Here is a 576716-nt window from a genome sequence, read left to right as displayed (position 1 = left end):
GTAGGTGTAACAGGAATTGAGCTAGAAAGAGGTGTGGAGAGTCGAGATGGCGCAAATAAACTAACCCTCTCGTTTACTAAGGTGCGCTAACCGATTAGCGAGCGCTAAAACGCTAACGCGTCCTTAAACTAACATGCACGCGTTAGCGTTTTGCGTGCGCGAATCGGTTAGCGCACCTTAGTAAAACAGGACCTAAGCTTCAAATTCCGTGGACTGAAGTATGCTAATATAACATGATTTTATAGCAAATCCATTTTATTGGGGGTTTTACTAGCCCATGGTACTGTGGGTTTGCATATCTGAGGGTAAGTTTTGCCACATTCATGCGACCAGGAGACGCTCATAGCCTGAGCCACAGAAAAGCTCGTTGTCACTTCCCCATCTTGGGTCTACCGTCTTTCAAAGAGGTCAGTACTTGTTTGGAGTACAAAAAAGCTGTCCCCCATCCCAGCGTTGTTTCTGAACCAGAGCTGACAGTGGGTCATTTTTGGTGACCCCTGACACATGTGACCCATCACTCCTTTGATCCATGACCTGCAGCACATTGAAAACATGGTGGGGTGGAATGAGAAGAGCACGGGTAAGGTGGGGGGGGGGCGCCATAGATTTATGAGCATCAGCACCATTGATACCCCAGGGATCCTCTCTGGTGGGAAGCAGCAGATCAGCAGAAATTGTTTCCCCACACCCCTGGTGCAATCTTCAGTGTTATAGCCAAAATATGAACTGTGTCAGGTACAAGAGAGTCTTAAAGAATATGTTATATAGACTGATACTTATTTATATACCGTGTTTCCCCCAAAATAAGCCCTAGTTAGATGTCATCAGCGATGCGGCACAGGGAAGGCCTCGGCAGGAGAAGGCCACAAAGCAGCCTGTTTAGAGTGCTGCCGATGCTGCTGTTTGTAGGGAGGTATGTTGGTCTCACGGTGGGAGGGTCTTCGTGGTTCTGCTGCATTGGGGGGATGGGCAGGAGGGATAGAAAGATGCTGCTCAAGGGTTCTGCTGCATGGGGGATGGGAGGGAGGGGAAGGGAGGGATAGATGCTGCAGAGGGAAGGCACAAGGGGAGAGATGAGAAGGAAGGAAAGATGCTGCACATGTGGGGGAGAGAAAGGAAAGAGGAAGAATTGGGGTGAAGGAGAGGAAGGGAGAGATGATCATTGTACATGAAAAAAAAAAAAGGCATCCTCTGAAAATAAGCCCAGGTGTGTTTTTTGGCCCCAAAATTAATAAAAGACACTGTCTTATTATCGGGGAAACACGGTATGTGTTGTATTGAATCAATAATTTGAAACTCAGTACTGTCCATAGGTTGACGTGTGCCGTTCCCTCCCCACTTTCTTCCTTCTGCAGCACATTTTCCCAGCTCCGGACACAGCGGCAGCAGACGAGACTACAATCGATGAATATAAGCTTCTTGCTAACTGGTGCTGCATTGTTAACTGCCAAACTAGTTCTAATTGCGACAGCCATGGCGCACGTTCTCCTGTCGTTTTATTTTTGCTATTATTTATTTTTTTTTATGATTACTGTGTATAGAAGATGATGGCAGATAAGGGCCATAGCCCATCAGGTCTGCCCACTCTAGTGACCCACCCCCAAGTCTACTATCCTAGGGATCCCACTCCCGGTGACAGGTACCCTTGGCTTACCCCTCTAAGGCAGGGGTGCCCACACTTTTTGGGCTTGCGAGCTACTTTTAAAATGACCAAGTCAAAATGATCTACCAACAATAAAATTTAAAAAAAACACAACGCACACTGTACGCATAGAAAATGTTAATTATCATTCCTATTCCAGGGTTTTTCAAAGAGGTCAAAGCAGATGACTCTATGCACTATCACCTCAGTAACAACCATACAAAAATAGACAAATATACCCCCCTCCCTTTTTACTAAACCACGATAGCAGTTTTTAGGGCAGGGAGCTGCGCTGAATGCCCAGCGCTGCTCTCGACGCTCATAGGCTCCCTGTGCTAAAACATTCTATTGCGGTTTAGTAAAAGGGGACCTTAGTGTAAAATATAGACAGCAGATATAAATTCAGACACATTTTGATCACTAAATTTAAAATAAAATCATTTTTCCTACCTTGTCTGGTGATTTCATGAGTCTCTGGTTGCACTTTCTTCTTCTGACTGTGCATCCAATCTTTCTTCCCTTCTTTTAGCCTGTATGCTTCCTCTCCTCCAGACCTCGTTCCCTCCCCCAACTTTTCCTTCCTCTCTCCCTGCCCTTTCTTTCTCTCTGCCTCCCTTTCTTTCTTTTCTGTTTCTCTTCTTTCCTTCTGTCTCCCTGCCTGCCCTTTTTCTTTCTTTCTCCCTGCCCTCCCCCAAGCCACTGCCATCGGGGACCAGGACCCAAACCGCCACCAATAACAGGCCCGAAAGCCGATGCCGCCCCAAGCTCTCCCTGCTTCGGCCGACCAGCATTCCTCTCCCCGACGTCAATTCTTCCGTCGGGGAGAGGAAGGCTGATTGGCCCAAGATCGCGATCGACCTATTGGGGAAATGCTGCCGGTTCCTGCCTTCGCGGAAACAGAAAGTAGGCAGGACCCGGCAGCAAGAAGAGCAAATGCTTCACTAACCTGTCTCCCGAGTTAGCAGATACCGAACGCTTGCTTCAGGGCTCTCAACATGTGCGTGCCGGCTTCCCTTCTCCCCCCCCCCCCCTCCGGACATAACTTCCGGTTTCGGAGGGAAGAGAAGGGAAGCCGGCACGCACACGTTAGAGCCACAGAGCATAAGTTCGCTACGGGCTGAAATATCCAAGCCGGTTTTTTTTTGTTTTTTTTTAATGTTCAGCAGCGGCGGCAGCAGTAGATGACAGCTGGGCAGACCGCCCAGCTAAAAGGCCCTAGAGAGAACACTGGAGAGGAAGGCTGATCGGCCCGTAGATCAGGACGGCAACACGAGTCTATCACGGAGCCCGGGATGGGCTCCGCGATCGACTCGCGTTGCCTTCCTGAGCTACTGGTCGATCGCGATCGACGTGTTGGGCACCCCTGTTCTAAGGGATCCCATATGGGCATCCCATTTGCTCTTAAATTCTTGCACGCCTGTACATTGGCTTTGTATGCTTTCTGTGATTCTGCATCCCACTTTGTCGAACTTAACCCTCAGTATTTTAATGAATAACTGCAATGACATTCTCTTGTCCGTAAAATGCTGTTGGTTCGTTACACACTTTAGAAGCTTTAATGCAATTTCCATTCATTCATAAACGGCAGAAACATGCAAACACGGAATTAAACTCAATTGATCGGTCAATCGTCCTAGAGATAAGTAAGTAGGCCTAAATAATTCTGCATCTTTTTTTCATTTTATAACATTACAGTACACTGAAATCGTAAGAAACAATGATTATTATTAGCAGTATCCCCCTCTTTTACAAATGTGTAGCGTGGGTTGTAGCTCCGGCAGTGGCAGTAACTGCTCCGAATCTCATAGTAAGCATCTGAGCAGTTACCACCGCTGCTGGCGCTAAAACCCGTGCTATGAGTTCGTAAAAGAGAGGGGTATATTAACATTTTAAATTGCTACAGATATATTTTATAATGGCTCACAGACACTGACCTGTGACCCACATGACCCATCCAATATTTTCACCCATTTAGCCCATGACCCATTGACCCATTGTCAGCCCATTGAATCCCTTGGTAGGCTACTAGTAAAGGCAATAGTAACATAGTAAATGACGGCAGATAAAGACCTGAACGGTCCAACTATACCCATCAAAAATTCATGATTAAAGTAACTTGGCTCTTCTTTGATATTTCTGGGTCTCTTCTTTGATATTTCCAGGCGTATCAAAGAAGAGACAAGTTAATTTAATCATGTATTTTTAATGGGTATAACTAATAGGCAGACTGGATAGACCGTTCAGGTCTTTATCTACCGTCATTTACTATGTTACTATGTTACCTGGCAGAAACCCAAAGAGTAGCAACATTCCAGAGCTTAGATTGTGATGTCATAATGCCTCATTCCACAATTGCCTAAGAGCCAGCCTCAGCAGTGATGTCACAATGGCTTGATTAGGTGGCAACTTCAGCAATTGGAACCTAGGACAATACCTGTTTCTTTAGTGGAAGCCAAGCCCAGCCCCCACTTGCTCCAATTCTTCATCCGCCATCTTGAAAATGGTGGCCTCCCACCCTACACGCTGTATCCTGTGATGCACTGGGCAGGGCCTAAATACCAATGACGTACATCTAATTAATTTATATTCCGCATATTCTATAATTCTATGCAAACTACAAATTATTCAGGTACTCAAGCATTATTCCCTAACTATCCCAGTGGGCTCCCACTCTATCTAATGTACCTGGGGCAATGGGGATTAAGTGACTTGCCCGGGGTCACAAGGAGCAGTGTGGGATTTGAACCCACAATCTCAGGGTGCCAAGGCTGTACCTCTAACCACTGCACTGACGAACATTTCAAGAGATGTGCGGGAGGGGGCAGAGAGGAAGAAAGGCGTTGGTGCCCCCGGGAAGATGGTGCCTGGGGCAGTCTGCCCCCCTTCCCCCCTACCCTTACTACACCACTGTTTGGGGACATTCTGGGATGGAGATGGCACTTGATTGGTTAAGTACCGATAGTCAACACTTAACCAGCCAGGTCAACCACATAAATAGGACTACATAAAAGTCAGTCCTATATTTAAGTGGCACTCCATAGCTGATTAAGTGCCGAATATCAGACTTAACTGGCAATGTGTTTATGTGTTAGCCAACTCCAGAAACCCGGAAATTCAATGCTGGTGCCCTGACATGGCCTGGCATTGAATTTTCAGGCTTAACGCCAGTGGTATTCAGCAAATCTCTGATTGCCACGGGCTAAATATCAGGCCCTACGAGTTTTATTAATGTTCTTTTACAGTAGTTTAGGGAGTGGTATAAATATCAGGAAAAGTTTGACCCAGGAGGAAGGTAGGTTGATTTCAAATATAAGTGGAGATATCGGGCTCTCTGTTTTCTGACGTCTGAAAGGAAAACAGCAACCACCGGCCAATAAACCTAGAGGCGCAGGACTGAATACCCAAGATCAAGTCCCCACTAATCTGTAAACAAGTTATGTTTGATCTCAAAGTCCTGAGAGCACAGATTGAAAAATAAAATATTTCCAACGGGGCGTCAGTAATAAAAACAGACCCACTCAAGGCTTAGATCTAGAGTCGGAAAGGATGAGAGACAAACACAAGCACGGTTGTTTGAAAAACAAGTTCTCGTTCCAGGTTTCCATCTCCCTGGGGCAGAATGCTCCACCCTGCAGACAGGCTCCCCCCACAAGAGTCCAAGCTCTTTTCTGTATTACCAAATGAGATTTCTTTGAATTGAGATGCAGGCTTGATTTGTCCCCCCCTCCCCCCCCCCAAAGAGCCATTTAATGTTTTCGTTTTAATGGAGTCTCGTGAGAAATATTCCAGCAATATTGATTGATCCGGCTTGAGAGTGGAGCAGTAATAGCTTGTGATTGCTTGTGTTTGAACAGCTTAATAATAGCCTAAAGAGAGAGACCACGAGCTTCTGAGACTGTCGCGCAGAGTTTCGTTATTCGGAGAGAATTTCTGCAGGGATCAGATCTCTAATGAGACCAGTTCCACGGACAATCTTCAGCTACTCTCTATAAGCTGCCCCCAAGGCCAGCAAATTCTGTTACAATCCCCTGAAGCAGGAAGATAAATAGCCACAAACAATTCTTAACATCAATGTCTTTCAGCCTGTATTAGACTATTTTCTTAATGATATAGTAAGATTATTTTCGCTATAATTGATATGTCTTGTGATATTTAGAGATCATTTATTTATTTATACCTGCACGAACTGCACTAAGTTGAATTGAAGGTTTTATTCTGCAATACATGATCTGTTGTTTTCAGTTTTATGTTTTGTACTGTTTATTAAGAGAAATATTGTAACCCTTTCCCTCCTTTCCTCCCTGTTATGTTTTGTTAATTTTTAGGTAAAGAGAAATCTTCTCTATTTTATTTAATTAATTAATAATTACTTGTGATTGTGTTTTGGATGTTTTGTAATACTAATATGATATTATGTTTTTTATAACTTGTATTTTATTGTACATCGCCTAGAAAGTTTTATATAGGCGATTAATCAAAATAAACCTGAACTTGAACTTGAACTTGAACTTTACAAAATTCAATAAAAACAGATTGAACTTAAAAAAAAACTGAACCCTGCTCCCAAGGGTGATACATTTTTTTTTTACTCCATTGGAGGGTGAGCTACCTCCAGTTGAAGGTAGGTCTTGGTGGGTGGAGAGGCAGCTGCCCCAACATGTTCACTAGTTTTGGTAATCTTGGTTTTTATTAAAATCTCCTTCACTCAGAAAATATAACAGTGTCCATAAGCCACAAGTGCTCTGTAATATAAACAGCCTTGATTTTCGTGACATCCTTTAAATTAAAAACCAAAGTTCCACTCTTCCTCTGCTTTAGTACCCATCCTGACTGCTCTGGACCCTAGCCAGCCCCCTCCCTCACTGGTTTTTTTTTTCCTATTTGTGGGGATCCTAGGGTGGGTATGTCAGAACATAAGAATAGCCTCACTGGATGAGACCATGGTCCATCAAGCCCAGTAGCCCGTTCTCACGGTGGCCAATCCAGGTCACTAGTACCTGGCCAAAACCCAAGGAGTAGCAACATTCCATTATCTTAGAGTAAGCAAGATTCCGGAACCCCAAATACTAGCAACATTCCATGCTACCCATCCAGGGCAAGCAGTGGCTTCCCCCATGTCTTTCTCAATAACAGACTATGGACTTTTCCTCCAGGAACTTGTCCAAACCTTTCTTAAAACCAGCTACGCTATCCGCTCCTACCACATCCTCTGGCAACGCGTTCCAGAGCTTAACTAGTCTCTGAGTGAAAAAAAACTTTCCTCCTATTGGTTTTAAACGTATTTCCGTGTAACTTCATTGAGTGTCCCCTAGTCCAGTGGTTCCCAACCCTGTCCTGGAGGAACACCAGGCCAATTGGGTTTTCAGGCTAGCCCTAATGAATATGCATGAAGCAAATTTGCATGCCTATCACTTCCATCATATGCAAATCTCTCTCATGCATATTCATTAGGGCTAGCCTGAAAACCCGATTGGCCTGGTGTTCCTCCAGGACAGGGTTGGGAATCACTGCCCTAGCCCATCCTATTTCTCTGAAACATTCTCAAAAATACGAGACCAATTCTACACAGTCTCAAAATCTCTCTGCGGCACTTGGAACAAGTATAACCCCTATTCGTTTGCAAGCACCCATGCCTGAGGAATTCTTTAACCCCCTACTTGTCTGTTGATTATATATATAAAAAGACTTGAAGTGGTCCAGAGAAAGGTGACGAAAATGGTAGGGGGTTTGCAGCAAAAGATAAATGAGGAGAGACTTGAAGCCCTGAATATGTATAGAGGACAGGAGGGACAGGGGAGATACGATTCAGATCTTCAAATACTTGAAAGGTATTCCCATAGAACAAAATCTTTTCCAGAGAAGGGAAAATGGTAAAGCCAGAGGGCATAATTTGAGGTTGAGGGGTGGTAGGCTTATGAGTAACGTTAGGAAATTCTTCTTCACGGAGAGAGCGGTTGAAGCATGGAAAGCGCTCCCGAGGAAGGTAATGGAGAGAAAAAACGGTGACAGAGTTCAAAAAAGCATGGGATGAACACAGAGGATCTCTAATAAAAAAAAAGATAATAATGGGTATTTATTGCAGAACTAAGGCCGGTACTGGTGGACTTGCATTGTCTGTATCCCATATATGGCCATTCAGTTGAGGATGGGCTTGATAGGGCTTCGATGGTTTAGATAGGCTAGAGTAAGCTTCAATGGAGACTAAGCACAGAACTGGGCAGACCTCTAGGGGCTCCTTTTACGAAGCCGCACCGGATTAGCGCGTGCTAGCTGAAAATCTACCGCCTGCTCAAAAGGAGGCAGTAGCGGCTAGCGCACGCGGCAATTTAGCATGCATTATTCCGCGCATTAAGGCCCTAACGCGGCTTTATAAAAGGAGCCCTAGGTCTCTGGCCCACAAATATCTAAGAAAATAGACAATTTAATGTATATCATGAATTAATATAGTACCAAATCTTTTTCAGAAAAGGGAAAATGGTAAAACTCGAGGGCATAAGTTGAGGTTGAGGCGTGGCCTACCCAGAGTCACTCCTTTGCCTCAGCGCGATCCCTATTAAGTAGAGTCGGTCAAAAGCGCGCGAGGACAAAGGCGTGCCGACAACCGAGTGTGGACAATTGAGCGCAGGGCTTAATCGCGCCGAAGAAAACACGTATTTTAAAGGGCTCTGACGGGTTTTCTTCAGCGCGATTAAGCCCTACGCTCAATTGTCCGCACTCGGTTGTCGGCGCTCTTTTGTCCTCGCGCGCTTTTGACCCGTCACCACCGTAGTTAGGTTTTGAGTCTACCAAGATAGATACCTGAATGTAAACCACTTCAAATAGAAATGATTCTTATCTTATCTTCTTTATGGAGAGGGCAGTTGACGCCTGGAATGCCCTCCTGAGGGAGGTAGTGGAGAGGAAAACGGTGATAGAGTTCAAAAAGTGTAGAATGATCACAGAGGATTTCTTTTTTTAAAAACTTTATTGAATTTTCAGACATTGGCAGTGCATTACAGATAATATAACATTACAAGCTTGCATAAAATGCACCTTAATACACAAAATATATATTAAACAACTATTTTCCCCCCTATCATCCAATTATTAATACATTAAATCATTTTTATTACAATAATATACTCATATATTTTAACCCCTCAAAGTATCCCTCCCCCCCCCCCCCCCCACCCTGGATGTGTAAAGAAACCTGAGAAAGAAAAACAAAAATTACATTATCCTTATTGTTTGTTAACAAATGCAGTCAATGGGCTCCATATTTTGTTAAATGCATTACTCATACCTAAGGATTCCGCATTCATTCTTTCATATTTATATGTATTGCACACGCTCGCCCACCAGAATGTGTAATTAAGTCTGTCACAACATTTCCAATTTCTTGTGATCATTTGAATGGCTATTGCTGTCAAAATCAATAAAAGATGACTTTTATATTTGTCTAACACAGGCTTTACCTGTAACAATGTGCCACAAATTATGACTTCATACGATAAAGGAATAGATGATTCTAGTATAAGATTGATTTGTCCCCATATTGACCTCCAGAAATTAAGTATCATTGGACAAAAATATAACAGATGATCTAATGTCTAATAATAATAGATCTCTAATAAGAAAATAATGGGCATTTATTGAAGATCTAAGCCTAGTACTGGACTGACTTGCACAGCCTGTGTCCCATATATGGCCATTCAGTTGAGGATGGGCTGGGTAGGGTTTCAACAACTGGGATGGTTCAGATAGGCCAGTCGTTGGAACCTAAGCACAGAACTGGGCAGACCCCTGGGTTTCTGGCCTGGAAATATCTAAGAAAATAGACAATTTAATTTATATCATGAATTTTAATGCGTGTACAGTTGGGCAGACTAGATGGACCATTCAGGTCTTTATCTGCTGTCATTTACTATGTAACTACAATTAGATTCTAAGCTCTTCTGAGCAGGGACTTTCTTGGCTGTTCTAATGTACAGTGCTGCGTACGTCTAGCAGCACTATAGAAATAAGTATGTTGTAGTAGAATAAGTATTTTTTTTCTGCCTGTGCTCTGGTTTTTCTCTAAAAAATCAACAAAAATGATTCTCCTCAAAATAGGTGCCATAGGGCAGGGGTAGGCAATTCTGATTCTCGAGAGCCGGCGCCAGGTCAGGTTTTCAGGATATCCACAATAAATATGCATGAGATAGATTTGCATCTCAAGGAGGCAGTGCATGCAATCCATCTCATACATATTCATGTATGGATATCCTGAAAACCTGACCTGGCTCCGGCTCTCGAGGACCGGAATTGCCTACCCCTGCCATAAGGGAAAGGCACAAAGGTAAAATACAGAATTCCCAAAAGCTAGAAAGATCATAAGATCTTTCAATACCTCCTCACTGTTTCATTAGGCTGCACCAGGGTTTGGTCCCTCGTTATTTAGCATGGACTTCTAAGGTTGTTTGCTGGAAGGTAACTTCTTGGTCCCATAGACTAGTGCTGCCCGATTCATGATTCGAATCGGTTCACCGATTCACTTCAGGTGAATCGATTCGAATCAGTTCAAAACAAAAAAAAATCAGCTTCCCAATTCGCCTGACCCTCCCCCCTCATCCCCTAAAGCAGGAGTGGCAGTGCTACTCTTGCTGGCCAGCCGCTGCCGCACCTGCTTTAGAGGGCGAGGGAGGAGGGTCAGTCGGGAAGTGCTGCTGTCAGCTTCCCCCCCCTCCTGGCGTCCGGCTTCCACTACCCTGCTGTCAGCTTTCCCCCCTTGGCATCCGGCTTCCACCCCCCTGATGTCAGAGGAGGGGCGGGACCGCGACGGAGGAAACAGCTCCGAAGCAGTACAAAAGATCGCTAGCACCGCAATCTTGTTTGTAGGCTGTTCCTCGAAGGTAAACAGTGCGGGGGAGGCCAGGGGGGGAAGTGGGAGGCCAGGGGGGTGGAAGCCAGATGCTAGGGGGGTGGAAGCCGGACGCCGGCGCGGGGAAGCCGACAGCAGCACTTCCCTACTGACCCTCCCCCCTTGCCCTCTAAAGCAGGTGCGGCAGCGGCTGGCCAGAAAGGGCAGCGCTGCCGCTCCTGCTTTAGGGAGGGAGGGGGGAGGGTCAGGCGAATCGGGAAGACGATTTTTTTTTGTTTTGAACCGATTCGAATCGATTCACCCGAAGTGAATCGGTGAACCGATTCGAATCGTAAATCGGGCAGCACTACTGTAGGTTGCATTGGCTCCCAGTGGAGGCATGGGTGAATTTTAAGTTAGGTTGTCTACTATAAAGTTGCTTCTGGTGTGGCTCCACTCTATCTTGTTGATAGATTTGGTTTTATGACACATGAGAAGAGCAGAAAATCTCATGTCCTTCAGTTAAGGCAGGGGTGTCAAAGTCCCTCCTCGAGGGCCAGAATCCAGTCGGGTTTTCAGGATTTCCCTAATGAATATGCATGAGATCTATTAGCATGCAATGAAAACAATGCATGCAAATAGATCTCATGCATATTCATTGGGGGGAAATCCTGAAAACCCGACTGGAGTGCGGCCCTCGAGGAGAGACTTTGACACTCCTGAGCTAAGGGATGTAAAAATAAGAAACATCATGGTCACTGTCTTTCTTATCAAGCAGCTCAGTACGATAAAGATTTTCACCCATTATTGATTAGATCTACATCTTATACACATTATAAAAAACTTCTGAAGACTTTTCTTTTTTCCAAATTTTTGGTTAACTAATCTTAATTACATCTTTTTTGTATTTTCTCATAGCATAATCTTTTGTTAACCGCATTGAACTTAGGGTTATGCGGTCTAGAAATTTGTTATTATGTTATGTTATGGAGGACATGATCAAATGATCCAAATCCTTACCCCATAATGCCACCTGGTAAGACAAAAGATGTTGGTCATTTTTTTAGTTTACAACCTTTTACAGACGGAGAGACAAAATTGAAATGCAAACTTCTCCTGTGTTTATCAGTTGCAAAAGAAAAGAGATCGGTTAAATATTTAGGGGTAAGACCAAACAAAACCCTGTAACAAAAACTACTAAACTTAAACTTCACCCGCCCCTCCACCAGCAACCAATGCAATTCCCGAAAAAAGGTGTTATATGATCATATTTCTTCAATCCAAAAATCAATCTAACTGCGGCGTTTTGAATTATGCATAGTCGCCGCATATTTCTCTGAGATTACTGCCAAATAAGCAATATTGCAGTAATCAAGTTGACTAAGTATAAGGGGTTTCACCAAAAGTCTAAACGATGAAACATCAAAATAAGCCCTAAGGGATCGAAGCTTCCAGAGGGTAAAAAATCCCTTCCTAACCAAAGAGTCCACCTGATTCCTCATAGTCAGGCCCTGATCCAATATCACACCCAATATCTTGGTTCATAGACAACGGCGCGAAAGACAAAGGCGCGCCCGGACAATTGAGCGCAGCGCGGAGGTGCACGCCGCTCAAAATGACTGTTTTTAGGGCTCCGACGGGGGGGGCGTAGGGGGGAACCCCCCCCACTTTACTTAATAGACATCGCGCCACGTTGTAGGGGGTTTGGGGGGTTGTAACCCTCCACATTTTACTGTAAACTTAACTTTTTCCCTAAAAACAGGGAAAAAGTGAAATTTTCAGTAAAATGTGGGGGGTTACAACCCCACAACGCCTCCACAACGCGGCGCGATGTCTATTAAGTAAAGTGGGGGGGTTCGTCCCCCCCCCGTCGGAGCCCTAAAAACAGTCATTTTGAGCGGCGCACACCTCCGCGCTGCGCTCAATTGTCTGGCGCGCTTTTGACCTGACACCAATATCTTAATGGTTTACTGAATAGGCTAGCTAGTTCCTCCTAGATGAGTACCGGGCCATGGTACGCCCCCCACCTGGAATACTGCGTCGAACACTGGTCGTCGTACATGAAAAAGGACATAGTACTACTCGAAAGGGTCCAGAGAAGAGCAACAAAAATGGTTAAGGGACTGGAGGAGTTGCCGTACAACGGGGAAATCCGGACGTCTAGTAGCCCTACTTCCTGCACACACCCCTCCCCCCTTCGCGCATGTGTGGACGACAATATGATGACATCACATATGTGCCTGACATCAGCACACTTCTGGATGCTTCGAGCCACGGCCGCCGCATTTAATGTACCGCTGCTTAGCAAAGTTTGCGCGATGCTTATGTTCATTTTTTTAGATTAATTCTAATTTGTACTTTTATTTGTTACTAGTCATTAAGCCCGTTACATTAACGGGTGCTAAAATACTGTTCACCCTCTATGTTGCCCCTTCCATTCACTTCCCTCTCTTCTCTTTCCATCCAGTGTCCGCCCCCTCTCTCTCTGTCCCATATGGCCTCTCTCCATCTCCTCTTTCCTTTTCCCTTGGTCTGGCATACCTTCCTCCTTCCCTCCATGCCCTGCCATCTGTTCTTCCCTCCAAGCCATTCTCTCCCCCTCTGCTCACTTTCCTCCTTCAACTACTTCATCGGGCAACAGCAGCATTCACAATTCATTGCTGTTGCTGGCTTCAAGTATTCCTCTCTGGCGGGTCCTGTGTTCATGAAAACAGGAAGTAGGCAGGACCGGCCAGAGAGGAAGGCCTGAAGCCGCAACAGCAGCGAATTGTAAACGCTGCTGCTGCCTGAAGCACCCGAGGCAGACGCTTCTCTCCCCTCCTCTCCCCAGCCCAACCCCCGCTGACTCTGCGACCCTCCCAGCAAGATGACTTTAATATCAAACCTCCCTCCAGTATTGGCAGCCGCAGCACGCTAAACAGGCTGCTTCGGCTTTCTTCTGCCATTGAGTCTCTCTGTCGCGTCATTGATGACGTCATCAGTGACGCGGCAGAGGGGCTCAACTGCAGGAGAAAGCCCGAAGCAGCCTGTTTAGCGTGCTGTGGCTGCCAACGCTGGAGGGAGGTTTGTGCCGGTATGTGCAGAAGCGATATGTCTCTCCCCCTTCCAGTACCTGTGCAGCACTTTGCTGCGGCGCATCCTCCCATCTTGAGTCGGCCACAGCGCTCGAGTCTGTTTCTCCCGCTTTGTCTAGCCGCCGCATACGCACTCTGGCCATGGACCTACAGATCACGGATCAGGGATTACAGATCACGCAGGTCTGAGTGCGCATGTGCGGCTAGCGTTTTATTATATAGGATTGTTGTAGCTGTATTAATTTTTGTCTCTCATGCCCCGTTTTTAATTTGTCATTACTGTTTAATCTAGTTGTGCTTAGGATTCATTTTTATTTCTCATTTGTCTATGCTATTGGCTTGCCTATGTATCGAAGTAAGGGTTAAGACATAAAATTTAAAATATATATAAATGGTGATCCCTTTTTATTGAATTAACAATGCATTTATGACTAGTTTTCAGAGCTTAACCTCCCTCATCAGATCAAATCAGAATGAGTTAAAGATGACAATACTAGAATATATAAGTGAATCATAAAAGCATTCCAGTAATAGTCTGGTGGGAAATGGAGACGGATAAAGTGATCAGAAGGTGTCAGGCAATATAATTTTATGGCTTAAAATGTGTTTGAAAGCCAAGCTCTTTTTTCAGCCCGTTCTTGTCCGTTTCAAAGTATCTGATCGTCTCAGCTTCAAAAGGTCTTATGTTCCTGCCTATGTGATTTTTTTCTACCTTGTTTAATCTCACCTTGAGCTTTTATTTTGGAAAGGCAGGTGATAAGGTTGATTGATTGATAGCTGGTGCTTATTTCCAGGAAGGCCTACAACCAGAAACTTTCTTAGAAATATCCGAAAGCACATCTTTTGATATACAGTCAATTAATATAATGTCTTCTCTTAACATGAAAAGACCTGATCTTACACCTAATCTCTTCATCTGTCCATTAGAAGAGTTTCACAAAAGGTTTCTACCAAACAAAGTCAGTTTGCCAGTTTTGCTCCAGGCATCTCTTACGCTGTAACTCCAGACATTACTTTTGCTACCAACGTAAAATTCATTGAGTCCAATATTCAAAAAAAAGCTCAGCTCTTAAATTGCTTCCCTAAATTTGGGCCCTGTTTTCAGCCAGACTTAAGAGCCCAAGGGGGCCATCAAAGCTAATTCCAGCCCATCCGGCATCAGCTACACCGCCTTGCTGCTGGAGCTGCTGTCAAAGCTAACTCCTGCCAGTGGCATAGTGAGGGCAGGGGCGGGGGGGGGGGGTGGACTGACCCAGTACCATCTTGGTGGGAGTATAAGTAGGGTTGCCAGATTTTCCATTCGGAAAATCTGGACGCCCTAGACCCGCCCCCCAGGCCCACTCAGTTCCACTCATCCCCGCCCTGTAATACCCTAATTTTGCCCCCAGACCCACCCCAGTCCCCTCCCCCCTCCCCTCCCCCCCCCCCCCCCACCCCACCGCTGCCTGATTGTAAAACCATTTAGATAACCTTGATAGGCGGTATATAAAAACCTAAGAAACTTGAAACTCTTGTCAGGCAGGGAGGAAATCCACGGATGCCACGCGATGATGGCACATGCACGTGACGTCATCACGTGGCATCCGCCCATGCGTGGATTTCCTTCCTGCCCAACGCGATTTGAGGAGGCTTTTCTAAACCCGGACAAAGTGCCGGGACCCCTGGATATGTCCTCAAAAGGAGGACTTATCTGGGGAAAATCCGGACGTCTGGTAACCCTCGGTATAAGCAACTCTCTTCCTCTCTGCCCACCAACCTCTTCAAATCTTCAGCAGCAAGTAGCAATTCCTACCTGCTACTAATTCTAGGGTTACCATTAGAATTCTACAGTACACAATTACTTCCAGAATAATTTCTAAGTAGACTTAGCCGTGCCTCAGAGACTGAATCATCTAGCAGGTATTTTAGTATTGCATCTCATCAGTCAAGCTCTCATTCATTGGCAGCTGGCAGAAGTTTACCTTTATCAATAACTTATTTCAAAATTCTTTTTTAAATTTTTCAAAATTTTTTAAGAAATAAATATGGCAATTTTTAATAAGATAGTGCTGACTACTCAAAGATAAGTGCTTTAAAGTTTTGCACTATCTTATTAAAAATTGCCATATTTATTTCTTAAAAAATTTTGAAAAATTTAAAAAAGAATTTTGAAATAAGTTATTGATAAAGGTAAACTTCTGCCAGCTGCCAATGAATGAGAGCTTGACTGATGAGATGCAATACTAAAATACCTGCTAGATGATTCAGTCTCTGAGGCACGGCTAAGTCTACTTAGAAATTATTCTGGAAGTAATTGTGTACTGTAGAATTCAATTGATACTTCCTTAGTACTTGCAATTTGGTTTTACCATTAGAATGCCCAGACTGCCAGGACGTCTATCTTTATGCCACATTTTTGACCAAAATTTTGTCCTAGTCCCAAACACCCAATACAAGACCATTTGGACATGGGAGGAGCCAGTCCTATAATGGACTGGCCATCCTGACATCACAACAGAGCAGTGGGGCACCTTAGAAGACACTGCTGTGAACTTCACATAAAGGGTGCCAGATAAAGATCTCAACAGAACTCCTGTATAGGTTATGGTGAGCCCCCCCCAAAAAAAACCCCACTATACCCACCTGTCTACAACCCCAATAGCCCTTATGGCTGCAGGTGGCACCTATATGTTAGCAGAGTAGGGTTTTGGGGGGGCTCACATTTTCCACCATGAATGTAGTCGTTATGGGACTTGTTACTCCTCTCTATGGTTCACTGGCCCACCCACCAGGCTACTTAAGACACATGTGTGCAGCTCTACTTGGCTTTCCTATACCAGGTGCTGATGTTCTGGAGACAGGTATGTACGTTTGTATTCTGTTCTTTGTAGGTATGAGGGGGGTCCATGAGCACTGATGTCATTTCCAGGTGCCGCACAAAGGAAGTGATATCAGAGGGAGAGCCACCGGGGTGACAAAGAATTGTTACTCGAGGTGGTGAACAATTAGAGGTATGGGGAAGGGAAGGAGGGATGCGCACAGCAAGAGGGATCAGGGAAGGAGCAGGGGGATGGAGACAAGAGTGAGGGAGGGGCGCTTCCACACAGAGCTATGCCACTGGGTGTGCATTTTTTATAGTGGCCATAGCTTATTTTGGAAACCCTGCCATTCTGAAGGCACTCCCAGTTGTTCCTGTGCCTGCGCTGATGTTTTCAGATCAGTGGCGTAGCGAGGGTGAGAGTTGCCCCCAACCCTCTTTCCCATTCCCCCCTGCAGCGCGCGTCCCCCCCTTCTCGTTTGCCATACCTTTTTAACTTCTCCGACGCTAGCAGTATGCCCGCGTCGGTGTCAGCACGCCCTTTGATGCCACTTCCTAGGTGCAGGACCCAGAAGTGACATCAGAGAGAGCACCGATGCCAACAAGGGCAGCAATGTTGGCTGCGCCAGAGATGAATAAAAGGTATGGGGGAAGGCAAGGGGCATGAACACGGCAGGGGTAGGAATGGGGGGGGGGGCGTAGATGAGGAGGGTGCCAGAGCCTCTAGCAAGATGATGCCCAGGGCGGACCTCTCCCCCTTTACTACGCCACTGTTTCATATGTCTCAGTCTGATGTCTACCTGAGGCTGTACTGAGGAGCCTCATTCTTAATAAGTATCACCATATTTTGTGACAAGGGTGCATCATTTTATACATTTTAGAATATCTGCACAGGAGCTAATAGTCAGGAGGACACGTCCTTTATGAGTCCCACCTGATTCAGTAAAAACTGCAAGTGTTGCTTGAAGGCATCCAGTGTTCTCTTAATACGAACATAAGAATAGCCATACTGGGTCAGACCAAGGGTCCATCAAGCCCGTTCTCACTGTGGCCAATCCAGGTCACTAGTACCTGGCCAAAACCCAAAGAGTAGCAACATTCCAGCATCTCAAAAAATATCAAGATTCTGGAAACTCAATGAGATCAACATTCCAGAGCTGAGATTGTGATGTCATAATGCCTCATTGCACAGTGCCTCAGAGCCAACCTCATCAGTGATGTTACAATGGCTTGATTGCCCTTACTTGGCTCACGTAAGAACATAAGAATAGCCTTACTGGATCAGACCAATGGTCCATCAAGCCCAGTAGCCCGTCCTCACGGTGGCCAATCCAGGTCACTAGTATCTGGCCCAAACCCAAGGAGTAGCAATTTTCCATGCTACAGATCCGGGGCAAGCAGAGGCTTCCTCAATGTCTTAATAAGAGACTATGGACTTTTCCTCCAGGAACTTGTCCAAACCTTTCTTAAAACCAACTACTCTATCCGCTCTTACCACAACCTCTGGCAACGCGTTCCACAGCTTAACTATACTCTGAGTGACAAAAATATCTCCTCCTGTTGGTTTTAAAAGTATTTCCCTGCAGTTTCATCGAAGGCCTCCCTTTGGTCGCATTGAGCCACACAGTGACGATAAGGTCAGGGTATCTCTTGGGCACATAACCAGCAGCATTCCTAGGCAAGGGAATAAAAGATGACATCATTTTAAACAAAAGCATCGGGATCGATTCCAGGCCTACAAGGACGTTCTGTTAGAAAGTGAAGGGGGGACATTTCCTTATCAAGTTGCAATCGTAAGATTTTTAAGCAACAACTCTTTTTCCCCACCCGCCTTCTTTTTTTCTTTTCACATCATGTTCTTTTTTATCCTTCAATTTTGCATCTAAAGATGAGGTGAAAGCCATTAGCTCAATTCAAACTCAAGTGTAGTCAGATGTGGCTGGGATTTCTGAAAAGCGCTGTCTAAGGTCACATTAACATGTATAAGAGCTTTTCTGTTCCTGAGAAGAGGGCTTATTAAGCAACCGTGGTGTAACGGAGTAATGTCAGCGGCCACAGGCTTGGGTAGAAAACAAAGGCATAACACTGGTCCTGGAATGGCCCGGTTGGATTCAGACCACCCCCTCCCTCTTTCTTTTACTGCACCATTACCTCACTCTCATCTGCCCCTAAAATCATAGAACAGGGATAGGGAACTCCGGTCCTCGAGAGCCGTATTCCAGTCAGGTTTTCAGGATTTCCCCAATGAATATGCATGACATCTATATGCATGCACTGCTTTCAATGCATAGTCTTTGGGGAAATCCTGAAAACCCGACTGGAATACGGCTCTCGAGGACCGGAGTTCCTACCCCTGTCATAGAACCATTTGCATACCTTTACCCTAGAACAGGGGTAGGCAATTCCGGTCCGTGAGAGCTGGAGCCAGGTCAGGTTTTCAGGATCTCCACCATGAATATGTATGAGATGGATTTGCATGCACTGCCTCCTTGAGATGCAAATCTATCTCATGCATGTTTATTGTGGCTATCCTGAAAACCTGACCTGGCTCCGGCTCTCGAGGACTGGAATTGCTTACCCCTCCCCTAGAGCAGTGTGCCGCAAACTTTTTGAAGCCACGGCACACTAAATGTGGATCCGCGGCTGGAGGGCATCAACGCGATGATGTCACACGCATGTGTGATGTCATCACATCGACGTCCACGCATTGCTTGGATGTCCTTCAGCCGCGGCCCTGATCCTCCTGTTACCACTGGGGAGGGAGGGGGAGAGGTGCTGGCTGACTGCCTACAGGATGTGCCTCTCGCCGCAAGAGGCATATCCTGAAAGCGGTCAGCCGGCACCAGCATCTCCCCTCCTCGCCGGCATCTCGTGGCACACCTGGAATCTGCCACGGCACACTGCCCTAGAGAGTATAGTAAATCAGACAACAAACACTTTCAATGGAAAGAAAACCAGGCCGCAGCTCTGTTTATTGGAAACGCAATTGTGCAAACACTTAAAAGAATAACCCCTCCCAAGCCATCAACAAGTGTAACAGAATAACTCAACTTATAGACCCCTGATCCCGTTATGTCAGCTAGGGCCTGGGGGGTGGCATGGACTTCTATGCCCCTTTCCTGGTTCCCTGACCCAAATAACCAACTACTCACTAATTAGCCACTCATCGCCTGATGAGCCCAATACCTGGTAGCTCGGGATTACCGCTGTGGCGACAACCCAGGCCCTGAGGACCACACCCATCCATCCTCAGGTGACTGGGTGGGAGGGAGGGAGAGCTGCCTTTGAGGCGCAGGGAAGGGTCCTGAGCCTCGGAGGTCGCCAGCTTTATACTCCCTCCCATAACCCTTTACTCTCCAGCTTCTGCCCAATCAAATTTAAGCTTCCGGGCAGGAAGGAATATTTCCCTACTGCTTCTCCCCTCCCCTTCCTGCTCTACCCACCCCTAGGGTTAACAGACGCCTGGAGTCTGTTATAGGGGAAAACACCTTCCAGGGTTTCAAGACAAAGTTGGACAAGTTCCTGCTAAACTGGAACGTACACAGGTGAGGCTGGACTCATTTAGAGCACTGGTCTGAGGGCCGCCGCATGAGCGGACTGCTGGGCAGGATGGACCACTGGTCTGACCCAGCAGCGGCAATTCTTATGTTCTTATATCCCTGGACACGTCCTCCTTTTGAGGACATGTCCGGGGGTCTGGACAGCTTTTCAAAACCCGGCACTTTGCCCAAGTTTTGAAAAGCTTTCCTCCACATCACATTGGGCATGAGGGCATCCGCGCAGGCGCAGATGTCCTTCCTGACAAGAGCAGGCAGCGGGGGGGAGGAGGGGGTGGGCTGGACTGGGACATGATTGGGTGGGGGTGGGGGGTGGAATTGGATGGACCTGGGGCCGGGTCTAGGGGTCCTAATTTTCCAAATGGAAAATCTAGTAACCCTCCCTCCCCTCCCCCTCTTTCTGCTCTTGCACTGACCATTAATGCTAGTCTACAGTTCCACCCCACCCCCTAGATCTTTCTGGCAAGAGCTCGATAGGCAGCCAACTGGAGCCATCCAGCCCGTTCTTAAATTCACCCACGGAGATGAGTTCTCGAGCTCAGCAATGCAGTATCAAGGTTCATAGGCTTTTTGTCAGGCAATCTCCCTGCCGTCCTTTCATTCCAGCCCCAGGCGCTCAAATCGCACTGTAGACTGTAAACTTACACAGCTCACAGAAAAAAGAAAACAAGTCCGGCTTAGCTTTCTGCATGTTTTAACTTTAGAATATGTAAGCCTTTGTGTGACACCTTTGTGTGACACCAGGATGCAGAGATAAGACCTGGCAAAGGTAAACAGATAAACATGGACAGATAGTCAAAATACAGAGGGAGGGAAGGGGTAAAACGCGGACCTCACGGACCTCACGGATCTAATCCCGTACGGCCTTAAAAATCTTTGTCCGGGTTTTGAAAAGCTTCTAATAAATCACCTTCGGGCAGGAGGGCATCCGTGCATGCGAGGATGCCCTCCTGCCCGAGGACAGCAGGCAGCGAGGGAGGGGGGATTGAGGCAGGACTGGGGCAGAACAGGGGGGGGAGATGGGTGGAACTGGGGGGTCCAGATTTTCCGTTTAGAAAATCTAGTAACCCTAGCATTGGGTCCTTCAATAAATGGAAGTTTGACTGCTCACAACTTGAAGGCCCCTTGTGCTTCTTTTTTAGTGCTTCTTGGTTGTTTTGTACTGTGAATCCCTCTGTGGGAAGGGGTAAAACGCGAACCTGACGGACCTGATGGACCTCGCGGATGTAAACCCGTACGGCCTTAAAAATATGAGGTCCGTGTCGGTCCGGTGTCCGTGCCGCTTGTAGTTTCTGTCGCTGACAGACCTTGATGAGATTTTAGCGCTGACAGATCCGTCTCAGCATAGGGAGGGAAAAGTGTTAGGATCCGTCAGCGCTAAAATCTCTTCGAGGTCTGTCAGAGCCAGAGACTAGCGCTGGAATTTGGAGACTTCTTTTCTATAACGCACATCCAAAACCTTTGTCCCCGCTCTCTTGGCTAGGGTTACTAGATTTTCTAAATGGAAAATCTGGATCCCCCCCAGGCCTACACAGTTCCACCCATCTCCCCCCTGTTCTGCCCCAATCCCCCCTCCCCTGCTGCCTGCTGTCCTCGGGCAGGAGGGCATCCGCGCATGCACGGATGCCCTCCTGCCCGACGGTGATTTATTAGAAGCTTTTCAAAACCCGGACAAAGTGCCAGGTTTTGTAAAGCCGTCTGGACCTCCGGACAATGTCCTCAAAAGGAGGACATGTCCAGGAAAATCCGGACATCTGCTAACCCTACTCAACACAGGGCTAGATTCACAAAGAACATAAGAAGTTGCCTCCGCTGAGGCAGACCAGAGGTCCATCTTGCCCAGTGGTCCGCTCCCGTGGCGGCCCATCAGGCCTACTTGCCTGAACAGTGGTCCTTGACTAATTTTATAACTTACCTCTAATCCTATCCCTATAACCTACCTCTACTCCTATCTGTACCCCTCAATCCCTTTGTCCTCCAGGTACCTATCCAAACCTTCTTTGAAGCCCTGTAGCGTGCTCCTGCTTATCACATCCTCCGGTAGCGCGTTCCATGTTTCCACCACCCTTTGGGTGAAAAAGAACTTCCTGGCGTTTGTTCTAAACCTTTCCCCTTTCAATTTCTCTGAGTGCCCCCTTGTACTTGTGGTCCCCCATAATTTGAAAAATCTGTCCCTGTCTATTTTTTCTACACTCTTCATGATCTTGAAGGTTTCTATCATGTCTCCTCTAAGTCTCCGCTTTTCCAGGGAGAAAAGCCCCAGCTTTTTCAGTCTGTCAGTATATGAGAGGTCCTCCATACCCTTTATTAGCTTAGTTGCTCTTCTCTGGACTATCTCAAGTACCACCATGTCCTTCTTGAGGTACAGCGACCAGTACTGGACACAGTACTCCAGGTGCGCGCGCACCATTGCACGATATAGTGGCAGGATGACTTCCTTCGTCCTGGTCGTGATACCCTTCTTAATTATACCCAACATTTTGTTTGCTTTCCTTGAGGCTGTGGCGCACTGCGCCGACGCCTTTAATGTTGTGTCTACCATCACTCCCAGGTCTCTTTCAAGGTTGCTCACCCTTAGCGGTGATCCCCCCCATTTTGTAAGTGAACATCGGATTCTTTTTCCCCACATGCATGACCTTGCATTTCCTTATGTTGAAGCTCATTTGCCACTTTTTGGCCCACTCTTCCAGCGTTGTCAGATCTTTTTGGAGATCTTCGCAGTCCTCCATGTTTTTGACCCTGCCGTATAGTTTAGTGTCATCCGCAAATTTAATAACCTCACATTTTGTTCCTGCCTCCAGGTCGTTAATAAATATATTGAACAGGAGCGGTCCCAGCACCGACCCCTGTGGAGCTCCGCTCGTGACCCATTGCGATCGGTTTGCGAGCCCTTAGCGAGCAGATTTCCCTCCAGCCCGATTCACTGAAGTGTTCAGCGATTCCCCTCCCGATCCATGCATGCAAATGAGGGAAATGGCATGCAGATTTGGGAGGGCAGCGATTCACTAAACACTTTAGCTAACACCGATTGGGTTTGCCGATCAGAAAAGAAGCGACTGCTGAAGATCAGTCGCTTCTATCCTGGCCGAGTCTCCTGCCCTTTAAAACCATGGGCTCGCAATGCTTTTTAGCAGAGCAAGCCCATGGTTTTAAATCCACCGCCGCAACTGCCATCGGGCCTGATACTGCCCACTCGGTCACCGCAAATATGGCAGGAGGGATGCCTCGGGTTCTTTAAAATTATGGCAGGAGGGTTCCCACACTCTCCTGCCATATCTACAACTACTAACCCACCTCCCAACAAGTACCCCTAAGCCACCTCCCTCCCTGAACCCCCCAAAAATTTGCCCCACAAACGTGCTGAAAATAATTATGGAGGAGAGTTCCTACTCCCTCCTGCCATCGGTCTCACCCAAAAACTAATGTAACAGCAGGAGGGATGCCAACTCCCTGATGCCACCCCCCCCCCCCTGGATGCCCCCTCCCGTCCCTATGTTTAAAACACGCAAAATATCTGCCCAATTAAAATTTTTTTTTTTTAAAGCCGGCAGAAGCCCTGACAGTAGTCACAGGAGGCTGTTTCTCTTGTTACTACTGTCAGGGCTTTAGCGATCCGTGCAGTCAGTTGGGGGCGTGCCTCCGATCGCCCCCATTTGCATGCAGACAGTTGGCGAATCGGTCGGCCTGCCTCCAATTGGCACACGGATTGCACACGGATTGGAGGGTTAGTGAATCTAGCCCACAGTCCGTGCATTAGCTGTTAATACGCAGGTGTAACTTAACTCTTGATAGACCTTGGATACTACTGATTGTTGAGAGAGTCAATATTTGGTGTTATCTGTTTGGCCTATCCTTCCATTGTTCTTTGTATGGATTACATTGAATGACCCCTGACGCTGGCGGATAAGCCGAAACATGGACTGTGTCAGGTCCTTCAATAAATGGAAGTTTGACTGCTCAGAACTTGAAGGCCTCTTGTGCTTCTTTTTTTTTTGTGTGTGCTTTTTGAAACAGATATCGGGCTCGGAAAAGATTCTTTCTTATTCTTAACCTCACAGGAAAGTATCAGACACTAGCGCGGCTTTGTAAAAGAGGCCGAAAATAAGAACGCCTAGACTTAAACTTTGGCCTGTAGTTAGTCGCAAAATAATCAAAAAAGTGTACGTGTCAGTAGGGAGAACACATTCCCCTAATGACTAATCCAACACCCACGGGTCATGAAACAGATAAACAGAGCCATTTTTTATTTTAAAAAAATTCTTTGTGTCTTGTCACGGGTTTTTTTGTTGGGGGAGGGGGCAATGTTTTGGTTTTCTTTTGTTTTTTTTGCCCACAGCATATTTGATATTGTTCTATTTAAATTTTCAGAAATTATTTTGCTGCTCCCCCCCCCACTCCCCCAGCAGACATTCTCAACCCTTTATATATTATTTATCTCAATGTTCTATTAGGTTCTATTATGAATAAAAATGACTTGACGTCCACCGGTCACATGACAAAGTCTACAACGCTACGACACAGCACATTTGGGCTTCATTCAACTGGCTGAAATTGAAGATTATAGAGCGCGGATTATTTGACCTAAGTGCAATTTTGTATTTTTTTTGAGAAACATTTGATATTTATGATTGTAATTTAACTCTGTTTGCCCAGCCTTCTCCTATTGTGAACCGCTTTTGAGAAATATTTGACCTAATTGTAATTTGTATTTTTTGAGAAACATTTGATATTCTACGACTGTAATTCACTGTCTGTCCAGTCTTTTCTTGCTGTGAACCGCCTTGAACTGATGGTTTGGTGGTATACAAGAATAAATTATTATTATTATTAACTACTCCCTCATTGAGAATAATCGGTCCCAAACGCCAGGACATTTTCTCTGTGGTTGCACCTCGGCTCTGGAACACACAACCCATTTTATTGAGAGAATCATTCAAAACTTGATTCCGGTACTTTTTTCACATCTTTCTTTAACTTTCATAAGAAACGGCTTTCAGCATCCCCGTACCTTTTCTGCTTTCCTTAATTGTTCTCTTTTACTATATCAATTGTATTTCCTTCCCACTTACCTTCTGTCATGTCATGTTAATTAAGCCATTTGTTTTAAATACAGTTTTAAAATGCTTACATTATCATCATTTTGCATTTTACCCTTTTTTCTTACATGTAACTCGCTTAGAAATCCTGATAAGCGATTGAATCTAATTTTAAATAAAACTTGAAACTTGAAGTGCTCAGTCTTGGAAAGGATGGGGGGGAAAGGCAGCTGCTCCTTTGCAGCCATGAAGGAGAGATGCTAAGGGGTTATCTTGTAAGAGACATTCCTTCTGCCTTGGGCAATATCAAAGTACGCCCAGTGCTACTTCAGTTTATTAAATTGCTCTTCATGGGTTCCTCCGATAGCTGCCTTGCCCATGGTTGCTCTGTGTTGATCTTTATTCCTTCTTCTTTTCTTATAAGAATAGCCATACTGGGTCAGAACAATGGTCCATCAAGCCCAGTAGCCCGTTCTCACGATAGCCAATCCAGGTCACTAGTACCTGGCAAAAACCCAAGGTGTAGCAATATTCCATGCTACCGATCCAGGGCAAAGTAAACAAAATATACAGGGGTTAAGTCTTTTTATATAGTTCATAAAAACTCATGAAAATATTAATATCTTTAGCATAGCGGACAAGCTAGCGCATTAAAGAAAATTTAAAATTTAAAAGCTTTTTTGAACACTGCAATGATTGGTAGGTGAGGCCGAGTAATCAGCCTTCATGTCTCTGAGCAGAGTTCTAAGCAAAAAACAAGCTTACTAAGCATATTGATGAGTGTGGTGACTTTATTTTTGTGCTACCGATCCAGGGCAAGCAGTGGCTTCCCCCGTGTCTTTCTCAATAACAGACTATGGACTTTTCCTCCAGGAACTTGTCCAAACCTTTCTTAAAACCAGCTACGCTATCCGCTCTTACCACATCCTCTGGCGCTCCAGAGCTTAACTATTCTCTGAGTGAAAATTTTTTTTCCTCCAATTGGTTTTAAAAGTATTTCCCTGTAACTTCATCGAGTGTCCCCTAGTGAAAAATCGATCCACTTGTACCCGTTCTACTCCACTCAGGATTTTGTAGACTTCAATCCTATCTCCCTCAGCTGTCTCTTTTCCAAGCTGAAGAGCCCTAACCGTTGAACTTTTTCTAGCGCCATTATATCTTTCTTGAAATAAGAAGACTAGAATTGAACGCAATACTCCAGATGAGGTTGCACCATGGAGCAATACAGGGTCATTATAACATTCTTAGTCTTGTTAACCATCCCTTTTTTAATAATTCCTAGCATCCTATTTGCTTTTTTGGCCGCCGCCACACATTGGGTGAAAGATTTCATCGTATTGTCAACGATGACATCCAGATCGTTTTCTTGGCCGCTAATCTAGTCAATAATTTTGCTTCTGTTGAGCTACCTTGCAAATTGCTCTTTAACATATAACTAGCCCTGCTTTCTTAATTCACAGCTCACCTTATAAGGATCATCTTAGGGATGTTTTTGCTAAGAGCCTAGCATCTCCTGTAGAACAAAAGGTACAGTCGTTCCGATTTGCATATTGGCCATATAGAAGCCTCTGAGCTTCTTCCCAGGACTCTGGTTAAGCACAGCCCACTACAGGTGTGATAGCCTAAAGCCCTCCAGGCAATGAAACATGAATAACTCTACCTGCTTAGCTCATCATTCTCTTTTGCAAACAGCTTTTGAAACTTCAATTTGGAAGTAGCCTGGCCAGGCATGAAACTATGGGACACGTTTCATCCTGTTGGAACTCATCAGTATAAGGCAGGAACTTGACTAACTTTTTAATGGAGCAGACAGCAGGAGGTTGCAAATGAGAGTTAAGTCAACAACATACGTAAGAAAATCGTCCACAATATTTACCAAAATCAGCACTGTGGGAAGAGATGGGAGAAGCTCTGTGCATTCTGGGTACTTGGTGGGCAAAAGTTAAGGGCTCCTTTTACTAAGCTGCGCTAGCGGTTTTAGCACGCGCGCGCTAGACGCTAGCGCCACCATTGAGCTGGCGTTAGTTTTTGGCGCGCAGCACGGGGTTAGCGTGCGCTAATCTGCTGCGCGCGCTAAAAACGCTACCGCAGCTTAGTAAAAGGAGCCCTAAGTATTTTCTCAAGCAAAGAATCTGTTTGTTGAAGGAATTTCCCCAAATCATGTCATGCTAGATTTGGCTTATGAAATTGGAGTCCCTCAAGAACATCTTTCTTATGTGGCACAAGGAACGTGACATTTACTTCACTAATCAAAAGTTTGAAATATAATATTTCCCTGGTGATAAGCAGGTGGGAAAGGCAGGGCAGGATTAATTCGTCAAGGGCCCCTAGGCACACAAGTACCCTGGGCCCCCTGTCCCGCCCCACCCCACCTTGCGCCCAGGCAGAAACAGGAAGCTGCGTCAGAGGGAAGCTTTGGGCAAGCAGCACCACTTGCACAATTACAGTTCCCGTTGCCTTTCTAATCCACGTTGCTTGCTTGTCTTACTTTCCATCAATGGGGGGGGAGCCGCGTTGCCGATCGGGGTGGGGTCCGTTTGCCGATCGGGGGGGCCCGCGTTGCCGATCAATGCTGGAGGGGCCCATCGCCATTTGGAAAAAACAATGTTGATGCCCTTCTTCATCGGGCCCCATGACCATTTTGGGCCCTAGGCACGTGCCTACTTGGCCTATTGGTTAATCCTGCCCTGGGGAAAGGTGAAAGTTCTGACAGGATTTTGGAAGAATATAAATTGAGTGAATGGTATTTCACAGCAAATATACGGTTAAAGATAGGTTATCTAATTAATATCACTGGTTAAGTCAGCCCACTGAAAATTGTGTTTGCTGGATAACTTAGATAGTTAACTTTAAGACAAAGATGTTTCAATCAGACTTAACTAAATGTCAGTGTCATCTGGTTAAAGATTTTACATACCTCCCCCCCCCCCTTAACATGCAATGTTTTTCAAAGCAAGGTCTAGGGACCAATGGTGGCTCCTGGAGACCTCTGGGATGACCCCCATTGACATTCTGTTATTTTATTTTCATTACTCCTTACTCTACCCAAGCTCATGTCAGAAAGGGGGAATGAATGAGGGGAAGAGCCTTAAGCTCGAAGAACAAGGAATTTTTTTAATAAAAGAAAAGAATGCATTTGGAAACACCCACCTCCTTAAGGATACCCTCATTGAAAAGTTGAAGGTGTTCTGCCCCAGTCCCGCCTCCAATCCCCCCCCCCTCGCTGCCTGCTCTCATCGGACAGGAGGGCATCTGCGCATGTACGGATGCCCTCCTGCCCGACGGTGATTTATTAGAAGTTTTTCCAAACCCAGATTACATTGAATGACCCTTGATGCTGAAGAGCCCTAACCATTTTAGTCTTTCCTCATACGAGAGGAGTTCCGTCCCCTTGACCATCTTGGTTGCTCTTCTTTGAACCTTTTCTAGTGCCACTATCCCCTTCTTTTACGAAACTGCGATAGCAGTTTCTAGCGCAGAGAGTCGCGCTGAATGGCCCGCGCTGCTCCCGACGCTCATAGGAGCACCCCTGATGTATACGCATGAGTTATAGAATACTAGTAGTTATGTGCCTAATTTAATTGGTGCACTAATTGGTGGTGCCAATTAAAAACCAATTTAAACTCAATTTTTTTAAAAATGGAAAAAGGCCACCGTTATCCCACCTACAGAGGCGACGTACAACGCTTAATGCCACTTTAGGCGTGGTTAACACCAGAAGCGGGGTTAGGCATCATAAGGCGCCTCCATAGGCGCGATTCTCATGAAAGGTAGCTGCCAGAAATGTAAGCTTTTATAACCCTGGTCCACATTTCCGGTTCTTTCACATAGCCGCAGTTCAGCAAATTTCGCCATGGCATGACTGATACATGACCAGCAGCCATTTTTTAGGTGGCTGCTGATAATGGTACTGTTTACAAAATCTGGGCCTTAGTGTGCATGATCCCAGATCCTAATTTTAGGCGACCTGTAGACAATTACCCACTAAGGATGTAATTCTTTAGCAGTGCCAATAGACATACAGTATTCTATCTAAGTAGCTTAACCATAATCATGAAAATCTGTGCCTAAAAGTTTGGCACAAACATTTACCCCAGCCATAGAGCTGGCATGTGTGCACATAAAAACTTCAAGGCATAATTAAAGACATACTACTTAGAACATAAGAGCATAAGAATTGCCGCTGCCGGGTCAAACCCATGGTCCATCGTGCCCAGCAGCCCGCTCACGCGGCAGCCCTCTGGTCAAAAACCAGTGCCCTATTTTAGTCTAGAGCCCTACCTGTGTACGTTCTGGTTCAGCAGGAACTTGTCTAACTTCGTCTAGACTCCCTGGAGGGTGTTTCCCCCTATAACAGACTCCAGAAGAGCGTTCCAGTTTTCTATCACTCTCTGGGTGAAGAAGAACTTCCTTACGTTCGTACGGAATCTATCCCCTCATACGGAATCTATCCCCTTCTCTTTGGCCTTTAGCTCTTAACATACACTTCCTCCTCCCTATTCACGGTTTCGATATTCGCGGTTTCGATTATCTGCGTTTTTTTCCCCAGGCCCCCACCCCCCTGAGAATCGCTTGTTGTCATTGCAAAAAAAATGGCCCTGGGACTCGGAGGGAGGCGATCAGAGGCGGCAGGAGGGGGGCGATTGGAGCAGAGGGGGGCGATCAGAGGTGGAGGGGGGCGATCGGAGGTGGCATGGGGGCGATTGGAGCATGGACCTTACCTGGTGGTTTAGCGGTGACGCGGGACAGGAGCGATCTTCCTACACTCCTGCCCCATGCAGAGCCGTTCTGCTGAGTTCCCGTGGTCTCACGAGACTACAGCAGGGAGTTCCTGTTGTAGTCTCATGAGACCACGGGAACTCAACAGCACGGCTCTGCATGGGGCAGGAGTGTAGGAAGATCGCTCCTGTCCCGCGTCACCGCTAGACACCAGGTAAGGGCCAGGGGGCGGTCAGAGCCGGCCAAAAGTTATTCGCGATTTTTCCCTATTCGCAGACCGGCTCTGCCCCTAACCACCGTGAAATCAGAGGGGAAAGTGTACTTCCTCCTTTCTTCTGTGTGGGCAGATTTGTTCTCTCCTGTACCACATTGTTAATGCCTTTCCCCAACCTTTTTATTTTTATTGTAATCCCTGATTCCCTCTTTTCCCACGTTCTCAATTGTTTTCCTTTACGTTTTGTCTTCTTTCTGTTCTTACCCTATTTAATTTTTTTTTAGGGGGGGAGGTTGTTTTTACATTTTTTTATTGTAAAACCGCTTAGATTTGCCTTTATATTTGCGTTATATTAAATAAATTAAACTTGAACTATAGACACGCAACCTATAGCACACTCTAAGTTATGCGCATAAGTGTGAGCCCTGCCTATGTCCTGCCCAGGCTCCGCCTATTTCTAGGTCTACCAGTAAAATACACATGCTGAGTATGATACGAGTCCCGTGTAGTTTACAGCATATGGTAAACAGAATGTTCCAAAGAAATGCTTTTGATGCAAACGTTCGGCAGGTATGTAAAGAACAGTACTGAGGCAAAATTTTGGCAATTATTCACATATGTGCACACATACAGGCATGTATGCCATTATTTTAATGAAACACATGCATAATTGGCCCTTAACCGTTCATGCGTCTATAGACTTGCCATCTGGGACCTCTTTGCTAAAATCATACCTGCTAGCCGAAGCGGTGTCTTCTCTGTGTGTTATTGCATTTCCTATATTAGAGACAAAACATCTGCTCCAGGTTCTGGTATCAGTACCAAGTTCCACTCTTAAGAGTGCTTTCAGTTTATTTACCATGCTGAAATAAAGCTTTCCTATGTGTAGTAGAAACACCAGGGGGAAAAAAAAAAAAAAATCCACATCCTCTCACAAGTAATAATCAGAAGCAGAGGGGCTGAAAGCAAGCCATCCTCCCAAAGAGCAGAAATCCTAGTGGTCACTTACAAATACCATCTGGGACCTTTTGATAGATCTCTGTGGAAATGAAGGAGGAGCCCTCGGAATTCCAGCGGATGACATATTGTGACCACATTGTGGAAAGATCAGAAGTAGGAAATCTTCCACTTTGTGATTCCCAAGTTTCAAGCTTTGAATTGCGCTGCTGTAAAAAAACTTCTCTACATTTCTCAGCTAGATCTTTGAGACTTTTTTTTTTTTTTTTTTGCATTCTCCTTTTGCTGCAGTGCCAAAGTATGGAGAAATAGCTCAGTGGTTACTGAAATGCCCTGAGAACCAGGGGGGGGAGGAGGGGGGAAGGGTCCAATTCCCAGTAGCTTCTTACGATTTCAGACAAGGCATTTTACTCTCCATTGCCCCAGTTACAAAATAAGTACCTGTATATATAATATGTAAACCACTTGGATTGTAACCTCAGAAAGGTGGTATATGAAATCCTATCCTCTTTCCTTTTCTGTCTGACTGAAACTAAAAACTAAACAATGTGGTAAATTACGCTATGTAGGTTCCTAAAAGTTGAACTGGATGCTAAGCTAGTTTCTGGAAAGGCAATGTTGCACGCCATATGCACAGTGTGGTGCAGTGGTTAAAGTACCTTGAGGTTGTGGGTTCAAACCCCTGCTGCTTCTTGTGACCCTTGGCAAGTCACTTAATCCCCCCATTGCCCCAGGTACATTAGATAGATTGTGAGCCCACCAAGACAGACAGGGAAAAATAAGAACATAAGAATAGCCTTACTGGGTCAGACCAATGGCCCATCAAGCCCAATAGCCCGTTCTGATGGTGGTCAATCCAGGTCATTAGTACCTGGCCAAAACCCAGAGTAGCAACATTCCAGAATCCCTAACAGCAACAAAAGATTCTAGAACCCCCAAAGAGTATCAAGGTTCCCTGCAGAATCTCAAAGAATAACAAGATTCCGTAACCCCAAAGAGTAGCAACATTCCATGCTACCGATCCAGGGCAAGCAGTGGCTTCCCCCATGTCTTTCTCAATAGCAGACCATGGACTTTTCCTTGCAGGAAATTGTCCAAACCTTTCTTAAAACCAGCTACGCTAATAAGAACAAAAAATGGTCAAGTACCTGAATAAATTCATGTAAACCATTCTGAGGTCCCCTGGTAAAATGGTACACTTCTCCCTCCGTATTCACAGTGATTTGGGATGATCAGACCCGTGAATACGGAAAAACCACAAATAACTTTCTCATATGTTATTCGCAGTTTTCTCTTGAAAACCATCGAGAATATGATAAAACCATGACTAATATATGAGAAAGTTAAAAAAGTTGGGTGGGAGACCAGAAATGTTGATGGTCTGAAGCTGCCAGAGGACAGATTGAGCTCGCAAAATGCCTAATATTCTAAAAGGTGCCGTACTCATGGATGGCGTACTGTAATTTTTTTTGGGGGGGGGAGGAGCCAGCAGGCTAAAAATCACAAATAATCGAAGTCGCGATTGCTGAAACCGTGAATACGGAGGGAGAAGTGTATAGAAAATTGAATGAATAAATGATGGCAGACAAAGACCTTCCTAGTCCATCCAATTTGCCCAACAAGGTGGTTAGAGCCTCACCTACCACTCCACGTAGACCTGGGTCATCCATGCTTAAATGCTGCTTCTAAAGTCATCACCATGCCATCCACGATGGGGATGATATCTGTTATAGAATACTATAAGTTCACAGTTAAGTGCCAAATTTTTGGTGCAACCTCTTATGCCATGTCTATAATTGATGTAAATGGTGGTGCCCGTAAATGCAATTAGAGCATTCAGGAGAGGTATGGCCAGTAGGAAAAAGGAGGTACAATTCTGGAGACCACACCTCAGAAAATACCTGGAAAGGTTGGTGAATCTGTCAAGACTCTTCTTGATTGTCCCATTCCTTCTTGAAATGCAAAATTTTACATAAACTTGGAACCGAAACTTGTGTTATTTCTATGACTTGTGCTATTCAATGACTGGACTCAGACAAACTCCAGAGCAGTAACTGCAGCAGTCTATAAGGTGCCAGCAGCCTCTTCATTGTTTTAGATCAAAACTAAAAATGCAGTGGCAGAAGCCTCCACAGCAATATTCTTCAATGCAAGGCCTGGAATCAATGGCGGCTCTTGAAGACCTCTGGGGTGGCCCCAATCACCCATTATGAGGTTTTTTTTCACTACTCTCTGTCACTCTACCCAAGTTCATGACAGAAAGGAGGAGGTGGATGGGGGAAAGAGCCATATGCTTGGAGGACAAGGCATTTTTCAATATAAGAAAATAATGTATTTGGACAAACACACACCTCCTTAAGATAGGATTACCAGATTTAGTATTTACAGTAGCTGTGTAAAAGGGCCCCAAAGATTTGGGTGGATTTTAAGAACATAAGAATAGCCCAGTAGCTCATGCTCATGGTAGCCAATCCAGGTCACTAGTACCTGGCCAAAACCAAAAAAGTAGCAACATTCCAGCATCTCAAAGAATAACAAGATTCTGGAACCCCAATAAGAGCAACATTCCAGAGCTGAGATTGTGATGTCATAATACTTTATTGCACAGTACCTCAGAGCCAACTTCATCAGTGATGTTACAATAGCTTGATTGTCCTACTCTTGGCACATGTAAGAGCCTAAGAACAGCCTTACTGTGTCAGACCAATGGTCCATCTAGCCCAGTAGCCTGTTCTCACGGTGGCCAATCCAGGTCACTAGTATCTGGCCAAAACCCAAGGTGTAGCAATATTCCATGCTACCAATCCAGGGCAAGCAGTGGCTCCCCTCATGTCTTCCTCAATAATAGACTATGGACTTTTCCTCCAGGAAATTGTCCAAACCTTTCTTAAAACCAGCCACGCTTTCCGCTCTTACCACAACCTCTGGCAGTGCGTTCCAGAGCTTTAACTATTCTCTGAGTGAAAAAATAGTTCCTCTTATTGGTTCTAAAAGTATTTCCCTGATGAAAAGAGAAAGTAGAGTCATTTAAGAGCTCAGTGTTTGAATTGACTCTGGACATCTGATCCCCTTTTTAGAGTAATCAGAGTTTATCATAGCAGAGAGATTGTTTGGAATTTTTGCACTTTGAATGGGGGATTATTGCTTTCTGTGTGCACTGCAGAAGGTAGGCCGGACTTTCACAAGCAGTTATACACCCCGTACAGTCAAATACGTTTTACTATATCCCATAAAACATTTGAAAAACATGCCTTGAGCAAACAATGGAAATGTGAGGCACAAACCGTATGGCAGCGCTGACTTTCTTCCATTGTAATTCATGTGTTCTTCTTGGCCGCTCCGACAATGTTTTCCAACCTCGTCCTGGTGTTTCACCAGCTAATCAGGCCTTCAAATTTGTAAGCGAGATAAAAATTTGGAATAATAGCCCTGGTGGAGTTTATTGGGGGGTTTCATATGTTTGTGTTATTTGTGAATTTATATAGGTCCAGATTATTTGGTTTTAATGTGGAAAATCAAATGTATGAAATGAAAAATTGAATATTCATACATTTCCACTGACTTCAGAGCTGAGTGATCTAGCAAAGACACAGTCCTCCCGGGAGTGTCCTTAGGGCTAGATTCACTAAGCTCTCCAATCGTGTCCCGGCCAGTTTGCGAGCGTTCTCCAACCCAATTCACTAACCTTCTGGCCAATCAATCTCCCACACAATCCAAACCGCCCATGCACATGAGGGGAAATGGCATGCGTAAGTAGGAAGCCCTCGATTCACTAAACAGAAGAAGGAGCACCAATTGGGCTTGCCGATTCAAAATGAAGCAACTGCTGAGGACCAGTCGCTCACGTCCTTGCTGACTGTCCTGCTCTCTGCCGCCCTGAAATCCCAGTATTGTTGGTTCTCTCATTTGTATTTCTTCAAAATCAATAAAATTTATTGAACTGAAAAAAAAAATAAAGCCATCAAAATAAAACATTTTTGGAATGTCTTAAAACACATCTCCCTTGTGCAAAAAGCGCAGTGTGAGTCCGTTTTTTTTTTTTAAACCTGCGGGCTTAAAGCGAGGCTGCACAAGGCGTGTTCTGTTCCATGTTGTTCCGTAAGCATGTTCTGTTCCATTCTGGCCGCACAAAAAAAAATTGAAATGATTCCTGAATGTCCACTCGTGGGGCCAGCGAGTGCAGCCACCACTCCCCTTTTTGTTTTGACCTCAAGCTTGCGTGAAGAGCAAGCGCGTGCGTGGATCGCATCTACAGTCAAAGAGGAGGGTCTGCGCTTGCGTCTGGATCGCTCTGCAGAGATCCGTGGGGGGTCGCTGTGCGGTGTGCGTCCGATCGCATAATTTGCATGAGGACTCTGTAGTGCATCGATCGCCCGGCAAGAGCCAGCTACGGATCACTCAACAACTGTGAGTTTAATGAATCTAGGCCTTAGTCCACCGTTTCTCCACCCTCTCCTAGCCAGTCAGGTTGCAGGATTACCTAATGAATAAGTCTGAGATAAATTTGCATACATTGGAGGTCCGTTGTAGGCAAATTGATAATCCTGAAAGCCTGGCTGGTTAGGTATGCTGCAGGAGAAGACTGAGACACACAGCCTTAGACTATAGAGCTAACATGGGGAGGAGAGTGTGGAATAGTGTAGAGCTATAGCCTCAGCACCCTGAGGTTGAGGGTTCAAACAAATAACACAAAAATACTATACTCAGTGAAAATGCATGTCATTATAACATCAAATTTACTTGACGGTATTTTACTTGAAGGAAAAAAGGATCTCAGAAATCTAAACCATAGTCTGCTTTGACCGCTTTGATGGGCCATTTGGCCTTATCTGCCATCATGTTTCTATAAGAGGTGATGGGCTCCAGAGTAATCTAAGGAAATACTTTTTTACTGAAAGGGTGGTAGATGCATGGAACTGTCTCCCGGCAGAGCTGGTGGAGACAGAGACTGTGTCTGAATTCAATAGGGCCTGGGATAGGCACGTGGGATCTCTCGGAGAGAGAAAGAGATACTAGTTACTGCCATAGGGCCGTGGCATCCCCCAAAATTTGATCCCTGGTGGTCCAGGGGAGCAGTGGGCAGGAGCGAGCTTTCCGTGCTCCTGCCCGCTGCTAACCCAGTCGGTGGCAACTGATTTCTTCTGCCGCTGAGCGGCAACCAGCAGGAACCCGCTTTGGCGCTGCCTGCTCGGTGCTCAGTGGCTTCTTTGACTGGCTCCAGAGCCTGACAGGGGTTGGGAGGGAAGGGAGCTGGGTGCAGAATCTGACAGGGGAGGGAAGGAAGGGAAGAAGGAAGGAAGGGGGCTGGGTGAAGAGGGGATGGAGGGAAGAGGGCTGGGTGCAATACCTGATAGTGGAGGGAGGGGAGCTGGGTGAAGAGCCTGGCAGGGAGAGGCTGGGTGCAGGGGGTAAGGAGTTGGGAAGGCAGGGAGGAGAGACGCTCAGGGGGTTGGTACTGCACGTACTGGGAGAGGGGAAGAACAAATGCACGGGCTGGGGGGGTAGGAATAGAGGAAAGAGGAAGAGAGGATGCTGCACAGGTAGAGTAGTGGGAAGAGAGAAAAATAAATGCTGCTGGTGGGGGAGGGAAAAGGACTGGAGAATTGTTGGACATAGGTGTGTGGCATGAGAGGGAAAGAGAGATGATGTATATGGGGAAAGGAAGAATTGTTGGATATGATAGTGGTAGAGAGGAGGAAGGGAGAAATGTTACACTTGGAGAGAGGAAAAATGACCCAAAGAAGGGAGAGATATCAGACCACTGGAATAGGAAGGAGAGAGAGACAGGTGCCAGACCACAGAATGGAAGGGAAGGAGGGGACAGAGAGATGCCAGACCATGGGAGAAGAGAGGGATTCCAGGCTATGGGAAGGGGAGGAGAAAGATGCCATATGAGGGGGAAAGGGGGAAGACAGAGATGTTTGACCATGGGAGAGGAATGAGATGGTGCATAGGGATGGAGGGGAAGGGGAGACAGAGGGAGGAGAATGAGTATTAGCATTCAGCTGTGCAATTGTAATACATTGGGAAGAAGGTGATTGGTTGCAAGTGTTGAAAGCCTTTTTGATTGGTTCAGCTCGTTGAGCATCCCCTAAAAATCATCCGCCATTTTGAAGCCGCGCATCAGTGAAACTGGATCAGCTTCTCCTGAGGCAGCAGGAATCTGTGAAACAAGGTCGAGGTCATAAGGTTTTCAATTCTCTCCTGCTTCAGAATGGATTTAATAAAGATTTTTTGAATGAGGACATTTAATCAGAGGTGGAATCCAGGATATTCAGATAAGGGTGCACATGCGGGAGTGAATATTAGATGTGTGACAGATGGTAAACTGCTCTATGGGGGTGTATCCTGATTTGGAGTTTGTTATTAGTTGGGTTTTTGTAGAACAGTCTTTTTCCCCTAGGTTTTGGGTTTGTTTGGGTTTTTTTTACTGTTCTGTTTTTCCCAACACAGTGTAGCAAACCAATGATAAAATTTGGGCTCCGGTGATACTACCAGTAGATGTGAAGCCTGCAGGCGAGTCTCTGAGGCTTGAGCTATAATAGTCATTGTTTTCCCATAATGCCCCAGCACTGCAATTCTATTTTGGCAAACTTGGTTTGGGGATTTTGTGGTGATTTATTCAGCCAGAAGGTAAGAATTTAGGCCTGGATTCTGTAACTGATGCCCAAGTTGGTGGCCGCCTTGAAAGTGGCAGAGCAAATCGGGGCAGTAGAGGCCGCGAAGCAGCGTGTTTGCAGTGCTGCGGCCGCTGCTGCAGCCAGGAGGTTTGTCGACCGCGGGAAGGGAAGGGGGTGGCGGCGGCGGCAAGGGACTAGGGGAGCCGGCCAGACCGCGAGAAGGGAAAGTCGGATGGGAGGGTCAGACCATGGTGGGAGGCTCAACGGGGATTCGGGTGGGGAGGGCGAAGACAACGATGAAGACGAACTGAAAAGAACCCTAGGCGCGCATGCGCACTCCTGCGGCCACAGACCTACATCTCAAAGATCAGGGAAAACGGAAGCACGCAAGTAGGAGTGCGCATGCTTGGCTAGCGTTTTATTATATAAGAATTTCTTTGTATTTTCATTTTCATAATAAAAACTTGGAAAAAAAAACCCAGAAAGTTTTAACAATGTGCTTCATTTTCTTTGCCTGTACAGTCCGCCCCACCAAATGAACCCACTGAACTAAAAGAAGATATAGATATAGTTAGTTATATATGTATATATGCTGTATATACAGTGTCAGAGCTTGTTCTTAATTTTTGCCATCCCTCCAATTAGCAGCTATCCAAGGAAACTCATCCTCCACCCCGTTCTCTGAACACACGAAGACCTTGTCCTGCCAACCCCTCCCCAGGCTATCATTCAAGATTCCCACATGAAGCAAAATTCCCAAATTTTATATATCAAAGCTAAAGCTAAGAGAAAATCATAATTATTTATATGTGTGTCGTATATGTATTCATTATGTCAGAGGGTTCTTCTCTGCCATTCAACCTTCCCTCCCCCAGCTAATACTCTCCTAACATAAGCAAGATGGGGTCTCATTTGCTCTGACCTAAACAAACTTGTTCTGTAATTAACTTTTGCAGTGATTGCCAAACCATCATAACATAGCCCTTCCAAGCTCCATGACTTTGAAAGGATGGGAAAATTATGAAGTCAGCCTTCTTGCCTTGCCCGGAATTAGAAATGAAAAAGCTCTTTGTTACAACGAAGATATTCTCTCTGTCCCTGGTATTTTGTCTTCCTTTTAGTTATGCTCTTAAGACTTCCAGCTTCACTGTTGCTCTTTGTTGGAGGTTTCTTTGAACTTTGTTCTTAATGGCTGAGACATGTCCCAGTACCAGGGATAGATCAACCATTAGGCAAGACTAGATAGTTGCCTAGGGTGGCAGCTTCTTGGGGTCAGCAAAAGCAGATTCATTTTTAGCCAGTGATTCTTAAACATGTCCTGGGAGACCGCCAGTCACTCAGGTTTTAAAGTCATCCCTAATGAATAGGCATGAGGCAGATTTACATGTCTGTCACCTCTATTATATGCACATCTGCCTCATGCCTATTCATTAGGGATGTCTTGAAAACCCGACTGACTGGGGGTACCCCAGGACAGGCTTAAGAACCGCTGGTCTAAGAAATACCATAGGTCCTGACAACCACACACACACTTCAAAGAACCATTAGCACATACTGTACTTTAAACTGCATTTTTTGAAGATGTTTGTGTGATGGTTATGATTGTTGAGTTTAATTATCAAAATCTTGGGGGGCTGCAGGCTAGGGGCCCAACCAGTGGTGTATTAAGGGGTGGCGGGGGAGATGGACCGCCCCAGGCACCATCGTGGTGGGGGCACCCGATGCTGCCAATATCTCGCCATAAGCTGCGCCTTCTCCACATAATTAAAAATGTGGGCGATCACAGGTTGAGGCCAGGTGTTAGATTCTCTCAGCACCCCTACACGATGGTCTCTCTCCGCTTTCAAGTGCGTGCCCTCGATCTCCAGGCCCAGCTCAGTCAGCAACCATTTTCCAACCAGATCCCAGAGCTCCCGGTCCTTTAGCGCCTCTGGCAGACCAATGAGCTGAATGTTGTTCCTCCACCCCCAGTTCTCTTGATCTTCGATCTGCTCCTTCATAGCCGCAACCTGCTTTTCTAGCGATGTGACCTGCGACTGCAGAGCCCCAGTTAGCTCCTCCTAGTGGGAAACCTGCTCCTCTGCCTGCTGTAACTTGACAGCATGCCCCGCCATACCCTCCTTTAGTTCGTCCAGCATGGCATGCACTTTGGAAAGCTTGTCATCAAGGATGTCAGCGAGTGTGCGGGTAATTTCTTTGATTGCGTGTCTTGCAGTTGAACCACCGGCAGAGATGAGTCCATTAAGACAGACGGGCTGGGGGACGCCATCTTGGAAACTAACGTGCTGCTGCGAGGCTTGACGGGCCACAAGGTCTTGGCTGGCATAACACCGTTCCCGGGGCAAATTGAAAAGCAGCAGAACACTCACACACAGCCAATCGTCCATCCTGCGATTCGCTAGGAACAGATCCAACAAACTATAGGCCCATATCTAATCTCCCTTTTCTAGCCAAATTAACAGAAAAGATAGTTTATACTCAAATATTAGATTTTGCGGAAAAAACAAATGTTCTCCACCCTAATCAAACAGGTTTTAGAGAACATCACAGCACAGAATTATCACTAGTTGGTTTAACTACATCCATTCATTATTTTCTCGATCATCACAAAACTACTTTATTAATTTCACTAGATCTTTCCGCAGCATTTGATACAATTGATCATAAACTTCTCATAAACCGACTTCAATCTATTGGGATTACGGATCAAATTCTTTATTGGTTTAATTCTTATTTCACAGATCGTTCTTCATCAGTTTTCTTTAAAGAATCTATATCTAATCCTATTTCATCCACTTTCGGTGTTCCTCAGGGGTCTATTCTTTCTCCTCTACTATTTAATATTTTTCTAGCACCACTGCTTACATTGTGCCAATCTATAGGTTTTCAAGTTTTCGGATACGCTGACGATATTCAGCTGTTACACCCTGTAGATACGGACAATTTTTCAGATATACATGAGATTAATAAGAAACTTGATCAAGTTCAGGATTGGCTGAATACTAATAAACTGGCCCTTAATATAAAAAAAACAAATCTGATGATTTTTCCTTGGAAGGATAACCCCACACTTGTCACTCCTATTACCATAAGAAATATTCCATTACAGATAGTCAATAAAACGAAAATATTAGGAGTAATTATTGATTCCAAATTAAACTTTCATGACCATATAAGTTATATTGTTAAAACTTCTTTTTACAGATTACGACAAATTAGATCCATTTCAAAATTTCTAAATGCACAATCTTTAAACATTCTTATTCACTCATTAATCATATCAAAAATAGATTATTGTAATTCTCTTTTTAGAGGTATTGCTTTGAATGAAATCAAACGTTTACAAATTATACAGAATGTATCTATAAAACTCATTACAAAATCTAAAAAGTTTGACCATGTTACTCCCCTACTTGAAAAGGCACATTGGCTTCCTGTCATCCATAGAATAACTTATAAAATCTGTTTACTTACATTTAAAACACTATTATATAACACTCCTTCTTTTATTCATAAACTTCTAATACCTTACCATCCTACTAGAACATTAAGATCTACTGATCAAAATTTACTAACAATACCCTCATTGAAATTGATCAGTACAAGGCGACAATTTATATTTTCCATAACAGCCCCTCAAACCTGGAATGCTCTTCCAATTTTTATACGGAATGAACAAGATTTAGTAAAATTTAAATCATTATTAAAAACATTTCTTTTTAATGATGCTTTTAATTCCTGATTTAATGATGTTTTTAATTCCTGACTTTTTAGTTTTTATTTTTCCTAATGTGTTTTCCTATGTTTAATCTTTTATATAACGAATGTATTTCTTAACCCTATTTTTACCTAATGTTGTTTAATAAGTTTTAACCTATGTAAGAATTGTAAATCCCTGTAGTCTGGTTTGTCTGTCTGTTTACTCTCTTTTAACTAAATTTGGATTTGTACATCGCTTTGAATTAGAGAAAGCGATTAATCAAGAATAAATAAAAAACTTGAAACTTGAAACTTGAATAGGTAGGATATAATAGCTGATGTATAATTGAGTGCTAGGGAGAGATGGCTCTGGGCGTCCACCTAGGTTGCAACCGTCACGTGACCCCGGGATGCACGGTAAAAAAAAAATTTATACGGTGAACGCCTATAATGTAGGCATCTGACTCACACCTATGGAAGTGCCTAGGCACACCTACGAACACCTAAGTCTGGTGTAGGAGTGGCTTACACTGGAAGTGGCCTTAAGCATCTATAGGTGTACCTAGGCGCTTCCTTAGGCGTGAGTCAGACGCCTTAAATGTAAGCCTGTAAAACGTTGGCCTCCATTTAAGACTTCTGTATAAAAATTAGATGTGATTCTGGATGTAGCGCTTACTGGTGATTGACATGTGGTAGGTGCCCGTTTTGCAGACACCTACCTTGGCATCCTATGTATCTGTCTTGTCTGTTTAGATTGTAAGCTCTTTTGAGCAGGGACTGCCTCCTTCGTGACTCTGTACAGCGCTGCTGATGTCTGATAGCACTCTAGAAATAATTAAGAGTAGTAGTAGTAGTAGTTTGGTTTGCCGTCTTTGTCAGGCAATATTTGCAATGCTATCTTTTACCATACTATGTTTGTAAATGTGGCACGGTGATTAGAACTGCGGGTTGTATATTGCAACCCACACTGCTCCTTGTCACCCTGGACAAGTCACTTAATTCCCCCATTGCACCAGATACATTAGATAGATTACAAGTCCACCAAGACAGACCAGGGAAAATTCTTGAATACATTCATGTAAACCGTTCTGAGCTCCCCTGGGAGAACAGTATAGAAAATGGAATAAATAAATAGTGTGAAATGTGTCAGCCTCTGATAACCAGAGCTGGGATTGTGACATCATAATGCCTCATTCCACCAATGACGAAGAGCCAACCTCATCAGTGATGTCACAGTGGCCTGATTGTCCTATACTTGGTTCACTTTTACTACGTTTTGATTTATAGAGTGGCACAGTGGTTAAAGCTTGAGTCCCAGTACCCTGAGGTTGTGGGTTCAAACCCACACTGCTCCTTGTGACCCTGGGCAAGTCACTTAATCCCCCCCCTCCCCCCCCCCCCCGCCATTGCCCCAGGTATATTAGATAGATTGTGAGTCCACCAGGGCAGACAGGGGAAAATGCTTACCTGAATAAATTCATGTAAACTGTTCTGAGCTCTTCTGGGAGAAAATTGAATGAATGAATGAATAAATAAATAGTAGTGTGATTATATATGAAAGGAAAACTTCTGAGTCTACAGTCCCATCTTCGATTACCAGATAAGCCTTGTCTGAAATTTGCATTTTAGAAAAAGTGTAAAATGAAACCAGAAGAGGTGATTTGTTGTGTTCTTGCCCAGGGCATGTGAGGAGAGGCAGATGTATAATTAACAGAGGAACTCATGACTTTTGCTTATTGTTGCTATGTTCACAGACAGAGAAATGCAGCTATAAAATGCTCCCTATGCAGTAGATTTAGGGCCTATGATGCAGGGTCACATATGGAAAGTTGCTGCATGACCTCCACTTCAGGACTGCTACTGCCCTGATGAGCTAACTAAGTTATGAGGGAATATATCATTGGATTTGACGACTCGCCTTTTAAAAACCCTTTCACAAAGCTCCTGTCCCATAAAGAGTTTATAATATTTAATGCAATGAGAACCTATAGGTGGCAATTCTATAAAGTCATGCCAAAATATAGGCGCCATAACGGGGCGGGCATAGCACCATAAGAACATAAGAATTGCCGCTGCTGGGTCAGACCAGTGGTCCATCGTGCCAAGCAGTCCACTCACGCGGCGGCCCCCAGGTCAAAGACCAATGCTCTAAATGAGTCCAACTTTGTCTTGAATCCCTGGAGGGTGTTTTCCCCTATAACAGACTCCGGAAGAGCGTTCCAGTTTTCTACCACTCTCTGGATGAAGAAGAGCTTCCTTACGTTTGTACGGAATCTATCCCCTTTCAACTTTAAAGAGCCCTCTCGTTCTCCCTACCTTGGAGAGAGTGAACAATCTGTCTTTATCTGCTAAGTCTATTCCCTTCATTATCTTGAATGTTTCAATCATGTCCCCTCTCAGTCTCCTCTTTTCAAGAGAGAATAGACCCAGTTTCTCCAATCTCTCATTGTACGGCAACTCCTCCAGCCCCTTAACCATTTTAGTCGCTCTTCTCTGGACCCTATCGAGTAGTACCATGTCCTTCTTCATGTATGGCGACCAGTGCTGGATGCAGTATTCCAGGTGAGGGCGTACCATGGCCCGGTACAGCGGCATGATATCTTTCTCCGATCTGTTCGTGATCTCCTTCTTAATCATTCCCAGCATTCTGTTTGCCCTTTTTGCCACCGCCGCCGTCACATATTGCGCAGATGGCTTCATCGACTTATCGACCAGTATTCCCAAGTCTCTTTCCTGGGGGGTCTCTCCAAGTACCACATTAGACATCCTGTATTTGTGTATAAGATTTTTATTACCGACATGCATCACCTTACACTTATCCACATTGAAAAAAAGGGAAAAAATGTATCTCCGGTTCCTCACATGATTAATGTTCAACTCAATACGCCACCGTGTTAAAAATGAAACCAAATACATCACAAATGTCATGTGCAAAGCATAACCAATCAACATTGTCCACGTTTTAAATGATTTGGTATGGGGGGTTTAGTTTTTGAGTTATTTTATTTCTTTAATTAAAGATTTACATATAATTAAAAGGAGGAGGGAATTGAATTTAAAAAATGGGTTTGAATTTGAGAATTTATTAAAGTTTATTGTAGATAATATGGAAATATATGTTGGAGGAATAATAGAACTATGTTTGACAAATATTTTTATGAATATAATTGTTATGAGTTTAATTTTCTATTATATTTTTGTATACTTCTATATTCCTTCAATAAAATGTTATAAATTAAATGATTTCCAACCTCAATACAGTAGAACCTGAAGGTTTAAATGTGGACAGTGTTCTGTCTGGGATGTGATGTTGGAAACAAATGCCTTTATTGATTGTCGAACAAATCAAGAGTATCCATTACAACATCATACCAAGTGTGTCTCATGGAATGTGATTTATTTAATCATATGCCCTTGTAAATTGTATTATATTGGGCATACGTAGAGCATTAAAAACAAGATTAATTGAACATTGTCATTATGTTCATACAAAAAATGCTTCAGAGCTTCTAGTGGTGCACTGCTGATCAGATATTTTAGGTACAATGGTAGCTGATGCATTTTTACACCCTGAATGGCTTGGATTCTTATATTTATATATATATATATATATATAATCTTTAATGAATTTCCAAACTACAATTGTGCAAACAAGTAATTCATATATGTATAATATTAAAAGAAAAGCACATTAAACTTTCAGACATTAATGTACAATTATTTTCCCCCACCCTCCCACCTAATATTCAAAAAAATAAAAACCTGCAAGAACTATCCATAAATTCCCTGAATCAAATTCCATTACAACTCCCTCCCACCATGGATGTGTATGTTTAAAGGTCAATAAAATAAAATCAGTTATCATTCCTTACAAAATTTACCCAATGGCTCCCAAATATCCATAAATTTCCTGTAACGTCCCTGCTGTATGGCCATCAAGCGTTCCATTTTAAAAGTATAACAAAGGGATTCCCACCAGAATGTGTAATTTAACCTATCCCAGTTCTTCCAATTCTTCAAAATAAGTTGCATGGCAACCCCTGTCATTATGAAGAGAAGTTTGTTGTTCCGAGCAGATATTTGTCTTGTAGCTCTCATTAACGTACCAAATAGGATGGTATCATACGTCAATGCCACTGGATTTTCCAATATATTGTTCACTTGATCCCAGATAGATCTCCAAAATTTACCAGGATTCTAAAACTTGCTTTGAGAACTGTCAGAAGAAAATAAAGGGCTTGATACGATTCACTATTAAAATATTTGCAGCCCTGAGGGATAGAGCAGAAACGTAAATCATGGCCAGAGATTCCACAAAATATTCCAGGTCTCAACATTTCAGATGTTAATAGCATGTGGTTTTTAAAATGGTCTTGTCTCTTTTCCTGCTCAAGAGAAAAGCGCTAGAGCCTAAACCATTTGGAATAATTCATGTTTCGGGGTAAAAGAAGAATTACATAATCTATCATTAACAGAAGGAGGTGCGTGCAGGAGAGAAAAGTGATATCACATTTTTACTTTGCTTCCCACCAACTTACCCTCAATTCCATTTTGCTGCATGTAACCCTAGGTTGGTTATGCCTTGATCATCAAATGAACAACACAGATGTATTTTTTTATGGACAGGTTGAAGGTCAGGACCGGAACTGGTAAAGCTAGGAAGCTGGCTGGTGCTTTAATCCAGTGGTTCCCAACCCTGTCCTGGAGGACCACCAGCCAGTCAGGTTTTTGGGATAGCCCTAATGAATATGCATGAGAGATTTGCATATCATGGAGGTGGCAGGCATGCAAATCTGCCCCATGCATATTTTTTAGGGCTATCCTGAAAGCCTGACTGGCTGGTGGTCCTCCAGGACAGGGTTGGAAACCACTGCTTTAATCCACTCTTTCTACACTCCTCCTTGTCCATGAAACATTTCAGCTACAAAATGAACCCAACTATCCGGTATTTTTCTCTTGGATTTGGGGGGGTGGGGGGGCAACAAATTTCCACCACTGTGTTTCATAAACCAAAGGCTAAAAATATTTTTTAGCATTTTAAGTCTTTCCACCCTTATAAATTACATGCCAGCCTCCCTAGAAGTCAATTTCTAGGATTACGGCATATATGTGTATATTCCTCGATGGAGGAATATGACTCACAAGCTAAAGATCTTCATAAACAATTTGTACAGAGAGGTTATCCAGTTAAAGAAGTGCATAAAGCATTGAGAGGTATAAATGCACAATGTGAATTGTTACTTACTTATAATCACAGTCTTTAAAAAAACCCAAAAAAACGTTATTCATTTTTTAAAACTCACAATAAGTATAACACAAAATACAATCATTGTATACTTTAACATTACTTATTATATCATCAAATTATCACTCATCAAATATCCTCCCTCCCTTATACCCAACAATTAATCATAAGCAAAAGAAATCATAAAATATTCCCACCAGCCCCCCCACCCCACCTTGGACGTATATGAACAAAAGGGAATTAATATTTATTCTATGCATTAATTTTAGTCTTTACAGTATCTTGTTAATGGCTGCCAAATAACCTGAAATATCTTAAAATATCCCTTCTGCACGGCAATAATCCTTTGCATTTTGAAAATGTGACACAAAGAGTTTCACCAAAAGCTATAATTCAGCCTATCCCAATTTTTCCAATTATTCATAATCTGTTGTATGACAACCCCCTGTCATAATATATTAATGCTATAAAGAACTCCTAAAGGAAAGAAAGGAATTTAAATAAATAGTGTAAGAAATTTCTACACTTTTTGTCACATACACTCAGAAATGTGTGATTCAGCCAGAAGCCGGAACTCCTATAGCCAAACCCACCGCCCCATCACTGTGTATGGAAGTATTAAGTAAAGTGCTAATGTGTGCTAATTCAATAATAAAAATAGTCTTGCAATGGCAACAAAAGAACTCTTCCACTTATCTCTTAAAAGTTCTTAACAGGTCCCGACATGGACCATGTTTCGCAGTTCTGTTTCAAGGAACCCGAAAAAAAATCTTGGCGGTTCAAATGCCAAAGGGATCAGTGATAGTGCAATTATAACAATGATCGCATATTCATATATACTTGATTTGCAACGACTTCTCGACTTCTATTTTCATGTAACCAGTATCTCTTCATCCCCACTGTCGACGCGTTTCGCTACTCTTTTTCAAGGCGGGGAAATACAGTGTGCTGTTAACACTCAGTAGCGGCAGTAATGAATAAGTAGGTACAGCGGCATGATAACTTTCTCCGATCTGTTCGTGATCCCCTTCTTTATCATTCCTAGCATTCTGTTCGCCCTTTTCTGCCGCCGCCGTGTATTGCGCGGACGGCTTCATCGACTTGTCGATCAGAACTCCCAAGTCTCTTTCTAGGGAGGTCTCTCCAAGTACCGCCCCGGACATCCTGTATTCTTGCATGAGATTTTTGTTACCCAACATGCATCACTTTACACTTATCCACGTTGTACCTCATGTGCCATGTCGATGCCCATTTCTCAAGCTTGATTATGTCACATTGCAGATCTTCGCAATCCCCCTGAGTCTTCACTACTCTGAATAACTTTGTATCGTCCGCAAATTGAAAAATAAAAATAAGTGTTTCAAGGGAAGGCGATTTTGGGACCAATAATGATGCCAGCAAAATCATGGGAAAAATTGTCCCATGTGAAACGAGTCGTTTCCAAGGTCCCTGCCTTTAAATATCGGAGCGTTGGATTCACTTTGTAGTTGTACTACGGTAGTTACTCCTGCCATCGAGGATTGACCCATAAATGGAACATTTCAGAGCAGCGTGATGTCCCAAAGAACTGGGTTTACAAATTCAGGCAAAAACAGGACAATGCATCGGAATAACTGGATACAGCACATTGAATGTAGCTTCCAATGTGCAAATGTTATGCCTTCACTTCTCCTGTCAGTATCTCTCTTTCTTTCTGTATTTTTTTTTTTTTAACCCAGGCTTTCTGAGCCTCTGCTCACATAGGCCTTGTGATCAGCTCCTTTTTCTCCGTTAGCACAATTTCTAGGTTTCGTGGGAGGGCTGATCCAGTTGGTTAAGACTTAATATGGCTTTCTCTTCCTCCACTCTCTCCTTGTAGAACTGGGGAGCGGAAAAGCTGATTTCATATTCCGACTTCCTCCTTCAACTAGTGCAACAGCTTTGCAGGCTCCGGGGCTTGTTTTCCCTTTGTTCCCGTCTCCAGGGATCCTCTCTTAACCAGATGGACCTCAATGAGGTAAGAGCCAAGCCCAGTTCCCTAAAGGCATCCTGGTACAATGGCTGGGGGCTGGAATCAAAGGCAAAGACCCTCTCCTTGAAGCCCGACTTTCCCTCCGATGGTTGTCAGGCAGGTAGGGAATCCACAACCCACCCACCCCACCCCCTTCGTTCTGGAAGTTGCAGGAGTTAGTGAAAAGTCACAACTAGAACCTCAGCTATCTTTGCACGCTCATACATGTGATAAACCAGGCTGCAGAGACATATCAAGTGGAACTTGAAGGCTTCTACATAAAAGATCTGATGTCAAAAGCACTAAGGGTTTGGTGGCATTTTTCTGGTTGTAGGAAAAATGCTTAGCACCTTCCATCTCTTGGTTGAAAGCAAAGTTTGTAATTATCCTCTTCATCATTACATGCATTAACTGCAGGAAACTTTTGTGCATTTGCAGTATATGCATATCTGTGGCTTTTCTCCTATCCGATGGAACGTGCACAGTACAATAAAATATAATTCTTCTTGTCTGCACCACTGTCTTTATGGTACATCTCTAGCTACGGCTGCAGCACAGACTGCTGGAAGGCCAATAATAAGATAATCACACAAGTGGATTGTAATACTGGTTATTACACCCACAGAGTACTTACTAAACCTGCTACTCTAGGACATTATCCAATAATGATTCAGCTAAAGTTCTTTTTACATGATTGCACGGAGCTTTCCTGGATTAGGACTTAATTATTCACCTTTTCCAAACCTAAGTTCAGGATGAGTTACAATTCCGGTAGAGTAGGTATTTTCCTGCACCAGAGGGTTTGAGGTAATGGAGGGCAAGGAATGTCATACACGAAATTGCTGATCTGTTGTTAGTGATCTGTAACCTGTCGCTAAAATCATCTGTAGTACCTGAACATTGGCGTGTGGCCAATGTTAGCCGATTTTTAAAAAGGGTCCCGGGGAGATCCGGGGAATTATAAACTGGTAAGCCTGACCTCAGTGCCGGGCAAAATAGTGGAAACAATTATAAAAATGGAATATGTAGACAAACATGATTTAATGAGACAGAGTCAGCCTGGGCTCAGCCGAGGGAGGTCTTGCCTCACCAATTTGCTTGACTTCTTTGAAAATGTGAATAAATACATGGATAGAGGTGAGCCAGTTAATGTAGTGCAGGGCCAAAAGGTTGAAAGAAACCCCATAGGTTCTACGTCAAATCTCCCTGTTCCTGCTCATTGCAGGTCCAGTCTCAAAATTGTTGCCATGATAGGGTTACCAGATTTCCTACTGAAAAAAAGAGGCCCCCGTGGCCTCACCCTATTCCACCTCCAGCCCTGCCCTGTTCCGCCCCAGCCCTGCCCCCACACAAACCTCGCCTCTTCTTCCCTGAGTCTGGACCACATCTGAAGGGACTCCAAGCATGCGCCGATGCGACGTGACGATGTCACATGCATGCCCTGGATCGGTAGCATGGAATGTTGATACTCTTTGGGATTCTAGAATCTTGCTACTCTTTGGGGATTCTGCATGGAATGCTGCTACTATTTGGAGTTCCGGAATCTTGCTTACTCTGAGATAACGGAATGTTGCTACTCCTTGGGTTTTGGCCAGGTACTAGTGACCTGGATTGGCCACTGTGAGAACGGGCTACTGGCCTTGATGGAACTTTGGTCTGACCCAGTAAGGCTATTCTTAGGTTCATCCTCGGAGGCCCTCCAGATGCGGCCCCAACTTTTGGGGCCTTCCAAAACCCAAACTGCTGGGTTTTGGAAATCCATCTGAACATCCAGACAGTCCTTTAACAAGACGACATGTCTGGGTTTTCCTGGACATCTGGTAACCCTATGACATGACCCCTAACAAAAGTCTCATGGTATTTGTACCAGAGGACTGTCTAGCGGGGTTGTAGAGGCTGCGCTTGGCCATGACACAGTGGGCAAGGCAGAAACACCAGGGGGTGTGGTGCACAGGATGTGTTTTTCAGCTCAGGGCACTACTTCTAAACAGGTCCTTCTAATCCAAAAGGGTTTCTCTCACAATCTGAAATTCATTGCATGACCTTCATGCTACAGTTGCCTCCTTCTTCTCCTCTATTGCACTTTTTAGCTGTCTTTATTAGGGTTAAAATCAGATTGGTGACTCCCTTCATCATCTCCTCTTTCCCCACAATATGGCATGTCCGAGGCATCCAGTCCTGCTACATTGAATCTTGAAGACTGAGGGACAAAGGTAGGGACATAGGTACAAAGGAAAATCCTGGATACAAAACCCCATTCTGTTCTGCTTCCAGCCCCGCCCTGTTCCACCTCAGCCTCAACCAATTGTCTCCAGCCTTGCCCAGCCCCGCCTCCAGCAAGCCTCCTCTCTTCTGCAATGAGCTCCGGTCGCGGCTGGAGGGCCTGGAGCATGCGCGGATGTGTGTGACGTCATCCGCGCATGCTCAGAGGCCCTCCCTATGTGGCTGATGTTCGTCGGGGCTTTCCAAAACCCCGGACAAATGCCGGGTTTTGAAAAGCCCATCTGGGAGCCCGGACAGTCCTCAAAAAGAGGGCATGTCCGGGTTTTCCTGGACGTCTGGTAACCCTAGACCAGGGGTAGGGAACTCCGGTCCTCGAGAGCCGTATTCCAGTCGGGTTTTCAGGATTTCCCCAATGAATATGCATGAGATCTATTTGCAAGCACTGCTTTCAATGCATATTCATTGGGGAAATCCTGAAAACCCGACTAGAATACGGCTCTCGAGGACCGTAGTTCCTTACCCCTGTCCTAGAGAGAAATTATTCAATAGACTAACTGAGGTATGAGCTAGTAGCAAATCCAGAAAAGCCAGGTTTCTTTAAAAGAAATGGAAAAATGTAATACATTTTGACCTTTTTTGTTGTTTCAGTTCATTTTTAGCATGCAAATTTGTAAACAGCTTACTTTACTTGCATATAACACATGCCAATTGCAAATACAGTAAAACCTTGGATTGCAAGTAATTTGGTTTGGAAGTGTTTTCCAAGACAAGCAAAACATTTTATTAAATTTTAACTCGATATACAAGCAAGGTCTTGCAATACAAGTACATACAGTATACACCAGGGGTGCCCAACGCGTCGATCGCGATCGACCAGTAGCTCAGGAAGGCAACTCGAGTCGATCGCACTCGTGTTGCCGTCCTGATCTACGGGCCGATCAGCCTTCCTCTCCAGTGTTCTCCCTAGGGCCTTTTAGCTGGGCGGTCCGCCCAGCTGTCATCTGCCACTGCTGAACATTAAAAAAAACCGGCTTGGAGATTTCAGCCCCTAGCGAACTTATGCTCCGGGCTCTAACGTGTGCGTGCAGGCTTCTCTTCTCTTCCCTCCGAAACCGGAAGTTATGCCCGGGGAGGGGGAGGGGGGGGGAGAAGGGAAGCCTGCACGCACATGTTGAGAGCCCTGAAGCAAGCGTTCGCTACGGGCTAAGACGGGAGACATGTTAGTGAAAGCATTTCCTCTTCTTGCTGCCGGGTCCTGCCTACTTTCTGTTTCCGCGAAGGCAGGACCCGGCAGCATTTCCCCCAACAGTTCCTCGCGATGCTGGTCGGCCGAAGCAGGGAGAGGTTGGGGCGGCGTCGGCTTTTGGGCGTGTTATTGGCGTCGGCTTTCGGGCCTGTTATTGGTGGCGGTTTGGGTCCTGGTCCCCGATGGCAGTTTGGGTCCCCGATGGCAGTGGCAGTGTCTTGGGGGAGGGCAGGGAGAAAGAAAGAAAGAAAAAGGGCAGGCAGGGAGACAAAGGAAAGAAGAGAAACAGAAAAAAAGGAAAGGGAGGCAGAGAGAAAGAAAGGGCAGGGGAGAGGAAGGAAAAGTTGGGGGAGGGAATGAGGTGTGGAGGAGAGGAAGCATACAGGCTGAAAGAAGGGAAGAAAGACTGGATGCACAGTCAGAAGAAGAAAGTGCAACCAGAGACTCATGAAATCACCAGACAAGGTAGGAAAAATGATTTTATTTTAAATTTAGTGATCGAAATGTGTCTCAATTTATATCTGCTGTCTATATTTTACACTAAGGTCCCCTTTTACTAAACCGCAATAGAGTTTTTTAGCGCAGGGAGCCTATGAGCGTCGAGAGCAGCGCTGGGCATTCAGCGCAGCTCCCTGCGCTCTAAAAACTGCTATCGTGGTTTAGTAAAAAGGGAGGGGGGTATATTTGTCTATTTTTGTATGGTTGTTACTGAGGTGATAGTACATAGTCATCTGCTTTGACCTCTTTGAAAAACCCCGGAATAGGAATGATAATTAACATTTTCTATGCGTACAGTGTGCGTTGTGTTTTTTTTAAATTTTATTGTTGGTAGATCATTTTGACTTGGTCATTTTAAAAGTAGCTCGCAAGCCCAAAAAGTGTGGGCACCCCTGGTATACACACATCACAACTGAGCCGATGGTTCTTCTCTCTCTGTCGCTGCAAGAGTGTAGTGACTTTTCTAAACATGCAAAGTCTTGCAATATGAGTACATGCAGTATACATGTGTCACATCATCACAACTGAGCCGATTGTTCTCTCTCTGACGCTGCAAGAGTGTAGTGACTGTTCTAAATGAGCGAGGTCTTGCAATACAAGTACGAATAGTATTTTGTATTAAAGTTTTTGGGTTATGGAACGAATCGTCTGAGTTTCCATTATTTTCTAGGGGAAATTCGCTTTGATATACGAGTGCTTTGGATTACAAGCATGCTTCCGGAACGAATTATGCTCTCAAACCAAGGTTTTACTGTACCTTGCACTGAAAATGAAATGCGATGAAATGAAAACAATTCAAAATTTGAACAAAATGAAAAAGTGCCAAAAAGCACTTTCCCTGGAACCAAATGAAAGATGGCTGTTGGGTGGTCTGGCGTCTCATTCTCTCTCAACCACTCCCCCCTCCCTCCCGATCTACCTTCAAACTCCTAGAGGGCATGTGACTCCACTATTGAGAGAAGCACATTGGTTACCCGTAAACTACAGAATTACGTACAAAATAGCATTACTTACACACAAAACATTAATGAATAAAGCTCCTTCATTCTTAGAAAAACTTCTAATCCCTCACGTTCCAACAAGATTTTTAAGATATGAGGAGAAATCTCTCCTCTCAGTCCGCTCACTAAGATTCATTTACTCGAGGAGGGACGTGATCTTCTCTGTTACGGCACCTCAAACCTGGAACTCGCTTCCAATTTATATTAGGGAAGAAAAATCATTTAGTAAGTTCAAAGGTCTCTTGAAAAGCTGGCTCTTTAAGGATGCCTTCTTCTGAGCTGCCTGATTTCTATTTAATTCAAACATCCTAAAGTGGACTAAAATTCCTTTAAATCAGGGGTGTCAAAGTCCCTCCTCGAGGGCCACAATCCAGTTGGGTTTTCAGGATTTCCCCAATGAATATGCATGATATCTATTAGCATACAATGATAAAGCAGTGCATGCAAATAAATCTCATGCATATTCATTGGGGAAATCCTGAAAACCCGACTGGATTGCGGCCCTCGAGGAGGGACTTTGACACCCCTGCTGTATAGGGTTACCATATGGCTCCAAGAAAAGGAGGACGGATTGAGACATCCGGGTTTTGCTTCCATTGCTGTCAATGGAAGTAAAACCCGGATGTCTCAATCTGTCCTCCTTTTTCTGGAGCCATATGGTAACCCTATGCAGACAGCCCCATGCCTTCCCTCTGCTGCATCTCACCCTCTCTGTTCTAACTTCCTGTTTCCAGTAGGGTGGTACATGGTAAAAGGAAGGCTTCAGGCCCAACACAAACAGCATACACTTCCCCTTCCGTAATCGTGGTGGTTAGGGGCAGAGCCGGCCCACGAATATTAAAAAACTGCGAATAATATTCGGGCCGGTTCTGCCCCTAACTACCACTTCCCCCGGCTATTTTAAGCCCTGAAAGCCCCCCCCCCCCTTAAGTCTTACCTGGTGGTCTAGCAGGTTTTCAGGCAGGAGCGATCTTCCCAAGCTCTTGCCCCGGGCAGATTGCTCACAGGAAATGGCTGCCTTGAGCTCCCGTAGTCTCTCAAGCCATTTCCTGTGAGCGATCTGCACAGGGCACGAGCGTGGGAAGATCGCTCCTGCCTTGAAAACCCGCTAGACCACTAGGTAAGGCTTAAGGGGGGGCTTACAGGGCTTACAATAGCCTAAAATAATGAAAAAGTATTTTTTGTTTTAAAACCGTGAATAATGAAATCCGTAGATACGGAAACCACGAATACGGAGAGGGAAGTGTATATGAATCACTGTTGCTAATGATATCCTCTAGAACAGTGTCCTGCAAACTTTCTGAGCTGCAGCACACTAAAGGTAGTGGCTCGAGACACCCGAAAGTGTGCGACGTCTGCACATGTGCAAAGGTCCTTCAAACGAGCCCCGAGACGCCAGCGGGGGAAGCCAGCAGGGAAGAGTGCCGGAGAAAATGAGAGGCGCTGGCGAGAAGCACGTCCTGTAGGCAGTCAGCCATCGCCGATGCCTCTCCTCCTCCCCAGTGTGCTGCGGCTCACCTGAAATTTCAGGAGGCCTCCCCCCCCACCCCAGTTTGCGATATACTGCTCTAGGAGTTTGAAGGTAGAAAGGAGAAGGGGCAGGAGGGATGAGGAAGACATGAGAGAGAAAGAAGATACGAGATCGCGGGCTGGGGGACAGTAATACTGGATTGGGGGGAGGAGGGTAACCCATTGTAAATGTTGGCTCAGGTCCTTTGAGCCAGCCTTGCTTTTCAGTTCCAGATGCTGATGATGTCAGGTGATCGACTCGGTGTATCCTACCTGGAATAATTTGGGGTTCACACACACTGTAATGAAACTGGTGGCATATTATGAGACTTTGAGTGGAGTCTAGCTTAAAAAACTAATGTAACATGAGTTTCTTTTTAATAAGATATGCAAGTCCTCTGGGACTCATTATTTTTTAACACAGAATGTGATTTTTTTTTTTTTTTTGCACAATACTAAATAAATTTAATTTATATCTTTTTCTAAGTCACGATTTGTGGTGAATCAATGCCTTTAGGAAAAATTTCTGGGTCTGAGTATAATATCTCATCTTTTATCAGTAGCATGAATAAACAAGCAATTCTTCTTCCTTGAGTGAAATAAGGACTGAACTAAGCTGTCATATTATTAATCCTGAGGAAAGCAAATGATATGTCCTTGGTTCATGTATTACTCTTTTATTCCCTTACGATCATAGGCGTCAGAACATGGGGTGCAATGGGACCTTCAAAAATCAAAAGGATCTCCCCACTAATGCTGCCACTGCTGAACAAAAGTAAAAAAATTGAAGGGCCACATTGTTCCTCCTCACGGCTGCCAGCTGTGCCTTGGAATAAGAAGACACATCAGATGTGGGCAGGACCGGCAGCCATGAGGAGGAGCAGGGTGGCCCCCCTTTTTTTTTTCTTCTTAGAACAGCAGAAGCAGTGAGAGGGGGAAGAAGGGGTGGATGCTGGATGTGGGGACAGATGCTAGATGAGGGAAAGATAGGGGTAGATGCTGGATGTGAGATGGGGAAGAAAAGGAACAGACACTGGATGTAGGGGGACAGAGGGGACAGATGCTGAATGTGGGAGGGGGGAGGAAAGGGGACAGATGCTAGATATAGGAGGGGGAGAGGGGGCAGATGCTGGACATGGGAGGGGGAAGAAAGGGGACAAAGGCTGAATGTAAAGGGAGAGAGGGAAGATAGACTGGATGACGAGGGAAAGGGGACAGATGCTGGAATTGGGATGGGGAAGAAAGGGGACAGTTGCTGGATGTAGGAGGGGGAAGAAAGGGGACAGATACTGGATGTAAAGGGAGAGAGGGAAGACAAACCCTGGATAAGGAGGGAGAGGGGGGACAGATGCTAGACATGGGAGTGGAAAGAAAGGGAACAGATACTGGATGTAGGAGGGGAAAAGGGACATATTCTCGATATAGGGAGAGAAAGGGAGACAGTTGCTGGATGTAAGGGAAAAGAGGGAAGACAGAAGCTGGATGAGGGGGGTGAGGGGACAGATGCTGGATAAGGGAGGGGGAAGAAAGGGGACAGATACTTGATGTAAGGGGAGAGAGGGAAGACAGATGCTGGATGGAGGGACAGGGAACAAATGCTGGACATGGAAGGGGAAAGAAAGCTTAAAAGTTATGAGGTCGATAGTCAGGAAGTGGTGCTCAATGTTTTGCTGACCGCCACTGGCATTATGCCTAGAAATTCAATGCCACACCATATCTGGGCTTTGGCATTGAATTTCTGGGTTTCCAGAGCTGGTTACACCATACCTGGTTACGAGCAGTATTCAGCACTTAGGGCTCCTTTTGCAAAGCCACGGTAGCGATTCCCTTGCAGCAAATGCATCAAAGCCCATTCATTTCCTAAGAATATAAGAGTTGCCATACTGGGACAGACTGAAGGGCCATCAAGTCCAGTATCCTGTTTCCAACAGTGACCAACCCAGATCACAAGTACCTGGCTGAAACCCAAATAGTAGCAACATTCCAGAGCTCAGATTGTGATGTCATAATCCTCATTCCATCAATGCCTAAGAGCCAACCTCATCAGTGATGTCACAATGGCTTGATTGTCCTATACTTGGCTCACATAAGAACATATGAGCTGCCATACTGGAACAGACCGAAGGTCCATCAAGCCCAGGATCACGTTTCCAACAGTGACCAACTCAGGTCACAAGTACCTGGCAAGATCCCAAGTAATAAAACAGATTTTATGCTGCTTATCCTAGGAATAAGCAGTGGATTTCCCCAAGCCATCTCAATGGTGGCCTATGGACTTCCCTTTTAGGAATTTATCCAAACCTTTTTTTCAACCCTGCTAAGCTAACTGATTTCACCACATTCTCTGGCAACAAATTCCGGAGATTAATTACACGCCGTGGAACTATTTTATCTAATTTGTTTTAAATCTACTACCGTAGCTTCATCGCTTGCCCCCTAGTCCTAACATTTTTGGAAAGAGTGAACAAGCGATTCACATCTATCCTTTCCACTCCACTCATTATTTTATAGACCTCTATCATATCACCCCTGAGGTGTCTCTTCTCCAAGCTGAAGAGCCCTAGCCGCTTTAGTCTCTCCTCATAAGGAAGTCGTCCCTTCCCTTTTATTATTTTCGTTGCCCTTCTCTGCATCTTTTCTAATTCTGCTATATCTTTTTTTAGATACGGCGACTAAAATTGCACACAGTAAAAGGGGTCCATAACTGGCCATGGGTTACCAGATTAAGATAAGACTTTTATGCAGGTTTATGCCATTTATGTCTGTCTTTTTTTGAAAACGAACCCCTTAGCCAGATACGAAAGACTTCAAAAACTTTCTATCCTTGCTTAATTATAATCTCCCTTTACCCACACAATCACATGAAAAAGGCCATCATTTAGATGTGGTAGCTATGTCCACAAATGAGATTTTAGACCCCTCCATCTCTCTATCTGATGGTACTTGGTGCCACGATATCTGGTCTGATCATTTTACTTATTATTTCAATTTAATCTGAACTCACTTAAAATCTAAAACACATCCAAGGATAAAAAGAGAACATCTCACAAGGGGTCATATCAATCCAGAGGAATATTGGTCACAATATGAATTACAAGTGGAGACAGGAGAAGGGGTTGATTTATGTGATCACTGGATGAAAACTAGCACATCCATTTTAGATAAAATTGCCCCTAAATGAAAGAGTAAAAGCTGCTCAAATAAATACAACAAATGGTTCGACACCGAACTCCTAAAAATGAAACAATCGGTAAGACAATTGGAAAGAATCTGGGAAAACTGTCAGATCGGAACAACTGGAGATCCAACATAAAACTCTACAAACAACCGATAAAAGAAAAATGTAAAGCTTTTTACTCATAAGAACATAAGAAGTTGCCTCCACTGAGGCAGACCATAGGTCCATCCTGCTCAGCGGTCCGCTCCCGCGGCAGCCCATCAAGCCCATTGCCTGAGCAGTGATCTATATCTATCTATGCCCCTCAATCCCTTTTGAGGGGTAGATATAGACCACTGCTCAGGCAAAATTAACTCATCTAATACTAGCTCAAAGGAATCAATACAAAAGAACTGTTTAACTTGGTTACGAATTTATTTGACACCACACGTTACACTCAACTAGAAACAGGGACGAAGTGTGAGATAATAAAGTTTGCGGACGACACCAAACTATTCAGTAGAGCTCGGACAAAGGAGGACTGCGAAGAATTGCAAAGAGACTTGGACAAACTAGGAGAATGGGCAGAGAGATGGCAGATGAAATTCAATGTTGGGAAGTGTAAAGTATTGCATGTGGGAAGCAAAAACTCGAGGTATAATTATGCGATGGGAGGGAAGTTTTTGAATGAGAGTGCCCAAGAAAGGGACTTGGGGGTGATGGTAGACATGACAATGAAGCCGACAGCACAGTGCGCAGCTGCCGCTAAGAGAGCAAATAGATTGCTAGGTATAATCAAGAAAGGTATTAAAACCAGAACGAAAGAAGTTATCCTTCCGCTGTATCGGGCAATGGTGCGCCCACATCTTGAGTACTGCGTCCAGTATTGGTCACCGTACCTTAAGAAGGATATGGCATTGCTCGAGAGAGTTCAGAGGAGAGCGACACGACTGATTAAGGGGATGGAAAGCCTTTCATATGCTGAGAGATTGGAAAAACTGGGACTCTTTTCCCTAGAAAAGAGAAGATTAAGAGGGGATATGATAGAGACTTACAAGATCATGAAGGGCATAGAGAGAGTAGAGAGGGACAGATTCTTCAAACTTTCAGAGAATAAAAAAACAAGAGGGCATTCGGAAAAGTTGAAAGGAGGCAAATTCAAAACTAATGTTAGGAAATTCTTCTTTACACAACGGGTGGTGGACACCTGGAATACAATTCCAGAGGAAGTTATAGGGCAGAGTACAGTACTGGGGTTTAAGAAAGGTTTGGACAAATTCCTGCTGGAAAAGGGGATAGAGGGGTATAGATAGAAATTTACTGCACAGGTCCTGAACCTGTTGGGCCGCCGCGTGAGCGGACTGCTGGGCGCGATGGACCTCGGGTCTGACCCAGCGGAGGCATTTCTTATGTTCTTATGTTCTTATAATATTAAACCACCTTCAGCAAATGATTTAGCACAGCATTTCGATTCAAAAATTAAAAACCTAAGAAATAACTGTTCGACAATTGACATTTATGAACATCAACTAACTAACATACAAGGAAATGAAATACCAGCGGACATGATTTGGAGTTCCTTTCAAGACTTAGAATGGAATAATTATATCAAATTATATAACAAGTACTCTAAATCATACTGTGTTCTGGTCTCATGTCACCCAGAAATTATGAAAACAGCTCCATTAAAATTCAAACTATTTTTGCTGAATTATTTAACCGATAACTTAAAAAATGGAAAATTCCTCACTAATAATGGCCATATTATAATAACCCCAATTCCAACAAATCGTAAAGAATCACCAGCATCAGTAACCAATTATAGATCAGTAGCATCCATTTCATTTATTGTAAAAATCATGGAAGGATTGGTACATACCCAATTGATGGAATATCTTGACCAGTTCTCTCCTCTGCATGAAACTCAATCCAGTTTTAGGCCTTTGTTTAGCACTGAGACAGTAATGGCGGCTATCTTAGATAACTTGCGTTTCTTGCGTTTCTTAATTTGCGTTTCTTAATGCCCTGATCATGCAATTTGACATGAGTTCTGCCTTCGACTTGGTGGACCATGGGAAACTGTTACAATGCTTAGACACAATTGGAATCAAAGGACAGGTGTTAAACTGGTTTTGAGGTTTCCTTATATCCCACACCTATCAAGTACGTTTTAATCAAGATCTCTCTGATACATGGAGCAATCCATCTGGTGTGCCGCAGGGGTCACCACTATCCCCATTGCTTTTCAATGTGTACATGTCTTCATTAGGTGCGCAATTGTCCCAACTGGGGATAAAACTATTTAGCTACGCAGATGACTTTACGATCATTATCCCATTCACTACCTCTCTCTCGGAAGCTACCCCTAAAGTAACAGAAGTACTAAATTTGATGGAACAATGGATGATTGAATTCAGACTAAAGCTTAATCCAGAAAAAACAAAATTTTTTGTAGCTTCGCCATACCCGCTTGACACTAAAACATCAATGTGCATCAATAATCTTAGCTATCCTATTCAATCTACTATGAAGGTACTGGGAGTAATATTGGACCAGAGCCTGACCATGAAAGACCAGGTGGATTCCTTAGTTAGAAAGCGTTTTCACACCCTCTGGAAGCTTCGGTCCATTAGAGCAGTGATTCCCAACCCTGTCCTGGAGGAACACCAGGCCAATCGGGTTTTCAGGCTAGCCCTAATGAATATGCATGAGAGAGATTTGCATATGATGGAAGTGATAGGCATGCAAATTTGCTTCATGCATATTCATTAGGGCTAGCCTGAAAACCCAATTGGCCTGGTGTTCCTCCAGGACAGGGTTGGGAACCACTGCATTAGAGCATACTTTGATGCTTCATCATTTAGAATTCTGGTACAATCCCTTTTACTGAGCCAACTTGATTACTGTAATATCGTCTATTTGGCAATTTCCCAGAAGAATATGCGGTAATTGCAACTGGTACAAAATGCGGCGGTCAGGCTACTTTGTGGGTTGAAAAAGTTCGATCATGTAACACCTTCCTACCGACTTCTACACTAGCTGCCGATGGAGGCGCGTTTGAAGTTCAAGTTTGGATGTTTTTGCTTTAAGGTACTATACGGTTTGGCCTCTAAATATATAACTGACCTTTTCTCTTTCACAACAAATAAACATAAGAGAAGCTCACATCTGAATTTTGTTTCCCCACCGGTTAGAGAATGTAAATTTAAAAGTCATCATCAACATCTTTTCTCACATCAAGCAGCATTATGGGGTAAAGATCTGGAACAACTGCTTAGGCCTACTACTTATAGGGAAACACATAAAAACATATCTGTTCTTGAAGTATTTAGGTAACTGACCTATACAATCTTAGTCCACAACAACTGATCCCCAAAACTGTTAATCATTAACCCTTAACTTTGTTAATTCTACTCAATCTGTAACATCTTTTAATCATTGTAAACCGTATAGAACTTCACGGTCCTGCGGTATATAAACTGTTATTATTATTATTAGCCTAGTAAAGTATGAAAGAGGCTAACTTAAGGAGCTAATTCTCAAAATCAGGATCCTTGGGCTTCAGTTCTTGTAAGTCGAAGGTTATGTCTGGATGTGGCTAAAGGGGTTAATGGAAACCTTGCCAGTTATGCATTTACAAACAAAAACACTGACAATAAAATAGAAGACAGGAAATCAATATCATGTCAGACAAATTAATTATCAATGTATGAAGATAAAAATAATGGAGTGGGTGAGATCATCAGCTTTATTTATTTTCAGGGTGTTGAGTCTATAAGTCTTTCCACTTAATGTAGAAAATGCAGTCAAGGGGGGGGGGGGGGTGCTGGATGACTCAGTGGGCTGATCCAGGTCTATAGAAAGGTTAACCCTTTCTTTTCTAGTTCATATCCAATGTGTGCTGGCGCTGACCATTACTTTTTAATGATTGGTGACTCAGTGAAATAAACAGAATGTGTTTAGAACCCAGTGGACGAGAGTCAATATCAGTAAAATCACGAGAACCAGCTGGTACACTAGCTTGCCAGTATAGCACGCAGTCTCGCCAGTGAGATCATGGATTAAATAAGCACACCGAATGACAGAGTAACACAGTAACATAATCCATAATAGCAGAGAAAAAGCAATTGATCCAGTTTTTCCTTTCCACCCTACCAAGGATATAAGTTGAAAGTTTTATTTAAAATTTGATAAAACGCTTATATAAAAAATTTCTAAGCGATTTACAATATAAAATATTCATTTAAGACATTTAAATGACAGATACACACCTAGACATACTTGAGAGCATACCTGATAGCATGAACTTATGTGAGATATCACTCCCTATTCAAGACAGTTTTGGATGTCGTCCCCTCCCCCCTACCACCACCACACACACACACACACAGTGGCATAGTTAGGATAGGAGGCACCCAGGGCGATGGCGTCCTCCTCTCTGCCCTCCCCGCTCCATCCCTGCCCCGTGACATTCATGCCCTCCCTTCCCCCTGTACCTCTTTAAATCATCGCCAGCACAAGCAGCTTCTCTGGCCTGCTGGCTTTCCCTCTGACACGATGTCCTCAAAGATGGTCCAACAGAAAAAGAACAGGAGACAACCTCCACAATCCAAACAGGAGCCAACAAACAACAGTGGTGATGCACGGTAAAGTTGATGTGCAATTTTATTCCTCAAATCACAGTATAACGTGCGATGGCTCGACAAGCACGTGTTTCGGCCTCAACAGCCTGCCTCAGAAGCCTGTGTTGTCTGTATTCTTTTACTTACGTAATGCAGCCAATCATAAAATGCAATAAAAATCCGTGATGTGAGGAATAAAATTGCACCCCAACTTTACCGTGTATTTCCCTCTGACACATCACTTCCTAGTCCTGCGACCCAGAAGTGATTTCAGAGGGGAGCTAGGCCAGCACGAACAGCAGGCTGCAGAAGTTGCTCATGATGGTGAAGATTTAAAGAGGTACAGGGGGCAATTGCGGTGTGGGGCAGAGATGAGCACCCAGAGTTTTTTTGTATCTATGTTCTTGTTGTTTCTGATGGAAAGGAATGTCCTTAAGCATGCATGATTTTCTTAAAATGTGCGCGCTATATGCACATAGTACACAGTTTCTGATATTATGCGCAAATGTAAACCATCATGTATGATGCATGTAGTATCAAGAAAGAACGTATACAATATATACATTCTATATATGATGCCCAAATTTGGGTGTCAAAACTTGCACGCATATTGAAGATGCGCGCACAAATTAACTGGCTAATAAGCCATTAACTAGCAATAAATTGATTTTAGCAAACAATTGTATTTAATTGGCATTAATTAGATTTTGCTCATGCATCTTCCTGCATGCTATTCTATAACCCCACGTGCCTAGATCCCCTAGCGTGTAACTCAAAAGGGGGTGTGGCCAGGGGCTTGCACACAACAGTTTGAGCACCATTTATAGAATTTGGGGGTATATAATGAGTTGCTATTATCCAATACGCATAAGGAGGTATAAACAGATATCAAACACGAAAGAAAGAATAAATTCCCACCGAGGCAGGAACTTGAGCACTTTGGAGCAGTCCATATCAGAAGCAAATGCAGTTGTGTTTCAGAAGCATCTTGGAAGGCAATGGTATAAAAGATGGGCTGTAAACTCTAATTCTTTATTATTTTAGTTTATTAGATCGTGATCTGGAAACATGGCAAATACAGAGTTAAAAGTATCCAGTGATAACAACGACCTGCACATCAACTGTACAATAGAATCAAAAGACCAATTAGACATTTAGTCCCTGATTCTATAAATGAGGCCTAGGCTAGACGCTGCTAGGTGGTTGGATCGCCAGTGCCTAGATGAGTTCCATGTGGAACTCAAAATTGGTTAACTGGCTTAATTGGCATGGTAATTGACCACACCATTAAAAAATGATTAATTCTGAGTTCCACACGGAACTCGGCAAAGCGCCTACTGGTACCTACTGCACCTACCTTAAAAGTAGGTGTGGTTAGGAGCAGAGAATATATCTGGTATGACTTAGGCATCAGTAAGTGTCTATGTTAGGTGCTGGTAAATTAGATCAGGAAATTCCTAACATCGTGACGCCTACCTGCACCTAAGTTGAGCTAGGCACAGCTAAGTGCAATTCTATAAATGACATCCAGCAGTTAAGAACATAAGAATAACCTTACTAGGTCAGACCAATGGTCCATCTAGCCCAGTATCCCATCTTCCAAGTCACAAATACCTGGCAAAAACCCAAATAGTAGGCCCATTCCATGCCACCGACCCAGGGCAAGCAGTGGCTTCCCCCATGTCTGTTTCAACAGCAGACTATGAACTTTTCCTTTAGAAACTTGTCCAAATCTTTTTTTAAACCATCTACATTAACCGCTCTCACCATATCCTCTGACAACGCGCTCCAGAGCTTAATTATTCTCTGAGTGAAAAAATATTTCCTCCTACTGGTTTTAAAAGTATTACTCTTTGTAAATCTTGATGCAGCAAAAAAAAAAAAAAATAAATCGATCCACTTGTCATCATCCTACACCACTTAGGATTTTGTAGACTTCAATCATATCTCCCTTTAGCTGTCTCTTTTCCAAGCTGAAGAGCTCTAACCTCTTTAGTCTTTCCTCATAAGAAAGGAGGTCCATCCCCTTTATCATCTTGGTTGCTCTTCATTGAACCTTTTCTAATTCCATTATTTTTTTTTTTTTTTGGGGGGGGGGGTTAGATATGGCAACTTGAACTGATGCAATACTCCAGGTGAGGTCGTACCATGGAGCGATACACAGGCATTATAATATTCTTAGTCTTGTTTACCATCCCTTTTCTAATAATTCCTAGCATCTTGTTTGCTTTCTAGGCTACCACCGCACATTGGGCAGAAGGTTTCAGCGTATTGTCCACGATGACACCCAGATCTTTTTCTTCAGCGCTGACCCCCAAGGAAGACCCTAACATCTAGTAACTATGATTTGAATTATATGATTGACAACTGTGCCGAATGGTGCCTAGGCATTAGGCATTGCTAGGTGTTTATAGAATCAGGCCCTTACTGAATCACTTTACATAAGAACATTAGAATAGCCTTACTGGGTCAGACCAATGGTCCATCAAGCCAGTAGCCCATTCTCACGGTGGCCAATCCAGGTCACCAGTACCCGGCCAAAACCCAAAGAGTAGCAACATACCATGCTACCGATCCTGGGCAAGCAGTGGCTTCCCCCATGTCTTTCTCAATAACAGACCATGGACTTTTTCCTCCAGGAAATTGTCCAAACCTTTCTTAAAACCAGCTACACTCTTACCACAGCTTCTGACAATGAATTCCAGAGCTTAACTATTCTCTGAGTGAAAAAAATATTTCCTCCTACTGGTTTTAAAAGTATTTCCCTATAACTTCTTCGAGTGTCCCCTAGTCTTTGTAATTTTTGGCGGAGTGAAAAATCGATCCACTTGTACCCGTTCTACTCCACTCAGGATTTTGTAGACTTCAATCCTATCTCCCCTCAGCCCTCTCTTTTCCAAGCTGAAGAGCCCTAAACATTGTAGTCTTTCCTCATACGAGAGGAGTTCCATCCCCTTTACCATCTTGCTCACTCTTCTTTGAATCTTTTCTAGTGCCACTATATCTTTCTTGAGATATGGAGTCCAGAATTGAACACAATACTCCAGGTGAGGCCGCATCATGGAGAGATACGGAGGCATTATAACATTCTTGGTCTTGTTAACCATCCACTTTTTAATAATTCCTAGCATCTTGTTTGCTTTTTTGGCCACTGCTGCCACACATTGGGCGGAAGGTTTCATTGTATTGTCTACAATGACACCCAGATCCTTTTCTTGGGTGCTAACCCCCAAGGTGAACCCTAGCATCTAGTTATTCTTCCCAAATGTGCATCACTCTGCATTTGTCCACTTTAAATTTCATCTGCCACTTGGATGCCCAGTCCTCTAATTTCCTAAGGTCCGCCTGTAATTTTTCACAATCTGTTGTATTTTAACATCTTTAAACAGTTTATTGTCATCTGCAAATTTAATCACCTCACTCATTGTTCCAATTTCAAGATCATTTATAAATAAGTAAAATAGCACCGGTCCCAGTACAGAACCCTATGGCACTCCACTGTTTACTCTCCTCCATTGAGAAAAATGACTATTTAAACCTACCTTCTGTTTTCTATTCGATAACCAATTCCTAATCCACAATTGAACTTTGCCATCTATCCCATGACTCTTTAATTTTCTCAGGAGCCCTTCATGAGGAACTTTGTCAAAAGCTTTCTGAAAATCTAGATACACTACATCAACGGGCTCACCTTTATCCACATGTTTTATTCACACATTCAAGCAAATTCAAGCAAATTGGTGAGGCAAGATCTCCCTCAGCTGAACCCATGCTGACTCTGTCTCATTAAATCATGTTTGTCTATACATGTTCCATGATTTTATTTTTTAGAATTGTTTCCACCATTTTACCCGGCACTTAAGCCAGGCTTACCGCTCTCTAATTTCCCAGATCTCCCTTGGAACCCTTTTTAAAAATTGGCGTAACATTAGCCACCCTCCAATCTTCAGGTACTATAGACAATTTTAGCGACAGGTTACAGATCACTAACAGTAAGTCAGCAATTTCATGTTTGAGCTCTTTTAGTACCCTAGGATGTATACCATCCAGTCCAGGTGATTTATCACTTTTTAACTTGTCAATTTGGCTTAGTGCATTTTCCAGATTTACCGAGATTTCATTCAGTTCCTCTGCATCATCACCCTTGAAAACCATTTCCAGGTGGCAGGTAGATCTCTTACATCTTCTTCCATATAGACCGAAGCAAAGAATTCATTCAGTCCCTCCTCTATGGCCTTATCCTCCCTGAGCACCCCTTCTTTTCCTTGATCATCTAACAGTCCCACGGATTCTCTCACTGGTTTTCTGCTTCTGATGTACCTAAAAAAATTGTGATGAGTTTTTGCCCCTTTGGCAAATTTCTCTTCATGTTCTTTCTTAGCTTTCTTCGTCAATGTTTGTTCATCTAACTTTGTTTTGTATCTAGAAGCTACTTTTAGAATTCTCATATATTGACCTTAGGTATTATTCATGCCCTTTGTCAGCTTTTCTCCCAGGAGATGAGCTCAATAATCTCTTGCAAAACTCTTTTCTTTTCTTGCTATATGATGTAACAATTGAACATTCTTCTCCCATCCTCCCTTGAGATGCATTTGTACACTTTGCTCTGAGCCGAGTTAGTAAGAGAACCCTTGTTTTGATCTCACTACTAATTTTCCTCCCTTCAGCTAACCAGAGCTCCTTTTAATCTGGGGACTCATCAGAGGTATTAAGAAGGTACAAGAACAGATTAAATTTAGAAGACTTTGGCCCTTATTTTTGAAGCCCTATTCAAAATTTTCACGCATAAATATTTGCATTTTCATGTGGATATTACATACACGTAAAGCCCAATTTAAAAAAAACAGTATTTATACATGTAAATCCTCACCATACCGAGGGTTGATTCATAAATCATAACAACTATGCGCCAACACTGGAAATCTAATATATAAATTTGAAAATGTGTAACATATACTTCCTAATGTTGTCACAGAGATGAGTGCAGTGGTCTCAGGTAGGGGAGAAGAAAAAAAAACATCAGTTCCTCATGAAATGCCTTCAACTCAGTTGGTATCCAATTTCCCCCTTATATCTTGGAAACCAGGGATCTTCTGTACTCAGGGCAGGATTAATTCGTCGAGGGCCCCTAGGCACACAAGTACACTGGGTCCCTGCCCTGCCCCACCCCACCTTGCTCCTAGGCAGAAACAGGAAGCTGCGTCAGAGGGAAGCTTTGGGCAAGCAGCACCGTTTGCACAATTACAGTTCCCGTTGCCTTTCTCACATTTCTTGCTTGTCTTACTTTCCATCGATGGGGGGGGGGTGGGGGGGGCGATCGCCATTTGGAAAAAACAATGTTGATGCCCTCCTTCATCGGGCCCCCGTGACCATTTCGGGCCCTAGGCACGTGCCTACTTGGCCTATTGGGTAATCGTGCCCTGTCTGCAGGGCCGGATTTAGATGAAAAGAGGCCCTAGGCTATTCCACTTATGAGGCCCTTTCACCTCCCATTTTTAAGTTTGTAAATTACATGAGAGATAATAAAATACATCATTACTGTGATATATATCAATATGTTAAATGAAACATGTTGTTATTGGTACTAACCTTTATAAAAAATGTGACACGGATAATAAATAAAAAAAAGTCGAGAACACTTATTTGAACATTTATTCTCAGCACCATATATAGTACTTGTAACAATAACTAATCAAGCATAACACACAATATTGCCCTTTCCTATGTCCATAGTGCCCCCAGTGCGCCCTTCCTCACCTCACCCCCCTTCCGATTACCGCCTGCCTCCCATCCCCCTTCCGCTGAACCCCCCACCACCACCCGATGTCAGTCTGGGCCGCCCTTTCCTGACGGATCCACGTTTTGCCTCTCTCCCCACGGGGCTGGGCTTTGCCCAGCTGTTTCTGGACTGACGTCTTTCCCTCCCCGATCCTCCTCCCAGGGCGAGAAAAAGAAAGGGAGAAGCCGAGTCGGCGCCCCGTTGCGGACGGAGCCGGTTCCGATCCCGAAGCGTAGAATTTCTCCTTATTTTCGGTTCAGTGTTTTAGTGTTCACTGTTTTTAGAATACTGTAATTTTAATTTTGCTAACAATTTGAATGATCTTGAGGCCCTAGGCTGAAGCCTAGTTAGCCTATAGGAAAATCTGGCCCTGCCTGTCTGTACTTTCTTTACTTTTTAAAACTCTGTTTCCTTTTTGGTCTTACCTTCTCCAATAAGGCTTTTTCATGTGTCAACCATCCTATTTTTTTTTAATGTTGCTCCTGAGTCTCCCTCCTTTGGAATTTCACACCGTGATCTCATATCCTGACCTAAAGTATTCTTTCCTCTGAAAAAGGTTTGCTTCCTCTGTCTGAATTATATCTCTGAGACAAACTTGTCATAGGGAGTGGGCAAGCAGAGACATCAAACCAAGGGCAGGTGCACCATTCTGCCCTTATGAGTGATTCTGGGATTCTGCAAGTTGAAAAAGGGAGCAGCAAGAGATGCCCCTTGCCCAATGGAGGGGAGGGGGGGGGAGGGAGGACTGGATTTTATTCTCACTTCAGCAACTGTTGACCCACTCACTTAACTCTGTACTGCCTGTAAAGCTAATACTGAGTCCTCCAAGCACAGATATAATGCTTTAATAAAAGAATGTGTGTAAACCTTGTACCTTGTTACCACAGCCCAATCCTAATAAGTATGTGTTTAGTTAAAACCAGACAGTTGGATCTGTCTTCTGGCTATGGCCAATGAGGGACAATTGTGTGCTGAGCATCGTCGTTCTGTTCGGAAGCTGGTTTGTGCGTTAGTGGCCCAGTTGGTCTGCTTTATTATATGACTCACATTTGCTGAGTTTTATAGAGTCTGTTGTCTTATATCAAGATGGCCTCCTTTATCGAATATCACCATAAAAATCTATGCCCTTAGTTGGGTGCCCTTTAAAGAATTTAGACCCATATGTTCGATGAGATGTCTCCAACCAGTTTTATGGAAGCACTATCACCTTTTTTTTTTTTTTTTTCTGGTTGGTGAGACATCTCCTTGTCCACCCCAGCATCCTTCTAGTTCTGGCCAGCATTTAAGCTCACCTTCCTGCTGCCTTGAGAATATCAGACACAAAGATGTGATATCTACCAGCAGAGTTCTTTGGGTTGGAACTCACCATGCATAGCTACTCTTCAGCTAGTCATCCTAAGAACATAAGAACAGCCATACTGGGTCAAACCAATGGTCCATCTAGCCTACTATTTTGGTCACAAGTACCTGGCAAAAAGCCAGTTATTAACAACATTCCATGCTACTGATCCCAGGGCATCAGTGGCTTCCCCCATGTCTCAATAGACTGTGGACTTTTCCTTCTTAACCAGTGTAACCAGCTGAATCAAAAATGTCAGACCTACTGTAAGTAAAAGTCTGCAGGCTCCTTGACATGGAGTACTTAATTTCCCATTTCAGATTACCGTATTTTCACCCATATACCGCGCACCCGTGTAAAACGCGCACACGGGTATAGCGCGCGGGGAACACAAATTTATGTAAAAAAAATTTAATATAGCACGCACACGCATACCGCGCATGCTAAAACCTCCTCGCACGCACACGCATACCGCGCAAATGCTCAAAGCCTAGTCCAGCCCGGCGCAGGAAGAAGGAGGATCTCTTCCACACCACCCAGCCCAGCCCAGCCCAGCCCAAACCAACGAGGGAGGATCTTCGGGCACTGGCACTGGCACGTCCTGTGCATTGGTGCTGGTGCCAGTGCCCAATCGGGTAAGAGATGTTTTGCGGTGCTGGGGGGGGGGGATATAGGATCGCGGGGGGGGGGTGATGTGAGCAGGGGGAGGATGCCGGTTCGCAGGGGGGATGCCGATCGGATTGAAAAAAAAAAGTTGTAAAACGCACTCACACGTATAACGTGCACGGTTTGTAAAATCGTGTATAGCGCGCGCGTTATATGCGTGAAAATACGGTAGTTTATATTTCTGGCTGGCGGTCATGCTAGTCTACATACCCCCCTCCAATTCCAGTTTCCCTCTAGTAGAGGTATGACAGTTAATTTCCCCAGTGTCCCCATGGCCCCAGCTACTTGCATTCAGCATTCAGCAGCACAACCCACCTGTCAAGAAGTGGTATGTATACCCGATAAGTCTTGCCTCGTTCCCATACTACGTATATACAGTTCCGCAGTTTTTTTTAATATGCTGATGCTGAAGTGCATCAAATCTTAGTGCAACAGCTTAGCTTGTGGTCCTTGATGTGCTTCAATGTGGCATCATCTATTGGCCGGGAAGTGAATCAGACTGAGAGTTACAAAGTGTCAACATGGTTTTGCCAATGTATTACATACTGAGTGAGGGGTGGGGAATGTTTGCAAATCAACATGTCAACCCTTTCTCCGTGGACATCTTTTAAGGTATCAAGGTCTTCCCATTTGCTTTGCTGAGTTCTGGGATCAACATATCAGCATGTTCTGTGAAAAAAAACAACGAATAAGGATGAAGATTAGCCTCTCAACTTTTTCTCACTGTCTAATTCTTTGGAAGAAATGATGTGTGCATCCCTACTCTGGTAGACTCTTTGCCTACATTTCTGTCATAACTGTGCTAGACATCATGCTTGGCGTTGCCACTTGGTCCTTCATAGGTCATGATGACAAGATAGGGAAAAATCCCTAGAAGTTACCACCTTGGTTGCTTGTCCAGTACTGGACATCAAGTGTGAACTATTGCTGCTATTGTACGAGGGGGTGCTGAGAAAAGAATGACCAGGATATGGTTCAATCAATGATCTGAAACAATGCCAAAAACATAGAATTTCATTTCTGCAAATCGGCACTTAACAAAATAAGATAACACTCTTTTTGGCTACAGTGGCAAAATAACGCTCAAAATATAGGAAGTTGGTTGGTTGGACTGAAAACTTTTCAGCACCCCCTTGTATGTAATAAAAGTGAGCCATGTATCAAGCCATAGTGACATCACTGATGAGGTTGGCTCTTATTGGTGGAATGAGGCATTATGATATCACAGTCTCAGCTCTAGTTACCAGAGATTGAACTCTACACAACGAGAGGGTGCTGAAAAGTTCTCAGCCCAACCAAGAAGAGAATGATGTGCATATGGTTCAATCAATGATCTGAAACAATGTCACAAAGCATTCCATTTCGGCAAATTGGCACTTAACAAGATAAGATAACACTCTTTTCAGCTGCAGTGGCAAAATAAAGCTCAGAATTTAGGAAGCTGGTTGGTTGGGCTGAGAACTTTTCAGCATCCCTCTCCTATATCACTCCATGGAGTTTCTTTCAGGAGAATAGCTGCACCTCAGAAATTTTGACTGCAATTGAGGACAGTCGATGGAAAAGGGGGCATTTCTGAATGCGGCTGGGTAGCAAGCTTAATGATGTAGGACTCTTCAAAGAGGCTGCAAATTCGAACATGCTTGCTTGAAGAAAGCAGGAAAAATTAAGCACAATTATAAAAGGAGGAATGAGAATTACTCAAAGAATCTTCTGAAGATTCTAGAAGGAGCAGACGGTGAACCAAGATGTTCTTTTCTGATGTGTCTTTTGTTTGATGATGAGGGCCTGCAAATTATAGGTGTACATAATGTGTTCGGTAATTCTAAAAAGGGACACCAATCTTTAGGTGCCAAGAATGTTACATTAATCAGGCTTTCTATTCCACCTTTGCCTACTCAGTTCAAGGCCAGATTACATTGCAAGAGGTTGGGTCAGTTACCCAGGAAGTTACAATGGACAGATTGACGCAGACATTCAATAGGGTTGTTAGTACAGGTAATGATCAGTACAACTATATGCACCTATGTAGGTACAGTGAAACCTTGGTTTACGAGCATAATTTGTTCCAGAAGCATGCTCGTAAACCAAATTGCTCGTATATCAAAGCAAGTTTCCCCATAGGAAGTAAGGGAAACTGCTTTGATTGGTTCCATCTCCTCCCCCCCCCCCTCCACGAGGCTACTGGCGCTGCTCCATTCTTCCCCCCCCCTTGAGGAATCCGACGCTGTCCAAACCCCTCCCCGCGATCCAGCTCCCCCCCCTGCGAACCAGCACCCCCCCCACTCGCATTGCCCCCCCTCCACCGCGATCCTACTTTCCCCCCTCCCGAACAGTCAATGACACCCTTTACCCGACTTAGCACCAGTGCCGGTGCCCGAAGATCCTCCCTCTTCTGGCGTGGCTGGGCGGTGCATCGGAGATCCTCCTTCTTCTGGGCTGGGCTGGACTGGCTTTGAGCATTTGCGCATGCTCAAAGCCTTCTGGTCTCGCTCTCTCCGAGATTGAGAGCGAGACCAGAAGGCTTTGAGCATGCGCAAATGCTCAAAGCCCGTCCAGCCCAGCCCAGCCCAGAAGAAGGAGGACCTCCAAAGCACCGCCCAACCCAGGCCGCGCCAGAAGAGGGAGGATCTTCCGGCACTGGTGCCAAGTCGGGTAAAGGGGGAAGTAGGATCGCGGTGGAGGGTGGGCAATGCGAGCGGGGAGGGGATGCCGGATCGCTGGGGGGATGCCAGATCGCCGGGGGGGCGCTCGTACAGCGAGGCAAGCTCGGTTTACGAGGTACCAAGTTTGCGAATGTTTTGCTCGTCTTGCAAAACACTCGCAAACTGGTACACTCGTAAACCAAGGTACCACTGTACTTTCTTTTCTTTATAGAATACTAACGTAAATCGCTCGGTCGGTATTTCTTATGAGGTGGTATATCAGATCAAATGAAACTTGAAACCTAGATTGTGAAAATGTGCATAGATTATAATCTATGTGCATAAATGTATGCCCCACTTACACCCTGCCCATGTGAGCACCCACCTGCAAAGTACATGCTATTACATATTGGAACATATTGAAAGAATAGTGCATAACTGGAACTTGCTCGTATATATATTTATGTATTCGCATCCACACGTAAATGACTGAATACTGGCATTTACACACATTCTTGTTGCTTAAATATAGGCGGCTTCTTATAGAATAATTCTCATGATGCTGAAGATGGGTAGCAATTGCAGAAAAAGAACGGCGTGTGCATCGTGAAAAATAGACTCCCCTGGGAGAATGAGATCCAGGATCCGCTGCTCTCTCGTGAACTGTATGAATTAAGACTGCAAAGACGGACTCCCTCTGCTGACCGCAGCATAGCGCTTGACTTCAATTACACAGAAAACACAAATAAAAAATTTTCTTCGTGCCTTTGGTTTTTTAACCTGTTCCTGGGGTTATGTGGGGGGGGGGGGGGGCGCCGAGTCAGAAAATTGCATTTGATAGACTGCATCAGCTCTAGTTTCTTAGATATGGTTTCTTTTTATGCCTTTGGGATAGTAGAGCCAAACATGAACATTGGGTAAAAAAAGATTGGCCTCCGAGGGAATATATGGTGGTTGGAGGACAAAATGTAATCAATGAACCTTTGGTAGCACGAGATAGAATCCTACTGCCACCACTACATATAAAGCTAGGCCTGATGAAACAATTTGTAAAGGCTTTAAATAAAGACGGTCCATGCACTGGATACATAACGCATAAGTTACCTGGACTTAAAACAGAAAAACTGAAGGCAGGAATTTTCGATGGTCCACAGATCAGACAACTTATAAATGACCCACATTTCATAGCATCAATGAATGAAATCGAATCATGGGCCTGGTCTTCATTTGTTCTGGTTGTGAAAAACTTTCTTGGCAACAAAAAGGCAGACAACTCCACACAATTAGTAGAGGATATGCTCTTTCATTTCCACAGGCTTAGCTGTAACATTTGCATTTGAAGTATGAATCAGGCGTTGTGAATTATCTTATTCCCTTCCCAATTTTCTCTTTCCAACTCCTACCCCCCCCTTTTTAACTTTATGAAAATATGTATCCCAAAAGTTCTCCTTTCATTTCACGTATTGTGTCTCATGTTGTTTATTTTACCCTATCTTAGCCTAATTTTTTGATAATGTTGGGGGTGTTTTGTATACCGCTTAGGATTGGTAAGCGGTATATCAAATCATAATAATAGTGTATCCTGTCTCCCCTTTTAGTGGGCTTAAAAAGGATTTATGCATGATGTATTGCGTATTTTGTTTGTAGATTCTCTTTTTTTCCTTTATATTATTGGCTAATGTATTATTCAAACTATAATTAAAAAAAACTTATTGAACAAAAAAAAAAAATAATAATAATAATAAATTTGAGTGTTAAAGTCCATTATTTGCAGTCACTTAGATGGCTTTCCAGAAAACCATGGTGGCTTAAGCAAAGAACAAGGTGAAAGATTTAACCAAGACATAAAAACGATGGAAGCCAGATACCAAGGAAAATGGGACGCATACATGATGGCAAACTATTGTTGGAATCTTATGCGGAATTATCCTGGCAGATCCCACTCTTGTAAGTCTTACAAAAGGAGCTTCTTGTGCGTCGAATGACTGGAAAGTTTGTATCATAAATGTGTGCTTTTGGTATGAAATAAGTAGATTTTCATGTTGTATACTTTTCTTTTAATTTTTAATGTTTCCTTCATGCTTACAAGATATTAATTTAAACACTACATTAAAATATCCTGATTTTCTAATGGGCAATCAGAGTGAAGAGTGGCATGTGGTACACATTCTGTATCTCAAAATCTAGAGCTGACAGGAGAACAGTGGTGCCATTTTTGGAATCAGCAGATCAAATATACCCAGAAACAGGTCTAACATCAAAATGAGTGTTGGCCAGTGTTATCTTTTACCCAATTACAAATATTATGCTTTAAATTCTTGCTCTTTGAAGGTTACCCATCTATTCAGTTTAAATCTACTGTTGGTGACCCTGCAATCAGTGACATAGTAAGGGTTGGGTGGGGGAGGCGAACTGTCCCAGGCGCCATCTCGGTGTAGGCGCTAGCACCTCTCCACCCCTTAAGCCACACTCGTGCCCTCCCTTCCCCGCCCCCTATCTCTTTAAAATCTTCGCCAGCATGAGCAACTTCTCTAGCCTGTTGCTCACGCAGGTCAGGCTCCCTTTGAAATCACTTCCAGGTCACGGGGCCAGGAAGTGATGTCACAGGGAAAGCCGGCATGAGCAGCAGGTGGAGAAACTGCTCCTGCTGAAGATTTAGAGATACGGGGGTGGCATGGGGGCATGGAAGGAGTAGGGGGGGGAGATGGTGGTGGTGGGGGGTTGGTATGGAAGGAGTGGGGGGCAGAGAGGAGGGTGTGTGGGGGTGTGCCACAACCCTGGACACCTCTCACTCTCACTACATCACTGCCTACAATGCTCATCAGAAGTGGAAGTCACTTTCTGGACCTAGACCTTCAGCAACCAAAATGAAAGCTACATTTACTGTTCCATGACCTGGTAAAAGAGCAGGGGTCCTGAGAAGCCAAGGGCGGGATGAGGCCTAGGCCTGGGCCTTCACCACAGATACTGACTGCCAGATTCTCTATGTGTCATCCAAAGTTGGGCTTGCAAATTTGGGTGAAAAGTGCGGATCTGTGCATAAACTAACGAGCAAATCGGGCACCAACAATCATTAATTGGTGTTAACTGACAATCATTAGGAGTTATGCGTAAATCTGCCTTATGTCCTAATCTATAACATGCGCACCTAAATCAAAACGGGGTGTGGGCAGGTCAGGGGAATTCCCAGAATTTAAGTGTGATGCAATAGAATAAAGTCATTTGCATGCCTAACTACAATAGGGCGCAGGCATTTGCTTGTGCCCAATCATGAGATCCTCACTAAGCCAGCGTTCTTTAAGGGTTGTTAATGGAGTCTCTACAGGTGTTCTGCAGAGTGCCCTTTGCTGAATGCTCTCTTAGTGTGGATCACCCTCACGCCTAACGTTGAATGCCATTTACGAAATTCTTTCCTGAAAGTCAAAACAAGACTTGCATGAGTCTTGACAGTCCTTCGTGAACTCATCCTGTCACTGTTATTGTGGGATCTTGAGATGCTTAATAGAGAATGGCACGGTGGTTGTTACCCGTAACCCACCAAAACGGTGACCAAAAAAAAAGGTCACCGCGAGATCGGGGACAAGGCCATTCACCGCCCCGTGGAGCAGTGAATGGTTAGTACGCGCGGTAAACGAGCGTGAACGCACGGTGAAGAACGTTCGATCCGGCAGCCCCCTCTCTCCCGCCGGCCGGCCGGCCATGCATCTCTCTCCCTTCCTCCTTTTCCCTTACCTTCTCTTGTTGAAACTGGCGATTTCTATAAGGCTATGCGCTGTATTACAGCCGGAGCCTTGAAGTTGCGTCGCGTTGCCTGCTGGAAAAGTCTCCTCCGACGCAACTTCCTGTTTCCGGTAGCATCGGAGGAGACTTTTCTAGCAGGCAACCCGAAGCGACTTCAAGGCTCCAGCTGTAATACAGTGCATAGCCTTATAGAAATTGCCAGTTTCAACAAGAGAAGGGAAGGGAAAGGGAGGGAGGGAGGGAGGGAAATCCACGGCTGGCTGGCAGGAGGGAGCTGCTGGACCACGTGAAGGGTGCTGGGGGTGGGAGGATGGAGAGGAGAAGACGCTGAAGACGGGGACGGGGCGGTGAAAGGGATAGCGGGGACATTGACGGGGTGGTGAAGAGGACAGCAGAGACGGGGACGGGGCGGTGAAGAGGATGGTGGGCCGGGGACGGGGCAGTGACGGGTACAGAATTTTTCCCCGTGTCATTCTCTAAAGCTTAACCCTTGGTGAATAAGGTGATTTTGATGGGAATAGACTTTGTTCCGGAATCCAGAAATGGCATGCAAATTTCCATGCACAAAATTGCATGCTATTCCGAGATGTGCATGAAACTGATTAGCACCAATAATTGCTGTTAACAGTCAATTATTGTCATTACATTATATTAAAATACATTTCTAGCCCGCAGGTCGACGCGGTTTACATCATCAAGAGACTGTACATGACAGTGAAATTTGGCAACAATTTGGATTGCAAATGCGTCTTGCTAAGCACTATTCTATAAAGATCCATGCACAAATCTTATATTGTGTAACTTGAAAGGGGGCGTGGCCATGGGTGGGTCAGAGGTGTCATTAAAGATGCGTGTAGTATTATGCTACCAGACAGTGACATAGTGAGGGGGGCAGACCATCCCGGGCGCCGTCTCAGCAGGGGCGCCTCTCGTCCTTTCCACCCACCTCTTCAAAATCTTCGCCAAGCTGCTGCTCTCACCGGCCTTTGCTTTCCTTCCGATGGCACTTTCTGATCGCGAGACCAGGAATTGATGTCAGAGAAACTGAGGCTGGCATGAGCAGCAGCTAGGCATTGCTCGCTGCCAGTGAAGATTTTGAAGTGGCACAAGGGGGACGCACGCTGGCGCCTCCCTCCCTCGCTACGCCACTGCGCCTGAATTTACACCAGTTTTTAGTTGATGTAAATCCTCATGTCCAAAGTTAGGTGTAGAAATTAGATTGAAACACTATTCTATAAATGATGCCATTTATAGAATAGCACTCCACAAAGATTTTTGGGGCCTGTTTTTTGAGGGCCATTTATTTGTTTACTACATTTATATACTGCCTTAAGTCTAGGTGGTTTCCAGTATCAAAACAGTCATAAAATTCCATAAAATAGACATGATATCACAAATTACCTACATTCCAATAAGCACATAAACACGACCATCGTTCATAGTCCATTGACAAGCGCATGTCCAGAACAGCATGGAATCAATTATATCTCTTACACATGGGCATCAACAAATAATTGAGTTTTTAATAATTTCTTAAAGATGCCCTGGAAGACTGTTCCACAGATGTACGGCAGCGATACAAAACAGTTTCTTTTTTTTGAGGTCACATATCGTACTTCTACTTCCTTTATTGCTGTTAATTTCATCCCTCTCTCAGATCTTCCTGGTTTGTATATCTCCCACAATGCCCCAAAGCAGGCTGGGGCTGGTGGACAATCGTAAAGGCCTTATGCTGTACTCTCTGTCTTACTGGGAGCCAGTGAAGATGTTTGAAAGCCGGTGCAATGTGTGCCATTGCTGAATCTAGTCCTTTCTGTGAATGTATTCTCTGGCATAGGGTTCAAATGTTGGGAGTAATGTGCTTAAAGCTAAAAAAATCAAAGCGTGTGATCAGGGGACACACAGGTGGGAGGTATGTAATGAAACGGAGAGCAGTAACTTGGGGTGACTTCAGTAGGGTGTCCAAAGAAACCTCATGGAGTGGTCTAATGAATGGGAGGGTAGGGGACAACTCTGGGTTCAATTACCACTGTCTCCTCCCCCACTCCTTCCACAACCCCACCCCTGCTGTACATGCCCCCTTCCCTTCCCCCATACCTCTAGCTGCTCATCACCACGAGAAACGAGAACTTCAACGTGCTCCTTGCGACCCCATCGGCTCTCCCTCCGATGTCACATGCTATGCGCGGAACCCAGAAGTGATGTCAGCGGGAGAGATGAAGCAGTCGCAAGGAGCACATTGAAGTTGTTACTTGTGGCAGTGAACAACTAGAGGGATGGTGGAAGGGGTGGGGAGGGTGCACATGTGGTGAGGGGAGGAGTGGGAAGAGGCGGGGAGACGGAGGGGTGCCGATGCCTCCACCAACATGTTGCTCGGGGCCTTACTACAACTCTGAGTACATGTAGGGTCTAAGTTCTGCCTGATCTCCATCCCAGTGGCCTTTAAAACCCTGGCCTACATTTCCGGTGCCTGGGGTCCGTGGTAGCTGCAATTCTGGAAGCGGTGCATGTCGGCGATTGGCACGTGGCAGGCACTTTTTTTTGTAGGCGCCTGCCGCAGCAGGCACCACTTCCAGAATCAGTCCCTAAGGGATGTAGTTATCAATAAGCCATGTTATTATACCTGCAGTGCAGTTTTAGCGCAGGTCACATCCTTTGCAATGAGACCTAGTTACTAATAACTGGGATTAACAGTAAAATAACATGCCTTAATGGTAACCCATGTTGATAACTTCCCCCTTTGATTAAAGAAAAATGTCTCATGAAATTAAAATCACTGTTATCTATATATATAAAATCGGAGGTATGTGTGTATGTATGTGTGTATGTATGTGCCGCGATCACGCAAAAATGGCTTGACCGATTTGAACGAAACTTGGTATGCAGATCCCTCACTATCTGGGATGATATGTTCTGGGGGTCTCGCGGCAAACCTGCACACGTGGGCGGAGCTACAAACAGAAAATCAGATTCCACCCTTTCATGTCAATGGAAAAAATGTAAAAAGCTGCCAACGCAAAAACGGCTTGCCCGATTAGAATGAAACTTGGTATGCAGATCCCTCACTACCTGGGGTGATATGTTCTGGGGGTCTCGCGGCCCACCTGCACACGTGGGCGGAGCTACAAACAGAAAATCAGATTTCACCCATTCATGTCAATGGAAAAAATGTAAAAAGCTGCCAACGCAAAAACGGCTTCCCCAATTTGAACGAAACTTGGTATGCAGATCCATCACTACCTGGGGTGATATGTTCTGGGGGTCTCACGGCCCACCTGCACACGTGGGCGGAGCTACAAACAGAAAATCAGATTTCACCCATTCATGTCAATGGAAAAAATGTATAAAGCTGCCAATGCAAAAACGGCTTGCCCGATTTGAACGAAACTTGGTATGCAGATCCCTCACTACCTGGGGTGGTATGTTCTGGGGGTCTCGCGGCCCACCTGCACACGTGTGCGGAGCTACAAACAGAAAATCAGATTTCACCCATTCATGTCAATGGATAAAATGTAAAAAGCTGCCAACGCAAAAACGGCTTGCCCGATTTGAACGAAACTTGGTATGCAGATCCCTCACTACCTGGGGTGATATGTTCTGGGGGTCTCGGAGCCCACCTGCACACGTGGGCGGAGCTACAAACAGAAAATCAGATTTCACCCATTCATGTCAATGGAAAAAATGTAAAAAGCTGCCAACGCAAAAACGGCTTGCCTGATTTGAACGAAACTTGGTATGCAGATCCCTCACTACCTGGGGTGATATGTTCTGGGGGTTTCGCGGCCCACCTGCACACGTGGGCGGAGCTACAAACAGAAAATCAGATTTCACCCTTTCATGTCAATGGAAAAAATGTAAAAAGCTGCCAACGCAAAAACGGCTTGCCCGATTAGAACGAAACTTGGTATGCAGATCCCTCACTACCTGGGGTGATATGTTCTGGGGGTCTCGCGGCCCACCTGCACACGTGGGCGGAGCTACAAACTGAAAATCAGATTTCACCCATTCATGTCAATGGAAAAAATGTAAAAAGCTGCCAACGCAAAAACGGCTTGCCCGATTAGAACGAAACTTGGTATGCAGATCCCTCACTACCTGGGGTGATATGTTCTGGGGGTCTCGCGGCCCACCTGCACACGTGGGCGGAGCTACAAACTGAAAATCAGATTTCACCCATTCATGTCAATGGAAAAAATGTAAAAAGCTGCCAACGCAAAAACGGCTTCCCCAATTTGAACGAAACTTGGTATGCAGATCCCTCACTACCTGGGGTGATATGTTCTGGGGGTCTCACGGCCCACCTGCACACGTGGGCGGAGCTACAAACAGAAAATCAGATTTCACCCATTCATGTCAATGGAAAAAATGTATAAAGCTGCCAATGCAAAAACGGCTTGCCCGATTTGAACGAAACTTGGTATGCAGATCCCTCACTACCTGGGGTGATATGTTCTGGGGGTCTCGCGGCCCACCTGCACACGTGGGCGGAGCTACAAACAGAAAATCAGATTTCACCCTTTCATGTCAATGGAAAAAATGTAAAAAGCTGACAACGCAAAAACGGCTTGCCCGATTAGAACGAAACTTGGTATGCAGATCCCTCACTACCTGGGGTGATATGTTCTGGGGTCTCGCGGCCCACCTGCACACGTGGGCGGAGCTACAAACAGAAAATCAGATTTCACCCATTCATGTCAATGGAAAAAATGTAAAAAGCTGCCAACGCAAAAACGGCTTGCCCGATTTGAACGAAACTTGGTATGCAGATCCCTCACTACCTGGGGTGATATGTTCTGGGGGTCTCGCGGCCCACCTCCACACATGGGCGGAGCTACAAACAGAAAATCAGATTTCACCCTTTCATGTCAACGGAAAAAATGTAAAAAGCTGCCAACGCAAAAACGGCTTGCCTGATTTGAACGAAACTTGGTATGCAGATCCCTCACTACCTGGGGTGATATGTTCTAGGGGTCTCGCGGCCCACCTGCACATGTGCGCGGAGCTACAAACAGAAAATCAGATTTCACCCATTCATGTCAATGGATAAAATGTAAAAAGCTGCCAACGCAAAAACGGCTTGCCCGATTTGAACGAAACTTGGTATGCAGATCCCTCACTACCTGGGGTGATATGTTCTGGGGGTCTCGCAGCCCACCTGCACATGTGGGCGGAGCTACAAACAGAAAATCAGATTTCACCCATTCATGTCAATGGAAAAAATGTAAAAAGCTGCCATTCTCACAGTAATTCCAACTATAAAACACTTTTTATGACACTATAACCACTAGGGACATCGTTACTATTCTACCACGGACACCATACACATAGAGTTTGTATGTTCTAACTGTGTTTGTAACTGTTTCCTTCATGCACCCCAGTTCATAATGTTATTACATTACATGAGTACTCACATATGCTGAACTAGGAACACAGGTTCCATTCTGAACCGGGAAACAACTGCATGGAGTTTCTTTTCAACCTGAGTTTCCACATATTTAGTTGTTTAAATCAATACTGAAACTTTTGTTCGGGACAGGGACAAGGTGAAACCGTATTTATCCCGCAGATACCACTTAATCCAACACATCTTCCAAAACATTCCAAAACATTTCCAGCTTATGATTTATCTTTAATCTTATCTATTGTTTTGCCTTTTGTCTTTGTTTTGTTCTATTTCTATCATTTAAATTTCTCCAGAATTCTACTGTTCAACGGCTCCCCCTTCTGCTTCTATTCCTTTCTCTCCTCTCTTCTACCTTCCAAAGTATTTAGATCAATGCTGTCTTGTTAAAATGTTTATTTTATTTTTATTTTTCCTTTAACTCTACTTTTCACTTCTCTATTACCCTCCAGGTACTTTAGTTAGATTGTGAGCCTTCGGGACAGTAAGGGAATTTTTCAAGTACCTTTCTTATTTCTAATCTTAATGTATATTTTCTGTAAACCGCTTAGAACCTAACGGATGTAGCAGTATATAAGAAATAAATTACATTACATTACATTACATCTTCCTTTTCAGTTTAAGAGATTGCAAATTCCAGTGAGACTTGCATTCTCTATCACAATCAACAAATCACAGGGACAGACTATTACATACTGTGGAGTGCATTTAAGATCCCCCTGTTTTTCCCATGGATAACTCTATGTTGCTTGCTCAAGGGTGGGTTCACCCAAGAATTTATATGTTCTTGCTCCTGGAGGTGAAACTAAAAATGTTGTTTATAATCAAGTTTTGTGTTAGTTATATTGTATTCATTTTGTCAAAAATTTCACATTATAATTTGAATATTGTAATTTTTATAAAGCTGTAAAAAAATAATTTCATTCACCACTATAAAGTATCTTTATTTGAATCCATTTACAGTGTTATTGCTATAATTAAATACCCGTGCAACGCCGGGCCATCAGCTAGTATGTAATAAAAATGAGCCAAGTATATGGCAATCAAACCTTTGTGACATCACTGAGGAGGCTGGCTCTTGGGCAAGGGTAGAATGAGGGGATCTTTTCCAGATAAGGCCCGCCAAAAAGTTAACCCCCGCCACCCAAAAAAATTATAAAAAAGAGGCGCGATCTGTAGAAAGTAAAGTGGGGGGGTTCCCCCCCCCACGCCCCCCTGTCGGAGCCCTTAAAAAAATGGTCGACGGTTTATCCTCTTTTTTTATAATGTTAAGTTTCATATCCTCTTTTTTATAATCTTTTTTGGGTGCTCCGACGGGGGTGTGTGGGGGGGGAACCCCCCACTTTACTTTATACACATCGCGCCGCGTTGTGGGGCCGTTGTGCTGAGAACTTCACCGGTTAAGGTTGCGTGCGCTGGCAAAAGGTGGCGGGGCTTAACTTTCGGCGCATCCACTTTTTCCATTAGTGGCGGGGCTTATCTGGAAAAGATCCGAATGAGGCATTAGGCCATCATAATATCAGCTCTGGTTACAAGAGACCAAAACTCATCATACTAAGGGGGGGAAGTTATCAATGTGGGATGCTGTTAAGATGTGTTATTTTGCCATTAACTCATGTGTGTTTTAGTACAGGTCCCATTTTATGCAATGAGACCTAATCTAATCGAATCTGGTATTTGTGCATCGCGCAATACCTATATAAGTTCAGGGCGACTTACAGCGAGAAAAGGAAAACTTTTAAGACACACGAGGAACAAGGAGGATGAGAGAGGGATTTAGCGGGAGATTGTGAAAGGACAATACCTAGACATTACAGTTTGAGAATTCTTAATAATAGGGAACCGTAACTAAGAAGGGGAGTATTACTTAGGTCAAAGATTTTTTATCTGAGCAGAGATGGGAGCAAATTTATGTTGAGATCTTAATTAGTTGGCAAGAAGTGGCGTGGTTGGAGAAGGAGTAGAGTTCATGTATCAAAAAGAAGTTTTACGTTTTTTTCTGAAATGTGGTATACTGTAATTAGGTTCTGTTCTGACAGTTTCTGTGAGGTCGTTCCAAGTTTTCATTCCCAAGAAAGTGAGCATGGAGTGGAATATTCATTTGTACTTGAGATTTTTTGTTGTGGGAAGGTTCAGTTGTATCTTGTTCAGATTTCTGCATGAGGTGGACCAAGCCGTGAAGAATAGGTGAATAAGTGGTGCAGCCGAGTTTCCGTAGAGTATGCCCTGTATAATGCATGATGTTTTGAATTTTATTCGCGATGGATAGCCACTAAAGTTCTTTGCGGTAAGCGGAGCCGGAATCGTATCTTTTCAGTTTGAATACAAGTCTTATGGTAGTGTTTTGAATGAGCTGCATTTTGTGGACAAGGGTGGCGTTGATTCCCATGTAGATAGAATTACAGTAATCTAGCCGGGACAGGATCATCAACTGCACAATTATGGCAAAATGGTGTTGATGAAAGTAAGATCTGATGAGTCTTAGTTGTCTCATGGTGAAGTGGGTTTTCTTCCAGAGGTGGGAGATTCGTTGTTCCATTGTTAGCGTGGAATCCAGGATACAGCCCAGGATTTTGGAGGTTTTGTCTACTGTGAGGGTATTACCAGATTAGAGAGTGATGCTAGTTGGTGCTGTCTGTTGGGCGGTATGAAAGCAAAGAATCTTTGTTTTGGATGCATTTAGCTTCAGTTTGTGGGTTGTTGCCCAGGTTTGAACTCTTTCTATGTTATCTGATATTTTTGACACAGTGTCAGCTTGGATGTTGGTTATTGGGATGAGAAGAATATCATCTGAATATGACATAATGCTCTCATCTTCAAATTTGAAGTCTCAAAGCGAGCTCATGAACAGGTTAAATAGGATAAGGAAGAGCGGGTAGCCTTGTGAAACTCCACAGAAGGGTTCCAGCTGTTGGAGAGGACCCCCCATCCTTTTTGACAATGTACTCTCTGTTCTGAAGAAAGTCAGTAAACCAGTTTAGAACGGTATCCACCACTCTTATCTCAGACAGTTTCGTTAGGAGAAGGTGGTGGTCAACGGAGTCGAAGGCGGCGGATATGTCAAATTGAAGAAGTATTGCCTGTCGGCTCGTGCTTTGTAACTGTTTAATTTTGGTGATCAGGGTGAGGATGAGGAATTCTGTGTGGTGCTGCTTTCGGAATCCAAATTGGGAGGGATGAAGGCAAGAGTGCTGTTCAATGTATGTTGTAAGTTGCCTGCTTACATGGGTTTCTAGGAGTTTGGCTGCGGCGGCGAAAAGGTCAAACAGAATGCTAGGAATGATAAAGAAGGGGATCACAAACAGATCGGAGAAGGTTATCATGCTGATGTACCGGGCCATGGTGCGCCCTTACCTGGAGTACTGCGTCCAGCACTGGTTCCCGTACATGAAGAAGGACATGGTACTACTTGAAAGGGTCCAGAGAAGAGCAACTATAATGGTTAATGGGCTGGAGGAGTTGCCATACAGCGAGAAATTAGAGAAACTGGGCCTCTTCTCCCTTGAAAAGAGGAGACTGAGAGGGGACATGATCGAAATATTCATGGTACTGAAGGGAATAGACTTAGTAGATAAGGACAAGTTGTTCACCCTCTCCAAGGTAGGGAGAACGAAAGGGCACTCTCTAAAATTGAAAGGGGATAGATTCCATACAAATGTAAGGAATTTCTTCTTCACCCAGAGAGTGGTAGAAAACTGGAAAGCTCTTCCGGAGTCTGTCATAGGGGAAAACACCCTCCAGGGATTCAAGACAAAGTTAGACAAGTTCTTGCTGAACCGGACCATACTCAGGTAGGGCTAGTCTCAGTTAGGGCACTGGTCTTTGACTGCTGGGCATGATGGACTACTGGTCTGACCCAGCAGCGGCAATTCTTATGTTCTTATGGTAAGTATGGGTATGCCTGCGATGGGCCTGTAGTTTGCGGGGGGTGGAGAGATCAGCATTGGAAAATTTTGGTATTGGAGTGCTGTTTTTCCTATTTCTTCTGGTAGATGGCCTTCATTAAGCATGTTGTTTAGGAGATTGGTAACCCAGGCGATGATTTCTTTAGGCATAGAGAAGGTAGGAGGGGCTGAAGCGGGTGGATAGTTTGGATATTACTCTTTTTGTCTCAGAGGTTGATAGGATGGTAAAGGAGGTCCATGCTTGGTCTACATTGCTAGGTTTTAAGGGATATTCAAGTGTATAGGGAGCTAATGCTTGGGTGATAGTCATTTTGGCCACTTCTGATTGAACCGTTTTGATTTTATTGAGAAAGAAATCTGCTAGATCTTGGGCAGTAGCTTTGCTGTGGTGTCCAGTGGTATCCTGTTTCGGGGGTGTTAATTGTTGTACCAGGTGAAATAATTTTTTGTTGTCTAGAGTTTTGGTTCCTATTTTGTTGTTGTTAATAGTAAAATAGAGAACAAATTCATGTCAAGTTTATATTGAATTACCAGACCTCAAATACCCAAGGCACTACTTAAAGGATCTTTCATGCCCTTACTGGGGTGGTATATTCATCATTGGTCTTGGTAAAGTGACTTGTACTATAAATATTTTTATATATTTTTAATATTGATTCCAATAAATATAAAGTGCATAAGGTGCTCGAGGAAGGAAAGCACTTATCTTTTGTGCCCAACGGCTGCCCAACCATTTCACACTTGGTTTCATCAGGGGCTATGCCTCTTTCTATTACTGCACCAAATCCAGCACGACCTGCCCTGGCTTCTGTACGCCTCACGTGACAGCGATGTGATGATGCAAACTCTGGATGGTGACCAATGATGAATATACCACCCCAGTAAGGGCATGAAAGATCCTTTAAGTAGTGCCTTGTGTATTTGAAGTCTGGTAATTCAATATAAACTTGACAGTGAATTTGTTCTCTGGTTTATATTTCTATTTTCTTCAATTTTATTTGGTTAATAGTAAAATGACATGTCTTAACGGAAGCCCATATTGATAACTCCCTCCCCCCCCAAAAAAAAAAGTCTCAAGAAATCTAAGTCACTGCTATATACTGTATATACTCGTATATAAACTGAGATTTTGGGCCAAAAAAAATGGCCCAAAAATGGGGGGTCTAAGCTCATATTCGAGTCATCGCCCACCCGCCCCCCTCCCGGACTTGTTGGGCCTGGCATATGGCCTGCTGGAGTTGGCTGAGACAGAGGGATCCCTCTCGTTTCCTGTCCTGGCCGACTCTGCCAATATTTTTTACCTCCCTCCCGTCTCTCCCCACGTACCTTTTTGAATCCCTGGAGTCCCAGTGATATACCAAGCAGGAATGAGCTTTCCGCGCTACTGCCCCGCACCGAGCCCCTCCTTGAATAGCCACTGGGCATGAGCGACCTTTCCTCGCTCCTGCCTGGCGCTGAGTCGCTCACTGAATGGCTGCCCCGAGTTCTCATGGGACTCATGAGCAGCTATTCAGAGAGGATGCACTGGGAAGGGTATCCCTCCTGCTGGGAATTGTTTCAGGGTCCCGGCAGGAGGGAGTGGGCATCCCTCCTGCTGCGGACAGTGTGAGAGTTCAAGGATGGCGACAGGCATGGGAATCCCTCCTGCCTGGTGACTTGCTATGGGGTTCGGGGTTCCCTGCCACAATTCTCTAAACAATATTAGCAATAACTCAAAGTTCCAGATATAATTATTTTCATAAATACCACAAATCTCTATGAAGAGACCTCAGTCCCACCACTCCACCGCTGTAAATTGTTCTAATGCGGGAAGAATCACGTGGCACACCTCATAATAGGTCTCAACATATTATAATTTTATTTTTTCATTTTTTCTTATTGTTATATTACCCAATCTTAAATATTTTTAATTAATATAAAAAATACTTTAATATTAGCACAAATCACTTATCTCAGCCAGCCTTGATACGGGAGTGAATAACTTTTTTTAAAAATTCTTTATTCAATTTTTGAACTATAGAAGTGCACACAAATAATACACTTACATAGAATATTAAAATAAAGCACATTAAACTTACAAAAATTTATAAAAAGGAAAATTATTTCCCCCCCACCCTTCCACCTATTAATCAACAAATTCCAAATTCCAAAACGTACCCACCCTAGATGTGCATATTAAAGGGACATCTAGAGAGATCAATCTTTACAGTATTTAGTTAACGGTTCCCAAACATCCATAAATTTCTCATCATTTCCCTGCTGAATGGCCATGAACCGCTCCATTTTAAAAATATAAGCGCATAACTGACCTGGCACCTAGTGAAGCTATGCTTGCCATGTGATCTGCAGTTACCAATAGCATTCAGTTCTCAGCTTGCAGCTAGTGTGAAAGCACTTAGCACTTCTCATTTAGGAAGCAATAAGTGGTCCTCTGCTAACTGCACATTAGTCAGTTACTCCCAGATTCTACGAAGGTTCCCACGTTTGGGTGTGGCTAGATCGTGGCAAGCTATGTGTGGGCAGTGTGTGGCCATTGCCTTCCCTGCTTGGTTGTGATGATGTGGGAGGGACAACAGCTCTGGGGAGTGTGTCGCACAGTGCTCGTTTCCGGCTCAGGATGGTCCTGGGATGTGGGTCCCAGATCGGTGCCCCAAATAGTTAATGGGCTCCAATGATTTATTTATTGGCACTAACAAGAGCACTGAATCAGCACTAGGTATGATTTGAATATCATAAGAGTTGCCATACTGGGACAGACCGAAGGTCCATCATGCCCAGTATCCTGTTTCCAACAGTGGCCAACCCAGGTCCTAAGAACCTGGCAGAAATCCAAAGAGTAGCAACATTCCAGAGCTGAGATTGTGATGTCATAATGCCTCATTCCACCAGTGCCTAGGAGCCAGCCTCATCAGTGATGTCACAATGGCTTGATTGTCCTATACTTGGCCCACATAAGAACATAAAAGCTGCCATACTGGGACAGACCCAAGGTCCATCATGCCCAGTATCCTGTTTCCAACAGTAACCAACTGAGGCCCCAAGCACCTAGCTAGATCCCAAGTAGCAAAACAAATTCTATGCTGCTTATTGTAGGAATAAGCAGTGGATTTTCCCAAACCATCTCAATAATGGCCTATAGTTTTCTCTTTTAGGAAATTATCCAAACCTTTTTCAAACCCTGCTAAGCTAACTGATTTCACCACATTCTCTGGCAACGAATTCCAGAGTTTAATTACATGTTGTGTGAAGAAATATTTTCTCTGATTTGTTTTAAATCTACTACTTAGTAGTTTCATCGCAAACCCCCTAGTCCTAGTATTTTTGGAAAGAGTGAACAAGCGATTCACATCTACCTCATTGCTGCCCCCGGGTGTTTTATGTTCTGGTCAGCTCCCTCCTCCTAACTACCACAATCGTTTGTGCACACAGCCCCGTGTGTTGGCTCCTCGTGCATCCGGCGCCTCATCCGGAAGACTTCCCTCTGATGTTGCGACTTCAGAGAGGCTTCCAGTTCAGGCACAGGATGCGAGTAGGAGCCGCTGCCCATGGCTTTGTGCACAGAAACAAATGCGGCAATGAGGAGGGAGGCACCTAGTTGAAGCACAGAATGGAAGGAGAGGGGCATATTGGAACTCGAGAAAGAGGGAGCACAAACTTTGGACAAATGATGGAAGGAGGAAGGGAGAAAGGAAGGAGGGAGGGGGCATGAACTTGGGACATAGAATGAAGGAAAGGAGAGAGGAGCATGAGCCATAGAATGGAAGAATGGAGAGAGTGAGGGAAAGAGATGCTGAGGTGAGAGAGGAAATAGAAAGAGAATTGTGTGTCTAAGAGCGGGAGAGATGGTGCACTTGAGGAGATGAAGAAAGAGAATTGTTGGGCAGAGAGAGGGAGGGAGAATTATTGGACATGGTGGTGGGAGAGGAGTGAGGTAGAGATGCATGGGGAAGAGAGAGATATCAGACCACTGGAATAGGAAGGAAGGGAGATGCCAGACTGCAGGGAGGAGAGATGCCAGACTGCAGAAAGGTGAGGAGAGAGATGTTAGATCTCGGGAAGAGAAATGCCATGGGAGAGGAGAGAGTTTCCAGGCTATAGGAAGGAGAGGAGAAAGATGCCAGACCATATGAGGGGGGAAGGGGGAAGATAGAGTTGTCTGACTATGGGAGAGGGATGAGATAGTGCACAGGGATGGAGAAGGGGAGGCAGAGGAAGGAGATGGTGCACAGCAATGGGAGTGGCAGGGAAGAGATAAGAAGAAATGCTTCTTATGGATAGATGGGAATAGGGGAAAGAAAGAGGGAGGAGATGGTACGAATGGATTGATGGGAAGGAAAGATATGAAAAAGTAGATAGATTTTGAGAAGAAAGCAGAAAAATGGAAGAAAGTTGAATGTTAAAAGTTAATGCTAAAGATGGAAGTATAGAACAAAACACAGAAGCCCCCCCCCCTCATCAATACTGGGCAGGTTTCTCAACTGTTTGGATCAAAGATGGATGTATGGCAGAAAGTGAAGGAGAAAAAAAACAGCAAATGGATAACGTAGCCCTGGATACACAGTTAAGAGCACAGGCAGAAAGAAATGCAGCCAGAGACTGGGAAAGATGGTTTGAAAACCAAAATCACCAGGCAACAAAGGTAGGGGAAATGATTTTATTTTCAATGTAGTGAATGAATTGTGTCAATTTTGAGAATTTACACCTGCTGTCTATATTTTGCACTGTTCAGGAAGAAATGCATTTGTTTCTTTTTCTCTGGGGATTGTACTGCATGCAGAGTCCTGAATCTTAGGGTTTGGTTTGTATATATTAGTACTTTTAGTTTGTGGTCCTGTATTTGCATAGGGGCTATCTATGTTCTGGTAGGAATAAATGTTAATAAGCATACAGTGTGCTTTGTGTAGTTTAATTTTGTGATTAACCATTATGTGTTGTCAATAAGATTATATTGTGTGTATATATGAAAAATGAATGGAAAAAAATAGTGTTACAATTAGTACTATTATGGGGGCGGGGTCTGGGGCGGAGATTGGGCGGGGTCTGGCCCTCGACTTAGCCTTTGTTTTAGATTTTGGCTCCTTAATGCGATTTTGACACCCCTGCTCCATCATATCACCCTTGAGCCATCTCTTCTCCAAGCTCGAGACCTAGCCGCTTTAGCCTTTCCTCATCCCTTTTATCATTTTTGTCACCCTTTTTTGTGCCTTTTCTAATTCTGCTAGATCTTTTTTGAGATATGGCGACCAGAACTGCACATAGTATTCGAGGTGCGGCCATACCATAGAACGATACAAGGTCATTATAACATTTTCATCTTTGTTTTCCATGTCTTTCCTGATAATTCCTATTTGCTGTCTTAGCTACTGCCGCACATTGAGCTGAAGGTTTCAATGTATCCTCAACAATAACACCGAGATCTTTTTCCTGGGTAGTGACTCCTAACACCGAACCCAGCATCACATAGCTATAGTTCGGGTTCCTCTTTTGATCTGGTTGCGTGGTATTCTGTAACAATAGTTGCCTAGATTGGATTACGTGCCAACTCAAAATGGGGTGTGACCATGGGAAGGATATGGGCTGGCTAGGGGCCTTCACAAAAGATCCATGCAGTTACAGAAGAGTGGGGAGCCACGCTCAATTTGTGCACCAGGATTTACACCAATTTTCAGCTGTCATAAGTCTTCACGTCCAAAGTTGAGTGCCAGATTTTATTGGCACCAGATTTTTAGTGCCATGTATAAGAATCTGGTCCTTAGTGCACGGCAAGTGCAGTTCATCAAATGCCAAACACACTCCATGCTCATTTACAACCCATGCCCCACCCAGTTTTGACCGCTTCCAAGAAAATGGCCTTAATGTGCACTAACTGTAAATATATCATATAGGCCGTTAATGCATTTGTGCGTTAGCTGTTAATGTGCTCCAGATCGTGCATTAACAGCCTCATAGACTTTAGGAAAAGGGCCCCTAAGAGCTTGTTGCAGGTTTCCGGGTCTCGCTGCGTCTTTGTCAGGTAGAAGCTGACATTTCAGCCACCATGCTGTGGCTTTTTTCAGGGTATGCTCTGAAGTGTGACTTTGTAAATAGTGAGTTCACTGACCTGATTGGGAACAGGGCAGTCCACCAATTTGAATTTTGGCGGGAATGTCAGTTGGTCAGAAATTTGAGTTTTGTTGTGAAAGTCCATAGAATGGAAAAAGTCTCTGGTAGGTTTAAAGATATTTTCCTCGTGGAGCTGGGCTACATGTTCTCTCAGGGTTTCCGCAGCTGGCATTGTGCTTGTTGCAGGTTTCCGGGTCTCGCTGCGTCTTTGTCAGACAGAAACCGACGTTTCAGCCATCATGCTGTGGCTTTCTTCAAGGTGTGCTCTGAAGTCTGCAGTTTGACTTTGTAAATAGTGGGTTCACTGACCTGATTGGGAACAGGGTAGTCCACCAATTTGAATTTTGGCGGGAAAGTCAGTTGGTCAGAAATTTGAATTTTGTTGTGAAAGTCCATACAATGGAAAAAGTCTACCTGACAAAGACGCAGTGAGACCCGTAAACCTGCAACAATCACAATGCCAGCTGTGGAAACCCTGGAGAACATCGAGCTCCTAAGAGCTTTGAACTATATTAAATACCTAACTCAGAATGGATGGGGACTGAGTCTTGCAATTAATGCATGGGTCATTATCTGACATTGCTAATGTGTCTAATAACTTGGGACATTTCACTATTCCTCCAGACATGCAGTTAACTACATTTTGGGCCAGATTCTATAATCGATGCCTAGCATCAGTCAACCGATAGGCGCAGTTTATAGAATCAGGCCTAGTGGTGCCTAAGGAGACTTAGGCATTGCTAATTTTGGGCCAGATTCTATAATCGATGCCTAGCATCAGTCAACCGATAGGCGCAGTTTATAGAATCAGGCCTAGTGGTGCCTAAGGAGACTTAGGCATTGCTAGGTGTTTTAGAGGTGCCTATCTTGGTCGCCTAACGACACTTAAGTCAACCCTGCCTATTCTCCACCTGTAACCATGCCTACCTTTCAGATAGGCATCCTTAGATGAGAGAAGGTACCTCCATTTAAGCATCGCTAGGCGTCCTAAGAGTCTGATGCCGAACTCTTAAATTGTTTAATCTTTTTTTTGTTTGTTTTTGATTGACTGAAAACCTGCACAGTCAATTACCATGCACGGATCCCGAACTTAGGCGTCCTATATAAAATATGGCCCTTTGTATCAACATGCCATTAATGGAAAGTGGTGACCTTTGCCCTGCATTATGGGCAGCCCCCAACAGTTACTGTGGAGGTTTTGCAGGTACCACCATTTTGAATGACCTAATTAGATAGTTACGTAGCTGAAATGAACCACAATTAACGAATTAGACTCTAGCAAAGGCTGGAGGAGAAAACAGGAAAGACAAGATATGGAGTTATCAAGTTAAATGTTCAATTTAGTTTTATTTTTTTGTAGCTTAGGACTGCAACAAACTTTTGTGTTTGAACAAGCATACAAATGAAATGTAAGACACATGCTAAACTCAACATTGCGACTTTAAGGGAGAGGAAAAAAGAGGCCAAAATCTGGTATAGAGAAAACAAAAGAAGCAATAAATATTTCACTAAGCCAGACAGAAATGACCTCCTGCCACCCCAACATTTTATGCATAACAGTGATAATAAGAATAAATTTTTTTTAAAAAAATAAACAAACGTGCTCCCGTTTCTCCAACAGAGCTGAAATATCAAGCAATAATAAATACTTTCAGGTTGTATTAAAAGACAAATCCTCCAAGTAAACAATAAAAACTCATACAATAAGCAATAGAAAAAGTAATTAAAATGGCTTGCTTTCCCAAAGCAAATTCAATCAACGTGAATAACAAAACTTTGCTTTGCAGTTTTAAACTACAAACAGCACCATTAAAAAAAAAAAAAAAAAAAATGGATTGCCTTTGATGGGCAGAACCTTGGACTGTCTTTTCCTCAGAAACCAGCATGAAATGCTGAATTGGACCTTGTGTTGGTATGATTTCCCTGCAAAGGAGAACAATTGGCATCATCCGTCTAGAGCAGGGGTGTCAAAGGCCCTCCTTGAGGGCCGCAATCCAGTCGGGTTTTCAGGATTTCCCCAATGAATACGCATGAGATCTATTTGCATGCACTGCTTTCATTGTATGCTACTAGATCTCATGCATATTCATTGAAGAAATCCTGAAAACCCGACTGGATTGCGGCCCTCGAGGAGGGACTTTCACACTTCTGGTCTAGAGTTAGCAGGGATGGGGGAGTGGGGTGGGGGTGGGGGCGCTGCTTTTCATGCGGAAAAAGTTCATGTACCTTAAAAAGTGAAGATGGCAGGCATGCCTGGTTCAGTACTTCTGACCCAATTCAAGAAATTTCTTACCAGAAGGTGGGATGGACTTTATGCAAACTATGAGATCACCATTATTAAAACAACAATAAGAGCACGCAGATCTTGCCATGAGAGCCGTCTGGACCACCTGACCCAATTCTTCAGCCCATGCAGATGCAGGATACAAACAGAGAATGCTTTATTTCCACCACGCCTCCATTAAAAAATACCAAAAGGTCCTTGTGCTTCATTCCTTTACGATTGCTGGCTTTTCAGTGGTTCAACCAAATCATCAGAAAGCTGCTGGTGTTACATGACGTATATGAACGAAAAGACTAGGCCAACGATAGGGGACTGTTTACTAAACACTTAAACAGTAGGCTTGGGTTTGGTATGCATTAATCATTAGCATGGGACCGTGATAACGGCTATCGTGTGCTAAAAAAAAATTAGTGCGCTAAAAACCCTGTGCTTATTGTAGTGTATTAGGGGGCGTGAATTGAGTGAGTTATGGGTGAAGAGAGGGAATGGACTGCACATTGCAGTTAGCATGGTTGAATTGACTGCCTTCTTAAGAGAGGGATTTCAGTGCATCTGCGCTGATTATAAATAAGCATAATGTGATCATTTCTACGCAGTAACTGCAGGGGACGTGCTGGGCACACCTTGCATGGCCTTTGCACTTACCACATAATAAGCAGTGGCATAGCCATGGATGGGCACAAGCTCACCCCCTTTGAACTCAGGCACAGCTATGATGCAATTGGCAGGGATCCCCAAGCCAAAGGCCCTTGGTATCTCTCCCTCCCTCCTGGTGATTGGGGGCCTCTTAACTAAACTTCCTGAAGCCCCAGTACCTTTAAAATCTTTTCATTGGCAGCAACAAGGCACTCATACCTGTTCACGCTGGCCTTCCCTCTGAGGAAACTTCCTGTTTGTGGACCAGTACAAGCAGGAAATATGAGTTGCTGCTCACTGCCGGCGAAAAAATAAAGGACTTAAAAGATATGGTGGTGGTGGTGAGGGGTGTTTACCGGAATGCAATTAAGAAACCACAGATTACTTGGGGAGGGGAGGGGAGGGAGAGATGCTGGGCAGGGTTCTCGGGTCCACCCACTTTGAGCTCAGGCCTGCCCAAAACTGGGTTTCTGGCTACACTCCTGATGGTAAAAGTGCAAAAACGTACACACATTTTAGTAAACAGACCCCATAATGTAAAACAGAATACACGATTTCTCTAGAACATGTTCTTGATTAAACCTGAAAACCTGTGGCACTGACAACTGATATACATTTAAACAGAAACCAGACATGGGGAGGAAGTCTCATTTCTAGAATTTTTAGAACCAATATCTGCCCCATGAAAACAGGGAGGTTTTCTTTAATAAATCTGGTGTTTACCCATCAGCCCCTGTAGCAATTATTTTGGCTTTTTTTTGTGTGTGTGTGTGTCTGAATAAAGAAGTCTGTTACATTTGAAAGAAGTTATTCTTCATTCTCTTTGTTTCACATTCTTTTGATTTGACAAACACAAAAGATGTCCTACAAAAATGGAACAACTTTACAAAATTTTTTCTGATATTACTAGTGGCTTCCGTTTTGAGGTTATATCCCTTGTCTCCTGTGAATTCTCACCCCCCCCCCCCTCCAAAAAGATATGGCAGTAATTGTCATGATACTGTAAAAGAAGAAATTTCAAAGGCACAGGATTTCCTTACGGTTCTTCAAACATTAGTAAGTTTCTGGAATGTAGAACTTGGCTTGAAGAGCTATAATGCACGTACGTAATCCGTGGACTACAAAGAGGTTTAGGGAGATGAGGTCCTGTCTGGCAAGAAAGAGACGGGGCTGCACACTTACTTAAATTAGCAGATCCCCATTTTCCATGCCAAAACAGACACAACAACTCTCTTTCAAAGAACAGAACAGGAAACTAGATACTGGGAAGAGAATAAACAAGAGATATGGATTGCTTATAATGCTTACTATTCAGTAGAAAGTTTGTTAAATATTAAGCCATGAAATGCCTGAGGAATGTTGCTCCAGCATATGTTTTTATTTTGAAGGGGGGGTAGGGAATCTTTGTTGTGATTATTTTAACAACAACAAAAAAAAAGAATTTCATTTACCGTATATATAAACTCGAATATAAAATAAGGTAACCTTTTTCCCCCAAAAAGGAGAAAAAAAGGTTGACTCAAATATAAACCGGGGGTTTTGTATTTCAAGTGCCCTGCCTTGCATCCAGCTCTCCTTCCTACCCAGCCCCCGATGCCTGCCTGAAGCCCTGGTGGTCCAGCGGTGAGCCAGGACAGGAGCGATCCTTCCTGTGTCCTGTCCCGGCGCACTCTAAACCTCCCCCTGCCCCCCTGTAAACCTTATCTTAAAAGCCCTGGTGGTCTAACAGTGAGGCAGGGCAGGTACGACCTTCCTACGTTCCTGCCCTGTGACAGTCGCAATTAAAAACGCCTGCCATGAGTTCCCGCTGCAGTCTCGCAGGAAGATCAGTCCTACCCCACTTCACCGCTAGACCACCAGGGCTTTAAAATATTGCTCCTGTCCTGGCTCACCACTGGACCACCAGGGCTTTTTCAGGCAGACCCATGGGAGGCCTGCAACAAGAGAACTTAAATATAAACCAAGACCTCTTTTTTTGGCCCCAAAATCTCCGTTTATTTTCGAGTATATACGGTAATATGGAGAGCAGTGCCAACCAACCTGATTAGATCATACCCCAGAGGAGCTTGATGCAGGATCCAAGCAGCCTATAGGTCAGACGGCCTTAATGGAACAGAAAATTTTAGGGACGGGGACCCATAAAATTGTTGTGTCATTTTCGTTTAGAAATTTTTTTTGCTCACCGTGAATGTTGTTAAAACAGCATCCTCTTAATTAGTGCGCGATATGTGCGCATAATGGGCTCTCTTTACACACACAGTAGGCTCTCTTTTCCGACAGGGTGCATGTGTGCAACGGTTAATACATGTGCGACAGTTTGCACACATGCCCGGGAGGGAGGGGGGAAGGGCCCACTATGTGCATATAGGGGATAATTCGCTACCGTTTGGGGCCAAGATGACGTGTGCTACGTGCCAATTCTTTATTGGCACGTAATTGTTGTTTTAGCAGTTACACACTTAATTTTAGGCGGGTCGCTTACGTTAGCTCAGTGGCTGGTATAAATATTCACGCGCAGCTGCTGCCAGCTGCGTTAACTGCAAGTATTCTAGAATCTGTGCGCAGAAGCGCTAGGCATGCCCTGGCCCGCCCATGCCCCTCCTAAAATCACAGCCCCCTTGCAGTTGTGCGCCATGAATTTTGCCTGCTCAGTCTGTAGAATACTGAGGGCTGTTACGCATGAAGCTGCAAAGTTTGCGCCAATCGACACCGATTATAGACAAATATTGATTGTTAAAGCCAATTAGCATCTAATTTCCAACAAATTACGCATTGGGCACAACTCTGCGCTAAGCGTCAAGTTGTGCGTGCAAGATTACACAATTAGGAGAGAGGTGAAGAGGGAATGCTCTTACTAGCAGGATGACACTCATTCAAATGACAGCCCATACCTAGGACATTTCTGTAGGCCTGTTCTGACACACACACACACTCAGACACATACATACACACATACATATATATATGTATGTATATATATACACACTTACATACATATATGTATAATCTACACCCACATACACACATTAACTCAAAATCATTTTTGAACAAAAACATTTAATTATCCTGTTTCATTTTTTGTTTTACTCCTAGGTCGTCAAACAACCTTTTATCCTGTACAGTAGGACCTTAACATACAAAGATTTTTTTTTTCTTTTTTTCCTTTTTTGCAATGTTTTATCCTGCCAAATTAAAAAAATATATTACGGCAGTCTGTTTGTCTTCCAAATTCACTAACAAACGAAAAAGGTACATTAAAATCCCTTCAAAAGGACAAGCATACAGATAAAAAAAAATTACAGTTACATCATATGAACCAGCTGAGATCAATATCCATTCCAGAAGGAGGGGGAAGAGAAGGGGGGGGGCAGGAAAGAGGGTTAAAGACGTACAGGTCAGAAATTACTTTTTTTCTGCAAAGCAATAACAATATTAAGCACTTTTTCCCCCTACATATTTTTTTTTTTCTACATGGTGTAGCAATCACCTTTTAGTTCCCCCAAATACACATTTCTATACATTTTTTTTTTGATAAAAATAGTTTAACACCCAATGCAGAAAAAATGTACTAAAAAACTCAAGACTTTTACAGTTACAGTGACAATAACAAATTTATTGACCCACCATTTAAAATTTTACTGCAACATTTTCCAAGGAAAAGAAAGAGAAAAAAAAGGAAATTTTTTTCAGGTTTTGTAAAATGCCCAAGCATTCTCCATTATTACCAATACTGGTCCACTTTTACAGTAATCAAGAAATTTTAATATATATAATATATGCTAAATCCCCATCACCAAAATTGAAAATAATAATAATATATATAAAAAACATAAGAACAATATACACATAACCATTATGGCATTATCTTTATAACCTATTCAGCAAACTGAAAAAAAAAACAGATGGTCGTTCCAACACATGTACACAATTTTATTTACCCTTGTACGTATGCAATACTGTAAACGTATTTTAAGACAGAGTGCACTAAATTTATCTTCTTTTTTTTTTTTAAATATAAAATTAGCCGTTGTTCCTGAATATTTAGTTTTTTTTCCCCCCCGTTCAACGATAGCAATTCGGTAACTTGTGTCATTTTCAGTTTTTTTTTTTTTTTTTTTAATTTTATTTTTAAATTCAGCAGTAAATCGCTTCCGTTCTGTTCCCTAAGCAGCGTTTCCTGAAAGTTTGAACAGAATTCGGCTCCTGGAATAGTTGAAGTTGTGCTGGCTAGATTAACTTCATGGAGTCTGAGTCGTTATTGATTTTACTTCTGTCCGCTATCTTCAACCAGGAATTGTGTGTGTATGTATGCGTGTATGTGTAGGGGGGAGGGGTTAAGCAAATGTGGCTTTGTGAAAAGTACTGTAGTTTTCATTTTATTGTTTTGTTCATACTTTTTTTTCTCCGTTTCTGTTCTCCCCCTACCCCCCCCCCCGAAAGGAAAAGAAAATGTTTTTGCATTTGTCTCAAGAGACTGTAATAGGAAGATCAGTTTTCAAGGCACTCACATCAAATTGAATGGCAGTAGAAAAACCGTCCAATAAATTACGTTTTTATTTTTATAGTGCCAGTATTGTGAATACCACGCTTTTGCAACACCGACACTTAATCTCAGTTATTCCCTTATAGTTTAACCCACATCTGGGTTGAGTACAACAAAAGTGGTGTAATTTCTTGTTTAGAAGCCATTGAAACACTAACAAAAGCTTTAAAGTGCGGGTCAACATAATTAAATCTTTAATTGTTCACCGTTAGTTGCCACTCCTAATATGCTAACACAGAATACAAAGGAATTGGAGAGCAGAGCAAGCTTATTATGTAGTTTTGACTATAATGCATAGCTCAAGAACAGGTAACACCACTGACGGAAGCTTCCCGTCTTGCCTTTCCCCTATACCAGGGGTAGGGAACTCCGGTCCTCGAGAGCCGTATTCCAGTCGGGTTTTCAGGATTTCCCCAGTGAGTATGCAGGAGATCTATTTGCATGCACTGCTTTCAATGCCTATTCATTGGGAGAAATCCTGAAAACCCGACTGGAATACGGCTCTCGAGGACCGGAGTTCCCTACCCCCCTGCCCTATACAATAACATCATTGTGCATTATGATGTGAGAAACTGCACTTTCAATTTGACATCATACTCCCTTCCAGAATGTTCTGTCCTGGGATGAGAAGCGACCGATTGTGCGTGCCTAGTTGCCTAGCTGTCGCAATTATAATTCCCAACCTACCTAAGCAATAGTGGCTTTATGAAGTAGTTTTCAGTCTCAAAAAAATATGGCAGTTTGCTTTCTATTAATAGCATTAGTGACAACCTAAAAGAACTTATCTTGCAACAAAAGGGACCGTGTACTAAACTGGATTTGCATGGCTTGTTATTGCAAGTGAGATGCAAATGAGGCGTGCCTTAACACAGACAGTGAAGAATGCATGCTAATGCGGGCAATGATGCAAAAACCTAAGCTTACCTCCCTGAAGTGCAGTTCAGTCTTTTGCATGAAAGCGTCTTACTTTTTTTTTTTTTTTTTGCATGACAATGCATTCAGTTTTTCACTGTGTAACAGGATAGTGGGACATTTTTGTATCTGATCACCCTATCCACGTGGTTTTGTATAACCACTAATGCAAGCTTGTCGATGTGTGTTAACAGCAATGTTGTTGCAAGCAAGCCGCTTACATTTAATTATGCAGGCAATTAGGGAGTCATTCTATAACGGGGCACCTGATTGATGCATGTCCTAATAAAGGAAAGTAGGTGCCTCCTTTCCTTTACCAAATGCTAGGATGGTAATATATAGGGTATATATAGGGTTACTAGATGTCCAGATTTCCCAGGACATATCCTCCTTTTGAGGACATGTCCGGGGGTCCGGCCATCTTTTCAAAACCTGGCGTAACTAGGTGGGGGATGGGCTAAGGGGGTCAGGATTTTCTGAAAGGAAAATCTGGCAACCCTAGCTATATACAAGCAGTGGTGTAGGAAGGAGGGGCAAATCACCCCGGACTTGTCCTGGCAGGGGCGCCAGCACTCTCTTCTCCCCTGACCCCGGCGATGGGAATTGTCTCATATATGTACCTCTTCAAATCTTTGCTGGCAGTGAGCAGGATCTCTTGCCCTACTACTCACACCAGCCTCATCCATCTCTCTGACATCACTTCCTGTTCACAAGACCAAGAAATGATTTCTGAGAGAAGGCATAGTCGGCATGAACAGTGGGTTAGAGATTCTACTTGCTGCCGGCGAAGATTTGAAGAGGTACAGGAGGAGAGTGCATTGGGGGGGGGGGCACACGGCATAGCGATATCGAGCGCTTCCACACTGGGCACAAACTTCCCTCATTTCACTACTGTATACAAGGGTCTATGCTTAGGTGCAAGCTCTTACGCTGGTCACAGAACTGGTGTAAATACTTGCGTCTAGTTTCCAGAGATATGCAGATAACGTACAGTATTCTATAAATTATATGTGTAAAAGAGTTTCCCTGCCCAGGCTCTACCCAGCCCCCACAAATTACATGCTTTTGAAGATATGCACTTACTCTATATTTTATATATATATATATTTGGGCACCAGAATTTGGGCACGCTCCTGAGATGTGTGTGCAAATTAATTGACTAACGAGCCAATTAATGTCAATAATCAGGTGCTAGCAACCAATTGTCGATGCTAATTGGCACCCCTTAAAATCTGCACGCGCATCTGGCCGCGCGCAATTTTATAAGGCATGGCATCTAACTCTAATAACATGTCAATGAAAAGGGGGTGTGGCCACGGGAGGGGATGGGCATGTTGGGGGGGGGGGGCAATCCGAAAAGTTACGCACATAGTTACAGAACACTGCCTCAGCGCACCTAACTTGGGCGCCAACATTTGCATCAGGTTTCGGCAGGTGCAGGTCCGACACCAAAAGTTAGGTATGGGGGATCATAGAATTACATTGGGTGACGATATTTTTTTTCCCTGTGTTGAATTCTGAGCATCACTTATAGAATTTCCCCTTTACCACATAGCACTTACGTGCAAATATGGGCTAGTATTCTAAGTGGTGGGTTTATAGAATTACCCCGCTAATGTGTTTAAACATTTGCGCTCTCATTAAACGTGATTTAGCACCTTGGCCCTATAGCAGTCTTCCCATCTATAGTCTACGTGGCACCTACCAGTGCCATGCTACCTGCTAAAAATATACAATAAATATATTGCTTGTTAAATGTAGCTCCTTTCAATTAATACCTGATCGTATATAGCTCAGTGGCCTCCAGGGTGAAATCTGCACAGAAAATAAAAGGTGCCCTCCCTCGCCTTCTCATTATGACATCATCAGTGCTACATATCAGACTCCATTTACAAAAATAAGTTTAAGTGCTACCATTTTGAAAGATTGTTATCCGCTTTGTCATCTGACCTACATGCTTTGAACCAAAACACAAATAGTAATAATATTATTATTATTCATAAAATGAAAGTTTACTCTCCAGTGTTGGCTTCTTCACAAGAAATTACACAAGCTTAGCTTAAATTCCTTTAAAAACAAACAAAAAAGCAGCAGCCCCCCAAAATTAGTACCTTAAAAAGATATGTTTCCCTTTGTTCCCTCCCATGCAAGCAATCTCAGGCTACTGCTGGGTATTTTTTTTTTTTTTTTTAAAGAGATACCCAACACAATTTTTAAAAGAAATTTAAACAGCGAGAATTAAAAAAAAAAAAAAAAAAAAAGTACCTGCACATGCCAAAAATTACAAAAACCCAATAAATACAGAAATTATTATTGCACAGTTAAAAGGCTCCACAAGTTTTTACTGCCTTAATCAACCCTCAGGTTTAGATATAGGTTTTTATTTATGTGCCAAGCTCTGGCACCACACAAGTTATGCTAAGTTATTTTTACGGAGGCAAGTTAGGTCTGTTTTCTTCTCAGTTGGCAATAGCTGAAACTGTACAAATTAATTAAATGTTTCCTAGACCCCTGATTTAACCCAGTAGGGAAGGGGAGAGGTTCCTAGCTTCTTTCTGCCTGTTCAATTTTGACATCATTTGTCAACAAATGTTCTCCATGCCACTTTTTCATGTGTTTTTCCAGGGTACTGTAAACACTGAAGGGCATCTGGCATATGTCGCAACGGTAGACCTCCTTCCCAATCTGGCCATGTGTCTTCATGTGGCGTGTCAGCTTGCTGCTCTGGGCGCATGCATAGTTGCAGAGCTCGCATTTGTAAGGCCGCTCTCCTGTGTGGCTCCGGCGATGCACTGTCAGGTTGCTGCAGTTCTTAAATATTTTTCCACAGTACTCACATGTGTCACTCTCCGCCCTCCTTGAACTGGTCGACCAGGACCAGGTCCACCGATGTGAGGGGTGCTGCCTCCACTTGCTGTCCCACTGCGCCCTGAGAGACCCCCATCCAACATGTCGCCTGGTGGAGTGGAGAAACGCAGGCTTCCGTTTTCCGAAGAATGCTCTGAAGAAGTTGCAAAGGGGGATTGTCGGGAGTCTGTGAATCCTAGAAATGGATCCTTCATGAAGTGCCTTGATGCTGCATATCCCACCAGCCACTGTGAGTAAACATTTTCTGAAGGTATTATTGTTGCTGGAGGTAAGTCTAAGTCTTTCTCTATCTTTATCCGCTTCGAGGAGTTGTTCAAACCAGGGCTCGTTATGGGTGTTGGCTTTCGGGGGAGCAAACCTGGAAAAGGTTCACCTGGGCCAAAGTTTCTGCCATTCACTGTCCCTTCCTCTGTATTGTTAAGTTCCCTTGCCACTGAGACTTCATCAACTATATGTTGCCGACACAGTTCTCGTGGATCTGAAGACCTCTTCATAAAATGACTTCTTTTCTGTTTCTCAGCTAACATGTCATTATATTGCTGGATGGCACCAAGGTTAACATTCTCCATGACCAGGGATTTCCTATCATGTAGAGATTTAGAGCCATTTTCTCGCTGGCGACAGAATTCCGAGTCCATACTGAAGCTTGACTCTGGCCTACTTTCATTTTCAAGTTCTTCCTCCTCCTCTTCCTCTTCCTCCTCCTCCTCTTCGTTTTCATGGCCTAGAGATGGATCGCTTTCATTCCTGAAGTCTGTTTCGTTGGATTTTACACCTTCTCCAGTTAATTCACTTGTGCCTGGCTCAGGAGAACTTGTGGTCGACAGTCCATCATCTGACCTACCTGTCATGGAACCAGCTTTGTGCATATGTGTTTTCATATGACGTTTTAGTTTGCTGGCCTGGGAACATGCATGATCACAGAGCTGACATTTATAGGGCTTCTCTCCTGTATGACTACGACGATGCACTATAAGATTACTCTGGAACTTGAATGTTTTCCCACAGAATTCACAGGACTTGCTTTTTGTCTGAGGCTGTGGAGGGGTGGTACTGCTAGGGGGCATTGGTGGCAATGGCGGAGTACTTAAAAAAGATGATTTAGGGCTAGGCTGGAAAGGATTCAACAAGCGATGCATAGGATTGTTGCGGTTTGGTGAGACTGGAGGAGGAGTGGAATTATTTCCAGCCAGTTCTCGAAGCCTTCTAGAGAAGTCCATCGCTGGAGACTCCATTGCCATGGGGTTTAGACGCATAACTCTGTCAAAGGCACTGGGATGCTGGGCAACTAACCCCATTTCTTCGGCACTAAGGCGATGCGGATCCAGGTGGTGACGAGGAGGTGGGCTAAAGAGTGGCGGTGTATTGGGGAGCCGAGCTTCACCAAAGCCAGGTGCTCACGCAAGATGGGTCCGGTCATTCTTAAAAGACCTAAAAGGATTGTTGTCCCCCAAGAAATTCATCAAAGGTGAGGGTTGCAACGGGATCTGGCCCCAGAGGAGGAGGGATGGTGAGGCGTGGCGTGAGGGACTGCTGGAAGGGCTGGTTTCCAGGTAGATACGAAATCCATGGGTGTTCTGAGCATGCTGAAGCAGGAACCAGGCGCTGTTGAAAGGCTGCTTACATGTTGTGCAAATATAGCTGGAAGGTTCGTCTTTACCTGTGGAAAAATGAAACCAGAGAGCTCTCAGTATAATGTAAAAGAGATCACATAAATTATCGCTTTACAATTTGATGCATTTAACCAATGGAGATCATAAGATGAGATCTAATTGTACAGAACTGTACCATTTGAGTAACAAGGGGGTAATATTCAGCCCATAGCGGTAAGCAACTTGTAAACCACTTCCAGCCATGGGCTGACCTAATCCTGGATATTCAATGCAAGGGCATATGCATCTCCTGGCATTGAATATTCAATGCGTAGCAATGGTAAGTGGCACCCCCTGCTCCTTCACTGTCCCCCATGCCACCCTCACGCCCTCCCATATCCTCCCCCGCATCTCTTTAAATCTTCGCCAGCGCAAGCAGCTTCTCTGGCCTGCTGCTCGCACTAACGTTGGCTTTCCCTCTGATGTCACTTCCTGGTCCTGTGAACCGGAAGTAATTTCAGAGCGGAACCAGGCCAACCCGAGCAGCAGGCTGGAGAAGTTGTTCGCGCTGATGAAGATTTAAAGAGGGGGGGAAGGGAGGACCCCCTTTACTACGCCACTGTGTATACTGACCTGGAAGTTAACCAGCAGACTGGTGCCCAGTTAACTTGCCGCATCAAGTTAGGACAGCTGTTTTGTGGTCCTATCTTTATGTCCTTGTCTAGCCAGTTAGCTGACTGAATATCGCTGCCAACTTGCTAGAGGATGCCCGGTTAGTGGGGATATTTAGTGGCGCTATCCTGTTAAGTACCGTTGAATATCTGAGACTGGCCAGCTCACTGGAGTTTAACCAGGCAGGAGAGGCTCTTTCTTGGATAAACCCTTTTGAATATCAATCCCCTAAGTGTCATGTTTATGTCTTTAGCAACTATGAAAATCTTCTCTTCACTGCCCCATAATTTACAATACATAGGGGGTTATGATAGAAGCCTTATTTACAATATCCATGTAGAAACATCAACATTTATAAAGATATATTGCATATATGTTCAAAAATGATTTCAGAAAGTCACTGTTTACACATGGAGATCTACGTCATGCAAAGATTTCAAGTGGGTCCATTTCACACAGGGAATACATGTGTAAGGAAGAAAAATTCACACATCGGCTTTTATACCTGCTCAATGGCACATATAGAGGGGTGTTTTTGAAAGGACGTCCACATCTAGGGTTGCCAGATTTGATTATAGTAAAATACGGACCCCTAAACCCACCCCTAGGCCCGCCCAGTTTCACCCATTCCCACCCCATTACGTCCCAATCCCGCCCTAGCCTCGCTGCCTGTTCTCGTCATCGCATGGCATCCACGCATGCGTGGATTTCCTCCTGCCCAACGCGATTTAGAGGAGGCTTTTCAAAACTCAGACAAAGTGCCGGGTTTTGAAAAGCTGTCTGGACCCCCGGACACGTCCTCGAAAAGGAGGACATGTCCGGGGAAATCCAGACATTTTGTAACTCTATCTACGTCACAATAGGGACGTCCATGTCAGGATGTCCCAAATCGGCATCCATCTCATGTGTATTTTCGAACAGAAAATATGAGAGATTTCCTTTTTGAAAATAAGTTAGATGGATATTTGTGTGCTGAAGACATCCGGCATGAACAACAATTTTTCAAACTTGAACGTCCACATTCTGAACAGGGGAAAACAAGGAACATGGATGTCTGTACCACAGCACTCTTAGAAAATGGCCACACAGACATCCATGCAGAGCAGAGGAACAGTCTGGCGGTTGGGGGCTCTAAATTTCACTATGAAAGAAGCTCCTTTAAAATTTTCACTAAAGACGAAAATCTTAGGTGCTGAGATACATAATACCCTAAGTTTTCATTCACATATCTCTAAGGTGGTATCTTCTTCTTTCTATGCTCTTTGCCAAATTCGATCTATTCGCTCATTTCTCCAACCTAGCTCATTTCGTACTCTCATGCATTCTTCAGTTTTGTCCAAACTCGACTACTGCAATGCCATTCTCATCGGTCTTCCAAAATATCAATTGCACTGGCTTCAGTTAGTTTAGAACACTGCAGTCAGATTACTGTACCACTGTTCTAAGTTTGATCACGTTATGCCACTTTTAAAATCAGAACATATTCTTCCTGTGTCTTATCGTATTCCTTTCAAATAGAACATTCTTACCATATACTATCTGATGGTCTTCCGTCTTTCTTATACAGCCTTCTGGTCCCATATTCACCACAAAGAACATCACGTTCACCTCAACAACAGTTACTGATTGTCCCTTCATTTTGGCAATTATTTCTCGATTTTCATAGGAATTCCTCTTCCACCCAAAGGGCTCCCACCCTTTGGAATTCCTTACCCTACTACCTCCACATCGAAAAATCTTTTGCGACTTTTAAGGCACAACTGAAGTCATACTATTTTTCTTTGGCTTTCTGCTCTTGATCTTTTTCCTTACTTTACTCATGCTATGGATCACCCTTTCTTCTCGACTTCTTAGCTTATGTCTTTAATTGTTTGGGCAGAATTTCACCTTGACTTCCCCAGTCTTTTTGCTTTTCCTCGTAACCTCCCTTTCTTTATCCCCCTTGTACCCATTTTTGTTTGTAGGTTGGTTGAATTTTTGTTTATTGCCTCCCTTGTTATGTCTTTTTAATTTTTTTTGTTTTTAATATATTATTATTGTAAACCGTTTAGACTAACTGTGGTTGTATTTGCGGTATATCAAATAAATTGAAACTTGCGTAGCCTAAGGGACATTTGGAGCAGTGAGACAAAGCAACAGATTTGTGCTACTCAATGGCCACGGATTTGGACTTGGAGGATGAGATGTACAGCGTCAGCATCTATGAGACAAACCTGTTTTTTTCTGTTGTGTATAATTTTTTGGACCCCTGTTCGTTTGCTAAAGTTAGATAGTTCATAGTCTAATAGATGCTGGCACTGTCATCTTGAAATAGGGACACTGGATCATCTGTTGTTCTATTGTCCCTTAATACTCAATTTTTGGAAATCCATATGGGGGGAAAATTACTATGGTACTAGGCGTTTCCATACCATTATCATACGATGTGGTCCTTTTTGGTACATTGTTAAAACCTAAAAGTCCAATCAATATAAATAAAAATAGACTTTTTCTTGTTATGACGGGAGTGGCCATGCAGCTAATATTGAAAAACTGGAAGAATTGGGACAGACTAAACCTTGTGTTTTGGTGGGAAACCCTTTGTCAAAGTTACAGGTATGAAATGATGTTATCAGAGCAATTGAGGACTAGTAAAAGATTTAAAACCATTTGGAGTCCATTAGAGGTTTATGTTAGACAATAGATTGTTCTTTATTTAAGGTTTCTGATTCCTACACACATCCAGGGAGGGGGGTAGGAAATGGGAGGGGTGGGATTAAGTGATTTTTGAATATATTTATGTACAAACATTTTTATATCATAGCCATGACTGAAACAGGTCTAATTAAGGACATCCTTCTTTTCAAACTTGGATGTTTCCTTTCCTTCAGTAATCACTGTCGGACGTCCTGATTTTGGGCCCTTCCTAGACCTATGCCCCAAAATACATCCACAACACTCCCCCCCCCCTCCTCTTTCTATGTGGACATATGGCAGTGTCGGATGTCCAAATTCTGCCTTTCCAAAATTAGGATTTAGATGTTTTAAGCTCATGGATGCACATTTTGGCATTTTGGGACATCCATATGCTTTGAAAATAAGCGCCATAGGGGTTAAGAAAAGAAGAAGTTTATTCAGCCAAGGGGTTAAGAGGGTCATTCGCCTTATCCCATAAAATTTATTTCCACCTCCTAAATAAAACCATGTTGAAATTGTGACCTCACCATTCAAAGGGGTAGTTATCACATGGGCTACCATTAAGATGTGTTATTGTACTACTGACACGGGCTATTTCAGCACAGGTCCAATTTTATGCAATAAGATCTAGTTACTAATAACTGTGGTGAATAATAAATAACACGCCTTAACAGGAGCCCATGCTAATAATTCCCCCCCCCCAGTTGACAGCACTTACACATATAGGCCTATAAAATGGGGGGTAAGAAAGCACAAAGGCAGCCGGTTCAGAGCAAACAAGATGCAAAGGAAAGGTCCGTATTAAAAATACTCCCAGAAACACATGACCAAGTTTTGTCTATATGGTTGCATCAGGGTGAAATGCACTCTAAAAACACCAAAGTTGTAAGTACAAATGTGCCTGGGTCCATGAAGATTAGCACATTTGCACTTTACCATATATTATAATGTTGCAAGTTTTTATTTTGAAGCTGAAGTTTGAGTCAATACATTTTTTGCCTACTCCCAACTCCACCCAAAATCGCTTCCGACTCCAATTCCTTAGCCCTGTAACCTACAAATCTATATTATCCATTTACCAATATGCCAGCTAATGAATTCCGCATTCCTTTGCACTGCAAGCAGGGATATTAGTTATAGAAAGTGAATGTCACCCAGACAGAATTTTGTTCTCAGGAGGGGAAATTTTCTTATCTACTTCCTATCTTACATATTTCAGTATCGCCTCATTAGCTGGAAGTTAATGGCAGGCCTACACATCAATCTAATCTAATCTAATCTAAACCTTAAGTTTATATACCGCATCATCATCCATGAGAGAATGGAGCGCGACACGGTTTACACAGAACTTAAAATAGTGGTAGAGAAGAAGAAAAACGGATTACATGAACTTATGTGTAGAAGGGGGGGAGAGGAAAAGGGGGGAAGGATAGAGCTACAATTTGCTGAAAAGCCAGGTTTTCAGTTGATTGCGAATAACAGAAGAGGAGCTCAGGGTTTCGCAGCGGGGTGGTGAGGTCATTCCAAAGACCTGTGATTTTGAAGAGAAGGGATTTTCCCAGTTTGCCTGCATAGTGGATGCCGCGTGGAGAGGCTAGTTTAAGCCTTTGGGCAGTTCTGGAGGAGTCGGGACTGGAGGAGTTGAAAGACAGTGGGATAAGAGGAGGCAGGATTCCGTGAATGATCTTGAAAGCCAGGCAGGAACATTTGAAATGGATTCTGGAGATTATTGGGAGCCAATGAAGTTTGGCAAGGAGTGGGGAGGCATGGTCAGACTTGCGTTTTGAGAAGATCAGTTTGGCTGCAGTATTCTGGATTAGCTGGAGTCCTTAGAATACTTATTTTTGGATAGATTTAAGTAGATGGCGTTGCAGTAATCTAGTTTGGAGAGGATCAATGTATAACAATTACAGAAAAGTACAATACAACCTGCCTTTGAGATACCCTAGGTGATAGATTGGTACTGTCATTAACTGAGTGAAGAATATTTGCAAAAAATACCCTGCTGCTGGGAATTTACTAGAAGAACTTTATTGCTTAATTAAAACAGTCACAGCTGGAGCTGAACCAGAGATTTTCATTGTTTTTCTGTCTCTATGCTATAAGAGTATCAGGTCACCCACAGGTGTCCCGACTTAAGTCTCCTTCCTCCTATTACGGCCGAAGCTACTAAAGGCTCCTTTTACGAAGCTGCGTTAGGGCATTAACGCGCAGAATAGCACCCGCTACATTGCCGCGCGCGCTAGACGCTAACGCCAGCATTGAGCTGGCGTTAGTTCCAGCCGCGTAGCGTGTGGTAATATCCTGCGTGCGCTAAAAACGCTAGCGCTCCTTAGTAAAAGGAGCCCTGAGTCTCCTTCCTCCTATTTGATGAAGCTACTAAATAGTAGATTTAACACAAACTGGAGAAAATATTTCTTCACTCAATTTACTCTGGAATTCGTTGCTGGAGAATGTGGTGAAAGCAGTTAGTTTAGCAGGGTTTAAAAAAGGCTTGGATCATTTTCTTAAAAAAAAGGTACATGAGCTGTTATTAAGATAGACTTGGGTGAAAATCCACAGCTTATTCCTAGGATAAGCAGCATAAAATCTATTTTACTTCTTGGGATCTTGTCAGGTACTTGTGACCTGGGTTGTCCACTGTTGGAAACAGGATACTGGGCTTCACGGATCTTTGATCTGTCCCAGTAATGGCAACTCTTATGATCTTATAGAACTTTCCTCGCTTCCTACGCTTTAGATCAAAGCCAAGTATGGACAAGTGTTTTCTACAGAAGCTATTTTCAGCATAGACAAACAGAAGAAATTCACCGTATTCACTCCATATCACATTACCCTAGGAAGTTTTCCCAAGTGACAACAACAGCAAAGCAACTCAGAAAGACAGACATGGACTTCATTTGTGTAGGAACATGTTTATGCCCAGCTAGTGTAATCTCCATGAACATAGAAAACTAGATTCAGTAAATCACACTCAAATATTGACAGTGGGGGGGAAAAAAAAAGTCAGTGCTCAATGCCATTCTATAATGGGCACTGAAAAATGAGAACCCATTATAGAATTGCCAATGAGTGCCAATTTCGGTGCCCAGATTTGGGCACTAGGACTTACGCTTCCTGAAACCAGGTGTAATTCCCAATTTGGGTACGTGTGCATATCATTTCTAAAGCACTGCCAGACACATGCAGCGCTGTACGTGAAAACACAGAAGAGAGAGTCCCTGCTCAAAAGAGCTTAAGGTCCAGTAAAGACAGACAAACTGGACAAGAAGGCGCATCATTACGCCGTGCTCAGGTGGGGGAATTACAGAGGGAATGATACGCAGATATCGGTGCTTAGAAGGCGGGTTGGGAGTTTGGAACTGAAAGCAGCTTCAAAGAAGTGGCCTTTGAGTCTGGATTTGAATACCGCCAGATAGATATACATAACCCTATTTATAAAAATGAGTTCCAAAGCACCAGTTTTTACCTGTGTGAAGGATAAGCATATTTTCAAAATGCTATTTTATTTGGTGCATGCCTATTAAAAATTGTGCCATTGTGTGCACCCTGTAACCGAATTTTCAAATAACTAATACGTCGTAAGTAGAAGGAATTGTAAGCAATAAACCTGTTCAATGGCTCAAGGACGTTTTATGGCATCACTGACCAGGAGAATGTATGAACAATTTTTCTCTCTAATTAATTAAATATCCATATACAAAAATGTTGCTTCTGTCTCCCTTCTCTTCTTTCCCACAGATTTTCTCCTTCTTTTTTATCCTCTCGCCAGCCTCATCACATCTCATTTAGTGGATGGGGAGGGCACTCACTTACTTTGCCTCTTGCCCCTTCTCTGACGGTCTTCAAATAGGTCAATGTTATCCCTTTATGTAGACGAATTCAAAGAGTTCACTAGGAATTGAAACATCCAGAACTGGCATTATGGTCCGTTTTGATATCAGTACTGAACTGTAATAAAACGGGAGGGAGTGGGTGGCACCACAGTCCATATGATCAGCCCATTAAAGATTTTGAAATAAAATTGACAGCTTTGAAGCCCTGATGATGTACAAGTGGCTTGTGCTGTACAATACCCTCCAGTGTGAAATCACAAAGCTCCATGAAATAGAAAAGTTACAGATCAATATACAGTACAGCAGGTGATGATCAGCAATTTTTAAAAATTTATATTTATATACTGTTTCTATATAGGGTTACCAGATGTTCGGGAAAACCTGGACATGTCCCCGAACTCAGACGTCTCCAGATGCAGTCCCGATCTCAGGGAGGTTTTTTTTTTTGGGGGGGGGGGGACCAGGTGTCCTCTTTTTTAATAGAGGGAATCTGGCAACCTTTATATATCCCAAGGGGAACCCTGAGCTGTTTACAATGAACGATGATCACGTGGAGGGGCCTAATCGAAAGGGACGTCTAAGTCCGTTTACGTCCATATCGCAAGTCGTCCAAAGTTAAAAAGAGCCTAAGACCCATTTTCGAAAGAGACGTCCAACTTTTTTTTACTTTCGAAAATAGTCTAATTATACGTCCTGCCGATCTGATCGTCCATCTTTATACCACATTTCCGTCCAACTTTCCATCCAAGTCCAAAACGCCTAGAACAAGCCCTGTTGGACATAGGAGGTGTCTGCAAAGTGAGGGACTGCACACCCAGACATGCCACCTAAATAGTGGGGTACCTTAAAGGGCACCGCTGTGAACTTCACAAAAAGGGTGCCATGGCTTCTCCTCACTACAGCTCCCTTATAGGTGACGGTGAGCCCCCCAAACCACCTCCAGAATCCCCTAGACCAGTGGTCTCAAACTCAAACCCTTTGTGGGGCCACATTTTGGATTTGTAGGTACTTGGAGGGCCGCAGAAAAAAACAGTTAACGCCTTATTAAAGAAATGACAATTTTGCATGAGGTAAAACTCTTTATAGTTTATAAAACTTTCCTTCCCCCTGGTCTGGCATCTGTCTCCTTCCCTTCCCCCATGCCCTGGCATCTCTCCCTCCCCCTCCATGGTCTGATATCTCCTTTCCTTACCCAGGAAGTTACAATGGGCAATTTAGAAATGGGCTTTCACAATGATCATTTCAGTTACTTTTAGTGGTGTAGCAAGGGTGAGGCGCCCCCTCCCCACCTCCCGACGCATGCACGCACCCCTTCCTTTCCACCGTACCTCTTTTAGCATCATACATTTCCCAGGGTTTTTTTTTTTTGGGGGGGGGAGGGAGGAAAATGAGCTCTTTAAACCCACTGTCCAAAGTGCAGAGGTCCTCTCTTCCCGGCCATAAACACATTCCAGGAAAGACCGGCACCTTATCCCAGGAAGCAAAGATTGAGAGAATCCAAGCTAGCTGCAGCCTGAAAAGGATGGTTAAAAATATTAGTCTTGACCTTGTCAGTGTGCTTCCTAAGGCTGTGTTCATACTTGCCACTGGGAGTCCTTACATTTTTTTCCCCCTGAATATCTTCTGCTGGCTTCAAATGGACAAGTAAGGCATGGCATCTCACATATAATTTCTTTCAAACACTGTTTGTGTTTGCACTCAAAATATAGATCTCACACAAACACTATCTCTGTCTTTTGCAAATTTTTAATGACCTGGATTCCCCTCTGCACGGGAGAACCCAGCCCACAATGCCACGATTAACCGTTGGCCCCAAAGCAATTCCGAAAGATGACTGTTCAAATGTTTTACTCTCAGAATCTTTAAAGTTTATCCTCACCCAGACTTTTCTAGGTTTAAAAAAAAAAAAATTAACATGCTCATTTTTATATCACTTCATGGCCATCTTGCCTCATAGCTGCTCTGAACAGTATAAGGCTCACAATCAAAATGGAAATACATCTAAAAACCTGCCCAGGTTGCCACTTGGACCACCTAAAAGACTGATCACCCAAGTGCCGATAATCGAAACGGCTTTTTAGACATATCCAGGGACATTTTAGGCCTCTGTGCACTCAGAGCTGAAAGGGGTGTTTTTGGAGGAGTGGTGAGAGCGGGATGTGGGTCAGCCTAGACTTAGTCGTCCTGCAGGGATAATCGAAAGTTTTATGAGGCTGCATGGACGGAACTTAAACATTGTGACTTAGGCAATCTAAAACCAGGTCTAAGTGTCCGGAAGGTATGCAAAGTGACTAGATACCCACTACAGACACAACGTACAGACCACCACACACTCCCCCAGTGATCACTGACCCCCTCACACCGCCATAAAAATCGGAACAAAAATGTACATACCTGTTTCCGGATCATCATAATCTGCTATAGGAAAGCCTAGTAAAGCTGCACAGAGGTCTTTTAAGTAGCCTCGGAGGTGGGTCATAGAGATGAGGACCCAGGCCCATAAGCCACTCTAACCACTACATTGATGGTGGAAAATGTGAGCCCACCAAAACCCTACTGTACTGCCATATAGGTGCCACCTGCAGCCATAAGGTCTATTGGGGTTGTAGACAGGTGGATATAGTGGGTTTTGGGGAGCTCAACATTACTTATATTGGAGTTCTGGTGAGATGTTTATGTGGCACCCTTTTTGTGAAGTTCACAGCAGTGCCCTGTAAGGTGTCCCACTGCTCTGTTGCCCATGTCTGGATGGCCAGTCCATCATGATGCTGGCCCCTCCCACATCCAAAAGGTTTTGTTCTGGGCATTTGGGACTTGGACGAATATTTGGACAAGAATGTGATATGAAGATAAGACATACTGGCGGTCTGGACGCACAGATGGATGATTTTCGGGGGGAAAAAAAAAAAAGTATACTTTAGATGTATTTTTCGGGAATGGACATTTGTGCCCTGCCGACTTTGGGCGACTAGCGCCCTACGTGCAAATCGGACTTAGATGCATGTTTTGGTTATGCTCCTCTATATGTCCTCAATATAACAATGGAACAATGTCAGAACGTCTGAGGAGTCCTTGAAAACCTTTTCGGTTGTTCTAAAAACTTGTTGGAATATTTCAACATGCCATGCAAACTCAGGCACGGTTGAAAATGTAAACAAGTTATAATCTTATTTAGCAATACTGCATGATATTGAAACAAGTGTAAGGCAATTATGTGATTACACTTAATACTAGCAATTTCCACTTTAGAACACACTCTAATCCACCATCTGTAGATTTTGGCCTAAGGGAAATATGCTTCTGATGGTCAACCCTGGGTTTGGGATCTGCAACAGGTTCTTCAGGGCTCATCATGTGTCTTGCCAATATCAGAAAAATGTCTTGGTATTTATGGACCGGCAGTTCCCACCTTCTCTTCTGGGTTTCCAACTGAACTGAGAGCAGTCCTTCATGCACAAAAGTAAGCGTGACTTTTCCTCATTTTATAATTCTGCTTTATAGACGCTGCAATATGTCTTTGAACATTGCAGGCTGTGACGCCCTTCAGAACCCAGTGGCAATGTCACTTTTAAGCAGCTCTAAGCTATGTAAGAGCGTTCCGTAGGCATTCCTGCCAATGGGATCGGTGCGTCAACTAAAAGTATGATACCTTCCACTGACAAAGAGGACTCCTGCATGACAAGTTTCAAGTTTATTAGGATTTTATATACCGCCTATCAAGGTTATCTAAGCAGTTTTTACAATCAGGTACTCAAGCATTTTCCCTCTCTGTCCCGGTGGGCTCACAATCTATCTAACGTACCTGGGGCTATGGAGGATTGAGTGACTTGCCCAGGGTCACAAGGAGCAGCGCGGGGTTTGAACCCACAACCCCAGGGTGCTGAGGCTGTAGATCCAACCACTGCGCCACACACTCCTCCTGACACCGAGCTGCGTAGAGGAAACATTGTTCAGTTGAAGTGAACCTCAATTGTGGGTTCACTGGGCTTTTCCGCCTCCTGAAAGATGGGTGGTCAATAAAGCCTTAATGCAGCGTCTCGCAAACTTTTGTCAATCCGCGGCACACTAAACGTGGTGGCCGCGGCTTAAGGCATCTGGAAGTGTGCAGACGTCGGCGCATGCGCGAAGGCCCTCCAAATGGGCCCTGAGCTGCCAGTAAGGGGTGCTGGAAGGGAAGACGCGCGTAGAGAAGGAGCGGCGCTGGTGCCGGCTGACTGCCTACAGGATGTGCCTCTTGCCGCGAGAGGCACGTCCTGAAGGCAGTCAGCCGGTGCCAGCGCCTTTGCTCTTCCCCAGCATCTCGCGGCACACCTGAAATCTTGGGCGACAGTGTGCGATACACTGCCTTAACGGTTCCAGCCAACTTGAGAAGCAGAAGTCAGGCTCAGACACTGAACCAAGTGAAAGACCCATCTGGAATATCTCTTAGCTATAAGCCCATATAACCTTGACCACCAACAAAATGCTGCCCTTTCTTCCGGCTAGTTCTACTGCCATCCCTCTTTGGTCCTCTGCTATTATGGATAGATATGCATACATTTCTATGCTTGTCAAATAATAGACCCCCTCCCCACCTTTTACTTTCCTTACCCCACCTCTCAGGCTTTGCCTCAACCCTTCGCACCTATCACAAACATGTTTAAATTCTATCTTAATATTTATTTCCTCCATCTCTGCTACTCTTATTCCAGTCAGTTGTCACTATTTCAGTTCAAACTCTCCTTTCCTTCAGTAAAGGGAATCAAAGGAATCAAGAAACTCAGTCAATCTTTTGTTCTTAAATGAATTCAACCATTGGCCATCAAGTCCAGTAGCCCGTTCGCATGGTGGCCAATCCAGTTCACTAGTACCTGGCCAAAACCCAAGGTGTAGCAATATTGCCCTATATCAGGAGCATGGAATATTGTCACTCCTTGGGCTTTGGCCAGATACTAGGAGCCTAGATTGGCCACCGTGAGAACAGGCTACTGGGCTTGATGGACCATTGGTCTGACCCAGTAAGGCTATTCTTTTGTTCTTATCTTATAGGGCCCAGGTCCTTTTCAACTTTTTCGCAAATCTTTAAAAACTATTTTATTTGCTAAACACTTTGGAAACCATTCGCATTAATATTCTTTGATCTTGTTATTTTTCTTTGATCTTTTTTTTTTTTGTATTTCTTTTAGTTACTGTAAACCGAGTCGAGCTCCATTTTGGTTGAAGACCCGGCATACAAAGCTAAGTTTTAGTTTGGTTTATTTCAGTACGGAAGCATTTCCTCATGTTAGGTCTCAGCCTTCCTCCCCCAACATCATCTTTTGGAACATGAATTCATTTTTTAAAATGGAAAATTGCTCTTTTTGGACTAGCCCATCATGAAAGTATTAATCATAAGTGTTTGAGGCCTGTGCGGTTAAGACAAAGCTTACAGGAATGGGGCAGGAATGGGACAGAGACAAAACCCAAGGGGACAGGACAGAAATTGAGTTCCTGCGGGGATGAGGGAAAAATTGTTCCCATGTTATTCTCTACTCTGCTGGCATTTCATTGCAGTGAACACCCAGAATGGCATCTTCTTAGCTTACTTTGCCATACAGGAAGATCCTCAGAGAGAGAGAGATGTCAACAAATGGTACCATTGCAACAAGGACCATGAAGGCAAGATTTGATTAAAAAACAAACAAAACAACCCCCAGAGAATTCAGAGTCTGCATAAACATTATAATCAGAAAGATCTTCTTTGTCCAGGTGTAGGGGGCAGAAACTCCTTTCCACTATCGTCAGAGGTCCACCGGAGATAGGGATACCTTACGGCTCCAGAAAAAGAGGACGGATTGAGTCATCTGGATTTTACTTCCATTGTTTTTCAATGAAAAAAAATTTGATATACCACCTTATCATTTATTTCAAGGTGGTTACACATTTTAAAATAGGGTAAAAACAGATAATACGATTTAACATAACTTTAACAAAATAAACATACACGATTAGACAAAACAATAACATACACGACTGGACAAAGGGGTACGAGTGGAAAAAAGGGGATTAAAGAAAAGTAAGATATAAAGGTATAAACAAAAGAATGGGGGTTAAAAACAAGTAAGTCCAATACAAGCGGACTCATAAAAGATTTAAAAAAAATGTAAATCCTTAAAAGGACATTTACACTTGAAAGGCATCTTTGAAAAGGAATGTCTTAAGAAAAGATTTAAATTTCTCAAGATTAGTTATCTCTCGTAGAGCATTTGGTGCCGAATTCCAGAGGATTGGGGCAACTACTGAAAAGATAGTGTTTCTTCTAGTGTTAATATAGTTCAAGGTTGGGATGGCTAATAAATTTTGCTCCGAGGAATGGAGAAAACACGATGTAGCGTACGGTATCAAAAATTTATTAATGAATTCTGGCTGTCCAGTGCTGCTTGTTCTAAAAGTCAATAATACAATGGCGCGGTGATGGATGGGAAGCCAATGGGCTTTTATCAGAAGAGGAGTTACGTGGTCGAATATTTTGGCCTTGTAGATGACTTTTATTGCTATGTTCTGGATTAACCCACCTCCCAACTGCTAGGATTGGCTTGCACAGGACGAAGAGGAAAGGGACTCTGTTCTACATAAGAAACACCATCTCCGGATCAGACCTTCGGTCCATCAAGTCCGGCGATTCGCACACGCGGAGGCCCTGCCAGGTGTACGCCTGGTGTAATTTTTAGTCACCCATATCCCTCTGTGCCTCTCGTAAGGAGATGTGCATCTAGTTTGCTTTTAAATCCTAGAACGGTGGACTCCGCAATAACCTCCTCTGGGAGAGCATTCCAGGTGTCAACCACTCTCTGCGTGAAGCAGAACTTTCTGATATTAGTCCTGGACTTGTCCCCCCCTTAGCTTCATTCCGTGTCCTCTTGTCCGTGTCAAATTGGACAATGTAACTAATTTTTTCTGCTCTATTTTGTTGATTCCTTTCAGTATTTTGAAGGTCTCGATCATATCCCCTCGCAGTCTCCTTTTCTCAAGGGAGAACAATCCCAGTCTCTTAAGTCGTTCCTCGTATTCCAAGTTCTCCAGACCTTTTATTAGCTTCGTTGCTCGTCTCTCCACCCTCTCCAGCAATTTTATAGCTTTCTTTAGGTTGGGAGACGAATGTTGGACGCAGTATTCCAAGTGGGGTCTGACCATTGCTCTATAAAGCGGCATCATGACCCTCTCCGATCTACTCGTGATTCCTTTCTTTATCATGCCCAACATTCTATTTGCTTTCTTTGCCGCCGCCGCGCATTGCGCCAACGGTTTCAAGGTCCTATCTATCAGTACGCCCAGGCCCTTTTCTTGTTCGCTCTTACCCAGAGCTGCGCCTGACATTCTATACTCGTGTTCCTTATTCTTACTGCCTAAATGCCTAAATACGATCTAACGAACAGAATCTTTTATCGATTCCCTCACTGAAAATTATTAACACGAGGAGACAATTCATCTTCTCCTGTACAGCACCGCAGACCTGGAACGCCCTCCCTATGTTTTTACGGGAGGAGAAGGAGTTTGCAAAATTTAAAAATGAGTTAAAAACTTTTCTTTTTAAAGATGCATTTGCAAATTAATTTTTTATCTTATTGCTCTGGCTTATTTTATTTTCCTCATATGTCTTATTACCCTTTTGTATTTTCCCTTGATGTTTCTTCTTTTCTTTATGAATTGTATTTCATCCCTCCTTACCTATTGTTTTTGTAATGTTAATTTTTAATATACTAATTTTATTTATTAATTGTATGTATTGTTTGGTTCCCTAATATATGTAAATTTTAAGTGTACACCGCTTAGAAACTTGGATTAAGCGGTTAATCAAGTCAACTAATAAACTTGAAACTTGATTACTTTGCATTTCTCCACATTGAGGGACAAGAAACGGTTTTCATCCAATTTTGGCAGCTCACATCACAAATATAATTTTTTTTTACAATTTAAGATTGTGAGGTTTCCTGTTCCTGTTGCTTTCTCACTCTCTCTCTCTCTCTCCTCATCTCTGTCAGCAAAATTGCTCTTCGCATCATTTCTATCACCACTGGGCCAGGTGGTACAAAAATCCACCTCAGACGTGCAGGCTAGCTCCGCTCCGCAAAGCTGCACGTTTAAGGGAAGAAGGGATCAGAGAGTCAGAGGAAGGTGACAAATAGAGAATGACTCGGGGAGAAATTGTTCCCCATCCCCGCAGGAACTCGATTTCCCCGTCCCGTCCCCACACGTTTTTGTCGCTGTCCCCTGTCCCCATTCCTGTAAGCGCTGCCTTAACCGCACAAACCTCGAACACTTATGATTTTAAAGTGTTTGAGCAAACGAGGACGGAGCTTTGCAGGAACAGGAAAAGAACTCGCCGGGACGGGAAAATGAGTTCCCGTGGGGACGGGGGGAAAAATTTGTCCCCGTGTCGTTCTCTAGTCGCAAACTTCTAGGAGAGCACTGTGCTTGTTGAAATCTGACACAGTCTATCAGTGTAATAATCCCATTGAAGAATACACAAGGCTTGCACAGTTTAATCTTGTACTTAATGAGCATTTAAAATAATTATTCCCTTTCTACAATGTTTGTTACTTTGATAATACTAATAAAGGCGCTGTAGCAGTTCAATGAAAGTACAACATACCTTTAATTGAATTATTATTAACTTAAAATGTCATATCTGAGGGTACCAGTTTAGCAAGTCTTCTCCGGAGACCAGCTGACATTAAACAGAAGAGGATGAATCACTAAGAAGATTTAGGAGCCCATTCTCTAAAGCTCTCTCTCTCTCTCTCTCATTCTCTTTTTCAGTAACTATGAGAGGAGACCTTAATGAATAAGGCCCTAAGGGGATCTTTTATTAAAGCGCAAGGCCTATGTGGTAAATGCAGGGGGCATGCCAAGCATCTGCCCTGCATTTAGTGCACAGGGCTGGCACTTACCATAGGGGTGCTGCATTTCATGCACTGGCAGATTGCCAGACCAGAGTGATGACCCCCCCCCAAAAAAAAAAAGAGAGAACCACTGTGGCAGATTACTCTCAAAAGTCTCTTCCCCACCCCCCAATCCAATGCCCTAACTCAAAGGTCCTCTGTAAAGTGCACCCACCTCCCCTAAATTTGCCTGAATATGCTACTGCTTCCCCCACCCAGGCACTGTTCCCACTAAACTGAGCAGGAGCCCTCTAACTTTATTGCCGCCAGTGGCTGGTGGTGTTTCAATATGTTTTCAACTGCTGGGGACAGGCACTATTGAAAATGTGATAGTGAAACAGCACCCCCCCCCCCCCCCACTGGCAGGGCTGTAAGTTGAGAACTCCCACTTAGCTAAGAGGGACCAGTGCACCCAGGACTTTCTCAGTATCTATTTGGGTAGTCCAGTGGTCAGAGAAAGGAGTGGTTCCCCTCTACTCTCATTGGATTTAAAATGGCGTCAATTCTAGATAATCCCTAATGGTAGTACTGTGAGACTTCCACGAAGGGTCACTGGCACCATTTTGAATGAGTGGGGAAGGGGCCAGGATATTTTAGAGGAGCCTTGGAGGGAGAAGGGCTGGGACATTCTGGGAGCATTAGAAAAATCTTGGTAGGGGGTATTGGGAAGCTAAGCTCTTTGGGAGGAAGGGTCCAGGGAATGTGAGTTCTTGGTGGGGGATAGGATTGGCAGGGAAGACTGAAGGATGAATGGCTTTGTCATTCTTTATTTGGACAGTGGTTGTGCTACTAGACTGCCTGTAGCACAGCTGCAATTAATGCCACCTTTGGCAGCATTAACCGTCACAGTTGACCTTGACTACACTTTGCCCCAGTCATGCCAGCAACCTGCCGCTACCTGTATTGAGGAGATAGCATGGGCTTTTCACAGGGCTGGTTGGTATTAATGCGCTGTAGTCATTACTGCACAGTATAAACTGTGCTCCTTAAAACAGCTTAGAAAAAAAGGTTCCAAGTGTTGCTCTGACATGAAAGAAGTAGAGGAATATTCTTGTTTGTGCTTAGTATTTTTTTAAACACTGTTATTATGAGTTTGTCACTAATGTAGAAACTCAGGGCTCCTTTTACTAAGGCGCGCTAGCGTTTTTAGCGCATGCAGGAAATTACCACGCGCTACGCTTCTAGAACTAACGCCACCTCAATGCTGGCGTTAAGGTCTAGTGCACGGGGCTATTCCGCGTGTTAAAGCCCTAGTGCACCTTAGTAAAAGGAGCCCTCAGTATACAGCTCTGTGCTGAAAACCAGGGGGCATTGAACAAACACTCTTGAAATGACTCTTCAGAAACACCACTTTTGAGTTAATACTGCATCAGAATGTCTATTTGTCTATCTGTTTCTTATATTCTTTCATATCTGTTAAGTTTGATGTGAGTAATAATGATCAAGAGGATAGATAAACTCTAGGATGTACAAAACATAATAATACAATAGTAGATCAAAGTTCCCTGGCTTAATTCCAAAGCTTTCCGAAACAATTCAGTTTAGTAAATCGCCTACTCTAAGATGGCAAAGGATTCCAAGTTTTGGCAGCTGCATAGACAAAACCAGCAGAGAAGAATTTGGTAGAATGAATTCCCTCAGGATTGAGAAACTGTCATCACAAAGATTCATAAAGTGTTTCCAATCTTAGAGAATGTTGAACGATTATTAAGTCTCATGTATAAAGGAACAGTTCCATAAAGTGAGTTACAATAGTCTAGCTGGGCTAGTAACAATAGATTGAACAATCGTAGCAAAATTATGTTGATAAATAGGGTTTGTACAGACTTCAATTGTCAAAGCCCACATAATGAACTATCATTGATATCAGTGATGCAAATGGTAGACTTGAGTCTTTCTCTACCTCCATCTGCTGGTAGGAAGGGATAACCCATTTGTACAGAAAGGTGAGCTGACGCTAAGAAATGTAGCTTTGATTAGGCTGCCTTCATGTGTTATCAAATAGGTTAACAGTTAAATGCTGAACTTGCAGCCAAAGTCCTACCAGACAATTTAATAGGATCTGCTACATATTGGATGAAGATGCTAACTGACCTTTATGGAGGTGACTCCTGGCTCATGAGTTTTCTCCTTCTGGCTCATGAGTTTTAACAAGCTTTGCTATCTATGGAAAGCTATATGATGTATATCACTACATCATTTTTCATTTTCTTAAAAATATATACATGCAGATCAGGATCGTCTGACCAACTCAACTTGTCTGGTTGTCCTGTCTATAGCTGAGGATTTTTCCCACTCATCAAACATACGAGCTTAACTGCCTACAGAAGACTGATTTTCCCCCCTATCTGGGAAATGTAGCCAAGTCAACCTGCAGCCCATCTTAGGAAATGCTACTATCACACTACCCCCCTCTCCACAAAGAACATACCAAGCCCTTGCCATCAGTTTGTGGTAGTTAATCTAGTCTCCTTCTCCTGGGCCTTGATGCAGCTGTACCACCACTCTTTGTATGTGAGTTATGTCTTCTCCCCTTTTTGACCTTTGCATACAATGAAGGTAATAGCCATGCAAATCTCTCTTGCATATTCATCAGGGATATCCTGAAAACCTGACCTCTCAGAAGCTCTTGATGACTGGATGACCAGGGCCCTAGGGTGTGGTTAAACACAACTCATATGTTAGTTTTGGTAAAACCCCTTTCACAATTATGAATTTTAATAACCAGCTTTCCTTGGTCTGGAGGCTCCCCCTGGATATGAGAATTCAGTAACATTGACTCCACTAAGGCTTGGAGGAGAAGGGAAGGGGCTGTGAACTTCCTATTATCAGTATTATCCAAAAAAAGGAAAAATAACCCCATGTAGGAAATACAATGCCAAAAGAAAGAGTGGGGAAGGGACACAAGTCAACCAACTATGAGAGTCAACAATTTATTTTAAAAAATATAACACGTACACTTCCCCCTCCCGATTCGCGGTTTTAGGACTCGCGATTTTGATTATTTGTGATTTCCTAATACCGGAATCACCCCCACCTCCCTCCCGCCTCCCGGCCTCCCCGGACCTTACCTGGTGGTGTAGCAGTCTTTCGGGGCAGAAGTGATCTTCCTATGCTCCTGCCCCGTACAGATCACTCATACAAAATAGCTGCCATGAATTCCCATCGTAATCTTGAGACTGCGGGAACTCATGGCAGCCATTTTGTATGAGTGATCTGCACGGGGCAGGAGCATAGGAAGATCGCTCCTGCCCCGAAAGACTGCTAGGTTACCAAGTAAGGTCCGGGATGCCGGGGGGAAGGCGGGAAGGAGGCAGGGATGGGTCAGAGCCGGCCCAAACGTTATTCGCAAATTTTTAATATTCGCAGGCCAGCTCTGCCCCTAACCCCCACGAATATTGAGGGAGGAATGTATACAGCATATACACAAAAATTGACACATGTAACGTATACAGTGGGGCATAAAACAGTCTTTAAATCCTCTGTTTCCTGGACCCCAACACAGTCCGTGTTTCGGCTCAAACAGCCTTCCTCAGGGGTATATTTAAAAGAGCCTCTGAAATAGTAATAATAATAACTTTATTTTTCTATACAGCCATAGTCAGTCGACTTCTAGGCGGTGTAGGGATATTTCCGTATTAACACCTGAGGTTAGGCCTCCATGATGTCATCAAGCCTGAACCATTGTTTCAAGAATCTCTCTGCAAGCAACTTTCCAGCATGAATTTTGCAAGAAGTAAGAAGAATGATGCATTATGGGGATGTACCCGAATGTTGCTATTCAAGGGCATTCATCTGTGCTTTAATAATGGGACAGTGTGAATCTTGAAGAAATTATTCTGTTCTTATCTGTCTAACAGCCCTGGGTCTTCCAGCATATATGATACTTTATACAGAAAGGCTATTCATCAAGTTCTGTTTCTGGATTGGTCCGAGGAAGTCATCTGATGAGATTCAAGAAAAGAAAGGTGCTAATTAATTAATAATTAGTTAGTCTGTGATAAGGTCCGGGGAAGCTCAGATCTGCTCACAGATGTTCTAATTGTAAACTTTTTCTTTCAATAATTAGACCTGTAAGTTACCTTGTGTGATTCTCTGCCTAAGAGATAGAAATTCGGACATTTAAAAACTGTTCTGAACTTAGCACAGATAAACGGAACTTATTGCTGATGATTTATAGCCTCATCAAGGATTTTCAACACGTGTAACTTTTACAACGGTATTCCTGACGTCTTCCAGCTGACAAGAAAATTTTCTCTTCCACCTAATTGTGCCGGAGAGGCTAATTAAGGGTGAGCATACGGAAATTACTTTTATTAGCTTGGGAATTAGATAGGAATCAATTATAAAGGTAAAGGGTTGAAAAGTTACCTGGGTGATAATATAATCATTTGCTAATCAGGGATTATTATTATAAGGAATAGTGTGTGTTTAACAAGAAGTTTTACTTAGTTGTCTAACCATTAGATTGTGACAATCATGTACTGAGTTTCATTTGTGTAATTAGATATTTTGAACAATATTTAGATTCTGCAGCTGGCTTGTGAATTATATTTTTCTATTTTCATAATAAAGATATTTCTCATTAGCCTGGGTTTGTGTCGTATAATTAGACCATGATATTTGAACTTGAATAAAAGGTTATGGTTTTCTCTAGACCACTTAACAGAAACGTAACGTGTTTATAATACTGCTAAGTGAACCATAAATCCTTCTACAGATTTTGGGGGCTCGTCCGGGATATCTAGGTTTCTAATTTACGACTGTAGCTATGTCTGTGGACACTGAGACTCAGATTTCGTGGCATGCTCTTGAAAAAGATGTTTTTCAGAAATTGGCTGTGCAAGTTTTAAAACAGACAGATTCTGATGTGTATTTTTCTGACCTGGTACGTTTATTACATGCAGATATAGAGGACTCTAATCAGGCGTACTGTTCAGTATTGCAGCGTCTCCTACATGCTCGTACTAAACCTACAGGAGAAAATTATTCAGAGCTTATATGTGCGTTGTTGGCTTTTAAAACTTCTATCTCTTCTGGTTTATCTCAACAACGTCAGCTTCAGAGTGATTTATATGAGCAATTAGAGGATTGTAAAAATTCTTTGCAAGCTGAACGGACTCGTAATGATTCCCTTGAATTGTTAGTTTCTAATTGTGAAGATCAACATTCCGACTTTGATCAGGTGATGTCTGAGTTACGACATCAATGTTCTGAGTTGAATGCTGAACTTGAAAGTCAGAAAAAAAGTACAGTGAATATTTCTTGTGCGAAGTGTACCTCTTTAGTGACTCAACTTAATACTGTCCGGGCTCAGAAGGCAGATTTACAGCTTTCTTTATCTACTTGTCATAAAGATCATGATAAGAGTGCCGAGCTTGTTTCCAAATTGCAGAATGAACTTGCAGACGTAACTTCTGCTTATGTTTGTCTGGGTGATAAGTTAGACGCTACCGAACGTCTGTCTAATGATAAGGCAGCCCGTGCTGACAGGCAATTATGTGCCTTACAAGCGGACTTTGTTGAGTCTCAGAAACGACTTTCCGAAAGCGAGTTACAGGTCACAAAGTTAACTAACTCGTTATGTCAGGCAGATGCCGATAATTTGGCTCTGCGCCAGAATGTTCAAGTTATATCTTTTCAAAGAACTTCGTTAGCTTCTGATGTGAAAGTTTTACAAGACAAGGTTGCTACTTTTTGTAGTGAGAGGGATATTCCAGCTCCCTTTCTTCCTATGTCGCCTCTTCATTTTCCTACACCGGCTCCTAGAACCGTCTTTCGTTCTTTTTACAGCTCTAGTGGGGAAGGGGGGAACAGGAATGCGCAGGAGTGTTCTGATTCTACTGCAGATGACTTGTTGCCTAGTAACAAACCCTGCCCTGAGAAATTAGTGACACTAGCTGACCGCCCAGTGCAGCAACCACGCCCTGTTAGGTCTATCTCAAATTCCTATGACGTCACTGAACCTTCTGACTCTAAACCACGCCCGGTAAGGTCAGTTTACAGTGAGCCTAAACAACCACCAGATGGCACCAAAGCACCAGACATTTCACAACATACTCCACAAAGGTTACAGCACAATAATGAAACAGGGAAAGAAACTCAAAAGAAAGGAGGTAGTTATACTATACCACCCTATCACGTACAGATAATGAAGATGTTTAAACAAATGATAGAACCTTTTAGAGAGGGAACTAAGCTAACTATTGAAGCACATTTGGCCTCAATACATGAGTTCTTTGAGACTTATGCAGTGACAGAGGACAGTGATAAGCTTCGTTTACTCCGTTGGTCCTTTGCTTCTGAGTGTTCTGAGACGTTGCGATCCATCATCACTGGTACTTCGGATGTGTTAGAGGTGGAACAACAACTCAAAAGACGTTATGGTACATACGCTGATTCCATTGAATCTCGCAAAGCTGCATTCCATTTGCGTTGTGGACTCCAAGAAAATCCCCGTGAATTTGCTTTCCGTCTGAAACGACATTTCTTTCCAGACAGGACTCCTTCTGAGGACGAACTGGAGTATGGAGAATTCCGATCTCTCTTTGCAAAAGCCTTGCCTGAATATATGAGTGTGGTTGTGGCTGGTATGAAAAAGGCATCTTACTCATCGATCTTAGCCGTAGCCGAGGATTTCTATGATCATAAAGTCAGGGTTCCTGCAGGCCCATCTGAGAAACCGGTGCCCAAAGCACGATCTAAGGAACCTAAGCTGAGTGTATGTGCAGTTCAGAATTCACTTGCTTTGGAACCTAGTAGCTCTGTAGTTTCCACTCCAGGACCTGTTTCATCTCGTCCAGCAGACCAGACTTCCTCTTCTGATGCACCACCCAATAGGGATGGACCAAAGACACAGAAGAAGAGACGGCCCAATAAGCAACAGAAGCAGAGTGACCTCAGTGTGATAATGGAACAATTGGCTCAGGTGGTGAATCGTATTTCTGCCCTGGAATTGACTTCTAAACAATTGGCAGCATCTGTCCCCGCGAGAAAGGAACAGACCTCAAGGAGAATGGATAACAATATCAGTTACAGGCCTTCCGGAACTCGAGTGGTCAAGTCTGTAGCAACTGATACCCAGGCTTCCATAGTAGACGACCTGGATGACACACCCGAATTGTTAGAGAATGATACCGCATGACTAGTCCGAGAACCAATTTCTCCACCCACTATTGTATCTTCTGTCCAAACAACATCTCCTGATGCTACACAAGACATAGATCTGGTACAATCCAGTGAATTATCTGAGAACACCGAGTGGCTTCCTTCATGGGATTCCATTAAGTCACACAAGTATTTCTTGGGTAGGTTAACGCCTATGGGTCAACGGTACACTATACCTTTGTTTCTCCAACAGGTTTTGTCTTGTCCCGGTTTACTTGATACGGCTTCAGAAGTGACTTTGATCACTCAGGGACTATTCCAACGTTTGCAGACTACCCTGGGTACCCAGAATCCACTGTCGATTATTCCCAGTGATTTGTCTTTGGTTGCATATGGACATCAGAACATTGAGACAGTTGGTCAAACTTGGCTGACCTTGCAGTTAGGCAAAATGAATGTTAAACACCCAGTGATTATTACCACTAGTCCAGGAGAGGAGTTTTTGATTGGAAACGATCTTTTGAAGAGATTGCGGCCTATTTTGGATTACGTCCAAGAAGTGGTCTGGGCTCAAGTGACTCGTCCCCTTCCTTTTGGAAAGGTACCAACTACACGCCTTCCCCAGGTTACCAGTACTGTGGAACGAAACGATACTTCAATTCGAATAAATTTCCTGCGTTCAGCGGATCCACACATTTTGGAGCTACGGTATGCCAATGTTCCAGAAGGGGGTCCCACAGACCGCGAGATTGTCAGCGTTCCCAAGGAACAAATATCTGACATTGTTCTCCAGGCTGACCATTTGGAGATTGTTCTGAAGTCTACGTTCCCCGTGCCAGATCCACCTCAAGAGACTGTCCAAGACCCGACCTCATCTGTTTCCAGTTCTTTGACCTCTCATCCTCGTCTACTGGCTGTACTTCACCAGGATGATACTGACTTGTCTGTTGATGTTCACCTGCACGGTTCTGTCCCAGTTCAAGCTCAACTGCTACTCCAGAGTGACATCTCCATGATTAGTGAATCTTTATACTGTCAACTTCAGCGAACCACATCAGTTCCGTTTGTTCGGCGCCACTCTACTCACCTACCTATACCAGGTCAGGGGGTCAAGCCTCTTGTTGGGGTTTGTAGCCTTCCGCTGACCCTGGGTTCTAAGACTTTCTCTCATCACTTTTCTGTGGTGAAAGGCCTATACACATCCTTGTGTTTAGGATCAGAATGTCTTGTTCGTCTAGGAGTCTACGTTGATTTGGTGAATGGTGTGCTTTGGAGCAGATTGCAAGGCACCCCGGTAGAAAATGTGGACCTGATGGATGGTCTGAAGGCTGGACAACTTCTTCCTCAAGTTTGTGAAGTGGTTTGTGCTGAAGACGTCAAGATTCCTGGCCTTGTGCATGATTTTGCTCTACCTCTTCGTTTGACCCATGGTCAACGAATGCTCGATGATATTGGCTTTTTCAACCCGAATTCCTCTTTTCTCGAGCATGGTCTTTCTCTAGGTGCTTTACCATGTCTTGAAGTACCTACCTCTTCTTTCCATGTATTGATTGTCAATGCTCAACCTACGGAAGTCTTTCTCTCCGCTGGAGAACATTTGGGTTTTCTAGTGGGTGAATCTTTTCCTGATGTTGAGGTAACGTTGCCTATCATTGGTAGCTTGTCTTCCATTGTTGACCCCTGCCAAGGGGGGGATATACTGGACCATATTTTTACCTCACCTAAAGGACTCATTTCACTGGACTTCCTGTGGCCATATGATGCATCGACATCCCATGTAACGGTGGAGAATGATTTTTTGATTTTATCCAGGAATTTTGCTCTGTCTGACCAATCTAAAGCGGTGAATGCCATTGAGTCTTCATCTTTGCAAGAACAGATTGAAGACCAAGTGGAAATCTCTTCCAACCAACCTTTTTCTAAGTTTGATGCTATGGTAAAGGAACAAGTGGACCTAGCTGATGCGTGCTCTTCTGATGAAGAAAAGGCTCAGTTCACACAGTTGTTGTACAAGTATCGAGACCTTTTTGCAGTGGATTCTTATGACACTGGACTGACTGATCTACATGTGACCAAGATTCCTACGGATCTCCACAGTAAGCCCGTCTTCGTACGTCAGTATAAGATTCCTTTGGCCTCGTATGAGTCCGTGCAAGAGATACTTGATACCCTGGAAACTAGGGGTATCATTAGGCTTTGCAACAGTACATACAACTCACCCTTGTGGCCAATCCTGAAGAAGAATAACAGTTGGAGAATTGCCTTGGACTACCGACAGCTAAACAAGCGGGTACCCTTGTCTAGGTGGCCTATGGCCCATCTTGACCAGAGCTTGACTACCATCAAAGGAGCTAAGTATTTTACCAGTTTGGATTTAGCTTCTGGATTTTGGACAGTTCCTGTACATCCACCGGATCAATACAAACTAGCATTTACCTTTGGGAAGAAACAGTACACGTGGAATAGAACACCTTTTGGTTTTCTGAACTCTCCAGCTGAGTTCAACATATTTCTCCATAAAGCCCTTCCAGATGCGGAAGCTCGAGGAACTCTAGTCTATGTGGATGACATCCTGATCAAGAGTCCCACCTTTCAGAAACACCTGGAAGAGGTAGAACATGTGTTCCAACAACTGCAAAATGCAGGAGCTAAATTGACCCTTGCCAAAGGTCAATGGTGCCGAACATCTCTGAATTATTTAGGGTATGACATTTCCTCTGAAGGTCTTCGACCACAGAAGAAAAGGATACAGGCCCTTCAACAGTTGAGGAAACCTACCAATTTGACGGAACTTCGTTCATTTTTAGGAATATGCAATTATTCTCGACAGTTCATAGATCAGTATGCAGAGATCTCTAGACCCTTGGTTGCCTTACTAAAGAAGGATGTACCTTGGACGTGGGGTCCTGAACAGGAAGATGCTATGCAAGAGATGAAAGAGCAGCTTAGTCGCTTTCCTTGCTTGGCCTACCCCGAGAGTGGTCGTGAATTCTTCATCGACCTAGGATTCTCCAAACACTCTATGAGTGCTGTCCTGTACCAGAAATACGACTCTGACAAGCGTGTGGTGGCCTATGCAAGCAAAGGCTTCACCGATGTAGAGAAGAAGTATTCTGAATGTGAGAAAGCTCTACTGTCAACTGTTTGGGCTCTTCAACATTTTCGGAGTTACATCCAAGGAGAAAAACTCATTGTAGAGACTTGTCATCAACCCATTAGTTTCTTGGGTAGTGACAAGATCAAGACTGGTCGTGTCTCCAATAGCCGAATAGTCTCATGGACTTTGGCTCTCCAAGGATGGCCTTTACAGGTAAAGTATGCCCAGAAACATCGAAATACAGTAGCATAGCAGAATTACATGATTGTACAGAACAAGATTCTCTTACAGGTATACCGGAACCTGATGTTCCACCAGAAGAGGAGGAACCCCATCGTCATCATCTTTACGATGAACACCTATGTGCCAATATACCTCAAGTCTACGTAGATGGCTGTGCCTTCCACCAGACCTCGACCCATAATTTGGTCGCAGGAGTAGGTGTAGTGTGGAATGTCGACACACCTATGGAAACTTTGAAGTATAGATTGGGTGCTAAAACCAACCAATACGCAGAGATTGTAGCAGCCTTGGTCGCTGTACAGTCTGCGGTACAGAAGGGGATCCCAGAACTGATTATCTGTACAGATTCTGATTATGTGCGTCAAAACTTTGTGTCTCACTTACCCGTGTGGAAAAAGAAGGACATGTTAAATTCCAAAGGAAAGCCTGTCCATCATGGCGACTTGATTCTAGCCTTAGATCAATTGGTACGAGACAATGACATGACCATCTACTGGAAGAAAGTGAAAGGTCATGCTAAAGTTAATAGTCATGACAAGATCGGAAATGACCTTGCGGATCAACTGGCCAAAGAAGGTGCTTTGTCAGGTGAACTATGGCAATGCCCTGAAGAGTTGTTTTCGATGGTACATGCTATTACTCGACGCCAAGCGAAACAGGTAGTTGAAACACCTGTAGTGCAGTGGGGTAATGATATCCCTTCCTTTGATCTTGTAACCGCTCAGAAGACCGATCTTATCCTGGGAAAGTTCTATAACTTCATACAGAATCCACAGGATCATCCATTGTCTGAAGACGATCAGAAGGATGAAGAACTTAGGATACTCTACACCTCCAGGGAGAAATTCTCGATTCATCAGAACCTGCTCACTCGGACGAGTAAGCATGGTATTGTGCAGTGGGTTGTACCCCGTGCATATCGAGGAATCATGTTGCAACATGCCCATGATGAACCTTGTGCTGGACATAGAGGTGAAGAAGTTACCTATGAGACACTGAAGCAAGTGGCCTACTGGCCTCATATGCGGCAAGATGTGCAGTTATATACGAGAGGTTGCTTGACTTGTTGTCAATTTCAACCCTCTACACCACTTCACCGAGCACCCTTGAGAAAGAAGGGTTTGGTCATGCCCTGGTCCGACATCCAGATTGACTGGATTGGCCCAGTGGTCCGTTCCTCCCGAGGTAATAAGTATATGTTGACTGTCACTTGTTTGTTTACAAAGTGGATTGAGTGCTTGCCTGCACCCAATTGTACGGCTGAGACTACCGCTACCTTGTTACTGAATCATGTGTTCAGTAGGTGGGGTTTGCCCATGAGAGTGGACTCAGACCAAGGATCACATTTCACTGCGGATGTGATGCGACATATGTGGAAGATGCTCGGAGTGAAAAGTAAATTGCACATAGCTTACCACCCTCAATCATCGGGACAAGTGGAAAGAGCGAATCGTACTATCATCACGATCCTGAAGAAGTACGTGTCTACCTCTGGTAAGAATTGGGACATGAAGTTACCTTTGGTACTGATGGCTATTCGTGCCACGCCTCACCGTTCTACGGGGGTGACGCCTTTTGAAATGATGACAGGTAGAGAAATGACATTACCAATTCATTTGTTGTATAGAACTAATGATGTAAATCTTTCTAGTGCTACTACTGCTCATGAATATGTCACCCATTTACGTAACCATTTACAGGGTGTATTTTCCTTTGCCCAGAAAAATCTGGAAATTGCTGCTAAAGGTAGAAAAGCCTATTATGATCATAGGACTACCACAAAGGAATACCAAATTGGCGACAAGGTATTCTATTACAATTTTGGCAAAACCAAGGCCAAAGAAAGTAAATTTTTGCTAAGTTGGCATGGTCCATTCCCTATAGTGGAAAAAGCTTCACCTGTGGCCTATCAAATTCGCATCAAATCAAATTCTCCAGGTGCAGATGTCCTTAATTGGGTCCACATTAATCAACTGAGACCATGTCATCCCAGTAAATTTGCCCAGGATGAAACCATTGTTGTGATGAATGACATTAACCTAGCAACAGCCTAGGCTGTTCTCTCTCTTTTCTGTTTTTCAGATGGCGAAACGAGTTCTGCCGATGCTGTTCCTGGCTGTCCTGCTGATTGGCGTTGGTACCAAAGTAATCGATCCTAGTCCGCAGTCCCGTGTTGTCCTTCAAGATTCTCCTGGTTTCTTGTTCTTCCCGTTCCAGATCCTGCTCCAGCATATCTTCTTTCGATGTTTCTCTTTTCCATTTGGACTCTACTCCTACTGAAACTGAATTGGAAATCTTGGATGTTTTCCGTGGACATTCCATCAACTTTACCCTTGAAGTGGAACAATATTTGATGACAAAACCTTCCCACACCATTGAACTGAAAGTTGATAATGATAAGCTTCATATTGAGGACTTTCATATTGGCTCCTCCAATGTACATGAAGTTGTTGATACCCACAGTATTGATCTTTTTATCACTGTTGTTATTCCAATTTTTGCCATCCTGTGGGTTCTCTTATTTGGGTTCTCTGTTTTTGCACTCTATGAGACCATCCGGATTAGACATCTTATTCAACAGAAACCATCATACTGACTTAAGAATGCATGATTTCATTGCGGCTATGAAAGAGTAATTTTGCTAGCCGTATTTTTGATTATGATCTTCCTGTCTTAACTTTTGCTTTGGCATACCTTTTGTGCCTTGCTAAGTAGTTATGATTTTTGATTTTATCATATATTGCCATTATTCAGTGATTTTATTATCATTTATTTGGCTGGGTTCACATATTTTGCCCTTGCCTTTATGATTATTATCCATTGATTATTGATATCTTTGATTTATTGCTGATTTATATGGTATTGCTTATGTTTATGCATTTTTATATCACCTTGGGTCTTGTCGATCCTTTCCTACTTAGTTAGGTTGAAGGTGAAATAGACTCCATTGAAGTTATTTCTCCTCCAAAAGGGGGGACTGTAGGGATATTTCCGTATTAACACCTGAGGTTAGGCCTCCATGATGTCATCAAGCCTGAACCATTGTTTCAAGAATCTCTCTGCAAGCAACTTTCCAGCATGAATTTTGCAAGAAGTAAGAAGAATGATGCATTATGGGGATGTACCCGAATGTTGCTATTCAAGGGCATTCATCTGTGCTTTAATAATGGGACAGTGTGAATCTTGAAGAAATTATTCTGTTCTTATCTGTCTAACAGCCCTGGGTCTTCCAGCATATATGATACTTTATACAGAAAGGCTATTCATCAAGTTCTGTTTCTGGATTGGTCCGAGGAAGTCATCTGATGAGATTCAAGAAAAGAAAGGTGCTAATTAATTAATAATTAGTTAGTCTGTGATAAGGTCCGGGGAAGCTCAGATCTGCTCACAGATGTTCTAATTGTAAACTTTTTCTTTCAATAATTAGACCTGTAAGTTACCTTGTGTGATTCTCTGCCTAAGAGATAGAAATTCGGACATTTAAAAACTGTTCTGAACTTAGCACAGATAAACGGAACTTATTGCTGATGATTTATAGCCTCATCAAGGATTTTCAACACGTGTAACTTTTACAACGGTATTCCTGACGTCTTCCAGCTGACAAGAAAATTTTCTCTTCCACCTAATTGTGCCGGAGAGGCTAATTAAGGGTGAGCATACGGAAATTACTTTTATTAGCTTGGGAATTAGATAGGAATCAATTATAAAGGTAAAGGGTTGAAAAGTTACCTGGGTGATAATATAATCATTTGCTAATCAGGGATTATTATTATAAGGAATAGTGTGTGTTTAACAAGAAGTTTTACTTAGTTGTCTAACCATTAGATTGTGACAATCATGTACTGAGTTTCATTTGTGTAATTAGATATTTTGAACAATATTTAGATTCTGCAGCTGGCTTGTGAATTATATTTTTCTATTTTCATAATAAAGATATTTCTCATTAGCCTGGGTTTGTGTCGTATAATTAGACCATGATATTTGAACTTGAATAAAAGGTTATGGTTTTCTCTAGACCACTTAACAGAAACGTAACGTGTTTATAATACTGCTAAGTGAACCATAAATCCTTCTACAGCGGTTCACATCAAGAGAAGGCTGGATATTCAGCGAATGCATGAGGGGAATGTTACAGGAGAAAAGGGTTGTAGGGGAGGGAAAGTAAGAAAGGGGGGGCGGGTAGGAATTGCCTGAAGAATTGCTTAGGGGTTTAAAGGGGGAAAAAGCGTAGAGAACGCGGAATGGTCTGTTTAGGTGATGAATTTGTCAAACAGAGCAGTTTTGATAGATTTTCGGAATGCATGATAGGTTTGTCTGGTTTTAGTTATGTAGTTTCCCAGCCAGGATTGTTGTCGGTTAGCTTGGAACATGAAGGTTCTGTCAAGGTAGGATTTGTATTTGCAGCCAGTAATATTAGGATAGGCGAAGATGTTTTTGTTTCTGGTTGTTCGTGTGGGGTTGTGTAGAGTGAAGTGTGTTTGCAGGTAGGAAGGTGCTAGGCCCCAGATTTGCTTGAAGCAGATGCATGCAAATTTGAACTGAATTTGCGCTTCCATTGGTAGCCATTGCAGTTTTTTGTAATATGGGCTAATGTGGTCTTGTTTTTGCAGTCCGAAGATTAAGCGAACTGCAGTGTTTTGTACTAATCTCAGTTTTTTTTATTGTTTTTTGTGGGATACCCAGGTAGACAATGTTACAGTAGTCCAGGGTGGATAGGATCAGCGATTGCACCAGTAATCTGAAGGATGTTGTGTCAAAGTATTTTTTTATAGTCCTTAGCTTCCATAGAGTATAAAAGCATTTCTTCACTGTTAAGTTTGTGTGGTCAGCCATGGTCAAGTTTGTGTCGAGAGTGACACACAGAATTTTTGTGGTTTTGGAAATCGGATATTCATGGCTGTTTATTTTTAATGATGTTCTCATTATTTTGTCGTTGGGGCTTGCTAAGAAGATTTTTTTGTTTTCTCTGTATTTAGTTTCAGATTGAAGTTGGTGGTCCATTTTTCGATTTCTCTCATTGCGTGTGAAAGGATGTCTATAATTTCAGTTGAGATGTCATTTAAGGGGATTAGGATGGATATGTCGTCTGCGTATATGTAGTATTTTAGGTCTAGTTTTTGTAGTCTGTGGCCTAAGGATGCTATGTAAATGTTGAATAATGTAGGCGATAGAAGGGAGACTTGGGGTACCCCTGACGAGTTATTCCATGGGTTGGAGTGATTTCCATTGCTGGCTACTCGGTAGGATCTGTTTGTTAGGAATTCTTGAAACCATTTCTTTACCTTTCCTGAGATTCCCATTGCGTCAAGGCACAGTAGCATGATTTTGTGGTCTACTGGGTCAAACGCACTGCTGAGGTCTAATTGCAGGATCAGTGTGCTTTTGCCTTTGCTGAAGAGATCATAGAGGTGGTTTAGTATGTAGGCTATGACCATTTCTGTGCTATATCCTTTCCTGAAACCTAATTGATGTTCGCTGAGAGTGTTGAATTTGTCTAGGTAGTTTACCAGTTGGAGGTTGACCAATCCTTCCTGTAGTTTTGTGAAAAGGGGAATGCTTGCTATGGGTCTGTAGTTGGATGTGAGTGCTGTAGAGATTTTCTGATCTTTAGGGATTGGTGTAATCAGTATGTGACCCATGTCTTTGTTTAATGTTCCGTTTGTGAAGGCCGTTGTTAGCCAGGTGAATAGTTCCATTTTGAATTCTGGTGGGGCAATTGTCATGATTTTAGGGGGGGGGACATTCGTCTAGTAGGCAGTTTGATTTGTTGAATAAATTTAGGAATTGATGCCAGTTTGGGAATTCAAAGTGGTCCCAGGTCATGTCTTCTCTGGTATTCTGGTCGTGGGGTTCGAGATAGTGGAGGATATCATTTGTGGGTGTGGGTAGAGTTGTTTTTAGGTCTGTGATTTTGTTTTTAAAAAGGTTGGCTAGGGCTTGGGCAGATGGGGGTGCTCTCGTTGTCATTTTTCAAAATTCTCGTTGTGTCTGTTAGTGTTTTTACTAGTTTGAACAATTCTTTGCTGTTTATTTTACCCGTACCTATTTTTTGAGCGTAGTGTTTTGTGCGTTTTTCTCTGATCATATTTTTGTATGTTTTCATTTTTTGTTTCCAGGTTGTCTTATCTGTTTATTTGTTTGTTTTTTTCCAGATTCTCTCCAGCTTTCTTAGTTCCTGTTTACTGGTTAGTAATTCTGAGTCAAATCATTCATTTTGTGCTCTATCTTTCTTTTTTGTATGTTTGGTAAGGAGCTATTTGGTCTAAGAGTTCTCTACTGAACTTTTTCCATCTTGTGGGGAATTTCTGTATTTCATTGGTTGTAGGACGAAGCTCATAGTGGGCCCAGAATTCAGTTGGGTTTATTGTGCTGGTTATTGTTTTTGTGTTTCGGCAGGGAATTCTTTTTTTTGCCAGTGTAAGTGGAAATTACAAATATAGTGGTGCCTGCCTCTCACATGTATAAACCAAACAAAGATTCGTTGCCAAAATCGTTGCTGAAATCAAATAGCGCTATTACTAGAAGGGTGTCCGCTTGAAACTGAAAGCAAATAAAGGTTTCCTTTGTTTTGACATTGGACTTCCTATCATCAGTGCCATATCTGCTTGCATACAGGTACTGACTGCGCTGTCTTTCTTGGACAAACAACTGTAATGTCACTGGAGAAAACCAAATGTCTATAACAAGTTTCAAGTTTTCTTAATGCTTGATAAATCGCCTATTTAATTTCCTAAGCGATGTACAATACAAATTAAAATATAACAACTAATACAATAACAAATAAAAGACAAACTAAATAAGGCAATACACGAATAGGGAAGGAAAAAAGGGAGAAATTGCAATTTCTTTTCAGGAGCTGAAGAACATAAAAAGGAAAATAACATAAAGGGGAATAGGACTTTAAAATAGCAAGTTAAAAAGAAATTTTGGTTGAGAAAATCATAGATTAAAAGCATCTTTGAAGAGATAAGTTTTTAAGGATTTATTAAAGGAGACAATGTCTTTTTCGTTTCTAATAAATTGAGGAATGGAGTTCCATAGAAGAGGTGCTATAACCGAAAACATATCCTATCTTCTGGTTCCGATTATTTTCAAAGATGGAACTGTTAATAAATTATTGGAGGATGACCGAAGAGTCCTAGCTGCGTTGTATGGAGTAAGCATCCGGGTAATGAACTGCGGTTCCTTGTAAGTTAGGGCTTTGAAAACTAGAAGTAGTATTTTGAATGTGATTCAATGGCTTATTGGAAGCCAATGTGAATCAATCATTAGAGGTGTAACATGGTCAAATTTTTTTGCCTTATGTATTAGTTTAATTGCAGTATTCTGAATAATTTGTAACCTTTTTTTTTTCCTTTTGTAAATTATTAAAGAAAAGTGAGTTGCAATAGTCGATTTTGGAGATGATCAGAGAGTGAATAAGTATATTAATAGACTTAGGTTCAAGAAATTTAGCTATAGAGCGTATCATGCGTAATTTAAAAAAACATGATATAATTGTGTGCCCTAAGCATTCATGTGTGTGTTTGTTTCAACACATCTCAAATGGGATTTCATCATAAAGGACCTCTCAGCTGGCATCTAGCAATGCTAATGAGGATAGCTATGAAGCAGGTTTTTCATTTTTGACCTGCTGCTGAGGACACAACGAAGAGGCAGGCTGATACAAGTAACACAGTCACACGCTCCACATGCCTGTCCTGGATACTGCCTACAAGGGGTGTGCCAGAGTAATTAGACCTCGTAAAACATTTAGAAACAGGAGCTTTTAGCTAGGGCCGATGGTCAAATATCATCAATTGTTTTTAGTCTAGCAATGCCAAAAATCTTTCAGAATTTAAACAGTGAAATGTTTAAGCTTTCAGCTGCCCCTAGGCATGGTGGACCTGTCTGCCCTGCGAACCCCAGACCACTGCTCTCTAGGCCCTTCACCATATACCTCCATCTTTATTCAGACCTCACGGATTCTGGTACTGGCAGCTTGACTGCTACCTCCCGCGTATCCTACAAATTACTCAGGTACACAAGCATTTTTCCCTGTCTCGGCGGGCTCCCTCTCTAATGTACCTGGGACAATGGGGATTAAGTGACTTGCCCAGGGTCAGAAGGAGCAGTGCAGGATTCGAACCTACAACCTCAGGGTGCCGAGGCTGTAGCTCTAGCCACTGCACCACAAAAAGAGACCAAAAAAAACCCTTTACATTCGCAACCTGAGTTAGAGGTCAAATTTAAGGCATCAGAAAATTCAGGGCTAAAAGATTTACCAGAAACCTGCTAGTCAGTCTGATTAGATTCACAGCTCTCACAAGGATGGGAAAGCATAGCAAATGTCATTTTGAGTTGCTCTGCAAGTCTGCCAGCATGTGAATTCAAAAGGGAAAGGTGATGCCCAAAACAACCTTTGCCTTGGGAACCTTTTTTGTCCAGGGATTGCCCCGGTTGCACACATTTGAAACAGCACATCGGTCTGCTTTGAGGTCATAATTTTCCAGCAGTTACTTTATAGAGGGGCCTGCACAACTTTAAATAAGCCCATGTTCCTTCCAGCAGAGAACATATGGTAAGAGGTGAATGTCTACAGGTAGGAACAATTTTTAAGCATGAATTCTGGTCCTGCCCACTAACGAGCTCATTCCCCACCCCATTTTCCCTATGCCCTGCCCACATTCTCCCTCCTCTCACATAATTCTTTGCCAGTACTACAACCCTCAACCTGTTAATCTCGCAGCAGGAAATATTGGCTGAGATCTGAAGCTGTGCTGGCAGAGAAAACATTGACTGCTTGCTCCCGAGTCTCCTGCTTTTTCCCACAGGAGTTTTCTGATTTTGTTTGGGAGACAGCCCTTCAAAGAGGAAGTCACTCAGTACAGAGGACTCGACAGTCTCAGTCTGTACCATTTAGCTATGGTACACCCCTTCAGGAGTGACCACAATGGTACAGCCAAGAGTTGGACTGTATTTCACAAGGAGATCTAGGCAGTGGTCTACATGGAAGGGAGAAAAGGAGCCTCATGAAACTCAAGCAGCTGACATAACCAGTACCAAATGGTCCCTTGGAAGTCAGGGAACTCAGTGAAATTCCAGACAGAACCCAAAGGAAGGTTAGAAGAAGTGATTAGAAGAAAAGATCTAGTCCTTATTTGCTTTGTTGTACCTGTATAATGCGTAATTGGTTTGGAATCCATTGCCTTGAATATTCACTTGGAAAAAATGTATTCAATTCATACTTTTATATTAGAACACTACAGTCTTGTGTTAAATGTCTCACTGAACTAGTAATAGCGAATTTAGGCCCTGAAGTAGAGAATCTAATCTAATCGAATCTTTCGTCTTGTTATACCGCATCACCCCTGACCAATGTAAGAGTTTGAAGTGGTTCCCAATAAGAATTTTTAAGAACAATAATACGTTAATTAAGATTATCATTTTAAAGTGTTTGAAAAAGAAAAGCTTTCACGTATGGACAAAAGATTTGATAAGATTCTTAGATTCATTCCAAATAGGGATAAAAATAAATTTAAAAAAACAAGAAAGTAAATTCTTAGATTAAATACCCTTAATAGACAGACACATCAAGAATGTGCATGAGTAGATCTATGAGTAGTTTGTCAAACAAAATTAGTAATTTGAGATATTAAAGATTCTACTCATTAACTATGGAAAGTTTTAAAAGTTATATAGGCACTCTTAAACTTAATTCTGGAATTAAGAGGCAGCCAATAAAGACTTCTCAAAAGGGGTATTACATGCTCAAATTTTGAATTGCCATAAATCAAACAAGCTGTGGTATTCTGAATCAATTGTACTCTTCTCAAATTACCAGCACTAATACCATAGTAAACTGAATTGCAGTAGTCCAGTTGTGATAATACAATTGACTTAACAAGAACTGCAAAATGATGTTGATGGAAAAGTGATCTAACTGATTTAAGGTAACGTAAGCTAAAGAAACAGACAGAAAATCCGTGCCATGGACCAAGACCTAAAGCTTTGGGAGCCTTTAGTCCAGAACTTGGAGGAGTGTGTGGCGCAGTGGTTGAAGCTACAGCCTGAGCACCCTGGGGTTGTGGGTTCAAACCCCACGCTGCTCCTTGTGACCCTGGGCAAGTCACTTAATTCTCCATAGCCCCAGGTACGTTAGATAAATTGTGAGCCCACCGGGACAGATAGGGAAAATGCTTGAGTATCTGATTGTAGAACCGCTTAGATAACCTTGATAGGCGGTATATAAAAAATCCTAATAATAAACTTCTGAAGCCTGTCCTGGGGACACCACAGTCTACTGGATGTACAGGATATCCACAATTAATATGCATGAAACAAATCCACATATGCTCAGTCTCAGACGTATTCATTCTGGATATCTTGCAGAACTAACTGGTGGTGGGATCCTCAGGGATAGGTTTTGGAAGTTCTGCCCTAGTCTCTAATGAAGGGGGGGGGGGGGCTACATCTGTGAGAAAAAAATAAATCACAGGAAAAAGAATGTGCAAATTGAAATTTTTACAAAATAAGGAAGGCAGGGCCAACTGTTAAATTTAGCTCTGATCTGAAGAAGAAAATGGTAGTTCCAAAAAGCCAGACTAAGTTGATCCAATTAAAAGGCATCAGTATACAGTATGTATAATTTTTGTGAGTTTATCTATGTATACTGTCATGCATTCACAAAGACTAACACAAGAACCCACCTAGTATATCCAAAATAGTGCAAGAAAATAGTGCTGTGGGCTTTGCACCTGATACTTAGGTCTGACTCTTTAACTTTCGCCCTCCTTGTGGGCAAAGCAGCATGTTGATGGCTCTTTGGGTTTGTGTGAAGGTCAGGATCTAGTTTTGTTTTGAATGGAGATGCATTTAGCCACCCTCCCAAAGCTGATACCCTAGGTGACTGCCTACTGTATTTCCCCAAATATAAGACAGGGTCCTATATTAATTTTTGCACCAAAAAATGCATTAGGGCTTATTTTCGGGGGATGTCTTATATTTTTTTTTCATGTACACTTCCCCTTCCCCATTCACGGTTTCCACACTCGCGGTTTCCACACTCGCGGTTTGGGGGGGGGAGAAAACCCCCCATATTTTATCATGTTTCCACCTCTCTCCTGCCTTCCTCCCTGCATCCCAGCCTTCCTGATGGTCTAGCAGGCTTTCTGGGCAGGAGCGATCTTCCTACGCTCTTGCCCCATGTAGATCGCCAATAGGAAATGGCTGCTGTGAGCTCCTGTCGTAGGTTCAAGAGACTATGGGAACTCACAGCAGTAATTTCCTATTGGCGATCTGCATGGGGCAAGAGCGTAGGAAGATCGCTCCTGCCCCAAAAACCTGCAAGACCACCAGGTAAGGCAGGAGGGAGGCGGGGACAGGTCAGAACCAGACGAGAAGATAGTCACAGTTTTTCTCCATTCGTGGTCCGGCTCTGCCCCTATCCCCTGCGAATACTGAGGGAGAAGTGTACAACAATCATCTCTCCCTTCTTCTCCTCCACCCCAATTCTTCCTCTTTCCTTTCTCCCCCTCCCTCCATGTGCAGCATCTTTCCTCCCATCTCACCCATCCCCTTGTGCAGAATCTTTCTATCTCTCCCTCCCATCCCCCAGTGCAGCATAACCCCACCGACCCTACCATTGTGAGACTGACATACCGTACCTCCGAGGCCTCCAAAAACAGCAGCAACGGCAGCACTCTGAACGAGCTGCTTTGTGGCCGGGGCCTTTCCTCTGCCGCATCACTGATGATGTTATCAGTGACGTGGCAGAGGGAAGGCCCTGGTGGGGGAAGACTGCAAAGCAGCCCATTCAGAGCGCTGTCGCTGCTTTAGGAGGCTTTGGAGCGGAGGTATGTCAGATCTCACTGAGGTGGGGGGGTCACTGAATAGATGAGTTCAATTTTTTCGGCGAATTGAGCAGCACTAATGTTAGGGACGGAGTCGGGGAATGTCGGGGACATTTGGGAGTCGATCTTAACTAGGGCTTAATTTTGAGATAGGGCTTATATTAGAAGCATCTTTAAAAAAATCATGCTAGGGCTTATTTTAGGGATAGGTCTTATTTTCAGGAAAACTCGGTAGATTACTTAATGGTTAAGCCACCTTATTTGGTGCTAAATCTAAGGACCCTCAAGCATTTTGCCACTCTAGCCCTGACACTACAAAAAAAAAAAGCTGAAACCAGATTTTTCATTTGTCATAAGCAGAGATAAGCTACAGCGAATCACAGAAGCTGTCTGCTCTCTGTACACACATTTACAAGGGCTTCAGTTCTGAAATGGGTCCTGAGGAGTGTGGGGAAGAATCCCTTTAAGGCTCTACCCTTGTGGGTATTTTACACAGAATAGTTTCTCTCTCTTTCTTCTCATGCGTTCAAAATAAAGTTGGGACCAGGCCAAGTCTTGGCTGCATATATAAAAATAGAGTCTTTACTGAGTGATTAAAATCAGAATAATAAGCTGTTATCTTCACAGACAAAACAGAAAAAAAAATTGATAGACATTTAACAACTTAGTTTCTTCTTCTTAAGCACAGATTTGGTTCATTAATGTGTCGCAAAACATTTATGGCTCACAAAATCCATTTAATGTATATTAACCTAAGGATTAACACATGCAAAGTTGATTTGTGCATATTAAAAGTTTTAATGCACGGTAAAAAATGTTAACACAAGTACCTGAAAGAAACTGATAAAAGTTAAAAAAAAAGATCAAAAATCTGAAAATAATGACATATTTTTTCCCTGTGCACATCCTTATCGGGCTCCTCTATCAGGAATTATCTCTTCACAGTCAGGCAACCCCTCTTATGATTCTGCAAGACAGTAACACCAAAACCTGATTTTTCTAATATCAGGAATTGCACCATCCAACCTGCTAGACAAGTCCCAAAACTTGACACTTCTTTCTGGGCACTACCACTTCCTTTACTTTTAGCCCCACATATTTCGGTACTCCTTTTATGCAATATGTGATTTTATGTCTTTATTTTTTGCTTGACCTGATTTTAGATTGTAAGCCACCCAGAAGGATTTGCCCTTGCTGCGGGATAGTAAGATATGAATAAACGTGGAAACTTAGTTCTCCGGTGGAGGGAGTAAGGGAAATCTCCAATAAATATTTTTCTGTCCCTAGAGGGCTCAATAAAAAAAAAAAAAAGACAAGACAATTGCAAACAGCTACAATGAGATTTGAACCTATGACGCCTGGTTCTCTGAGGTAAAATTTAGGTGGCTGCTGTAACCATTAGACTACTCTGTCACAAGAATGCCTGCGTGGCTATTTTAGAATATAGCGGTCCCACAAAGCTATCCATGTCCCCTGGTTTGCCCTATTCATCGTTTGGATGTTTTATTTATTTTTTAAAAAATTTATTCTGCTTAAAACTAAGCGGATTACAATAAACCATACATATCTTAAAATAAGATTTGCAAAATGGATGTTCATGCTGGATATAGGCAGCAATTGACATCCATTTTTTTTCAAGTACAATAAAACCTTGGTTTGCGAGCATAATTTGTTCTAGAAGTATGCTTGTAATCGAAAGCATTCGTATATCAAAGCGAATTTCCCCATAGGAAATAATGGAAACTCAGACTGATTCGTTCCACACCCCAAAAACTTTAATACAAAATACTATACATACTTGTATTGCAAGACCTCGCTCGTTTAGAACAGTCGCTACACTCTTGCAGCATCAGAGAGAGAAGAACCATCGGCTCAGTTGTGATAATGTGACACGTGTATATTGTATGTTCTTGTATTGCAAGACTTTGCATGTTTAGAAAAGTCACTACACTCCCGCAGCGTCAGAGAGAGAAGAACCATCGGCTCAGTTGTGATGTGTGTATACTGTATGTACTCTTATTGCAAGACATTGGTTGTATATCAAGTTCAAATTGAATAAAATGTTTTGCTTGTCTTGCAAAGCACTTGTAAACCAAGTTACTTGCAATCCAAGGTTTTACTGTATTTTTAGAACAGATTTTGTGTCAACAGATCCTTGTCTAAAAGGCAAGAGAAATGGACATCCATTCGTGACATAGAGGCTTGGATACCCATTTTCTGAATTGGGTGTCCTTTCTAAAATTCTACTCATAATCTATCAATCTCACTTTATGAGTATAGGGCATGGTTTATTTTTCATTTATTGTACTGTACCTATGATAAATTTAACCTGTAAACTGTATATTAGTATTAGACCCCTACTATGTGCCATGTTAGGATAAAAACTTGTATCGTAAACTGTAATTGTGGCAAATGGTAACCTGTTAACTGTATATTATGTATGTTTAACCTGTAACCCATTCTGAGCTCTTTGAGAACGAATTAATTAAATAAATAAATAAATAAATAAATAAATACAGTCAAACCTCGGTTTGCGAGTAACCCTGTTTGCGAGTGTTTTGCAAGACGAGCAAAACACTCAGCAAACTTTTGACTCGCAAACCGAGTGTTGACTCGATTTGCGAGCACCCCCCCCCCCGATAACCGGCATCGCTTCCCCCCCGCTCGCAAAGGCCCCCTCGCTCCAACCGGCACCCCCACCAGTACAACTTAAATTTACCCACCTCCCCGTCTAGCACCAGCACCGGCACCGGCACGCAGGCACAGCTCGTGTGCCTAGAAGATCTTCCGGCTTCGGTTCCATAGACAAAGCGCGCCTTTGTCCCGGCGCGCTTTTGACCTGACACCTCCGGCTTCTGCCTGCCTTGAGCATGCATCTGCGCATGTTCAAGGACTTCTATTCTCCCTCTCGCCGGGACAAAGGCGCGCTTTGTCTATGGAACCGAAGCCGGAAGATCTTCTAGGCACATGAGCTGTGCCTGCGTGCCGGTGCTGGTGCTAGACGGGGAGGTGGGTAAATTTAAGTTGTACTGGCGGGGGTGCCGGTTGGAGCGAGGGGGGCCTTTGCGAGCGGGGGGGGAGCAAATCAAAGCGAGTTTCCATTATTTCCTATGGGGAAACTCGCTTTGATAAACGAGCATTTTGGATTACGAACATGCTCCTGGAACGGATTATGCTCGTAATCCAAGGTACCACTGTAATTTCTTGGTTACTCAATCAAATTTATACCTGGGATCGGTAGCATAAAATGTTGCTACTATTGGCCACTGTTGGAAAAAGGATATCGGGCCAGATGGGCCCAGCATGGCTATTCTGACGGTCTTATCTTGTGTCTAGTCTACATGGCAGATAAAAGCCAAATGGCCCGTCCAGTCTGCCCAGTCTGCAGTATGACTGGAATTGCTATAGAATTAATAGGAGGGTTTTTCTAGAACTGTGGCGAAGAAAACACATGTGTACATGAAACCAATACAATGGAATAAAGCCAAGATGGCAGTCATACAAACAGACTAAGTCACACTGAATAGCCGTCATATGAATGAAGCCGTGAAGTAAAGTTACGTTATGTACATGATCACAAGGTGTTTTGCCCATACCACACTACTCTTATTGGCATCTCGAGCAGTTTACATCACCCTCTGGGTCCCCTGAGAAAGAATTTCGAAACATGGTCCATGTCGGAACCTGTTGACACAGTTGAAAGCTAAGTGGGAACTTTTTCCTCTCTTTTGCCATTGAAAATTAGTTTGAGTGTTTGAACAGTACGTTCATTTCAAGTTCTTTTTAAAATAAGTCATACACAGTGATGGGGCGGTGGGTTTGGCTATAGGAGCTATCGCTGTTGGTCAAATTTCACAATTCTGAGTGCATGTGAACACTTAACTTACTTTATAAGCCAAATATATATTTTTGCTTATTTGTATACTGAGACGTCTTATTCAGTCATATAGTCATACAAACAGGTCATAAAGCATCATTACTCCCACTCGCACTTCGTTTCTCCCCCGGTTAGAGGATCCATGCAAACTAAAAAAACATCATGAGCATCTTCTCTCACATCAGGCTGCTCTATGGGGTAAAGACCTAGAACAACTCCTATTGCCCACCACTTATGAGATATTCAGGAAACGCCTCAAAACCCACCTATTCCCGAAAGACCTAGACAGCTGACCCACTTCCTTCTTTCCCCTCTCTTGCCCTTTCTCCCAATTGTTCCCCACATCCCTTAAGTTAATTCAACTTGTACGTCAACTCAACTTGTACTCCACTAATCTTTTGTAAACCGCATAGAACTTAACGGTATTGCGGTATATAAACTGTTATTATTATTATTATTACTTCCACTTGACTCTGACTTTAGAATTTTCTGAATGTGCTTGATATAATTTTAGATATATTTATTGCTATTATTAACATTAGCATCAATGTAGTGCTATGGAGGTGAACAAAATGATTTACAGACTAGACACAGCATTTAATGCTGATCCAAGTAGCTTTCAGGAGCTGCCTCTTTCACCTGTGCCAACTACGCTGTCTCTCTATACATTGAGAGGGCAAGTCTATCACAGTGGTTCACACCATGATAATATCAAGACTTGATCACTGCAATGCACTCTGCATTGCAGTGACTACGAAGGGTTTACACCAGTGGTCTCAAACTCAAACCCTTTGCGGGGCCACATTTTGGATTTTTAGGTACTTGGAGAGCCTCAGAAAAAAAAAATAGTTAATGTCTTATTAAAGAAATGAAAATTTTGCATGATGTAAAACTCTTTATATTTTATAAATCTTTCCTTTTGGCTAAGTCTTAATAATAATATTGTCATTTATAGCTAAAGAGACATATGATCGAGAAACTGTTTTATTTTACTTTTGTGATTATGATAAACATACAGAGGGCCTCAAAATAGTACCTGGCGGGCCGCGAGTTTGAGACCACCGGTTTAAACCAACCCCCATCTGATTCAGACGTAGCAAGACTGATAGAAGGTTGTAGCGATGTTATCACATCACAACACTTCTGCAAACACTTCACTAGCTACCAGTATAATACAGTGCTAAATTTAAAACTCTTCAGGAGTCCTTAGGAAATGTGCCAGAGTACTTAAGAACGGGATCCTCCTCTATGCACTTTCCAGAGTGGCAAAGGTCCTCCCAAGGAATATCCTTAATCACACCCTCAAACAAAGGACATCGAGCAACGTGACACCCAACAAGAAACGTTCTCTGGAGTAGCCCCAAAACTATGGAAAACAATCCCAAAAAGATTTTGTTAATGCAAGCCTTTAACGGAAAACACATCTAACTAGCTAGTAATGTAATGTAATGTAATTTATTTCTTATATACCGCTACATCCGTTAGGTTCTAAGCGGTTTACAGAAAATATACATTAAGATTAGAAATAAGAAAGGTACTTGAAAAATTCCCTTACTGTCCCGAAGGCTCACAATCTAACTAAAGTACCTGGAGGGTAATAGAGAAGTGAAAAGTAGAGTTAGAGGAAAAATAAAAATAAAATAAACATTTTAACAAGACAGCATTGATCTAAATACTTTGGAAGGTAGAAGAGAGGAGAGAAAGGAATAGAAGCAGAAGGGGGAGCCGTTGAACAGTAGAATTCTGGAGAAATTTAAATGATAGAAATAGAACAAAACAAAGACAAAAGGCAAAACAATAGATAAGATTAAAGATAAATCATAAGCTGGAAAGAAAAATAAAATAAAACTTTGTCTTCAATCCACTGTTTCAGCGTCAGTGATGAAGTGGAGCAAGCAAGTTTAGGAGGAGCTAGTCACATACAAAAAGGACTAACACCAGCTACACACACTGTAGCAGGATTGCTCTATCGGAAATCATTTTCCTGCACTTTTTTCTGACTCCGTGTGATTTTTTTTCCCCCCCTTAGGTCAGTCACCTTTATTTTCTATCAAACTCCTTTTATTCCATCTTATCTGTCTATACATTTCATCTCGCTGACACCCTACACCAGGGGTGCCCAAAACGTAGATTGCGATCTACCGGTCGATCGTAAAGGCAACTGGGGTAGATCGCAGAGCTAGTGTTCTCCCTAGCGTCGAGCGCCCAGCTGTCTTGCTCAAATGACACGCTTCCCCTTCAGCATCCTCTGGATTCCCTTATGGTCACTGTCTCACCTTTAAAGTTAATTATGGCAGCCTGCAGAGCGAACCTAACAGGCTGCCGCCAGCCTCTGCAGCATGTTCCCTCTGCCGCAATCCCGCCCCTGATGTCAGAGGAGGCGCGGGACCGCGGCAGAGAGAACATGCTGCAGAGGCTGACGGTTCACTCTGCAGGCTGCTGTAATTAACTTTCAACTGTGGTAGTTAGGCCCAGAGGGAACAATGAAAGCAAGAACAGTTGCAATCAAGAAGTCTGAGGTCCTGACAGTCACTGTGTGCGGGAAGCAACTTAGGTAAGACTCTACATATCAGGGTAAAGCTGTGCCCGTTGTGAGGGCCCTGGCGGGATGGGGGTTGCCTTAGAGATGCTGGATTTAGATGGGGGGAGGAGAGACAAAAGGACTTTGAGGAGGGGCAGGAAAGCAGACTTGAACCAAAAGGGAGGGGGAAGACAGGGCAGATGCTGGACTACTAGAGGGGTTAGAGAGGGGAAACACCCTGAAACGAGGAGAGAGAGGTGCCAGGCCCTGGGGAAGGGGTTGATAATGAGAGTGAGAGAGACAGAAAGACCTGGATCAAAGGTGGGAGGACTCAAAATGTTAGCAGAAGCAAGACAGAGAGAAGGAGAAACCTGAAACACAGGGGAGGCAGAAGTTGGACTTGGTGTATAAAGGGGAGAGAGAGAGAGAGAGACTGCAGAGGTGGAAAGATTCTGGACCAGGGAGGGAGGAAGGAAGGACGGAGAGAGAGAGAGAAAGGCAGAGAAAGACCTGGAAGAAAGGAGAACAGAAATACTGGACATTGGGTGGGGGTGGTGAAGGTTGTAAACAGAAGAAAGACAAAGAGAGAGGCCTAAACCAAAGGGGAAAGACAGGAGGCAGATGCTGGACTATGGGAGGTGCAGACAGAAGAAACAGGGAGAGAGACCCTAAGGAAGAACAGAGAGATGCAAGATCATAACAGAGGAAGGAGAGAGAGGGAGACATGTTGCCAATAGGGGTAGAGGAGAGAGGAAGAAAAGTTGGTCTCCTGGTGGGACAGAGAGAGATGTTGGTTGGGGAATGGAACAAGGTCTGGAGGACAGAAGAGGTGCACTCGGTATATATATATATAGACTATAATATATATAATATATATACATAGACTATAATGGGCACATTAGCACGCCTTTATATTTTTATTGTTGGTAGATCATTTTGACTTGGTCATTTTAAAAGTAGCTCGCAAGCCAAAAAAGTGTGGGCACCCCTGCCCTACACTGTTTGTCAAGATGTTTTACTGTGTATTGTGTTAACACTGTCAGTTGTACACTATGCCATAAAGTGTACTGTTATTTCAATATTTTGACAGCTGCAGTTGTCTAGTGGCTATGTCCGGCTTATTCTTGCAGCACCCTGCTTTGGGTGCATTTGTTCAAAAAGGCAATAAATAAATCATGTTTTTATTGTATTATGTTGTTTTTGTTTTATGTTAAATTTTATAATGGGTTATGTATGTTATAAATTGTTACCTGCCAAGAACTGTGAGATCAAGTGGGATATAAAAATTGTAACTAAATAAACAGACTTCCCCCCTTTGCATCTTGTAATCTAGTAAGATGGACAAATAAAGAAGAAATATAGGGCTCCTTTTACTAAGCCACGTTAGGGCTTTAACGCGCGGAATAGAGCGCGCTAGACCTTAACGCCAGCACTGAGCTGGCGTTAGTTCTAGAAGCGTAGCGCGCGGTAATTTCCTGCGTGCGCTAAAAACGCCAGCGCACCTTAGTAAAAGGAGCCCATAGACAAGACATAAGGCCTTTAAATTAAAGTGGTGCGACCGAGGGCATAATGAGAATCCCTCTGGGGGGGGGTGGGGAGCAGCTTATGGACATGGAAAGGAGGCCATATGTGGTATGATAGAACAGGGTACGGTATTGGGGTTCAAGAAGGGATTGGATGAATTCCTGAAGAAAAAAGGGATAGAGGATCACTGTACAGGTCCTGGACCTGATGGGCCGCCGCGTGAGCGGACTGCTGGGCACGATGGACCTGCTTATGTTCTTAGTAGGCTTAAATTTGAAAAGGCTGGATTTGGGTCTGGAAAGAGAGGGCACATGGCGTAGGCTATTCCAGGCTTTTGGCACAGTCGAGATCTGACAGTAGTAGAGAAGGACATAGATAACAGCAGCCTGGGAAGAAGGCTGCAAGGGGAAATGAGAGAAGAGAGGCAATGAGGGAAAGGGATTGGGGCTTGGATACTGCATTTTTGTAGTTTTTACAGGCACACTCAAAGCGGTTTACATACAGGCACTTTAAGCAGTTTTCCCTATCTGTCCCGGTGGGCTCACAATCTATTTAATGTACCTGAGGCAGCGGAGGATTAAGTGAATTGCCCAGGGAGCTGCATGAGATTTGAACACACAACCTCAGGGTGCTGAGACCGCAGCTCTAACCTAGGGTTGCCGGATATCCTCTATGAAAAAAAGAGGAGACTTGGTCTCGCCCCCCCCCCCCCCCCAATTTTGCCCCCATCCCGCCTCCACACGAACCTCCCCCAAAGCTCGGGACCGCATCTGCGCACGTATGGATGTCGATGTGATGACGTCACATAGATGCTCGCAAGCGTATGACTACGAACAGATGCCCTCCAGAAGCGGCCCTGAGGCTGGGGACTTCCAAAATCCAGACAAACTTGCCGGGTTTTGGGAAATCCCTCTAGGCATAAGAACATAGAAATGTAAGAATCGCCGCCGCTGGGTCAGACCTGTGGTCCGTCGTGCCCAGCAGTCCGCTCCCGCAGCCCTGCGTACGTTCTGGTTTAGGAGGAATTTGTCTAACTTTGTCTAACAGGAGGACACGCCCTACTCTAACTACCACGCCACACTCTCTTCCAAGGTGCCACAGACTGAATGCATTTCTAGGCATAGACAAATACAGTGGTACCTTGGATTACGAGCATAATCCTTTCCAGGAGCATGCTCGTAATCCAAAATGCTCGTTTATCAAAGTGAATTTCCCCATAGGAAATAATGGAAACTCGCTTTGATGCGTTCCCCCCCCCCCATGAGAACCAGCATTGCTCCCCCCGAAGGCCCCTCCCCCTGTGATTTGGCACCCCCCGCCACGATCTGGCACCCCCCGTGATTCAGCACCCCCCGCCACGATCCGGTACCCCCCCAATGCGATTGGGCATCCCCCGCCACGATCCGGCACCACCCCCCCGACGCGATTGGGCGCCCCCCGCCGCTTCTTACCCTCATCTGGGCACTAGAACCGGCATGTCCTGTGCTTGGTGCCGGTGCCCAAAGATCGGCCTCCTCTTCTGCTGGGCCTTGAGCATCTGAATGTGAACTCACAGGCCTTGAGCATGCTCAGATGCTCACGGCCCAGCAGAAGAGGAGGCCGATCTTCGGGCACCGGCACCAAGCACAGGACATGCCGGTGCTGGTGCCCAGATGAAGGTAAGAAGCAGCGGAGGGGGTGCCCAATCACGGCGGGGGGGTGCCCGATCGCGTCAGGGGGTTGCCCGATCGCGGAGGGGGGTGGTGCCGGATCGCGGGGGGAGGGTGCTGGATTGCGGGGGGGCGCTCTTAAATCGAGCCATGCTCGGTTTCCGAGGCACCAATTTTGCAAATGTTTTGCTCGTAAACCAAGGTACCACTGTAGTTTGAATTTTATGTGGAATACAATGTACGTAATTCAAGAAGAGGGAGTTGCGCGATCACATCGATGCCAGTCAGGGCTGGCTTAACCACGAGACGAGACCAGGCAGTCTCCTAGAATGCCAGCTTCTTGGGGGCACCAAAGGTCAGCTGCGGTCAAAGAAAAACATTAAGGCCCTCTTTTACAAAGGCGCGCTGAGCGTTTTAGCGCGGATTTAGCGCGTGCGCTAAATCAACACGTGCGATAACCACTGACGCGTCCATAGGATAACATGCATGCGCTAGCATTTAGCATCCGCTAAAAAGCTTAACGCACCTTTGTAAAAGAGGGGGTAAGTCCTGACCACTGTTCCCCCTAAGCTAAGCAGGAGTTTTCCACCTACAGTTCTACCAGTAGTTGGTGCTGTTTTACTATCACACTTTCAATAGTCTTGCAACCTCTGGAAACCTACCTATCCCTAGGGATTATACTGAAGCAACACCGCCCTCTGCTAGCAATGCAGCTGGATGATTCCCACTCCGCCGGTGATCCTGGCTGCCATAAAAACTCAAAAGAAGCAACTGCACTTGCTTTTTACCTGCATGAAGGATGGGCAGTTGTTAAATAGCTCAACAGGGGTTTTTTTTTCCAACTAAACTGCTGAGAGTGGGTGGTGGTGCTCGGGGGGGGGGGGGGCAGGGAGGCAGTCTGCTCTGGGCGCCATCTTGGTGAGAGCACCTCCCCCTGCTCCGTCGCACTCCTCCCCCCGCCAAACATGCGCCTTCACTTTCCTCCCTCCCCACTGTATCTCTATCTCTTCGCTGTCACGAGCAGCAACTCCAACCTGCAGCTTGCGCCAGTGTCGGCTCTCCTTCTGACATCACTTCCGGGGAAGTTAAAAGAGGCAAGGAAGGAGCAGGGGTGCAGAAGAGGGCTACATCACTGGCGGTGCTTCCATTATCATTAGGGAGAGGCAAGTTCCTTAAGAGTCCCTCACTCTTGAAAATGTGACAATAAAACAGAATCACCTACTGGGAGAATCACCCCCCCCCCCACACACACACACTCAGTTTAGAGCAGTGGTCTCAAACTCGCGGCCCGGGGGCCACATACAGCCCGCCAGGCACTATTTTGAGGCCCTTGGTATGTTTATCATAATCACAAAAGTAAAATAAAACAGTTTCTTGGACATATGTCTCTTTAGCTATAAATGACAATATTATTATTAAGACTTAGCCAAAAGGAAAGATTTATAAACTATAAAGAGTTTTGCCTCATGCAAAACTGCCATTTCTTTAATAAGACATTAACTATTTTTTCTGAGGCTCTTTAAGTACCTTCAAATCCAAAATGTGGCCCTGCAAAGGGTTGGAGTTGGAGACCACTGGTTTAGCGAGAGCAATGGGACCGGGATTATAGAATTCTCCTCCGTCAGGACTGCCGCCATCAAGTTGGAAATCGCTCCCTCAGCACTTGCAGGAAGAACTTGATCCATGATTTTGTTAGGAAGAGGCTCAAAATCAAATTTATAAAGAAGCTTTACTTTTGAGGACCGAGGGGCTGATCTTCGGTGAATATTAGTCAGGTGAAGAGGTTCCTTGCCAGGTTTTCTATTTGATCATTTTTGTCCGAATACGATTTTTTATGAAGCCTGCCATAGATTCATTTGAAGAAAATCAGGCTAGACACGCTTTTTACATTAAGTTAAATTATTATTTTCTCAATGAAGCTCAGGCTTGGGGCTTTATGTTCTAATGTGCGTTAACCGGTTTACATGCACCGATGCGCATTAATGTACGTTAATTCGAGTTAAGCGCGCCGTTAATAGGCCCTACTGAGAACGGTGCATTAAAACACACGAACCGATTAACGCACCTTAATAAATCGAGCCAGTAACCTGGACTAGCCTGTGAGGATGAAATTAGATGGCAAACTCAGAGGTGCCTTCTGTTTCATATTGCTTTTTTTTTTTTTTTTTCCCCTGAACAATTCCTACTTCTTTAAATTTGCAAAATCTCCACGCTGAAACTTCAGAAGTATTGCAAGCGCAGTAAATTTACTTTTAATGGAATGTCCATTTAGCCCTGAGGAGATAATGGATAGAGTAAAATGCTTCAGTGCTGTATTATCCAGGTTGGCTAACACAAAGGGACTCATTAATAAAGAGCAACAAACAGGAATGTCTGTCTGTTGATGAAAGAGGTATTATGGCCAAAATGTTTGGGTGTGTGTGACGTTCTAAAACACAAGAGGAAAAAAAAAAAACAATCATACATTTTGCCAAGAGTCTTCTAGGCCTCTGAAAAATTAGGTGGGCTAAGACAGGGTGGAATAATTTGAATATTTAAACTTTGGGTAGAGAGCTAAGAAAAGGACGGACTGCAAGGTGATGTGCAATCATTAGCATGCATTTGGTTGGTTTAGGTAGGGTTAATAGACGTCCGGATTTCTGCAGACAGGTCCTCCTTTTGAGGACATGTCTGGGGATCCGGACGGCTTTTCAAAACTCGGCATTTTGTCCGGGTTTTGAAAAGCTTCTGGCAACGAGCAACGTCAGGGAGGCCTTTGCGCCTGCAACACAGCGACGTCGCACGCGCGTGATGTCATCACGTCACACCAGTGCACGCGCGAATGCCATCTGACGTCGCTTGTGGCTCATGCAGGTTGAGGGGGGCGTGGCGGGCCAGAACGGGGCGGGCCTATGGGTCCGGATTTTCCATTTGGAAAAATCTGGTAACCCTAGGTTTAGGAAACTAAAAATATACGGTTACATGCAGATCCATTAGACATGAGCGTACCTACGAATTAACGCATGAGCTCATGCACAGTGAACGCAGAAAAACGAATGCCATGGAACAAACCAAAAGGAAACACTCCAACATCAAGAAAAATTCAGAAAATCCAAAAATTTGGTTTTTTTTTAGCCCCGCATATCCTTCACAGGCTGGATGTTCTAATTCGCACAGAGAGCATGGAAGCATTCTGCGCCTCAGAGCAGACAGACTAGAGACATGTCTTTTGTATTTAAGAACATAAGAAGTCGCCTCCGCTGAGGCAGACCAGAGGTCCATCTTGCCCAGCGGTCCGCTCCCGCGGCGGCCCATCAGGCCCATTGCCTGAACAGTGGTCTCTGACTAATTTTATAATTTACCTCTAATCCTGTCCCTATAACCTTACCTCTACTCCTATCTGTACCCCTCAATCCCTTTGTCCTCCAGGTACCTGTCCAGACCCTCTTTGAAGCCCTGTAGCGTGCTTCTGCCTATCACATCCTCCGGCAGCGCGTTCCATGTATCCACCACCCTCTGGGTGAAAAAGAACTTCCTGGCGTTTGTTCTGAACCTTTCCCCTTTCAATTTCTCCGAGTGCCCCCTTGTACTTGTGGTTCCCCTTAGTTTGAAAAATCTGTCCCTGTCCACTTTTTCTATGCCCTTCATGATCTTGAAGGTTTCTATCATGTCTCCCCTGAGTCGTCGCTTTTCCAGGGAGAAAAGCCCCAGCTTTTTCAGTCTGTCAGGCTGGGGGAAAACTGTTCAGAAGGTAGAAATGACTCCAGCACTTGATTTGGAGAAGAAGACACCCTCGCCCCAACACTGGGAAAAGTTATAGAAACCCCAGTGGTTGCCTTCTAGCACGGCGCCATTTTTCTCTGACAAAAACATTTATTCAGATAGCAGCTGCTGTTCTCCTTATCTGTGGCGCCAACCAGGATATTCATTTGTCCTATTTTTGTAATGTCGCTGAATATCATTACAGACCATGTTGGCACTATGGGCTGGAATCAGTAAATGGTGCCCCCAGTTAGTATTTTTTAAAGGGAGATCTGGGCAGAGAGCTCTTTACAGAATGCCAGCTTAACACGTTTCCTGCATTTTAGAAAGAGAATGTGGCGTAGTGGTTAGAGCTACGGCCTCAGCAGCCTGAGGTTGTAGGTTCAAATCCTGTGCTGCTCCTTGTGACCTTGCCACGAGTCACTTACTCCCCCTATTGCAAAATCGTAGGGCAGTTTTTAGTGCTGGCGGTTACAGCTCTGACGCTCATAGGAATTCTATGAGCATCGGAGCTGTTATCGCCACGGCTGGCATTAAAAACTGCGCTACAGTTTTGTAAAAGGGGGAGGGGGTTAATCCTATACTGCTCCAGGTACATTAGTTAGACTATAAGCCTGCCAGAACAGATAGGGCAAATGTTTGAGCACCTGATTTGTAACCCGTTCTGAGCTCCTTTGGGAGGACAGGCTAAAAAACTGAGTAAATAAATCTAACTTTGGGTGTGAGAACTTAAGCCTGCCAAAAGCTGGTAGAAAGGTTTGGGCAAGTTCCTGGAGGAAAAGTCCATTGTCTGTTATTGAGAAAGACAAGGAGGAAGCCACTGCTTGCCCTCGATCGGTAGAATGGAATGTTGCTGTTTGAGGTTCCGGAATCTTTTGTTACTCTTTGGGATTCCAGAATCTTCTTATTCTCTAGAATTCTGAATGGAATGTTGCTACTCTTTGGGCCTCTTCTATTAAACTGCGCTAGCAGTTTCTAGCGCAGGGAGCCGCGCTGCTCCCGATCCTCATAGAGTTCCAATGAGCGTCGGGAGCAGTGCAGCCCATTCAGCGCAGTTCTCTGCACTAAAAACTGCTAGCGCAGTTTAATAGATGAGGGGGTTGGGGTTTTGGCCAGGTACTAGTGACCTGGATTGGCCACCGTGAGAACGGGCTACTGGGCTTGATGGACCATTGGTCTGACCCAGTAAGGTTATTCTTATGTTCTAAATTCTGGCACCCAACTGATAGCAGTTGGATGCAAAAATTCCAAGAATCCTATAACATTATGCCTAATTTCTGGGAATGTCTCTAAGCCACCCATGCCCCTCCTCTGGCCATGAGTCTTGAGTTAGTCGCACGCTATGAAATTTAGGTGCCCACATTTATAGAATAAGGCATAGGGCAGATGCATGTGCAACGCCTATCTGGAACAACAAGTGCAGTGATTAAATTTGCCGATGACACAAAACTATTCATAGTTGTCGAAACACACGCGGACTGTGAAAAAACTGCAGGAAGGCCTCTGATGTCACTTCCGGGTCCCGGGCCCAGGAAGTGACGTCAGAAGGAGAGCCCACGCCGACACGAGCAGCAAGTCGGTAATGCTGCTCACGCCGGGGAAGTTACAAGAGGTGCGGGGTAGGGAAGGCAGATGAAATCTAATGTGGACAAATGCAAAGCGATGCGCATCAGGTAGAACAATCCAAATCAGCACCCAAGAAAAAGATCTGGGTGTCATTGCGGACACTGTGCTGAAATCTTCTGCGGCTGCGGCAAAAAAAAAACGCAAACAGGCTGCCAGGAATGATTAGGAAAGGGATGGTAAATCAGACCCAAGAATATTACGAGGCCTCTGTATTGCTCCGTGGTGCGCCCTCACCTTGAGTATTGCGCACAGTTCTGGCCGCCGTATCTCAAAAAAGATGTAGGGCTCCTTTAATGAAACCGCATAATAGCGCTAGCTAAACCGCCAGCTGCGCTAGCCGCTACCGCCTCCTCTTGAACAGGCGGTAGTTTTTCGGCTAGCGCGGGGGTTAGCGCATGATGAAAAGTCACGCGCGCTATAGCTGCTAACGCGGCTTAAAAGGAGCCTATACTACAATTAGAAAAGATTCAAAGAAGAGCGACCAAAATGATAAAGGGGCTGGGACTCTTCAACTTGATAAAGATACTCATAAAGCGGGGGGGGGATATGATTGAGGTCTACAAAATTCTGAGTGGTGTAGAATGGGTAAGAGTGTATCGATCTGTCACCCTTTCAAAAAGTACAAAAACCAATAGGTGGACATATTTTTTTCTCTCTCAAAGAATAAGCATTGCCAGAGGATATGGCTACAGCGATTAGCGTAGCTGGGTTTAAGAAAGGTTTGGACAAGTTCCTGGAGGAAAAGTCCGTAGTCTTAAATTGAGAAAGACATGAGGGAAGCCACTGCTTGGAATGTTGCTACTCTTTGGGATTCTAGAATCTTGATACTCTTAGGGGTTCCGGAATGTTGCTACTCTTTGGGATTCTAGAATCTTGATACTCTTAGGGGTTCCGGAATGTTGCTACTAATTGGTTTTCTGCCAGGTACTTGAGACCTGGATTGGCCACTGTTGGAAAAAGGAAACTGGGCTAGATTGACCATTGGTCTGACCCTGTAGAGTTTTTCTAACTAGTGCCAATTTAATTCTTTATTGACTTCCTATACCGCTTGCACCATTCAAGGAACATCAATTGTTAGCACCCAATTGACTAATTAGTCTCCACATGTATCTGGAGCTGCACCCAAGTTTGGGTGACCTATGCAAAATACGATGGAGTGTGGGCGGAGCTAGGGCAGTTCTGGAACTTATCCAGATATCAGCAGTTTATAAACCGCTATCCAGAGAAATTAGGACCGTCATAAGGCTGTCCAGATAGTGGACTAACCCCTTCTTTTACAAAGGTGTGTTAAGCTTTATAGCGCGCTAAACACTAACGCGTGCATGTTATCCTATGGATGCGTTAACGGTTAGCGCTAAATCCACTCTAAAACGCTTAGCGCACCTTTGTTAAAGAGGGGGGTAAATATTGGAGTTAGCCAAATTTTTTGAATATGACAGATGGGGAGGGTGTGTGTGTGCTAAGGGAAGGAAAAGGGCAGAGAAGGTCCAGAGAAGAGCGACTAAGATGGTTAAGGGGCTGGAGGACTTGCCGTACAGCGAAAGATTAGAGAAACTGGGCCTTTTCTCCGTCGAACAGAGGAGATTGAGTGGGGACATGATCGAAACATTCAAGGTACTGAAGGGAATAGACTTGGTGGAAAAGGACAGGTTGTTCACCCTCTCCAAGGTAGGGAGACCGAGAGGGCACTCTCTAAAGTTGAAAGGGGATAGATTCCGTACGAACATAAGGAAGTTCTTCTTCACCCAGAGAGTGGTAGAAAACTGGAACGCTCTACCGGAGTCTGTCATAGGGGAAAACACCCTCCAGGGATTCAAGACAAAGTTAGACAAGTTCCTGCTGAACCGGAACGTATGCAGGTAGGGCTAGTTTCAGTTAGGGCGCCGGTCTTTGACCAGAGGGCTGCCGCATGAGCAGACGGCAGGGCACAATGGACCACTTGTCTGACCCAGCAGCAGCAATTCTTATGTTCTTATCCAGGCTATACCCATGGATTTAACTGTACATGTATGGAACTTCTTTTTTTGTTGTTATTTTAAAGGAAGGGAGAGAGAGTAAGCATATGTTTTTGAATTTCTCAGGCATGAATAGTTATTGCTAGACAAAAAAAAACAAAAAACAACAACCATCCCACCAACCCTGAAGTCGATTTCTTGTCCACATCTGGTGTACCTGGCCTAATAGGAGATTAAGGAGGCTTTAGCAGCTCTGCCGTGATGGACCTACTGTTTGTGCTCCCGGTGGTAAGGCTGGAGGCCTCTTCCCAGTACCACAGCCTGCTCAGGTTAACCAACTGCACTGTTAGAATAACTCCTGCCGACTTGTCACGGAGCACAAAAGTCATCAGCAACTGAATGTTCTTTTCTACACCGCAATTAAGACGAATCAATACGACATGCCACAAATGGTACTTTGCTCTCAATAAGAACTCGGGCTGAGTTTATTCAGAATATTTCAGCGCTTCCCCCAGGGGGATTTCAGTCTAACGCAGATGGCAAACAAAGTACTCAGCCTAGGGCTAGAGCACATTATGCTAATTCTAATGTCAGATGTACTTTAATATACAGCTCTATTTAATCACCCCATTATTTCACATTTCCATATGAACAAAAAAATAAAAAAAAGGCCATGGCACTCTTCTGAGAGCTTTCAACCTGCCACAATGCCAGCTTCCTTCAGCCAGCTCAGCGAGAAGGAGGAGGAGGAGGAGGAGGAGGAAAAGAAGGCACATCATTTTGTCCCAGGTTGAAAAAAAATAAAAAAGACAGAACACATAAATAAACAAGAAGTCAAGCAATGCACCTGGAGAAGGCAGGTTCCAAGATTATTAACCTGGGTGTGTGGCTTGATTGATAACTCTCCAAAGTAAAGGTGGACACAATTTACAAAACAGACACAAGCCACTTGCTATTTTGCCCCAGCCCTGCCCCCCAAAAAACCAGGGGCACTGTGCACAGAGGCTTTGGATGCGCAACCACACTTGCTAGCATGAAAAGAGAAGGAATGCAGAGCTCAGGCGTCAGAATGGTGGAGGCCACCCTAAAAATTCTCGGTTGCTGTTTTAGCCCTCCCTACTCGCGGTGTTTGTTTAAAATCTTCGGGCAGCCACCACGTAGTGTCAAACACCAGGGGACAGGCCCACTCGTGGACACTTCATGGTGGCTGCTGAAGATTTAAAATTAGAATAGGTGGCTGGAGGAATCGGGAGTGCACCAGGGCAGAGCTCCTGACCCCTCCCCAAACAAAGGCCTATGATGCGGAGAGTACCTCTGAAATCACATATGTAGGATAAAAGCGCCAAAACCGCTTATGTTATTTGCAGCTGTGCAAGATGTGGGGGGGAGTGGGGGGGTGGGGGAAGGGAGGGGGGCACGAAGGTCATTTTATAAAAGTCTCAAAGTTCAAAAGGGTGCTTAATCTAAGTCTATAGGTACCTTCACCTTTATAAAATTGATATCCAGAACTGGCCCCAACAGTGCATAAATCCTCACACAAAATGGAGGCAATTCTATAACTGAGTGCCTTAAGGGCAGGCAGTCACTGTTCCCTCTAAGGTAGGGCTGCCAGATTACCTCTGTAAAAAAAAGGACACCTGGCCACACCCCATTCTACCTCCAGCCCCGCCCCCCCAAACCTCCGATCTCCTTCCCCGAGCTTGAGGCCGCGTGGAGGGCCTCTGCGCATTCACGGATGTCAACACAATGACATCACGCGCATGTGTGCATCTGATGTCATCACGCCAACGTCCGTGCATGTGCACGGCCCCCCCAATTCGGGGACTTACTGCTAGGTTTTGGAATCCCTCCGGGCACCCGGACAGTCCTCCAAAAAGGGTACATGTCTGGGTTTTCCCGCATGTCTGGTAACCCTACTCTGAGAGCAGGAGTTCTCCACCTACAGTCCTGACAGTGGGGGGTGCTGTTTCACTATGACATTTTAAATAGTGAGAAACAGGCAAGCTCTGCAAGACTCCAGGGAACCTGCCTCTCAGTAGCTACTGAAAACCCAATATCGAGACAGCACCCCCTACTGGCAGCAATGCAGTTGGAGGACTTCCATGCAACTTGGAGGGAACATTGCAGGCAGTAGGAGCCTGCTCTATAATGGAACCTGGGCAGCTATGTTCCCTTACAGAATTATACCGTAGCCCAGTAGCATAGTTCGGGAAAAGAGTGCAACACTCTCACCCAGATTCTATATATGGTGCTCAAATTGGGTGCACTCCCAAGATACACACACAAATCATTTGAATAACAAACTCATATCCATCAGTAATTGGGTTGTAACAATCAATTCTCCTAACATTAGGCACCTTCACTTGCACCAGCCATGGAGGAAGGCATGAGTGCGGCTGCCTAAATGTATGTCATGCACATACGTGGGAGCCTCACCCATGTGAATGGCCCCCTCACAGAACAACGTCACTTAGAAATCTGATAAGCGATCAAATCAAATTTTTAACTTACCCCTTCTTTTATAAAGCTGCGATATGCTTTTTAGCTCACGATAAATATTATCGCGCGCTAAACGCTAAAGTGTGCATGTTATTCTATGGACACATTAGCGGTTAGCGCATGTGTTAATTTAGCGCACGCTAAACACGCGCTAAAACACTTAGCGCACCTTTGTAAAAAGGAGCCCTTAATTTTTGAAATAAACTTAATAATCGTAGTTGTGCATGTAGGAGTAGATTCAAGAAACCGCGTCCAAAATTAGGTGTGAAAAACACGGGCGCTAAGCATCCATTCTATAACGGCACTTGCACGTGAGAATGACGTTACTGAACGGGGGTGCAAGTCGGCACACGAACGCCTCGCTTTAAATGCAAGCACTTGAGGCTTGTCAGAGGCAGGTGTCAATGGTCGTGCCAAAATTGGGCAGGTCACGTGGGATGCGACCGCATTCTGTAACTCTTGTGTGCACCTGCAAGTCCCGCCCCTGACCCGCCCGTGTGTACAGGCCCTTTGCAGTTGCGCTTTATTAAATTTAGGAGCTAAATTTTATACAGGTTGCCTAAAAAAAACCCCAACAATCCATGGCCGACTAACGCGGCGCTAAGTGCAATTCTATCAAAGTTATGTGCACTGTATACAATCGTAGTTAGGGCCAACTAAGTGGCGTCAGGTGTCCTCAATTTAAGCACACCATTATTTATGCCAGGGTTTTCTTCACCTAAATACCTGTTCCTAATTCAAATAGAGGCACCTAATTTGAAAACATGCCCATGATCTGTGGAATGTTGCTATTTATTTATTCAATTTTCTATACCGTTCTCCCAGGAGAGCTCAGAATGGTTTACATGAATTTATTCAGGTACTCAAGCATTTTTCCCTGTCTGTCCTGGTGGGCTCCCAATCTATCTAATGTACCTGGGGCAATGGGAGGATTAAGTGACTTGCCCAGGGTCACAAGGAACAGCGTGGGTTTGAGGCTGTAGCTTTAACCACTGCGCCACTCTATAAATCAAAATGTAGTAAAAGTGAACCAAGAATAGGACAATCAAGCTATTGTGACATCACTGATGAGGTTGGCTGTTAGGCATTGGTGGAATGAGGCATTATGATGTCACAATACCAGCTCTGGTTATCAGAGGCTGAAACTTTTCACACTATTTATTCAGTTTTCTATACTGTTCTCCCAGGGGGAGCTCAGAATGGTTTACATGAATTTATTCAGGCACTCAAGCATTTTTCCCTGTCTGTCCTGGTGGGCTCACAATCTATCTAATGTACCTGGGGCAATGGGGGGATTAAGTGACTTGCCCAGGGTCACAAGGAGCAGTGTGGGTTTGAACCCACAACCTCAGGGTGCTGAGGCTGTAGCTTTAACCACTGCGCCACACACTTTTGGGGGTTTTGCTAGGTACTAGTCACCTGGACTGGCCACTGTGAGGACGGGTTATTAGGTCGTTAGACGGACCATTGGTCTGACCCAGTAAGGCTAGTCATATGTTCTTATCCCTTCTTATGCCCGCTTTTAGGTACCAGGCACCTACTTTTTATAGAATCATCTTTTTTTAGTTAGGCCTAGCTATCAAATAAGTGCGATTAAGGTCAATAATGAGGTGTGAAGTGACAATTAGCGACACTTATTAAGACTATTAACCAATTAAGTTGGGCACCTACATCGGCTAGGCACGCTATTGTAGGTGCCTAACTTTTGCGGACTATATGGACCAGGGGTGTCCAACCTGCGGCCCGAGGGCTGCATGCGGCCCCGTGAAGTATTTTGTGCAGCCCGGTCGAGGGCGATGCAGTGTTTCCCTCTGCTGCCCCCGGGGTGTTTACCGTCTTGCCGGCTCCCTCCTCTGTCTTGCTGCGGCGTTTGCGCGGCCCCCAGAAACATTTTTTTCGGCCAATGCGGCCCAGGGAAGCCAAAAGGTTGGACACCCCTGAGCTAGAATTTACCAGTAAGTACTCCTAAGCGCAGTTGCACAAAACTAAAAAGCAGTGCCAACTAGCACCAATTAATGCCACTTAAGTCCATCTGGGCCTAAATTAACAATTGCCTGCAACGGCCACTATTCTGTACCGTGCAAGCCCAAATTTGCACACAAGTCATAGAATCTGTGCTTATATACTAGTATTCTAAGCATTTATGTGTGCAACAGAGCTTACGGAATTGCCCTTAATGCAGTGGCGTACCCAGCTTGCTGGCTACCTGGGATGGAGCACTCTGTACTCTGGTCAGAGCACCCCCTGGTCAGAGCAAGTTGGTGCATGGAGCAGTCCTGGGGACATGGTCCACATGTACACAGCCATCGGTTCTGCCTGTTTCCCGCCGTGGAACAGGAAGTTGGCAGGGGGGGCAAGGCTGATGGGAGCTGATGGCCGCTCGCATACGGACTGTGGCCCCTTGACCACTCACGCACCCCCCCTGCTGCCTGGAGGAGTACTAGCCAGCACTCCTCAACTCCCCCACCGCCCCGCCCTGGATATGCTAGAGCCTTAATGTGTAAAGGGATCCGTGTAAAATTGCACAGGGGTTATATGCACGTAAAAAGTAGGCACACACAGAATTCACCAGCTTTCCAATGATCTTTGGTGGTTCTGTGAGCCTAGATAGGGTAACAAGGAGTGGTGATGCAATGCACTTTTGCATTCTGTAAAATACAAGAGTACACTCAAGAAATATATGCATACATTTTACACCATCTCTGGAGCAGCTGTGAAGCTGTGCGAGTGGATTTTACACTAATGGGGCTGGTTCTGGGAACACATTTTTAAAGATTACCCAGTTAATGGCAAGATGCAGGGAACTGTAACTACCTGGATAAAGTTAGAGCAGTAAAAAGGTAGTAATAATTTTATTTGGTTACTTATAATAATAACAGTTTATATACCGCAGTACCATGAAGTTCTATGCAGTTTACAAAAGATTAAACGAAGGTACAAATTGAATGAACTTAAGAGAGGTGGAACAAAGTGATTAACAGGTCAAGAAAACCATTATTGATGAAAAAGAGATGTACGGGTCAGTTGTCTAGATACTTCAGGAACAGGTGTGTTTTTAGACGCTTCCTGAATTCCTCATAAGTAGTGAGCGAAAGCAATTGTTCTAGATCTTTACCCCATAATGCTGCCTGATGTGGGAGAAGGTGTTCATGGTGTTTTTTCAGTTTACAACCTCTAACTGGGGGGGAAACGAAGTTCGAGTGTGAGCTTCTCTTGTGTCTGTTGGCTGAGAAGGAGAAAAGGTCAGTTATGTATTTAGGGGCTAGTCCGTGTAGTACTTTAAAGCAGAGGCAGGAGAACTTAAACTTTACGCGTGCTTCCATCGGTAGCCAATGCAACTGCCGGTAGTAGGGTGTCACGTGATCAAATTTCTTTAGCCCGAAGATTAGTCTGACCGCTGCATTTTGCATTAATTGTAAACGTCGCATATTCTTTTGGGAGATTGCTAAATAGGCGATGTTACAGCAGTCAAGTTGACTTAGTACGAGGGATTCTTATCTGAGTACTGGTCTGAAAATCGCTGATACCCAGATAACACTTGAACATTCAGCATTTGCTGGTATCCAGAACCTGCTGTTGAACATCCGGGTAGAAGAAACGTGGAGACTGGTGTTTACATCAAGAGCTGACTGGGGTGGCTGAATATCAGAGGAAAAGTCTTAGGGGCACCAAAACCAAATACAGTGGTACCTTGGATTACGAGCATAATCCGTTCCAGGAGCATGCTCGTAATCCAAAATGCTCGTATATCAAAGCAAGTTTCCCCATAGGAAGTAAGGGAAACTTGCTTTGATATGTTCCCACCCCCACCTTCCCCCCCCCGAGGCCAGCAGCGCTGCTCCCCCCCCACAAGAATCGGCATTGCTCCCCTCGAAGGCCCCCCCCCCCCGCAAACTGGCACCCTCCCCTTGCGATCCGGCACCCCCCCACCGCCATCAGGCACACCCCCCCCCCCGCCGCCACCAGCACCCCCCCCTGCCGCGACCTGAGATCCCCCAACCCACCCGAACCCTCTTCTTACTTCCAGTGAAGCCTCCGCATCAGCATCGGCACCAGCATGTCCTGTGCATTGGTGCCGGTGCCCGATAATCTGCTTCCTGTGCCGGGCCTTGAGCATGCGCGCATGCTCAAGACCTGGCACAGGAAGCAGATTTTCGGGCACCGGCACCAACGCACAGGACATGCTGGTGCCGGTGCCGATGCAGAGGCTACACTGGAAGTAAGAAGAGGGTTCGGGTGGGTTGGGGGATCTCAGGTTGCGGCGGGGGGTGCCCGAAGGTGGCGGGGGGGGGTGCCGGATCGCGGGGGGGGGGGGTTCATACAGCGAGGCAAGCTCGGTTTACGAGGCACCAAGTTTGCGAATGTTTTGCTCGTCTTGCAAAACACTCGCAAACCAGTGCACTCGTAAACCGAGGTACCACTGTACCGGAAAATAAAAACCAGCAAAGTGGAGTAGATGAAGTGGACACTAGCAGGTTTATTAATTATATTTTTTTTTAAAACATAAAAATAAGTCCATGAAAACAATAGTAGCTGGAAATGGAAACAACGTGCCAATTTTATACCAGTCTATATGAGAATCAGTTGGTCCTCTTTATATGGGAAATTCCACCTAGATATACACCATGGTGGTGGAAAATGATGACCAAAATTCCTTATATCAAATCAGCTGGCCAGTAGTGTAGAAGCGAGATAGTTGTAATGGAAGAAATGGACCGTTCACGGTCCGTGTTTCGGCATATAATGATGCCTTCATCAGGGGTCCAGCACTGCGATTATCCAGCTGATTTAAAAAAAAAACAAATGCAAGAGACGCACTGTGAATAAAATCAGAAACGTCGTCGCGGTTTGGCTCAGCGACAGCGTTTCTGATTTTATTCACAGGATGTTTTGATCATTTTCATTAACAAATTTGTTGCGTGTGTACTCTGTTCCTGATAACATGGACATGTGGTGAAAGCTTAGCAGGGTTTAAAAAAGGTTTGGATAATTTCCTAAAACAAATTCCATTATTAAGATGGACTTGGGGAAATCTATAGTTTAATCCTAAAATAAGCAGCATAAAATCTGTTTTACTCTTTAGGATCTTGCCAGGTACTTGTGACCTTGGTTGGTCTGTCCCAATATGGCACTTCCAATCGGTTAGTGTTAGAAGTTGCTTGCTCAGCCATCAGCACGAGGCTTTAATGCAAGCTTTTCTGCATCAGTCCCTCTGTCCCTTAACCCTGTCCCAACACTGCAGACTCTGTTGTTTTGTGAGGTTCCCTTATCAATGCCAAAGTAAAAGACCTTTAGCTATTTCAGGAACTCCTCAGGCACATCCTTTCAGCTTTCCACAGCCAGGTGCCATTCTGTAATCTCAGTAACAAGCCCTTTCATCTGTAGGAATTCTAGCTGAGTCTACGTTTTAAAAAATAATAATTAAAATGAAAAAGACCGCATGCTCTGTTTATTCTTGGCAGTGAGCAAGCGTGTGGAATTCCAGTCAATCTCCATCATTAGGGAATATGGAGATTCTCTGAAAGCTAACCAATTTCTCGTAGCTCTTGTACAGCTAAAGCTATTGCCTAGAGAAAATAATAGCATGGCACGAGTAGAGGATCCTCTATGGGTGTACAAAAAAAAAAAAGGGTTACAGTTGAAAACAGCTTAAGAGGGGAAATATCTTTTGCTGATGCTAAATGGAAGAAGCATACAATATAGGACTGTGGCAACCATTCTGCAAGCCAGGTCAGTGTTTCAAGTCAGTTCTGGAGTTCAGGATATCTACACAGGGCTGCTGAAAAATTCTCCGCCCAACCAAGAAGAGAATGATGTTTAGCCATGAAACTTACAAGTTATTCCACACTTTTCTTGACATTTTTTCATTTCAATGATATAAAACGAAACGAAAAGACTCAAGAAAAGTGTGGAATAACTTGTAAGTTTCATGGCTCCACATCATTCTTTTCTTGGTTACGCCGAGATCTTTTCAGTGGCCCTTTGTACAATGAATTTGCATGAAAGAGATTTGCATATAATGGAGGCGGTATATGCAAATCGATCTCATGCATATTCATTGTGGATATCCTGAGAACCTGACCGGCAAGGGGTTACTCCAGGACCAGCTTGTGAAAAACTGGCCTAGGACAGCAAAACCCGGCTGCGGTTAAAACACAATAATAGATCCTGACAGCCACACAAACTCAAAGAACTATCAGCTCACACTCTGACCTGCATTTTTAGAATATGTTTGTTTGACGATTTATTTGTTTTTATTATTTTGATTTATTTCCCGCCCTCCCAGAAAGCTCAGGGCGGGTAACAGTAGAACAAACATAGTTTCTGAGAATGGGGTAACAGAGAAACCGGGAGGGTGATAGAAACAGAGAGAAGGAACCAAGGTACAATAATTAAGACTAACAAATTATGGTCAAGGAACCGTGTACAGATACCATAGGCAAGGATCCAAGTGTGTGGAGAATATGTTATCATGAACGGAGGGGAACCAGGTGGAACAGAGACTTGTTCACGTGGCTGTTCTTAAATCTGTTCATATTGCTTGAGGATTTGACTGTCCCAGTTCCTCCTAACTCATGTCAGGTCTGGAGCAGTTAGCAGAAGAGGTTTTACTTCCACTGAAAGCAATGGAAGTAAAACCCGGGTGCCTTTTTCTGGAGCCATATGGTAACCCTAGTGCAGGGGTACGCAATTCCGGTCCTCGAGAGCCACAGGCAGGTCAGGTGTTCAGGATAGCCACAATAAATATGCATGAGATAGAGTTGTACATCCATCTTGTACATATTCATTATGGATATCCTGAAAACCTGACCTGTCTGTGGCTCTCGAGGACCGGAATTGCCTACCCCTAGTGGAAATGCAGGCAAGGAGCCCTACAACTAATTGAGGGGAAGGTAAGGTGTTTAGGGGGTATCTACTACCCTTACACAGGTCTGACGCCACCTAACACTGCAGACCTCCATCCCAAAACAAACAAACCCGATGCGTACTCAGCAACATGAGAGAGATCTCTACTGCTTCCTTTATTCTGGGCCTGGGTACGTGACGTCAACAGGCTGAGGAGGAGACTACAATGCAAGCCAAGATCCCTCTGAGCAGAGAGTGCCGGGCGGCTATTTTTAGAAGAATCCGAGTGGTGATTCTTGGTCTCAGGAACGCTTGGAATTGGGAAAGTCAGTTTTTGTCTCTCTTCTCTCTCCCCCCCCCCTTCCCCTCACTATTTGCAGCAGTGTGCCGGCTTTCACTGGAAAGGCGCCCGTGTTTTCTTTGGCTGCCGTTCATACGCTGCCTTGGCAGTGCTTCCTTGGCCAGCGTACAGCGAGCACGGCTCTCCCACACAGTAGCTCTCCCAGCGCAGCCGTCCCAGCCACGCGTTTTCAAATAACACACGCAGAGCCGCAGCATCCCTGCATGCAAGGAAAAGACTTCTTCACCGGGGGTGGGGGTGGGGGGGGTGAATGCTAGTCCATTCAGCTGTCAGGCTTCCAAACCTATCTGTCATGTTCAAAGGGATTAGAAATCCTACTCTTAAAAAGTCACTGGGTGGACTTTCCCCCCCCCTCCCCCCCCTTTTCTGGCATCCTGGCTGTTGAAGTTGTGTTGTTGTTGTTTTTTTCTTTTTCCTTTGTGTCTGTAGTTTGTATTCATGGCCCTCTGCTCGATACGCCTAATGCTCCCTCGAGTCTGTTTCCTTACTCCCAGCACATTTCTGGACACGGCTGAAGCACAGCCTTCTCCTCCTCTTTGTTTACAGAGCAAAAGCCTGGAAGAACCACACCGACCAGAAAAAAAAAAAAAAAAAGATGCGGTAAGGCCCTGGAATAGGTGACGACCTGCGGAATGCCGAAGCCATGAGAAAAAGAACCAGCCAAGGTTACAGAGAAGCAGGAAGCAGAGCTGCTTAAGTCTGGACCTGTTTTTTTTTAATGTGCTTTCAACAGGTTGCAGAAATGTAAAACACTGAAAATTTTGCAGGTAAGGACTAGGGATAGGCAGCTAGAAAATTTTCTTTTTCTCTCTCATTTTTGGAATGTTTTGATCATTTTCACTGGCAAATTTGTTGAGTGAAGAACCCATTTCCTGATAGCATGCGCATGTGTGATGGTTCTTTCATCCACAATGGCAAACTATCGGTAAAAGAGTGCACATTCTACTTATGCTGCCCAAATTAGGCATAATCCCGAGATGTGAGTGCAAAGTGAATAATGAGCTCAGTACCATCGATAACTGGCAGTTAACCACACAGTAACACAGTAAATGACGGCAGAAAAAGACCCACACAGGATTCCCCCAGATGGCTTTTCAAAACCCGGCACTTTGTCCAGGTTTTGAAAAGCTTTCCTTCATGCAGTAGAAGCAGGGGTGTCCAACCTGCGGCCCCGTGAAGTATTTTGTGTGGCCACGGTTGCGGGCGATGCAGCGTTTTCCTCTGCTGCCCCTGCTGCCGGCTCCCTCCTTTGTCTTGCTGCAGCGTTTGCGTGTTTATGCGGCCCCAGAAAATTTTTTTGCGACCAATGCGGCCCAGGGAAGCCAAAAGGTCGGACACCCCTGCTGAGTAGAGCATCCGCCCATGCGCGGAGGTCCTGCCTGATGAGAGCAAAGAGCAGGGGGCTGGGGCTAGGATAGGAGGCGGGGCTGGGACAGGACCAGGATGGGATTGGGGCTGGATCAGGGTGGGGATGGATGTGATAGGGCGAGCCTGGGGGCGGGTCTAGCGGTCCAGATAACTACCAGCCACTCTGCATGGGCGTCAGTGACCCATGCTTGAAAACTAGTGGTCAAGTCTCCACCTGGCAACCATATAGGCAGCCAAACATGATGGAGCACAAATCACCTGCAAGTATTGCTGGCAGTTTTCAACTTGGCTGTCAAGATGTCTTCACACCCCCCCCCCCCCAAGCTGCACAGCTCCCAAAACGTGCAGCACATGACAATTCGAGGGGTTGTTGAAAACCTCTCAGCCCAACCAAGAAGAGAATGACGTGGATATGGTTCAATCAATGATCTGCAGCAATGTCAAAACGTAGAATTTCATTTTTGCAAATTGGCACTTTACGAAATAAGATAACACTCTTATCAGCTACAGTGGCAATATAACGCTCAAAATTTAGGAAGGTGGTTGGTTGGGCTGAGAACTTTTCAGCACCCCCTCATATGTAATAAAAGTGAGCCTGAAGCCATTGTGACATCACTGATGAGGTTGGCTCTTATTGCTGGAATGAGGCATTATGACATCACAATCTCAGCTCTGAAAGTCTTCACAGGGGGTGCTGAAAAGTTCTGAGCCCAACCAAGAAGAGAATGACGTGGATACGGTTCAATCTGAAACCATGTCACAACACAGAATTTCGTTTCTGCAAATTGGCACTTAATGGAATAAGATAAACGCTCATTTCAGCTACAGTGGCAAAATAACGCTAAAAATTTAGGAAGTTGGTTGGTTAGGCTGAGAACTTTTCAGCACCCTGTCGAACAGTGATCCACAAAACTGGAGTTCATCTGTCTTATATCTATCTATTTAATTTTCTATCCCGTTCTCCCCAAAGAGCCCAGGACGGGTTACAGGTCAACATTTGTAATCTACAGTTAACAGGTTACAATTTGCCATTTGTGGGCACAAACCATGGAAGTCTGTCCAGCTTCAGCCTTAGTTTTCATTCCTCTTGACCAGGGGTAGGCAATTCCGGTCCTCGAGAGCCACAAGGCAGGTCAGGTTTTCAGGATATCCACAATAAATATGCGTGAGATAGAGTTGCATCCCAAGGAGGCAGTGCATGCAAATCCATCTCGTACATATTCATTGTGGATATCCTGAAACCCTGACCTGACTCCGGTTCTCGAGGACCGGAATTGCCTCCCCCTGTACTAGATACATTTGCCTCATTGAAAGGAAAAGTGTCAAGAAAAGTGTAAGTTTCGTGGCTCCACATCATTCTCTCCTTGGTTGGGCTGAGAAACTTTCAGTGGCTCCTCATATTGTGATGTCATAATGCCTCATTCCACCAGTGCCTAAGAGCCAGCCTCATCGGTGATGTCACAATGGCTTAGTTTCTCTATAGTTGTGCCCATTTACTAGATCAGGGGTAGGCAATTCTGGTCCTCGAGAGCCACAGGCAGGTCAGGTTTTCAGGATATGCACAATAAATATGCATGAGATAGAGTTGCATCTCAAAGAGGCAGTGCGTGCAAATCCATCTCATACATATTCATTGTGGATATTCTGAATCCCTGACCTCCCTGTGGCTCTCGAGGATCGGAATTGCCTACCCCTGCTCTTGACCGACAACCAATCATTGAAATTAATTGGCACCCATTAGAATTTGTGTGCATACCTGGCTACATGTTATTTTATAAAGCAGTTCGCCTAGCTCCCACAGCACATAGCTCAAAAGAGGGCGTGGCTACTGAAGGGGCGTGGGAGTATGAGGGGCGGTCCAATATGCTGGGCACATAAGTTATAGCGTACTGCATCAGCACGATCAACTCGGGCACCAGTGTCTACATCAGGATTCAGCAAGACTAAAATATGCCACTTAAAAATTTGGGCATGGAAATCAGTGGAGAGGAGCAGATTGAAGGGGATGCAAGGGGGAGGAATGTTGTACATAGTGATGGAGGGAGAAATGTGGTATTGTGCTGGAGAGGGGTGATAGAAGGAGAAATGAGCATGGGGCTGGTGGGCAATGGTGAAAAATGCTGTACGTGATCCGGGGGGATGAGAGAGGGATAAATATTGGATGTGGCAGTAGAGGGGGTGGGAGAGATGCCTGGAACTCTCAAGATTGATGGACAGTGAGAGAGAGGGAGACATATTGCCAACAGGGGTGGAGGAGAAAGGAAGAAAAGTTGGACTCATGGAGGGACAGAGAGAGAGAGATGTTGGTTGGGGAAGGGAATGGAGTCCGGAGGAAGTGTGCAGGAGGCAGAAAGAAATAAATATTGGATGCACAGTCAGAAGGAAGTGCAACCAGAGACTCATGAAATCACCAGACAACAAAGGTAGGAAAAATAATTTTATTTTCAATTTAGTGATTAAAATGTGTCAGTTTTGTGAATTTATACCTGCTGTCTATATTTTGCACTATATTTGTCAATTTGTCTAAAGTTGTTACTGAGGTGACAGTGCATATTTTAAAATCATCTGCTTTGACCTCTTTGAAAGCCCCACCAAATATAAATGATAATTAACCCATTCTCTGCATACAGTTTGCTTTTGTGTTTTTTAAATTTTGTGGTTACCATTATGTATTAATAAGATTATATTGTGGGTATATAAAAAATGGATGGAAGAAATTGCGTTACAATTAGTACTATTATTATGGGGGTGGGGTCTAGGGCGAAGCTTGGGCAGGGGTACTCAGTTGGTATTTGTTAAGCTTAGGGGTACTTGGCTTGAAGACATTGAGAAACACTGTACTAGGCGAGGGGTAGGCAATTCCAGTCCCTGAGAGCCAGAGCCAGGTCAGGTTTTCAGGATATCCACAATAAATATGCATGAGATAGATTTGCATCTCAAGGAGGCAGTGCATGCAAATCCATGTCCTATATATTCATTGTGGATATCCTGAAAACCTGACCTGGCTCCGGCTCTCGAGGACCAGAATTGCCTACCTCTGTATTAGGCCAAAATGTGTGCTGTTTGAATATTTTTACTGCTGTAATTGTCTTGTCTGTTTTGGGCTATTTCTTACTAGAGAGCTGCACGGGAACGGGGATGACGGGAATCCCGCGGGACCCGCGGGGATCCCGCGGGTTCCCCCTTTGGGTCACGGGGATCCCGTGGGGACGCCCCCTAGGGTCGCGGGGATCCCGTGGGGACGCCTCCGAGGGTCGCGGGGTTCCTGCGGGGTTGGATCGCAGCGGGGTTGGTCGAGCCGCGAGGGTAGTCTCCTTCTCCTTACCTGCCCTGTCGCAGCACACATCCGACCGGAAATCTTCCCGATGTCAGCGCTGACGTCGGAGGGAGGGCTTAAGCAAAGCCCTCCCTTCCTCCGACGTCAGCGCTGACATCAGGAAGACTTCCGGTCGGCTGTGTGCGGCAGGGCAGGTAGGAAGAAGGCAATGGCGTACGAAAGAGGGGGGAGGGGGCGGTCCACCCCGGAGAATGTGCACAGCCGGTCAGGTCCCCCGATCGACCGACAACAGGCCCGGCCGACAAATCTCCCTGCCCTGTAGCCGCGAATCTAAATTACCTCTTACAGCAGCTTCACTACTCCAGCTGCTGTAAGAAGGTAATTTAGATTTGCGGCTACAGGACAGGGAGATTTGTCCGACCGGGCCTGTTCTGTTGTCGGTCGGGTGCAAAAGCGCCACAAAGGTGGAGGCAGGGAGGGAGGAAAGGTGGAGTGGAGAAGAAAAGACGCTTAAGGGGGGAGAAGGCCGCTGAAAGTACTGGGGAAGACAAAGGGGTGGAAAAGAACGCTGAAAGGACATGGGGTAAACGGGAGAAAGGGGGGGGGGAAGGACCCTGAAAGCACTGGGGAAGACAAAGGGGTGGAGAATGCCGCTGAAAGGACATGGGGAAGGCAGAGAGGGGAGAAGGATGCTGCCTGACAGGACATGGGAAAGATGGTGGGGGAGAAGGACACTGAAAGGAAATGGGGAAGAGGGAATGGGAAGAAGACGCTGGCAGGGAAGAAGACAGAGGTGCCAGACTATGGGGGGAGCGGAGGGAAAAAGATGGGTGCCAGACCAATTTGGGAGGGGGGAGAAAGGGAGAGGCACAGTAACAGAGCAAATGGAAGACACAGAGAGAAGAGAGGCAGTGGATGGAAGGAATTGAATGAGAACATGAAGAAAGCAGAAACCAGGCAATAAAGGTAGGAAAAAAATTATTATTATTTTTTTTTTTGCTTAAGGATAAAGTAGTATATTAGTTGTGTTGATAAAAATTTATAAACATTAGAGGCTCTGGTAGAAACCCGTTTACAAAGTATGTATTCTTCCCAATTAATATTTCCAAATTAATAAAGTCTTTTTGCTTATTTTTAAATGGGTTTCTACCAGAGCCTTTAATTCAGTAGCATAATTAAATTAAATAACTATTTCTGTAGTTTATAGGGACAGGCGGGGACGTAGGGGATTCCTCGCGGGGACGGGTGGGGACGGAGGGGATTCCTCGTGGGGACGGGTGGGGACGGAGGGATTCCTCGCGGGGACGGGTGGGGACGGGTGGGAGTCCTCACGGGGACGGGTGGGGACGGGTGGGACTTTGGCGGGGACGGGTGGGGACGGGTGGGATTTCTGTCCCCGCGCAACTCTCTATTTCTTACTATGCATTGTCTTGGGTAAATTTGTTCAAAAAGGCAGTGTACACCTTGCAATAAACAAATAAATATCCCGATAAATATAGCTTGCACTAGTCCTTTACAAAGCAGGTCCCTGTGGCTGGGGGAACGGAAAGTTAAAACTAGCGGACAGTTCATAAAACTCATGATATCAGAGAGTCACCTAGACTTTGCCCTATATTAGTGTTTAGACACTGAAACCTGGGGCAATGCTGAAGTTTGGTAGTACTTTTTTACATTTTCCTAAATAAGTACAGTGGTACCATGGATTACAAGCATAATCCGTTCCAGGAGCATGCTCGTAATCCGAAATGCTCGTTTATCAAAACAAAGTTCCCCATAGAAAATAGTGGCAACAGCAATGATTCTTTCTAGAACCCGGGGTCTATACCTGTCGGGTGCCGGGTGCTGCAGCGCCATCTCCTCCGTGGGTCATCTGAAGAAGAACCCCACAGTGCCGCTTCGGTGGGGGGATGCCAGCCGCCGGAGAACCCCACAGTGCCGCTTCGAGGGGGGGGGATGCCAGCCGCCGGAGAACCTCGCAGTGCCTTCAGAGGGAAGCCTCCTCTATCCGCCGGCCAGCCCTCCACGTCAGATACCCCTCGCATGCTGGAGAGCCCCCACCCGAGCCCACGCAGCCGAGCGCTGCCCCACCCGCACACAACACGCACAACGCCGATGATTGACGCTGTGCACGTCACACGCAACGCGTAGGTGGGACAACACCCGGCTGCGCAGGCCCAGACAGAGGTCCTCCAACCTGCGGAAGGCACCCGATGTAGAAGGCTGACCGGAAGACAGAAGAGGAATCCCCTGTAAGTGCTCGTTGATCGGGGCAGTGCTCGGTTTGCGAGTCAAAAGTTTGCTGAGTGTTTTGCTCGTCTTGCAAAACACTCGCAAACCGAGGTACCACTGTATACAATTGTACAGTTGTAGAGAACAAAAAAACGGGTAGTTACACCACAGAACTGAAAAGGAGTACAAAAGAGCAAGAGAAAAACTGCTAACTCGACAAAAAAAGTTGCCTAGTACGCGATCAGCAGGTTTATGACCAGGGAGCTCAGTTAAAATCCTATTGCATCTCCTTGTGACCTTGGGCGAGTCACCTAACCCTCCATATTGCCATAGACTGTAAGCCCTCCAGGGACAGGGAAATAATTACTGTACCTCAATGGAACTTACCTTGAGCCACTATGAGCTAAAATCTAAAACTTTAGGGCGGTGTATCGCAAACTGTGTGCCTTCGGAGATTTCAGGTGTGCCGCAACATAGTGGGGAGGAGGAGGAGAGGCGCTGGCACCGTGCCTCTTGCCGCGAGAGGCACATCCTATAGGCAATCAGCCAGCACCAGTGCCTCTCCTCTCTGGCCCTTTTCTTTGCTGGCACCCTCTCCTCCACTGCTGGCGCAGGGCCCGTTTGAAGGGCCCTTGTGCATACGTCAAGGTAATGATGTCACGCATGCGCGAGACATCATCATGGTGACATCACACACTTCCGGGTGTCTCAAGCCGCGGACACTAGGTTTAGTGTGCCGTGGCACGAGACAGATTGCGAGACACTGCTTTAGGAGATAATATACAGCTAGGGGCATTCAGCTTTTTTTTTAAACACTGACCACCGCTGCCAAAATTATGCCTGGATAGTCAATGCTAGGCCATGTCTGTGTACGGAAATTAAATTCCAAGACAGCCAGCACTTAACCAGATAAATGGCAGTATCCAGCCCTTAACCAGTTATGATAAACATACCAAAGACAGAAATCTTATTTATATGGCCCTATTTGGCCAGTTAAGAAGTGCTGAATATGGACACTTATCCGGTTAAATGCTGACTCTGCCCTGACTCCACCCCCCGACCAGCCACTGAATAGCAGGTTCTGGCAGGGGTTCTTAACCTGGGGTCCTTAGATGGGTTTCAGAGAGTCTGTGAGGGTTAGATAAAAATTAACATTTACATTCACTATACAGCCCGGTACTGTTGATTTTTCTCGCAGATAATGAGAGAATAGTAGTAGTAGACCAATTTCAATTTGCACGAGGATTGTATTTCTTAATTATGGGCGGCCATTACTTTTTGCATAAAAAACGAGTGGGTTTTTTTTTTTAGATTGTTTACGTTAAAGTATAATAACACTTGTGCATGTCATATATGTATGAGTCAATCAAATTTCGATAAATAAAGTACATTATATTCATTGCATGCAACGTTGTGTTTATGTGAATATTTTTGGGTACGGGGTTCCATAGTTTCCATCAGGTTCTTAAAGGGGTCTGTGATTCAGAAAAAGGTTAAGAATCACTGCTCAAGTGGTTAGAAGGGATTTCAGTGGCACTATCTGGGTAAGTTATCATTGAGTATTCCATCGGGGCCCATTTTGTGCCAGTTAATCGGGCCAGAGGCTCCCTTACCCCATCAACTGGCTTTGAACATTGTTCCTTAATAGAGACAAAGAAACATGATGGCAGATAAAGGCCAAATGGCCCATCTAATCTGCTCATCCACAGTAACCATTATCTCCTCCTCTCCCTATTGGCTAAGGCTCTTAACATTTGCATCCCCTCTTCCTATAGGCTAAGGCTCTTTGCACCTGCATTGTGAGGTCATAGAGTTGCCCATCCGCAGTAACCATTATCTCTTTCTCTCTCCGAGAGATCCCACGTGCCTATCCCAGGCCCTCTTGAATTCAGACACAGTCCTCTTACGGGAGACTGTTCTACGCATCTACCACCCTTTCTGTAGAAAAGTATTTCCTCAGATTACTCCGGAGCCTATCACCTCTTAACTTCATCTTAAGCCCTCTCACTGCAGAGTTTCCTTTCAAATGAAAGAGACTCGACTCATGTGCATTTACATTACGTAGGTATTTAAACGTCTCTACGATATCTCCCCTCTCCCGCCTTTCCTCCAAAGTATACAGATTGAGATCTTTAAGTCTGGCACCATATATTTCATGACGAAGACCACACACCATTTTAGTAGCCTTCCTCTGGACCAACTCCATCCTTTTTATATGCTACTGTATTTTAAATCAAGAAGACAAAGTACTTGCAGTCCTCTTAGCTGGTTTACTAGTGTCCCTTCCACTGACATGCCACTGGACCACAGGCAGGCAAGAGAATGTTAACAGTGGCAAGAGTCAGAAAGCAGAGGCATCTGAAATCTAAAATTAAACTTAAAAAATAAAACACACACTAACATTTCACAGCCGTTAAGGAATAAAGCTCTTGGCCATGGACCCTTTGCCACCAAGGGTTTAGCTAAACCTTGACACATCAATATAAAACCCAACAATAGCCTTTCTGCAGTTTTTCAAAAAAAAGAGAGATTTATCATGCAAGTTACAGACAGTGCTGAAAAAAGTAAAACAAACCTCAGAAGTCAAAATGAACCACTTGCTACCATGTGGCCAGTTGAGGCCAGACCCCCCCCAAAAGAAGAAATGATTCTTTCTGTCTACCATATACCTTGCCTAATTAATACAGTTTTCTCTTTGTGGTTTATTTTTTAAAATGCTTATTGTTTCACCCTTTTAGTCAGCTTGTTAAGAAGTTCTTTAAATAATTTTTTTTTTTTTAAATCAAAAAAGAGACAACATGGGAACTAAATTCTGCTAGTCCATACTTGCTTGGAACCGAGATCCAAGACTTTCTACGGCAGTGGAGCAAAACTTTAAATTGGACAGAACTGAACACTGAACTCCAGGTGCCCTGGGTTCCAGCCTATTGTGTAAATTAACCCTTGAAAATGTGTCATTTGAATACAAAAAGGAACATTCAGATTATAAATTCTCTTTCTTATGGCAGCCAGCCTCCCTCCACCCCCCCCCCCCACCCCTTTGCCTCAAATGACATTCTCACTTGGAGTTTTCTGTCTTGGCTTTCCATTCCCCCTTCTCTCTCTCTCTTGTTTACAAAGGTTTCATTATGTTTTCAACTAATCAGAAAGGCCTGTTTAATGCACAATTAACATGTGATTATAAAAAAAAATATTAAAATGGCTTCCAGAAGAAGGAAATGTAATTAAACAGAGAATTCTTTTCAATAAGTGCCTGATTTAACCCATTGTCAGAACATACTTTAGGTTAGTCCACAATGCATGGAACAGATGCCAAGGGCAACATGTTAAAAGCAAATAAAAATAGGACATTATTCTCTCTTTTTTCCCTCAATAATAACCAACTACTTCAGAGAACAAGCAGAACATCAGATTCTCATTGTTTCTAGTGGAAAATGCCCCGTTTCACTCAAGTGTCCTTTTCATTACAGAGGTATTGTGCAATGCACCTGAGCTTCTCTGAAGAAAGAAAATAACCATGCCTATAAGGAGAAATAATAACAAAGGGGGGTGGGGAGGAGCCATGTTTCAGACCTTCAGAAACTACGCTGATGAACTAAAGCCAAACAGAAATCGAGAGATGAAAGATAAAAATAAAACCCCAGAAAACTAGCTAAGGCACAGGGCAGGTTTTCCTATGTCAATAATACATATGAAGAAGCCTCTCGTAGACATACACCGAGTCTAAGACCTGTTACATTTGTATAGTTTAGGGAAGTGTTTCTCAACACACGGTACAGGGTACACGAGCCGCTTGTTGGGGGTACGCGGTAGTGCTGCCCTATACATTCGAATCAAAACAGCAGCGGTGCACAGGCTGCTCCTGGCCTGCCCGCTGGGGCCTTCCTCTGCCGCGTCACAGAAGACATCACTGATGACGCAGCAGAGGGAAGCCCTGGTGGGCAGGCTGCAGAGCAGCCTGTTTACCGCTGCTGTTTAGGTCGGAGGCAGGGCCATGCTGAAACCAAGGTAACCTCATTGAGGGCTCCTGTGGACTGAGCTCGGGCAACCATAGTTGTAGAGTACAGGCCAATGGTCTTTGAATAATTTCTTGAAATCCACGCATCTGATACAGAAAATCTCAACTGAGGATTCCCAATCCATACCAGCGACATGGCACGCTCCAGACTTGGCATATAGTCTCCCACGTTCTATAACCTGAGAACCTAAATGTAAATGCTTTAAAATTATTGAACACTAGCACTTACTCACATGAATATATACTTATGTGCCTAAGTGCTAGTCGGGTGCTAAGCAGTATTCTATAACTGACATGAGCAATTCGCTTAGCGTGTAAATGCAAGGGCAATGTAAATGCAATATAAATGCAATGTAAATGCAAGGGCAAAGTAAATGCAATGTAAATGCAAGGCCAATATAAATGCAATGTAAATGCAAGGGCAATATAAATGCAATGTAAATGCAAGGGCAAAGTAAATGCAATGTAAATGCAAGGCCAATATAAATGCAATGTAAATGCAAGGGCAATATAAATGCAATGTAAATGCAAGGGCAATGTAAATGCAATATAAATGCAATGTAAATGCAAGGGCAAAGTAAATGCAATGTAAATGCAAGGCCAATATAAATGCAATGTAAATGCAAGGGCAATGTAAATGCAATATAAATGCAATGTAAATGCAAGGGCAAAGTAAATGCAATGTAAATGCAAGGCCAATATAAATGCAATGTAAATGCAAGGGCAATATAAATGCAATGTAAATGCAAGGGCAATGTAAATGCAATATAAATGCAATGTAAATGCAAGGGCAAAGTAAATGCAATGTAAATGCAAGGCCAATATAAATGCAATGTAAATGCAAGGGCAATGTAAATGCAATATAAATGCAATATAAATGCAATGTAAATGCAAGGGCAATGTAAATGCAATATAAATGCAATGTAAATGCAAGGGCAAAGTAAATGCAATGTAAATGCAAGGCCAATATAAATGCAATGTAAATGCAAGGGCAATATAAATGCAATATAAATGCAAGGGCAAAGTAAATGCTATGTAAATGCAAGGGCAAAGTAAATGCAATGTAAATGCAAGGGCAATGTAAATGCAATATAAATGCAATGTAAATGCAAGGGCAAAGTAAATGCAATGTAAATGCAAGGCCAATATAAATGCAATGTAAATGCAAGGGCAATATAAATGCAATATAAATGCAAGGGCAAAGTAAATGCTATGTAAATGCAAGGGCAATGTAAATGCAATATAAATGCAATGTAAATGCAAGGGCAAAGTAAATGCAATGTAAATGCAAGGCCAATATAAATGCAATGTAAATGCAAGGGCAATATAAATGCAATATAAATGCAAGGGCAAAGTAAATGCTATGTAAATGCAAGGGCAATGTAAATGCAATATAAATGCAATGTAAATGCAAGGGCAAAGTAAATGCAATGTAAATGCAAGGCCAATATAAATGCAATGTAAATGCAAGGGCAATATAAATGCAATATAAATGCAAGGGCAAAGTAAATGCTATGTAAATGCAAGGGCAATGTAAATGCAATATAAATGCAATGTAAATGCAAGGGCAAAGTAAATGCAATGTAAATGCAAGGCCAATATAAATGCAATGTAAATGCAATGTAAATGCAAGGGCAATGTAAATGCAATATAAATGCAATGTAAATGCAAGGGCAAAGTAAATGCAATGTAAATGCAAGGCCAATATAAATGCAATGTAAATGCAATGGCGTGCATGTGGGCAGGCCATAGGTGGAGCTCCCATTTATTTACAAGTGTAACTTACAGAATACTGTCAGTTTTACGTTAACATGGCGCTTTCAGGTGCACACATTTATGCCTGCTACTGCCATGACTACTTAAGTGGGCGCAACTAATCACAGGTGCATAAATTATGTCAATTTACGCTTGTATGCTATAAAAGAATATGGGCACATAGATGCCATTATAGAATTATCTCTCAACACACTACATCTAGGTGCCTAACTTGTGCCGCCCAGTTATAGAATTGCCCCCTATATAACTGCCCAAGAGAATTTTTAGGAAAAGCTTCTGCTTATTTTATTGACATATCTTCCATATTGATCACTCAGTAATTCTGCTTATTTTATCAATGTATCTCCCATTACTCACTTCTCCCTTCCCCCCCCCCCCTTTTATGAAGCCGCATTAGGCTTTTTTACTGCCGGACGTGGCAGTATTAGCTCCAACGCTCATGGAATTCCTATCAGCGTCAGAGCTAATATCGCTGCAGCAAGCAATAAAAAAAAAACTAACATGGCCTTATAAAAGGGAGGTTGATTATTTCTGCTTATTTTATTGACATATATTCCATTAGTCACTCAGTCATTTCTGCTTATTGTATCAACATATCTTCCATTAATCACTCGATCACTTCTGCTTATTTTATCAACGTTATCTTCTATATGATGAAACCTTCCGCCCGATGTGTGGTGGTGGCCAAAAAAAGCAAACAAGATGCTAGGAATTATTCAAAAAGGGATGGTTAGCAAGACTAAAGATATTATAATGCCTCTGTATCGCTCCATGGTGCAACCACACCTGGAGCATTGTGTTCAATTCTGGTCTCCTTATCTCAAGAAAGATATAGTGGCGCTAGGAAAGTTTCAAAGAAGAGCGACCAAGATGGTAAAGGGGATGGAACTCTTCTCGTATGAGGAAAGACTAAAATACGGTTAGGGCTCTTCAGCTTGGAAAAGAGACGGCTGAGGGGAGATACGATTGAAATCTACAAAATCCTGAATGGAGTAGAACGGGTACAAGTGGATGGATTTTTCACTCCGTCAAAAATGACAAAGACTAGGGGGACACTCGATGAAATTGCAGGGAAATACTTTTAAAACCAATAGGAGGAAATATTTTTTCACTCAGACAATAATTAAGCTCTGGAACGGTTGTGGTAAGAACAGATTGCATAGCTGGTTTTAAGACAGGTTTGGACAAGTTCCTGGAGGAAAAGTCCATAGTCTGTTATTGAGACATGGGGAAGCCACTGCTTGCCCTGGATCAGTAGCATGGGATGTTGCTACTCCTTGGCCAGGTACTAGCCACTGGCCAAGGATCCCTTGGCCAGGGATTGGCCACTGTGAGAATGGGCTACTGGGCTTGAAAGACCGTTGGACTGACCCAGTAAGGCTATTCTTATGTTCTTAATCACTCAATAGTTTCTGCTTATTTTATCAATGTATCTCCCATTAATCCCTCGATCACTTCTGCTTATTTTATCGACATATATGTAATGTAATGTAATGTAATTTATTTCTTAAATATACTGCTCATTAATCACTCAGTCGCCATCAGCTTCCACACATCTATTCCAAACTAGGGGTCTGTTGTAGTTTGATGTTGTTTAGAGATGTGCTGTTTTAAAATGACATGAAAATATCCATAACCTTTTCTATATCCTTCTGTGTCGTTTCCCAACCAAAATGGCACTAAAGGAACATAATGAATATAATCCTTGCGCTTGCTAATGCCTTTCAGTTTGTGCTGCGTACAAAATTTAATACAATGAGAACATATTACAAAATCTGTTTACCACTTCTTTAAAAAAAAATGTTCCAAAATGAACCAAAAGATTACACGGAAGGACAAAACAATATGATAATGACACGTCATCTCTCCTTCTGTACGCCTTTCCTGCAGGGGTGCAAAGCCCCAGTTAAAACATGCCGGCCAGCCCCAAGAGCAAAATTAAATGCACAGTGCCACTATCTGCTCTGACCGCTGCAGGACTCTCTGGCTGTCCATTGGTGGACCAGGGGTGAAGCTGGAAGTTATGTGAACAGGGCTATTCAGTGCTGGTGTCCTCTAGAGAATGAGACGGGGATAAAATTTTCCCCGTCCCCACGAGTTTTGTCACTGTCCCTGCCCCATTCCTGTAAGCTCTGCCTTAACCCCACAAGCCTCAAACACTTATGATTTTAAAGTGTTTGAGGCTTGTGCAGATGAGGACGGAGCTTAGGCATTGGTGGAATGAGGCATTATGACATCACAATCTGAGCTCTAGAATGTTGCTACACAAATACGGCTGGGAGGTGTTAACCTCATGCTCCCTACAGTCCAGACATGAGTCCGCCAGACTTCGACCTTTATCCAAAGTTGAAATAACCTATGCGTGGACATCGTTTTGCATCTCTGGAAGAGCTTTCTTCCGCTGGTACCCGAGCCATTCGGCAACTGAATAAATACAGTGTCTTGGATGGAAAAATGAAGATTCCCGGACGTTGGAACTCGGTCATTGCAAAGCAGGGAGACTAGGATTGTAAAGAAATGCTTGGAAAAAAATAAATAAACATGTAAATAAAATAAAATAGTGTGCATTATTTATGAAACGACCCTCGTATCTCTCTCATTTGAATTTCAGTGCTGTTGATAAGTATGCTTTTGAAACTGTTTCATGGTAGTTCTATTAAGTTTCAATTTACTGATTTTGACTTTACCTCTTTCACTGTATTTATGTTTCTATTTGGTCTTTTTACTACTGTTATACTGTTAACAAAATTGTAAGTTTTATGTTTAATTATACTTGCTGTATAACGCCTTGGGTGAATCTCTTCATAAAGACGGTTAATAGAGCCAAATAAATAATCCAGATAGAGACACTGAATATCTCAATTTAAATTCAGCTGCAGCAGCCAGCACATGGCCTTGGATGAATATTCATCCAATGATGTATTATTGTTTTTGACTTCTAAAGAGAATATCATCTAAGCTGGCACAGGAAGTAATTTTGGGATCTTCGACAATTCAGGAATGCCCCATCTTTCTTCAGACCCTGCTAGCAGAACTGAGGGTCCATGGCAGCAGTGTACCAAGCCAGAATCGTGTCCTGTGTGACATCCCCCCTCCCGGCATGCCAACCCTACCCACTGCGCCGTGCAGGAGACAATTTTTCACCCTCCACACCCCTACCCATTTGTACCCTGTGCGGCCGCACCGCTCACACAACCCTGGCCGCCTTGGTTCAGAGTGGTCAGTGTGAAAATTAAGGTCCAGTTTTGCCAAGACCCAGATACACCATGTACAATCCCAGTACAACTGAGAAGAGACACCTGGGGCAGGTGGATGGAGATGAGGTGATAACGGTTTTCTTCTCATGTAATCGGAATATCGTTTTGTTGGGGGTTTTTTTCTGGCTTATTTCAAAGAACTGATGCAAATGGGCTATTTATAGCTACCTTTGGGTTTTGTGTTTAAATGCTACCGGGTGAGGACAGCAAGATAAAATTCCCAGGGGAGCATCGTGCAGTTCATATCCTGCATGCAAGTGACAATAATAAGCAACCAAGCAATAAAGATAGTTTATAAGACTCTGGTATCATTTCCACCTTCAAGAGTGGACATCAAAGTCCAGCAGCATAAGGAAAAGAGATTTATGTACAAATATAATATGTTTATGAGTAGATTTCTGTTTAAGATATGACTGTTTACTCAATGCTGTGCTGAATTATTGTCAGTCGCTTAAAATGAAATCCTCACACATCGCTACTATAAGGTACCAGAGCTCCTCCTAGATAAATATCTGAAAAGGAGCAGGGAAAACAATTATAAGGAGATGGCAATAAACACAGATGAGGCATATGAACTGAGCCTTGGCTCACTTCCCGGTCTCCATTCATGCATCAAACAGGCCCCAAGCTTGGAGTTCTCTAGAAGGGCAGCTGGGCAGGAGGGACGCCCATAGCAATATGAATGGGCCTAAGATAACAGCATGCTAAGTGCATTTTCAACAGTGCGTTACCTTTTTGTAACACGCATCCCCTCTGCCCCCAGCTCCTCCGAACCCTGCCCCCCCCCTTACCGGAATGTATGACAAATTATCCAGTTACCAGGCAACAGGACAGATGAAACAGACAGAGATGCCAAGTTACCCAGTTCCAGGCAGGAGATTTTGGGACAGTCCCGGATTTCTGACCACCCCCACCCTGGTGCATTATGGGACTTGCAGCACTGATTTCAACGGACGCAATCGGACACTACAAATCCCACACTGCTTTGGGATATAAGTTCAAAACCAGGACTGACCGGAAAGTCTGGGTAACTTGGCCTATTTGCAAAGATGAGGGGTTCGGCACCCCATTGCATGAGATCGTCGTGCCTTCCCCCCCATCTCTTTCAGAAGAGGGCAGCCTGGGATAGATACTGATTTTTCGCAACTCGCACCGTCAGCCACACCTCTCCCTCCTGTTTTCTTTCTGGAAGTCTATGCCTGAGTCTCACCTGCATTTAATGTCCCTCTCTGTCACTATAGGAGACCTGCTGGCAAGATGGAGGTCCAGCACATCCATTCTAATGCTTTTTTTTTTTTTAAATCATCCCTACTAAAGACAAATGGTTGTTATTCACGGAGTTTCCCTTTGGCCTAGTCAAATTCTGAGGCAGTTGTGTTGACATGGGCTTGCCAATATTATGAGACTTCATATGACTGCACTATCCATTCCTTTAAGACAGGGGTGTCAAATTCAATCACATTAAGGAGCCGAAATCTACAACACAGGCTAAATTGCGGGCCAGACCCCGCCCAATCTCCGCCGCAGACCCCCGCCCCCATAATAGTACTAATTGTAATACCCTTTTTCCCATTCATTTTTCATATATACACACAATAGAATCTTATCAACAACACATAATGGTTAACCACAAAATTAAACTACACAAAGCACACTCTATGCTTCTCAACATCAGAGGGAAGGCTTCCGGGTGAGCTGCGGGACGCGCAAAGAGCCACCGCTCGCGGCTTTGTGCACAAAAACAACTGCGGCAGTGAGGAGGATGGAGCTGGGGGAGGTAATTAGCAAAACACTGCATCGCCCTGTGGCCTGCGGGTTGAACACCCCTGGTCTAGTGTAAGGCGCACAGTCACCTGCGGGCCGTATAAAACGGCCAGGCGGGCCGGATTTGCCCCGCAGGCCTTGTGCTTGACACATGTGCCTTAAGAGCTTATTACAATTCAAGTCTGAGAACAAGGATTTTCAGTGGCTTGCTGGAAGGGCACTCTATCTGGTGTCCAAGACTCTCTTCCTGTGATATTAGTTACCATAGATGTGCAAACTATGAGGGGTGAGGTTGTTTGGGTTTTTTTTTTTTCTTTTTTCAAAGTTTCCAAAATAGTTTACGAAACCACACCAGCTTTGCAAGTTCTTCAAAATGAGTTGGTTGGTCCTGTTTTCATTTGGACTGCCTTACAGGGAGAGCGAATTCAATGCAGATTCCCATGTAGGGAGAGGATTTGTATTTCGTTTACATCTTTTTCAGTTCTAGTTCAAGGTGGATTAAAGTCAGGTACAGAAGGTAGTTTTCTGTCCCTGGAAGTAGAGAATGACACGGTGACAAAATTCATCACCGTTCCCGTCCCCGCAGATAACCGCGGGAAACCATCTTCATGTCATTCTTTAAGGAGAGAGAGAAGAATCAGAGTATGAATGGCCACAACCACTGACCCGCAAGCTTTGCTTTGAAGAATGCTGATGTAGAAGGACTGAGGTTGAAACAGACACTACAGAATGACAGTCTCTGGTATCCAGAGCAGATATTGTGATGTCATAATGCCTCATTCCACCAGTGCCTAAGAACCAATCACATCAGTGATGTCACAATGGCTTCATTATCCTTGGCTCACATAAGAATCAAAGTATAATTGGGCACAACCACTGACCCGCAAGCTTTGCTTTGAAGAATGCTGGTGTAGAAGGACTGAGGTTGAAACAGACACTACAGAATGACAGTCTCTGGTATCCAGAGCAGATATTGTGATGTCATAATGCCTCATTCCACCAGTGCCTAAGAGCCAATCACATCAGTGATGTCACAATGGCTTCATTATCCTTGGCTCACATAAGCACAGCCACTGACCCGCAAGCTTTGCTTTGAAGAATGCTGGTGTAGAAGGACCGAGGTTGAAATAGACACTAGAAAATGACATGGGTTTATTTCCCGCGGTTATTCGCGGGGATGGGAACGGTGCTGAATTTTGTCACAGTGTCATTCTCTACCTGGAAGGTTCACAATTTGAGTTTGTACCTGAGGCAATGAATGGAGGGTTAAGTAAATTGCTCAAGATCAGAAAGCTGTGGTAGATCGGGGCTAGATGTACGATTTGGGCACAAATAGGCAGGACTGGAAGGCGAGTGCTCAGAAAGCTAACAGGATCCCCTGAAGCATGGAAAGCAGGCCTGAGGGTGCTGGGTCATAAGAACATAAGAGCTTGGTAGAATCCCAAAGAACAGCAAGATTCCGGAATCCCCAACAGTAGCAAGATTCCATGCTACCAATCAGTGGCATAGTGAGAGTGGGAGGCACCCCACGCCCTCCTCTCCACCCCCTCATGCCACACTTGTGCTCTCCCTTCCCCCTGTACCTCTTTAAGGGCTCCTTTTGCAAAGCGTTTTTAGCACACGCACTGGATTAGCGCGCTACCTGAAAAACCACCGCCTGCTCGAGAGGAGGCGGTAGCGGCTAGCGCGCAGGGCATTTTAGCGTGTTAAGGCCCTAACGCACCTTGGTAAAAGGAGCCCTAAATCTTTGCCAGTGCAAGCAACTTTTCCTGCCTGTTACTCACGCCGGTGTTGGCTTTCGCTCAAGTTAAAATGAGTGCATAACAAATAACAAATAAAATTACTTGCCGTTAGTTTTCAAGGACCAATCGTGTCAAAGAATGATGCTTGTCTGGGCGGTTGTATCCTTAGGCACACAGACGCTCATAACATTGACAGAACGAATGAGACCAGAACGAACCAGACTTCGAGCTGAGTCGGTCCAGCGGATGGCCACTAGGATGGTCTCCGGACTCAAGGGTCTCTCATACGAAGAAAGACTGGGCAAACTGCAGCTCTATACTCTAGAGGAGCGCAGGGAAAGGGGTGACATGATTGAGACATTTAAGTACGTCACAGGTCGTGTCGAGGTGGAAAACGATATATTCTTTCCCAAGGGACCCTCGGTCACAAGGGGGCACCCGCTCAAACTCAGAGGAGGGAAATTTAGTGGTGACACCAGGAAGTATTTCTTCACAGAAAGGGTGGTAGATCACTGGAACAAACTTCCGGTGCAGATGATCAAGGCCACCAGCGTGCTCGACTTTAAGAATAAATGGGACATCCACGTGGGATCCCTACGAGGGTCGAGCTAAGGAACTAACTAGGTCATTAGCGCTCAGACTTAATGGGGTGGGTCAGTAGAGCGGGCAGACTTGATGGGCTGTAGCCCTTTTCTGCCATCATCTTTCTATGTTTCTATGTTTCTTACATAAGCGATGTATGTCATCTATTCTAGTGTATAGTTATGAAGGGAATTTTTAAAAAATAAAATAAAATTCTGGAATCTCTCAAGGCACACCCAGAATCTCTGGGGCACAACAATGTGTTGTGGCACACAGTTTGAGATAATGAAAGGAATGGACTTGGAAGATAAGGGAATAAACTTAGTAGATAAAGACAGGTTGTTCACCCTCTCCAAGGTGGAGAGAATGAGAGGGCACGCTCTAAAGTTAAAAGGGGACAGATTCCGTACAAACATAAGGAAGTTCTTCACCCAGAGAGTGGGAGAGAACTGGAACGCTCTTCCGGAGGCTGTAATAAGGGAAAACATCCTCCAGGGATTCAAGACAAGGTTGGACAAGTTCCTGCTGAACCAGAACGAACGCAGGTAGGGCTGGTCTCGGTTAGGGCACTGGTCTTTGACCTGGGGGCCACCGTTTGAGCGGACCGCTGGGCGCGATGGACCACTGGTCTGACCCAGCGGTGGCAATTCTTATTTTCTTATGTTTTTATGTTCACTGATTTAAAGAATGAGATATGGGGATGGGGTGGAAAGGTGCGTGTGAGTTTGGCATGGTGGATGGAGATGGTGCCCGGGGCGGTCTGCTCCCTTACCCCCCTTCCCCCTACCCCCTTACCCCCTTCCCCCTGCTACCAATCCCAGGGACAGCAGTGGATTTCCCCATTTCTGTCTCAATAAGAGACTGTGAACTTTTCATCCAGGGACTTATCCAAACCTTTTTTAAATAACAGAACTGCCTCTGTAGTGTTAATTCCTAAAACACCATTCCACTGTTTTCATTCTTGGATGGCTCTATCCCAAATGTTATTGCTGCAAGAATCCCTTGCCCACAGGGCATTTACAGTTAGGTACACTTAGTCGATGCTCCATTTATGTATGATTATTTGAATTTCAATCCCTATCACACTTTTTCTGAATGAACCTAAATGCAAAAGTCAAATGCTGAAGGCAAGGTTCAACGTTGCTCTGCAGTATTCTCAAGGCAAACGGGACACCAAGGCACACAAAGGCCAAGAGGCCAGCTCAGGATGGACGCCAAGTCCTTTTTTGCACTCCTAAGACTTGAATGCATATTACGTGGTGTTTTCTTTATCAGCAGCTGGTCACAGCCAAAGCAAATGAAGGTAAAGCCACCAGAACAATGAGACACAGTGCTCAGGACTCAGGCAAAACCAGGTCCTGGGAAGACAAAAATGAGAAAAAAAAAAACCCTGCTAACTGCGATGCCTCTTTCTTCACTAGAATGCCTTTCTTTTTTAGTGCAAACTGATTTTTTAATGAGCAAAATTCTGGACTTGACAAAATCCTTGATTCCATTTTTTCTGTTTTTAACTCAGATTTGCTACTTTCAACAAAAAGAGCTTGTGTGGGGGGGGGGTTTTGTTTTTTTTACACAGCACCAGTTTATTTAAATATTTGTAAATTTAAAAGGGAAAGCAAAACACCAGTATTATACGCATGAGTAAGTGAAGATGTTGAGAAAGAAAACTTCATAGAAACATTTCAGGAGTTAAAGCGAGTCACAGCTAAAGAGTTGCACGGGGACAGAAATGTCACCCATCCACCGTGGAATCTAACCCATTTCTACCCATATCCTCTAATATCCATTCCATCCCCCACCCATCCTCAAAATTACACTTCCCTCTCCCTATTCGCGGTTTCGATGTTCATGGTTTCGATTATCCGTGGTTTTTTCCACAGGACCCCCCTCCCCCCAGAATTGATCATTGGCATCGAAAAAAAACAACCCCAGGACTTGGAAGGAGGCGGGGGGGGGTGATCAGAGGTGGCGTGGGGGCGATCGGAGCATGGACCTTACCTGGTGGTCTAGCGGTGACGCGGGGCAGGAGCGATTTTCCTACACTCCTGCCCTGTGCAGAGCCGTGCTGTGAGTTCCCATGGTCTCACGAGACTACAACAGGGAGCTCCTGTTGTAGTCTCGTGAGACCACAGGCTGCTGGAGGGAGAAGTGTAATCTCCTCTCTTCCCACCCACACCCATGGGAGTTCTCATTATTATTTACCTGTTCTGCCTTCAACCCGCCCCATTCCACCTCCAGCCTCGCCTCGTTCCGCCTCCAGTCCCGCCCCCCCCCAAAAGCCTTATCTCTTTTTTTGCCGCCCTCCAGCGTGTGTGGATACGTGGGACGTCATCTTGCGCACGCTTGTTGAAGGCCCTCCAGATGCAGCCGGAGCTCGGGGCTTTCCAAAACCCGGACAAACTGATGGGTTTTGGAAAGACCATCCGGGAACTCAAGGCAGTCTTCTAAACCAGTGTTTTTCAACCTTTTTACACCTATGGACCGGAAGAAATAAAATAATTATTCTGTGGACCGGCATCGGTCCGTGGACTGGCGGTTAAAGAACACGGGGCTAAGTCGTGGGCCAGACCCCGCCCATCTCTACCCAATCTCCATCCCAGACCCCGCCCCCATAATAGTACTAATTGCACCTTGCACGTCCCGTGCCTTATCTGGAAGCCTTCCCTCTGACGTTGCAACGTCAGAGAGAAGGCTTCCGGTTCAGGCGCAGGATGCCCATAGGAGCCACGGCCCGTGGCTTTGTGCATTGAATCAGTTAGGAAGAGGGAGGTGGCTCGAAGATAATGCCACATCGATCGCACCGTGGACCGGTGGTTGAAGAACACTGTTTTGGGCCTGATGCACATGCTGGCCCTGTGGACCGGCAGGAAATTTCTGTGGACTGGCACTGGTCCATGGACCAGTGGTTGAAGAACACAGCTCTAAACAGCAGATATATAAAACAGCTAATTTCCCCAGGATGCATTCTGTCATACGCAGTCAAAAATGCCTCTATAAAATTATGCGCTACAGAGGTATTTCTATAAGGAAGACATCAACTGTTAGATGCCTGTGTAAATGACCAGACTATCAGCATTTATTCATGTGTTTGACTCATATACTTGCAAATGCTAATTTTCTAGTTATGCACTATTCTCCCCAATTCTATATAAGTCACTCAAAATTGCACGAATAAATTTGGGTGTGTAGCCAATTTGCATGTGAAATTTAATTGCGTATTGAACCTATTAGCGCCAATAATCAGTTATTGGTGTTAATTAACTTTATGCACACATCTGCCTAGGCCAGTGTAGAGCAAACTGCGCCATGGCACACTAGTGCGTCGCAGCAGATTTCAGATGTGCCCCGACAAGATGCCGGCAAGAAGGAGAGGCGCTGGCACAGGCTGACTGCCTCTCGTGGTGACAATTCTTCTCCTCTCCGGCGTCTCTCCTCCTCTTCCCGCACCTCCCCTCCTTCAGGATCCCCCACTGAAGTTCAGGGTCGCAGCCAGATGGGCCTCTACACATTATCGCGTCAATGTCTGCGCACTTTTGGGTGCCTTCCGACCGGGGAAAATGGGTTTAGGGTGCCTTCCGGTCAAAAAGCTTGCGGGATGCTGCATTAAGCGCTGTTTTATAAGAACATAAGTATTGCCCCTGCCAGGTCAAACCAGGGGTCAATTATGCCCGGCAGTCCGCTCCTGCGGCAGCCCCCCAGGTCCATGACCTGTTAGTGATCCTAACCTAAAACGCTCATACCCTATTCGCTTATGTCCTATAAAGTAACCCTCTATCTGTACCCTGTAATCCCTTTCGCTTCCAGGAAGTCATCCAGTCCCTTTTTGAACCCCAGTATTGTACTTTGTCCTATCACCTCACTTGGAAGCGCATTTCAAGTGTCCACCACCCTCTGAGTGAAGAACTTCCTTGCATTCGTTTTGAATCTGTCTCCTCTCAGTTTTTCTGAATTACCTCTTGTTTTTGTTGTCCCCGCTAGTCTAAAGAATCTGTCCCTCTCCACCTTCTCTATGCCTTTCATGATTTCGTAAGTCTCTATCATGTCCCCTCTCAGTCTCCGCTTTTCCAGGGTAAAGAGCCCCAGCTTGTCCAACCTTTCGGCATATGAAAGGTTCTCCATTCCCTTTATCATCCTTGTTGCTCTCCTCTTGACCCTCTCAAGAATCGCCATGTCCTTCTTAAAGTACGGCGACCAGTATTGGATGCAGTATTCCAGATGAGGACGCACCATCGCTCGATACAGTGGCAGGATAACTTCCTTCGTTCTGGTCGTGATACCTTTTTTGATACTGCCCAACATTCTGTTCGCTTTCTTTGAGGCCTGCAAATTTTTGAGCACACAACTGAAATGGGGTGTGGCTAAGGGGTCAGGGACATTCACTAAAGATGTGCTCAGTATTATAGAATTTGTCGGATCCGCATCTATTTTGGGTGCACGGATTTATACCTGGTTTCTGTTGCTGTAAATCCTTAGATCTAAAAGTTGGACGCGGATTCTGGCACCAGGCGATATTTTATAAGCGCTTTGAACTTATGGTATAGCGGTATATAAGAAATAAAATTATTATTATTATTAATAAAATTATTATTATTATAGAACAGTTCTCAGCATGCATTTTTTTGGGGGGGCACCCAACATTTGGCTGAGTTTAGTCTTAAATGTGATAGCGTGAAGATGGGTGCGCACATGGGTGGAGTTTTGGAAATTCCAGAGATGGCTCTCCCACCCTTAGGGCTCCTTTTACAAAGGCGCGCTAGCGGTTTGACGCGCATAATAGCGCACGCTAAACCGCCGGAGGCGCTAGCCGCTACCGCCTCCCTCTTGAGCAGGCAGTAGTTTTTGGCCAGCGCGGGGCTTAGCGCGTGATGAAAAGTCGCGCGCGTTAACCCCGCTAGCGTGGCTTTGTAAAAGGAGCCTTTAGTGACCGCTTAATATTGTCTGCCATTAAAATCATATTCTCTGTTAAAGGATTTGTCTAATAAAGCAGGAAATTTTCTTTTTTTTTTTTTTTTGTCCAAACAAGCCCTACAGTCAGTGCAAGGAAACTGCTTTGTTTTTTCCACATTTTTAAAATAAGTATCTATCTCCTAGCATTTCAATGGTTAAAGCCCAAATAAGTGACATGGATGTGAAAAAGAGATGAATGGAGGGGGAGAGTAAAATGGCCTAAAACCATGACAGGTTTATCAAGTTTTTCCAATAGCATAGAGTTCACCTCTAGCACTGCTGACTCTAAATTATTCTGAAAAAAGCAAGAGACGTATATTTGACTACATGGAAGTGTATCACAGAGTCCACCATAATTCCTGAGGGGCAGTCAAGTTCATCTTTAGAGAAAGGTTGGTAGCACCATGCAGCTGAAATGATTTACTGAGACACGATTTTTCTAGAACAAGAGTCAATGTATGATGGATTCCTGACCTCAGAAGCTCATGCTTCAGCGAAAAGATTAGTCTCTGATAAGCCACCGACCTCTATGCCGTGATTGCTGATATACATGTATGTATTTTTTGTTCAGAGTGGATTACAAATAATACTTTACAGCTAAGGCAATCATACAGTACAATATGTTTACATACTACACAATCAGAAAAATATGATATACAAAAGTCATGTTCCTTACTGATCTTGTAAAAGAGCGGAAAGTTATGGACAATGTCCTGGAGGAAAAGTCCATAGTCTGTTATTGAGAAAGACATGGGGGAAGCCACTGCTTGCTCTGGATCAGTAGCATGGAATGATGCTACTCTTTGGGATTCTAGAATCTTGCTACTCTTTGGGGATTCTGCATGGAATGTTGCTAGTATTTGGAGTTCCGGAATCTTGCTTACTCTGAGATGCTGGAATGTTGCTACTCCTTGGGTTTTGGCCAGGTACTAGGGACCTGGATTGGCCACCGTGCGAACGGGCTACTGGGCTTGATGAACCTTTGGTCTGACCCAGTAAGGCTATTCTTATGACATATAATTCTATAAAAGGAAAAATATTGAAGGCTACAGAGACTGTACCCAGGATTGGTTACCTAACAAAACCTCAAAGAGCAAACAGGAAGAACATCCTTAGTCCTGAAGATCCCTCGACTAACATCTACTGATCTTCATATTTTTCTTACTGCTGCTAATTTGAAGAGCCTTGTTTCAACCATCAGGAAAAAGTCAAATCACTGCTCTCTATAAAGAACATTACTCCCTCAAGATCTACCAAATGAGCAATGAAATGGCCCACAAGACTTCTACATTAATGTTCATTGAATAGATTAGTAAAATATTGAACTTTTGATCACAATAATAGATGGTTGTTTGACAAAAAAACAAACAGTGCCTTGCAAAATAAGAATGTCAGGCATGGTGATGGAAGTACCTGAACAGACCCTTACACACATAGCAGAGACCTATATTGTAAGTGACCTGTTTATACCCTCCAAAAACAGTGGAGGGGGGGTCTCCTGATCTTGAAGTAATAGTAGGAGGCCTTTCTTGGAGGGAAACGCACCAGATCCAATGGTCACCTGGGTCTTTGGCTAGCTGAGACATTGCACTAGAAGGAGCGTGTGGGAGTGTGTGGTGCAGTGGTTTGAGCTACAGCCTTGGCACCCTGAGGTTGTGGGATCGAATCCCGCACTGCTTCTTGTGACTCTGGGCAAGTCACTTAATCTCCATTGCCTCAGGTACATTAGATAGAGTGGGAGCCCGCTGGGACAGTTAGGGAATAATGTTTGAGTACCTGAATCATTTGTAATCCGCTTAGAATTGCAGAATATAAATTACATATTAAAAAAAAAAAAAAAGAGCAGAGGACAGTTGAGAGACAACAGAGGTTGCTTAGCCATCTGCACTTTGCTGGGGGATTTTCCCCATTTTGCGTTTTCTAAGGGGGGGGGGGTCAAATTTGAAACAACACCTTGTGAAATCTTAAGACATCCTGTGGATCTCCGCCTGATGGTAGATGGACATAACCCATCCGTCTGGATTCGTCTGCTGATGATGACAGGGAATTGCACCCGAGCCCTTACCGCCACCCATTTCTTAGGCGATAAAGGCGCGTGTGCTTATCCCATGCTAATCGGTTAGTGCAATGTAGCTGCGCTAAATGATTCATGCTGTCTCACCCACTCTCTGCCTCCCCCCAGACACGCCCCCTCCGAGAAGAATTCAAAAAATTATTTAGCATATAGTTTTGCCCACGCATTTTGGAACTTACTGTGGGATACCTCAGCATATCCTGCAGGAAGTCCTTTTAAGCTGTGGTTAAGGAGAACATAAGAACGTAAGAAGTTACCTCCACTGGGTCAGACCAGAGGTCCATCCCGCCCAGCGGTCCGCTCCCGCGGCGGCCCATCAGGTCTGTGACCTGCGAAGTGGTTTCTGACCACTTCTATAACCTACCTCTAGTTTTATCTGTACCCTTCAATCCCCTTATCCTCCAGGAACCTATCCAAACCTTCCTTGAACCCCTGTTTCAAGGTTTATTAAATATTTGATGAATCGCTATATCTTTATACAAAGCGATGTACATAAAAATACAATTAGTTAAGATAAAAACATACAATAAATAAATAAACACTAGATAATAGACAAGACCAACAACAATTGGAAGGGAAGGAAGGTTAAAGTTACATATCTTATAATAAGAAACACATTTAAGGGTAAAACATTAAGGAGGTAATAAAATTCTTGAAACAAAAAAATTTTTTAAAAGAGAAGAAAAAAAAAATTTTATGTATTAAAAATCTTTTTAAAAAGAAACCTTATCCTCCAGGAACCTATCCAAACCTTCCTTGAACCCCTGTAAAGTGTTGTGGCCTATCACACCCTCCGGAAGCGCGTTCCATGTGTCCACCACCCTCTGTGTAAAAAAAGAACTTCCTGGCATTAGTTCTAAACCTGTCCCCTTTCAATTTCTCCGAGTGACCCCCCTAGTGCTTGTGGTTCCCCACAGTTTGAAGAATCTGTCCTTGTCCACTTTCTCTATGCCCTTTAGGATTTTGAAGGTTTCTATCATGTCCCCTCTAAGTCTCCTCTTTTCCAGGGAGAACAGCCCCAGCATTTTTAACCTGTCAGCGTATGCAAAATTTTCCATACCTCTTATCAGTTTAGTCGCTCTTCTCTGGACTCCCTCGAGTACTGCCCTAAGTCTTTTTTGGCATGCAATTATAGAATAAGATTTGAGCACCTTACTGCCATTTACCCAGGTAAGTGTACATGTATCTGCGTGCAGGCCAATATTCTATAAATTCAAGCACACAACAAATGCTTAAATTTAGACAGCCTGTTATATCATGAGGGGGGGGCTGAGAATCCAGTGTCTGTAAATAAGGTGCATTACAGATGCACTACGGATATTCTCAAAACTGGATTTGGTGAGGTGACTTCCAGAGCAAGGTTCGGGGCTGGGAAAGATTATTCTGTCAAATTCCACCGCTGTTCTCTTTTCATGTGGATCTGAAAAGAAAAGCAAAATCTCCAGAAATCAGAGGGTGGCTGATGAACAGTCAGTGAGTGATTTGAAACAGGATTTCTTCAGCTCAGTCCTCAGGACCCTCCAGCAGGTTTGGCTTGTGATATATTCACTATGCACTGGGTCTGAGAAGCGAATTCAATTGTGCATTTTTGCTCTCTGTCTTCCATTGCATGCGTGCAGATCTTGTGCTAGGTGTCTTAGAAAATAAGAACCACTCGTCCAAGCATGCAGTGGGTCATACCTAGAAGTGGATCAGCCTCTTTTGGACTGGCCCAGGTGATGTGGCAAAAAAAATCTCAGCTCAGAACGGTTTACATGAGTTTATTCAGGTAACTCAAACATTTTCCCCTGTCTGTCCCAGTGGACTAAAATCTATCTAATGTACCTGGAGCAATGGGGGGGATTAAGTGACTTGCTCAGGGTCACAAGGAGCAGCGTGGGTTTGCACCCACAACCCCAGGGTGCTGAGGATGTAGCTTTAAACACTGTGCCACATTCTCCCCCCCTATGTTATGCTTTAGTGTTGCCAACTGGCTCCAGATTCACCCACAGGGTTGGTCCAGTTTTAGGGTTTGCATGCAGGGGCTTTAGCTTTGATTTCCTCCTGGTCTCTGAATACAACTTGATCGGATCAGCCTTGAAAGCCAAATCCGAAGCCACTTGGCAATTCTAGGCTCTTCTGGTGCCTTCTCCAGGTGTTTCCAGGATATCCACAATGAATATGCATAAGCTAAACTATTGTCAGATATCGGAAGCCCAGCAAGTAGGCAGCCAGGTGGAAGGAGCTGGATGTTGTTAGACCACAGGCTGCAAAGCCAGTATGTGCATTTCCTCTAACAATCTTCAGCCAAAAAAGCACCTCTCGATTTGCTGAAGTTAGGAAGGGGGTCACCGCTGTTTCCCCTCTTGACCGGTTCTTCTCCAGTCTGCACCTGGCCACCACCGTGTCTAAACTAAGGCAGGCCCATCCCATTTGGAAGCAGAGCAGTGACGGATGAGGGGGGGAGGAGGCGGGGAGGAACAGAGAAAAGAGGCATCTACCGTCCATAAACAGTTTATTGGTCTAGAAAAGCAGAGAGTCCACTGCTTACACTGGGATTCCTTGTCCCTGAAAATGCAAGATAATGGATAAAAATGTTCATTACAGAATTATTCAGTTTTCTGGATGCTTCACGTCCTGGTAATTACCATGACCAGCCTAATAAAAACTGTTACAGAATGAAGGTCAACCGGCAGTCAGAAGTGCTCGTTTTCATCTGAATGTATTCATCTCCGGCTCCTAATGGCCTCATTTACTCCCATGCTCTTTAATAAATACCACTGAATTACAGGTTAAATAGCTAAATTAAATTATTGTAATTACGGCGTGCAGTGCACTGAAACTGGTTTACCTTTCCCAGTTCAATTAGAGGGGACGTTTCGACAGCCCGAGACTCCTGATTGCTGTCAATAGACTGAATCGCCCCGTAATCTGTGTGAAAGCCCAGGCGCTGTATCTTGTAACCCGTTTTCCCAAGTGCCTGGACAGTAGAGTACAATCAGACAAGTGGGGTGGGGGGACGGGGGACGGGACTGAAACGCTGCTACCAACACTGGAACTTCAAACCTTTAAGCTGAAAAGGAGTCAGCTCCTACCTGTGTCAGCCTCTACCACATATCTGGAAGGAGAAGGGGGGGGGGAGGCAGCCAGCCAGGAGATCAAGGAGAAAGCCTTGACACGTTTGTCCTGTGAACATGGGGCTTGCCAAATCCCCCCCTCCCATCCCCCCCCCCCCCCCGGTACAATCCTAAGAAGCATTGTAAGTACAGCTATTTGAATATTTTTACTGCTGTAATTGTCTGCTGCCGATGCGGTATATTTTTATTACATAGAAACATAGAAGATGACAGCAGAAAAGGGCTACAGCCCATCAAGTCTGCCCACTCTGCTTACCCACCCCCTGTCTATGCCCTAATGACCCAATTTCCTTATCTTGACCCTCGTAGGGATCCCACATGGGTATCCCATTTATTCTTAAAGCCTGACACGCTGTCTGCCTCGATCACCTGCACTGGAAGCTTGTTCCAATGATCAACCACTCTCTCTGTGAAGAAATACTTTTTGGTGTCTGCAGCAGCCACTCTCTCCTCCTCTCCCTATTGGCTAAGGCTCTTAACATTTGCATCTCCTCTTCCTATAGGCTAAGGCTCTTTACACCTGCATTGTGATGTCATAGAACTTTCTGATTATAGAAACATAGAAACATGATGGCAGATAAAGGCCAAATGACCCATCATAGAAACATAGAAGATGACGGCAGAAAAGGGCTTCAGCCCATCAAGTCTACCCACTCTGCTTACCCACCCCCTGTCTATGCCCTAATGACCCAATTTCCTGATCTTGACCCTCGTAGGGATCCCACATGGGTATCCCATTTATTTTTAAAGTCTGGCACGCTGTCTGCCTCGATCACCTGTACTGGAAGCTTGTTCCAATGATCAACCACTCTCTCTGTGAAGAAATACTTTCTGGTGTTGCCATGAAATTTTGTGAAAAAGTTGGTAAATAATTCCTAACACAGTAGTTCCCCACCCCCACCCCCACCCCTCCGTATCTGCAGGTGTGGCATAGTGGTTATAGCTACAGCCTCAGCACCCTGAGGTTGTGGGTTCAAATCTCATGCTGTTCCTTGTGACCCTGGACAAGTCACTTAATCCCCCCCATTGCCCCAGGTACATCAGTTAGAGCAGTGGTTCCCAACCCTGTCCTGGGGGACCAGCAGCCAGTCGGGTTTTCAGGATATCCCTAATGAATATGCATGAGACAGATTTGCATATAATGGAAGCCCCCCTCCCCCACTGATTACACTTGTTGATTCTAAAATCGAATAATTTATGCACGTTCTTTAGAAATCTAGGCTTCGGAATTTACCCCAGCTCTAGGGCGGGTCTAAATGTCCACACCTGGTACGCAGGCGTGGGCTATGCTATATACACTAGCATTTTATAATGACAAGTACACTCCTCCCTCCTTATTCACGGGTTTGGCACCCGCGGTTTTGACTATTCGTGGATTTTGGTGCCGGGAACCCCCCCCCCCTAGTGAATCGACCTTACCTGGTGGTCTAGCGTTGACGCGGGGCAGGAGCGATCCTCCTGCCCCGTGCAGAGCCGTCATCGAAAGGGGTTGCTGAGAGTTCCCGTGGTCTCACGAGACTACCACGGGAACTCACGGCAGCCATTTTTGATGATGGCTCTGCACGGGACAGGAGCGTAGGAAGATCGCTCCTGCCCCACATTACCGCTGGACCACCAGGTAAGGTCTGAGAGGCAGGAGGGAGGCGGGGATGGGGGGGGTCAAACTCGGCCCGAAAGTTATTCGCAAATTTTCCATATTCGCGGGCCAGCTCTGCCCCCCCTAACTCCTCCGAATTCGGAGGGAGGAGTGTAAATGCCAACTCTTCTATGTAGAACAGCACCTCAGTAGTCATCTGCTTTCAAGCTTAAATTATCCACACACAGAGTAATTTCTATATAATAGTGCTTTTTTTTTTAGGCACCAAGCGGCTGATTTTCAGTTCGTGGTAGGCAGCCCGGCTACCTCCCGCGATCAGCGGTGAACCCGGAAATTCAATTCCGGGGCCATGTCTATTTTTTTTAACCTACGGTTGGCATAGCCGCAGTGGCATCGTAAGAGGGGCAGTCCACCCCGGGCGCCATCTTGGTGGGGGCGCTGACACCCCCTCTTCCTCTCCACCCCCTCCCTGCTCCTTCCCACTCCTCCCCACACCGCGCACGTGCACTTTCACTTCCTCCTCCCCATTCCTCTAGCTCTTCGCCGGCATGAGCAGCAGCTGTAACCTGCTGCTCGCACTGGCGTCGGCTCTCCCTCCGATGTCACTTCTGGGTGCTGCAGAGTAGAGGGTGGGGGAGGGGTGCCACTGCATAGCCGGCCAAGCCGATATTCATCAGCTGACTGGCAAAGTCACAACGACCAAAGATAGACCTGCTAGTTACTGTAGGCGGGTCTATCTGTCCGCCAAACTTAGCTGGTTGGCCAATGAAAATTGAAGTTGACCGGCTATGTCATGCAACATAGCCGCTGACTGGGATATTCAGCGGGAGATAGCTGGCTATCTCCTGCTGAATATTGGCGGTTAGCTGGCTTAGCGCTATTTAGCCAGCCTGGAGTGTTCCTAGCCAGCTAAATAGTAAGGATGCACCTATTTGGAGCTTATTCTGTTGACAAAAGTAGGTGCCCAGCTTTCTTTACAGAATATTAGGTTAATAGATTAAAAACACGCCTATATTTTCAGCACGGTCTCTTAGATATGAGCCATAGAGCTGTTCTAAATGCTCACACCTAAACTGCTAAGTAACAGTGATGTAGTGAGGAAAAGAGGTGCCTGGCATCACCACACAATGCCCTCCCCCTCCCCCCATGCACCTCTTCAAATCTTTGCTGGCAGGAAGCAGCATCTCCTAACTGCTACTCGCACTGGCCTCAGTTCTCCTTCTGATGTCACTTCCTGGTCCTGCGATGTCACAGACAAGCGATTTCACTTGCTGGTCCTGCAACCAGGAAGTGATGTCAGAAGGAGAGCTGAGACTGGTGGTGGCTAGTGAAGATCTGACTAGGTGGGCGAGCGGAGAGCTATGCCACTGCTAAGGAATATGATTTTATAATCAACAAGCATAACTGTGTGTCCTGCCCGCTCTCTACGCGTGTGAATGCCCACCCATAAATTGCTTGCCATCATGTCTAGACAATAGCAATAGCAATAGCATTTATATATCACAACAAAAAGGCAAACGCATCCCCACGTAAAAACCTCTCAAGCATCTCAAGGATCAAGGACTCTTAATTAGGCTTCTGTCATTTCTTTTTTTTTTTTTTTTTGTCTTTTAGAGGTTTATACACTTTTATTTAATAAATTGATTGTTCTCGCCGATGTACACTGTCCCTTTCCCACTTTTTCTTTCACGCGATAGCACTTAGCCAGGAAATAGTCATACACTTTTCCCTCCGCATTCGCTGTGACAGGGGATTAACAGAGCCGCAAATACAGAAAAAAAGCGAATAACTTTTTCATATGTTATTCGCTGTTTTCTATTAAAAACCCTTGTGAATATGGTGAAACCGCGAATAACATGGTGGTAAAACTGGCCTGTTCCTGAAGGAGAGGCAAAACACGGAGACGCAAGTGCTGGGAATCGGCGATTTTCTCTATATAAGATGATGTAATTTGGGGGGGGTAGCTAGCAAGCTAAAAACCGTGAATAATAGAAACCGCGATTGCTGAAACCGCGAATACGGAGGGAGAAATGTATATGCATATGTCTTCACAAACATACATAAAACGATGACAGCGGCATCTATGCGTGTTCCAGCTGCCTAAACCTAGGTGGCTCTTTACAGAAGTGTCCCTCTTGGAATTGGATAACTTTGGATTCCATGCAAAAAAATAATAATGGTTTTCCTCTGTTTTCTTTTCCTCTCCCAGACTCCTATTCTGAGGCATGTTGGGATTTGTAGTACTGTCTTTTTAAAAGGAATCCATTTTAGGGTGGGGGAGTGATAGAAGGAAAAATTTGATCAGAGGGCACAATGAGCCGCCATTAGTGCACTTATATTGTTTTGGATGGAGGGGGAAAGTTGGATGGTGTCAGGTCAAAAGCGCGCCGGGACAAAGGCGCGCCCAGACAATTGAGCGCAGCGCGGAGGTGCGCGCCGCACAAAATTACTGTTTTTTAGGGCTCCGACAGGGGGGGGCGTGGGGGGGAACTCCCCCACTTTACTTAATAGACATCGCGCCGCGTTGTGGGGGCGTTGTGGGGGGTTGTAACCCCCCACATTTTACTGAAAACTTCATTTTTTCCCTGTTTTTAGGGAAAAAGTTAAGTTTACAGTAAAATGTGGAGGGTTACAACCCCCCAAACCTCCCATAATGCTGGCGCGATGTCTAATAAGTAAACTGGGGGGGCTTCCCAACAAAACCCCCCATCAGAGCCCCTAAAAACTGTAATTTTCTTCGGCGTGCGCCTCCGTCTTGCGCTCAGTTGTTGGCGCGCGCCTTTGTCTTTCGCGCCGTTGTCTATGAACCAAGTTGGATTGCCATTTAGTTATTGTTCAAGGGGGGAGGAGTGCACAGTTGTGGATTGTTCATGTATTATACGCATTTTGTTTATTATAAAAAAGGATTCCATTTTGAAGGAAGGATTGATATTAGGAGCTCTTCCCGTTAAAAACAAACAAACCCAAATCACATTCTATGAATCATCTGGCAGCTTCAGGTAGAAGTGTGCAAACATCTTTAAAATAAGACTGCCAAACAGTTCAACAAGACCAGGAAAATATCCATGGTTCAATCACGAGCTGTTGTTCGGCAGAAGAGGAGTTAACAAAAATTCTGCTAGAAATCTACCAATTTGCACTGGATATTCTAAAACAAAATTCCAAAGATGACTTCTGACAGAACCCGCCTCGGAACTTTGAAAGATTCAGGCAGGATTTTCCACTGATCCACAAGGAATAACTTAACAGTCATTATGCCACTGTATAGATCCATGGTGAGACCGCACCTAGAGTACTGTGTGCAATTCTGGAGGCCACATTACCGCAAGGATGTGCTGAGACTGGAATCGGTCCAGAGAATAGCCACCAGGATGGTCTCGGGACTCAAGGAGCTCCCATACGAGGAGCGGTTAGGGAAGTTGCAGCTCTACTCACTCGAGGAACGTAGAGAGAGGGGAGATATGATCGAGACATTCAAGTACCTCACGGGTCGCATCGAGGTGGAAGAGGATATCTTCTTTTTCAGGGGTCCCGCGGCAACAAGGGGGCATCCGTGGAAAATCTGGGGCGGGAAACTGCACGGTGACACTAGGAAGTTCTTCTTCACTGAAAGGGTGGTTGATCGCTGGAATAGTCTTCCACTTCAGGTTATTGAGGCCAGCAGCGTGCCAGATTTTAAGGCCAGATGGGACAGACATGTGGGATCTATCCGCAAAGATAGATAGGGAGGGTCATTGGAGTGGGCAGACTTGATGGGCCGTGGCCCTTATCTGCCGTCTATTTTTATGTTTCTACTGGGGAAGGGGGAGGGGAAATCTGAAATATCCTATGGGCCTAAAGCAGAAGGCAGCCCTCAGCCCACTCTTCACACACCCCCTCCTCACTTAAGCCATCTCCTCCTTAAGTCACTTAGGGCTACATTCACTAAGCAAACCGATCGTGTAGCAATCGGTTTGCGAGCACTTTGCAACCAGATTTCCCTCTTGCACTATTCACTAACCTGAGTAGTGATTTGATTACAATCCGCGCATGCAAATGAGAGTAACTGCATGCAAAGTAGGCAGGGACGCGATTCACTAAACAAATTTTGCGATTCGACTGGGCTTTCCGCTCATCCTGAAAAGCGACTGCTGGGGACCAGTCGAAAATGCCTTTCCGACTCTCCAGTTCTGCTCTGCCCCGTGTCTCCTGCCTGCTCGTCCCAATCTTCCAGCCCTGCTTTCTGCCCCGAGCTCCTACTCTCTGCCGCCTTCCCTGCAGTGCGAGCCCACGGGTTTAAAGCGGGGCTGCACACCACAGTCCCGCTTTAAACCCGCGGGCTTGCACTGCAGGGAAGACGGCAGAGAGCAGGAGAGTCTGGGCGGCAAGAGCAGGGCTTGGAAGGGGAGAGCAGGAGGGCACATGCAGAAAAGTAAAAAAAAACAAAAAAACGGCCCCGGCTCGGACGGGCATGCACAGACCATCTACAGATAGTCTGCGCATGCACGCGGATCGTGCACCAGTGATCTGGGCAGGCAGATAGGGGCGTTCCTCTAATCGCCCCAATCTGCATATTTGTTTTTGTGAATTTGTCGGACCTGCCCACATCGGGCCCAATCGGGTAGGTTAGTGAATCCGGCCCTTAACCCCTCTCCTGTTTCTCTTTTTTTAAAAAAAATTCTTTATTGATTTTTAATCAAAAACAGTGTCATACAAAAGATATTCCACATATTACACTATTATCTATACAGGTAACATAAATATCATTCAATAATTTCATTTTCCTGCATATACTAATATCATAATATATCCTAATATACAATACAAATAAAGAATAAAGTTACCCAAATATCACTATCAATATTTATTCCCCTCCCTCCAACCCCCCACCCCCCTGGATGTGTAAAGATAAATAAACCAAAGAAAAGAAGAGATATGATGAAAATACATTATTATGTTTTTACAAATTTAGTCAATGGGCTCCAAATTTCCTGTTTCTCTTCGTTTTTATCTGTCTGATGAGTCGAGGTGCATCCGGGTGGAAAGAGTTGCAGCCACCCATTGAATTCTGGTGGCTCTCTCATGAGACTGCAAAACAGCAGACAAATCAATACCTTTCACTACTGAGAAATCATATTGCCTCCCCCTCTCCCTATACCCTCACCAGGAGCTGATACAAGAGTAAAATAAAAACGAACCCCAGTCCTGAAGAAGGCCATTACGGAACACAAGTACATCTATAATGAAAAAAAGGTATATGGACTCTTAAGGCCTGCTATTGATCTAGGAAAATAAAAAGTGAAATAAAACAACCAGCTGATTAAGAAATAACCCTTCCATTTCTTTCTTCACTGCTGATAGCCTGGTCACTTCATGGTGCTCCCCCCTTCCCCCCCCCCCCCCTCCCCCCGGGCTAACAGCAGAACATAAACCTCTCCGCTTGCAGACCCCAAATAATAACAATCAAAACACAATATATTTTTTTTTAAAGCCTGCAGTTGATTCTGTGGTGGAACAGCTCCCCCTTACTTCCCAAGAGTAACAGATAACAAGGAATTGGATCAAATTTTTCTTTCTGAGATGGTGCTCACAGCGACAATTGCTATCAAGCAAAGAAGCAGATCGTGGCTGAAGGTTTAAATGGCACCAGCCAAATGCTGCACAGCCAGAGGGTTTTGAATGAAGAAACCGTGTTGTCAGTGGGTGGGAAACACTGAAAGAAGCGCTCGGTGCCTGGATCACACACTTTTTTTTTTTTTTAATTATCCATTTAAAAAAAAATATATTTTCATTTATCACTTCTATGGGGTTCTCCCAGGGCAAATACAGTCCAATGCAGTTTTATTTCATCATGTGATTTGCTGCCCTTCCAATATATTAGATATCAAAGCAATTTAGAACGCCTGAGAGTACTGAACGAACAACAAACGTGAAAACGAAAGAAAGAAATAGGAAAACACCAGGAGGACAAAGCCTAGAACCACATCGGTAACCCAAGAAAAACATTATCCTTGCTTCTAAAATCCCAGGGATAGGACGCAGCTGTGGCCAAGTTTCGAGGCCGTTTGTACAGCACTCAAAGGCCAAGGGACGAAACTGCAGGAAAAATCTGACCCTTATCATTCACATTAGATGGTCCCAGTGACTGGTTTACAATGAAAAACGCTGAATTGAATGAGAGAGGCCGAGCTCCCCTCCTCACTCCATTCCCTCCGGATCCACACTTCACAAAAACCTAACAAGCTGCAAAATTCCTGAGCAGCATCATTTCTTGCTTCCCAGAATAAAAACGATGCTTGTGCCTGCTTTGGGAAATATTCTGCTCGACCTGAGGAGGCCTCTCCCTGGGTGTGATTTTTCACACACCTCAGACACTGCAGAATAGAGCGCAGAGGGTGTCTCTGAAATTCTCTAAAGTAGTTAGAGCCTTGGTCAAATGTCGTAGCACTCTCGATGGTCTGCTGCTGATTCCCTCACCCTGCAGCCTGGTGGTAGCCAGGAAAGTTTGGGATTACAGTATAGTAAGGAACGCTGCATGTTTCCCCCAAATCATTCTTTCAGGTCTGCTTCTTGAATGGTTGCCGGCAGCCATTCAAGAAGCAGCGCGGGGCCAGGAAAGATGCCGAAAAGATCGCTCCTGCCCTCCACCGCTGGCCGTGACATTGGAGGCAGCCGTCCAACGAGGGAGCTTTTTACCAGTGAGGGAGCTATTTAAAAAGGTACAGAGGGACTCCAGCGCCGCGGCTTATCTAAGGGGGCGGCCTATCTAACAGCTTTAAAACCTACATCGGTGTTTTCTGCGGCCTATACATGGGCAAATACAGTATTCTACAGTATAATGGAAAACAGGCGCCTTCAAAGTCTCTTATTGAGAAAGACATGGGGGAAGCCACTGCTTGCCCTGGATCGGTAGCATGGAATGTTGCTAGTAATTGGGATTCTAGAATCTTCCTACTCTTTGAGGATTCTGAATGGAATGTTGCTACTATTTGGGGTTCCGGAATCTTGCTTACTCTGAGATAATGGAATGTTGCTACTCTTTGGGATTCTAGAATCTTCTTACTCTTTGGGGATTCTGCATGGAATGTTGCTAGTAATTGGGATTCTAGAATCTTCCTACTCTTTGAGGATTCTGAATGGAATGTTGCTACTATTTGGGGTTCCAGAATCTTGCTTACTCTGAATGTTGCTACTCCTTGGGTTTTGGTCAGATACTAGTGACCTGGATTGGCCACCGTGAGAATGGGCTACTGAGCTTGATGGACCATTGGTCTGACCCAGTAAGGCTATTCTTATGATTTTATCTATCTTTCTATATGAGATTGACTATATAATTTTCAATTTTAGCAAACACCACCCATTCCTAATTAACTCCCAATTCAGTTCCATGAAACAAAATTTAATATTTAAGAGTATAGCTTCCAATCATGTATTGTAATACAATAATTTTGGGAGGAATGTTGCTGGAGTAATCATGATGGTTGCATTTAATTATTATAATCTCAGGGGAGGGGGTGCAAATGGCCTGAAAGATAATTGTAGTGGGAGGGGCTAAACTGGCCCTGTCCCCTACCATGAAAAAAGGGAAAAAGGCCAGTTTAGCCCCTCCCACTACAATTATCTTTCAGGCCATTTTAGATTAATTTCTGCAGGTGATTTTTGAAATTGCACATCTGCTGCAACTTTAAGCACGTTGAAGCAGACTGTGGGCTCCTTTTGCGAAGCCGCGTTAGGGGCTTTATCGTGCGTGACTTTTAATCACGCGCTAACCCCCGCGCTAGCCGAAAAACTACCGCCTGCTCAAGAGGAGGCGGTAGCGGCTAGCGCGGCTGGTGGTTTAGTGCGCGCTATTACGTGCGTTAAACCACTAACGTGCCTTCGTAAAAGGAGCCCTGTGTTGTGGAAACTTTGCTCAGAGCTTTGAATACCTTTAAAATTTCACAATGGCCCTAAATATTGTGGGCTAACTGACGTGGCAGTGGCCACTACATCTTGTGAAGGTCTTGGCCGATATTCTGCCAGGGCCTGTATAAGGCAATTATGCCTAGGGTTAGCAGATATCCAGAAAAACCTGGACATGTCCTCATTTTAGAGGACTGTCCAGGTTCACAGACGGACTTTCCAAAACCCGGCAGTTTGTCCTGGTTTTTGGAAAGCTCATCCGAAGGGCGCCTGAGCATGGGCGGATAATGTCACACACATCCGCATGTGTTCCAGGCCCTCCAGACGCAGCCAGAGCTTGACGGGGAAGAAGAGAGGAGGTTTGTGAGAAGCTGGAGGCTGAACTGGGAGGGGCCAGAGGCGGAACGGAGCGGGGCTGTGTGTCTGGATTTTTGCGGCCTGAAAAATGGTAACCCTAGTTATGCAGGCCCCAGTAGAATATCAGCCAAGACCCATGTAACATTGAAAAGGTGCCTTTGTCCCCTCCTATCCCCTTTCCCTCAGTGAGGTCCATATCCCACTCCCATTTTCCTGATGTAACTCCCCACCCAACCTCAGGTGAAATCCATACCCCCTCCTACCTACCCACAATATAACAAGCACATACCCACTAGAAGTCTGCACCGGAACGGGGATCGCAGGAATCCCGCGGGTCCCACGAGAATCCCCCCTGGCCCATGGGACTCCCACGGGGACCCCCCTCTAGCCAACGAGACTCCCACGGGGATGGAAGGCTTTGGAAGCAGGGTTTGTCCATATAATATAATGGACACGTCAGCCTTAGTAAAAGAGGGGGTTTATAAGTTAATTACCTGAACAGAAAACAAAAAAAGGGTTCCACCAAAGAGATTCCACAAGGAAAACAGCAGCACAAACACAAAAGAAATTGTGGAATTGATGATCCTGTCAGAAGTAATTGCTGCTTTTTATGGGGACGGGCGGAGATGGGTAGGGACGGAGAGGATCCTGGCGGGAACGGGTGGGGACAGAGAGGATCCTGGGGGGGATTTCTGTCCCCACGCAACTCTCTAATACCCACTCCAAATCCCCTCCCCCCCTCCACACACACACACTCAGAATGATAGGATCTTCTGGGCCTATCTGAAATCCCTGGTCCCTAGCCTTTACCAGCGAGGGTGGTGGGAGCAGGAGCAAACCTCATTCACTCCTGCCTCTAGGGCAGGGGTGTCCAACCTTTTGGCTTCCCTGGGCCGCCATGGCCGAAAAAAATGTTTCTGGGGCCGTACAAACGTGCAAATGCTGCAGCAAGACAGAGGAGGGAGCCGGCAAGACGGTAAACACCCAGGGGCAGCAGAGGAAAACACTGCATCGCCCTCGACCGGGGCGGCACAAAATACTTCACGGAGCCACATGTGGCCTTCGGGCCGCAGGTTGGACCCTCTGCTCTTGGGGTTGCTTCTAGAAAATGGCTGCCACACCCTCTTTCAGCAGTCTCACGGTACTTCCATTTTGTGTCAATATTCAGTGGCACGGCCTGCTTAAATTGCTTTCAATATCAGGAGGTGCATTTTTATATTTTTTTAAATGAAAGATACACATCTAAACTTGAAGAAAAGTATTTTCTTATTCCTTTTCAAAGTGTCTCCTTCCTTTGCTCATTTTATATTCACGGGGAGATACACAGAGCTCTGGCGCTGCTCTCTACAGCGCCGGACAACACCAGGTAAAGCACCGATTTCTTTTTTTTTTTTAGCAACCAATGCTCAACCCTAACAGCATGCAAATTATATGCACACTGTTAAGCCTTGAGCATTGGTCGGTAAAGGGCATGGTACTTCGTGGCGCATGCCCACAAGAGCTACGTGCTAGGCGCAGCTCTTGTGTGCATGCCCAGTGAACGGGGGAGGGAGAGACTATAAGAGGGAAAGAGGCTGTTGCAGCCGCACTTGTTCTGGTCAGTGGAAGTGGGAAGCGATGGGGTTTAAGGGCTAGATTCACGGTGTCAGGTCAAAAACGCGCCGGGACAAAGGCGCAAGCAGACAACTGAGCGCAGCGCGGAGGCGCGCGCCGAAGGAAAAGACTGTTTTTAGGGGCTACGATGGGGGGTGTGGGGGGGAATCCCCCCACTTTACTTAATACAGATCGCGCCGCGTTGTGGGGGCGTTGTGGGGGGTTTGGGGGGTTGTAACCCCCCACATTTTACTGAAAACTTAACTTTTTCCCTGTTTTTAGGGAAAAAAGCTACGTTTTCACTAAAATGTGGGGGGTTACAACCCCCAAACCCCCCACAACGCCGCCGCGATATGTATTAAGTAAAGTGGGGAGGGGGCTTCCCAACAAAAACCCCCTTCGCAGCCCCTAAAAACAGTCTTTTTCTTCGGCGCGCGCCTCCTTCTTGTGCTCAGTTGTCGGTGCGCACCTTTGTCTTCCGCGTTACTGTCTATGAACCAGATTCACAAAGGGCATGGATCGGATCCAATGCATGTCTTGGTGGGGGGCTGATTCACGAATCGCCCTCATGCAAATGAGGGCGATCGGAATCACGCCCCCATCTGACTGTCGGGATCACTCTCTAGCGATCCCGACGCATGCACAGACCATCTGTAGATGGTCTGCGCATGCTTAAAAGCAGCGACCTTTTTTTAACTTTATTTTTAATCTAGCTGTTTGCTGGGTTTTGTTTTTTTTTATTGCGAGCCCATGGTTTTAACCCGCTTTAAATCCCCCGGGTTAAAATCACGGGCTCGTAGTGCGGGGGAAGGGCAGGAGAGTCGGGGCGGCAGGAGAGAGCAGGAGATCGGAGCTGAGAACAGAGAAGCAGGGCAGAGAGCTGGGCGGCAGAAGGCAGGGCAGTCGGAGATGACCTCAGCGACTGGTCCTCAGCAGCCGCTTATTTTTGGATCGGCCAGCCCAGTCGGTGTTGCTTTTTTATTTTAGTGAATCGCTTCTTGCCTGCATTTGAATGCCGTTCCCCCCTCATTTGCAGGCGCGGATCGGAGGACGTATCGGGACAGAGGTTAGTGAATCGGGTCAGAGGGAAATAGGGTGGTAAAGGGGTCACTAAGTGGTCGGAAGTTGATCGGTGGGCTTAGTGAATCTAGCCCTAAGTGTGCAGGGGAGAGAAACGCTGCTCTGCTACAGCAGAAGTTAGAAGGCAAGCACAGCTGTAAAAGCCAAACCTATAACTCCAGAGCTGTTGGTAGGTTTTAGTCATTAGGGCAGAGGGTTTTCAGGCGCTGTTTTCCTGAACATTGCACAGAATTGCTAATGAGATCATTTTAATACATAAGAACATAAGAAGTTGCCTCCGCTGAGGCAAACCAGAGGTCCATCTTGCCCAGCGGTCCGCTCCCGCGGCGGCCCATCAGGCCCACTGCCTGAACAGTGGTCTCTGACTAATTTTATAATTTACCCCTAATCCTGTCCCTATAACCTTACCTCTACTCCTACCTGTACCCCTCAATCCCTTTGTCCTCCAGGTACCTGTCCAGACCCTCTTTGAAGCCCTGTAGCGTGCTTCTGCCTATCACATCCTCCAGCAGCGCGTTCCATGTATCCACCACCCTCTGGGTGAAAAAGAACTTCCTGGCGTTTGTTCTAAACCTTTCCCCTTTCAATTTCTCTGAGTGCCCCCTTGTATTTGTGGTTCCCCTTAGTTTGAAAAATCTGTCTCTGTCCACTTTTTCTATGCCCTTCATGATCTTGAAGGTTTCTATCATGTCTCCCCTGAGTCTTCGCTTTTCCAGGGAGAAAAGTCCCAGCTTTTTCAATACAAATTAGCTCATTGGTATATGATTTTTCGGCCACTGCTTCCATGTATGGTAAAGTAGTGGCTGAAAGCCTCTGTGCATGAGCAGCAAAAAAAAAAAACGTTTCATTTAGACTTGCTAAAACCAGTCTAAATGAAATGCTGCAAATCTGATTTGCTTTGCACATCGGGCCCTCGGACTTTTGATTCATGTGTCCAAGAGACTGCATGAGATTACTCCAAGGCACAAGAGCAGGGGTCCCTCCCTGAGGGCCGAATCCAGTCGGGGTTTCCCCAATGAATATGCACTGAAAGCAGTGCGTGCACATAGATCTCATGCCTATTCATTGGGGGGATCCTGAAAACCCGACTGGATTCGGACCCTCAAGGAGGGACTGCACAAGAGAATTCAGAGCCACAGTTAGAATACTGACAGGAAACCGTAACACATTTTCATACCTATTCGTCAAATGTGTTTGTCTTATAAGGCTGTAAGCTCCACGGAGCAGGGTCTGCCTCTCATGCGTATCTGCACATGTTACAGAGCAGAACTGAAATGATAAATAGGTGTTGTATTAGCAGTAGGACATCACTGGTTTTAACTTTCATACCTAAAAAATGAAATGGGTTTTTTTTTTTTCTCTCTCTCAAAAAAATCTCGTGAGTATTCAGCTCTCTCTGACACAGCAGCATCCAATTTGCTTCCAATCTAAACATTACCTCCTCGAGAATAAAATCAAAGAAGGAAAAAATGCGTAATATCGGTGGCGTAGCAAGGGTGAGAGGCGCCCCTCCCCTGCTGTCAGAGGGAGAGCCGTCGGGGGTTGTGAGGAGCACGGTGAACAACTAGAGGTGCGGGGGAAGGGGGCACATGCGCAGTGGGGGGGGGGATCGGGGAAGGAGCGGGCACAGAGACGAGGGTGGAACTGACGCGGTCGCGAGGAACACGTTGAAGTTGTTGCTCGCGGCAGTGAACAACTAGAGGTATGGGGGAAGGGAAGGGGGTGCGTGCATGGTGAGGGGAGGAGTGAGACGAGGTGGAGGGGTGGAGAGGAGGAGGGGTTCCAACGCCCCCACTAACAAGGTGCCCGGGGCGGTCCGCCCCTTTGCCCCCCCCCCCCCCCCGTTACTATGCCACTGCTTAATATAGACACACATATACTCTCACACACACACACCCTCAGTGTTCTGCTCTAAATTATTCAAAATAATCTACACTTCCCCCTCTGTATTCGCGAATTCCGTATCTACGAATTCGTTTATTCACAGTTTTAAATTTTAAAAAAAGCATTTTCATTTTTCTGGCTATTTTAAGCCCTGTAAGCCCCCCCTTAAGCCTTAACTGGTGGTCTAGCGGGTTTTCGGGGCAGGAGCGATCTTCCCACGCCCCTGCCCTGTGCAGATCGCTCACAGGAAATGGCTCGAGAGACTACGGGAGCTCATGGCAGCCATTTCCTGTGAGCGATCTGCACGGGGCGGGAGCGTAGGAAGATTGCTCCTGCCCCGAAAACCCACTAGACCACCAGGTAAGGCTTAAGGGGGGGGCTTTCAGGGCTTAAAATAGCGGGGGAAGTGGGGGTTAGGAGCAGAACCGGTCCGAATATTATTCGCGGTTTTTTAATATTCATGGGCCGGCTCTGCCCTTAAGCCCCGTGAATACAGAGGGTGAAGTGTAAATTCAAAAGAGAAATTAGGAGCAGTTCCTTTCTCTCACTATCTAACAAAAGACCAACTTCTAGTGTCAAATTAGGATAAAAACTTGTACTGTAACTATTAGAAATTGTAATCTGTTAACTATATACAGTAAAACCTTGGATTGCAAGTAACTTGGTTTGCAGGTGTTTTGCAAGACAAGCAAAACATTTTATTAAATTTTAACTTGATATACAAGCAATGTCTTGCAATACGAGTACATACAGTAAACACACATCACAACTGAGCCGATGATTCTTCTCTCTCTGTCGCTGCAAGAGTGTAGTGACTGTTCTAAACAAGCAATGTCTTGCAATACAAGTACGTATAGTATTTTGTACTAAAGTTTTTGGATTGTGGAACGAATCGTCTGTGTTTCCATTATTTCCTATGGGGAAATTCGCTTTGATATACGAGTGCTTTGGATTGCAAGCACGCTTCCGGAACGAATTATGCTCGCAAACCAAGGTTTGACGGTATTACGTATGTCAATCTGTAACCTGTTCTGAGCTCTTTGGGAAGAACACAACAGGAAGTGCATTAAATAAATAGTAGCGTGTCCAAACGTACCGCCAGGGGCCAGGCATCATCGTTTAGGACTATGGCAATTCCAGAGAGTGGGAAGTTGTCAACTTTACAAGGTGGGTGGGGGAGGGGACCATTAGACTACCTGGCATTATATGTCCAGACTAGGAGGGCAACTTGGGAACAAGGGAAGGGGAGGGGGGTCAGTGTCACATCTTCCCTCAGATGACCCTCGCGAAGAACTTTATAATTTCCTGGGCTGAAAACTCCTCAGCCTTTTAGTTCTTTAGCGAGATTTTCTGCATCAGTTTGGCATATTTAAATTAACCTGATCTGAATGGATTTAAATACTGATGTGCTGTGAGCTGATCTGTCACTTAAGGTTTTGTGCAAGGTTGGCTTTAGCACAAAACCTATACCCACAAAATTGTGCCCTCATGCAGTGCTAACCCCACATAAAGCCTTGGCACCCCTAACTGCATTGCCCCCCCCCCTCCGGGGTAGCAGGAGAGTTTAATATACAAATGCATTGCTGAGTGAAGACTCTGATCTTTGTCCGTACAGAAAAAAAAACAACAGAATTTGGGGGGAATAATAAGATATTTAAGTTAGTGTGGGGCCCGTTAGCAGATTTTATTGCATCTATTTAAGTCATGTAGTTAATATATTTATGTCTTGTATCTCTTTTAAATTAGGTTTTGTTCCCATATACATCCGGGGGAAGGGGAGGGGGGGATATCGCATATATTTTTGATGTATGTTTACATTTCTGAGTTATACAGGGTTGCGGAGTAATGAAGTCTTTAAATTTCTGTAGTTCAAAAGTGCTTTGTAATGGTTTGATATGTTTCAGATGGATATATTTATGTTGCACTGTTCATACTGGAAAATAATAAAATTTATTAAAAAATAAAAAAATATACAAATGCATTGCTGATCTTTGTCCGTACAAAAAAAAAAGTCTGCATACATTCATTTCATATACACACGTTCAGTTATACTCTGTACAAATTGGAATAAAACCCCTCACTGGACAGAATCCAGAACAAACAATGCCAGATATACAGCTTGAGGGGGGGGGGGGAGCCTCCCCAGAAGCCCCAGCAACAGTCTGTCCTCACTGCCTGCGGCAAGGGACCGTTCCTACAGAGTGAAATGATCAGATGCACACTCCCACCCCCCAATCTTGATTCTTAAAATTGAGATTGGTGCTGGAACACAAGGTTTTTGGCAAAAGTGCAAGGGAGCCCACAGGGAATGAGGCTGGAATCCAGGAGCGATCTCAGCAGTTCCATTCATATATTAATCGGCCAGGATAGTCTCTCCAACAGACCAGACTGAGGAAATGTAAAAGGTGTGTATGGGGAGAGGGAGGGGGTACTATGATAGTTTGCTGGAACATTAAAGATCCTAACTAGAGAATGACACAGTGACAAAATTCATCACCGTTCCCGTCCCCGCGGGAAATAATCCCATGTCATTTTCTAGTGTCTATTTCAACCTCGGTCCTTCTACACCAGCATTCTTCAAAGCAAAGCTTGTGGGTCAGTGGTTGTGCCCAATTATACTCTGATTCTTCCCTCTCTCCTTAAAGAATGACATGAAGATGGTTTCCCGCGGTTATCCGCAGGGACGGGAACAGTGATGAATTTTGTCACCGTGTCATTCTCTAATCCTAACCCATATTTCGAATGAAGGCGTATGCTTTGGGGATTTAAGTTGGTTGGGATTGTTAAAGCAAATTAAGGATTTGTGGTAGTGGGGGAAGGGGTGGAGGAAGGTCCACAGCTACATTAAAATTTGACAATTCCAACCAATTGGCAAATTTCTTCCTTTACACTTCATTAGGCAGAAGCTGTCACTAGCTGTTCACAGGCTCTAATTTTACACCCTTCCTCTCCCATATCTCTCATGCAGCTCCAAGGTAATAAATGTGACTTTTAATTCTGAGGTTTTTCAGCAGCTTGAATGAAAAAAAAAAAAAAAAAAGATTTTTTTAGATCTGGGAAACAGCATCAACAGCTCTTGTAACTTTATGCAAATGATGAAATCTTTTAACAATAATAACGGTCAGAAACCTCATAACCCTTTATGACAACCCCCCCCCCCCCCCTCTCCATAGTAACAGTAGTCAAAAGGCTTCTGGTGTCATGCTGGAGGTGGGGGTATTTGAGCACTTCTACTTAAGATGGATCCAGATTCAATGTCTGTACGAGTGGAGGTGGGATCTTCAGTACAAAGATGTCAGTTTCAGCTACAGAAAACTCTCCCGGAGAATAATGATGCAAGTTGCCTCCAGGTCTGATGCAAGAAGGCCCTTGTGGCGGGTGAGCTCATTCTGAGGGCTGTAGGTGAAGACGGACCGTTCCTCCTGCTGCCCGGCCAGCTACACCAGCTCTTGCGAAAATAATTTTCAAATACTCCGTCTAGCCTAGGGTTACCAGATTTCCAGACATGACCTCCTTTTGAGGACATGGCCAGGGGGGTCCGGAAGGCTTTTCAAAATTTGGCACTTTGTCCGAGTTTTGAAAAGCTGTGATGACATTATGCGCATACGCGCGTGGCATCATCATGCAGCGTCGCGCAGGCAGCAGGGGGCAGGGCTGGGGCAGGCTTGGGGGTGGGCTTGAGGCAGGGGTCCGGATTTTCCGAAAAGAAAATCTGGCAACCCAGGTCTAGCCTGACAATCTTGACTAGATCCAGCCAAAATTAGGCTCTCAAGCTTGCAACTTACAAGGACACGAAACAAAGTACAGTAAAACCTTGGATTGCAAGTAACTTGGTTTGCAAGTGTTTTGCAAGACAAGCAAAACATTTTACACTTCTCCCTCCAGATTCGCGGAGGATAGGGGCAGAGCCGGACCGTGAATATCCGGCTCTGACCCACCCCCGCCTCCCTCCCGCCTTCCCGGCCTTACCTGGTGGTCTAGCGGGCTTTCGGGGCAGGAGCGATCTTCCCACGCTCCTGCCTCGTGCAGATCGCCATTAGGAAATGGCTGCCGTGAGTTCCCGTAGTCTCTCGAGACTACGACGGGAACTCCCTACAGCTATTTCCTAATGGCGATCTGCACAGGGTAGGAGCGTAGGAAGATCGCTCCTGCCCCGAAAGCCCGCTAGACCATCAGGTAAGGCCGGGATGCCGGGGGGAAGACTTAACGATGGTTTTTTTTTTCTTTTTTCCCCCTCCCCAAAAAATCACGAATATGTGAAATCGCAATTACCGAAACCGCGAATGGGGAGGGGGAAGTGTATTAAATTTTAACTTGGTTTTTAAGCAATGTCTTGCAATACGAGTACTTACAGTATACACGCGTCACATCATCACAACTGAGCCAATGGTTCATCTCTCTCTGACGCTGCGGGAGTGTAGTGACTGTTCTAAATGAGCGAGGTCTTGCAATACAAGTACATATAGCATTTTGTATTAAACGTTTTGGGCTGTGGAACGAATTGTCTGAGTTTCCATTATTTCCTATGGGGAAATTCGCTTTGATATACGAGTGCTTTGGATTACAAGCATGCTTCCGGAACGAATTATGCTCGCAAACCAAGGTTTTACTGTACAGTGTTCCCCCGTGAATTCGCATCTCAAAACAGCTCCTGATTGGTGTAGCCTGACTTTAGTAACAGGAAGAGGCGGTCGGAGCATACCGGGTATGATTTTTACTGTACCGCCAGCGCCCCAGCTGCCCTCTCGTGCCTCATACTTAAAACGGAATTCGTGGTTTTTTTTAAATTCGCGGGTGTTCCTGGAATGGAACTCCCGCAAATGTCGGGGGAGTACTGTATTTGACAGTGTTGCATAAAGCTCAGGGAACAGTTGTTCTCCTCCTCCACCTCATATTGAAACCAACTATTCGCCCTCTTAAACTCAAATCAGTGGTAAAACGCGGTCTTAGCGCATCTTTACCATGGGGTAAAAATGGCAGATTTTTCTATCTTTACCATTAATGGCCACGTGCTAGTTTTCCCATTGGTGCATAAGTCCCTAATGCCATCCATCATGTAGGTGGTACAAGCTCATGTGCTAACCGTATGTTAAATCGGTTAGCATATGAAGCTATGCTAACCAATTAGCACACAACACAATCTACAAATAAATGCATGTAATAATGATCAATGATGTACAAGGTCTAGCCCAATATTTGTAGGTATACAAGCTTTTATAATAATAATAATCAGTTTATATACCGCAAGGCCGTAAAGTTCTATGCGGTTTACAATAGTAATAAAAACAAACAAACCAATAAAAGAAGTTGAATAGAACTAAAAAAAAGTTAAAAGCCAATAATTAGAGACGCTAAATTGATCAAAATAGTGCATAATAAAATTTTTACAAATTAACTGCCTAAATACTTCGAAAACAGATACGTTTTTAGATGTCTCCTAAATTCCCCATAAGTGTCAGTAAGCAAAAGCTATATGCTAATTGTAACCCACTTAGAACTTTGATATGTGAATATTTGGCGGGATACAAGTCGACACATAACTTAACATGTAAATATTACTGCAGGATGCGTGAGCGCACCTTGCGGGACGCCCCTTTTTTCTGCATTAAGCAAAGCGTTTACCGCAGCTTCGTAAAAGGGCTCCCTTAAAGCAGCATTCTTCAATGCAAAGCCCGGGGACCTCAGGGGCAGCTCCCGTTGTCTTTCTATTATTTTTCTGCTACTCTGACTCTCTTCCCAGGCTCAAGGATAGAAAGTGGGGGGTGGATGAAGGGAAGAGCCGCACGCCTGAAGGACAAGGCATTTCTCAATAGGCAAAAGAGAATGCATTTGGATATGCTCGCGACCTTGAAGATGTCCCCCCAATGAAGTTTGAAGATGGGCTATGGGGGATGATGTCATTGAAAACAAAAAATGTATATAGACCAAAATGACAAACCACAACCAAAAGGTCTAACTAGTAAAAATGCATGCCACCACACATAAACATATCTTTGGAGTGAGTGGATAAGGAGGAAAAAAGGATCTCAGAAATCCAATCCTTTAGTCGTCTATTGGTTATCTCTGGATTGAATTGTTTTTCATTGATCCAAGCCCCACCCCCCCAAAAAAAATTTTTTTTTACTTATATTTTTTGTGACTTTTAAATATTTTTTGAAAAATTTTCTTTACACTCGTGTCTTAAAAAGAAAAAAAAAGATAAGTGTTTGTGATTGTATAGGCCTCTAAATTCGATCCATACCTCGCCGATTTTGCGTGCTCTACATTGGTTACCGATTGACCTTAGAATTTAATTTAAGGTCTTATGCACTATCCCTCCCCCCCTCTTCTACAAAGCCCTTTAAATCTCTATGGGCTTTGGGACCGTTACCGTGCGGCTTTGCAGAAGAGGGGGTATCTTTAGGCTGTTGCAGAATAACTGCCCGACAGTGTCGTGCTCTGGTCTGCAAGTCGATCAGCCATCATGCATATTGCGTTCTATGGATGGGGCAAATTTGAAAGTGCCATGTTTGACCTTTGCGAAAAACTATGTCCGGTTTTTTGGAATGTGCTTCCTTTGGAGTTAAGACAGTTTCCTACTTTCAGTTCAGGAAAGGTGTGAAAAGAGTCTTATTTGCATGTCGATTTATGAAGTTATAAATTTGCCTGAGGTGGGTTTAATTGAATACCTTTTTTTTTAGTTGTACAATCTGCTTTTTTTTTTTTTTATCATCATCCGGTTTTTATGATGTTTTAAATTTGTTGTTTTTGTGTGTGATTTTTTTTGCTTTTGTTATATAGATTTTGTACTTTTTGGGCTCCTTTTACAAAGGTGCGCTAGCGGTTTAACACACATAATAGCGCGCGCTAAACCGCCGGATGCTCTAGCCGCTACCGCCTCCTCTTGAGCAGGCGGTAGTTTTTGGCCAGTGGGGGGGGGGGGGGGGTTTTAGCGCGTGATAAAAAGTTGCGTGCATTAACCCCGATAGCGCGGCTTTGTAAAAGGAGCCCTACTTTTGGAACCAGCTTAGCATTGTTGGATTTGCGGGATATAAATATTTTAAATAAAATAAATAAATAAAATTTGTTGGTAAAAACCATAAGGAATTTTTGGTTTTGATGTTATGGCTACATTGGTCTCACATATATGTTTGTAGCATTTTATCAGTAGTAATGTTACTAATTCCGTGCCCTGAATGACAGCTGAGCCCCGTGTGAGGTGAGAAGGCGGGGCCGGAGCCAGAGATGATGAGGGGGTGCGCCGAGAGCGCATGGTTTAGGTCACTGGCCGCAGCTTTCCTCCTGTTATTCCCTGACAGACAGCTGAGGGGCAAGCAGGCGATGGGGAGGATGCGACTGCAAGCGCTTCCTGCGCCGTGGTTTTAGGTGAGCGTGTTTTGTCTTCCACGCACTGATAACATTACAGTACTCAGCCGATATTCGCGGTTTTTCAACATGCGCGGTCACTCCGAGAACGTAACCCCCGCGAATTTCGGCAGAGTACTGTATCTGAATAGAACAGAAAGAACTCTGTGTTCACCATGAAGAGACGTGTTTTGGCACTTAAAAAGCCTGCAGCAGGAGTCATAATCTTATGGCAAATGCTCTACATTACATATTTCACACTGTAATTGCCACACTGTGTACTGGGCTACATTCTCTTGCTATGCCCCTGCACAATATTTGCCATCCCATGTCTACTGTGCTAGGTCCCACCTTATTACATATCATGCTGTCATATCATACTAGGTTAGCTATACGTATATGCTATGTTTGCCATGCCATGTTTTGAATATAAATACTAGGTTTGCCATTCTATGTTGCCATGCTATATTTTGCCATACACTGCTCATCATGCTATGTCTCACCATATCATGTTATATGGTTTTATCATGTTATATGGTTTTACCATGTTATATGGTTTTACCATGTTATATGGTTTTATCATGTTATATGGTTTTACCATGCTTTAACTGTTTTGCCACCTCTATCATACAATGTCCTGCCCTACCATGTTTGCCAACACCCTGTATAAAAACATATTAATATGTATGTAAACTTGTAACCCGTTCTGATCTCCCCTGGGAGGACGGGATATAAACCCAAATAGATCAATATTAAGTGGGAGCACACAACCCCAGAAGCTCAAACGGGCACAAACCAGCTATGTTTGGGCAGAATGCTGTCGGGTTGTAACAACAGTGTTCGATATTGGAGGAGTGTGTGGCGCGGTGGTTGAAGCTACAGCCTCAGCACCCTGGGGTTGTGGGTTCAAACCCCGCACTGCTCCTTGTGATCCTGGGCAAGTCACTTAATCCTCCATAGCCCCAGGTACGTTAGATAGATTTTGAGCCCACCGGGACAGAGAGGGAAAATGCTTGAGTACCTGATTGTAGAACCGCTTAGATAACCTTGATAGGCGGTATATAAAATCCTAATAAACTTGATATTGCAGCCACAAAAGTTTTTGGTTTGGAAGACCTCTTCAGGCCTCTTTCCCCTCTTGGGGAAGACCATTTATCTGGCCCTATGTACTCTTCTTGACTGGTTTACCACTGCGGGGTGGGTGGGGGGGGGGAATTAGGTTTCTACTGAAACATACCGGTCAGTGGTGGTTGTGCCCCCACATGGGGAGATATTTGGCGGCTCACCTTCAGCTCATTAGAGGCCCTGGCTTCAAGATGAATGAAGGCCACTGCCTTAGAGGGTAAATTCTCATACGGTTGCCAGAATTTAGGCACCAGAGTGAGGGATGCTAGGTACAAATTTTAAAATGACAGTTGCGCGCATGTTTGCCGATGAATATGGTGCGAGCACGCTTTACATGTGTTCAATACTGGTAACTGCACATGTAGGTTCCAATGTTGCGACACATACTATGGGTATTTTCCGGATTTCACAAAGCTGCACTTACAAAAGGAGCCAATTAAGAATGAGAGCACTTTTTAATGAAATTTTGAGCAAAATTGCCTGTTCAATCACTGATTATTATTATTTTTTATTTAGGTATTTATATACTGCCTTTCAAGGTTATCTAGGCGGTTTATAATTAGGTACGCAAGCATTTTCCTCGTCTGTCCCAGTGGGCTCACAATCTAACGTAGGGTAAGTTAGATGTACATCTCCTTATGAGAAGCTTAGAGTGATATGGGGACTAAAACTATGCCAGAGTACACCTGGCGGGGCCTCCGTGTGTGCGGATCGCCGGACTTGATGGACCTAGGGTCTGTTCCGGAGATGGCACTTCTTATGTTCTTATGTCCCTGGGGCAAAGGAGGATTGAGTGACTTGCCCAGGGTCACAAGGAGCAGTGCAGGAATTGAACCTACAACCTCAGGGTGCCGAGGCTATACCTCTAACCACTAGGCCACGCCTTCCTTCACAGAACCTCAGGTCCAAATGATTAGGTAGCTGGCACAGGCATGTGCCGCAGATCAGGTGCAAGAGCCGTTGTGGGGAGTTTTTCTATAACCTTGTAAAATGCTAACTACACACCATTTTTAAAATATTTATTTATATACCACTTATAGTCTAATTAGCTTACATTCAGGTACTCAAGCATTTTTCCCTATCTGTCCTGGGGCAAACTGGGGATTAAGTGACTTGCCCAGGGTCACAAGGAGCAGCCTGGGATTTGAACCCTCAACCTCAGGGTGTTGAGGCTTTAGCTCACACACTCCCCTATCATACCCAAAATATCCCCATCTACACAGGTATCTGAAATAACTATTTACATGTGCGGTCAATCAACATGTGTAGTTACAATTATTTTCATGTGTAGATGCTTCTAGCAATGATCCATTGCTCTTAAACTTCAGTCAGACGCTCATGGAGAGACTGTGAGCATATTGGTTATCCTGGCACTGCAGAAATAACACCAAACAAGTGACAGTGTGATATCTGCACCATGTATCTGAATTATCCTTCCCAAAAACCTGCAACTGGCATTGGTGCTTCTAGCAATGCCATCACCCAACACAATTCCAATAAGAGTAAACGAAAGAGAGGCCATCACAACACGTGAGCTCTTTCTTGCTATGTGAAGGGCTGGCTGCATCGCCATAATGCACATGATAAGGCAGGGAAGTGAAAACTGCATGGGGACCTGAATGGCGGGAATCCTGCAGGGACTCCATCCAGGGTTCACAGGAATCCCAAGGTGAGGGAAGTAGTTCCTGCAGGGTTCCCACAGGAATGCACGAGCCTCTTGCTGGCCCTGAACCTTACTGTAGCTGGCAGAGATCCCCAAGAACATCCAGCTGAGGACCTCCTCCAAAGGTGGCCGGAACTCCCTTCTAACCAAGCATGGCAGTTGCTGGCACTAAGATGCCAGTATCTGTGGCTCAGGGACGTTGCTGCTGCCTGCCAAACTTGGTAAAAGGGAGTTTGGGCCACCTTCGGAGTACAGAATGACGCGGTGACAAAATTCATCACCATTCCCATCAACCATCTCCATGTCATTCTTTAAGAAGAGAGGGAAGAATCAGAGTATGAATGGGCACAGTCACTGACCCTCAAGCTTTGCATTGAAGAATGCTAGTGCAGAACAACTGAGGTTGAAATAGACACTAAAGGATGACACGGAATTATTTCCCGGGGGACGGGGATGAATTTTGTCCCCATGTCATTCTCTACTTTGGAGGAAATTTTCAGCTGACAGAGCTTGGAAATCTTCATCCGCTAGAGTATTTATATTTTACATTTACTTTAGAGGCTCTGACAGAGACCCATTGACAAAGTATGTCTTCTTCCCAATTAATATTTCCAAATGAATAAAGTGCCTTTGCTTATTTGGAAATGTTAATTGGGTAGAATACATACTTTTGTAAATGGGTCTCTGCCAGAGCCTCTAGCGTACTTCAGTAGCATAATTAAATGAAATAACTACTTCTGAAGGTTATGAGTACGGGTGGGGATGGAACAGATTACTTGAAGGGATAGGCGATGATGGAATGAATCTTAGCGGAAATGGGTTAGATGCCAGCAGGGACGGGTTAGACTTCTGTCCCCATGCAACTCACTGGGAAATGAGTGGCTGAACGGCCAGACCGCACAACCATATATCTTTGACTGTGTGTCTCAGACCCTTTCCTTCAGGGTGCCTGGGGGCTTGCTGGCTTCCCTGGGAGAGGGGAGAGTCCTAAAAATCACTAACTGAAAAAATTTGAATGACAGGCCTAGGTCAAGAGGGCAGTCTCATTTCCAGCTAAGGATGTTCTGGAGTCTCCCGGAATGAAGCGTCAGCCACTAGCACCAATAGTATAATTTTAAAATGAAGTATACCGAATGGTGAATCATATTTCTCTTACCATCACCTCTCCAATTTCATCTGTTCCTATATGCCACTGCCATGACAAAGGTTAAGGAGACAAGACACAAACTGAATGGACACCAAGGAGTGCAGAAGCAGCTGAGGGCTGAAAACTGTGAAGGTTAAAGTTCAAATTCTACTTCTCCCACTGATGCTTTTTGTGATCTTGGATAGTCATATCACCATCTGTTTCCACAGGTACAAGCTTAAGAGTGTAAGCTCTTCATGGCAGGTACCTTCCTACTGTATGTAAAAGAACTTTGCAATCGGGTCTGAAAAGATGAACAATTAACTCCAATAGCATTTATTCAATTTTCTATCCAATGAGTGCATTTTGGGCGCATTATTATTTTTAAAAGAACTGAGTGGAATTAGCACACACACACACACACACCATTAATATTCATGAAAATATTAGTGTCATCATTCTGTACCAGGGTTTCTCAACCCAGCCCTCAAGATGCTCCTAGTCAGCCAGGTTTTCGGGATATCTCATGAGATTAATTTGCATGCAATAGCTACAGAATATTCTATGCAAATCTATTGCCTGTATATTCATTGCAGATATCCTAAATGTAAGAACAGAATCACTAATGATTTTCCTGAAGTGATTTGTGGATATCATATAGAGTGTGAAACAAAATTTGATGAAGGGAGAAGCTGGTGCTTCTGTTCCACTGAGGCATACCACATGTCAGCTGCTTTGTCTTCAGTAAGCCCAGTGTTGAAATCCTCCAAGAATACATTCCCCCAGCGTGAGCAGCCCTCATTTCAGCCAAAGCGGGAGTGCGGAGAACAGAAAATGTGGGTTAAGTAAAGGAGGGGAACGGGAATGACAGCAGCCTTCTCCCTCTTCCCTCCCCCCCAAAAAAACTGTTGGTTAAAAGACCATTGACAGATGCTGGGAAAAGACCAAAGTCATGAAGTGAAGTACTGCTTTGACAGTGCAGCCAGGATTTATAGCTATACTCCCTCAAGAAAATGGAGTCAAAGATTTTAACCTAAGTCACCCAATGCGCAAGAGGTTGCCTGCTTCACTGAGTATGAAGCCACTGTGCAAAGCCCTGGAGGAAAATAATTCTTGCTTTGCTACTGTGAAAGAATTCCTTCAGTCCACAATAAGGATCGTAGTGTCTGCTCGAGTGTGCATGCCCCAGGATGCAAGGCCAGGACCGCAGAGCCTGGTCTTTCAACGGGTGCCCTGTTTATGCTGGTATCGGTAGACAGACTGTTCACCCTCTCCAAGGTAGGGAGAACGAGAGGATACTCTCTAAAGTTGAAAGGGGATAGATTCCGTACAAACGTAAGGAAATTCTTCTTCACCCAGAGAGTGGTAGAAAACTGGAACGCTCTTCTGGAGTCTGTTATAGGGGAAAACACCCTCTAGGGAGTCAAGGCGAAGTTGGACACGTTCATGATAGACTCATTGGAGCACTGGTCTTGACCTTGGGGCCTGCTGGGCAGGATGGACCATTGGTCTGACCCAGCAGCAGCAATTCTTATGTTCTTAAGAGATAATGAAAGATGGAATGTCATTTGTGATGAAATACACAAAGGTTTGAGCAAAGACACCCGTACTAACTGGTAATCGATATCAAAATTAGAGCGTCAATCCTTAATGCGGAGTGATCCTGGACAAGCACAATTTTCTAACAAAAGGACCTCAAAATCCAAAGGATAGGTCTCCCGGAGTACTAAGAAACCATAAGGGAGAAGAAGCTCACAACTATCACTGGTCCGCTCCGGAAATCAAAGCCAGAGAATTGTTAGAAAAGAGGTCTGTTCTTCCTGACGCAGCAATCAAGGCGAAACAAGGATTCTCTTGTTGAATTGAACGGAACCCGGGACTTTGGCAGCTTGTGGCTTTAACTTGGAAAATAACCATCGCTTGAACTGCTTTTCTGAGGCCCTGCAAAGCACAGCGATACGAACGTCTCAGTGAAGCTAAGGGGGTCCTTTTACGAAGGCGCGTTAGGGCCTTAACTTGCGGAATAGCGTGCGCTAAAATGCCGCACGCGATAGCCGCTACCGCCTCCTCCTGAAAAGGGAGCCTTAAGTTACAATTTTTTTTTCCAGTTGCGGTGGTTTTTAAAAAAAAAAAAAATTTCTTTGAAATGCCTTTTTTGTAGTCTGCCGTCCCTAGGGTCTCTGACTTAACCTCTTTAATTTTTCTCCTTAATGTTGGGTTTTCCTTAAATTTCTCAAGCACTAAATTTGAGCCCGGTTTTTGAGCTAGAGATTTTCTCCCTGCTCGAGGGAGTTTTTTTTCGCTCTGACTTTGTTTTCCGGAGCAGACCATGCGATAGTTGTGAACTTCTCCCTTATGGAATCTTAGTAGTCCGGGGAGACCTATCCTTTGGATTTTGAGGGTCTTTTGTTGGAAAATTTTGCTTGTTCGGGACCGCTCCGCATTAAGGATTGACGCTCTAATTTTGATATTGATTACTAATTTGTGATGGAATGTCATCTGCTGATAATAGCAGGTACTCTTCTCGAAAACTATTCACTACCTCTCAAATTCTATAAAGAGCGCTAAAAACTGTGCCCGCAATTTGATTGAACAAGCTAATTAGCAGCAATAATTGGCTTTAGCAAGCAATTACTGGCGCTAATTAAAATCAAATAATATGTTATGTGTGTAAATTTAGGTGCGAGATCCGTGTCTAAATTTTACATGCCGATCAAAAAGGAGGCACGGAAATGGGCGGAACGGGGACGTTACTTTCAGTTATGCGTGTAATTATACAATAAGGGCATCCATGCCTAAATTTGTCCTATGTAACCAGGGGCTGATGGTGACACGGCATAAGAAAAAGGGGGAGGGGGGGCATCCTTGATAAAGCCAAATCTTGGTGAAACATGGATTAATTACCCCTGGCCAATGACCATGAATATTTAAGATACGTGAAATTTAAAAACTACGGAGTCCTTTTATTAAGGTGCGCTAACTGATTTAGCCCGCGCTAAAGATTAGCTCACGCTAAATGCTAAAGCATTCATTATATTCTATGAGTGTTTTAGCATTTAGTGTGCGCTAATCTTTAATAAAAGGACCCCTATGTTCTAAATTTAGACATATATAACACATTTATAAAAAGTTTTGTATGGATAAGCTATTTATTTAAATGAAGTTGATGACGAATTAGGAGTGTAAAGCTTAGCACGATGAGATGTTTTGAGCGCTAAGTGGCTCCGCTGAAGCTCTAAAAGCGTTACAAATTGTCTATTTAGTACCCGAAGGGTTTAGGTAAAAGGAAGTTTGAATACCTTGGGTCTACTTATTAGTGCTGATACTGAGTGGATACGTGATAATCGGAGGGAAACAAGATTCTATGTACGTCAAAGATAATTGGGAGACCATTGCGTAGTTTTCCGACCCATTTTGTTTTGGATTTGCCAGAGGCTTTTAGTCATTTGCCTAGGGGGCATCGGGTGCTGTGTAGGAAGGTGAGTTTATTGGCCAAGAAATGTATTCTTCAATATTGGACGCTCCCTGACCCTCCGAAGTTTTGGCATTGGCGGAACCAGTTACATCAGTTGGCCATCTGGGAGGCGAGAGATGCTGGAAAGCCTATGAAGCGAAAGATGTTGTTTATGCATATATGGGAGCCTTATCTGCAAGCCTTACATCCCAAAGGTCATAGTGCGGTCTCAAGATGGGTGTCCTAAATTGTATTGGTGTGTCCTAGTGAGGTGGAGTACAGAGTACCATTGGGAAGGGGAGGGCTTGGGAAGGGGAGGTGGGGGTATTGAAAGGTTCGAACACATTATCATGTATAGAATAAGTGGGATTTGGTGGGGAGGGAGGGTTGAATGACATTTTTTTTAAAATTAGTAAGAGTCTGAGTTAATTTGCTGTTACGTTTTAGTTATACATGCTTCTTATATTATTTTATTCGATGCATTATTGTTGTACTATGCACCTTGGGGTGCCCTTAGGTTGATTTTGATGTTGTTTGCATCAATAAAAATTGTTTGACCCTAAATAAAGAAATAAAAATAAAATGGCTGTGCCTTAATTTAGTCACGGTCCCCAGAGTAAGTGATATTCTATAAACCACGGCTTATAGATTAACGCTTCTTTTGGCGCTGGTGTTTTGAGCACCCTAAATAGAATTTAGGCCTATGTGAAAGAAAGGAGGTTGCACTCTTCTGATTTAGTGCACAGACGTGTGAATCATCACACTCTCGGGAACGTATATGCACCCTTTGCACATGAGATAAATTCAATACTGGACCCTAAACAATCGGCACCCAAAAACTGGACACTAAGCTAGTATTTTACAGGATTTAATGGCAGAACTGTGAGTCAAATCTGTCACAGAATACTAGCATAAGTCTACAATTATATGCCACTTATGCGCTACTTATGTCATGTCTATGGCTGGCGTATATGGTGGCACCTAAACGCAGCAGCTGAATGAACGAATGCAGCTAATTCTATAAAGTGTGCAAAAAAATAGTCGGAACACTCATGACACACTCATGCCCATCCCGCATTAATGCCCTTTTGCATTAGTGTGCGAGAGAAATTAGGTGTGTGCTTATAGAATAGTTGGTATTACTAACTCTTTTAGGTGCGTAACATCAAATTGGTGCTCGTTAATGCCAATTATTTGCATCTATCACTAATTTAGTGCCAATTTGTTACGTTACACTCATAACTGGCCTTACTGTGCGCACAACTGTGCCATTAACTTTGGGCGCTGTGAATAGAATTGGGGGGACAGTGTGCCTTCAGATTGGCATTTGGGCAGAGGTATGTTGGCACTCTATAACTCTGCATACAAATTTCTGGAATGCTCTAATTATGCCCCTGGCTACACCCCCGATTGAGCTGGACGCTAGGGGATTTAGGCACACAGAGTTACAGACTAGCTTGCAAGAAGATACGCGTACAAAATCCGAAGCCCATTAACTGTAATACCTGTTAAGATCAATTTACTGCTAGTTAATGCTTTGCTACCTAATTAATTTGCATGCACATCCAGTGGCATAGCAAAGGTAGGAGGTGCGCCCTCCCGCACCCTCCCTACTCCTTCTGCACCAACCTCCCTGTGCCCTCCTCTCCCCCTCCCCACCACACTTGTGCCCTCCCACCCCCTAACCTCTTTAAATGTTCGCCAGCACGAGCAGCTTCTCCGGCCTGCTGCTCACGCTGGCATTCCCTGATGGCACTGCCTGGCCCCACGACCCGGAAGTGGTTTCAGAGAGAGCCAGGCCGGCGTGGGCAGCAGGCTAGAGTGGTTGCTCGCGCTGGCGAAGATTTTAAAGAGGTACGTACGGGGCGGGGAAGGGAGAGTGCGAGCATGGCATGGGGACGGAGAGGTGCCGGCGCCCCTATAATGACAGTACCCAGGGTGTAAGGGTGGTCCGCCCCCCCTTACTACGCCACTGCGCACATCTTCAATCCAGATGCAAATTTCGGCACCATATATAGAATCCAGGGTAGAGTGTGCACTCAAAAAAAACATTCATTCCATCTAGTGCAATGGGGTGGATTTAGTGACTTGCCCAAAGTCACAAGGAGCAGCGTGGGTTTGAACCCACAACCTCAGGGTGCTGAGGCTGTAGCTTTAACCACTGCACCACACTCTCCCTTTGACTTAGGAAAGCTACAGCAGGCAACTGAGTTGTTTACGAGAAGCATCGGAGTGCCAGGGGTGAGGGCAGCGGCTCCAGCTAGGAAGGTTGCAGCAACAGGAGGATGCATGCCCAGCAAGGCCAGTCCAAAATCAACGAGTTATCAGTGCTGGAACCCAGTCATCTGCGTGGGATCCTGATGTGCCGCAGGGCCAGGCAACAAAGTTTACCTTTTGAGGTTTTGACTGCTCACAGAGGTAGAGAACGGAGCCAAGTCTGAAGTTAATATGCTATTCAACAGCCGCCCAGCGCAGCTTGATGAAAATATTTGGCTTCTGACCAGCAAGCAAGTGGCAGCCTGCTGAAGTTTTCTGGGAGGCCGAGGAGTGTAACATTTCAGCAGAGGTGAAGCACAGAAAAAAAAAAAAAAAAAAAAGGCTGCATGAGCATGGAGGTGGGAGCAGGTGAAGTAAATTTGCTTTACTCCCTATGACAAGAAAGCAGACCTCTTAGGGAGCCTTTGAGCAAAACACACCAAAGTGGGCGCTCTCTCCTCCTACATGCCGTATCTGAAGGCAAAATTAGTTCTTACCTGATAATTTTCTTTCTCTTAGTCACAGCAGACGAATCCAGACGAGTGGGGTCTGTCCATCCACCAGCAGGCGGAGATAGAGAGCACTGAACTGCTTTCCATAATACAGTATATAGTATGGTGCGCCCCCTGACTGTTCAGTATTATCCATATCATAGCGGGAGAACAGGATACACCAATCCACCCTCTTCACCTGACTGAATGTATGACACCTATAGACAAGAAAAGAGGAAACAAAGCCAGCAAAACAGATACAAGACCAACTGCAGCGCCTAACCTCTTAGGGCAGGCCCTGGATTCGTCTGCTGTGACTAAGGGAAAGAAAATGATCAGGTAAGAGCTAATTTTACTTTTCCTGTCATCAACAGCAAACAATTCCAGATGAGTGAGATGTAGCAAAGCAGTCCTTAAGTAAGGCGGAGAGGAGCCATCACTGCCAATAAGGCCAAAGCACCACACTGACCATGCTGCCACATCCACCCGATAGCGATTTGAAAAGGTTTCCATGAGGCCCATGTTGCCAATCAACAAATTTCTTCCATTGAGATAAAACGCAACTCCCCCCCCCCCAAAAAAAAAAATGATAGTGCCCGTGTCAAGTGCACCTTAATCGCCAGCGGAGAAGAATTCCCCACCAGCAGATAAGACAACCCAACAGCCTCCTCGATCCATCGTGCAATGGTGGCCTTTGAGGTTTTTTGCCCTTTGAGGCTGCCAATCTGCAGGAAGAAACCCCCACCACCACCACCACCACCAAATAGAACAAAAAGATGATCCGAATGGCAAGTCATTTGAGACTTGAAAGTAGCGCCTCAGTGCCCTGTGAACATCCACGTCCGGACACCAGTATTGAACATCTGGGTTTATGCAACTCTCTAACTCTTGCGCGGTTAAGTGAGATATTCAGCACTTAACACCCTAAGAGATATCTTGTAAAGATAGAATTGTGTTTAACGCAGTTCAATTTGTCTGGGAAGGGATGTAAGTTTAAAAGATATCACGAGCGTACATTGCCCTATCAGGCCGCTCTTTGAGACAAAGATTTCACGTAACTATTCTTCTCATCCATGTCATACCTGGATTTTAGAAGGCATTTGAAGACTTATTTGTTCTCTGGATTTCTGGGTAATTAATTTCTTCAGAATCCTATTTGTGACTTAGGTTAATCTTTTGTAAATCGCACAGATCCTTACGGTTATGTGGTCTATAAGCTGATTTTATGTTATATGTTATGTTAACTTAGGTCAGGGGTGCTAACACTTTTTTGGCTTGCGAGCTACTTTTAAAATGACCAAGTCAAAATGATCTACCAACAATAAAATTTTTAAAAACACAAAATGGAAAAGGCAGATGACTTTAAAATATGCTATGTCATCTCAGTAAAAACTATACAAAAATAGACAAATATACGCCCTCCCTTTTTACTAAACCGCGGTAGCATTTTTTAGCACAGGGAGCTGCGCTGAATGCCCTGCACTATGCCCGATGCTCATAGGCTTCCTATGCTAAAAACCACCATCGTGGTTTAGTAAAAGGGGGCCCTAGTGCAAAATATAGACAGCAGATATAAATTCAGACACATTTTGAAAATTAAATTTAAAATTAAATCATTTTTCCTACCTTTGCTGTCTGGTGATTTCATGAGTCTCTGGTTGCACTTCCTTCTTCTGACTGTAAATCCAATATTTCTTTCTTTCTGCCTCCTGCATGCTTCCTCTCCTCCAGACCTCATTCCATTCCCCAACCAACATCTCTCTCTGTCCCTCCACGAGTCCAACTTTTTCTTTCTCTCTCCCTGCCCCCTCCTCTTTCTTTCTTTCTCTCTTTGTCCCTGCCCCCCTTTCTTTCTGTCTTTCTCTCTCCCTGCCTCCCCCAAAGCTACCGCAGCCGATTTCTCCCTGCTTTCCCGACACCAGGCCAGGCGCGTACAAGCGCCGGGCCCACCAACCTTCCCCCCCTCCCCCCGACGTCAAGGCTATGGGCCCTGCGCTTGTACGCGCCTGGCCTGGCGTCGGGGAAGCAGGGAGAACAGAACGCAAAGGCAGTTAAGGTGGTTAAGTGCTGATATCAGCACTTAACTGCAAAACTACTAGTACCACTTATCATTTATATAGCACTGACAGACGTATGCACTGCTGTACATTAAACAAAGTAAACATGTAAGAAACAATCCCTGCTTAATAGCTTGATGGAGTGGAGTAGTCGTCTAGTGGTAAGACCAACAGCCAAAGAACCTGGGGAACTGGGTTCAATTTCCACTGCCGCTCCTTGTGACTCTGGGCAAGTCACTTAATGCTTTGTTGCCCTGGGTACAAACTAGCGTAGTGCGGGGAGGGAGGCGGACTGCCCTGGGTGCAGGCACCCCGCCTCCTCTCCCGACATACTTCTTGAAATGTTCGCCGGTGTGAGCAGCATCTTCCACCTGCTGATTGCGCCGGCCTCGGCTCCCTTCTTGCATCACGTCCTGGCTCCAGGGGGGGAGGGGCACTCAAGTGGCGGCGAAGAGCAGGGGGTGTATGGTACGGCAATGCCAGGCACCACTGCCACAAGCACCAACCTTCCCAGCTATGCTACTTGGTGCTAAAAAAAAGTACCTGTATATAATATGTAAACTGATTTGATTGTAACCACAGAAAGGCAGTATATGAAGTCCCATTCTCTATCCCTTAGAGCAGTGTATCGTAAACTGTGTGCCGAGATTTCAGGTGTGCCACAACACACTGATGAGGAGGAGAGTCGTCCATGCCGGCTGACTGCCTACAGGACGTGCCTCTTGCAGCGTGCCTCTCGCACCTCCCCTCCTCCTGAATCCCTCCACCGAAGCGGGTTGCGGCCAGATGGGCCTCTGCGTATGCGCGTGACGTCATCGTGTCGAAGACCGCGCATTTCCGGGTGTCTTCTGGCCGGGGGCACTGGGTTAATGTGCCGCCGGCCGGAAAGTTTACAAGACACTGCCTTAGAGCTTACAATCTAATCAAAAGAGGACAAATAGGGGTATGGGAATTTCTCACAGAGGGAATGATAAAACAGACATAAGTACTTAAGTAAGAGGAGGTAAAAGCAGCCTCAGAAAAAGTGCTGACTCTGCCCCTGAATCATCCACAAACTAGCTGGTTTTGAGTTTAGTGGTCTGTGGTGATATTCAATAACACTAGCCAGTTAAGTGAGGTTGAATATCAGTGGATGGTCCAGCACAGGTGGTTTAACTGGCCAGGAACCATTTCTGGCTGGTTAAATTGCTTTGCATAATGACCTCATTATTTAAAAATACATAACTAATATTCAGCTATTCCTATTGGAAGGAACCTGGGGAACTAAAGTTTGACTATGTAGTTTTGCTGCCTCGTTTACAATGACCCCAGAAAAATATTTGCAACTGGGGCCAGTGGTGTAGCCAGACAGCCAATTTTGGGTGGGCCTGCACCCAAAGAGTGCAGGCCTAAGCCCAAAATGGACGGGCATTCATCTCTCTGCCCTCCCTTCCCACCCTCCCCCCCAGCCTGTGCAGCAGCCTTTCTTTCCCTCCCTTTCTATCCCCCATGCCCGTGCAGTCCCTTCGCATTCCTCCATGCAGCATCTTCTGTTTGCCGGCAGCGGTTCCTACATGCTGCTGGCAGCTGACCCAGAAGTCTTCCCTATAATGCAAAACTGAAAATGCACCAGAGGGAAGACATTCGGGTCAGTCGCCGGCAGCCCACCTCATGGCTACACCCCTGACTGGGGCAAACATTCATATCCTGAGTTTCTATAAACCCAACGCTGTGTCCAAAGAATGGGCCAAGTTAGTTTATTTACCAGTATTCCCAGTTATACATTGTTTGACACATATATACACCCCCCTTTCTCCACGAGAATGTTTTGACGCATTCCAAGTCATCCATCCCAGAAGCAGGTGAACATACTTTTCACATGTTAATTTGCAATGCATGTCCTGACTTCATAGAGGAAAATAATTATATTTATGTTAAAAAAAAAGTGATAATTGCATTTTAAGGCAAGAAAGCATATTTGTAACAATTGGCAGGAAGGCAACCAGCTAGTGCCACTGAATATCTCTTCTAACCTCCTAAGTTGAAACCAGAGAGTGTGGCGCAGCGGTTAAAGCTACAGCCTCGGCGCCCTGAGGTTGTACGTTCAAATCCACCCTGCTCCTTGTGACCCTGGGCAAGTCACTTAGGGTTAGATTCACTAAGCTTACCGATCGTGTACTGATCGGTTTGTGACCCCTTTGCGACCCGATTTTCCTACGACCCGATTCGCTAACCTCTGTGCCGATCACCCTCCGATCCCGATCCGCTCATGCAAATGAGGGGGGAACGGCATGCAAAGTAGGAAGGAAGCGATTCACAAAGCAAAAATCTGGAACACCGACCGGGCTGGCCGATCAACAAGAAGCGACTGCTGGGGACCACTCGCTCACGGCTTTGCCGACGCCATTCTCCTGCTCTTGCCCCAACTCTCCTCCCGCTACCCTGCTCTCTGCTCCTCTTGCCGCCCCGACTCTCTTGCCCTTTCCCGCATTGCAAGCCCATGGTTTTAAGCCGCGGGTTTCAAGTTTCTTTAAATTTCTTATACCGCTTCATCAAACTTCTCGGCGGTGTACAATAAAAATACCATAAAATCAAATTAAAAATTAGTAATGGGACCATTACAGAATCATGCTTAGCGAAGCCTAACTTGAAACTCAGGTACCTGTAAGGTAGACTAGAGTTTTAAAGGCCTACTTTATAGGTGCCTAAGTCCTTTACCAGTAGCATATGGTCGGGGCCTTCAAGGGATTCATCCTACCCCTAAAGACCCGGTGGACAATGTTCTGAATTTGATTGGTCGGGAAGGCAACAAGCAGATGCTGCTCAGCCAATCAAATTCATAGCAGTGCTGTCAGAAAATCCCCAGCCCAAGAGCCCTGTTTTTTGTTTGTTTTTTTCCTGCCTACTCAACAAATCAAACTGTATTAAGTAAAAAAAAGTAAAAAATAAAAATAAAAAAAGCAGGGCTGACAGAGCTAGGGATTCAATGAATCCCCTGAATGACCTCACCGCACGCCACTGTCCTTTCGAGAACCACACCTATCGTTCAATTCATTTTTTTTTTCCAATTAGCTTTTTAAAGCTCACAATTGAAGTCAATTTACTAATTAGGCAACCTCATAGAATTTGCCCCCTAGTATACAACTTACGGTATTCTATGGGCTAGATTCAATCAAATATCCATTTATTTTATTCCAGCTGGCTATCATTTATCTGGTTAAGTTTGATATTCAGCACTTCACTGAGTAAGTGAAACTGGACAAAGGTAGAACTGTGTTTTATGTGGTATGATTTGTCTGGTTAATGTGGAGGGGCATTTTCGAATCCGAATTTGGATGTTTTGTAGAAGACACACAAAAATCCAGTAGCAACATGACAATTTTCAAAACAGATGAACATCTTATTTTTTTGTTTCGAAAATGGTCGTTTCTCAGATGTGCTTGTCCTCAGTGCGTCTATCTTTTTGAACTATTTTTGAAAAAAGCACATCCAAAAGAAAAATGCACAAAATGAGCCTTTAGGGTTTAGGAAGGGCCAGCATTTTTAGTAGATTGGCCATATTGACATCCCAGAAGAGCAATGGGGCACTGCAGTAAACTTCACATATAAAGGCCCAAGTCCATATTGCGCCATAACCACCTTATAGAGTATGATAAGCTCTCCAAGCACCACCCAAAACCTACTGGACCCAACTATATACTACCCCAGTAGCCTGCAGGTGGCACCTACATGTAGGTTGTAACATATTCCCTTAGGGGGGGTCACAGTCCTCACCTGTGGTTTACCCTCGGGTATCAGGATAATAGTTGTGGGTTGGTCACTTCTAAATGGTCTGGCCTCTTGGAGATTTCTGGTTGAAACAATCCGCTACAGGGTTGCAAAGACAGCTGCTCCAGATTTTCTTCCTTTGCAACAACCCGATCAGACAACAGTAGAAGGGGTTCCTTAAATTACAGTTTTCCTCCACTGGGATTCCCTAGCTATGTTCCCATTAGTAATACAAGACAGGGCATCCACATTCTCATGTTTTTTCCCCACTCAATGTTGGACTTGAAAAGAAAAAGATTGCAAGGCTAGGTACCAACATGGTGAACACTCTGTCTGAGATGTAAAGCTTCAATGGCCCACTTCATGACCAGACATCCTTTTTTTTTTTTTTTTTATAATGACGTAGTGTTGCTCCGGTGGCAGCATCTTCCTACTTAGGTAGAGGACATGGTGCTCCTCACCCTCAAATTCTTGGGACAGCATTTCACCCAGTCCTCTGATGCATATGTCTGTAGTGTAAAATGTTTATTAAAGTCTATGCCTCTTAGTACATGGGGCTGACACAAGCTGTGCTGCAGCTTTAGGAAAGCCTTTCCCTCCTCTTCCCAGTATAGTTTATTCAGTTTCCCTTTTTTAGCATGGCAGTGAGTAGACTAGCGTTTTCTGCAAAACAGGGAATAAATCTTCTAGAGTAGCCTATGAGCCCAAAGAAACTCCTCATCTGTTTTTTGTTTAGGGGGAGGGGGGCTTGTATTCCTTCTATTTTATCCATCATGGATTTTACCATTCCTCCTCCCACCAAGTAGCCCTCTCTTTTTGTATATACTGAAACCGTGGATTGAAGACAAAGTTTTATTTTATTTTTCTTTCCAGCTTATGATTTATCTTTAATCTTATCTATTGTTTTGCCTTTTGTCTTTGTTTTGTTCTATTTCTATCATTTAAATTTCTCTAGAATTCTACTGTTCAACGGCTCCCCCTTCTGCTTCTATTCCTTTCTCTCCTCTCTTCTACCTTCCAAAGTATTTAGATCAATGCTGTCTTGTTAAAATGTTTATTTTATTTTTATATTTCCTCTAACTCTACTTTTCACTTCTCTATTACCCTCCAGGTACTTTAGTTAGATTGTGAGCCTTCGGGACAGTAAGGGAATTTTTCAAGTACCTTTCTTATTTCTAATCTTAATGTATATTTTCTGTAAACCGCTTAGAACCTAACGGATGTAGCGGTATATAAGAAATAAATTACATTACATTACATTACATTACATTCACAAAGCAAACCGATCAATGTACCGATCAATTTGCGACCCCTTTGCGACCAGAATTCCCTCGGGCCCCATTCACTAACCTCTCCTGTGATCCGCATGCAAATGAGGTGAAACGCATGCAAAGTAGGCAGAGACGCGATTCACAACACAAAATTTCACATCCGATTGGGCTGGCCGATCAACTGAAGAAGCGACTGCTGGGGACCAGTCGAAAACGTCTTTCCGACTCTGGAAGCCCTGCTCTCTGCCCTGCTCACCACCGTCTCCTGCCTGCTCACCCTGAATCGCCGCCCTGGTTTTCTCCTGCCCTTCTTCCCCGAATCTCTCCTGCCCTTCCCCGATACTCCTGCTTGCCTGCTCGCCGCATCGCCGCCCCAGTTTTCTCCTGCTCTTCTCCGCCCTGCGAGCCCTTGGTTAAAACCACGGGCTCGCGGGACTAAAAACTAATAATAAAAGTTAAAGTTTTTTAAAAAAAGATTGTGGCTCCGAAGGGCATGTGCAGACCATCTTCAGATGGTCTGCGCATGTGTGGAGATCGCAGAAAAGCGATCCGTGCCGGTAGATGGGGGTGTTCCTCCGATCGCCCCCATCGGCATATTTTAGTTTGTTGAATTCGTCGGACCTGCCCGGATCGGGCCCAATCAGGCAGGTTGGTGAATCTGGCCCTATAAGTCTGAAACCTAAGTGTGTGGCTCACCTATGCCCAGACCATGCGCCCGCCCTTCTCCCAGTTATGCGCTAAGCAGGTTCTATAAATGGCGCCGGAAAGTTAGATGCCTAGAGCAGCGCACCTAGCTGATCTAGGTGTCAAACTTAAGTTCAATCAGCACCATTAATGGAGAGTGCCATTAAAAAAACCAATCTAAAAATAACAGTTAAATGATCAGGTAAAAAATAGGCATGGTTTGGGGAGGATTCTGGGTGAACTTTGGGCATGGTCTGACCTAGGCGCCAGAAGGAACCTAGCTTAGGTGCACTCATTTAGGCCAAGAAAACCCTGGCCTAAATGGGAGTATGCCTAAGGTTTCAATGCCTACCGGCAACTAAGACTGCTTAGGCGAAATTCTATAAACGGCACCTACAAGATGCAGTTTACGGAATCAGGGCCTTAGGCACACACGTGCAGTTAGATGCCTGTTTATTCCCTTGTTCTGGCACCTAACTTCCGTCTAAACATCTAAAGTTAGGTGCCTAACTTGTATTACACTAGGGAAGACTAGGTACTTACCTTGGTAATCTTCCTAGTGAAAAAAGCACATCATTCTTGAGCATGTGGGTTGTGTACCTCTGATTGCGAGATCTGGTGTAGAATGCCTCATTTACATTTTTCTGCTCTGCCTCCCCTCACCCTGGGCTGTCCTCCAGTTCCTCAGTTTTACTCTCTACACGCGAGATGGTAGGAACCTGTCTGTTCTGCTCATGTTTATTTTCCTTTTTTTTTTTTTAATCCAGTCATGAGGCTTTTCAGTGCTGCAAAGGATCCCAGTTTCGTGACACCTCTGGCTGCAAGAGAGCACAGACTCTGAGGGCAGTAATCTGTAGTCAAGAGGCAACCTGCTTTGGGCAGGGCACCTGCTTGGCCAGCCTGCACTACCAGTTCATGAGCTCAGAGGCCAAGAATGATGTGCCTATTGCACTAAAACAGGGGTCTCAAAGTCCCTCCTTGAGGGCCGCAATCCAGTCGGGTTTTCAGGATTTCCCCAATGAATATGCATGAGATCTATGTTCATGCACTGCTTTCAATGCATATTCATTGGGGAAATCCTGAAAACCCGACTGGATTGCGGCCCTCAAGGAGGGACTTTGAGATCCCTGCACTAGAACATGGATTTAGGAAGATAATGCATATATACACACGTCAATATTTAGGAGCCAGTATGTACATATCTCACTCCCACTTTATCGAATTACCCTCCAAGTGACAAGAACCACCTAGAAACGGCTCATCCTTGTGTGCTGCTCTGTGACATGCGAGGCTTGTGCAGATTTTATGACACAGTGGTTGCTCTTTAGTCAAAATGATGCATCCTTTGCTTGAGGACCTTTTAAAAAAATGGATATATCTTTTGCCGAAGATGCCACTCAGAAGGCTGCCCTCTTGAGCTTCTGCGAGGCAAGAAGCAGAACACGGTGAACCTACGTCATTAGCGCCAAAGCTTTCTCCTGGGACTGTGCCAAAGCCACGCCGTCGCTCACCCAAGCAACACAGGGATGAGTCTAGCTGAACAACTTATTCTTTCTCTCTTCACAATACCAGACTCAGCCGATCATGAAATCTTCTGAATCCCTCGACGCGTCTTTCCATTTTGTCCCCGCCAGTTACTGTTTAAAATGCTTTGGTAAAACAGATTCTGATCTTCTGAAGATAGTTTTTGCTGAGGCTGTACCCTCTCTCATATGAACTGACCAACTGGCAATATGTATTGCAGGTTGAGAACTTAGTTTTGTCTTCTTCTTCTTTTTTCTTTTTTTTAATAAATCTTTATTGATTTTCAAGAAGTAACAGTGCATTACATATGAAACTGAACATATAACAAATCAAGAAAAGCACTTTGAACGTACATATAATTGGAAGTAATATTTTCTCCCACCCCTTTATTTAATCAATAATAAAAATGCAATTCTTCTTCCAATAACCCATTCTTATTTACAATAATACCCAATTCCCACCTCCCCTGCCTCCCACCCTGGATGTGTAAGGAAATCAGACAAAAATAAAAGAGAAATGACAACTATACAGAAGCAATAAAATAACTTATTTTTGTCACCGCACAGAGGGAAACAGAAAAAGGAGACAAATGAGAAGTGCACGGACCACCTGGGCTGCCCATTCCTTCCACAATGATGTCCCCGCTTTAACCTGAACTTCTCACATCTAAAGGATTCTCTGCACTTATCCCAGACTCTCTTCAATGCCGCGTCTGTTGTGACCCCCCCACACACACTCACACACATTTTTCACAGAGAAGCTGCTTCATGTATCCACCAGTCTTTACGTTACCCCTTTAGAGCCAGTGTCCAACCTCGATCCCTTGCCCAGTTTAGGTTTGCCACACGGCTTCCACAATGAACATGCATGAGATCTATTTGCATACAATGGAGGCATGCAAATAGATCTCATGCATATTCATTAGGAGAAATCCCCCAAACTCGGCTGTGACCCTCAAAAACTGCTTTAAAGCCTCATCTCCCAGCCTCCCGTTCTAGAAGAAGTCACGCTGAGAAGCTCACAGGGAGAAAAACATCACACCTGGCCTGCTGTCCCTCAGTCACAGTGACAAAGACAGCGCTGTGAAGGGCAAGCCAATGGTTTACAAGGTCCCTGCCCTCAGAACCCTACCAGCCAAGGTACTTATTTTAGGTTACATAATGCAAGGCGGATGAGGAAGGAAACAGAAGTCTTTCAGATGCACTGCAATTGTCTGTCTTGAAAACATACAGCTGCGATGTGTCAACAGGAAGAGATAAGCGACAGTCCCCCATTTGGAAAGCAATGAAGTCTATATTTATTCTTGAACTTAGCTCACACCTTTTCAAGATGAGTTCCATTCAGGTACAGTGACTATTTCCCTGTCCCTGGCAGGACTCAGTCTTAAGCTTGTTCCTGAGGCAATGAAGTGTTCAGTGACTTGTCCAAGGTCACCAGGAGCTGCAGTGAGATTTGAACTGTTTGTAAACCCAGCGCTCTATCCACTCCTCTGCTCCATTTGAGTGCCAACACACTCAAACATAGAAATAAACACACACATAGAAATAAGTATACAAATCACTCACGTTTTAAATAATGAACCTACAATTGATCTGCACACTTAAGAAAATTTTGTTTATAATGACGGGGGTTGCCATGCAGCTTATTTTAAAGAATTGGAAAAATTGGGATAGATTAAATTATTCATTCCGGTGGGAATCCCTATGTTATGTCTTTAAAATGGAAAAGTTTATGGCCATTCAAAAGGGATATTATAAAAAATGTATGGAAGTTTGGGAACCATTAACTAAATATTGTAAGGATTGATTTATTTATATGAATGAGGAAAACATACATATCCGGGGAGGGGGTATGTTTTGGCACTGGTTAAGAGGTATAGATAGGTTGTTTACAGATATTTTTATGAGATGTTGGTCAATTGAAAAGTGTGTGGGGGAGGAGGGAAATAAGTCTTGTCTTTATTATCTGCACAATTGAAGTTTTGAAAATGAATAAAGAATTTAAAAAAAAAATAAGTGTATCATTTTGGATCCTATATATGGGACTTTAAAATTGATTAAGCAAAAGAATTATTTTGATATTATTATTTGTTTCTTCGTTGTGTATTAGTTGGTTGTCTTGATCATACACTGTACAAGAAGTCATTCTTGATAATTTGTTTAATAAAATGATAAATAAATTAAAAAAAAAAAAAGAAAGTAAGTTCGAACATGCACACACTGCTGGATTCTATATAAGTCACCCAAAGCTAGGTGTGCAAATTTGGACATGGATCACAGAGCCACGCACAAACCAACTAGCTAATTAGGCATTGACAATCAATAATTGGTCTCAACAGGCACTTAAGAAGGAATTCCTCAACGGGAGCTAAGCACTTTAGCGCACTTTAACCATGTTGGCATGTGCTAAATGTTCCCATGCCCCTAGGAATATAATGGACGTATTAGCATGCACTAATGCGGTTAATATGTGCTAAATCACTTAGCACCCATTGATGAATTTCACCCTTCTTTGGCAAGAATCAGGAATTTACGCCTGGATCTGCAACTTATCCTATAACACGCGCACCTAAATTTCATAGAAACATAGAACATGACGGCAGAAAAGGGCCATGGCCCATCTAGTCTGCCCACACTAATGGCCCACCCCCTAACTACCTCCATGAAGAGATCCCACATGCCAATCCCATCTTTTCTTAAAATCTGGCACGCTGCTGGCCTCAATTACCTGTTGTGGAAGATTATTCCAGCGGTCAACCACCCTTTCGGTGAAGAAATATTTTTTGGTGTCGCCATGAAATTTCCCACCCCTGAATTTCAACGGATGCCCTCTTGTTGCCGTGGGTCCTTTAAGGAAAAAGAGATCCTCTTCCACCTCGTTACGGCCCGTGACATATTTGAACGTCTCGATCATGTCTCCCCTCTCTTTGCGTTCCTCGAGTGAGTACAGCTGCAACTTACCCAGTCGTTCCTCATACGGGAAGATCCTTGAGTCCTGAGACCATCCTGGTGGCCATTCGCTGAACCGACTCAACTCTCCGCACATCTTTTTGTGCAACTCATAACGGGGCATTTCCCAGGATTTACAGAATAATGTCATTTGAGTGCCTAACTGCTATTAGGTGGGCACCGACATTTACACTAACACCCCCTCCCCTTTTACAAAACCGTAACACATTTTTAGCGCCATGGCGGTTACAGCTCCAACAGCTCATAGGGAGTCTATGAGTGTCGGAGCTGTTACCACCGTAGCCAGAGCTAAAAACCACGCTACAGGTTTTGTAAAAGGGGGAGAGGGGTAAGTTTTGGCAGATGTAAGGGCTCGCGCCCACAGCTGGGCGCGAAATGCAGAATACCAGCTTAGCGCAATGTTCCTGGTGCCTAACTTTGGGTGCCATATTTATTTAAAACATTATCCAAGGCGGCTCACAATATCACATACACAATTCACATTTAAACATCTTCAAAAAAAAAATCACATACATCGATAAAAATCATAAAGTTATACCTTCTTGACATATAGATTCCATCTCAGCCACCCATCTACTAACATTACTCTACTGAATATCCCTACACTTTATTTTCAGGTACCCAGCTTGGCTGAATCACTGGAAACATAGAAGTATACAGGTCCGTATCATTTGTTGTTATATCAAATGCACATCCAGAGGGAGGGGGGGGACATTTTCTTTTAATTTCTTTTAATTATTTTTTGATTGGGTGATAGGGTGGATGGGAGGGATTGGGTTGGGTCTTGAATAATTAAATACTTATATAGGTGCTTACTATTTCCTTATAAAGATGAAATTTGACATTTGCACTTTTGGAAGGTTATGAATATACTTTATCAATAACTATATATATAATAATCTTTGATGGGGAAATATGTTGAGCTTATTATATATTCTAAGGATTTTAAGTGATGTATAAAGTGTAAAATGTATTTTTTTTTCTTGTGTTCACTTAATGAAAGTATTAAAAATGAATAAAGATTTATAAAAAATAAAAAAAAGAAGTACTGTATACAGGTCCTCCTATCCTATCACAATTAATCTCTCTGGTTTTCTCGAATCAATCACAGATGTGAAATCTCTTCGGCTGGAGAGCAACCATTCTCAGCAGGCACAGTTAGATACCATCTGACATAGCTGAAGAAATCAAGTTACTCTTAATGCTAAAGCAAAGAAAGTGTTCCCAGAAAGATGGAGGAATGGATCTTCTGCAGCCGGGCAGAGTCCCCTCTTCCCTGCAGGGAACTTAAAAGGAGCAGTAAGCTGCCCTCAATCTTGTAAAATCTTTCAGGTACCCTTTTCAAAGCCTAAACTGTAATCAAGCCAGGAGAGACCTCCACTGCAGAATGCCTGGTGGATTATTTTAAGAAATAACATATAATTGAAGGGATTAGACAATGAAAGCAACATTTTTTTTTCCCTCCAAAAATTCCAGGAACTTTAGAATAGCTCTCATCTGTGTGACCATGACTCATGGCTCTACTGCTGAAACTTAATTCTCACATCTGAGGAATTTGGGCTCAAAGGAACTTTGCCTCTGAAATATTAATTCTACTCACAATACAAACCCAAATTAAAAATATATACAGTGGTGCCTCACACAACGGACGCCTCGCACAGCGCACGCTGCGCACAACGAACTTTATGTCTTGATTCGTACAACGAACTTCGTTTCACACAACGAAGTCGCCCGAGCTGCATCCTTCCGCGCAGGCACTGCGCTTAACTGCCCTCTCTCCGCCTGGCTCCCTCTTGCCCCCCCGACTCCCCGACACGATCGGGGCAAAAAGGAGCCCAAGCCCTCTTGCCCCGCCGATTCCCCAACTCCCCGACAATATCGGGCCAGGAGGGAGCCCAAGTCCTCCTGGCCACGGCGACCCCCTAACCCCACTCTGCACTACATTACGGGCAGGAGGGATCCCAGGCCCTCCTGCCCTTGACGCAAACCCCCCCTCCCCCCAACGACCGCCCCCCCCAAGAACCTCCGACCGCCCCCCCAGCCGACCCGCGACCCCCCTGGCCGACCCCCACGACACCCCCAACCCCCTTCCCCGTACCTTTCTGTAGTTGGCCGGACAGACGGGAGCCAAACCCGCCTGTCCGGCAGGCAGCCAACGACGGAATGAGGCCGGATTGGCCCATCCGTCCCAAAGCTCCGCCTACTGGTGGGGCCTAAGGCGCCTGGGCCAATCAGAATAGGCCCGGGAGCCTTAGGTCCCTCCTGGGGGCGGGGCCTGAGGCACATGGGCCCAACCCGACCATGTGCCTCAGGCCCTGCCCCCAGGAGGGACCTAAGGCTCCCGGGCCTATTCTGATTGGCCCAGGCGCCTTAGGCCCCACCAGTAGGCGGAGCTTTGGGACGGATGGACCAATCCGGCCTCATTCCGTCGTTGGCTGCCTGCCGGACAGGCGGGTTTGGCTCCCGTCTGTCCGGCCAACTACAGAAAGGTACGGGGAAGGGGGTTGGGGGTGTCGTGGGGGTCGGCCAGGGGGGTCGCGGGTCGGCTGGGGGGGCGGTCGGAGGTTCTTGGGGGGGGCGGTCGTTGGGGGGGGGGGGGGTTTGCGTCGAGGGCAGGAGGGCCTGGGATCCCTCCTGCCCGTAATGTAGTGCAGGGTAGGGTTAGGGGGTCGCCGTGGCCAGGAGGACTTGGGCTCCCTCCTGGCCCGATATTGTCGGGGAGTTGGGGAATCGGCGGGGCAAGAGGGCTTGGGCTCCCTTTTGCCCCGATCGTGTCGGGGAGTCAGGGGGGCAAGAGGGCTTGAGCTCCCTCTTGCCCCGATCGTGTCGGGGAGTCGGGGGGGCAAGAGGGCTTGAGCTCCCTCTTGCCCCGATCGTGTCGGGGGTGCCAGGGTCCACACGGAGTCACCCACCGTACCACCCGATTCGGGTAAGCGCAGGTATCGGTGGGTGGCTTATTTGCGGGGGGGTGCCTTATTTTACATTTTTTTCTAAAAAGGGGGGGCTGTCTTATTTGATGGCCCTGCCTTATCATCGGGGAAACACGGTAGAAAAAAAAAAAAAAATGAACAGTTAAGTCCCAGTTTTTGCCGCTGAGACTCTGCCCTCTCTCACTGTAAAATTAGACTCTACTTAGTCTGTCTTTAAATTTAAAAAATGTGTGTTGTTTTAAAAAACAATTATGTTTTTAGATGTATCTAAATAAAAATAATAACCAAAAATTTATCTTTTTTTATGTCATCTTAGCATATTTTATGCTACAGAACGAATTATTTCTTTTAACATGTATTGTTATGGGAAAACGCGTTTCACATAACGAACTTTTCGCATAACAAACTTGCTCCTGGAACGAATTAAGTTCGTTGTGTGAGGCACCACTGTAAATCTAGAAAAAAAAAAAGAGGTATTCTGGTATTCAAAGCAAAGAATTCCTTGGTTTCTGTGGAGGAGTCGCCAAAATGATGATATGCACTGGCACTTCGGAAGCTCAGACTCCTCAACTACGTCTAGTTTTCCAGGGTATCCTCACTAAATACTCATGAGATCCTATTGGATGTATTAGAGCTAGAAACTAAATTACAGGTAAAAACCAGGCTGGTCATAGCGAAGAGTACTAGGAGAAGTATATTGAGGAGGCAGTTTTTAATGGCCAGATTGGCGGAAGAGGAAGGTCTTTACTGCTCTGCGGAAGGTCATTAGTGAGTCTAGCGACCTGATCTGTGTGGGTATACATTATTCATGTATTCAAGCCTCTTCTTATACGTCTCTCGGCGCAATCCAAGCATAATTTTGGCTGCCTTCCTCTGGATCGCTTCTTACGCGGGATCTTTTCCGGAGAAGAGAAGATAGTGGATGTACAGACTGGGTAGGCCATTTGGCCTTTATCTGCCATCATGTCTCTATGTCTTTGTGTGTGTATGTATATATGTGCAGTGGTACCTCGGTTTACGAGTGCACCGGTTTGCGAGTGTTTTGCAAGACGAGCAAAACACTCAGCAAACTTTTGTCTCGTAAACCGAGCACTGCCCAGATAAACGAGCACTCAGCAATGGTGGCCCAGGGGTGAATACCTGCCTGCGGGTGCTGCAGCGATTCCAAAGTGGTGCCTTCCTTCCCTCAGGGTTCCTGTGCGGCTGCCCTCCCGCTTCGGCCGATGCCTCTGCAGTCCGTCAGCCAAGCTGGCCGCCATCCTGAATGAGCATGCGCGCAGCTTCACCTCTCCTCTCCTAAGTCAGCCGCTGCCCCGATAACACGCTCACCACGTAAAAGCACGCAGGATGTCCTGAGTGGTTGTGGAACAAATCTTCTGAGTTTGCATTAAGGCCTATGGGGAATTTTGCTTTGATAAACGAGCGTTTTGGATTACGAGCATGATCCTGGAATGGATTATGCTCGTAAACCAAGGTACCACTGTATATATATATATATATATATATATATATATATATATATATATATGGATAATAATAATAATTTTATTCTTTTATACCGCACCGCCATTACCAAAAGTTCTAGGCGGTTTACACCATAAGAAACTGGACAGTTAGCGAATCACATTCATACCATAAGAATAAAATCATACAAATAAAAGTTAAAAGTATGGTTACAATCTTAAGAATATCCAATTAAGTGATAAATTTGTCAAACAGAGAAGACATGACTAATTTTCGAAAAGAGCATGACTTGATGAATACATTCACCAAGCCAAGATTGCAGTTTACCTGCTTGAAACGCTAAGGTCCTATCAAAAAAGGTCTTATAACAGACACCATTTGGCTTAGGAAAGGCAAATAAGTGAAAACTTCTCATATTCCTTGATGGTCTATATAAATCGAAGTGAGGGGAGAGATAAACTGGAGACAATCCTGATATCAACTTAAAGCAGATACAAGAAAATTTAAACAGTACTTTTGCCTCTAACGCTAACCAATGCAATAAGCGATAATATTGGCTGACGTGGTCGTTCTTCTTCAGACCAAAAATCAATCGGACCTCAAGAGGGACATAGCAGTACTTGAGCGAGTCCAGAGAAGAGCGACTAAACTGATAAAGGGTATGGAAAACTTCTCATATGCGGACAGGTTGAAAAAGCTGGGGCTATTCTCCCTGGAAAAGCGGAGACTTAGAGGAGACATGATAGAAACCTTCAAAATCCTGAAGGGCATAGAAAAGGTCGACAGGGACAGATTCTTCACACTGTGAGGAACCACAAGTACAAGGGGGCACTCGGAGAAATTAAAAGGGGGCAGGTTTAGAACAAACGCTAGGAAGTTCTGTTTTACCCAGAGGGTGGTGGACATGTGGAATGCGCTTCTGGAGGCCGTGATAGGACAGAGCACATTACAGGGCTTCAAAGAAGGTTTGGATAGGTTCCTAGAGGATAAGGGGATTGAGGGGTACAGATAGGAGTTGAGGTAGGTTATAGGAATAGTCAGGGACCACAGCACAGGTGATAGACCTGAAGGGCCGCCGCAGGAGCGGACCGCTGGGCAGGATGGACCTCTGGTCTAACCCGGCGAAGGCAAATTCTTATGTTCCTTAAAATTTGGGGGGAGGATCCCAGATAAATAATATTGCAATGGGAGTATGTGCATGTGTTTTGCCTGCATGTGGGATATATACACTTCTCCCTCCGTATTCGCTGTGATAGGGGGTTTAACAGAACCGCAAATACAGAAAAACCGCAAATAACTTTTTCATGTTATTTGCTGTTTTCTATTTTAAAAAATCATGAATATGGTGAAACCGCGAATAACATGGCGGCCTGTTCCTGAAGGAGAGGCAAAACACGGTGAAGAAAGTGCTGCGAATCGGCAATTTCTCTATGCAAGCTGATGTCATTTGGGGGGGGGAGGAGCCAGCAAGCTAAAAACCGTGAATAATCGAAACCGCGAATGCTGAAACCGCGAATACGGAGGGAGAAGTGTACTACACATACTTTACTCTGTGAGTAAAATCTCAATTCTGTGCAGTTGTGGGCAGAATTTCAGATATTGCTGCTTACCTTTAAAGTATTACCCTCCCTCTTTTACTAAGGCGCGCTTGCTAAATATTAGTGCACACTTAAATGCTAACGCGTCCATAGAATATAACGCGTCCATAGAATATAATTTAGCGCAAGCAAAATCGGCTAGCATGCCTTAGCAAAAGGACCCCCTTAATGAGGCAACGGGCCCGCAGTTATCTGCAGGATAGGCTCCACTGGGGCACGTCTTCCCGTCAGCTTTGTCCGAGCCAAGCACGCTTCCTTCAGATAAAGAAGCTGGAAAAACTGTGGCACAAGCATGCTCGTTCTCAGTGGTGACTGACCCCTGTGCTCCAGCATGAACCATCAGAGGCAGCAGCAACCGAAGTGAACTGTTTGAACATCTGCTGACAAGCTAAGGCATGGCTTTTTCCATGAAGGAAGATCCTCTGCATCGGCTGACTTATGTTTCACCTGTTTTAGTATTTTTGTTACTGCTCTGATGTGTTGGGGTTGTTTTTTTTTTTTAATGTCATCTAAGAAGCTTTGGCCGGCTTGACCTTTCCCGGCTTTATGTTTTCAGTGTATTCTGTTATCATCTATTTTGTGAAGTAAAAACTATTTTTCTCAACACCCTGCGCAGACTTTTGACCGGGAGGCCGGGTTATAAATTTATTAATAAATACACCAAAAGAGAGGAGAGAAAGGCAGTGTAGCATGTTAGACTAAATCAAACATATATACAGTGTACGGATACGAGAAAGCTCGCCAGTTTGAAACATAGATGGTATGAAATGTATGACATGCACACCAAGCGGGCAACTCCAACATACAGACCATATGCACGTTTTCTAATTAAAATATCCGGTTTCAGGAGTGATGGCTAATCAGGCGTGCGACTATAAATGGAAGTCTGGCAAAACGGTCAGTGACAGAGTTCTGCCAGGGAAAGGAATACATGCAATACGGCGCAGCCACCAGGCTATAATTCACCAGCCAGAGAGCCTGCGTTTCACTTGCAGCGATTTAAGGAAGAGAAAAAAAAAACAAACTATGCAGCACTGCCACCCCATCAAGATGCGATTCTTTCTTTTTTTAATATATTAATTGTCCTTTTACCTAATTTTTATCTATACGCTCAGCCAAGAAACGTGCACTAATTTATACGTTGCAGTGAGCCCTATGACACTGTCACCCACCAGGCATCCAAATTTGTCACTAGCATCCCATTAAATTGTAATTATTTTTTAATTAAAACTAAGAAAAACTGGCATGCGCAGGCCTACTTTATACATCTGTTACGGGTTAAAATAGCTCTTTAAAAAATGTTTTTAAGATCGCAGCCTTTTGTGGCCATGACCCCCAGCCAAAGAAAGCGCGGGCTGCCTTATTTGCTCCGTGGGGGTGCAGCAGCGCCTAGGAGTGCCTGAACAGATTCGCCTGGCCGTGAAAAGAATTCTAAATAAAACACAAACATGGAACTTGGCAACCCCACAGAAGCAAGCTGAGGACTAATTCCAGCATGTGCATGGCTCTCACACAGCAAGTCTGGCTCCAGTATAAATGAAACCAGGCACTGTGAAATACCCAGGAAAGTTATGGATTCAGACTGAAAGGGGCCGTTCCATTTCCTGCGGGAGGGGGAAGCTCCTGACCAGATAGGCATGCGCTGCTTTCATCAGTCTGTGCCAGAACTGGAAGCACTTGGTCTATCATGGGAAGGGAATTTTTTGGGGGGGACTAAGAAGCGAGTCCTCTTTTATCCAAAAGCGAGCTAATAGGATTTATTTGGATTCCTCTTTAAGGACCAGTTTGGTGTCATGGAAGAGATCTGGGTTCAAATCAATTCCCACATCTGGCTGCTCAGTCCAGCGGGGGAGTACAAGGGGAATATGGCAACAGCAGCTGCCAGTTACAAAGTTATTAATTTGGATTTTCACGAAGAGATTCACCCAAAGCGGTTTACAATACACCGAACACCGGTAGTAATTAAGTGCTCTTAAGGATTTTCCTTATTTGTCCCGGCAGACTCACAATCTAACTGTGGTATCTGGGTTCAATGGAACGCTAAGGGCCCCTTTTACAAAGCCGCATTAGCCGTTTAACGAGCGTAACAGCCGCTACCGCCTCCTCTTGAGCCGGCGGTAGCTTTTCGGCTAGCGCGGGGATTAGCGCGCGCTAAAAAAAAGGTGCGTGCGATAAAACCGCTAACGCGGCTTCGTAAAAAGGAGCCCCGAGTGACTTGCCCAAAGTCACAAGGAGCAGGCTGGGATCAAAGTCACAACCTCAGGGTGTTGAGGCAGCAGCTCTAACCACTAGGCCTATTCGCTGCCCTTGACAATGCCATCTCCAAAAATTAAATATAAGCCATTATTAAGATGGCCTTTGAAAAATCTACTGCTTATTTCTGGGATAAGCAGCATAAAAAAAATCTGCTTCCCTCTCTGGGATCTTGCCAGGTACTTGTGACCTGGGTTGGCCACTGTTGGAAACAGGATAATGGGCTTGATGAACCTTCAGTCAGCATAAGACAAGGAGGCTTAATTAACAGGAGATAGAAGGAGGAAGCTTGGCCCATTCCCTGATATGCAGCAAGTAAGTGGAGCTTGTCACCATACTGATTCACCCAAAACATCCTATTAGAGACCAAAGAGGTTTAATTGACAGGAAACTGCACCAATCAGAGACTATGTTTTGAGTGTATCAAAATGGCAGTAGCGTTTCATCTCCTGTTAATTAAACCTCCTTGGTAGAAGAAAGAATGGCAGCTCTACCATCACTCAACCTTGATTTGATGCTTAGTGTTATTACTGTACATGGCGCCTTTTTTTTTTTCTCCTCTGGGGTAAAAATCAAGTTGACCCAACCCTGAGTATTACCACACTGCATGTATGAACTTATAGTCCTGGATATCCTCCGAACTTCAAGTCCCAACATGCCATGGGGCAAAAGGAGGCCATCTTCAATGAGTCAACTGACAAGTCCTAGCAATGCCTATCTGTCTTACAAGCTCAATGACACTGGGCTCCGGAGGGAGTGGGTTTTCCTCTCAAGGTTAATAAATAAAACCAAAACAAATACTGGGATAGACAAGAGAGTTGTTAAACTAAGAGGAAACTCCAGACAGCACAGAAAGGCGATTAGTGGCAGGTTCCAATCAGGCTGAAAGGGAGGCAACAAGCAGACTAATAATACAAACAGCACAAACGACTGTGCTTCATGATAGTGAGAGGATCATAGACATGAGAGTGAAAAGAAGGAAGAGGAACAGAGAGGGTAAAGGAGAGGAATTCTCTCTCTGTTAGTGTGTATGCATTAAAGCACCATCTTGAATTTTAACACAGCTTTTCAGCAATCAACAAAATCAGTCATTCTCAGCTGTGGGTATGCTATAGTACAGCAGAAAGATATTCAATCTGACCTCAGCAGACAAAGGGTAAACAAGTGATATTAGAAGTGGACAGAGGGGGGTACAATTCAGGGTTAGCACTCACAACAAGTGCATGCATATGTGTTGAGGAGGGGGGGGACAGGCTCCCCTCATGCTTGCCTCAAGCTGTGACAAGCACATTTCTTTTATAACCATCCTTTTTTGAAGTATGTGTGAGGGGGGGGGAGGGAGAACACCAAGCATGGCATGTTGCCACTTTTCGGGCTTTTGCCAGGTACTAGTGACCCGGATTGGCCACTGTGAGGATGGACTACACTTGTCGGTTTCTCCGTCCTCCCCCCCCTGTTCCTTTCCGACCCCCCCTTGCCGCTCGCATGCGCCTCTTCCCTCCAATTTTCCTTGTGCAAGCAGCATTACAAACTTGCTGCCCGCGTCGTGTCAGCTCCCGGAAGTGACATCAGAGAGAGCCGACACTGACGCGGACAACAAGTTTGTACGGTTGCTCGCGCAAAGGTATGGGGGATAAATGGGAGGCAGGGGAGGGTGGTGAAGAGGTCGGGGAAGGGGCGCCACTCACCCTTGATACGCCACTGAGTAAGGCTATTCTTACATTCTTATTAAAAAGAGGATATGCAAAAGTGACCCTCACCTGCTGCAACAGAGGTTCCCAGTGGAACACTAGCTGGATGTTCATGTTATTAAAGGGTGTTAAGTAGAGAATGACACGGTGACAAAAATCATCACTGTTCCCGTCCCCGCGGATAACCGCGGGAAATAATCCCATGTCATTTTCTAGTGTCTATTTCAACCTCGGTCCTTCTACACTAGCATTCTTCAAAGCAAAGCTTGCGGGTCATGGCTGTGCTTATGTGAGCCAAGGATAATGAAGCCATTGTGACATCACTGATGTGATTGGCTCTTAGGCACTGGTGGAATGAGGCATTATGACATCACAATATTTGCTCTGGATACCAGAGACTGTCATTCTGTAGTGTCTGTTTCAACCTCAGTCCTTCTACACCAGCATTCTTCAAAGCAAAACTTGCGGGTCAGTGGTTGTGGCCATTCATACTCTGATTCTTATGTGAGCCAAGGATAATGAAGCCATTGTGACATCACTGATGTGATTGGTTCTTAGGCACTGGTGAAATGAGGCATTATGACATCACAATATCTGCTCTGGATACCAGAGACTGTCATTCTGTAGTGTCTGTTTCAACCTCAGTCCTTCTACATCAGCATTCTTCAGAGCAAAGCTTGCGGGTCAGTGGTTGTGGCCATTCATACTCTGATTCTTCCCTCTCTCCATAAAGAATGACATGAAGATGGTTTCCCACGGTAATCCGCGGGGACGGGAACGGTGATGAATTTTGTCACCGTGTCATTCTCTAGTGTTAAGCCCTTAAACTAAAGCATGGTCAGCAGCACACACTAACAGGTTACCACAGAATGTGTCACCTCATTTTAAAAACTATTTTTAAGAGTGGTATTCCCACGCCCTTCATCTAGCATGTTAGGATTAGCTAGGAAACACAGGATTAACAGGCGAGTACATAGCACCCCCTAAAATAGCGCACAACCTGCTAAAAAAAAAAAGCGACTTACAAAATGTTGCATTAAATCTGGGCTTAGCACATGGAAAAGTTCCACATTGGAATGCATGAAACACAGATTTTATCACACCTTAGTATAAAGGGCCTTGTAGTGCTACTCTCCACTCTATGAGAGAGATGATCATTTTGAGCGCACATGTGCACACCAGATCCGGTATTGCTTTCTTAGGGCTGGTTCCTCTCCACCAGGGTTCAAGGAACATCCAGGAGCACAGAACCAGAGAGCTACTGAAGGTTAAAAAAAAAAAAAAAATTACTGCAAGGGTGACTTTTTCTTTTAATTAAAGATGATGTTGCTGTTGTGGGCTGAGTCAAAAGCGAGCTCGCTAGAAGCACAGCTTTTGAAAAGCCTCTGGGTTTCAAACCTACATGTGTTGCTCTGCTTTTGAAGCAACCGGCTCTAAAAAAGACAGTGCCATCCATTAATCATTAGCGGAGGAAGAAGCGCGCGATTCGGCATGAGGAAAAAGAGGAAAAAGAGAAGTTCCGTGAGATGAAAAAAAAAAATAAGCCCAAGCCAGGGTGAATGAGAAAGTACAGCGAGTTCCTTTAACAAACTAGCTCTACAAGAAAAAAAGGAAATAGAAGGAAAGTGATTAACAGTTACTCATGCAGAGAGAGACACACAGCACATAACTCAGGGACTTGATCGAAGCAGATATCAAAACAAGCAGAATGTTGATTCCTTAGGTTTCTGGTGCAATCTGGCAGTGCCTTCCCTGGAGACTCATTTAGGAGAAGGGTGAGTGATCCTAGACGCCAGGGAATAGAAACACACTGGGCAGCTTTCCTTCCACAAGTGGAGCAGACATGTTTGGCAGCAGAGGAAATCAGTCTTAAAAGGGGGGAGGGAGGGTGAAAAACTGGAGTTTGCAGAGAGGTCTTGAGCACAAATGTCTCTTCAGAGTTGCTTTGCTCAGGGGGTGGGGGGGGGGGGGGGAAGGGGCGGGGGAGGGTCTCCCTACAAAGTACAGCAAACGACTCATTTCTGCAGGCAAACTTGGGGGGCTAGATTCACAAAGCAAACTGATTGTGTACCGATCCGGTTTGCGACCCCGGCCCGATTCGCTTACCTCTCTTCCGACCATCCTCCGATCCACGCATGCAGATGAGGGAAACGGCGTGCAAAGTAGGCAGGGACGCGATTCACTAAAGAAAGCCCTGCAACACCCTGCGCCGATCCAAAAAAAAAAAAAAAAAGCGACCGCTGAGGACCAGTCGCTAAAGCCCTTTCCGGCTGCCCTGCCTTCTGCCGCCCTGCTCTCTGCCCCGTCAGCCCCTATCCTGCAGCCGCGAACATGCTGCCTGCCTTCCTGTCCTGAACGCGCTGCCTGCCTGCCTGCTCAAATGGAAGTTAACGGTAATTAAGCACCAAAATGGGGTGGAAACAGCAAGTAGGCACCTAAGTGCTCTTAAGACTGTATTCTATAACTTGGCACCTAAGTGTTCCAGCATGTAACTGCAAAAGGGGTGTTTACATGAGAGAAGCATATGTGTAGGGTTACCATATTTGGAGCCTCACAAACCTGGATGCATGGCCCCAGCCTGTTCCGCCCCCCATCCCCGCCTAGTTGCGCCTCAAGTCCCGCCCCATTCCTCCCCCAGCCCTGCCCCCCTCAAAGCCCCGTCTTCTTCCCCGAAGAGCTCCGACCGCGTCCGGAGGGCCTCGAGAATGTACGGATGTGCGTGACGTCGTCCGCGCACGCTCAGAGGCCCTCCAGATGCGGCCGGAGCTTGTCGGGGGCCTTCCAAAACCCCGGACAAACTGCTGGGTTTTAAAAAGTCCGCCTCTAAAATGAGGACATGTCCGGGTTTTCCCTGACGTCTGGTAACCCTACGTATGTGGGGCATGGACGCGGACATTATATTATTTTAATTGTTTATGTCTAGACTCCCCGTTTTAAATTATTCTTAGCTTTGTATTATGTAAACCACTTAGGAAGGTTTTAAATGGTATATCAAACCTAATTAAACTTGAAACTTGGCATGGATGTTCTATTTCCGTGTATTCTTTGTTGAATATTATCAGTTAAGTGCTGAACTGTTGCATATAAGAGCTCACATTTACACTTGCCATAGAGAAGGCGTTAAGTGGTGGATCCTAAATTGAGATGCCTATTTGCTGACTTACGCTGGTACCGTGTTTCCCCGAAAATAAGCCCTAGCAGGATTTGGGGGGGTAGGTTTTAATATAAGCCCTACCCCAAACATAAGCCCTAGTCCCGGGATTCGCAGTTCCCCTTCCCTACCTCCCATCCCTTGTGCAGCAGATCCCTTGAGCGAGCACCAACCCCCCTCCCCTCCCCCCCGAGCACCCGCCCAGCCGAACCCCCATCCTTCTATCCCTCCTATCCGAGCCCCGACCGCAAGCGAGCCCTAGTAAATACATCCCTAAGCAGGGTCGGGCCGGCAGCACTCTAAAACAGGCTGCACTGGCCTTGTCCGCCCGTGAATTCACTCTGCCACATTACTGATGAGATCATCAGTAACGCGGCAGAGTGAATTCACGGGCGGACAAGGCCAAAGCAGCCTGTTTTAGAGTGCTGCAGGCCCGACACTGCTTAGGGAGGTATGTAGGGCTCACTCGCGGTCCGCGGGATTCAGATGGGAGGGAAAGATGGGGGTTCAGCTGCGGGGGCGGGTCTTCGGGGTGGGGTGTGCTCAAGGGTTCTGCTGCACGAGGGATGGGAGGGAGGGGAGGAAAGATGCTGCACTTGTGGGGGAGAGAAAGGAAAGAGGAAGAATTGGGCCTTTGAACTCTAAACATAGTAACATAGTAGATGACGGCAGATAAAGACCCGAATGGTCCATCCAGTCTGCCCAACTCTAGATACTCTTTTCTGTCTAAAGATATCTAGGGACGCCAAGTACTCTTGACGTATTTGCTATTCGCCTCGTCCAGTCTCTTTTCTTTCTCTTAACATTCCTTGTATTTGTTCCTTATTGTAGTTCCTTCCCCCCCCTTTCCATGTATAATCTGTATGGTCTGTCCTTAGTTTGAAGATATTTGTGTTTTAACCTATTGCACCCCTTATTTTTTTATAAATATTGTACTTTCGCCTAGAATTTTGATAGGCATTTAATCAAATTTTAAATAAACTACGAAACTATGAAGATGATCATGTACATACCCCGAAAATAAGACCTAGTGCGTTTTTTGAGCCTAAAATTAATATAAGACACTGTCTTATTTTCGGGGAAACACGGTATTCTCTAATGCATTAGGCACGCAACTTTGCTGTTAACCGAATACTAGCTTGGCGTCTAAATTTGGGGTGCCTAATTTCTAGCACCCTTTACTGAATTGCCCCCCCCAGTGTGCACATCAGTTGACACAACCAGAACATAGGGTTCCTAGGTGAGGATGTGATTTGGGAGGAGTTTACAGGCAGTGGCGTAGCAAAGGGGGTGGGGACCACACCAGGCACCATTTTGGCAGGGGGCTCCTCTCCAACCATCCACCTGTTCAAATCCTTGCCGGCAGCATCCCTCACCTGCCTCAGTTCTCCTTTCTGGTTATGGGGTCACGAGGTTACTGAGAGAACTCGCGGCAGCCATTTTCTAAATGGAACTGCACGCGGCAGGAGCGTAGGAGAATCCTGGCTCACCACTGGATCATCAGGGCTTAAGGTAGGCCTGGGAGAGGCCTGTAATGACTGGGGTTGCCAGGCTGGAGCTGTTGCTGCAGGATGGCACGGGTCAGGATAGGACACCTCAAGGAAGCCAAGATTATTGGTGTCGGTGGGAGGGGGAGAGAGAGCATTACCATACTTTGGTATAAACCCTTGGTTTATATTTAAGTCAATCTTTTTTCTCTTTGGGGGCGGGGGGAAGTTTATATTTGGATAGGTTTATACTCAAATCTATAAAGTAAGCAATGGATTTTCACAAGGCCATCTTAATAATGGCTTTTGGTCTTTTCTTTTAGGAAATTATCCAAACTTTTTTAAAACCCTGCTAAACTAACTGCTTTCACCACATTCTTTGGATATCTAAACATACCTATTTACCTCAGCCAGTTTAGAAATATAGGCTTGTATTATTCCCAAAGCTGTCACAGAGCCTGGTATCTCTTGCCAGTTTCTCTTTTTTTTGGGGGGGGGGGGGGGGGGGATTAAGGAGGCAATCTCTTTCTCTTGGCTTCAGTTTTCTGTATTCCTTCTTCCCAGTTTATTAGGCTGCGTAAATTGAAAGATTTGTACAGCAAGAAGTCTCCTAGATAATTTCAAGGAAGCATTTGAACAGCCAAAAACAAACGGGCCAATATTCAGAGGCAGGCTATACTCTAGCTTCACCAGCAGCTGATGAATGTAAAACCTCCCTATCTGTAGACAGCAAAGTGAGAGTAGGCCACAAAATTATCTGTATGGTGGCAATATTCAGCTGTTATCTGGATAAATTATATATGTTTAAAGCCCCATTTTACATATAACACAGAGATCGGAAATGAGACGTCCAGCTTGAGATACACTCAGTTTGGTTGATATTTTATTAAAGGATCTGCCAACATTGAGACAAATTCAAGACCAAACTTAAGAGTTTTCTTTTTAAAGAGGCTTTTAGTGAATAAACATAATGCTTTTGTCTCTCTTTACCTAATATTTCATTACAAACTATATTTGTTTCCCCTCCTAATGTTTTTACCTTAAATATATTGAATTAAACACTGATTGTAATCCCTTAATAATTTTCCCTTCTGTTTTGATATTGTATGTATAAATTGCCTAATTTAATTGATTTAAACTTTGCATAGGAATGTTTGTATTTGTCATTTTAATTTGCTTATATTTATGTCTGTGTGATTCGCTACCCATATTTGGTTATTTTAGCAATTGTACATCGCCTAGAACTTGGAATAGGCGATTAATCAAATTATATAATAAACTTGAAACTTTTTGTTTACTGTAAATACTTGCAGGAGTGCACATGTGCATTTCCTGGTACATGCAGTGGAGGCAGCCACTTTGCAAATAGACGCTCTGAAAAAAAAACGAGTGGAACAGACCTGGCATCTTCCACGTGGAGGTGCTGGCGCTGGCACACGGAAGAGACAATTTCACAACTTCTACAAGCAAGCGGTCACTTTCACGTGCTGCTTCTCCATTTTACAAATTTGCACCCCTAAGTGCCACAAATGAAGAAGTGAGGCTGCCATTTTTCTTTTTTTAACTTTATATATTTTTTAAAAAAATTTCCTTTTACAACTTTTTCAAATTCTTACAAATCAAAAGAGAGAGACAAAGAGGGACATTTTTTTTATATGACCTCCAAGTCCGAGTTTGAACGTTTTGTGAAGTGCGTCCAAAAATTGGGTAGAGAAAATGGTCATTTTTGAAATCGCAAAATGTCTTTTTTTTTTTTTAATGCTCTTTCTAGACATGTTTGCCCTTATTTATTTATTCAATTTTCTATACAGTTCGCCCAGGGGAGCTCATAAAGTTTACATGACTTTATTCAGGTACTCAAGCATTTTTACCTGTCTCTCCTATCAGGCTCACAATCTATCTAATGTATCGGGGGGGGGGGGATTAAGTGACTTGCCCAGGGTCACAAGGAACAGTGTGGGTTTGAACCAACAAAAACTCAGGGTACTGAGGCTATAGCTTTAACCAATGCACAATACTCTCCCCTTAAATGAAAAAAAAATACACAAAACAAGCCATTGGCATATAGGAGGGGCCAGCATTTCTAGTAGACTGGCCACACATTCATCCCAGCAGAACAGTGAGGGCACTGCAGTGAACTTCACATAAAGAGTTCCAGGTACATATCTCCCTTATGGTGTATGGTGAGTCCTCCAAAACCTACAGGACCCAACTGTACACCACAAAGGCCTTTAATAATAATAATAATAATAACTTTATTTTGTATACCGCCATACCCAGAGAGTTCTAGGCGGTTCACAGCAATTGAATTAAGATTACAGACATAGTAGAACATTGGAGTTTATGCCTGCAGGTGTCACCTGCTTGATGGTACAGTATGTTTTGGTTGGGTTTTGTCGGGCTCACACTCTCTACCACAAATGTAGTCGTTAGAATGCAATATAGACCTGGGTCCCCTTCTCTGTAGTCCACTGCACTGATCACCAGGCTACTCCAGTCCAGTCCTGGTTGCTGCTCTAATGGCCATAACATCTGCAGCTGTCATATAGGCAGGTAGGTACTGTTTCATTCACATCTTTATAGGGTGGGAGGGGGGTCAGTAGCCACTGGGGGAGTATGGGAGGTCATGCCTTCATCCCTACAGTGGCCATCTGGTCAGTTTGGAACCTTGTTTGGTATTTAAGAACATGAGAATAGCCTTACTGGGTCAGTAGCCCATTCTCACGGTGGCCCATCCAGGTCCCTAGTACCTGGACAAAACCCAAAGAGTAGCAACATTCCATTCAGAATCCTTAAGAATAGCAAGGTTCCAGAATCCCAAAGTGTAGCAAAAGATTCCGGAACCCCAAAGAGTATCAAGATTCTATGCTACCGATCCAGGTCAAGCAGCGACTTCCCCCCATGTCTTTCTCAATAACAGACTATGGACTTTTCCTCCAGGAACTTGTCCAAACCATTCTTAAAACCAGCTACGCTATCCGCTCTTGCCACAACCTCTGGCAAAGTATTCCAGCGCTTAACTATTCTCTGAGTGAAAAAATATTTCCTCCTATTGGTTTTAAAAGTATTTCCCTGTCACTTCATTGAATGTCCCCTAGTCTTTGTCATTTTTGACAGAGTGAAAAATCGATCCACTTGTACCCGTTCTAGTCCACTCAGGATTTTCTAGACTTCAATCCTATCTCCCCTCAGGCATCTCTTTTGCAAGATGAAGAGCCCTAACTGTTTTAGTCTTTCCTCATTTTTAAAACAGGTCTAGCCCCCAACCTGCACTGGATGCATTCTAAAATGTTCAATTATGGCAGAAAAATGCCCATGCCATAAGTCTACCCTAGTTCCACCCCTCTAACACGCCCCCTTGCTATTTAGATGAACTGCAGTCGAACAGCATAGATTCGGATGGTTTGGTGAGAAAAATGTCCACCTGCCCCTTTATGGGCATTGTTTTCTCTTTTGAAAATGAGCTCCAGAGTGTTTTTGTTTTGTTACAGGCATGGACTAGCAAGTTAACAAAGTCTTTGTATTGTCATTTATATATTAAAAACCTATTCCACATACATACAGATCTTCGTGATTTCTTATTCGTTTAATGATTTTATTTTCCACTATAAGTTTGTTATTGCTCTGATTTAGTGCATTTTTTTTTAAACACTGTTGCTGTCAGAATCACATAGTGCTTGTTCAGGATCTACCCAGAAAATTGGCTTGAACAAAGGCCTCTGGGAAGTATTGCGGACCTGCTCCCTAGTGATGTAAGTGTAGACTACAGGTATTTATTTACACTTCCCCCTCCATATTTGCAAATTCCGTATCTACGGATTTGCTTATTTATGGTTTTAAATATAAAAATACATTTTCATTTTTCAGGCTATTTTAAGCCCTGTAACCCTTAAGCCTTACCTGGTGGCCTAGCGGGTTTTCGGGGCAGGAGCGATCTTCCCACGCTCCTGCCCCGTGCAGATCGCTCACAGGAAATGGCTCGAGAGACTACGGGAGCTCAAGGCAGCCATTTCCTGTGAGCGATCTGCACGGGGCGGGAGCGTAGGAAGATCGCTCCTGCCCTGAAAACCCGCTAGAGCACCAGGTAAGGCTTAAGGGGGGGCTTTCAAGGCTTAAAATAGCCAGGGGAAGCGGGGGTTAGGGGCAGAACTGGCCTGAATATTATTTGCGGTTTTTTAATATTCGCGGGCCGGCTCTGCCCCTAACCCCTGCGAATACATAGGGGGAAGTGTAATTCACTTTCTATCCCGTTCTCCCAGACGCGCTCAGAACGGGCTACAGGTTAACATATATAATATACAGTTAACGGGTTATACTTCCACTACAAGTTTTTTAAAAGTGATCACAATTTTTTGTATCCTAACTCAACACATACTAGGGATCTAATACCAATATATGTAGTACAGATTTTACAGGTTACAATTTGCCAATGTTTATTTGTTTTTTATCCTAATCTGACATATACACTTCCCCCTCCGTATTCGCGGGGATTTAGGGCAAGCTGGCCTTCGAATATTAAAAATCCACGAAAAATATTCAGGCCGGTTCTGCCCCTAACCCCCGGCTATTTTAAGCCCTGAAAGCCTCCCCTTAAGCCTTAGCTGGTGATCTAGCAGGTTTTCAGGACAGGAGCAATCTTGCTACGCTCCTGCCCCGTGCAGATCACTTACAGGAAGTGGCTCAAGAGACTACAGGAGCTCAAGGCAGCCATTTCCTGTGAGCAATTTGAACGGGGCAGGAGCATGGGAAGATTGTTCCTGCCCCGAAAACCCGCTAGACCAGTGTTTTTCAACCTTTTTACACCTATGGACCGGCAGAAATAAAAGAATTATTCTGTGGACCGGCATCGGTCCGTGGACCGGTGGTTGAAGAACACTGGGCTAAGTCGTGGGCCAGACCCTGCCCATCTCTACCCAATCTCCACCCCAGACCCCACCCCCATAATAGTACTAATTGCACCTTGCATGTCCCGTGCCTTATCTGGAAGCCTTCCCTCTGACGCTGCAACGTCAGAGAGAAGGCTTCCGGTTCAGGCGCAGGATGCCCATAGGAGCCACTGGCAGTGACTTTGTGCACTGAATCAGTTAGGAAGAGGGAGCTGGCTCGAAGATAACGCCGCATCGATCACACCGTGGACCGGCGGTTGAAGAACACTGTTTTGGGCCTGATGCACTTGCTGGCCCTCTGGACCGGCAGGAAATTTCTGTGGACCGGCACTGCGCTAGACCACCAGGTAAGACTTAAGAGGGGGCTTACGGAGCTTAAAATAATTTGAAAAATGAAAATGTATTTTTTTATTTAAAACCGCGAATAAGCGAATCTGTAGATTCGGAATTCGCAAATACGGAGGGGGAAGTGTATTGAGAATCTAGTACCAATATACATTTCTTTGTAATCCACCGGCTGTAGGCAGGGGAGTTAGATGAAGACGAATGTTTATATTGCTTTCCTAAAGATGAGGAGTCCTTCAAGGGATCTGATCTGTGGGGGCAGTCGATTCCAGTGGCTTGGTATGAAGTGGGAGTAAGAACGTCATTTGGCACGACCAGGGGGGCGTTTTGAGGCCTATTTCATCCTGGGAGAAGACGGACCTATTCGGCACATATGGAGGAAGCTTGGTTGTCATGTAGCCTGGCGCCATATCATGTAAGGATTTGGACGCTAGCATCAAGCCCTTGAAGACACATTTGGCTATTGGTAGCCAGTGAGCTGATGATAAAGCCTGGGAAACAGGGTCATGGGCACGGAGATTTTTTTTTTAGACATCTGATTGCTGTATTTTGTACACGCTGGAGATGCTGTGACTAGAGCGGTGCTCTGAATAGCAATAACAAGACAGACAGACAGACTGAAGCTGGGGTCTTCAAAAAGAAATCACACCTACATTACAAAAAGGTGTCTTCAGATCAAAAGATTGTATATACAGGACTAAGGGCTAGATTCACTAAGGACACCGATCGTGTCCCAACCACTTTGCGACCCTGATCCTGTTCACAAATCTACTGGCCGATCCTGTCCGCGTCCAATCCGATCTGCGCATGCAAATGAGGGGAAACAGCATGCAAAGTAGGAAGGGCCTCGATTCGCTACACAATTTAAAGCACAATGACTGGGCTGGCCGATCCAAAACCAAGCGACTGCTGAGGACCAGTCAGTCGCTCACTGAAATCCCAGACCTGCAGCCCTGAAAAAACTGCTCTCTGCCGCCCTGCCTGCCTCGTGTGTTCAAACAGCAAGCCTGCCTCTCCGTCCCCATCGTTCTCTACGGAACACCGAGAGCAGTTTTCCCTTTGCTCCCTGCTAAACACAAGTGCTGCGGCTTTTCCCTTCCTCCTCCTGCTTTGTGGGCACGCGCTGTTCAAGAGCAAAAAAAAAAAAGAGAAAGAAAGTGCGGCCCCGACTCTGCCGCCCTTCCCCGCCGTGCGAGCCCGTGGTTTTAACACGCAGGTTTAAAGCGGGGCTGCACTACGGCGCATTCTGTTCCAGAACACGACGCTGTGCAGCCCCGCTTTCCCGCGGCTTAAAACAGCACCGGAGCCAAGAAGGGGAAAGGAAGACGGAAGGGACGCGGAGGAGGTGTCGGTGCATAAGGCCAGGCTGGGGCTGAGCTGCTTCGGCAGGTTCCCTGAACTTCTAATGCTCCGGGAGTGACAGGCTGACACGCAGCGCGCAGGATGAGGGGAGAGGGCTAGAGAAGGAGGGCGCATGCGTCGCGATCGCTCAGCTTCCAACCAGATCATTTGAATGCAGGAACTGTTTTGAATCGGTCGCCCGGCAAGACTCGGCCACGGATCGCCCCCAAAAAATGAGGTTAGTGAATCTAGGCCTAAATAGTGGAAAGCAGAGAGATAATGAAAAGATCTCTTCAGATATAAAAACCCAAGGAGCAGCAGCAGCACTAGATTTCAAAGTCAATATCTCTTTTATTTTTATTTTTTTTTGTAGAGCTTTATTCCAGTAGCAAACAGCTAGAGGAATAAAGCCTGGCAAGCCCAAAATTATTTTATTAGGTTTCTGTTTGTTTTTTTCACTATCCTACAAGGATGCGTCAGGGGATGGGGGGAGGAGGACACGCCTTCTCCCACACTGACAAAGGCTTCACAGGGACCTATACCAGCATGCCTTAGCAAGCAAAAGCTTGTGGGCTACTTAGGGTTACCAGAGGTCCAGTTACACCCTGCCCAGCCCCGCCCCCTGCTGCCTGTTTGTCGGGCAGCAAGGCATCCGTGCACGCGCAAATGCCCCCTCCCAATCCCTAACGGATGTAGCGGTATATAAGAAATAAATTACATTACATTACATTTCTTTTCAAAACCTGGACAAAGTGTCAGGTTTTGGAAAAGCCGTCCGGACCCGCCGGACATGTCCTCTGGACGTCTGGTAACCCTAGAGCTACTGCTTGGGGTTGTGGAGGGTCAACAGCACCTGAGCTTGACTGGGATAAGGACTGTCATCTGAAATTCAGGGACAATACTGGCAAAGGCTCTAATGCAAGGAACGTAGGCCATGGAACAAAGCAACGAAGATTTGTTTCATTAGACTAGACCAACCTACACCATCTACTGGAGGCAGAGAAATATGGAAAGTTCCAGGCTGTACCAGCCCTTATACCAGTGATGTTATGGGAAGGTTTCCGTTCTCTACTGCCATCTGCTGGTAGGGGGTGCAACCCATTGGTCTAACTAGCCTAGCAGGATGATAAAAGGAAGTTAACCCATAATTTAAAAAAAACACCCATCCTAATAAATGACAGATAAATTAGATTAAGATTAAAGCAATCTTTCTTTCCTGATATCTGTACTTCTAGCTTTTTTAAACTGAAATTACCATATTGAACCAACCCACTATTTTTGTCCTCTTGCTTTATAAATGCAACATACGTTCGTTATCTGTTTTAATCTTTTTTTATGCCAGTGACCAGTGTCAGCTCCCTTCATCCAGTGACTGCTTTAAAGTGCCGCATACAGCACCGCATTAAAAATTAATTACACATGGTATTTTATTGATGGTACATAATGTAATGAGCACCAGCTGTGCTAAACAGCCAAACTCCTTTTTAAAGGCCGCTATAAAAAAAAAAAAGGCAAGAAAAGAAAACAAGAAAGAAAAACTGCCTTTCCAAATGCTTCTCCAGTCGAAGGAGAAAACCAGCAGCGTCTTGCATGGGTTTGAAGCAGGATCCTTTGATTCAGGGGCTGTGCTGGGATTGTTTGAAGAATCCAGACTATCGTAACACCACGCTACAGTATATCATGTAACTCCGCCAACATCTACACCCAGTGTTTCTCCAAAACTAGGAGAGACCCGTGGCAACCTCTTATTTAATATAATCTGGCGTCTGTGAGATGCTTCCTTCTGCCTCTACTACTCCCTTCCCCGGGCAACTTTGCAGAAGCATGTCTTCATGTCTTTGTGTTGGCCCTCACCCGGACAAGGTCTGGCAAGCATAAGTAGGACCAAACTCTAAATTCGCCCACAAGGCGTTCTCAGCCATCCGAGGTCTACTTTCCAAAAGAAGCAAATCAAATTCTTGAACAACTGGCTCAACTATGCACTTCTCTTGGCCGTCTGCAAACAGTTGGGTTTTGTTTTTTTGCTAAGTGTTCAATTTTTGTTATAGCAAATGCTATCTGAATGTAGAAACTGTGCTATCCCCAGAAAGTATGTGCACAGGCAGCCCAAAATGAACTGCTTTGTCACTATCTTGTATCTGACCCGTTTGCTTTTCATTACTGCGTCCTCTGACTATTTTCACTGGCATGCAAGTCCATCCCAGCTGATAAGTCTAAGACCTGTTCCTGATTCCCCTTCTTTTGTTCTGCTCTTTTGCTTGTGGTACACTTCACGGTCTTAAAAGTCTAGATAAGTCTTGTGTTAGTCCAAAAACAAAGATGTCACACCCTGAAAAGAGCCCAGACTTTACTAACCGATTCCAATAAATTTCTAAAGCAAATTTTTTTTCCATCGTGCTACTCAATATAAACCTTTCTACCTTTAAGGTGTCTCTATATTTTTATCTTCCTCTGGTCTGTCCTGTGTCTTCCTATCCACCACCTGTTCACATTTCAAGCACACTGTATTTAAAACCAAAATTAAAGTGACATTTTCTAATCATGAAGACATTTCACCAGCATGAGGTTTCCAGCAAGCTTTAGCTCACCATACATAGTGTTAGAGGAAGCTTGCGAGAGTTGTTTCTGTTGGTCACGGCCCAGCGGAAGAGCTGAGACCCCGTGACGAAGTCATGTCCACCAGAGAATGACAAATAGCCAATACCCAACTAAGAGGTGGTTGTCTTTATTATATCACCGGTCTAAAAGATAAGGGGGTAATTCCCTACAGAAGACTCTTAACATTATATGCATCCGTGTTGAATACTTGCACATATGTGTGTACAAATTGGATGTGTGTCTAAGCGTCATTCTATAACTACACACAAGTTTTTCTTCTGTGATGTACCCCTGCTAGTCCAACTTAGAAACCCCCTAGCCTACCCGCACTGGCTTCCCCTCCACCTCCCAAGGACCACATGACAAGGTGATTTAAAAGGGACTATACAGTTAAGACTGATTCTTTTCAGTGTGGTGAGGATGGCGCGAGCAGAAACTTTTTACCCCTCTTCTCAACCTCGATGCCTCTATGACACTGATATACTACCTTCATGCATGACCCTCTGCTCTCTAGACTAGCCCCCAATCAAGTTTCTTCCTGGTCCCCCTTCCTCTCTTATGATTCCCTTACTCCCCCTCCTGCTGATATTAACCATCTCCAATCTCTTCCCTCCCCCCCAAGCTACTGAACCCCTCAACCACACACCACTCACTCTTTAAATCCAATGCCTCTCCCTTCCTCTTATCCTCTTAGCCTCTTCTACAGATCCAACACTTTCTCCCTTTCATGAGGTCATCCCCTCTCTCCCTGCAAGAACCTCAAGCTCATCGCAACAGCAGGTCCCTCCTCACCCGAACCTTCTTCCTCCTTCTCTTACTCTCTGCTGGGGACATCAACCCCAATTCCAGTCCTCCCAACCAACTCCCATCCTACTCTTACGGTCCCCCTTACTCCTATGGATCAATCAGCAATATCACCAGCCTTATTTCTATTCCCCTCACCTCCTCCCTGCCCTTCTTTCATGCCCTATGGAATGCCCGCTCTGTTTCCAATAAGCTTGCCTACATCTTTGACCTTTTCATTTCTCAATCTCTCAACCTACTTGCACTAACAAAGACCTGGATCTGCCCTGATGACTCTACTTCAGTTACTGCCCTGTGTCACGGAGGTTACCTTCTCTCCTATACGCCTCGCCTGGTTGGTCAAGGAGGAGGTATTGGGCTGCTACTCTCACCCTCTTGCAGATTTCAACCCCTTCTCCCACCACAATCTCAATGCTCTCCCTCTTTGAAGTCCATTCAATCCATCTATTCGCTCCCTTACTTCTCCGAGTAGCAGTCATCTACCGATCCCCCAATATGTCCCACTCTTCCTTCCTCATCAACTTTGACTCCTGGCTCTCCTTCTTCCTCGAGCCCTCTTCCCCTTCCCTCATACTCAGCGACTTCAACATCTACGTTGATGACCCCTCCAATTCCTATGCTTCCAGTCTCCTTGCCCTAACATCCACATTCAATCTCCAGCTGTGCTCTAGCTCCCCTACACACCAGAAAGGACGCTGCCTGGACCTAATCCTTTCCTCCAACTGCTCGACCACCAAATTCTACAATATCACCCTTCCCCTCTCTGACCATCACCTGTTAATGTTCACCCCAGACCTGGCCAGCCACCACCAATACATTCAGGAACTTTCAAGCTATTGACCCTAGAGCCCTCTCCACCATTGTCTCATCCCTCTCCTCAGTTACTATATCACACGAGACTGTCAACGAAGCCGTCTTCTCCTATAATACCAATACCATTCTCTCCTCTACTCTAGATACACTTGCTCCTACAATTTCACGCCCTGTTAGACATGCCAAACCCCAACACTGGATGACTCCACGCATCCGCTACCTGCGCTCCTGTGCCCATTCCACTGAACGTCTCTGGCTTAAATCCCGTGCACACGCTGACCTCATACACTTCAAATTCATGCTGACATCATTCCAGTCTGCCCTCTTGCTGGCCAAACAGGAATACTATGCCCACTTAACTACCTAAGCTCCACTCTGCTGGTAAATCCCTCCTGTCTGTGCCCTTCTCCTCCTCTGTCAATTCCAGACTCCGTCCCTTCTCTCTTGCTGCGCCATATGCCTGGAACAAACTGCCCGAATCCCTACAGTGGGCTCCGTCGCGGGCAGTGTTCAAGTCAAACATACTGTTTTCAACTCCTAACTCCTCTCACCTTAGGTTCTGCATCACCCAACCTTATATATCATATCTGTCTGTCTGAATTAGACTGAAAGCTCTGCCCAGCAGAGATGGTCTATTAAATGTCAAAATGCCTTTCAGCACTATAGAATTAATAAATAGTAGTAGTATCTCAGAGAGCATATATTTTGCAGCTAGGCATACACACGAGTAGAATGTGGACAGGACACAACATTACAATGTGGAACGGAGATGTAGACATGACGGTTCTAAGACCAAGATAAGTTCTTGAACATAAACATATACATTGGTTAAGTAATGTCTTCCCTCATTTTTAAGCTGGAACCACTTTGTATCCAAATGAGCTGAAGGAGAGCCACCAAATATCTTCCCTTGTGAGGCCTTGACACAGTACATCAATGTGTGTCAATGACATCCACCTCACCGCCTGTCTTCAAAGCTTTTTTTTCCTGGGAGTATCCTCAAAGAGTTGGGCATTTTCAAATGCATTCTCTTCATCTATTGAAAAATTCCTTCAAGCATGCAGATCTTCTTCTCATCCACTTCCCCCTTCCTTTCTGTTGTGAACTCGGGTAGAGAGGCACAGAGTAGCAGAAAAAAAAAAAGCCAGAATGCTGAGGGCCAAGGGCCACCTCAGAGGTCTCCAGGGGCTACCACTGGCCCCTGAGCCTTGCACTGAAGAACACCGCTACAAAGGAAAAAAGGAACCTACTTTCCTTTTTTTTAAGGATAGATGCTTAAATATAGGTGAAATGTATATATATTTATTAACTGCCTTTTTCACAAAAAAAATTTACCTATAGCAATTTACAATTTAGTGAATAGCAATCAAGTACTCTTAAGTATTTTCCTTATTAGTTTTGGCAGGCTCACACTCTAACTGATACCTGGGGGTAATGGAGGGATTAAGCGACTTGCCCAAAGTCACAAGGAGCAGGCTGGGATTGAACTCACAACCTCAGGGTGCTGAGGCAGAAGTTCTAACCACTAGGTCACACCTCCACTCCAGCCACCACCTGTTCTGGAATGACAAAAACCAGAATTTCTTCATCATCAATGCACTCAGCCCCAGCCAACAGGGCCCCAGCACTTCAGTAAAACCATCTTTACAATCTGCAGTGCAGTCTTGAGGGAAGGGGTGCATGTATACACTTCTGTGAGCTGTCCTTGCAGAAGCGGATGTCTGTATGTCCCTCGCGGTGTCAGGTCAAAAGCGTGCCGGGACAAAGGTGTGCCCAGACAATTGAGCGCAGCGTGCGCCGCTGCACCGCTCTAAATTACTGCTTTTAGCGCTCCGACGGGGGGGCGTGGGGGGAACCCCCCCACTTTACTTAATAGACATTGTGCCGCGTTGTGGGGGCGTTGTGGGGGATGTGGGGGGTTGTAACCCCCCACATTTTACTGAAAACTTCACTTTTTCCCTGTTTTTAGGGAAAAAGTTCAGTTTACAGTAAAATGTGGAGGGTTACAACCCCCAAACCCCCCATAACGCCGGTGCGATGTCTATTAAGTAAACTGGGGGGGTTCCCCAACAAAAACCCCCGTCGGAGCCCCTAAAAACTGTAATTTAGAGCAGCGCGCGCTGCGCTCAATTGTCGGCGCGTGCTTTTGTCTTTCGCGCCGTTGTCTATGAACCGTCCCTCGCTGTTCCCCCCCCAAAAAAAAATGTGAACACTTTTTTTTTTTTCTGCTCGATGTATTAAATGTGTTTCAGCCCCTCAATGAGTAATCAAGAGGAAGAGGGTAGAGAAGTTGGCAAAGACACTGTATCTTAAAGAGTTGTATTCTACTCTTCAAAAGAAGATGAGAACCATTTACAGTCTCAAGGGCCAGTCTTCAGCAGACAATAATACAGCCTCATTCCCAGCATGCCTCATTTTGAAGAGTCACAAAAACTGAAACTCCCCACCTGCACTCTCTATGACTTCTGGGTAAGAACTCCTCTTCCTCTGCCACTTCTTAAATCCAGGAGCAGATCCCTCTTACAATCTTAAATAGAGGTTATGAGCTAACCATGGCCCTCTGCCTCCAATCCGTGGATCCTTCAACAGAAGTATTCACGAGCTAGGCCCTTGAAAGGAAGCAAGTAGGTACCACATGTTGTCTTCCTGTGCCTTCGTGAGGGGGGGGGGGATTTGAGCGCAATGCATTCTCTGATTACTATTTTGGTGTTTCTTTTTCTATTTTCAAGCCATCTTCTAGTGTTAATAAAACCCAGTCTGGTACGAAACAAAAGCCTGCCTTTTGTTCTAGTTTGAAATATGCAAAAAATGCATACCATATCATTAAAATAAAAGTTTCTGAAATAACCCTGTTTTCTAGACAGACCGTATTAATTGCATCAAGCTTTTACAGCAGGGGTGGTCTAATCCACAGCAAACCATTGGCTCACGCCACTTATAAAAACCCAACACAAAATGAATACTTTTCTGTAATTGAGGGTGGGGGAAACTATTCTACTGTTAAATCCTATTATTTACCTACAGGTATGCCTTTTATCTTTATTGTTGCTTTAACCCATGCCAAGAAAATGGCAGACTACTTAAATAATACACTAAGCAATACTTTCAGTAGTAACTCGAATTAAAATTAACTTTACAAAATTGCTGTGTGATTCTGGATTGTCGCTATTGACTAATACATGAGACTCGGGTAAATTTAATAGAGACTGCTGCACGGCTCTGGGTTAGCAGCTTTCCTCTTCCCGCATGTCCGACCCTGAACTTCACACGCCTGTCCATTAATCAAGCTTGTCAGTGCCCACTTGCACTATTTAAATATGCAACAAAGTATTGTAATTCTTCTCCAGCTCCTTATGGAAGTGCATGTGTAGGCGGGAAGGCTCATTAAACGCTTTAGTATTCTTTGAAAGGGATGAAATGTGAGGATGTGTGTGCATGTATAAATACAGAGAAAGGCACAAAGCCTTGCCAATTGGCTTTCTAATATTTGGAGTTTATGGAGGGCTTTTTTTTTTTTGTACCCGCTTGTATAGATGTTTTTTTTTCCTTAAGCGGATAAAGCAAATGTAATAAACTTGATCCTGATTACAGAAATCGGCGGTCGGGCACAGGAGGGGCGCCTGACGGGTGGACCAAGTGTGGACTTAGTCAAACTTAAAGAGGGCAGTGATGAAGCCCAGAAGTACCCGTCAGCGACGCTCTTCGTAGACGCCCTCTAAAGTGCAACTAAGCGGCTTTGCCAGATTTAATGGGTCATTATTTAAACTCCGTGGCTGGCATTTGTTTTAAACACCAGCTGCAAGGTTTAAATTATACACAGATTATTCAGCGATGCTCTTTGGATCTCGAGAGTGTCTTAGCTGTCTGTATAATGGCGATATTCAAACTGCTACCCCAATACTAGCTGAAAAAAGTTAGGACAGTCATTTTTTTTTCTGGCCTAACTTTATCAAGGTGGTTATCTGGATACTGGTGAGAACTTTGCCTGAACAAAGACTTTGCCCTCACCCAGTCCTACCCTGGCACTACCTGGAGAGTGCTGAGGTGGTCTGGGAAGATGTTCAGGGGCACTTTTCAGAAAGTGTCACAGCACCAGCTAAGGCAACAAACAAAGCTGGGGGTCACTTTTAAGCTGAAGGAGAGCCACCAAATAACTTTCCATGCAGGGTCACAACCAGGGCAGGATTAACCAATAGGCCAAGTAGGCACGTGCCTAGGGCCCGAAACTGTCAGGGGGGCCCGATGAAGAAGGGCATCAACATTTTTTTTTCTACACGGCGATGGGCCCCTCCAGCATCGATCAGCAGCACGCCCCCCCCCCCCACCCCCCCGATCGGCAATGCGGGCCCCACCCCAATCGGTAACGCAGCTCCCCCCCCCCCCCCCCCATCGACGGAAAGTAAGACAAGCAAGCAACGTGGGTAAGAAAGGCAACGGGAACTGTAATTGTGCAAGCGGTGCTGCTTGCCCAAAGCTTCCCTCTGATGCAGCTTCCTGTTTCCGCCTGGGCGCATGGTGGGGTGGGGCGGGGCAGGGGGCCCAGGGGCCCTCGATGAATTAATCCTGCCTTGGTCACTTCTGACCAATGTATGAAAAATGACTTCATCCCCTCAGCCCGTCTTCAAACTTCATTGGGTTATAAGCACTTCCAATTGCATTCCCTTTCGTCTATTGAGAAATGCCTTGTCCTTCAAGCTTTCAGCTCTTCCTCACTATCCACTTTCCCCTTTATGTCCTGAGCCTAGCAAGAGAAGCAGAGAAGAAGAAAAAAAAAAAAACCCCAGAGACAAAGGGGGCCGCCCCATAGGTCTGAGGGGTGGAGGGGACTTCCATTAGCCTCTGGGGGCCTTGCATTGAAGAACACTGGGCTAAGGCATTTATCCTGCTGTAAATCTGTAGGCGTGACTTTCTTTGTAACCTCATATCTGAGGCATCAACTGCACTTTAATCTGTAAATTCTATATTAAGAGTGTTGTAAATTAAAGAGACCTCTTTCTCCTCTAACCCAGGAACTCCCAGAAACACATGCTGAGCAAAGTGCCATGGCACTTAACATATTTGTTGCACTATTTCAAACTCATGAGTAGTTAAGCTCTGGAATTCGTTGCTTGAGGATGTGGCGACAACAATTGGGTTTAAAATAGATTTTGGACAAGTTTCTGGAGGAAAAGTCCACAGTCTGTTATTGAGCTAGACATGGAGGAAGCCACTGCTTGCCCTGGATTGTGTTAGCATGGAATCTTGCTACTCTTTGGTATTCTGGAATCTTGTTACATTTAGGGATTCTGGAATGTTTCTACTATTTGAGTTTCTGCCAGGTCCTTGTGACCTGGATTGGCCACTGTGGAAACAGGATACTGGGCTAGATGGACCATTGGTCTGACCCAGTATGGCTGTTCTTATGTAAGCTTCCTCTGTAGGCTTAAAACCAAGCAATGACGGCAAAAAGAAATCCTCCAAACTCAAATACGATACGGGGAAGCAATGGTGGTTGTGCCCCATTGCATTTCAACTAGAGTTACATCAGGAGCATAATCTTTCATTGCATGAATACAGCTTAGCAGTGAACTGCAAAACAGAGAATGACACGGGGACAAATTTGGGACATTCCCACAGTAACTCAATTTCCCCATCCCATCCCTGCGGGTTTTGTCGCTGGCCCTGACCCCCTTCCTGTAAACTCTGCCTAAACTGCACAAGCCTCAAACACATGATTTTAAAATGTTTGAGGCTTGTGCAGATGAGGACGGAGCTTAGGCATTGGTGGAAAGAGGCATTATGACATCACAATCTGAGCTCTAGAATGTTGCTACTTAGGATTTTAAAGAGTTTGAGGCTTTTGCAGGTGAGAACAGAGCATTGGCATTGGTGGAATGAGGCATTATGACATCACAATCTGAGCTCTAGAATGTTGCTACTTATGATTTTAAAGGGTTTGAGGCTTGTGCAGATGAGGACGGAGCTTAGGCATTGGTGGAATGAGGCATTATGACATTACAATCTGAGCTCTAGAATGTTGCTACTTAGGATTTTAAAGGATTTGAGGCTTGTGCAGATGAGGACGGAGCTTAGGCATTGGTGGAATGAGGCATTATGACATTACAATCTGAGCTCTAGAATGTTGCTACTTAGGATTTTAAAGGATTTGAGGCTTGTGCAGATGAGGACGGAGCTTAGGCATTGGTGGAATGAGGCATTATGACATCACAATCTGAGCTCTAGAATGTTGCTACTTAGGATTTTAAAGGGTTTGAGGCTTGTGCAGATGAGGACGGAGCTTAGGCATTGGTGGAATGAGGCATTATGACATCACAATCTGAGCTCTAGAATGTTGCTACTTATGATTTTAAAGGGTTTGAGGCTTGTGCAGATGAGGACGGAGCTTAGGCATTGGTGGAATGAGGCATTATGACATCACAATCTGAGCTCTAGAATGTTGCTACTTATGATTTTAAAGAGTTTGAGGCTTTTGCAGGTGAGAACAGAGCATTGGCATTGATGGAATGAGGTATTATGACATCACAATCTGAGCTCTAGAATGTTGCTACTTATGATTTTAAAGGGTTTGAGGCTTGTGCAGATGAGGACGGAGCTTAGGCATTGGTGGAATGAGGCATTATGACATCACAATCTGAGCTCTAGAATGTTGCTACTTATGATTTTAAAGGGTTTGAGGCTTGTGCAGATGAGGACGGAGCTTGCAGGGACAGGAAAAGAACTCATGGGGTTGGAACGGGAAAATGATTTCCCATGGGGACGGGGAAAAATTTGTCCCCGTGTCATTCTCTACTGCAGAAGGGCACGCAATTCTAGACAATGAATCGCTAACATTAATATTAGTCCAACAAAGAATTTATTACCTATTGTTTGCTTGTTGACTTTCCTGTGTACATATCCAAGTGAACTAACATGGCAATCGCACTATTTTCATCATATCTCAGTCATTAGAAAACCTCGAGTGAGACATGACACAGAGACAGATTTCCACCTCGTGCGCCCGCCCGCTTCTTAACATGCTGCTCAGTGACGCTTTTAAAGTTCGTCAACAGACGTCATTAACACTAGTCAATGGCGACCCTCTGGTTCTGCTTAGATGTTTTTTATTTTTTTTTTTAACAGACTTTAAAATAAAGCAGGATTCAAGCACGAGGTACAGGGAAAAGAACAAAAGGAATGCCAAGAAGTGTGTTTGGTTTTTGTTGGTTTTTTTTTTTTTTAAGGATTGCATCATTTCCTAGAAATACAGGAACCAGAACAAAATATTTACAAATGGCTAAAGGAATGTGACTCTCTGTAACTCAGAGCCATAAGCAGGCTGAAGGCAAAAAAATAAATAAATGTACGAAGCTCAACGGACACTGTCATTCTGTACAGATTGGATATTAGTTTCTGTCTTTATGCACTGGCTCTCTCGTCTGCTTCAAACTATGGTTATTTCATGGCACTGCAGCCAAGAAGAACTCCCAGTGGAGACAGGCAGGGGTTAAGTACATTCAAGCTGACTTTCCAGGGGGAGGATAGAGTTTCTTTCAAGGAGAACTTGGCCAACTGCTGCCATAAACACTTAGCGGGTGCTTTGATATGGCAGATTCTCTAAGTGGCACAGACTACAGGAGCAATTAGAAGAAACCATCTCCCCCCCCCCTCCTGCAAAACAGGCACCATTTTTCAACATATACACTGCTAGGAAACCTAGTTTGTAAAACAAAAAAGGGGGGAGAGGGGAGGAGAAATCCAGCTACTGCATTTGCGAGCTGAGATTTCTTTCCCTTTTCCTGTTCTGAGCTGCTACATCGCATCTTTCAAATTTTCTTCTTTTGACTTAACATTTTGGGTACAATTTTATTACTGTGAACAGATGCAGTTTTCTCTGAGGCGCCCTAGGCAAATCAGTCTTCCGCCTACCACTACGGTTGCCTCCAGTGGTGTAGCGAGGGCAGGAGGCGCCTCTTCTAATTCCCCCCCCAACTGCTCCTTTTGTGCCGACATCCCCCTGCTTTTTTCGCACCCCTCTCCACTTGCGCCCTGCCTTCCCGCTGGCATTGGCTTTCACTCTGATGTCACTTCCTGGCCCAGCGACCCGGAAGTGACTTCAGAGTGAGCCAGGCTGGCGTGAGCAGCAGGGTAAAGCAGATGCTCAAGTTGGTGAAGATTTTAAAGAGGTACAGGGGGGGGGCGGAGAAGGGAGGGCGCAAGCATGGCATGGGGGAGCGGAGAGGTGCCGGCACCCCCCCACCAAGACGGCCCCCCTTACTACGCTACTGGCCACCCCATCAACCCCAGCTTCCAGTTCTAGCTGTGCCATGGACCCCACCACTCTTCCTGCTCCTTAAGGCTGGCATCATGAACCTTTTCAAACTGGGCAGTCATAGGGCCAGAACACAAGAACCGGAAGCGAAGGGCACCGTGATTCCATGTTTTGAAGCATAAGGTGAGGAGGAGGAGGAAAAGATGCAGCATGAAGGCATGGCGCAGGTTCCTACTGCCCCACATGACTGATACATGCCACTCTTCAGCTGGGGGGGGGGGGGTTGGGGGATCCCCACTTTGAAGAAACGTTGCTGCTGTATAGGTGATATAAGCATTTTAATAAAGATAAAGGGCCTGATATTAAGCACAATTTGACGCCTGGCATGCAAAATTACGAGCACAGGTTATATAGAATGCCTACAGTTATGTGCATAATTTAATTGACAAATTAACTGCTAATAGGCACTAAATACCGATAATAGGGAGAACTTGGGTCAATCGGCAGTAATTAGCACTTACACACATCGGTATTCTCTAATCCTTCAAGGGTTGTGGATGTGGGAGGGGAACGAACGGATCAGGGGCGTGCCCAGCACTTATGCACTAAAATTATAGCATACCGACAGTTATGTGCACGACCGCATGGTTTAGACAGGCATTAACGTGGAGGAGGTTAGTGCAGTGGGCTGAGATCCTGGGCAGGCGGGTTTAATTTCCACTACAGCTGTGACCCTTTGAAGTCACTTAACCCTCCATTGACCCCAGTCCAAAAACTGAAGCTTGTGAGCTCACTTGGGACAGAGAAAGTACCTGAATATAATATGTAATCTGCTTTGGTTCTAAGACGCAAGGTACCTAGTGGAAATGTCCTATAAAGACCGAGTTCAACTTATTCATAAAAGTCCTTTATGCATGAAAAAAACTCAATGACTCGACATGTACATGTTTCGGCCAAAATGGCTTGCTTCAGGAGTCTTGAAAATGAATTCATCTATCCTCAAAAGCATGGACTTGTTAGTCGGTGAAATGATATTGGACTTTCTTAGTAATTCCATAACGGTCCTCAACACCCCTATCTCTCCCTCCCTCCATTCTGTGTCCCAAGTTCATACCTTCCTCTCACAGATGTTTATCTTCTTCTGGCCTGCTTCCTTCTCCTCTTCCTCCTCCTAGCTGCACTCATTTCTCTTCACAAAGCAATGGGCAGAGGCTCCAACAGATGGCCCACGGCTGACCTGGAAGCCTTCTCTCTGACATCGGAAGGAGCTTCCTTTGAAGTCAGAAGGAACGGTTCCGGGTCAGCCGCGGGCCACGTGTAGGAAATGCTGCCTGCGGCTTTGTGAAGAGAAGCAAGATCCAAGTTACATACAAATCCAACTTAAAAACGGTTTTAAAAATGGAACTCGTTCTTAACCCGGGGTCTGCCTGTACTGTATAATGGCAGATACGCGTAAAATTGTCAACAAGCAATAATTTGTGGTACTATTTTACATATTAAACCTCCCCTTGATAAATTTAAAAGTCGTCTTTTCTTGATTTTAACTGGACTTGCGGTTCAAATGATCACAACAAACTGGAAAAATCATGACAGGTTAAATTATACATTTCGGTGGACAAATGTAATACATATAAATATGAGAGAATGAACGCAGAATGTTTAGGGTTTAGTGTTTTATTTTACAAAATATGGAGTCCATTGGCTTTATTTGCTGATTCACATTAAAAGATAATATAATACCCTCTGAGTTTTTTTCATTACACATCTGGGTTGGGATGGGTGGGGTAGGGAATGATTCTGATATATATGGATATTAATTCTTCATATTTAAAATGTTTAATATTGTCAATATTAATAATTGATGGAAAGGGGTTGGATATAGCTATGATTCTGTAATATTATTGTTTGAGATAGTATATTCTTTGTAATATTTTGTTACTTTCAATCAAATGTATTACACTATTGAGGGGAGAGTGTGGTGCAGTGGTTAAAGCTACAGCCTCAGCACCCTGGGGTTGTGGGTTCAAACCCACGCTGCTCCTTGTGACCCTGGGCAAGTCACTTAACACCCCCCCCCCCCCATTGCCCCAGGTACATTAGATAGATTGTGAGCCCACCGGGACAGACAGGGAAAAATGCTTGAGTACCTGGATGATCTCATGTAAAACCGTTCTGAGCTCTCCTGGGAGAACGGTAGAGAAAACTGAATAAATAAATAAATAACTAGATAAAATAATAAAATATTTAAAAAAAAAATTGCCAACAAAGAATTAACACTTCCTCCCTAAGTCTGTAAAAAGCACCAAAAATTCTACGTGCAGTTTTGATTGCGTACCCAAATAGCCTGTGCAATTTAACTGAATAACAAGATAATTACTGCCGATAATTAGCATTTTAACAAACTATTATTGGTGTTAATTAGAATGAATTAAGAGTTACATGCATTAACAGGCACAGGATCTGCCCCTAAATATTACATGCAGGTCAAAAAAGGGGGTGCAAACATGGGTGGGGAATGGACAATTCGGGGCTATTTTGCGTGTGTAATTATAGAATAAAGGCCTCCGTTCAGTTCAGTTATACATTTAAACTGTTATGTCTAGTCCACAAAGGGCTCCTTTTACAAAGGTGCGCTAGCGATTTTAGCGCGCGCTAAAACGCCCCACGATCTAGCCGCTATGCCTCCTTTTAAGCAGGCAGTAGTTTTTTGGCTAGCGCGCGCTAATCTTGTGCGTGCGCTAAAAACAGTAGCACGCCTTCGTAAAAGGAGCCCAAAGTGTTATAGGAACATGAACTAAATTATCTGGATTGGCCACCGTGAGAACAGGCTACTGGGCTTGATGGACCATTGGTCTGACCCAGTAAGGCTATTCTTATGTTCTTACGTGAGCCAAGTATAGGACAATGAAGCCATTGTAACATCACTGATGAGGTTGGCTCTGAGGCATTATGACATCACAATCTCAGCTCTGGAATGTTGCTCTCATTGGGGTTCCGGAATCTTGCTATTCTTTGAGATGCTGGAATGTTGCTACTCCTTGGGTTTTGGCCAGGTACCAGTGACCTGGATTGGCCACTGTGAGAACAGGCTTGATGGACCATTGGTCTGACCCAGTAAGGCTATTCTTATGCTCTTATGAACAGATTTACTACAATATTTTGTATACACTCACGCGATGTCTAAGATCTTTGCGAGATTTTAGGCTTGCATCTCCATTTTTTAAAATGGCCCATTGGGCCACTTCTAGAGAAAGGGCATTTTTCTGGTTAGCACCAAATCCTTGGAACACCCTAGCCAAGGAAATTAGAGCAGAAGTAAATAATAACAATTTTTTAAAAACTATTAAAAAAATTATTTTTTAAGATGGCGTTTGAAGATTGAAGAATGATTGGAGGGGAGGACAACATAAATCTCCAAGAAATGAGGACAAACACAACCATTAATCTTGGTTATACCTTAAGAATATTGACTATGAATGGAATTTTGTTTGAATGTCTATCTTTCTGGATGTAGTTGGGTCTTTTCTATTATGTTAATGGAGTTCCTTTACTTTTTTTTTTTTTAATACAAAACTGTAAACCACCCTGATCTGGTAAGGTCAGGCGGTATACGAGTATCAAGCTTTTAAATAAAATATATAGGTCTCTAAGTATAAGATATATGTAGTATAAGAATACTGGTGTTATCCCCCTAACGTTGGGTGCTACTTCCTCGTCGAGTTTTTGATGCAGAAACATGATGGCAGATAAAGGCCAAATGGCCCATCCAGTCTGCCAATCCGCAGCATCCACTATCCCCTCCTCTCCCTAAGAGATCCCACATGCCTGTCCCACGCTTTCTCAAGTTCAGACACACTTTGTCTCCACCACCTCTATGGGATCCTATTCCACACATCTACCACCCTTTCTGTAAAAAAAAGTTTTTCTTAGATTACTCCTGGGCCTATCACCTCTTAATTTCATCCTATGTCTTCTCATTCCAGTGCTTCCTTTCAAATGAGAGAGACTCGACTCATGCGCATTTATGCCACCCAGGTATTTAAACATCTATCATATCTCCCGCCTTTCCTCCAAAGTATACATATTTATTTATTAGGATTTATTAACTAGCTTTTCATGAAGAGAATTTATCCAAAGCAGTTTATAGTACATTGGTAATCAAGTAAAAAAAAAGCAGTTAAACATTTATCATGGGCTTATTACTCTGGCTTGTACAATTATACATATTATACAGTTATACATATTACTCTGGCTTGTAAAATTTGTCATGCCAAAAGTTATCTAAATCTGTGTGGATTCTTTTTTTCACTTCTCTGCTAACTGCTTATATAACTGTCAGTAGTAACTAAAGGCCTAGAACCAAAAGGCCATATTATGTGAATTGCTTATGTTCTTTCAAAAAGTATAAAGACTGGGAGACATACCATGAGGTTCTAAAAAGTACATTTAATAGAAATAGGAGAAAACATTTTTTTTATCACTCAAAAGATAATTAAGCTGTGGAATGTGTTGCCAAGGGATGTGATAAGATCTGTTAGAGTAGCTGGATTTTAAAAAGTTTTGGACAAATTCCTGGAGGAAAAGTCCCTACATTAATATTAAGGTAGACGGTTTATACCTGGGGATTAGCAGCTTAGAATCTATCTAACATTTGGGATCCTACTAAGGTGCACATGGACTGAATTGGCCACTGCTGGAAGCAGAATACTGGGCTCGATGGACCATCAGTCTGACCCAGTATGGGTATTCTTCTGTTATGCTGTGAGGAGATTCCATGTGGCTTGCTGCACAGGGGATGAGCGTGATCTCTGCAATGATGGAAGTTGGAGGAAGCAGCAGGGAACGAGGGACATCCACTCTGCTCTGCGGTCCCACTCCATCCTCTACTTATATGTCTCTTGTTTTTCTTTTCCAGACACTTTTCTTCCATGAGTACTTTGCATTCTCTGTCCTTCAAACTGAACCTGAGTCGTTCAAAGAATATTACAGCTATAAAATTTGGGCTTCTCCAGACGATCAATGGCAAATGCTAAGCAATTACCTGACTAGATGCTCTGCACCCCAAGGTTTCTAGGAGTGCTGTAGAGTTAGACAGTGTGACAAGGTAAGCCATTGGGCCCAGGACCCCCCCCACCCAGCATCAACAACCAGGAATATGAAGGTGGGGGGAGGGGCTAAGTTTGGTTTCCTTGGACGTCCGAAGCAAAAACAATATTCTACTGCCCCTGCTGCGGAGTCAGCCCCCTAGGTTGATGGTAGAATATCAGTCATTGTTTCAACACCTGGTTGCCAGATTCATAGACTATGATACAAACATTTGGGAAGAATCCTGGTGTATGCCTCCTGACCTCAAGACCATCGCTACAGCACAGAGAGGGGAGTTAAAACAAAACATCTGCATTATTGTGCCTGAAGGTTCATAATACTAGTACCCAGCATGAACTCCAACTGAGCTGCAAGAGAAATGGAGAAAGAAGGAGCTGCTGGTGGGAGGGGGGGGGGGACAGCCCTAAAATTTGAGGGTTGTACTCCAGGGCAGGTTCTGCTTATAAGGCCCAACACAGGTCACCCCCTGTCCTGAGACAACAAACTCCATCTATTGACACGCAATATTAATGACAGCAGAAAATGCAAGCAGAAACTAAAGGGGTCTTTTACTAAGATACGCTAATCAATTTAGCGTGCTAAATGCTAACACACCCATAGAATATAATGAGCATGGTAGCATTTAGCGCTCTGGAATTCAATGCCACTTTATCTCCGCAATGAAAATTCCCTAAATAAATTTAAAACGAATCTTAAAACATTTCTTTTTAAAGATGCCTATCAATAAGTTGGGGGGGAAGTTTTTAAGAAGCGCCATCCATCCCTGTCTCCCTCTCGTTATTCCCTATCCCTCTACCCCTCCTTTTTGTTTTTATTTACACATTGTAATTAAAACTTCCCTATCCCCTAGTACCTTTCGTCTCTAATAAGTCTTAATTTCTCATAGTTTTAGTTTTACCCTCCTCTTATTTTATTTCAACTAAATCTTAAATTTTATTAGATTTTTCTAATTTTTAATATTGAAAACCGTCCATATACATGCGACAGTCGGTATATCAAGCCATAAATAAACTTGAAACCCCTTAAGAGCTGCTTTAGCTGAACCAGACTCATGGCATGCCTCCTCCGGGTACCCGTTATCATGGCATTCTTATCCTACATACTGAAAAGCAGCCCCTGTGGCCACCTGAAGGTTAGCATAATGAGAACGCCTGAAGGCATCATTGTCTGCATCTGGGCCGTTTGCTAACGCACCCTGTGAGAGATGAAGGATGTGCGTCAAGTCTAGCCACAAATACAAGTGTCAGGATTGCGATGTATCATTTCCTGACCCGGCTCTCTCCCTTCGCAAGATCGTATGCGTGTAGGTCCTCGTTAGCCACAGTCTCGGGGGAAAAATCCGGAAGGTAGGTCGCTCACCCCACCTATCAAATCTTCACAAAATATATCTGCATGCTATATTGAGCTCCCCTGGGAGAACAGTAGAGAAAATCAAATAAATAAATATTAGTGTTAAAAAAAAAAAAAAAAAATTTGCATTTTTTTGTATAGGTATATAATGCGCAGCAATACTGGCTGGGAGAGGGGAGGGCGTTTAACCAGTGATAATTAGAATTTTTATATGTTTGTGTTTTGATGATTGTTTTATGTTCATTGTACTTTATGTGTGTTAATTGTAACCCACCTACTTTTTAGGAGGGTTACAAATTATATGAACAATTATATATAGCAAAAGATGCTTTGTTTCCTTTATTTTGACTCTAAGATTTATTTTACCTTATTTCACATTTTTGTGTATGATGTACTTTCTGGTGGTTTCACAAATTTTTTGCTTTACATCTATTTTTAGATCTGTTTTTTATAAATACAAATATATATTTTGTTATAGACCCCTGACACAGTATTACTGCCGAAACACGGCCCATGCTGGGTCTTCAATTAAAGTTTGTTTCGCCACACCAATTCTTGGGGCCCACTGTGCATTTTTTGTCTGCTGCCCTTCTTCCTCAGTTTCCCCTTGGCTCCTGAGCACAGAATTGTGACAGGCATTATTAGTCCACTTGGATATCTGAAAATAAAGGAGAACCACCACTTTGTAGTTGACGCCTTTTTATCGAACTAACTTAAAAGTATCTTTGACAAGCTTGGGTTAAATAGTACAAACTCATCCAGGTGTTAGAATGTCTGCATAGGTTTAATAATAGCTCATTGAAAGGAGGATCCCAAATCTTTCATCTAAGTAAAAAAAAAACAATAAGAAATAAAACCCTCCCACTTCGGATAGCTAGATGGTCCCTGCTGCGTCCACCGTGTTCTTCTCAGAGATCATAGCCCCATGACTGCAGACCTCCTGCCAGCCAGTCTCCTGGCAAAATGACGTCTCCTATCCTTCATTAAAAGTCTGGGCAAAGAATGGCTGCTTACAATGCTCTCTGAGATCAATACCATTTAAGTATCCTCCCAGAATCCCTTTTTTCCTTTCCTCTCCTTCATCTTTTCTACACCGCAGTGAGACAATTAAATAAAGAGACAGAGAGAGAGAGATAAAGAAAAAGAAAATAGAGTTAATGAGGAACATTTTCTCCAAAATATAGCTCAGCAAGCACGCCACTGGCATGTGGATTCCAAAAAAAAAAAAAAAAAAAGGGCCTTTAACATGAGCTGATTAAAAAATAAGCCAGAAAAAAAAGACAGACCTCAGATGTTAAATGTTATCCAGTTACGCTTTCAAATAAACAGCCCAGTGAGATGAAATCTCGATACCCAGCTATCACATTCTGTAATCGCAGACGCTTGTTCACAAAGGGGCACAAACACACAATTAGCCAAATTCAGGCATGTACAGCCACAAGCTACACACATTAGAACCTGCAAGCTGCCCAAATCAAGCACGGGGTTTGCTTCAAAAAGCTGGGAAAGTGTGAACTTTTCCAAAGGGTGGGGGGGGGGGAAACAAACACAAACCCAACACAAGCCTTTGTGATCTCTAATCCATCACTGCCATTTCAGGCTGCCAATCACATGGGTTTGCAGTCCCAGATGCCAAAGCCACTCACTTTACACATATTTTTTCCCCTAATGAGTCCACAAAGAACACAGCCGTCAGGGTTTTTTTTTTTTTTTTTTCTCTCCCCCTTGAAGTGGAAAATACAGTTCTTCACTTAATGAACTGAACCTGCTTTCCAGAATCGGCACCACTCTACGAGGCCATCGTTTTTGTCGGCTCCGGTCCCTCAGCTGTATCGCACCCCCCCTGTAGTATCAAGGGAGAAAAATTGAACTTTGCAGCCCCGAAAGGCACTGGAAATACATGAAACCAAGCAAGTTAGAACTGAGGTAGAAAACGGTGGCCGAAGAAATATGCCTGTCATCCTCATCAACGCTATACTGAAACCAAGTGCTGTATTTACTAGGACTCTGATGAAGGCTGTGATGATGGAACAAAATTTGGGTACCATACAGAAAGCCATTAATTTACTAATTGTCATCTCACATCACTGCCATTGTTGCAATTTTCTTCACAAGGCCCATTTTATGTAATCGGCCCTGTGGTGGATAACATGTGACGACGGGATCAGCATGCACAATTAGCAAATAACCCCTGAAATATTGTTACATATGACCTTACTTGGAGTATCCAGACATTTCTCTGTTTTTAGTCTACCTTCTGCATAAAGCGAAGTAGGTTTTGGTCCTTATTGTAGAAGCCCTATTTCTGATCTATATATTTAGCACTTAAATGATGCATCCCCTAAATAAACTTGGAAAACCCAATTTCAGAAAGTTGGGATTTGCATGCAAAAATTTACATGTGCGTATGACCAGGGGGAAGAGATTGGGCATGAATATAAATCCTTGAACAGAGATCAACATAGAGATTTAAAGCTGCTCCTAGATTTTGTGGAGAAATTAAAGGAAATCGATAATGCCAAATGACAGCAGCCTCTGTATTCAACTGGGTACATTTAGACACATACACCTCTATGTATTGGCATTTAGATGTCTGGTTCTGAAATACCAACTTATAAATAGGTGCCAACACTCCGACGTGCTGGTTACCAAGTTGTTTCTGCTGAAGTTTTAAATGCCGACGGTTGTAAAGTAGTTGCTCCCTTTGCAGGTAACCGGTGCATCCATGTGCATTCTTGTGCGCATTTCATATAAGGTTCTATGCCAGTAGATCCTTTTCCCCAAAAACTAATGGGCTTGGTCCCAACGTGGAACTCTCAGTTTCAATTTTTATGCTGTATTAAATGGGGCTCTGCGTGCGTGTGTGTTAGAGAATGACACGGTGACAAAATTCATCACCATTCCCGTCCCCACGGATAACCACGGGAAACAATCCCGTGTCATTCTTTGGTGTCTATCTCAACCTCGGTCCTTCTACACTAGCATTCTTCAATGCAAGGCTTGAGGGTCAGTGGCTGGGCCCATTCATACTCTGATTCTTATGTGAGCCAAGTATAGGATAATGAAACCATTGTGACATCACTGATGTGAGGCTCTTAGGCATTGGTGGAATGAGGCATTATGACATCACAATATCTGCTCTGGATACCAGAGACTGTCATTCTTTAGTGTCTATCTCAACCTCAGTCCTTCTGCAGCATTCTTCAATGCGAGGCTTGAGGGTCAGTGGTGTTATCCACAGGGATGAATTTTATCACTGTATCATTCTCCAGAGTGTGCGTCTCCTCAGTCCCTGCCCATGTCAATTAGTTGCATTTAGCACCAGTGGCGTAGTAAGGGGGGGGGAGAGGGGGACGGTTCACCCCAAGTGCCATTTTGCTAAGGGCGTGGCACCCCTCCACCTCTCCGCTCCCACTCCTGTCCTTGCCATGTGCACCCCTTGCCTTTGAAAACATATTTGTTTAAACAATTAATTAATGTCTGATATACTCTTTTAATTTTTTTTTTTTAATTTTGTTAACCGCAAAGAATTTACTGGGAATGCGGTATAGAAATTGTTAATTAAGTTATGTTTCCCTGTATCTTTTTTACTTCCCTGGAGCGGGGTTGCTGCCCGCGTTGGCATAGCGCTCTCTCTCTCTGACATCACTTCTGGGATCTGCGCTTAGGAAGTAATGGCAAAGGGCGAGCCGACACCGACATGGGCATGCTGCTTATGCCGGAGAAATTAAGAAGGTAGGGGAAAGGGAAGGGGGCGTGCGCACAGCGGAAGGCCCCAGGCGTCGCCCACCCTTACTAACGCCACTGTTTAGCACACACACCAGAAAGTAGTTTCCACTAGTTCAGCATTCAATTAATTCTCGTGGCATATTTTTGGGAACCTCTCTGACACCAGCCCTGAGCACTCAACAATGCAGCTAGGCGAAACCTGCAGTGCAGGAGACTGAATATACCACATCAACAATAGCCCCCAATCTTAGACCTGCCTGCGGAGCTGCTGTTTGGAGAAGTATGTCCCAGTGACAGCTCTGCATGTGAGGCACTAGGGATCCCTCCCTCTCTGGCACAGCATCTAGCAACGCCGTTCTGCGAGGACTGCATTTGATTTCCCCCCCCCCCTCCCTCCTCCCCATTTATCTTAGGAGAGCCTGGAGACCACCAATGCAAAACGCATGTGTGAAGCTTTTGCCAAAACCACAAGCGAAGGGGTCTGCATTCCCTGTGTAATACGTGAGCGCCTCAGAGCTGAGCACCAAGAAGAAGATTTTACAGAGCGTTCTCTTTCTGAAGGTTTTCACATTAAAAAGAAAGGCAAAGAAGCCCGGCTGCTGTTACAATCATTTAAATGATGGCAGGAAGCTGTTAGATCTTACTGTGACTGTTGGCCTATTCAGGTAAAGAAAAACACTACCTGCGCCTGGTCTGGACTCTCCATCTCTTTTCCACGTACCACGAGCATGGTGGTCCTGCAGTTTCCTGTCACCTATTTCAAGACAATTTATGAATATCCCTTCCCAAAGCATACCAAGCCTCAAGTTATGTTGTGGGCTTCATTTTGGGGGAGCAGAGTATTGAATTTTTTTAGTTTTTTGGCGGGGGGGGGGGGGGGGTTGGGGGGGAGGGAGAGGAGTAAGATAGGACAGATGTGAAACTCATATTTTTAGTTGAGGAAGCTATAATGAGTAGGCATTATGAAATGTGTGCTGCCAATCACTACCTGCGGACTGGGTCTGCTGGCAAAAAGGCAGTTTTCGTGCAACAGCCCAAAATGGCCACTGGATCAGAAGCGGTGCCTATGAGAACAAATTAGCTTCCAGGCCCCCTGACTTGCTCCAGCTGGAACTAGATGACCTGCCCGCTCTTCCAAAAGTGCTAGACATTCATCCAAGAATATCTGTTTACAACCCCAGCAAATAGCGAGGCCCAGATTCACCTCCTAGGGCAGATCCAGTCTCCTCAGCTCTCAACCACTTACACCTGCCTATTCAGGGATAAATTCTATATTTGTCGCGAAAAGAAAATATGACCATGTCACATCTCCACTTCAAAACGCCCACTGGCTCCCCATTACCCATCGAATAACATACAAAATTCCCCTGTTAACATTTAAAACGCGATTTCAACACACAGCAGCATCCATCGATCATCTACTAATCCCATACTTCCCAGTCAGACCGCTGCGCTCAGCAGATCAAAATCTTCCCAAGGCACGTCAGTTTGCAATATTTTTTTTACGATTCTTCCCAGAAAGCATTCTTCTCAGTTACGGCCCCCAACTTATGGAACACCCTTCTGAATTGTCTTACAAAAGAAGATAACCTGAGCAACTTTAAATCTAATCTTAAAACTGTTTTGTTTAAGGATACTTTTGATATTTAATTTCTCCTCCTCAATTTATTTTTTCTTTCCAGTTTCTCTTCTGTGCATACATTTTCCCCATTCCTATCGTATCATTCCCTCTGTTATTTGTGTTGGGTATTAGGCATATATTGTAATTAGTATCTCCCTCCCCTCCTCCTGTGTTATGCCTTTGTCTGTCATTTGTGTTTTTAAGTACCCTGAACACTTATGCTCTGCTTTTAAATATGTATGTACACCGCCTAGACCAGACATGGGCAACTCCGGTCCTCGAGGGCCAGAATCCAATCGGGTTTTCAGGATTTCCCCCAAAGAATATGCATTGAAAGCAGTGCATGCAAATAGATTTCATGCATATTCATTGGGGAAATCCTGAAAACCTGATTGGACTCCGGCCCGCGAGGACCGGAGTTGCCCATGTCTGGCCTAGACGGTTCGATAGGCGGTATATCAAAATAAAAATAAACTTGAAACCAAAAAACAGAGCACTAAGCTAGCATTCTATAACGGCAGAGTTGGGCGCCAAATCTGTTACAGACCGCTAATACAAGGCCGCAGTTACACACCAAACTTTAGGCAAGGCCACTTATTCCATGTCTACCAATGGCATAAATGGTGATGCCTAAAATGGAGTCACGGGTGTGTTATTGCAACTATTCTAGGGTGTGCAGGAATATTCGGAACACCCATGTGAACATCCCTTTGCGGTGACGTGCAAGAACACTTAAGCATCAAGTAATAAAATACCGCCAAAGTGCACTGACAGACCTAGCACCCATTCTCCCTCCCCCCCCCCCAATTGTGGTGCTTAACTATCCCAATGGCTTCTGCTTGAGCATCGAAAAGGCATCTAACTGGTGCGCTACACAGAATTACCCCCATCATGGTGCTTCATGCCACCGCAACATGGCTGACCAAACCTGGCCACATTTCTGCATTAACCCCAGCGCCAGGGGTTTCAGAGCAAAAGCTTACTTACTTGCCAATTTATATTAGAGAAGAGCAAAATCTGAATACATTCAAAAGGTGCATTAAAATATTTTCTTTTTAAAGACGCCTCTGAACACTGACTTTCCTTTCTCTGCTTTTAAGATATCCAGCGTTAAAGAAACTGTTCCCCTTCGTTCCCCCTGTTCCTATGTTTTCTGCTGTGTACTCTAGTCTTAATTATATGTGAACCGAGTCGAGCTCCACTGGGAGATGACCCGGTATATAAACCAAAGATTAGATTCGATTATTGTAGCTCACCCCTCTTACCGCTCGTTTAATTGTAGGTCGATTCTATGTGTCTTGAATGTATATGTCCATTGTTTTGGATTTTGTCCTTCCCTTTTTATCATTGTAAATCGCCTAGAATTTTGGATAGGCGTTTAATCAAATTTTAAATAAAACTTGAAAGCGTAAAAGAATCGTCTGGCTTTGCTGCCTGAATGCAGTGCAATTCATAAAGGATCATTTTTTTAAATATTTTATATTGAGATGGATCTGTTTCAGCTGGAACTAAGAAAGTCTATGCCACACTCGGAGCGATTTGGGAGAGCGTGAGCTAGCGAGGAAAGTCCTGAGGGTGGGGGGGGAGGGGATCAATGGTGATGGAGAATCAGTGCCAAATCAATAACACATAAACGGTGAGAGCATGAGGGTCTTTTAGAGTCAAAAAAAACATAAAGTGAGGTGATAACAGGGTACATGATGAAAGCTGGAACCAAAATCACTTTGTTTCACCAGAATCTAGTCACTGGCACGCGTAGAAAGGCATGGCTGTTTTTCGGCAATACTTATGCCTGCGTCAGGGGTCAAAACTTTAGAGATATATGTCACAAAGAACTCGAGATGTATCACTAAATAGTATAGAAGTCCAGATATAAAACCTTAGATGATAAATATAGGGTTTAAGGTACATTAAGCTCTCAAAACCAGCAATGCTGAGGTCGGCTGATTCAGAGTCAAACTTTTTAAGTCATGTAATAAAATGAAACCAAGATGAATATTCACGAACTACAGCTCATGAAATGCCCCATGCTTTTGCAGATTTACTATAGTTGTCCTTTATCTTTATTTTCCGTTGTTTTTCACCCACACATCCAGGGGGGGTGGGAGTGGGAGGGGGGCATATCTTTTGTTTTGGTATTATTCCTGATGGCAATGATGGATGGGGGAGAGAATTTTTATATTTTGTATAGATACTGATTGATTATAAGGGCTTGGTTGATTATCATTATTTGTATATAAATTGTATTGCACTTTTTATTGGCATTAAAAACTAAATAAAGTTAAAAAAAAAAGAAATGCCCGATGCTGCTTTCCTGGGATTTTCCAACTCAAATCCAGCTTTTCCAACTGCAGTGCATGAAGGCGAAGGCATAGGCAAGTGGGCAGAGGAAAGGAGAGAGGAGCTAATGGTGGTGGAGGAAGGGGACGGAGACAAGATGGGGGAGACGAGAGGAAAGATGTTGGGCAGAAAGAAAAGAGACCGCTGAGCTGGAGCCGCCACCGTTACCAAAGGAGGGGGTATTGTGTCAGAACAGGGGATGAAGTGCTAGTTCCAGTTTTTACATGGAGTCCTGGTTATGTTACAGCTGACCCTGTTTTTAATTTTCAGGCTGCAGACAGAGCAATAATAACTAGCTTTTTGCTCCAATTTTGATTCTTCTTGGCTGTCAACCACTGAGCTGTGAGCCCTGACCAAAATTTGGGCTGAAGCCATGTTGGAAGTGCACCTAACTCCCCACACTAGTCAGACTGAGGGCGGGAATGCCTTTTAGTAGGTTTGGGCGACGTTCTCCAGGGCTTTTGTTTAGTTTGCAAGGAGATCTTTCCGTCCTTCTCCCATGCTGATCAGAACTTGTCAATCAAAATGAAAAGAGGGATTTTGTGTTAAGAGACCCAGCGTGTTTTTATCTCAATGCTCTTTGGATAGTTTACCTCCCAGTGTAGACAAAAAGGAGTGGTTTGGTTTCTGCAAAACTAAAACTGTGCTTCAAGAACATAAGAACACACTATAAGAATTGACATACTGGGACACACTGAAGCTCCATCAAGCCCGGTATCCTGTTTCCAACAGTGGCCAATCCAGGTCACCTGGCAGAAACTCAATTAGTAGCAACATTCTAGAGCTGAGATTGTGATGTCATAATGCCTCATTCCACCAATGCCTATGAGCCAGCCTCATCAGTGATGTCACAATGGCTTGACTGACCTATACTTGGCTCACATGAGAACATAACAGCTGCCATACTGGGACAGACTGAAGCTCCATCAAGCCCAGTATCCTGTTTCCAACAATGGCCAATCCAGGTCACCTGGCAGAAACTCAAATAGTATCAACATTCCAGAGCTAAGATTGTGATGTCATAATGTCTCATTCCACCAATGCCTATGAGCCAGCCTCATCAGCGATGTCACAATGGCTTGATTGACCTATACTTGGCTCACATAAGAACATAAGAGCTGCCATACTGGGACAGACTGAAGCTCCATCAAGCCCAGTATCCTGTTTCCAACAGTGGCCAATCCAGGTCACAAGTACCTGGCAAGATCCCAACGAGTTACACAGATTCCATGCCTCGAGATCATTGTGAACATACTGGATGAAAATGAAGGCAGGAAAGTAAACTCTGATACCGAGTTCTCCCCTGCAGACAGTTTGCCTTTGAGAAGATGCAATAAAGTTTGTTTCAAAATGAGTTTGCTCCTGTACATTTACATCATAAAAGCTATCTGTGGGGTTTCATTGCAGATTTGGAACTAGCTTGGAGCTGGCCTGTGTTTTAGCTATCACAAGAGATGTATGTTTGGAGTCCCCACACCAATGAAGCTGATGGTGAAGAGCTGATACTCAAGTTCCAGGGAAGGAGAAACAATGGGGGAGAGGGACAAAATGGAAGCCACCCCTGCAACTAAGAAGAGAGCACCCCTAAAGAGCTCTAGTCCTCAACCAGCTAGAGACCTCACGGCTTCCAAACATACCGTCTACAGAAAAGGGCTAAACCCCCCCAAAAAACAAACAAACAAAGAGGGATAAGGAGGGTCATTGCAGCCAAATTGTGAACAGCCTTCAGACACCCAGAGACAACTGCACTGTCCACAGACGGCCATCAGGCACCGGGGATACGTGCAGCTTTTGCAATGCACGTACAGCAATGAGACCATTACAGAAAACTGCACTCAGTCCTTACTCACTGCAAGCATTCACAAGCTGTTAGCCACTCAGGAAACCTCGACATCCATGTACAGCTCTGTACAGACTACCTACCCCAGCTCTAGTAAGAGTTGTCTCTGATAGCCCTGGAGCTGACATGCCATGTCTGAAGGCTTGACTAAGAGACCTCAACAAAACCATATGTCAGCCACTACGAATACATCGCACGTCAGATTCCTGCAAAGGTGACCACTGTCTAATTACAGCCATGTACTTACTGAGTGGTCACCTTATGGAAAATTTACACAGCTTTTGCATATCCCCATGCAAATAAATATGAACACACATATACAGAGAGAAAGTCAAGCATGCTTCCTGAAGTCAAACATAAGCAGACCAATTTAATTACCATTGGAAAATATTTGGGGGGTTTTATCCAACTAAAAATATCATCAGTTTCTCTCATCTTTTTACATTCACGTTTCTATTTATTCTCTTTTGCTTTTTTTTTTTTTCGGTGTTGGTTCTGTCTCTGCATTCCTTCACATGTTTTCAACTCTTCTCATTCTCCTCACTTCCCAAATTTGTATCCTTCTCTGCCCCTACCCCAATTTCTCTCTTTTCCCCCAGAGCTATCTATATGTTGTATCACTATACAAGAACATAGAAAGTGCCTCATTGGGGTCAGATGAAGGGATTGTCAAATCCAGCATCCTATCTTCACTTGGAAGTACCTAGCAGGTCCTCAGGAGGTCCCTTCGCTGGTGTGCACTCTCGGAACTAATGACAATCCACAGGTCTACCTGGCTAATCATTTTTAACAGGCCTGCCTTCCAGGAACTTGTCCAAATGTCTTTTTTTTAACTCAGTTATGCCTTTAGTTTTGGCTACACCTTCAAGTAATAAATTCCATAGCTTCATGAAGCAGTAAATGGGGGAAAAAAGCCCATATCTTCTTGAATTTATTATTATTTTTTTTAAATCTTTATTGATTTTTAAGACCAACAAAAGTGCAGAACCGTATTTATACAATAATCATCAGGTTAAACACTTAAGGCTCCTTTTACTAAGCCGCGGTAGCGGTTTAACGCGTGTAATAGCGCACGCTAAACCACCGGCTGCGCTAGCCGCTACCGCCTCCTCTTGAGCAGGCGGTAGTTTTTCGGCTAGCGCGGGGGTTAGCGCGTGATGAAAAGTCACACGCGCTGAAGCCGCTAGTACGGCCGTTTTTAGCGCGCGCGCTAGACGCTAATGCCAGCATTGAACTGGCGTTAGATCTAGCCGCGTAGCGCAGGTTTAGTGCGCGCTAAAATTCTGCGTGCACTAAAAACGCTATCGCAGCTTGGTAAAAGGAGCCCTTATATTCATAATCAATAACAATGCATAAAGAATAAACCCCCCTTGTCCCTTCCAAAACATTTTCCTCTTCTTGAATTTAAGGGCTCCTTTACGAAGCTGCGTTAGCGGCTTTAGCGCATGCGCTAACCCCGGAAAACTGTCGCCTGCTCAAGAGGTGGCGGCAGCGGCTAGCGCGGCCGGTGGTTTAGCGCGCACTATTATGTGGGTTAAACCGCTAACGCGCCTTCGTAAAAGGAGCCCTAAATGTTCTTAAATTTTAAAAAATCTGCTCCGTTTTATGGTATGCCCGCTAGTCCTATTTGAACGGGTAGATCTCCGTTCCCTTTTCCAAAATTTACAAACCTTCTTAAAATCTGGCTGTTTCATTGGGCTTTTCCAGATTCAGCATTTTAACCAGTTGTATTTTAAAGTTTTTTATTATCTGAATATTGATTACATTAACAGCTTTACTGACATTTTCATTGTACGGTCCCCATCCCTTTTCTCTGTAAATACACGTGTAGGTTTTAACTGTTGTGCTATAGTTTCCAAGTTTATTAGTTTTTAACATCCCGATCATAAAACAAATATCTGACCGGTTAACAATAAAAATTTTAATATAGATTAGAAAGAAATAGTGGGGGTGTGTATGAATAATTAGGGTAAACATATATGACACTTACAGACAGACTAGACAGTGAGGGTAAGTTGGGAGGAGAAGAAAAGTTACATAATTGTTAGAGGAAAATGAGATAGAGGAATGGGAAAAAAACATGAAGGATGAGGGTGCATGGAAAAAGTGATGCATATTGAAGAAAGTTGGTTTCTTAGAGTATCTGATAAATTAAGATTTATCAAAGGCATCTTGAAATAGATAAGTTTTAAGATGGATCTTGAATTTGGGTAGATGAAGTTCATCATGGATGTATTGAGGGAGAGAATTCCATAAAGTGGGAGCTATTATAGCATAATTAGTTTTTCTGGTATAATAGGAGTCTTTTAAGGATGGAATGAAAAGAAGTTTTTGGTCAGTGGATCTTAAAGAACGGGGCGAGCTTTGAGGTATCAGTAATTTGTCAAGAAATAAAGGTAAGTGAGAGAGTTTGATTTTAAAAGAGAGCAGAATAGTTTTATAAATTATGTGGTGAGTAATAGGGAGCCAATGAGCCTCTTTGAGAAGAGGGGTGACGTGTTCAAATTTGCCTTTTTTATAGATAAGTTTTATTGCAGTATTTTGTATGATTTGTAAACGTCGAAGTTCTTTTTGGGGTAGTCCATTTAAAAGAGAATTACAGTAATCTAAGTGTGAGATCACAAGGGAGTGAATAAGGATATTAATTGATTCTGGTTTTTGTGTCATATATGTTATGTCCTTTTGGTTATAATATGCATTGACAGTATCACTTCTATTTGTAACAAACCGTCATGGTGGTTTGTGAATAAATCCCCTTAAATAACTAACTAAGGCCCTCCTATGAAGTACTGCATTGGCTGCCAATGGAGGCGCAGATGAAGTTTAAGTTTGGTTGCTTCCGTTTTAAGGCTTTGTTTGGTTTAGCTCCCAAATATATAATTGAGCTTTTCTCTTTTGCAACCAAAAGACATAAGAGAAACTCACATCTGAATTTTGTTTTTCCACCTGTTAGAGCAGGGATAGGGAACTCCGGTCCTCGAGCGCCATATTCCAGTCGGGTTTTCAGGATTTCCCCAATGAATGTGCATGAGATCTATTCAATGCATATTCATTGGGGAAATCCTGAAAACCCGACTGGAATACGGCTCTCGAGGACCGGAGTTCCCTACCCCTGTGTTAGAGGATGTAAACTTAAAAAAACATCATCAAAATCTTTTCTCGTATCAAGCAGCATTATGGGGCAAGGATTTAGAACAATTGCTTTTTCTTACTGACACTTATGGGGAATTTAGGAGACATCTAAAAACGTATTTAGGCAGCTAATTTGTAAAAATTTTATTATGCACTATTTTGATCATTTTAGGGTCTCTCATTATTGGCTTTTAACTTTTTTTTAGTTCTATTCAACCTTTTTTATTGTTTGTTGTTTTAACTATTGTAAACCACATAGAACCACATAGCGGTAAATAAACTGATTATTATTATGATTATTATTATTTACTAAGCCGCAGTAGAGGTTTCTACCACGGCCCGGAGCACTAAATGCTCCGACGTTCATAGGAATTCTCTGAGCACTGGAACAGTGTCGGAGCATTTAGCGCTCTAGGCCACGGTAGAAACCGCTACTGTGGCTGAGTAAAAGGGGGGGTAGGTAAGGGCTCCTTTCACAAAGCCACGGTAGAGGTTTCTACTGCTGGCCAGTGAGGTAAATGCTCCGATGCTCATAGGAATTCTATGAGCGTCGGAGTATTTACCTCACCAGCCCGCAGTAGAAACCTCCACCGCAGCTTTGTAAAAACCAGCATAAATAAATATATACGTTCCCTTCCACATTCAGATTTTCTTTCCTGGGGAATCATTCCATCCCTTTTAAGATTCTTGCTGCCCTTCTCTGTGGCTTTTCCCAATTCCACTATATCTTTTGAGATGTGCTGACCAGAACTGCATAGACCTCAAGGTGTGGTCGCAGCCCAGATCCATACAGGAGTATGGTTATACTCTGGGTTTTATCTTTTTTTTTTTTTATTCATTTCTGAAACATTCCTAACATTTTGTTTGCTTCTTTGACACTCCCACACTCTGAGCCAAAAACGTCAATATATTCTCTACAGTGGCCACTGTTGGAAACAGGATTCTGGGCCTGATGGACCTTCGGTCTGTCCCAATGTGGCAATTCTTATGTCCTTTTCTTCTACTGCCATTTATTATTTCTGTGGAGCTACCAGACGCACGCAGCGCTGTGCATTAAACACGCACGAGACAGCCCCTGCTCGAAAAAGCTTACAGTCTAATGATAACAGACGACAAAAAATGGTGAATCAATATAAGATCGTGAAGGGAATACACAGGATGACGAGGCAGAGAGGGAACGACAAGCAAATACGGTGGTTTACAAGTTGGTAGGGTTAGGACTTAAGAAGAACTGAGCAATAGCGCCAAATATGGAATCCAGAGTTGTGCATCTCTTGGCGGTTGTCCTGTTTCCTCATTCCTGACCTCTCTTTCTGCAAGACATCATCCCGCTGCATCTTTCACCTGTTTACTGCCTCTCTTTTCTTTACCGTCTCTTTTATGCGTCTCCTTCTGTACATCTCTCAGGCCTTAAGAACAAAAAGATTTAAGAGGTCCCTACTGGGTCCATCTAGTCTAGTATCCTGCTTCCATAATAGCACTATTATTTTATAATTTCTACTAGTCTTTAAGCCCGTTACATTAACGGGTGCTAGAATAGATGTGTCTGTCTGTCTGTGTTTCTTTATCTCTCTCTCCTTGGCCGCTGTCTGTATCCTTCTGTCTCCCCCTCCCCCCCGAGCAAAGCTGTCTGCCCCCAGCACCCACCTCCCCCACAAATGTCTCTCCATGGCCCTCTTCTGTCTTCCCCCCCCCGAGCAAAGCTGTCTGTCCCCAGCACACCTCCCCCCCAAAGCAGCCCCCTTTCCCTATCTCTCCATGGCCCCTTCTGTCTTCCCCCCCAGAGCAAAGCTGTTTGCCCCAAGCACACCCCTCCCCCCAAAGCAGCCCCCTTTCCCTCTCCCGCTGACTCTCTCTGGCCCCCTTTCTCTGTCTGTCTTTCTGTCCCTCTCCCTGCCCCTGTGTCTTTCTTTCTTTCTGTCTCCCTCCCTCCCGCTGTCTGTCTGTCATTTTTCCCCATTTCCCTGTGCAGCAGCATTTCCATCCCACTTCCCTATGCAGCAGCAACAGCATTTCCCTCCTATCCCCCCCTTTCCTGTGTAGAAGCAGTAGCAGCATTTTCCCCCACTCCCACTCCCCCTTTCCCTTTTCTTCCCTTATCTTCCCTGCTCTGTTCGGCCCCTCCCCCTTCTTTTACTGCCGTTGTCGATCCGGCCTGCTCCTGACCCTCCCACCTCCGACAAACCTCGGGACTCCAGCCGCATAGGCAGCACTTTAAACACGCTGCTTCGCGGCCTTCTACTGGCGATTTCCTCTGCCGCGTCTGTCTCCGATGATGTCATCAGAGACGCGGCAGAGGAAATCGGCAGAGAAGGGCGCAAAGCAGCGTGTTTATAGTGCTGCCTACGCCGCTGGAGCCGGGAGGCGACGGAGAGGGCAGGGGGTGCTAGCGGCCGGCAGCGGTGTAGAGCAGGGAAGGGCGCGCATGCCACTTGTCTTGCCTCGCGTGAGGCCAGACCGTAAGCCGCGCATGTGCACTTCCTATGTGTGCTACAGCTCACGGAAAATGGACGCACGCATAGGAAGTGCGCATGCGCGGCTTACCGTTTTATTATATTAGATAGCATTACAATCCTACCTTAACAACAATTCATGGATTTTTTTTCCTCCAGGAATCTGTCCAAACCATTTTTAAACTCAGCTACATACACTGATTTTACGACTTGCCCAAGCAGTGAGTTTCAGAGCTTAACTATACGGTGAGAGAGAACAAAAAATAGTTCTCCTATTTGTTTTAAATGTTCCATGTGTAACTTAATGGAGTGTCCCTTGGTCTTTGTACTTTTTTGATACATTAAACACAGGTCTTGCCTGTCTCAGAGAAGTGGGGAGGGGACCTTGGCAAGTAAAATGAATAATCACTAAATTGTTGGTTCAACATTGCCTTGATAATGCTTTGTCTGCCGTCATTTACCCTGTTACTACGTAATCGATTTGAATTTAGTTATTCCACTCTATTCAGGATTTTATAGATCTTCATCGCCACGGCTGCTTTTCCTTTCCATCTTCTGTTTCTGAATCTATGGGGCTCATTTTCAAAAGAGAAAATCATCCCAAAAATGGAATAAAGTGGCGACTGGACATTTCGTTTGCCAAGAAGTCCAAATTGCCATTTTTCAAAACACATTTTCTGGACAGTTTTCTATGCTGTTCGTCTGAAATGCATCTAAATCTCAAGGGGGGGGAGGTGTTTGGTGGTTCTTTTTTAATTTGGACGTGTTTAAAAAAAAACAAAACATTGCAGAAAATGTCCAGGGCAAAATTTGAGACGTCTGAGGTTAGACCTGTCTCAATAACTAATAAATAAATAAATACAAAAAAGGTGGCAAAACCGATCAGATGACCCACTAGAAGCATGAAGGAACAGCCCCCCTTACTCCCCCAGTAGGTACTTACCCGCTCCCTCCTCCCAAGATGTGAATGAAACAGTACATACCAGCCTGTATGACAGCTTCAGATGTTATGGCCGGTCCTATTACAACAGCAAGCAGGTCTCTGGAGTAGCCTGGTGGTCGGTGCAGTGGACTGCAGAGAAGGGGACCCAGGCCCATATCCCACACTAACTAGTACACCTGTGGTGGAAAGTATGAGTCCTCCAAAACCCACCCAAAACCTACTGTACCAACATATAGGTGACACCTGTCAATTGTAATGGTGTTCATTTTTCACTATTTATTTGTATTTTAGTTTATTGTAAACTGCCTAGCTCCTCTTTTGATGTAAGTGGTATACCGTGTTTCCTCGAAAATAAGCCCTACCCCAAAAATAAGCCCTAGTCGCCAGCAGCAGCGCTTCAACCCCGTCCTCCCATCTGAACAGCGAAACATAAATAAATACCTTATAACGAACCGGCAGTAATCTACACAGGCTGCTTCGCGGCCTGGGCCATTCCTCTGCCGCGTTGCTGATGACATCATCAGTGATGTGGCAGAGGAACAGCCCAGGCCGCGAAGCACCTTTCTAGATTGCTGCCGGTTTGTTACAAGTTATTTATTTCTGTCTCGCGGTTCGGATAGGAGGGAGAGATGGGTTGGCGGGGGGAGGGGAGGGGGGAGTGGTGGGGCGGCGGGGGGGTAGAAAGATGGTACACGGGGATGGGAGGAAGGGAGGGATAGATGCTGAAAAGAATGGGAGGGAGGGATAGAAGCTGCAAGGGTTCTGCTGCACAAGGGATGGGAGGGCTAGAAAGATACTGCACAAAGGGATGGGTGAGAGGGGAGGAAAGATGCTGCACATATGGGGGGAGAAAGAAAATGGGAAGAATTGGGGTGGAGGAGAGGAAGGGAGAGATGATCAATGTACATGAAAAAATAAGACATCCCTAAAAATAAGACCTAGTGCCTTTTTGGGGCCCAAAATTAATATGAAAGTGTCTTATTTGGGGGGAAACACGGTAGCAAGTTCAATAACATAATAATAAGGTCTACTGGGGTGGCATGCAGTCGGGTACAGAAGGTTTAGGGTGAGTTTTAGAAGGCTCACCACACAATGTAACGGGTTATGGTAAGATGCATATCTGGGATCTTGGATGTGAAGTTCACTGCGGTGCCCCCTAGGGTGCTGGGATGTCTGTGTGGACAGTTTGCTAAGAATGCTGGCCCCTCCTACGTCCCAATGGCTGTTTTTTTGTAGGTTTCTCATTTCAACTTTTTTTATTTTTTTTTTTAATGGTTCAAAAGGCAGACTCACTAAGGACAAACACAACTAGGAAATGGCCAGTTTCTAAACAAAAAGCTGAAACATTTTTCTGGTTTGAAAAGGGCCATTTTCTCTACTGGATTTTTGGACGTTTATCCCAAAACATCCAGAATCAAATTTAGATGTCAAATTCTGTCCTTAAACTAACCTTTTGTAATCCGCCTTGAACCGCAAGGTAATGGCGGAATAGAAATCCCTAATGTAATGTAATGTAATGTAATAAAATAGAATCAATTGATGGGCTCATGAAACCTAAGTCTTGGCAAATTCTAATACACATGTGTATATATAATTTTTTGGATGTGTGGTATTATGAGTGAATGAGCACAGCAGGGCTCTAACTGCAAGACACAGTGGATGGGACAGATCATGTTGGGGTCCTGCCTCCTTTCAGCACCTAAGCAATATTCTCAGATTGGTAAGAGACTGTGTGGGCGCAAAACAGGGGAAATGGCACGCAGGTGGCCAGGATCGTGTTCAGGAAGTTTTCGTGAGGCAGGGACACAAATGCGGTCGGAATCCAGTCACTCTCCTGCAGGGTGAAACAGGAAAAAAAACCCAACCCTCTCAATTCAACGGTTTAGTATTTTGCCTCGACTGATGCCTTTTTTTTTCCGGGACTACCAAATTCCTATCAAGGATATTCTCTACAACCAGTTTCTCATTGAAGATCTTTCACCCGCTCTGCATAAAGGCGTGACATGCTTTTTTGTTCTCAGAAATAAAAGAGAGGAATCCTGGAACACTCAGAAGACCCCTCCAGCCCCAGCTTTTACTTTCCCCTCTTCATTTCCAAGTCAGTGAGATCTGACAGTCTCAGACACAGAAGGGAGGAGGGCAGCACATCCCAGCATCTCTTTGAAACTAGAAATCATCAGCACCCACTGACCAGGTACATCACTTAAACTCTACCAAGAAGAACCGTGAACACCCCCCTCACCCACCCACCCCCCCAGTGTTGCAAGGGTTATAAAGTATTAACATGTTTATTTCCCTCCGCAGGCCTGGTCCTGATCAATATTCCCTTTCAGACCCATTTTAGAAGGAAAGAAATTTATTTTCTCCATGGATATTTACAGACAAGAATGGATTTTTCCCAGTCTAGATTAAATTGCTAGCAGTGCCACCGCAGAGAAAGGTAGATTCATAAACAGTGTGACTGTGTGTGTGTGTGTGTGTGTGAGAGAGAGAGAGGGACACTGGCACAAAAAAACTTGACAGTACCCCTCACCCCCTTCCCCCAATGCCAAGACATTAATTCTCACAAGTCGGAGAAAATTACTATGCATGAATGCAAAAAGCATGATCAGGAGTAATTAACATGGCTTCATATGCAAATTTTATTAATGCAGAAGTACAAAGTCATTATGCAAATGAAACTTACGTCAACTCTCTTGACAAATATTCATCTCCAAAGCTCGAGTTTTTCCTTCCATTTTATTTTATTTATCATTTTTTTAAAGGGCTGAAGACTGACAAGTTTACAAAGTTGTTTTTCAACCACAGAAATGTAGTCTTGCATTGTTGATATATTTATGTAGGTTTTTTAATTTTTTTATTTCTGCTGTTTGCTGGTACACGACAGCTCCTAGAAAGGGTGTGTGTGTGGGGGGGGGAACGAAAGGGTTGAGGGGGGGAAGCTACCAGCAGCGGGCAGCCAATCAAAATGCCAGCGGCTGTAATGAGCGCGATTGATGACTGTTTGGGCTTTACTGCAGGGTAATGAACTAGAATCTAGTCTGAGGAGAGAGAGAAAGAGAGACGAGAGAGAGAGAGAGAGAGAAGTAATATGAATATTCATGAAGCTGTGTTCCTGCCTTTGATGATTAAAGAAATTTTTAATATTCAAATAAGCGCTTGCCAAGTGATTAACAAAGAACAAGCACGCAGAAATATGGAAATGGAGACAGGGAAGGTTTGGGAGTCACAGTCTGTGCAGTAAAGTCGGCACAAAATTTCATAAACAAGATAAACAGATACCCCAGCTCAAATGTTTTTATTATTATTAAATTTCTAATGTAGGACATTTTTTGAACCAGCTGTGGTTCTGAAAAAAAACAGATAAAACAAAAATCATCTCCCCTCCCTACCTAAGAAGAAATCTATGTTCCAAAAGCTGGATTTTCGAATCTATAGATATTTTTTATGCATTTGGCTTTCTACTGCAGAATCCACAATATCCCAAGTAATAAAAAGGGTTCAGATCTCTGGCAGGCAACTGAGGAGCGGAGAAGAGACTAGCCCAGCCAGATGATGAATATGGTACCAAGAGTCAAAATACTGTTGGAGTAGGGGGGCTTTCAATGCTGTCAAGCTGCCCAATTCCAAGAGGAAGACTTTTTGGCCACTCCTGCTTTTTGAATTTACATTCCTCAAATAGTGTGGAATTTATAGCCCTTGAGTCTAGTCTCACAACGCATCAAGGTGAAATTGCTAAAAATCCAGGACTTGCCTCAAATATCCCTCCTGGAACTAGGCAGCTTGGCAGTTCTGGGCTTTTAATAGTTGTTCCAGATAGGGTGATGTATGTACAAGTGAAGGGATGCACCTCTTTCTTTCTCTCATTGCAGTTTTCCAGGGTAAAAGTGCACTCATCACAGGGGAGTGTGGCACAGTGGTTAAAGCTATAGTCTCAGCACCCTGAGGTTGTGGGTTCAAACCCACGCTGCTCCTTGTGACCTTTGGATGCCACCATATCCTTGTGGCGTCCAGAGAACAAGACAAAAAGGTGATCCGAATGTCATTAGTAATCTGAAGATAGTGCATGAGCATTCTACGAACATCGAGCAATCGCAAGGAATGAAATCGAGACCTGTAGGCTTCCTCCCGGAAGGAAGGGAAACTGATTGACACGAAAAGTCAAAACTTTCTTAGGAAGAAGGGAAGGAACCATACGAACCAAGATCCCTGATTCTGTGAAGCGCAATAATGGATCTCTGCAGGATAAAGCTTGCAACTCCAACACCCGTCGAGCTGACGCTATGGCCACCAGAAAGACTGTTTTCAAGGTGTGAGACAGAGAAGCTTGAAAGGGTGATACGCCCTATTGACTACACCAAGAATCGAAAACTTTTCATACACACGTAGATCTCTTTTCGCCTGGAGAAGAGTAGAAATAACCTGGAGAAGAGTAGAAATACCCCTTACGCCTCAGCCGCAACCTTTCAATAGCCAGGCTGTAAGACCAAAGCTGAAGGGATCTTCCATCCGTATTGGACCCTTTGTAAGTCTGGCATTACTGGAAACCATAATGGATCGCCAATCGTTAGCCCCAACAGATCCACATACTATGGACGGCGTTGCCAGTCCAGAGCAACTAAGACTACTGTCCCTGGGAAGTGATCAATACAATGTAACACCTTGCCTTTCATCGGCCAGTGGGAAAAATGTATAGAAGACTTTGTGGAGGCCACGGAAGTACTAAAGCATCTACCCCCTCGGAATTCTGCTCCTTGTGCCTGCTGAAGAAGTGAGGAAGTTTGGTATTGCGAGAAGAGGCCATGAGATCTATCTTCGGGAGACCCCATTTTTGTACAATGAGACTGAATGCCTCGTGAGAAAGCTCCCATTCCCCGGGATCTGACAGATTTCTGCTGAGGAAGTATGCTTGAATGTTGGATTTTCCCGCAATGTGAGCCACCAACAGTAGAGGAAGATGAGCTGAGCTTCTACCCAGCTGAGGGCTCCTTGTACCCCCTTGCCTGTTGATATACGCTACCAATGTGAGACTGTCCGACAACAGCCTGGTTGGTTTGCCCTGGATCAAAGTTTGGAATGCCAACAGAGCTATATGAATCGCTCTCAAATCCAGTCAGCTGATGGACCACTGAGCTTCCTCCAGAGTTCAGGTACCCTGCGTTGAGGACTGAAGGCACTGAGCCTCCCATCCTGTCAGGCCGGCATCTGTGGTGATCACTATCCAGTCTGGGGACGTGAGAGGCATTCCCCTGAACAGATTGCGACTGTGCAGCCACCAATACAAGCTCCGAGAGGCTTGAGGTGTCCATCGAAGTCGACGACTGTAATCCTGAGATACTGGCGACAATCTGGACAGGAGAAACTGCTGCGACGGTCTCATGTGAAACCAAGTCCACTTCCAGAGCCGCTACCATAGAGCTGAGAACTTGCACATAATCCCAAACTGGAAGAAACAAATTTAAGACTGCAACTTTTCACCTTGGCCATATCAAATCAGACTCCCAGATGTTCCAATGATTGAAAGGGGATCAGAGAACTCTTTGGGAAATTGATGGCCCAACCCAGAGATTACGAAGAGAAATCACTCTTTGGGCTACCTAATAACTCTCTTGATGAAAAGCTGCCCGAATTAACCAATCGTCCAAGCAGGGATGCACCCGAATCCCCTCTCTCTGGAGGAAAGCCGCCACCACCACCATCACTTTGGAAAACGTACATGGAGCCAAACCAAAAGACACAGCCCGAAACTGAAAATGCTGCCCGAGAATGGCAAACCGAAGATAGCACTGATGTGGTAGCCAGATGGGAATGTGCAAGTATGCTTCCTTGAGATTGAGTGCTGTGAGGAATTGTACTGCTGCAATGACTGATCTCACCATTTCCATCCGACATTGAGAATCTGATTGACCCTCTTGAGATCTAGAACAGGCCTGGCTGATCCCCCTTTCTTGGGCACCATGAAATAAATGGAGTACCTTCCCTGGCCCCTTTGCTCTGAAGGAAGAGGGGCTACCACCTCTAGCTCCAGCTGCAAATTAAAGTGCTTCTCACCGATTCCTCTTTGGCTGCCCCAGAACATGGGGAAACCAAGAAAGAATCTGCGACGGGAGAGGAGAATTCTAATGTAACCTTCTTGAATAATATTTAAAACCCACTTATTGGATGTTATCTGGGCCCACTCCGCAAGGAAGAAAGACAGTATCTCCTTCACATATACTCAGGCAGGGCCATGTTAGCCCACAGTTTCCGAGCTATGACTGCTTCTGTAGCTCATTTCCGCTCTGCACCCATTAAGGACATTTGCAAAGCGGCCATTTGGTTCTCAGTCCATACCTTTACTTCTCACTACTGGTTGGAACAAAACTCCAGAAAAGACAGCCAGTTTGGACAAGTAGTTCTGCAGAATCTTTTTACTTCCTGAGCTCCAACTTTCCCTCCAACCCACTTGGGTTTCACCAGGCTCATGTTTATATATCCATTCTCCTCATGCAGAACCATGATCCTGGCAGCTTGGGAATCTCACTTGTGAGAATATAATGTCTGCTTAGAGAAAGCAAAGATATTTACCTGTAGCATGTGTTCTCACAACTCGCCACCTCCCCTAGTTGGCTTCTTAGCTTTTTTACTGGCAAGCACGCGGTATGGTCACTGCCAAAAAATTTAAAGTGACAATGCACTTGGTAGTGTCCGTACCAGGTTCCATGGATGATGTCACCCACATGTGAGAATATATGCCTGCTGTCCTTGGAGAACACCTGCTACAGGTATCTTTGCTTTCCCAGCTCACGCCACTAGCTGACAAAAAACATATTACAGTTTGCTTCATGGTTTAGAACGGGATACAGACTGGCAAATGCTATGTTTAAGGTCATATTTTTGAATTCAGATGAAAGTTTTTTCTCTCCTACTCTCAAAAGAGCTGAGAATATAATTTTTAAAAACTTTATTCTGGATTTAGCTCATGTGTTTTCAAGGGTAGCTCATCTCGGTTCGGGCCATCTTCTACTTGCATTCTTAATCATCTAGCTGCTGGCATACACCTGGCTGCTAAGCTACCTAGTTCAAAGCTGGAGATTTGGGGTCAGAACTTAATTTTTGACCACTCCATCCTGGTGCATTATGGGACTTACAGCGCTGATTTCAATTGGCAGGATCAAGCTCCACAATCCTCACACTGCTTTGGAATTTAAGTTCAAAACCAGGATTGGCCAAGAAGTCTCCAGCATGAAAACGGGTAACTTGACATTTCTGCACAAGTCCTGCTATTTTTTTTGCTGGCAGGTTATTTCTTAACTTCCCCCACTGAATCTGGAATCTCAAGTGAGGCTATAGTGCCAGAAGCTTTTTATTTGCAATTGCACCCCCACTCCCCCAGTATTTGAAAGCTCTCTGGCAGCAGGCCTTGGTCAGGTATCACGGACTGAGTCTCTCTACAGAACCTGGTGAATGAATGTCCCGAGTTTGGCAACGATGCTTGCAACTCTGGCATTTCTACGCCTGTGATGGTGATCACTACCTCAGCATTATCCTCACACCAGGCTGTGCCAAACAGCAGACGCCAGGAACTCAAACTGAATCTAGGCTTTCTGCATTCATGAAAAAAAATTAAAACAAGGAAAATCAGCAAGGAAAACTTCACAAAATAACACCAGAGAATCCAGGCAATCAAAACATTTTATATAATGAAAAAAATCTGGTTTTCAAAACATACGGTGTTCGTAATACATAAAACTGGATCCTTGCTCTATATTTCACAAACAACTTTTTAAATACATGTAGGTAATTTACAAAGTGATATTATTGGATTGGGGGGAGGGCAGGGTTGTACTGTGAATTTTTTTTGCCTTGCAGTTTTTTGGGTTTTTTTCCTGAAAAAGCCCAGGGATCAGGCGAAACCATGCTTTGAATTATGGGAAACTTACACTTGGGATATGTTATTTATATGACTGTATTTGGGTGATTTGACCATTTAACTTTTGAAGTTTTCATCCTGTATCCACTCGGAAGTTAATTTTTGTTAATTCTCCTATAGGGGTGTAGGGTCATGAAATGGTTAACTGTTGTTTAAAATATTGCTCTGGCCTACATAGCTGAAGAAAGTGTACAATCTATTGACTTCATCTGCCTAAAATGTATGTCCCTGCCTTACCACATTGTAAGCTAAATAGATAAGAGTTTGAGCCATGATGTACCCTGCCCTTCTGTACATTTAACATTTAGAACTGTAAGAGTTAGATAAGTGACCTGCTAGTGTGAGCTTAGGACCAATAATAATTGTAGAAAAGTTATAGAAGTAACAAATGAAAATTGTAGTTTTTGCATATATTAGTTTGCGAAAAGGGCATAAAAGTCCGTGTATTTCCTGTTTCTGACACTCTAGTAGGCAGACTCTTAACTGCACTAGAGTCCGGTATACCGTAATAAATCTCTTGTACTTTCTTCACGCCTCTGACTTTGTGTGTCCAAGTGACCTTTCAGGGGTGGTCCGATGATGAATTCAAGTTCATAGATCTGCTATGTGGTGACACGGGTTCCAATTATTTGAGCATAATTTCTTCTTTTAACATCGTGCCCAGCAGTCCGCTCCTGCGGCAGCCCTTAGGTCAAAGACCAGTGCCCTGAGTCTAGCCTTACCTGCTTACGTTCTGGTTCAGCAGGAACTTATCCAACTTTGTCTTGAATCCCTGGAAGGTGTTTTCCCCTATAACCGCCTCCATTTTGTGTGCATTGTTGTGAGGAGCTTATATTGCTTTGCACATTGCATGAAAGCAGTTAAAAAAGTTGTTTATGAAATGTTTATCCATGATCTAGTTTTGTGTACTATAAACACTTTTGGAGAGCAGATTTTTTTTTTTCTTTATATAAGAATGTTTTTGATTGCCAGGATTCTCTGGTGTTACCTTACGTACACACTTGAGAATTCACCAGTTAGTTCCTTCTTCCATTAAAGGCCTGGGTGAAGAGCATTTTCACTTACATCCTAAAGAAGAGATAGTCTTGTGCTAAGCGAAGCCTTTCAGGGAGTGCATTCCAAAATATGGGAAGGCTACTCTGGAGAAGGCTCACTGGCGGGTATTACAGGTGTCAGGTCAAAAGCGCGCCAGGACAAAGGCGCGAGCAGACAACTGAGCGCAGCGCGGAGGCGCGCGCCGAAGAAAAAGACTGTTTTTAGGGGCTATGACGAGGGGTGTGGGGGGGAACCCCCCCCCACTTTACTTTATACAGATCGCGCCGCATTGTGGGGGCGTTGTGGGGAGTTTGGGAGGTTCACCGTAACCCCCCACATTTTACTGAAAACTTAACTTTTTCCCTGTTTTTAGGGAAAAAGTTACGTTTTCACTAAAATGTGGGGGTTACAACCCCCCAAACCTCCCACAACGCCGCCGCGATCTGTATTAAGTAAAGTGGGGGGGTTCCCCAACAATACCCCCCATCGCAGCCCCTAAAAACAGTCTTTTTCTTTGGCGCGCGCCTCCGTCTTGCGCTCAGTTGTCGGCGCGCGCCTTTGTCTTCCGCGTTACTGTCTATGAACCGGTATTACATCATGTGATGCCCTTTGGAGAGAGCGTGGTTAGGAATACTCCATGGGACCACCCTTAAGGAACTTGAAGACCAGACAAAGAGTTTTAAATTTTGCCCTCTACTGCACTAATTGCTAATGAAGTTTTTGCAAACCTTACAACCTTCCATGGAGCTAAGACACTGCCTAGCTTTAAAATGCAAATGGCCTAGTTTAATATTTCCATGGCCTTGAAGACCGGAAAGTTGTGACTCCTTCATATGAGTCACTGTCAAAAAGATGCAGAAAAACTTCAGGTTATCTTAAGGTAAGGCGCCTCATCTCTCTCCCGGAGGCACATCTGGCCAGTTGAGTTTTCAGGATTGCCACAATGAATATGCATGAGATCCATTTGCATATGTTAGGGATCCATTGTATGTAACCCCGTCTCATGCATATTCATTAGAATAAAATTTACATCTTTAATTCCTCCATCTTTGAATAATAAGAGATCTTCTGAGTCAAGAAACTTTCAGAAATTTAAGCTGTCCTTTCCATCTTTAAAAGGAATAAAATCTATTGGTAATATTACTCAATCTTTCTCATATACTTTTACAATAATTTTGAATGGGATTCCCTTTTGTGTTAGAACTCTTCTCTCCTTCCAGATTTTCTGTAAATCTATGAAAACACTGTTATTTTAACAGTTCTTAGAAAATTGTTCTAAGGAAATTTAGTTATCTTCTCTCTAGGATGCTGGATGAGGGTCTTCATTAATAAGTTATTTTATTTATTGAAAAAGTTTATATACCGTTAAAACTAAACGGTTTACATAATGTACATACACAATATTTTAAAAAAAGACAAAGTAAAAATATGTACATAATAAAATACACCTATATTAAAACGAATATACATACAATCCTCAAGAAAACATCAAAATGTGGATAATAAAAATCATAAAATATCCATCAATTTTAACTGGGGTAATTAAACCAATAAACTATTGAGCACAAAAAGAAAGCATCTACAAATACCTTCACTTTGATTATCAATTTTTATGTGAACTGAGTCAAGCTCCTTGTGGGGAGATGACACGGTATATAAATCCAAGATTTAGATTAGATTAGATAATCCTGGGGGAAAAAAACACCAACTTGCTAGGTGTGCTTCCAAGAGAGGTTGAGAAACACTGTTTTAAGGAGGAAGCACGTTATACTTAAAAAAAGAAAAAAAACGAGATTGGAGTCTTGAAAAAGAACACATTTGCAAATCTGAATGCCTGGAAGATTTTGACTTTCAGAGCCCAGCTGTATATCCAGAGGAAGAGATTATTTAATGGTCACCCAAAGCAGCATACACTATTAAGTTTCCTGCTTAGAGCCTTTTTCCAAAACCGACTCCCTCCTGTCACCTCTGGTTTCCAGGGTTTTTGAAAAATCTTGCCAGGGCTATAGGGTACCCGCTTTGCATATTCATCAGATGCATTTAACAAGTTTAATTTATACATAACTTGGTTGCCCAGATCTGGTTGCATCCCTCAAAGGATACAGTTTGGATCCTCTCCTCCCCACCCCACCAAATGTACCGGCTCCAATTTGTCCATCCTATAATTCATTTCTCAGCCAGCGAAGCCGAGACCTGCCTATGTATAAATGAGGTTGAACCTGGAACTGTCTTTAAGCATGTGCCCTTCTAAATCTGGATGCACTAAAGGAAAGCACAGAGAAATATTTCCATGTATCCGTTGCACTTCACAGAGATGGTGGGGGGGGGGGGGCAAAGTCTCAAATTATCCAATAACAGGGAATGATGAAAACGGTTGGGCTAAACCAGGCTCTAACTTGCTGCAAGAGTGAACCTGAGCAATCTGTCAGTGCCGTGTTTCACTTTCGGGCAGAAGTTTCCACCAGAGGCTTCCCAATTTTGTTTCACGCAGGGAAATAATCTCTCTTCGGCCTTTTGAGTCGAGCCAAGATTTCAAATTGCTGGGGACTTAACAGTTCAAGCAGCCCTGTAATTAAACTCACAAAAGAAGCCTTTTTTTTTTTTTTTTTTTTTTACAACCTTCGTTTTCTGGAGCTGAAGACAGCGCTTCAAGATAAATACTGTAAACCTACCTCCAAATGTGAGCAACATCAGGCTGTACGACAACAAATATCGCTATGATTAAACCTGATGACCAACAGCCGCCTAAGCCTTTCTTTTATTTCCCTATTTTCGCCAACAGACCGCTTCTAGCCTTTGCATAAACAGGTGTTGCCGCGTGTAAACATGGCATTTGTTTGAAGAGAAGACCCAAGAAAAATAACAATCAACGTTGATTTAAAAAAAAAAAAAAAATCCTCTATGCCACTATCGGAATAGTGACTGTTCTAACATAGAATTGCACAGGAAGGTTCAACGCTGGTATGTCAGGAATCCTATTGATGTTTTACCCAATTGCTTAATGCAATTTTCAAAAACTTTTAGTGTGCACATCTGTGGAAATGCCAATTTTTCAGTGATAAAGCCCTCTCTCCAGCTGCTTGGGGAATCAGAGTGCGATATGCTTAAAACTTTTCTATTAGATTTTTATGGGGGGAGGGTGTTCTTTGTCTCTATTCCAAATTAAACCCCGCCTCCTTTTTTTCTATTAGGTTTCGCTTTAAAAGACTCTGCTTTGGGTAGGTTCAGTGGCGTAGGAAAGGTGAGCGGCCCCTCCCCTGCTCTCTTCCCTGCACCTTTTTAACTCCTCCAGCGTGAGCATGCCCACGTCGGTGTCAGATCGCCCTTTGACGGTCACTTCCTAGGCAACCTCACACTGGAGAAGTAAAAAAGGAACGGGGGGAAGGCAAGGGGCGCTGCGCCCTTAGGAAGAACACACCCTGCACCCCCCTAACTATGTGCCACTACGTAAGCTAAAAATAAAGCAGACAGTTTACTACTTGGCCTACAACTTTGCAAAGAAGGCTTTGCACTAGAGAATGACACGGTGACAAAATTCATCACCGTTCCCGTCCCTGCGGGAAACCATCTTCATGTCATTCTTTTAGGAAAGAGGAAATAATCAGAGTATAATTGGGCACAACCACTGACCCGCAAACTTTGTTTTGAAGAATGCTGGTGTAGAAGGACCGAGGTTGAAATAGACACTAGAAAATGACATGGGATTATTTCCCGCGGTTATCCGCGGGGACAGGAACGGTGATGAATTTTGTCACCGTAGGTCATTCTCTACTTTGCACACTAAAATGAGAAATAAGTGTATCTTATTTGAAATATAATGCAACATTTCCCATTTTAGAGGCTCCTTTTACCACAGGGTGTTAAATCTTAACACACGCTTCATGCATGCATGCATGCATGCAACTGCAAAATGCAACAAAGCATTTTGCAGTATTTTGCCATTAGCACCCATTAACTCACACATTATCTATTTTATAAAAATGGTTTTTGGAGGGGGTGTTTCATGGGCGAAACGTGAAAGCGTTAACCAGCAAGGCGCTGATTCTGTAAATGGTGCCTAGCCAATTTCTACATGCGACTTAAAAATTAATTGGCTCAAATGGTGTGATCATTTAAACGCCATTAAAATCCAATTTAAAAAAACGATTAAACTACGTTCTGTGCAAAAATCAGCATGCTGCCTACAAGCGCCTACCCACGCCTGCCTGAATAGTGGGCGTGGCAGGGGGCGGAGTTTGGGTGTGGCATGACTTAGGCATCGGTAGGCGTCTGTGTTAGGATCTTGTAAATTAGGCCAGGAAAACCATGGCATACCAGAGCCTAATATGATGATGCCTACCAGTGGTTAAGTTGAGTTAGGTGCCGCGATGCACCAGTCTATAAACAGCGTCTAACTTTGATTAACATGCGGTAGGTGCCATTTTCAACAGCGCCTACCGATTTCAGCACTATTTACAGTGCTGACTTAATAAGAACATAAGAATTGCCTTACTGGGACAGACAGAAGGTCCATCCAGCCCAGTATCCTGTTTCCAAGAGAGGCCAACCCAGGTCCCAAGTACCTGGCAGAAACCCAAAGAGTAGCAACATTCCAGAGCTGCTATTGTGATGTCATAATGCCTCATTCCACCAATGCCTAAAAGCCAGCCTCAACAGTGATGTCACAATGGCTTGATTGTCCTATACTTGGCTCACATAAGAACATAAGAGCTGCCATACTGGGACAGACTGAAGGTCCATCAAGCCCAGTATCCTGTTTCCAACAGGTCCCAAGTACCTAGCTAGATCCCAAGTAGTAAAACAGATTTTATGCTGCTTATCCTAGGAATAAGCAGTGGATTTCCCCAAGCCATCTCAATAATGGCCTATGAACTTCTCTTTTAGGAAATTATCCAAGCCTTTTTTAAAATCCCGCTAAGCTGATTTCACCACATTCTCCGGCAATAAATTTCAGTTTAATTACACGTGGTGTGAAGAAATATTTTCTCCAGTTTGTTTTAAATCTACTACTTAGTAGCTTCATCGCATGCCCCCTAGCCCTAGCATTTTTGGAAAGAGTGAACAAGTGATTCTCATCTACCCTTTCCACTCTACTCAGTATTTTATAGACCTCTATCATATCACCCCTGAGCCGTCTCTTCTCCAAGCTGAACAGCCCTAGCCGCTTTAGCCTCTCATCATAAGGAAGTCACCCCAAACCTTGTATTATTTTCGTCGCCCTTCTCTGTACCTTTTCTAATTCCGCTACACTTCTCCCTCCGTATTCGCTGTGATAGGGGATTAACAGAACCGCAAATACAGAAAAACCGCGAATAACTTTTTCATCTGTTATTCGCTGTTTTCTATTAAAAACCATTGTGAATATGGTGAAACCGCGAATAACATGGTGGGAGACCTGGTCTGTTCCTGAAGGAGAGGCAAAACACGGTGAAGAAAGTGCCGGGAATCAGCGATTTTCTCTGTAAACGCTTGGAATCAGCGATTTCTCTATGCAAGCTGATGTCATTTGGGGGAGGAGCCAGCAAGCTAAAAACCGTGAATAATCAAAACCGTGAATAATCGAAACCGCGAATACAGAGGGAGGAGTGTATATCTTTTTTGAGATACGGTGACCAGAATTGCACACAGTATTCAAGTTGTGGCCATACCATAGAGCAGGGGTCTCAAAGTCCCTCCTTGAGGGCCACAATCCAGTCGGGTTTTCAGGATTTCCCCAATGAATAGGCATGAGATCAATGTGCATGCACTGCTTTTAATGCATATTCATTGGGGAAATCCTGAAAACCCGACTGGATTGCGGCCCTCAAGGAGGGACTTTGAGATCCCTGCCATAGAGTGATACAAGGGTGTTCATCTTTGTTTTCCATTCCTTTCCTGCCTCTCTTGTGTTAACTTTTTCAATGAGTAATGAGGTAATGAGTGCTAATGAAAACATTAGCACACAATCTGAAAAACAAATATTCAAAAACGTCTTACATCTGGGCATAATGTGCAAGGAAGTCTCATGTTAACACATAGAAACACAGTAGATGCAATACAATATATGCATATTTGATCTTGATGCTAAGCCCAGATTCTAACTCGCAATGTCATTATTTCAAGGTTTTGCTCCTTCTCAAACAGATGCATAGGGCTGCTTTTACGAAACCGCGTTAGCGGTTTAACGCGCGTAATAGCAAGCGCTAATGTGACGGCCGCGCTAGCCGCTACCGCCTCCTCTTGAGCAGGCGGTAGTTTCTCGGCTAGCGCGGGGCTCAGCGTGCGATAAAGCCACTAACCCAGCTTCGTAAAAGGAACCCATAGCTTTCAGCCCATAAAATTTTGTTGAAAGTAAAAGTTAAAGAGATGCTGGGATGCAAAATCAGGCAAAGCAACTCATTGACCAATAGGGCGAGAACTATGTATGAAATTTGCTTAATATCTGAAATTTTGCAATTAAAAAAATTAAAAAGGCAGCTCAATGTTTAGCATGCTATTTTTCCAAGGGCTCATTTGCATGCGTAAACAATAGCACACAAAAATCCCAAAAATGCATAAGCTTTAGGGTCACTTAAATTATTTTTATGGTGGATGAAGACACCGGATCCTGAAGTTGGTCATTTTAAGAAAGGCTGTTCGTGTTTGTGAGTGCAAAAACTAACATTTTAACATTTATCTTGCATAAACGTCTAAGGGCTCCTCTTATAAAGCCACAGTAGCAATCCCCTGGTGCATCTGCCGCAGGGGACTCACTACTGATGCTTTGTAAAAGGAGCCTCATTTCTATGCCAAAAATGCCTGGAGTTGGATGCTGGCATTTATGCCAGGTTCTAGTACTGAAATCTCAGCGCCATTTATAGGCCACCTGATATTCAGTGCTATTTAGCTGGCTGGGAACAGCTTCCGGCTGGCTACATAGCACTAAGTCGGCTAACCGCTGATATTCAGTGGGAAATAGCCTTCTATCTCTTGCTGAATATCCCAGTCAATGGCTAGGCTGGTCACTCTGTTTAGATTGTAAACTCTTTCGAGCAGGGACTGCCTTCTTTGTGACTCTGTACAGTGCTGTGTACGCCTGGTAGCGCTATAGAAATAATTAATAGTAGTAGTGTGAAGAGTGTCAGTCTTTGGGAAGCAGAGCTAAGACTGTGATGTCATAATGCCTCATTCTACCAATAAGAGCCGACCTTCTCAGTGATGTCACAATGGTTTGATTGTCCTGTACTCCTCCAGCACAGCAGGCAGATTAACCATTCCCCTTAACTGTATCCAATCCATGACATCCTGTTTGTCTGTTTACATTGTAAGCTCTTCCAAGCAGGGACTGTCTTCTTTGTGACTCTGTACAGCGCTGCGTGTGTCCGGTAGCACTATAGAATTAATTCATAGTAATAATAATAATAACAACTTTATTCTTGTATACTGCATTACCATGGAAGTTCTATGTGGTTAACAGATGAAGAGACTGTACATTTACAGCGAAATTACATTTTCGGCGATGCTACGTTTACATTTTTGACGATACATTTACGGTGAAGTTATTTTACAGCTAGGTTACATTTGCAGAGTTGTTACATTTGCTGTAAGGTACATACAGCGGTGTTACTTATAGCAGTGTTACATACGGCGGTGATGAGTCTGGAGGTAAGTCGAGGTTAGAGGAGGAGGCAGGGAAGGAGGGGGGAGAAGTTAGAGGAATTTGTCAAAAAGGTAGGTTTTGATTGACTTCCTGAACATTTGATAGGGGGGGGAATTGGAGATGAGGGTTGTGAGGCATTTGTTCCATTTGCCCGCTTGGAATGCTAGGGATCTGTTGAGGAATTTCTTGTAGAGGCAGCCCTTCAGGGAAGGAAAGGAAAACAGGTAGGTGTTTCGTGTACGAGAGGGGCCTGCAATTTCAAGGTGCTCAGATAGGTAGATTGGTGAAGAGCCTGCTAAGGTTTTGAAGCAGATGCAAGCGAATTTAAAGATGATTCTTGCCTCCACCGGCAGCCAGTGGAGTTAGTGTAATAGGGGCTAACGTGGTCATATTTTTTGAGGCCGAAGATGAGGCGGACGGCAGCATTTTGAACTATTCTTAAACGTTTGATGGTGTTTTTATAGGCTCCCAGGTATATGATGTTACAATAGTCCAGTAGTAGTAGGCTGACTGGCTATGTCTAGCAGCCTAAATAGCAAGTCTTATTTTTTGGCCACTATGACTTAGCCAGTTAGCCAATGAATTTCGGCTTGGCCAGCAATGTCTACTACAGCTTAACACAGGCCGGAAATTCAATGCCAGCAGCCGGATAAGGCCCCGGCATCGAATTCCCAGGTTCTCTGCCGACCGCAAGAGGTGGCCAAGCCGCCTCTGTGGTCTGAATATTGTCCCAATAATGCCCTCCACACTGTGTAATTATTAAGGAGCAATCACAGGGGAGGAGCACGGGTGTGTCCCAAGCGGGGCTGACATTTATATGGGATACTTGCAGAATACAGTAAGCTTTGCGCATAAATGCTACATTTAGGTTTATTCTAGCATTCAAAAAGAACCCATTCATGTCTTACAGAACAGGTTCACTTACTGTGCAAATATGGCACCTAAGTGTTGGTGCCTTGTGAGTTGTCTCTTAAGTGCACTGGCGTTACCTGTATTGTCTCTGTTAAATCTATGGGAAGATAAGAACATAAGAATAGCCTTACAGAGTCAGACCAAAGGTCCATCAAGCCCAGTCGCCCATTCTCACGGTGGCCAATCCAGGTCATTAATACCTAACATAACATAGTAACATAGTAGATGACGGCAGATAAAGACCCGAATGGTCCATCCAGTCTGCCCAACCTGATTCAATTTAAAATTTTTTTTTTTTTTTTTTTTTTCTTCTTAGCTATTTCTGGGCGAGAATCCAAAGCTTTACCCGGTACTGTGCTTGGGTTCCAACTGCCGAAATCTCTGTTAAGACTTACTCCAGCCCATCTACACCCTCCCAGCCATTGAAGCCCTCCCCTGCCCATCCTCCTCCAAATGGCCATACATAGACGCAGACCGTACAAGTCTGCCCAGTAACTGGCCTAGTTCAATCTTTAATATTATTTTCTGATTCTAAATCTTCTGTGTTCATCCCACGCTTCTTTGAACTCAGTCACAGTTTTACTCTCCACCACCTCTCCCGGGAGCGCATTCCAGGCATCCACCACCCTCTCCGTAAAGTAGAATTTCCTAACATTGCCCCTGAATCTACCTGGCCAAAACCCAAAGAGTAGCAACATTCCAGAATCTCAAAGAGTGAACAAGATTCCGGAACTCCAAAGAATCGCAACAATCCATGCAGAATCCCCAAACAGTAGCAACATTCCATGCTACCAATCCAGGGCAAGCAATGGCTTTCCCCCATGTCTGTCTCAATAACAGACTATGGACTTTTCCTCCAGGACATTGTCCAATCTTTTTCTTAAAACCAGCTATTAGCATACATTAATTTATGCTTCTGCAGACTGAATTCGCCACGCAAATTTCGGAGGTTAGTGCCGAGCAGTCTGTTCATTTTGAAAATGCTCTTCCAGAAACACTCAGACAGAAACCCCTTTTTGTCTGGCTAAATCCGTATGTATGTAAAGAAAGAATTTGCAACCTGGCCAGACGTGGCAAGACACGGAAAACTGCAACAAGCCTGTGTATTCCTGTTTAAGAAGTCCCCAGTTAAAAATGCAAATGACCTGTGGAACTGTCTCCGTCTGTTTCTGGAAGAGAGGTGTTCCATCGCTAGTATTGTAAACTGGACAGATACTTGTGATGGTCGGGGAAACTTGATCATTAAGTGGTCAAGCGTATGTCATTAATTAAAGAAGTGGCTTCTAGCCCATGGAACAGCACCTGAAAGAACGTGTGGAAAATTGTTCTTTCTGTTCTGTAGTTGAACAAAATCTAGTATCCATATTGGTCCCGAAAGAAAGGCCACATTCCATCATCGTGTCTCTCTGCGGTAAGTCAGTGAAAAGCGATCAAGGCCCTACAGATATTCCAGGCTAGGCTTTATGTATATCAGAGATGAGTCATCTCCTGGTTATTCTCCTATAGAAAAGCGAGGGTGATACCAGCATGCACACTGCAAGCATTAAATGCACACACCGTACTTTGTGCATGCCTCTTCACAGAGGTTGGGCCAATTTAATTAAAAAAAAAAAAAAAAGTTATATATTGCAAATCTACAATTCAAAGGGGTTTAAGCTTAAGACCTCACAGAAACACAGGAGACTGCAGGTCTCCGATAACCTCCATGCTAACGTATTCTGGTACCTGTTCTTCGAACTGGATCCCAGTATTCTGTATGATAACAGACAGGATCCCTAGAGTCTAAGACAGTAAGGTATATGATTGCTGCGGTTGCTAGACCTCAAATATACAAAGACCTGCCACTAAACAAGGCATTTTGAAGATTTACTAATGTGTTAATGCACATTTAAATTGTGAGTATTTTGCTGCTGTGATTGTCTATTGCTTGTCTTTGACTTATTCTTGCTGTACACGGCCTCAGTGAATTCCTTCAAAAAGGCAGTAAATAAATCCTAATAAATATTAAATAAAATTAATGTGAGTGTGATTTAATGCATATTATAAAATACAAGCCCCATTATTGTTAACGGGGGTCTAAATACTAACTAGAGCTGTACCAAATCGCATATTTCACTCTCCGGCCAAACACAAATACCGAAATGGACACTGAGCTTTAACATAAGAAATAACAAAAGAAGCGATGAAATGTGAAATCAGAGATCAAGAGTTTATTTCAGTAGGATTTAGCACAGTAGAGCCCCAGATTATTTGAATGTTAATCACAATTCGGCCAAATGCAAATAATGTATTTAGGGCTCAATTGAATCGAAGACAAATATTCAGTGCAAGCCCTGATACTAACTGAGCCCATCCCTTATACTGACGTGCGTTAACATGTTAAGTCATGCTCGTAAATCTAGCCTTTGGAGCAAAGCTTCTCAACTCAGTCCTTGGGACACGGCCAGCCCGTTAAGCTTTTCAGAACAGCCATGATGAATGTCAGGGGCCCCGGCCGTGACGTGGGAGGCCACTAAGAAGGGGTCCCTTTGGGAAAACAAAAAGGGGATGCAGAACCACGCCGGTTAATAAGGCCAGTTTTTAGAGCAATAGTCTTAAAGCTAAGGACAAATTAAAAAACACGCAAGTGCGCAAAATGAGGATCTTCATGAAACAATGTATGCAGGAGCATGAAAAGCCAAGGCAAAGCAGGAACCCACACAAAAGTCTGGCGCAGTCATAAAAGCACAGGAGCAGCAATCAGCCTAAAACCTACAGCAAGAATTTGGCACAGAAGCAGGAACTGAACAAGAAGCTGAAATGAGACCAAATCCCCTACAAGACACAGGGTAATTCACACGGCGGAAGCGATGCAGCGAACAGACACAGAAGCAACGGCCCAGGGCTAAACTAGTCCAGGGGAGGGGCAAAAGAAACTCCCAGCGATGTGGGCGGGCCGCAGCAGAACCAATCAAGACAAGACTCGCCCAACAGTGACAGACAAGGAGAGAAAACACCAGAGCACACACCCATCCAGGACAAAAACAGGAGGGAAGGAAACAGCAACTTTTAAAGGAGGTGAAGCCTATGCCCCGCATGGCACAGTTCTAACCCTGTGCTGCTATCCCTTATTGAATCTGTCTAAGATATGTTTGCATAAAATAAAAGCAGAGCATACAAATGTAGGGTTGCCAGATTTCATCTTTAAAAAAAAAAAAAAGCTACCTGGCCTCGCCACTGTTCCGCCTTCAGCTCCACCCCCAGCCGAACCTACTGTCTCCTTTCCCGAGATCTGGAGGGCCTCTGCACATGCACGGAAGTCAACATGATGATGTCACGCACATATTATTATTATTATATGACGTCATCGCGTCGACGTCCGCACATGCACAGAGGGCTTCCAGACAGGGCCTCCGAGCTCAGGGACTTCCAAAACCTGGACAAAAACTGCCAGGTTCTGGAAATCCCTCTGGGCGCCTACAGTCCTCTAAAATGAAGACACGTACAGGTTTTCCCGGACGTCTGGTAACCCTATACAAACGTACGTCAAGCGTGTTAAATGCGGGAAATCCAAAGGGCTGTGTTAAAAATCACTGCCACCGAGCCCTGGGATTGCCACATGGCTGCAAATCATCAGAAACACTCCCAGTCATTTCTGCTTTTATATTCCTGCATCCTTCCCTGTAAAACACACACACGTTCTACTGTAAACTGCTTTGATTTTGGATAGTGCAGCACTGTATAGCACATTAAACATCAAGACTGCATGCATGGAGTTATCCCAAGAAAAGCAAAAATGATATCTCCCGGCATGCAGAGGGAATAACATCGAAGCCATTATCAACCTGTTCTCAAAAAATGAAAGATGGATGACGACGGTACAGCAGGCCACATCATATAGCATTGCATTCATTTTGCAGGACAGGTAAATAATAAGGGTAAATTTACTTTTTTTTTTTTAAATCTTTATTGATTTTCAAACTTTGACAGTGCAATACAAATAATTGAACATAAAATACTGCATATAACGCACTATTAATTACACAAGTAATACATATAACAATCATTTTCTCCCACCCTCCTCCCAATTATTAATACAATAAGATATAATATGTGATTACAATATTATAGTAAGTAATTTTAATCTTCAAAATACATTTCCCTCCCCCACCCACCCACCCTGGACGTGTAAAGAAATCCAAGAAAAGGAGAGATACATGACCATTATTGCAAATGTAGTCAATGGGCTCCACACTTTATTAAATGAAATTACTAAACCCCAAACATTCCGCATTCATTCTCTCATATTTATATGTGGTACACACATTTGCCCACCAAAAAATGTATTTAAGTCTGTCGTGGCTCTTCCAATTACGTGTGACCATTTGGATAGCTATTCCTGTCATGATCAAGAAAAAACGTCTTTTCTTAACATGGGTAAATTTACTGTTATTAAAAAAAATACAAAACAAAAAAACGGCTTTGAGCATCCAATACCAGCCCTCAAACACTCACAAATTAAGATCTTCTAGGGAAAAAAAACCCCTGAACATTTAAAATATACTTTTTGACATTTCCAAACTGCTCGTGCAGCCTGTCCAGTCTGCCAGCAGTACATGAAAAGTTCACTTCAGCTGCCCCCTTCCAATTTTTCAGGTTCCACCGTACGGCAGGATCCCTGAAACTGCCCAGCCCCACCAAGAACGTCAGAGTTCTGCAATCCAGCAGCCGGTCTGGCACAGAGAACTGCTAGCTGGCATAATCCCCTCTTTTGACAAAACTACTATTTCTGGGCATGCAATCAAAAACAGGTAGGAAGCAAATGCTTTGAAACAAGGAAGTAGAACCAGCCAAGAGAATTTTTTTTTTTTTTTTCCACTATCAAGAGCACCACGGCGGAAACGTATTTTACTTTGCTAAGTTTAACATGTTTCTGCGCTATCACGTAATGCAAAAGAGAACAAAAAAAAAAAAAAAAGACGTCTCATAAAACGGGAAAGCGTTACAGGACTTGAATGCTGTTTGCCTGACTTCTAGAGAGTATTTTTTTCTTGGTTATTGGGTTGTTGTTTTTTTATTAATCTGCTACAAGTATTTTCTAACCCAAAACCATAGCCTGGTGTCAGAATTGAGAGGCCGCAACTGATCTGGTGCTAATTAAGAATTTACAGCTATCAAACTTCACAGAGTAGAGGAATAGACTAACTGTTAGTGGGGCAGACGGAGACCCTGGGGAACTGGGTTCAAGTCCGACCACTCCTCCTTGTGACCCTGGGCAAAGTCATTCGACTTTCCATTGACCCCAGCGGAGATTGTGAGGCCAGCAGGGACAAAAAAAAAAAAAGGTACCCTTTTATAAAGCAACAGTACTAGTGAATTCCACGCAGCAAATGTAACACCCAGTTCAATTCCCATGGGCTGCATCGCATTTGCTGCACCAGGACTCACTACAGCACCTTAGTAAAAGAGGGCCTATGTATGTCTAATAATGCTATAGAAATGATTAGTAGTCAGTGAAGGAATCTGAGATAGACTTAGATGAGTTTTATTTATTTATTGCAGGCTTGATATACCACTTCCCCCCCACCCCCCTACCTTTTTACAAAACTATAGCGTGGTTTTTAGCGTCGGCCATGGCAGTAACAGCTCCAACGCTCATAGGAATTCTATGAGTGTCAGAGGTGTGACCGCCGCAGCCGGCACTAAAAACCACACTACGGTTTTGTAAAAAGGTGTTTGGAGGGGGGGTAGCTTTCAAAGCAGTGTGCTGGTTTTAAGAAAGGTTTGGACAAGTTCCTGGAGGAAAAGTCCATAGTCTGTTATTGAGAAAGACACGGGGGAAGCCACTGCTTGCCCTAGATCGGTAGCATGGAATGTTGCTACTCTCTGGGATTCTAGAATCTTGCTACTCATTGGGGATTCTGCATGGAATGTTGCTAGTATTTGGGGTTCCGGAATCTTGCTTACTCTGAGATGCTGGAATGTTACTACTCCTTGGGTTTTGGCCAGGTACTAGTGACCTGGATTGGCCACCGTGAGAATGGGATACTGGGCTTGATGGACCATTGGTCTGACCCAGCAAAGCTACCTTATGTTCTTATGCAATTCTAAAACAAGATCCGTAAGGAACGGAAATACAAATTTCAATAGGAAAGCAACTATTCACACAGACAAAACCACGGTAAAAATGTTACACGGCACACATAAACGCAACAAATAAGTCAGTAATGAAACTGCTGAGTGGCTCAAACCAAAGGTGCCCGATTCTCAGCCGGGATATGCCTGTTGAAATAGCCAAGTCTTAAAAGGCTCATTGGCTCCCAGTTGCACACCGAATACTGTATAAATTAGCTTTACTCACCTTTAAATCGTTGCTATATAAAACTCCATCATTTATTTATAAAGACTTAATTCCATACTCTTCTCAAAAAACTTTACGATCTAATGAACAGCTGTTATTGGTTATTCCTATTCTTAAATTCATAAATACCCGAAGACAATATATCTTCACCGTTACTGCACCACAAACATGGATTTCTCTCCCACTATATTTAAGGGTAGAGAAAAATCTTGAAAAATTCAAAAGCCAACTTAAGAGCTTTCTTTTTAAAGACGCTTTCAATACTTAATTGAAATGCTAATTGCTCTTTATTACTACCATTCATACCAGTCATTTGAAGATTTTATTTACAAATTTATTTTGTTTTTCCCCTTCCTTTTGTAATTTACCCTCAAAGTTCTCTCCTTTCCTATTATAAATTGTATTTCTTTCCCCTCTATCCTAGTGTTTCCTGTAGTAATTTGTCTAGTATTTTAATGATTTTTATATTTTTATTTATATTATTGTTATTGTTTTATCCTGTATTTTTCTGTATATGTAAATCGCTTAGTAATTATGATAGGCGATCAATCAAATAATGATTAAACTTGAAACTTGAAACTTAATTACAGCTGTGAAGCATGACAGGAAAGTTCCCCATAAATTAATAAAGGCAATGAGTTTCAGAGTGTGGGGGCTATAATTTTTTAAAAAGGCAATATAGCACATAGACTCATAATTCCCCCCCCCCCTTTTTTTTTTTTTTTTAAACCGCGCAGGCCGGCACGCTGAATGTTCTGCACTGCTCCCGACGCTCATAGAGTTCCTATGACAAAGTTGAACGACCTACGGTTGGACGTCTGGCAGCCAAGACATCTAAGTAGGCGATTTTTAAAAAGAATAATAATAATTTGCACATCTAGCAGCTTTGCCGGTTTTGAAAATGGCCATTTCTCCGCATCTGATTTTGGATGTCTTGCAGGAAACGCCCAAAGTTGGACTAAGACGTACTAGTGAAAATGCCCCTCTATGTCACCCAGGCGGTCAAAGCACTCGGTCACTTATGTTATACCTACATTATAACATGAAAGCATAAGAGCCTTACTGGGTCAGACCAATGGTCCTCAAGGTGGCCAAGAAAACACGAGCGGTTGGCCATGGAAGGAAGGGATGAGACACCCGAAGCATGGTGAAGGATAAAGGAACTGTTTATAAAACCACATTTTCATGATTGTGCGACTGTCCTATTTCCAACGCCAATATTTGCCCAAGAAGAAGAGTAACCTGCATGGAACGGCAGGTGTGGCTCTGGTCGCCTAATTAGGCAACAGAATGGACAATGCAGGTCTTTATCTGCCTTCATATGTTAGTACGGACTATCACACAGACTGTGTCAAGCATCTAAACATCCAAAATCATGCATGTTTCAAATATGAAAGCAAATCAGATTCCGTTTTAGAGCTGCCACATAAATGCGCACCTGCTCAACACAAGAGCAAAGTAAGTTTCTGCAGGAATGTTTTGGTAAAGAAGAAACGCTTATTTTGAAACAGTAGCTCATCGAAAATCCTAAAATAGGAGCTGACAGGGCTAAGTAGCCAAGATGGCGCATGGGACACCATCGCCATCTGCTGGGACAGAAAATACTGAGAGATCCATGGCTGCAAAATACCCTTCAGGGGCAGATTGATGAACGCAACCCACAAGTCTGGACTGATCTGTTGCTGGTGCTAAGGATATTTTCTAAGATAAACACAGATGTGCCAATTTGCCCCAGGAACCTATATTGATTAAAAACAGGTACTATATTTATGAGAACCTCATTTGCTGGTGGCAATTTTAAAAGCACCTATTAATGATAATAGCAGCAGACTGAGAACCGGGAAAGTCAGACTCTCCTTGTGATTCTGGGCAAGTCGTGACCTTAGAATCACAGGGTTCTAACTGTACCCGAAAGTCATTCTCAGGAATTTGAAGTGGAGGTTTGTAGGGCAATTTGGTGTTCAATGACATGTGCGGATTTATTTATTAAGTCAACACCAGAACAGAGTTTCTCCAAATACTACATGATGATAATATAAAGATAATGTCAGATAGAACCCGAAAGTCATCGGAGTTAAAAATACTGAAAATTGTCACTTAGAACCCTGTAATTCTAAGGTCGCGAAGTCTGCCTCAGATACAAACTTGGGCTTAATGCATTTTACTGTGGGACTTTCCGATGCACTGAACCCAGATAAAATGTGGCATTTCATTAGGGTTTTTAATTATTATTATTATTTTTTTATTTTTTTTTGCAGGACGTGCAGTAATGTTCCCAATTAGTGCACAGCATCTGCAAAAATGTAACACAAGATTATTTATTGCCTCCTGTTCAGGAGGTGCTGTGTTAATTCTGGTTATTCCGTTAGCACTTGCTAATCTGAACACATTAGCTGGATAATGCAGGAATGCCCACTCTCTGCCCATAACACACCCCTCCCAAAATATTTTTTTTAAAATAGATAACCTTTGGATTAGCACATGCAAGCAGGTATGTGGTAGCCTGTTAGTGTGTGCTAACCTCTTATTAAGAGTAAAAGGCCCTTAGATTTTAAGTCCACTTGGGGAGGGAAATGATTTGTGTAAATTTGTAACTCACCTTAACCCTTTCAGGACCATAAGGATCGTAGGCCAATTTTTGTGGTTTTGACGACATTTTTATGGTAAAAAGGGCTTGCAGATGCCAAAAAATTGATTTTTTTTGTGAAATATCATTATTTTTATTTAAAAAAATCACACTTCTGGCTTATGGACAGTGTGGCAAGTGAATCTTCTCATCAATCTAGCAACGACGCTAATGAATGAATGTCGGAACCAGTTTGTTTACATAAAGGTAGTATCATATGGAATCTGTACATATCAAATTTAGAACTGTAGACTATCCCAATCAAAATTTATAGGATTTTAAAGTTATGGGACAAATATGTCCCTTGTTCCTGAAAGGGTTAAACTTGAATCTGGGAAGGTATATAAATCTCTAATCCAAAACCATGTCAAGTTTCAAGTTTATTTCGTATTCGATAAAATCGCTTTTTTCAAAAATTACAAAGCGATGAGCAATAAAAAAAAAAAAAATTTATAAATGAGGGAGGCATACAGTTTTGGGATAGTCAGATATATAATCCATAGGGAAATCGGGGAAGAACTACAATTTGATATAGGAAAATGAACAAATAAGGATAAAACAATACTTGCCTACTTGAAATGAAAGTAATAATTCAGCTAAAAAAGGCAAATTAATTAAAGGTTGTGAGGTGAGAAGAGGCCTAGTGGTAGAGGTTGTGGGATCAAGTTACCTAATCCTCCATTACCCCGGGTACAAAATAAGTACCTGTATATAAGTAAACCACTTTGAATGTGTAGCCACAAGGAAGCAGTATACACATCCCTCTGAATTGTCAAGTCACTTAAAAAATTCCATCACCACCCCCCCCACCGATCTTTTCAAATGTTGAAAAATAACCTTCAATTTACCCCATACAGGCTTCTACACCTTACTCAGAGATAACCATAATGCCTTCCGTTAATTTTTTCCCAGACGGTTTCTAACACATGTCTTTCCTGTTTCTTAGCTTTCATGAAAATTAACTCATATGCAATCCCTTGAATACTGCCACAAAGTGCCAGAAAAAAAACAAAAAAAACAAAACTGTGAGCAGATTTAAGAGCTGGCCGGCTACGAAGAGATTTCAGCCAAATCAGTTAACTGTCTGAAAACAGGTCCCTGTGGGGGCTGCAGTTTAAAACATTCAACAGAAATCGAGAGGCATCTAGTTTGGGTCTCACAGTGGGCACTGAAAAATTTAAAAAAAATAAAAAAAACCAACACCTGAAATACATCACTGTAGCCAGTGTTGTAAGACAGGTTTTAAATTCTGGGAGAATGTCATCACATCCGTAAACAAATTTGCTAGGCAGGTTTTTAAATCTTTACGTGCATATGCTTTGGAGATTGCTGAGGAAGCGAGCAGTTACCAGGAGCAAAAATCATTTTACCTCCTTTCTGAGGAAAGCTCTCTAACCAACCACCCCCCACCTCCCCCCCTTTTACAAAACCGTAGTGCGGTTTTTAGCAGCGGTAACAGCTCCGATGCTCATAGGAATTCATAGAAAATACAATCCTGTGCTTTTAATAAAAAAGGAAAAAGGTGACCCCAATTTGGAAGACAAAGATGCTGCAAAAAAAATTTGCCTATAAGAATGACTACATTCACATGCTAGATGTTAAATCAATACAAATATACCCTGCATGAAACAGTTTTGCTTTCGCTTGTGACTTTCCTTCTCTGCGCCCAGGCAGTTCATCGTGGTTACGTGTTTGGACGGCGAGTGAGAAGAGGTATATTCTTTATTGCTCTTTTGTTATAAAAAGAAATATAAAAATGTCAGTGTGATTTAATGTGAGCCAAATTGTGCATGGCTATTGGATTACTGACTGTTTTCTTTCCCAGTGTCTTGTGCCTTATCAGTACACGGCATGTTCTCCAGACAGTAAAAAACATTTTAAACTAAAATCAAACAGCCACAATGCTGGGAGTATGACGACTTTGTAATAACCAGTCTTAAATTTGTAAGTTCGATAGTAGAATATAATAAAAACAAACAGGAAGCCTTTGTGAAAAGAAATATTTAAGAGCAGTACTTTTTCATTCTAGACTTATGCATCAGATTTTTAGCAAGCTTTATTGCATTTTCTGCGTTACGCCATGCCTCAAAATGCAGAGAACTCCTATGCCACACAATGAAACCCATTCTCTAGTCCAGGGGTAGGGAACTCCGGTTCTCAAGAGCCGTATTCCAGTAGGGTTTTCAGTATTTCCCCAATGAATATGCATGAGATCTCTTTTAATGCATATTCATTTGGGGAAATCCGGAACACCCCACTGGAATGCGGCTCTCGAGGACCGGAGTTCCCTACCCCTGCTCTAGTCTATCACCAGGAAATGCATTTATTTCAGAGTAAAAAAAAGAAATACTTCAGTTTTCAGTGTATGTTGTTCAGGGGCTGACTGAATTCCAAATTTCTGTTCCCCCGAACATATCAAAACATGCATTATGTCTTCTGTGGTATAGGTACAGTTGCATTCCATATCATCCCTAGATTGTGAAACCATACATTTTGCTTTTCAGATAACTTTGAATATAAAATTGAAGGGGAGATAACCACAAATGTACTACTTGTTTGTCTTTCCTTTGCTTTATTTCTTCATGAATTGGTATGCCCAGTAACCTCACCGAGACCAACTCCCCAGATTACTGATAGGTCTGCCTCAGCTATCTTTCAGGAAATGCAGCCTGGACAACATCACAGAATCCAGTTACAGGAGAGGGAGAAATCCCGCCCAGAAATTAGTCGTGATCGTCACAAGGGAAAAGTGCTGTGGGTGTGCTTGTGAAAAAATATATATATTTTGGTTTCCACTGATGTATCATTTCAGTTTTATGAATCTGTGAAGGATGTTCCTACGTGTTGATGAGAGAGGGACTCCATGGGCTTAAAGACAGCTGCCCCAGTCTGGTGGGTGATGCGCCAGGGTGAATTAGGCAAAGTCCTTGAAATGGACCAGTTGTGCAACACTAGGTAAAATGTCTCTAAGGCTGAAATAACTTAATAAGCTTAAATTTAGGAGTGCAGTTCATTCCTGTCATAAGCCCAAAACTAACCCATCTAGAGAAACTGACCTAAGAGAAACCTTAAATTTCTTTTGGAGAAGAGAGGTTTTTTTTCTTGTGGGAATACAGCCCCCTAAACATTGTACTCTTGAGTAATTAATTTTGGGGTCCTTTCACTAAAGTTACGGTAACTGCAGGCACACACATGCCGTAGTTTAACAGGGCTCACGGTGAGACACACTCCAGCATCCTGTAATAAGTCCCAAATTGGCACACACTTCCTGCACACTAAAAAGGAATTTTTTTATTTTTTGGTTGGGGGGGGGACAAGTCTGAGAGCGCATATTCATTACCACGCGATTAGTGCAGGATTACTGCATGAGCCTTTAGGGCTGTATTCTATAAACAGCGCCGTAAGTTAGGCAGAGCGGCAAGCACCCTACCGCTGCCTAACTGAAATGTTTTAATTGGCTTTAATCAGTGCGGTAACTGACCGCGTCGTTTAAAACCGATTAAAAACTCTTTTAAAAAAAAAAAAGTAGACGACACCATCGGTGCAACTAAAAAAAATAAAAGTAGGCGCCGAGAGGCACTGAAATCGCATCTACGGCAGGACGCCTAACGGCACCTTATTGACTAAATGGGCATGGTGAGAGGCGGCGTGGGGCTTAGGCGCTGTAAGGCGCGATTCACTAAAGAATTTAGGCATCCGCAACGTAGGCCAGTAAAACCCTGGCCTACATTGCAGACGCCTAAGTATCCTGGGAGGCGCTGTTAACCGCGATTCTGTAAACAGCACCTAAGCGCGACTGACAGCTGTTTTTGCCAATTTAGGCGCCTACTAATCTAAACCTTAGGTTTGTATACCGCATCATCTCTACATTCGTAAAGCTCGCCTACTCCATCCTCATCCTCCTTGATCTATCCGCGGTCTCTGACACTATACATTTCCGCCTGCTCATCGACACGCTGTCCTCGCTTGGATTTCAGGGCTCTGTGATGTCATGGTTTTCTCTCTCCCGTCGCACTCTCTAGCATATGCCCTGGAGGATCCTCCTCCACTGCCATTCCGCTATCAGTCGGTGTACCTCAGGGCTCCGTTCTGGGACCTCTTCTTCGCTCCATCTCCACTTCCTCCTTTGGCACTCCCACAGCTTCCAGTGCCATCTCTGTGCTGACGCCTCGCAAATTTACCTCCCTACGCCTGAAATTTCTACAGAGAGCCAAGCCCGAGTCTCAGCCTGCCCGGATGTCTCACCGCCACCTAAAATTAAACATGGCCAAGACTGAACTCCTTATCTTTCCTCCTAAACCTGCCTCTCCCCTTTCTCCTTTTCCTCTTGGTTTCACGTTAGTTAAGCTCAGTCTATGAATTCCCCTGAATTTTAATAGAGTCGTTTTTATCTTTTTATACTATTAACCTTATTGTAAACTGTTTAGATATGCATATCATATACCCCTTATACCCCAATCAGATCACTGAGATCTATTGACCAACATCTATTAGTTACGCCCTCACTTAAAGTTATCAATACACGGCGGCACTCTATCTTCTCTGTTACAGCTCCTCAAACTTGGAACTCCCTCCCTATTTATCTCAGAGAAGAAAAGAACTTAGATAAATTTAAAAGTAAACTTAAGAGCTTTCTTTTCAAAGACGCTTATGATATTTAGGAGTCCCAGCCTATTTTCGCTTATTTTCATAAGGCTACTTCTTGTATTTCCCTCCTATTGTTTTTTACCATAATCGTCCTTCTTTCTATTATTATTATTATTGTATTTCATTACCCTGCCTTTCCTTTTGTTTTCCTTTTCTGTTTATTCTGTTAGTCGTTAATTTAATATGTTTTGTTCAGTGTCCATCTGTCTTTTATAACCCCTGTATTATCTGTAAATTGAATGATTTGTTCATCGCTTAGATATTTGAGTAAGCGATTAATCAAATACTTAATAAACTTGAAACCTGAAACTGTTCTCTATTGTGGTGGATAACACTCTCATCCTCCATCTTGTCGGCATGCAAACTCGGTGTCATCTTTGATTCATCTCTTACCTTCTCTTCGTACATCCAACTGACTGCCAAAAACTTGTCGCTCTTTTCTATACAACGTCGCTAAAACCCAGACTTTCTTTTCTGAGCACGCTGCCAAGACCCTCATCCACGCTCTTGTCACGCTCTGGCCTGGATTACTGCGACTTGCATCAACCACGCAGGTCTTCCTCTAAGCCATCTCTCTCCCCTTCGATCTGTTCAGAATTCAGCCGCGCACCTCATTTTCCACACGTGTCGTTATCCTCGTGTCATCCCTCTTCTCAAGTCGATTCATTGGCACCCTGTCCACTTCCACAAACAGTCTGAACGCCTCTTACTGAGTTACAAGTGTATTCACTCTGCAACTCCTCATCATCTCTCCTCTCTTCCTATACTCCACCCTGGGAACTCTGCTCATTGGGCAAATCTCTCGTCTGTTCCCTTTTCCTCGTACTGCCAACCCAACTCCATCCCTTCTGCCTGGCTGCGCCGTGTGCCTGGAACAACCTGCCTGACTTGGTACGTCGGGCTCCTTCTCTGGCGGTAATCAAAACCAGGCTAAAAAGCCCACTTTTTTGAAACTGCGTTTAAGTCCTAACCCTTCCGACTTGTAAAGCACCAAATCTGTCTGTGTTATTCCCTCTGTAATCCCCTAACCTCTCTATCTCTTCATCCCTTTGTGTTTCCCTACATGACTGCACATATTTATTTACCATTTTTTTCCAGTGTGTCGATCATAATTAGACTGTAAGCTTTTTCGAGAGGGACTGTCTCTTGCGTGTTTAACATACAGCGCTGCATGCATCTGATAGCGCCATAGAAATAATTAGTAGTAGTAAAGAGAGGCTGCACGAACTTGGGGGGTGAGAAGGGAGGGAGAGAGGCTGCATGGGCTAGAGGGGTGGGAAGGGAGGGAAAGAGAGAGACTGCATGGGCTGAGGATGGAAAGGGAGGGAAAGAGAGAGGCTGCTACACAGGCTGGGGGGTGGGAAGAGAGGGGGAGACAGAGAGATGCCCACCCACCTTGGGCTCAGGCCTGCTCAAAATTGGCAGTCTGGCTACACCAATGGTGTGCAGGAATGTAAGAGCACACTAAAGGCCACTGTTTACCCCTGTTTGGTAAAGGGCCCATTAGTTTGTGCCGAGGGTTTGGTTTACTAAACCTTGCCCCCCTCCATCCCCACCCTCATTTTTTGACTATGGTCAGGTCTTAAATCTCCATTGGCTGATTTCCCTAGTTGTGTTCTTAAATTTTATGTTATTTTTTTTTTTTTTTTTGCAGGCAGGCAGGCAATATGTTTTTTTTATTGGATCAGTGTATTATCTGTGCTATTAGGGTACATTTCTATTCTGCTAACAGTAATTATGTCTTTGAGGTGAGGAGAGGCCTAGTGGTAGAGCTGCTGCCTCAGCCCCCTGAGGTTGTGGGATCAAATCCCAGCTCTGCTCCTTGTGATTCTTGCCAAGTCACTAAATCCTCCACTGCCCCCAGGTACGAAATAAGTACCTGTATATACAGTATAAACCACTTTATATGTGTAACCACAAAAAAGCAGCAAGTCCCGTTCCCTTTCCTCCCCCCACCCCACCCCTTTGCTAAATGATGGTTCTATATTGCTGTTTAAGGAGGAAGTTATCAACATGGACTACAGTTAAGTCAGGTTATTTTACCACAAATTGGGTTATTAAGCTGCTCTGAAGTCAGTAGGGAACCCTGAAGTCAACTGATGGTCCCTCTTGTACTGACCTCACACTTTTCTATTTAAATTGGAGTTCAACCCCCAGTCCTCACTGTTTGTTTACTTCACACCTAGCTATCCTACTATTTTATGTATTGTAAGCCGCCTACAAGGTACTCCCATCCGTTAGGTTAATAAATCTTAATAATCTTGAAACTTTATTTAGTCTCACTGCATACCCCTCCCCCCAGTGGCGTAGTGACGGGAGGGCAGGCCAACCAGGGCGCCATCTCGATAGGGACGCTGACACCTCTCCTCCTCCACACTCCTTCCCATTCCTCCCCCGACGCACACACGCCTTCAATACCCCACCACCCTACCTTGCTGCTCGCACCAGCCTCGGCGCTCCCCTCCGACATTACTTCCGGGACCCATGACTGGAAAGCAATGTGAGAGGGAGAGCTGACTCTGGCAACAAGTTAGAGATGCTGCTTGTGCCGGGGAGCTAAACGGGTACGGGGATAGGAAGGTGACCGCGGAGGAGGGGGGGAACGGAAAAGAGGGCGATGGGGTGCCTCCCATCCCCTTTTACGAAGCTGCATTAGGCTTTTTTTTAAAAAAAAATCACCATCCGCGGCAGTATTAGCTCCGACGTTCATAGGAATTCCATGAGCGTCGGATCTAATACCGCTGAGGCCAGCGATAAAAAAGCTTAAGATGGCTTTGTAAAGGGGGGGGGAGGGGGAATAAGACCCTGTGCTAAAATAAACAGACTTGTGGTAAAATAACCCAACGGTAGCTCATGTTGACAACAGCCTCCTCTAAATGTGTGCATTTCTGATCCCACATCATGTATTATGATTCAATTCGCCATTTCCGTGTTTACCTCATAAGACTCTGTACTTATGTCTATATTTGGCCATTTTACTGCTGTTAATGCTGTTAACAAAATTGTAAGTTTTACGTTGAACTGTACCTGCCGTGTACCGCCTTGGGTGAATCTCTTCATAAAGGTGGTTAATAAATCCTAATAAATAAATAAATAAATAAATAAGTCATTTCATTTTACCACTTATATTGTTCTGTTGCATTTTTAACTTGTGCTACCCTTTTGCAATTTTTAGAATGCACATGGTCATCATTTTCTGTGTCCATGGGCTTTACTAAATTTTGCAACGTATGCACTGAAACAACAAATTAAAGAGTCCTTTTACTAAAGTGCGCTAATCGATTTAGCCCGCCTTAGTAAAACGACCCCTAAATTTCGCCACTTTTCTTTTTGCAAGTACAGAATACAAAATGACCCAAAACAACAGTAACAAATATCGCTGACATTTTCCATTTTAAAATGACCACACTCGCCCCTTAAAAAATAAAATAAAACATGCCAGTATATCATGAGTGTTCGGGTGGGACAGAGAGGAAGAACATCGATGCTCGCTTGTGGCATGGATCACTCCCTTTCCAATGAAATCAATTTCGGCAGTGCATGCGGACGGCCGATGGCTTGAAACTTGGGCAGGCATGTCGGCCCTGGTTAAATCCTGGATGCTCTCCGGGGCAGGGAGTCAGGTTTGCACTGATTGGGATTTGTATATGATTTTTCAGTTTGTGAAATCTTGTAAAGGCAGCTGCTTAGCCTTCCCTAATGTTTTTATCCATTTATGTTACTTTCTCTATCATAGTTGTAGTTCTACCCTCCTTTCTTAACCTCCAGTAAGTGATCGTTTTGTATCAGCCTAGTTATGTGTTTTTGCCTTAACTGTTTTTATTAATGCAAATCGCTTAGAAATTTATTTTTTTTTTGTAAGCGTTTTATCATATTTTAAATAAAACTTGGATTTATGAGAAGATGAAGGTGTGAATGAGCTCTCCAGACCACGTCCTCAGATGTGGACAGCCAATCCAGCTTTCTCTTCTTGTAAAAGAAACGTGCCTCCTGGGGTCCATTAACTAATTTTATCACATTATAATTAAAGTGATTCCTTTTTCTTTATGTTAGATTCCTTTGCACATCCAGGGTGGTTTGGGGGGTGGAGGGTGCATTATATGTTTAGAGGAATAAATTTCATAATATTTTATAATATTGTTAGTATAATATACATCATTACTGTTATAGGTTAAGAAGGGATTTAAAATCTTTATTGTAATAATTCTGATGTTAATAATGTATTTTCATACAGTTTTTTTTTTATTTTTCAAATGCATACATTGTCAAGTTCAAAATATCAATAAAGAAAGTTAAAAAAAATAAAAATAAAAAAAATAATCATGCAGGCCGAATGTGCAACTGGCAGTCACATGACCCTTGTACATTTCCATTTAAATCTCCAAACCTCCCTTTGAAAAATCTGGCCCAGGTAAATGTAACAATGCTGTCCTTGCGGGTGGTTAGTTCACTTTAGAGGCCTATTTATTAAGCCAATTTAGCTGCTAATGCAGTGCTTTAGCAGTTAACTCACGGCAATTTCCATGTTAACAGGCGATGGAGAACAGGGCAGAGTGGACAGAGAGAATAGAGGGTGACTGCACCTTACAGCTCATTGCAAAGGTGTCAGGTCAAAAGCGCGCCGGGACAAAGGCGCACCCAGACAATTGAGCGCAGCGCACGCCGCTGCGCCGCTCTAAATTACTGTTTTTAGCGCTCCGACGGGGGGGGGCGTGGGGGGACCCCCCACACTTTACTTAATAGACATTGCGCCGCGTTGTGGGGGCGTTATGGGGGGTGTGGGGGGTTGTAAGCCCCCACATTTTACTGAAAACTTCACTTTTTCCCTGTTTTTAGGGGAAAAGTTCAGTTTACAGTAAAATGTGGAGGGTTACAACCCCCCAAACCCCCATAACGCCGGCGCGATGTCTATTAAGTAAACTGGGGGTTCCCCAACAAAACCTCCCGTCGGAGCCCCTAAAAACTGTAATTTAGACCGACGCGGCGGCGCGCACTGCGCTCAATTGTCGGCGTGCGTTTTTGTCTTTCGCACCGTTGTCTATGTACCCACTGCAAATTACTGTGCGTTAACTATTAACACAGCAGATAAAGCAGAGCCTGGTCTGAGTCAGTAAAGCTAATCGCAGCACATTATGGGCAGTAACTACAAATTCTTAGACTGAATTTTAATAAATAGGATTTGAGGCCATCGATTTTAGACACGTCAGCAACGTGGCCTGTCATATAAAACGGAGACAATCTGAAAAGTCCAGCCTGAATAGTCATCTAGGATAGTGGTCCCCAACCCTGTCATGGAGGACCATTAGCCAGTCGGGTTTTTGGGATAGCCCTAATGAACATGCACGGAGCAGATCAACACTCCTATCATCTTCATTACATGCAAATCTCTTTCATACATATTCATTAGGGCTATCCTGAAACCCCGACTGGCTGGTGGTCCTCCAGGACAGGGTTGGGAACCACTGACTAGGAGAAGAGGCTTTAGTGTACATATTGTGGAACTACAAGTACGTATAGTTTGGATGCATGCAAAAAAAAAAAAAAAAACTAGTATCGCCATGATAAAGGGCTCCTTTTACTAAGATGCGTTAGGGCTTTAACGCGCAGAATAGCGCACGCTAGATGCTAACGCCAGCGTTGAGCTGGCGTTAGTTCTAGCCACATAGCGCGGGGTAGCATGCGCTAATCTGCGTGCGCTAAAAACGCTAGCGCACCTTAGTAAAAGGAGCCCAAAGTTAAAGAGAAAAAAAATTATTTTTAAAAATGCTGTTTCTATTCCTAGTTCAAATTTTTATGCCACTTTCTCTCTTTAAAAGGGACACAAGAGTGGTTTACAATTTTTAATGCACAGTCAGTGCGATACGTCACAAATAAATACAAAGCAACATGTACACTGCACTCCATAATCAATGTAACACATCAATAACATCAAACGAAAAATCACCAACACAGCTGAATACATCCCTCACGCTCATCAGAGGAATAGAAGGCAGTGCCGGATATCTACATCCTATATAATAAAAGGCTAACTCGCGCATGCGCATTCCTTTCTGCGTGCTTCCATGATCAGTGGTTCCGTGGCCGCAGGAATGCGCATGCGCGAGTCCCCAGCCTTACTTTCCAGCACCTACCACTCACCGCCAGAGCTGGACTTCATGCTCTCCGTGTGCGACACTCTCTGCTCTCCAGCAATGGCATGGCAGTTTCCCCAAATTAAAAAAGAGACTACGGCGGTGCAGATAATGGGGGAAGCCGAAGAAGTCAGCTGTTTGCAACGGCCCCGCACTCGCAGTCTCGCTGGATCCCTTGCTGGGGTTTTTCGCGGTGGCGGCTCCTCTTGCGTCCGGACCTGTGTACTTACTAGACATGAAGCAGACATGTCAAACTCTGGTCCATGGGCCAATTGTGGCCCACAGGATACAAAAATTTGGCCCGCCAAACAATTCCTGCCGTTGCCGAAATTTGGCCCACCATTCCTTCCCTTCCTCCATCAGGTACAGTTCAGCTCCGCCTATGTTAAAAGGAGCTGCTTTGAAATTGGAGCCCTGCCACCACCGTAACACTTTCCTTCTGCCGCGGTCCCATATGTCAGAGAAGGGGCGGGACCAAGGCAGAGGGGAAAGTGCTACGGCAGTGGCAGGGCTCCGATTTCGACGCGGCTCCTTTTAACATTGGTGGAGCTGCACTGCACCTGATGGAGGGAGGGAAGGAAAGGTGGTTGTGTGCTGTTGAGCCCCTCTTTGCCCTCAGACCCTCTCCTAACTCACTATCTGAGCATTGTGGATGCTCCCTCCTGTCTCAGACCACTGGGGGGAGGTGCCTGTCTTCAGCTGCCGGGATGGAGGGAGGGAAGAAGAAAGAAGGGGCCCTGGCAAGCGAGTTATCAAAAGCTAACCATAGCCTGGGACCCCTACATGATATGAATAATGACCAGACAACAAAAGGTAAGAAAAATAATTTTATTTTGTTTTGTGATTACAATATGTCAGATTTGAAATCTGTCTTGAGGGAGGCTGCCGCCGCGGCTTTGGACAGAGAGGTATCATTTTCGTGGGAGCCGGCCTTCGGAGAGGCTTGGGACGCGGGAGGGGCTGCCGCTGCGAAGGGCTTTAGTGGGGGAGCCAGCCAGACCGCGAGTGTGGGGCCGTTGTAAGCGCGGATTGGTCAAGGAGCCGCCGCTGCCGAGGCTTTGAAATAGCTCTCCCACCATCACTCCCTCCCGCCCCGGCTCTGCCTCTGCCCCTGCCCAGGTTCAAAATCAGGAGAGGCGGTCATCTAGCACCCGTTAATCTAACGGGCTTAAACACTAGTATATATATATTAGAGAATGACACGGGGACAAATGTTTCCCCGTCCCCGCGGGAATTCATTTTCCTGTCCCGTCCCCGCGAGTTCTTTTCTTGTCCCTGCCCCATCCCTGCAAGCTCTGTCCTCATCTGCACAAGCCTCAAACACTTTAAAATCCTGAGTAGCAACATTCTAGAGCTCAGACTGTGATGTCATAATGCCTCATTCCACCAATGCCTAAGTTCTGTCCTCATCTGCACAAGCCTCAAACACTAAAATCATAAGTAGCAATCTAGAGCTCAGATTGTGATGTCATAATGCCTTATGCCACCAATGCCTAAGCTCCGTCCTCATCTGCACAAGCCTCAAACACTTTAAAATCCTGAGTAGCAACATTCTAGAGCTCAGATTGTGATGTCATAATGCCTCATTCCACCAACGCCTAAGTTCTGTCCTCATCTTCACAAGCCTCAAACACTAAAATCATAAGTAGCAATCTAGAGCTCAGATTGTGATGTCATAATGCCTTATGCCACCAATGCCTAAGCTCCGTCCTCATCTGCACAAGCCTCAAACACTTTAAAATCCTGAGTAGCAACATTCTAGAGCTCAGATTGTGATGTCATAATGCCTCATTCCACCAACGCCTAAGTTCTGTCCTCATCTGCACAAGCCTCAAACACTAAAATCATAAGTAGCAATCTAGAGCTCAGATTGTGATGTCATAATGCCTTATGCCACCAATGCCTAAGCTCCGTCCTCATCTGCACAAGCCTCAAACACTTTAAAATCCTGAGTAGCAACATTCTAGAGCTCAGACTGTGATGTCATAATGCCTCATTCCACCAACGCCTAAGTTCTGTCCTCATCTGCACAAGCCTCAAACACTAAAATCATAAGTAGCAATCTAGAGCTCAGATTGTGATGTCATAATGCCTTATGCCACCAATGCCTAAGCTCCGTCCTCATCTGCACAAGCCTCAAACACTTTAAAATCCTGAGTAGCAACATTCTAGAGCTCAGACTGTGATGTCATAATGCCTCATTCCACCAACGCCTAAGTTCTGTCCTCATCTGCACAAGCCTCAAACACTAAAATCATAAGTAGCAATCTAGAGCTCAGATTGTGATGTCATAATGCCTTATGCCACCAATGCCTAAGCTCCGTCCTCATCTGCACAAGCCTCAAACACTTTAAAATCCTGAGTAGCAACATTCTAGAGCTCAGACTGTGATGTCATAATGCCTCATTCCACCAATGCCTAAGCTCCGTCCTCATCTGCACAAGCCTCAAACACTTTTAAATCATAAGTGTTCGAGGCTTGTGCAGTTAAGGCAGAGCTTACAGGAATGGGGCAGGGGATAAGGACAGCGACAAAACTCACAGGGACGGGTTGGGGAAATTGAGTTCCTGCGGGGACGGGGAAAAATTTGTCCCCGTGTCATTCTCTAATATATATCTAAAACATAAAAAAGGTCAATATATATAAACTATAAGCTGACTTGCCCCACTCAGGGTTCTGGTTTCAGACATGAACAAAATCAAAGCCAAAGTACTTTCTCAAGCTGAGCACTCGTATCAGTCATAGGTATGCTTACTTTTTTAATAAAGCAAAAGGGGAATCCTTCTTGGATAATAGTGAGAATAGCAGAAGCCAACATCGAGATTTTAGGTGACCAAATTAATAGTGAAATAAGGGAAGAGTCCTCAGTTTACACAACTATGCGCTAGTGACATAAAGTGCTACTGTGTTTCCCTGAAAATAAGGCAGCGTCTTATATTAATTTTGGGTCCAATAAAACGCACTAGGGCTTACTTTCGGGGATGTCTTATTTTTTTTTTTTCATGTACAACAATCCTCTCTCCCTTCCTCTCCCTCCACCCCAATTCTTCCTCTTTCCTTTCCCCTCCCATCTTTCCTCCCCTCTCACCCGTCCCTTTGTGCAGCATCTTTCTATCCCTCCCTCCCGACCCTCCCACCGTGAGACTGACATACCTCCGCTCCGACGCCTCCTAAATCAGCAGGGGGGGAGGTCAATCATAACTAGGGCTTATTTTTAGAGTAGGGCTTATATTAGGAGCATCTTTAAATCTTACGCTAGGGCTTATTTTCGGGAGAGGTCTTATTTTCGGGGAAACAGGGTAGTTGTCACTGTTGATACCCACATGGGGTTAAATAGTGCAACATTCCCAGACTCACTCCCTATAAGTGCCACATGCAGTGCACAAACGTGCCTCGGTGGAAAAGAATATGAAAAAAATCTGAAAATAAAACCATACTCAAACTTGGCTAATGCTATTCGGCACGATTCAGCGTACAGAATTCATACCGAGCCTGAAATGAAGAAGATCAGCAAGATTTTAAGCTGTATATTGTAAGAACGGTTTGGCATGGTGCTTCTCTCTTACTGTACACTTCTCCCTCGTTATTCGCGGGGGATAGGGGCAGAGCCGGACCGCGAATGGCAAAAAAAAGGCGAATATCCGGCTCTGACCCACCCCCGCCTCCCTTCCGCCTTCCCCTGGCATCCCGGCCTTACCTGGTGGTCTAGCTGATTGTCCTATACTTAGCTCACATAAAACTGCCATGCTGGGACAGACGAAAGGGCCATCAAGCCCAGTATCCCATTCCAACAGTGGCCAAACCAGGTCTTAAGTACCTAGCTGGATCCCAAGTAGCAAAACAGCCCCCTCTGTAGCCCCCTACCCTCTCTACCTCTTCTCCCTTTGTATTTCTCTACATGAGCAGCATATCTTGATTCACCATTTTTGTCCAATGTGTCTATCATAATTAGATTGTAAGCTCTTTCGAGCAAGGACCATCTCTTGCGCATTTAATGTACAGCGCTGTGCGCATCTGGTAGCATCATCGAAATAAAATAGTAGTAGAAAACACAACAAACATTGGCCCATAAATGCACAATTATGAAAACGAACTTGTTGTCTATTAGCGCTGGGCAAAACAACACATTCTGAAATGCACAAAGAAACTTAAGTGCAGCTCTAGGGGACAGAGTTAATGTGTCGCACCCGCCTTAGGTTAGGTTAACACCCACATTAACGCATATGCGTTAATCTAATTAGCTTTATAACAGCGAATATTAATACACTTTAATGCACTGACCCCCCTTTGGAAAAAAACAAATTCTCAAATGAACCAAGCGAATTCACACCGCAGACAACTGCTGAAACAACTCGTTATTAACTAGGCCTGAACCAAGTATTCAATTCGATTTGGCCCCAAATAGTGCCCCAGGCACATTATTCATATTCAGCCAAATAGCGATTTAAATTTGAATATAAAATCTGGGGCTCCACTTTACTAAATCCTACTGAAATAAACACTTGCATCTTTTTATTTAACGCGGATGTCAAAGTTCAGCTCCCATTATTCATGTTCAGTATTCGGCCAAATAATATTTTTCATTATTCGCATTCGGCCGAATAGTAAAATATACTATTCAGTAGAGCTCTAGCTTATTACCTAGATAGAGGACTCCAAGCTCTCTTTGTGTAGAGGCCACTTTTGGAACAACAAGACAGAGCCAACTTCGCCGGGAAGCAACTTTATTAAAAGACCCAACATGGCCTGTGTTCTGGCGAATGCCTGCGTCAGGGGTCTGCATACAGAAGCCCCCTTTAGGATACCGGGAGGCACTTCTCTTAGCCCAGTTGTTTGGAACACCCTCTACACCTGGGCCAATGGCTGCAGCTGCATTAAGTACATCTGCTGTGAGCTGGGAGGAGGCTGACATGGAGTGTTCTTTGATTTCCGTGCCATGTTTGACATGAACTACAGTGTTTTTAGACACCACCAAACAATAGAATTGCCTGAGAGATTGGTCTGAACACACTGCCCCCCCCCCCCCCCCCATCCCACATGGAAGTGAGGGCAGTGCAGAAGCATTTAGGGTTATTGTAGGGAGCAGGCAAGAAACATGACCACTGGGCACCATGGTGGAAATTCAAAAACTAGGTACCTGAAATGAGCTTATTCCATAAAGATAGGCGCCTACTACCCTTTATAGCAGTGTATCAAAACTTTACGAGCAATGGCACACTAAACAGGCAGCTCGAGGGCACTCGGAAGTGTGCGGGACGTCACTGCGATGACATCACATGTTGATGTCCATGCATGCGCGGAGGCCCTCCAGATGGGGCCCTGAATTGTCTGTGCGGGGTGCTGAAAAAGAAGCACGGAGAGACGCCAGGGAGGAGAGGAGCTGGTGGCGGCCACTTACAGGATGTGCCTCTCGCCATGAGAAGAACATCCTGTACGCAGTCAGCTGGCTCTGGAACCTCTCCTCCTCGGCGTCTCGAGGCACACCCGAAATCTCGTGCGACACAGTTTGTGATATACTGCTTTATAAAATACTAGCCTAACTTGAGAAAATGCATGCCTATAAATAAATTGGTACAAGCATCTATGCTACAGAGCTGTGTGCAGCTAAGTTTTGGAGATTCAACTATACAAGTTATGCACATGTGAGTTAACATAAGAATAGCCTTACTGGGTCAGCCCAATGGTCCATCAAGCCCTGCAGCCCATTCTCATGGTGGCCAATCGAGGTCCCTAGTACCTGGCCAAAACCCAAAGAGTTACATGCTACATGACATTACATGCTACATGCTACATGACATTACATGCTACCGATCCAGGGCAAGCAGTGGCTTCCCCCCATGTCTGTCTCAATAACAGACTATGGACTTTTCCTCCAGGAAATTCTCCAAACCCTTCTTAAAACCAGCTACGCTATCCGCTCTTACCTCAAACTCTGGCAATGCGTTCCAGCGCTTAACTATTCTCTGAGTGAAATATTTCCTCCTATTGGTTTTCAAAGTATTTCCCTGTAACTTCATTGAATGTCCCCTAGTCTTTGTAATTTTTGACAGAGTGAAAAATCGATCCACTTGTACCCGTTCTACTCCGCTCAGGATTTTGTAGACTTCAAACATATCTCCCCTCGGACATCTCTTTTCCAAGCTGAAGAGCTCTAATCTTTCCTCATGTGAGAGGAGTTCCATCCCCTTTATCATCTTAGTTGCTCTTCTTTGAACCTTTTTTAGTTCCGTGTTCCGCCCAAACTTTGCCTATGTGTACTTTATAGATATGCCCTTCGGATGGCTAGGAATGAAGGGTTCTTTTGCTTTGACAGTTAGCCATGCTGAACCTATACCAGATTCTTCTTTAATGAGACCTGCTAACTCAATCTAGTCTGTTCTGATAAAGCTGGATAGCTCTGTTGTTCAACGCAACATACATGAACCTTCACATCCAAGTTGGAAGGTCATAGGCAGTCAAAGAAGAATGCCCAGAAGAACCTTCCTTGGCGTTGGAATCTTCAAATAAATATAGCAGTGGTCCATCTGAAGCTTTAGATACTTGAAAACAATGCTCATCACTTGAATATGAAGCTTCCAGATTTTCCTAAATATCTGTTGCCCCCTCCTGTATTAAAGAAATACTAAACTGAGATTATTAGAGTTTTTGGTAAAGCGATTCCTCTGTCAACAAAGCTTAATAGTTAGGAAAAGGAGCCACAAAGAAGCCAAGAAAATTTTGGGATATTGTTCGGATGATCTGAGCCTGAGTATTATTTTAGATTACTGGACTGGTCCATTCTCTACGTAATCTCCATTTTTGAGAGCGACAAGGCAGTGCGTCTTTGCATTTCTGTTGCAAATATTTTTCCTTTGTTGGACAAAGAAATTTCTTGGACTAAAATTCGGAGTACAGAGCCCGTGCCATGAGGGTATTTAACTAGATCATGGCATATCATTGCACATATTTATATACAACTGCAATCTTTTTTCTCTCTCTCTGTTTCCGTCTTTTTCATACCCTGCCTCTGAAGTTCCTATTTTGCATTCCCTCGTGTTACTTTGCTGAAAATGGAATCTGCAGGTTCCTTTGACTTATTGTTTTCTTATATGAGAATGTTTCAGGACTTTTTGTATAACTGAAAAAGCAAAATGTTTAGAAACTGATATTTCTTTTAAATATAGATACTAGGAAATCAGGAGCTAAATAATGGAGCACCGTGTACTTAATTGTTATTTTGGTAATAAATAAATCTGAAACTGATTCATGTAAACCTTTCTGAGCTGCCCTGGGAGAACGGTATAGAAAATTGAATAAATAAATAAGATATAGATGCAAGGATCATGAAAAACCTCACAATTTAAAAAAAGGAAATATCAAAGAGTGATAAAGTGTGTGGGGGGAGGGAGAGAGAGAGAGAAACAGAGATATATTATTTGACAAAAAAAAAAGATTTTTATATGCCTTAATAAGTGTTACTTAATAAATGATTAAGGCAGTAAAATAATAAATAAATAACCCAACGTTTGAATAACAGTGCACATTTTAACACAGTGGGCTCCTTTTACTAAGGTGCGCTAGCGTTTTTAGCGCACGCAGGAAATTACCGTGCGCGGCAATGTGGCGCACGCTATTCCACGCGTTAAAGCCCTAACGCAGCTTAGTAAAAGGAGCCCAGTATGTCTGTACGTACAAAAAAAAAAAAAAAACCCCAGAGCCACAATGAGGAAGTTTTCAGAAAACTCAGCCGCCACCAGGTGACAAACAGTTTCCCAGCACTGGCAAGACTCCCTTTTCAGCTAGGAGCTGTGCTTCTAGAACCAGCAGGCGTGGCCAGGTGTAACCCCAGACACACATGCCTTTCATTCCCCATCGTTCTCCGACAGCTGCTCCCTGACAGTCTGATTTAAGCCTACTGATATCAACATGTTAACTATTCTCAATGCAATTACTTTTGGCCAGGACCAAGAGGAACACCCCCTTTACCCATCCCAGATACAACCACCTGAGCACAGGATTCAAGAGGTTTTCTCACGTACGGGAGGGGGGACGTGGGGGGAAGAGAGAGGATGGGGAACCTTGGACCAAATTTTCTTTCAAGGATTTTTATTTCCTTGTCTTTCGATAAAACCGGTGTAGCTGCTTTTCCATATCCCTTAAAAAAACAACCCTCATTTTCCTAGTTCGCCAGGATCATTAATATTCTCCGAAAGTAAGAGGAACACATACTGGGCTACTGTCAAAATATCTCCCCTGGTGCAATTTATTTTTATTTTTTTAATGGACAGTTGACTATTATCCATCTTTCTTAAACAACGTGGCAATAAACGCTATTTGTAGAATAATACAGCATCTCTTAGGTTTTTATTGTAAGATTGCCTCGTTCTGGGGGCTATATCTGCGTTGGGGGAGATTTTTAAAGACGTGTACGAGGAATTCTGTCAACTGAGAATACAACATGTGCAAGGCCGTGAAATGTTTGCTTCCACGAGGAACACAAGTGAACAGCAAAGGTGTGGCTTTCTGTAGTTAAAATATGCTTAGCAAATGCAGATTATCTCTACAGCCGTGTCTCGAAGATTTTTTCAGCTATTACAGAACTCATAAAATGTAAAGATAGATAGATAGATAAAAAGTAATTCACAGCTATCTAGGAGTGAAGCAAAGCTGAAGTGATCCAAACATATATAAAAGTTGCATTCCTGAACCCACAGTAACATGTCTGTCTAACATGACTTACAGGAATTAAGGAGAAAACAGCTCCCTTGTGAAGCAGAGGGTTCCTAATGGAATTAATTTTCTGCTCACTGCAAAAGGGTTGCACTCCCCCCCACCACCACCCGGTATACCAGTCAACAGATCCCCTGATAAAATTCTAAGACACTGTGATAAGATGTTCTCAGACGCTGTCATTTTCAAGTGTTCTTCCTAGTTTGTGCCTACCAATCTAGAAAGAAAGAAAAATGTTTTCCATTCTGGCGTGAACGGCACTCAAAAATGTAGAGCGCCCGAGATCTAAATATTAAATCAACTAGGGGGTTTGGTTTTATTTTTGTTTCCTTGTCTTCTTTCAATTCGAGCCCTGAATGTCTCATTTATCATTATTTATACTTAAGGTTATATATAGCTTGCATAAAAATTGATATTTATGCCAAGGGCTTTCTTTTTAATTTGAATTTCCTAGGATCCGGTTTCCCCCTTTTTTTTTTTCTTTTTGCTGTATGATACAACCCTAAAAAAAAATACAAGAAGCTTGGATTTGGAGCTAATTTCCATGCTAAACCTTTAGAATCATCAAATTATTACAAAGTAGAGGTGAAGCCCAATTCCTTCCTGCAAGCTTTTGTTTTCAGTGATATTAAAGGACGCTCTGGTCTCGCAGTGAAATCTCTCAGTTTTGCAGAAATGAGGACTGTTTATTTTGGCATCACAAGCATTGCTTAGGTGTATTTTGCCCAGAATACTGTCATTTTAAAACCCCCATTCAGGTGAAATTTAAAGAGTGGAACTGCAGCAAATGAAAATATTCCAGCCTTTTACAGAGCAACCACTAATTCAGTGGCAGGGAAAAATGTTTTATATGGGTAAATTTATGACCATTGATAAATGTTTAATTTTGTCTATTTTTTTCAGCTGATTCATCAAAGTAAACATAAGTCAGAGTGGGTTATTTTCACAGAATTATCATAGCTGTCTTGAAAGCAAAATCAAACAGAAAGAGATTATGTTGTTTTAAAACCTAAGAATTAATTGAAATCTCTTTAAAATGCTGAAGTCTGAGCATTACATTTGTGGGGGGGGGGGGGATTGTGGTAGGCTTTATCTTTGCCTGAAAAGGAACGCTGTACCATAAACGTTAATCAAAGACTGTATTTCTGCTTTTTAGTCCTGAACAATTATGAGTTCAATTTTGTGATCTTTAACCATATTTACAGATATTTCAAAGGCAGATTCTATCTTGTTAGATTGTTATAAATGGGACCCAAGGGAATCAGCACACAGGCTTGGGCAGATGTGAAAATCTTCTAGAGAGTGGCATGCCCAAAATGCTGCAGTTTCCACTGTTAAAATTAGAAATGCAAAATCCACTAGCTTAAGAGATAGGTTTTCTTGCTGTTTGTTTTGGGGGTTTTTTTTTTCCATTTCTGCCAAAGATTTACAGATAGCCAACCCTGTAACACACTGACCATTTTGCAGGATGTTGCCAGAAGCATTATTCTGTATTTCAGATAAAGAAAATGCAATTTTATGTCACAACTTTCAAGTAAACTCACTTGGGGGTGAGGGTAGGAGGGGGTTCTAGCTTCTCTGAGGTTTCACCCAGAAAACAGCACAAAGAACTGCCTATCACTAATTAGGATTTGTTTACAGGGTATTACAAGGCAGGATTAGTGATTCTGGTGTAGTGCTCGAAAACAGCGCACAAGCCAGCTACGACCGTGTCACACCACACGGTATGTTACAGTATTTAAATAGGAGAAGAGGAATACAGTAACTGGCCCCAGGGACTATACAAAAGAGCATGGAAGCATAGGATGCAAATATGGAAGAACGCAAAAACTGCTTCCAGCCCACTGTCTCGTCGAATTGGCAGTGTTGAAACGAGCATGGCGGGGGCAGGGACGGTACAAGGATGTTAGGCACCCCCAACGAACGTTCAGCCTTGTGCGCCCTCTCAATTGACTTTTATACTCCTGTCAATCATCCCTCCCCTCTCCAAATTTTGATAAACTCAAGAAACATGATCATTCCTCAACCCGATACTATCACGCCCAGAACAATCCTACAAAAAACATATATTTGAAAATACTTTTTTTTTAAAAAAAATTCAACTTTTGCTTTGTATATAAATACATAAGTAGGAAATTCTATAAATAGCGATGAAAGTTAAGTGCTGAAAAGACTGGCTTTAAGCCCTAGTCTATAAAAGGTGGCTGACTTTAACAGAACACTGGCATAGCATGTAGGTCGCGTCTAACTTTGGGCGCCGGACTTAGGCCTGATAGAAACAGGTGTAAATCTGGTGGTCGTAGTTAGGGACACACTGGGACGATTCCGCAACTCACAGCCTAACTTTCGGGAACACCCATAATCCACCCAGGGCCACGTCCTCTTTTCGGTTGCATGCAGGAAACGTGAAGCGCCAACTTACGGAACAACATGCAGAGGAGATCCCCGCACCCACTTCAACTGAACGCCAATTAAGCGGCCATTTGGTGCCAACTTTTTTACTAAGTTGCAAGCGGATCTCAGAACCTCATGCAAATTCCAACGCCCAACGTTCTGAGACGTATACCAGAATCTGAGGGGATGAGGGCAATTTCCAAATGCCAATTACAAGGACAAATCTGCTATTTGCAAATTGCCTATTCTTCCTATAGGTATATAAAAGTGCACGCTGATGATTTCAGTTTGTGTGGCCATCACAACCTACTGCTTTGCATGGACAATAGTTCTTTTCTGCTCCTCCTTCTAGAAGCTGCTGCCCTAGGCAACTGCCTAGTTTACTTTGGGTGTTCTAAGCTGCGGAAAGCTTTGACACGTGCTTCCTGCAGTTTAAAGGGGGCTTATTGCGAGACCCGCTGAGGTGTCCCGCAGTAATTCTGCAACCTACACACGCAAATCACGTGCTAATCAATAGATTTTTTTCCAAAGAGGGAGCGTGAAAGGGGGCAAACAGTGGATGTTTCTATGCTAATTAAATTGCTACTTGCTGCATTACCGCATGCTGATTACCAGAGGATTACGTGAGCCTTTACCACCTAAAAAAAGATATTGATAAGTACTTACGCGTTAATTTTTTTAAAGGCCATAAACTAATAGCAAAATCAGTGCATGGCTAAAATCAGCCATTTTACTGTTGTGGTAAAAATGGCCTTAGTGTGAGAAAAAAAAACATGTAACACACTAAGCCTACTTTTTACCGCAGCTTTGTAAGAGAACTCCTTAATGACTGAGCCAGCCCTGAGTGTGTGTGTAAGTGGGGGAGGGGGGGTGCCAGTGGGCATTATAGCAGGGATATCCAACCTGCGGCTCCGTGAAATATTTTATGTGGCCCTAGTCGAGGGCGATGCAGTGTTTTCCTCTGCTGCCCCTGGGTGTTTACTGTCTTGCCAGCTCCCTCCTCTGTCTTGCTGCAGCGTTTGCGCGGCCCCCCAGAAAAAAAAAAATTTTGGCCAATGCGGCCCAGGGAAGCCAAAAGGTTGGACACCCCTGCATTATTGCTTGCTACGGTCCTGCGTTAATGATGATTTTTGGATATTTTTTTTTCACCTGTCTTTCCAAATAATTACTAACAGTATTACAGTTCTACCATAGACAAAAAACCAGTAACACTCATATTACAATGCATGGAAAGAGATTTCATAGTTGCTTCAAGTGGTAAAAGACAATTTTTAAAGGTTGCTTTGAATCTGCAGGATCAAAATAAGTGAATGAGTCTAGTATCATCCCAAGATGCAAATTGATTCCTGTTTGTCCATGCATTATGTATGTCAACCTGTAACCCGTTCTGAGCTCGTTGGGGAGGACGAGATATACAGTGAACCCAAAAAAATTTGACCCTCCGATAACTTAAATCCAGCAGAAACATTGGCAAAACGTTTCATATGTGACAAGAGCACATGTGTGATATAAAAATAATGCATTTTGTGGATCTGAGCTATGCCCAGTGCAGATCTGTTTCATAGCCCTGTCAAACAGGGATGGGCCCTCATTGTGAAAGGTAAACTTTCTACTGTCCATAGGCAAACAAGCTAATGTTTCCTGAATGAGTCACAGCCTTAGAGTAGTGTCTGAACAAGAGCTTTGTGGTGAGGGCACAAGCCAGTCTTGCCCATCCAAAAGTGCTATGAAAACAGGCGTCCTACAAGGGCAAAAATATGAGAGAGGACCCCAAACCTCTCAGCAAGCTTCAGATAGGCTTAGGGTAGTCCTGCTTGAAGAAACCATTTAACCAAGTAACATTTAAATACTGTAGTGATAAGGGTCATGCCAAAGTATACTAGGAAAAAAAACCAAAAACAAACAAAAAAATAAATAAATGTTTTCCTACTCCCTCACTTGCAGGACCTCTGCAGGTATCTATGCATTTTAGGGTTTTCCTGTTTGGTGTATAGCAAATATATAGAGTAGGCCTGGCCCTTAATTTCCATAAAAGATTAGCAATCATTCTTTAGCATTACACTCACAAAATATTAACTGGCCCTCTTGGCAAATTAGGAAGTGAAGTTGGGGAAGGGGGGCCTTTACAGGCAGCCTGGGAGCAGAACAAGCCCTAAGGCAGGCTGTGAAAAAAAATCATTATAAAAAAGAAAAATGCAAACAAAGGGAGCAGACACTGTACTTTCTCTAGACCACTCAGCCCTCAAGTGGTTAAGGCGGGAAAAGAGTTCTTGTAAGGTGAAGGGGGGGGGGGGGGGTTGGAATAGAAACAAATTCCTCTTCCAGGGAGGGAGCAGAAGTGATTAGCAACAAAGAGGCTGCAAATGGTGGCAGGCTCCAGCCCTTGAACCTGGTCTCTGCCCCATAAATTTCTGCCTGGACTGCTGAAAGGCAGGGTGGCACCGAGCCAAGCCGAGGGCCACCCTGGGGGTTTAGGATGGGGGAGGGAATTTTCAGATCAGGATCCTTCTCTTTAATCGGCTCCCTTTGCCAAGTCTGGAGAGGCTGCAAGCACTGCTTAGAAATCCTGTCTGATATTTTTATGGGGAGCAAAGCAATGGCTGGAGGGGATGCAAGCAACATCCCAGCAATTTAGAGGAAGGTTAGAGTTAATAGCCAAAGGGCAACTTTCTGAGCCTCTCTTAAAGAAAGCCACAGTTTATATCACTCTTAAAAAAATAAATACTGATGTATTAAGCACAGCCAGAATTCTCAGGAATGAATTTTAAAACTATGCTCAGGAAAGCTGCTCTCGTAGACAGGATGTACAAAGGAGGCAGCTCCATTCAGCACCATAAAGTCCCATTCGGGGGGGGGGGGGGAGGAGGGAAAGAAAATAGACAAGAGGGAGGGGTAATGAATGCTGTCAAAGTGAAACAAAAGAAAAAGAGAAGGCGAGCCCTCTTTTCAGAGGCCAGACACACTGACCAGGGTCAGGGAAGACGAACCCCCCCCCCCCCAACACACACAAACTGCAGCTGTGCAATTATGCCCAAATTATGCATGGAATAGAAATTCCAAGAATCTGCGTGGCAGCGCTGGAGAGTCCGGGAGAGCGGGAAGGAGGTGTAATGACTTTAATTGCTCTGCGTGTTTCTAAAAGGCTGGATTAGATGCTCTCCAGATAGAAAGGATCTGATGCTCCCGCACTCTCTGCAGATGAAAGGCAAGAGGGAGAGAGAAAAGCTGAAACGAGTCCCACACAACCAGGGGGGGGGGGAACGATGTCGTCAAACGACTTCAAGGATTTTAAAACTAGTCCCCGTGTGTCATTTTTTAAAAAACGCAGCCCGCCCCTTCCGTAAATTTGTTGGACCTGCAGATAGTTTTTCTTATGGGGCCACCTTTTTCTGCCGACAGTACTCTCGGACAACAGTTTTCGTTCGGGGAGGTGGAGAGAGTAGGAAAGCAACAGAGAGGTGTGTTTTTTTTTTTTTTTTGTAAGAACCAGAGCAAGTAAATTTCTCATTTGTCGAAGCGAAAATACTTAAACTATCCCCAAGTGGCCTCTATGCACGCTCCCCCTCTCGCGCGCACAGGTGTTAGGACAGCGCGCACAGGCGGCTCGTGGCTGCACGCGGAGGTGCTAAGGAGGCCCCGCCTTGCCGCGTGCTCGGGCGGCCTCTGCACGAGGAACCCCCCCCCTGGACGACATGCTCAGCTCCTGAAAAAGAGTTCCCGGGTCCCGCACCGAGGTGGCTTCCTGGCTGCATGTAGATCCTTTAAATAGCCCCCCCCCCTCCTCCGCCTTGCAGGGTACTCACGCACAAGGGCTCAGAGTTAAGGAGCCCCCTACATAAAGCCCCACCCCCAGCGCCTGGATGCAGGTAGAGTGCCCCTTATGAAGGAAGGGAAGAGGTCATGTAGATTGCTGGGATTTCAGGCCTAGCTCCACACTCTAGAACAGGAGTTTATTGTGCAGAATGCACTTGTTGGAAGGCCCTTGTAGGATCAGTGGAGCTCAACCGTTCCAAAACTCTGAGGGGTGGAGCTAAATTGGCCTCCATTTCCCACCAATCACTCCTAAGCAGTCCGTACTAGGTGCATTCAAATGTTGTGGCTGCGGCATCCAGAAGTGCGCAGACGTCAATAAGATTACATCATTGTGTCGACATCCGCGCACGCGTGAAAGCCCTCAGACGAGGATGCTGGAAGGGAAGATACGCGGAGAGGAGAGGTGCTGGCTGACTACTGACAGGATGTGCCTCTCACCAAGAGAGGCACATCCTATAGGCAGGCAGCCGGTACCTCTCCTCCTCCCGGTGTCTCGCGGCACACCTGGACTCTATTAAAAATGTATTAAGTGTCAGGCTTATCCCACTATAACGCAGAATTTTAATGCACAGCAAGCCCCAAATTAGCCCTGCATTTAAAAGGGCTATTCCCACCCCTTCCCCCCACCTGAACCACTTACCTATCTTTGCCTACTTGCCAGAATCTTCAATACACCCCATTTCCCCTCCTCAAACCCCCCTCTCCTCCCCTCTCCCAATGATATTCTCCACCCCGCCCCACCAGTACTCACCATGGTGTAACATTTTTGGGGCTCATAAGAGTACAGGGCTTTGGAGTACCTTTCCACCCTCATTAATCTCACTTGCCCTATGTAGAGAAGGAAGGGGAGGGAGTTTGGTTGATGTTACTCTTTTATTGTATATGCTTGTTCTATTATTGTATATGATGCATTATTATTTTGTACTGTGCACCTTTGGGGTGCGCTGGTATTGTATTTGCTGTGTTTGCATCAATAAAAATTGTTTGAACCTAAAAGGGCCATTCCCACTATTTTTTTTATTGCAGGTTTTATGTTAAGAATCCGATTAAAGAGTGTGGTACCCACTCCATGTTAATGCAGAAGCACTTAACACCTCCTTTTTAGAAGACAGTAAGTGGTTAACAAAGCGTTAACATGGTCGTTAGTGTAATGGCTAATGCTTCCACTCCCATTCTTCACCCATGCCAGGCTCTCTACAGAAAAATTCTCTTAACACGGGGAAACAAGCAAACTACCACAAAACCCCTTAACACAGTCGCCCAGTAGCCGGTTTCCATGTGTTAAGTGCTTTATGGTCTCAAAATTTACTCTTTTAATATTATGCTTTTTGATCTTTATCTCAAGCTCCACTAATTAAAAGGGGGAGGAGGGGATTAGATGGGGGTTTAAGTTTTAAAAACAAAAAAAAGTTTATATAAAGTTGAAAATTACGGCTTTTGTTAAGTTAAAACTTGAGATACAAGAAGTCACAGAAAAGCCACGTGTGTGTGTTTGCCAGTAGTTAAGTAGGGCTAACTTGCTAATGTTTATTTTTTTATATTAAAATTATGGCATGGATTTTCCACCCCCCTTTCATGAAGCTGTGTTAGGCTTTTTTTTTTTATTGCCGGCCGTGGCAGTAAAAGCTCTGACACTTATGAGCGTCGGAGCTAGTACTGCCGCGGCCGGCGATAAAAAAAAAAGCCTTACGCGGCTTCATAAAAGGAGGCCTTTCATTTGTATGACTCATGTCAATCTGAAATCTAATAAAGATGATTGAGATTAAACAAAAATCTTTGTACTGGTCAAGCAGGTGTGCACAGCTGCATTCCTTGCAACAGAATAGAAGAAAGAAATGCAAAACTTACACCCTAAATGGTGAGGCCTTAACAAGAATTGTGGCAGAACGGGACCTGGGAGTAATCATTAGTGAAGATATGAAGACTGCCAATCAGGTGGAGAAAGCTTCATCCATGGCTAGACAAATGCTGGGTTGCATCCAAAGAAGTTTTGTCAGCCGAAAGCCTGAAGTTGTGATGCCGTTGTACAGGTCTTCAAGATCCTACATGGCGTCCTTCCTCCCGTTATCTCACTCTTTTGGAATTCCTCAAACCCACACTTCACCAGACCCTCCCAAAAATTGAAACTATCATTCCCCTCTATAAAAGGTATATCCCGCGCAGGAAAACCTGGAACATCCCTCCTCTTTAGAATCACAGAACTCTGGAACAACCTCTCATCCCCGCTCAGAAATTCAAGCTCCTTCCAATCCTTCCGCAAACACTTGAAAACTTGGCTCTTTTCAAAAATCTAATCACCTCCCATTCTCTAGTATCTTGTCCCTCTCTATCTTCTTAGTCCCTCTCCTATATCCTTTCATTGTAGTGCCTTTCCTCATAACTCTGTAAACCGTGCCGAGCTCTGCACTTGCGGAGATGGCGCGGTATACAAACCTAAGGTTTAGTTTAGTTTAGTTTAGGTCTACGGTGAGACCTCATCTGGAATATTGTGTTCAATTTTGGAGGCCACATTATCAAAAGGATAAGCTGAGAATAGAGTCGGTTCAGCAAATGGCCACTAGGATGGTCTCAGGACTCGAGGATCTCTCCTATGAAGAACGTCTAAGTAAGTTGCAGCTATACTCTCTTGAAGAACGCAGAGAGAGGGGAGACATGTTACTGGCCATATTGAGGTGGAAGAAGACATCTTTTTCCTTACAGGACCTATGGTAACAAGAGGGCATCCATTAACAATCAAGGGTGGGAGATTTCATGATGATATTAGGAAGTATTTCTTCACTGAAAGGGTGGTTGATCGCTGGAATGATCTTCCACTTCAGGTAGTTTAGGCCAGCAACGTGCTCGATTTTAAGAAAAGATGGGATAAACATTGTGGGTTCACTTTGAGGAAGTGGGCAGACTTGTTGGGCCGATGGCCCTTTTCTGCCGTCATATTCTATGTTTCTATATTTCTAAGGTCAGTGGTATACAGATAAGTGCTTAGCAGATTTCTCCTCCCCCCCCCCCCCTTTTACAAAACCGTAGCACAGTTTTTAGCGCCAGCCGTAGTAATAACAGCTCCGACGCTCATAGAATTCCTATGAGCGTCGGAGCTGTTACCACCGCAGGTGACGCTAAAAAAATGCGCTACAGTTCTGTAAAAGAGGGGGAAGGGGTTAGGTAGTTACATGGCCACTGTTTGTCCACTAGCTTGATGAACTGAGTGTATTCCCCTTCTCCGTTTATGAAGGGAAATATCTAGATTTGTAGCTAAAAGGTCCTTTTGCTAAGATGCATTAGTTTATGGTTTATTTGTGACTTTATATTCCGCCTTTCACAACAAATCAAAATGGTTTACATTGAAAACAAAATTCAGTACAGTAGAAAAGGAACGCCGACTTATAGTCAGGATAGCCTAAACTAACCCCCCTGTTTTACTAAGGTGTGCTAAGCGTTTTAGAGCACATTTAGCGTGCGTTAAATCTACATGCGCACTAACCGCTAACGCGTCCACAGACTAACATGCATGCGTTAGCTAATATTTAGTGCGCGTAAAAAAGCAAAGCACACCTTAGTAAAAGAGGGCCTAAGTGCCGATGCATGCCGAATGCAGCTTAAAATGGTGTACTGCAGGACGCGCTCATGCATCCTGTGGTAACTGCCAAATTAGCGCGTGCTAATTCAGGCACTAAATTTTTTTTGTAACTTATTTGAGGAGGAGGTATAATAATAATTTTATTCTTATATACCGCCAAAGCCATGGAAGTTCGAGGCGGTTTACAACAAGAAGCGCTGGACAATCAGCGAAGAGGTCACAATCAAAGCTATATAGTTCTTAAGGTTACTGGATTGGAACAGCAGAGCTATAAAAATTCCTAGTTTACAAATCGATTGAACAAACTTGTTTTGACCAATTTTCTGAAACTGAAGTAGGTTGAAGAGAGCGCGATAACGTTACTCAGGCCAATCGTCCCATTTGCCTGCCTGGAAGGCGAGGGTTCTGTCCAGGAATCTTTTGTAGTGGCAGGCCTTTGTTGTCGGAGAGGTGAACAGATGTGTTCTTCATGTAGGCCTAATAGAACTTGCCAGATTAAATTGGGAAACTAGGTAAATGGGGGCCAGACCAAATATTGATTTATAACACAGACAAGAGAACGTAAACAGGATTCGAGCCTCCAGGGGCAGCCAATGGAGTTTTTGATAGTAGGGGCTTATGTGTTCCCATTACTTCAGCCCAAAAATCAGTCGAACTGCCGAATTTTGAATATCAGGGGAGGTGGAGAATGGGTGTCCTTGTTCTAATCAGTTAGAGCATCCACATGACCACGTACTAACTGGCAGCGCAGGTTAACGCATGATTCCTTAACCCTTTCAGGACCAAGGGACATATTTGTCCCATAACTTTAAAATCCTATAAATTTTGATTGGGATAGTCTACAGTTCTAAATTTGATATGTACGGATTCCATATGATACTGCCTTTATGTAAACAAACTGGTTCCGACATTCATTCATTAGCGTCGTTGCCAGATTGACGAGAAGATTCACTTGCCACACTGTCCATAAGCCAGAAGTGTGATTTTTTTAAATAAAAATAATGATATTTCACAAAAAAAAAATCAATTTTTTGGCATCTGCAAGCCCTTTTTACCATAAAAATGTCGTCAAAACCACAAAAATTGGCCTACGATCCTTATGGTCCTGAAAGGGTTAAAGCCTACAAAATAGGTGTCGGTAAGTGGCCATGCTGTTTTTAAATGGCTGCGTGCTCACGGCAACCCAGCATAACCAGTAGCACCAAAAAAATGAAAATTTGACCAGTAAAAAAAAAAAAAAACAAACACGCTCAAGGGCGTCCTAGGGCCAGTTTTGGCCACAACTAAGTAAAACGACCTCTCAATGGCAAGTGTCCTACGTTTGCCCAGTGTGAGTCAACGCTGTGTCTCAACTTTGACGGTAATATGGGAGCACTGCTGACCTAGGTATGCTTTAAAGTTTTCTTTCTCCTTCTGATGTAAACAAGACAGGTTTAAGCGTCCTCCACCTAATCTAGCTATCAAAGGGCGCAAAGAACGAATGATGAACTGGAGTCACCCAGGACAAGTCGCCTCAGGAAAACTGCCTGCCCAGCCTTAAAGAAAAAAAAAAAAAAAAAAAAGAAAGACAAAATCGGAACACTGCCAGAAGGGTGTGGTACATTCAGAGGAAAAAGAGAGGGAGAAAGCAAAGGACTATTCTAACATAAAGGGTTTAACCTTTAACTCTTTCCAAGATTTCCCTACCTGCACGCATTCTGCCTTTTAAAGAATCCTTGATTCTGCACCTGGGCGCCTCTTTTATTTTTCAAAAAGCAGTAACTTGTGACAGTTCGGATTAAAAGGAGGTTGTACCTCCCTCCTGCACTGCGCAGTATTTCACAAGCACATATGGCAAGCATTAATACTGCTGTCTCGGTTAAGAACTCCACTGTTAAATCATCTATTTTTAAACCATCTTTAAAAGCAGCTCCCATTGCTCTCTGTCCCTTGGAATAGCCAGTTTTCAAGAAATTTAAAAAAAAAAATGACATCACACATTGTTGTAGCCTCCGTGATCCCCCCTTGTGACACCGTCACCCATGCAGAGCCAATATTTTTGAGGTCATTTAGGACATGCTGCTTTGGAAGCAGCAGCTCAAAAAAGGGGGGGAAATAGTCATTTCATCACTGAAGCTTTCCTGAAATGATTTCCCTTTATTCTTCCATATTCCCTAAGCACTTCTTCCTGGACCCTGATTAACTTCCCTCTATCATTACTTCCATGCATGCCCTGACTGCATTTGGCTTGGACAGTCTCTCATGCAGCAGTGCATAGCACTGTGATGTGAGCTCTGGGCCGAATCCTTCTTTTCGTCTAGAGAACTATTTGTCACAGAAATGTGCAAAACCTTCAACAGGTACAAAAGGCAATTCAGGTTGACTTGGTGACTCAGGTGGCAGGTACTAGGGATGGACTTTCATTTGCAATATAAAAACATGAAGGCAGATGAAGGCCAAATGGCCCATTCAGTCTGCCCACCTGCAATGAAAGTTATTTGCCATGCAGTCTTAACGAAGACACGCTCTTAATTTTTTTTTTTTTTTGAAGTATACTGTATTCAAACATGATGCATTCTATCTGAAGGTACATGCATACATTATGGCTCACACATGTATGCACACTGACGGGAGTGTGCCCTCTGTGCGTACAATGCACACTCTTTAAGAAGAGTGTACACTCGTGTCGACATTGGTTCCAGAATGGGAAAAAAAAAAACCCCAAAACAAAACAGAAGAAAAACGACACAAAAATCTCCAGTCTGCATATCCCTATTAAGTGTTATGCTCTGACAATGTAACAGGTCCCCAATTCCATTCCTGCATCTGATCTTCTACTCCTCAGATCTCGAATCCTGTGCAAATGCCTTGCAAGGAGCTCATTAGTATTAAAATGAGCACTCCGTGTAATGCACAGTAGAGAATGACACAGGAACCAATTTTTCCCCGTCCCTGCATGAAATCATTTTCCCGTCCCATCCCAGAGAGTTCTTTTCCTGTCCCTGCCCCATTACTGCGAACGCTGTCCTCATCTGCACAAGCCTCAAACACTTTAAAATCCTAAGTAGCAACATTCTAGAGCTCAGATTGTGATGTCATAATGCCTCATTCCACCAATGCCTAAGCTCCGTTCTCATCTGCACAAGCCTCAAACACTTTAAAATCCTAAGTAGCAACATTCTAGAACTCAGATTGTGATGTCATAATGCCTCATTCCACCAATGCCTAAGCTCCGTTCTCATCTGCACAAGCCTCAAACACTTTAAAATTCTAAGTAGCAACATTCTAGAGCTCAGATTGTGATGTCATAATTCCACCAATGCCTAAGCTCCGTCCTCATCTGCACAAGCCTCAAACACTTTAAAATCCTAAGTAGCAACATTCTAGAGCTCAGATTGTGATGTCATAATGCCTCATTCCACCAATGCCTAAGCTCCGTTCTCATCTGCACAAGCCTCAAACACTTTAAAATTCTAAGTAGCAACATTCTAGAGCTCAGATTGTGATGTCATAATGCCTCATTCCACCAATGCCTAAGCTCCGTCCTCATCTGCACAAGCCTCAAACACTTTAAAATCCTAAGTAGCAACATTCTAGAGCTCAGATTGTGATGTCATAATTCCACCAATGCCTAAGCTCCGTCCTCATCTGCACAAGCCTCAAACACTTTAAAATCGTAAGTGTCCGAGCCTTGTACGGTTAAGGCAGAGCTTACAGGAATGGGACAGAGACAGCGACAAAACTCACAGGGACGGGAAGGGGAATTTGAGTTCCTGTGGGGACAAATTTGTTCCTGTGTCATTCTCTAATGCACAGCAAAGGAACGCATGCAATCTTTTCCTGCAGGTTGGAGCTGTCGATATCATGAAGGCAGGAGCATTTTACCTGAATCTGAAACAGTTGTTTGAATTTTAAAGTCAATGGACGTACTGTATATGTCCCATGCCTAACAGCTGCATTTAAAATCACCGTAGAACACACACACTCGCACACAAAAGACTCTCAAACTCACCATAGCAAGGAGGTTTCAGCAGCAGTTTTTTGTTGTTTTTTTTTGGGGGGGGGGAGTTTCCCCTTGCTGCTGCTTGTTCGGAGCTCCAGCGATCATAGCTCTGCACTCTACTGGGCCTGCGCAAAAAGAGCTGGGCCTACTGCTCAGCTCTTCTGTGCAGGCACTAGGCGTGTTTCTCTCCCTTTCATCACTGACCCTCAACACCACACAGCATGCATACAATTTGTAAGCCATTTATGTTGAGCATCACCCGGTAAAACTAAATCGCTCTATAACACGGTTTGCCGTGTTCTGTGTATTGGCCCTTTTAGTCAAGGGGGGAAGAGGGGTCCTGTTCATTGCTTAAAAGTGACACCTAGTGGCCAGATTCAGGAATTATGATTGCAGAGTTATTGAAGGCATCAGATACAGACTGTCTCTACAATGGGCATACTAGGTATGTTGGGGGGTGGGGGGATATAAATTAAGAGAAAGGTCATTATGCTAGACCCCAGCCTTGGTTCCAATTAAGAAAACTGCCAAATACCCCCCCCCCCCAAAAAAAAAAGGCAAGTGAATCCATGAGCGTGGTTAGTGGATATCCCGCTGTGGTGCAGAAGCTGCCAGTTTTATTTAATTGTGCTACAGAAACAAGAGGTGGGTGGACGTGGTCCGTTTCTAATCAACTAATGTTCCACTGTTTGCTTGCTGCATCTTGTAGGGTGCATAGGACAACCCTCGTTTTCAAGGAGGCATGGTTCCACCCATCCTCTGCCTACAGCTAAACCATTAAGAGACAGGACCTGCATGCAACTCCTTACACCCACCTTCCATGGTGAATTTTACTCACTATCCTGCTTGCTCTGCAATCTTTATAGTACTTCACAGGATTTTTTTTAACTAACTTTTGCAAAGCTTTCAACTAAGTCTTCAACACCCTGACACAGAACATGCCTCAATACAGACAGTTTATTTTTTTCCTCACTCAATTCAGAGACCATGCAGGAAAAGCCACCGGCGCTGTTCCTTCAGTAAGCTCGCAGCTCTAGGTTCTCTCTGGAGGCTGGGTGTCATTTGTGCCAGATTTCACCAGTAAAAATTGCAATTCAAAGCTTCGCGGGACTGAAGCGTCTACTGGGGTTCAACACGCAGCGCTCCTTGCCAGGAACAGGTCACTCCAGGTTGACTAACTGCAGTGCAGAAGTTCTCGTTTCTTGGATACTGCAGTACCGCAGCTCTCCTGGAAGCCACAGAGCCTACCAGTCTCTCGGGCGTGCAACCATGGAGACACTTCGCTAGGAGAGGGTGAGTGTAAAGTCAGTGCAACTTTTGACACAGGTTCATGCCATCATGACCTCGAGTCCACAGTCTAAGACATCGTGGCCTCTTGAGGGTGGCCTCAGTTTGAGAAGGGTAGGTATCGGACAGGGAAGGGCAGTGGCTGGAAAGATATATGCAACATCACTATCATTTGGCCATATTTTTTTCTGTAATTATCCCTTTTTCCCTGTTCCTTCCCAGTACACCCGGGGGGCGTAACAGGGCAGGACCACACATCCTCTTTTACCAGATGGAAGATCTAGTAACCCTAATCCAACCAGAGCATGGCCTCATAGGTTTCACTTCAGTCGGGTCTGCTCATCCCCTGACTTGCTCTTCTCAGTCACAGTGTGGGCCCGTGAGATATGCATTTCCGGATAAAGGGTGTCCAGCAGAATCCTGCCAGATGGCAGGTGATAACTAGCTGATATAAGCAAGGTCAAGCCACAAAAATCAATTCCATCAATCCATGAATGCAAGGACTTATCCTCTGTTCTGCATGAATCCGGTACTTTCTTTTGTAATGGCAAAGGATCAGCGGGGATGTGATGTCTATCCAACTTCCACGTCGCATTACCCCTCAGCAGTCTTTGCGCTGGAAATTTCTGGCGCCATCAATCAGGTGGCCCTAGCAGGGCTCAAGCATCAAACTTGCCTGCAGAATCATTCCTCCACCCTACAGCTGCAACTCATCTGCATATTATATTTATTTCTAAAATCTACAGACCGCCTATCCCTAAGGTCAGGGGTGTCCAATGTCGGTCCTCAAGGGCCGCAGTCCAGTCGGGTTTTCAGGATTTCCCCAATGAATATACATGAGGTCTATTTGCATGCACTGCTTTCATTGTATGCTAATAGATCTCATGCATATTCACTGGGGAAATCCTGAAAACCCGACTGGACTGCGGCCCTCGAGGACCGACATTGGACACCCCTGCCTAAGGTTAACAATAAAACATTCACAATAGTTCCGGACCAAGTACATTAAAAAAAAAAAAATAAAAACATCTTCAATTACAGCACAATCACATATTAGCAGTATCCCTCAAAAACTTGAGGAAGCACTATATTAGCAAACTATGCCACATTAAATCATCTTAATCACAATTCATAATATCCTGAGTAGCTTGCAGCCCCAAATCAGAAAAGGGCTAGCTCAAGAAGAGAGTTGGAGGGAGACAGCAGGACAAGATCTGGGCTCTTGAAGCTGGAGACGCAGAGAGGCGGAAGGGGAAAGAGATTTGGTGTGGGGCTGGGGAAGTATGAGACACGTCCTTCGAGCCGAACTGCCCACAAGTTTCAGCTAGTTTGCCCAATTAGTTTTTGTCCAAATAAAATAAAGACTGTGGCCATTTGTATCCTCTGTTATAATCGGTATTAAGAAAAAGAGGAGTCGCTGGCGTCCTTTTAAACACTTTGAGGGGCATAATCGACAGTGTGCCTAAGTCTGGAGGCTGGACGTTTCGTGCAAGACGTCCACAAACCCAGTAGGAAACATGTCCATTTTCAAAGCTGCCAAACGTCTATCTTCTATTTTTGAAAATGAGCTAGGTATAAGTTTTGGTCCTTAGGACATCTACCTTTTTTTTTTGGCCCATTTTCAAAAATAAAAACATCCCAGATGCATATGTTGAATTGCAATGAATGTCAGGCATTTCCCTTTTTACAGATCCCTTACACATCCAGAAGGGGGGGAGGGGAAAGTATTTGGGATTGCTAAAGGTATTTATCTATAATATTGCAATAATATATGCATGTGCAGTGTAATAGTTATGTGAGGAAGGGAGGGAGAAAAGGATTGGTAATGTATTAATTTTGTGTATTTTAAGGGCGTTATGTATAATGCTCAGGTTTAATAATAGTTGTATTGCACCGTCAAAATTTGAAAATCAATAAAGAATTAAATTTTAAAAAAATAATAAAAATGTCCACGTGAAAAACACAGAAAAGCAAGTTTTGCAGACGTACCCAACAACTATCTTGTCTAATCACGGCAGAGAAATCCCCATCAGCTGAGCCAGTTTTGGGGATTCCTGGCAGCTCAGCTATTGGGGGATTCCCTCTGCCAGGATCAACTGAGCCGTGGAGCCCCACATCCCTCCTCTGACGTCCCCAACATCCCCTGACATCTCCGCCCCTCCCTCCCTCCACCATTCCTGGGCCCCCATCACTGGACTCCTTCCCCCCCTTACCCTTGGATGAGAAAACAGCAGGAGGGAAGTATACCCAGTGGCATAGCAAGGGTGAGAGGCGCTTGGGGCACTAGTGCCCCTCCCCTGCCCTCTTCTCTGCCCCCACCCGCTCCTTTTCCGCCCCCTCCTGCCATGCGCGCACTCCCCCTTCTCCCGAACCTCTTTAACGTTCCGTCCACGAGCAGCAATCGCAACCTGCTGCTCGTGCCAGCGTCGGCTCGTCCTCTGATGTCACTTCATAGGCACAGGTCCAGGAAGTGAATTCAGAAGAAGAGCCGACACTGGCACAAGTCACAGGTTAGGGTTGCTGCTTGCGCCTGGAGCATTAAAGAGGTACGTGGGAAGGGAAGGGGCGTGCACGTGCGATAGTGGGGGGGCAGGGAAGGAGACGTCCCCCCCCCACCTTACTACGCCACTGAGTATATCAATAAAAAATAATCATAACTATCATAGAATAGGTTCCCATCACATGGGGGTGCCCAGTTCTCAAACTGGCTCCTCAAGGTTTCCAGTGAGGGGATTTTATTGAATGTTTTTTGGGTAAATGTGTCTGAACAACATGCAGACTTTATAAAAGTTAAATCATCGAATGCGAGCCCTGTAACTGGCTTCCCGCAGATTAGAACTATGCCGGAGAGGTCACCTTTCCAGAGGCCGCACAGTTGCAAATTCTCAACCCGAGGCTATAGGGTGTGAAGGTCTGAGAAATCAACCTGCCCCCTCTCTCTGTGGGAACCAGGACAGACTGCTGACTCTCAATAGCTGCATTCTCATTTCGGAACAAGCTGCTACTCGAAAAGAAAAAAGCGAAAGAGGGGGGTGACCGCAGGTGCCCTGGCCCTATACAGTCTGGCAGGACCTCTGATACACCCCTGGGGCTGGCAGGAAGAGTCACATCGAACTGTTTAACTGGCTGATTTAACAAGAGGAACAGAAATAAAGGACCTTGCAGAATGAGCCCTAATCCCAGCCTGCCAACTTCCTGGTGTGCAGCCATGAAGACACTTCACTGGAAGGAGAGTGAGTAGAAATCAATGTAGTGTGTCAATGGGTTCAAGTCATCATCATGACCCCAAGATCACAGGCCAACTATGGGAATCCCCGAGGGGTGGGGGAGTAACTTGAAAGCCATATACAATGAAAATTGTCTTTCTTCCTACCGCCTGAACACTAACCAATGCCTGGACGCAATCTCCCAAGAGACTCATTACAGTCCTGTTCATAACTGGGATTAGATGGAGAACTGAGGAGAACGCAAGACACAACCTATTAACAAGTTAGGAGAGCAGGCATGGGCCGAGTAAGTCAAATTTCACAGGCCCCCATTGACGTTTTTGAGCTCTCTCTCCACCCACAGGATAACCGAAAGACTAAGCATGTCACAGAGGAGATGGATACGCCTAAGCCACCAGAGCCATCTTATCGCTCACTAACCAGTACACTAGTGACTTCCTTAACATCTGTTGGCAATGCTCTTTTCCTCAGAGAGACTGCCACAGCCTAATTCTATTGCAAGGTCTGTGTACAAAAGGAATCTGTACGCACCAAGACCTTTTAAGAGGGACTAATGGTCACACTTCAGTCAACTAGATGAAGAGATGTGGCTTCAAGCCCTGCCTTCTGCTCAATATAAGACCTAGAGAGAAATCTATCTCTACAGATACTCCGCTGATTTTCTTTTCTAGAATTTTCCCCTTTCATCAAGGCTCATCCTCCCCCTACCAGCTGTTTCTTCCCCACATACTTCTTTTAAGTCAACAGAACCAGGCAGACTTTCCACTTTGACTCCAACTGATCTTCCGATAGAAGTTCATGCTTCAGTAACAATTCCAGAGGAAAAAGGAGGGAAGAGGAAAAAAAGCCCTTGTCCCCAAGCTAGACTCTGTCCCTACCACATCCATCTCCCACAACAGTGACCTGACCATACTAGGCCATTAGTAAGAGTGGAGGACAGGGAGGAAGCTCAGGATTTGATAAGTCTGTAGGGAAACAACTAGAGCAGGAGTTTCCAAGCCTGTCCTCAGGACCCACCTAGTCAATCTGTTTTTCAAGATATCAAGAATGAACATGCACAGTGGCATAGTAAGGAGGGGAAGGGGCAGACCGTCCCAGGCACCATCATGGTGGGTCACCAGCACCTCTCCACACACCCCTTCCGAGCCCCCTGTACCTTGTTAAAATCTTCTCTAGCACAATAAACTACTCTAGCCTGCTGTTTGCACTGGCCTGGCTCCCTCTGAAATCACTTCCAGGTTGCGGGGCCAGGAAGTGACATCATAGGGAAAACCAACGCTAGCACGAGCAGCAGGCCGAAGAAGTGGCTCACGCTGGCGAAGATTTCAAGAGCTATGGGGGTGGGGAAGACCCGAGTGTGGCATGGGGGGGGGACACGGAAAGAGCAGAGGGAGGCCAAGTGCAGGGCGCAGGGGGATGGAACAGAAAAAGTTACTGATGGGTAGAGTTACCATAAAGGTCCAGAAAAAGGAAGACGGATTGAGACACGAGCAATGGAAGTAGGGAGGACAGATTTGAGACATCTGGGTTTTACTTCATTGAAAACCCGGAGATCTCAATCTGTCCTCCTTTTTCTGGAGCCATATGGTAACCCTACTGATGGAAGAGAATACTGATTCGTAGTCAGATGCACGCAAGACAAAAGCGCGCAGACAAATGCGCAAAGACAAGTGAGCGCAAGACGTCTGAGCGTAAAGACAAGTGAGCTCAAAGACAAATGAGCGCAAGATAAGTGAGCGCAAGACATCTGAGCAAGCGCAAGACAATTCAGCGCAAATGGTTCATAGTAAAATGCACGAGCACGACATCTGACACAGTCAGGCAGCGAAAGGAAGGCGGGCTGTTCTGAGCATCTATATATAAGAAGGAAACGTAATCATAGTAACGAAAATGCATTCACGTGATTTATATTCAAAGCACAAAGAGGCTAGGTAACCATAGTGATAAAAATGCACTTGCAAAACACCGTCAGGTTTACACGAACGTGGTGAACGTGCACGTGATCACGCTCCGCCATTTTGTCGTTGCGCTCAGTTGTCTTGCGCTCAATTGTCCCTGCGTGCAATTGTCCTGCGTGGAGTTGTCCTTGCACGCAATTGTCTTGCGCTGACATGTCTTCACACATTTGTCTGCGCGCTTTTCTCTAGCGCGCATTTGACTTGCCACCTAGAATACTACAGGGTGGCACTGACGTAGAAAAAGAGAGAAGGACATGGGACAGAGGAAAAGGAAGGGGAGAATGTGAGGCATCAGGAAGGCACAAAAAGAAACGCAGAAGACAGGAAAGAGACAAGGAACATAAAGAAAGGCTGGAAAGGGGAGAAGAGACTTGGAAAGCAGAAAAAGAAAAGAGAGAGGGGGCTGGGTACAAGTAAAACAAAATAAATGATTAGACAGAGAGAAGCAATTTCAAAATGACAGTGTAAAGGAGATTACAAAAGGTAAAACTGGAAGTAATTCAAGTGGATAAATCAAGGCCAGATGCACAAAAGACAGAGAAAAGTTTACCTTTTGAAATTAATTCATAAGCACAAATGTGAATTGCTGTGCTTTTATTTGGGGTATGAAATTTCTTCTTTTTTTTTTTTTTAATATCTGAACCTTTTATGCTACGAGATGTTGCAAGCATGCCAGAAACATTTCAGCAACTTATACCCCCCACTGAATCCCTCGTCCCATGTGATTCCTTGCCATGTTCTCTGGATGCCCCCCCCCCCCCCCAGACCGCTGAACAACTCTGCACCAATGAATCTAAGGAACCCAATTGCTGCTGCTCCGTCAAAAATGACAAATACTAGGGGACACTCGATGAAGTTGCAGGGAAATACTTTTAAAACCAATAGGAGGAATTTTTTTTTTTCACTCAGAGAATAGTTAAGCTCTGGAACGCATTCCCAGAGGTTGTGATAAGAGCGGATAGCGTAGCTGGTTTTAAGTTCCTGGAGGAAAAGTCCATAGTCTGTTATTGAGAAAGACACGGGGGAAGCCACTGCTTGCCCTGTATTGGTAGCATGGAATATTGCTACACCTTGAGTTTTGGCCAGGTACTAGTGATCTGGATTGGTCACCGTGAGAACAGGCTACTGGGCTTGATGGTCCAGTCGTCTGACCCAGTAAGGCTATTGTTATGTTCTCCTCCCACCACAGCTAAGTCCCTCAAACCTCTGCCCCAGACATGTCCTTACCAGCACCTCACAGCAGCCCAGTTCTTAACCCCCCCCCCCCCCCCCCCAGCTCATTCACAGGAAGGAGCTGACAGCACTTTTGTTTCTTTCTATCTCCTAAGACCAACATAGCCACATGTAGGGCTTCAAAGTGGCATCTCCAAGAGTTTCTAGTCAAAAAGAGGCAGGAAACTACCAGGATTAAGCCCTGCCTATATGAATTTGTCAGCTCTAAGTCTAATTTAAAACCTAGAGGGAAGGCTAGGGTGTGATATTCAGATTAATCTGATGTATGGGCCCCAACTAGAGTTGTCACTTAATTCGACTCTGCACCAACCAACCTGTATTTTCTGGATACTAGTACTGCTCAATTCAGGGAAAAATTTTTCAATTCAATTTGCTTTTCCTGCCCAATTGGGTGTTTGTTTGTTTTTCAAATGTCCTGGCGGGTTTATTTAGCAGTTTCTTTACCCACCCCAACCACCCTTTCCCTCTCCATCCTCATGCTGGCACTGTGGTGTAAATAAAATAAAAACATTTTTCCTCTCTCTATTAGGTCCTAACTCACACTTACTGCCTAATATCAGCTCTGGCAGGATACACATTTCTAATCTGACCTATTGTAATCACAAAACAGAAAATAAAATTTATTTTTTTCTACCTTTTGTTGTCTGGTCATTTTATCATTCAAATCATATTGGTCCCAGGCTCTGGTTTCTGTTTGTCTTCTGTTAACTTGCTCACCAGGGTCTCCTGCCCATTTGACGTTTTCTTCTTCCTCTGTGCACTGCTCACCATCCAACTTCCATCTCTGTACCTTCCCTTCCACTGCCATATCCAACATTTATGTTTCTTTCCTACTGTCTACCATCTGTCTCTCTCTCTCTCCCTGCCTTGTGCCCTGGGTCAAATCTCTCTATTCCCCTCCATGCATAAATTCTCCCTTCCTCCCCTCCATTATCATGTGCAACATGTCTTTCTCCCCATGCACCATCATTCCCTGCCCTCCATTCTATGTCCAACATTTTTCCCTCTGTCTTCTCCATGCATGTCTTCCTCCCCTCCACCATATGTGTGATTTCTCCTTCTCACCCCTTTCTACCTCTTTGTTGTATCTTTCCCTTCCTCTCCTCCACCCCATGTCCAACCATTCTTCCTCTCTCCTACCATGTACAGTAGCTTTCTATCCCTCCCATCCCCCTGTGCAGCAGCTTTCCATCCCTCCTATTCCCCTGTGCAGTGTCCTAACCGATTCCCCCCCCACCATATACACACTGTGAGATCTAACATACCTTCGGGCCTCTCAAAGCAGCAGCGCTGGTGGTGGCTGGCCGGCCAGCAGAGGCAGCGCTGTGAACAGGCTGCTAGGGGCCTGCCCCGCCATCAGTGATGCAGCAGAGGGAAGGCCCTGGTGGGGCAGACCACAAGCAGCCTTTTCAGAGTGCTACCTGTACCGGCCGGCGGGCACCACCACTACTGCTGCTGCTTTAGGAGACCTGGAGGTATGTCAGGGCTCACTGGGAGGGGGGAGGAGGGGGGGTTGGTCACTGAATCAGCAAGACCGATTTTTTCTGACAACAAATTGATTCAAATCGATTCACCAAAGTGAATCGGTGAATCGATTTGAATTGGGCAACACTACTGGATGCCCCAATGGATCTAGGGACCTCCAAAGAAGAGGAGGAGGCTGAGAACTAGGGAAGTCAGGGTTCAAACCCCTATTTCCACTGACACACCTTGAGTAAGTCACTCCATTATCTCAGGTATCAACTTAGGCCATGAGCTGTCTTAGGCGGGGAAGTACCTATAGGACCCAAACCACCTTGAATTCAGCTATGGGAGGTGAATAATAAAATCCAAAGGGCTGAAATTCAGCTTGCAGCAGTCAGCATATTTTAAAACGCTGGTTGCTGCGAGTAAAAAAAGTGGATATTCAGTGGTGACATCTGCATACCAGCTGGCACCGAATGCCCATCAATCAACATTGATTGGCACTGATATCCAGTTATTAGTGATATATCAAACTGCTAACCACATAGTCTAATGAACAACATTAGGGCAACTTTCTTGCTGTCCTAATTTTGGCTGGTTAGCTATCTGGTTAGGGGTTTGAATACTGCTGCTAACCAGATCATCTCCCAGCTCCACTCAAGCTCCACCACGAACCATCCCGGCACTGTCCAGATAGAGCTGAGGCAGTCCAAGGGAATATTTAACACTAAAATGTAGTTAGAACCACTGAATATCCCACTCACCGGCACATCCACTTTAAATATCAGCCAACCAGTGTTTAAGTGCAAGGCCCTAGCTAGCTATGCGCAGCCAGTGTGGCCACACAGGGCACAAGGGAAGCCAGGGTACCAAAACAGCACTCCGTCCATTGGTTTCCCTTGCTGACATTCTCTCAGGGTTTCCGCAGCTGGCATTGTTCTGTTGCAGGTTTCCGGGTCTCGCTGCGTCTTTGGAAAAGTTCACCGACCTGATTGGGAACGGGGCAGTCCCACCAATTTGAATTTTGGCGGGAAAGTCAGTTGGTCAGAAATTTGAATTTTGTTGTGAAAGTCCAAAGAATGGAAAAATCTCTGGTAGGTTTAAAGATGGAGCTGAGTTAGATGCTCTCTCAGGGTTTCCGCAGCTGGCATTGTGCTGTTGTAGCAGCGAGACCCGGAAACCTGCACTAGCACATTCCCTTGCGGACGCTGCGCAAGAGGATGGGGTGAGAGCGTGCAAGGCGGGTTTGCAGCTTGCGATGCGCCTGAGCTAACGTATGTAATTTCAGCAAGGAGAAACAGCCGGCCTTCTGGTGCTTGCTCCCTTCCCTTTGAGCTGCTCATTGTCTGCTCAAATTGACAACTAAGTTTTGTAATAAATAATGGAATGTTATCTGCGCTCCCTTTACTGTTTATCTGTACAAAGCGATACAGGCACAAACAATACACTGTCTACAGCTCCGCAAGCGCTGCAGCCCGAAGAATTCAATTAAGCCAAAATAATTAACACTTCCCACCACATTAAATTACAGTTTACATCTGATCGACTGAAGTTCCATTCTTTCATCTTTACATTTTATTAAAAGTATTATTTAAAAAAAAAAAAAAAAGTTTTATTTCCGCTTGAAGAAAAAAAAAAAAAAATAAAAAGAGGGGTTTAGTTTTTGTTGTTAAAATTGTAACAGTCTTCTCTAGGCTGTAAAGTGTTTAGGCGGCCTTTGATTAAAATAGCATTTCAAATGCTTTGAACAAGCATATCTCTCTTTACTTCGAAGGGATTATTTTCCATATTTCTTATGGAATAAAAGACCTCACTCCCCGTCTTAGCAGGGAACAGCTCAGGATATCACTCAGCGCACAGAGAGAATGTTACATATTATTAACGAGAGGGGAGAAAAAAAAAAAAAAGAAGAAGGAACGTATAAAAGAAATTAAGTTGCCTGGGAGATTAGCTTTGCCTTTTATGAGACCGTATTTAGATTTCTTTGGATTCTGCTCTTTTTTTTTTTTTTTACCTCCCTTCCGACTTATCTAACGGCAGTGATCTTCAGTGCCTCACTGGGAAAGATCTTTTAATGTTTAATGCAGCGTTCCAATCTTTTTGGTTAATTCAGAAATCCTCTCTGTTGAAATAAGAGTTGATTCAGTCCAGTAAAGCCTTTTTTCCAGGGACAGGGAACCCCAGTGGGTGCAAGGCCCAAGGCAAATCAGTCTGAAATGGCCTCCCCCCCTCCCCCCCAATATCCATGCCATGGAATAAACTGCTCTCTGTCGCATACAACATAAGGGCCCATTAGCCATCAAGCACTTCTTGCTTCCTCCCATCTCTGAGCCGCCGTCACTATAAGACTCATTTTCGGTCTGAAAAAATACGACTCAATCTCCGCCTACCTTAAGCAACTTCACTGGCTGCCCATTTCATCCCGAATAAAATTCAAAACATCCTGTATCGTACATCACATAATCTATGGAAACTCGACCGCCCCTCTTAGTAGACTCTTCTCTGATGCATGGTCCACCTCTCACAGAATTCAAGTAAACCTCCCCTCGACAAAAAATCTCAAGTACACAAGAATTTTCCCATCCATGCTCACCTTCCTGGGAGTCAAAATATGGAATAACCTCGCAGAGACAGTTAGAAGAGAACCCAAGCATGACTTATTCCGGAGGAAACTGAAAACTCTACTCTTTGATAACTAATATCTGCATGATATCCACACGTACCTTTCTCTTTTCCTTAGTTTGATCAGGCCCTTCTTCTCCTTTTATCCTCCTTCCCATTCCCTCCCTCTATGCCCCAAGACACCCTTTCCCACTGCAGGTCGCCTTGAGCCTGTTTAGGTTTGCGCGACGCACAAATAATAAATTAAGAGTATACTTCCCTTTCCTCCCCTCCCTCTTATTGACCCCACCAAGACCCGAACCAGCATTGCCTTCCCTCCTCCCAATCCCAAGACCTCAGCAAGTGCTCTCCCCTCTCACGCATCTGCAGGGATGTTACAGCTCAATGTTTTCGCATTTTCTAGCTCTTTGAGGGCCAACAACACTGTCCTCTCTTCCTCAAGCTAATTGGCGATGCGTTTACAGCTGTCGATCCCTCCCTCCATTCATTTGTTCATCAGTCGTTGTACAGGAAGCTAATGCCCTTCTTTCCTTTCTGCAGGTTGCTGCGAGCTGTCAACAGTGCCTCTTCTGTGTGGGCTGATAGATGCCACCTGGCCCACCTCTTCCTATTATTTTGAGAAGCCTTTAAGCGGAAGGCTAGGGTCCAGTCGCCAGAATTCCACCACCCAAAGGTGACTTTCCTAAACCACTTTCCACAGAATGAACATCTTGTCCTTGCCCTGATTGAATACCCAGCACTTCGTTTACTTCCATGGGCATGTAAGTTCCTCCATATAGGGTTTCCATATGACTCCAGAGAAAGGAGGACAAATTGAGACATCGGGGTTTTACTGCCACTGAAACATGTAATTAAACTATGGAATGTGGTGAAATCAGTTAGCTTAGCAGGTACAAAAAAAATGTTTGGATAATTTCCTAAAAAAGAAGTCCGTAGGCCATTATTGAGATGGCTTGGGGAAATCCACTGCTTATTCCTACGATAAGCATCATAAAATCTGTTTAACTACTTGGGATCTAGCTAGGTACTTGGGTCCTGGGTTGGCCACTGTTGGAAACAGGATACTGGGTTTGATGGACCTTCGATTTGTCCCAGTATGGCAGCTCTTATGTTCTTATGTGAGCCAAGTACAGGACAATCAAGCTATTGTGCCATCACTGATGAGTTTGGCTCTTAGCAAGACAAAGGAAGCAATCCAACTTGTCTGCAGTAAGAAGTCAGGCGATGAAAAACGAAAGAAAAGACTGCAGAGACGATGTGCAAAGCACAGGATCTGTACCTGGAGTAAATGCAATGTGGTGATCCCAATGTAGGTTCTCAAATGTGAAGATGCAGGACCCGACACGGTCCGTGTTTCAGAGAAACACTCCTTCTTCAGGGGTCCGGAATGGATTAAAAACTCACAGGTGGAGAACCATGGGCGTCAAAAACAGGGTACAACAAATCAAGAGTGACAAACGCCGTGAAATTCTATCCTGCTACTATGCAGTGTCAAACTGATAGCAATTATTCCAATTAAAGATCCTGTGCTTTGTACATCCTCTCTGCAATCTTTGGCTCTTAGGCATTGGTGGAATGAGGCACTATGACATCACAATCTCAACTCTGGAATGTCGCTACTATTTGGGTTTCTGCCAGGTACCTGTGACCTGGGTTGGCCACTGTTGGAAACAGGAAACTGGGGCTTGATGGACCTTCGATCTGTCCCAGTATGGCAATTCTTATGTTCTTAATGGAAGTAAGGAGGACAGACTGAGACATCTGGGTTTTACGTCCATATGGTAATCCTATATAAACATGATCAGGAACGTTAAGGGACCAGCACTATCTATGGATTGGGTGGAGTCAGGTAGGTACGGTGGGAGCTGCCTCCTCAATCTCCCCTCCATCCCCTAACATCATCCCACACAAGCATGGAGGAGTCCCCTGTCCCTTTACAAAGGAACGAACCCTCCATGTTAGTTCAGTACACAACAGACCCTTCTTGATACAGAGGTGGCCACTGTGCCAATAAGCAACTGGTTCCTGGCTTTTCCACCTCATGGACTCTGAGAAACAGAGTGGAATCATTCGCTTGTAGGACCTGAAGCTAAACCCTGACTATGGAACCCATCTGAGAAATGAAGGGTGGAGGTTTTCTCGAATAAATCTCACTCTGCCTTCTCAAACCGGGTGCCATCTAATTTAGCCAAGAACTCTGCACCAGTTTTCACAGGGAAATTGCTCGCCAACTCTTCCTTTGAAACCCGCCGTGTCCTATGAACTTTTACTTCTGCTATTTGTGAGAAATGTAATATCACGTGTACATATTTACAGGCCTGGAAGTGTTATCCTGAAGGAGAGGACACTTCCAGGCCTGTAATATTACATTTCTGCACTTTCAATGTTGTTGTCACTTGTTCTGCATTGTGTTTTTTCTGACGACTGTATCCTTCTATTGGGGTTTTTTCCCACTTGAGCTTTCAGGCGAAAACAGTGTAGAAATATAACAAAATGAAATGAAATTTATCAACGGCAACTGTTTTTGAAAACTGCTCTCTGTAAAACACAGCGCTCCTTCTTTCTGCATTGCGGTTATGACGATTTTAATATTTTGGGCCCAGAATTCTACATTCTTCAGAAATTGTCTCTAATCCTAAACTAAATTATGTTTATATTATAATCCCATGAGAATGTTTTCAGTCAGATTTAAAGGCAGGACAACAACATTTTCAAGGAGCACGGATTGCTTAGTTTTGAAGTAACAAATCTGGACGCGGGGAAAATGCACATTTTTTTTAAAAAAAACCTGTGTATAGAATTTTCATTTGATTTTTATGTTCCACCCTTTGTAGCAAACATTCTACAATATTTTCTTCTGACTCAGAATCCAACGTGGTAAAGTGCACTAGGCTTTGCGCTTAGCTTAACTTGGCTTTTGTGCATGATTTGGCACGCGCCCTTTGCAGCAAAGAGTTTTGCAACAGGAGCTAAACCGCGCACAAAATCGTTCCGGCAGACATTACTGCGCAACACATTTTACCCACCTCTTTTGCAAAGCCGAGCCGGTGGCTGCCGCTGCGGTAACTGCCCCGAATTTAAAGGGCTTTGGAGCTTCCTGCCACAAGGCAGTCGCTAGCACAGGTTTGTAAAAAAGAGAAGCTATCAGGCTATTCTACATTGATGCTAAGAAATGCATAGCCGAGTGCAGTACTGGGGCTTTAACACGAAGTGTTCTGTGATGGCATTAAGTGAGGATTTCAATCCTGGTTTTTTTTTCCCGGCAGTGTGAGCATAAGGTCCTGAAACTTCTTCTGGCTTCCGTGGCGAGTAGAGGCGTACCTTACCTTGCTTGCCACCATGGACGGAGCACCTCCCTCTCCGAGCAGCGAGGAATGCACGGTCTGGTGGGTGCAGCTGTCAGCTCTGCCAGTCCCCCTGCTCCAGAACAGGAAGTTGATGTCACAGGGAGAGGGGCCAGCAGAGCTAGTGGCCACACACACCAGACCACAGCCCCTCGGCTTCACACTGTACCCCTTTACTGGCTGCACCCGGGGCAGACCACCCCCGCTGCCCTACCCTTGCTATACCGCTAATGACGATAATGGTAAAAGACACAGAGCTGAGGGAAGGTGTGCTGCAGAAAGAGAACGCTGCTAGTATTTTAGGCACAGATCAGCATTCCAGGATATGAAGAGGACACTAGTGCAGGCAAACTGATGACTGACAATTTTTTTGTATGTGCAAAACGGATGCATGTGGGTGCATCCAGTGTGCCCTCCCATTTTAGCAGACATTTATTTGCATTTTACCTATTTGCATGCTAGTTGTTTGCACCATTAGGGGTCTGAATGTTTGCACCATGATTGTGTTAGGAAAGCATGTGCTGAGCTTTAGTGCATGGTGGTAATGCAAGGTAGCTGCATCAGTCCCTAAGTCCTTCTGCCAAATATTATCCCTGGTGCAAGCTGCAAGAGTAACTCCCCACCCAGACACAGGATTTCTGCACTTTTAATATAGGAGGTGGGGGGGGGGGGGTTGTCCTAGATTTATGAAAATGCTTCCATTGGGCCCTTTTATGATTCGTTACAAATTTGAACTACTTCATATTACAGAACTGCAAAAATCAATCAGGAAAAACAAACAAACCAGAAAGTGTCATCAGGGCAGGATTAGCATTCTGGTGGACCCCCATTATAAAGTGAAAATACTGTATTTTTAAACTCCCATAAATGGGCCTTACACGGTCCTGACCGCAGAGAAACTCCAGAAGAGGCAGTAGGCTAAGAAGCACTGCTTACCAGCACCTCCTGCCAGTCAGAGAATAATGCACAGGGCGCTGGGGGGGGGGGGGAGCAATGGGATCGTTAGCTGAGATTCACTGAATAGGTTGATTCAGTCCTGGGTTTACCCCAATGCATGCAGGGACTTGTAGTCTTGCTTTTTTTTTAATTAGGGCATCCAGTTTGGAAATCAGAACTACAAGTCCCTGCATGCAATGGAATAAAACCAGGTCTGGATCAATCCTGTCAGGTGAATCTGGAGATAGTTGGCAATCCTAGTGGGTCTGGCCTACCTTCATTCTTCTTTCTGGCAGCAGCTGAATTGCCAGAACAAAATCTGCCTTGGGAACCACTGAATTAGCACATCCAAAAGGGTCCCTTCTAAACATTTGAGCCCTAGGCACATGCCTAGTTTGCTAATGCCTTAATCCTGTGCTGAGTGTCATATGTTCAGAGATGTACCTAAGAACGGCCCCCAGATTGTGTACAGAGGGGAAAAAAACCAACCCTCATCTGTTCTTTTGCCTTTGCACCTGACATTTACGTCTGTGCTGAGAGTCAGCTTTGAGGAAAAGATGTCAGAATCAGAAAAGACAAAGGTGTGACCCCTGTGCATGTCACCAACATTTAAATTTAGATGACCCACTAAAAAATGAGTTCACATGACCAAAAACCAAATGAGCTATTTCTCTCTAAGAATGACAGTTCACATAGAGGCAAGAGCCGGCTGGATGAGGTCCATACACATTCTTCTTGTACATACCTACCATAAATTAAACACAGCCTGCCACATTTACTCAACAAAGAAATGACTTCCCAGGCAGGGGGAACACTGACCTCCAGACACAGCGCTGGCCAGAGCTAAAAGCTGCCTGCCACTACGATCTGCCTCAGGTTGGACAGTGGGACAAATGTGTCTGCAGGATTTAATTCATTGCCAAGGCTCAGACGGGATTTTATTTCACAAGTTATAAATGACTATTATCCCCAAAGCAAGTCATGATGTAAACAAATGTTTAGTACTGGAGGGTAATCTGCTGCTCTTATTTCACCGTTGCCAGCGTCTGTTGCGCAGGTCGGGTGGAACATGAGAACAGAACTAAAGTACGCACAGAAAACTCATGCCCTGAAGACACAGAATGGGGTCCCAGCAAACTCATGAATCCCCCAACCAGATGGTGCATGCGAACACTGCTTACACATAGGCTGGCTACGTGTAAAACATTTTGTTCTTTACCTGCCATGTTTTCTTGCTTCGGACAAATTCCTTTTGTAGGCGTGAGAAGGCGGTCATCCTCGTCGGGGGTGACTTGGATCCCGATTTCCACCGGCTCCGACACTTTCCTGAGCTCGGGGCGCAAAGAGGGGGGAGGGCTGCTCTTATCCAGGCTCTTCTCGTAACCTGCGCCACTGTGGGGGCCATGGCACTGCTTCTTCTTGTGCTCTATAAAAACCAAGATGTCTCCCAGCGGGAAATTCATCTGACACTGTCCGCAGGTCAGCAGGTCAGGTTCCGTCCCGCCGGCGGTGACGCCAAGGTGGCCTGGCTCTGGGATGGAAAGGCTTTCGTCCTCATCGCCGACTGTGGACCCCACAGGATGGGCCTCTGCTTCAAGTGAACGAGAAGGGAACAAAAGGGGGAAAAAAAAGAGAGAGATTTGTTTCAACATCCACATAAATCTAAAGCCATCTCAAACAATGTTGCTTAGATCAGATTATTTGTCTACACTTTCCTCTGTATTTTATTTGCAGACTTTAAAAGGTCTCAAAGACGAGGCTGGAAAAGACATCCAAGGGAAGAAGCTTGGTGGAAAGTGAAAATACTTTCCACATAACAAGCACCCCGGCAGTCGGCAAGATCGTGAAAGCAAAAGGGAGTTGTTTTGCACAACACTGAATGCTTCGGCTGCTCTCCATGCTTTCAGGAAACACACTTAAAAACACAGCTTCCCATGTTCATTGTCTTAGTGCACTAAATAGTAAAAAGAACCCATAACAAAGCACCTGGGAAGACGGACAATGAGAAAGGTCAAATGCCACGGAGGCCATCTTGGAGAGCACTTTGTTTTCTTAAGGTGTCATATTCAGGATCAACACACAAGCTTTGTTTATGGATCAGTTATACCAAAGGATCTGGATTTTTCCAGAACTAGGAGGTGGCGAATGCTTGGAGGGAGGAGAAGGTGAATGCCATCTCCCTCAAATCAATAATATAGCCTGACTAACTGGAATCTTTTCCCTCCCAAAGGTCATGCTGCCAAGTGCTCTGTGGCAGATGTGAGGGACAAGAATTAGGGTGGAGGGAACAGGGGCAGTAAGAGCCAGCACGGGTGACAGAGATGGGACAGAGGGCAGACAAAGGCCGAAGAGGGAGAGGATGTGAAAGAAAGATGAAGATGTGGTGAAGGAAGAGGATGAGGCATGGGGGAACGAGAGCAGACAGGAAGAAGAGGCCAGAATAAAAGAAAGGAGAATGGAGGGAAAAGAGAGGTTTTAAAAATATTCACTCTGAAGGACAGAAGAGCAAAGAAAACAAACAGAAAAAGGAAGAACATCACAGAGAGACCATTGTTCTGTGTTGTTTATATAAGAACTTAAGATTTGTATACTGTATTTTTTGTACACTTTTGAAGTCCTACAGAAAGTCTACTGGACTATTCAGGAATAAAATGGAAGTTGCTAGTGACACCTTTGTTATTGGACTAATTCAGTACATTTGTCACTACCTCTGTTTTATATGGCTAATCTGAAGATTTTGTGGCTCTGAAAAGCAGACAAAGAGGTGCAGCGAGTTAGTCAGGGGCATCATTTACAATTTTATGGCTGACCCTTACTTCTACGCATTCAAGTGGACTAACAAGAGACTACAACACTTCTGTCGCTAAAGAAATGTCGGCAAAGATGTGGCACAATTTGCCAGAACCTGAGGCCTAAGTGCTAGCTTTTCAAAATGATAGGGGGAGGGCTAAAACAGCACACGTTCCCTCGGAGTCTGTATATGGGGCCAAGGTTTTGGTGCGGATCCAAGATGGGCATGCGACTAAATTAACTGAGCCATTAACTATGAATTAATTGGCCTTAAAAATCAATGATCAAAGATAAATTGTCAATGATTTGGATTTGCGTATCCACCCGCCCATGCACTATTCTATAACACTGGGTGCTAAGAGGGTGTGGCTAAGGGAGGGGAGTGGGTGGGTCAAGTGTATTCCAAAATTTGCATACAGTTTTGGGCTCTGTGGGGAGGATGGGCTAAAATAAATGAGTAAATAAATAAATAAGCTGAAATGCCCAAAATTGGGCGCTGGCATTTACACTACAATTAGGCATGGCAATCAATTCTAAGCGCTATTCTATAGCACCAATATTTTGCTGGCGCTAATTTCTTCCCATTTCGGACTGCGATTGTGCGAGCGTACCTGTAGAGATATTTTTATTCTTTCACAGGTTGCCTTTATTTTATATTTTACTTTATGGAATACATTACTCAATCTTTCCTTAAAAGGACCACTGAAGAAGGCACTGCATGCCGAAACATAGACCGTGTTGGGTCTCCTTTGTTGATATTTTACCAGATCTGGGATTGTTAGCATCGTCTACTAAATAAACTTTTGATCATCAAGTTCCAGTGTTAGAAACATAGAAACATGACGGCAGATAAAGGCCAAATGGTCCATCTAGTCTGCCCATCCGCCCAACCATTATCTCTTCCTCTCTCTAAAAGAGGTGCCTATCCCAGGCTTTCTTGAATTCAGGCACAGTCTCTGTCTCCACCACCTCTACCAGGAGACATAGAAACATGATGGCAGATAAAGGTCAAATGGCCCTAGTGTGCCCATCCGCAGTAACCATTATCTCTTCTTCTCCCTATTGGCTAAGGCTCTTTACACCTGCATTGTGATGTCATAGAACTTTAGTAAGATTGAAACATAGAAACATGACGGCAGATAAAGGCCAAATGGCCCATCTAGTCTGCTCAGCCCCAATAACCATTATCTCTTCCTCTCCCTATTGGCTAAGGCTCTTTACACCTGCATTGTGATGTCATAGAACTTTAGTAAGATTGAAACATAGAAACATGACGGCAGATAAAGGCCAAATGGCCCATCTAGTCTGCTCAGCCCCAGTAACCATTATCTCTTCCTCTCCCTATTGGCTAAGGCTCTTTACACCTGCATTGTGATGTCATAGAATTTTAGTAAGATTGAAACATAGAAACATGATGGCAGATAAAGGCCAAATGGCCCATCTAGTCTGACCATCATCCACAGTAACCATTATCTCTTCCTCTCCCTATTGGCTAAGGCTCTTTACACCTGCATTGTGATGTCATAGAACTTTAGTAAGATTGAAACTTAGAAACATGACGGCAGATAAAGGCCAAATGACCCATCCAGTCTGCCCATCCATAGTAACCATTATCTCTTCCTCTTGCTAAGAGACCCCACGTGCCTATCCCAGGCCCTTTTGAATTCAGACACTGCCTCTGTCTCTACCACCTCTTCCGGGAGACTGTTCCACGCATCTACCACCCTTTCTGTAAAAAAAGTATTTCCTCAGATTACTCCGGAGCCTCTCACCTCTTAACTTCATCCTAGGCCCTCTCATTCCAGAGCTTCCTTTCAAATGAGACCCGACTCATGCGCATTTATGCCACATAGGTATTTAAACGTCCCTATCATATCTCCCCTCACCCGCCTTTCCTCCAAATTATACATACTGAGATCTTTAGGTGCTAGTTGTCAACTGTCAGTGCTTATTAAGTCTATTAAACAAGTGAGACGCCCACATTGGCTAGGCACGCCCATGTAAGCGCCTAACTTTAGACCAGTGCATCGTAAACCGTGTGCTGCGGCACACCAGTGTGCCTCCTGAGATTTCTGGTGTGCCGCAACACACTGGCGAGGAGAGTCGCCCATGCCGGCCGCCCGTCGCGGTGAGAGGCACGTCCCGTAGGAAGTCAGCCAGTAGGGACGACTCTCCTCCTGGCCGGCGTCTCTCCTCTTCTCCCTGCATCTCCAGGATCCCTGTAACGTCGGGGATGCATCAAGATGGGCCTCTGTGCATGTGCGGACGTTGAGGCGTCAACGTCTGGGTGCCTTTCGGCCGGGACACTGCATGTAGCTGGAAAGGTTTGCGCGACACAGCTTTAGACGGACTACATAGAATTTGCCTGCAAGTGCTTCCGCGTTGCTAGCAGGTGCCGTACGCTAACCCCCCTCTTTTACAAAGGTGCCCTATGCTTTTTAGCGCGTGGTAAATATTAGCACGCGCTAATCATGTGCTAAACGCTTTTGCGTGCACGTTATCCTATGAACGCGTTAGCGGTTCGCGCACGCGTTGATTTAGCACGCACTAAAACGCTTAGCGCACCTTTGTAAACGAGGGGGGTAAGCGGAACATTAACATTCAACCTAAATAGAAAAATACCAGATATACCCCCCCAGTATTGTCACATTAGGATTTGCAACTACCGTGTGGCAAAGTCCTGCATTAAGCCACAGTAGTAAAAAAAAAAAAAAAAGCCCCAAAGTTAGTAGCACAAATCTTTTGAATATCAGGCCTCTAGTTATTAATAAGAGTAGTATATTTGTCAGCTGTCTTTCATTTAGGGGAAGAAGAGAGAAGGGCGGTGTGGTTTTGTTTCATTCGCATTTTAATTTTTGATTGTATTGCATTCTGATTTTAGTGCACACTGGGCCAGATTCTATATTTGGCGCTGAAAATAAGTTTAGCGCTATTCTATAAATTGTGCCTAAAGTTAGGCACGCATTATAGGACAGCGCTTAGCGCCGTGAACCCACGGCCATTTACATCAACCGAAACCCATTGTCAATCGCTACGCCTAACTCAGGTGTGGACGAGGCTTATTCCGCAATAGTGCACATAAATTGTCGCATCGCCCATGACCTCTGCCCATGCCCCTCCCACTGCCAAACCCCCTTTCCGGTTCCAAGCGCTCTTTAGAGAATATGCCTAGAAAGCTGACCGCATAAATTCTAATTAGCGACGATAATTGTTTGTTAGTGGTCAGTTATCAATGGCGACTGGCTTGTTATTAATTGGGCGTGTGCAACCAATGGCACTGTAAGGGGGGGAGGCAGGGAGCAGACTGTCCCGGGCGCCATCTTGGTGGGGGCGCCGGCACCTCTCCTCCTCTCTGTCCCCGTTGCACGCATAACTTTCCTTCTCCCCCGCCATACCTCTTTAGCAGCATCTCCAACCGGCTTCTTGCTTCTGTAGTCACTTTCTGGTCGCAGGACCAGGAAATGAAATCAGAGGGAGAGCCAAGGCTGGCACAAGCAGCAGGTTGGAAAAACGGCTTGCGCTGGCAGGTTCATAGTCAGTGGCGCGCAAGATGCCAGCGCGCTGATAATCCAGCGCCAACAATTTGGCGCAAGACAGAAGCGCGCGGGGGAAAAAATAATTTTTAAAGAGCTCCGACGGGGGGGGGGGTTGGGGTGGCAACCCCCCCACTTTATTGGTTAGTGTTTGCGCTGTTGTTGGAGGGGAGGTTCGGAGGGTTAGAAACCTCCATTATAGCGAAAACGGAACTTTTTCTGATTTTTTCGGGGAAAAGTTCCGTTTTCTCTATAATGTGGGGGGTTTCACCCCCCGCAATGGCAACGCAAACACTAACCAATAAAGTGGGGGGGGGTTGCCACCCCAAACCCCCCGTCGGAGCTCTTTAAAAATTACTTTTTTCCCTGCGCGCTTCTGTCTTGCGCGGAATTGTCGGCGCTGGATTGTCAGCACGCTGGCGTCTGGCGCGCGATTATCCCGTCACCGTACTGGCAAAGTTTTTCAAGTTTTATTAAAATTCGATTTAATCGCCTATCAGAAGGTGCCTAGGCGAAATTCATAAATAAAAACTGGACAAGGCTAAAACTGCATCGACATTATCCCAGACTAACCAGACATATTGGAACGTGAAGGAAAGATGGGGAGGAAATGCAATCATTATAGGACAGAAAAACAAGGGGAAGGGAAGGTGCACCCGCAGGGTGGAGAATAGGGCAGGGATGCCACCGCCCCAGGTGCCTCCTACCTCTGCTATGCCACCGTGGGCAACTCAACGTGGCATGTATGGCTTCTGGGAGCCTATCTGCAAATAACACATACAATTTTCAAACTACATAGGAGAGAGTGTGGTGCAGTGGTTAGAGCAGGGTTGTCAAAGTCCCTCCTCGAGGGCCGCAATCCAGCCGGGTTTTCAGGATTTCCCCAATGAATAGGCACGAGATCTATTTGCATGCGCTGCTTTCATTGTAAGCTAATAGATCTCATGCATATTCATTGGGGAAATCCTGAAAACCCGACTGGATTGCGGCCCTCGAGGACCGACATTTGACACCCATGGGTTAGAGCTACAGCCTCGGTACCCTGAGGTTGCGGGTTCAAATCCCACACTGCTCCGTGTGACCCTGGGCAAGTCACTTAATCCCCATGTGCCACCAGGTACGTTAAACAGAGTGGGAACCCGCCGGAACAGTTAGGGAATGATGCTGGAGTGCCTGAATAATTTGTAATCCACCCAGAATTGTAGGATATGCGGGATATAAAATATTAAAAAGAAAGCCAAAACACCTACAAATTTTATGTTTTCCTGCCTTGGCTTGAAATTAAATGAAAGAAGCCTGCTTCGATGTGTATTCATTGCATTTAAAAAAAAAAATGTGCAGTCCTAATTATTAACGCATTAACCTTTCCCTCCTGGACATCCTGACCAAACCAGTATGACCAAGTCATCACATGAAAGGACGTTCCAGGGCAGGGTGTGTGTGTTAGCAGAGCAGGACAGGAGAGCCGCACTACGCTGTACTTGCTCAAACATTAGAATTCCAAACAATTGCTAATATTCTTCAAAACAGCCTAATTAAATGCAGTATACATACCGTAGCATGGTGTCTGTAAGGTACCCATAATGGCTGCAACTACTACCAAAGCTATTTTGATCAACGTGCAAAATTTCTGCCCACATCGTTTCTTCATCAGATTGTGAAACACAATACGGAACATCAGCTGAAATTTTTTTTGTTGTTTTGGTTTCCTGAACAATGATTAAGGTGCAAATTTTGTAACTAATGAATTTAGCTTATAAAAAGAAAAAAAAAGGCATTTCTTTTACTGGGACAAGTTCTGGGGAGCTGAAGTAAAGCGTGCGTCCAGGCAGACACACGCAGTAGTAAGGGAGGGTAGGCGATCCGCCCAAGGTGCTCTTTCCCGTACCTCCCCCACCCCCGCCACGTATGCACATTCACTTCTCCCCTACCGTACCTCTAGGTCTCCACCGGCACGAGCAACAACGCCAACCTGCCGTTCGCGCCGGCGTCGGCTCTCCTTCTGATGTCGTTTCAGGGTCCCGCCCCCTAGGAAGTAGCTTCAGTGGGAGAGCCAACCCCAACACGGACAGCAAGCTGGTGATGCTGCTCACGCCGGGAAAGTTAAAAGGGTACAGTGGAAGGGAAGGCACGCGAGCGCAAGGCAGGGGGGTGAAGAGGTCGGGGGAGGGGCACCTCTTACCCTCGCTGCGCCACTGAACACATGCACACATTACCAGGGTGACCCTAGAGCTGGAGAATAGGTCGTTTCTGCTGGGAGAAAGATGTCGTTCAAGTTTTATTTAAAAAATTTGATAGAACGCTTATGAAATTTCTAAGCGATTTCCATAATAATAATACAACTGGGTTCAAAGAACATATAGAGGCACATTCTATAAGGGCCCAAAAGTTAGGCGCCAAAATAGGCGCCGTTCAGCGCGATTCAAGTAAAATCGGGTGCTGTTGAGTGAATCACGCTTTAGCGGCGCCTATTTTGGAGGCGCCCAATAAATGGGCCAGCTCTAGGCGCAACTAAAAATTAGGCGGCCCTGCGAGCGCTTAAGCACGCTGAAGAGCGGCGATTCTGTAGCAAGGCGCCTAACACGAAGCCACGCCCACACCTAGCGTGCACGGCGCCTATTTTTTTCAAGGCCGCCAAAACTTTTTAGAGGCGCCTTGTTACGGAAACGCTCTCTCTTAATAGGCGCCTAAGTTTCCATGATCGCCGATTAAAAACCTTGATTGAGCTTGTTATTCAGTTTAGAGAGGCGCCCATCTAGCTAGGCCCCTTCAAAATAGGTGCCTGACATTAGGCGCTGGTTTCAGAATTTGGACCATAGTAACTGACATCCACATTACTTACTTGAGGCTCAGGAAAGGAGGGGTAGATCTACAAATTATTATAGTAAAAAAGGAACAAAAAAGGGCTAAAACAATAGGGCATGGGGGTTAAAAAAAACCCAGCCGATTGGAGGCCGAAATGCAAGTTTCAATATTGTGACTTGTGTGGCAAAAAGGTTTAGGAGACAAGTGGGTCTTTTTGCAGTTAGCTGTTACGTATAAGGGCCTCCTGTCGGAGGATTCAAATTTGTGACTTATTGGGCACGACCGTTTTCACACGTGTTGCCACGTAGGGGGCGGCAATAAATGAAAAACCCTTTTCCCCGGGGGTCCTTTTACTGAGCTGCGATAAGCGCTAGCGCATCCTTACCATACCTTGAGATGGCTTACCATGGGACGTGCTCAGGCGTCCTGTGGTAAGATCCCAATCTGCACTCACGCACCACGTGCAAAAAAGTTGGGGGGGGGGAGGGGTTTGCAGAGGAGGTGTGTCTGAAGGTGGAGAGTGGGGCATTTCTCACTGATCAATTAACACATATACGTAACAGCATGCTAATTGGTTAGCGCAAGATTGCCGTGTAAGCCCTCACCGCCTACAAAATAGATTTCAATACACGCTCACGTGCAACAGTACTGCACGGCCATTAATTCAAGTAATGGAAAAATCGGCCACTTTTTCTGCCGCCGTTAAAATGGCCTTAGCACATCGGAAAGACCCAGTTAAGGTCAGTTTTCTGCAGCTCAGAAAAAGGGCCCCTTACTTAAACGGGCCTTGCGTGTCTTATTTTTGTAGTTACACATTCAAAGTGATTTACATTTATACAAGTGTTTATTTTGTACCCTGGGCAATGAAGGAGTTAAGTGACTTGCCCGGGGTCACAAGGAGCAGTGCTAGGATTCAATCACACCACCGCAGGCTGCACCTCTACCACTAGGCCGCTCCTCACCTCTAACTGGAGCTTTGAAGATAAAGATTGAAAAAAATATCTCCCAACCTATCCTGGGCTAAAAATACACATTTTTTAACACCACAGATATTTCTACCCATGGCCAAAGAAAAGGTCCCGGACAGGAGCAGAGAGCAGCACTTTAAGACTCTTCTTGAGATTCTGATAATTAAAAAAGTTATTTACCTAAGAAAATGGGAAAGCTGAATTTGTCCACCATGCCTGTGGGTAAAAGCACAGGCTGCTACTGTTCAAAGCCGATGTCATAAACGACCGCCTAGGTCTGAGTAATGGTTAAGCAGGCCCTGGAGAGAAGAGCTCGGAACACACAGACTTTTGCTTAATTTCACGATCTGTGCTTTGTTTTGATCTGAAAAATTACCTGCAGAGTTAGTGCAACTGCCTGCAAGTATATATATATATATTTTTTCTTTAGTCTAAGATGAATGCAAAAACATGTGTGTGTTTCAGTTTTTATTATCTGCTGCAAAACCCCGTGGTTTAAAATTACCTTCCTGTTTTGCCATACCATGGTCAGATTCATTATCGATATAGACTTGGGGGAAGCCACTGCTCGCCCTGGGATTGGTAGCCTGGAATCTTGTTGCCAATCTTTGGGATTCCAGAATCTTGTTAACTATTCGGGATTCTGACAGGTACTTGCGATCTGGATTGGCCACTGCCGAAAGCAGGACCCTGGGCTAGATGGGCTTTTGGTCTGCCCCAGTAGGGCTATTCTTATGTTCTTATCGTCACCGCTGTGATCACAATAAAAAGGAGGGTAAAACCACAAATTGCAAAACGGTAACAGGATAAATATACAGGGTACAGTGAGAATTCTGCCAAGGACAATCCATACTGTCGCTAGTCAGACTGTTTCCAGCCTGGTAGTGAGACACAGCTGTAACTCCTGTTTCTCTAGGACAGGGGTGTCAAAGTCCCTCCTCGAGGGCTGCAATCCAGTCAGGTTTTCAGGATTTTCACAATGACATCTATTAGCATACAATGAAAGCAGTACATGCAAATAGATCTCATGCATATTCATTGGGGAAATCCTGAAAAACCCGACTGGATTGCGGCCCTCGAGGAGGGACTTTGACACCCCTGTTCTAGCACTATACCAAGTTTTAACTCTTTGGTGGATAGTCTATGGCTTCCACAGCCTAGTGCAAGGAAGAAAGAAATTAATTTTAAATTTTGAATGCATGCTAACAAATACACATCCATACAAGACATGAATATAAAAAAGGTGGCATGATTTGCCACACATGATTGTGGTTTATATGCATATCATTAACCTGTAAGAGAAGGGGAAATTGAGTTTGGTTTTAGTTGCCTTATATTAGAAAGGAGACATGTGTGTGCTTCCAATTCTATGAATGAGAGGGTGAGAAATGCATAGCTTAACCCCCAACACCATGCAAGAGGCTCTAGCTGTACTTCTGAGCATTTCTCATGTTCTCACATATAGATAGAGACAAGCAGATCAATAAAGAGATAGCTGGAGAAACAGAGACATATCGCACACAGGCCGAAAACTGTGAACCTTTGCAAAGAGGTCTTTTTTTTATTATTATTATTATAGGGGAGAACAGAAAGCATTAAAATTATCTTGGACTGTCTGTCTGCCCTGCCAGGGCAGTTGGGGTGTCCAGATTTTAAGCAGGAGTTAAGGTATCTATGCTCCCAGGACCTCAGGCACCCAGCTGCCCTCTCTCTTCCTCAGCAATTTTGGTCCGTTTCTCTGCTTCTTGCACTTTAAGACATTTAGCTAGAAACAAAAAAAAAGACACAGCTCCGAAACCTCAGAATAGCCAGCTCAAGTGTCCCTACCTTCTAAGTACCTGAAAACACCAACCTGCATGTCTCTCCCATCATAAGACTTCAGAATACCTGGTTTTGACTCTCTCTTCCCTCCGGGATTCTTGCAACTTTTCTTCCCTTCCATGGTCTTAGGGATCTCTTGATAATGAAGTGGAACAGGTAAACTCAAGGAGGTCCCTTCCAGCCCCTCTATGAATGCAAGATACTTGTCAAACTAGCATAATCCAACACCTAACTTTGACCCTCCCCAGGTCATCTCCAGGAAGATGAGGTCCACTGATCTGGGAAATGTCATTTTGATGCAGCTCACTCTTAAAAGGAGAGTTCTCATAGGAACATATGTTCACCCAACCACAGCACGTCCTTTCCTGGGGACTTAATTTGTACCATGAGTATAAGAAATTGAACTCTTTGTTACAAGTGGACTGGGGCCGATTCAAGCTTAACCAGTTCTCACAAGCAGCATTAGAAGATAACTGACTTTTCCAGTGATTTTGCAAGATTACCGACACCTTGGATGCCTGTTATTCAGACAGCACAGCCCATTGCATACAGAAAAGTTTGATTATCAGGCTGACAATGAGGCAGACGATGGTTAATTTGGTCATGTTAATGATCTGCCAATAAGGGCTCGATGTCTCTCATTGTTCACTTTTCTTTTTTTTTCTTCTTGTACTTAAACTGCTTTTTGCAATTTTTCAATACTTAATAAAAAATATTGAACTAAAAAAAAAAAAAAATGTATACTGAAAAAGCGGTTACTGTTAAAAGAAAATAAAGTCCTATTTTTGGTGGATATTTGTTTTTCTATCTCATACTGCCAGAACATTCTGCAAGTTACAAAAATAAAAACATCCAATCAGAGAGAAAGCAATGCCAGGCAGACTGGGTCAGAGAGCGCAGGAAGCAACGCAACAGATACCAGGGACACATGAAAAGATGAAACGAGAAAGATACAGCGATGGATAGACAAGGATGGGAGAGAGATAAGGTGCTGCAGGCAGACAGAGAGGCACCGATGCAGAGATGAATAGGCAACAATGGAGAGGAGAAGCAGATTCCGTAGAAAAATGTACCCCTTCCTTTATGACAGGTAGCTAATCAGGCACTGCCCATAGGAAATTTTTCTCTCCTACTTAAAGATGTTTAAAGAGAATAAAACCTTATTACTTTACCAGCATATTTTAGGGAAAGATGCTTCACCAGGGTAAAAAAAAATATGTGTTATAAGTACATAAGTACATAAGTAGTCGCCTCCGCCGGGGCAGACCAGAGGTCCATCCCGCCCAGCGGTCCGCTCACGCGGCAGCCCATCAGGCATATTGCCTGAGCAGCGGTCCCTGACTAATTTTATACCTACCTCTACACTTATCTCTAAACCTTCCACTGCTCTTATCTGTACCCCTCAATCCCTTTTTCCTCCAGGAACCTATCCAGGTCTTCCTTGAAACCATGTACTGTGCTATTTCCTATCACGGCCTCTAGAAGGGTGTTCCATGTATCCACCACCCTCTGTGTGAAAAAGAATTTCCTTGCGTTTGTTCTAAACCTGTCCCCCTTCAATTTCATCGAGTGTCCCCTTGTTCTTGTGGTTTCTTTCAAATTGAAAAATCTGTCCTTGTCAACCTTTTCGATGCCCCTCAGGATCTTGAAGGTCTCTATCATATCATATGTGTTCAGAACCTTATCCCGAACTGTGTTGCTGTGAGACTGGATTTCAGCGAACAGTCTGTCGAATCATCAATAAAGGTATTTATTTACTGCTACGCTCTCTCTTGCCTTGCAGTGGTTAAAGCTACAGCCTCAGCACCCTGGGGTTGTGGGTTCAAACCCACGCTTCTCCTTGTGACCCTGGCAAGTCACTTAATCCCCCCATTGCCCCGGGTGCATTAGATAGATTGTGAGCCCACCGAGACGGACAGGGGAAAATGCTTGAGTGCCTGAATAAATTCATGTAATCCGTTCTGAGCTCTCCTGGAAGAACGGTATAGAAAACTGAATCAATAAATAAATCGTGCTTATGATGAAAAGTTTGCATCGTTACTGATCATTTAGTCCAGCAGTTTTGCAAGGGGGGGGGAAAAAATGTATTACGCTGCGGCCCAGAGGTGCCCATCCAGCTTAATCCTACCAGAGGGAAGGGAAAGGCTAAAACAAACAGTGAAATAAATCCAGCTGCGTGGAGCTAGCCTGGTACAAATAAGGCGAATGGGATCAAAAGCATACCTGGTGCCAGCCTTGCATGGCATCCTCCGGAGAACTGAACTTTCCCGATTAATAAACACATCTCTCTAATTGCAAAGGTTCCGTTATGTCAAATGAAAAACTGTTTGCGCCCGTGACCTGCTCATTTTTTCTCCTATAACCTATAATACACGATGTATTTCTTTGTATTAATTGGGGGGGGGGGGTTTGGTTGGTTCTGCAGCTACCACACAAAAGCAAAGTGAAAGCAATTAAGATCGTCATGCCATTAACTAAGACTCCACAACCATTCACCTGTTTCTTTAAATTCTGCATGTGTTGTCTAAATCAGATTGCTGCCCTACAGAAACGTTGATCAAACCTTCGGTCCTAATTATGCCTTTTTTTTTTTTTTTTTAGAGTGCTTATGTTTTGACCATATGTCTGGTAATTTTGATATCACCAAATAAGGATTCTGGCATTTTCCACATTTGTATGTTGGGGGGAAAGGGATTTAGCTCACATCTTTTCCAGCAATAGCGCAAGGTGTTATATTCAGGTACAGAGTGCTTTTCCCCCGTCTCTGGAAGGCTTACAATCGAAGGAATCCCTATTACTAAGCTTCGGCAAAGCCTTTTGTGCAGGGTTTCCTATACGATAAAAAATGGCCTTTGTCTATTTTCTCTATTAATGGCCATGGGGTAAGGCTGCCATTAGCACATGGCCATAAAAAAATAAAAATCAAAAAATGAGCATCTATTAACTTACTGCCACACATTCCTGTGCTAATCAGTTGGCACACATGGTAATGTAGCACTCTCCACACCAGACATGCCTCCTCACCAAAAAGCGCAAGAGGTTTTTAGTGCCAGCCGGTGCGCTAAAGGCTCTGCGTTGCTCCGACCCTCACGGGGAACTCTGTGACCGCTGGAGCAGCGCCGAGCATTCAGTGCACCAGCCAGCGCTAAAAACCTCTTACACAGTTTTGTAAAAAGCGGGAGGGGGGTAAAATAATTTTTTAGGGGGCAATGAGCACGTGCTCATTTGGCTCTTACCGCAGGATGCCTAAGCCCATCCCGTGAGTATCGGCACCAAAAAAAGAAGGAAAAAAAAAAAACCAAAACAGCAGGCGGGCGCTGTCAGCGTCTTGCCTTGCAGTTTAAATAGCGCAGAGAAAAGAAGGGTTATGTTGCAGTTTGTCAAGCTATCTAAATAGCGGGAAATACCAGCAATAGTTAGACTCTTGATGCAAACTTTGTAGTTGCAACATGGTCCATGTCGAGTCCATTTTTTTTCTACACTGCATATATTCCCATTAAAGCAGTGGTCTCACACTCAAACCTTTTTCAGGGCCCCATTTTGGATTTGTAGGTATTTGGAGGGCCTCAGAAAAAAATATTTAATGTCTTATTAAAGAAATGGCAATTTTGCATGAGGTAAAACTCTTTATAATTTATAAATCTTTCTTTTTGGCTAAGTCTTAATAATAATATTGTAATCTTTAGCTAAAGAGACATATGATCAAGAAATTGTTTTATTTTACTTTTGTGATTATGATAAACATACCGAGGGTCTCAAAATAGTACCTGGCGGGCCACGAGTTTGAGACTACTGAGTTAAGGGGAACAGTTAATCTGCTGGCTGTGTTGGAGGGCAGAGGGGAGAACAGGACAATCAAGCCATTGTGACATCACTGATGAGGCTGGCTCTTATTGGTGGAATGAGGCATTATGACATCACAATCTCAGCTCTGCCTCCCAAAGACAAACAAGATGTCATGGTTACAGTTAAGCCAGCAGTCTCAAACTCCAACCCTTTGCAGGGCCCCATTTTGGATTTGTAGGTACTTGAAGGGCCTCAGAAAAAATATTTAATGTCTTATTAAAGAAATGGCAATTTTGCATGAGGTAAAACTCTTTATAATTTATAAATCTTTCCTTTTGGCTAAGTCTTAATAATAATATTGTAATCTTTAGCTAAAGAGACATATGATCAAGAAACTGTTTTATTTTACTTTTGTGATTATGATAAACATACTGAGGGCCTCAAAATAGTACCTGGTGGGCTGCATGTGGCCCTCAGGCCGCGAGTTTGAGACCACTGCATTAAAGTATGTTCTTCAGCTGGATGACTTGGACACTCTTTTACTAAGGTGCGCTAACCGATTAGCGCACGCTAAACGCTAACGCGTGCATGTTAGTCTAAGGACGCGTTAGCGTATGCAAATTCGATTAGTAAAAGAGGAGGTTGGTCTTCTCTGCTGTTTTGTGCTTATTTTCACACCTCGCAGTTTGCCATTTAAGCTGCATTTGGAACACATTAGCGCCAGATGCAGGTTAGCAATAGGGCCCGTAAGTTTGCACCTGATGGTTAGGTGACTTTCCCCAAAATCACAAGAAGCAGCAACGGGAAATGAACCAGGCTTCCCTAACCTTCAGGTGACTTGTCTGTGAGTGTTTTATTTGTAATGCTGCACTGTCACCTGCATAGAAATATTAAAATGAGTGAGCATGCGTCAATACATTTAAACGTGGATAATGAAAACAACAACAACCAAAAGATCTGAAACTGAAAGCAAAAAAAACCCACTTGCTCATCTAGCTTGCATAAGCAAATTCAAGGTGTAGGCAAGGACTCGGAACACCTCAAGGCCTCAAAAACATTCATGTACGAGGGGCCGCTGAAAAGTTCTCAGCCCAATCAAGAAGAGAATGATGTAGACTGAGCCATGAAACTTACAAGCTATTCCACACTCTTCATTTCATTTTATATCATTGAAACAAGAAAGTGTAAAGAGAAGCGTGGAATAACTTGTAAGCTTCATGGTTCCACATCATTCTCTTCTTGGTTGGGCTGAGAACTTTTAAGCGGCCCCTCGTATTGTGATGTCATAATGCCTCATTCCACCAATGCCTAAGAGCCAACCTTATCAGTGATTTCACAACGGCTTGGTATCCCTATACTTGTGCCCATTTACTAGATGCATTTGCATCAATGAAATTAAAAGTGTGGAATAACTTGTAAGTTCCATGGCTCCACGTCATTCTCTTCTTGGTTGGGCTGCAAACTTTTCAGCTGGCCCTGCACCTCAGAACTTTCTTCCCTCCAAGTAGGATTCCTACCTCACTCCAAGTCAACCAAACCACAGGCCAAGAAAACCACAGGCCAAGTCTAAACTACAACATGGCAACTTTATCTCCTCTGGGACCAAATAATGCCTCTGCTTTGGTGACCAGGAGTGGAAAGCCAGTATCCCAATGACCTAATACGGCTGAATCTCAATTCAAGGTAAACTGTCAGACGCCAGACTGAGGGAAAAGTTAAATAAAAGCTGAAGCACAAAAGAAACAATGGCCATTTTGGGCCACTACAAAGCTGTTGATCCCTATCAGGGGTCGTGCCAAGTCTTGGTCCTTAATTCCATTACTCTATGTTGTGAATTTTTTAAATATATTAAGGTACTCGTAAAAGGCAACTAAAACCAAACTCAATTCCCCCTTCTCCCACAGGTTAATGATATGCATATAAACCACAATCATGCGTGGCAAATCATGTCACCTTGTATGGATGTGTATTTGTTAGCATGCCTTCAAAATTTAGTGCTTGTTAAATTGATTAATGCACATTAGCCCATGAATTAATTCACGCTGTCAACCAACAAAAGTTTTTAAAAAATTATAATGTGCAATTTTTTTTTTTAATGTGACTGTATTAAATAAACCGAAACAATCTCTGAAAATCAGGAATAAAAAGAATCTGAAAATGACCCAAAACTGAATTCTCTCTGTCAACTTGGTTAATGCAGCCTCAAATGTGTCGTATAGGCTGTAATCCATACAGTCTGTTTGCAAGGATTTGCCCTTTCACTGGATTGTTCAGTTTCTCTTCAGATCGGTTGGTATATGCATCCAGTACCTACATCCTTTATAAAGTTTTTTTTTTTTTGGAAAACACTGCATCCAGTCCACCTTTGATAATGACACCAATTTACAAACCTCCTTCTCCGATTCAGTTCTAAAATATACAATTTCCAATTCACAGGTACGATGCTATACTATAGGGCCTGTGAGATTATCACTTGCAAAGCAATGCTTAAACCTTCCAGTATTCATAGTCAGCACAGAACTAAGCCAAGAATTGGTTTATTTATGAGTTGTTAGTACTATTGTATGGGTATCTTGAATATATTGAAATCAGGGGGGAGGGAGGGTGAAAATTATTCTTATGTATTTCACTGATGGATATAAGTGCTGTTTTTTCAGGCAACTTATTATGCAATTTTTGTATCCACTGTTTTTAGAATGAATATGAATAAAGATTTATAATCTCTACTTGGAAAAATCCAAAAGCATAAGAGAAAGAGAATATGTTTTAATTTTATAGTTCTTTTCACCATATCTACATTTTTTCTTTGTTTTTCCTTTTATTTTAACCTTCTTATGAACAAACTGTTGTGTCAATAAACTTTCCTGATTGTAAACCTGAGAAGAGAAATGAGCCAAAACTCAGAGCCAAAACCAGTTAACACTACCAACTGATTCTTTTTCCCCCTTAACATTTAGGCCCTCTTTTACTAAGGCGCGCTAAGCGTTTTAGCGTGGATTTAGCGCGTGCTAAATCAACACGTGCGCTAACGCTTTCATAGGATAACATGCACGCATTAGCACCTAGCGTGCGCTAAAAAGCTTAGTGCACCTTTGTAAAAGAGGGAGTTAGTTAGCATTTTATCATGTTGATTTAATAAAAGAAACATGAGAAAAATATCCAAATTTAGGCTTCCCAGAGAGAATGACACGGGGACAAATTTGTTCCCATCCCCACGAGATCTATCTCCATCCCTGTCCCTGCAAGCTCTGTCCTTATCTGCACACGCCTTGAACACTTTAAAATCATAACTGTTTGAGGTGTGTGCAGATGGGGACAGAGCTTGCAGGGACAGGGATGGAGAAAGATCCCGCGGGGACAGGGGCAAATTTGCCCCCATGTCATTCTCTATTCCCAACGTACAGATTTAACTTGGGCAACAACTAATCCGAGCTTGCGTTTCACATATTTTACTGCTGTCGTTTATTCAGAAGCTGGGCTTCCTTTAATTTAATATTTCTGGAGTTCTAAATATTGCGGCTCGAATGCATGCATTTATTGAACACACAAAATTCTACAGCTGCTGATCCTGCAAACAGGACACCACCTCCACCTGGCCATGAAATCTCTCCTGAGAAATGTTCCCTTCCATAGTGCAGTTGACACTTTCTCTTGACACACACCCAGGACCTTTCTTTTTCTGTTGCTGTTGTTTTTGGGAAGGAGATATGTGCTGCTAGAGCACAACTTGCAAACAGATTGCACACATCTGCACAGAGAATGACACGGGGACAAATTTGTCCCCCGTCCCCGCAGGAACTCAATTTCCCGTCCCCTTAGTTTTTTCGCTGTCCCCGTCCCATTCCTGTAAGCTCTGCCTTAACTGCACAAGACGTGAACACTTATGATTTTAAAGTGTTTGAGGCATGTGCGGATGAGGACAGAGCTTGCAGGAATGGGGCTGGAAAAGAACTCGCCAGGTCGGGATGCCACAGGAAAATGAGTCCCCGCGGGGACGGGGAAAAATTTGTCCCCCGTGTCATTCTCTACATACATCTCCTGCAGCACTGCCATCATCTGGGCCCCACCCCCAGCATGAATGCCCCAATCCAAGTCCTCTTAAACTTAAACATTTTAAAAAACGAATTCAGACTGCTTAATAGGATGCATTTCTGACATGGGCCTTCTTTGATCAAATGTGTTTCCCCCTCCTACAATCACAGATTAGGGCAAAACCAAAGGATCATTTTCATAGAAACATGACGGCAGATAACAGCCAAATGGCCCATCCAGAGCATCCACTATCTCTTCCCCTCCCTACAGGCTAAGGCTCTTAACATTTGCATCTCCTCTTCCTATAGGCTAAGGCTCTTTACATCTGCATTGTGATGTCATAAAACTTTACGGTCATAGAAACATGATGGCAGATAAAAGCCAAATGGCCCATCCAATCTGCCCATCTGCAGCATCCACTATCTCTTCCTCTCCCTAAGAGAACCCATGTGCCTGTCCCATGCTTTCTTGAATTCAGACCACTGTCTTTGTCTCCACCACCTCTACTGGGAGACTATTCCCCTAATCTTCCATTTTTAATATTGCTTTTCAGGATTGGCCCTACCCATGAGCAGCTGACTTATGGAAATAAGGCCCTATGTCTCTGCACATGGCCCCGCATCACTCACAGGCCAATGCCCTACTACCCACAACTGAGAAACAGACTCAACTTATGATCAAAGTATTTCTGAAGGTTCTACTGGGTGCAAGGCAATCTTCAACGTCAGAATTTTGAGTTTTAGATCTCTCCTCCCCACGGCACCTGTGTAATAACCAATGTAATTCTAAATTGTATCAGTGCTACACTCAGGTTTCACTTAGTTCTGGTTAATTCAGTTATTTGGACAAGCATAAAAAAAGGGCCTGATTCCCTAATATTTCCCCTCTCCTTGACACAAAATTGTTTAAAAATAAAAATAAAAAACTTACTGAATCAGACCCTAAAAATTAGCCTGAAAACCAGCAAAATTTGGGCTAGGGAATTACTGGCAAAAATGATATCAGGAGCAGATGATTAAAAAAACAACCTACCCCTACTTTAGATCAAATCTCCAGGACAGAGATCAAGTGGATTTAAGGATATGTGCCACAAGCAGCACCTATGCCCCCAAGTACTCTGTCTAGAAGCAGCTTAACCCTCTAGTCCCCTAAATTCAAAAGGGACTTCATTTTTCCTCCAGCAACACAGCATGAGAAAAAGCCTTTTCAAAAGGGCTAGTTCCTTGAGACACTGCATTCTTTCCGAGACAGAAGAGAATTTGCCTTAAGCAAACCCCCCCCCCCCACACACACACACCACTGTAAGGTAAAAATGCAAATATTCAAAACGGACCAGAAAAGGCACAGCGCGGCTCGCCTGCCAGCCTCCAAAGAGCTGTGCCTTCACCAGAGTCCGTGTTCAGGTGCAAACACGTACAAAAGACGTGCCCGGATTCTGCAGAGGGTGAAAACGCCATTTAATTAAATGCTGCCAGTACCGTGTTGCAGAAAGAAGCACTGCAAGCCTGCTAAAATAAAGGCGTCCCTGGGCAGCTCATTCGCTTGCAAAGATTTACAGCTCCGAGGGAGCCTATAATACACAGGTCGCTGGCACTTTATACCTTATAAACCGCAAGTACCGTAAATCTTAGGAGCTCGTAGCGGGATTCGGCAGCTGTGAAGCCGAAATATTGATTTCCCAAATGAGCAGATTATTGTTATTATTTTTACTTAAAAGTTTTACAAATGACAGTTTACCAGAGCTGAAGACAAAGCCCTGGAGGGATGAATGCGAGGATAGTTTTTGTAAGAACCATATAGTGAAATACAAATTTCCTAACACTGCCACCCAATCAAAGTTAAGAACAGGTACCTCGGCCAGTGAAAGATGCCGCATTTAACCTGGATAAAATCATGGGGACGGTCACAGGGAGTTCCAGCCTCTGAATTAAGCTGAGGGTCATCAATAGGTAACTTCTCTCTAAGCCACTTGGCCCAGTCGCACGGACACAGGGCCACCATTAAACTAATTAGATATACGATTTTGCATCACGATACAAGGGATATGGAAAGTATTTTAAGAAACCCTGATGGTTAATTCCTACGTTGGGGTTTCTTTGCAGCAAAAACGTTAAACTATGCAGAGCTGGGAAAAACAGAAGAAAACGATCAGGGGCTCTTTAACAAAACTCAGATTTCTTGCTCCAAGCCAAGAAGAACACAAGGAACTTTGCATATGTCAGAAAATACCAGGACCACAAGTCCCCATAAGTCCCCGTGAATGCTATGCCATTAATCAATCCCCAATCTGGTGTCACTTTTGCTTGTAAAATGATCTCTCTCTAGCCACCTCCCCCCATTTCCTACACAGAGTAATCTGCAGTACCTGAAGTGCAATTTGTTTTGACATTGTCTGCATTAGGATTTTTCGACGGTTCTCTGGGAAAAGCTTCTGCATAAAAGTTTACCGTAAGCATCTCACACACCATGCATATTAGCAAAAAAAAAAATTTAAAAAAAAGCTTTACAAAATATTAAGCATACTGTATTTAGCTAACGTCTGGGCGCAGAAATACAGCGTCAATGCAAGAATGATTCTAGGCAGTGAAGAATGCGCGATGCACCTTCCGTATCTATCTATAAATATACACACCATAGAGGGGAAAAATAGCACTTAAAGATGTCCTGTCACAACAGCTGAATAAATCAGCCATAGGTGCATCAGACTGCCTGGTATATATGTATAGGACAGAGATGTATATATGGTGTCCATAGATATATCTACAGTATATGCGAATGAACAAACAGGATAGACGAGCAAGGGGGCAAACTATCAAATTCTCTACAGTTCAAAAATTAAATTTGAGCAGTAATATATAAAATTTGAAAATGTAACTGAACAGGTTGCAAAAAAAAAAAGGCCAGGGCCTGATACAGCTCGTCCAACAGCCCCAGAGGAGAAAATCGCTTGCTAAATTTCTTCAAAAATTATAGTTTCAGCAAGTGATGGCACAGTGAATAACTGTGGGACAAGAGACAAGGAGACCATACAGTATATTCTGGATGGGATGGGACGCTGGAAAATTTTATTTAAAAAAACAACAACATTTAAAAGTCCTTTCAGGAAGGAATGTTAAATTTGTTTTACCTCTCAGGGGTCTCCCTTAGCTATTCTACTGTAGTATTCTGATTGTTTGCTTGAGAGAACGATAGATTCCCTGTAAGGAAGTACACTGTCATTGAACAATATACTCTGTGTGTACTGTACTGTATGTCAAAAGATGTCATATTAGTGTTAGCAAATACTAGTTCTGTTTTTTTTGTTAAATCCTTTTAAATCAGTGGTCTCAAACTTGCGGCCCGGGGGCCATATGCAGCCCGCCAGGTACTATTTTGAGGCCCTCGGTATGTTTATCATAATCACAAAAGTAAAATAAAACAGTTTCTTGATCATATGTCTCTTTAGCTATAAATTACAATATTATTATTAAAGCTTAGCCAAAAGGAAAGATTTATAAACTATAAGACATTAATTATATGACATTAACTATTTTTTCTGAGGCCCTCCAAGTACCTACAAATCCAAAATGCGGCCCTGCAGAGGGTTTGAGTTTGAGACTACTGGTTTAAATCGAAGGCCCTTTCCCCAAAGTTATTCTGATTCGGGGGGGAGGGGGGGACATCCATGTCAAGACAGTCAATTATGAGGTCACACTCCCTCATCCACAGTGACTGTGGCTCAACTGGTCCATATTGTCTATGGCGTCCTGTATGATGTCACACACAACCTGTCACCAATCAAACAGATCACAGTCCGTCCGCGGTAGTGGGCGACACGCTGCACTGAACACGGCCGTCCCCGGGTGGATGACTTAGCGTGTCATAAAATATCAGTGACTTTGCAAGGAAAAGTTTTAGTTGCTGCAGGATGGCCAGGGCTCTGGGGCACGCAGGGAAGGCACAAGCCAGTTCTGTAGCCAAGTGAAGCCGTTGGGCTTCCACCGCCGAAGAAAAGTTGATCTCCATCTTCGTCTGCAATGCACCGTCACCTGTCAAACAGACAGATGTGTGCGTGCAGGGCTCAGAACTGCAGCATCGCCACTCAAGCACCAAATGAAAAGCCGAGTTATCATCGGACAGATTTCTGGAGCTGTACGCTCACAGTGGCTTCCTTCAGTTTCAGCTTCAGCCCCTGTCCTTGACCTAAATTATTTCTAGAAGCAAGTTCACATAAAAAGCACCGTTTCCTGTCAGAGGTCAACCTACACCCCAGATATGGTGCTCTGAAATGGAAACAGGAACGCCTTAGACAAAATATTCCAGTTTGGGGGACTGGGAGAGAAGTGGGCATGATAGATCTCCCCCCCCCCCCAACCTTTCGTCCGCAGTACAGAGTACATTGTAAGCCCGCACTTCCTGCCTGATCCAAGGAGACCCGAGTTCAAAAATGCAACCTTAAGATGTTCATACTTAAGCATCTTCGACAAGCTCGATATGAGCCGGGAGTATCAAACGTTTTCCCCACAAACACAAACCAATTTAGCACATCTGGACCCATAGGAGTAAAGCTTTTAGAAAACGAAGACGTTATTTCTTGTAAAGTTCCTGAAGGATTCATACAGCAAGTTATATCAAAGCACGCTGTGGACTGAAATACCAGTGTGCATCACAGACAAAAATATATATAAGCACCTCTGGCAATGAACTTTTAAATTGCACACTGGATTGGTTTTCTGCAGGATCGCCAACATACAACTGCCCCATTCTATTATCAGGGAAAAGTACCCACCCTTGACCAAAGAGCCTGGTCCCAGGCCGCTACCTATCAAAAAGAAAAAAAAACCCACCATAGACATTCCTGACTAGGGTGACCGTCACATTCAACACATTTGTTAAGTATTTCACCTCTTGCTGGAACTACACGAATAACATTTTAATTAACAAGACTCTATTTGAAAGCAGCTTTGCTTATCAGCCAAAGGCTATTTGAAAACGCCCTTCAGGAAATCCAGACCATTGTAAGACGATGCAGCGGTTTCACTCAAAATCGAAGCTATAACCATAACAGTTAAGATATTTTTCAATTGTATAAACAGGGTCTGAAATGGGCCTCTGTGCTCTGAGCAGTAACACTTTACCCAGCAATTCCAACCGCACAAGACAACTATGATATAGGCTACGGGCGCCCCCTAGTTGTCAATTGCTGTCAGTTAAAGCAAGAAGGCACAAGTGAGCCTTGCAGTGAATCAAATAAATTACCTTAAGAACGGTAAATTTTATTTTGGGAACTATTTATCACAGCAAAAAAAAAAAAAAGAGAGCATAATCTACAGCATCGTACAGGGGATTCGCAGAATGGATATTAAAGATCTACAATGAATGATTACTTGTATATACAGTATTTGGTGAAGGAAAATGCACTACACTTTGGAAAAGCAATTATCAACGAAGGCCAGGGACTGCTCCTCCGCCATCGAAAACTATTTCACCTGTGCCCACTAATCGAACACAAAATTATTCGGAAATAAGCCACGAGCCGGCGTTTGGTTCGTCCAGCAAAAGACAGGCCCAGGTCACAAGAGTCAAAAGGCGGGGAGGTGGGCCACAGCAGGCGCGAGCCTAGGGCTCACTGCTCTGCAAAATAATCGTCTCGACGCCAGCGATGGCCAACCAGGGTTCCTGAAGAAACGAGACTGAGAGTTTCTCAGTGTATGAAAACATATTTTAGGGGTTCCACCATAGTAAAAAGTTTGGGAATCACCGGTTAAAGAAAACAACTTAAGACTTTTCTTTCAGTCTACCTTACACTTCAGATAACGGTAGTAGCACGCAGGACAAACCAGAAAGTGAAACCATTTGTACTAAATTCCTCCAAGCCACACTTTGCTCCTGAATACATTTATGTAACAGAACAGCGAACAAAATACGATTAAAAAGAGAATATTTCAGCAAAAGTTAGAGTGCATACTTGTAATTCTCCCTAGCTACCTAAAAAAACCTAAGCCTCTACCCAGCAAATCAACCCACCAATCACAGATTTTTGCCCTCTCCTTTTGCAACCATTTTAACGTCTTTTATGCTTTGTAAGCACTGCTAATAAAATAAAATTTGTCTCTTAATGGGGGGGGGGAAAAACCCTAAATTGAGCCACAACTTTTTTTTTTTTAAATGCTCTCAACCTGATTTTAAGCATCTATTATTAGCACGGCTTAAACAAGGAAAACAAACTTCTTGGACAATTTAGCATGTTTGCCTTTTATTTTTAGTAGGTTAGAGGATGGTTGTGCATGGGGTTTGGAGGATTTATTTTTTTTTTGTTTGTTTGTTTCCATTTCTAAGGAAAATGATGTCACTTCTTCAGGAACCTGCTGACCAACCGCCTGGGCTCATGTCATTGTACTTACTGACCAGGCTTTATTTCACATCCTAGCAGAGCTTTTTTTTTTCAAAATGCACTTTATTTTCAGGTAGAAACTGTTTGCCCTATCAAATCTGTCTGCAGTGATGCTCTCCATACCGGTTCATTTACTTGTATCCAAGAGCTAAAAAAAAGTGTGCCATAATTTAAAATGCCGCCCCTCCCCCCCAAAAAAAAATCCAAGTTTAAAATTAAACACAGTTAACGAGCCACTTTCCATCAAAACATAAGGAAAGTCCCACCACGGTCCTTTGGAGTTACTTTTTTGGCCTACATGTCTTGTTGAAATTGTATATTCATTTATGTAATCAACTATCTGCAAATCCTATGTAAACTATTTTGTCCAGTTGGCATACATTAAATTAAATTTATCAGAGTTTCTCCATGGGTGGTGTTTCAGGAATGAGCAATAGGTCACTCAGTCTCCCATTCACCAAATAAATAACCATTCTGACTTTTTTGCATGTAGCAGCGCCCAAAACCAATATTACAGTGGCGTGTTTTTTTTTTATCGCTTGGGATTTTAAAATGTTTATTTTAACCCTTGTAGAGGGAGCCATCCACAAGGCAGCAGTTAACAGCGAACAAAACACACTTCCCTGGCTCTTGTATCACTAAATGACATTCTGTCACTTGCCAAAGATATTGCAATCTTGCAGAAAAATAAAAAGCTGTATCAACGTTTGCTACCAGCAACCTCTCCTTAGCAGACAATCTACTGAGTGGTAGTTTAATAATAAAATCTGAAAACTAGTCAGTAAGCACCCATTTAAACAACAAAAAAAGTCTCTAATCACTCTTTCATGCACTGCTGTTTGCATTCTCTGCATCCTCCTAACATTTCTCCCATTCATTTTGTCTTACTCAATATTTACCTGTCCCTTTTACTCCCCACCAGCTAATAAAGATATTATTATTATTAAATATTATCACTATTATTTCTGTTTGATCGGTACACTGCTTTCATCCACATAAATGAAGGGTCCAATGAAGCCCTTTGTCTGAATCATGCCCGTTGCCCACTGCAAGGCCACCGCTTTGTCCATTTCGCCTCCTTTGCCCACTTCCTCACTGCCCTCCACCCCCTCCCTAGCTCTTTGCCCATTGTATCCGCCCGGCTTTGCCCTCTGCAAATCCTGCTCCCTTGCAAGTGCCTACTGCTTGCCAGCCTTGTTTTGGTCACTTGCATTCCCCCTCCCCCCCCCTTGACGCTAGATCCCCCCTGGCCCTTCTGCACAACATCAAAAGCCCAGCAGCTTCCCCGCTCGATCCCCTGCACTGGGAATTCTCCAGCACGAAGCACTCCTCGCCTGCCCCTTGCTCTTTGGTCGCTGTCGTCCCCCCCCCACCCCCAAGCCTCTGCACAGCAGCCTGCCGTGGCATTTAAGGCTCCCCAGCAAAGCTCACACGACCAGGCTCCATCCAGCCTGAGCACCGGCTGCAAACACACACACATACCTGCTCCAGCCAGCCGCCGCGCCTTTCTAAGCAATTCAAAGGTGCTGCTGCCGCTTTGCCACCAGCCATATTTTTCTCAGCCCCCCCAAAAAAAAAAACCCAACAAACCCCCCCAACAAATGCAGTTAGGTGCAAAACAAAAGAGGGGGGGCGATTCCTTAAACTGAAGCTACCCTTTGACGGGGAATTAAAATCGAAATGAAAAAAAAAAAAATCCATGCCTTATTTTAAGAAACGTCAACAGCGATCAAAAAAATCTGCCTACGAAACAAATCACCGCATAAAGTTGTTGTTTTTTGTTTTTTTTTTAAATGATGGTTCTACAGTTGTTTCAAATCCTATACGATTATTTAAAAAACAAAACAAAAACCCCCAAACCTGTAAAACAAGCCTTTCCCGATTCACGAGCTACTTTAAGCAAGAATTCTAATGACAAATATGTTTGAAAGAAATTCGGATTAAACCCAATCGCGGGAGCTTCCTAAGAAAACAAAACCCCCCAAAAAACACCCCGAAGAGAATGGACCGGCAAATGCTCCTGGCAGATGGCTTCTATTCTGGCTTTTCAGGGGAGGGGAGAAATCCTTCTCTATATATTTATTTATTTAAATTTGTTTAAAATATAACATAAATATTCGGATTTCCAGCGTCTCAGCCTCAGCGCAGCCATGCACCGTGCGTAACACTCTGGCTGGGCTGGGGGGGGGGAGGGTGGTTTTCTCTCTTTTGCGCCACAATGCTGCGAAGGGAAGACGCGCAAAGCCCCAAACTGACTCGAAACCGGGGCAAGGTGGATGTTTGTCGACTGCGCTGGAGCTGGAGGAGGGAAGAGAGGGAAATCGAAGCCCCCCGAAAAAGACGAGGGGGAGCCATTGGGGGGGGGGGGGTGCAGCAGTTGCTACAGCCTGCGAGGTTTTTTTTGGGGGGGAACAACGTTCAGACAACTCCCCTCTTGCAGCCCAAAAGAGTAGGGGGGGCTTCCCACCTTTGCTCTCTTTTTTTGACGTTTCACATCGGATTCTCTCGCCAAAGTGGACTTTTTTTTTGCATTACAACTGTTGGAAACTAACCGGTACCTCCTGACAGAAATGTTTCTTTTCTTGAATATCCAACGTGCCTTTTTTTTTTTCTCTCTCTCTCTCCTCTGGTTACATACACTACAGTAGACAGTTGAGCCCCCTCGGCCCCACCCCCACCTGTGTTGCATTTTGCTCTCGGTTGTTTACACTGTGCATGGAAGGATTTACCTGGAAAGAGATCCTTTGACTGACTTTTTTTTTTTTTAACTTTAACTAAAGAAAGAAAAAAAATGGAAGGGGGGCGCGCAAAATATCTCAAGTCAAGCAGAGGACCCTGCTACCTTTACCCCCCCCCCCCACACACACACACACACTCTTTTGTGGGCGCGTGCTAGCACCGGGAACTTTTCACTCTCTTTGTGTCCCTCCGTTCTCTCGACTTTGGGCCGGCACTTTGCCCGGCCGTGCAGACACCGAGAAAACCTGCAGATCTCCCCCCCCCCAGCCTCCCTCGCAGGCCGCCTTTCCAATCCCCTCCTCCCGCGATGTATCGATCCGATCGTGCGCCCCCTCCCCCTTCCTCTATTCGCGTTTCTATTCGGCAGACGCGCGGCTGTAATTCGCCTCAAAAGCCATGTGTTTGTCATTAGTTTTGCCATCAATCCGGTCCCAGGTTTACCTTTTTTTTTTTTTTTTTCGCCCTCCTCTCGCCTTGCTGTCCTGAAGTTTTGCAAAAAAAAGCCAACCCCGTTTCTTCGTTTCTTTTCTCTCTCTCGCTCTCTCCTCCAATCTTCGCGCTTCTTCCCACCAAGCCCCCCTGACTTTCCCCTTCCACTTTCTACTGTCAGATAGGGATCCATGTGCTCGCCAACTTTTAGCACTTCCCGTTTTACAAGCAGCTCCCCGCTCCCTCCCCCCCACTCCCCACCCCCCAAAAGCAGCTTTCTCATTGCACGAAGTTTATTATTATTATTATTATTAAATTTTCTCCTTCCCTTTAAGCCAAAATGAAACTTTTCTGCTTTTCATTTCTAGTGTCTATGCACCTTTTCCTTTCATTTAAAACGATTGTTATTCCACTTTCTCCCTCCCCCCCCTCCTTTCTTGCACCGATGGTAACTTACGTGTGATAATTTCCCTTTGTGACAAGTGCTGCGGGTTCCCCTGCTTGCGACGGGACATTGCCCTGGCATTTACACTGGCATCGCCCGGAGACCTGCTTTTAGTTGGGGGGCTGGTCCTCCTTTTTTTTTTCCACGCTTCTTCTTCTTCTATTTTTCCTCCTCTGGGGAAAAAAAAACAAAACTTGCTTGCTTGTACACTAGTGGGATTTCCCCCTCAATAATAATAATAATACAAAAAAAAGCAAAAAAGCTTTGTGTCACACGCGGGCACTTCTCCACTGCTTGGCTTGCTTGGATTTCCAGTTTCTTCTTGGAACTTAGAATTTGCCTGCTCTTTTGCACCAACCGTGACACTTCTCCAGAGTGCTTGGCAGTGCACTTCCTCCACCAGAAAAAAAAAAAAAAAAGCAAATAAAAAAAAAATAAATTAAATTAAATCTGGGGCTATCCCCACAAAAAAAAGCCAAAAAATCTGACCCTTGCTGGTTTGGGGGTAGCCAAATAGTATCTCCTTGCACTTCAAATTGGCAGTGCCCTAGTGCTTGGAATGCCAGTGCCCCACCACTTTGCACTGCTCCACTTGCCTGGCACTGGGAAAGGGACTTGCTCGCCCAGTGCTTGTTTGTGCTGGCTATTACTATGAAATTGTTCAGTGTGAAGATGGCGGAGTCCTGGTTCTCTGGGAGCTCTCTGTCTCTCTGTGGCTGGGTCTGCCTCTGTACAATGGGATAAAATTCAAGTTCAAGTGCGGACGTGACGTTTAATCTGCACTAGAGACAAAAAGACCGAGAGAGTAGGAGCACTGGGGGCGACTAGTGGTGGCTTTTTAACATTGTACCCTGGAAGACAACAAGAAAAAAAAAAAAAAAAACCACCACATTGCCTGCGAGCTGCGGGCTTTAGGAAAATCGGTGCCGTTCCCGCACCTCTCTGCTACTTGAAGCCCTACAGCAGCTGCTCCCCCTCCCCCGCTAATAAAGCTTGGGTAGAGGCATGGATGCTATTTCAAGAGGGATCCCAAAGTCCACAGGAAAAAAGAAAAGAAAGATCATCCAGCCTTGGCAAAAGCCTGCGGGCTGGGCTCATTCTCAGAGAAACCCAAGGCAGGAGCCTCGGCACAGCCACGGGACCCGGGACCAATTGTAGCGAAAGAGTTGGAACGCTATTCGGCCCCGCATCCGTATAAACCCCCCCACGACATATGCACATTTTTAAAGATAGAATGTCCTGTTGGATGTCATTCATGTGCTGGGGGGGGAGGGTTCAGGTCCTTTCCTCGGGGTCGGACACAGTTCCTCGGGCGATCTTTAGGGGATGTTCACGCACAATCCGATGTTCAGAACATGCATAAAAAAAAAATAATAATAATTTAAGGTTTTCTGTACTGACCGACCATACTTAAAAACAACTCTTACATGTTTTTACACACAGTTAATGGCTGTCAATGCCGATATCTAGATAAATTCAGAATTTTATTTTTTTTTAAAGCATTTTTTTTTTTTGACAAATGAAAATAAACGGAGGCTTTCGACATTGATTTAAGTTGCTTAGATCATCCGATGTGAGTTAAAAAAAAAACCAAAACCAGGGCTAATTTGTCTGTTTATGCAGAATTGATTTATTCGACCAGAAACTGGAAGAATGGCATGGGTGGTACATGCGATCTGTCCTTTCCGCATTACCTGTGCGTGCAGCCAGGAAGTTATTTGTCTTCTTCTTTTTTTTTTTTTTTTACAGTTTCCTGGACAGCCAGCTATTGATATCTAGGGAAGACTCTACAACTTAACAGGTTCATTTGTGACCAATCATTAGACAGAGTGGGTCAGAACTTCAGAGTTATTGATTGATTTAAGAAAATGTTGATTTATTATTATTATTATTATTATTATTAATTAACCGATTGATAAAAAGAGTATTTTATCAATGAGAGGGAAAGAAAGTGCCATTAAATAAGCCTGCGCAGATGAGACTGTTTCAGGGAGGATAAAGATGGGGATTAGGAGGAAAGGAACCGTAGAGTTGGGAGCTTTTCAAAAAGGGGGTGGGGGTGTGCTTAAAAAGCAGTCCTGTAAGAAGTACCCCTGGCCCCTTCTTCTCTAAAGTCTGCACCCCCCCCCTCCCCCCAGTCACCACCTGGTGTCAGAATGATACATTCCGCTCAGATTATTTAATCGTAGGTCAGGAATTCAGAGCTAAACAAGATGTTTATTGAGGCTGGATCAGCACCTTTTTCCTTCCTACTTTCTGTGTGCTTCTTTTTAGTACTGTGTGCCAGTTATTGTTTTAAGAACAGTTTTTATGGACTTTCATTTTCCTTTCTTTTTCATTACATGATGGATTAAAACCTCTTTGAATGGGTCCCCCCCCACCCCCCCCCCCCGGAGTTTTAAAAAATATATATAAATTAAAAAATGCAATCTCTTTCAAAACGTTCTCTATGGCTGCCCACAGCTTCTACAAGCAGTACCTAAAAGTGAAGGCCGCTTCTATAGGGAGTGTCGCTGGTTTTAGGGAAATCTGCACCGGTTTAAAGTGAATTCGGAATTCTACGTTTTGCATGTACAGAAGTTTTGTAGACGCTGTCTGAGAATTATTGAGCTCATCCAATAGAAGAAGAAAAAAAAAAAACATTGAAGCAAAAGAGGAGATTTTAAAACCACACTGATTTTCTTATAGCTTTTAAGGTTAACTATTGATATCTAAAGGAAATATTTTACCCGAAATCTTTATATAATTCATATTTAAATGATGAGATTTGAAACAAAAAAAATTCGTAGGAACTTTTTCAGCCCAGAGCTTGCATTTCATATATATATATTTTATTTTTTTTAAAAAAATCTCCTGACGATAAATTCACATTTATTTGCAGCCTCCTCGTTTCCACTGTCTGGCACTTCAGATCATTAACACTAGAAGCTGTTAATACCTTGTCTCACAGCTCCCCCTTTAGACTCTTTCGTCTCTCTGTCTCACGTTCAAAGCCGGATCAATGGCAACCTCCCACTAACCTTGACCTATCCCTTCGACCTTACCTCCATATGCAGCTTCCCCTCTGGTTCCTTTTCTCCCATTCTGCCCCTCCCGAGTCATAGTTGTTGACAACAGACTGGCAAGGGATCACCTCTCTTGGGGGTACTTGCTGGCCCTCCAGGCCTAACCTTGCCTGGAGGAGATAGTCAAAATAGCAGACTGCAGCCACAAAATCTCTGCTTGTGTCCAAGCGTCCTTTTTATTTATTCCTGCTAATAAAATGTGTTTTGAGGGATTTGCTGTCCTACCAAAAAAAAAAAAAAAACTTTTTAAAAAACGTTAACAAGTAAGTCTAGTGTATGTCGTTTCAAAATTCAAATATACAGGCATTATACCAGAAGCAATGGGGAAATCATCCTTTTCATCTTACTAGCTATTTATGTTTTAAAGGAGCAAGTTTAAAAAAAAAAAAATGTACTAAGTCTTACTATTAAACCTGAGAAATATTAAGTTTCCATACTGTTTCAGTTATTCATAGGCTTAAAAATCATACATGTCACCATATATTATTATCATTAATTTGGATTTTACTCACAAGTAGGTTACATTCAGGTACACTACATATTTCCCTGTCCTTTGAAGTCCAATATTTTATAACAGCGGTACCTGGAGTGACCCGCTTCCTATAACACTTGATCCCCTCCCCCTCCCAGCATACCTCTTCCCAATCCCAAGGAGACAAATACACCTTAGTTGGTAAACACCTGGCCGCAGCCCTGTTTATTGAATAGTAACATATTCTTAAAACAATTTAACATAATTAAATATACATAAGTTAACATCCAAAATTAAACATTAACAATAACCCCATAACAATGGTATCACCATTGTTACCTGATCCCGAGCTACCATCAGATGTAATTGGCCCCTGACCCCGCCATCCAAGCTAGGGTCCGAGGGGTGGCATGTCCCACACATGCCCCATTATCCAAGGTCAACCGACCCACCAGGCAAAGCTCCCAGCCGGCCCACCGCTCATCCCTTGATGAGCCCAGTAGCCAGTAGCTCGGGATACCGCCACAGGCCTGTAACCAGTTACAGGCCCCACCCCACAAGGAACAGAGCTGCGGCTAGGAGACCAACACTCGCTCACAACAGGAGGCGAAGTCATCCAATAACAAATCCCAACCTATATCAGACAGATGGACCCGATCCCTGTAAAACAACCCCGAACACGACACATCCACCCAGTCGTGCCTAATCTGAATACCTCCCCGAGACTCCACCCATCGCCCTACCTGCCTATTAACCTTAACGAACCCCCTGGTCCACCGCCGAGACGCCAATCGGCTGGGTTGAGGAATGATATCAGACCAGACCAACCGCGTCTCGGGGAACCAACCCTGTGCCACTCCCAAATCCCCAATGACCATGTCAATAAGATGTTTGCCACTAAGTGCATCGACATCATTGCCCCCCAGGTGAAGGAGTAATAGATCCGGACGACGAGGACGCCGCCGAAGATCGTTCAGCAGAGGGAGCAACTGGTGCCAGCGCATGCCCCTCTGCCCCCACCAGGAGACAAACACACCGCGACGCCTGAGGCCCAAGTGTCGACCGCCGGGCCGGACCACGGCACGCTCCCCAGCCCAATGGACGAAGGAATGCCCGATAATCCACACAGACAGGACCCTCTGCACACCACCTGCAAGGCAAACCCCGCAAGTAAAACACAGACCACCAATACCCGAAAGTTAGTAAAATGAGAGCCATGCAGTGCCCCCCCCCCCATACCCTACCGCCAAAACAATCCCCGAACCAGACAACCCACAACATTCCACCTCCCTGGACACATGCCCCAACCTGCTCACCCGCTATTCCAATCCCCTTAACCGCTAATCAGTACGAGTCGAACCCGACGGGCGAATATATCCACGATACGCTTCCAACGATCATCTACCCAGTCGTCGAATGCCTGCTTCCGGAACTCCCGCCGCGAACGCACTGGTAGCCGCCCCAATGCGAAATGAGTGAGTGCCGTAACTAGCCGGGTCTTCACCACACACACCCAAAGCGAGACGCAACACCGCCAGGAACTGATACCGCGAGAGAAGTGCACCATCTTCATGCACCAACAACGCCAAGGCAGATGAAGGACGGACCGCCATATAGGCATCCAGAGATCGGACGGGGCATGACGTACAACCCTCCACCTGATGCAGGATCAACGTACGCCCCCTGCCCAGATGATCCGCCTTAGAACGAGCAATGAATATGCGCAACGTGGAACCGGAGATACACACCTGACTGCGCAGGAGGCCACGCAGACCCAGTACATCCGACGGGTGGACAAGCAGCTCGCCCACACGCAGCGCTCCAAAAAAGGATAAGGAGAAAGCAGCCCGAAACAAGCAAGCCTCAAAACCAGAGCTCGTCACCCGAGGCAAAACATTGACGAGATTGACCAACAAGGCATGGGTAATAGGCAAACGAGAGTCAGGCACCCGCGGAGCCATCCTACCCCAAGCCGCCAACATCCGACGCGGCAAAAACCCTGACGAAGGGCAAGACCACCCGAGGGCCCCGCAAAAGAATGCGAAGCCCGTAAGATGCCCCGCCGCCGCGCTACGAGAGTAGCCCCGAAGCTGCGACGAGGCCAAGAAGTCTGCCAGCAGCATTTCCGACACAGGTCCTGGGATCCATCCCCGAGACTGAAGAAAGCCGGATACTGTTACAAAACCCCTGTTGTACCGGACCCACGTAGAAGGAGCTACGGAGCGTTGCAAGAAGTACCAGATCCGTTCCCCACCAGGCTCCACAAATGCTCTGGCATCTGCAATCCCACCGTCTGCGCTTCCGGCGCCAGCTAACGAAACTGCAAAAAGCGAAAACGAGAAAGAGCGTCAGCAAGTCTGTTTTTCACCCCCGGAACGTGCCGCGCCCGAATAAACAGGTTAAGTTGCAAACAGCGCATGACAAGCTCGCGCATCAACGCAGTCACCCGTAAGCATTTCGCCGACTGCCTGTTGACCACTTCTACCAACCCCATATTGTCACACCAAAACACAACTCGCCTGTTTCGCAACCTGTCCGGCCATAACTCACAAGCCACCAGCAACGGAAAAAGCTCTAGCAGAGTGACATTACGGGTAAGTCCCGCCTGCCGCCAAGCCTCAGGCCAAGCTGCCGTGCACCAATCGCCCTGGAAGTAAAGACCGAAACCAACACCCCCTGCCGCGTCGGATTGCAGTTCGAGATCCAAATTAGTAACTTCAGGCCGTTGAATGGGAAGCGAACCATTGAAGCATTCAAGAAAAAGGGACCACATCCGCAAATCAGCCCGAATCCCAGCCGAAATCCGCACAAAGTGTCGGCGGTCTCGAACACCAGCTGTCGACGACGCCAAACGACGGGAAAAGGGGCGACCCATAGGCAACACCCGACAGGCAAAATTAAGAGACCCTAACAGAGACTGTACCAATCGCAAAGTAGGCTTACGAGCACCCCGTACCAGCGAAATCAAATCCAACAACTGCCGCACCTTGCCCTGCGGAAGCCGAGTAACCATCGCTACGGTGTCGATCTCGATCCCCAGGAACGTGAGACACGTGGAAGGACCCTCGGACTTATCAGCCGACAACGGAACACCAAATTCTGCAGCCATGTTCTCAAAAGTGGTCTTCAATAGCAAGCAATCATCAGAAGCCGCTCCCCCTACAAAAAGAAAATCATCCAAGTAGTGAACTACTGAGTCCCTCCCCGCACGCCGAACCGTGACCCAGTGCAAAAAGGAACTAAATAATTCAAAAAAGGCGCAGGAAACGGAGCACCCCATCGGCAGGCATCGATCAAAATAAAAGGCTCCCTCAAACTTAAAACCCAACAACGGATACGATGACGGGTGAACCGGCAACAACCTAAAAGCCGATTCAATGTCCACCTTAGCCAACAAAGCCAAAGGGCCAACCCGACGAATGAGACTGAGGGCACTGTCAAAGGACGCAAAACGTACCGAACAGAGATCGCGCGGAATGCCGTCATTCACCGAACGTCCAGCCGGCCTGGACAAGTTGTGAATCAAGCGATATTTTCCCGGCTCCATTTTAGGTATGATCGCCAGAGGAGACAGCACCATCACCGGAAACGGGCGATCGTGAAAAGGCCCCGCCACCCGCCCCAGCTCAATTTCCTCTGTCAACTTCCGTCGAACCTCCTCCCGAAGATGAGACACAGAGGAAGCGTTGGAAGCCTGAACATTAGCTAAAGGCAGTACACACGGTATCACAAATCCCACACTAAACCCCCCCAATAGAACATCCGCCGCCCTCGAATCCCGATACTGAGCCAGCCAAGGACGCATGGCACCCACCACCACCGGAGTGGGCAACCCACGGGGCCCCGACTCACTTAACCGGGGGAGGAGGCAAGCCGGCTCCCTTCTTGGGGCACTTGATCACCGGGTGACCCTGGCCGCACAGGGAACAGGCGTGTCGAAAACGGCAGTCGGTAAAGGAGCAGGTTGATTTATTAAACTGCCAGCAGAGGCCCGGACTTCCCCCGGCACCGGCACCCCCGGGCAGACGAAAGGAACGCCCCCCCACCTACCGCCAGCGGAACCTGCTTACCCAAAGTACCAGGACCCGAACCTCCCGGCTTCGCCATATGGGTGAGCCAGAGATTAATGTCCTGCGTACCCCAGGACATGTGCCGATTCTCCTCCATTTTGTCACGGAATGCTTCGTCGTAATTCAGCCACGCCCAACCCCCGAAGCGCTGGTACGCATCCAAAACGGAATCTGCGTATGCCAATAAAAGGCCATAATCCTGAGGTCTCTCCCTCCCCCAGACACTGGCCAACCGCAAAAACGCGCGTGTCCAGTTGACAATATTACGCGAAACCGCACCCACCTTGGGTTTTCCACTCTCCTTCTTACCATTCTTCTTCCTACTGCGAACCCGACCTTCCATAAGTGCAAAGACGTCCACACAAGCCCGCCTCCTAATTTTACGTCGCAGGGACCGCGGGACCTTCTCCCACAATTCTGACAACGCCACCAAGGCAGGAGCCCCCCGATCGTCACCCTCATGCACCTGACCCCCACTCGCTACCCGCCGTTGGGACCCAGAAGAGGAAGACGACAAAGAAGAGGAAGAGGATGTTAAAGTAGAGGAAGAGGACGAAGAAGAATCCCTGTCCTTACGGCGCTTCTTACCCTTACCCTTCTTCCTCCCCCACTTACCCCGGCTATCCACCCCAGCCCCTAGGGCCATGTTACCCGTAGTCCGGTCAGCTCCAGGTCCACGTCCGCCATTAACAGCTTCCGAAGCGGCGCCATCTGCAGCAACCACCATAGCTGGACGCTGAGAGATCCGGGCAGGCTCCTCAACGCTCGTCCCACAGCTCCAGCATGTCCTTCACGAACTGTTCCAGCAGTAGATGTTCCGGCCATGGCAACACATCCAGCGGCGACCGCCTGTGGGGAGAAATCCGGACAGGGGCCAGCAACCTGAACAGCAGGAGGGTAAGTTAGCCCCGCAGAACTAGCTGCCCCACCATGGATCTCACCCCCCCTAACGCCTCCAACAAAACTCGGACCCCAAGGCGACGAAGGGCCCACAGCCGGAAAAGAAGGGGGGACCGAAACCCACGGGCCCATTACCCAAGGAGAACCCCACATACCCCACGGGGACCAACCTCCCGCCATGCCCCCTTGCGGGCCACAAGCTGCACCCGAAGTAGAAGGGAGAATGGAAGCCCCCTGAAACCCACTCACATCGCTCACGCACTCAACTAAAGGAGAAACCCCAAAACCATGCCTGTCCTCAGCCAGCACCTCAGACACCTCCCCAGCCTCCTGAAACACAACCCGGGGCTCCGAAGCAGCAACAGACAAGGCAACTACCGCCGCCCTCCCAGCCGAGGCCCTGCCACGTGAGCGCGACGCAGGAAGTCGGCCCCTACCCCTGCGGGTCGAACCCGCGCTCCCTCGAACCACCGGCACTTCCCCCACTACCTCCAGCGCAATCGCCGTTCGGGTGGCCGAACGGGAGCACCTGGGAGGCAACGCCCTACCCTCACCCGCAGCCGCACTTACCGGAGCTGCTTCTCCTTCGTCGAAGGAGTCGCCTGCTAAAAGGGACAGCTCCGCTGGTTCCGCGGCTGATGCAGGAGGTGCACGCGCCATCGAGCAGACAGGATCGATCCGGCACGACGCAAACAGGTAGGCCGCGCACACCGGAACAGACCCGACACGAGGTGACCAAAGCTACCTCGGAGGACCAAAACCGTTAAGGTCCTCCGAGCACACTTCCTTTTAACCCCTCCCACCCACAATCCCCCTCGGCCGCGACAAACCCGTTGAGAGAAGAAGAGGAGATCCCTCGACCACGGACCGCCCCCCCCCCCCACACTCTCTCCTTCCTTCTACCTAACCCGACTCTCTCTCGCCTAGCTAGCCCACGGGCGACTCAGCGGGCCACCCAGCCCCGCGTTAGGGTCGCCCGTCGAGACTAGCTCTCGGGCTTAATTATTCAACAAGTGACAAAAAAGGTTCTTAGGATGTGATTCAATTTATTCATCCATCTGTCTGCAGGAAGTACAACAGTCCATAGTGCAAACTGGCGTCAGACTTGGAGAGAAGGTCGCCTTTAATTCAGCAAGTAACTGTCCAAACAGCCTAAATCTGATCATTTCCGAAAGAGTTGCGGTATGTATAAGGGAAAACATTTTTGGGTTCCTTTTTCCTAATTTTCTGTCATTAATTTTCAGTTTATTTCCTATATTCATGTTAATAAAATATTTTTGAATGACTTTTTTAACATACGCAAGTCAGCTTTACATGCATGAATTCACAGGTTAATGTACGCTAAATTCAAGTTTACACCCACAAGCGCTAATGCTCGTTTAACTTAAGCAAAAGACCGCAAAAACATGTTGAATAATGTGTTTTGTGGTAATTTGCCGAGACATTATCCAGCTAGTGTGTTATAATAAGCATATTACATTAGGGATTTCTATTCCGCCATTACCTTGCAATTCAAGGTGGATTACAAAAGAATTATCAAGGAAGTATTACAAAAAGATCTTACCAAAAAGAAATTTGGTCATTTTCAAAGAGAGTAAGAAATGAGTATGTCTATTTGTATATGCTAATTTGATAATGCTGACTTAAAGCGCCTTGAATAAAGCCACGGTAGGGAGTACCATCACCGCAAATGCTCATTAGCTCATCCAGTTCCTATGGGCTTTGGTGCATTCGCCAAGGGAGAATCGCTACCACGGCTATGTAAAACGGGCCCTTAATGCTGGAGCACTTAGCATCTTCTAAACAGGAGGCAGTCATTTTTCCTGCATTACTTCTTTTTGTAAGTCTTGTGGGCTAATGAAAAAATTAACATGGGACCTGCAAAAAAATATATTCTCCCCCTTTTACAAAAGCGCGGAAGTTGTTTTTAACGCCGGTTGGTGCGCTGAATGTTATGAGCGTTGGAGCGGTGCAGAGCCTTCAGCGTACCGGCCGGCACTAAAAACCTCTTCTGCGCTTTTGTAAAAAAACAAACACAAAAACAGGGGTGGGGTGGGGGGGAGGAGGATATATTTAAAATGGCCTTAGCAAATGGGAAAGTCCTGCATTAGCACATGCTAAGCCCAGATTTTGCTGTGGCTTAGTAAAAATGTTCCTAAATTTTTAGACGTGCTAGGCAGCAAAATCTGCAGAAATGAATGCATGTTCCTACAACAATCACATTGAAATCATCCCAGTTCTCTCTGTATACACTGTTTTCCCCGTCTTCTTAAATAAAATATCTCAGAGAATAGGCAAAGTATCTGTACGAGGGGCCACTGAAAAGTTCTCAGTCCAACCAACAGAGTTGGAGCATTCTCCATTGAAGGCTGTATACTTAGGCCCTCTTTACTAAGGTGCACTAACCGATTGGCGCGCGCTAATTGAATTAGCGCACGCGAGCGTGTGCATGTTAGTCTATGGACACGTTAGCATATAGCGTGCGCTAATTCGATTACCACACGCTAATTGGTTAGCGCACCTTAGTAAAAGAGGGCCTTAGTCCGGCGATTTTCCACTTTTTTTCATTCCATAAGTGGAAAATCGCCGGACTAAGGCCCTCTTTTACTAAGGTGCGCTAACCGATTAGCGCGTGCTAATTGAATTAGCGCACACTAAATGCTAGCGCGTGCATGTTACTCTATGGACACATTAGCGTATAGCGCGTGCTAATTAGATTACCGCACGCTAATCGGTTAGCGCATCTTAGTAAAAGAGGGCCTTAGTCCAGCGATTTTCCACTTTTTTTCGTTCCATAAGTGGAAAATCGCCGGACTAAGGCCCTCTTTTACTAAGGTGCGCTAACCGATTAGCGCATGCTAATTGAATTAGCGCACACTAAATGCTAGCGCATGCATGTTAGTCTATGGACACGTTAGCGTATAGCGCGCGCTAATTCGATTACCGCACGCTAATCGGTTAGCGCACCTTAGTAAAAGAGGGCCTTGGTCCGGCGATTTTCCACTTTTTTTCGTTCCGTAAGTGGAAAATCGCTGGACTAAGGGCTCATTTTACTAAGCTGCGCTAGCGTTTTTAGCGCACGCTGCAGAATAGCGCACGCTAACCCCTGCGCTACGCGGAAAAACTAACGCCAGCTCAATGGAGGTGTTAGCGTGTAGCGCGCACGCTAAAACCACTAGCGCAGCTTAGTAAAAGGAGCCCTAAGTATATAGCCCTCAGTGGAGGGTGGCCCAACTTTGTCGGTTGGGCTGAGAACTTTTCAGTGGTCCCTCGCATTATTTTTGGACACTATCACTTATTGCATGGGTGTTCAGAAACTGAAAACTTTTTTTTTTTTTAACTGGCAATAAATACTGGTTCTGATGGAGAATGGAAAGTTTACTAGCATCCCTGAGAGACTGAAGAGATACGGAGGGGCATAATCAAAACATACGCCTAAGTCCACTTTGGACGTATGGCACTAGATGCCCAGTAGAAAAATACCCATTTTCGAAAAATACGTCTAATTTTTTTTTTTTTCCCCAAAAATTGTCTAGCTGTACGTCCAGGCCGTCGGGTCACCCAGACCACCAAGATGTCTATCTTTATACCACATTTTCTACCAAATTTTCATCCAAGTCCCAAATGCCCAAAACCAGGCCATTTGGATGTGGGAGGGGCCAGTCCTATAATGGACTGGCCACCCAGACATGGCAACAGAGCAGTAGGGCATCTTACAGCTATGAACTTCACATAAAAGGTGCCACATAAACATCTCACCAGAACTCCCTTATAGGTTATGGTGAGCCCCCTAAAACATCCCCAAAACCTACTGTCTGCAACCCCAATAGCCCTGATGGCTGAAGGTGGCAACTATATGGCAGTAGAGTGGGGTTCTGGGGTGTATTGGGGGGCTCACATTTTCCACCATGAATATAGTCGTTAGAATGGCTTATGGGACTTGCTACTCCTCTCTATGGTTTATTAGCCCACCCACCAGGCAACTTAAGACACCTGTGGGCAGCTCTACTAGGCTTTCCCATACCAGGTGCTGATGTTCTGAAGACAAGTATGTACTTTTTTATTCTGATTTTTGTGGGTGTATGAGGGGATCAGTGAACACTGAGGAGTGTGTGGGGGTCTTTACTTTGTCTCTGCAGTGGTTATCTGGTCGCTTTGGATACCTTTTTGGCACTTATACCTGTTTTTGCATCGTCTTAACTCAGATCATTTAACTTTCATCCAGGATGCCTAGTAAAATATTTGATTATCCCTGCAGGATGATTAAGTCCAGGTCGGCCCCCATCCTGCCAACCTAGTGCCCTAACCACTCCTCCAGATACGCCCCTTTCAGCCCTGAGCACACAGCGGCATTCAGAGGCATAAGAAATCCCGCTTCACGTCCAGACATTTGGTTTAGTTACTGGCACTTGGATGTCCTGTCTAGTACATCGGCGGGTTTTTAGACGTTTTAAAGTTTTGATTATGAGCCCCATTATGAATAACTTATACCCCCTCTTGCACTGAGGCGCACTAGCCAATGATTTGTGTGCGCTAAATCAATTAGCGAGCGCAAAATCAATTAGCGTGTGCTAAATCAGTGAGCTCGCCTTAGGGCTCCTTTTACTAAGCTGCGCTAGTGTTTTTAGCGCGCGCTTTAGAATAGCGCACGCCAACCCCCGCGCTACAAGGAAAAACTAACACCAGCTCAATGGAGGCATTAGCGTCTAGTGCACGCGGCATTGTAGTGCGCGCTAAGCGCACGCTAAAACCGCTAGCGCAGCTTAGCAAAAGGAGCCCTTAGTAAAAGGACCCCATAGTTTGTTCTTTTTATTTTCATAGCGTGTATGGTCTAGGACCAGTCTTATACATTTTTATGGCATTCCTTTCTCACTAATATTGTTTTGTGGTCTATTTCAGGGGTAGGCAATTCCGGTCCTCAAGAGCCGGAGCCAGGTCAGGTTTTCAGGATATCCCAATGAATATGTATGAGATGGATTTGCATGCACTGCCTCCTTGAGATGCAAATCTATCTCATGCATATTTATTGTGGATATCCTGAAAACCTGACCTGGCTCCTACTCTCGAGGACCGGAATTGCCTACCCCTGGTCTTTTTGATAGTAAGGGAACAAAGGAAAAAATCCAACAAAAGGCTGCCGTGGAAATGAGTCAACAAACGAAAACCAAAAAGGACTGCAGATAGAATGTACAGGATGCATTTATATCAAATATAAATGCGGTTAATATTACCACCCTTCAAACAAACCTAAGGACCCGACACGGTCCGTTTTTCGGTAAACACGCCTTTCTCAGGGGTCCCGGGTTGTTAAGGTTTAAGTTAAAACTCAGGTATAATTGCGCCCCGACACACTCGGCAAAAAACTTCCACCTGAATCCCTGCAGGATAAACTGTAAACCGTACAAAAACTCTTTAGTTGAACAATTTTTATAAGATTCTGATATGCCTAAAAATAAACACATTTTTTTTGCTTTCTAAGTAATAGCAGTCATGATATGCAGGACCTGTACAAGAGCTGCTAAGTGCACAAGTCAGCTTAGACATGTATTTGCGAGTTAAGCTGTGTGCAACTGCTACAGAAACCTATTTTTACAAGCTATTTCTAAAATTTAGTATGCCAAAAAATAGCCACTGTTTGCATTCCCATAACAATAAAAATGCTATACCAACTGCTTCCTCCAGGCATATAATAAAGAAACCCAAGAGTGGTTGGGTTGTCATCTAATAAATTGGCTGATCACATTTACGGGCGTGTTATAGTACAATAATTAATATTTTGATACAATATTGGACTGCCATGACTTCCCCCCTTGTGGTGCATCTATTAAAGGTATTCAACTTCCCTTGGAAGACACTGTGAAGAGTCTGGGATCCATGACTGATAAAGAACTTAGCATTTCCCCTTAAATCTCGGGGTTTTTTTGTTCAGAAATATTTTCTGTCATACAATACTTCATTTGTTCTACGAGTATCTTGGATTTCTCTTTTTTTGTTTACTTTAATTCTGGTTCTTGTCATACAGAGGTGGTTAGAAAAATTTGGTAAAAAAAAGCAGGGGGGGGGCAGGGGGGCGGTCTACCCCGGCCACCATCTTGGTGGGGGTGCCGACCCCCATCCTCCTCTCTGCCCCTGCTCCCTCTTGACCCCTCCTGCCACGCGTGTGTGCTCCTTCCGTCCGTCGTACCTCTATAACTTTCCCAGGGCGAGCACGTTAGTGTCAGCTCTCTCTGATGTCACTTCCGGGTCTTGCGCCTAGGAAGAGGGAGAGCTGGCACGACACAGGGAGCAAGTTCATGATGATGCTCGTCCGGGAAAATTAAAGAGGTACGGGGAAGGGAAGAGGGCTTGCGCGGGGCAGGGGGGGGGTCGGAAAAGAGCAGGGGGGTGGAGAAGAAGGCATGGGAGCGATGCCACCACCCCTCGTTACACCATTGCATACACTTAGGCCCTCTTTTACTATGGTGTTCTAACCGATTAGCACACGCTAATCAATTTAGTGTGTGCTAAACGCTAACGCATGCATATTAGTCTATGGACGCCTTAGCGTTTAGTGCGCGCTAATCAGTTAGCGCACCTTAGTAAAAGAGGGGGTTAGTCCAGCGAGTTTCCAGGGTTTTTTTGTACTATGGGAGAGTGTGGCGCAGTGGTTAAAGCTGCAGCCTCAGCACCTTGGGGTTGTGGGTTCAAACCCACGCTGCTCCTTGTGACCCTGCGCAAGTCACTTAATCCCCCCATTGCCCCAGGTACATTAGATAGATTGTAAGCCCACCGGGACAGACAGGAGAAAATGCTTGAGTGCCTGAATAAATTCATGTAAACCATTCTGAGCTCCCCTGGGAGAACGGTATAGAAAACTGAATAAATAGATAGTGTGAAAAGTTTCAGCCTCTGATAACCAGAGCTTGTATTGTGACATCATAATGCCTCATTCTACCAATAAGAGCCAACCTCATCAGCGATGTCACAATGGCTTCATTATCCTATACTTGACTCGTCTTTACTACAGTTTGATTTACAGAGTGGTGCAGTGGTTAAAGCTACAGCCTCAGCACTCTGAGGTTGTGGGTTCAAACCCACACTGCTCCTTCTGACCCTGGGCAAGTCACTTAATCCCCCCATTGCCCCAGGTATATTAGATAGATTGTGAGCCTGCAGGGAAAAATGTTTGAGTACCTGAATAAATTCATGTAAACCATTCTGAGCTCCCCTGGGAGAACAGTATAGATAACTGAATAAATTAATACTGTGAAAAGTTTCAGCCTTTGATAACCAGAGCTTGTATTGTGACATCATAATGCCTCATTCCACCAATAAGAGCCAACCTCATCAGCGATGTCACAATGGCTTGATTGTCCTATTCTTGATTCACTTTTACTACATTTTGATTTCGGGTTTCTGCTTCCCACATGTACTACTTTACATTTCTCAGCGTTGAACTTCATCTGCCATCTCGTCGACCATTCCCCTAGTTTGTTCAAGTCCCTTTGCAATTGTTCGCAGTCCTCTTTAGTCCGAGCTGCACTAAATAGTTTGGTGTCGTCCGCAAATTTTATTATCTCACACTTCGTCCCTGTTTCTAGATCATTTATGAATATATTAAATAGCAGCGGCCCGAGCACTGAGCCCTGCGGGACACCGCTCGTGACCCTCCTCCAGTCCGAGTAGTGGCCCTTTACTCCTACCCTCTGTTTCCTGCCGGCCAACCAGTTTCTGATCCATCTATGTACGTCTCCTTCCACCCCATGGTTCTTCAGTTTCCAAAGTAGGCGTTCATGGGGTACCTTGTCAAAGGCTTTTTGGAAATCTAGATATATGATGTCTATGGGGTCTCCTCTGTCCATCCGTTTGCTGATTCCTTCGAAGAAGTGCAATAAGTTTGTTAGGCACGATCTCCCCTTGCAAAAACCATGTTGGCTGGTTATCAGAAGTTAGTTTCTTTCAAGATGTTCACCGATGTTCTCTTTTATCAGTGCTCCTGCCATTTTCCCCGGAACAGAGGTCAGACTCACCGGTCTGTAGTTTCCCGGGTCACCTCTTGATCCCTTTTTAAAGATGGGCGTAACATTGGCTATCTTCCATTCCTCCGGGATCACACCTGTTTTCAAGGATAGATTGTAAATTTGCTGCAGTAGTTCCACTATTTCCTCCTTTAGTTCCTTCAGAACCCTTGGATGGATTCCACCCGGACCCGGGGATTTGTCAGTTTTTTTAATTTTTCTATCTGCCTGCTTACGTCTTCAAGGCTCCCTTCCATGGATGTTCATTTTTCTGCTTGATCTCCATTGAAGATTTGCTCAGGTTCCGGTATGTTGGTTGTGTCTTCATTTGTAAATACAGATGAAAAGAACATGTTAAGTCTTTCTGCCACTTCTTTCTCCTCCTCGGTCCCACCTCCTCCCTAGCCGGCTGTTTCCCTTTAACATATCTAAAGAACGGCTTGAAATTCCGTGCTTCCTTGGCTTCCCTCTCTTCATACTCTCTTTTGGCTTTTTTAACCACACGGTGACATTCTTTTTGATACTTCCTGTGCTCTTTCCAGTTCCCCTCAGTTTTGCCCTTTTTCCATTTCCTGAATGAACTTTTCTTATTACCTATTGCTTCTTTCACTATTTTAGTTATCCACGCCGATGCCAGAGGAAAGACTTCTGGGTCGGCTGCAGGGAGCGCTGCACGCTGTTTTGTGGAGGACTGAGTACAGCTGAAGAGCAGAAAAAGGAGGCACAGTGAGGTAACACTCTTGGGAGCCCCTCAAGGTGCCTCCATCCTTGCAGGATCCCCCACGGACCCAGGGGGAACCCCGTGGGATCCCCGCAGGTTCTGTAAGATTTTAATCGGCTCCCTACCCTTGCAGCTCTATAGTCCCAGCTCTTTGGGACAGTTTGCCCCTGGACATTAGACTATCATTCTCTTTCAAGAACTTAAAAACGTCTCTGAAAACTATGTTTGTCAGTCTTTAAGTGAGATCTAACCATATCTCCTTTTTCTTTTCTGCATTCCTGTAGCTGTGGTCTTTTCTTCCCTTCAGCCCTTGCTGCCAGATCTAGGCATGATCATGCTTCTTTCCTTCACCCCTAACTTGCTATATTGCACAGCTCTATTGAGCATTTTTATTATGATCTTATAGTAACTCCTCTGCATTCTGGCCTGTTGTGTTTTGATCCATCACTCAGTCCTCTAACTCCCCAATGTCTTCTCTTATTGTTTTATCCATATTATTAATGTACACTTCTCCCTCCGTATTCGCGGTTTCGATTATTCACGGTTTTTTAGCTTGCTGGCTCCTCCACCCAAATGACGTCAGCTTGCATAGAGAAATTGCCGATTTCAAGCTTTTACAGAGAAAATCGCCGATTCGCAGCACTTTCTTCACCGTGTTTTGCCTCTCCTTCAGGAACAGGCCAGGTCTCCCACCATGTTATTCGCGGTTTCACCATATTCACGATAGTTTATAATAGAAAGCAGCGAATAACAGATGAAAAAGTTATTCGCGGTTTTTCTGTATTTGCGGTTCTGTTAATCCCCTATCACAGCGAATACGGAGGGAGAAGTGTGAACCTCTTTGATGTCATTGGCCTACATATGTGGCATATCAAATACATGTGAACCATGGTACGTATTATGAAAAACGTGAAAATATTTCAGAAATAACTACGATGCTCAATCAGCGGGAAGAGCAGGAGGCCCAGACTGGACAAGTCAGATCCAGCTTGCCCAAAGTGGGGTTATGGCTTGCAAGTTCAACTCACATGAAACAATGGCAAGGCCTTGGTGCATTCGTAGATATTATAGGGAGGAAGTGGTCAGTTTTCTAACATTAGCTCGGAGCTGACTAGGTTAAGTTTCTAAGCAGAAGTGGCACTTCCTGTTGACATTTAAGCTTGTAGAATTCACAGCAGGGTAAATAGTGGGGTTCTCCAAGGGTCTGTGCTGGGACCCCTGCTTTTTAACATATTTATCAAAGACCTAGAGATGGGAATAACTAGTGAGATCATCAAATTTGCTGATGACACAAAGTTGTTAAATCGCAAGAAAGCCTTGTGAGACTGGAAGACTGGGCGTCAAAATGGCAAATGGCATTTAATGTGAGCAAGTGCAAAGTGACGCATGTGGGAAAGAGGAACCTGAATTATAGCTAAGTGATGCAAGGTTCCACGTTAGGAGTTACTGCCTAGGAAAAGGATCTAGGTGTCATCGTTGAGGATACGTTGAAACCCTCAGCTCAGTGTGTGATGGTGGCTAAGAAAGCAAATAGAACGTTAGGAATTATCAGGAAAGGAATGAAAACCAAAGATAAAAATGTTATAATACCATTGTATCGCTCTGTGGTATGGCTGCACCTCGAATACTGTGTACAGTTATGGTCACTATATCTCAAAAAAGATATAGCGGAATTAGAAAAGGTACAGAGAGAAGGGCAACAAAAATAATAGAAGGGATGGAACGACTTCCTTAGGAGGAAAGACTAAAGCAGCTAGGGCTCTTCAGCTTGGAGAAGAGACAGCTCAAGGGTGATATAATAGAGGTCTATAAAGTACTAAGTAGAGTGGAAAAGGTAGATGTGAATTACTTAATTACTCTTTCCAAAAATATTAGGACTAGGGTGTATGTGACAAAGCTACTAAGTAGTAGATTTAAAACAAACCGGAGAAAATATTTCTTCACACAACGTGTAGTTAAACTTTAGAACTTGTTGCCAGATAATGTCATGAAAATCAGTTAGCTAAGCGGGGTTTAAAAAAAAAAAAAAAAAAAGTTTGGCTAAATTCCTAAAAGGGAAGTCCATAGGCCACTATTGAGATAACGTGGAGAAATCCACTGCTTATTCTTAGGTTAAGAAGCCTAAAATCTGTTTTATTTACTTGGGATCTAGCTAGGTACTTGGGACCTGTGTTGGCCACTGTTGGAAACAGGATACTGGGCTTGATGGACCTTCAGTCTGTCCCAGTATGGCAGCTGTTATGTTCTTATGTAAGACAAGTATAGGACAATCAAGCCATGGTGACATCACTGTTGAGGCTGGCTCATAGGCATTGGTGGAATGAGGCATTATGACATCACAATAGCAGCTCTGGAATGTTGCTACTCTTTGGGTTTCTGCCAGATACTTGGGACCTGGGTTGGCCTCTGTTGGAAACTGGGCTGGATGGACCTTCTGTCTGTCCCAGTAGGGCAATTCTTATGTTCTTATACCTTCAACTAAAGCCTAAAGGCTGATCAGATTGGATGGCTACATGATCCTTCTCTACATTATGTTCCTGTATTAAAAGCACATTGGTCAGAAAATATTAATTAGTTGAATTTGCAGGGTGTTCTGATTATGTGAACCCAAATCCTTATCTTGCATCTCAAAACAGTCTTGCTTCTTTTGTGTAGGGGCAGTATAAAGTACTAATTTCCTCTTACTCCTTTGAGGTTCAGGAGCATTTTTTTTGCAAAACTTGGTGGGTTTTCCCCCCTCCCAGCTTGGTCCTCAGCTAAGGGGCCTTAGGCCACAGCTTCTTCTAGAACAGTGGTTGGCTAACTTCCCGGTCAGCGGCACACTAAATCCGGAAGGGCGCGGATGTCGACTCGATGACATCACATGCATGAATGATGTCATCGCGTCGGCATTCACACATGCGCAGAGGCCCATCTGGCCATGACCTTTCAGTGAAGGGATCCAGGAGGTGTGGAGAGAGGAGGAGAAACGCCGGCCAGGAAGAGTCAACTGCGCCGGCTGACGGCCTACAGAACATGCCTGGCCGCGAGAGGCATGTCCTGTAGGCAGTTAGCCGGCGTGGACGATTCTTCTCCTCGCCAGTGTGTTCTGGCACACCTGAAATCTCAGGAGGCACACAGTATGCAATACACTGTTCTAGAACCTAACTAGGGGAGAGTTTGATGCAATGACTAAAGCTTCAGCCTCAGCACCCTGAAGTTGTGGGTTAAAACCCACGCTGCTCCTTGTGACCCTGGGCAAGTCACTTAATCCCCCCATTGCCCCAGGTACATTAGAAAGATTGTGAGTCCACCGGGACAGACAGGGAAAAATGCTTGAGTACCTGAATAAATTCATGTAAACTGTTCTGAGCTCCCTTGGGAGAACAATATAGAAAATTGAATGAACAAACTGTGTGAAATATTTGAGCCTCTGATAACCAGAGCTGGTATTGTGACATCATAATGCCTCTTTCCACCAATGACTAAGAGCCAATCTAATCAGTGATGTCACAATGGCTTGAGTGTCCTATACTTGGCTCACTTTTTCTGCATTTCGATTTATAGAATAGAGCAGTGGTTAAAGCTACAGCCTCAAACCCGCGCTGCTCCTTGTGACCCTGGGCAAGTCACTTAATCCCCCCATTGCCCCAGGTACATTAGATAGATTGGGAACCCACCCAGGACAGACAGGAAAAAATGCTTGAGTGCCTGAATAAATTCATGTAAACTGTTCTGAGCTCCCCAGGGAGAACGGTATAGAAAATTGAATAAATAAATACAACCATGTGCTAAAAATAATACAGACCCTAACTCTGGCTACTAGAGCAATAGCTGAGGCTTCTTTTCTATGAAATTCCTAGTCCTGATTGATCCTGTAACTCTCTATTCATTGACTTAACCCATAAGGGGGGAAAAAAAAAGGCTTCAAATCATTCAAAATACAGCTCTCAAGCTTATATCAAAGGCTAGGAAGTATGATCATGCCACTCCTCTTTTGCAAAAAGCTCACTGGCTCCCAATCACGCATAGAATCTCCTATAAAACCATACTACTGACATTCAAAACGCAGCTTTTTAAGGAGCCTCAATACACACATAATTTACTAATCCCGTACACCCCAACACGCACACTTCGTTCCATGGATCAACGTCTTCTCACAGTACCGTCATTAAAGATTATCGGTACACGCAGACAAGACATGTTTTCAGTTGTCGCACCGCAGACATGGGATGCCCTCCCACTATACCTAAGAGAAGGTAGGAATATAGACCACTTCAAGAGTACAGTGCTCCCCCACGAATTTGCGGTTCGCAATCCCGGTCATTCGCAGTATTTTCCAACTGCGAAGGGGAGGCAGGAGAAGGCAGCTGGAGAGGCAGGAGAGGGTAGCCGGAGCACCGGCGAGTGAAGTAAATCACTCGCAGTATGCTCCAACCGCCTCTACCTGTATTAAAGTCGGGCCTCACCAATCAAGAGCTGCATGTCAAAGCAGCTCCTGATTGGTGAGGCCCGACTTAAGCCCGACTTAAGGAAGAGGCGGTCAGAGCATACCGTGAGTGATTTCCTTCCGGCTGCCCTCTCCTGTCTCCCCTGCCTAAAAACCGAATTCGCGGTTTTTTCGACATTCGCGGGGGGTTCCAGGAACGGACCCCCCCGCAAATATTGGGGGAGTACTGTAATCATAAAAGCTTCCTTTTTAAAGACGCCTCTAATTGCTGAACCTCTTATAACAGTCTTGCTTCCTAGGACTTCTGTACTTGGCCATTTTTTTTTTAGTAATCTTGCTACAAGTTTCGGATATAGGCCCTCTTTACTAAGATGCGCTGACTGATTAGCACGCGCTAATCACTTTAGCATGTGATAAACGCTAATGCGTGAATGTTAGTCTATGGACGTGTCGGCATTTAGTGCAGTTAGCGCACCTTCTTTTATTTTCTTTTTACTCCAGTTTTCTTTCCTTTTTTCTTCTCTCCCTTTTTCCCTGATGTTCTTACCTGATTTGTTTCTTTTCTTGCACAGATTGTATTTCTTCCCCTCTTCTCCTTATGTACCGGTTTGACGTGTACCCCTGTCAGTTTTAAATGTTTAATTTATGTTTTAATTTGTACAATTATTGGCTTGTTATTCGCTTAGTAATTCCAGATAAGCGGTTTCATCAAATTTTATGAAACTTGAGACTTAAGAATATGGTCACTTTGTAGGTCACTATACAGACATAGCCGTTGACCTCCCTCTAAATCAGGGGTGTCCAATGTCGGTCCTCGAGGGCCGCAGTCCAGTCGGGTTTTCAGGATTTCCCCAGTGAATATGCATGAGATCTATTAGCATACAATGAAAGCAGTGCATGCAAATAGACCTCATGTATATTCATTGGGGAAATCCTGAAAACCCGACTGGACTGCGGCCCTCGAGGACCGACATTGGACACCCCTGCTCTAAATCATGGTCCCTCAAACTTTCTCGAGCTGCAGCACACTAAACGTAGTGGCCGCGGCTGGAGGCATCCGGAAGCGTGCGGATGTCGCCAATATGACGTCACCTTGAGATGCCAGTGGAGGGAGCCAGCAGGGAAGAGGGCTGCAGAGAAGGAGAAGCATTGGTGCTGGCTGATTGCCTACAGGTCGTGCCTTTTGCCACGAGAGGTATGTCCTGTAGGCGGTCATCCGGCCCTCCCCTCCTCCCCAGTGTGCTGTGGCACGCCTGAAATCTCAGGAGGCACACCAGTGTGCCGTGGCACACAGTTTGTGATACACTGCTCTTAATGAAAGGTTCCCCCCAACAGTTCTCCAGGCCTGCAAACTGTTTTTAAGATTTCCACAGCAAATATGCATGAAATCTTAATTTGCATATAGTAGAAACAAGGCATGTAAATATGTCATTCATATTCATTGTGGAATTCCTGAAAAATCAGACTAGTCTTGGCCTTTGAGGCTTTGAATTAAGAGATCCCTGTAATAAACAAATGCAAAGCGTGACATTAATATACTTCTGCCCAGATGCATCGACCTGTTACCTTCATATGCAGTATGCTGAAGCCATCATTCAGGGCCTCAGCCTCATTAATTCATCACAACCTTTTATGTGGAGTACGATATATTGTATATTCATAAAAAATTACAACATACCATACAAACATATTATAGTATCAAAACAAAAACCAATCGCGAGAGCAGTCAGCTAGCATGTAGAGAATGACACGGGGACAAATTTGTCTCCGTCTCCGCAGGAACTCAATTTCTCCGTCCCGTCCCCATGAGTTTTGTCGCTGTCCCTGTCCGTGCCCCATTCCTGTAAGCTCAGTCTTAACCGCACAAGCCTTGAACGCTTATGATTTTAAAGCAAACGAGGCTTGTGCAGATGAAGACAGAGCTTGCAGGAATGGGGCAGGGATAGGAAAAGTACTCGCGGGGATGGGACGGGAAAATGAGCTCCCGCGGGGACGGGGAAAATTTTGTCCCCGTGTCATTCTCTACTAGCATTTAACTTCACTCCTCCCCATTATACTTTTAGAAAAAATAAAATAGGTCCTTAAGCTCTTCTTAAGATTTGCAACTGTTTGCATTTTCTGCAAATCTGAAGGCAAAGAGTTCCAAAGTTTAGGTTCACGAAATCTGTAGCGCAAATATTTTATTATTTTATTTTTTTTAAAAAATTATTCCACTTCAAACCTAAGCGGATTACATCTAAAACAATCATAATAAAAATTCACATATTTTAACAAATATAAAAGACTGCTGCACAATTTGGATCACTTACATAATACATAAAACTCCTAAGTTCTCAAAACGTGACTTAGAAGACCTCTTCAGATCTGCATTCGACACTTTTGAGACGTCTGCTCACACAGTTGGGACATCTGTCTCCTCGCCTGGCTCCGTGCCTCCGCATTACACAAGGACTTTCATGAACCCTTGGCAGACGCCTCCTGCGTGGGCGAGAACCTGTTCGGGGATAAAGTCAAAGAAACGGTAGATGACATCAAGGAAAAACGGCATAATGCTCCAAATCCTCGCAACCGACGGGCTGGAACAAGCCCCTAAACGACCCCAGAGGAGCCAGCCCCGCCCAGTTCCCTCTTTCTCCCGCCATTATCCAGCAGCACCAAGATGGCGGCAAAATTGCCACCAATGACAGCAACAGTACCACAATGCACGCACGTCCCTGTAGGGCAGGAATGTCAAACGCAAATACACGGGGCTCCTTTTACTAAGCCGCGATAGCGTTTTTAGCGCACACAGAATTATAGCGTGCGCTAAACCCCCCGCTACACGGATAGAACTAACGCCAGTTCAACGCTGCGTTGGCATCTAGCGTGCGCGCTAAAACCACTAGCGCAGCTTTGTGAAAGAAGCCCACAGTGGGCCAAAATTTAAAAACATGGACAAAGTCGCAGGCCAACCAAAACAAGTGCCGCGGTCGTAACCATGTGTAAGGACAAGGTTCGGCAAAAGAAACTAAAAGAGAGTAAACATAAAAGTGGCCAAAGAAGCATCACAGGCACAAAATAAACTAAAACCCAACAAAAAAAATATATAATATAAATAGTGAAAAATAAATAATAGCAAAACCTTGTGTGCGGAAAGGTTTAAAAGTGCATACATAAAAAGTCTTTGCTGCAGAGCGTGAAAAAAGTGTAGCTCTCCTGCACTAGCAAACGTCGCAGTGTGGCAAGAGACTATAGAAAACATAAAAACCATCAGCTAATATTTTATGGGAACTTAAGATAACTTAAAATGACTATGTGCACGTTAAAATAAAAAAGGAAGAATGAAATAAAGCTATGGTGGCTCTTACCTAGTAGAGACGATCTGTAGCGCTCTGAGCTGAGCAAACCGAAAGTAAAACTGGCTCGAAAAACGCTGGCAATTTAAAAAGGGTGGGGGGGGGAGTCACATGACAACTGCCGTAGTCGTAATCATAAGCAAAAAGTGGCACTAAAAAAACACTAAAGAAACTGATGGTCACATGATGAATTAATACCCGATTAAAAATAAATAAAAGTATAAGGTTTAAAAACAACTCACACACATCGTGAAGATAGTATCAGCTGTCCTACATTGACATACCCGGTGGGCCAGCTCTAGTAGACATTTGGTATTTTCTCGCAGGCCAAATATAATTACACTGTGGGCCAGATTGGGCCCGCGGGCCTGAGTTTGACACCCCTGCTTTAGGGAGTCATATCAGATGCTTTGCGAGTACTAAACATTGCTAAGAAGGTTAATATTCTGAACAAGCTGCCACACCAACCCACCCAGCCAGAACCCACTACACCCAGTGGCGTAGTGAGGGTGAGAAGCATCCTGGGGGGAAGGTGCCCCTCCCCCCCTTTTCTCTGTCCCCCGCTCCTTCTCCACCCACCCCCCTGCCAAACACGCGCACCACCTCCTCTGCCCCATACCTCTTTTCACTTCCCCTGGCGTGAGGAGCATCACCAACTCGCTGCCCATGTCGGCATCAGCTCTCCCCTCCTAGGTGCGGGACCCGGAAGTGATGTCAGAGGGAGAGCCGACAACTGGCGTGAGCAGCAGCATGGAGTTGCTTCTCGCGCCAGCAAAGAGACAGAGGTACAGTGTGGGGAGGGGAAATGAAGGCGTGCGTGCGGTGGGGGGGAGGAGTGGGAAGGAGCGGGGGAGGAGGCTTGAGCCCTCAGCAAGGCAACGCCTGAGGCAGACCATCTCCGTGCCCCCCACCCTTATTACGCCACTGACCACGCCACTTATTACGCCATGCCTCAGCAACATCTACTAACCATTCCTTCAATCCAGCAGCTTTTTTACGACACAACACGTAAAACCATCTACTCGGTAGTTGTGCCAACTCTTTGGAACATACTTCCTCTTACCCTACAGCAAGAAACTAATTTAAATAACTTTAAAATTAATCTTAAAACTTTTCTCTTTAAAGGCGCTTATGAGATCTACGATTGATAGCGGGGGGGGGGGGGGGGGGGGGGGAGAATCACTATTAAATCAGCAAAGATGCTTGCTCCGGTCAACCCCTTCCCTGATGTTTTTCCTGTACCAGTCATTCCCCTGATTTTTAACCATTTTTAAAAACATTGTAAAAATGTAAACCGCTTTGGTTTTTAAAAGCGATATATTAAGATTTAATAAACGTGAAACTTGAAGCTGTAGAACCAGTCCCAACACAGAAGATCAACCACGAGTTCTGCTCCCGCTACTTCCTCATCTCCAAGAAGGACAAAGGAAGCCATTTGTTTCCTATATCTGCTATGTCAATTGTTAGCATGTGCGTGGAATAACAGAACACTCATTATTACTCATATTTCTTCACACAACGTGTAATTAAACTCTGGAATTTGTTTCTGGAGAATATGGTGGAATCAGTTAGCATAACAGTGTTTAAAAAAAAAAAGTTTTGGATAATTTCCTAAAAGAGAAGTCCATAGACCATTATTGAGATAGCTAGGGGAAAGCCACTGCTTATTCCTAGGATATCTAATCTAATCTAATAAGGGATTTATGGGTCGCGCTATACCTACCTAATTTCAAGGCGACTTACAAAATGGAAAAGGTGAACTGAAAGGAGCGGTAAAAGGAATCTTAGGAATCCATCAGGTTTCAGGTTTATTAAAAATTTGATATACCACCTTATCAAATATCAAAGTGGTTTTACATAGTATAAAAAGAAATTATTAAAAATATATTAAAAACAGATTTCAATACAATAACACTAACAGTCTGATGCACTGACAAACAAAGACTTACTGATACGAAATGTAACTGGGCAGAAGTACAATATTTAAATAAAAAAAGTTGGGAAGAGGGTAAAAACAAATGGAAGGGTAAACAGGCAAATTACCTAAAATTCGAGGCTAATGGAAGGGAAGGTCCTTAAAAGAACTATCATACATCGTATGCATCTTTAAAAAGAAAGGCCTTTAAGCTGCTTTTAAATTTACAGCATAGAGAAGCAGCATAAAATCTGTTGTACTACTTGGGATCTAGCTAGGAACATGGGACCTGTTGGCCACTGTTGGAAACAGGATACTGGGCTTGATGGACCTTCGGTCTGTCCCAGTATGACAGCTCTTATGTGAGCCAAGTACACTTCTCCCTTGTTATTCACGGGGGATAGGGGCAGAGCCAGACCGCGAATGGCAAAAAACCGCGCATATCCGGCTCTGACCCACCCCCGCCTCCCTTCCGCCTTCCCTTGGCATCCCGGCCTTACCTGGTGGTCTAGCTGGTTTTCGGGGCAGGAGCAATCTTCCTACGCTCCTGCCCCATGCAGATAGCCATTAAGAAATGGCTGTGGGGAGTTCCCGTAGTCTCTCGAGAGACTACGGGAACACCCCATAGCCATTTCCTAATGGCTATCTTCACGGGGCAGGAGCGTAGGAAGATCGCTCCTGCCCCGAAAACCAGCTAGACCACCAGGTAAGGCCAGGATGCCGGGGGGAAGACAAAAATATGAGGGGTTTTTCCCCTCCCCGCCAAAAAAAATTGCGATTATGTGAAATTGCAAGTAGGGAAACCGCGAATGGGGAGGGGGAAGTCTATAGGGCAATCAAGCCATTGTGACATCACTGATGAGTTTGGCTCTTAGGCATTGGTGGAATGAGGCATTAGGACATCACAATCTCAGCTCTGGAATGTTGCTATTATTTGGGTTTCTGCCAGGTACTTGCGACCTGTTGGCCACTGTTGGAAACAGGATTCTGGGTTTGATGAACTTTCGGTCTATCCCAGTAGGGCAGTTCTTTTTTTTTTAATATTTAGATATTTATTGAAAATACTTTGTATATTATAAACGACAGCCATTATACAGCATACAATATCAACTGCTCCCCATCAACCGGATAGGAGCAAATAATACAAACATTTGAACCACGCTTTTTAAATAACAACTTAATCCTGCTTCCTGTAATAATAATCTCAAGACACATTCCATTATTCTCATTCAAGCCCAATTTTCTCCCCATAACTCCAATTCCCCTTCCACAGTTTCCCCCGTATCCCCCCCCCCCTCCCGATCCCCATACTTCTGGCAGACAACAAAATATGCAAATTCGAGAGATCTCCTAGAGAGCCCGCAATATTTCTTCCAGTTTATTCCATGTACTTAAGTACGGTATGTATATATGTCTCCTCTTGGCCAGTGCTATTTCCATCTTACCAATTGATAACAATCGATTTACCCATGCAGTCTGTGATGGAGCTGCAACGTTTTTCCAATGGTTGGCAATAAGACATTTCGCTGCCGCCAAGCCCCATCTCAGAATTTTTGTTTGCCATGGTCTTTCCCTATTATTGTGTAGCCCCAAGAGACAGCTCTGAGGGGATACCCCCACACATTCACCCAGACATCCAGATAGTGTGTTAGTCACCGATAACCAAAATGGTTGAATGATCCTACATTCCCACCAAGTATGCATAAAGGTCCCCTCATACAGACCACATCTCCAACAGAGTGCAGATGTGCCAGGGAACATTTTATGTAGTCGATCTGGAGTGTAGTACCATCGTGTTAAAACTTTATAAGCATTCTCCTGTAGTAATGCACAGGAAGAGGCTTTATAGGTTTCCCTACAAATTGTATCCCAATCTTTAATAGACATTCGTATGTCTAAATCCCTCTCCCATTGTTTTCGGTACAGGAAAGTGATTTGTGAGCAACCCCTCCTATACTGATATATCACGGATAATGGTTTCGGTACTTTCTGTAGTAATAACCATAGATTTTCTATCGGTTCTTTATCTGAGTGGAGTCCAGATCCCCAACCCTGCGCCACCATAAAGTGTCTTATTTGCAAGTACGCATAATAGTCATCCTCTGTAATATCATATTTTTGCTGGATAGTAGTAAATGACATGATCCCATCCTCCCCCAGTAGATCTCTAAATTTTCCGATCCCTTTTTGAGACCACCGATGAAAGGCTCGATTGTCTCGGCCTGCTGGAAATAACGATTCAGTACTTATATTTGCCATAGAAGAGACCCTGGCCCCTCCACCCATCTGTTTACGCATTTGGTTCCATAAGCGCGCCAAATGCTGCACAAAGGGGTTTGATATGCTCTGGACCCATCTACTCTGCGACCCAGAGGACCACTGCTTGTTTTTCAGAGGTTCCTCAGCGCTATATAACTGTTCCAATTGTATCCCACTTTTATATTCCCCTATTTCCCAGTCTAGCACTAGTTTCAACTGTGCCGCCTGATAATACCACAACAAGTTGGGTAATCCCCTCCCACCTACCTCCCTGGGTGCCCACAACAAGGATTGTGAGAGTCGTGGTGATTTACGTTGCCAAACAAAACTGCGTATTTCCTTTCCCAGTCTCTTTAACTCTCCCAAAGGGACCGCCAGAGGCAAAGTCTGAAATAGGAATAACAGCCTGGGTAATACATTCATTTTAATGATCGCTATCCTGCCCCACCAGGATACCCAAAGACTGTGCCACCTTTGTAAATCAGTTCTAATTTTACGGTAGATTGGCAAGTAATTCTTTTCATAAAGTTTTTGGAGATCCGAAGGGATATAGATCCCCAGGTACCTAATTCCCTTCTCAGCCCATTTAAAGGGGAATACATCTCGTATCGCTTTTACCTCGCTCTGTGTCAGAGTCAGGTTCAAAATTTCAGTTTTCTCCAGATTTACTTTGAATCCTGAAATCTGCCCATAATTATCGAATGTCGTTAAGAGATGGGGTATGGATATCTCAGGTTTTCCCACATACAATAGGATATCATCCGCAAACATCGCTATTCTGTGCTCTACTTCTCCAATAACAATCCCTACCAAGGATGTGTGACGTCTTATGGCCAACGCCAGGGGTTCAAGCGACACTGCAAACAGTAATGGGGAGAGCGGACATCCCTGTCGAGTTCCCCTGAGGATAGGAAAAAAGTCCGTGTACGATTGATTTATCCGTAAACAGGCCCTAGGTGCAGCATAGAGGGCCCGAACCCACTTTCCAAACATGCCTCCCAGTCCCATCCTATCCATCACATCCCAAAGAAACCCCCAAATAACCCTATCAAATGCTTTCTCAGCATCCACTGATATCAAAACTGCTTTATCTGGACCCCTGCCTGCTTCCCATAATATGTTTAAAGTTCTTCTAATATTATCGCTCACCTGTCTCCTCTGGATAAATCCCGCCTGATCTAGATGTATCAGTGTTGGTAATACCTTTCCCAACCTTTGTGCTAGAACCTTAGCCAGAATCTTTGCATCTTGATTCAATAGTGATATGGGTCTATATGATCCACATAGCAAAGGATCTCGCCCTGGCTTGGGTAACACAACCACTCCTGCCTCTCCCATTGTAGGCGGTAACCCACCTCCCTCAGATAGTCCATTAGCCACTCTTACCAAAATGGGTCCCAGTTGTTTCGAGAATTGTTTATAATATCGACTAGTGTACCCGTCTAATCCCGGTGATTTTCCATTCTTCAACCCGTCTATCACCCCTGTGATCTCAGTAAGTTGAATCGGTTCCCTTAAATAGTTCTTATCCTCGTCCGATAATTCGGGTAGCTGTAATGAGTCCAGAAAGACAGTCTGTTTTTCCTTGTCCCAGTTCTCCGGTTGTCCGTATAGCCCTGTATAGAACGCTAGGAATTCTTTTTGTATCGCTGAGTCCGTTACCTTTACCTCCCCACCTACTCCTTTCTTAATTCTCGTTATGGTGCTCCGATTTTGTTTAATCTGTATATACCTAGCTAGTTGCGCGCTAGCTTTGTTACTATGTTCATAGATATTTAATTGAAATCTTTCGCGCGCTCGTTCCGTTTCTTCTACTTGAAGTTGATACAAGGCATCCCGAATTCTTTGCAATTTGGCCAATATGTGGGGTTCCCCCTTACTCTGATGTTGCAATTCCAGTTCGGTTAACTGAGTCCTTAAATTTAGGAAGGTTCGGGCTCTCTGCTTTTTAAACCTAGCCCCCCATTTAATAAATTCTCCCCTAACTACCGCTTTGAGCGCATCCCAAAGCATAGCATCAGATACTGCCCCAGTATCATTCAGTAGTAAGTATTCATCAATCACAGATTCCACAGCTGATATCACTAGAGGGGAACTCAACAGGGATTCATTAAGTTTCCAATATCTACCTCCACCCGTATCTACCATATCTTCACATTGTAGCCACACTGGCGCATGGTCTGATACATGCATCGGTTCTATCTCCGCTGCCCGCAGTCCCCCTGCCTGGTTCCTATGTATCCATACCCCATCCAATCTCGTATAGACATTCTGTGCATGAGAATAAAATGTATAGGATCTCTGGGTCCCATGCAATAATCTCCAACCATCTATGAGGCCAAGAGATCCCATTAATGCCTGGAGTGCTGCAGCCGGCTTTTGAAGTGATCTACGCCCTCCCCCAGAATGGTCTACCCCCGGTTCTGGAGGGATATTAAAGTCTCCCCCTAGATATATCGCTCCCTTTACAAATCTTCCCAGTTTTCCTCTCAATTTGTGATAATAGGCCTCTTGGCCCGCATTAGGCCCATAAACATTGATAATGGTCAGAGGTCGGCCCTGAAGAACCCCTTGAATTGCCAAACACCTGCCCTCTTCATCCCGATATTCCTTTTCCACCTGCAGGCCTTGGCCCTTTCTCACCATGATTGCCAAGCCCCCCGCCCTTTTTGATCCTCCCTCACCCTGATGGGTCCAGAGCATATCAAACTTCGGCCGCTGGATCAAGGATACATCCCGTGGTCTCAAGTGCGTCTCTTGGAGAAGACAAATATCCCACTTCATCCTATAGAGTTCCCGGAAAACTATGCTTCTTTTACCCGGGCTATTAAGCCCATTTACATTCCATGATCCTATGATCAGCCCCGGGTCCTTCCCCAGGGACCTCCCAGCCTTCATATTCCCCCATCCGCCAGAATCCATACCACCATCTTTACCCCTCCCCCCACCCCCCCTCCAGTTAGCTGATTCACCCAATTTCGAATCAGCCATATTGAGAAGTGAGTCATACCAATAAGGCCCATTAATACCCCTCTTTCTATGCTTAACCCCAGCACGCACACTGTCATACTCACTGTCATCCGCAGAAAAACCATACGCTCGTTAAGTACCTCAGTCACATCCATATATACAGATAATCATGAATATCAGCATGGTACCACTGCCCACAGCAGTTTAACAACTGTGTCCACCATTACTCCTCCATCAGTGTTTATCCAATGGGACAGTAAGGAGCACAGAGTAGGACAGTAAGGAGCACAGAGGCAATCCTTAACAAGGATGCCCCATGCTCCCCCCGTCCACTGAATACCAAGTGTAAATGTCTAAGTAACGGTCCAAACTCCGCCTCAGGTAGCTGATGTCGAGGGTCGGACTTCTTCAGCAGTGCTTAGGGAATCACCTTCCCCCGTCCCCAGTAGCGAGTCCTTTCGATTTCCTTCCGAAAAATCAGACGGTCGCCTGCATCCAAATTCTTTCAGTGCTATCCATGCATCCGTTACTGTGTCCACCTTCCTGTGTGTCCCATTAATGGTGAATTGTAATCCAAAGGGAAAAAGCCATCGATATCTGTATCCTTCAGCTCGCAGTAGTTGGGTGATTTCTCGAAAGGCTCTGCACTTCTGTAGCGTTGCAAGGGCCAGATCTTGATACACCCCTATTTTCAACCCCTGCCATACAAAGTCAGGGCGGCGTCGCGCTGCTTGTAAGATTTTAGTAGGGCAGTTCTTACGTTCTAATCAACTAGATCGTTTTCCAACGCATTTGTTTCCTATATTACATTATATTACATTCCATTAGTGACTTCTATTCCGCTCGTACCTTGCAGTTCTAGGCGGATGACAAAGAAGCTAACTGGACATTTCCAGAAGATTTGCAAGTTAGGTAGCGGAATACATAGTTGATACTTTGGAGAGAAAAAAAAATTACAAGAGGGGGGTGCCTATTAGGGGGGATTTATAAGGGAGGAGAAGGACAAGGGGAAGAGTTAAGATTTCTGGATAAATTTTTTGAATAGCAGAGTTTTGATTCCTGAATATCTCTTGTTACGTGCACTGGACCATTCCCCAGTGTATCATTCACCCCTCTCTATAGAATTCCTTGCATTCATTCACTCACTCTTATCTAAATAGGACATACAATAAAAAGACTTTGTCCCTAATGACCTCATATAAGTACATAGTACTTGCCAGTGTCTTGCCAGCCTGCAAGGGGTCTAATTGCTGTAATTTATAGTTAAGTTAAGTTGAAAACAGTTGGAAAGTGTGACATTGTCACTGTGTATTGGACGCTTCAGGCAATACTTCAACCTTACACTTCCCCCCTCAAGTTACTTTTAGACCCCTCCCCCCTGCATAGACTTTGGGATATATGGGATATAAATATTTTAAATAAGTCAATAAATCATTGCTAATTGGCATCGATTAAAATTCATGCACATATTTTTAGGCACCAGGATCCATGCGCAAATTTTGCATGCAGTTCCAAAAAAAGAGGCATAGCCAGTGGCTAGTAAGGGGGGTGGGAGGTGGTCTGCCTGACACCCATCCTCCTCTCTGCCCCCTCCCCCCACTCCATCCCTGCTCTCCCCCACTAATACGTGAACGTGCCCTTTCCCTTCCCCCATACCTCTGACGTTCCTGACGCAAGTAGCAACCCCCAACCTTCTGCTTGCACCAGCGTCAGCTCTTCCTTTGATGTTACTTCCTGGATCCGTGCTTAAGAAGTGATGTCAGAGGAAGAGCTGACACTGGTGCGAGCAGCGCCGGGAACGTTAAAGAGGGAGAAGGGAAGGGGCACGCACAGCATGAGGGGGCAGGGAAAGAGCGGATGGTGGTGGGGGTGGAGAAGAGGGTGGAGAGGGGCTCCAGTGCCCTGGGCGCCTCTCACCCTTGCTACGTCTCTGGGCATAGCCGTAGGAGGCTCATGGACATAAGAACATAAGCATCGCCTCTGCCGAGTCAGACTATAGGTCCATCGTGCTCAGCAGTCCGCACTCGGGGCGGCCCCCCAGGTCCGTGACCTGTAGTGATCCTTTACTTAAGACATTTTATCCTTTATAGTACCCTCTAACTATACCCCTCAATCCCCTTTTCCTTCAGGAACTTGTCCAATCCCTTTTTGAAACCCAAATCGTACTCTGCTCTACCACCTCCTCCGGAAGCGCATTCCAGGTATCCACCACCCTCTGAGTGAAGAAGAACTTCCTAGCATTTGTTCTGAATCTGTCTCCCTTCAATTTTCTTGAGTGCCCTCTTGTTTTTGTTTCCCCCGCCAGTCTGAAGAATCTGTCCCTCTCTACCTTCTCTATACCCTTTATGATCTTGTAAGTTTCTATCATGTCCCCTCTAAGTCTCCGTTTTTCCAGGGAAAAGAGCCCCAGTTTCTCCAGCCTCTCAGCATATGAGAGGCCTTCCATGCCCCTTATCATCTTTGTTGCTCTTCTCTGGACCCTCTCGAGTGTCGCCATATCCTTCTTAAGGTACGGCGACCAGTATTGAACGCAGTATTCCAGATGCGGGCGTACCATCGCCCGATATAGCGGCAGGATAACTTCTTTGGTTCTGGTAGTGATTCCTTTTTTAATAATTCCCAACATTCTGTTCGCCTTCTTGGAGGCTGCTGCGCATTGCGCTCCCGACTTCAATGATTGGTCCACTAAGACCCCCGAGTCCCTTTCTAGGTTGCTCTTCCCCAATACCATCCCCCCATCTTGTAGCCGAACATCGGGTTTCCTTTCCATATGTGCAAGACTTTGCATTTCTCTACATTGAAGCACATTTGCCATTTATTTGCCCATTCACTCAGTTTGTTCAAGTCCCTTTGTAGTTCTGTACATTCTTCAACAGTTCTAACCCTACTGGAGAGTTTTGTGTCGTCTGCAAATTTTATAACTTCGCACTTTGTCCCCACTTCCAGGTCATTGATGAATATATTGAACAGAAGAGGTCCGGCAATTTAATGCACTGTTATAGAATAAGGGGAATTTGCACCTGATTTAGATGCAAGGATTCAGACCAGAGTTTAGTTGGTATAAATTCTCACACCAAAAGTTAGGTGCAGATCCTGGCGCTAAGTGTGGCACAGTAGTTAAAAATACAGCCTCGGTACTCTGGGGTTGTGGGTTCAAACCCATGCTGCTCCTTGTGACCCTGGTCAAGTCACTTAATCCCCCCCCCCCCATTGCTCCAGGTACATTAGATAGATTGTGAGCCCACCAGGACAGACAGGGAAAAATGCTTGAGGGCCTGAATAAATTCATGTAAACCGTTCTGAGCTCTCCTGGGAGAACGGTATAGAAAATTGAATAAATAAATAGTGCAAAAAGTTTCAGCCTCTGATAACCAGAGCTGGTATTGTGACATCATAATGGCTCATTCCACCAATGCCTAACAGCCAACCCCATCAGTGATGTCACAATGTTCATTGTCCTATACTTGGCTCACTTTTACTACATTTTGATTTATAGAGTGGTGCAGTGGTTAAAGCTACAGCCTCAGCACCCTGAGGTTGTGGGTTCAAACCCACACTACTCCTTGTGACCCTGGGCAAGTCACTTAATCCCCCCATTGTCCCAGGTACATTAGATAGATTATGAGCCCACCAGGACAGACAGGGAAAAATGCTTGAAGGCCTGAATAAATTCATGTAAACCGTTCTGAGCTCCCCCTGGGAGAACAGTATAGAAAATTGGATAAATAAATACTACTACTATTTAACACTTCTAAATCACTGAAGGGTGTACATTTTGACATTAAGAACATAAGAACAGCCTTACTGGGTCAGATCAATGGTCCATCAAGCCCAGTAACCCGTTCTCACGGTGGCCAATCCAGGTCACTAGTACCTGGCCAAAACCCAAATAGTAGCAACATTCCATTCAGAATCCTAACGAGGAACCAAAGATCCTGGAATCCCAAATAGTAGCAATATTCTAGGCTACCAATCCAGGGCAAGCAGTGGCTTCCCCCCATGTTTCTCAATAACAGACTGTGGACTTTACCTCCAGGAAATTGTCCAAACCTTTCTTAAAACCAGCTACACAACCTCTGGCAATGCGTTCCAGAGCTAAACTATTCTCTCAGTGAAAAAAAAATTACCTCCCTGCTCAAAAGAGCTTACAATCTATCTTGGACAGACAGACGTGACATAGAGGCAGTGGCGTAGTGAGGGTGAGAGGCGCCCTGGGTAGTGGTGCCCCTCCCCCACCCTCATTTCCGCTCCTGCCTATCGCACACACTCCCTGCTCCTTCTGCCATCCCGCCTGCTGCAAGCACCCCCCCCCCTCTTCTCTTCCCTTGTACCTCTAGTTGAAGTTGTTGCTCACGGCGGTCGACAACGTGCTCCTCGCGACCCCTTCTGACATCACTTCCTACATGCGGCTCCCAGAAGTGACGTAAGCGAGAGATCCGACGTTGTTGACTGCCATGAATAACTTCAACCAGAGCTATGGGGGAGGGAAGGCGGCGCTTGGAGGGAAGGAATGGGAAGAGGACGGGGATCAGAGAGGAGGGGTGACGACACCCCCCACCAGCATGGCGCCCAAGGCGGACCGCCCCCTCGGCCCCCCTTCCTACGCCACTGAGTCCCTGCTTACAATCTAACTTGGACAGCGATACACGACATAGAAGGTTGGGGATGCCTATAACTAGGCATGAGTGTTTGCACCAACCAGTTGGCTAGTGTAAATGCTTGCGCCTACAGTTAGACGGGTAACTGAGGACTTGCACTAGTATTCTATAATAGCAACTGCACATGCAAACTGCCATTATAGAATCTGTGCTTAGCACGTACATGCTGGCAGCTAACTTTGGGCAACCTATAAAGATTTACCCCCTTTTATGGCCCATTGCCTCAATCATCCACTTAGGCATTAAGGGACCGATATTCAGACTATGAGAGTTAGCCGGGCTGACTCCTGCGCTCAATACTGAGCCCGAATAATCAATGCTGGGTCATTTCCAGTGGCCGACATTGAATGTCTGATTTATTTTAGGCTTCTATAAACTCAGCCGGCTATGTTGATACTCATCACTGGTCGGCTTAATGGCCAAAGACAGACCTGCTATTTACGTGGCCCGATTTGCCCACTAAATTTAGCTGGCTAATGCTTTAAATTTCACAGATTGCTGGCTGAGTCGTGCAACATAGCCGGCTATCCATTATCCATTAAGCGCTATTATTCAGTAAGTCTACTAGCCATGCACAATGAGCCAAATTCATATTCAGTGCTTGTTCAATATGTCTGAAGCTGTTTGAGTGTGTAATATTGAATATTATTGCCCGGTAGATTGTTCTTTAAGGAGAAGTTTTTTTCCCTGATGCAACAGCAGTAAAAGCCATGAAACGCTGACAGCGTCAGAACATAAGAACATAACATAAGAACATAAGAAATGCCTCCACTGGGTCAGACCTGAGGTCCATCGTGCCCAGCAGTCCGCTCACGTGGCGACCCAACAAGTCCAGGACCTGTGCAGTAATCCTCTATCTATACCCCCCTAATCCCCTTTTCCAACAGGAAATTGTCCAATCCTTTCTTGAACCCCAGTACCGTACTTTGCCCTATTACGCCATCTGGAAGCGCATTCCAGGTGTCCACCACACATTGGGTAAAGAAGAACTTCCTAGCATTCGTTTTGAATCTGTCCCCTTTCAACTTTTCTGAATGCCCTCTTGTTCTTTTATTTTACGAAAGTTTGAAGAATCTGTCCCTCTCTACTCTCTCTATGTCCTTCATGATCTTGTAAGTCTCTATCATATCCCCTCTAAGTCTCCTCTTCTCCAGGGAAAAGATACCCAGTTTCTCCAATCTTTCTCTATCTATCTCTATTTCTGTCTCTCTCCCTTTCTCTCTCTCTCTCTTTATTTCTCTCTGTCTCCCTTTCTCTCTCTCTTTCTGTCCCTCTCTACTCTCTCTATTCCCTTCATGATCTTGTAAGTCTCTATCATATCCCCTCTAAGTCTCCTCTTCTCCAGGGAAAAGAGTCCCAGTTTCTCCAATCTCTCAGCGTATGAAAGGTTTTCCATCCCTTTTATCAGACTTGTCGCTCTCCTCTGAACCCTCTCGAGTAACGCCATATCCTTCTTAAGGTACGGCGACCAATATTGGACGCAGTACTCCAGATGCGGACGCACCATCGCCCGAAACAACGGCAGGATAACTTCTTTCGTTCTGGTAGTAATACCCTTCTTAATTATACCTAGCATTCTATTCGCTCTGTTAGCGGCCGCTGCGCACTATGCCGTTGGCTTCATTGTCATGTCCACCATTACCCCCAAGTCCCCAAGAAGAGTTTATGAGGAGCAATTAAAGAAGCTTTGGAACTGGTATTTTGAGCATCTGGAATAATCGCAACGAGTATTTTTGAAATTATTGCAGCAAGCATATTTTAAAACTTTAATAAGTGGATTCACAAAATTTTTTTTAATAGAAATAGTAGTAGCAGTAGTTTTTTCAAATACTATGAGGCTTTGCTGATTGCAACTGAAGAGTGTTTCTATATTCATTATATCATTTCCAAATAAGTTCTGAATGTTTGGCTTTTGCTGACACTGCAAACCAGAGGGTAAGTTTTTATGCCAGTGACTGAGAAAGGGAGTTTGGAGGGTTTAAAATTCCTCTGTATGACTCCTGTATAAAATCTGAGGCTTTTCCTACCCTCTGGTTTGCTCTATTGAGATGGCTATTATTACATATTTAAAATAAGAGTTAATAATTTATCAATAAATAGGTAAGCCTATTGAGAACTTCCTATAGTAGGTGAGCTTAGGGTTGCCAGATTTTACGTCTGTAAAATATGGCCCCCCTAGTCCCGCCCCAGGCCCGCTTAGTTCCACCCATCTCTGTACCGTTAAGTCTCAGCTCCACCCCAGCCGTGCCCCAGCCACGCCCCCAGTTGCCTGCTCATTGGGCAGGAAGGCATTCGTGCATGTGTGGATGCGATGTGATGAGTCCCCAACCCCATTCTCACCTTTCCCGCCCCCTCCTTCCACATGTTCATTCGCCCTTCCCTTCCCCATACCTCGTTAATGTTTGCGGCGTGAGCAGCAACACCAACCTGCTGCTCGTGCCAGCGTTGGCTCTTCCTCTGATGTCACTTCCTAGGTGCGGGTCCAGAGGAAGAGCCGACGCTGGCATGAACAGCAGGTTGGGAAGCGACGTGCACGCGCAGTAGTGGGGGAGCAGGGAAGGTAGCGGGGGGCGGAGAGGACGAAAGGTGCTGGCAACCGCCTCCTCCCCATTACTACGCCACTGCCTCCGAGTCATACAGCATTTTTTACACAAGACAATTTTTGAAAGGCATTTTCCATGGAATTCTATACACAGTGCCAAAACATGAGCGTCCCAAAATATTCAGTGCTAATGACTATTCTACAAGAGTGGTTTGAAAAGTTTGGTCAAAAAACAACGTTGTCTCCTTCGAGGGCTACACAAGTAGACCAGTTTCCAGTTTTTTTTGTAAGATTTGTTTCCTACGGTAAAAAACTCGTTCAACTAACCCCCTCTTTTACGAAACTGCAATAACAGTTTCTAGCGTGGGGAGCCGCGCTGCTCCCAACGCTCATAGGAACTTAATGAGCGTCGGGAGCAGTGCAGACCATTCAGCGCGGGATTCCGGAATCTTGGAATCATTGGGATTCCGGAATCTTGCTATCGCAGTTTCGTAAAAGGAGGCCTAAGTGTGTAGCCCTCGATGGAGACAACCTTTTCGAACCACTCTCGTATAAAGGGCAAACGCTTTATATAGAATAGTGTTTAGCATGGATCCTGCACCTAACTTTTGGGCGCCAGACTTACATCGGCTGAAGCATAGTATAAATGCCCGTGCCCAACGTATGCACGCCTAGGCAGTATTCTGTTATTCTATGCGCAGCTTGTCAGATCTCCCCCTTTTGGGTTGCATGCTAGAAAATTTAGGTGCAGATCATTATAGAATCGCCCTTAAGCAATTGCACACCCACGTCAAAATTAAAGTCAATGAATGCCAATAACTGATTCTTAGTGACCAAGTATTGCTATTAATTGGCTTGCTACCCAATATAGTTGCACATGTGTCTCAGGATTGCGTGCAAATTTGAGTGCTCTTTATAGAATCTAGCAGCTGAATATTGAGACCACAAGAGGCAGCCCAGCAAGAGACAGCATAGATCCCTGATAGTCAATGCTGGAGCCGTATCCGGCCATGACATTGAATTTCCGGGTTAAAGTTTGCACTGGTCAAAGACAGACATAGAAACATAGAGTATGACGGCAGAAAAGGGCTGTCGGCCCAACAAGTTGGCCCACTCAAAGAGCCCTCCCCCTAAGCATTTCCCAGGAGTGTACCCACATGTTTATCCCATCATCTCTTGAAGTCGAGCACGTTGCTGGCCTCAACAACCTGACATGGAAGACCATTCCAACGATCAACCACCCTATCGGTGAAGAAGTACTTCCTGATGTCGCCATGAAGTCTCCTACCCTTGAGTTTGAGCGGATGCCCTCTTGTTGCCGTGGGACCTGTAAGGAAAAAGATATCTTCCTCCACCTCAGTATGGCCTGTAAGATATTTGAATGTCTCTATTATGTCTCCCATGCTTTTTAGGCGTGTCTATCTGTACATGTGCCTAAGCCGTTGAGCTAATGAATATTGATGTTGACTGGCTATGTCACGCGACATCTACGATCACCAGCCAATCCATTGAACAGAATATTCAGCACAGTGGTGTAGTAAGGAGGGGCAGGGGGGAGGAAGTAGTAAGGGGGGGACAAGGGGGCCCTCTTGGTGGGGGCGCCGGCACCCCTGCTCCTCTCTGCTCCCCCGCTCTTTCTCACTTCTTCCCCCGCCATGCGCAGCCTTCATTCCCCCTCCCCCCCACAGTACCACTAGCTCGTTCTGATGTAAGCCGTAACATCAACCTGCTGCTCGCGCTCGTGTCGGCTCTCCCTCTGACTTAATTTCCGGGTCCCACACCTAGGAAGTGGCATCAGAGGGAGAGCTGACGCCGACAGCAAGTTGGCGATGCTGTTCGCGCCAGGAACGTTAAAGAGGCATGGGGGAAGGGAAGGGGAGCGCGTGCAGCAGGGGGAGCACCACCGTCCCGCGCGCCTCTCACCTTCGCTACGCCACTGATTCAGCAGATAACTGGCTATCTCCGACTGAATATCAGCGGTCGGCCGGCATAGCGCTGCTCACAGATTCCTCGGCATTGTTCCCCTGCTGCGGCCCACCCGAGCGTTAACGGAAAGTTACGTTAGAGAAGGGTGGACCGTGGCAGGAGAGTGGCGCTGAGGAATCTGCAAGTAGCACTAGAGAATCACTGCTGCACCCGTTACCCCTTTGCATTTTAAAAGGCAAGGGGGGCTTCGGAGCGTGATGGGGAGGACATCCCGGCCCATGAAGGGGGGACCCTGGAACTGTAGGGTCCAGAGCAGTTGCCTTGTTTGCACCTTCCTCCCAATGCCAGCCCTGTATATAATATATAAACAGCTTTGGTTGTACTACTGAAAGGCAGCATATCGAATGCATGACCTGTACCCATACCCTTATGCCCAAACGGCTTCCCAAACTATGGGCCAGAACCCCAAATGGGGTCCCAAAACCTGCCTATGAGGTTACAACCTAGGAGGGTTCTCCATGGGTACATCGTTGTTCTTACATCGCACTATTCTATTTGGCCGGAATCATGGAGTCACATCCCCCCCCCCAACAAAAAAAAGATTGGGAAGCTCTCCTCTACAGTCCAGATTCCGATCTGCACCATGCTACCAACCCAGCACATTACGTGGGTTCTCTACCTCACCTTGGCACTCTGACATGCTAATTTATGATGATGAGGCCACCTCCCTGCTGAACGAAGGAGAGAGGGTTTAATAATACTGTGTGTGGGGGGGGGGGGGTGAGAAAGCCCACACTGATACCGAGCTGCAACCGAGCGCTAACTGCAGCCTTCTCTGAGCCAAGAGTTCCACCTGGACTCCGCTGCAAATTATTGTTTTCAATTACCACCTGTGCAATCCTTCCCATGTAACTTATTGAAGTAAAATTACAAGAGCACCGGTATAAATAAGTTCTGCTGCCGTTGTAAAAGGGAAGAAATTTTGTTGTAGCAATTATGTTCAGCAAGATGACAAAATAAATTTCCAGCGCTGTGCCTGCTGTAACCTGGGGGATTTAAACCTCATAATTTCCATTCATTTCAGATAATTTGGAGTAATTTTCTAGATGTAATAACTCTGTAATGAAAAACACAGGGGTACTGAAGTGATTTGACTCGGTTTCCTTTCCAGGTTAGACAAGGCGCAAAAATAAATAATAAAAATAATATTTCCTATTTTGTGTGTGTATGTCGAACAAATCTTTCAGCAAAATCATAACCTAATACTGGGACTAAATCTCTGTCCACAAAATGAAAAATAAATTGAGTTAAAGAAAAGTGGGAAAAAAAAAAGTATGAAAGGCTATGGTTGTTTTATTGTTCCTTTATTAAATCGCATCATTCCTATGCTCTATTTTATCCCCTTAGTGGCACTGAAAAAAAAAAAATGATATCAAGGGACCAGTTGTTTTACTGCTTCCTGAACTTCTGCCAGTTGGACATTACCAGAAGTCACCCTGTCCCAGGTACATCAGAGAAGGTGATCATGCCGCTGTACCGGGCCATGGTGCGCCCTCACCTGGAGTACTGCGTCCAGCACTGGTCGCTGTACATGAAGAAGGACACGGTACTACTCGAAAGGGTCCAGAGAAGAGCGACTAAGATGGTTAAGGGGTTGGAGAAGCTACCATACAGCGAAAGATTACAGAAACTGGGCCTCTTCTCCCTTGAACAGAGGAGATTGAGAGGGGACATGATTGAAACATTCAAGATACTGATGGGGATAGACTTAGTAGATAAGGACAAGTTGTTCACCCTCTCCAAGGTAGGGAGAACGAGAGGGCACTCTCTAAAGTTGAAAGGGGATAGATTCCGTACAAACGTAAGGAAGTTCTTCTTCACCCAGAGAGAGGTGGAAAACTGGAACGCTCTCCCGGAGTCTGTCATAGGGGAAAACACCCTCCAGGGATTCAAGACAAAGTTAGACAAGTTCCTACTGAACAAGGACGTACGTTGGTAGGGCTAGTCTCAGTTAGGGCGCTTGTCTTTGACCAAAGGGCCGCCGTGTAAGCGGATTGCTGGGCATGATGGACTACTGGTCTGACCCAGCAGCGGCATTTCTTATGTTCTTATGTCTAAAATTTGCAACCTCATTGTCTAATTCTATAATCTTAAGAGGGTTGATATTCCCTTATATTGCTCCATGGTGTGGCCACACCTCGAATACTGTATGCAATTCTGGTTCACCACATCTCAAAAAAGATATAATAGAATTAGAAATGGTACCAAGAAGAGTGACAAAAATGATAAAAGGGATGGGACGACTTTCCTATTCGGAAAGGCCAAAGCGGCTAGGGCTCTTCAGCTTGGAGAAAAGACGGCTCGGGGAGGTACGATAAAGGTGAATAAAATACTGAATGGAGTGGAACGAGTAGATGTGAATCATTTGTTTACGCTCTCCAAAAATATTAGGAATAGGGGGCATGCAATGAAGCTACTAAATAGTAGATTTAAAACAAACTGGAGAAAATATTTCTTTACTCTATGTATAATTAAAACTTTCAAATTTGTTGCCGGAAGATGTGGTGAAAGCAGTTAGCATAGTAGGGTTTAAAAGAGGTTTGGGGGGAGAGTGTGGCGTAGTGGTTAAAGCTACAGCCTCAGCACTCTGCTGCTCCTCGTGACCTTGGGCAAGTCACGTAGGGCTCCTTTTACTAAGCTGTTTTTAACCTTAATTGTTCTACTTTTATAATTAGATTGTATTTCATCCTGAGTTTTCCCTATGTTTTTATTAATGTATGTGTAATTTAATTTATTATTATGTATTAGTAGTTATGAAACTTGTCGTTTATGTTTGTAATTTTATTTACTACAATGTATTAGTAGTTATAGTACATCTCTTCTATGTTTGTCTTCCTATATTTTGTAATTTTATCACTTTGTACATCGCTTAGAATTCGGAATAAGCGATGAATCGAATGTTATAATAAACTTGAAACTTGAAAACTTGATTAGCGCGCGCCGACCCCTGCGCTAATTGGAAAAACTAATGCCAGCTCAATGTAGGCGTTAGCGTCTAGCCCGCATGGCAATATAGCGTGTGCTAAGCATGCGCTAAAACCGCTAGCGTGGCTTAGTAAAAGGAGCCTTTAACCCCCCCCCCCCCCAACTGCTCCAGGTACATTAGATAGAGTGTGAGTCCGCCGGGACAAATAGGGAAAATGCTCGAGTACCTGAATAAATTCATGTAAACCGTTCTGAGCTCCCCTGGGAGAAGGGTATAGAAAATTGAATAAATAAATAAATATTAAGATGGACATCGGGAAATCCACAGCTTATTCCTAGGATAAGCAGCATAAAATCTGTTCTACTCTTTGGGATCTTGCCAGGTACTTTGACCCGGGTTGGCCATTGTTGGGAACAAGATACTAAATTTGATGGACCTTCAGTCTGCCTCAGTATGGCATATTATCTGTTCTTAGATTCAAAAGGGTTTAACCTGCCTGATTAAACCCTGCTGAGCAAACTGGAGGCCGATATTCAGCAGGACTTAATCAGTTAATGTCACCGAGTATCTCCCTTAACCAGCTATTTCCAGGATTCCATATGATACTGCCTTTATGTAAACAAACTGGTTCCGACATTCATTCATTAGCGTCGTTGCCAGATTGACGAGAAGATTCACTTGCCGCACTGTCCATAAGCCAGAAGTGTGATTTTTTTTTAAAAAAAATAATGATATTTCACAAAAAAAATAAATTTTTTGGCATCTGCAAGCCCTTTTTACCATAAAAATGTCGTCAAAACCACAAAAATTGGCCTACGATCCTTATGGTCCTGAAAGGGTTAACCAGCTATTTCCAGCGTTGTGCGGTATTAATTCAGCCCGTCCTCCCAAAGGAGCCCAGGACGGGTTACAAAAGTACATTCACAGTATAGACAGGACGGACTTGAGTGAAAAGTACGGACTTGGCGGACATAGCTTAGTTGATAGTGCAGCTTTCACAGTATAGATATAACATAAGAACATAAGCGTTGCCTCTGCCGGGTCAGACCAGGGGTCCATCGTGCCCGGCAGTCCGCTCCCGCGGCGGCCCCCCAGGTCCATGACCTGAAAGTGTTCCCTACCTAACCTAAAATATCCATACCCTATTCGCTCAATGTCCTGTACGGTAAACCTCTATCTGTACCCTGTTATCCCCTTCGCTTCCAGGAAGTCATCCAGTCCCTTTTTGAACCCCAGAATTGTACTCTGTCTTATCACCTCTCCGGGAAGCGCGTTCCAGGTGTCCACCACCCTCTGAGTGAAGAAGAACCTCCTTGCATTCGTTATGAATCTGTCTCCTCTCAGTTTTTCTGAATGACCTCTTGTTTTAGTTGTCCCTGCTAGTCTAAAGAATCTGTCCCTCTCCACCTTCTCTATGCCTTTCATGATTTTATAAGTTTCTATCATGTCCCCTCTCAGTCTCCGCTTCTCCAGGGTAAAGAGCCCCAGCCTGTCCAACCGTTCGGCATATGAAAGGTTCTCCATACCCTTTATCATCCTCGTTGCCCTCCTCTGGAGCGTCGTTAATTATGCAGTATTCACAGGACTAACAGAACAGAACATAGGGATAATACATTTTTTTACGTTGCAGGAGAGTACATGGATGACGGTTGGCGTTTGGGTTCTGGTGGGTAGCACAGATACATTTTACTGGGAATAGCATTTGAAATTTTGTATGTGGTACAGTTTGGTTATGCTTGGAGCATTTGATAAGACTGGTGACTGTTTAAGTTATATTTTGGTGGCATTTGGGTTACTGTGGGAGTCTATATGTTGTACAGGAGATGTCATTGACTTCCATTGAGTTAACTAGTAATTAGTTAGTATAATATATATAATGGGTCTTCAAATCTGATTGGCTGGGGCTTGAGGCGACTGAGGCACGAATGTCCATTGGTCACAAATCTGAATTTTGGCGGGGAACCTAAGAGAAAAACCTATGCAGACTTCCCCAGTATACAAGTAAGCTATGGGGGTCAAGCAGTGCTGGATTTGCCTATAAGCTAAATAAACTACAGCTTAGGGCCTCACAATATCAGTTTTCTGATTTTGCTAACAAATTCATTATTACATTAATAAGAACATAAGAATAGTCTTACTGGGTCAGACCAATGGTCATCAAGCCCAGAAGCCCGTTCTCACGGTGGCCAATCCAGGTCACTAGTCAAGGAGTAGCAATATTCCAGGCAGTGGCTTCCCCCAAGTCTTTCTCAAAAACAGACTATGGACTTTTCCTCCAGAAAATTGTCCAAACTTTTCTTACAACCAGCTACGTTATCCGCTCTTAGCACAACCTCTAGCAACATGTTCCAGAACTTAACTATTCTCTGCGTGAAAAAAAAATAATTCTCCTATTGGTTTTAAGAGTATTTCCCTGTAACTTCATCGAGTGTCCCATAGTCTTTGTCATTTTTGACGCAGTGAAAAATCGATCCAAATTCCTAATTTTATCAGCATTATGGCCCAGATTCTTTAATCGGCATCAATTTTTTAGGTGCCCAAGCTTAGTATAAAATGCTGTTTAAATGACATATCTAACTGAGTCTCAAGGCGCCTACCAGCGCTTAAAAAATCGGCTGGCAGAGATCATCTGTGGCCCTGCTATTGAAATTGCTAATGCCTATCTTTCTATCTATACAGTATATGTACTCCTCCTGCGGCTCCACTAAGCATCACCCACTACCGCTTTCTGTACATGGAACGACATTCTCTACCTCGAGAAATCCCATAGGTCTCAATTTACCTTTAGTACATCCTTGTATTGTAATGTTAATCTTAGCTTTTCCGCAATGTACTAAACCAGTGTTCTTCAACCACCAGTCCATGGACCAGTGCCGGTCCACAGAAATTGAGGGCCAGCACATGCATCAGGCCCAAAACAGTGTTCTACAACCGCCGGTCCACGGTGCGATCGATGCGGCGTTACCTTCGAGCCAGCTCCTTTTTCCTAACTGATTCAGTGCACAAAGCCACGGGCCGTGGCTCCTACGGGCATCCTGCGCCTGAACCGGAAGCCTTCTTGCTGACGTTGCAACGTCAGAGGGAAGACTTCCAGATGAGGCACGGGACGTGCAAGGTGCAATTAGTACTATTATGGGGGCGGGGTCTGGGGTGGAGATTGGGTAGAGATGGGCGGGGTCTGGCCCATGACTTAGCCCAGTGTTCCTCAACCGCCAGTCCACAGACCGATGCCGGTCCACAGAATAATTCTTTTATTTCTGCCGGTCCATAGGTGTAAAAAGGTTGAAAAACACTGTACTAAACAACTCTCCTTTTCTGTACTGTAAGTCACCTTGAACTTTTGTAGGCCTAGTGCAACACACAAATACCAGATTATATTTTATATATATATATATATATATATATATATATATATAAATAAGAGACAGAGATAAGAGACATGCTCTACAATATTAATAAAAGGGTTAAAAACCTGTTTTACACTTTCATTGTTTCACTTTCACTGACTATGATATAACGTACCATGTGTGTCCTTTTCAGTCAACCCAACTTAGAATTATTTGGTCAAAAGTCACAGAGAGAGAGACACGTTTATTGTCCCTTATCTCAGCAATCTTTAACCTTCCATGGCAAAAGTTGAGCCAAGAAGCAGAAAACAAACAAGGGTATCGCATTCAGACAGAATGACCCAGCTTCACTGAGACTGGTTTAAACCGGTTTACCTTCTTTTCTTTCACTGCTCATGGCCTGAAGCCCGAAGACCTTTTTAAAGAAAACTACATATTCTTCTACCCTAGGATTAATGCCCTTGTTTCTCATGAATGTGAAAGGTACTCATGGACCTTTATTTTTTTTTTAACTCAGTTTTAGCGGCCTGTCTGTTTCTGAAGAGAAACCACACTGACAGTCCAATATAAATGGGCATCACGGCCCACAAGAGAATCTGGGTGCATCTTTAGCATTGGTTTATGTGATGATTCAAGAAGCATTTGAAGGCAAGAATGCAATTTTGGCTGCAGCTTCTGGACATGGTCCCCACCCCCACCCCCAAGCATATATTCTTATACTTCTTTATTCAAAAATAGAGTAGAAACATCTGCTTCAGTGGGTATAAGAGCAACATGTCAGCTCACACCATCCTGTGGAAGTTTCCTGCATCTGAAGATCTACAGTGCAGTCTGTGCGCAGTCTGCGTAGCTGGTTTTAAGAAAGGTTTGGACAATTTCCTGGAGGAAAAAAATCCAGTCTGTTACTGAGAAAGGCATGGGGGAAGCCACTGCTTGCCCTGGATCAGTAGCATGGAATGTTGCTAGTCTTTGGATTTTGGCCAGGTACTAGTGACCTGGATTGGCTACCAGTGAGGATGGGCTACTGGGTTAGATGAACCATTGGTCTGACCCAGTACGGCTGTTCTTATGCTCTTACGTGTGCCAAGTGAGGACAATCAAGCCATTGTAACATCACTGATGAGGTTGGCTCTGAGGCACTGTGGAATGAGGCATTATAACATCACAATCTCAGCTCCGGAATCTTGCTATTTTTTTGAAACGCTGAAATGATGCTACTCTTTGGGTTTTGGCCACCATGAGAACTGGCTACTGGGCTTCATAGACCATTGGTCTGACCCAGTAAGGGTCAGACCTTATGTTCTTATGTGTGCAAGAGATCATTCAGAAGGGTCAACAAACATTGGCAATGCCTCCACGAATCACACAGCACAAAAGCAGTGGACTCAGCCTCTAAGAAAACAGGCAACACCCTTTGGACTCTTTAAATCCAGATGGTTGGAGATTCAAAGTAGTTCATAATATCATGTGATCTTCCAGCTTTAACTCGCCTTCCAAACTTCTGCATATGGACATCTTGCTTCTATTAAAAAAAGGAAGTTTGATGAGCTTTAAAGCTACCACAAAGGCACATGAGGTCCCTACAAGAGTTAATTTAAGCATGAATAGTTGGGGGAAGTATGAGAATGAAGTGTTCCAGTATTCAATCTACAGGGAAGATAAGTATGATAGGGTGTATATCCTGTCACGGGAAGTAAGACATCCCAGGGAGAATTCCCTTAGGAGAAAACCACATACAAAGACAACCTAGAAGCTAGGCCTGGTTAGGTCCTTTTGATTATTGGGGTGAGGAGTTCAACGCTCTGCCAGTGGGTGGAAGTAGCTAGTCAGGGGAGGCTATGTGAGAGCTGGCAGGAGTATCCAATCTTGCAATATTGATCTGAATTAATTCCCTGAGAATTAGAATTGACTGAGTGATTTCTACTGCTGAATGAAGAGAACCTATTTTGAATATTAATTTGTATATATTTTCTTCATGGAGAAAATTGCTGTTTGAAAGGTGTTTTGGAACTTTTTGGACTTTATAGAATTTGGGGACTAATAAGTTTGATTCGGGACTGGGATAAAGAAGGCCAAATGATTGTACCCTAATTTGTGGGAAATTTTCTCACCCTAATTGTAGAAGGAGCATTGAGGAAGGACCTTTGGCTGGTCTCAGCCTTTTCTTTGAGATTGAGGTCTGGTTCCTGTAGGAGTCCTGCAAGGAGATGAATGTAGGTATTTGGTCTAACTCTCAGTAAGCCTGAGATAGAGACTGGAGACCACTACAGATACTAGAGGGGATCACAGTGCATCCTGGTGACTTGGCCAGCTGATGGATGCATGTCACAATAAGGTATTAACAGAAAAATTCAAAAACTTCTTTATCTCAGTCCTCATGGTGAGCATTTTAGAGTCATACCCACACCAGCAAACTTCTTTGATGATGATGATTCTCAGCAACTAAAGCACATCACTGTGTCTGGATGATGTAATTCCATGGCCTCCCCAAAAATTGCTGGCTGGAAATATCTCTTCTGAGGCTATAGTAGTGTACCCAGGCAGGCATGGGAGCGGCAACTTGCTGCCCGCCAGCGTACCTGCTGGTTGGCTCTCTGCCACGTCCTTTCTCCAACATCTATTCCTCCTCCCCAGCCACCACTGCATTTCTACCTCATATTTCTTGTAAAAACACAGCGCTGCCCTGCCATCGTCCCTGGCATCTTCTCACCACTGGGGCCCACCTCAGAAGAAAAGGAAGTTGTCAGAGAGAGGGCGGGCCCCAGTGGAGAGAAGATGCTGGGATCGATGACAGGACGGTGCTGTGTTTTTACAAGAAATTTGAGGTAGACATGCAGCGGCGATGGTGGCTGGGGGAAGGAGTAGATGTTGGGGAAGTGGCGCAGCAGAGAGATCTGACCAGCAAGTCCGCTGGCCGGTAGCAAGTTGCTGCTTTTACTGGAGTGCCACCCAGAAATAAGGCCCCTCCTGAAACATTTCAGATTTGGGAGAGGAGTAAAAGGCAGAGAGGGAGCGGTATAGGACTTGGGGAAGGGAGAGATGGACTCAAATGAGGGAAGGAGGGAGAAATATGAGACTCAGCAATGGGGTAAAGGAGGGAGGGTAAGATGTCAGATTTGTGAGGGACAGGGAGAGATGGATTTGGAGGAGGTCAGAGGGAGCAAGAGAGGGAGAGATGGACACGGAGGAAGGCAGAGGAGATTAGGGAGAAATGGTACAAGGGGGTGAAATGGAGCGAGGAAGAGATGGATGTGGAGGGGGCAAAATGGGGAGAGTGAAAAAGATTCAGGGGAGGGGGCAGAAGGAGGGAGGAAGAGATGGATGACTCAGGGAGAGCAGAGGAGGGTGAGGAAAGATGGACAGGGAAAGGCAGAAAGGATATGGACTGTGGGCTGGTAGGGGAGAGGGAGGAGAGATGTTAGACTTGGGAGGAGGGAGTGGAAGGGTAGAAAGATGTTGGACTTATGGGAGAGAGAGTGAAAGAAAGAGAGGAAGGAAATGCTGGGTTACAAGGGTAGAGTAAGTGACAAGGAGGGGAGATTCTAGAAATAGTGGATCCATGTGGGAAAGTTGTTAAGGAGATAAGTGAGCAGAATAATGAGTATACGATGATAGAAATGTGGTAATGGGAAGCAGATAAAAGGGAATAGGAGGATGAGAAATGTGAAAACTAGGGAAGGAGAGAAGGAGATAGAAAGTTGATTAGATAAAAAGTGAAAAGGAATAAAGCAATGTTCCCTCTAAGCTACCTTTTGGTAGCAGGCCGCACAGCCAACACACCAGGACCTCTGGCCATACTCTGCTGCTGCTGCCTGTGGCTTTATGAAGAAAGAAGTGCGGCTGAAAAGAAGGAGGAGGAGGCTTACTTGCAAGTCTTAGAGCCGGCTAGAACCACAAGTACACACCCTTGGGGGGAGCATGAACTTGGGACACAGACGGGAGGGAGAGAGAGGGACACGTTGGGACATGGGAGGGAGGGGGATGGGTACATTGAGACAAAGAAGGAAGGGTGCGTGAACTTGGGACAAAGGAAGGAAAGAAGAAGGGGGGAGGCTGAACTTGGGACACAGAATGGAGAGAGGGACATGTTGAGAAGGGAGACAACTTGAGACAAAGGCTGGAAGGAAGGAGGGAGAGGCACAAACTTGGGACATAGGATGGAAGAATGGAGGGAAGGAAGGAGGGAAAGAGATGTTGAGGTGGGGGAGGGAATAGAAAGGGAGAATTGTTGAGCATGGGTATGAGTGAGAGGGAAAGAGATGGTGTACATGGAGAAAGGAAGAACGAGGAGAATTGTTGGCATAGGAAGAGAGAGAATTGTTGGACATGGTGTAGGAGAGGAGTGAGGTAGAGAGATGAGGGAGAAATGTTGGATGTGGTGGTAGGGAGGGAACAGTGGGACAGATGGAAAGGGATGAATGTTGGACTTGGTGGTGGAGTGAATGGAGGAAGAGATGTGGCATGGTGCTGGGGAGGTGTGATAGAAGGAGAAATGTTAGTCATGGGGCTGGTGGGCAGAGGCAAAAGATGCTGCACACAGTCCAGGGGATAAGAGAGGGAGAAATGTTGGATGTGACAGTAGTGGAGAGATGCACCCTGGATCCCTCTCTCTCTGTCTCTTTCCCCACTCCCTTTGCAGCAAGGGAGGGAATGAGAGAGAGAGAGAGAGAGATGGTTAACAGTGAAAGAGAGGACGATGTTACATATGGGGTGGAGGAGAGAGAGCAAGAAATGCTGTGCAGGGGTGGGAAGGGGAGAAAGAGTGTGCTTTGTGTAGTTTACTGGTAATTTTGTGGTTACCATTATGTGTTGTTAATAAGATTATATTTTGTGTGTATATGAAAAATGAATGGAAGAAATGACATTTACAATTAGTACTATTATCAGGGGGGTGGGGTCTGGGGCTGAGCTTGGGCAGGCTCGGGTGGGTCTGGGGTGGGGTCTAGGGCGGAGCTTTTTGACACCACCACCCCCAAACAAACAAAATAGCGTTCCACTGCCTATGACGTCTGGCCAATATTCAGTACTATTTAACCAGCCAGAAATGGTGCAGACTAGTTAAATTGATTTATTTATTCAAAAAAATTTCTCACTCGCCTATTCCTAGGTGGTTTACAAAATGCAGTCATAAAATGCAGTCACATAGCGCTTGACTGGTTAAACGTGAAAATTTAATGTGAGATAACTGGTTATTTCTGCTGAATATTCACAGCTAGTAAATATTCAGCAGACTATTCAGTTAACTGTCCATACCATGTGATAGAACAAGGAAAGAGAAGGGGAGTGGCCTCGATAAAAACACAAAAATACAATGAAGAGGCAAGAGAGATGTCTAACCAACCAATAGTTACATTTATTCAAAGTGTCAAAGGTCCATGGTCTTTAGAAAGACCATTTACAGTCCCAGATGAATGGGATTCTAGGAAAGTCCCGACCAGGATCTGGGGTTTCGGCAAACAGAGTTGCCTTCCTCAGGGGACAATGTGTGCGTGAGGTGTGATAAGGTGTGGGTGCACTCCTCGAAAGCTGGGGAGAGGGGTCAACACTGCACAACTTCACCTGGATCAAGCACCCATCTGACTTGGATGAAGGTTCTCAAGACCTTGTCAAACCCCGACTGGCTCAGCAGCTCCTCAGAGACAATGCTTGATTTAGCATTGTCATTCCTCCCAGAGGTCTCTTCCTTCCGGTCCTAATGCACTCGGGGTGAAAGTCTATTTCTCGAGCCCACCATTCATTTTGACTCCTTGTAGGCTTCTCTACACCCAGTGGCATAGTAAAGAGGAGGGGTGCCATGATGGGGGGGGGGGGGGCGCCAGCACTCCTCCTCTCCGCCCCCAACTCTTCCCATTCCTCCCCTCCATGCGCTGTGAGAACGGTGAGCAAGCACCGGATTTTGTGTGTGTGGGGTGGGGGGGGGGTCGGCAGCAGGGGACTTCAGATAGGTGCATTGGCTTTGCAGTGGGATGGGTGGGTAGGGGACCTATAGCCGCCGGCAGCCTGCAGCCGCCGACATCTGCGGCGGCGAACACCTTCATCTTGGCTGTACCGCGCAGGAGCAGCGCCCGACCCTCCGCCTGGCCCTGTTTGCTGTTCCAAGCTTGGGGCAGTTGTAGGCACGCATGCGCACTTCTTCTGGCCACAGATATACGGAACACGCAAGTAGAAGTGCGCATGCACGGCTTAGGGTTTTATTATAGAGATGAGTACCTTGTAAAACATTTACATAGGATTATTGGTGGCTTTTGTGCATCACAGGCTGAGCTAACTTGCAAGTAAGAAGCTACAACTTTTCTTACTCGCACGGCAAGTTTCTGAGCATTTGGGCCTAAGTGGGAGAAGGGACTGCGGTCTGGGTGCAGGACAGCATAACAAGTTCATATGAAATATGTGCAACCCCTGACTTCACTAATGCAACTCATTAATCTTCCCCGTTCCTGCTCTACAGCCAGGAAGATAAACAGAAAACTGGATAAAATATAGCAAGCACACACATAATCCTACCTCCCAATCTAGGGCATCAAACCCAGGAAGGAGACGGCTGAACCACATGAATAATAAAGCCTGTCAGTCTGTGGAAGGATGCAGACTGACCAGGTACGTTGAAGCAAGGGCTGCTCTAATTAGCACCGTGCCCTCTCCTCGTGGCATCCTGCACCTGGCACTGCGGCAAGCGGCATAAATCTTGCTCTCTTTATCGAAGTGCGATCTCTCTGAGCACATTGTTCGGCGCGCGTGAGGAGTAAATCAATCCAGGACATGTGCGTTCTTCCCCCCCCCCTTCTAACCCTGCTCTCTGCTTTCCAGAGCAGTTCAATGCATTCCATGCTGCTCCGTGCCTCTCTGGCCTTTCTATTCTGCCGAATGCCAGGCAAACGGTTTGTCATGCTTCGAAGTGTCAGAAGTGGTTTATGCCGCGACACATTCATAATGTACAAAAGAACAGGAAAAAAAAAAAAAAAGAGAGAAAAACAGGTCACAAAAAGTAAGGATAGGCCGCGGGTCTTTTTTGCTCTATCCAAATCCTTGGTGATATTGCTTTGTTTTTACATATTTTTTTTGGTTTTACCTCTAGCACCTTTCTTTTTGGTGTTGTCTGTGGTCTTTCCCTGCTTTTTTGGTGAACACATTCATAATGTATATACTTAGAAGATGAGCTACATCTCTCTGGGGCTCCTTCTAATCTTCTTTCTATTTTTATCTTTGAATATGTGAACTATGTTCTTTTTCTCTTAGGCCGCTTTAGTTTAGATGGTGAGCCTGTTCGGGACAGAGAGTGAAGTCCAAACTGCCTAATGTATTTAGGGGTCCTTTAACTAAGTGCGCTAACCGATTTAGCGTTCACTAAATGCTAATGCGCCCATAGGAGGGGCCTTAGGTGCCTGGGCCAATCAGGCCCAAGGATCCTGTGGATTAGGCAGGGGAGGGGCGGGCCCACCTCATTTAGACAGAGGCAGGCCAGCCGACCGGTGCGAGGACCTATCTGGCTGGCCAACTTCCTCGGTGAGCTCGGGGGAGGTTCTGGGGGGGTGTCATGGGGGGGTCTGGGGAGGAGGTTGGGGCATTTTATTGTGGGGGTTCAGGGATGGGGTTGATTCGGGGGCTCTGGCAGGAGGGATTGGGTGATCTTCGGGAAAGGGTAGGCGGTCATCGGTTGGGAGGGATTGGGCTCCCTCCTGCCACGATCGTACTGGGGGGGGCAGTCATCGGGCAGGAGGGGTTAGGCTCCCTCCTACCACGATCATGTGGGGAGGTGGGCAGTCATCGGGTAGGAGGGATTGGGCTCCCTCCTGCCTCATTCGTTTAGGGGGAGGGGTGGGCAGTCATCAGGCAGGAAGGGTTGGGCTCCCTCCTGCCACAATCGTACATGGGGTGTGGGCGTTCATCGAGCATGAGGAGCTGGGCTCCCTCCTGCCATGATCGTATGGGGGTGGGGGAACCGGCAGCCAAAGCCGCTATACTTATCGCAGCATGGAGATCCCTTGCCGCGATAAGTATAGCGGCGTGTCTATAGTAACTCGGTTCTGTAATCGGCGTCTGTAACATGGACGTCGGTTATAGAATCTGGCTAATTTTAGGTGGGCCTAGGCCCAATTTTGTATAGGACGCCCTTCCCAGGCGTCCTATACAGAATCCGGGCCTCAGTATCTATATAATGAAGAAGATGGATGTCGTCTGCATAAGCGAACACGTTAAACCCAATGGACTGACTCAGAGTCATCAAGGGAGCAAGGAAGATATTAAAGAAGAGGGGTAGGTAGAATTTCAGAGGTAGTGTTATTGTATAAGACCATAGCAGATCAGTCGGCAAAATAGGAGCGAAACCATGCAAGCACCTGGTCCGTGATGCCAATAGACTCGAGCCTTTCAAGGAGAAGGACATGCTCTACAGTGTCAAAGGCGGAAGAAAGATTAAGAGAGATTAAAAGTACAGGCTTGTGATGATCTAGATGATAGTGGATAACAGTTGACATGCCAATTAATGAATATTCTATGCAATGATGTTGCCTGATGAGGGTGTAGAATATTTGTTTTTTCTATGAATTCCGAGATCTGATGAAATTTGACTTTTTCGATTAGCTTTGCTAAAAATGGGATATTGGCGACTGGTCTATAATTTGATTTTACGTCTGGGCCGATTTTTTTGATCCTTGATGATAGGCCGAATGATTGCTTCTTTCCAAGCTTTGGGCAAAATGCTATGTTTTAGGCTTTCTGTTACTAGTGTAAAGATAAATGGACCGAAAACTGAGAAACAACGCTTAATGATAGAAAGGGGAATTGACTCTACCTGGGAACCTGTAGTATTAATACTTTGAATGAGATGTTCAATCTCCTTGAGACTAGGTAGATTGAATGTGGTGCATTTTGGTTGACGTGGCCTACGTCGTAAGTTGGCGATTTAGCAGTGGTAAGGTTTTCCCTAATGCTTTTTCCCTTATCTGAGAAATAGGAAGCAAGGTCATGTGCTGTAGGTGGACTAGTGAGACTGGGCATCAACATGGCAGATGACGTTTAGTGTGAGCAAGTGCAAAGTGATACATGCGGGAAAGAGGAGCCCGAACTATAGCTACATGATGCTGGGTTCCATGTTAGGAGGCACTGCCCAGGAAAAGGATCTAGGTGTCATTGTTGAGGATATGTTCAAGTCCTCAGCTCAGAGTGCAGCAGCGGCTAAGGAAGCAAATAGAATGTTAGGAATGATCAGGAAAGGAATGGAAAACAAAGATGAAAATGTTATAATGCCCTTGAATCGCTCTATGATACACTTTGGACATTTCCCGCAAAAGTCGGGGCAGGGAAACATCCATTTTTAAAAAAATGCTAGACATCCCAATTCTTTTTAAATGGCCGATTTGGGCATCTTGACCCTTAGGATGTCTAACTTTTTGGGCCATTTTCAAATACAAAAACGTCCAAGTCCAAAAATGTCCAAATCAAACCCATTTGGACGTGGGAGAGGCCAGCATGTTAATGGGCCAGTTACTCAGACATCCCAACAGAGCAGTGAGGCACCTTAGGGGGGGTACTGCTGTGAACTTCACATAAAGGGTGCCAGGTACATATTTCACCAGAACATATGAATTGCCATACTGGGGCAGACCAAAGGGCCATCAAGCCCAGTATCCTGTTTCCAACAGTGGCCAACCCAGGTCCCAAGCAGTAACACAGACCCTATGCTGCTTATCCTAGGAACAAGCCATGGATTTCCTCAAGCCATTTAATAATTCCCTGTGGACTTTTCCTTTAGGAAATTACCCAAGCCTTTTTAAAACCCTGCTAAGCTAACTGATTTCACCACATTCTCCGACAACGAATTCCAGAGCTGAATTACACGTTGTGTGAAGAAATATTTTCTCTGCTTTATTTTAAATCGACGACTTAGTAGCCTTAGTCCTAGTATGTTTGGAAAGAGTGAACGAGTGTTTCACATCTACACTTTCCACTCCACTCAGAATTTTATAGACTTCCATCGTATCACCCCCCGAGCCATCTCCAAGTTGAAGAGCTCTAGCTGCTTTAGCCTTTCCTCGTAGAAAAGGAGTCCCAAACCTTTTATCGCCCTTCTCTGTACCTTTTCTAATTCCGCTATATCTTTTTTGAGGTACGGCGACCCGGAACTGCACACAGTATTCAAGTTGCAGCCCACCGTAGAGCAATTCAAGGGCATTATATCATTTTCATCTTTGTTTCCCATGCCTTTCCTAATAATACCAAACATTCCATTTGTTTTCTTAGCCACCGCCGCACATTGAGCTGAGAGTTCCAACGTATCCTCAACAAACAATGACACCAAGATCCTTTTCCTGGCCAGTGACTCCTAACATACGTAGAACCCCGCATCACGTAGCTATAGTTTGGGTTCCTCTTTCCCACAGGCATCACTTTGCACTTGCTCACATTAAAAGTCATCTGCCATGTTGATGCCCAATCTCCCAAGGTCCTCTTACAATTTTTCATAATGCTCTTGCAATTTGACAACTTTTGTGTCATCAGTAAATTGAATGATCTCATTAGTTATTCCCATCTCTAAATCATTTATAAATATGTTAAAAAGCAGTGGTCCCAGCACAGACCCCTGGGGAACCCTACTATTTATCCACAAAAATACCTCCCTTTTATTCAATTTTCAAATTCTTAATTAGAAACAGTGATGAAGTTTTCTCATATCAGACTTATCTCCACTGATCACATATTTAGAGTTCTTTATAGAGGAGAGGCCTCAGATCCCCGTGCGTTGCCGGTGGTTAATTATACAACAGCACTAGATAGGGAACTAACCTCATCGGCACTCTCCCCCTCCTGCCTAATTCTATATCAAAAAACTCTCAAAAAAAATGATAATTACTTAGCTTCAATTAGGCAGGGCGTTCTTATGAGTTCTTATATCAGACCATTGGATGTAGCAATCAGGCTCCTCCCATGTGATGTCATATGTTAGCAGTATAAAACTGGGCAGTTCAAAGCGGCGGCCATCTTTGCCATTTTGAGCGTTCATACATTCGCCGAGTAAGAAGTACGGAGAGGAGTATTCTGGCATTGGTCTTACTCTAATAGTGCTGTTTTTTGCATTATTTTCACAGGAGTCCACTGCCCTGACACAGCTATACAGTGAAACGCCAGCTAGCTTTATGTCGGCAGGAACAGACCGCAGCAAAGAAAACAGAAGCTGAGAGATATAAGAACTCCCTGCCTAATTGAAGCTAAGTTTATTATCAGTTTTTTGAGAGTTTATTTGATATACATCATCTTAAAATTAGGCAGGAGGGGGAGAGTGCCGATGAGATTAGTTCCCTATCTAGTGCTGTTGTATAGTTAATCACCGGCAACGCACGGGGATCTGAGGCCCCTCCTCTATAAAGAACTCTAAATGTGTGATCAGTGGAGATAAGTCTGATATGAGAAAACTTCATCACTGTTTCTAATTAAGAATTTGAAAATTGAATAAAAGGGAGGTATTTTTGTGGATTTATGATTGATCTCTCTTTATCCTATACACATTGTTTTTGAACCCCACGATTTACCCTTCTCAATTGAGAATATTGGCCATTTAAACCTACTCTCTGTTTTCTGTCTTTCAACCAAGTTCTTAATCCGTAATAGGACATTACCGCCTATCCCATGACTTTCTAATTTCTTCAGAAGTGTTTTATGAGGTACTTTGTCAAATGCCTTTTGAAAATCCAAATACACAATATCAACCAATTCGCCCTTTTAGTATATGGCGAGCCCTCCAAAACTCCCCCCAAACCTACTATGGTCACCTGTCTACCACCCAATAGCCCTTATGGCTGCAGGTCTCACCTATATGGCAGTACAGTAGGTTTTGGGTGGGGTTTGGAGTGCTCACACTTTTCACCATAGGTACGAGTATAGTGGTTAGAATGGCTTATGGGTTTGGGTCCACCTCTCTATACTTCACTAGCCCAGCTACCAGGCCATTTAAGACACCTGTGTGCTGCTCTACTAGGCTTTCCCTTACCAGGTGCTGCTGTTCTACGTCTCTCGGGGGTGGGCGGGAGCAGGGTCAGCGACCACTGGGAGAGTGTGGAGGAGGCCATACTTTCATCTGTCCAGTGGTCATCTGGTCAGTTTGGGTACCTTCTTGGCCCTTATTCGCTTTTAAGGTCCAATGCCAAACATCTAAATGATGCCCTGGACGTCTTGAAATAGGGGTTGATTATCCCTGCAAGATATCCAAGTGGTAAGCCTGCCTAAATCCCGCCCAAAACATGCCTCTTACATAGGGTTACCATATTTGTGAAGGCAAAAAGAGAACACATAACCCGGTCCACACTTCACCCACAGCCCTGCCCAAACTCCGCCCCCTCCATCTTGCACCCATTTCCTTAGTCCACCTTCCCATCCTTTGTACCCTTTTAGTGCTTCTCTCTCTCTCCCTCCCTCCTTCCAACTCTCCTCTCCTGCAGATGCTTCTCTCTCCCTCTCTCTTTCTCTTTCCAACCCCTGTCTCCTGTGTATTTCCTTCTCTCTCTCTCTCCCTCCTTCCAACTCTCCACCCCCACGGATGCTTCTCTCTCTCTCTCTCCCTCCCTCCAACTCTCCTCCCCCAAGGATGCTTCTCTCTCTCTCTCCTTCCAACCCATCTCATGTGTGCTTCTTTCTCTCCTTCTCTCTCTCTGTTTCCAATCCTCCCCCCCCCGCCCCCGTGGGTGCACCCCTCTCTCTTTATCTCTCTCCATCCCACCTCCTCTCCTGCTGTTTCTGTCTCCCCTTTCCATCCAGCACTACCCTACTCCATGTTCTTTTCTCCAGCACTCGCTCCTCTCCCGATATTGATTGTTCGACCTTCAATGCTGCTTCCCCTCATGACCTCTCTCTGTTACTCCCGCTGCCCCCGCATACCTCCTCCCTGGCTGCTGTAATTCAATCTTTGGTTAGCTAGCAGCATCAACAAGGTGAGCCTGCCACCGCCGCCACAAGCCTGCCCCAGAAGCTAGCTCTCTTCAGTGACTTCCTGTTCCAGGGTAGGTGTGACCTGCAGAGAGGCGGCTTCTGGGGCAGACCGGCGGCAGCAGGCTTATCTCATTGCTGCTGCCGGCTACCTGAAGATAGAATTACAGCGGTCAGGGAGAAGGAAGGTGGTGGAGTCAGAAGAACCAGCTAAACCCAGACAAATATCCCCATTTTAAAAGAACCATCAGGACATCTGGACAGACCTCTAAAAAGAGGGCATGTCTGGGTTTTCCTGGACGTATGGTAACCCTGCTCTTACATGACCCGCAAACAATTAGACGTCCTGGAGGGTGAATGCCGTGCAATACGTCTAAAAACTTAGTTTTGAAAATCAGCACTTGGCAGCCTGGCAGGGAGGAGGAGGGGAATAGAAAATAATGTTATGTAATCAGTGTGATTCTCATGGTCCTTGAGCCCCCCCTAATGGTCACTAAATTTTCCTTCATAGAAAAATTAGCTCTTTCCATTAACTATCCTTTCTCTTCAGAGGCAATAAAGCACAGACCTCCTCTCTGAGCCAGAATCATCTGGCTCTCCTCTGCCTGAAACCATGTAGGCTGACTATCAGACTCACTGCACTTCCAGCTATCCTGGATAAATGTGTGGCTGGAGGTCAATCTTTCTCTCTCTCTCTTCCTCTCGCTCTCCCCCTTTCTACTGCTTTTTTCATGTCATGAACTTGGCAGATAAAGTACCAGCAAGTAAAAGTGGTGCTTTTTTAATGGGAAAACAGGAAAGGGACTTTTTATTTCTTTTCATAAGACTTGTCCTAGAAACCTAGGGCCTGATACTCAAAATGAATTAATGGCCAGGAAAATCACCTGTCCAGAACTAACCGGGCATTTTCATGGGCACTTAACCAGATAGTGCTGCTAAAAATGCCCTATTAGTTCTCAAACTGAAACTGAAGCCATTATTACCATTCCCGTTAGTGCTGTGAGGGGTTTTTTGGGGGAAACCCCCCAGTACACTAAGAAATACTTGCACTCACGTTGAGGGGGGCCACACCGCCCATCAGAGCGGAAGAGCCAGTGTTCTGGAGAAGAGTGGGACTTTTCAGTGTGAGCGCAAGTATTTATCAGTGTAGTGGGGGCTCCCCCCCCCACACACACACCCTCACAGCGCTAATAGAAACGGTAATAATGACTTCAGGCGGCACACTTCGTCCCTACGTGCATTTGACGGCGCGGCTATGTCGGCACACCAATGTCCGACATGCTTTTGACGGGTCACCACCATCCAGACCCCTGGACAAGTCCTTGAAATGGATGTCTGGTAACCCTATATTTTGGGGATGCTCTAGGCAGTGCCGGATTTAGACTTGGTGAAGCCCTAAGCCATATAAAGCTTGGAGGCCCCTTATTAATATATTACACCATATTATTAACCCTAGAAACAATATGTAAATGGAATTTTAAAAATAATTTTAGTGTACATCGAGACAGTTGCTTAGCCAAACCTCAAAAAGAAAACCAAGAGAAGGACAACAGAGATGATGTACAAGATCACAGGAACTTTATTGAAGATAATTAACCGTTGCTTTCCAAAGAACGGTTCAGATAGGTTTGGAAACTGGGACCCAACACGGTCCGTGCTTCAAATAACACTCCTTCCTCAGGGGTCCAAGGTGTTGTTAATCCAGTCTATCAAGAACCATATGCCAAGTTTCCAAGTTTATTTACATTTTAATATACTGACCATCATCGTGTATCTGGCCTGTTTACAAAGCTAAAAACATGAAAGTAAAATGGGGTAAAAAAAGAAAAAAAAAAGTAGATGAGGACGCTGATGTACATGAGCTTGGGGGAAGAAAGTTTATAATTACATTGTAAAAAAAATAATAATAATAATAGTAAATGAAGGTATGAGGGAAGGGAAAATATACCTGGAGAGAGTGTCGCTTCATAGAAGCGGTTCGTTTTGTGGGCGGATTTGCAGTTGAGAAGGGGTATTGTCAAGCGCCATGAAATGCGTCTTGGAATAAGAAAGTTTTTAGTATAGGTTTGAATTTATCGAGAGAATTTTCTTAAAAGGGGATAGATTCTGTACAAACGTAAGGAAGTTCTTCTTCACCCAGAGAGTGGTGGAAAACTGGAACGCTCTTCCGGAGTCTGTCATAGGGGAAAACACCCTCCAGGGATTCAAGACAAAGTTTCAAGTTCAAGTTTCAAGTTTATTAAGTATTTGATTCATCGCTTACTCAAATATCTAAGCGATGAACAAATCATTCAATTTACAGATAATACAGGGGTTATAAAAAACAGATGAACACTGAACAAAACATATTAAATTAACGACTAATAAAGTAAACAGATAAGGAAAACAAAGGGAAAGGCAGGGTAATGAAGTACAATAATAATAATAATAGAAAGAAGGACGATTATGGTAAAAAAAAACTATAGGAGGGAAATAAAAGAAGTAGCCTTATGAAAATAAGTGAAAATAGGCTGGGACTCCTAAATATCATAAGCGTCTTTGAAAAGAAAGCTCTTAAGTTTACTTTTAAATTGATCTAAGTTCTTTTCTTCTCTGAAATAAATAGGGAGGGAGTTCCAAGTTCGAGGAGCTGTAACAGAGAAGATAAAGTGCCGCCGTGTATTGATAACTTTAACTAATAGATGTTGGTCAATAGATCTCAGTGATCTGATTGGGGTATAAGGGATCAATAACTTGTAGATGAAAGCTGGGGTTTTATATAACAGGGATTTGAAAGTAAGTTGATTTAGTTTATATTGAATTCGATGCGCAACTGGAAGCCTGTGTGCTTTCTTAAGAAGAGGAGTTAAACAAGTTCCTGCTGAACCAGAACGTACGCAGGTAAGGCTAGTCTCATTTAGGGCACTGGTCTTTGACCTAAGGGCCGCTGCGGGAGTGGACTGCTGGGCACGATGGACCACTGGTCTGACCCAGCAGCGGCAAATCTTATGTTCTTATGATGGTGAGATGGCATGGCATTCCATAGAGTTGGGGCTGTTATGGAAAAGTTTGTATTTCTGGTGTAGTAAAGTTCCTTGATTTGGGGGGTGACAGTCAATAAGTTCGGATTCCTGAGGGATAAAGGGATCGTGGGATACTGAGAGAGGTGCTGGGATGTAACACAAGTATAGAAAACTAATCAGGTAATAAGTATGGAAACCCAACCAAGTCGTGAATGTGCAAGACCGGAGGATTAGGACTTCGATGGGAAGATAGGACTTCAATGGGAAACCAAGGCGGCAAGGGGGCCCCTTCTGGTTATTCAGACAGGTCGTGACCTGTTTGGGCCGCCGCGAGAGCGGACTGCTGGGCAGGATGGACCTATGGTCTGACCCGGCGGAGGCACTGCTTATGTTCTTATGTTCTGGTCTGCTGATCTAAGGGTCCATGGGGAGGAGTAAGGAATAATGAGTTTATCGAGAAAGGCTGGTGTACGAGTATGTTTCATTTTAAAAGCAAGCAATAAAATTTTATATGTAGTGTGATGTGAGATGGGTAACCAATGCGCGTCTTGTAGAAGGGGAGTATAGCGGTCAAATATAAAAATTTGTTAAAAACAGGCGATGGGAAGCACCCCTAAGAACGCTCATCAGGGAGAAACTGCTGGCAAACCTGACATTTTGGGCGGGCCCAGAGCTAACATGGGCGGGCGCTATGTATATATGTATGTAACCTTTTTTTGTTACCAGGATGCTCGGAAGGAGCACACAAAAAGTTATTTTATTTGTTGGGTTGGAGACCAGAGCTGGAGCCAACTTTCAGGTTTGGACTCCACAGCAAGCTTGCACCAGACTTCCACTCACGCCTCCAAATGAAATCATACCATATCTACTGTATAAGACTCCTGCGTTTATATATAAATTATTAATACCATATCACCCAACCAGAACCTTAAGATCTATTGAACAGAATTTACTGACTGTTCCATCACTGAAAATTATAAACACCAGACGACAGTTTATATTCTCAGTAACTGCACCACAGACCTGGAACGCTCTTCCAATTTTTTTACGAAACGAGCAAGACTTGGTAAAATTTAAAAGTAATTTAAAAACATTTCTTTTTAATGATGCTTTTAATACTTAATTTAATAATTTCTTAAAGTCAGTAATTCTAATAGTTTACACCTTAGTGCTTAAATGTCTTCCCTATTGTGTTTTTCCTTTGTTTTGCTTTTACTTAACAAATGTATTTCAATACCCTTCTTACCTTATGTAATGTAAATATGTATTACCCAACGTAATTATTTATAGTTTGTACTGTTTGTTTCTTATTGACTATCTTTTTAATATGTACATCGCTTTGAATTTGATTAAGCGATTAATTAAGAAAAATAATAAACTTGAAACTTGAAGAAGTTTCTTGAACAATAACAGTTTCTTTCAACATTTCCAACTTTATCTACCAAGTACCAATTAGACATAAATGGTTCAGATACACTGGGATTCTCCTTGATGGATGTATCCAGCCGCAATTTTAAAAATGCAGGTGTATTTGTGTAAGATAGACCTAAATTTGAGTTTTAGTTGTGATTAGTTGGGTTGTTCTGCCAGAGACAAACTTCCCACCCATATCCAGGGTTTAAGACTTCTCGGGAGTGAAGTCACTTTCCTGAGACCACCCTCCAGGAAATTCCTGGCTTGGTTTCTCATATTACCCTGTTGTTTCTGGAAACTGCTGGAAACCAAAGGCACTTTCAAGGTGCCTGTCTGCCTGTACCTTCCGGTTCCCTTGGAAACCCAGGTGCAGGCTAGAGCTGCCGGATTCCTGATTCAAATTGGTTCACCGATTCACTTCGGTTGAATCAATTTGATCTGGAAAAAAATTGGCCTAACCAATTCAATGCAGGCCCAGCGTCATCATGGTCCTGGAACTTCTCCACAGCGGCAGCCTCTTGCTAGCGTTGGACCTTCCCCTCTGCTGGGTCCTGCCTTCATGGAAACAGGAATTAGGTGGGATCTGGCAGAGAGGAAGGCCCAATGCCAGCAAGAGCAGCATGTTGTGAAGGCTGCAGGCAGGGAAGGAGATGGCCCGGAGACAAGAGAGATTCTATAAGACAGTGGGAAAGAGTGGTAGTAGAGGCTGAAGTCACGAAGGGAGGAAAAGAGAGCAAGAGAGAGAGATGCTGGGACAGGGGAAAAGAGAGAGAGAGAGAAAATGAGGCGAGAAAAGTAGGAAAGAAACTGAATCCACAAATGGAGAGAGATGCTTACTCTGGGATAAGGGGTGTAGGAGGAGAAAGGGAACAGAGGGGGAAAAACTGGACAGAAGGAGATGCAGGGCTACAGGGGGAGGGATGGGGACACAGTGGATGGAAAAGGCAGAGAGAGAGGGAAGATGCATGGAATGGAGAGAGAGGACAGACACTGGATGGAAAGAAGAGAATGGAGGATGATTAAAACAGAAATGACAAAAGGTAGAAAAAAAATTATATTTTTGTTACTTTATTGTAGTTGTATTGATAAATGATTTTAAATAGAAAATGGAAATAAAGAAATCTTTTTATTAAATTAATTTTAATAGGTACATTTTTTACTAACCAGGTCAGGACAGGATACCGTAACAGCAGTATACCTGAAGAATGAGGTTTTGACCTCTGAAAGCTAATTTTAAAAAGAATTAGAAATAAAACAAAAATGGAAAATAAGAAAATGCCATTTTATTGGACTGTTTGTAAAGTGGTGATTGTCATTTATCATTTTTTTTTTCAAATTTACATCTGCAATCTTTATGTTTTGCACAGTATTAGGGAACATGTGTTATTGTTTCTGTGGTGTTGCATTGTATGCAGAGTCTGGCTTCTTGGCTCTTGAGTTTAACTTTTGTCTACATATTTCTATCTTTAGTTTGTGATTACTTATTCCATACTGGGCGAGGGTATATCTGTGTTCTGCGTGTATGAAAAGGACATGGTTTTCTGTTAGCATTGACGGTGCAGGATTAATCTGTATTAATCTGGCTTGTTTAATTTTACAGTAAAAATTGATTCAATTTTAAACTAAAAAAGCTGTGTCATTGAAAGCGAATTAAATCGAAAAATCGATTCAATAGGCCAAATCGAATCAAATCAAAAATTTTTTTCCCTGAATCAGGCAACTCTAGTGCAAGCAGCTTAGTGCATAAACACACACACATCGGAAGTTTATACTCCAACTTTGGAACACAGCAATGATACGTCATTTTAAACTGCAATCTCCAAAACTTCCAAACTTTTACACCACTTGCTTGCAGTAATGGAGACTATATTTTTATTTAAAGCTTCTATATTGCTACTAATGACTGGGGAGTCAATTCAGAGTGGTTTACCTGAGCTTCTGTAAAGGTGTTTCAATACAGAGTTAGCATTTTCTGAGATGGTTTTCAATATAGACACATTTATACCGTAATCAGTCATCCTACATATATAGAAACATAGAAAATGACGGCAGAAAAGGGCCACGGCCCATCAAGTCTGCCCACTCTAATGACCCACCCTCCTAATTTCTTCCATGAAGAGATCCCTCATGTTTATCCAATTTTTTCTTAAAATCTGGCACGCTGCTGGCCTCGATTACCTGCAGTGGAAGATCATTCCAATGATCAACCACCCTTTCGGTGAAGAAATACTTCCTGGTGTCGCCATGAAGTTTCCCACCCCTGATTTTCAGCTGATGCCCTCTTGTGGTCGTGGGTCCTTTAAGAAAAAAAGATATCTTCTTCCACCTCGATATGGCTCGTGATATATTTGAACATCTCAATCATGTCTCCCCTCTCTCTGCGCTCCTCAAGTGAGTATAGCTGCAACTTACCCAACCATTCATCATACGGGAGATCCTTGAGTCCCGAGATCATCCTGGTGGCCATTCGCTGAACCGACTCAACTTTCAGCACATCTTTTTGGTAATGTGGCCTCCAGAATTGTACACAATATTCCAGATGAGGTCTCACCATGGATCTTTACAACAGCATTATGACTTCGGACTTTCGGCTAACGAAACTTCTCCGGATACAACCCATCATTTGTCTAGCCTTGGATGAAGCTTTCTCCACTTGATTGGCAGTCTTCATGTCTTCACTAATGATTACCCCCAAGTCTCGTTCTGCTGTAGTCCTTGCTAAGGTCTCACCATTTAGGGTGTAAGTTCTGCATGGATTTCTGCTGCCAAGGTGCATGACCTTACACTTTTTGGCATTGAAGCTTAGTTGCCAAGTCGAGGACCAATGTTCCAGTAAAGAATAGGTCCCGCGTCATACTGTCAGGCAATGTGCTTTTGCCTACTATGTTGCATAGTTTGGTGTTATCGGCGAATAATGTAATTTTACCTCGAAGCCCCTGATCCAGGTTCCTTACGAAGATGTTAAATAGGATCGGGCCCAAGACCGAGCCCTGTGGCACTCCACTGATCACCTCCGACATTTCGGAGAGGGTACCGTTCACCACCACCCTCTGAAGTCTACCTCTAAGCCCGTCTTTAACCCATGCAGTTAATGTTTCACCTAATCCCATCAAACTCATCTTGCTCAATAACCTGTGGTGTGGGACGCTATCAAAAGCTTTACTGAAGTCCAAGTACACGATGTCCAGGGACTCCCCCATATCCAGCTTTCTTGTTACCCAGTCAAAGAAGCTGATTAGATTGGATTGGCAGGACCTTCCCTTTGTAAATCCATGTTGATGGGGATCTCGCAGATTCTCCTCATTCAGGATTGTATCTAATTTGTATTTGATTAGTGTTTCCACAAGTTTACTCACTATCGATGTGTGACTCTCCGGTCTATAATTCGCAGCCTCCGTCCTGCATCCCTTTTTGTGGAGTGGAATGACGTTAGCTATTTTCCAGTCCAACGGGACTCTTCCTGTACTTAGGGAAAGATTGAAGAGCGCGGATAACGGTTCCGCCAGGACATCACTCAACTCCCTAAGCACCTTGGGGTGTAGATTGTCTGGTCCCATGGCTTTGTTCACTTTGAGTCTTGATAGTTCACAGTAGATGCTGCTGGGCGTAAACTCGAAATTTTGAAACGGGTCTTCCAAGCTTTCCCTTGTCTGAAACTGTGGACCAGAACTCGGCGCCTCGCAGGTAAAGACTGAGCAGAAGTATTCATTTAGTAGTTCGACTTTATCGGAATACAATTCTACATAATTCCAGTCTGGTTTCCTGAGGCGTGCTATCCCATCTGTGTTTCTTTTTCTGTCACTAATATACCTGAAAAAGGATTCATCCCCCTTCTTAATGTTCTTTGCTAGATTCTCTTCCATTCGGAGTTTGGCCTCTCTGACTGCTGTTTTGACAGCTTTAGACTTGGCCAGATAGTCTTCCTTAGTCTCTCGTTTTCCTGATTGTTTGCAGGAGATAAATGCTCTTTTCTTCTTTTTTACGAGGTCCGAGATCTCCGCAGTGAACCACTGAGGTTTATTATTTCTCTGCCGTTTACTTACTGTTTTTATATAGCGGTTGGTTGCTTCGTGTAGGGTAGATTTCAGAGTTGACCACATTACCTCTACATTATGTAATGTAATGTAATGTAATTTATTTCTTATATACCGCTAAACTCCGTTAGGATTCTAAGCGGTTTACAGAAAAATAGACAATAGGGTGCATTAAAATTATAAGTAAAATAGGTACTTAGAAATTCCCTTACTGTCCCGAAGGTTCACAATCTAACTAAAGTACCTGGAAAAATGACAATTAGTAGAGTAATGAAGAAATGTTTCGACTTGATTTTGCAGCGCCCGATGGACGAAATCTCCCATGCTTTTGAAGTTAGTGCCCTTAAAGTTGAGGACCTTTGTTGATGTGTTTGATCTAGTGATTTATACCATTGTCAATTTTACTAAGCTGTGGTAGAGGTTTTTCCCAAAGCCCAGAGCACTAAATGTGCTGACACTGCTCCAAAGGGCATAGAATTCCTATAAGTATCGGCACATTTACTGCCCCGGGCCATGGTAGAAAACTCTACTGTGTCTTACTAAGAGGGCCATAGCCTGGCATTGAATTTCAAGGTTCAAACATCAGTGGCAGTTGGCAAAAAACAGATTGCCGCTGGCTGAATATTGGGCCCATAGCCAGTAAGCCTCAGTTTTGCTTCAAAGAAGTATCACATAAATCTCAGACAAGTTTAGGGAAAAGGGAGAGGCTCATGTTGTGACTGAACTCTGCAGCCATTTGCAGGGGAAGACACAAGGCAATTGCCACAATTTTCTTTCTGCCTCCAAAGATAGGATTACCAGATTTTCCGTTTGGAAAATCCGGACCCCTCAGTTCCGCCAGTTCTACCCATCCCCGCCCCAAAAGGATAGGGTTACCAGATTTTCCATTTGTAAAATCTGGACATACCTAGACCCGCCGCCAGTTCCGCCAGTTCAACCCATTCCCCTCTTGAAAGGATAGGGTTACCAGATTTTCCATTTGTAAAATCCAGAGCCTCCTACACCTGCCCCCAGTTCCGCCAGTTCTACCCATCCCCGCCCCGAAAGGATAGGGTTACCAGATTTTCCGTTTGTAAAATCTGGACCTACCTAGACCCGCCGCCAGTTCCGCCAGTTCAACCCATTCCCCCCTTGAAAGGATAGGGTTACCAGATTTTCCATTTGTAAAATCCAGACCCTCCTAGACCCGCCCCCAGTTCCGCCAGTTCTACCCATCCCCGCCCCGAAAGGATAGGGTTACCAGATTTTCCGTTTGTAAAATCTGGACCTACCTAGACCCGCCGCCAGTTCCGCCAGTTCAACCCATTCCCCCCTTGAAAGGATAGGGTTACCAGATTTTCCGTTTGTAAAATCCAGACCCCTCCCTAGACCCGCCGCCAGTTCCACCCATCCCCTCCTCGAAAAGATAGGGTTACCAGAATTCGGACCCCCCTAGACCCGCCCCCAGTCCCACCAGTTTCACACATCCCTGCCCCAGTCCCCCCGCCCCCCCCCTCCCCGTTGCCTGTCCGACAGTGATTTGATCGAAGCTTTTCAAAACCCAGACAGGCCCTCTTTTACAAAGGTGCGCTAAGCATTTTAGCGCGCTTGTAGTGCATGCTAAATCAACGTGTGCGCTAACCACTAACGCATCCATAGAATAACATGCACGCATTAGTGTTTAGCGTGCGCTAAAAAGCATAGTGCACCTTTGTAAAAGAGGGGGGGGGGGTAAGTGCCGGGATTTGAAAAGCCATCCAGACCTCCGGACATGTCCTCAAAAGGGGGACTTGTCCTTGGAAATCCGGACGTCTGGTCACCCTATCCAAGGATGACCCTGAATCTGACAACCATCGCCATTATAAAAAAAAAACATCACCAACGCAGGAAGATAAAAGCTCCTGGGGAAAACCATATATGATAAACTGAAAGTAACATTGGTAGCCACAGAAAAAAAGCTGAATAAGTTAAATAAATATATAAACTTTGTAGAAAACTTTGCCCATGCTGAATTGGAGCTGAGGAATAGTAATAATTACCAAGATGACACAAAATCCCTGGCATAAAGCTACAACGCGACAACTATTTTAATTATTCTTGTAAAATTAAAAGATCCAAATGAACTTTGATGTTCAAAGTGAACATGAAAGCATTTGTGCCTTTGACTTGATAAATTTACACCCTCCCTCCCCAACCCTCAATCTTTTTACAGGAAAATACACAATTAAAAATGATTCTACATTGTTTTATGTCTGATGAAAGAAAGATTGTATTATATACCAAAACTGCAGTCAAGGCCTAATTCAATAAATCTCATTGTGTTAAAAGTTATTTAATGATTGGTTTATCACTATATATTTATACTTGTAAAATTCCAAACACTGGAAAGTAAAATTTAATTTCAGGTTTTCCACTGGTGGAAATTGTAAAGAGGTGCAAAATCATTATTTTATTTTGTGGAAACTGTTGTTTGATATCACCACTTTTTAAGTACCTATGTAATGTAAATGCGCATGAGTCGAGTCTCTTTCATTTGAAAGGGAAACTCTGAAATGAGAGAGCATAGGATGACGTTAAGAGGTGATAAGCTCCGGAGTAATCTAAGGAAATACTTTTTTACAGAAAGGGTATCAGATGCGTGGAACAATCTCCCGTAAGAAGTGGTGGAGACAGAGACTGTGTCTGAATTAAAAAGGGCACGTGGGATCTCTCAGACAGAGAAAGAGATAATGGTTACTGCAGATGGGCAGACTAGATGGGCCTTTATCTGCTGTCATGTTTCTATGTTTCAATGTTACTAAAGTTCTATGACATCACAATGCAGGTGTAGAGAGCCTTAGCCAATAGGGAGAAGAAGAGATAATGGTTACTGCAGATGGGCAGACTAGATGGGCCATTTGGCCTTTATCTGCTGTCATGTTTCTATGTTTCAATGTTACTAAAGTTCTATGACATCACAATGCAGGTGTAGAGAGCCTTAGCCAATAGGGAGAAGAAGAGATAATGGTTACTGCAGATGGGCAGACTAGATGGGCCATTTGGCCTTTATCTGCCGTCATGTTTCAATGTTACTAAACTTCTATGACATCACAATGCAGGTGTAAAGAGCCTTAGCCAATAGAGAGAGGAAGAGATAATGGTTACTGGGGCTGAGCAGACTAGATGGGCCATTTGGCCTTTATCTGCCGTCATGTTTCTATGTTTCAATCTTACTAAAGTTCTATGACATCACAATGCAGGTGTAAAGAGCCTTAGCCAATAGGGAGAGGAAGAGATAATGGTTACTGGGGCTGAGCAGACTAGATGGGCCATTTGGCCTTTATCTGCCGTCATGTTTCTATGTTTCAATCTTACTAAAGTTCTATGACATCACAATGCAGGTGTAAAGAGCCTTAGCCAATAGGGAGAGGAAGAGATAATGGTTACTGGGGCTGAGCAGACTAGATGGGCCATTTGGCCTTTATCTGCCGTCATGTTTCTATGTTTCAATCTTACTAAAGTTCTATGACATCACAATGCAGGTGTAAAGAGCCTTAGCCAATAGGGAGAGGAAGAGATAATGGTTACTGGGCTGAGCAGACTAGATGGGCCATTTGGCCTTTATCTGCCGTCATGTTTCTGTGTTTCTAATTGAAAATTGTTTGCAAGAAAAGGTTAAAAAATGGTGAATTCTTACGAAATCAATGCTGCATTTCAGTGAAAAATAATGCTTCTGTAGATACTTGAAAAGTAAGATCTTCTCATCACAAATAGCTTTTACATGGGTCTGTCCCAAACACTAAGGCCACTTTTTGCCATGGTTGGAAAATGGTCAATTTTCCATTTTGTGATTAACCCCCTCTTTTACAAAGCGCGATAGCGAGAGCTGCTGCAGTAACTGACCCAAAGCCCATAGGGATTTAAAGAGCTTTGAGACTGTGTAAAAGTTGGGGTTAATGGCCATGCGCTAATGTTGCAGATGACTCAATATCAAAAAATTGGGGAGAAATCACTAGTATTTATTTATATACCACTTATATCTTAAGTGGTTTACATTCTGGTACTTTATCATATTTCCCTATATGTCCCAGTGGGCTCAAACTCTATCTAGTGTACCTGGGACAATGAGGGGATTAAGTGACTCGCCCAGGGTCACAAGGAGCAGCGAGAGATTTGAACCCATAACCTCAGGGTACTGAGACTGTAGCTCTAACCACTGCACCACACTCTCCTCCAATACAATATCAGAAGTGAGCCAAGTATAGAACAATGAAGCCATTGTGACATCACTGAGGAGGTTGGCTCTTATTGGTGGAATGGGGCATTATGACATCAGGGGAAAGGATTGGGACTTGTATTTCACCTTTTTGTAGTTTTATAACCACAGTCAAAGTAGTTCACACACAGGTATTGCAAACATTTTCCCTATCTGTTCCAGTGGGCTCACAATCTATTTAATGTACCTGGGGCAGTGGAGGATTAGGTGATTTGTCCAGGGTCACAAGGAGCAGTGAGGGATTTGAACCCACAGCCTCAGGGTGTTAAGGCTTTAGTTCTAACCACTGTGCCACACAGTCCCACTACCAGAGGTAGTATCAAATTTATCCCCCCAAACACCTTAGTGTAAACACCATTAGGCCCTTTTACCAAGGTGCGCTAAACGATTTAGTGTGCACTAATTGAATTAGCGCCTGCTAATCGAATTAGCCCATGCTAATCGAATTAGCGTGCGTTAAACGCTAATGCATACATGTTAGTCTATGGACGCGTTAGCATTTAGCGTGCGCTAATTCGATTAGCGCGCGCTAAATCAGTTTGCGCGCGCTAAATCGGTTAGCGCACCTTAGTAAAAGAGGAGGGAAGGTCATTAACAAAACTTAGTCCCCCTTTTACAAAACCGTAGTGAGGTTTTTAGCGCCGGCCATGGCAGTAACAGCGCCAATGCTCATAGGAATTCTATGAGTGTTGGAGCTGCTACTGCCGTGACCGGCGCTAAAAATGCTATCGTGGTTTTGTAAGAGGGGTGGGGGGGTCAGTGAGTAGGGGGGGTTGTAGGCGGTAAAGGCTCATATGCTAATCCCATGCTAATGTATCCCAAGGTGAGGGGCTCTTCCGTTTGGCAGAACACAATTAATCAGAATAAGGGCGGTTACATCTGCAGCATCCCAAGACTATTCAGAAGAGCAGATCATGGCCCTTGGCAAATGGAGGTCCAATAGATATAAATGTTACATTAAACCACAACCAGTTTTTAACACCTAACAGCAAATGTCAATTTACATATTTTACAAAGAGCAGGTCTACATTGCAGATACACTATGAGGGGCATTTTTGATAGGACATCTTGAGAAAAATGTCTAAAAATCAGGTAGAAAAAAAAATGTTCATTTTCGAATATGCAAGATGAATATCTTTTTTTCTTTTTTTTTTAATGGCTCAGTAGAATGTTTTGTCCAGCAAGGCTCTCATTTTTTTTCTGCAATTATTGAAAAAAAAAAAAAAAAAAGTCCAAATTAAAAACATCCAAAACAAGCCATTTTCATGCAGGAGGGGGCAGCATTTTGAATGGACTGGCCATACAGACATGCCAGCAGAGTAGTGGGGCACTGCTGTGAACACATCTCACCATAATGCCCATACATTATATGGTAAGCCCTCCAAAAGCTCCCTCAAAACCTACTGTACCCACCTGTCTACCACCCCAATAGCCCTTATGCCTGCAGGTGTCACCTATATGTCACTACAGGGGGGTTTTCATGGGTGTTGGTGGGCTCACACTTTACACCACAAGTGGGCCTGGGTAACGTAGCTGCACTAACTGCTCTGTGAAGAAATCCTCACATGTGGCTCCTTTTAGTCAGGTGCGTTAGGGCCTTATCGTGCAGAATAGCGCGCGCTAAATTGCTGCATGCGCTAAACCGTAACGCCAGCATTGAGCTGGCATTATTCTAGAAGCGTACTGCGTGGTTAAGCGTGCGGTAATTTTGTGCGTGCGCTAAAAACGCTAGCGCACCTTAGTAAAAGGAGCCCTAGGGGACACTCGATGAAGTTACAAGGGAAATACTCATAAAACCAATAGGAGGAAATATTTTTTTCACTCAGAGAATAGTTAAGCTCTGGAACGCATTGCCAGAGGATGTAAGATCGGATAGCGTAGCTGGTTTTAAGAAAGGTTGGGTCAAGTTCCTGGAGGAAAAGTCCATAGTCTGTTATTGAGAGACATGGGGGAAGCCTCTGCTTGCCCTGGATTGGTAGCATGGAATGTTGCTACTCCTTAGGGTTCCGGAATCTTTGGTTACTCTTTAGGATTCTGAATGGAATGTTGCTACTCCTTAGGGTTCCGGAATCTTTGGTTACTCTTTAGGATTCTGAATGGAATGTTGCTACTCCTTGGGGTTCCGGAATCTTTGGTTACTCTTTAGGATTCTGAATGGAATGTTGCTACTCCTTGGGGTTCCGGAATCTTTGGTTACTCTTTAGGATTCTGAATGGAATGTTGCTGCTCTTTGAGTTTTGGCCAGGTACTAGGAACCTGGATTGGCCACCAGGTCTCTGAGATAATTATTCTATGTACCTCTTAATTTAGGACCCCTTTTACTAAATGCATTTTTTTAGTGCTAATTGGTTAGTGTGTGAGCTCTTGAGGCCAAATTCTGTATACGGCACCTAAATCGGCAACTGCCTACCAAACTGATGTCGGCCAGATGTCAGTAACACTTAGGCGCCGTTGAAAGAATCGCGGCTAATGGCGCCCACCATAAAACTTAGGCATCTGCAATATAGACCAGGGGCTTTTTAGAATCGCATCTAATGGCGCATAAAGTCATCTCCGTCCCCTAACCACACCTATTCAGACCATAGGTGCCGTTTGATGCCTCCTTAGATGCGATTATGATGTCTATCTTCATAGGCATCTACCGGCGTCTCCTTTTTTTTTTTCCGAGTTTTTAATCGGTTTTTAATGGCGCGGTCAATTGCCACACCAATTAAAGCAATTATGTTAGGTGGCAATACGGTGCTTACCTCTGCCTAACTTACAGCAGTGTTTAGAGAATCTGGCACTTACTGCCTACAAAAAGGTGTCGGTAAATGCTGAAGCTCTAATGACCATGCACTAATGGAAAAATTAGTGCATGGTCATTATTGCAGAAATGTCACATTCAGCCCAGGGGTAGGGAACTCCAGTCCTCGAGTGCCGTATTCTAGTCGGGTTTTCAGGATTCCCGCAATGAATATGCATGAGATCTATTTGCATGCACTGCTTTCAATGCATATTCATTGGGGAAATCCTGAAAACCCGACTGGAATACGGCTCTCGAGAGCCGGAGTTCCCTACCCCTGTTTAGCCTATGGGAAAGACCAACGCTGAGGATAGCGCGGATCACTTTTTCACATTGCTTAGTAAAAGGGCCCCCTAAGGACTAAATAATCTAACTTTTCCATCTTATTTTTTTAAGGGCTCCTTTTACGAAGCCGTGTTAGCGGTTTAACGCGCGTAATAGTGCGCGCTAATTTGCCGGCCGCGCTAGCCGCTATCACCTCCTCTTGAGCAGGCGGTAGTGTTTTGGCTATCGCAGGGGTTAGCGCACACTAAAAATGTGCGTGCGATAAAGCCGCTAACGTAAAGCTGCTTCGTAAAAGGAGCCCTTGGTCTTCTAGCATTTATATACAGACATTTTGAGGTGTGCAGGCCTTTTTTTTTTTTTAAATATCTACAAGGTGTGCAGCAGTTGACAGGGATAATTTGCAGCCTTTATTCTACTCTCCCCTTAAAGACACATGACTTATTTTTACCTATGTTACAATTTCACTGTCGGTATGTCCTATTTTGAGAGTATCCTTCAAAGGTACCTCACTCTAAACCACTGGTCTCAAACTCAAACCATTTGCACGGCCACATTTTGGATTTGTAGGTACTTGGAGGGCTGTAGAAAAAATAGTTGGGGGCCTTTTACTAAGGAGTGCTTGCTGATTTAGCATGTGCTAAATGGTAGTGCGTCCATTGCGTTAGTATTTAGCGTGCGTTAATATTTAGCGCCCGCTAAATCGGCTAGCACGCCTTAGTAAAAGGACCCCTAACTATTTTTTCTACAGCCCTCCAAGTACCTACAAATCCAAAATGTGGCCGTGCAAATGGTTTGAGTTTGAGACCAGTGGTTTAGAGTGAGGTACCTTTGAAGGATACTCTCAAAATAGGACATACCGACAGTGAAATTGTAACATAGGTAAAAATAAGTCACGTGTCTTTAAGGGGAGAGTAGAATAAAGGCTGCAAATTATCCCTGTCAGCTGCTGCACACCTTGTAGATATTAAAAAAAAGGCCTGCACACCTTAAAATGTCTGTATATAAATGTATATTAAGCCATTAAGAAAAGATTATCAGAAGCAATTAAGGAAAGATTTATAAACTATATTTATAGTTTATAAATCTATAGTTTATAGTTATAAATTTATAGTTATAGTTTATAGTTATAAATCTATAATTTATAGTTATAAATTTATAGTTTATAAACTATATTTATAGTTTATAAATCTTTCCTTAATTGCTTCTGATAATTTCAGCTATGCACAGCTGAAAGCAGTGCAAAATGCAGAAAGTGAAAAAGTATCAACAGCGTTCACCTCCTCCAGCACCGGACACACGCACAAGCCGCACTGCCTCCAACCGTTGCTCCAAGCTGCACCCTCTGGAACATTGCCCGCCTCACCACTGTAACCTCACGCCAGCGCCTTCCTGCATCTGCACGCGGTTGAACGCCTCACAATCACATACAGACACAGCTAAGCACTTGCGTGAGGTTACGGCGACCGCCAGACATGACTGCTGGACACATGTGGCGTGGACAAATCGACCGAGGGCCTCAAAATAGTACCTGGCGGGCCGCATGCGGCCCGTGGGCTGCGAGTTTGAGACCGCTGCTCTAAACCTTGTGCTCCTGAGTGACTGTTGCCCCCCCAAGAGTAAAACAAAACAAATCTAAGAGTTTCCTATTCTACCTTTTGAAAAAATTAAATAGTTCAGAAATTAAATAAATAAAAGTTTCACTTTTATGACAGACATATCATAGATATTTCTAAATTTTATGAACTTACCATTTCTTCTGGCTTATTGGTGTTTAATTGACTCATTCTTGACAGGAATTAATACTTTGCTTAATTTAAATGTAGACTATATGCCAGCAAGATTTTGCAAAGAACAAAGACACTGCACAGATATTACGTTGCATGCTACGGCACTGTTTCTGGAATGCAACCGATATTGATCTACCTTGCCAAAGTCTTTGGATTTTTAATTTATTTTAATTAGCACAGATCAGCGGTAAACTGGTGCCATTAACTTCTGAATAATAATAATGTCTCACTCTCCCAGTTTCATATTTCACATTCAGGTCCAGAAATCATGATATTAAATTAATGTCATTGCATTATTTGGAGGGGGTTAACGCCAAGCATTCTGATGTGCAAATAAAGAGCTGGAGAGATTGAAAAAAAGATAAAAGCACCCGTAAATAAAAGGACGAAATGTACAAATTCTATAACACTTCATATATTCTCCAGGTATTAGGAATTTCCATTCTGTTTTATTTATGGATCTTAAGCTTGCTTTGTGAAACTTGGGGCTGCTTTTACTAAGGTGCGCACGGCAATGCAGTGCACGCTAAGCGCGGGCTAAAACCGCTAAGCACAGCTTAGTAAAAGGAGCCCTTGAGGTTCAGTCACAGACTAAGACCTTTTCGTCCATATGGAGATCCATCTTCAAAGGCCTTTATCAAGTTTCAAGTTTTTTTAAAATGTGATATTCCACTTATTGAACGTCTAAGCGGTATACAGGTAAATATATAATACAGTAAAACCTTGGTTTATGAGCAAAATTCATTCCGAAAACATGCTTCTAATCCAAAACACTCGTATATCAAAGCGAATTTCCCCATAAGAAATAATGGAAACTCAGACGATTCATTCAACAACCCAAAAACTTTAATACAAAATACTATACGTACTTGTATTGCAAGACATTGTTCCTTTAGAACAGTCACTACACTCCTGCAGCGTCAGAGAGAGAACCATCGGCTCAGTTGTGATGTGTGTATACTGTATGTACTCGTATTGCGAGACTTCGCTCGTTTAGAACAGTCACTACACTCTTGCAGCGTCAGAAAGAGAGAGAACCATCGGCTCAGTTGTGATGATGTGACACGTGTATACTGTATGTACTCATATTGCAAGACTTTGCTCGTTTAGAACAGTCACTACACTCCCGCAGCGTCAGAGAGAGAAGAACCAACGGCTCAGTTGTGATGTGTGTTTACTGTATGTACTTGTAATTGCAAGACATTGATTGTATATAAAGTTAAAATTTAATAAAATGTTTTGCTTGTCTTGCAAAACACTTGCAAACCAAGTTACTTGCAATCCAAGGTTTTAAAAACTAAAATCAGGGGACACAATCAATTTTACAAACAGACAAACTGGTGCATATGGGAAAAGGGGGAGAACTGCATGTCATATAGCAGGGGTGCCCAATAGGTCGATCGCGATCAACCGGTAGCTCGCCAAGGCAAAGTGAGTCAATCGCCCAGGACTCACTTTGCCTTGGCGATCTCTTGGGCCGATCAGTCTTCCTCTCCTCAACATCAATTCTGCCGTCGGAGAGGAAGTTCGGGCCAGCCAATCGCTGCCTGGCTGGGCGGAACTTCCTCTCCGACGGCAGAATTGATGTCGGGGAGAGGAATGCTTAGGTCAAAGACCAGTGCCCTAACTGAGTCTAGCCCTACCTGCGTACGTTCCAGTTCAGCAGGAACTTGTCTAACTTTGTCTTGAGTCCCTGGAGGGTATTTTCCCCTATAACAGCCTCTGGAAGAGCATCCCAATTTTCCACCACTCTCTGGGTGAAGAAGAACTTCCTTACGTTTGTACAGAATCTATCCCCTTTTAACTATAGAGAGTGCCCTCTCATTCTCCCTACCTTGGAGAGGGTGAACAACCTGTCTTCATCTACTAAGTCTATTCCCTTCATTATCATGTCTCCTCTCAGTCTCCTCTTTTCAAGGGAGAAGAGGCCCAGTTTCTCCAATCTCTCACTGTACGGCAACTCCTCCAGCCCCTTAACTATTTTAGTCGCTCTTCCAAGTAGGCGCCTAGACCAAGGCACCTACCAGAAAGCAGGCGTGGCTAAGGGCAGATCTTAGGCGTGTTTTAGGTCCAGGCGCCTAAACTGAACTTAGGTGCCGGTATTTAGGCCAAGAGAATCCTGGCATAAATAGGGATCTCCTCAGGTTTTGATAGCCACTGGTACCTAAGTCCAACTTAGGTGCTGCTAGGTGCAATTCTATAAACCAGCGTCTCAAACTTTTTTAGTTCTGGCACACAAAATGGAGCAAATGTTTTCCGTGGCACATTATAATTGAAATTATAAAATTGCAAACCAACAACAAAATTAAATTTGAGTTATTTATTTAAAGTTCTTTTAAGTTATGTACAGGCGAAACTAAGGTAGATAGAATTGGTAATCAATGTCATCAGCAATGCAGCAGAGGAACGCCCGGGAGATAGAAGGCCGCGAAGCAGCCTGTGTAGATTGCTGCCAACGCTGTTATAAGGTATTCCTGTCTCACGGTTCGGATGGGAGGGAGAGATGGATCGGTGGGGGTGGGGTGCACCGTCGTGGCGGTAGGCAGTGGGGGGATAGAAAGATGCTACACGGGGGATGGAAGGAAGGGAGGGATAGAAGCTGCAAGGGTTCTGCTGCACAGGGGGATGGGAGGGAGGGAGATACTGCACAAGGGGATGGGTGAGAGGGGAGGAAAGATGCTGCACATGTGGAGGAGAGAAAGGAAATAGGAAGAATTGGGATGGAGGAGGAGAGGAAGGGAGGGATGAAAAAAATAAGACATCCTCAAAAATAAGACCTAGTGCCTTTTTGGGGCCCCAAATTAATATAAGACAGTTTCTTATTTTCAGGGAAACTCTCTATTAGATGCATAAAACTACAGCTCCCAACATAAGGTCTCACTATATTGTACGTACTGTTTGCTCTGCAATCCTCTTCCTGGGTTTGGCTGCGGCACAGTACAAGCAGTTCAAATGTCCAGCTGCAAAGCTGTCAACCAAGAAACAGTTTCTGATTCATCTGAATGAAATGCCCTCAGTCCGTTTGGAAACTGGCATACTGGGCCATTATTCTTATGTGGTCAATGGTTTGACCTTCATGACTACAATCACAAACAGAACTCTTCTTCAGGTTTTATTTATGAAGTTTGTGGTCTAGCTCAAGTGAATCTGTCTGCCTCTGCAACTCTGCTTTTCTAAGCAGGTTAAAACAGGGAACCTCATGCATATCCATCGGGGAAATCCTGAAATTTACCAGGCTGCTTGAGAACACTGAGGTAGCTGCCCTGGCTATACTTGTGGAGGGGCATTTTCTTTCTTTCTTTTTTTTTTTTTTTTTTAAATTCTTTATTGATTTTCTAAACTTCAAAAGTGCAATACACAAATCTATATCATATAATACATTAATAAAAGCATATTCAACTTACAAATATGCATAACCAACCATTTTCTCCCACCCCCCCACCCCACCCAATGATTATTCAATAAAACACAGAAACATAGACTATCCCAATAACCTTACCCTAATCAGATTAAAAATATCCTTACACCCTTCTCCCATCCCTGGTGGATATACTCAAAAGTCAAATTAGGACAGAAATAGCCCCCCCCCCCTTTCCTGGATGTGTACGAAAATAAACAAAAACTGACTCATAATCAAAGACCTACTATAGTAAAGTAATATATAAGAACATAAGGAGTTGCCTCCACTGGGTCAGACCAGAGGTCTATCGCGCCCAGCAGTCCTCTCCCGCGGCGGCCCATCAGGTCCATGACCTGTAAGGTGATTCTTGTCTAAATCCTTTAATCCCCCTTGTCCTTCTATCTAAGCCCTTTCATAACCTATCTCTACCCCTATCTGTATCCCTCAATCCCCATATCCTTCAGGAATTTATCCAATCCTTCTTTAAAACCCGGTAGTGTACTCTGTCCTATCACAACCTCCGGAAGCGCATTCCAGGTGCCTACCACCCTCTGAGTGAAAAAGAACTTCCTAGCATTGGTTCTGAACCTGTCCCCTTTCAATTTCTCTGAGTGCCCCCTTGTTCTTGTGGTTCCCAATAGGCTGAAGAATCTGTCCCTCTCTACCTTCTCTATGCCTTTCATGATCTTGAAAGTCTCTATCATGTCTCCTCTGAGTCTCCGCTTCTCCAGAGAGAAGAGCCCCAGCCTTTCTAACCTGTCTGCGTATGAATGGTTTTCCATACCTTTTATCATTTTCGTCGCTCTTCTCTGAACCCTCTCAAGTATCGCCATGTCCTTCTTGAGGTACAGTGTTATGCTTATGGCCAGGGGGTAACTGAAACTCAGCATACTACGTGACATGTATCCTCAAGTCTGCTTATCTGATATCCTGACCTCCTTGACCTGGGTGTTGCCAAAACAACATCAAAAGGACAGTAAAACCAGATGGAAAGCTGGTTTCTGCAACAAGTTTGCTGATCTGCTATCCTGACCTCCTTGACCTGGGTGTTGCCAAAACAACATCAAAATGACAGTAAAACCAGATGGAAAGCTGGTTTCTGCAACAAGTCTGCTTATCTGCTATCCTGACCTCCTTGACCTGGGTGTTGCCAAAACAACAAAAAACAAAAGGTGTGCCTGAATCGTAATGAAGGACGCTGGTTATTGCAGGACCAGCTGTTTAGCTATGAACTCAGCAGCTTTCACCCTTTATAAGGATGGGACTCTGCCCCTAACATGAGAATCCAAGACGTCTAAAGGGACAGTCTCCCGTGTCTACCCACCTATCAATTGCAGGGATTCCCAATTATGAAGGATGGTCGTTGCCTGGGATTATGGTGAATCTATTTTATTCTTATATATATATATATATATATAATAAAGGGTTATTGTTTATGCTTTTATATTGTCTGTGTGCTTTTCTGAGTATCACTGATCATCCCATTTGACAGAAATAAGTGGCGGAACATACGGTGACCAATATTGGACACAGTACTCCAGATGCGGGCGCACCATCGCGCAATACAACAGCATGATGACTTCCTTCGTCCTTGTTGTAATACCCTTCTTAATAATACCCAACATTCGGTTTGCTTTCTTTGAGGCTGCTGCACATTGTGCTGTTGATTTGATGTCAACGGCCCCCAAACCAGCTTAAATAAATTACTGTGCCGCAAACTATCGGTATTCATTTTTTCATAGGCGGTTGTAGTTCTTCCAATTTCGGGTTACCATCTGCGTGGCTATCCCGGTCATGACAAGAAAAAGATGGCATTTATAATGATCCATAGAGGGTTTAACATGTAATAATGTTCCACATATGACCGTCTCATACGTCAGTGGAATTGATGATTTCAATATGTTTTTAATCGTATCCCATATTGACCTCCAAAAGTTAAGTATCAAAGGACAATAGAACAACAGATGATCCAGTGTCCCAATGTCTAAATGACAGTGCCAGCATCTATTAGATTTAGAACTGTCTAACTTGTGTAACCTAACAGGGGTCCAAAAAGATCTATGTAACAGAAAAAAAACATGTTTGTCTCATAGATGCCGACGCTGTACATTTCATCCTCCAAGTCCAAATTCGTGGCCATCGAGATGCAGACGTATGTAAGGCTTGTATGTCAAAGATACTTAATAGAAGAATATATGCTGTAACACCGATGGGGGTAGGATATAATGTAAAACCTCCCCTCATTGCACAAACACTTATGGTATAGAAGGTATTGAGGGGAGGTTTTACATTATATCCTACCCCCAACGGTGTTACATCGAGATGCAGAAACATACTGCTTAATCTCAATGCTCCAAATGGCTCTAAGACCATTTTTTGGTTTTTTTAATGCAAGAAATCAGATATTAATTTATACCACCGGGCAGGCTGATGCCCTAACAAATCTATCTGGAAGCACTGTCAATATAACATCCAAATGCAGGGATAAACATCGCTTGCAAAACACCTATAAAAAAACAGCCCATAATCAAAAATAAAGGAACATGTCCAAAATCTTTTGAAAATACCCCACAGAAACGTAAATAAAATCCTTATTTAGTGAAGATATCCTGAACAGTAGACCTGCAGCATGGACCAAGCTGGTTTCGTCCTACAATTAAGAAGGTCATTTTTAAACTCAGTACTTGTGTAAACAATGTACACATGCGTTCGTTTCCCTGTGCTGCTACCAGCCCCTCATTATCTCTCTTCACTTCTCTCCCCCTAGGTTCCCCCCCCCCCTTCACCACCATAGGTCCCTCCTCTCTGTGCCCTTCTCCTCCACTGCCAACTCCAGACTCTATCCCTTCTGTCTTGCTACACCGTATGCCTGGAACAAACTGGCTGAATCCCTGCGGCAGGGTCTGTATCTGGCAGTGTTCAAGTCCAAGTTAAAAGCTCACCTCTTTGAGAAGGCTTTCAACTCCGAACTCCTTTCACCTTTGGCTCTGCATCCCCAACCCTATGTCATGTCTGTATGTCCAAGTTAGATTGTAAGTTCTTCTGAGCAGGGACCGTCTATAAATGTCAGTTCACCTCTTTGAGAGTGCTTTCAACTCCTAACTCCTTTCACCTTGGGCTCTGCATCCCCAACCCTATATGTCACGTCTGTCTGTCCCAGTTAGATTGTAAGTTCTTCTGAGCAGGGACCGTCTATAAATGTCAGTTCACCTCTTTGAGAGTGCTTTCAACTTCTAACTCCTTACCCCTTTCACTTTGGGTTCTGTATCCCCAACCCTATATGTCATGTCTGTCTGTCCAAGTTAGATTGTAAGCTCTTCTGAGCAGGGACCGTCTATAAATGTCAGTCCACCTCGTTGAGAGTGCTTTCAACTCCTAACTCCTTTCACTTTGGGCTCTGTACCCCCAACCCTATATTTCATGTCTGTCTGTCCAAGTTAGATTGTAAGCTCTTCCGAGCAGGGACCGTCTATAAATGTCCAAAATATACAGCGCTGCGTACACCTTTCAGCGCTATATAAGTGATTAGTAGTAGTAGTTGTGATGAGAAGATATGCAATGAGACCCGAAGATGATGATGACGGCGTAGCTTTTCCCGGCACATGCGCACATTTAAGCCTCTTTTTGCGGTGTATTCTGCGCATGTGCTGATCGCTATCATCGACGACTCATCGCGTGTAAATTTAGTGACCCTTCGCGAAACTCCGTAAACCTCATTTGCATATGTGCTTTTTTGAGAGTGGCTCGTCTTTTTGAAATCGTTAAATTAACAGCCGCGAGACAGGCCCATCAGATTTTACTGAGTGAGAAACATTAGAGAATCCTCCCCTGAGTTAAATTGGCTGAGATAGAAAGAGAGCATTCCGACATATTTTGCTCTGGCAAGCAGCCTGTGAGAAGGATGTATCCATTTGAAAATTGTTATATCACTGAGCTGGTAGGGGGAAGGGAACAGTAGTGGGTGAGATATATAACTTGCTCACTGGAAGGAAAGGCAGATTCATGACCTACTTTGGAGAGGGTCATCCATCCATTAAAGTTGATAAAATAAAGTTGGAATTAATATGCACAAAGGCAACTGAAGCTGGGTAGGGGGAGGGGGGGTCAGGGAAAACTCCTCACCAGAAGATAATTGGGGCACTATAGCTGTGATCTCCCTGGATCCAGATCCTGATTCAATTTTTTAATAATGCACACAGCAAAGGTTCTTTGGTTCTTGGCCTTTTGGTTGAGAGGGAGGCCTCCCTCTACTGGGAAAACCCTGGAACTTCAAGCCATAGGAGCTATGGACCTGGCAGGGAAGTGTCCTCTGGAGTAGTGTTACCAGATGTCCGTCTCTATAGAGGATTGTATTGCGTCCCGGAAGGACTTTCCAAAACCGGGCAGTATGTTTGGGTTTTGGAAAGCCCCAACGAGCTCTGGCCGCATCTGGAGGGCATCTGATCATCACACACATCCGCACATGCTCCATGCCCTCCAGACGCGGCTGGAGCTTGTTGGAGAAGAGGAGAGGAGGTTTGTGGGAGCGGGCCTGAAGGCGGAACTGGGAGGGGCTGGGCAGAACAGGGCGGAGCCGAAGGTGGAACTGGGCATGGTGGCACCTCCTCAAAACAGCAGCAAGTCCTCTTGGGAACAAGCTGAAGGTGGAAAAAAGGCCATTGAGGGCACAATAGATGCCTGTGGAGCAGCCCTTGGGAGCAGGCTTGGAGCAGAGCAGCCTTTGGGGTCAACATCAGTGCCTGAGACCCAGCGGCAGAGAAGCTCTTGCCAGCCCAATTAGCACTTGGAGCCTTGGCAGAGGGTCTTTTGAGTGCAATCTGTGCTCAGAGCCCACCAGAGGCTTTTCAGAGTGCAAAGGGGCCCTCAGAGCCTAGAGAAGGCAGAGAGTCCTAGGAACACTATCAGTAAGTAGAGCCCAGTGGAGGTGGAAACTCCTGGGAGCACAATTGGCACTTAGAGCTCTGCAGCAGAGACTGGCCAAAGCCAGACTGATTCAGTCCCTCATTGGATGTCCAGCAGCCATTGGTTCACTAGGCCTGCCTGCCTGTCACTAGGCCACTAGGTCTGACTGACCTGTGTCCTGTCCCTGCCTACCCTGTGCCCTGTCCTGGCCTACCACTAGACCAACAGAGGGGGGACAGGGTACAAAGCCTGGTAGGGAGGAGGGACAGGGTGCAGAGCCTGGCAAGGAGTGTGGGGTTGGGTGCAGAGCCTGGCAGGGAGAATTTGGTTCAGAATGTTTTTTTCTTGTTTTCCTCCTCTAAGTCTAGGGTGCGTCTTATGGTAGGGTGCGTCTTATGGAGCGAAAAATACAGTATATGAAAAAATGAAAGGAAAAAATGGCATTACAATTAGTACTATTATTATGGAGTGGAGCTTGGGTGGGGTCTGGGATGGAGATTGGGCGAAGCTTGGGCACCCCCAATCATTTTGAAAAGTTGGCTGCACTCTCTTAAGTTGAAAGGGGATAGATTCCCTATAAACATAAGGAAATTCTTCTTCACCCAGAGAGTGGTGGAAAACTGGAACGCTCTTCCGGAGTCTGTTATAGGGGAAAACACCCTCCAGGGTTTCAAGACAAAGTTGAACAAGTTCCTGCTAAACTGTAACGTACGCAGGTGAGGCTGGACTCATTTAGAGCACTGGTCTTTGACCTGAGGGCCGCCGCATGAGCGGACTGCTGGGCAGGATGGACCACTGGTCTGACCCAGCAGGGACAATTCTTATGTTCTTATGGTAAGTTATGCTTTGTATTTGTAAGATTTTATCTTATGTCACACAGCGGTTGGTAATAGAAAGAGTTTGTGTTGCTATCAATGATTTGCCACCACAGTTTGTATGTTAAATTCTAAAATGAAACAGTCTAGTCAGGGGCAGCCCTATAATTAGACCAACTGAGGCATAGACCTCAGATGGCCCTCTTCAGGGAGCGGCATTGCAGCATAAGCGGTCCAGAGGAAGGCGATGGGGCTTACATCAAAAGACGTACAAGAAGAGACTGGAAGACCTGAATATATGTACTCTAGAGGAGAGGATGGATGGGAGATATGATACAGACATTTATAGTCTTGAAAGGTACAGATACAAATCTTTTCCAGAGAAGGGAAAATGGTAAAACTAGACGGCATGAATTGGGGTTGTGGGGTGGTAAAAAGACTTTGGAATAATGTTAGGACTTTTTTTTTTCACAGAGAAGGGTGGCTGATGTCTGGAATGCCCTCCCAAGGGAGGTGGTGACAGAATTTAAAAAAATGCATGGGATGAACACAAAAAATTTATAATTAGAAAATTAATGGTATAAAATGAAGATGATGGATCGTGAGGTGGGGGGAGGGACAGGAAAGAAAGTAAGATGGGACAGGGAGATGCCAGACCATGAGGGGGAGAGGGACAAGAAATGCTGGGTTACAAAAATGGAGGGAGGGATATACTAGAAATTGTAGAATCATGTGGGAGAGACTGAGGGGGTGGCAAAGAGATGAATGAGAGGAGGATAGTAAGTACAGAGGCGTAGGAAAGGCATGTGATGGGAAATGGGAGAGAAAGAGCATGAGAAAGGAAGAAGGAAAGTTGGGAAGTTGCAGAAAAGTAATAAGAAGGACAAAGGTGAAATTTGAGTAGAAGGAGAGGCAGAAAAGTAAAAAATAAGTGCAGGAAGAGCTAAAAAGGAAAGATCAGTAGACAGGAGTAATGACAGAATGAAACAAGACAGGAGAGAGGAGAAAAGAGATATGGACAGCAACCACTAGAAAGGGAATGATCAGAAGACTCAGGAAAGCAGAAGAGACAAAATGGGACCAACACGATGGAAAAATAAAATGGCCAGACAACAAAAGTAGAAAAAAAGTGTTTTATTTTAAATGTATTACCTAGACATGTTAGCTTTGGGATATGTGCATCATTGATATTTGTATTGTGTTCAGTGGCTTACCAGACAGCTGATGGGGGGGGGGTGTGGGCCTGAGCCCAAAGTGGGTGGACATTAAATTTTCTTCTCGCCATGCCCCATGCCTCCTGCCCCAATGCAAAATATAAATACCTAAGTTGGTGGGCTTCCCAAAGCCCTGCTAGCTGAAGATCTTTTCCTTCAGTCCGGCGGCTAGAACTCTTTACACTCTGCAGCTGGTGGCAGCTCAAGGACCTTGCCACTAGCTAGAGAGCTTGGAGATTTCTGGCAACCCCTCCAGACCAGAGGAGGTGGTCTCAACTGGCAGGGTTTGGGGATCCCCACCAGCCACAGCAAGGGAGGTGGCTAATTTTTGGTGGACTTGGGCCTAGGACCCCTGTGTGTTTAGTATAGAAAGAAGTGCGTATCTGGTTTTATTTCTCCAGTGTTGTAATACTTGCTGAGTTTACCGTAATTTCTTGGAGTTCCCAGTTCAATTTCTCTTTGTGATCCCTTGTTCAGTATTTGATAAAGGTCTGTCTGTGTTTTGTGTGAAAAGAAGTCATTTAAAGTTATTTTATGTGGTAGTAATAGGAGGGGGGTAAGGTTACCAGATGTCCAGAAAAACCTGGACATGTCCTTTTTTTAGAGGACTGTCCTGGGACCCGGATGGATTTTCCAAAACCTGGTAGTTGGTCTAGGTTTTGGAAAGCCCTGATGGGCTCTGGCTGCATCTGGAGGCAGTGGCGTAGAGAGGGTGAGAGGCCCCTCCCCTGCCCTAGTCTCCGCTCCCTTCCTTTCCCCGTACCTCTAGTTGAAGTTGTTGCTTATGGCGGTCAACAACATGCTCCTCGTGACCTTTTTGGCTCTCCTTCTGACATCACTTCCTGTACGCGGCACCCGGAAGTGACATCAGCGGGAGAGACAACGGGGTCGCGAAGAGCATGTTGTTGACCGCCGGAAACAACTTCCTCAATTAGAGGTATGGGGGAAGGGAAGGGGGGAAAGAGGCGAGGGGAAGGCGGAGAGGAGGGAGGGTGTTGGTACCCCCACCAACATGGTGCCCAGGGCAAACTTCCCCCTCACCTCCCCCTACTACGCCACTACAGATGACGTCACACCGTGAAAATGGGCTATTGGGCTTGATGGACCATAGGTCTGACCCAGTAAGGCTATTCTTATGTTCTTATATCCATGCGTGCTTCCGGCCCTCCAGACGCAGCCGGAGCTTGTTGGGGAAGAAGAGAGGAGGTTTGTGAGAGCGGGACTGGAGGCTGAACTGGGAGGGGCTGGTGAAGAATGGGGCAGAGCCGAAGGCAGAACAGGGTGAACCAGGATGGGGCTGTTAGCAGGACAGAGTGGGGCCATGTGTCCAGATTTTTGCGGCCTGAAAAATGGTAATCCTAATCAGGGGTAGAGTGCATAGAGGAGAGGGGATCAGGGGACCCCCTCCTTAATTTCTGCCCTGGGCCCCAACATGTGTACAACTGGCCCTGCACCTAACCCTCCGTTGTCCCCGGTACCATAGTTATATTGTGAGCCCACTGGGACAGATAGGGAATATACTTAGAATACCTGGAACGCGTTGCCAGAGGTTGCGGTAAGAGAGAATAGTGTAGTTGGTTGTAAGAAAGGTTTGGACAATTTCCTGGAGGAAAAGTCCATAGTCTGTAATTGAGAAAGACAAGGGGCAAACCACTGCTTGCCCTGGATCGGTAGCATGGGATGTTGCTACTCTTTGGATTTTGGCCAGGTACTAGTGACCTGGATTGGCCAGCATGAGGTCAGGCTACTGGGCTTGATGGACCATTGGTCTGACCCAATATGGCTATTCTTATGCTCTTACGTGAGCCAAGTATAGGACAATCAAGTCATTGTAATATCACTGTTGAAGGTGGCTGGAATGAGGCAATGGTGGACTGAGGCATTATGACATCACAATCTCAGCTCTGGAATGTTGCTTGAGTACCTGAATACATTCATGTAAACCGTTCTGAGCTCCCCTGTGAGAACGGTATAGAAAATTAAATAAATAAATAAATAAATAAAATATTGGGGTTCTGGAATCTTGCTATTCTTTGAGATGTTGGAATGTTGGCCAGGTACGTAGTAACCTGGATTGGCCACCATGAGAATGAGCTACTGGGCTTGATGGGCCGTTGGTCTGACCCAGTAAGGCTATTCTTATTGTTCTTTTGGATATCTGCACTTTTGGATATCTGCACGTTGCACTTAATTTTATATACATGTTTTAATGGTCTTATACTTTTGTTTTAAAAGTTCAATTGTTTTACTTGATTTTACCTTTAATTTCAGTCTGTCATCTGACCTTTGCCGCCGCGTAGCGGCGGAACGCTGTGGACTCCGCCCCACTTCCTACCCGTCTGTCATCTGACCTTTGCCGCCGCGTAGCGGCGGCACGCTGTGGACTCCGCCCCACTTCCTACCCGGTACATGGCATATAAATTCTGCTGTCTTGCGGCGCACGCTAGCACTTTTGGATATCTGCACGTTGCACTTAATTTTATATACATGTTTTAATGGTCTTATACTTTTGTTTTAAAAGTTCAATTGTTTTACTTGATTTTACCTTTAATTTCAGTCTGTCATCTGACCTTTGCCGCCGCGTAGCGGCGGCACGCTGTGGACTCCGCCCCACTTCCTACCCGGTACATGGCATATAAATTCTGCTGTCTTGCGGCGCACGCCGCAAAGGCGCGCGCCGTCCTGCTCCTTATTGCGCTCCTTTGTGCGCGACCAAACTTTTTTACACAAACTTTCTTACTTTCATCACCCAAATCTTTTGCTAAACGTTTTTTACCTTTATTATTTATATTTTATATATCCTTAAGCTCCCTTTTAATTTCACCAATATACTATCTCTCAGGAGCCTCATCTTTTCAACTTAAAATGGATAATTCAGTTCATGAAATTCCAGTGACTATAGGCCACAGACCCTGTAAAACTCATTTAATAAAGTTAACTAATAATTCTAATTATTCCATTCATAATTCCAACCTAGTTCAAGTTAAAACGATCAACCATCCAAATTCATGTCAAATAAAAATAGGGCTAATAAATATTCGTTCAATTAAAAGTAAATATCATCTGGTAAAAGATATGATCACACAATCTTCTTTCAACATTATATGTCTGGTAGAAACCTGGCTCACAGAAGGGGAGGAAGCTTATCTTTCTTACGCATGTCCCCCAGGATTTTCTTTCATCTATCATCATCGTTCTCTAAAACGAGGTGGAGGATTAGCAGTTATATTTCAGAATTCACTGGTGATAAAATCAGATTCCTCCCCTCCTAACAGCTCAATAGAATATCTCCAATTTTCTTTGACTAATAAACCAAGGTTAGATTTTCTTTTACTTTATCTTCCACCACCTGTCAATAGTGATATTCTCTTCTATTTACAGTCTTTACTCTTTGATTTTTGTTCATCTACTTCTAATCCACTAGTGCTAGGGGACTTCAATATTCATTTTGAAGACACAAACAATAATTATACCAAAGAATTTCTCTCTCATCTCAAACTAATAGATCTTTCCCCATCATTCTTATCTCCTACACACAAAGCAGGTCATACTATTGACATGATCTTAACCCCTATAACACTGTCAAATAAATTCCATTTTCATTTTCTCTCAGTTCAACCTTTACCTTGGTCAGACCATCATTTAATATCAATTTCGATCTCAGTAGACACATTAAAATTAAAACAACCTTCACAAAGTAGACAATTTAAAGATCTTAGAAAGCTTTCAACAGAATCTATCATATCAAATCTCGATATAAACTTTGGTGACTTAAAATCATCTACCATAGAAGATCTTGTATATATATGGCATAATGCTACCCAATCTCTTATTAATACTCTGGCCCCGACTCAAACGAAACTTATTACTTTACGTCAGAAAAATAATCCTTGGTTTAACTCTGAATTAAACCTAATCAAAAAACAACTTCGTTCATTAGAAAGGAAATGGAGAAAAGATAAAAACCAATCAAATCTCTCAAAATTTAAAGAACATGCTGCATTCTATAGGGAAAAAATATTACAAGCTAAATCAAAATACTATTCAAAACAAATTATTCAAGCTAAAAACTCAACTATACTATATAACATACTAAAATCTATCAATCAACACTCTAATAAACCAAATCTTGACATTAAATCTCTTCCAACTGCGCAAGATCTAGCAGATACTTTTAAGGACAAAATAGAAAATATAAGAAATAATTTTTCAATAAAACAAGCATTATCATCTAATACAGAACAGGAACCGAAATCATCACTTGTTGCCAAATGTTCACAATTTAAAATACCCAATCTTACAGAATTAGAAACAATTATTAAAACTATTAATCATAAAGGAGCACATAACGAATCCATACCACCTTTTATTCTCAAGAAATACTTCTCCATATTTGGGCCATATATACACACATTGATTAAAACTAGCTTACAACAAAGCAAAGTTCCATTACTTTGGAAAAAATCTGTTATACGCCCAGTAATCAAAGATCAAAAAATTGGCACTGATATTAAAAATAATTACAGGCCCATTGCTAATATCCCATTTTTATCTAAATTAACAGAAAAAATTGTCTTCAACCAAATATCAGAATTCATAGAAAAAACCAATGTGCTACACCCAAACCAAACAGGATTTCGATTAAACCACTCAACTGAACATTCTTTAATAGGTTTAACAACATCAATACTATATCATTTAGATCACCATAGTTCTGTTATACTTATTTCTCTCGATTTATCGTCTGCTTTTGACACCATTGACCATGACCTCTTAATAAATAGAATCCAATCAATAGGGATAGTAGACCAAGTCTTACTTTGGTTCCAGTCATACTTTGATCACCGTACATCTAGCGTTTCTTTTAATGATACTACCTCGAACAGTTTTTCCCTTCCGTATGGAATCCCACAAGGTTCAATACTCTCGCCGATTTTGTTTAACATTTTCCTAGCTCCACTGTTAACACTCTGCCAATCTATTGGATTTACAGTATACGCATATGCAGACGATATCCAATTATTACATCCCGTAAATACCAAAAACCCGCAAGAAATAATATCAATAAATGAGAAATTACATCAAATTTATGACTGGCTTGAAACCAATAGACTCGCTTTAAACATTCAAAAATCAAATCTTATGTTCTTTCCCTGGAAAGACGGCGAAACTCTTTCTTCTGCTATAACTATTAAAGGCATTTCGTTAAAAATGACTAATAATGTTAAAATTCTTGGCGTTACCTTTGACAATAAATTGTCCTTTCATGATCATATAAGTCAAGTTGTAAGATCTACCTTTTATAGACTTCGTCAGATCCGATCAATATCTAAATTTTTATGTTCAAAATCATTGAATATTTTAATTCATTCACTTGTAATGTCTAAATTAGACTACTGTAATGTTTTATTTACAGGTCTGTCACAGAAAGAAATTAAACGATTACAAATAATCCAGAACTCCGCAATTAAATTAATCTATAAGGCTAAAAAATTCGATCATGTCACACCCCTGCTCAAGAAAGCACACTGGCTCCCAGTAGCACATAGAATAGTATTCAAACAATGTCTGCTCATTTTTAAAGCTTTAGAACATAAAACTCCTGCTTTTATATTTAGACTTTTAATACCCTATACTTCCTCTAGATCTCTTAGATCTCAAGATCAGCAACTTTTAGCTATTCCCTCACTAAAAGTTATTAACACAAGGCGTAACACTATCTTTTCTATAACAGCTCCTCAATCTTGGAACAGTCTTCCATTGTACATTAGACAAGAAAAAAACTTAATAAAATTTAAGTCAGAACTTAAAAGTTTTCTTTATATTGACGCCTTTAATAACTGATCTTTCTTTCTTTTTTCTCCGCATCCATAACTCAAAAGGTCACTTGTCTATGTCCCCCTTCCTATTGTTTTTCCCCTGAATTTAAATTTGAATTAGTGATTGTATTATCAAATGTAACCATTAAATATTTTTCCTTTTGTTTCACTATAGCCTATTTAAATTACCTTTAAATGTATGTTATTTGTGTTATGAATATTTTAGATAATTGTATGTTTAATTTAATAATTGTAAGTATGTCTCCAACTATTTTATTTGTACATCGCCTTGAATTTTGAATTGGCGATTAATCAAAATACCTAATAAACTTGGAAAACTTGGAAACTTCTAATCCAATGAACTTCTCCAAGATAGGACAGTATATTAAATGCCAATAAATATACAGTGTGTGAAAAGTACTTGCTCTGGATGTATAGGCATATTTTACAAAATGCACATGCAGAGAGTGCACACACATCTGTATATGGTCATTTTGCAGCTATTGGGGCCTGTTGTGGCCCCCACCCCCACCAAAGATGGCAAGCAGCACAGCTAAAACAGCCTTTCTCTTAAGGCACAGAGCTTCCTGGCAACCCCAGCTTCAGTTTAAGCCTGGTTCCGGGTGGGTGCCAGATGGTCGGTCGCGGCACCTCCCGCTTTCTCTGAGCTTCTACTGTCTGGCTCGTCACAGGCCAAACCATTGTGTGCGTCTGCAGCAGGGCCCAGGCAGTGACTTGGCCTGTGAAAATCTATCCAGGAGGAGCAAAGAAGATGATGCCATGGCAAGGCCATCTGGCACCCTCTTAGAGCCCAGTGAATCGATGAAAGGATTTACTTGCAAAAAAAAAAAAAAAGAAAGCAAAATGTTTTCACCATATCAATTGCTAATTTAGAATAGACAAAATCAAGCTTTTTAAATTCCTACAGAAGTTGTTTCAAAATAGTCGTGCACTGTCTACATATATAATCAGCGGTCTATACTCATGTAAATAGCATGTGTATCTGTGTATTCCCAGTTTTCTTTGGGATGGATCATTCGAGTCTTTATTTGCCATCATCTACTATGTTACTATGCTATGTTGTGATCTTATGAACGAAGGCGAGCCCGAAGTCTTGATAAAGCAGAGCCACCCGCAGTTGCACCTACCTCTGTGCAACTGGCACTAACATTTTTTTCAGTTCTGAGCAAAATAAAATGTGCTGATATCGATTTTGGCACTAATATGCCACCATTCAAAAGGTTCTGATTATCTTCTTGAGCCAAGCCACTGGAGTCACTTCCCAGCTTACTAGCTAACACAGACATAACAGACATCTGACAGAGTGGTGTGTAAGGAATTGTATGCTGTTCTACAGGAAAGAGGATTATTGAGGTAAGAACCTAATCCTTCCTTCCTGTGCAAACAGCATATGATTCCTTATGGATGGGATGTACCACCCTTGAGTCTAGGGTGGAACAGATGAGCCTAAGACCATCACCAAGGACCTGATAGCCCTATCCTCCTGTGCCGTCACACCCACTCTGGAAAATTATGTAAAGGCTTGGAGAGTAGAAAACATGCTTGCCCTACAAATGTCATCGAGCAGCACTGCCCTGAACTCTGCCCAGGAGGAAGCCACACGTCTGGTAGACTGAGCTTTCACTGTTATTGGCGACTACTTGCCACAGCTAACGTACACCCAGGAAATAGCCATGGGGATCCATCGAGAAATAGACGCCTGAGAGGCTGGTCTTCCCCAGTGGATAGCACTGGTCAAGACAAATAGGTGATCCAACAGGCGGAACTCATTTTTCACCATACCCACTTCATGATGCCATTCAAATCATTCTGTCATTTACTATAACATAATTAAAGATGTGGTGAACTTTATAAATAATCATGCCAAAAGAAAACATTCCACTCCATCACATTTTTTGATCCAGTAGGTTTCAATGATTTAAGTCTGTATAGATCCAGTGGGCATCCCTTTGTCATAGTTTCTTTTACTTGATCTCCCCCACTTCCACATTGAAAAGGGCTCCATATCGACGCAAAAACAATTTAAAACATTGAAATTGTGGCTGTATTGTATACAATGTCCAACTTTAGGCTAAGGGGCTCATAATCGAAACTTAAACACGTCTAAAATCCTGCCCAAGTCAGCACTTGGATGACCTAAAAGACAGGTCGTAATGGAGAGTAAACAGTGGAGTGCCACAGGGATCTGTACTGGAACTGGTGCTATTTAACTTATATATAAATGATCTGAGAATTGGAGCGACAAGTGAGGTGATTAAATTTGCAGATGACACTAAACTGTTCAAAGTGTTAAAACGCATGCAGATTGTGAAAAATTGCAGGCAGACCTTAGGAAATTGGAAAACTGGGTGTCCAAGTGGCAGATTAAATTTAATGTGGACAAATGCAAAGTAATGCACATTTGGAAGAATAATCCGAATCACAGTTACCGTAAGCTTTGTGGGTTAGCGCCCAAGAAAAGGATCTGGGTATCATTGTAAACAATATGATGAAACGTTCCGTCCAATGTGCGTCGGCAGCCAAAAAAGCAAACAGGATGCTAGGAATTATTTAAAAAATGGATGGTTAAAAAGACTAAGAATGTTATAATGCCCATGTTTCGCTCCATGGTGCGCCCTCATCTGGAGTATTATGTTCAATTCTGGTCTCCTTATCTCAAGAAAGATATAGTGCCGCTAGAAAAAGTTCAAAGAAGAGCAACCAAGATGATAAAGGGGATGGAACTCCTCTCATATGAGGAAAGACTAAAATGGTTAGGGCTTTTCAGCTTGGAAAAGAGACAGCCGAGGGGAGATATGATTGAAGTCTACAAAATCCTGAGTGGAGTAGAATGGGTACAAAGTGGATCGATTTTTCACTCTGTCAAAAATTAAAAAGACTAGGGGACACTTGATAAAGTTACGGGGAAATACTTTTAAAACCAATAGGAGGAAACATTATTTCACTCAGAGAATAGTTAAGCTCTGGAACGCATTGCCAGAAGTTGTGGTAAGAGCGGATAATGTAGCTGGTTTAAAGAAGGGTTTGGACAATTTCCTGGAGGAAAAGTACATAGTCTGTTATTGAGAAAGACATGGGGGAAGCCACTGCTTGCTCTGGATCAGTAGTATGGAATATTGCTACTCCTTGGGTTTCGGCCAGGTACTAGGGACCTGGATTGACCACTGTGCGGACGGGCTTGATGGACCATTGGTCTGACCCAGTAAGGCTATTCTTATGTTCTTAACACAATAGCATCTCCCTTCTGGGATCTCCTTCCACAGACTCTTCCTTGTAGGAATAATCTTGTACACTGTACTTCCTTTGTAGTCCAGATTCTGAGTGGAGCTCCTCTTTCTTTCCCTCTTTGGCTTCAGGGCCATGTTGCTGCTTCACTCCTCAGTTAAATAGCAGACATCTGGGTGGGTAAAATCTCTGCCTTGTCACATTCACTTTGCATTGGATACCATTGCAACCATACCAAAAGAGGGATGCTCTAATCAAATTGCATGCTCTCTACTGTAACATGGTATGGTCCTGAATGCAGGAGTAAGTGTTTCCTGCTTTAGAAACCCAGGGTTGCTACCTGACCAAGGTCTGTTCTCGCCTTCATTTCCTCTGTAAACTTTTCTTTCCAGGTTCACTAAAATGAATCTGTGTAGCAGCCTATTGAATATAAAGAAATAAAAAGCAACAAATAAGCAGTTAGTGAAAAAAAATTATTAAATGGAATAACTTAATATGTTTATGACTAGTTTTTCAAAGCTCTACTCTACCGTCAGGACCCTGCAATTTCCCTAGGAAAGACAGGACCATCACGTCTATGGATGCAGTGGAGCTAAAACCAGGACTGACTCATCTTGTTGGGGTGGACCCAGATAAGCTGGCAATCCATGATACATTGTTTTCAGTGAAAACTTAGGCCACTGATTTCCAAACCTGTCCTGAAGGAACTCCAGCCAGTCAGGCTTTCAGGATATCCATAATGAATATACATAAGATTAGGGTTACCAGACATCAGGATTTCCCCAGACATGTCCGGGCATCCAGACGGCTTTTCAAATCCCAAAAAGACAAGGTTTGTGTAGAGCTGGGTTTGGGGGGGGGGGTGGAATGGGGCAGGGCTGGGGGTGGAACAGAGCGGGGTCATGCATCCTCTTTTACCAGATGGAAAATCTGGTAACTCTACATAAGATAGAGTTGCATACCAAGGAAGCAGTGCATGCAAATTAATCTCATGAATATTCATTGTGGATATCCTGCAAACTTGACTGGCTGGCATTCCCCCAGAACAGATTTGGAAATCAATGGCTTAAACTGTACACAGTGAATTATTTCAATATCCACTTACTGAAAGCTTTCTTTTTAATCCAATTCTTCATCACAGTTTCAGTGTGAATGTGCATTGCTTTTTCACACAGAAAATAAAACATTAATCAGTTTATTACATTACTGAGGTGGTTAATTATTATTCTTAGCATCGTAAAGCCAAACAGAGGCAAGCAGAAAGTTCCTGTGTGCGTTCTCACCAGTGATGGGAAGACAAGTGGAGCTGCATGAGATTGTGGATTGACATTGCTTTTTCCAGGGTCTACATTCCACGCTGAACACTACACCCTAGCAACGGAAAGGCACCACATTCTGCTTTCACCCTCTCAATTAAGGTCCACACACAGGGTTACCAGACATCTGGATTTCCCCATCCTCCTTTTGAGGACATGTCCGGGAGTCCGAACGGCTTTTCAAAACCCGGCACTTTGTCCGGGATTTGGAAAGCCTCCTCATATCGCGTCGGGCAGGGAGGAAGTCCACGCACGTGCCATGTCATCGCGTGACATCTGCGCATGCACGGACTTCCTCCCTGCCCGACGCGATTTGCGGACAAGAGCGGGCAACGCTAGGGTGGGATTAGGGCAGGGGTGGGCGGGCCTACGGTTCCTGGATTTTCCAATTGGAAAATCTGGCGACCCTGTCCACACATATAAATTCATTACATTTCCAACGAGCTGCAAAGAACTCAGTGCTGCACCTGGGTGAGGAGGGTTTTGCACCTTCTCATTGCTCAAGTGTTTCTCCAAAAGACAGGCCACAGTTTAATGTTCATGTTGTTCCTGCATGTGTCAAAGTCGAACTGAGCAAGACCCCAGAGCACGCACATCCCAGTCAGCAGGATGACTTATGCTGACGATATCAGCATGGTCAAGAGCAGATTCCGGGCTGGTTGTCACCGTTCTCCCAATCTAGGGTTACCATATGACTCCAGAAAAAAAAAAAGGACGGCTTGAGACACTTCCACTGAAAGCAATGGAGGTAAAACCTGGAGGTCTCGATCCATCCTCCTTTTTCTGAAGCCATATCGTAACCCTATCGCAATACATCAGTTGGTGCCTTTGAATATACCTCGAGACAGTTCAATGAAGCACACAGCTGTGTCCAGGTTTTCAACCATTTCCACCTTCACAGTGTGGCAACACAATTTCTAAGGCGTTTGCTCCTTTGCAACTGACAGGACTCGTTCTCTTGGCTTTTCCAGTTCACTAACTGTCTGCAGTGCTTAACCCAGCATTGTTAAATAAAACATGAAGCCAAAATGTGTTTACTGCAAATTCTCATACTTGGTACAGAAAGCAAGGTTCTGCTCTTTTAACTCTCGTTTTAAAAAAAAGGAGACATCTGTCATTCGTGGCAACTTGGAGGCGAAGTTGAATCCGTGGCTAGAAATGTTTGCCAGTGGTCCCCTTAAGCCACTGTACTGTCCAGCCTTGTCATTATGCTACTGCATTGTATTGCCAAACGTACCATCAATGTAACATACTTTGAATGTTGGCTTGTAACCCGTTCTGAGCTCCCGGGAGGACAGAATAGAAATAAAATTAAATAAATAAATAACACTTAACCCCCCCCCCCCCTTTTACAAAGCCGCGTTAGCGGCTGCCGTGCGGCTAAAGGCCCGAAGCCCTTTAAATCCCTATGGGCTTTGGGGCAGTTACCACAGCAGCAACCACTAGCGTGGCTTTGTAAAATGGGGGGGGGAGGGAGTAAATTAGCAATGTTATAGCAATCCTTAGGGCTACTGGTCTACCATCGTGCCATGCCAGTATATTATTTTCCTAAGTCCATCTCAATGCAGTGTTTTTCTCTGCTGCCCCCGGGTGTTTACCGTCTTGCTGGCTCCCTCCACTGTCTCGCTGCAGCGTTTGCGCGGCCCCAGAAACATTTTTTTATCAGCCAATGCGGCCCAGGGAAGCCAAAAGGTTGGACACCCCTGACCTAGACCTTCATAGTGCCGCTGAACGACCAAAGCTAATTTGTTTCGGGAGGAGTATCGAGGGCGGAAGTTGGGAAAGAGGTGGGCCGGCTTAGACTTGGTCGTATAGCATGTATAACTGAAAGTTATACAGCCCAGGATCGACGGAACTTGGACGTTGTGACTTAGACCATTTAAAACGTGGTCTGAGTCACAAAAACCCATCTAAAGTCACCAGATAAGCACTGCAAACACATAATACAGACCCCCACACACTACTCCAGTGATCCCCGACCCCCCCACCCCCGTAAAAATATTAATCACAGCTTTAAAATTCAGCCTCCAGACCATCATCATCTGGCCGCCTAGCATAGGAAAGCCTAGTCGTCCAGCACAGAGGCGGCATAAGCCATCTTGGGGGGGGGGGGGGGGGTTTAGGGACTCATGCCCATAGGCCCCTGTAATCACTGCATTGATACTTAAACATGTGCACTCCCCTATACATCCCCCAAAACCCTTTTTTACTGGCACATAAGTGGCTCCTGCAGCCATAAGGGCTATTGGGGTGGTAGATAAGTGGGTCTAGGGGATTCTGGAGGTGGTTTGGGGGGCTCACCGTCACCTATAATGGAGCTGTATTGAGGAGAAGCCATGGCACCCTTTTTATGAAGTTCACAGCGGTGCCCTGTAAGGTACCCCACTATTTAGGTGCCATGTCTGGGTGTTCAGTCCATAACTTTGCAGACTCCTCCCACGTCCAACAGGGCTTGTTCTAGGCGTTTATGACTTGGATGAAAAGTTGGACGAAAATGTGGTATAAAAACAGACGATTTAGCGACTTGGACGATCAGATCGGCAGGATGTATAGTTAGACGATTTTCGAAACAAAAAAAATTTTGGACGTCTTTTTTGAAAATGTGTCCTAGGCTGTTTTTTACTTTGATGACTAGCGACATAGACAAAAATGGACTTAGACGTTCCTTTCATTTATGCCCCTCCACGCTTATATACCACATCTTCTCTATAAGTATAGAGCTCGACACGGTTTACAAAAATTAAAAGGGAAGTATAGTGTGTGACATTTCCATCCCTAGGGATGAACCTGTCAGGATTAAGTCAGGTACTAAGCCAGTTCCCCGAAACAGGAAACCAGGAGAATGTAGAACCTCAGAGGCTGTTGAGGACAGGGCTGCCAATCCTGAGGAGAATGAACCTGCCCCTGCCCCTGTCCCAGGACCCATTCTAGAGCCTGAGCCGGTTAGGAGAGTAAGCTCCCTTAGGAAGTTCAATCAGTTCCCAAACAGCAATATTCCTAGTGAACTGAGAGGGAGCCAGAGAGCACTCAAACCTGTGCCCAAGCCAGGTAAGCTAGGGAGTGGCTTTAACACCTTAAAACAGCTCTCAGAGGCTATGAGGCAGGCAACCCAGGAGGAGCTGGCAGATAGGGCTCTTCTGGCCAGGCAAAGGCAAGGCACAAGCCAAGAGCCCATGGAATGGGAAGGCTCTGCACCCCAGGAGACTACAGAGCTGGAAGCTCCTGAGGAATGTATGGACATAATAGAGGTTGCAATGCCTGTAGCTGAATCCTTGGAACCGATGGATGTGAGTGTGGCAGTTTCTTGCCAGTAACTTATTTTGCTCTTTTTCTTTTTTTGATGTTGTGTTGGGGAACACATTACTGAAGGAAGTAGCTTCCAAGGAACTGTTTTGAAAGGTTTTGTTTTTTGATTGCACAGCAGTGGGGGCTGGGCTGATACTGGACTTGGATTGTGTAGAGCAGGGGTAGGGAACTCCGGTCCTCGAGAGCCCTATTCCAGTCCGGTTTTCAGGATTTCCCCAATGAATATGCATGAGATCTATTTGCATGCACTGCTTTCAATGCATATTAATTGGGGAAATCCTGAAAACCAGACTGGAATAGGGCTCTCGAGGACCGGAGTTCCCTACCCCTGGTGTAGAGCCTTAATTAAGTGGCTGTACTTCAGCTGGGGCTGAGCCTGAAGGAAGCTGGTGTGGTGGGGGGGGGGGGGTTGTGTTTGCTGCATGAAGAGCCAGTGACTTGCAGAATTGGGGAGGGTTCCCCGAAGACCTAGGTTTGGGATTTTTGCAGATGCTTGTAAAAGCCAATAGTAAAAGGTGGACCTGGCAATTCTTTTTCCCAGTCTCCCGAGACCGGAGAGTTGCTGCAGCCTAGAGAGGCGAAATTTACAAACTGCATTGCTCTGAAGTTTTGTTTTTGTGGTTTATTATACAGGAGCCTGGTGAAGAGCAGAACTGTTTCACAGAAAGCCCAGGTCTCTGGGAAGAAAAGTAAAAGTGTTTCTTTTGTTTTGTTTTCTGGTTTGAAGCTGTGTGAAGCTGCCAGGATATTGCCTTGAACTTATGATTACTTAGCTGGGACAAAGCTTAAGTTTGTTCGCTGGACTGCAAACTGGCTATTACAAACTGTTTGCTTTTGGAGGAAAAGCCAGTGGAGTGGTTTTTGTTTTTTTGTTCTTTTTGACCCATTAAACTAAGTGCAATAGTCTGAGAACTGATTGGCATTATTATTATTATTGGTGAGCCAGAGAACTTTACCACAGTGTAGGGTCTCCCCCTTTGGGAGCCATGCCAGGGTCGTGCTGCCACCAGTCGGCGGTCCCCCGCTGTTTCCTTGTGGGCCCAGCTAGTGATAAGTGGGAGTTGGTGGTAGGGGGAAGCAGAAATTTACATTTTTGAAAATAGCCAAGTTTTTTCAGATGTCTTCAGAATAGTTGGAAAGAGCCCAGCTTGCGCAGCTGGGCAGGGAAATTATTCCAAATCTCTGCAGTTTTGAAGTGAAGAGATTTCCCTAATTTTCCAATGTAGGTAACACCTTTTAGTGAGGGGAAAGATAATTTGAGCTTTTGGATAGATCTGGTGATGTCAGGTCTTGCAGCATTATAAGATAAAGGAATTAAAGGAGGCAGGCACATTTAAAGTAGGCCCTGGAAATTACTGGGAGCCAGTGGACTTGTAGCAAGAGCGGCAAAACATGGTCAAATTTGCTCTTTGCAAAGATCAGCCTAGCTGCAGTATTCTGAATCTGCTGAAGTCTTTGAAGACTTTTCTGGGTCAGACCTAAATAGACCGAGTTGCAGTAGTCCAGCCTCTAAAAGGATGATTGATTGAACAAGGACAGCAAAATGTTGTTTATGGAAACAGGATCTCACTTTCCTCAACATATGGAGGCTACAAAAGCATTTTTTTTTTTCTAACTAGAGAGTTAAGATCAGTAAATGAAAGTGTTGAGTCCAAAACTTTGCTTGAGAATTCAATCTGCAAGTGAAGGTCCAGAAGGCAGTGGAATGAACAGAGGTAGCTGATCTAACGTTGGACCAAGCCAAAGTAGTTTTGTTTTGGGCTCATTTAGCTTCATTTGTACAGTAAGGGCCCAAGACGGAAGTTTCGTTAGGCATTCTATAATATTCTTGGTGAGGCTAGTAAGATTCGAATCTATCCCGAGGAGGACAAAGATATCATCTGCATATGTATACAGTGTTTCAAAGAAACATAGAAAAATGACGGCAGATAAGGGCCATAGCCCATCAAGTCTGCCCACTCCACAGACCCACCCCCCCTGAGTCTGCTCTCCTGGAGATCCCTCTCCTAATGACTCATCCTTAACTCCACCCTCTTAAGAATCCCACATGGGCATCCCATTTACCCTTAAAATCTGGCACGCTGTTGACCTCGATTACCTGTATTGGAAGCTTGTTCCAATGATCAACCACTCTTTCGGTGAAGAAATACTTTCTGGTGTCCCCATGAAATTTCCCGCCCCTGAGTTTAAGCGGATGCCCTCTTGTGGCTGAGGGTCCCTGGAGGAGGAAAATATCTTCTTCCACCTCGATACGTCCGGTGATGTATTTAAATGTCTCAATCATGTCTCCCCTCTTCCTATGTTCCTTGAGAGAGTAGAGCCACAGCTTGTTCAGCCTCTCTTCGTATGAGAGATCCTTGAGCCCCGAGACCATCCTGGTGGCCATCCGCTGAACTGACTCTGCTCTTAGCACATCTTTACGGTAATGTGGCCTCCAGAATTGCACACAGTATTCCAGATGTGGTCTCACCATGGTTCTGTATAACTGCATGATGACCTCAGGGGAGAGATGGAAAAGCTTCAAGGTGGACATATAGATATTAACAAGAATAGGGGACAGAAGTGATCCCTGCGGGACTCCGCATAACGGCTTCCAGGGTGATGACCTGGTGCCATTCATATTAACAGTGTATGAGCGAGATCGTAAGAATTTTGAGAACCAGTCTGAGGCAGTAGAATCAATACCTAACTCCTTTTACCACATTTTCTGGCAAAGGATTCCAGAGTTTAATTACAGGTTGAGTGATGAAATATTTTCTCCAGTGTGCAGCCGTTTCTGCACACTGAGCAGAACAATGATACCTACTAGAGAATGACACGGTGGCGGTTTACCCGCGGCTACTGCGTTTAGCCGCGGGTAACCCGCCAAAAACGGGGAATGAAAATTAGCAGCCTCTGCGGGGACGGGGACAAGGCCATCACCGCCCCATGGAGCGGTGAATGGTCTTGTCACCGCAGTGAGGCATAAAGGATCGTGCGGTTCCCGCAGCCCCCACCCACCCACCCGCACACCGGCTCGATCGTTTAACCAGCTTCCTCTCTCCACCTCACCTTAGTTTTCCGGCTTTCTTTTTCGGCGACCGGAACACTTTCAAAAGAGCCGCGCATGCGCGGCTGCTCAGAATTCAATCTTCTGCTCTGACCCAACCGGAAACAGGAAGTTGCAGCAGAGCAGAAGATTGAACTTTGAGCAGCCGCGCATGCGCGGCTCTTTGAAATCGTGCCGGTCACCGAAAAAGAAAACCGGCAAACTAAGGAGAGCTGGAGAGCAGTAGCGTACAAGGGGGGGGGGGGGGCGGGAGGGGCGAAAAAGGTAATGGCGCCAGGCCTTGGAGCACCGAGGCAGACCGCTTCTCCCTCCTCCCAGCCGAACCCCCGCTGACCCTCCTATCTCTCCCCCCCCAAGTGAACCTTTCCGACCCTCCCAGCAAAAGCAGCAAACATCCCTCCAGTAGCATCGGCTTTCTCCTCCCTCTGCCGCATCACTGATGACGTCATCAATGACGCGGCAGTGGGAGGAGAAAGCCGACGCTACTGGAGGGAGGTTTGCTGCTTTCGCTGGGAGGGTCGGAAAGGTTCACGGAGGGGGGAGATAGGAGGGTCAGCGGGGGTTCGGCTGGGAGGGGGGAGAAGCGGTCTGCCTCATGCTCCATTACCTTCTTCGGGCAGCAGCAGCGTTTACAATTCGCTGCTGTTGCCGGCTTCAGGCCTTGTTCTCTGCCGGGTCCTGCCTACTTCCTGTTTTCATGAAGACAGGACCCAACAGAGAGGAAGGCCTGAAGTGGGCAACAGCAGTGAATTGTGAATGCTGCTGCTGCCTGATGAAGTTCAGGACATCAGGACATCGGGGAAGGAGCAGGGAGAAATTGGCTGCTGGCTTGGGGGTGAGGGTAGGGAAAGAATCGTGGAAGTGGAGAAATTGGCACAATGGCTTTGTGGGGGCTAGGGGGAGAGAGAAAGAAAGGAAAAAATAAAGAGGGGGGCCAGGGGGAGAGAGAAAGAAAGAGGGGGACCAAGGGGAGAGAGAAAGAAAGGCAGAAATAAAGAGGGGGTCAAGAGGGAGAGAAAGAAAGGCAGAAAGAAAGAGGAGGGCCAGGGGGAGAGAGAAATAAAGAGGGAGGCCAGGGGAAGAGAGAAAGAAAGGCAGAAATAAAGAGGGGAGCCAGGGGGAGAGAGAAAGAAAGGGGGGGGGGGGCAGGAGAAGAAAGAAGAAGGACCAGAGACTCATGAAATCACCAGACAAAAAGGTAGGAAAAATGATTTTATTTTCAACTTAGTGATCAAAATGTGTCCGTTTTGAGAATTTATATCTGCTGTCTATATTTTGCACTATGGCCCCCTTTTACTAAAACGCAATAGCAGTTTTTAGCGCAGGGAGCCTATGAGTGTCGAGAGCAGCGTGGGGCATTCAGCGCAGCTCCCTGCGCTAAAAACCGCTATCACAGTTTAGTAAAAAGGGAGGGGGAATATTTGTCTATTTTTGTATAGTTGTTACTGAGGTGACATTGCATAAAGTCATCTGCCTTGACCTCTTTGAAAACCCGCGGAATATAAATGATAATTAACATTTTCTCTGCGTACAGTGTGCTTTGTGTTTTTAAAATTTTATTGTTGGTAGATCATTTTGACTTGGCCACAAAGGTAAGGGGGAGGGAGGGAGGGAAGCTGCTGAAAGACATCTAGTAATCCTTGCAGGCTTGACTGTGCAGGGAATTATTTTTGTAAAATCATGTTTTGTTATGTGACTGGCATTATCTAGACTTTAATTTCTATGAATGAATAGAATGAAAATGATATAAAATTACTTGCTTGCGGGGACCGCGTGTTCCGGCTCACACAAGGAAGGAGGGGGTGAAAGGGAAAAAGTTTCTCTTCCTTGGAAATAGATTCTGAAGTGACCTCATCAAAGAAGACCAGCACCAAATGTACAAGAAATCCCTTAAACAATGTCAAAAGAGCCCAAAATAGAAAACTGCTACTGCCTTGAGACTCCATTATTGAAGGAATCAACTTGAAATCACAGAAGAGACAGGAAAAGGTTAAATGCCTCATGGAATCCTCAGGTACAAAACACAAACCAAATTGTGAATGAAATCAGAGCAGACAGTAAGAATTATAAAATTGATGTCATTATCCATCTGGAAAAAAAGGCGTACTAGAAATAATGCCTCAGCAATACAATTTTCAGAAGTTCTATTTGCTCATGGTAAGGGAGAAGAGAGACTGCTAGTGATGGTGGGGGGACTGATATAAGATATGAAAGAAGGGTGGTAGAAAGGAACAGATGGTAAAGGAGGGAGGGAAGGGTGGTGGTGGAAAGGAATAGAACAGATATTGAAAGAGGGTAGAGAGGAACAGACCTTGAAAGGAAATGTGGAAGGCAGAGTGGGGAGAAGACGCTGGAAGGGAAGAAGACAGATGCCAGACTATGGGGGAGCAGAGGGAAGAAGATGGGTGCTAGACGGGGACGGTGACGGGGCGGTGAATGGGATGGCAGTGGCGGTGACGGGGCGGTGAAAGGGATGGCGGTGACGGTGACGGGGCGGTGTAGGGAACGGCGGTGACGGGGCGGTGCAAAGGATGGTGGGCCGGGGACAGTGCAGTGACGGGGACAGATTTTTTCCCCGTGTCATTCTCTAATACCTACATCTTTTTCCTGGGCTGTGATTCCTAATATGGAACTAGTCTGCATCGTGTAACTATAGTTTGGGTTCTTCTTCCCTCGTACATACATCATGTGCTCTTGCTCGCATTATGGGCTCCGCTAAGAGAGCGAATAGAATGCTAGGTATAATCAAGAAGGGTATTACAACCAGAACGAAAGAAGTTATCCTGCCGTTGTATCGGGCGATGGTGCGTCCGCATCTGGAGTACTGCGTCCAATATTGGTCGCCGTACCTTAAGAAGGATATGGCGTTACTCGAGAGGGTTCAGAGGAGAGCAACGCGTCTGATAAAAGGTATGGAAAACCTTTCATACGCTGAGAGATTGGAGAAACTGGGACTCTTTTCCCTGGAGAAGAGGAGACTTAGAGGGGATATGATAGAGACTTACAAGATCGTGAGCGGACTGCTGGGCACGATGGACCTCAGGTCTGACCCAGCGGAGGCATTTCTTATGTTCTTATGTTTTATTAAGCCGTGCTAGCCGGGTTAACGCGCGCGACTTTTCATCACGCGCTAACCCCCGCGCTGGCCTAAAAACTACCGCATGCTCAAGAGGAGGCGGGCGCGGCCGGTGGTTTAGCGCACGGTATTATGCGCGTTAAACCGCTAGCGCACCTTTGTTAAAGGAGCCCTAAATGTCACCTGCCATTTGGACGCCCAGACTCCACAGTTACAGTTACCTTATTTGATATATTAAAAATGAAACTATTAATATAAAAGTTAAATTAGGGGCGACAATTCAAAAATTAACATGCACAGACAGTGATTGGAGAGAGGGAAAATGTACAATTTATTACGGGTTGGAAAAGGGAAGGAAAACAACAATAGGCGTTCATGCAATTTTTCACAATTCTCTTGAACAACTTTGAATAATTTTGTGTCGTGTTAGTCAAAATATGGCTGGGTCATGGTCCGAGTTTCCAAGTTTATTAAAAATTTGTTATACAGTATACCCCCAGTCGTTCGAGGGTTTTCCCTCCACAGTTACTGTATCCTCCGTTCACCTCTTCCGCACCCTCACCCCCCCCCCCCCGCCATGCGCATCCTCCATCCCTGCGACATCACCGATCTGCTCTGCCTGACCTGCGATCCCGGCCCGGGTCGAGCCGCAAGTGCCACCGCCCGCATCAGCACTCGCAGCAGCCGCTACCCCTGCAGCCCTCTTCCCACCTCCGATCCCCACTCCTCTTCCACATCCAATAATCGCGTTTTTTTAAAATTCGCGGGTGCTCTAGGAACACAACCCCCGCGAACTTCGGGGGTATACTGTACCGCCAAATCAAACTTCTTGGCGGTTTACAATATATTAAAAGGGAATAACATAAAATGGTAATTAACAAGGCTAAAAACATAAAGTAAAAACAACAAATTAGTAACAAACCAAATAAAATTACAAGACAAAACTGGAACAGAAAAGAATTGAGGTAGTACTACATAATTATAGAATAGAATGGGAATGGTGGTTGAAGTGAATTGGGGTGGAGATGGAGGTGGGTATGGAGAGGGATAGGGATATGATGTATTCCGGAAAGGCATTTAAGATCTGGTGCTTTTTTGGAGTGTGTTTCTGTTTCTCTCTATGCTTATTTTTATCTCTATTTTGTTTACTTTAATTATTATTTTAATTCTATCTTGAAATTATTTATTCATTACTTGTTGGAATATTTCATTTCTATCTCTATCTCTACCTCTGTCTTTTTATTTTTATTTTTCATACTGTTTCTTCAGGTACTTTAGTTAGATTGTGAGCCTTTGGGACAGTTAGGGAATTTCCAAGTACCTATCTTATTTATTTAGTTTTTATTTATTGTATCTTTAATGCATCATTTTTGTAAACCGCTTGGAAACCTCACGGTTATTAGCGGTATATAAGAATTTAAATTAAATTAAATAATTGAAAGGAAAAAACAGGGAAGGGAAATCACTGAAGGGAGGGGAGACGTAAATAAAAAGAGATCGTCCTTACAAGGATGGTTAGTGCCCACCGCTTTAAGCTGCCCGTGCAGCTTTGTGATCTAGATTGGTGATGTGGAAAGAGAGGGTGACCAGCTTGGGAACTGTGACTGATGACGGCCTCGCCTCATCTGGCAGCTCGAATTCAGAAAAATGTTTTTCTTGCTAAGGCAGCTATGTATGACATACACATTGAAGGTCATTTTCAATAGTACATCTAAGAATGACTTTGGACATATCCCACAAGACGTCCAAATGTCAGGGCGGGGCAACATCCATTTTCAAAACTGCTAGACGTCCACATTTAAAAAAAACAAAACAAAACCTATTTGGATGTCTTGCCCCTTAGGACGCCTAACTTTTTTGGCCACTTTCTATTGCAAAAATGTCCATGTTCAAAACATCCAAAGCAAGTCCATTTGGATGTGGGAGGGGCCAGTATCTTAATGGACTGGCCACGCAGACATCCCCACAGGGCAGGGGGGCACTGCTGTGAACTTCACATAAAGGGTGCCAGAACCCAGATCCCCCTTTTACTGTATGGTGAGTCCTTCAAAACTTACTATACCTACTTGTCTACCACCTACTAGCCCTTATGGCTGCAAAAGTCACCTATATGGCAGTACAGTAGGTTTTGATTGGGGTTTGATGTGCTCACACTTTCAAGTTTATTAAAAGTTTGTTATACACGCAATATCAAATACTTCAATGCATATGACAATAAAAAATTTGGGAGACAAAATAAAACAATTTGTACAAGTAAACATACAATGTATGTACACAAATAATTAGCGATACATGAGGGAAGAGGGGTGAACTACAATTTTAAGGAAAGTAAAGATATATTTAAGGAATAAATAACATCAGGAGGGTAATGAAAAAATGTTTTACAAAATATGGCTAAGCCTAAAAAGAGAATGAGGGAGGTTGTGACCTATACATAAGGTCTAGTTAAAATTTGGTATTTGAGCCTGGGATTAATGATAGAAGAATTATCCTATCTACGACTCAAATGCGTCTTTGTACTGGTGGCATTTTAATGTGCTTTTAAATTTTTCTAATGAGGTTTCTCCACGCAAATAGATTGGTAAATTGTGCTATGACTGAAAAAAATCGTAGCTCTTCTGGTACCTATTATTTTTAAAGAAGTGATAGTCGGCAAATGCTGTTCCGTTGATCTTAGAGTCCTGGCTGGAGAGTGTGGTGTCAAGAAATGCTCTAGAAATATTGGCGCTTTGGTTTGTTGGATTTTGAAGGTTATCAGCACAATTTTATAGATTATTCTATGCAAAATTGGTAACCAGTGTGCTTTTCGTAAAAGAGAACATAAGCAGTGCCTCCGCTGGGTCAGACCTTAAGTCCATCCTGTCCAGCAGTCCGCTCCCGCGGCGGCCCAAACAGGTCACGACCTGTCTGAATCACCAGAAGGGGCCCCCTTGCCACCTTGGTTTCTCATTGAAGTCCTATCTTCCCATCAAAGTCCTAACCCTCCGGTCTTGCACATGCACGACCTGGTTGGCTTTCTATACTTATTACCTGGTTAGCTTTCTATACTTGTGTTACATCCCAGCTCCTCCCTCGGTATCCCACGATCCCTTTATCCCTCAGGAATCCGTCCAATCCCTGTTTGAATCCCTGTACCGTACTCTGCCTGATCACTTCCTCCGGTAGCGCATTCCAAGTGTCCACGACCCTTTGGGTGAAAAAAACCTTCCTTGCATTTGTTTTGAACCTATCTCCCTTCAGTTTCTCCGTGCTGGCTTGTTCTCAGTAGGCCATTCCTCTCGATGTGCTCGCAAATGCCGTCTTTGATCATAGCTTCCACCATCTTCCCTATAATTGAAGTCAGGCTTACCGGCCTGTAGTTCCCGGGGTCACCCCTCGATCCCTTCTTGAAGATAGGTGTGACATTCGCCAATTTCCAGTCCTCTGGTACTTCTCCAGTTTTCAAGGATAGGTTGCAAACATGCTGGATTGTGCCCGCTATTTCTTGTCTTAGTTCCTTCAGAACCCTTGGGTGGATCCCGTCCGGGCCCGGTGATTTGCCGCATTTTAACCTGTCTATCTGTTTGAGGACATCCTCCTTACTTACCTCTATGTGCTCCAATTTTTCGGCCTGTTCCCAACTCATGAGCTCCTCAGAGTCTGGTATATTAGATGTGTCTTCGCTCGTGAAAACCGACGAGAAGAATGTGTTCAACCTCTCAGCTACCTCTTTATCCTCCTTAATCACTCCCTTCCTATCCCCATCGTCCAACGGCCCCACCTCCTCTCTCGCTGGTCGCTTCCCCTTTACGTAACTGAAGAATGCAATTCTCTACTCTAAACACAACATTTATGGTGGAAATATGATCATATTTTTTAGAGTTGGTAATAATTTTTATTGCTGTATTTTGTGTAATTTGTAGCCTTCTTATTTCTTTCTGAGTAATGCCATGATATAATGTATTGCAGTAATCCAGTCTGGAAATAACCAAAGAATGATTTAGAATATTTCCACCATAAATGTTGTGTTTAGAGTAGAAAATTGCACGGGGACAGAAATACCACCCATCCCCAACCATCCCCGTCAGGATCCTCTCCGTCCCCGCAAGGAATTACCTCCAACCCCGCCCGTCCCCATAAAAAGCAGCAATTACTTCTGACAGGATCATCAATTCCACAGTTTCTTTTGCTGTTTTCCTTGTGGAATCTCTTTGGTGGAACCCTTTTTTTGTTTTCTGTTCAGGTAATTAACTTATAAACCCCCTCTTTTACTAAGGCTGACGTGTCCATTATATTATATGGACGAACTCTGCTTCCAAAGCCTTCCATCCCCGTGGGAGTCCCGTGGGCCAGAGGGGGGTCCCTGTGGGAGTCCCGTGGGTTGGGGGGATTCCCGCAGGACCCCCACGATCCCCGTTCCCATGCAAACCTCTAGTTTAGAGTAGCTTATGGACCCGAGTCCTCCTCTCTATGGTCTACTAGCCCACCCAACAGGCTACTTAAAGACACCCGAGTGCAACTCTACTAGGGGCTCCTTTCACGAAGGTGCGCTAGTGGTTTTATCGCATGCACTGGATTAGCGCACGCTAGCAGAAATCCTACCACCTGCTCAAAAGGAGGCGGTAGCGACTAGCGAGCACGGTAATTTAGCATGCGCTATTCCGTGCGTTAAGGCCTCTAGCACGCCTTTGTAAAAGGAGCCCTACGTTCCCCCATACCAGATGCTCCTGTTCTAGAGACAGGTATGTAATGTGTCATTTACATCTTGGAAGTGGATTTTAAATAGCTTCTTAACCCCCAACTTATTTTCACAAAAAAGCAAAAACCCACACGAGGCATTCTACAAATCAGGGCCAGCCACTGAAAAAGAAGATTTCGCTGTATCAACTATAATATTGTTTCCTTTTACATTGCGACAAGTGGATCCCATTTTAACTTCCTCCAAGAAAGCTTCACAGTGCAGTGTGGATTAATTTTAAAGAACTTATCAGTGCTTTTACGTGCTGGTATGATAAAGCTCCAGGTTATTAGCATGTTGTTTGAGGAATCAAATTCTGGCACACTGTCAAAAGTGCGCCGGGCAATTGCGCCCCGACAATTCCGCTCCGTCAAATGCGCACACCGGCAAGTGCGCGCATGAAGGGAGAAGGATTTTCAGGGCACAATTGTAACTGTGTTGGGGGGGGTTAGCGGCAATTGAGTGCGTCGGCATGGGCCTGAAGGACAGTGCGATTGTAGTGGGACGGGGTTCCCCCCCTTACAGTGGAAGAGTGGAAAATGAAAGGTTTCAGAAGGAGAGTGGGAGTTTTATTGTAGTGGGGGAGTGCAAGTGTGTTTGAGGGCTCCCTCCAAACCCCCCCCCCCTCAGAGTGCAAACGGGCATGCCTGGAAGCAGGTAGAATGGCATCGCGCATTTCTTCTGCACGCAAATGTTGGGGCGTGATTGTCGGCGCGCCAATGTCTGGCATGCTTTTGATGGGTCACCCAAATTCCAGGTCACATTTTGCATTCCTCTACTGGGGACATTCTCTCTAGTCTATCACAGAAGATATCAAGACTGGTGACAATCGGAAATCATAGAAACATAGAAGATGACGGCAGAAAAGGGCTACAGCCCATCAAGTCTGCCCACTCTGCTTACCCACCCCCTGTCTATGCCCTAATGACCCAATTTCCTTATCTTGACCCTCGTAGGGATCCCACATGGGTATCCCATTTATTCTTAAAGTCTGGCACGCTGTCTGCCTCGATCACCTGCACTGGAAGCTTGTTCCAATGATCAACCACTCTCTCTGTGAAGAAATACTTTCTGGTGTCGCCATGAAATTTTCCGCCCCTGAGTTTGAGCGGGTGCCCTCTTGTGGCCGAGGGTCCCTTGAGAAAGAAAATATCATCTTCCACTTCGACACGTCCCGTGAGGTACTTAAATGTTTCGATCATCCTTGGCCCTTCCATCACTCTGGAACAAATTTCCTAGGAAAATTAGACGAGTTGAGACAATATTTCACTCAAGGTGGTTCCTCCTCTTTAACATTTCTTCCGTGCTGCTAGACATATGATACATGTGACCGTCTTTGGGAAAAGGTGACTACAGTAGTGGATCCAAAATATTGAGGATGGCCGATTTTTCAGGTCTTGGGTCCATACATAATTTGAAAGAGTTACATGTTTTATACGTCTGTAATTTTTCTATTTTTTCACATAAAACGATGGGGTTTGGACTGTTGTATTACAAATTGCTCTAACAGAATTCAATAAACATTTTTTTTGTTACTGATGACTTTAGACACCTTTTCCCGGAGATGGTCATATTTATTTATTAAGCTTTCTGAACCCCCTTTTTTGAGAAATTTGCCCAAGGCAGTGTACAGGAAATATAAACAAAGGCAATTTATAATTATAGTGACAATATAACCAAACAATCCCCTCCCATCCCCTTTTAGGAAGCCACGTTAAGCTTTTTTTTTTTTTTTATCGTCAGTCGCGGTGGTATTAGCTTCAACGCTCATAGAATTCCTATGAGCATTGGAGCTAATACCGCCATGGCCGGCAATAAAAAAGCCTAGCCTGGCTTCATAAGAGGGGGTGGGGGGTGGGGGGGGGAGTGATATAATACACAATTAGAAGAGCAAAGTGAAAGTTTGGAAATAAGAAAATAAAAATCATAATCTTAGCATTAATATGGTTCAGTACACATTAATACACTGCAAAACATTCATTTGCTTATAGCACTGATGCTGTTATGCTGCTTTGCCGCTTTTCATAAGAACATAAGAATAGCCATACTGGGACAGACCTAAGGTCCATGAAGCCCAGCAGTGGCCAATCTATGTCCCAAGTACCTGGCAGAACCCAAATAGTAGCAGGATTCTAGAGCTGAGATTGTGATGTCATACTGCCTCATTCCACCAATGCCTAAGAGCCAACCTCATCAGTGAGGTCACAATGGCTTGATTGTCCTATACTTGGCTCACATAAGAACATAAGAATAGCCTTACTGGGTCAGACCAGTGGTCCATCTAGCCCAGTATTCTGTCTCCACGGAGGCCAATCCAAGTCACAAGTACCTGGCAAAAACCCAAATAGTATCAGCACTTTACGCCAGTGATCCAGGGCAAGCAGTGGCTTCCCCCAGGTCTGTCTCAACAGCAGTTTAAGGACTTTTACTCCAGGAATTTGTCCAAACCTTTCTTAAAACCAGCTACATTAACTGCTCTCACCAGAGCTTAATTGAGTGAAAAAAAAAATAATTTCCTCCCATTGGTTTTAAAAGTATAACTTCATCGAGTGACCCCTAGTCTTGGTAAATCTTGATGCACATGTACCCTTTCTACACCACTCAGGATGTCGCTGTGAATGTAGTAATCTTTAATTGTGCCGTCTATAATCACCCTCCATGCTGAATAGATGTGCTTTTTCGGATGCAGTGCGTGCACATTTTTGCAGTTCGTCTGTCTGAATATTGTATGCACGTATACCTATTATCGTTGAACTGTTGACGCCTGAAGCAGATACTTCTTCATCAAAACAGAGATCTGTGTCGGGTCTGATTTCAATAAAACTTATTTATACCCCCTCTGTTGGAATTTGTCCACTCCACCTCTGCTCATTTCTCCTGGGTCATGCTAGTCACCACATCAGCCTCTAATTAACATAGAAACATAGAAAATGATGGCAGAAAAGGGCTATAGCCCACCAAGTCTGCCCATTCCAAATACCCGCCCCCCTGATTTCACCTTTTTAGAGATCCCATGTGAATATCCCATTTTCTCTTAAAATCTGACACGCTGCTGGTCTCAATCACCTGCAGGGGGAGTTTGTTCCAATGATCCACCACTCTTTCGGTGAAGAAGTATTTTCTGGAGTCGCTATGAAACTTCCCTCCCCTGATTTTCAGCGGATGCCCTCTGGTGGTCGAGGGTCCCATGAGGTAGAAGATATCGTATGTCGTACAGTACCATCTTGAAAAATGGCAGCATCCTGCCCCACTTGGTGCATTATGTTATATAAAGAAAGAATTTAGGGTTTTCCTGTTGTTGGAGGTGGGAGGCAGGACAGGGAGGGGGCACTAGAAACCCTGATGCTACTGCCAGAAGTTAACTAGGCGCTAGCCAATATTCAGCCCTTTGCCCGGTTAACTTTAGCCATTAACTTAACCTTTTAGCGATCTGAATATCACCGCTAACTGGTTTAGTATTGGCTTCGTACATGCATTGGCATAGCGAAAGGGGGAGGCCCGGTGCTGTGGCGCCAGCCTGCCCTCTTCTCCACCCCCCCGCTCCTTCCCCGCCCCCTCTCCCGCTGCACGGATGTGCACCCCCTTCCCCGTGCCTCTTTAACTTCCCCAGCATGAGCAGCATCTCCAACTTGCTTCCCCTGCCGGCCTCGTCTCTCCATCTGATGTCAGTTCCTGGCCCCGCGACTCAAACCCTTTGCAGGGCCACATTTTGGATTTGTAGGTACTTGGAGGGCCACATAAAAATAGTTAATATCTTATTAAATAAATGGAAATTTTGCATGAGGTGAAACTTTTTTTACACTTCCCCTTCCCCATTCGCGGTTTCTGCACTCGCGATTTCACATAATCGCGATTTTTTTTCTGGGGAGGGGGAAAATTTTAAAAACCCATATTTTTTTACCTCCCTGCCGCCTTCCCAGCCTTACCTAGTGGTCTAGCGGACTTTCGGGGCAGGAGCGATCTTCCTACGCTCCTGCCCCGTACAGATCGCCATGAGGAAATTGGTGTAGGGAGTTCCCGTCGTAGTCTCGAGAGACTACGGGAACTCACAGCAGCCATTTCCTCAAGCCGATCTGCATGGAGCAGGAGCGAAGGAAGATCGCTCCTGCCCCGAAAGCCAGCTAGACCACCAGGTAAGGCCTGGAAGGTGGGAGGGAGGCGGGGGTGGGTCAGAGCCGGATAATTGCGGGTTTTTCGCCATTCGCGGTCCGGCTCTGCCCGTATCCCCCGCGAATAACGAGGGAGAAGTGTAGTTTATAAATCTTTCCTTTTACGAAGGCGCGCTAGAATACCCCACGCGCTAGCCGCTACCGCCTCCTCTCGAGCAGGCGATAGTTTTTCAGCATGTGCACTAAAAACGCTAGCGCACCTTCATAAAAGGAGCCCTAAGTCTTAATTATAATATTGTAATTTATAGCTAAAGAGACATATGATCAAGAAACTGTTTTATTTTACTTTTGTAATTATGAGAAACATACCGAGGGCCTCAAAAGAGTATCTGGCGGGCCACGAGTTTGAGACTACTGAGTTAAGGGGAACAGTTAATCTGCTGGCAGAGGGGAGAACAGGACAATCAAGCCATTGTGACATCACTGATGAGGCTGGCTCTTATTGGTGGAATGAGGCATTATGACATCACAATCTCAGCTCTGCCTCCCAAAGACAAACAGGATGTCATGGTTACAGTTAAGCCAGCAGTCTCAAACTCCAACCCTTTGCAGGGCCGCATTTTGGATTTGTAGGTACTTGGAGGGCCTTAGAAGAAATAGTTAATGTCTTATTAAAGAAATGACAATTTTGCATGAGGCAAAACTCTTTATAGTTTATAAATCTTTCCTTTTGGCTAAGTCTTAATAATAATATTGTAATCTTTAGCTAAAGAGACATATGATCAAGAAACTGTTTTATTTTACTTTTGTAATTATGAGAAACATACCGAGGGCCTCAAAATTAGTCCCTGGCGGACCGCGAGTTTGAGACCACTGTTATATCCACATACATAATGCCTAAAAACAATACAATAAAAAGACATCTCAACATTTTTAAGTTCACAGTTAATCCTCAATCAGGACAAACCAGACCCTATAAAAAAAAAAGCATTAACAAAACAGTTGCGTTTTGAGGAGTTTTCTAAAAGATCTTCTATCTGCACATTTTCTTAACTGCCCTACCAGCGAATTCCATAATTTCACCTCGGCACAACAAAAGTATTGACATATTTCGGATTAACCTTGGCCTTTAACCAAACAGAATTTTCAGAGCGTAACAATCTGTTAGGCTGGTAAATAGTCATCCAATCCAATCTTTCGTTTTATATACCGGATCATCCTCCAGATGGAGGGCTTGAGCTCCCTCTTGCCCTGATCGTGTCGGAGAGTCGGGGAGTCGGCGGGGCAAGAGGGCTTGACGTCAGAGAAAGGGCGGGACCACCGGAAGAAGCAGCGCAGGCGCAGGGCTCACAGAAGGGCCGGGACCGCCAAGAGGAAGCAGCAGGACACCGGTAGGAGCTTCTACATGATGGGGGGGGGGGTCGGGAGGCTGTGGGGGTGCAAGTGGTCCTTCAGGGTGGGGGTGCGGGTGCGGGTGGGAGTGCGTGCGTGCGAGCGATCCTTCGGGGTGGGGGTGCGGGTGCGAGCGAGCGGTCCTTCGGGGTGGGGGTGCGAGCGGTCCTGCGGGGGGGGGGTGAATCGGACGTCGGGGGGAGGGAACTATGTAAAAAAAAATTTGTACAACGCGCTCACGCGTATAACGCACAAGGTTATGCACGGTTTACACAATAAGAGGTTGTAATAGTTTCTTCAAATAAAATGACTTATGTAACAATTTTTTGAAAGAGAAAAAAGTCTTTAGATATTTTCTAAAGGCATAAAGAGAAAAAGTAGATCTGATCTCAACTGGCCATCTTACTCTTAAAATTGGAAACATAGAAACATGACGGCAGATAAAGGGCAAATGGCCCATCCAGTCTGCCCATCCGCAGTAACCATTATCTCTTCCTCTCCCTATTGGCTAAGGCTCTTTACACTTGTATTGTGATGTCATAGAACTTTAGTAACATTGAAACATAGAAACATGATGGCAGATAAAGGCCAAATGGCCCATCCAGTCTGCCCATCCGCAGTAACAATTATCTCTTTCTCTTATCGAGAGATCCCACATGCCTATCCCAGGCCCTCTTGAATTCAAACACAGTCTGAAATTGATGATAAATCATTGCAATCTTGTATTGTATTCTAAATGCTACTGGCAGCCAGTGCAACTTCTGAAGCCAAGGTGTAATATGAGCATATTTAGATGTTCCTGTAATCAGTCTGGCTGCAGCATTTTGCACAATTTGCAATGCCCTATGCCTTGTCTTAGTCACTCCAAGATACAGGGCATTGCAATAGTTTGCAGCTGCAAGAGAGCGGTGCCTATGGATGATGTCATCACTTGTGGGCCTTATCAATCCCGCATGTTGACAGTAAGAAGCAGTTAACGTGGCTGGGTTTTAAACAATTTCAACACGTTCCTGGAGGAACAGCAACAAAAAACAGTTATTAAGGTATCCCCGGGTAAAGCCACAGCGTATTTCTAGGATTGACAACATGGATTATATCCACCTTTTGGTATTCTGCCAGGCACTTGTGATTACTTGTGGTCACTGTTGGAAATACATTGGGTTGAAAGGTCTTTGTTTTGACCCAGTGTGGCAATTCTGATGTTCCTTAAATAAATAAATGACCCGACTGGCTAAAAGAATCTACTAGGACAAGTTTGGAAAACTCTACATCAAGGGTGGGCAATTTCCAGTCCTCAAGGGCCGGAATCCAGTTGGGTTTTCAGGATTTCCCCAATGAATATGCATTGAAAGCAGTGCATGCAAATAGATCTCATGCATATTCATTGGGGAAATCCTGAAAACCTGACTGGATTCTGGCCCTCGAGGACCGGAGTTGCCCACCCCTGCTCTACATTCAAATATTCACCAGTTTTATAAGAGTCTTTTTCCTTTTGTTTAACCATAAAGCTAATCAAGCAGGCATAGAGTAGGAGCATGCGTGCATGGCATCTTGTAACTTAAGGTTACCATATGGCTCCATAAAAAGGAGGACGGATTGAAACATCCGTGTGTTACTTTCATTGCTTTCAAACATTGTCTTCAAAGTTCCCTCCTTGAGGGCCACAATCCAGTCGGGTTTTCAGGATTTCCCCAATGAATATGCATTGAAAGCAGTGCATGCACATAGATCTCATGCATATTCATTGGGGAAATCCTGAAAACCCGAGTGGATTGCGGCCCTCAAGGAGGGACTTTGAAGACCCCTGCTTTCAAAGGAAGGTAAAGCCAGATGTATCAATCTGTCCTCATTGCTTTCAGTAGAAGTAAAACCTGGATGTCTCAATCCATCCTCCTTTTTCTGGAGTCATATGGTAACCCTAAGTTAGTTTCTCATAGTCCCGCATCTATGTTGAAACATTTTATTGAAGAAATCAGTCAAATATACAATTATACAATATATGCTCATTACAATTCAATTCAAAGCTCAAATATTACATAAATAATTTTATCATTTCTCCAAAATATATTTTCTATATTACCTATTCATAATACCATATATAACCCATATACCTTTCCTACCCCCCTTTCCCTCCCCTACACATCCCCCAAATTTTTTTAAATATAACAATATAATAAATTAATTATATAAATATACAATTCAAGAAATTCCAACTATTATTATCATCAAACAAATTCCCTCCCTACCCCCATTACAAAGTGTTAAGAAATAATGAAAGTTTCTTATTCCTCAATATAAAACATTAAGAATCATACTACGAGCTCTATGGGAAAGATTTTGAATATATGGATTCCAAATTTTCAAGAAATACCTAGTTCTTCTAGGAAATTTACGAACCTCCCAGACCTCAAATAAAATTAACCGATGGAATTGGTTCCTCCAATGCCAAAAACTAGGAGGATCTTTCTGTAACCAATATTGTAGAATACACTTATGACCAATCATGCATGCCTTCTGAAATAAAATATTTATTTCTAATCCAAAAACCCCACAAGCAGCACAGCTTTACCAAATATTACCCCCTTACAGATTCCAGTAATTGATTATTCCATACAGCACCTAAAAATAATAAGATGGCAGACCAAAATGATTTAATAAGAGGACATTGCCACATCCCGCATCTAAAAAAACCCCAACAACACTTCTCCCTCCGTATTCGCGGTTTCAGCAATCACAGTATTGATTATTCACAGTTTTTAGCTTGCTGGCTCCTCCCCCCAAATTACATCAGCTCGCATAGAGAAATCGCTGATTCCAAGCGTTTACAGAGAAAATCGCCGATTCCTGGCACTTTCTTCGCTGTGTTTTGACTCTTCTTCAGGAACGGGCCGGGTCTCCCACCATGTTGTTTGCGGTTTCACCATATTCACGATGGTTTTTAATAGAAAACAGCGAATAACATATGAAAAAGTTATTCACGGTTTTTCTGTATTTGCAGTTCTGTTAATCCCCTATCACAGCGAATTCGGAAGGAGAAGTGTAGGGCAACAAAAATGATCAAGGGGATGGGATAACTTTTCTATGAGGAAAAGCTAAAGCAGCTAGGGCTTTTCAGCTTGAACGAGATATAATAGAGGTCTATGAGATACTGAGTGGAGAGGAAAGGGTAGACATGAATCACTTGTTTACTTTTTCCTAAAATACTAGGACTAGGGGGCATGCAATGAAGCTACTAAGTAGTAAAATTAAAACAAATCGGAGAAAATATTTATTCACTCAGTATACAGTGTAATTAAACTCTGGAAGTTGTTGCCAGAGAATGAACGTAATTAGCTTAGCAGGGTTTAAAAAAAGGTTTGGCTAATTTCCTAAAAGTCCAAAAGCCATTATTAAGATGGTCTCGATAAAATCCACTGCTTATTTCTAGGATAAGCAGCATAAAATCTGTTTTACTCTTGAGATCTTGCCAGGTACTTGTGACCTGGATTGACTACTATTGGAAACAGGATACTGGGCTTGATGGACCTTCAGTCTTCCCCGGTGACAGGTCAAAAGCGCGTGCCGACAAAGGCGCCGCTGAGACAACTGAGCGCAAGGCGGAAGCCCGCGCCGAAGAAAAACAATGTTTTAAGAGGCGCCGACGGGGTGTGTGTGTGGGGGGAACCCCCTCACTTTACTGAATACTGATCGCGCCGGCGCTGTGGGGGGTTTGGGGGGTTGTAACCCCCCACATTATACTGTAAACTTCACTTTTTCCCTAAAAAAACAGGGAAAAAGTGAAGTTTCCAGTATAATGAGGGGGTTACAACCCCCCAAACCCCACAACGCCGGCGCGATCTGTATTCAGTAAAGTGGGGGGGTTCCCCACCAACACCCCCCATCGGAGCCCCTTAAAACACTGTTTTTCTTCAGCGCGGGCTTCCGCCTTGCGCTCAGTTGTCTCGGCGCACCTTTGTCGGCACGCGCTTTTGACTATGAACCATCTTTCCCAGTACGGCAGCTCTTATGTTCTTATGTTTATGCTTGGAGTGAGGTAAACCCAGGACTGGATCTACCTAGGCTGTAAAAAAAACCCACAGAGCCAGCTGGCAACTCAGTTGTATCCTTGAGCCCAGACCAGATGCATCGTGTCAGTTGTTTTTAGTTTCATGCTGTATGGTTATTGACTTACACATTCAAACAGCAGTTGAGAGCACTTTGATATTATCCTCTGCAAAAGCAAACAGACGTTTACTGACGTACAGTAAATCTACCTTTTGAATGCTCTGTCTGTAGTGAAAATAATTAAAATTTAAAAAAAAAAAAAGTTGGCAAGAATGTCAGAAGTGGATCAACCTTGGACTGGCAGCCAGTGGCGTACTTTCAAATGCTAAGGGCTCCTTCTACTAAGCCGCGTTAGGGCTTTAATTTATAATATTTTATTGAAGGAATCCGACAAATATACAATAATATAATACAATAAAATAATCATTACATTTAAATTCACCGTATACATTTTATCGTATGTCTATCATTCCTTCAAAATATATTTCCATATTACCCATTACATCTCTCAATGCACTCCCCATTTCCTTCCCCTTCCCATACTCCCCTCCCCCCTTTCCCTCCCCATTTTTTAAAATAATAATAACATTGTAATAAATGAATTAAACAAAAATACAGTTCAAGTAATTCCACACATAAACCATCATCCCTCCTATTCCACGCGCTCGACCTTAACGCCAGCATTGAGCTGGTGTTATTTCTAGAAGCGTAGCGCGCAGTAATTTCCGGTGTGTGCTAAAAACGCTAACGCACCTTAGTAAAAGAAGCCCTAAGTCTCCACATAAATTTTGCTGAGATCCCCCCGTGGGGGAGGGACTCTCCCTCCCCTCGAATAAGCTTCCAGGCAGACTTGCTGTGCCAATTCCCAACCTTTCATTTTCATAAAATCACTCAACTGTCGAGCACCAGGAAAAGTTTTTGTGGTTTGTTTGTTTTTTTAAACTCTCATCTGCTGCTGCAGCCAAGTCTCGCAATACCAAATCGCAAAACCATGCCGCTCATATTGCTGCCCAGCCACACTGGGTACCTGTAATAAAGAGAGAGGTCAGGAGGGGGGCATCGCGGCTCTGTCGGAGGGAAGCACAGTGCCCGCTGGGTGCTGTCTCAGTTCCTGCACTTTGTGGGTTGCTGAGCCCCTCCCGACCAGCACCGCAGTGTGGGGACTGCTTGACCGATATTTACTTTACTGCAGGCAGGATTAAGGATGCACAGAAACCCCTGCAATTGGAGGGCTCGTTATCCGGTTTTGCACTTTAGTAAGTTAGCTCGAAGTAAGTTAGTTAGTGCTGTAGGTGTTCTTGCATCTATATTTCTTCTTTACTTAGGGGCCCTTTTACTAAGCTGCACTGCGGTATCGGTGGCCAGCTTTCCCGTGCGCCGAGGTCACTCTTGGCATGGCTGTCAAATGGTCACATTGCCTTTTCTCCACCTCATTAACACAGGCATGGTGGTAAGGGCTCCTGGGCTAATCACGTCCTAATCGGTTAGGGCCCGATTCTGGAAATGGCGCTTGCCAGACGGGCGCCTACCGTGTGGTGTCAATTGCCAGCGCGCACCGTTTCCAGAATCGGGTCTGCTCTCCTCTACCGACGCCTTAAATGTAAGCCAATATTTTACAGGCCCACATTTGAGGCGTCTGACTCGCGCCTACGAGGAGCGCTTAAACACGTCTACGGACACCAAAGGCCACTTCCATTATAAACCACACCTACGCCAGCCTTAGGTGTGTCTAGATGTCTCCATACGTGCACAAACAACACCTATATTGTAAGCGTCCCTCGCCAAACATCTATATTGTAAGCATCCCTCGCCGCATCGATTATTTTTTTTAAATGTGCGTCCCAATTGGACCGTTAGACGGTGGTAGGACGCCTACCGCTGCCTACAATCAGGACGCCATTTTTTTAGAATCAGGCCCATAGTGTGTGTCGATTCAGCTGTGTTAACCAATTAGCGCTGGGCTTTGCTATTCTCCGCCCCCAAATATTTTCTATTTTTTCAGTCCAAGGGTAGCACATACCGAACACAAAACTACCGTGAGAAGCCTGAGTGCACCCTCTGGTAGTGGATATTAGTAAAAGAGTCCTTTGGCAGTGTTCAAGGCCCAGTTAAAAGCCCATCTCTTAGAGAGTGCTTTCAAATCCTCTCACCTTGGGTTCTGCATCCCTAACCCTATATGTCATGTCTGTCTGTCCAAGTTAGATTGTAAGCTCTTCTGAGCACTCTTTGATAATTTCCAGGCTTGATTATTGCAATACATTATACCAAGGCATAACACAGAAAGAAATATGAAGGTTACAAATTATATAAAACACTGCAATAAAAATGATTACCCATTCTAAAAAATATAATCATGTCGCATCTCTTCTGTGAAACGCACACTGGCTACCGATTTCACATAGAATAACATATAAAATTGCGCTGCTTACATTTAAAATTCAGAAAACTAATTCCCCAATATTCTTATATCGGTACTTAATACCCTATTCCCCAGCTAGATCTCTTAGATCAGCAGATCAATACTTACTAACCACTCCATCATTGAAAGTAATAGGCACTAGAAGAAATACAACCTTTTCTATTTTTGGACCTCAGCTCTGGAACAAACTTCCAATCTTTCTGCGCGCCGAAATCTCTCTAGAAAAATTTAAAAGTTATTAAAAAAGTTATCTTTATAAAGATGCATTTAAATCTTAAATCAGATAATGTTTCCCTTCTTATGATCTCCCTATTTATTCTTGGATTTAGTCTTCTTTTAAAGACGTATTTTTAGCCTAAGTTACATTTAAATATTAATTTATTTATTTTTTTAAATACCTTTCCTGATGTTGTTCTTCCTTAAATGTTTTTCTTTTGGGGTTGTTTTATCCCTGTATTCCTTATGTATTTTTTTATTTATTTCCCCAATTTTATTTTTGTTATACACATTGAAAATATTTGATATTGCGTGTAAATCAAAATTTCAATAAACTTGAAACTTGAAACTTTTTTCTTTCCTATCAATTTAATGGAGTTCCTTTACTTTTCAGTTTTAATAATTTAGTATTATAAACCTTTTGAGTTCTTATTAAGGTAAACCGGTATAGCATATTTTAAATAAAATGCAAAAAAAATATTTCAAAAATAGGAGAGAAGTGCGTGTCCTAACAGCTTTTGCATATGTATGTGGTTCTTTTATTCTAAATGTTTTGGTAATGCATCCCAGAAACAACCCCATGACCATGAAAATTTAAAAAAAAAAAAAAAGAGAGAGAAAGAGAGAAAGAGAAAGTTGCTCAAATCTATAAGTTCTAATTTCCAGAGCAAAAATGCCTAGGCAAATTTTGGATAAGTACATGGAAAATCAGATTCTAGATATTTTGTCAAATTTAACATAGGAAAAACAAGTTAGGGACTGTACCCCCCAAAATTGTTTAAACCATCATAGAAACAAACAAACCCCAAAGTAAAGTTAAAGGGAGGGTGAGCTTGAGAACCATCTCTCCAAAATGATCCATCAATGAAACACAGATGTTGTGATCTCAGGAATGTGAATATCTTCATAATTCATTCTGCAGATAGGGGAAGCCACGGAAGGTCAGAGAAAACATGTTTAGATTTTGTGTCAGAGAGGGCTTTTTTTTTTTTTTTTTTTTTTTTCTACTCCTCCAAATCCATTTTCAATTGATGCCAGAGAAGCCTCTTATCTACTATACACCATATAATATTCTCACCAAGAGGTAGAAAAAGAAATAAGGATAAGTATCAAGGAATGTGACAGAAGAGGGAGAAGCAAATGAACAGAGATGTCCAGTGTTCAGCTGGATGTGTTATTTCCACGTCCTCCTAGCACTGCATTTCGGAAGACTGGTATTTTGCCTCATTGTTAGACAGCACTGATAACTAGTTTGCTGTACATATCACCCTGCCTGTTTATTGACATTCCTTCCTGTTTCTTGTCTCGTAAGAACATAAGAATTGCCGCTACTGAGTCAGACTAGTGGTCCATCATGCCCAACAGTCCGCTCACGCGGCGGCCCATAGGTCAAAGACCAGTGCCCTATTTGAGTCTAGCCTTACCTGCGTACGTTCTGGTTCAGCAGGAACTTGTCTAACTTTGTTTTGAATCCCTGGAGGGTGTTTTCCCCTATAACAGCCTCCGGAAGAGCGTTCCAGTTTTCCACCACTCTCTGGGTGAACTTCCTTACGTTTGTACGGAATCTATCCCCTTTTAACTTCAGAGAGTGCCCTCTCGTTCTCTCTACCTTGAACAATTTCTCTTTCTCTACTAAGTCTATTCCCTTCATTATCTTGAATGTTTTGATCATGTCCCCTCTCAGTCTCCTTTTATGTTTATTCTTATCATTTTTTTATTTTTGTTTTTGTTTTTATCGAAAGATGTTCAGCCCCAGTACGGCTACTCTTCCTTTTTGTTTTTTCCAAAATGCTCGTTTTCTAAGTTCAGCTGTTTATACCGTCTTCATACTCACATGTCTTCAAGGGCCTGATGCTAGCGTTCAAATCCTTGCATGACATGGCGCCGGACTACGTGACGGCTGAGCATCCTCCGCACATGCCGAACAGGTCCCTCCACTCCCAGGATGAAATACGCCTCACAACGCCCCCTGGTGGTGCCCTTCAACTGCAAACTGTTCCTACTCCCATCTCATACCGAGCCACTGGAATCAACTGCCCCCACGGGATTAGATCCCTTGAAGGACTCCTGAACGACTCCTGAACTTTAGAAAAGCAATAAAAACATACCTCTTCACCTAACTCCCCTGCCCACGACCGATGAATTACAAAGAAATGTATATTACTGTGTTTCCCCAAAAATAAGACAGTGTCTTATATTAATAGTGGGTCCAAAAAATGCACTAGGGCTTATTTTGGGGGATGTCTTATTTTTTTCATGTACAGCAATAATCTCTCTCTTCCTCTCCTCTGCCCCAATTCTTCCTCCTTCCTTTCTCCCCCTCCCTATTTGCAGCATCATTCCTCTCACCCATCCCCTTGTGCAGCAGAACCCCACCCACCCTCCCACCATGAGACTGACATACCTCCTCTCCGAGGCCTCCTAAAGCAGCAGGGGTGGGAGTTGCTGAATCGCCGCGTCCAAATTTTTTTTTTTTTTTTTTTCAGCAAATCAGGCAGCACTAGTGTGAGGGATGGAGTCGGGAAGTGTTGGGGACATTCAGGGGGGGGGGCTTCGGGGGTCGATATTAACTAGGGCTTATTTTGGGGGTACGGCTTATATTAGGAGCATCTTTATAAATCATGCTAGGGCTTTTTTTTGGAATAGGTCTTATTTTCAGGGAAACAGGGTAGTGCCAGATCCCAGTATGTGTCGCATTAGGAAAACTGTTTTGAAAAATCGTATACTGTCTGTGTCAAATTAGGATTAGAATAAAACTTGCACTGCAAGGACAACCATGGCAAATTGTAACCTGTTAACTATATATTATGCATGTTTAACTTGTAACCCGTTCTGATAGAAAATGAATTAAATAAATAAATGCATCGGTGTGATGTCTAGCAAAAAACCAAAACATTCAGCACTTTCCCCCTCTTCTACGAAACCTATGAGCGTCGGGAGCAGCGCGGGGCATTTGACGCGGCTCCCCGCGCTAGAAAAAGCTAGCGCAGTTTCGTCGAAGAGGGGGGGTTTGTGTTTCTCAGTGCAGCGCCTGAACAGGAGAATGTTACTCCTGTTCCGTTCAACTTTGGGTTTTTATTTTCCCAATCTGTTTTTTTTTTTTTTTTTTTTTTTTAATATTCCACGTACCAACAACCGGGACCCCTGAGGAAGAAGTGTTTTTTTGAAACGCGGACCGTGTCGGGTCTGGTCCACACGAATACTAGGACCAGTTTTGGGATATATTTATTATATTTGTTTTATGAATGCTTTACACGTTTTCCTGATTTTTTTTTTGAATAAATTTCTGCGCCTTGTACATTCTACTGCAGCTTGGTTTTGGTTTTTCGCTTTGCATTTGTTCTGCAGTTTTTGTTGGCTTTATTTGTGGGGCGCAGTGGATGGAGCTCAAGTCTGAGCTCCCTGGGGTTGTGGGTTCAAACCCCGCACTGCTCCTTGTGACCCCGAGCAAGTCACTCAGTCCTCCATAGCCCCAGGTACATTAGATAGATTGTGAGCCCGCCGGGACAGATAGAGAGAATGCTTGAGTACCTGATTGTAAAACCGCTTAGAAAACCTTGATAGGCGGTATATAAATACCGAATAAACTTGATGTCTGCCTGGAATTCTAGGGAACACTCGCTCTTCAGCTGTCCATGCTTACTTTACAATACAATACAAAACACCTAAAACAAGACATTAAGGATTATACAGAACTCCCCCGATATTCGCGGGGGTTCCGTTCCAGGAACCACTGTGAATTTCAAAAACAGGCAAATACGGTTTCTCGCAAGGGCAGGCGGAGCGCCGGCGAGTGAAGAAAATCACTCGCGGTCTGCTCCGACCGCCTCTTCCCGTTACTAAAGTAAGGCTACACCAATCAGGAGCTACTTTGACACACAGAATACAGCGAATTAGTGAGTCCATGAACCGCGAATTCGCGGGGGAACACTGTATTCTGTAAACAGCAGTAAGGATCCTACCACCGCCTAACTTAATTACTTTAATTGGTTTAATCAGCGCAGTAATTGACTGCACTGTTTAAAAAAATAATTAAAAATCCATTTAAAAAGAAGTAGGAGTCGGCAATTGCCTACCCCGATAGGCAGTGGTATAGTAAAGGGGAACGAGGGGAGGGGGCAGTCCACCCTGGGCACCTTCACCCTCTCTGCCCCCCCCCCAGTCCTTCCCACTCCTCCCCCGCCACGTGCACACCTTCACTCCCACATCTATTTCTTCACTGGCATGAATGGCAACTCTATCCTGCCGTTGGCCCCAGCGTCGGTTTTCCCTTTGACCTCACTTCAGGGTCCTGCACCTAGGAAGTGATGTCAGAGGGAAAGCCGATGTGGGCAGTGAGTTGGTGATGCTTCTCGCACCGGGGAATTTAAAAGAGGTGGAAGGGAGGGGTGTGCATACATGCGGCAGAGGGGGGTGGGTGGGGGAAGGAGCAGGGGGTGGCGAAGAGGGCAGAGGAGGGGCACCTCCACCCCCAAATGCTTCTCACTTTCGCTACACCACCGCGGATAGGCACCAGAATCACGACTATGTCACGGTGCCCAGTGGTGTCTAAGGTCAAAGTAGGTGGTGTGGCCAGAAATGACCTTAGGCGCCAGTAGGTATCAATCTCCCTTAAACCCAGGTGCCAGTAATGTAGGCCTTTAAATCCCTGGCCTACATTAATGGTGCCTAAGTTTGACGTAAACCGTGATTCTGGTAATGGCGCCTACGCACGATCAACCCGCAGACGGCACCAATTTTGGAGGTACCAGCCGATGTCCGTCCCCCTCCCCCCCCGTGAATTTACGGTTCACGAATCGCAGATTCACTAATTTGCGGCATTCTCCAACCGCCTCTTCCTGTACTAAATTCAGGCTACACCAATCGGGAGCTGCATGTGAAGGCAGCTCCTGATTGGTGTAGCCTGACTTTAGTAAATGGAAGAGGCGGTCGGAACAGACCACGAGTGATTTTGCACCCGCTGGCACCCCAGCTGCTCTCTCCTGCCTTGGCGCCCTAACTGCCCTCTCCTGCCTACAAAACCCCCCGCGAATTTCAGGCGAGCACTGTATCACCAAATACAATTAATTGTAAAATATACTTTTCCAAGGTAGGGAGAACGAGAGGGCACTCTCTAAAGTTGAAAGGGGATAGATTCTGTACAAAGGTAAGGAAGTTCTTCTTCACCCAGAGAGTGGTGGAAAACTGGAACGCTCTTCCGGGGGCTATTATAGGGGAAAACACCCTCCAGGGACTCAAGACAAAGTTGGACAAGTTCCTGCTAAACTGAAATGTACGCAGATGAGGCTGGACTCATTTAGAGCACTGGTCTTTGACCTGAGGGCAGCTGCGTGAGTGGACTGCTGGGCAGGATGGACCACTGGTCTGATCCAGCAGCGGCAATTCTTATGTTCTTATACTAAAATGTCGGCACTTCAATACACAAATTCTGCAACAGTAAGGGGAGAAACCACAATCGAAAATCGACTACAAATTCTTCTAAATGAAAAAGCTAGCCTTATGGGGAATCGCATATTAATTTATGAAATTTTCATTTGCCTTATTACTCTTCAGAGCACAAAGGCACATAAGATTAAACATTAATTTGCAAATGATGCCATTACAATATAAAATATTAAGGGAAGTAGTTATCAAGTGAGCTACTGTTAAGACACATTATTATACCACTAATTCGTGCTGTTTTTAACACAGGTCCCATTTTGTGCAATGAGACCTAGGGACAGATGCACAAAACTCTGGCGCTGTAGAGCTAAAGCACTGGAGGAACGCCAGGCTGATTTTAGTGACCAAAACTCAACACTAACAGCATGCAAATTAGATGCGCGCAGTTGGTTTTGAGCGCTGGTTGCTAAAGGGGTTGGAAATTCCTGGGGCACGCTCACAAGAGCTATGTGCTAGGCACAGCTCTTGTGAGCATGTTCAGGTAGGCCCCACCCCCCAGGCCCACCCTGTTCCACCCAGTCCCGCCCAAGTCACACCCCGTTCTTCCCCAGCCCTGCCCCCTTCAACCTGTTCTCGTGCTCGGAGCTGCATCAGGAGGACATCTGCGCATGCGGTGGGGGGGGGGCACAATGGTGTCGCACGCAGGTGCGTGACATCACCAGCTTGCATCCACAAATGCGCAGATGCCCTCCCAACGCGGTCCCGAACTATAAGCTTTTCAAAACCCAAAGTGCCAGCTTTTGAAAAACCGTCTGGGTAAATCCGTCTGGTAGAGGGAAACCGCCCCCTACCCTCAAATAAGAATACTTTTTTAAAAAAACCCTGGTGGTCCAGCAGATCCCCCAAGCCCTAACACATTATCCCTGGTGATCCACTGGTCTGGTGGCTATGCCGGGTGTAGCTGTTGGGCTGGGCCCTGCAACCTAGCTCAACAATCGTCCTCCCTCCCCCCCCCCCCCCCTGAGTGTTCTGGGACCCACTTTTTTTTTTTTTTTTTTTGCTGAGACTCCTCCATGCCTTTCTTGTAGCAGGAGCAGGAGAGATACCTACTCCCTCCTGCCTAATCAGAATGGTAACACCTTTCCTCTCTATCCTGGGATGCACTGGGAGGGGCCTAAACACCATATAAGGAGTTCTTGAAGAGGGATGGGACTTGTATACTGCCTTTGTGTGGTTACGCCGATTTTTAAAAAGGGTTCCAGGGGAGATCCATGAAATTACAGACCGGTAAGTCTGATTTCAGTGCCGGGCAAAATGGTGAAAATTAATTATAAAAAATAAAATTGTGGAACACGTAGACAAACATGATTTTATAAGATGGAGTCAGCCTGGGTTTGCCTCACCAATTTGCTTGACTTCTTTGAAGGTGGTGTGAATAAACATGGATAAAGGTGAGCCCGTTGATGTAGTGTATCTATATTTTCAGAAAGCTTTTGATAAAGTTCCTCATGAGAGGCTCCTGAAAAAATTAGAGTCATTGGGTAGGTGGCAAAGTTCAGTTGTGGATTAGAAATTGGTTATCGGATAGAAAACAGAGGGTAGAGTTAAATGGTCATTTTTCTCAATGGAGGAGAGTAAACAGTGGAGTGCCACAGGGTTCTGTACTGGGACCGGTGCTATTTAATTTATTTATAAATGAACATAAGAATTGCCACTGCTGGGTCAGACCAGTGGTCCATCACGCCCAACAGTCCACTCACGTGGTGGCCCCCAGGACAATCAGCAGTGCCCTAACCAAGACCAGCCTCACCTGCATACATTCCAGTTCAGCAGAAACTTGTCTAGCCTTGTCTTCAATCCCTGGAGGGTGTTTTCCTCTATAACAGACTCCGGAAGAGCATTCCAGTTCTCCACCACTCGCTGGGTGAAGAAGAACTTCCTTACGTTTGTACGGAATCTATCCCCTTTTAATTTTAGAGAGTGCCCCCTCGTTCTCCCTTCCTTGGAGAGTGTGAACAACCTGTCTTTATCTACTATATCTATTCCCTTCATTATCTTGAACGTTTCAATCATGTCCCCTCTCAGTTTCAAGGGTGAAGAGGCCTAGTTTTTCTAATATCTCCCTGTACGGCAACTCCTCCAGCCCCTAAAATATTTTAGTCGCTCTTCTCTGGACCCTTTCGAATAGTACTGTGTCTTTCTTCATGTATGGCAGGGGTGTCAAACTCAATTTCATAAGGGGCTGAAATCTAAAACATAGGGTACGTCGTGGGCCAGATTTTTAATTAAGATACTTAGGGGTCCTTTTATTAAGGTACGCTAACTGATTTTAGCGTGCACTAAATGTGCACCTTAATAAAAGGACCCCTTAGTCTTAGTAGTAGAAGTATAGGGTTACAACCTGGTCATTATTCAAATTATGTTTCCCTTCCCTCCCTCTTTCTTTCATGCTGTCTTCCTTTTGTTACACTTAGTGATGTCACATCCTGCTCTTGCTCCTGTTCCTGCTCCAGCTCACCATACCTACACATAGAAACTGCAACAACTGTAAAGCTCTGTTTACTCGTCTGTCCCCCGATTCCTGACTCTCTCCAACTCATCACTCTCCAAACAGCTCAATCATTTGTCCTCTCCTTTCTTCTTCCCCTCCCTCATTCATTTCTCCTCTATCCAGTTCACTCCCACTGTCTTTACTACAGAGAAAACTTCCTTTACCTCCATCTCTCCTCCCCAGTCCCCCCCCCCAAATACTAGGATGTCTGGTGCGGTACTCGGAGAGACCCCCCCTGGAAAGAGATCTGGGAGTACTGGTTGACAAGTCAATGAAGAAATCAGCGCAATGTGCGACGGTGGCGAAAAGGACGAACAGAATGCTAGGAATGATTAAGAAGGGGATCACGAGCAATAATAATGAAATAATGAAGAAATAATGAAATAATGAAGAAATTATAGCCATCAATACCAAATTGGATATAATAAAAAACTGGCTCTGCAACAACAAACTCTCACTAAATATACAAAAAACACAAACAATGCTATTTACATGGAAAAAAGACATTATACCAATATCCCCTTTTTTGCTTGAAAATAACACAATTGAATCTGTTTCATCCATAAAAATTTTAGGAGTTACTATTGATACGAACCTATCTTTTCATGATCACATAAGTCAAACGGTTAAATCCTGTTTTTATAAATTACGTTTGATAAGATCTATTTCATCCTTTCTAGAACCAAAATCTGTTAATATCCTTGTTCATTCTATGATCATTTCCAAATTAGACTACTGTAATTCTTTATTATATAATATTTCCCAAAAAGAAAAGAAAAGACTCCAAATAATCCAAAATATCACCATAAAACTTATACATAAAGCAAAAAAATACGACCACGTAACACCCCTTCTTATTAAGTCACACTGGCTACCTATTAATCATAGAATAACATTTAAAATAGCATTTCTAGTTTTTAAGGTCCTACTATATAATACCCCTCAATTTATATCCAGAATGATTATTCCATATCATTCAAATCGATCCCTTCGATCGTCACAACAAGAGTTATTATCGGTCCCCTCCTTAAAAATTGTGGGAACAAGGAGAAACGATATGTTCTCTGTTTTAGCTCCCCAACTCTGGAACACTCTGCCTCTTTTAATTAGAAAGGATAGAGATCTTGTCTCTTTTAAAAAACTTTTAAAATCTTTCTTATTCAATGATGCCTTTATCGATTAATTAATCTTTTTTTTTTTTTCTCTCTCTTTTCTTCTATCTTCTTCCCCTCCCTTTGTTTTTTTCCCTAATTTATGTTTTTTCCTCCACCAAGAGAAAAATTTGTAACTTTTTCCCCCCTTTCCCTCTTTTCATGTTTGTTTTTAACATTATGTATTGAGATCTTTTCTGTTTTATGTAATTATTTAACAGATTTTTATTTTTATTTCGCTGTTATTAATGTATTACTAATATGATTGTATGTTCTCTTATAACTTGTTTTTAATTGTACATCGCTTAGAATGTTTTAAATAGGCGATTCATCAAAAATAAAGTGAACTTGAACTTGAGCAGATCAGAGAAGGTTATCATGCCGCTGTACCAGCCATGGTACGCCCCCACCTGGAATACTGCGTCCAGCACTGGTCGCCATACATAAAGGAGGACACAGTACTACTCAAGAGGGTCCAGAGAAGAGCAATTAAAATGGTTAAAGGGCTGGAGGAGCTGCCGTACAGTGAGAAACTGGGCCTCTTCTCCCTTGAAAAGCAGAAACTGAGAGGGGACATGATCGAAACATTCAAGATAATGAAGGGAATAGACTTAGTTGATAGAGACAGGTTGTTCACGCTCTCTAAGGTCGAGTGAACGAGAGGGCACTCTCTAAAGTTAAAAGGGTATAAATTTTGTACAAATGTAAGGAAGTTCTTCTTCACCCAGAGAGTGGTGGAAAAAGCTAGGCTCGGTTAGGGCACTGGTCTTTAAACCAAGGGCCGCCGTGTGTGCGGACTGCTGGGCACGATGGACCACTGGTCTGACCCAACAGCAGCGATTCATATGTTCTTATGACACTTTCAAGTTGATTTTTCAGTATTTTCAGCAAGTTGGTGCCAACTTTTTGGAACGACTAATTGCTGCTGATGAAACATGGTTACATCACTTTGACCCTGAGACAAAATAACAGTCCATGCAATGGAGGCACTCAGGTTCTCCAAGGCCAAGGAAATTCAAGACCCAAAAGTCAACAGGAAAGGTCATGACCACTGTGTTTAAGGATCAGGAAGGTGTTGTAATGACTGACTGTCTTCCAAGGGGCCAAACAGCTAATCCAGAATACTACTGTAACTTGATGTGCTGATTAAAGGAGGTATTCAAAGAAGTTTCAAGTTTTATTAGTGCTTGATAAATTGCTTATTGAATATCTAAGCGATGTACAATTCAAGTAAAATAGAAATACAAATACACTGATTTTAAATAAAAACATACTGAGTTAACGTACATGAACCGTGAGGATTAAGGGGGAAAGTTACAATATGTTTGTAGAGGAAGAAATACATTAAAGGGAAAATAACTCAAGGGAGGGAGGGAAAAAAAAAAAAAAAAGTTGTAGGATGTCAAGCCCATGGACAAAGAAAAAAAAAATCTAAGTCTGGAAGTCATATATTAAAAGCATCCTTGAAAAGATAAGTTTTTAAAGCTTTTTTAAAAGAAAAGAGGTCCTTTATGTCTCTAATGTACTGGGGCATAGAGTTCCACAACATAGGGGCGATAATTGAAAACATGTCTTGTCTTCTAGTTCCAATTATTTTTAAAGATGGAACTGTTAATAGATTGTTTGAAGCTGAACGGAGGGTATGTGAAACGTTGAATGGAATGAGCATTCTAGTAATGAACTGGGGTTCATTATAGGTCATAGATTTAAAAACTAGTAGTAATATTTTGAACGAAATTCGATGTGCAATTGGAAGCCAATGGGAGTCTATCAGCAGAGGGGTAACATGGTCAAATTTTTTTGCATTGGAGATTAGTTTGATTGCGGTATTTTGGATAATTTGAAACCTCCTTTTTTCTTTTTGTGGTATATTAAAAAAAAGGGAATTGCAATAATTGATTTTGGAAATAATCAACGAGTGAATCAATATGTTGATAGACTTAGGTTTAAGAAACTTGGATATAGAACGTATCATACGAAATTTAAAGAAACATGATTTAACTGTATTCCCTATGTTTTCATGAAACGAAAGCTTGTCGTCCACGATGATACCTAAAAAGGAGAGGGAAGCTGCGGAAAGGAGTTCTCTTTTTTCAAGACAATGCGCCTGCTCACAAGGCTGACATAAGGATGGATGTTTTGATGCAGTTGGGGTTTCAGTGCATCGACCATCGCCAGGTCAAGCTCCATCTGATTATTTTCTGTCTCCAAACCTGCATCAGACCTCTTCCTACTACCATTTCAGGAAAATGTTAGATTTATCTCTTCTCACCAATCAATTGTAATCTAAGAATCTTACTGTAATTATACTGGAAAATTTAGGAATCATTGTAAGCCGCAATGAATCCTTGTCAAAATGTTTGGAATATAAGAAATTGGATGGGATGGGACGGTTGAAAGGATGACAATTTTTGAGGTATTCAGAGGTGATTACAGCAGCAGAGCAGTATTTCAGTGACCAGACATTAGAGCAGGGATCTCAAAGTCCCTGTTTGAGGGCCGTAATCCAGTCGGGTTTTCAGGATTTCCCCAATGAATATGCATGAGATCTATGTGCATGCACTGCTTTCAATGCATATTCATTGGGGAAATCCTGGAAACCCGACTGGATTGCGGCCCTCAAGGAGGGACTTTGAGATCCCTGCATTAGAGTATTTTTTTCGCAAGGGTTACAGAAACTTCAGACATGATGTGCCACGAGGGTTGAACTTAGGTGGTGAATAGGTGGAATAACTTGTAAGTTTCATGGCTCCACATCATTCTCTTCTCGGTTGGGCTGAGAACCTTTCAGCGGCCCCTTATATTGTGATGTCATAATGCCTCATTCCACCAATGCCTAAGAGCCAACCTCATCAGTGATGTCACAATGGCTTGGTTTCCCTATACATTTGCTAGATGCATTTGCCTCATTGAAATTAAAAGTGTGGAGTAACATGTAAGTTTCATGGCTCCGCATCATTCTCTTCTCGGTTGGGCTGAGAACTTTTCAGCGGCCCCTTGTATTGTGATGTCATAATGCTTCATTTCACCAATGCCTAAGAGCCAACCTCATCGGTGATATCACAATGGCTTGGTTTCTTGTGCCCATTTACTAGATGCGTTTGCCTCACTGAAACGAAAAGTGTCAGGAAAAGTGTGGAATAACTTGCAAGTTCCATGGCTCCACATCATTCCCTTCTTGGTTGGGCTGAGAACTTTTCAGCAACTCCTCGTGACTTATGCACTCAGTTTTCCATGCTTAGTGCAAAGTTATGTGAGCAGGTTTCAGAATTAGGGAGCAAAAGATTAGATGGAAGTTCTGTCCAGCTTGTTGGTACTGGGTCTGCCTTTTTTCAGATACTGTGTTAAGGGTGTATTGTTATGAGGCCCCTGTTATATAACTGCCCCTTTTGCTCATAAGAAAAAGCTATCTTGCCCACCGGGGACCCAAGGATGAATCATTCTACAAAAAAAAAATTTTTTGGGGGGTGAGGGGGGTTTCTAACAAACCAGAGTTGACTTTCAGTTTTAAAATATACATTAGAAATCACATTGGGGTTCTTTTTTTTAATTTTATTTAGATCTTGCCAAAAAAAGTGCAATACAATTTACATACAAATAATAATAGTCACATTGGGGTTCTTATTAAATTACGAAGATGACTAGCAGCCAAGTTACAATTAAGCTTGTCAGCTGGTTTTGTTTCATCAGGACAGACTGACCCCATTGCATGCAGGGACTTGTAGTTTTGATGTCTTTGTTAACTTTTCCAATAAAAAAAAGGGGCAATGATGTAAAATCAGGACCAGGTCAACTTGTCTTGGAAAAATGGACCCAGTTGGTAGCCCTGAAAAACTCAGTCAGTGATAAGAAAAAGAGATTGAAGGTTTTAGTTAGGCAGAGATTCATTACTCATGCAGGGCCATCTGTTACTTAATGAGAAGACGACAAGATGGTTTTCCTCCTTTTCACTTCAGTCTCCTTTTTTTCGTAGGGCAAATTTAAAAACAACAACAATTTTTTTTAAAAAACCGCTTCTGTTTGTTGATCTCTCATTTAATCATGCCACAGTACCTCAGACTTTTTCTTCCTTGGCACTTTCCAGATCTTTGTCAGTAAAGTAGAAAAACAGAACATTCAGGAATATCCCAGAGAAGTCACCTGGCTGATCCGGTGGGTGTTTCTGCAGTGCACCTCCCACTTGGATTGGTAGCAGCCTTTTGGTCATTGCCATTCAGACCCAAAACTGAAAAACTCAACACATTTTGACAAAGGGCTCCATCTCTATTCTTGTGATGTATTAAACCAGGGGTCTCCAAAGTACAGCCCAAGGGGCAATCCGGCCCACGGAAGAATTGTGCGGAAATGCGCCAATTGGGCTAATTTTCCAATGAGAATCCGCAAAAAAACAAACACAACAACTCAACATGAAGTGATGATAGATTTCAGATGCATTAATTAAAATTGTGTTCAAAATATATTGATATTCCACATTATGTTAATATTAATATTACTAGTATTTTAGCCCGTTACATTAACGGGTGCTAGAATATATGTCTGTCTGTCTTTCTTTCTGTGTCTCTCTCCCTCCCGCTGTCTTTCTTTCTTTCTGTCTGTCTCTCTCCCTGGCCCCCTTTGTCTGTCTGTCTTTCTGTGTCTCTCTCTGCCCCTGTGCCTTTCTTCTTTTCTTTCTGTCTCCCTTCCTCTCACTGTATGGCTTTCTTTCAATCTAACTGTCTCTCCCCCTCTCCCCCCCCATTCCCTGTGCAGCAGCCACAGCAGCATTCCCTCCCCCTCCTTATCCCTGTGCAGCAGCATTTCCTCCCCCTCCACTACTTCCCTGTACAGCAGCATTTAGATCCCCCCTTCCCTGTGCAGCAGCCACAGCAGCAGCAGCATTCCCTCCCACCCCACACCACTTCCCTGTGCAGCAGCAGCGTTTCTCTTACCCCCCCCTTTCCCTTCCCTCGGTCTTGCCTGCTCCCTTAGTCCCTTGCCGCCCCTACCCTTCCCTTCCCGCGGTTTGACAAACCTGCCAATTCCAGCAGCGTGTACAGAACTCTACACACGCTGCTTCGGGGCCTTTTACTGCCCTGATTTACTCTGGCACGTCCCTGATGACATCATCAGAGACGCGGCAGAACAAATCAGGGCAGTAAAAGGCCCCAAAGCAGCGTGTGAGTGCTGCACACGCTGCTGGAATCAGCTGGTTTGGAGTCGGGACCAAGGCATCCCTTTGCGGCTGGAGTGTTTTGGGCTTCCCTTCCCGCGAGGTGTTGCCGCGGCTCCTCTCTATTCCGCCAGCATCAGAAGCCTTCTCCGACGCTGGTGTGGCTAGTGAGAGGAGCCGACACGGAGAACAGGGAGTTCAGCGCTGGCGTCCAGTCCTGCCGGCGAGTGGTAGGTGCTGGGAAGTAAGACTGGGGACTCGCGCATGCTCACTCCTGCGGCCACAGACCTACGGATCATGGAAGCACGCAGATAGGAGTGCGCATGCGCGAGGTAGGTTTTTATTATATAGGATTCACAACTTTATTTAATATTGAATCGTAATTGTATACTTCGCGGTATTTCTATGTACTTGTTCAGCCTCGATCAACAATGTCAATTCGTCTATCTTTGCGAGCAAATTTTTTCCCGAATGAAATATATCAAGTCAAAATACAGGGCAAATTTATCTGATGAACGTTTAAAGTCGCTACTTGTAATTAGCGTTTCAAAATGTGAACCTCAGTTTAATAAGATTTTTAAAACACAAAAACAGTTCCATCATTCACATTAATGGTTTTATTACAATTTGTGATGAAAATATGAGAATTTGCTGGTAGTGTTCATCGTCATTAATATACGATAATTTAATCTCGCATACTCTGTAAATTAAACATAGAAACATAGAATATGACGGCAGAAAAGGGCCTACGCCCCAACAAGTCTGCCCACTCAAATAACCCTCCCCTCTAAGTTCCTCTTTGAAGTGATCCCACGTGTTGATCCCATTTGATCTTAAAATCAGCCACGTTACTGGCCTCAACTACCTGAAGTGGAAGATTATTCCAACAGTCAACCACTCTTTCGGTGAAGAAGTACTTCCTAGTGTCACCATGGAATCTCCCGCCCCTGATTTTCAGCGGATGCCCCCTTATCGCCGTAGGGCCTGTAAGGAAGAAGATATCTTCTTCCACCTCAATGCGGCCAGTAACGTATTTGAACGTCTCTATCATGTCACCCCTCTCTCTGCGTTCCTCGAGAGAGTAAAGGTGCAACTTACCTAGTCGTTCTTCATAAGGGACATCCTTGAGCCCTGAGACCATCTTGGTGGCCAATCGTTGAACCGATTCCATTCTTAGCACATCCTTCCGATAGTGTGGCCTCCAAAACTGTACACAGTACTCCAGATGTGGTCTCACCATGGACCTGTACAGCGACATCACCACCTCGGGCCTTCGGCTGACAAAGCTTCTCCAGATGCAACCCAGCATTTGTCTAGCTTTAGTTTATAAAATTTTCTGCTTTCAATTACATTTGCATTTCTAGACCGCAAAACGGATCGATGCAGCTCACAAAAAGATACAAACTGGACATTCCCAGTGATCTACAAAACTTGTCATAAGATCGTGTTAGTGCTTTAGAAATTTTGTAAATAATATTGATTTTAGTAGTTTTCTAAAATGCAAGTAGGAACAAGACTTTGGGCTGCTTTTACTAAGGTGCGTTAGCGTTTTTAGCACACGCAGCAGATTAGCGCGTGCTATCCCCACGCTACACGGCTAGAACTAACGCCAGGTCAATGCTGGCGTTAGCGTCTAGTGTGCGCGGCATTGTAGAGCGCGCTATTCCGTGTGTTAAAGCCCTAACGCAGTTTAGTAAAAGAAGCCCTTTGTGAATAAAGAGCTCGCTGCCTGATAAGCAAGCAGACGCTGCTGGAATTTCTTTTGAGTACAACCTCGAGCTGGAGGGAAGACAAATGAAGTAGAATTGCTTAAAGAACGGTTTGGTGTAAGCATAGTGAACAATTCTAATAAATACTCTAGCGCCTGGCCATGTAAGAATTTATATTGTGCCCAGTTTAAATAACCCGCGAGCCTCAAACGGAAGCCAATGAACTTCTCTGCAGTAAAATGTAATATGATCTGATTTTTTTCAAGTCAAAGATCAAACGTACTGCGACATTTTGAACTCTTAAGTCTAAGGGCTCCTTTTTACAAAGGGGCGCTAGCGTTTTGTAACGCACGCACCGGATTAGCACGCGCTATAGCGCGCACTAGTTGAAAATCTACTGCCTGCTCAAAAGGAGGCGGTAGCGGCTAGTGCGCGCTAATGCCGTGCGTAAAGGCTCTAGCACGCCTTTGTAAAAGGAGCCCTAAGTATATTGGTTCGATGTCCTGCAATATGAACGGAATTACAGTAATCTAAAGTGCTAAGTATCGGGGATTGGACAAAGAGTCTGAATACCATAGGTTCAAAATAAGATTTTATGGTACGCAACTTCCACAGGATGAAGAAGCATTTTTTTTTCACCAACGCTGAGGTGAATGATTTCATAGTCAAATTTCTGTCTAAGTATACTCCCAGGATTTAAATTTCAAATTCAATGGGATAAGTGATTCTGCCTAACATAAGCTCTCTAACTTCGAAGGAGAGGCTCAAAAGAACCTAGTTTTATCTGAATTTAACTTCAGTTTGTAATCTCTCATCCAGGTTTTCACGATGGGCATAATCTCTTGAATTCTGTTTAACGATGCAGTCAAATTCGTTGGAATGGGTATAACAATCGTTATATCATCTGCCTAGCTAAAGATTTTCAAATTAAAAGCTACAAGTTTCTCACCCAATGATGACTGATAGACATTAAAAAGTAACGGGGAGAGTTTGGAGACCCCTGTATTAAACCCTTAGGTGATTATAGGCCAGAAAAGAGGAAGGAGAGAGGCCTTAATAATCCAATTTCTTCAGTTTGTCCTTGGGGGCCCAATATTTTCTATACAAAATTGTAATAGAATATAGTTTGCAGAAATTCAAATTAAGAGCCCTCAAGCAAAATATCAGAAGGGCTCCCAAAGCAGAGGGGATCTACCTCAGGAGATCCTGAAGTGGCCATGAGTAGGCCCATGACATTGCAAGGGTTAATTGGATGGAATTCACATTACTGATAGAACACCATGTAGTCTTCCAATAGTCATGGCCATTACAAATTTGGTCATGGCGATGGGTGGTTGGAGTTGGCTTTAACCCTTGATTGGCAATGTCAAACTAAAAGAAAAAAAAAAAAATAGTAGGTCTTCCAAGTGTATCACTTTAAGTCACCTCTGAGCACAATTTTCATCAATTTTGTTGGGTTGGTTGATTTTGGAGGGTGCAAGCCTGGATTTCAGCATATGCCTTGCTAAGAAAGTGACTCAAGTCTTGGATTATGATTTATCTGTTCTGCCATCCCTGTATACCAGCCAGGAGTGGTTGCAGCTTGTTCAGATGGGCTTGCTTCCTGCAAGGTACATGGAAGCAGACTTAACGTTACTGGACACGGTCATGTGAATTGTGTTTGTCCAAGTTCTGCAGTCTCGTGACACACTACAGTAGCTTTATGAAATGAAGCACAGATGGCTACTTTGTTGTTGTTCTTTGAACTGACAGCTGCTGGTGTAAAAATAAATGAAATTTTGCATGTCAGACTTTTTTTTTTTTTATAATCTTTGCAGGGATTTTTTTTTTTTTGTAATTATCTTTCAGTCTATAGGAATCTTTTTCTCATCAAGGCGTGACATGCTCTCTTTTTGAGGGGCGCAGATCAGGAAAATGTGCTCTCACCTCCTAGCCACTACACTGCAGACGATCTTAGCCTGAGTTTGCACAGAGGCACAGACCCTCCCTGGCAGAGGTTGAGCCGCTGAACCAAGCCTTCCAAGAAACCACAGCATGTTGGCACTCTGCGTCATTTCTCCATCTGATATAATCCACGATTAGGGGCTAAGAGAAAGCATCAGACTTGGCTTGCATGGGGGGTACGACATACTTTTAGACTCGATGTCCGTAAAAAAAGATAGACAAAAGGAGCCAAGAAAGACTTCTCCCTCCTTCTAAGAATGAGAAAAGAAGGCGTTAATAAGGCAATTGACATGTTGAAGCATAAATCTGAATGTTACAAAATAAAATATAAGAATGAACGCCACTCTGGAATAGGCAGAAAAACATCCGGGTGCTGAAAAAAAAGCAATCAGATGCTTTAAAAGTTGTTGGGGTTTTGTTGTTTTTTTTTTTTAAAGATTGGCAGAAAGCTTGGCAGCTCTCCATGGAGCACTTTAAGTTCTTATGTGTTTGTATCAGTCAAAGTTCTGCTATTTTCTGTAAAAGTAAATAAGTCATGGACAGTAAACTGGCAGCTTGTCCACTGCTTAATAGTACATGTCGCTGTCCATTAGAGGTGAACATAAGAACATAAGCATTGCCTCTGCTGGGTCAGACCAGGGTTCCATCGGGTTCATAGACAACCCCGCGAAAGACAAAGGCGCGCGCCGACAACTGAGCGCAAGACGGAGGCGCGCGCCGAAGAAAATTACAGTTTTTAGGGTCTCCGACGGGGGTTTTGTTGGGGAGCCCCCCCAGTTTACTTAATAGAGATCGCGCCGGCATTGGGGGGAGGGTTTGGGGGGTTGTAACTCTCCACATTTTACTGTAAACTTAACTTTTTCCCTAAAAACAGGGAAAAAGTGAAGTTTTCAGTAAAATGTGGGGGGTTACAACACCCCACACCCCCCACAACGCGGCGCGATCTCTATTAAGTAAAGTGGGGGGGTTCCCCCTACGCCCCCCTGTCGGAGCCCTAAAAACAGTAATTTTGTGCGGCGCACACCCACACGCTGCGCTCAATTGTCTGGGCGCGCCTTTGTCCCAGCGCGCTTTTGACCTGACACCCTGGGACACACTGAAGCTCCATCAAGCCCGGTATCCTGTTTCCAACAGTGGCCAATCCAGGTCACCTGGCAGAAACTCCCAGGTTCGTGACCTGTAAGTCCTTACCTAGATTCTTTATTCCCTATTCATTAGTACCTGTATAGTTACCCTCTATCTGTACCCTTCAATCCCCTTCTCCTTCAGGAAGTCATCCAATCCCTTCTTGAAGCCCAATATTGTCCTCTGCCCTATCACCTCCACTGGAAGCACATTCCAGGTGTCCACCACCCTCTGAGTGAAGAAGAACTTTCTAGCATTCGTTTTGAATCTGGCTGCAATTACAATGCATTTGGGTTGGGTGAGGATGCCCTTGTGCAGACACTGACCTCTGGATATGTTCCTAACCCTTCATATTAGGGGACATGCAGAGCATAAGCATCCATGACCTGAAGGAGAGAAGAGGCTAAGCCCATCTCCGATCCCAGTGGGTCATGAATAATGCATTGGGAATTAGCCCATATATGGACAGAGTCGCTGGTTGGTTTCTCAGCACTGGCAGATGGCCTACAGGTTACCTGTTTTTTTCTGTTTTAATTAGGCAAATTATGGCTTTCTCACTTACAAGGGAGAAGATAATGAACTTCTTGGTGTTTATTTTTTCATGCAAGATGACCTTACGGCTCAGGTTCTGGCTTTCCCTGTTAATGCATGAAGCTGCAGTTATCATTTTGTACAAGGAAAGCGGAACATCTCCTTGGACCAAAACCAGGACTGGATCATGCTGCCTGGTCCTGAAATGGAGCTAGGGGGGGATGGGTGGAGGTCATCCTGTTTCAGTATGCAAACAAAGCACAAGTCAGTGTGCAAGCTGCTCATTCCAAGGAGCCGTTTTTATTGGCTGTACTTCAAAAGAGTAGGCCACTGGTTCTCAAACCAGTCAGTAGGGTTTTCAGGATATCCCTCAATGAATATGCATCACGCTGTATTCTTCAAAAAATACATAAAACCCATCTGGCATGACTAGTCCCTACCCAACCTCCCCCAACCCTCTCTATACCCTTAATTCTCTCTAATGTGCTTCTAACTATCCAACAAAGTCTAAAATGCTTCTAATTTACCCAGTACTTCACCTTAAGATCGTGACTTCTCTTTGTTAATTCTTATTACCCAATATTTATCACCTCGAGATCTCGACAACTCTTTGGTACTTCTTAAGTAAATGTTATGACATCGCTTATGCTGTTCCTGCAAACTTTTAATGTAATTCTTGATAACTTTGATGTAATCCGCCTTGAACCGCAAGGCATTGGCGGAATAGAAATCACTAATGTAATGTAATATAATGGTTCAAAAACTCACAATATAGCTCAATTATGTTCTATACACTCTAACCGGAGAGTTAAACCCCATACATTACAATAGAAAATCAATTATAAACAATGGGGCTCGTAATTTTTTTTAAAGAGTCTAAAAAGTGGCCTAAATGGGTACTTGGATGATCAAAAAGCATGATCTTCCAAATACCCATAACCAAAGCTTAGGCCTTTCCCCTGCCTCTAGAGCGAAAAGAGGCGTTTTTAGAGGAGGGGAAAGGGCGGGAGGTGGGCCGACCTATACATAAGCATACAGCAGGTATAACCAAAAGTTTAGGTAGGTTGCCTAGTCGGCACTTATACGTTTTGACTTAGACCATGTCAAAACAGGTATAATTGTCGAAAAAGGGCCTGCTGAGCTCATGGTGGCTGGCGTGATCAGCTCAGCAGCCCGGCAACTTATCCCCCCCCCCCGCCACCGCCATCTCTCCTGCCGCGGTTTGTGGCAGTTCAAGTAGAGGGGTGATCGCATCGTGGCAGGGTAGATAGCCAATCTCTCCTGCCACGATGCATCACTCTCCCCCCCAAGATCGGGGTAAAAGGGAGCCCTAGCCCTCTTGCTCCGGTGAGCCGCGACCCCCCCCCCCTGACAAGATCGAGGCAAGAGGGAGCCAAAGCCCTCCTTCCCCGGTAAGCCGCGACCCCCCCCAACAGATCGGGGCAAGAGGGAGCCCAAGCCCTCCTGCCCCTACGAGCCGCGACCCCCCCCCCTGTCAATTACGATCGGACCAGGAGGAAGCCCAAGCCCTCCTGGCCAGGTGATCCTCACCCCGGCCAACTACAATCTGGGCAGGAGGGAGCCCAACCCCTCCTGTCCAGGCAACCTCCCTACCCCCCACCCCCACTAAGATACGGGCAGGAGGGATCCTAGGCCCTCTTGCCCTCGACACCCCCCCCATGATCTCCCCCCTCTGAATCCCTGATTGGCCCCCCCGCCGACCCCTTGACCCCCCCCACCCCATCCCCAATCCCCCTCACCATACCTGTAGAAGTTGGCCGAACGGACAGGTCCCAAGCCCGTCCGTCCAGCAGGCCAGCGATCCCTCGAATGGCGGGCTTTAGGTCCTGATTGGCCCAAGCGGCTCAAACCCTGCCCACAGGTGGGAACTGAGGCGCCTGGGCCAACCAGAATCGGCCCAGTAGCCTTAGGCCCCTCCTATGGGCGGGGCCTTAAGCACATGGACCCAACCCGGCCTGGGCTCCCTCATGCCCAGATCGTAGTCAGCTGGGGGGGGGGGGTCACAGCTCGCCGGGGCAGGAGGGCTTGGGCTCCCTCCTGCCCCGATATTGTCGGGGGGGGGGGGGTGGGGTGGGGTGGATTCTGTAACCGGTGTTGTTTTTGACAGACACCGGTTACAGAATCCAACTTTTAGGCGAAGGACTGTTGCCTAAAAGCCCTTGTTTTGGGCGTTTGGGACTTAGGCTTTTTTTAGGTTGATGATAGGTGTAAGTTTAGACATAGTGGTGGTCTGGTCGTTAAAACAGCTGAACGTAGAGGCATTATCAAACCTCCTGTTGGACTTTTTTTTTGATAATGGACATTTTCCCTGCTTCTACTTTCAACATTTAAGGCCTTAGGCCAAATGAGGACTTAGACGGGTTTTTTTTTTAAAATTATGCCCCTCCCTGTATTTTTATTATAACGGTAAATATCCAAAATCTTAAGTAATAAATACGTCAAACCCACACCAGTCCAACAATAAACCCAGGAATGGAATCTACTACCCCTGTATATTAGAAAGCAATGTAATCTTGACAAGTTCAAGAAGTGATTGAAGAGACATTGATTTTGCAATATGAAATATGGGCATTAAGGCATTTGCTTTGGTTAAGCGCTGGCCGCTCGTTTTGTTTGTGTTTCTACATGTGTTTTATGTATTTTTTAAATCATGTATGTTTGCATTGTGAGCCACTATGGGAAAAGCAGGTTATCTAATATAATAAAACGGTAAGCCGTGCATGCACAGTTCCTATGCGTGCGTCCGTTTTCCGTGAGCTGTAGCTAGGAAGTGCGCATGCGCGGCTTATGGTCTTCTTCTTCCTCCACCCCCCCCCCCCCCCGCCGAGGTGGATGTCGGCCGCAGCGGCTGCTGGCCGCCCGAAGCTCTCTCTCTCTCTCTCTCTTCCGCCCCCCCCTTGAGGCGTATGTCGACCGCTCCGAGTCGGATGTCGGCCGCGGCGGCTGCTGGCCGCCCGAAGCTCTCTCTCTCTCTTCCTCCCCCCCTCCAAGGCGGATGTCGACATAAATAGGGCATGGAGTTCAGGAGGAAGATATGGGGGGAGGAAAATACTGCACAGGTAAGTGGGGTGGGAGGGAAATGCTGTAACACATGGAAATGGAGGGGCAGAAAAGGGGTTGATGGAGAGGGGAAGAGGTGCTGATGAACAAGGAGGGGGGCAGAAAAATGAAGACAGGCCTACTGCTGGACAGGGGGAGCAGGAAAGAGGTGATGATGGACAGGGGGAGGTAAAACAAAGGGAGAAGGGCTTCTGCTGGATAAGGTGAGCAGTGATGGGTGGTGGAGGACACAGGGGAGGTAAAAGGAAGGGAGAATGGACAGGGGGAGCAGGCAAGGGGTGGTAGTGGACAGCCAAGGAAAAAAAAAAAAAAGACAGACAGAAATACAGAAAGCGGCTAAGGAGAGAGAAAAAATAAAAAAGACAGACACACACACATATATTCTAGCACCCGTTAATGTAATGGGCTATAAGACTAGTAAATAAAATAAAACAGACAAACAAAACCCTCTTCCTGTTTTTCCTCCATCAGTTCCAACCCTGCGACCAAGAAAAAGGATAGGAAGCCCCAGGAGCCAGAACGCAAAAGCGATCAGCGTTCTGGCGTCTTGGGTCGTAGCGCCCAAGCAAGGTCGACCAATGGCTGAGAACGCTGTCTGGTGGTGTCATGAAGGGGGCGGGATCAGGAACCAGATAGGAGGGCATTCCTTAAAGGGCGCTTTGAGGGGGGGGACAAAAAATGATGGGCCCCGGGTGTCACATACCCTAGGTACGCCACTGGTGACAATAGTGCCATTCTATCCACATGGTCACTTTCTGAATCAGTTTTTGGCATGCTAAGTTATCTGGTGGTTCTCTAATGGCTGCTATAGTGCCTTTTTTTCATCAGTATTTATATTCCACATGTGCAAGTGGTTATTTATGTGAAGTGGAGTTTTTTGCCATATGAAGCATAACAGGCTTTTTCTCCACTTCATTTTTTTGTTTTTCCATTTGTGACTGAGTGAATGAATTGCAGTTTCATAGAGTCCCTGGTTTGTTCCATATAGGGTATTGATTGAGCTGAGTAAAGACGGTTTGGAGAATCCCCCAGCCTAAGAGCCCTGCTTTTTTTTTTTTTTTAGTGGGGGGGGGGGAACGTTACTTTTTGTTTGATGTAGTTTGGCTGGTTGAGCAGGCTGCCTACTCGGCAAAATTAAACTGCATCAAGCGAAAACATAAAAGAACAGGACTGTGGAGCAGGGGAGTCCCCTGAAAGCCTTCACCGCACACCACCCAGGTCAACTTTGACCCAACAAGCCGCAAGGGCTAAATAAGTTTTAACCATCCGCAGCCTCACCCTTGCCCACTTCTGTGATGCTACATTTTGTAGAAAGACAGACCTCCAGAGAAGAGCAACTAAACTGATAAAAGGTATGGAAAATTATTCATACGCTGACAGGTTGAAAATGCTGGGGTTGTTCTCCCTGGAAAAGCGGAGACTTAGAGGAGACATGATGGAAACCTTCAAAATCCTAAAGGGCATAGAGAGGGTAGACAGGGACAGATTCTTCAGACTGTGGGGAACCACAAGTACTAGGGGTCACTCGGAGAAACTGAAAGGGGACAGGTTTAGAACAAATGCTAGGAAGTTCTTTTTTACCCAGAGGGTGGTGGACACATGGAACGCGCTTCCAGAGGATGTGATAGGCCAGAGCACATTACAGGGTTCAAGGAAGGTTTGGATAGGTTCCTAAAGGATAAGAGGATCGAGGGGTACAGATAGAACTAGAGGTCGGTTATAGAAATAATCAGAAACCACTTCACAGGTCGCGGACCTGATGGGCCGCCGCGGGAGCGGACCGCTGGGCACGATGGACCTCTGGTCTGACCCAGTGGAGGCAACTTCTTATGTTCTTTACATTAGGATCACCTGAAATGATTGTAAACCGGGGTAATCTAATGTAGCCATAGGAGGAAATAAGAGCATTTAATCCTGAATCGTAATATAAGCTGCATGCTCTTGCAGAAACAGACTAATAATATGAGCAAGTGGGTGACTGGCACATTCGTCGATTCAGTTAGACGGGTTCACCGTCAAGCGTTTCCGTCGGTGCAACTCCCCTACAGCCTGTTTTGCTAGGAACGAGTTAAATGCGGTGTAATGAGAGCCCGTCTAAAAATTCTGGCTCCTGTTTCAGAAATGATCAAATGCAAACAACCTCTTTCCAATATCCAGGGAAGGCGATGCATTTATTTGAAAGGCAAGGGGCCTCGGATAATGGCTGGCAATATGTACATTAGAAGTTAGTTTCCATTGTAATTTCTCTCGTGCCTTTGTATATAAATGGAAGTTATGTGCATAATTTATGGATGATTGTATGTGTGGATTGGAGTCCCAAACCCCCTTGAACACACTCAGTCAAGCGTGACATTTATAATACTAACAAATTCAGACACCGCACAGCTCAATAGTCAAAATTTTCTTTTAATATTCTGCATTATAATAATAAATGTGCTGAATTAAAGGTTTCTTTATCTCTTGGTAAATATATTATGCATGCACAATTTTTAAATTAACTGAATTAAATGATTAAAGATGTGCTCTCTTTTATAAACGTGTCTCTGTGGTATATGCAGAGTCAATATAAAACATAGGGTTTCCTCTGAGCGACTCTGTTTCATTAGAGTGTTGAGGTGACTTAGCTCACGTGCTGTTACTTTCTCACTTATCTGCAGTTAGTACCTGGATCACGAATGTCATTGACTGAGGCTGTGGCAAGTCATGGTTAAAATCCAAAAGTTCACATAGTACTTTTGCCTACTCGGATCTCATAGTAACATAGTAGATGACGGCAGATAAAGACCCGAATGGTCCATCCAGTCTGCCCAACCTGATTCAATTAAATTTTTTTTTTTTTAATTTTTTCTTCTTAGCCATTTCTGGGCAAGAATCCAAAGCTTTACCCGGCACTGTGCTTGGGTTCCAACTGCCGAAATCTCTGTTAAGACTTACTCCAGCCCATCTACACCCTCCCAGCCATTGAAGCCCTCCCCAGCCCATCCTCCACCAAACGGCCATATACAGACACAGACCGTGCAAGTCTGCCCAGTACTGGCCTTAGTTCAATATTTAATATTATTTTCTGATTCTAGATCCTCTGTGTTCATCCCACGCTTCTTTGAACTCAGTCACAGTTTTACCCTCCACCACCTCTCTCGGGAGCGCATTCCAGGCATCCACTACCCTCTCCGTAAAGTAGAATTTCCTAACATTGCCCCTGAATCTACCACCCCTCAACCTCAAATTATGTCCTCTGGTTTTACCATTTTCCTTTCTCTGGAAAAGATTTTGTTCTACGTTAATACCCTTCAAGCATTTGAACGTCTGAATCATATCTCCTCTATCTCCCCTGTTTCTCGTTGTCCATTAGTCGGTTCCCAGGCATAAATGATGCAAGTGGCATCAGACATGACACGAGTGAACCAAACTGGGTGCTGTGCCCTTGTGCGATATCAGTTGTGGCAGCTTAGGAAGCTCTCAAGAAGGCCATTAAGGAGTTCTTCGAAGGGTGAGCCTTCTAGCTTGATAGGTCTTTTGCTTGGCCGTGCATTTGGAGGATCTAGGTCTAGCCATTTGCTCTCTGAACAATCGGTGTTGGGGGAGCCCTATAGAGACAAGATTTTCTCCCTCCCAATCTCCCATCCAGGGGCTCCGTCCCATCCTCCTTTAATAGTGCCACCTAGTGGTCAGACAGGTGCCATATTAGTCATGTTCTTGAGGGAGCCATAGTTTCAAATCATTGGAGACAACCATAAAAATTATTTGAAAGACCCATATCAGTTTTTCTACTACTACTACTAATCATTTCTATAGCACTACTGGGCATACACAGTGCTATACATCAAACATGGTATAGAAAGTCCCTGATGGAAAGCGCTTACAATCTAGTTATGATAGACAAACTGGACAAAAAAGTGCATCTATACACAGTGATCAGATGGGGAATTACAGTGGAAACGCAAGATAGATGGATGCTAGCTGATGGGTTGGAGTTAGAAATTGAAAGCAGCTTCAGAGAAGTTTGCTTTGAGCATGGATTTTGAATACTGCCAGAGTTTGACGTACCAAATCAGGCAGTTTGTTCCAGGTAGTTGGTGCAGCAAAGTAGAAGGGACAGAGTCTGGCGTTGGCCATAGAGGAGAATGGTATAGGGTGGAGTTAAGAACATAAGAATAGCCTTACTGGGTCAGACCAATGGTCCATCAAGCCCAGTAGCCCGTTCTCACGGTGGCCAATCCAGGTCACTAGTATCTGGCCAAAACCCAAGGAGTAGCAACATTCCATTATCTCGGAGTAAGCAAGATTCCAGAACCTCTTGAGTAGCAACATTCCATGCAAAATCCCCAAAGAGTAGCAAGATTCTAGAATCCCAAAGGATTAACAAGATTCCAGACCCCCAAAGAGTAGCAACATTCCATGCTACCGATCCAGGGCAAGCAGTGGCTTCCCCCATGTCTTTCTCAATAACAGACTATGGACTTTTCCTGGGAAGGAGTTTAGGGAGAGAGGAGAGATACTGAGGAGCTATGGAGTGAATACACTTGTAGGTCAGTAAGAGGAGTTTGAATTGTATGTGGAAGCAGATAGGGAGCCAATGAAGTAACTTGAGGAGAGGGGTAATGTGTGCATGGCAATACTGGCAGAATATGGTGTGTGCAGCCGAGTTCTGGCCAGATTGAAGGGGAGAGAGATGGTTTAGCACAGTGGTTCCCAAACCTGTCCTGGGGGACCCTCAGCCAGTCAGGTTTTCAAGATATCCCTAATGAATATGCATGAGAGAGATTTGCATATAATGGAAGTGACAGATATGCAAATCTCTCTCATGCATATTCATTAGGGATATCTTGAAAACCTGACTGTCTGGGGGTCCCCCAGGACAGGTTTGGGAACCACTGGTTTAGCACAAGGCCAGTGAGAAGCAGGTTGCAGTAGACTAGGTGGGAGGTAATGAGGATATGGATGAGGGTCTTAGCAGGGCCCTCAGAAAGGAAACGTTGGATTTTAGCGATGTTGTAGAGAAAGAAATACCACAATACACAAAAGAATAATAACAAATGATAAACAACCTCAATAGAAAAGGCTACTCACGACTGGAACATTATGTGTTAGGAGGAAAAGACCTGAAGAGCTCCTGGAAATAAGATACATTAGCTCTGGATACGCCGTGTTATGCTCACTCGATCTAAGGTGGTAAAAGTGAAACACTACTTCTTTGCAGACAAAAAAGTTACTGCAACAAGCTGGACTACTCAGCTCCTGAAAAATCGGCTCTGGGACGTATGTCTAATATTACGATTTGTACTTTGTAAGCCGCTTAGGTGTAGGTGGGTAAGAAATGTTTTAAATAAATAAAAGCTACTATAATCCATTTCAAATGTTCCTGCCTGGCTTTCAAGATCATTCACGGAATCCTGCCTCCTCTTATCCCACTGTCTTTCAACTCCTCCAGTCCCGACTCCTCCAGAACTGCCCAAAGGCTTAAACTAGCCTTCCCCTCTCCACGCGGCATCCACTATTCAGGCAAACTGGGAAAATCCCTTCTCTTCAAAATCACAGGTCTTTGGAACGACCTCACCACCCCGCTGCGGAACCTGAGCTCCCTTCAGTTATTCCGCAAACAACTGAAAACCTGGCTTTTCAGCAAACTGTAGCTCTATCCTTCCCCCCTTTCTCTCCCCCTTTCTACACATAAGTTCTTGTAATCCTTTTTCTTCTTCTCTACCCACTATTTTAAGTTCTTGTAAACCGTGTCGAGCTCCATTCTCATGGAGATGATGCAGTATATAAACTTAAGGTTTAGATTAGATTAGATTAGATAACTGCAAGCTGGGCCACTCGGCTCCTGAAGAAGCGGCTTACTTTCTTATTTCTACGACTACAATTATTTATCATTTTGATACCATTGCCAGCTGGATGCAGTGCTGTAATTGAGCACGGGATGATTTTGGGTGGGGGGAGGTAGCATGTAGTTTACCAATATCTTTGTGTGAGAGAAATTATTGAGAAGATAATCTTTTTGCTTGTATTATTGCATATCATCTAAGAACATAAGAAGTTGCCTCCGCTGGGTCAGGACCAGAGGTCCATCGCGCCCAGCAGTCCGCTCCCGCGGCGGCCCATCAGGTCCATGACCTGTAAGGTGATCCTTGTCTAAATCCTTTAATCCCCCTTGTCTGTTGCATGTTGTACTGTCTGTCTAAGATAGAGAAACATAAAATGTGTTTAAAAAATATTTCTGATGATTTAAAGGGCCCGGTGGCATAAAATAGAAGGTGTACCAGGTGGCAGTGGCATATCAAAGGGGGGGAGGGTCCGCCCCGAGTGCAGACCATAAGGGGGTGCTTCTGGGATCAGTGTCATGGTCTGGAAACTTCACTGGGATAGGAGGAAGTAGTGCTGCCCGATTCAAATCGATTCACTTTTAAAAATACGGACTGACCGATTTAGCGAATCCTTAAGTGTCCTGACACGGCCAGGTCTTGTCCAGGTCTCCTTAAGCAGAAGCCAGTGGACAGAGACAGGTGGTCAACAAGCTGTTCCTGGCCTGCCCAGGCCTTCCCTCTGCCATGTCACTGATGACATCACTAATGATGTGGCAGAGGGAAGCCCTGGTGGGAAGGCATCAATCAGCCTGTTCACTGCCTGTCATTGCCCGCCTGCCGGTTTCCACCACCACCGCTTCTGCTGCTGCTTTAGGAAGCCTGAAAGTTGAGGTCTCACAGGGTTGAGGGGATTTGATTGTGAAGTGCTGCACAGGAGGGATGGAATGGAAAGCTGATGCACAAGAGGGATGGGAGGGAGGGAGGAAGGAATGGAAAGCTGATACAAAAGGGATGGAAAGCTGCTGTACAGGGGGATAGGAGAGAGAGATGAAAAGCTGCTGCACATGGGAGGTGAGAGGAAGAATTGTTGGACATGGGGTAGAGGTAATGAAAGGAGAGATGCAACAAAGAGGTAGAAAAGGGTGAGAGGGAGAAATCCTGCATATGGTGGAGGGAAGGTAGACATACATGGAGAAGAGATAGAGAAATGTTGGACATAGAGTGAAGGGCAAGGAGAGATGGTGCATGGGGAGAGAAAGAAATGGTGCACATGATAATGGAGGGAAGGAAGGGAGAGATGCTGTACAGAAGGGAATAGAGAGGTTTGACTCAGGGCACAAGGCAGAGAGAGAAGGTAGATAGTGGGAAAGAAATGTTGGATATGGAAGTGGAAAGAAAGGTACACAGATGGAAGATAGATGGTGAGCAAAGTGAAAGAAGAAAATGTGAAATGGGCAGGAGACAAACAGAAACCAGAGCCTGGGACCAACATGATTTGAATAATAAAATGAGCAGACAACAAAAGGTAGGAAAAAAAATTGTATTTTCTATTTTGTGATTGCAATATGTCAAGTTTTGAAATATGTATCCTGCCTGAACTGGTGTTAGACAGCAAGCGTGAGCTGGGACCTAACGAAGAGAGGAAAAGTCTTTTTTTGTTTATACCACAGCGCTGGCGTAGGGTTGGAGAGGCTGTAACCCTATGTAATGTTATATTGTAACCCGGGGAATGTTAAACTGTAACCTGTTCTGACCTCTCTGGGGAGAATGGGATATTTAAATAAATAAAATGACTAAAATATTTTTTTTATATGGGGGAGGTCTTAAAAAATGATCGGCTCCCAGGTGTCACATAGCCCAGGTCCGCTGCTAGGCAAGAGTAAAATGGTTAGACAAGGTGAAGGGCAATTTTATGAAACTGGGCACCGGTATGGTCCTTTGCTGTCATGCTACCAATTCCTTATACATTGTATAGTATTAAAAAAAAAAAAAGTTCAGTATCTTAGCAACACTGTTAGGCGCTGTAGAAATCCAACCTTTCTGCTCTTTATTTCCCTAGCTACTACTTCAAGATGTCCAACCAGCAGAGAATTTGGGCAAGAAAATTGAGATCCTATACTACAAGGGATCTTAAAAAAAATTTGCACCATTTTTTTTTTTTTTTTTAAACACTATTTATTAAATGTCTCAAAGGCAAATGACATCACTGCCTGCAAGGTGAGCCGGCTTGCCTGACTGACTAGTCGGTTCATAGTCAGTGGCGTGCAAGACGCCAGCGCGCTGACAATCCAGCACCGACAATTCGGCACAAGACAGAAGCGCGCGGGTTGAAAAAGCAATTTTTAAAGAGCTCTGACAGGGGGTTTGGGGTAGCCACCCCCCCCCCCATTTTATTGGTTAGTGTTCGCGCTGCTGTTGGAGGGGGGTTCGGGGGGGTTGGAAACCTCCATTATAGCGAAAACTGAACTTTTTCTGTTTTTTTTCAGGGAAAAGTTCCGTTTTCTCTATAATGTGGGGGGTTTCACCCCCCCCCGCAACGACAGTGCAAACACTAACCAATAAAGTGGGGGGGGGTTGCCACCCCAAACCCCCAGTCGGAGCTCTTTAAAAATTATTTTTCCCCCGCGCGCTTCTGGCTTGCGCCGAATGGTCGGCGCGCTGGCGTCTGGCGCACGATTATCCCGTCACCGACTAGTCACGTGCCGTTCTACGACACGCCCTCTTACCACTTCTCCCGCCCCCAACCATTTCACGCAAAAATATGAAAGTGTGGAAGCTTTTTGAAGGACCTTCATATTTGTATAAAGCCAAGTTCATCTGCATGGTGGCAGGTCATGTATAGCAGAAGGATTCACTGAAGCTACAGAGTGGGAGAAAATCTTTGAGAGAGAGAGAACAGTTAGTCTGTTATTTTTGAAAACAGAACATCCTGTGGCGGCTTCTCCTAGCTTCCTTTTTGCCTTGCTCTTGTACACATCCTTCTGCACGCCCTAAGGCAGTGTTTCTCAACTTGGTCCTGCAGTACCCCCTTGCTAGTCAGGCTTCGCAGGATATATCCACAATGAATACGCATTCACTTCATTGGCATGCGCTGCCTCCATTATATGCAAATTTCTTTCATGCGTATTCATTGTGGACATCCCGAAAACTTGACTGGCAAGGGGGGTGCTCCAGGACCGAGCTGAGAAACATCGCCCTAATAAACCAGCAGCAACAAACGCTCGGTGGACGCTGCGGCCATGCCAGCTAGCCCCCTGTTTTGCAAGAACGCCAAAGCTGCGCACCATTTGTTTTCGGAATCGGGGCCCAACTCGCAACCAGTTGAAGAGTTTATGAACAGTCTTTAAGCCCCAGCACACAGGAGCATTGTCTAAGGAGCTATTCAGACATAGCTCTTTGGTACTTATCACGCTAAGGCCGCTCCTCACAACATTCGTTTGACATTCGCAAGGGTGCCAGATACACTTCCACAGGTGTTCCACTGTAATTTAGCATTAGTTAATGAACACCTATATTATTCTATTACCAAAATACGATTTACATTTTTTCATTAAAAGTGTCACAGGAAGTCCAGTCCCCTGGTGTTTGAGTATTTGAAGCCACTGCCAACAGAGTACATTTCTGATATTAATTAAGGTGAAGGATGACAGGACCAGAAGGAAAAAAAAAAAAAAAAAAGAACAATTTTCTCTGTTCATGTAAATGACCTTTCAAAAGTGTTTGTTCTTCAGTTGGAATTGGTCATTACTAGAAATTACTGAGCATTTCCAATAGAGCTTCAGTGCCTACATCAGTCGCTGTCTTACTCGTTAATACTGGGAGTCCAAGATATGTTTTATAATGAACTTTCTGTCATTATCAGAAGCCTTACTTTAGAACAGTAGGATGTCAATAAACTTCACAAAGAGAGATGAAAACCAGAACGTTTAAAACAAAACCATTTCTATTACCGCTCCAGCCACTTTCTTTCTTACATAAGAACATAAGAAGTTGCCTCCGCTGAGGAAGACCAGAGGTCCATCCTGCCCAGCGGTCCGCTCTCGCGGCGGCCCATCAGGCCTAATTGCCTGAACAGTGTCCCTGACTAATTTTGTAACTGCCTCTAATCCTATCCCTAATACCTACCTCTACTCCTATCTGTACCCCTCAATCCCTTTGTCCTCCAGGTACCTGTCCAGACTCTCTTTGAAGCCCTGTAGCGTGCTCCTGCTTATCCCATCCTCCGGAAGCGCGTTCCATGTATCCACCACCCTCTGAGTGAAAAAGAACTTCCTGGCGTTTGTTCTAAACCTCTCCCCTTTCAATTTCTCTGAGTGCCCCCTTACACATTAGATATTTTATTTAAAAACTTAATATACCGCCTGGAGTCACAGCGGTTTCCAGATAAACATACGTAGATCGAAAACAAAAAGAGTACAAATCATTCTTCAAATTAATGTCCCGTATATGGACATTCATGAGACTTAAACAGGAACTTACGGCAGCCATTTTTTGTTGATGGCTCTGCATGGGGCAGAAGCGTAGGAAGATCGTTCCTGCCCCGCTTCACCGCTAGACCACCAGGTAAGGTCTGGAGAGGTCTGGGATGCAGGAGAGAGTTAGGGGTGGGTCAGAGCTGGTCCTAAAAGTTAATTGCCCCTAAACCCCCGTGCATACGGAGGGAAAAGTGTACCCAGTTACAGTCCAACTTACTGCCCAAATCAAAGCTGGTGCAGGGCTATTAGGTACCTTAGCAAACCTTCAGCCTTACCCCTCCCTCCCAGCAATCATGATCACCCCCAAACTACTCCTCTCAAAACAATTTAGATAAATGAGCTGTTTGAAAGGTTGTCAAAACGCGTTGTTCTGCTTTAGTTACCCCCTCAAAAAAAAATAAAGCTGCTGCCCTAGGCGACTGCCTTGCCCTTCTTGATGGATGGCTTGGTTCTGGTCAGTGAGACTCGTGTCTAAGTCAGACCAAGAAAAAATCACAAATCATAACCAGCTATGTCACAATCAATTTCTCTCCGATGAGCTGAGCATTGCAGTTTGTATGCAAATTATTTTGCTCAGAATAACCTCCCCCTCCCCAGTCTGCAAGGGGTTTGAACATAATCCAAAATGTCTTGGAAGACAGAAAAGAATGCTATTAAAAACAATTTGGTAGAAGCTTTATGGTGTGAGAAGTTCCCTAAGGATCAATCTGACACACTTCATTTATGCTTTAAGATGCTGGACCTTAGCTAGGGTTGAAAAAACAATCCCACAAACACAGACATATTTTTTAATGCAGCATTTTAACAGGGAATATAATGAAAGCAATTCACTACCACGTAGTGAGGTCCAGTTACCCTGAAATTCTAAGTTTTGTGGAATGACAGTAGCCTTTTTTGTTGCATGGAGTCACACAATATAGAATTAAAAAAACAAACAAACCACAAAACATTGTGTCAATCTACTTAATTTAAAAATGTTTAGTAGTGCTCTAAAGAATGCAAACCATCTATATCTTCTCTTTTTGGAGATGATGCCTGAAAACCCAGATGAGAAAGGACATGTAGTAATCATTATTATCAGGGGTAATATTCAGCCAATGGCAGTCATCAGGTAAGTATCTCATCTGTACCCTTCTCCTCTACTTCCAACTCCAGACTCCGTCCCTTCTATCTTGCTGCAATGTATGCCTGAAACAGTCTGCCTGAGTCAGTACGTCAAGCTCCATCTCTGGCTGTATTCAAATCTAGGCTAATTGCGCACTTTTTTTGAGGTTGCTTTTAACACCTAACTTCTTCTCACTTGTAAGTACCCATGCCTGTTTAAATTATTCCCACCATAAGCAATTCCCCAACGCCAATTTGTCCTGTTTGTCTGTTTTGATTAGATTGTAAGTAGAGAATGACACGGTGACAAAATTCATCGCCGTTCCCGTCCCCGCAGATAACCGCGGGAAACCATCTTCATGTCATTCTTTAAGGAAAGAGGGAAGAATCAGAGTATGAATGGCCACAACCATTGACCCGCAAGCTTTGCTTTGAAGAATGCTGGTGTAGAAGGACTGAGGTTGAAACAGACACTACAGAATGACAGTCTCTGGTATCCAGAGCAGACATTGTGATGTCATAATGCCTCATTCCACCAGTGCCTAAGAACCAATCACATTAGTGATGTTACAATGGCTTCATTATCCTTGGCTCACATAAGCACAGCCACTGCCCCGCAAGCTTTGCTTTGAATAATGCTGGTGTTGAAGGACAGAGGATGAAATAGACACTAGAAAATGACATGGGATTATCTCCCGCGGTTATCCGTGGGGACGGGAACGGTGATGAATTTTGTCACTGTGTCATTCTCTAATTGTAAGCTCTGTTGAGCAGCAGAGCTATAGAAATGGTCAGCATTTTCTAAGCATTGACCATTGCCGTCTAAATTATACCCAGATATTCAGTGCCGGACCATGCCCGAGCACCAGCATTGAATATCCAGGTTTGCAGCAGGACCCGGAAGTTATACAGATAGGACAAATATTCATAGCCATACCCGCATAGCTAAGAGGGCAGAGATAGCAGTGCTACTTGCAGTACACAGACCTCCTTGCCCGGTTATCTCTGCAGCACTGGCATTGGATATTGTAAGTGCCCACACAACTTCCAGAACTGCCCCAACTCTGCGCCTGGACCACCTCTCGACTGGCTGGTTCCGACATAGCCCAGTCAGAGCTGATATTCAGCAGCACGGTCCAGTTAAGTGTCTCTTAATATCGGCAGCAGCCAGCTTAGCGGGCAGAAACATCTCCTGCTCAGATAAAGCCTTATTAGTACAGGTTTCTTTTGAATTTTATCTAAAAAGAAAGTAGATGCGCAGCTCTGGTTTTCCCTAAGACTGTAAGCAAGGGTTTACAGCGCTCCTCACTTTTGGTTAGGGTACTGTAAACTAAAAGGATTTTTCCCCCCCCTAATTTGTGTATATGGGGAAAATGTTTAGCACAGATGACTCTTAAATATTGTGCCTGCCCCACAATCCCATTTCCCATCACTTGTTCAATAGCCAAGAAGCACCACACTGCTCCTTGTGACCCTGGGGCAAGTCACTTAATCCCCCCATTGCCCCAGGTGCATTAGATAGATTGTGAGCCCACCGGGACAGACAGGGGAAAATGCTTGAGTACCTGAATAAATTCATGTAAACCGTTCTGAGCTCCCTGGGAGAACGGTATAGAAAGTTGAATAAATAATTTGGCTTAAATATGTACAGTATATAGTCATGGTTCTAAAGTCAACTTCTTTTCAATATCTAAACGTTTGACGAATCCACTAATCTTGCTCCCCTCCCCTGCCTCTCCTCTATCTGGTGTCTTTCACTCCCCATCAGTATCTCTTTCTCCCCCAACCAAGCCACTTTGTCGGTTTCTCACTCCTCATCCCTTTCTTATGAGCCCATTTCATTTGTCCTTCCCAGAAGTTTCTTCCTCCCCATTAATAGTCAAACCTACCTCACCACTCTCTCTCTCTCTAATCCAAAAACTTCCCTAATTTATTTCTCTCTCCAGCCCCCCATCACTCCTGCCCTGGTTCTTTCCACCCTTGACTCCTTCAAGATTTACCTTTCATTACCCATCCCGCAGTCATGCTTAAAAAACAAACAAAAAGTTTCTCAGGCACATTTAAGTCCATGAAATTTAATGCCAGGTCCAAGGCAGTATAGAAGTGTAGCCCTGGGTGAATATTATACACTGGAGGAAAGGAGTAGTGCATGACTGCAAGTAAATGGTGTAGACATTTGAAAGTGAATAAGTGTGGTTGCCTGTACATAGGTACATGCAGACAGGCACTACCTTTGGTTTCCAGCAGTTTCCAGAAGTCACAGGGTAATGTCAGAAGCCAAGCCAGTTCTTGGGACTTCCTGCAGGGTGGTGTCAGAAATGTAACATCACTCCAGAGGAGTATTAAACCCTGGCTCTGGTTGGGAAGTTTGTCTTTTGGATTATCTCCTCCATCAGATTGAGGTCCATCCAAAATGGATCTCAATTAACTGAAACAACTGATGAAAATATAAACTTAGTAAATAAGTTATAAGTTCTACAACTAAGCTATTTCTGAGAGGTGTTGAGAAGAATCAAGTTGTAAGTTCAGTTCATCATCATCATGGTGTGGTCTGGATTATTTAGAGCAAGAGACGGTGTGGAGGTACTTGCAACAAGCCTGTCAGCTTTGCGTTGGTCCCAGCTCAAGGCCATACTACAAACACTTTGTGTGACCGCTTCCTAGCAGCTGGGTAAGCAAAGGGGCTTACATAAACGGCACCCAACGTGGGGCTATGAGATCAAGTAACTTTCAAAGATCACACCACTTGGAATATAACAGACTGATTTTTGGACTTTACCCATGGTTCCTGTCCAGTTTTGGACAGTGTCTTCTGGCTGGGAGCAGGTGAATGAGCAGCCAGCTAGCCATGAATGCTGATGGTATGGAGAAGTGTGACATTCAAAGGGTAAGTACCAGCTAACCTGTTGGGAAGCCTGCAACAGGTCTGGGTGGGAGGCAGAGGCAGCGCAGACCAGAGAATTCTAATATAAACAGAGACCCCCATTTTTGGGCCCACATATCTCGGTTTATATTTGAGTATATATGGTACTTGTAAACTTCCCTCCCCCCACAAAAAAACCTTAAAATACTTCTAAAAATCACCATGCAGAAAGTATGACTTAACATTATTACCAGCTTCATTTAAGCTAATTAGCAGTTCAAGACATAATGAACTAACAAAAAAAAATTATGCTTGCAAGACAGCTAATCATGAAATGGAGAGGTATGGAGGGAATGCCGCACTGTTGATGTTATCACATCTGGCAACCTGAAACTCACTACTGTAACTATTCGTTCTAGACTCTAGAGTACATTTTCCTACAATCCATTAATATGCATTTTATATGTTGGTAGAAAGTATTATACAGTCTACGCTGAAGTGTTCAATCAGGTCCAAGTGCTCAAAGAACATACATGCTGGGATTATGCACCTAGCAGTTGATAATTAGTGCTAAAACAAGAGGACCCAGACATGAAACAACAGGGAGACCTACTGACCCTGTTACAGCTTTGACTGGTCAGTTTACCCCCTTTCTTTTGTCCACTTGCTTGCTCACCCTCCCTCCCCAAAGATAGAGCCCTGTTGGTTTATTATTGCTTCTCATATACATGTACAGTATTTGGTGTTACAAATTATAATTGATCCATTTATGGAATTCAACTAGAATTTAAACTTTTAAAAATGGTCAAAGCCAGTAGGGATATATTTGATATACCACTTTTCTTTACTCTTAATATGTAGTTCTCCCCATTTTCCTATCGTTTCTAGTTGGTCATGTATTATTTTGTGAGTATTTACTCGTTTCTGTCTCCCCTTTTTAATTATAAATTGCGAAACGCTTAGAAGTCTTGATTTGCATTTTATCAAAATTTTAATAAACTTGGAAACTTGATACAACCAAAGCAATTTATATATTACACACAGGTACAATAGGTATTTTCCCTGACCCAGTGGGGTCACAATTTAGATCTTTACTCCTTTTTGAGACGCTTTACTTCTGTCAGCAATTCTCGGCAAACATAACATAAAGGCATTTTGTTGTTATCTTCAATTTTTCTGTGGTATGTTTTAGACCTTATTTACCATGGACCCCTGACGAAGGTTTGTCCGAAACACGGACCGTGTCGGGTCCCTTGATTGGTAAAAAGGTTTTATTTATATTATTTTTTGCATTTTAATTTTGATACAATAAATTTGCCTGCATCTTGTACACAGTCTACAGTTTTGTTGATACCTCTGAAGCTGAAACAATTTTTTAAAAAGGGAAAGTTGCGTTTATATATCCTGAGAGGCTTGTGCTTTATAGAACAGTATGAGGTTCATAATCGAAATGAAAATACATCTAAAAACCCGCCTAAATCGGCACTTGGACAACCTAAAAGACAGGTCTGTCCAAGTGCAGATAATCAAAACGGGTTTTAGATGTATCTAGAGGCAGCTTATCTTTCCACTGCTGCTGTACACCCAGAGTGAAAAGGAGTGTTTTTCGAGGAGTGGTTAGGGAAGGAGGTGGGCGGAATGTGGGCCGACCAAACTTAGTCGTCCTGTAGCAATAATCAAAAGTTTGACAAGACTGCCTAGATGGAACTTATATGTAACTTATATGTTGTGACTTAGGCAATCTAAAAACAGGTCTAAGTGCCAAGAAAGTATGCAAAGTGACCAGATAACCACTACAGACACAAACATTCCCCCAGTGATCACTAACCCCCTCCACATCGCCATAAAAATCAGAATAAAACCATACGTACCTGGCAGAGGAAAGCCTAGTAGAGCTGCACAGAGGTGGCTTAAGTAGTCTGGGGGGGGGGGGGGGGCTATTGAACTATAGAGAGGAGGACCCAGGCCCTTAAGCCACTCTAACCACTGCATTCATGGTGAAAAATGTAAGACCACCAACCCCCCCCCCCCCACACACACACCCTACTGTACTGCCATATAGATGCAACCTGCAGCCAAAAGGGCTATTGGGGTGGGTATAGTTGGGTATAATAGGTTTTGGGGGGCTCACCATGACCTCAAGGGAGTTGTGGTGAGATGGTTATGTGGCACCCTTTTTGTGAAGTTCACAGCAGTGCCCTGTAAGGTGCCCCACTACTCTGTTGCCATGTCTTGATGGCCAGTCTATCACTTTGCTGACCCTTCCCTCTAAGAAAAGGTCTTTTTCTAGGCGTTTTGGACAATTTTTGGGACAAGAATGAGGTATAAAGATAGATGACTTGGCAGTCTGGACACTCAAACGGCTGGACTGATAATTAGACTATTCTCAAACAAAAAAATATTTTGGACGTATTTTTCGAGAATAGACTTTGGACGACTAGCACCCTAGGCCCAAAATGGACTTAGACGTTCTTTTTTTTAATTATGCCACTCCACGCATACAGATGTGCACATAAATTTTAATGGGTGCTAATTAACAGCAATAATTGGTTGTTAGCAACCAATTTATTTCTGTGTGCATCTTAGAAACATGTCTGAAGTGGGCTCACCAACCTCAGTTGCCATTCAGTACTCCCCCGATATTCATGGGGGTTCCGTTCCAGGAACCCCCACGAATGTTGAAAAACCACGAATACGTTTTTTAGCAGGGGAGACAGGAGAGGGCAGCTGGAGCGCTGGCGAGTGAAGGAAATCACGCGCGGTATGCTCCGACCGCCTCTTCCTGCACTAAAGTTGGGCCTCACCAATCAGGAGTTGCTTTGACACACTGATTGGTGAGGCCTGACTTTAGTACAGGAAGAGGCGGTCGGAGCATACCGCGCGTGATTTCCTTCACTCGTCGGCGCTCCGGCTGTCCTCTCCTGCCCAGTCATTCGCAGTCGGAAAATACCGTGAATGACCGGGACCGCGAATCTCCGACCGCAAATTTGCGGGGGAACACTGTATATAGAATGCATGAGATAATATATGACAAATCTTCCCAAACCAGTCCTAGGAAGCATGTAGCCAACTCAATTTCACACTATCCACAAATATGCACAAGATAAAATTTCATACAGTGGAGGAAGTGTATGTAAATTTCACGCATACTCAATGTGTATATCCTGAAACTCAAGTGGCTGAGGGATCCCAGGTTTGAGATGGTATCAGAAGCATTTGTCTTGAATTAATTAATGCACAACAAAAAAGTGCTAAGAAGCGTCCAGCACAGATCTTTCCTATGTGCCGAGACCACTTTAGAGCGGCAATAAAAGAGCTACACTTTTGGTTTCTTTCAACTAGAGGAGCATAAGAAGTTGATTTGAAAGCGTATTTTGATTTAAAAAAAAGTCTCCCTTTTCAGATAGAAATATAGAAAAAGAAACATGACTTATAAACACCAAATGGCCCATCCTGTCCGGCTACTTTTGAATGAGCCCTCTCAATATTAAACCAGATCATGTGGTGATAACTGGATGCCAGATGATCACCCACTGTAACACCAGAAACACTTTCTCCTTTTGTAAGCACTATCCACTATCTCCTCCTCTCCCAAAGAGATACCACGTGCCTGACCCACTCTTTCTTGAATTCAGACACACTATGTCTCCTTCACCAAGACAATTCCACGCATCTACCACCCTTTCTGTAAAAGAGTATTTCCTTAGATTACTCCAGAGCCATAAGAACATAAGAATTTGCCACTGCTGGGTCAGACCAGTGGTCCATCACACGCAGCGGCCACCAGGTCAAGGACCAGTGCCCTAACCGAGACCAGCCCTACCTGCGATTATTCTGGTTCAGCAGGAACATGTCCAACCCTATCACCTCTTAACTTCATCCTATGCCAGGGGTGTCAAAGTCCCTCCTTGAGGGCTGCAATCCAGTCGGGTTTTCAGGATTTCCCCAATGAATACGCATGAGATCTATTTGCATGCACTGCCTTCATTGTATGCTAAAAGATCTCATGCATATTCATTGGGGAAATCCTGAAAACCCGACTGGATTGCGGCCCTCGAGGAGGGACTTTGACACCCCTGTCCTATGCCCTCTCATTCCAGAGTTTCCTTTCATACGAAAGACTTGCCTCATGTGCTTTTATGCCACATAGATAATTACATATCTCATATCTCTCTTGTCCCACATTTCCTTAAAAGAATACATATAGAGATCTTTAAAGTCTGTCCCCACATGCCTTATGATAAAGACCATGCACTGTTTTAGTAGCCTTCTTCTGGACCGATTCCATCCTTTAAAAAAATAAATAAATCTTAATTTAACATGATATTACAAGATAAACTCTTGTTACAGCAACACAGTGAAAGTTCTAAAATGAAAGGGAAAAAAAAAGGAAAATGTGTATACACTTCCTTAGACCACAATTTAAGTAGGAGAGTGTAGCTTGAAACAATTAAATAAGGAATACAAAGCATTATAATCAATAGGCCCTTAGCATTATAATCCCTCAACTCCATCCTTTTTATATCTTTTTGAAGGTGTTGCCTCCAGAATTGTACACAATATTCTAAATGAGGTCTCACCAGAGACTTATACAGGGGCATCAATACCTCCTTTTTCTACTGGCCATACCTCTCCCTATGCACCCTAGCATCTTTTTAGCTTTCACTGTCACCTTTTCAACCTGTTTGGCCACCTTAAGTAAATTACAAAAAAATTGGTATTAATGGTGATGATCTGTCCTTGAATAACCCTGGAGGTGATAAAGAAAAGTGTGCTTCCCCAAATTGGAATTAAAGAAAACAAAATGAGTAAAGTAAATGAGATAAATAAAAGGATCAATCAGTACGGGCCCAATACCCTCGTTTCAACCATTGGCCCCGGGCAGGTGTTTATACAGTGTCAAGCACTTAGAAATAAATCTAAATAAATCCTGCCCCGTACATCATATTATCCCTTTAATATATATAATTTATATAGAAGAATATAAATATATATTACCAAATAATTGGAAGCACGATCATCTCCAGATTAAAACAACAGGAGAGAAAATCACCCCAAAGAAAATCTCCCTGAAACCTAATATAAAAAAACACAAAATGTGAAAAGTGTGGCCACCATAAGATCATCACATACAATCACGCCCAAATCTACTACTACTACTAATTATTTCTAGAGTGTTACCAGATGTACGCAGCACTGTACAGAGTCGCAAAGGAGACAGTCCCTGCTTGAAAAAGAGCTTACAATCTAAACCACAGGTGTCAAAGTCGGTCCTCGAGAGCCAGAATCCAGTCGGGTTTTCAGGATTTCCCCAATGAATCTGCATGAGATCTATTTGCATGCACTGCTTTCAATGCAGATTCATTGGGGAAATCCAGAAAACCCGACTGGATTCCGGCCCTCGAGGAGGGACTTTGACACCCCTGATCTAAACAGACAAGACAGTCAAACAGGGGGGATGGTTAACCTGCTAGCTAGGTGAGCCGTGGGCAGAGGGGTATAGGATTATGGATTGAAGGCTACATCAAAAAGGTGGGGTTTCAGTCTGCTTTTAAACAAGTGCCACTCCTCTTTTGTGTAAAAATTTCTTTACCCCCCTAAACTGTACCGTTCCCTCAGGTTTTTGCAGCCCAAATGCATGACCTTGCATTTCTTAGCATTAAACCTTAGTGGCCATATTGCAGAATATTCTTCAAATTTTGCTAGGTCCTTCTTCATGTTCTTCAGACCATCAGGGGGCGTCTACTCTATTGCAGACAGCCCTTTAAGCAATATCACTTACTAAAATGTTAAAAACAGGTCCAAGAACCAAACCTTGAGGCACACCACTGGTAATATCCCTTTCCTCAGAATGATCCCCATTGACCACTACTCTGTTGCCTTTTACTCAAATAATTCCTGAACCAGTCTGTCACTTTGGAGCCCATACCAAGGGCACTCAGTTTATTTGACGCCTGTGTGGATCACATCTAGCACACTCCCTCTATTCAATTCTCTGGTCACCCTGTCAAAGAAATTGATTAGATTTCTCTGCCTCTAGTGAATTCATGTTGCCTCAGGTCCTGTAATCCACTGGATTCCAGAAATATCACTTTCTCTGTTTTTAAAGTGTTTCCATTAATTTACTTACCACAGAAGTCAGACTTATCAACCTGTAGTTCCCTACTTCTTCTTTACTTCCACTTTTGTGGAGAGGGACCACATCCACCCTTCTCCAGTCCTCCAGTACCTCTCACAACTCTAAGGAAGCATTGAAAAGGTTAGCCAGCAGAGCCACCAGAACTTTCAAAGGTTCCTTCAGTATCCTCAAATATATACCATCCAGCTCCATTGATTTGTCCACCTTTAGTTTCACTAGCTTTTCATGAACGCAGTCCTCTGAAAATCGATCAGGGGCTATCGCACCTCGATCCCTATTTGCATTTGTCTTCTGTGGTCCCACTCCTGGTGCTTCAGCTATGAACACAGAACAGAAATATTTGTTAAGCAATTCAGCCTTATCTTTATCAGCTTCTACATATTTATCCCCTTCACCTTTTGAGACTTACAATGGCTTTTTTGTATTTCTTCCTATCATTAATATATCTTTAAAAAAGTCTTGTCCCTGTTGTACTTTTACCGTGTCAGCTATTTTTTCTTCCATTTGCATCTTTGCTTTCCTGACTCTCTACCAGCCTCTCTCAACTTTTCTAGATATTTTTGCCCATCTTCTTTTCTGCAATCTTTTGTAGTTTATGAAAGCTGACCTCTTTTTCCTTACTTTCTCAGCTACTACTTTTGAGAACCAAAGCGGCATTCTTTTCCTCTTTTACTTACTTTCCTTAAAAAAATGGTTTGTTGCCCTTACAATGATTCCTTTCAGTTTTGCCCACTGCTTTTGTTAAGGACTAAATCGTCACTGTTAAAACTGGGCACCCTCTTAATGGACAGGAACTGCTGTCAGATTCACAATGTGTTAAGATAGCAATTTCCAAGAGGGTCCCAGTCAGTTCAACCCTGTACTTCTGTAACCTTAGTGCTATCAGTCAGACTCTGTAGGTTTTTGAACAAACTTCTTTAATGACTTAAAGCAAAGAATAAGCACTTACAGTTCTGACATTTTCAAGGCAGTTCACTTCTTACAGAATCTTCTCACTCAACCAGCATGTCCTATACAAGGGGAAGATGGGAGTGTACCTACATGCCTTGTAGGGAATAGCACTGTGCTCCAGATTTATATACCAAGCCTAAGATGTATTAGACTATCAGAAATAAAGGCTGAAAACTTGGTGAGGAAATAATGCTTGTTCTAAGGTTTCATACAGCCATGTGGTGTCTCACAAAGTGGCTTCTGGCTCTCCAACAGAAACTAAAAAACAGCGAGCTTAAGCCTTCTGGCTGCAGCTTGGCTCTCTGGGAGCCCGAATCCACAGAACACACACTGTTTACATGTCTCAAATCAAGCACTCTGTATACTTATCTTATGCAAGAAACTGTACACATGAAATAAGGGCAGGACAGCTTTCCTACTCCTTCCAGATGTTCCCATCCAGACAATTCCTTGATGTAATCCCCAATCTGAAGTTAGTGGGTTTTTTTAAAATTTAGAACCTTTACTTTTTTTTTTTTTTTTGGGGGGGGGGGTCATCTATATATATCTTTATTAATTTTTCATTCTAAACACAGTGCATAAAGGAATACACACAACTAATTTGAAAAACAGCACTTACATCCATCAATATATACATGAGAAACCATGTTCTCCTCACTCCCACCCACTCGAATTCCAATGTATACAATAAAACCATACAACAGTACATACATATAATTAATAAACAAATCCTAATATAATATCCCTCTCCCTCCCCCCCTTCCCTGGATGTGCAAATCAAACTGGTAATAGGGGAATAATCCATTTAATTAAAATGAATAAAATTGGTCAATGGACCCCACATCAGTTTAAACAACTTATTACTACGGTACTCGTTTGTTCAGAATTCATTTTCTCGTATTTATAACACAAGCATAATGATTTCCACCACAAAGTGAAATTTAATCTAACGAAATTCTTCTAATTTTTAGTGACCATTCGCATGGCTACCCCAGTCATTATACCAAGTAATCTTTTGAATGAGCCCTCTCTTAATATTAAACCACACCATGGTTTAATAATAAGAACCACTTTCCCCTTTTGTAAGCACCAAACCCAGTATGGCCTTATCCTTTGCGGGTTTCATTACCAACTGTTCGAACAGTTCTCCGTGTCGAGAATCCAGGATCTCCCTAGTTCTAGAATACGCCAATCAACATCCAAGACAAAGTTGGACAAGTTCCTGTTGAACCAGAACGTACGCAGGTAAGGCTAGACTCAGGGCACTGGTTTTTGACCTAAGGGCCCCGCGGGAGCAGACTGATGGGCACGATGGCCCACTGGTCTAACCCAGCAGCGGCAATTCTTATGTTTTTAAAATTGCCTATTAGTAATACTTCCCCTTTTATAACTATAGTCTGAATGTCTACTGTTAAATCTGTCTGCTTCTTTTGCCTGTGAAGGAGGCCTGAATATCACATCAATGTAAATATTTTCCATTCTGTCTTTCTAGACCTACAGTGCCTCTTCCTAAACCTGCAGATCATGCAATTGTGTGGCTTTATTATGATCTTTCTTATCTATAAACCTGAGTGTATACTATATTTCAAAAAAGTGCCAGCTTTAAATTTGTCTTTAACACTTACGGCCTCTTTTATAAAGCCGCGCTAGCGGCTGCGCTGTGCTAACGGCCCCGAAGCCCATAGCGATTTAAAGGGCTTCGGGGCTGTTGCCGTGCGGCTTTGTAAAAGAGGCCATTAGTAACTATTAATTTATAGAACCAAGGCCTCAGAAACCCCTCCTCTGCCTACAATAATAAATTTTATCCGTCAGGA

General features: G+C 44.3%; 1 protein-coding gene across 1 annotated transcript; it reads right to left on the bottom strand.

Moving 5' to 3' along the window:
• Positions 1-100192: 100192 nt before the first annotated feature.
• On the bottom strand, positions 100193-406241 carry BCL11B (BAF chromatin remodeling complex subunit BCL11B). The gene is given in 9 exon segments (XM_033952386.1): positions 100193-103420; positions 103423-104835; positions 104838-104874; positions 104876-104917; positions 104919-104974; positions 104977-105102; positions 334489-334539; positions 377355-377723; positions 405869-406241. Coding segments are annotated over 9 exon segments (2454 nt in total). The 5' UTR covers positions 405927-406241; the 3' UTR covers positions 100193-103118.
• Positions 406242-576716: the final 170475 nt, after the last annotated feature.

Source organism: Geotrypetes seraphini, chromosome 7, assembly GCF_902459505.1.
Source record: "Geotrypetes seraphini chromosome 7, aGeoSer1.1, whole genome shotgun sequence".
Classification (NCBI taxonomy): domain Eukaryota; kingdom Metazoa; phylum Chordata; class Amphibia; order Gymnophiona; family Dermophiidae; genus Geotrypetes; species Geotrypetes seraphini.
This window is presented reverse-complemented; position numbering and strand designations above follow the sequence as displayed.